General features: G+C 40.7%; 9 protein-coding genes across 15 annotated transcripts; 4 read left to right on the top strand and 5 right to left on the bottom strand.

The window, feature by feature from the left end:
• The first annotated feature begins 23,855 nt into the window (after nt 1-23,855).
• Nucleotides 23,856-190,404, top strand: brsk2a (BR serine/threonine kinase 2a). 3 transcript variants are annotated; one of them, XM_088297802.1, is made up of 20 exons: nt 23,856-24,247; nt 117,669-117,763; nt 137,341-137,426; nt 140,468-140,608; nt 150,602-150,718; nt 156,346-156,379; nt 157,374-157,442; nt 159,110-159,256; nt 165,800-165,831; nt 166,811-166,975; nt 169,257-169,354; nt 170,561-170,711; nt 172,235-172,300; nt 177,196-177,256; nt 178,888-179,641; nt 179,718-179,766; nt 180,876-180,999; nt 182,731-182,911; nt 185,064-185,153; nt 188,398-190,404. In XM_088297802.1, the coding sequence occupies exons 1-20, from the start codon at nt 24,154-24,156 to the stop codon at nt 188,532-188,534; spliced, it is 2,691 nt and encodes an 896-aa protein (XP_088153928.1). In that variant the 5' UTR covers nt 23,856-24,153; the 3' UTR covers nt 188,535-190,404. The 3 variants fall into 3 exon arrangements, with proteins under 3 accessions (XP_088153928.1, XP_088153930.1, XP_088153929.1); XM_088297804.1 differs by having other exon boundaries at nt 23,857-24,247; nt 188,638-190,404; XM_088297803.1 differs by lacking the exon at nt 172,235-172,300 and having other exon boundaries at nt 23,857-24,247.
• A 455-nt stretch (nt 190,405-190,859) lies between these two features.
• On the bottom strand, nt 190,860-228,347 carry LOC148335397 (ankyrin repeat and BTB/POZ domain-containing protein 2-like). Its single transcript, XM_088297800.1, has 17 exons — nt 226,979-228,347; nt 204,575-204,724; nt 201,327-201,537; nt 197,308-197,460; nt 196,845-197,010; nt 196,623-196,712; nt 196,022-196,123; nt 195,689-195,785; nt 194,773-194,908; nt 193,579-193,856; nt 193,068-193,246; nt 192,864-192,969; nt 192,422-192,524; nt 192,245-192,332; nt 192,079-192,147; nt 191,821-191,934; nt 190,860-191,707 (listed from the first exon to the last, which is right to left on the bottom strand). The coding sequence occupies exons 1-17, from the start codon at nt 227,868-227,870 to the stop codon at nt 191,483-191,485; spliced, it is 3,159 nt and encodes a 1,052-aa protein (XP_088153926.1). The 5' UTR covers nt 227,871-228,347; the 3' UTR covers nt 190,860-191,482.
• Nucleotides 228,348-231,869: 3,522 nt separating this feature from the next.
• Nucleotides 231,870-365,461, bottom strand: LOC148335396 (N-acetyl-beta-glucosaminyl-glycoprotein 4-beta-N-acetylgalactosaminyltransferase 1-like). Its single transcript, XM_088299159.1, has 20 exons — nt 364,234-365,461; nt 310,963-311,075; nt 281,609-281,707; nt 273,253-273,348; nt 272,243-272,333; nt 271,253-271,353; nt 261,833-261,900; nt 250,412-250,490; nt 242,716-242,782; nt 239,900-240,064; nt 239,298-239,407; nt 238,851-238,951; nt 238,285-238,358; nt 236,766-238,209; nt 234,479-234,858; nt 234,160-234,313; nt 233,983-234,055; nt 232,880-233,033; nt 232,604-232,730; nt 231,870-232,302 (listed from the first exon to the last, which is right to left on the bottom strand). Exons 1-20 carry the CDS (start codon nt 364,373-364,375, stop codon nt 232,188-232,190), a joined length of 3,753 nt encoding a protein of 1,250 aa, XP_088155285.1. The 5' UTR covers nt 364,376-365,461; the 3' UTR covers nt 231,870-232,187.
• Nucleotides 365,462-377,391: 11,930 nt separating this feature from the next.
• On the bottom strand, nt 377,392-400,041 carry tmem86a (transmembrane protein 86A). The gene is made up of 4 exons (XM_088297593.1): nt 400,010-400,041; nt 392,664-392,802; nt 386,576-386,840; nt 377,392-383,837 (listed from the first exon to the last, which is right to left on the bottom strand). The coding sequence occupies exons 2-4, from the start codon at nt 392,799-392,801 to the stop codon at nt 383,410-383,412; spliced, it is 831 nt and encodes a 276-aa protein (XP_088153719.1). The 5' UTR covers nt 392,802; nt 400,010-400,041; the 3' UTR covers nt 377,392-383,409.
• On the top strand, nt 394,060-399,822 carry spty2d1 (SPT2 chromatin protein domain containing 1). The gene is made up of 6 exons (XM_088297590.1): nt 394,060-394,564; nt 395,783-395,897; nt 395,964-397,424; nt 398,788-398,944; nt 399,037-399,114; nt 399,213-399,822. Exons 1-6 carry the CDS (start codon nt 394,502-394,504, stop codon nt 399,304-399,306), a joined length of 1,968 nt encoding a protein of 655 aa, XP_088153716.1. The 5' UTR covers nt 394,060-394,501; the 3' UTR covers nt 399,307-399,822.
• A 9-nt stretch (nt 400,042-400,050) lies between the features above and the next one.
• uevld (UEV and lactate/malate dehyrogenase domains) lies at nt 400,051-405,181 on the top strand. The gene is made up of 12 exons (XM_088297592.1): nt 400,051-400,261; nt 401,035-401,119; nt 401,200-401,265; nt 401,339-401,502; nt 401,571-401,709; nt 401,778-401,872; nt 402,492-402,597; nt 402,967-403,137; nt 403,560-403,724; nt 403,870-403,954; nt 404,041-404,164; nt 404,483-405,181. Exons 1-12 carry the CDS (start codon nt 400,220-400,222, stop codon nt 404,645-404,647), a joined length of 1,407 nt encoding a protein of 468 aa, XP_088153718.1. The 5' UTR covers nt 400,051-400,219; the 3' UTR covers nt 404,648-405,181.
• A 1,030-nt stretch (nt 405,182-406,211) lies between these two features.
• Nucleotides 406,212-427,173, bottom strand: LOC148335392 (uncharacterized). The gene is made up of 14 exons (XM_088297589.1): nt 426,848-427,173; nt 415,328-415,395; nt 415,068-415,153; nt 414,899-414,938; nt 414,701-414,781; nt 414,394-414,501; nt 414,196-414,305; nt 412,582-412,630; nt 411,041-411,161; nt 410,700-410,794; nt 410,469-410,534; nt 409,623-409,722; nt 408,503-408,655; nt 406,212-408,193 (listed from the first exon to the last, which is right to left on the bottom strand). The coding sequence occupies exons 2-14, from the start codon at nt 415,391-415,393 to the stop codon at nt 406,980-406,982; spliced, it is 2,289 nt and encodes a 762-aa protein (XP_088153715.1). The 5' UTR covers nt 415,394-415,395; nt 426,848-427,173; the 3' UTR covers nt 406,212-406,979.
• A 2,057-nt stretch (nt 427,174-429,230) lies between these two features.
• cpt1ab (carnitine palmitoyltransferase 1Ab (liver)) lies at nt 429,231-447,861 on the top strand. 3 transcript variants are annotated; one of them, XM_088299651.1, is made up of 20 exons: nt 432,622-432,679; nt 432,825-432,862; nt 434,233-434,397; nt 434,754-434,896; nt 435,669-435,840; nt 436,135-436,236; nt 436,464-436,601; nt 436,708-436,785; nt 437,074-437,181; nt 437,808-437,895; nt 441,854-442,049; nt 443,360-443,548; nt 443,638-443,743; nt 443,830-443,946; nt 444,117-444,281; nt 445,020-445,151; nt 445,244-445,396; nt 446,101-446,214; nt 446,330-446,422; nt 446,509-447,861. In XM_088299651.1, exons 3-20 carry the CDS (start codon nt 434,257-434,259, stop codon nt 446,593-446,595), a joined length of 2,322 nt encoding a protein of 773 aa, XP_088155777.1. In that variant the 5' UTR covers nt 432,622-432,679; nt 432,825-432,862; nt 434,233-434,256; the 3' UTR covers nt 446,596-447,861. The 3 variants fall into 3 exon arrangements, with proteins under 3 accessions (XP_088155778.1, XP_088155776.1, XP_088155777.1); XM_088299652.1 differs by lacking the exons at nt 432,622-432,679; nt 432,825-432,862; nt 437,808-437,895 and adding exons at nt 429,231-429,391; nt 438,361-438,445; XM_088299650.1 differs by lacking the exons at nt 432,622-432,679; nt 432,825-432,862 and adding an exon at nt 429,231-429,391.
• A 2,709-nt stretch (nt 447,862-450,570) lies between these two features.
• Nucleotides 450,571-478,256, bottom strand: LOC148335390 (SITS-binding protein). Of its 3 annotated transcripts, XM_088299656.1 has the most exons (12): nt 477,977-477,996; nt 477,262-477,712; nt 474,825-474,996; nt 464,564-464,771; nt 463,093-463,243; nt 459,674-459,871; nt 459,301-459,569; nt 459,090-459,226; nt 458,207-458,328; nt 455,239-455,418; nt 454,758-455,170; nt 450,571-454,709 (listed from the first exon to the last, which is right to left on the bottom strand). In XM_088299656.1, the coding sequence occupies exons 1-11, from the start codon at nt 477,979-477,981 to the stop codon at nt 454,997-454,999; spliced, it is 2,067 nt and encodes a 688-aa protein (XP_088155782.1). In that variant the 5' UTR covers nt 477,982-477,996; the 3' UTR covers nt 450,571-454,709; nt 454,758-454,996. The 3 variants fall into 3 exon arrangements, with proteins under 3 accessions (XP_088155782.1, XP_088155779.1, XP_088155781.1); XM_088299653.1 differs by having other exon boundaries at nt 477,262-478,256; XM_088299655.1 differs by having other exon boundaries at nt 450,571-455,170; nt 477,262-478,256.
• Between the last annotated feature and the right edge of the window lie 5,301 nt (nt 478,257-483,557).

Here is a 483,557-nt window from a genome sequence, read left to right as displayed (position 1 = left end):
TTTCATCACTTTTGCACGTTTCTTTATCCAACAAGCGAATGTCTGTCAATGAATGAATGTCGCCATTCATTCTTTTAATTTATTTGTTTTCTATGACGTGACCGAGTTGAGTAATGACTCAATAAAAAATATAACTGCTCTGGCTAATTCCAAAACATCTCACTTCATCATTGCTGTCAATTCTGGATCGCCACCTTTCATAAATATGTGAACCAGAATTAGAACAATGACGTCAGATTTGTATAATTATGGGACACATGTGAACATCTGTTTGATTTCCTTTACATCCATTTCAGGATAGAAACTTATATCCATCTCAAAGCCTATCATCCATGATGTATAAATATTGCCGGGATTCATTAATAAGATGGTTCAGCACACTAGTGGAACGATCTGTCTTACTAGTCATGTTTTTAAAAAAAAATCTTGGTTTACAATTATGTACTACCATACTGTAAGTCTGTCAAAAATTATGGAATCACCAGTTTGAGGATTATTATTCAGTTGTTTAATTTTGTAGAGAAAAAAAATCAGAACAGACATCACACATAACGTCATTTCAAAGTGCAACTTTCTGGCTTAAAGGAATCAAGAAAAAAAGTGGCTTGTAACAGTTACATTTTAAGACCAAGCAGAGGGAACAAAATATGGAATCGGTAAAAAAAAACTAAACCTGTAAAAGTGAAGTCAACCGAAATAAAGATGATTATCAAACTTCTTAAATCATGTAAATCATCACACAACATGCAAAATACGTTGGTTGGTTGTTTACAGTCAACTTTGTATAAAATCTGAACCAAGTACAAACCAGTATGATCATCGTTCGCGGTTAACCGCTTCCCGATTGCTTGGGGCAAGTGAAATTTGGCCACGGGCAAGGTAAAATTATGGGCAACTTACCCGACCGGGCAAGCATTTTTTTAAAGCAGCCAAATATCTTTAATTTCGACGAAAACTTACAATATTTCGGCCGAAAATTGACAGCCGGAAGTTTTCTTACCTTCTGCGCATCTTTCTGCGCATGTTTACAAGTGGCGACGAGTTCGTTCAAATCCGAACATTTTGGATTCCTCTGACATGACTAAAATAGGCCGAATATTTTTAAGTAAACAATTCAGTTGTGAGTAAGGAATAAAAAATTAATAATATTGCATCTGGACATTCTGCAAATTGCATTTAAGCAGACAAAATACAACTACCTATTTCCGATTTTTTACGACTATTTACCGAATACGTTGGAAGTGCGCATGTTTGGAATTGTTATTTCCGTTTCCGTTTATTACCGAACATGGAGAAACGTGTTTTTTTTTCGAGAATTCCAAGGCCAAGCACTCCAAAACAAACGGATAAAGAGCCTCAGCCATCAACATTGGGAGTTAAACGAAGGACGAAGGGAAAATCCAAAATCCCAGCACTATTTAAGCAACGTTGTGACGCTACTAGTACAGTTACGAGTACATCTTCCGGTGACGATACAGAGGCCACCTCAACGTCTTCCAAACTCAACAGTGCTGCATCTTCTGTCATTCGACTGGATGCTGCAGTAATCTCCAGTGATTCCGATAGGCCTACATCTCCCAAGAAAAAGCAGCATGTGGACTCTCCAGTATGAAAAAAGAGCATATTAGGACTAGTAAAAACTACTCAAAAAAGCAAAGGAATTGTCCGAACAAAAAATTCATGCAATTTGTAATTAGACACTTTGTCATACAAAAAGTCACTTAGAGCAAGGTAATTTAATCTTCGGGCAAGAGAAAAAAAATTGTCACTTGCCCAAGTTGGGCAAGTAATTTGGCCACTCGGGCAAGGCAAATTTTAGTGGCACTTGCCCTATGGGCAAGCAGTTTTTAAAGTTAACTTCGAACCCTGGTATGAGGAGGTTGTTAAAGACAAGAAATACTTTTGGACCACGTGATGTCAATGCTGACACAGAGTGACGTGCGTGTATAATAGCCCGTTGACGTGCGTGTATAATAGCCCGTGGCAACCATAAGACAGTCCGTCAGAATCTTGTCATGCGAAGACGAGGATTCCGGGTGACCGGACAGGTCACTCGAGAACCATAGTTACATACGTAGCCGTCGTTCTATCACGTCCTTCCAGTTCACGAGGGGGCAGAAAAGCTCGAAATACGAGCAAAGTCTGAGGAATCTCCAACAAAAGTAAATGTGAAGTATCCCAGGAACCACAGAGACAAATCGGAGTTGACTGCCCCAACCAACCCTGGTGCTGGGCCTGAACCAGAAAAGACAATCCATGCCCGTGTTCCCTAGACAAGAAGGCAAACGCTTCCATAGCTGAATCTTGGAAGAACACAGCAGTCTCCATCGGCAAGGACTTGCCCATACAACGAGCACGCACACCTGCGTTATAGCACCGTCAAAGAAAATCGATTACGGACACAATAAGTTCAACGTCAGACCATATGTTGTGAGCCAGAAGAAACTCCCGGTTTCGCCCCAGCAGGAATGGACCACTGTCAAATCCCCCTTCGACCCTGGGCCAGAAAAGGCAGAAGAGGGACGTCTACGCCTGAAGAAAGCACTTTCAGGAGACGACTCGGACAGCTGAGACACATCCAACATCAAGTGCTGCAAGGCATGTTGCAAACCAGCCCACATCGAGCCATAACATGACAAGTTCCTCGTATTAAAGCAATATGTCTTGAACACAGAAAATGCACGGCAAGAGAAACGGTCTGTGACCGAACCGTAAGAAACTGCCTCAAGGAAATGAGATCTGGAAAAGCTAAGCAAAAGCCATCATTTAGACCCAAACAGAGAAAAAAAAACAAGATTATAATGGGCTAAGGAAAAGCAATCGTGGACTGTGGATGACTGGATAAAAGTCATATTCAGTGATGAATGACAAATCTGCATTGGGCAAGGTGATGATGCTGTAATTTTTTTTTTGTACCGCTCCAATGAGATTTATGAGGACGACTGCCTGAAGAAAATATGCAAATTTTCACAGGCATCAACGATATGGGGTTGAACGTCAGGCCAAGGCAATGGGGAGATGAGAAATGACATCCACCACACAAGTCGGCGGAGCAACGAATCTGTCTATACCTGCGTGTAGAATAGACCTCTTTTTAGCAAGTGTAAAATTTTGTCTACTATTTGTCACCAAATTGCGAGATTCAGCAGCTGTGCCATCCGGAACGCCCAGCAAATACTAGCATGTGTATCAAATTCACAAACATGCTAAACTCGACCTTCGTAAGGGGAAGCGGTTCAGATAATGGATGGATGGAAGCTATAAAAGCCAGAGGTGAAGCAACAAAGTAGTTGTGGTGTGTTGAAGTGTTCTTCTGTTGTTTTCATGATTCCATATTTTCCCTCATAAATTAGATGATTCCATGTTTTATTCCTTCTGCTTGAGCTAAACAATTAACTGTTGCTGATGACCATTCTTTTCTTGATTTCTTGTTGTGTTTCTTGAAGCTAGAAGGTTGCAATTTCACTTAAGTTCTGCTATGTACTTTGGTTCCTACAAAATAAAACAGCTGAATTAAAATCCTCAGAGACTGGTGATTCCATACTTTTTTTTGTAGTTTTTTTATTTTAATTTTGGGCCCAGATGTGTTTTTCATTTACATGCATCCCACAAAAACAGATCCTCAATTCCACTCCTCCATTCAAAGTTTAACAAAGGCCAGATTGTTGATTTCATTTTTTTTCTTACCAAATCTGCTCAAAAAGTGTTCAGAAACCTAAACCCTTTTAAATTTTTTATGACTGCAAATTTGGGTTGGGTCGAGATTTAGTGACTCGCCAGAATTTGTCACCCATGACGTTCGCTTGTGGTCAACATTTATGATAGGAAAACTATAGTTTACACTCTTCTCTGTTGAACTCTCACTCAACACATGCCATAAGCAACATCTCAAATGTGTCCATACACCGCACACATAAGGCGTTTTCTGAGCATATTGGGAGGGGTTGGAGGTCAGTGTATTGAGGACTCCAGTCTTTAAGTATGTATGGTAATGGAAATGGTTGTTTGTCTACATGAGACATTCAAATGGCTGTCGATCAAACCGGGGTGTACTAGCCCCCTTCAACCCAAAGACCGCAACAGAGAATGTACTACATGAAGCGTTATAATTAGATAGTGAGTCCATCAACCTATGGATCAGTACAAGCAGTTCGCCAGCAGGTGGTGCTATCATAAAGCCTACAGAGAATAAGGCGCTTCAGACTCAGTATCAGAATGCCCTTTACTTTCGTTCTACTTAGACTACAAGGAAATTGGAGAGCGCCCCTCTCCAGTGCAAATATAATCAACGATTTAAATAAATATATAGATTAAATTTATTATAAATTAAATAATAAATATGAAAAAAAACCTCATTATGTTGCAGTTCTACGAGGCAAAGGTAATTGTGTACGAGAGTTCAGCAAGGAGATGGCTGTCGGGAAAAAAGTGTTTTCCAGTCTGTTAGTATTTGTTTTGATGCACCTGTAGCGCCTGCCAGAGGGCAACAGGTCGAAGAGGTGTGAGCTCGGGGGAGTAATGTCCTTAATGTTCTTCTGAGCTCTGCTGAGGTACCAGGTGGTGTAGATGTCCGACAGGGAGGGGAGAGGGCAGCCAATAATCATCTGCGCTGTTTTGACTGTCCTCTTCAAATTTTACAATATGATGAACAATATTATTTTTTGGAGAGAGTGAAATAACTACAGTAGAAAGAAGACTCTCTGTCTAACCCATTTATCAAAGTTATGATTATTAATTTATTACAAGTTATCATTATTCATTTCTTTTCCAAGTTCTCAATAATATCCAGATTCGGCAGTAATATGGCTCTAAATTTGTCTTTTCCATTTTGTCCATTTGTCTTTTCCATTCAAACTGGAACTGACATCATCATTTGAGACTCATCAAAGACTTCAACTCTTTTTCACGCTCATCTGAATGAAGATATACACATACTTTGTTAGATTATTTTGCATAATATTTCATTATTCAATTTTTGTGCATCTCAAGGTGAAAAATCTGTGCGGGAAGGTGACGCCCTAGTGCTGTCTCTTGATGAGCCGCCACTACCTCTTTGCTTTGTTAAAAATTACTTGGACTCTCTCCCAGCTACCTGTCTTAATTTTCATCCGGCTCCTTTGGGAATGTAGGACAATTCTATCCCTACTAGCCTTGCGGGACAACAAACGCTAGCATGTCATGTTCGCTCCTCCATTCACTCCACAGGGTCAACACTTTGCTATTGCACAGCGCATTGGGACCACAGTGTGTCTGCTTGGGAGTGATAGCATACACCCCTCGCAGTTCGCTACATACCGCACAGCAATCTAATCACCTCCACACACCTGCCTCCTCTGTTTAGAAATGGGGGCAATGAACACAGAGCCATCAATCATGTGACGCCCAACTCACGATGCATACTGTTTGCGGTTTCTTGATTAATTTGTCTCACTCCTCTTCTAGTCCTCCTTATCTCACCTTCTTTCCCCATCTCCTCCACCTTCCTGACTCCCTCTGACTACTTTTCTGGGCCCTAACACTCTGCTTGCAATTGATAACATCCCCGCTGGAGCTCCTTTTATTAGCCACCCACAGCCAGATTAAGCGGGGTAATAATATAGCAATCAACAGCAATTACACACTGAGAAGCCCAGGGAGAGCTCTGCTGTGTACAGCAACAAAAGTGACACTTATGCACAAATTGGATGAGTTTTAATGTAGGAAGAAAAGGTGTGTGACTACGCATATATTTGCGTGTGTTAGGCAAGTAGGGCAAATTCATTGTACCTTGTTTTGCCTGCAGTCCCAATCCCTTCCTTATTATCACCACAAAGATAAAGCCCAAGTTCCCTGCAGGTCATAATTAGGTGCTAATTAAAGCTCCGATTGGACAGATTGTATCCACATCTGTGAAGTTATTATTGAAAAATATGAGCAGCAGTGAAGTTGAGAAGAGCGACGGAATGATGAAACATATCCAGTCCTGTAATCTTATCACTTTCGCACTTTTCTGTCTGTGTCTTTCTATCTATCTATCCATCTGTTCAGGTCCTTGGAATTGACTAGAAAAATTTTTTCGCTATGGCCTTTGTTAAAAAAGCTAGTCGGGTCAAGGCAAGAGGAAAAGTCATCCACACAATACAATACAACTTTATTTATATAGCGCATTTCACAACAGCTGGAGCTGGAGCTGTAACAAAGTGCTTTCCATATGCTGCCATATAAATTAGCGGGTAATTAGAACACAAAGTAAAATACATAAACCCACATACAATAGATAGCAGAAGAACAGCAGAACAGCGACAGTCTCATGTTGAGTTGAAAAAAGATAATTGCATTCATCCTCTGTCTTTTCTGTAGAATTGTAATACTTTAAAATGAACTAAAATTGATTTTACTAGGATAATAAACATTTATAATGATGACACAAACACGCATTCTGGGGCATATTCTCCCTTATGCTTAAGAAAGTTGTGCTGCTGTGCACTAGCAACGCCTAAACAATGGCTTGCTCTCTTTTCAACAAATGGAACAGCTTCAACTATTCATTCAGTCATGAGCACAGTCCTCTCCTCTGATTAAATGACTTTTATTCTGTGTATTGAATACAGAATGGAAACACACATGTTCTTTCAAAGTAGCCAGTTGGATGAGCCGTGCACGTCACTGCTTATAATCAGTATATAACTTCCTGATCCATTCGCAAGTCAGTCTCCTATTTAAAGTGTGAAAGGTGGAATTCACATGCCTCAGGAAAACTGAACTTATGGGTCACACCTCTTCGGCGGCTGCACGAGTTGCAGGTTTCGCAGGTGGTTGTGTCAGAAGCATAGAGAGGAAATTGCTGCACTTGAAAGTGTGCAAGAAAAGCCCATAAGGAATTGACTTCAGCGCAGACAGGAGAATATGTGTGACAGTTAAACAAATTCAAAGTTACAATGCACTTTATAGGCTGCAATTATTTTGCTGCAATTCTCATCTTGGTTACCATTATCGTATTAAAATTGTTAGATATTGGTTTCAACGGAAATGTATTCATTCATTTCAAATGGGTGCCAAATAGTAGTGCGCTCACTGTTCTATTTCATACAGTAACTTGTTGCAGTTCTTTATAGTGTTCACAAATTGTTAATAATAAACAAATCTTTAACTTATAATAAAAAGGTGCCTTTATTGGAAGGAATAAATGATCCTTTGCCTCACAGTTTGTTGATATCTGATGTTCAAAACTGGGCTCAGACCTTCCTGCATGACTGAGTGGGTTTTCTGTGGGTACTCAGACTTCCTTCCACATTCCAAAAACATCCATGTTAGGCTAATAAACGGTTGTTTGTCTCTCCATGTGCAATGTGATTGACTGACGAATAGTGCAGGGTGTCCACCCGCTCTTGCTCCATCTCAGCTGAGACGTAAAGTCCTGGTCAACTAATGTTGTGACCCTAATGAAGACACGCGTTACAGAAAAGGGACAAGTCCAAAAACAATTTAGATCCGTTTCAACTGTTTTTAGTGCATTACTTTACTATGAAATGCTGACTTTCTCTCATGTTTCCATGTTGTCAAAACACTTCAGTGACCATGTTGGCACTTGTTAGTGTCAGATTTAACAGCTGCCTGGCATTGTTACAAAGCAGCTACAGTACATGATGGTGAAAACGAGTGGAAGCATTGATATGAGCTTCCAGCCTGCAGGCATTCACGCTCAACAGCCAAGTCGGATTTCAAGAACATCTGTGTGGTTTTGCTCTCCAACAAGCTCCACATCCGACACCACACAGCCTCCACCCCCATCCTGTTTTTGGCCACACATATGAACGCTAATAACTGTACACACTAGCCTGTGTACATGTGCTCACACAAGCAGAAAACACACATTGGATTAGATACCTTGGAGTATAATGTCATTGGGCCACTGGGTTCGCCAAGCTCCTATATGAGGATATAACAAAAAAACTGTGATATTAATCAGCCTTTCTTTCGGTTGGCATTCGCCATAGTAAATTATACATTTTAGTTATTTATCATGGATAGATACAGTATACCTGTGTTATGATAATATGTAACACAGGCTGGCAATATCACATTCATTATCTCATTGGAGAAAGATCTTCCTGATCACCGTGGAGGTGCTCTTAATGTCCCATCTCTTATAGACAATTACATAATGTTTTCAAAGGTGTCAAGTTTTGTTTTTAAATAATTATTACTACAATGATTATCAGTGATTGTCAACGCTTGAGATGAAACAATGACAAAAACATGTCATGCCAAGGAGTATTATCCTCGAAAAACAAAACAAAATAAACTGATGAAGGTGAGGACGATAAACTGCGTGTCATAAATAGTCGTACAGAGAAGATTGATGGCCTCAATATTGCAGCAATTTTGCAGGAGAAACTCATCAACAATCAATTCAATTGAAACAATTTTAAAAAATCTGATTACGGGATAACTTCTATGGAACATACGAAATACAAAATCATAAATAATTGGAGAATGCCTCGGGGTATCCAATATTTTATCTACAAATCATGTATTTTGGAAATTATTGCCTCCAAAAAATGTCCAGTGTCCAGTGCATAGAAGGTGGCGGGTGGTCTTACTTTACTTTATGTATTACACAAGAACGTGCATCCAGGGACCTTAACACCTGTGATTGATTTGGAAGGTGAGTGTTATAACCATTTTTGTGTGTGCACGTAAATGCGTGTGTGTGCGTGTGCGTGTGCGTGTGTGCGGTGTGCGTGAAGGGGTAAGGTTAATTGAAGTTGTTAGAGTGAAAATGATTCCCTCTGGGAGGATGGCAGGCAGAGGCGGTGGTTGGGTTCAGCTGTGGGTGACCACAAGAGAAGGGATAAGGTAGTGTGGAAAACTGAAAATGTTCGGAGGAGGGGGTAAAGGAATTGCCCCTTTCCCCCTATTGCTTCGAGGCAGTGACACATGAGGCTGGAGAAGCGAATGATTCATCGAAAGGTCAGGCGTGTCCAACCCTTCATCCATCAGCATTGTTTCTTTACTTGTTTTTCTTCTTCTGAATGTGATTATTTTCTGATTCCATTCGAGGGGTTCCTCTCATCCTCCTCACGCTGCCCCTCACGACATCTGTCCAGCTTTTGGCTGTTCGCCCCCCACATGCGGCCTTTCCCCTCTTCTCCCATTCTCACTTTCATTCTCACAGATGACAGGTTGGCTCACTGTTTAGTACAACAGATGCCGAGGCGGGCAGGCCTGACCAACTGTTTTAACTCCAATCAGCTTTTATTGCTCTCCTGAGGAACACACACAACCCTTTGCCAGCCTGACATTTTCAGAGCAGGAGAGGAAAACAGAGGGAAGGAGAGACCAACATGATTGCAAATTTCCTCAAGTAGAAATACAGATACTTGTGTGAGATATACACTGTAAGTTTAAGTTCTGAATTAACTGCTGTACTTAAGTCAAAGTACAAAAGTAACAATTCAATTGTATTTTAGGTTATATGCGATACAGTCATCATTTAATGCATCAAACTGTTTATTTTTTTTACTGCACTTATATCGGGATTTTGTGGTGATGATTTTTTTTCCCCGAACAGACTGTTACTGGAGATTACTGTATTCCTTGAAAGGAATTTGTACAACAACATATTTTTACTGGGATTTTTTTCCTTGCACTAAATATTTGAGTTTATTTTGAGTTCATATTATTCTGTGTTTGATACAAAATGTGTATTTTTTGGAAACATTTCAAATATATTTAACTTTTATAGATTTATTTTCTTTATTTATTACAATATATTTACAGTTGACCTCTGTTATTCACAGAGCAAAATGCAAAAAGTGCTAATCTGCATAATATTGACGGCGATTGCTTTTCGTTATAGGTCATATCTGAATTGTTCTTGCCCCCTTGGGAAAAGATTTTCTTCCATGTGGCCCCTGAGCTGAAATAACTTTGACACCCCCGTAAAGATGGTGACCTCAAGTGGACAAAAAAGTACCTGCACATGACATATGTATGTTGGCATTTATGTGCATGAAGCTTAAAATAATTTAGAATTAATATATAAAATATTTGGTCGCGACTTAGTAGATTTTGTCTATTGCATAACAAATGTGATTGATGCCTGTTTGGATTAAAAGAAAAATACCCTGCTTTGCATTCAAAATTGTTTAATTCTTTTATCACCTGACATTGTACGTTGTCAAAATCACTGTATCATTTTTTTTTACAACAGGAGATAGAGCGCTTGACTTTTTGACTATGAAACCATGTGTCCGTAGCTTCTCTAACATTGTGAATGATGTTACAAAAAAAATGCAAAATTAGCAAATAAAAAAAACTAAAAAATACAACAGACCTGCATGTGTTTTTCTGACAGAATTTTTGAATACAAGAAACCAAGTTTTTAAGCTGGCACAAGACAAAAAGCATTTCCCATGTCATTCTTGGATCCAGCACCACTTCAAACAATTCTTTTAAATAAGGCCATGGATGGGGATGATCTTTCGGCTTTGAATATTTTGCGCTGCACATGCGTTCTGGTTCACTATCCTCCATATTGCTGCAATCCCCATTTTTCATTCTCATAAATCCCCAAGATCTTGATTAATCAAAATCTCAACCACGGTTGACTTCACGTCTCTCAATCTGTCTTTTTTTTTTTTACTGGGAGTTGTCATCCGCTGAAGTTGAAAAAAGTAATGAGCCTGTTTTGACAAAGAATAAAAGTACAGATAGTTTTGAGATATAGGGAGTAAAGGTCATTAAGTAAAGTACAGATTCCTGAAAAATCGACTCAAGGATGGTACTGTCATGCAATATTTGTACTCAGCTACTTTCCACCAGCGGTTGTGTTTCAGTGTGTATATGTGTGCGTTGATTAAGGGGGCTGATGGTGGACAGTCATTATGACCCGTGCCTGGTGACGGCCCTGCTGGCTTCAATCAAGTGAGGTGGCGTGAGTGTGTGAATGTGTGCGCGACAGCGATTGAGAGAGAGCGGGGTCCCAGCGGGGGGATGGAGACGTAATGTTAAGGCCGGTAGGTGATGCATCTGCCGCTGTCACTTGCTGTCGACAGCCTGAGCTGCCCCCGCTTGGCCCACGTCTGTCGCCTCCTTCCCATTCTCCATCCATCTCTGCTTTGGCACCTCACCTCCCGGCTCCTCCTCCACCTCCATCCATCCACCCCCTCTGAGACAATGACAAAAGCATTGCTGAAAATGATCTCTGTATTATCCCCTCACAGTAATTTGGGGTATAAGGTTATAATGTAGGGCGGCATGGTGGACGACTGGTGAGCACGATGGCTTCACAGTGCAGAGGTCGTGGGTTCGATTCCGGCTCCGGCCTTCCTGTGTGGAGTTTGCATGTTCTCCCCGTGCCTGCGGGGGTTTCCTCCGGGTACTCCGGTTTCCTCCCACATTCCAAAAACATGCATGTCAGGTTGATTGGAGACTCTAAATTGCCGCTAGGCATGAGTGAGAGCGCGGATGGTTGTTCGTCTATGTGTGCCTTGCGATTGGCTGGCAACCAGTCCAGGGTGTCCTCCGCCTACTGCCTGAAGATAGCTGGGATAGGCTCCAGTAACCCCCGCGACCCTTGTGAGGAGAAGCGGTACAAATAATGGATGGATGTCTATCGGTGTGAATGGTTGATTGTGTTTATCTACTCTTGTGATTGGCTCATGACCAGTCACGGGAGTACCCAATACTTTGTAGACTTTGTAAATACTTGACAATGAATATGTTACTCATCGCTAAATGAACTGGCAGCCTTTATCATGAAAACTCATCAAATCGATGTCACATCTACGTTTTCTTTTGTGTAATAATCAAAACAAAATCATAAAATATGAATCAAGTACTTTGATATCATCAAAAAAAAAACATGCACCATAAAAATCACCTTTTGACTGTACTAAATACCATGCAAATAATACAAATTTGTGAAATAAAACTGTGATTACATAACCTAATCAAATTGTATTGCTCATATTGTCCTGAAACACTTTCATATGTATGTTGCAGTAAATTACATTTCCGGTTCTGTCTTTATCATCACACGTTTACTATCACTGGCTCCTTCGGTGGTGCATGGCATCACAGAACCATCTGCAGAGTCAAAGGAAATTAAACTGTAGTTTTTGCGGGTATCAGATGCTCCTTCAACTGAAGTCTCATAAGATGGAGCAACATCACACATGACTTCTCACGAGGATGGTACTCCAAATTAATCCGTCCATTTATTTGCTACAGCACATTGTCCTCATTAAAGGGACAGGGGCCATCTCAATGTTCTCTCTTCTCACATGTCGGCCTCGCAGAGCTGATGAGACCTAAGACCATGACAAGGCAATCATTAGGCATTGATTGCATTAACCTTTCCACAGTGAATAGCAGTGGCGTGCCGTCAGGGCTTCGAAGCCTTCTCTGCTGGCCAACTCCTCATCAAATGCAATGACATGCATTTAAAATGTTTACATTTGTAAAATATTGTATACATTTATTTTTGCCACTTTCACACTGGTGAAAACAACACCGCTAACAGCAGAGGATGGTGTTTGCCTTTAAATAATTAGCATCTCTGGTGAGTATGATGCATTTTATACAGTATTACTCTTATGACATGTTATTAGATACTTTTGAATAATTGTGATTTGTTCTACTGTAACAAAGAGATTTGGAGTTGAACGTTCTAATGGGATCACGATAGTGGTATATTCGCCTGACTTCAGTTTATGTAGTCTGGGTTCACTTCTCACGGAGTGAAGTGTGAGCTCAGAGTGTCGTCAGCCTTTCGCCCAAGTCAGCTGGGAGACCCTGAACAGGAGAAGGGTGGATAGTTGTCATGGAAGATAAATAGTTCAACTGTTTTCGTCACCAGGCACAGTGGTGACTGGTTTCACAGAGTTTATTATCTCAACTGATGGTAAAAAAAAACCAAGCATACTGTACCGTGCAAAGGTCATGTAAGACAGCACAATTTATCACATTCCTGAAATTGTCTGTAACTGATACGATATGTTGGGTTTTATGGTATGCACTCATTGGACACAAATCTCATGAAATCCAACAGTGTATCTTGAAGTCTGCCTTTTAAAAATAGCAAGGCCTTGTTGATTATTGTGGTTGTATTTTTTAACTTTTCTTTGAGCTCTCATTATATAGCAGTGTATGTCGACTAGAGTGCAAGCCATCCATCCACTTTTTACTGTATAGCTTATCCTCTTTGGGGCTGCAGGGAGCTGGAGAATGTCTGAGATGTCTGGAACTGACTATTCCCTGGATTGTCGGTCAATTTTGGCACATAGAGAAATGCATAAACAACCACCCGTACTCATATTCACCGCATCACAGAGTGGGAACTGCACACACGTACCCTGCACTGAAGTCAAGCCGGTCCAGGGCATAATTGAACTAAGCACCTGTTTAGGGGCGTAACCAATAAGGGGGACTTTAAGTGCAATTATCAGTCAATGGAGTTAGGAGAATTATTTTGGTTACACTTCATAGTCTGGTGAAGTCACTGGTTCACATGTTTGATGCAGTTATTGCAAGTAAGGGTTATCTGAAACTTAAATTTCTTCAGTATACAAACCCCTCCCCCCCCAAAGAAAACTAAAACACTAAGGGATTGAATTTGTCGTTCCAATACTTTTGGAGGAGGCTACATCCAGAAAGATTACCGGCAGCATTTTTTTCCCACTGTCTCGAGAGGAAGGCATGCATTCGAATCGGTGTGAGTCACATTCAAAAGTGGCCTGCCGGTGTGTGACCAAGTCAGAGTTAAAGGTCGTCCCTGTTGCCAGTCGCACCTGCACACAAACCGTCGTGGTAAAACACCGTTTGTCAGTAATTTACATATTCTTCATACTGTATACAGTAATTCGCAGATATCATATGCATGTTGTAACAATATGGTCAGAAGAATGGGTGATTCTTCTTCTTCTGAGTTACTGTAGTGTTGCTTTACTTGCCTATCCTTCCTTGCAGGCACAAAAGATTTGCATCCCATTCAGTCATATCTTGAATGTGAACATCTGTCTCTATTTCGGGCCTGTCGTTGACTGGTGACCAGTCCACAGTTTGTGGTGTCGTTCACCTTTTGGCCAAAGTCAGGTGGGAAAGATTTCAATTCCTCCCAAACTTCACGGCTGTAAAATAAAGAAAATGGATGGATGGATGTTTCTCTTCAGAGACGTCAGAGAACTGATCATCGCACGAGAGAGAAAGCAAGGGTTACGCGCGCATAATTAGTGACCAGCAACATTAATCACAGCTTCTGTAAATGTTGTCTTGATAGAATGTACCACACAAGTGTTTTATCTTTCAGTGATTAGTGAGGCGTGCAATTAGCCTCGCCATCCTAATTGCCCAACGACATCATCAGTACACCCCCATCATGATTACCAACTCTGCGTTGTTTAACGTTATATTTACGTAAGCTATTACACAAATGATCTTCTACATCTGGCAGAATCAAATGTGGTTGCTAGCTGCATTATACAGAACCTTTTTACAATTTACTTAAATTAAAAAAGGATATTTTACTGGGGCTGTTGAAGCAAAGCTTTGCTCTGCGGCAAATGGAACCAATTTTTCTGTCTTATGACTCACAAGAGGATAGAGATGTCTATTTTACATATTTGCCTGTGAAGCGGCAGTATGGGTGCGCAACTTGAGGGCTGTGTAAAACAGATGCAAAGTGGGTCAGATGAGAGCACGAAAAGATTTCATCATACCAGTGGCGGTGCAAGAACCAGCGTTAGTCGACCGACAGAATGCTTGCTGCGCAACAATTGGGTAAAATCATGAAATGAGCATGTCTCCAGATTTTATGATCAAAAACTTATCATGTAATGGGTGTGTGTGTGTGTGTGGAGGAACGAAGCGGACCAGCAGGCGGCAGTGTTGTACTAAAGTGGCTTTGCTTGTTATTTGTGAGCGTTTGTCTTGATAATATCCTACAGTACATTTCCATATTGGAGAGGCTTGTCACTGATGAGGGAGTCACACTCATTTACAGGCAGATGCCGGCGGATCAAATGTACTGCAGTCTACTGTACTTCAAAGGCTTCTTCCATCTCAGACAGTCAGGCAGAAGTGTCCTCAAGTGCGGGGATAATAATGAAGCGTCATGCCTGTGTGCAGTGACCTCTTTTGCGTTTGGCAGCGAGCTTAGAAACAACTGGACTGATCAATGTGTAGCGTGAACTACTTGTACATGTGCACAAAAAAAAAAAAGATGGACGTGAGATCCTCTGCAGAGCAGTCTAGACTGACTTCGATGGGACTCTTGAAAAGATGAAGAGGAGCGCGAGAGTATCACGTCATGTACTGTTCCCTAGAGTGTGCCCCTCTTACCCCTTGGAAGGACACACAACCATTTTGTGTCTGCTGTAGGCTACAATGGATGTCTTGAGAAATCGTGTCACCTGAAATCAAATCAAAAGAGGATTTTTCCTCTCATCCATTTTTACCACCCTTCTCCATTCCTTTTCTGCTGTGAAAGCTGTGTGACCTTAGAATTTTAGACACAGAGGTCAAACTGCACTTGGATCCATTTTTCATTCAGCCCTCTCCCCTCCAGTTTTGTAAATGTTTGCAGGTGAACACTGATAGCCTCCTCTGTATGTGGATGACACGCAAATTAATCAAGCACACCATGCTGGCCAAACCACTAACCGCCGACAGCTTGCAGCTTTTAGCTAACTGTTCCATTTTGTTCAACCCTGAAGGGCTGAGAGTTCATCTGCATCTGTTCTTCCTGGATAGACTCACAGTATTGAAATACAGGACTTTTGAGTGTGTGTAGGTGTGTGTGGGCGTGTGTGTGTATATCATTGTGAGGGTGCATTGCGTTAAGTATAAGGTGACTTGGATTTTACCTGGTCAGGTGTTGAGTTTATCCCAAACATAGGAACACAGTGCACGGTGTAATGTAACATTTATTTTTCCATTTCCAACCAAGTGATGTAAAATATTAATTAAATTTATATTTTTTAAATGCATATTAAACACAATTATCTGCTTTTAACCCATCACAGTAGTGAACACTGAGCCTCTTTATATGTACAGTATTCATTAATTTTTCACTACAAATGATAAATCAGAGGATAATTATTTCTGTTAATTTACAATGCGGTTGCACTTGCAGACCGGATATGTTTCCACATATTTTTCAAACTTACAATGCCACGACACATATCCTAACTGGGTCACACGAGAGAGACAAAAAGCCTCTATCATGGAGTGTAAATCGAGCCTAAATCAGCATACGCAGTGTGCTTGTCCATGCCTTACAACCATTGCAGATTGGGTAGATCAACAATAAGGTTGTGTGAGCAGTGGGTGATACAATATCTTAACCAATAAGTACAGCTGAGATAATGATTGAGATGTAGTGGGCCCATGATTGCAGCGACTGAAAATCAGACAGTCAGATCGCCAAACGTCTGAATTATACAATCTGACAGAGGAAATCCCAGATTATTTTAAAATCCCAACTGGGTGATTTTTATTTCGGGGCAATGGTGTCAGGTTTAGTATGATCCTGACATCCTAACAAAAAATAAAGTGATAGATATACAGTAAATGTCCGTGTTTTTGTGTTTTTGTTTCATGTTGTCGCGTTTTCCTGTTTTGTCGTTAGGTTTCCATTTCCACCTTTTTGATAAGCCTACTACGATGCATTTGAGCCCTCTACCTTTTGCCGCAACACCACTCAAACTGCTTTTGTGACAAAAGGAAAAGACAAAGTGAATGAGATAATGCATTCGTGGGGTGCGGTGGGGGTTCTTAATCTGAAATCTTTATGAAGTCTGCCATCTAATAAAAGAATAAACGGGAATTAATATGTACTGTAAAAACAGACCATGAATTAATGGAAGGGCTCGTTATAGCTCTGTTTGGTTTTTGAGAATACCATTAGCATTAGAGCCTGACCTGCAATTATGGACAATTGTTGTTAGACTGCCGTTAAATAGGTCTCATCTGAGAGTATTCTCTCAGACATCCAGAAGGAATTATAAATTGTTTGACCTGCTTATTGAATCGGCTTGAAAATATAAATAATACATCTTAAACATACTCCCGTTGAACTCCCAACTCATACAAGCAGTGCTTTTCATTGATTTCTTTACAGAGGGAGGGATAGCGCTGCGTCTGTGGGGAGGCGGGGAGGTACAGACGAGGTGATTAAAAACTCAGGCTACAGATGTTCTTGGAGCACTTCAAAGTCGTACTCCTGCCAGCACCATTGCCAGCCGTGATGCATTATTGAAAAGGTGCCCACCTGCCTGCACCTGGCACTGAAAGCACATGCCTGGTCCACCTGGTATCAAGCAGTCACCTGTATGGTACTTTGGGTCACACCTCCCCAAACAGACAGGCTCATGGCGTGATGAAGGACAGCCGGGGAAACGATACACGCTCACATCACTCAGCTCAAAGGCGCTCAACTCGGGTATGTACTTGTGAACTTTATTAATGAAAGAAGGAAATATATATAGGACATATAGGACATATATATATGTGCACATGGAAATATTTTGCCTCAATTTAACAGACAACAAAGCTGAGTCTTAACGAAGGATTTCTGAAATTGAGAATACTCAAGTGGATCACCATCCACTTGTAACACACGGTTTATGTCTCGTGCAAACGAGCCCCTGCTCACCTGCCTTCTGTTCAACAAGGCCAATGGGCTTTTGTTGCCATGACAACCGGGGGCGTAGAGAGGGCATTTCAACTAAATGAGCAACTACATGTATGTACTTGTTCTCAAATGGCAGAGAACCTGAAGAGAAAATCGAGCAGAATAACAGTAGCGGAAGTGTGGTAAAACAGATGTTTTCACTCGTGGAGGCAGCATTTTATCAACAAGGTTCCAAATTACTTTTCAATTCATGAGGCATGTGGCACATGCTCTGGACACATTGCGAACAGAAACACCTCAGCAGCTTCATTTTCCTTTTGGCTTTACATGATATTGCTTCCGTCTAGTCGAGTTGAAAATTATAGCTCTTCGCTCAGCCTAGCTGCTGGCACATGGGTGGAGAAACGTGGTGTGTGGGCGGTTATTATGTAAATTAGCTGCAACCTCACATCAATGTTTTTAAAAAAAGTTCTGTTTACTGATGAAACAACTTTATACTGCTCTGATGAAAACCTTGAGCGGCTTCTGAATACTGTGGAAAAAGAGTTAAATATATTAAAAACCTGGTTTGACATGAACAAATTATTTTTGAATTTTAACAGAACAAAGTATGTGGTGTAATACTTAGAAAACAAACCTTCAGTGTATTTATAAGCCACAAAAAAGAGCTGTACAAATTATTTACCGTTCAACTGATGGTGTGGACTAATCAGAAATCAGAAATAAGAAATCAGCAATCCCTTTATTGTCATTGTACTCAAGTGTGCAACGAGATTAGAGAGCTCCCCTCTCCAGTGCAATACAACAATAATTCAGATGCAATCATATAGCAGCAGGGTGTTTGGGACGCGGTGTGAGGCTGTGACGAAAACTTTTCTCGGTTGACAATCGTCTTTATTCAAAATCGTGTTATTTAAGATGCCCTTTAATCGCATATTCACATTGCAAAAACAACAGCAATCACTCAATGCTATGGTGCCATCTGTGTCAACAATCAAGATAATAGGCCACAGCTGGTCAAAATGAGGCGCATGCTGGTGATGACATTTTCATGACGGGAAGTTTGGGAGGCGTTACAGATTGCACTGAATGTCCCGCCTTTCCTGAGCAGATCACATTGGAGCAGGCCCAGGTTGATCCTGTAGAGAACTCCTCTCGAGTGAGTGACGTATCAATTAGGTTCTTGCCAGGTTACACTGGAGTGACTCTGCACCTGTTTCCCATCTTCATCAAATGCCATACTTAAGCCCGCCTCAGACTTTTGTGATGGCCAGAGGAAGCCTTCTGAACCCTCGACGCTTTCTATTCCACTGGTTCTCTCTATTCCACTTGATGCTTCATGTGCACACAAACCCACCTGGTGGCCAAATCCTTGATTGTCATTTGAACGATGTGATGGCTTTTTTTCAGAGTCGCATGAAATTGGAATCAAAACTCCAAATTAGATCTTCTGGACTGGGGTTGATTTACGTCATCTGTTTGTGATTAATTTGTTCTTAATGGTATTGTGCGGCGTGACAAATGACATAATATGTTGAAATTGGTGTTTTAACATACAATTATGACATTGATTGGGTGTAATTGAATTATTTTCTTGATAAAAAAAATATTCTTCCTGTATTGGCTTGGATTCTCTGAGGCGTTGCTGCACTTTTTAATCAAACCTGTTTGTCCCCTGAGAAGAAAAAAAACAACACTTTAAAAAATGAGGTCAGACCTCCAAAAACGATTGGAGAATAACAAAAAACAGATTTTACTTGTCTGTTCATCAACAATGTTGTGATTTGGGCAGTATGTCAGTCTATCTGACTGAATTTAACACACACGGTGCACAATTACTACTCACTGACGTGCGCACGCGCATGCACGCAAAGATTTGCAGATAGCTTTACAGGCACAATTTACAAACAGGGTAATTAGCGGCAAGTATTAGCTATTGCCGGCCCTTCTTAGCTATTTGTAGATACAGTCGCTTACCGCTGCACTTGCTAACAAACGAAGGAGCAAATTCTCGTCTGTTTTGCGTGTTCACAACAAAGAAATAATTTGTATTAAGTAGCAACATTCTACATGAAAAGAAAATAGCTTGGTGCCTGGATTAATGGCATCACAAGCTAATGAAACTGTAGTGTATTTTCAAATAGCTTCAAGGACGAAATACGTTACAAAACTTATCTCACTGACCACTTGAGACTGCTTCCCGTACCTGTAACTGTTTGATCTCATTCGTATGTCATTTAAAATGTGTAGAAACTCTAACTCTTTGCCATCTCATCCACAATGCGACATTCATGAATACAGAAAGAAATGAAAGAAATCAATATAAAACATTTCAATCAACTTATTAAAGGGTCCCCCAAATGACTGATCTATTATAGAGAAATCTATTTTTTTTAGTATAAAGTTAGAACTCCCACTATTGTGCCCATTACCAACGACGTTTGTGAAATGCCATGAGTTATATTTCTGGAACGATGACGGTTGTTTATTCTCTTCGGAATGTCCTTAGTTTTGAGGGATACGACTGATTGTTAATGATGCAATTCTTCCTACTTGCTATTTCAGACACTCTTAACTTTGTCCTTTGTTTAAGCAGACATGGAGGTCACTCCACATAGCACATTTGTGTATGAAAGAACGAGCATGCGCGCGCGCGTGTGTGTGTCTCTTGCGTACGTTCCCCGACATCTGTGCCCTCTCAGGGTGCGAGGAACAGACAGAGGCCAGAGCCGTAGTCACAAGTCTCAGACCAGTGGGGTGTGAAATGAATTGGAAGTCCAACACACGCTCGCCCCTGCTGCACTCTCACAATCACTTGAGAGTTTGTGTTGCAGGGGCGTGTGTGTATGTGTGTTTGCAGAGGTGATCTAAAAAGCAGAGCACACGGAACGGACAATGACAGAGACAAGAAACTCTTTACAGACAGTATAAATATTTATAAATACTTTTGACAGATGCACTGTTCAATAGTTGGGTCACTATTTTTTTTTTCTCCAAGGCTGGATTATCAAGCACAAACCAGACTCAAAGGCCCAAATACTTTCAAATCTCTCAAAGAATGTTCCACATGATGTGTTTTGTGCAACTAGGATTTTTTTTTCAACATAACTGAAAACGATCATTTTGTGAAAGTGAAGTACAGAACATTCCTGCATGTTTAGCAGGAAGGGAATTGAGATGCATGCGCAGTGCACCCACTAGGGTTGAATTTGGCGCTGTTGTTATCCAGCGTTTGACACCCCCTCACCCTTAAAAAAGACTAATCACTGAGCAAAATTAAATGTTATATACAAAGGTGTTTGACCACGTCAATAGCTACTGTCTTGTTACCGCATTGCAGTAGCTCTTTAAAAAAAACACAACTTTTATGCAAATTGGCTGTGGAATTTTGCTTAAAATAAAGAACTTTGTTGACCAGATTGTTCGTCATTTACCAGTCAATATAGTGTAAAAAGAAAAAAAAGTGCTGCTGCAACCAAGAAAAAAAGTTGGCCCAAGCCGTAAAACCAGTGCAAAAAGTTAGTGCAGAGCAGGGGTGGGCAAACTTTTGGGCTCGGGGCCACATTGACTTTTACAGGCCGGGTCAGCACAAGGTATGATAAAAAAAATGTAAAATGTTTTTTTTTAACAATATATATCAAACATAAACAGAAAAAAATAATTATCACATTGGAGATCAATCAGTTCCAACATCAACTGCGGTGTCACTCTTTTGGGCTCTTGTAAGAAGTGACGTGACACAAGCTGAAGCACCCTGTCAGTTTTTCCAAAATCACAAAAGCGACAGCAGAATTCTGCATGCGGTTCATGTCGTGATTTCCTGTATTTTTTCCCCATTTTTCGGGGTCTCTTTTAACGGAGCTAGAGTGTGGGGAAATGAGTAAATGACTTGTCTGAAATTTGCTTTGAAAATAAAACTAGCGTGGTTTTAATGGTGCTGATAATGTTTGCTTGCATTTCACGCACAAACTGTTTTTTTTTCCACATGTAGCTTCAGATTCCGCTTGTTCATGTGTGTCAATATGTCCACAGCAAAACCTTAGATCACAAAGACAAGGCGTGTCATTCTCCTTGGGAAAATCATCAGTGTTCACAAGTTACTGTAATCAGCGTCAGATTCATCAAGAAAATAAATAAACTGACGACGATGAACTCCCCTCGCTCGAACGAAGTTAACGAGTGGAATTTCAGAGTCTCTCATGTTCTTTTTTTCTTGAGGAGTACAGGAGAGGCAAGACTGCCGATGCAACATAATTGCAAATTGAAAGTGCATGTCATGTGGGTGGCAGTAACTCATCTGTCACGGTTTGTAACCAGGGTTCGAGAACCTAAATAAGAATGGTCATAAAATGTTGTCTTCGGTTATACGTTCAACCCCGTTTTGTCTCTGTGCAATTCCTTCATTTTGTTGCGTCTTTGTTCTTCTTCCTGTTTGCTAGTCAAACTCAGTTTCTGAGAGATGTGATTTATTTCATTTTCCAGAAGTGGGAAACGTTTCAGCAAAGCTCCTGAATTCCGAGGTAGTGGTCAAATGAAAGATGCTGGGAACCGGGGTGTGTCCGCTTACACAACAAATAATTGACAACTTGTCATTGGCACCTTCTGACTGTGATTGGTTGTTTTTCCTGCGACCACCCCTGACCCCCCTTTTTTCTTTTTAATCAAACCAGTGATACAAGATGGGGCCAGCTGGGGCTGATTTTTTTTTCTTTCCACAAATCATTTTCTTCATATTGCTGGTGTCTGGTGGAATACTTGTACTACCTCCTAAATCATCGCTTTTCAGGAGGCCTCTAAACCACCGCATTTGTTCAACCATTAAAATTCATCCTCCAAAAGGTCAGACATTTTTAGCACTTTAAATTGATCAATAATTTGTTAAAATAACACGCACACATGTGGACTGACTGATAGCAGAGATTTGTGAAAAAATATAAAATTTAGCAAAGTGACATAGGAGGTTCCAGCCCGACGCCAATAAAATATTGTATGGTGATGCTGCTAGTTTTGAAAAATATGACAAAACGTGATTTTTCTGGATGGAGAAATTACAAATTACCCCCTTGACTGACAACTCTAAATTGTCTTATGGGCAAAGGTGAGTGAGAATGCTTTCCCAAAGTATGCTTGGATAGGGTCCAGGTCAGCTTCGCAGCCCTCATACACGATAGCAACCAGATGGATGGATGGAAAATTTGCAATTTTCAGGTCCATGTGTTAAAATTGCTTTCCAGGGCCGGATCTTGGCATGGGCAAGAGGGGGCCTGGCCCCCTCAAATAAATGTTGTGCCTCCCCTAAACCCTCCAAAATCTATTATATTTCACATATTTTAATTATCTCATGTCTCTCTCCTCCACTCCACTTCTTACTGTCGTAATGTCTTGTTTGCCCCCTCAAATATAAAATATATCAACTAGTTTCATATGTCATATTTCTTGACCAGCTGTCTGCAGCGAGTGGAGACATAACTTCCAGTCACCCTTAAGTGTGCCAAGTATTTGAGATCATAGTGCTTTATAAGACACTTGTTTAGTATACATGTAGTAAGTGAGTGAAATTGTGGCTGCTCCCTCATCCATGCTTGTCTCGAACTGGTGTATGTACTAGATGTGATCGGGTTGCTAGATGTGTTCGGGGTCCCGCCTGCTGATGACGTCACAGGTTTTAATATATTTTTGTAATATCTTTGACTCCATGTTTGTCACCCCTGTTTGTTGTGTTTGTATGTTCTGAGTTACTAAATAATAATAATAATAATAATAATAATAAATAAAGTGCATTTACTGCTACTTTTATGAGGATCAACCTTTTTTTTTTTTTTACATTCCACCACTGCTGCAGCAGCGGCTTATTGGGGACCAAGCAGGAGTGACCTAGGAGCTGCCGCGCCTATGTGACAGTAATGCAGTTTTTTGATTAAAATTTTTTTATTGCAAAATATGGAAATAGATCAGCCGGGGTAAAAAAAAAACACACACACATAGGCAAAAAATATATATTTGAGAAATACGTGATTAAAGCGTGACATTATCAGCAGGCACACAGCTACTGAAGGACCCTGAACACATCAGGAATCTGATTAAATGTTTTAAAGCCCCATAAGATTTTGACAAGCCTTGGTTTAAAGCTGGTGCAGCGGCACGAAATTGTAGCGGCTAAAATACACATCTGCTCTGTGATTGGCTAAGACCACCGCCAATCATCTCTCACGCCTCCGCAGCACCGCCCACAGTCGCTCGCTCGGAGGCAGCGCAGCTTGCTCTGACAATGCTTTGAAGGCATTTGGCGCTCGTCTTCGGTGATTGGAGAGCTGAGGAGAGAGAAAGGGACAACCTCGCCTCCTCAAATACCGAGCGAGGTTGTGGGCAAAGGAGGCAGAAAGCAGCAGAAGAAGGGCAGCCGCAAGAAGAGGAGGTGAAGTTGGTGGAGTTTTAAAAGCAAAACCTCAAAGCGGCTCGGACCTCCGAGGAGGGGGAGTGCTTTTCATCGCCTGCTCTTCGTTCTAGAAAGTAACTGATCTCCAGCCGCATTCGTCATGTCATCGTCCGGTAAAGACAACAGCGGAACCCCGCATGCCAATTACGTGGGACCCTACCGTTTGGAGAAGACGCTGGGCAAAGGACAGACAGGTTAGTGGGCAGGTTAGCGGCTTGCTGCGTGCACCCGGTTTTAATTGCGCCAGTAATTTGATGAGAGCTCGCGCAGCGCATGTGCAAGTCATTTAAGTGTTTAGTTCGCACCACGTCCCGCGGGTCCTTGTGTTCTGCTGTTTCCCACTGATTCGCTGACAGTCATTGTTCACGCAGTGGGACAGGGGGGTACATGGGGAGGGCTGTTGTGGATTGAGGTGATGCTGTTTTACATTGGTTTGCACTGCAAGTTTGTGCACGCGTGTGCGCGTGGATCGTAGGCGAACTGCTAGAATAAACTTTTGGTGTTCTTATTCCCGTGAGTGTGCGTGTGCACGCGCCCATGCGCGTGTATATATATATGTGTGTGTGTGCGCGCGCGCGTGTTCAGGTTGGAGCACAGCACCGTTAATCCCTATTTGCCCAATGCATTGATCTATTCTTAGTCCCTAGGCAGGCAAGGCAAGTAAAGCAGTCAGTCAGGCGGTTCTCCTCTAGGCTGTGACTGCATGACGTGAGTTTCCTCCAACATGGTGCCGTGGGTACCACCCTGACAGGTGCTGGGAAATAAGAGCTACATGAATCTGTCTTCATATCACCGTGGGCATGTTAGTGGTCTCCAAGAAAAAACGGCCCATATCTCACTATTGACTCCAATGACACTGCAGTTTGTTGTTGCTCAAGGTAATTCGTGATAGAAACAGGAGTTCACTCCATCATATTTGATTTGAGGGGATGTTTGGTCGTGTGTTGTGAGTGGTTCTTGTGAGGTGAGGTATGTGCTGCCAGCGGAGCCATGCATGAAACAGAAGAGGCAAGCTCCGATGCAGCGCTTGTGACCCTCTACAAAGCTCATGTTTCTGCTGTGAGATTTCCCTCCCATCTGTTGTCTAAAGCACAGCAAATAGGCGTTACTTGTGCTACCTGGCCCAGCTGGTCGTGCCGAGCGGCCGTGAATGCGTGTAAATTGCATTTTCTCTGCCAGTGTTTTTTTCAAATATGCCCCTGGTCTGCTCATTTCCCGAATGCTTGTGTAACCCCTCAGGATTTCCTCTCAACCCTGGATATGTGCCATTTTACACCTTTCCCCAAACTTGCCGATTTGTAATACATCATAAAATTTCCATGGCAAACTCCTCCACAAATTTAACATTTACAAGCCCCAACAGCATCAGCATGTTCAATTGTACTGTATCAAAAAGTCCAATGGACGATAATAACCGTGCTTTCTTTTTCAATAAACATATCAATATGCTGATTTTTGTCCTTTTCTGTTTCAGTGCCATTTACTTGCACTGCATCATAAAGAGATGTTTTAAAAAATTACCTAGCCAATTGTTAAATTAATACCTCCAATTCAAAGCTTGAGAATTTTAATCCCATCAATGGCAGACTGTTTGACAATTCAGTTTAGTTAGCCAGAATAATATATAATAATATTTCTATTAAAGAAGAGTCTTAAACCCACAACAGTGAAAGGCTAGCTGTACTCTCCGCAAGTGTACTGAAGCATACAGCCATGAATGTGACGTAAGGCCGTTCTGGTCAATTTTGCAAATGAAAATCACGTCGCATGAACTGAACAGAACTATAGTGCTGTATAGAACCAACGCTCAAGTGTTGCACACGTGTACCATATGTTTTATGATCTTGTGGATAAACAAACTCATTATATGATAGCTGCTCCATCGGCACAATCCTACAATAGACATAAATGTTGCATGGTGTTTTCCACCAAAGATGCATTCTGAATTTCTCACCACAAGTAGCTGTGATGTCGCTCCTCTCTGGTGCTGCTCCTGAATAATCGTCACTCGCAGAGAGACCCAGTTCAGTTTGCGCTCCCGAGAGGCTTTGCTGGTGGTATGCTGCTGGCGCAATGGTCTGCTGGGTACAGATTGGTAATGATATGGTGCTGCCCGGATCATCCATGCCTCATGATGTATTTATGAGCGGATTTTGTCCCAATTTCTGGCAAGGCTTGTTTGTCAGACTCATGTAAGAATAGATAAGCTCAAGTGTCAGATTTACATCCTTAGCTGTCTGTGTTGACATTTTAATGGTAAGATTCTGAGTTTTGCTGAGACAATCATTGAATAATTAATTTGAATGTGCCCAAGATTATCCTGCAACGAATGACATTTACTTCTGCTGAAGTAAAAGGCTCACACATGGTTTGTGTATGCTGTTAGAAAAACAATTACATAACCAGTGTCCATGCAGCTAATCCACGCTAGACCTATTTAGATTAATGACATGCATAATATCCCATTTGACTGTTGATGAAATATGTCAGATCTCTCAGGCAGGTCTTTGGGAAAGGGTCAGCCTGCAAATGTGCATGCCTCACGCACCAGGCCCAATCATGAGTGACAGTAGGCACCTTCCAGTAGGCTAAAGCTGTGGTGCTTGGGCCGTATTATTAGCGGGGAGGAGTAGGTGCTCTGGTTCAGCTGAGCAGTGGTGCTCTTCCCTGTTCATTAAGTGATTAGTTCTGACACAAACACACACGCACAACCACCAAAGTGGTTCTGGTTTGGCTTCCTGATTTAATCCCCTATGCAGCCAAAGTCCCCGGTCGCTCACACAATCACGTGGCCCAATGGGAAGCCCCGCCTCTAGCTTAGCCACGTAGCCCTTGCACGTTGGCAAATGCAGACTCGTTGCGCAGACTGCATTTTCTGTTCTGTAGCCTGATCATGTTTTTATGGACTAGTAACAACAGATGGAGATGACATTTGTGTGGTGTGGACAAGCAGTTTTGGTCCATCTTTGCTGTCATTTTCTCAATATTTCCTTGAGTTGTATTGCTTTCTGTCCAGTTTGTGCACCTGTCCAGGCCTGAACCGGGTCCTCTAATAGGTTGTGTCCACATTGGCGGCTGCTCATTAAGGCTGGAGCCACAGAGGCATGGAAGACAATCTTAAACCAGTGACATTTATTGTGCTTGAGTGTTGGGACCTAGTGAGACCTGCATGTCTGCTCGGTGATCATTGCGGTCCTGCCTCATGTGACAATATGTCCAAAACATGCATGGATTTTCTAATGTGATATTGTCGTTCCCATTTCTAAACAGAGTGAGCAGTTTTTGCTTTTTTGTGCACATGTGATGGTATGGTAACTTAAAAACATTTGTACATTTGCAGAACGTACAGGTTGCAAGTTAAATAGCATATTTCTTGCATTTTCTGAAACTTTAAGAAAGCCAACAATTCCTTTGTTTTGTGCTCAGAATAGCTGAATCATTGCTTTGTTTGTTCGTACATCAGAAAACAAAATCCAAACGTCTCTCCTTTTTTCTTTCTTTCTTTTTTCCTTTTTTCTGTGTTCCTGTATTTCTCTCTCTTTATCGTGTCGCTGCTTGATTAGTGGAATAAATGCCTCCTATTGTTTGGCTAAAACGGCCTCTTAATCCAGTGTAAATCCTTGTTCTTGCAAGATTTAGGTATTGACAAGCTGTGAGCTAGGGGTTGTGTAGGCTCCTTGATTCTTCGACGGACATCTAGAGAGTGAAATCATCAGCTTTTAAGGGCCTTTATATTGACATGCTCCCAACAAAATGCTCCCTATTGATGCGTGTTTGTTTTGTATCTTAGTTTGTATTATCCGCTAAAGTGTTGCTGCATTTATTCCGGAATCTGACGGTTGCATTTATCTTTGCGTCAGCACTGCTCTCATTGTAGTTCATACAAGGACTTTACAGCGCATGACTATGCAAGAACAAGCAACATGTTTTATCTACCCTTGTACACACACAGACACATGGGCTAGGCTGGTACGGGATTGTGGTACATTCCATGATAATGAAAAACCGTTAATTTGGTTTTGATTGATTGCTGGAGAGTCGGGGTGGTTCATTGAGATCAATTTCAAAGATTTCCTGTCGGGTGAACGCAATCCATTGTGTTTCACACTACATGATTTTCCTCACGGATGATGACAAGTGGGGAGGGAATGGTCACACGATGCTGTCAATGAAAAGCCTTTGACCAAAGCACGAAAATGCCTCTGTCACCTGTTGCCGTTAGAATTCACTTGATTAAAGCCGTGCTGGGCTTGAACAGGAGTGGTGACCTCCACCCCAAGTGTTGACAAAATGACTCAGAATTTGTTGTGAGAATTTACTTTAGACTGTTGAATGAGGAAATGAATGGTAAATTTGAGTTTTTTTGTGGGTTTGTCCTTGCTAGACGCCGACGTATGTTAGTGTTCTGGAACCCAGCAGCACCATGGGAAGCCAAGCCTTTCTGGGCCCAGCTGTTTGATTCTCAGGCCAAAGGCAAAGCCCTGAAATGGAGCCTAAATGTTGGCATGCTAAGCGCCTGTATGTGTGCTTCATCTGATCTGTATGTCCCGACTTTGACTTGGATTACTTTATGATGACAATTTCCATCATAGGGCACCTCTCCACTCCCATTCCTCATTGGCTTTCCCCCCGGCCAGTCAAGATTCATACAGGGATTCAACCATGTGGTAAATCAGACAAGACCTTAGTAGAATTGCATCGATTGGGAAGAATGTATGTAGCCAACGATTTTCAGAGATTAATGATGAGGAAAGAAGCATTGGGGCGTATAGTGAAGGATGAAGGTGAAGAGGATTGGTTGTAGAAGAAAATAAGGGACCTTGACTAGAAACACATAAAGAGGTCTTGATAGTTGTGAGTGCACTGAAATTATTAAGTAAATCAACGAATTGATCATTCTTTTCATTATGGCCTATCATCTTGTTTTTTTTTTCATTTCTCTATTGCTGACCTCCGGAGGCGGAACGGGCTTGATCTTTTGATGGGAGGTCAGTGAATTAGTGAAGCATTGCTGGAAGTCCATGCGCTATTACATTCTCGTATTGTACAATTAGGATGAAATTCCTGAGATTAAAAAAAAAAAAGGCTAGATACATGAGCACTAACTTGCACATCAAATGCAGTCTTTCCTCCTTTTCTACCACGTGGTCCGATTTCATCCAGCTCTGTGGTCATATCGCTTGTCAAGCGTGTGACATCATACCCTACTGGGACATTCAACTAAGAAGAGGAATGTAATTGTATGTAAATATCTGCCAAAAATGTTTTGTTGAAAGTAACACGCTGCTAACAAGGTGAGAAAGCCATCTTCAAAATCGACCTTACCTTTCCGAATAACCTATGGACATCCCTTAAAATGCTTTTATTTTGAACCTGGTCCTTGTGTGTGTTTCCTAAATGGTTGCCACTGACGTCAACAACACAATGTCATCCTATAATCAAGTTCAAACGCAAATTAAGGATGCTTAAAAAAATATATTTAATTATGCTGATATTGTGTTATACAGCGCCTGTTGCCAGCGTTTAATGGCTAGCCGCTAATCGAATGCCCCATTAAGGATGGTTACAACTTTTGAATTGCTGGACACTTTAATGCTGACAGCCTGACACATTTGCCGTTCCTAATGATCACGCTTTAACAGACCGGACTTTCTCAAATGTGTTGTTTAAGCCGGCAAAATTTCTACTGTGGTTCTCGCTTCGTCTCATAGACCACAATCGATGTGGAGAGATGTGGCTAAAATATCACCATCTTTTTAGAGAGGGACACAGTGTGCTACTAAACACAGTTTAAATTTAATTATAATAAAAAAAAGTTGATTATTAAAAATGAAAACCAGTTGGTTGTTCTTTAATAATTGGATTGCTGTTTATGTCTTCTCTAATTGTTCTTTCGCAAAGCAATAAATATATATTTTTTTATCTCAATACTTGATGTAATTTTCAGTAGGATATCCGAAAATCTAAATATTAAGTAACTGTAGCCCGACTTCCGATCTGTAAATCTTGATTCGTTGTGTGTTTCCATCACAGGCTCTGGATGTAACAGTTACAGGCTGCACATTATGTTACATCATAGTTGCGAGGCAACCTGCCAATAAATTAAATCGAGGCATCGCATCTCCAGACGTAATTTGTAAGCAAGCAACAACATTTGTGTGAATTCCTCGGCATCATTATCCACAGTTTTTGAATGCCGCTTCTGTTTTCTTTTGATCTTACTTTTGAATTCCACTGTAACGGAGGCCTACCTCTTCTTTGTGAGAAAATCAATGACATCAGTTTGTTTAGCTTCACCTTACAGTAACTACTACCAGGGGCAATTTGGGATCAGAGGTTTTGAGGTGATGATCTCACAGTCAGGCGAGATCAATTTCCCCTGTATTGTGTATTTCAATTTCAAGTTTACCCATCCCTCGCTCTGTGTTCTAAAAGGAATTATAATGTCTAACTCGTCAGTGGTATTCATCCGTGACTTTTAAATAAACACAAGCACATGACGCAGCCAACTTGTCTCATTCCAATTTAAAAGCGGCCAGCTGCACTGTCTCTGACCACCTGAAACATTCCCCTCGAGAAAAAAAACGTCAGTTAACTCAGTGCTTTAAGCGGGAAAAAATAAGTGCAAGTACTCCCCTTATTCGACTGTTGCTAGGTACTGCAAATTAGTCGGTGGGTAAAAGCAGACCATCAAGTTAATGATCGATAAATACATAAAAAGTCCCGGTAAGGCCAAAATCGAATGGCGCTGAAAATCTGTAGTGGTGCGTACCAGCTCACTTAAAGCAATGAGCTAAATCCTATCTAAAAGCAATTAAATGAAACAAAGATGAGGAATTTAAATGATAAAAGTGTTGCTGTGGAGTTGCATTACCACATCTCCGGGTTTAAACAATACACCGTGACTGCCTATCACAGGCAAGCGGTTCATTGCTCTGCCGGTGAGTGGTGGTAGCAAGTTGGGAAGCGAGTGATCGGGTGCGACAAGCCTTTTTTGATGCAAGGTTTGTGCTCTATTGTTGTTATTAAAATAAAACATTTCAGCTAAGTATTGGAGGATTATACACTTTTCTAACTTTTTTTTTTAAGGACACAGTGAAAAAGTAAAATAAACATTTTACGGGTGCTGGAATGAAATTTAGTGGCGCTTGAGCACCCCGAAAATGAGCTAGAAATGCCCACGGCAAGAAATTAAAGCTCCAAAATATATATATATTTTTCTTCCGATCACTGTCCTCTGCTTCCCATTTTTTTGTTGTGTCATGCTCTCATGCCGTTTAGAATTTCATGGTTGTTCAGTGTAGTGTACTTCCCCCCCCTGCTGCTCCGAATTGTTACAAAAATCTATCCATTTTCATGTTCTAGCGACGGTATAAAAGGTCTTCGTCACTTGCTGTGTTTTGCCTTGTTTGGACAGTCATTATAAGTCCGCTAGTATGTCTTTTGTGTCAGTTGAAATTAACCCTTGCTTAGCTGCCTGTCTGACTAAACCTGCGTGAACGCTGAGTCGGCTGCCAACGACGGTTGTCTGGTTGTCATGGTTTCTCTGCTTCTTGCTGGTTCTCAGTCTGCCTCCATGAAGAACGGAAGGGATTGCTCTCTCTTCTTCCACCTACTCACTCTTCATTTTCTTCTGCCTCGCTCACTCTCAAACTCTGCAAGCGCTTGCAATCTGAAATCAGCATCATATTATCTGAAGATTGCCTGCGAAATATGCGGCCTTTTCCCTTGTGTGTTAGTTTAACTTATTCATACTGAGTGTTCCCCCCCAATTTGTTCAGCTTTGTTGCAGCGGTATGTGATGTATGGTTCACATATGCTCGTGCAGGCTGCGTGCTTTTGCGTGTGCTCAGACATACGGCCATGGATCAGACAGGCTTGTCCTGCTCTTTGCTCTGCGCGCTGTTCTGTGTTCCCATTTTAAATCTGTGAGATTAGCACATGTGGGGAGCCTCGGCTTTAGTAGCTGTCGGCTCAGCTTGCCTTGGCAGGATGTCCTGTGATTGGGGGGAGCTCCGTCCTCATCCCCACAGCGCTGGCTGTCCTGCTCTACTTCATCCATTAATAAATATATAGGTAGGCCATTGACCTTGACTTTGGTACAATTTTCTCACTGCACCACCCTTACACATCCCACACTAGTGCTCCTGAATCCATCATAGGCCCCTATATAGGCCATGCATCAAAGCAATATGGTAATTGGAAGATTATTCTTATTTTGATCGATACTCATTGCATTACTATTATGCATAACTCAGAAAGATCAGTATGATCTTCTTACGGTGAGTTCATTTGCTGCATGAGCTCAGAGAATATGGATTTTTGTACTCGTATAGTTTATTTTTATTTTATTGCATTCTATACTTATAAGAGATGGTTATATGACTTACATTCTTTACATGACTTGGCAGAAAATTTACGACATCTTCTGTTAATTGTCCAGCCATCCGTTTTATTTCCGATCCTGCTTAACCTCATGTAGGTTCACAGGTGGATTAGCGACAATAGTCTTGCTGACCGTGTCGTCACACATCTCAAAATGCACTGTGCAAATGTTAATGATAACTGTTGAAAACGAATGCTGAATGAGAATGTTCCTATTTGTGACATTCTCCAGGCACGACAAATGGATTTGCACTTATTTCAACAGTTAAGAGAATGTAACAGTTGAATTAAGCGTGAGTTGATTGGTCATGCCTGGCGAATGCCGCAACCTGGAGAATGCCGCGACTGTTATATTACACTTGTCATTTGTGAGCTTTGTTTGGAAAAGAGTCTGTACCATGTATATCCTCTACTGGAGAGTATGAGGTTGAGAGGCTAGCAGATAGCATATGGTGATGATGATGATATGATAATAAAAATAACTTCATATGTATAATGAACTGACCCCGCTGTAATAAGCTTTTACATTTAGGTGCACTATCATGCATCACTTTACTCTCAATCTTATCAATATTCCTTGCATTCTTTATATGGTTTAAATTCACTGTTCCCAATTGAACTGATTGAGTGGCAAAGCAACGACGTAATATCATGCAAAAAAAGAAGCAGCATTGCTGCATCCTCATTCCAGATGGTTGTTTTTTTTTTTTCTAGGCATAAAGCTGCTTATTCATGACGATGTTGGATGTTAGTGATGTGTTTGTGTCTGTGCACTGCATCCTCCTCCTTCACATCAGTCTGATGATCCATAACAGTGCCAGAAAGGCATAAATCACAGGAGTTTTAGCACATGAGATAGTCCGAGTGGACTCAAAGAAGCCTCAAAAGAGGAGGAGGTTTCTGAGTGTGACAGAAAAACTCAGCACACTAAAGCACCTCTCAGGGTCAGCGCCTCTATTATCATTCAAATCCAGGACACAGCATGGGTGTCTCTCTCTCTTTTTCTCTCTCGCTCACTGTTTCTCTTTCTCTCTCTCTCTCATTGTCTTTCTCTCACTCTGCCTTTCTCCCTCTCTCTCTCTCTCTCTCTCTCTCCCTCTATCTCTGTTTCTATTTCTCTCAAACACACACACACACACGCCTACTACACGTTGTACAATGAACATTCACAGAAACCGAAATGCAGTGTGCAATTGTCTTGTGGGCGAGAGGAATCCCATCTAGCCATTTGACTTGAGCGGGGATGTGACGTCATAATGGAGAAAATGCAGCCACAGCAGGAAGGGCTGGACAAATGTGGGGGTTGATGGCTAAGGACACTCACCTCTTTTTATTTTTTTAATTAATCAACTAGTGGTAGGCCACATAGTTCAGCCTTGTTCTCAGTTATTTATTGCAGACAATTTCATGCGTTTGACTTTGTGGGGACAGTTTAGGGAAGGCCTTTTTTATATTCTAGCATGCCCCAGTACGCAGGGCACGGTGCATAAAAGCACAGCAAGATACGTTTGGTGTGGAAAAATGTGCAAAAATCCCAGATCGTCTCAAAAACCTTTTGAATGTTCTTCTGGATAAACTAACAAAAGATTTCACAGAGACACTCCAAGAACATGTAAAAAGCCCTCCCACAAGAGTGGAAGCTCTACATGTTGTTCATTTTGTGCTTTTTAATTTTGTTTTTCAAGTGTAAATGACATTTCTGGATGTTGTCCCTTAGTTCATTCAACCTTGTCCTCAATTTCACCTTAAACACATTTACCTGACATCGTAAGCAAGTATATATTGACTCTGTTGATAAAGTAGATAGGGACTAGAACGTGTGTGCATATTTGGCTTTTTTAGTGGCAGAGTCCATTTGGACGTGAAGAATCTGTTGCCATAGCAACATTGTTAGACGTGAATGTGGCCGTCCTTGAGCAAGTCATTTTTTGTTGGCCTACTTTGTTGCCCTCCTAAGTGAGACTTTATTGTATTACAGTTTCCATGATTGGAGCATTGCTAGTAAGTGTAAGCTTGGCCATTGGTTGGTCGAAAAGGGAAGTCCACACATTTTTAGCTACCGCAGAGGGGGGCCATTTAGTCAATTTCTATCGCCTGAAAATGACTTCACAGTTGCTCAGAGCTCAGGTAATGACCAATCACGGCTCACATGTTTTCTGAAGCTGAGAGGTGATTGGTTGTTAGCAGAGCTCTGAGCAACTGTGATGTCATTTTCGGTAATCAGCAAGTGGCAAAATTGAGATGGACAAAAAATGGGTGGGTTTTACGATTTAACTCATATTCCACAAACGTAGTAATAATCAGAATGCCAAGTTTCAACTAGTGGAGCTGCCTAGAACATATTCTTGGAAAGACATTTCTTTTAGCTACCCTTCCCCTTTTAACAAAACTGAAAACATGCTAGTCAACACATGTGAGTGCCTTATATTTGGAATGACCATTTTTATTTTGAGTTTGTATATTTGATCCCGTCATTTGTTTTAGTTCTAAGATGTTCTTTTTTTTCCATATTTGTCAGGTTCTGATTTTTAATAATAATAATGTACACAATTTACCAAATTGAATAACATTGAATCGGATTAGATTATAGATTTAGGAGTGTCCATCCATTCTCTGTTCAGCTTATCTTTAGCCTCAACCTATCCTCGTTGACCTTGCCAACCAATCGCAGGGCGCAAATAGTAAACGAACCATCCACACTCACATTTACACCAAAGTACGATTTTGAGGTTTCAATTAATTACGTAGAATATAGAAGGAAAACTGCGTACCCGACGAAAATCCACACAGGCATGGGGAGAACATGCAAAGACCTTTCACACAGGAAGGCTGGAGGAATTTGAACGTTTTCTGCACTGTGAGGCCAATGTGCTAACCAGTCTGATTTAAAAAAAAAAAAAATAAAATAAAAAATAAATAAATAAATTGTTGATGTTGTTGATTCACTCAGTAAATATACGGTTAATTTAGTGAGTATGAAGTAACATGATGCTTTGTCAACTTCCCTTGCAAGTTAATGTGATGCAGCAATCTCAGCTACAGTGCGGTAGCTTTACTTCATAACCAGCTCTCTCCTTATTTTCTGTATTCATTACTCTCCTTTTTCTTCCTTTATGTCTTACCACCCCCTTTCTTCTTGACCTTTGCTCCTTCTGCTCTGTCATTTCCTCGCTTCATGCCTAATGGATATTTCCCTGCAGCCTCCAGACCTTACATTACCGTTCTGCTCAGGTAGGTCTCATTTCATGCGGAGGTGATTATATCTCACCGGAAGCAATTCTGGTCTGATAACCGCAGTTTTGTTGATTCATACATTGGTAGGAAGAATTAAATTCATCCATTCCTTATGCGCCCTTGCAGTATACACCTGCCAATCATAAGACTGGTAACTTATACTCATGTCCACACATTAAGTGAACTTGAATATAAAAGGTCTAGTCTACACACAGTATAAATCTAAGCTTGATCAGGGGCACATTGGAATTTTCATGTTGTTCACCCGCTTATTACACTGTTCCATCTTTCCCGCTGCGGCAAAGAGGAGAAAACAAAACGGTTATTCGAATAAATATAACAAATCTCACACATAACCATGTGCAAGCATGCGTATAAATGGGTTAATTTGATTCGACTGCAGACTAATGGAAGAGGAACATACTGTGTTGTCTTTTAATGGCCCTGTGTTTTGAATGCTGGATTGAATCGAATGTATCATCATACTTCATGTTACAAGCAGCAGGGGAAAAAAATAACAAGTAGGTGGTCTTATACAAAATACTTCCATGTGCTCCTACTGTGCATTTTTGGGTTATTTTACAATGTGAGCTGTATTATAATTCAAAATAGAATTACGTTTGTCTTGGGAAACTTCTATTGAGTCAACCAGAAATGCACTCGGACCTGTTATGCAGTAAAGCCTTATTTGGGAGCTACCCAAGAGTTTAAATGAGTATTTAGTGAGGGTGTGCATCTCTGCAATAAAAGATGATTCGATATGTATCTCGATACATGGGGTCAGCGACGTCAAACCCATTTATACCTGGTGTGCATCGCTCATGAAAGAAAATCTTCAGTAATTCATTTCCTGATACTTGAGGGTGTGACGCCATTCAAGGATGGTGCAGTTTAAAAATGTAAAGATTTGATTAAGTTTGGTTAAATCAAACCCAATTTCCCAATTCAATGCGGTTTTCATTACACCCCTAGTTTTTAGTTACCACCTTTTGTTACCATTAATGTGCGGTACTAATACACTGAAGCCAGTGGGTGTGCCTAATACCTGGCCTGGTAAGGCTGACAATAACCTGAATTTATAACTCTGTCTTCCCCAGTGTCGCTACACTGCAACTTATTACATTGTGTCCCTATTGAGACTCCATTAAGTAATTCAGACCTGGAGGAGCGGTGCGTTTATGTGTATAGTATATAGCATTTTCATAGTGACAGCTCAAGACGCACAGAAAAATAAACACATGACAGGAACTGGCGAGATTCCACTCAGCATAAAAACACTTTTCCCAAATTTGCCAAACTCTTGGGGACTCATTAATCTCCAGAAAGACATGCTTGTATATTAGCCCAGCTCACGGCCGCCTGTGTATCTCGCTCTAAAAACGAGCTGACTTACCCATGAAAAGACATGTTTTATTTGCTCTTAAGACACTATAAAGTGGGCATTGATGCAAACACAATATACACACACGAGACACAGCAACCCTCCTCCTTTTCCATTGCATTTCATTTATATTATCATGCATCAAATCCCAGCACTGAAAGAGAGACTCAAGAACACAACATAATTTCTGATGCGCTTAACGCTCCCATTTGTCCAAGAGTGGTGGTTAATGTCCCTCTCATTTTGTTTGGCTTTCAGAAAAGATCCTCGCCTCATGCGCCTGTACCCTTTCAAGCTCTCGTTACTGAAGTGCTCTTTATTGACAATTATACTCGTGTATCTGTGTCACGTAGAAGTCACCTAAGTCATGGATGAAAGCAAGAAGAAAGATGAGCTCACAGTAGCTTCCTCCTGGGGTCCGAGCGATGTGTCCATCCTTGGAAGTGATTCATTAGGCAGCCCCCAGGATGTGCGCCAGGCCTCTTGTGGTCCAGACAGACTCCGTGCTTTACACATTCCTCTTTTTGGTTTTCTTTAGTGTCATCTCTCACGCGGAGGGTGAAGATGATGGAGTGGCCGCGTTGCACAACCTCGGCCTGGATATAAATATAGGCGGTTTTGCATCAAGTGATTTTACTGCACTGCCTTTGGGCGCTTTGCCAGTAAAATAACACAAATGGTGTTCATTATAGAATCGCTTGTAGATAGGTTGTTTTTAGTGGCACTTTTTTTTTTGTATTAGAATGTAGTGTAAGGTGCCGTGAGGCAGGGATGGTTATTTGTTCGAACACAAATATTCTGTCGACAGTCATTGCTTTTAATCTCAGACTGAGATGGAATTACATAGTCAGCCTCATAAATGTTGCGACATAGACACAATTCTCATCTTTTCAGCCCTAAACACCACCACAATGGATTGGAAATTTTAAACGAAAAAGATAAGCTTTCAGAGCAGACGTTGAGCTTTAATTTGATTTACACCCAGATCAGGTGTAGAAATTATGTGCGTGCCTCCTAGTTTTGAAGGCAGCAAAAGTAATGGACCAGTTGGGCATGTATGGCTGCCAATGGAGCTCCTTCTCTTGTTTTTATTGTTGATTTGACCGCTGACAGAAGCAGCAGGATGCATTCTGGGCAATGTGATTTGCTCATATGCAGAGTTCGTTGTACGGAACTTCCACACAGTGCAGTGCAGAGGGAATCCTCAACATCAGAAGCTGTTGCCCTGGTCTTTTCTCGGGTGGTCTCCGGGCCCCATCTTGGCAGGCTTTTGCTGTGTTGCCGCGTTGTGCGCGTTCCATGCTAGTGGCCTGTTGCCGCGACTTGCAAGCTTGTCCTAGGACAAATGGCTCCTTGAAATGCAGTTGCCCACCTGGATGTTCTGTGCCATTAAGGTCTTTTTTTTTTTTTTTTTTTTTTTTTTTTATAACCAAGTGTGTGAGTGAATGTCTTAGGTTGTTACTGGAGCATTTCTAACCTGAATGTGTGTGTTCTTGTTGACAAGTGGTTTGACGGTTGATTTTCATTCATACATTTTATGTATGAAAAGAGTACAAAAAGTTTGACTAATTGATTTGTTTTACATCTCATCCTGTAAAGGCTTCAGTGATTGTAAGAAATGCTAGCATATGTCCATAGCAGCTTTTTTTTTCTCTTTCCTCTCTTCTTCTTTGTACATGTGCATGTAAGTATACCACTGTTCACTTTTATGTGATTAATGTCCATGTATAAGAGGTGATAGGGTCAGTGTGGAGGTGCCTGTTGAACAAATGACAGTGATTAAGATAGGAGTTGGTGGGCTCTGACCTTCATCGGGGTTCTTCCTTAAAACACTACCCTCCCAACCCCCCACCCACCCCTCAACACATGCGTAACCTTATCACTGATGAGATGAGTGGAGTGCTGGGAGGAAAAGCTAGCCAAGTCATTCCACCTGGATTTATTCGGCAGCTAGAGCAAGGAGGAGCCAATGTTTGCAAATCATTTGATGGGAATTATCATTGTCGGGATTTGTGATTGGCTTGATGTGGAACATCCTAAATCCAATATCCCTGAAGTTGTAAAATTTTATATTACAACAACATATGCAGCAAAATTATTTGACTCTTCTTGCACAGAATGAGACCAGTGTGTGTTTTGCTTTTTCTTTGGCCTTTATCGCTTGAAAAATATGGACCACCGTCATGCTTGATGCCACGCTGTGAGACCTCTGCTCAGTGACCATCAAAGCTCTTGGAATGAGTTTTGTCTTTGGCTTTTTTTATTTTATTTTGCAGCAGCTATTCCAAAGATGGACTAACCTCAATGAGCAATATTATTAACCTACAGTCCACCGTTTCATGAACTTAGCCATAAGCATCCATGCTTGATTGTTTTGAAAGTTGTTAATGCCGTGTGGTTTTTATTTGTACGTGTGAAATTTTCAGCATTTTGGCAATATCAAATCAAATAGTCTGAAAACCAAATTTTCTTGTGTTTCTCTTTATATGTGAAGCTTGAAATAGACATGAGTCAAATAAATAGTCGACAGAGCGATCCCTGAGAGAAGTGCGGAGCAAAATAATGGAAAGAGTTTTATGCGGACAGAGATCGGCGGCGCCTGTAAACAGGAACAGAACAATATAAAAAAAAAAAAAAAAGAACAATTTCTATGTTGAGAAGACTTATCAGTCAGCGTCGTCTCGTCGTAGCTTCAATGACGATCCTAAGGTACAAGAAGTGAAAGACTCTTTTATTAAAAGCAGCTATCCAATAAACACTAAAAATGCTATGCTGATGCTTGGTAAATAATTACTTTCCAAAACATACACTTCAGTGGTTCACGTTTTCTTTTTTTTTTTTTTTTTAATACAAAGTGTAGTACGTCCTTGGCATTTACAATTCAACTCAAAAGTAAATGTGATATTATTGTTTTGCCATTTTTGCCTTTGTATGGCAATCAAGGTGTCGCTGAAACATTTCCTGTAAAGTGAAAGGTTTTATTTTGTGTGTGTTTGCTGGAAGAGGTTTGATGATGTAGACCTGTTTTAAGAAATTCAGCCATGAGCCACTCATGCTATGTGATTTGCCCCCCCGCCCTCATTTAAAAAAAACACACGTGTGCACATGCACCATTTTGCAATGACTATTATATGTGACCCCACGCGCGCAAAAAAAGAAAAAAAATTGCAGATATTGATAATGTTTAAATAAAGATTTGGTTGATTTGTGACTGGAATTTTACTTGCAGGTCTTGCTCTTAAAACTCTATATTGTTATCAGCAGTTGGGATGATTTTGATAGCTGATCTGGATCATTTTACTTGAACCTTAAGTCCTTATAATAAGATGACCCTAAACTCTATCAGCCTCAAGTGCCACATAACCTTTTTGCTAAGTATTTTATGGGACATGAAGTCCACGATCACGACCAACATTCATCAATTGGATGAACAAATCTTATTCTCATTATACAAATAATGGTGGCCACTAAATTCATCCACTGTGGTATTCAAATGAGGTTAATTAAAAGCCAAGCAACTTAAGCCCTTGCAGTATTAACAGATTCAAATAGCTTTTAAATTGCCTCAATGCTTACATAGCCCATATGCAAAATGGCAAATTATTCGTATCAACAATAAATCACCCGACTCGCTGCTTTTAAGGGGCTTCCTCATATTTCCCTATCCTACCTTGGTTTGAGCGGAATCTATATCTAAGATCCCGTGCTGAGGTGTGTCTTCTTTAAGGGCAGGTTTCCTTTGAATGAATTTTTATTCAAGTCATTTGTTATCAAAGGTATTTAATTTTTGCTGAAATCCCCCCCCCCTTTCTACCAGTTTCCCCCTCTTTTCCCCTGCCACGCCTTTCCCCGCCACTCCTCTTCATATAGCTTCCAGTGTCACCCTTCTAATTGTCTCATCTTCTGAGTCTGTATTCCTGCTGTCTGTCTAATAAGATCACCACTGAGCATGCCTCCCTCTCCGACTTAGCTCTTCAATATATTCTCTCGCTCTTATTGCTTCAAGTTCATGAAATGGAGTACCCTTTCTTCCCTTCCCCCTCATTCTTACCAAGTTTCTTCATCCCAAAATGATTTTTGCAACTCGTTCAATCATTATTGCATGAGGTACCCGAAAAGACGGTTTCCCCCCCCCCCCTTTGACGGTTGACTTCTTTCTCCCATACGGTAATTATTATTATTAAAATGGCGTTAAAGGTCTTACCTTGTTTCTTATCAAAATTGTTAAATCCTTTTGAAATGGTTATCGTGCCGAATACAGTATCACATTATACAATAAGTATAAATTTACACTAGCTAGCTCGTGAATGCAATATAGTACTGTAACCTACACAATAAAAAATATATAGGTGGAGGAATCAACCATTAATACTCCTTTAATCATACAATAACAGAATATACAAGGTGTCAGAAAATTTGCAGGACTAGCACAAAAGCTGTAAAGTGGCACAGTTATGAGTTTAACTCAAATTGCTCATATCTCAAAGTTTAATTTTAATGATACTACTACACTCAACGATACAGATCATCCCTCCTGTTATCGGTACTTTTTTGCTTTGGAATACACCAAAACAAAATTGGAAGTAACTTTGCTTTATTATTTGTTTTATTGATATAAATTAACCTGTCTTGCAACTATAGCAACCTTATTGCAAAATAAATAAAAACTGCAGAAAAAGAAATATTTTGAAATCAGTCAAATCTCTATTCTAACGTTAAACATTATACAATTACTCTAGTGTTAAAAAAAAAAGCGGTGTAGAGCAACTAGGCTCTTGTTCTCCTTGCACTACTGAGATGCACATTTTCTTTCTCTGCTTAAATTGCAAGCACTCAGTTAAGTTACGAGCGCACATCAGTCCATGCAGTACTTTGGTGAAGTGCAAACAAATTGGAGCAATTAAAATGGAACACCATGGTGGAAGTTCAGTTCATGAAAAATCTCTTTCGGAACAAAATTGCACAATCTCTTTGTATACATAGTTGATCGCCTGGCTGTGTGGCATGAACTTGTCGTGGGCGATGGCCTTCACACTGAAGAATGCGATCAATATAACTGAATTTGGATTGCGACTGTACTGCATTCTTTGGCCTTTGGCGTTGTCAGACTTGTCATACTTGAAAATCCATGACTCATCACCAATGATGAATCTCCGTAGCAAGTTTGGTGTCACTGGTGTCATCATCACTCACTCTGCTCATCGCTTGATGACCCGACACAAAATTTCCCACGGAAATTGTCCCGTCATGATCGGTGGCCCAACGATCGGAAAAACCACACCACAGTGGGGAAGTTTGCATCTTTTCACCAGTGGTCAAAGAAAATACTACAATAGAATGCGAGGATGACGTCAGGATATGCAACAATTGCTTCTATTCTCAACGCATGAAAACAATATACATTTGAATTTTCTGTACACACACACACACGCACACGCACACGCCCACAGCTCATATCCCATAAATATTGGAGTTGAATTTTCATCCGAGGCCTTCGTACAAGCAACATAAACTCAGCTGAACTCATTTGCATTCATATCGTGAACGAATATTGTTATATTGTCTCTGGCTAAACTGTCCAAGAACAACACTTTAAATTCACGCTTACATGCTAAAATTGTCATGAAGATTAGATTTTTTTTTTTTTTTTTTAATTACCGCGAGTACCTGCACAAACTTCTTCTCCTGGTCACATCAAGTATGAAATATTTTTCTAAAGGAGTAAAAGTGCTCAAAAGGGTAAATGTGCATGTCATTATCTTGCGTGACAAATTTGTCTGTACTTGGAACAACCACCCGAAAAAACAAGAACAAGGAAAGTGTGAATATGGATGAAAAGAGTGAGAGGTAAGCGTCATAGAAAAAGATTTAGGCTATCTGATGGGATTTAATCTCTCTCTGGCTCGGACCAGAGAGATTACCAATTTGCAGAAAAATGCTAGAAGATTAGGAATACACACACGTGATTGCATGCACGCGGTGCTCTTCCACACACACACACACAAACACACCCCCGCGCACACACACGCAAACAATGTGGCGTATTAGGCCTCACGACTGACCCCAGGCCCAGGGTGAAGCAGATGGCTTGCTCTTTGGGTTGTTATGTAAGCTAAATGACTAAGCGTGGTTTCTTGCCACATGTGCAAACTGTTGTTAGGCCCATTCCATGTTGTCTTTACATCACATAGATGTCGATTATTCGCAATGCAATAGAATTGACAGAATGGGGGTGGTGTCCAATATTTATCAACCACCTGGATTTTAGAAATGGAATATGTGGTTGACCCGTTAAAAGTAGAAGTGTAGGAAGCAGACAGACGGATCGTCAGAAAGTGGGATGGCAGTGGTATGGTGCCAGGGAGGACTAATGACTTCCCAGATAAGCATCCACGCTCACAGGCTCACACACCAGTGATATCAGTTAGTCCTGTTGGCATGGCGACCCTCCCATCTTGTGCGGTCACCTTGTCTGTCCCTGTACGTTATACTGGAAGTGTGTGTTTGTATGCCTGTAGTGTGTGTGTGATGGAGTAACTGTTTACAAGCTGACAACCTGAAATTAAGAATGTTTTTACTGTACGGGCTGTTGCAGGTCTAAAAATCGATACTGTGCTGTCCTATTGTAATTCTTCTCTGTGATATCTATGCTTAAAGTCACTGTCACGTTGAGGTAGAGAGGATGACGTCACCAGCAAAAGTTATGGCAAATTCAAGTCTGAGATGATGTGTTGCCTCCATGAGTGAAAATATAATCAACGCTTTTACTGTCTATTGTGATTTGAGTTACTTGTCTTCAAAAGTACCGGTATAATTCAGATTCGGGGCTCAAAAAAGATCCGCCGCAAAATGCCCCCCCTCCGCCCCCCCCCCAAAAAAAGAAAAAATAAATAAATAAATTAGAACAAATTGTCTGCTCTCAAGAGTGCTGTAAATCGAAAATCTATATCTAAATGTATCTCGAACTGTGGGACAGAAATGTGGATATGAACCAAATCTCAACTCTGATGTATCGTTACAATCTCGATAGTTTTTCAAGTTTTCCATCAACACAGCTGTGTCATCAGTGTCTGATTTCCATTGGGCTTTCCTTTTCCATTTTATGAAAGCATCCGCCATCACCAATCTGTGAATGACTGAACGAGGCAAGGTCTTAAAAGCACTTTGCATAATTTGAAGGTAGCAAGGCACCATAGTCCAGTGTATGATTTGATATCTAATCCGTACCACCAACTAGTGTCTTGTTGTTGTATTACATCAGTGCATAGGGCACCTGTAGACTAATTACACGGCTAAGATTTTCTTTTTTCATGAGAAACAATGGGTTTGTTTATATCAGGATCCTGTTGATGTTGAATGTTTTTCTTTTTGTGGTGCTGGAATATGAACTAATCCTGAATGCAAATTAACCTAATCCATTGTGCAATCCATTGTGCGTGATGAAGTGTTAAGACTAGTCCTATCAAGTATGTTGTAGAACAAAGGGCTGAGCAGCAGGAAACCTGCACAGACATTGTTGCAGCAAAGGTTACACGAAGGTTAGCTCATACTACAGCTTGTCTCTGCGAGTTCTCCTGGGAAACAAGCATTCGGCAGCTTCCCCCCCTCACTCGCACTGTACACCCGGGCTGACTCTTGAGTACCGTGGGTGTCTGTTTTGAGTTAATTTCTTATTTATGTATACATAATGTGCATACTTATGATGTAGCACCACCAGTGTGGGGGGTGTCTGGGGCTCACATGACTTGACAAGGAACCCAAGGCAGTCGAGCAACAGAGGCACGTTTGAAACGGTGGTGACATGCTCAAAAAAGAAATGCACTCCGATCTATACACTCGGCCCATAATATTGTCGCCTGCATTTGTTTTTGTTGATCATTATTGTCAATAGTGCAATCTAATCTTTCCTTCTTTATTAAAATTTTTATTGCACTTCCCGGGTGATTGGCGACCCCCTGACATGATAAGAGGGCCCCAATAGTTGGCCTGCCCCCCGATGGCTGCCTGTCAACCAGAAGACTGTCGGGACCTTGGCATAATTTGCCTTTCTAAACAGGCAGCGCTGCTTCCATCATTGTCTCTCTCATTCTCTCGCAGTTGTAGAATTTGCTTGTGGATCTTCTCATTCATCCAAGTCATTTCATTTTCACTGAATCGACTAGAACCGGATTGCTCTGTTTCTTATATGACATTTTGCTTCTCATGAGGCTTCATCGGTTCATGCAAGAGAGCTTCAACGACTTGTTGACAGGCTGAGGCCTCTCTGCAAGTTATCTTACAACTGTGATTTTGTGTTCCAAAAGAATGATACCCTACAAGGTTGAGGCGTGTCTCCAATTTGTCGCATAGATAGTTGGGTTTGCCACACCTAGCCTTTCTGGATGAATTGATGAACCCTACTCAGATGAGAGCCGTCCGGTTGCAATCAATTCAATCCCCTGAGACAGCTACATCATTAAGTTATACCCAAAGACTTTTGTCAGGCAACTCTTTCTGATAATTGTTTTAGAAATTACGAATAACAAGCAGGGATGGGCACTTTATCTTAGTTTGCTGGTCTGTCCTACGTCCGCGACCTGGGCAAGCTTCTATCATCGTCCCTCCGTTCTGATTCTTAAAATAACCGTCCTGCATTTCTGCCCGTCATCGTCCTTTTAAATCGCTTTCTTCCTTGCATTTCACCAGTCCGTCCTCGCCACCCCCCCAAAAAAAACCAACACACTAATAGCAGAGGTTTCAAAATTGACTACATTTCGATTCACATCCACTTACCGTAATTTCCGGATGAATTTCAGACTCTTGTCGCACAAGATAAATTCACAGATGACCTCGTACTGGGGTCACACTGTAGAAATGGCTGCGTTCATTGCATTTCATCGTTTTCTTCGAAAACGCAACTTAAGATGCTTATTTTGGCTCTCAATTGCTTCTTTACTCAGACGTCTGTGTGTGCGCGTGGGCGGGGGTGCGCGTGTGTGTGTGTGTGTGTGTGTGTGTGCCTACAAATGCACTACCCTGGGCTTTTTAAGGCTGAACGCTGCTCTGCATCAGGACTGAGGACTGCTTTAGGCTGAATCTTGAGTGTTCGCCCCAGGCTCGTCTTCCTGAGTGGTCCCCGCGTGCTCCTCAAACTGACACCACTCATGCACGCTCACGTTCAAGCACTTGTGCGAGCACACCTGGGGATTGACATGTCTGTGTAAATGCGCATGCAGTGTGTACCCTATGCCAATACGCAGTATGAAATGAATGGAGAGTACTTGTCATGTTGCATGTAGTCATACTCTATTGAGGTGGAAACAACGCACACAGGCAAGTGTGCATAGTGTTGACCCAGACATTAAAGATCAGGTTATTGCTTAGGATAGCTCATCGCTTTCAATAATGCAGCCACTGCAAACATATCCGTTACGTAATATTGCCAATGAGCAACCGACATGAAAAACGGTGAGCGGTGGCCTTGTGTTCTTCTACGTATCGCTGATTCATGTTCGTTGACCGATGCATCCTTTGCGTGAATCCTTTGCTGCTTTTTTTGTGTACATCTGACTGGGGTGGGAGGTGCCAGATATGCATCCAGTGTATGTTTGCTTGCGCGACTGTGCATGTGCTGAACAACTGCAGCTCCTCGTAGTGAGTTTATTCCTGTCAAACTTCACGAAGAAAGACTCGTCCAGAGGATTTATAGACTACTATATTTTCTACTAGCACTGGCTAAGCGAAGTGTCTGTCCATCAGTGAAACAATAGAACTTAGCATTTGATTGAAATGTTGAGGTTTATTGCAGCAGAATTGAGAAAGAAAGAGCGACATTGGAGGAGTCTGGAATGGATCCCTGGAGAGCAGCAAACTTTGGAAAGAGTAAAATACGGAAATTTTGCTTGTTTCGATGCAAAAGACACGATTTGGTATGGCACAAAAATTATTTTTGACCTGTCCTGGGAAAAAGCAAAAGATTTATTTCAAAGTCTTCCTTTTCAATTTTGGCAATACACGGGCAGGTTTGCAGTAGCATTTTAATAACCTTAACTGCATCTCATTCATGTGGGATCTTGTTAACCTTTTCAGGGAGAACGTGTATTTATTTATGTATATTTTTTATTCTCAAAGAACCTTTTATTTGTGTTGTGTTCAGTTGTTACCTATTCACTCCAAATGGAATAATTTCAATTTATTGATGTTAAATTGTTGCATTTAAAATGTTTCATCAAAGTGTATTGAGGATTGCGTTCAAATTGCCATTTTTTTCCCCCAGGAAGAAGGCAGGCCCTTTTCCCTCACATTGACTGTTAATAAAAACTAATTAAATACAGTATTTATTTTCTACCATATCTGCAGAAGTTGATACATTGCCTCTAGTTTGTATTGTTTCATGATAGTTTAAACGCCCATGTTTGGTTTCAGGATAAAGTGGATCTCAGAAGAAGGAAAAATCCAAAAGCAAAAGTTGTTTTGATTGTCATTATTAACGTAACGTATTATCAAGGCAAAAAGTTTTGGAACAACTTCGTCCCTTGCATTAAATTCCACTTTCTCATCAACTGCAACATTAATTTCCTCATCTCTTTCGGGCAGATGGCAAACTTAGTGTGTGTGTGCGTGGGGGTGTGTGCGTGTGTGTGTGTCTTCATGCACGCACATGTGCCACTGGACCTCATGATTGCATTAGAGATGAGATATGATGTCTGTAGAAGCAAATCTGATGGGTGAGACAGAGCCGTCAAAGTATAAAAGAGAGTCACAAAAGTAGATTGGATGGCGAGGGTGTGGCGTTGCTATGGGTGATTGGCAGGGCAGATGCTTTGTGACTAGCGCCGCTCATGTGATGACGGCAGAGGTGTGTGTGTGCGTGTGCAGGCGAGGGAGACGAGCGGGAGCAGGATAGACAGGAGGTCAGTTTGATCTCATCGGCCTCTGCTGATTGAAGCTTTGAGATTTGAAAGAAAAGTGTGTGTGTGTGTGTGTGTCTTGTTTGATTGTGTACTTGAGGTCCCATTAAAGCAAGAGCTGGTGGGGGAATGGTGCACTTGTCACTTAAGAGGTCCGTATGTGATGTCAGTGATGGAGAACGCACGTTTGGGAGACGGCCTTCACATGGCAGAACATCACTCGTCCACTTTGACAAAGGCTTCCTTTTGTTAGTGTGAAAGTGTGTGGGTGTGTGTCTGTGTGTGTGAGAGAGAGACAGTTTTGAGTCCACCATGCATACATGTTTCACAAGTGTGTGTATTAATGTGACATTTTACATTCGGCTGCCACAGCAAGATTTAAATGAGAATGCCTCCATTGACCCTGAAAAATGCTGCAATAGTGGCAGTTCTATGCATGCTTTTCACGTGTGCGTGTGTGTGTGCATGTGTGTGTGGTTGCTGTGTGCTTAGTCCTTTTTCCACATTAAAATTGTTTTTGACTGTGAAAGTGATGTGAACACTCCTGCTTTGCTTTTTTGGGGGGGATAGAAAACATGTTTCTGATTTTCTCTGTGAACACTTTGTACACCCACACACACACGCCAGCATGCACACACACACACCCCCACACACGCACAACTTTTTATTGGAGCAAAACACCCTGGAGGACAGCCACCAACATAAATGAAACACTTATCTCCAAATATATTTGCCCCACCCCTCGCACCCGTGTTTTTGTGTTCCAAGGTCACTGTGTTTTCTTTCCCCCCACTTCCCACTGCCCCCCCCCACTTCCTCACTTCCTCCAGTTTCTGTTGATCGACTAATTTGTATCTACGACGTGCTTTTTTTTTTCCACTTCATTTCCCGCTTTTTGGGTCTGCGTGACACAATTTGTTTAAACAATATTTCACTTTCCCCCGCACTCTTCCCCCCCTTTTTCCTGAATGGGTTGATCCGGCCACCTTCCCAACTGTGCCCTCCTGTCCAAATGATGCATTAACCCAGGTTACTCCAGCCTGTTGTTTATGCCACACAATGGCCTCGTACGCGCACGCATATTTGCTCACAAAGGCTCCCCCTGTTTTAGCCGTCACAGCAGGCTTGACACGTTGCAGGCAAAGAACAAAAAGTCCATTGGGGCGCTCTGTGTTGATGTACATAATCCCAAATCTTGAGGGACAGGCGTCACTTACAATACATGGAGTCATCGTTTGTAGTCATAGTCAATAAGAATGTCTTTAATGAATTTGTTGCATATTTTTGTGATGTATTACTGTTGCCGTGTTTTGGTGACCTCGCTGCTGCTCAGTCCATCGATCTTGCTGTTCTCATCCTTAAATAGTCATTCTCTCGAAGATGCCTTGCTGCTGCTCATTTTACATCCTGTGATCAGATGACATCTAGTCCATGTCATTTTGTATTTTTCCACAGTCCTGACAGGGATTATACATGTCTGTTGTGATTCAGCGTGATAAAGGTCATATGGATAAGAGACTGTTTGCTGTTTGATCAGGTGTTAAATTATCCTTATGTAATATTCACAAATATACTCCAGGGTATTTAGAAATCCGGTTGAAGTTGTATTGGGTTTGAGTTGTGATTAATTTCCTTTGGTTGGAGGTTTGGAATTGAGTGGTTGCCTTTGTGCGTTTCTTTTGTTGTTGAATGGCATGATTGCTGAACCTTCAACATCATTCGTCCGCCACTGAGATGCATCGCTGCAGTATTCGTGAATCGGAACGGGGACGCGGATGAAATTGTGCCCTCTTAATACAATTGCCTTGGGAATTTTACACCACTGTAATGCTCTGCAGTTTTGCGGTGAGTTAGGAAGGAGAAGACTGAATGTTACAGTGATAAGGTGACTATGAAGTTAGTAGCCGCGTTATCGCTGTGCAAAGATAGTGGAGTAGCCCCTAAAATATATAGGCACTCTTGTCAGACTATCTAAAATCACACGCTGAATTGGGACACATTACACATGTCATGAATCACGTCAAAATGTTTTCATACATTCCAACTCAATAAATCCACCCAGCCATCCATCACTGCATTTAAGGCAATGCATTTGAATGTCAATAAAAACCACAGGAATGTGCATGCACTTGCTATACAGAAGGTACAGCTGCTCAGTTTAATGTGGTTCAAGGTGTGAAATTCTGCCTCAAAAATAATGCTCCAATTTACACAACGCTGTCATAGATTGATTACAAGCTGCATTTATTGTTCTGGCATGTCTGCATCGTAGTCAAGGATTCACAGTTTGAATCTTGGCTCTGAGTGTGATAAGCAGTTGAAATTGAATGGATAAAAAGTGTGTATTGAGTTTGTATCTTTGCAGAGGTTGTTGATATTTTTCGTGTGAATTGTGATTTTCACCTGGGTTGCTGTTTTGTCACTCCTCTGCTTTTCTATGCCTGCGGGAAAGGTGACAATGAAGTCAGAGACCGGAAGGACACCATTTCTGTTCAAGCATTCGCTCACATTCACGCCCACACCCTTGCAGACGCGTGAACAAGGACATACGTTTCCTTGGGGCCCCATTGCACTTTTAGCCGCAAGTCAAACCTTACGAAACACTCTGAAATTATTTCTTCACTTCATCCTCTTTTAAAATCAGTGCCCACATTTTAAATGAAGTGCGATCTGACCTGACCAATTAAAGTAATTTGAGCAACTTTCTTTCTGTAGTCAGTGGAATATCAATATGAAAGTTGCGAGGGCAAAAGTTGGGCTCCAGCTGCCGCAGATAAGTGTAGCCGAGGCAGCTCTCAAACATGTTTGTCTAACGTTACGATGATTTCGCGGTGTCTCTGAGCGAAATTTCCATTGCTTCCCTCAAGCGTGGGATGCTCCCATTATTCTGTTTTGCAAGCTCATCATTTCAGCGGCGCCATAGCCATGTTTTCTGCTCCAGCTGATATTAGAGATTCCACTACATCCATTTATGCTTCATTGTCCAATATAGTGCACGTCACTCCCCATCACTGCTCCTTCGGAGCGCATCTTACAATTGTGTCGCTCAACTCGACAACGCACCCTCAACACGTTTGCGATTATTTTTCCCAGGCTTGGTGCATACCTTAACAACTCCCTCGCTTAATTAGCTCTTCACATTCAGGCGAGCGTCCCGATGTGGTCATGCCTCAATGGAGGGATAAACAAAGTGATAAGAGGGAATGAAAAGGACTCTCAACCTGTGCATCATCCACTAAAGGAAATTGAAGGCTTATAATGACTGCACGTCTGTTGCCCCTGTCTCTCAGGGGGCGCAGTTCTTGGTGAGCACTGGAAAAGCAAAGTCAGGCGGGCGGCAGAAAGGATCAGTCCCTTTTAGTGCTACACTTGACCCCCTGTAAGAAAATACAAGTCTCTTAACTTAATGGACCCTACTGCCTCTCTTTTCATTGCGCCACTCACTCATTCTTTGCGAGCGCTGTTGTAGGGAGGCAAGCGGCATTTTCTTAAAGGCAATAATAACACACCTGAAACGGGCTGTGCTGTGTGTGTCCCTCGGTAGCTCCCTAACCTGGCATGCCCCGAACCAGTTTTATCACCGCCTCCCAGCTCGACTGTGAGGCAAAAGTGCGGAGCATCCTAAAGTTTGCATTTAACAAACAAAGATTTTTTTTTTTGATTTGTTCAGACAATGGAGGTTCTTTTTTTTTAATTTATTCAAATTATATACCCCAATTGATTTTTTTTTTTTTACTATACTCCCGGAATTGATGCCACCTGAAAGTGATTGCATGATCGAAAGGACTATTTTAAAGCTCCCAAGGAAGACGGCAGTTGCACATCAAAACTAGCAGAGGTAAAAAAAGAGAACCACCATTGCCTGAACAAATACAAAAAAAATCAACTATTTAACCATAAAGAGGAATGCATTTAAGTTTCTATTAGCCCACTTTATCTAAAAGTGTGTATTAAAAAAATATTTCAATTTTTTTGTAATCTTCAGGGTTTACTTCATAAATACATAGGTGGTATTAGTACAAACCGGAGAAAAGGAGACATTTTCCGAAAAGTTGGAGCGTAAGGCACAACACATTGAGCAATTAGACAAATGCTCAGGATGGCCGAGTGGTCTAAGGCGCCGCGTTCCGGACCCAGTCTCCCCAGGAGGCCTGGGTTCGAATCTCGTGGCTGCCAGGATGGCCGAGTGGTCTAAGGCGCCACGTTCAGGACCCAGTCTCCCCAGGAGGCCTGGGTTCGAATCTCGAATTTCCCCATTGTGGGACTAATAAAGGCATTAAATGTGTTGTCGCCTTTAATTCAGCCCAGGAAGAAAAGCAACTCGCTGATTAAACAGCATACCGTTAAATTGTTTGTGTTTCTTGTCGAAGCCGCTCAGGAGACAAATGGGAGAAAGCTTTTCATGAAAAAAGGATAACTCTTCTAAACTTTTAATAACAGCTTTTAATGAAGAAATGTCATCACGGTTTTCAAAAACGGATCCAATGACACTCTCATCTTGCTTTGAATTGTTATACTTTACACGCATCCAAAGCACACGTAGCACACGCACACACCACCTCTTCTATTGCCTCAGAAGATAAAACACTAATTGATAATGACATCTGATCAAATGTCATGCGTTTGAAGCTTGGGGAGATGACTTTGCCGTATTTTGTAATCTTACACCTTCTTACATTGAAAATATACTAGATATTCAGTCCTCCGAAGGCAGTCTTTTGTTGTACTGTCATCTGTAAAATGGATTTTGAAAGGCTTTTACAGAGAATTGGCAAAAATTGAAGACCTTATATTCCTGGGAGTATACGTACATTACTGGCAGTGTTCTGCCCGGTGTTGCACAAAATAGGCCTTCGAGAGGGAAATGAATGGTTTCAGCAGGAGATCCAGAAACAGCTCAGCAGGTCCCTTTAGAAGGATGAGCTTGTCTTTGATCATTACAAAAGTCCTTCTCTCTGTTCTAATTTGTACCCATCTCACCTGCAACCAGAGGCTCGAGCACACTCGGGGTGGCAGTGTAAGAAAACGTAGGACCTTTTGAACATATTGAAATGAGGGGAGGAACATGCGTGAAATGCCAGAACGCGATGGCTACTCATCACCCACCGTTCGTCTCGCTAAATTCCGCACACAATAATAATAACAACGTGCTTCACGCGTTTGCTCAGGCGAAAACAGCCACTTTGGTGTAAAAGCAAGCTATCCTTGTTAATGAGACGTCTGTTTGCATTAAATTGCTTGCGAATGTGATATCGTATGGTTTATTCAACAGCCCTTTTTATTCAGCTGTCAGAAAGCCATTGATTGCCACATTCCACTCATCATCCTGCTTGATGTGCTGCACTGCACTTGACCAATCAGAAATGTTTGTTCCTGACAGGGTCGGACTGATGTCACGTGTGAGCTCAGAGGAACTGCTTTTCAGAATGACCAAATTCTTTTTGTATGGCATATCACATGCGTAGGCGGGTATACAATGGAATCAATGAAGCTCAAGCACAGACGTGAGTGCTGTGAATAAACGTGAGAATTTAATAATGCATTATGAATTCAAATCGGACTCTTTTTCCGTGATCACTGTGCCGATGCCAGCTCTGTACAAATTCCTGCAGCGACTCACTACAAAACAAAGGTGATTCCTGCGATGCCACACTTCAGCGATGCTCTTACCTTTTGCTTTATTTAAATGCTATCTTTTTACTCACTGGCTTTTCAGCAGAGGTTATAATGGCCAATTCTGATTTAGTGCCTGTAGCTGTATTTCTAAACCGTCCAAAATATTCTAGTAAAGATGATCACATATTTCGGGGTTTATATAGTCTCGACAAAACACCTGAAACAATCTGCATGCACGCACCCACATTAGGCATGTTAAAATATACAAGAGAAATAACGTTTGAGTTGTGACTGATAATGGTCGGGGTATATTATTTTCCTTTTTAAATAACCTTTCAGTTTTATTTCACTAATTAAATATAACTAATTTACAGTGAGAACAGTCTGTGTTAAGATGATGGCAGGAAGAGAAGGAATAGGAACCAAGTTTCAAATTTTAGTTAGTTTTCAAGAATTTCTTTTCCTGAGGGACTATGTGAGAAAGAAGAAAGGAAAGACAAGACTGTTTGTCACACACTGGGGGAAATATAAATTTTTTAAAGATAATAAATACGGCAACACAATATTATTGCGATATTTAACATGTACCTAACAATTTTATCATCTAACAAAAAAATTTGTTTTTTTTTAACGTAAAAAAAAAAAAGCAAGTCCAATGTATTATTGATAATGTTAAACTATTGGATGGCATTGCACATTTACGTTTGCTTCTGACTGATGAAATTCCGATAAAAGCCTACAATTCCATCAGAAACGAATTGCATGTCCAAGCAATATGCATATTGCATGACCCAATATCGAACTAGTGATATTTTTTTTCAATATTTTTTTTAAATTTTGTAGCCTTAATAAGCCCTATTTTTTTTTTGTTTTTTTACAAGACCGAATTATGTCTGCATCACTGGATTCAGCCGGGTCTTCAACTTGAAAGAAATGTAAACCAATTAAGTGTCTTGTATGATACTCCGTCATGTTGCTTGGAAATGCTTTGCGTGTGATGACGTGCGCGTGAGAAGGTCGCCAGGGTCACTGTGAGTCAGCGCCAACAAATGTCTGACAACTTGCCAGGAACATGAAAAGAGGACAAGATCGCCACTGACCTGCAGAGACGAATATTCAAAATAACATGAGTGACATATTTGTTCAGTCCTTCTCATTTCCTTTGGCATTTCCCTTGTGAATATAGATTGAATTTACTGAGGGAGGCAGCGTTGGGGTTACAGTGTACAGGTGGTTGAGAGAAAGGTGCTTTACTCTTAGATGGACCTCATAGAATTTTGAGCAGGCCCCATTGATGATACAATAATAAAAAAGCGCTAGGTGGAGGCCAAAACCTATTTGCACTTTAATACAGGAAGTGGCTTATCATTCCAAAAGGCCTCCTTTTATTTCTTTCGTTATTTTTGCCACAGTAGTGTACTTCCACTTCCTCACTCTTCCCTTCAAAGCAAGAACTCATGTCAAGCATGAGTTTAACATTTCCTTTGTCAGATGTCTTCCGAATTGCAAATTTCCCAAGAGGAAATAACATGAAGTGAAATCAAAGTATTTATTCTCGACTCTAACTATCAGACTCTCAAAAGCTTTATTTACGGTTAAGTGAATCTTTTTAACCCACAATGGGATTTTACTGTCTTTGGTGGTACACGATAAAGACTGAACTAAAGTTTTTTTTAAGCAGATTTTATTGGTTGAAGGACTTTTGGGGTGTTCGATTTTGGCGGGGCCACTGTAATTGATGACATTTCGGATTTGTATTGAGCATGTGTTGGGAGATGAGAGCCTGACTTTGGAACTGCTCGGTAAAGTCGTGTGTGGATACGGCAGCAGGAGCTCGCCGTATGCTTTCTCCCTTCAAATCTTTATTCTGCAGAATAGTTGCCTTGAAGCAAATATTTGTTTTTACCTGTCTGATGTAATGTTGACATATATTCCAACGCCGTTGCTGTTTGATTCTGAGCTGTGCTGACAAATTCTCATCCCTCAGCTTTAATATAGGCAGCATCAGCGGAATATTCCAGACTAGACCTTCTGGACCTATGGGTGCAGCACAGACTTGATGTGCAATTTACATGTTAATATGCCGGTGAAGGCTGCACTGGGGCTTTTATGACCGTGTGTATTCGTGACCACGTGCGAAAGCGAAACCTTAATTAGTTGTGGAGCTAAACAAAAATCTCCAAGGTTTGTTCTTTCCTGTTTATCCTTCCTGGCTGGCTTGGTTCTGCTTTGCCGGCCTTGCAGATGTTTCAGCCATCACTCTACTTAAATTTAGACTGCTGAGGAGAAAGTAGTCGGGATTTGACCTGCTATAACTTGATACCTCAGCATAAGATGTAAAACCTGCAGCTCGGTGAGTATTGAAAAGCAATCACTACACAAGTGTTTTGTTTTGTTTTGTTTTTTTGGGCGTCAACTGAAACGAATACCAGTGACAGCAAAGATTGATCACGAAAACCTCATTACAAAAACGCTAAGTGGTCAAATGTGACAATTCTGACATAAAATATTGCCTGTGCTTCTAATAAGTGAGCAGTTTATAACTGATTACCTTGACTTTCACGATTTTTTTTCTCCTAAATTTAAAAAAAATCTTTTGCTGTAGACCATCAACCTGAACGAACGGATTGTAACTCTATGAAAGTAGGCCATTGTCATCCAACAGCGGTAATTGTCACACACGTACGCACACGCAAGCACACACATGCGCGTGCACCCCCGCACACCCTCAAGGTCACAGTCCGCGCCTTCTCCCCTTGGCTTGTCCCCATTTATCCAGTATATAATGGGAAGTGCTGACTGGTTTAGGACATGCTTAACAGCCCCGTCACATCTGTGAGTAGAAAATGTAACCTTGTCCATTGAAAGGTTTGCATCTCGTGTTGACAGACTACAAAGAGAATGAGATTAAAACCTTCAGCATCTGATACAATGGTGTCGTTGTAATTATCCCACTGTGAGGTTTTCATCATCTCTCAACTAAAATGTCTGCTTTTGTATGAACTAATGTCATTTGATGAAAACACACTCAGGTATTGTGATCAAGGTCTGAGCTCCAACATGGAGGTCAATAGTAGCGGTGGATGCACTTCAATTGGTTTGTCTCCTCCTTGCTCCTTTCTTTATTAGCTGTGTGCAGCAGCATTAGGATTTCCCCGCGGGAGGAGGGAAAGAAATTAAAAATGGGTAGAGTCAGTGGACCTGACCGACATTCATATTTATTGTGCCTTCCTGGACTCAAGCTGCATTGCCGTGTGTGTGCATGTGCATGTGTGTGTACGTATGTGCCGTGCAAATACAAGGTAACAACTCTGAAGCCCCTGGGTCTATAGCTGCTGTAACCCTGACAGTTAGTGAGGCCAGGTAATTACCTTAGAATGACAGGTCTGCAGGGCATTGTGTTTGTGTTGGTGTGGGGGTGTGTGTGTGTGTGTTGTGTGTGTGCATATATATATATATATATATATATATATATATATATATATATGTGTATATGTGTATATATATATGTGTATATGTGTATATATATGTGTATATGTGTATATATATGTGTATATGTGTATATATATGTGTATATGTGTATATATATGTATATGTATATGTATATATATGTATATGTATATATATGTATATGTATATATATGTATATGTATATATATATATATGTTTGTATATATATTTGTATGTTTGTATGTTTGAGTCTGCTTCCTATCTTTATATATGCAGGATAGGCACAAGTGTGCGTATTTTTTGGGGGGGAGGTTGTGCAGCTTTTCCTATTCAATTCAATTAGACAGGATAAATTGACGTGTGCAGAAGACCACCTGCTTGCGTATGCAAAGCGCACAGCGTGGGGCTCGGCGTGACATCCCCAGACCAAATGCAACCGGGTAAGATCAGTACATATACTTTAGTGTGCGGGAAGGTAATAATTGCCTCCAAACTATCCTTGTTCTATTTTTAGTGTCTTCACTCAAACTACTTACGTGAGTGCACTGGAACCTGTGCACGGTGTCTAATGATGTACATTTGTTCCTACATGAGAAACTGTATGTTAATTAAAACCGTTTCTGTTTTTACATAAACATTTTTTCTGTTGTTTCCTTTGATGTGCATAATTAAACTGAAGAAGACCGTGTGACTGACGTGCCTATATTAATGATCAGGGGCATTTCATGAACAACCTCTATACGTAGGCCATTTCTTTTTTCCTTCAATGCTGGATGCTCAACTCATTCATCCCCTATTTTTTTTTTACATTGTTTTCTCCTTTTGTGGCTTGTTTCTAAATGTGTGTGTAGGGGTGTGTTTGTGTGTGTGTGAAGACTCAAAGCAGAGGATTTAAGCTTCTCAGCCCTCGTCATTGGTTCCAGTGAGGTGGGATTTGTCCAAGTGTGTGTTCAAAATGACGCCTCCAGCACCGCACATTACAACACCTTAATCTATAGTGGTTTATACAGAGGAGGAATAGAAGTGGAGAGGACAGAGCGGGCAAGGATAAAAGGCACAGCAGAAAAAGACGAGGAGCGGGATTTGGTGTCTTATGGGAAGGAATTTTCAAGGTCATACTGAATCAGAAAGAAGGAATTTTAGGAGTTGGTTCGTTTTATATTCACTGTAGAGGTGCGGAAATTAATCAACTGATACTCATTAATCCAATTCATCGAAAATTAGTTTGATAACACTGGTCAACGCATTTTTACATTTTGTTTTTCATCGGAGTGGCAAATAAACGTTTCTAGATTTCTTTTTGTGCTGCATTCCAATATGCTGTGTTTTCATAATGATAATAACAATCTAATAATTATTATTGTACTATGTAATAATAATATAAATATTTAGTAGTATTAAGGAATTAAAGGTTGGTAGGCTTAGCAACAGGAGAAACGTTTTTCTGAAACGTCATAGCAGTAAATTGTAACATTTGTATTGTCCAAGCTTTTATAGGAAAATGAAAATATCTCAAAAAACTCATATGCAAGGAATATTTTCGAAATCCATGTCAAAAATACTTTTTCGGACACAAATAGCCTTCTCTGATTCAAAATTTGCTGTTGATCAATGTAATCACGAAATCATTTAGCGACCACGTTTAATTGAAAATTGTATAAATCCTCAGAATTTCAGCCTCAACAGTAATTATTCTCTCATTTCTGTTGTCCTCCATGAAAACAGACCGATTATCTTTTTTTTGCTTTAAAATAAGACATTTGCAAATACCCGCTTTTATTTAAGAAAACAGTGATCAACATATTTGCCAACCCATAACAGATTCAAAATTAATTTACGTTTGTGATTTTTCTGCTCTCTCAATTGGAATTATTGTCCTGATTTTAATAAATTTTAAAATGACCTGTCAAATTCACTGGATGCAACTGACAGAATAGTAATGTGCAGTTTACCACTATCAATCACGACGACCACAAACAGAATGTTCTATGATACATCTCATGCATCGGAAGGGTTGGCCCCAATGTTGTGGTTAGATGTAGATAAAATTCTTTATTTTCACCAGCATATCAACATTAATGGCTTTTATATGCTGGCTTGCTTTGTACATTCAGGCATTCTGATTTAGGCCAGACCTAGTACTTCTTGTTGACTCTTTGCTTATTGCCAAGGTAACAAGTCAATGGCAGTTGTCTCTGCGGCTGACTTAACTGAGTTTGTGTGTGTGTGTGTTCTCGCAGCTGTAATGTTTAAGTGTGCGTGGATGCCACTGGCAGAAACAGAGCAATGAACGGGTGGGAAACTAGCTCATCCTGAAAGCCTTTTTTTTTTTATAGGAATGCATCAGGCAATTCTCTCTCTCATAAAACACACAGTGATGTATACATTTTATAGAGGATTTAAAGAGATGGAGATTCAATAGCATTTATGGAGATTTTTTTTGTCAAAACATGATCCTTCCCAACTACAATGATTTTCAATGGAGAGTTTATAAGCGGTCCCTTTCTTGACTCTCGCAGGACATAGAAAGAGGGGGGGGGGGGGGGGGGGCGTGGCCATATTTCAAGTCATCACTGATTTCCCAAATTCTCTAAAGTGAATATATAAATATTAAATATATCAACTCTGCTTGTTAGTGAAAAATGGGCCATCTTGGCTCTCTACCTACTACACACCAATCCGACATCGGCTGTCACTGGGAATCCACTTCTTTGTCAAGATGCTATAAAGTATTTCCACTAAAAAAAAACATGTCCCAATAACTAACTTGTAAATGGTAAGCCTTGAATGACACATCATAAAATTTTGGGGAATAAAAAAAAAACTTATCGTAAATCCTCAGTTGGATGCAACTGTATTTTAAGCTCTGAACTACATGCAAATTTTCCCAGAAAATTGATGTTCCTTGTGGACAGAATGTTTTTATTTTCCTCCTTCCTTCCTGTGCCTTCTCCTGCTACTTACTGTATCCCCCAATCCGTCATCCACAGGATTCCCTCTTCACCTCTTATCCTCTTTATTGCCTGTTGAATTCTTAAAAGAATTATCGCTTCTGGCCACACCATCATGGCGCACTTTTCAGGCAGCTTCTCACTTCTTTGGAATATGTGCAGAAATTCCCTCTGGGTGTGAACATTTTTTTGTGCTTTCTGACTGTTTGTGTTCCACTCTTTTGTCCTACACTCACTATAAAGAAAACTCATTTCAAGGGCTTTTTATATGTAATCTTTTAAGCTACACCTCTACTCCATATTACCTCTCCTGTGGTTGCCTGTGTGGGGCTACTTAAGATTTTTTTTTTCCGACTTAAATATTTCATAATCGCTATGATCTTGTTTCATGGGCTTAGAATTCTTTCATTCATCTGGGCCTCAGCTGGATGAAACTGTAAGCTTTTGTTCTGAGGTTTAAAAATGTGGTCTCATTGGTGGAAAGGATCTAAATATTAGCGAAGGTGGCAGTCGGCAGCATAACAGCACCAACAGTTCACATTTCCACCGTGTTTGCGAGGTGTTACTAATACGGACGGAGCTTCTTGTGTATAATAGTAATAATAATAATATTCCCTTTATTAGTCCCACAATGGGGAAATTCGAGATTCGAACCCAGGCCTCCTGGGGAGACTGGGTCCTGAACGCGGCGCCTTAGACCACTCGGCCATCCTGGCAGCCACGATGACGCTATGTGGTTGATATTATTCTTGGGAATTCTAGCCACCTCATTATTCAAATCTATTGATTTACGATTTAAAGGGCTACAATTTGATTTGATTTCTGAACACAAATTGAAGACTATTGTTTCTTTGAGGTTTTTGTTTCTGATTTAATGCCTGCTGACTGTGTGACTTATTAAATGTTTACATTTTTTTCAATGTCTTTCATTATGTTGCTTTTTAAATGTTGTTTGGTGACAATGCGAAGCACATTGACTTACCTTAAGTTTGAAAAGCACCATGTGAATAAAACTGCCATGCCGAGGGAAGGCATGACGTCCGCGATAGGAGGTTGCGCTACATCCACGCACATCTCGGCTCGAGCAACTCCCCCTCAGCATTGTTCTGCTTCGTGCTGCACTGGCATTAAAACACATACAGGGAGAATGCTTCCATCGTTGCTGTAAAATGGGGGCATTTGGATCATTCTCATCCTCTATTACCTGTGACAAAAAATGCAAATAATGATAACAATATTGTAGGTGGCATTACAAATGCCCCCCTCTACTGCAGAATGACTCAGCCCTCATCCCTCCAGCAAGAAGATATGGGCGCTGAGCTCAAAAGAAAGAGTGAACAGCTTTTATGTTTATTTTGACAGAAAGGGGGCTCTAATTCAGACTGAGCATCGCCCCCTCCCCCTCCTCGCCCAATGCTGTTTCCCCTGAAAGATTACTGAGCTTTGAAGGCACCCGACTTTCAAAATGGGGGCTGCTGGATTGGATTGAGGGGAAATTCTGTGAGGGAGATGAGAATTGTTGCTGCAGTGTGTTGGGGGCTGAGAGTGGGGTGTCACACAGGCACTACCACAACGAATAGTCTTTATGTGGCGGAAACACGTGTGGGGGTGTCTTTTCAAAATCGTGAAATATTTGTTGGTACCATCACACTCATCCATCGCTCTCTGCCTCCTGCTCCTCAGTATCATAATCACTCAGACATATTTTCAATTTTTTTCTTTCTATTTTTGTGCCGGCACCCTCCCACACACTTCCATGAAATCACTCCCGCATGCTGTCTATATTTTTCTTTTCCCCCTCGAGAGCACCGCTTTCTCTTTATAAACTGCTGTATTTAAGGCAGCCATAATGAGAATTTTGATGATGCTTATGTGTGTTTTCCCTCGTATGCATATGCTTCTAATTGTGTGTTGAGTAGGGCTGAACGATTTCAGTAAAATATTGAATTGAGATTTTTCTGATGGAAATTGCGTTTTTGATCCCCAAAATTAATAAAAAATTTTAAATCAAGCTTCGCCGCAACGTTCTCTATCTATCCAAAGCACTTTTTCAGGTGCTTGGTGACACAATGTTAGCTTAGCAATTAGCATTGGTGTTGCTACTCGTCACCCACTTTTCGTAATAATGATATCTATTAGAAGTGTATCTTACTTGCTGCATGAGATACAAGAATTAGGAGAGGACCTGCATGCGGGAAAATCATATTTAGTCTTAGCAAGCACAACTTGCAGTTTATGCCTCAGTGCAGGATTAGTGTTAGAAGAAGATATGTTGTCGCGAGAAAGCAATTTACGCAATATTCCATTTTTGTTGTTTTCTGTGTAATAGGCGAAGGTGTGTTTCACCTTTGTAGTGGCAATTATGACCCAGTAAAATCAACATGCATTTCCTTTCCCTTTTTGATGAGTTTGCCTTGAGAACACACTTGTATGAGGTGATCTCCACAATGTTTTTATTGGGCCACTCGCTGACAATGTTATCACATTCTGGTCACATTGTCAATTCTAGTTACTTTTCCTCTTCATTTCTCCATTACCCATCCATTAACGCTGAATAAAAACTAAATACCGGAGTGAACTGTACCTCCCAGGCGTGAGAATACCCACAATGCAACACATTGTTAATCCTATTGGCTGCTGACGAATCATTACCATTCTGCAGTATGCGTCACTGCTGAGAAGAGAGCTCGAACCAGACGAGGCTAAATGCTGAACTGCTGCTTAAGCTTGTCACATATGAATGAGCGGGAGAGGCAAGTTGGGTTTAGTTTACTGACATTTTGTTTGTGTGCACAAATTAAATGTGCGTGGTTCTCTTGCTTGTGTGGATGTGTCTGTGTGCCTATAATATTTTCACCATGTTTTGGGGAACAACCGCTCCGCCAGTGAAGTTAAATTAGTAGATCTTATGGAATAATTTGCAGTTAATACTTGCAAATGCAGTTCCTTAATCTGCCATGATTCCCTGTGCAGCATGGATTTACTCGCTTAAGAATAGCCTGATTACTCTTCTATCGCATACATTAACTTTTGCTCCCCTCTTGAGTTAAAAGCGGGGCACTAATTTATTTCCACTCGTACGGTAACGTGGGTGCTGCGGGGCAATGCTCGGGTTGAAGCACAAGAAATGGGGGTAGAGGGGAAGGAGGAACATTCAGGTCGCAGAATTTAATTTCCGCTTTGCACCATGAGATAAGTCAAGTTTAATGAGCTGACAGTGAGATGGGCGAGGCAGGCGGGCAACAAGAGCGCCGGGGCACACAGAACAGGGCAAGGGAGAGGAAGAATGTTGAAAGGGAGAGTGGAAGGCGCCGTGAAGAAGGGATATCCTTTAGATATCTCTGGTACAAGGGTGAGGTGTTCGCAGTCATGTAAATTTGAGTGGTTTAACATTGTCATTTTTACACGGACACAGTTCGCATGCGTATGTATATAAAGTGTCAGGGGTGTGCGGTCAAGCCTTCAAGGCTTTCTCTGCTGGCCTAAACACTATCAGAAGCACTGACCTCCGTTTACAACTTAATGTACATGGATTTATTTCAAACAGTATACGATCTTCATTTTATAGCGTGTCATGGCTGCACAGCCTCCAGTAGTGTTAGATTTATTCTGCTCGATAAGATTTTGGCTTCTATGTGATGTAGCATCGATGGAATCTACCCAGGCCCTTTAATCCCTTGAATTCTGGAAAATGACACATAAAAAAAAATAAATAAATAAAAACAGACATTGTTATTACTTTGTAATTCAGCCAGTCAGATTTTAGATTCAGCAAACAGGGCTTAGAGTGACGTCGGCATTGTCTCCAGAGTGGTTGAGCTAAATGGCCTCACTCTACTGTTGGTGCATCAATGTTTGACACGACAGTTGGCCGCCACTCGGTCATGAAAGGTGTTTTCACGCTTTTATGGGGGAGGGCGAATGTCAGACATGGTTAAAAATTTCTTTTCAAATGGACTTTTCAAGAAAACTGTTGCTGGCTGGAGGATTTTTTACCACACTTTTCCGGGCCCAATTTTTGTCCAGCTCAATGCGTAGCCTAACTGAGCACATGGGTGGAATTTTCTTTCTTTTGCTATTTTGCCAGAATTTGCGTGGTGCATTTGTGTGCCATTGTGGGATAGAATGTAGTCTTTTCCTGGCCAATCCTCGTGGCATCACTCATCGAAATCAGGGTGCTACAGAGCGCACGCCCGAGTACAACGTACTTGAACATTTGGGCAACATAAATTAGACTTGCTGGAGTTTTTGCATGACATTGGCACGTAAACTGCAATATCGTCCCTGTCGGATGATGTGTGTATGATGTGCAATTGCAGACCGCCTTGCACCTCCTGATCGTGCATCCATGTCAAGAAGAAGATGAGGCCATTTAAGGTCCCGGTCTGAAATGCACCACCACCCACGACTGGTGTTTCCCCTAACGCTAGCAAGTTTCTGGTTTGCAATATTAACGAATGACAAGTAAGCGTACTCATTGTGCAAAGCGTACAAATGAAATGGCAGAGCTTTTTCCGGGTCTTTTGAAACAATTTGTAGCACAAGCCTACTTCCCTAGGTTTCTTTGCTCTAAATACTCCCGAGATGTCTAACTACACACATCCATGCACACACTACTCTGCTGTCCACCATTGTTGTTTCCGTTTCACTGCACCACCATTGTCGGCGGATGGCAACGGTCCGTGTTTCTGTGTGTTATAACCCCGACGTTCTCATTCGAGTTCACCGCTTGTATTTTTTGCACACACATGCTAAAGTATATGAACGATCTCTCTCTCCCTTGACGGACCTTTAACAATTTTCAGCTAACCAAGTTTCCCTTTTAACTTGACTGCCTGTCCTTTGTAGGCTTAAGGAGCTGTACTTGTCAGAAATCACACGTAATCGCTCTGTTTTCATATGGCATCCTCACAAACGCAGTAAGAAAGAAATAATCTTTACTCTTTGAAATTCACCCATCCATCCATGTCTTCGTGCAGTAGTCGGGGTACATCCTCGACTGGTCGCCTGCCAATCGCAGGGCACATTGAATGGACACAATTATTGATCATAAATATAAATCAGTCAAATGAAAAGCAGTAAGTTGGGTAGTAACTGAGCATGCCTCGTGTTCCATGATAACACATTCTGAGGCGGCTGAACAAACTAGTTCATAGTGCCTTGATTGTATCCCCAAAATGTCATCATGTCGGCCAGTGTGGTATGACAGTCGCTCAGAATAAAATTTGAAGAATCTTATTTTCATCTGCATCATATCAATGCGGCTTTTTATACCTTCCATTCCAATTGATAGTCCCCTCTGTCGGGAATGCTGTGAGCTTGACCCTTGCAATGGTTATATTCTGTCTGAAAGAGGGTGAAAGGTCACCCGGGGAGATTAAGGAGCTGTCCTGCAGTGATTTCATAAACGGCCAAGGGAGCTCTCCATGGTGCTGAAAGTAACATGGCTGCCTCCGTTCACTGTTGCTTTCCCTCTTAAAGACAGTTTGGAGTCGTATTGACAACGCTTCACATTATGGCAAGGTGCCAGTAAATCCTCCGTTTATTAGACCCTGCGTATTGATCCTTTTTCTCTCCCTTCAGACCTCTAATTCTATCTGTCCATCTCTGATTAATCCCTGTTTTTCCCCTTTCTGCTGCCTCTTGCTTTTTCATTCAGCACAAAATGTCAGGCTCTATCTCTGTCTCTTTGCTGACTGCTCTATGGAGGAGGGGGTTGGTGGAGGTTTGTTTTATGAACCCATTTTGGTCGTTTCACATCAGTTGTTGGACTAAATACCAGCAAGTCAGTGTTGGTGGCATCAATACCACTGAGGCAAAGGTAATAATATTGGCTTTTTGTCACTCTCGTCTTATCATGCAAAAAAACCCCACCAAATCATGCAAGCCCGCAACATAGTTTGTGTTTTCTATCGCTTCAAACACATTCGTCAGAATGAATTATTTCCTTTGTCTCACTTGATACTGATACAATGTTACATTTACACAATATCAGGAAATGCTTAACAGGTGGAAGGTAAGCTTGAGTGATTTCCCACACGACTTTATGTTTGTGTACTGTGCGCACACCTGCGATAAAGTTCCCTAGAGATGTGACTTCTGATGTGTGATGACACGTCTAGGGGTGTGTGTGTGTGTGGGTGTGTGTGTGTGTATGTGTTTATGGAGGTGTGGCTGTGATGGTAATCTGGCTGTCACGCAAAGAATGAGTCCTGCAGGGAAATGCTTATGTCTTGTCTGGAGTTCTCCATTGGCCTATGCAGTAAATGAAAAGAAGACAAAGAGACAAATGAATAAGATACAGGAAACATTTCCTTTTTTACATTTAAATAACCCCCTCACAAATGCTCTCATTATGATTTTTACACTCATCATTACTGTTAAGACCAAAAGATTCAATTAATACCATGATATAAATTTCAGGCCAAATTGCTAAGCCCTCAGTCTCAGTTTGAAGCTGTTAAGTCTCAAACAAATATATGGTAAAAATATTGACAAATAATCTTATGCACAAAGAACATGTACAATTAGTAATAAATTTGTTAAAAATATATTTTTATATACACTATTACATGTAATTTGATATTTATCCATGGCGGTGGATATGATAGGTTTAGCCCTCCTTCGCAAAACCTCTTTAGTGTCCTTGCATTACTAGCGTATTAACTTTGTTTATGGTATGTCCGTTTTATATACTGCACATTGAGAATAGTGCACTCAAGCTTTCAGAAAACATTTTTGAAAAAAATGTCAAGAAAGTCGCAAATTGAATCTAAAATGCTATATCTATCAGAAAAATCGCAATACAATTTCCCAGCCTCCCTAAAATAACCAGGCCCAAAGCCCATCACAACAAGCTACAAAGATGTACTCTTCTGTTTTTGATCGGCTACAGGCACGTAAAAATAAACAATGCTAAGGTTTGTTGTTTGGTGGTGTGAAACAGCACACGCAATAACAGATGGGGCAAAAATAGGCTTTTCTGGTAGTTTTCAGCAACTTGTCAACGGCTCACCAAAGGGATGAGCAAATTACTCTACTTACTTTTAGAACATGCACCAAATTTGATAACATCGATCGAACATCATTCATGCTAAACAGACGACATCAACCATGACATCTGTTTATTACCTGTAATTACATCACCATCAAAACATGTGAGGCCAAACCTGATTCATTTGCCTGTTGTTTCATCAAGGTCGGGATGAGCTGATTTTGTTTGGTCCGTACCTGACTTCAATTATTTGTTCACAATTGACTAAACAAACCAAGATAATGATTTAGAACATAACAGCAATTCATTCACCTAATTTAATTAAAACGCTCTTTGCCAAATGGATATCTGCTTGAAAGTCAATTATCGCATTTTACTCCACGCATGGCCCAATCCCAGACCTTATGCATTGGTGCCTTGAGATATGAGTGACTTGGGCTCTGAATTTTTCAAGATGCAAACTTGTAGTTTCTTTTACTTTTTTGCTTGCACTGATTTTTGGTAAGCAAAACACACAACATGCAACACCACACACACACTAAAGTAACTCTCATAAACTTCCTGACTAATTGTTTTTAGCGTGTTTAATGAAGTCAGACAACGCTAAAGTGGACCTCTTGCATTATGGTATGTTCATTTTAATGCCATATACTTCATTCAGGTTGTCCATGCAGCCAAGTATTGGAAAAATGATCGTCTTTGTTGTCATTGCATACATTGTAAGGCAATGATGGGTCATACATACTGGTATTCTAACAATTGGAAGTCGTCACTATCAACATTTAACTGGATGAATGCCACAGGCCAACAAAGATCTATGTTGTGAAGTGAATACTAAGAAAGTAGAGAGAACAAACCATTGTGAACATCGGTACCCTCTTTCACCCAAATCGCTGTTCACACTGCGCACATCTGTACACACAACCGCAGAGCCCAGAGGGGTGCTTGTCAATCGGAGAACCTTGGCTTCACCGGCTGCTCAAACCAGAACTCGCACACACGTGAAAACACCCCTGCTCAGTATCTTCTGTAAACACACACACACACACACACACACACACATACAGGCCTGAGGGCCGTCATTTGTCTTCTGTTATCCATTAGTGTAGATGGACGGCGCAACTGAGAGAAACCGGAAGCCACAAATGAGAGGAAGTCATACAGAAATATAGTTTGTGGGTTGCTGCAGGTTAAAAAAAGAAACTACGTGAGACAGAGGAGAGATGTCTTCAGGAGTTTGTGTGCAGCACAGTCTCCCTTGTGCTTCTCTCCTGTGTTGAAGTGAGTTGTAACAGACAGCAAGACCCAATGTTGCAAAGGCCAGCAAGCTCTCGGCATTTGCATTATCAGTTGTCCACTTGTATCTTCTTCACAGCTGTCAGAGTTTCGCTCTACAGGGCAGACCCTGGCATTTATGGCTGTCCAGTAAGCCCTGAACACGCACACATGCACACACTTTATTGCAAGCTCATACAAATGATCTCCTTTTTTTGGTCTAGATGATGTCAACCCCAAATAATTCTTGAGAATATATTCTATGCAGGGCGGCACGGTGGGCGACTGGTTAGCATGATAGGCTCACAATGCTGAGGTCGTGTTCGATTCCGGCTCCGGCCTTCCTCTGTGGAGTTTGTATGTTTTCCTCGTCCCTGCGTAGGTTTTCACCAGGTATTCCAGTTTCCTCCCACATTCCAAAAACAAGCATGGCAGGTTGATTGGACTCTCTAAATTGCCCTTAGGTATGAGTGTGAGCGTGGATGGTTGTTCATCTATGTGTGCCCTGCGATTGGCTGGCAACCATCTTAGGGTGTACACAGCCTACTCCCCCGAAGACAGCTGGGAGAGGTACCAGCACCCCCGCGACCCTGGTGAGGAGAAGCGGTACAGAAAATGGATGGATGGATGTTCTATGCAGTCCCACTAGTCAAAACATGGCATTTTGATTAATATTGCGTTTCTGGAATATGAGTTAATCCAGCTGTTTTTGGAAGTCTCAGGGGGCGGCCATTTTGTCACGTTCTGTCGACTGAAAATGACATCACAGTTTCTCAGGGCTCAGGTAACAATCAATCATGGATCACATGTTTTCTGAAGCTGAGCCATGATTGGTCGTTACCAGAGATCATTTTCAGTTGACATAAAGTGACAAAATGGCCTTAGGTAATGACAAATCGGGGCTAAGCTTCAGAAAACCACTGAGCTGTTTGGTCATTACCTGAGCCCTGAGCAACTGTGATGTCATTTTCACTCGACAGAAAGTTACAAAATGGCCGCCCCATGAAATGGCTATAAAAGATTTGCTGCTTAATTCACACAATATTTCGAACACAATATTTGTCAGAGTACCATGTTTCGACTAGTTAAGGCACATAGAACATATTGTTGCAGGAATGTGAGAAGAGGAATACAAAAATCACAATGAAGTTTTTATAGCAAGTATGAGCCAATCAGATAAAGCTGCAGCGGACCGGGACATTTTGACTAATAAGGATCCAGTGTCGCCTTGGAAAAGCAGAGCGAAAGAACTCCTTATTTCCCGGATGTTTCCTCATCAATGATCTGTTGACCATCCGTTTGTTTCCATCCGTTACTTATTGTCATTAGGGTCGTGGGTAAGCTGGAGCCAATCTCAGTTGGTGTTGGGAAAGAGGTTGGTTGCGTACACCTTGGCCTGGTCGCTAGTCAATCGTAGCACATTGACGGCGATATTTGATCAGATTGTTGTCTCCTTGTTTTCCATGGAAAAACAACAATTTCTCAGACCAAAAGCCCCTTAATTCGGAAGATGGAAGATAAGGACAACTGGTGGGAAATACCAAGACCATGCTTATCAAACTATAAGCTGTTTCATTCCCTACAGTGTTTTCTCTTTCTGTGCGTGAGTGACTATGAGGGAGTGAGTGATGAGACAAGCGGCTTTCAGTTGATGTTTAATCACACTCCATCTTTGACAGAAGCACTATGGTGCGGCCACCGCTGAGCTCTCCACCTCACTGCTCCCTACTTGAGGCAGCTCTTCTTCCCATCTCCTCCTTCATCTGGTCTTCTTGAGACCAACAATCACATCAACTCTGATAATGAATGAATTCCTCTTAAATCTGTCTTTGATCATTCTTCTTGCTCTCTTCGTGCACCTGCTCACATTAAAGATTTCAGATGTGAATCATCCCCTGTGGAGTCCAAAGATGAATGGTTCATTTGGCATGTTCCTGTTGCGAAACTTAATCACCATGATTACGGTCATATCATCGCCGCAACTAATCAAAGTTGGCTGTCCTTTATAGTTATAATTCTGTCAGTGAAACTTGCATAGTATTACATGCAGTAGGGTAAAAAAACTTGACTCGGATTAGGGCGTTTTTTTTTTGTTTTTTTTTAACATGCCTCAAGCGCATATGACAATATAGAATCTGAAAATAAATACATTTTAGACCAGCTGAAAGCAGGTCTGTGGTTTGTCACATGATCGGGAGTGGATGGTTGTCTCATGTAGATGGTGCTCTCTTCCACAAGTGGAGTTCTCCTTGGAGTTATAGACGTTCTTTGCATGCATGTGTGCATTTATCTCCTGTATGGACTGCAGAGAGTCATTTTACAATGTCAACCATACCCCTCCACCGTGCTTTTAAATTTAAAGGGAATGAGAAGAGCCGCCTCCATTGGAGAAGCAAGTTGTCCATGTTCACTCCCACAATGGCGCAAACGCCCATTTCTAACTGCGTTCGTCTATGGAAATATCATAAAAGCAAAGTCCACCCATGCACACAGTTAGACTGCACTAGACATGCACTGGGCATAAAAATAGGGCCCGCAATTTCTGTCGTTCATCGTAAAGGTTTTTGATGGGCATTCAGTTTTTTCTACACCCATATCATCCATGCATGCTTCTACGGAGCTTGCGTTGTGTCTTGGGGCAGTCAATACTTGAAGAGAAAAGCACTTTCCCAAACTGTTCCCACTGAATTTGAACACAGACAATTACCCATCTCATCACCAAAATCGTGTTAACTGTTTTTAGGGTGTGTGACGCGTGATGACGTACGCCTCCGTGTTAATTAGCTCATTCCTAACCGTTAGTAACCTTAAAACATCCTTTGTGGTTGATACTATCCGTATATCAGTGTCTGACCCCCTAAACAGTCTTGACGTGAAACCAAGCACATCTTCACTGACCCGAGGTCCTTCACCGCTCTTCCTTGGGGACTACAAGGTGTGAACGTGACATCTGCCCGGGCTCCATATGGTGCTGGAACACAGATGAACTGCGACACAGAGGGAGGGACGCCGATATCGATGGAGAGGGAACACACAGGACTGTGGTTGTAGCACACAGCGTTGCTCGCAGCGATAGGTGGGAGTACATGTTAAGCTGATCAAACCTGATGGCTGACCTTCTTACCAAATAGCTACATGCCTGAAATATTTTTCCTCATGGGCTCATTTGTAAAAAAGGAAACTCAACATTCTCCGATATCACGAAAAGGTCATGGTGACATATTTTCTCTAAATAGTTCTTCATTTGAAAATAGAATGTTTAGTGTTGTAGTTTAGTGGTCGACTCTAACTTTCAGTGAACTCTAGTATCTTTCTCCTCCTCCACCCTTTTAGCCGCCGGCTTCTTTTCCGTACCAGATGGTGCAGCCCATCCCTTTTATCAGGCAGAGGCTGTGGAAAGAAGTGAGAGTGAGGTAGGAATTTCCAGGGAAGGGAGTCAATGTATTATTAATTGTGATTAATATGGTCATTGTATGGCTGTATACATTATTTAGGGCACGTTCTTCTGAGGGCATTAAACTGAAGTGGCGCTTGACTTAATAGATGGGGACATAGTCACATTTACCAATTGACAATTTAAAGTTTACGCGTCTTTATAGCATGCCGCAATCAGACAGCACATAGTACAACGATTTAATCGGAGTTGTCATTCCACTGCATGCAATTAAATGACTGCAGGTTTACGTTTTTGTATTTTTAACTTCATAATGCGCCGCACATTTTCAATGGGAGACAGAACTCTTTTTACTAAGATGCCCCACGGTTGAACCACGTGCAGAATGTGGTTTGACTTTGTCTTGCTGAAATCAGAAGGCGCGTCCATGAAAAAGTTGTGCTTCAATGGCAGCATATCGTCGCTGTCATATGTCCAATTTTTTAAAATATTTTTTTGATTTTCACATTAATGGGATGTCTGTAACGCAGGAATAAAAAAATCTGGAAAAAATGGACATAAGTATTTTTCACAGGACAGTGACAATATGTTGCTTCAAAACCTGCATGCACCGTCAAGCATTAATGGTGCCTTCATACACACCCCCATAGCATCACAGCTGCAGAATTTTGAAATTTGCGCTGATAACAATCCGGATGGTCCTTTTCCTCTTTGGCCAGGAGCAAACAACACCCATCAGTTCCAAAACCAATTTTCAATGTGGACTCACCAGACAACAGCACACCTTTCCACATCGGCCCGTTTCAGATGAGCTCAGGCCCAGATTCGCCGGCAGCGTTTCTGGGTGCTGTTGATAAATGGCTTTGGTTTTGCATTCTAGTGTTTTAACTTGCCTTTCACGACGTAGCGACAAACAGAATTAATTGATAGAGGCTTTTTTAAAGTTTTTTTTTGCTGTGTTTTTTTTGTGATGGTCCACTTACAAGACCAGCACAAAAACACAGCAAAAATATTTTGTTGTCGTTTCATTCAACCCAAATTCATTTAAATGGTCCTATGTTTCTTGAAATTATTATGCTCTGCATTTTTTCCCTCGCATTTTGGGAGTGTGCTTAGGCAACACCTCGCAAGGTTTTTTTTTCTCTCCATGTTATTTGTATCAAAGTGCATGTGCATTACATGCATGTACCGGGTACCTCAATTGCCCTTCCATCGCTGCATTGGAACGAGCCCTTTCTCACACGCTCATACATGGAAGTGCTGACGTGGCAGCCGGCCAGAAAGTAACGTTTAGACGAAGTTTTTTATTGTTACTAATGAAAGCCCAGTCTTTGCACCTTTAAAGAAGAGAAAGAGGAGACAAGATGTATCTTGAGTTGTTAATTCACTAAATGCACTGTATTTATCAAGGCTGAGGCTTCCTCCATTAGTCCGCCAAAATAGCAATAAATCACTCTCCAGCTCCTTTCTATTGGAAACGCTTTCTGACGTCACAACATCTGCGCTGTAAAATAGAATGTCTTAATTCCAGGTGACTTGCTGTCACAGCTGATGTCTGAAGCACCATTCCGTGGTTACCACCCCTCAGCACACAATGAATGGGGTTGACAATGGCGCACCGCAACGTTTCAGAGTGAAAAAGGCTTTAAGAGCTGCGTGAAACCAGGCAAGGAGCCACATGCGGCTCACAAGCCGCTGTTTGGTCAGGTCTGGTCTAGGACATAGTCTTCCTTTTGGCTTTGATCAAGCAGAGTAGGTTCCGGCTTCCCCTGAGGCCCTCAATCAGGGTAAGTGATTGAAAATAAAATTAACATGTCAAATTTGCATCTCAATTAAAGTTAATCCAATTCCTCAAATTAACCTTCACTAACAAATGTGAAGGTTGCCAGTCATCAAGGTCAGGGTATATATAGTGTTGAATTGGGAAAAAAAACAATTAACCTTAGCCTAAATGTTGAGGCATGTTAGTCATTTGTCAACACTTAAATTAATGACTACACTTGAATGAAATAGGCTTTCTCACTCCTTACTCACTGAGGTTTCTGGGATTTAAATTTCCATTTCTGTCACCGTGGCAAGAAGTTTTTCCAAATGGTGTTGCTGCTACTTTAGGTGCAGATTTAGCTGCCTATGAACTTTTGGGAACTACAGTGCACACCGTTTTATTAGTAGAAGCCCATTTGACGAGAGGTGGAACTAATTTCAATTTCAATTCTTAAAAGTGTTTGTCTAACACAGACTTCCAGTGTATATAAATGGACGAGCAATACCTATTTGTGGGTAGGAGAAGTGAAGCCACCAGCGGCCATGTTGCCCCTCGCTAAACCCACCTACCTTGAATACGTTAATACCATTGCGTATGGCATATGGTTGCAACAATGTCTGAGAGAAGCGCCACATTCACATTTTCTAGGTAAGAATGGGATTTCAAATGTTATTTTATAAGGTACTAGTAAATGTCTGAGTGCTACTAAAAACATTCGCGTGCGTCATGTTGTCCAACTCAGTCGGGACAATACTCGATGTGAAATGTACACCTATCCTCTGTCAGTCACAATTCACGATCCTTTGAGAGGTTCTCTCTCCACTCCATACATTGTAAAACACGCACTTATAAGTGTTTTCGGCATATAAATAACAGAAGTTGTCAGTGATAGTTGCGACGTAAGATGGCTTTTGGCTTCATCCGCAAAGGGCCTATTAATAGTCCTTTCATATATTAGTGCGTGGTTGCATTGGGTGGAAATTGGTTAGTAATGGCCAAAGAGTGACACTATACGGTCACCGTAATGGAGCTAACCCCCAGTAAATGTGTACGTTATTGAAACCTCACTCCTTGGAGCCTTAAGACTGCTGACTGCCGACTCCCAAGCCGATGATGCGGTGGACGCGTGGCTTCAAAGCCCGAGTAAGTGGGACTGAGTTGGTGGAGTCACCACCACCTTTGCACAAATACTGATTCCACTCATCAAAATAACAGAGTGCTTCTCAATTAGTTTCTGTTACACCCCCTCTAACTAGAAATAATAGCAATTTCATAGCAAAACAAACTTACACCGTAAAGTTAATACTCGCTGCGCACAGTGGGCCATGAGAGCGCCACTGCCAACGACTGGAGTGGATGTGCAATTACACTTATAATAGCGTTATATGATGGACGTTTTTAGATATTACCTCAAATCATGCCATAATATGATCACACAGCACTAGATTGGCAAAGGAAAGAGTCACAGGTGCTTCTCGTGCATGGTCAAGCTGTGGGGAGAGAGAGAGAGCCTCCATTGTTAACATGTATCTTGGAAAAACATCTCAATCTTATTGGTGGACATTTGAGAATCAGAATGCACAAAATAACGTTCAAATAGCCTAAATCAATTCAGAATTAATTTGAGTAATTTTTTCAAGACAATTAACAGAATTGTTATAAGTGGATCTGATCAATACTGCAATTTTTCAATATTCGGCCCTGCGGCCAGTTTCGGACCAGGGATTGGTACCATCCCAAATCGTATCTATGCTGTGCCCTCATACCACAGTTCGCATGAAACCTTGAAATCCTTGGGTGTCTGTTGACTCTTATTATTCGTATTTCTCTGCTTGAATGGACAGTGAATCCTACAAAAAATGTGGTATTGTGTGCTCACTGCAAAAGAAAATCACTTTCAATGCTGTGCCTTTCATCTGGAGGAAAGGAAATCTTTATGTGTGACTCAGCAACCTGTTGAACGGTCACAATAATCTGTCATATTTACCTTTTGATAAAATCTGTTTGCCGTTCATGTTTTGTCCTTTTAATACCTTTCACTACACTGATCAAATCTGATCTGATTCGTGTTGTTTTCCAGGCCCATTTGGCATGCAGTACCAATTTTCTTCCCGTTTCTGATGAACCCATTCGAAAGCACCCTGTTGTAGAGAATCTGATAGTGAGTTTGTGGAAGGTGTTTGCTGTTGCCTGTGTAATCTAGTATTAGCAGACTAAACTGTGTGAAGCCACGATGAGTGTGAATGTTGCTTTGGCTGGGTGGTGTGTGCCGAGGATCCTCTCAGCTTGCTGGCAGGTGCTGTTATTGGAAAGAACTGTATCACTATGCATTTACATTGATCCTTATTAGACCTACTAGAGATTAAACTCTCGGCAAGTGCATACGTGACTGCTTGGATTTTCACCGTAGACCCCACATTTAGACACACGCGCACACACGCACACACATACACTGCTAACATACTCCAGCGTTAATCTAGGACACAGTCACCAGGAGACATTTCTCTGTCTGGACCAATTTTCTAATTTAGTTTCACAGCAAGTCAATGGTGTTTTTTAAATTTAGTTTGCCGCCATCCAAATTTAGCAAATTAATGATTATTTTTCTTTTTTGTCGTAATTAGTTTTTAATGAACCCAATTTGCCCTGGGACTGTTTTTAAATGCTAACTTCAACAAGAACCAGCATTCATTTGTCATTTTTTCCCAGAATGTTTTTTCTTTTAACTTAAAGCAGAATCATGTGGCGCACAAATGAGTTTTCTTGTGTAGCATTATGGCACGTGTGGAGGGCGTCTCTTACAGTTTTAAGACGATGCACAGTTACTTGTCATAAAGTATTGTGGGCTCCAGGCAGTCCATGACATTCACATTGGACACTCACTAGCCTTCAAATGATGTCTTGTGTATTGATTCTACAGTGTTTGAATGTCTGTGGTTTTAGTTGTGCACATCAGCATAACTAGATTGTGCCTAATGTCCCTAATGAATTGGATGGTGCATATATGTTGACGTTGCTGTCACGCCATGTTTGAAGTAGGATGTCGTGCAACACTTTTTTTTAAATCTCTGCAAATGTGTATATTTGCACAAGATTTCCTCTACAACAAGGTTCCATCATTGGTGAGCTAGTTTTAGAACAGGGGCACCATGTTGGTGCCCCTTGATATACTCTAGGGAATCTGGCATGCGCAGTGTTGTCGAGTGACTTAATAAATTCAGAGGAACATGGAGCGCCTGAGCAAAAGACTAAAAAAGTCATCTCAGCACTGGCTTTCTTGAATGTGCCTCTGGGAGCTGAGAGTCAGAGTGATAGCAATCAGCGAGGGTTCTTGTGCTTTCATGGATGAGGAACTACAAGAAAACCAGATCAGCACGAGGATACTCCAAGGAAGGGATAGAGGGTAGCGATAGGGCGATCCATATCAGGATCTGAAACGTGCTCAACCGTGTCGCGTCATAGATGTACGACGAGATGAAACTGAGAAAGCGGCAAGCACACAGGTCGCGGAGCATGAGCATGGAGAGGTGAAGAAAGGGCAGCAGAAGACATTTTAGTGCTTACGCTCAGTAGGAGCATTGGGTGCAGGGATCAGCGCTCGACATAAATGTCAAGGACTCAGCATGTTATACGGCTCGATGGAGAACAAAGCAGTTGGTCTCAGGCACATTTATCTAATCTGCATTCTGCAACTTCCTCACCATGTTTCTGAATCATTTAAGATATTCAAAGCAATGTAAAGGGAAATGAAGCGCAATAACACAGACGTTTAAATGCAAGGCCCCAAGAATGTGCCGTAAGCATGCAGTCTAAAAAAGAGGCCAAGATTGTATTGCTATCTTCAAAACGTCCAAACGGAATTGTCGGAAAAGGCACAAATTGCAAAAATGTTATGTTACACATTATTGTTTAAGTAAGTGTCTGTGAAATCTAGCAAGCAGTTGCCCGGCAACATTTGATTGCTGTTTTCAGTTGTTGTGCTGTTGTTGAGATGCTTTGACAGTCCGGTGGCATCCATTCATCTATCCATCCACGCCTCCTTCCAGCCATCCATCCGCTCCTCTGAGCTTTTAAAAGGTTAAGAGGGACTTTTCTTCCCGGTTACTTCTTGCTTACCGATAAACTGGTCCGTATAAACATTTAGATCATTTAGATCAGATGCCCATGCAGTCATCTTTTAGATCCTGCAAAAGTAACAATTGAAGCTTTAGATCAAAGCTAGTTTGACTTTCAATGGTAAGATACCTTCGTCAATAATCCGTGCATTATTTATTGAGCAGAAACCTCTAGTAGATGTCGTACAAACCGATCAGGGCAAAAATGAGAGATAATGCTCAGTTTTTATTACCACTGCATGTGATGTATTTAACATTTACTTTTGTCATTTGCAATGACATGCATTCGAACTATGCGTCATTGTCCTGAAATGCTTACGGTAGCTTTCCCTCCCTTTATTAGTGCTTGAATATGATAACAATATTTTTTTAACGCGGGGCAAGATTTGAATACAGGCATTCACAGCCGAAGTGCTGTACCAAAACCTTTTATTTTCACTCCAACCCAGTGGGAGACATTGCTGGGTATCTCCCTGACACTCCATCACTGTTATTCCCAGTCTGTTGCCCCTGGAGACCAGTGGCATGTCGCTGCAGGTGGGTGTTGATGACGTGAAAGAACAAGGTCTGAAGATCACATGCTGATGTCTACCTTGTTTGACAACCGCAGCCACAGTCCCTGAAATATTGGAGATTATCGCTGAAATATGATCTCAATATAACCACTGATGTCATGTTTTTTTTTTCTTTTTTCTCCCCTCTTTCCCACCTGTTAACGTTCCCCGTTGTCTCACTTACTCGTGAGATCGTGTGTGTGTGTGCCCGTGTGTGCGCGTGTGTGTGCGTGCGTGTGCGTGGGTGTGGGTGTGGGTGTGTGTGTGTGTGTGATGATGTTACTAAGCAGAAGTCTCTCCTCAGACTCTTCATTGGTGGAGCTCCTCTTTGGTGGTGTTACGTAACTGCTCTCTTCTTATCTGATCTCGATAAGTGGGAGCACAACTTTGCAGAGAAATCGGCAGTCGACATTTCAAGTGAGGCCAATGATTAGTTCTGATCCAATGTGCAGCATTTTGGTGCACGTTTTTGAGGAAAGCAGTGAGTTAAGGGATGACGGACTTATCTTATACAGAATGGCATTTGTATATATATAATATATATATATATATATATATATATATATATATATATATATATATATATATATATAATTTTATTATTATTATTATTTTTTTTTTGCATAGACCAAGCTCCCATGAGTTTGGTTTGCTAATTAGCTCTTGAGGTTGTGATCCGACTTTGATGCCGCTCGGACCAGAGGACCATTTGGAAGGAAAAGAAAGCAACAAACACGCAAAGCTTTTAGTGCTGCTTTACCTACATCACTAGCCCGCCTCTTTCTGTGCTTCGGTGTGTGGCTGTCAAGTGTGGGCATCAGCCTTAAAAGCACAGAAGCCTAAAGGCGGGTGGTGCAAGTCACTTCAGGCAGACAGCTCCTTCAAAGCACTTCATAGTGGAGGAAAGCCCGCGCTAAATACTGGTTGACAAATCCATCAATACAAGCATGTGCTGTAAAGACTTTGTGACGCGCCCAACCTGATGCACATTACCTTAAAACATTAACTAGAGTTCTGATGTAATCCTGGCTGTGCCCCAAGATCCCGGTTTCTCAGGTTGTTTCAATCCAGTTTTTGTCTCAATTAGAGCCCTGTCTAACCCGTACGTCTTCCTCTGGGCTTCAGACAACATTCTCCTCGTCCCCTCCCTCTTCTTTTCCTTGTCGAAGCCTTTGAAGAATAATAGGTGTGCACTGGGAGAGCTATTGATTTGGTCTTGTTGTGTTCAGAAGGGGAAAAAAGGGAGCTTTATTTTCTGCAGCACACTGAGCCAAAAGCCCCCCAAAAATGTTTTAGAAGCACTTTCAAATCCAATTTCTGTCTGCTTTTCTTACATTTTCAACTGTTTTGCTTGTTTGCCCACTTTGTCTTCCACTGTTTTTCCTCCAATTTGCTTTGTCTTTTCACCTCGCCTCTCTATCTTATAATCTAGTTACGTTCATCGCTTGTTAGCTATTCAGTGTTCATTGAGTAGGCCAAGTGTGTCATTACAATGGTATTCGTGTGTAAAGAATGTCAAATATATTGACTGTATTCTATATTCACATCTGTCACCAGTCATAGGGGGCACATTTGGACTAATCGTTTATCTAATCATCTCCTCTTACGACTTTCGATGAAAAAAAAAAAAAACTAACAAAATTTACAGAATAATTTCAACTGTGTGTGAGGATAAGTGGCTCAGATAATGAATGGATGCAATTTTATTCATCAGTTGTTCAATAACAAGGTTATGTTTACTTGCCCGTTACTCCTTTAAATGATCAGAGAATCATTTGTACTTGCAGAATGTGCTATCGCAATTAGGTTGCGTGTAAAAGAAGAAGAGACCCCAAGTATACATGAAGCAAGCAAGGCCAAGTCTGGTGTTACTCCATTTCAAGTTGAAAAGAAGTTCACTTTGGATATTTTATATTTTGATTATTTTTTATTAAAATCGTTCACCAGTACATGCTACTCAAATAAATCTAATAGTTCAGCCCTATTTGCATGTGTTTTGTAAAGAGGTTGACTTTATGGGTTTTTCTACCTTTTTCCCCCCAACTTTTTAGTTGCTTTTGTGTTTAAACAAGGCACCAACAGTGAATGTTATCTGTGCAGAAAAACCCACACTCTATTATCCATCCATCCATTTTCTGAAATGCTTGTCCTCATTAGGCATGTGGGTGACAGGAGAGGTTCACCTTGGACTGGTTGCCATGCCAGCCAATCACAGGGCAACATGCTTTTTGTATTCTATTGCATTGAAGCTGACTAACATAATTATAAAAATGCCTTTTTTGACGGGCGACAAGTCCAGGGTTTAGTGGGCTTGAAGTGACTTGAATTGAGTTTGCTTGAGTCACTTCAGGCCAGCTGGTAATGACTTCAGCTCCTGGTGACTAAACAGCATGAGCGATAATGGATAGTAATGAGCATTTTAAAAACTATTAAATGGATTGAAACGTTAGTGATCAGGTCCCATTATTATAGGAATTACACCAGTAGTTGGGCTCTAGCAGTGCATTGTGTTTACATGTACATTTTTGGGATAAACTTAAATAACATGACCCTAGATATATACAGGCACAAACACACATGCGATGCCTTTATAAGTAAACCCGTGTCCTTACTGATGCCGCCTTTAGGTGTTCCAAAATAATTTTGTTCAGTTTTTCAGCTTGGTTATGTGCTTCAGGCAGGATAACAGGCCATTAATACCAACTCACGGAATGCCTACAGTGCCACCCAAATGCAAAATAGCAGTGTGTTGTCCACCTCAGGCTCTCCTTTAAACTACTGATTAAGCTTTGAGCCAAGTCTTACCCATTGGGGCAGAATGCGGCCAACTGTGCTAAATGAAATGTTTTTAGATGGAGGATTTAAAAAAAAATGTTAAGATGAACAAGCTTGAAGAACACTGAGGTTGCAGGTTAAGTAAAATGCTTTCAGCGAGCATCTTATAAGGTATAAGTATTGGAGTCTTTGGCCATGTATGATTTATCAATATGTATTGATACATACATAAAACTCCAAATGTAGTAGGCACTCCTACATCAAAAAATGTTCATTTTTAACCACCGATACACTGCAGAGACTGTTGGTGTGTTTATAGTTGTATTGCTACTATACTACTTTGCTTACTGTTCAGATTCACTTCTCTATTTTTTTCATGTTTGCCATTCATATCTGTATGTATCAAATTTATTGCTCATGAAGAGTTGTCACATTCATTGTCATCTCATGACCTGAAAAAGAATTTTTTTTTTTGATAGTCTTGTTCATATGTGTTGTTACTGTTCACTTGGCTGCTGTAAAAACTGGCATTTCCCCATGACAAAAGTAATAGGGTTATTAAATTGGATTTTATTATACGTAGTCGCTGTTCTTCCTCTGTTGCCTCTGAAGATGAAAACTTGCCAGGTTGACATTGACCCCTCCCAAAACGCACGTCTGTGGCATTTACAGAACAGCAACGCGGAATTTGTTTTTTTTGCACGCAGTGCAAAAGTAGCAAGTAGTTACAGTGCAAAAGTCAGTGAAAATTGAAAAGTATATAACAGCCGATGTTGTGGTCAGTGCATTTTGACTCGCAAAAGAAGTTGCAACCTCACCTGTTGTCTGCGTCAATTTGATGCCCCCATCATCAAAGTGCGCTTTGATTACTCCTCATCATTGTGTTTATTCTATGTATCAGCAACTACCGTATTTTTCCGGTCATAAGACGCGCTGCATCAACGGGCGCAACACCAGTTGAGGGTGCTATTTCCTATTTAATGCATATACTAGGCGCGCTGCACTACAAGGCGCTAGCTCTGCCCGCACTAGTTCAAGCGAGGCATGCTCGCGCAACTGCCGAGCTAGCGCTGGCTCAGCCGCGAGCGCGAGCTCGGCCGCTTGGCTGTTCGCATTAGCTCGGCTGCTTGGGCTAGCTGGTGCCAGCTCACCAGGACTCAATCCCATAAGAGATCGTTGCCAGAGGTATCACCCCATTTCAATGACAAATGTCCTGAAACTATTAGGAACCATTGCTAATAACAATGACTCTAACCAATACAAGGTGTCTTGGCAATAGTCTACTAGACAACGTCAGGGGAGGGACTTTACTGGTCACCACACTCCTTAGAGTCACGGTTTAAAATCAAAACCAAAAAAAAAACTCAGCATACAAGCAAACAATGAAACAAAGAAATAAGATTAACACAAAACATGTATCTCTCATGCCATCTATATACCCAAAAGAAATAAAACTAACACAAAAAGATTATAGCAATGGCTTCTTGGGTGCCACTCAGCCTTAGCCAATTACAGCAATGGCTTCTTGGGAGCCACGCAGCCTCAGCCAATCACATGGCTGTTTAGAGAGATGTGCGTGGTGTGCTTTGGGCTTTTATATTTTTTGCAGTCTGTTGTCTAAACCTGGGACGTTTCTTGCTTGCAATAACATAAATGATAAGACAGACTTCAACATTGTGGACAGCTGCCCTTTTGTCCAGCTTTCTCCTACACCATCACCCAAACACCATAGTCACATAATGTATAAGTCACGGTCAATTAGAAGCATAGATGACTCAGACTTTGACCAGCAGGGTGTGCTAACATGCACTCCGAACAGCCCAATGAGTGAAAGGGTTGATGGTCGCGAGTGATGCTTAGTCCATATAATGGGCGCACCGCTTTACAAGGCGCTTTGATTGTTTTGGGGAAGATTAGGGACTTTAAAGAGCGCCCTATGACCCGGAAAATACGGTACATTTATTTTCCACACCCTTCTCATTCCATTTTCCACACCCTTCTCATTCGTTGTCTTTGCAAATAACAGGCAGATGTGTACTTGTGAAATCTGTTGTTGTGATCGAAGATGTGCGACCACAATACAGTGTGAGCGTGCCAGACAGTCAATACTGCGTGGATATGTGCACTGCTTGTAGATTTAACCTCATTCTCCAGTCCCATTTGTATGCACTTCCTGACTCAGCCTGACACAACGGTACCAAAAATACTGCGAGTCAGAATGAATAGCAAAGTGGAGGCGGATTCAGTCATGAAGAGGGTGTTTTATTTAGTTATTTATTTTCAGTTTTTTTTTTTTTTTTGGTGAGAACTTCCCCCCGTTTTATAAGCAGCTACTTTCATCATTGCTCTGATTAAGTTGCATAAGCGAATTCAAGCATGGCCTCATTTTGTTCCCCCGAGACAGGCAACGTGCGGTAGAGGTTCTGCATAGAGAACAAGATGGCGAAACAGAAAACAAGGTGTTCGTGTGATCACATTGTACTACTTGGGGAAACTTTCATCATTCCTTTGGTCAGCAGTTGAAAGGCTTTCAGACAGACAGTTCTATAAATGGAGCATGTGTTGAGTGTGCCAACTTTGAGTTTGCCCCTTTCCTGGAAGCAACCAACCTGTCCCCCTTTTTTGTCTGAATTTGCACCTTGATCAAAACAGAGCCCTCTTGGCTGAGGTTGCCTCTGGAGGTGACTCGGGCAATGAAACGCTTGGGACTAAACAAAGCGCATTGATCATAAAAGTGTCTGATAATAATACAGTGTTATAAACCTTAACCTCCATAATAACATTTTTATTGGCACTTGTGTCGTGAAGAGCGGCATTTGATATAGTTTACAGTGCAGCTCAGCTTGCAAATTGATACTTTCCCATTTACACCTACCCCAGTTTAAGAGCAACGCTATCAATGTGCCTGTGTGATCAGAAAGTTGTGTGCAATTAAGTTTTAAACCTTCTTTTAGTGTTATTGGATATATGATTTGCATTTTACTTTTGCCCGGCACCATAGAATCTGAACGCTCTTTTGACGGTAAACTCTCCCTGTAGTCAAGTCTGTTGTAAACATCAATGCTCAGTCTCACAAGCCTGTTCTTCACACAGCTTGTTGTTATTGCTCAGGAGTATATAATTCAACCGAAGGTCATTTCACATCAAGGGAGCCGCAGCCACAGATGAATTATGGTTCAGTATATATTGGCTAGTCTGCATCTGACTAAGAAATATATCTAATATTGCAATTTAACAACTGGGTGGGGTGGGCGGTATTAAATTCGAGAAAGCATTCTCAGCATAATACAATGCAATTCAACACCCCTGCAAACTAAGACCACACTTAAAATTGGTGGGTGTAATTTCCAATAAGTAATACAAAAGCATGGTGGCCCAAAATTGTATATTTCCAGGAAAAATACGTCTCAAAATTGCTTAGAATTCAAACTATTATCCGGGTGAAATTGTATCACATAAAAGAATCTCTTGAGACTTGAGCCACTGAGCATTTAAAAGATGAGATTTTCTTCTTTGTAATGCCTCTCAAAACAAAAAATGATGTGTTTGCTTTTATGTAGTTTTGTTATAAAGTGTTGAATTTCTTTTTATACTTACATGGCAGTTTGGGACGTTCCAATCGGTCAAATATTGCCCATTGAGTGAATAAGGACTTTGTGATGGTGACGGTGATGAATGAATTGATTTGCTCTGAGCGTCATAGAATTCAAGTAGCGTCGTGTCTTCGAGTCGCTTTTTGGTTTCCAGAGAGCCGTGGTTTGTCCGTTCCGTTCACTCAATTGAATTAACACGCGCCTTTGAATGGCACATTAGCAGATGATCTCTGCAGTCCCTCTGCTGCGATTTCCCTTTCAGATAATTCTAAACGGACAGCCGAAAGAGGCTGCATCTGGTGACCCTTTGACGAGATATTGCACTGCAGTGCAGTCACGCTTTGCATTAAGACCCTTGGCTGAAGGCCAGGCCGCCTTGAATCTTTCACATTAAAGTTCTATTTACGCACATAACACAGGCAAGTAGCACCACTTGGGAACTCTATATTCAGGCAGACATGCAGTGAATGAGAAAGCAGTTTCCACTTTGAAAATTCTGACGTGCATGGGCATCCATCCCCAGAAGACCTGGCTCATCTGCAGCCTGGATAGCACCACACGCAGCAAAGAGTCAGCTTGCTGTCTAATGGTGATGGAAGCAACTTGATGCGATACAGCGGCATTTCCAAGCGGCAGTAAATGAGGACACAAGTGTGTTGGCATTTGCTGTATTCTCATGCAGCAACAGACGTCCGTGGTTCTACTTTGATTAAGAATGGATGAATAGGAGTTGCTGGTCTATGCCTCGGTCTTTCTTTCATGCTTTCTGCAGAATTCTGACGCAGAGATGTCAGAAAGGGAAACATGGAGCGGGTGACAAGAAACGATGACGCATGAAAGCTGCTGAGCCTAAAGGGGAGGATAGATTGATGTTTTAAAAAAAAAAAAAAAAACGAAAAGAAAAGCAACTGCTCTAATTTTTCCATGTGTTAATGTTGGATTTCTAAGCCTTCTGCTGATGACATGAAACTATGGATGTGCCCGCCCCCCGCCTGCAAACCTCCATCTTATTATTCTTCTCTTAGCCAATCATCACACCACACTGCTGTATTTGGGTCACTGCAACATGTTGCTGCTGTCTCCACTGGCAGATTCATTGTACTGTAATCTCCCAAAAAACAGAGTGGGAGAAAGTGAGGAAAGGATAGTGACAGAAAAGGAAGGTTTTTCCTTTCAAAAACTAACCTCAGTGTTTTGAATGAAAAAAAAAGCCTCACATTTGGGACAGAATATTTCACTGCACCATCAATCCATCGCTTCTTTATCTGGTACTAGTACTCATTAGGGCTGTGGGGGAGTTGGAGCCTATTTCTCCACAGACTTTGTGCAAGAGATGTGTTGCCATGGACAGGTGGCCAGTCCAGTTTACATCTATAGACAGTTCTCAATTAGCCTAACATATGCTTTTTGCATTGTAGTATACCGCAAGGCGCGATCATTTTTTCTTTGCGGAGTACTTTTGCCTATCAATGATTTATTTTGAGGATCAACTTTCTAATTATGTGGAGCACGTGCCGGTGATCACACTCTCCGGAACTCCCTCGTTGTGACGCCGTCCATGCATCCGTAGCAGTGCTTATCTTTTAATTCTGTCCATTTACACTCCAGCTGAGATGTCATTAAACATTTCACATGGAAAGCGCTTTACCACAGCGCCATCTGTTTTGAAATGGATATATAAATAAAGTTGTATTGTATTGCATTTTAAAAAACGCTCAAGGAGGGCGGAATAACATGCATGTCACGCGCTCGCTGCTCAAGTAAAATGGTGCATTCATGGCACATACAGCACCATTTGGCACATTAATAATTTTTCCATACATTTGGATTACTGATTACTTTAAATATGTTGTACTATATTCATATTCTCAAGTTTATATGCTACTCCTTCTGCCTGACTTATACCATAACGTAATTAATTTGCCGTTTCCAGTTTTGGTTGTGTTTAGTTTTATTGTGTGAATAAGACTGCTGTTATGTATTTTTACTCATACTATCCATCCATCCATTATCTGATCCACTTGTCCTCTCAAGCCCATAACACCTAACTTAGGGGGGTAGGCAGTACACCCTGAAGTGGTTGCCAGCCAATCGCAGGTTACTCATACTATTATAACTTAGAACTTAAAAACTGTATCATTGGTCCAAACCTGTGATTCTCAGTTTTGCTATTGAATCTGTTTTCATGAGGGCGAAAAATGCCAACTGCACTGTCACTTTTTAATTTCAGAGCTCATTTACTTGTATCTCACATTTCCTGCACTTGAGTAGGTCTTAAAATTAGTTATTTAAATAATTAAATGTGTCTGTAAAGTAATTGCGCTCGAAAAGTGCACCAGCAGCGGACGTTGAACTCAAAGGCACATAGATGTAATCTGCTCTGAACGTACTAGTTGAGGGGAAACCTTATTTGCTTCTCACAATGAAACCTTCAACACGAGATGACTAAATCAATGGATGATGATTGTGAAGTGCCTCAGTCAATAGGCGCTATTTAAATGCATGCTGACCATAGCTAACACCAGGCCAGGTGGTAGTCCGTGGCAGGAAACCAAAAGACAAATCATTCACACTTTTTGGGAATCTAGTGTGCAATTACCTAAAAGTGTATTGTTTTGGAGAAAGCCCGCTCAAGCAAACATGGGGAGAATATGCAAACTCCCCACAGCAAACTCGGATCGTTTTGACTGTGACGCAGACGCACTCAGCAAACGTTCCACTGTGCCACACATTGTCAAATACTAAAAATATTATCAAAGAGAGTTAGATTCTTGAGGCTTCCCCTCAACCAGCCTTCCCATAATGCATTGCTCCTTTTAACCTCCCCGTGCACTGTCAGCTACACAGACGTCATCACATAACTCCAGCGACGCGATATAAGACTTTGTCAAACTTAACTTTGTCGAAGCTGTTTCTTCTAATAGGGTCATGAGTCACAAAGCGTTCAGAGTGAGGTTTGTGTGTCTCGTCTCATGTGAGGTTTGCGTGTGTTCGTTGGGAAGAGACGAGTGTTTGCCTGAAGGCTCCTTCTCGCAGGTTTTACACGTCAGTCCCATAGTGACTGATGACTCCTATCCCCCCCACCTTTTCTCACCTCCCCCCCTTCTCCGCCTATTCATGCTTGCCCCCTCAATCCCTCCGTTCCTCATCCTCCCTCCCAGCAGCAGCAATAACAGCCGGGCGCTCTCTGCCCTGTATGATAATTTCCTCTCTTCAACATCCTCCCCTGCTGTATGTCTCACTCTGCTTGCTAGTGGGGTGTGGGAGGTGGGGGACCGCCTCACTGCTTTTCCTGCATCATTGCTATCTGGTGGCCACGATAATGACAACAGAAGAGCAGAGCAGAGGAACGGAGGGGTGGGAGAGAGAGAAGCGCAGTGCCTTCCACAGTGCTCGCCAATGACTGCATTAAGTAACCCTCAAATGCTGCAAAGTGTCTGATGGGCGACCTTTTTGTTTTCTTAACCTTACTGTCAACCGCCACACATACAAATGCAGACTTGTCAAAAGTACTCAGACACTCGTACAGATACTTGTTTAGAAAAGGACTGGTTACTATAAAAGTACTGATTTAACTCCTTTATTGCGAAAGTAAACTGGAAGAAAGTACTCTGAAATGTACTCAAGTCAGTCCTCACTCACTTTCACGTCATCATCCGCGGAGGTATAAAAAGTAAAAGTCACAAATTTTGTTCAGGTAAGGTGTTCAAAATACTATTGCGTGTTTTCAAATTTGGGGTGTAAAAGTAAAAATTGGTCAAAAAAAAATAAATACTCAAGTAGAGTACAGATAGCGGAAAATTGTACTTCCATTCCGTCGTACTGCTGCACACAAGAAGATAAATAGCTTTGGAAATCCTATTTGTGCAGTGACGTGGCGCACTACTACTTGTTGGCTACTTGTAACATCAGCGACTTACACTTGTGTGTGTGCACGTGTAGGCGTATTCAAATCCACATTGTGAGGCACCACAACATGGGAGAAGTTTTCACCCAGACGCTGATGCTCACGGAGCCCCGAGCGCCCACGCAGAATTCTTCCAATACTGCTGAACCTCTAATGACCCTGAGGTGACTCCGCCCCCTCGGATCATCCATCGCAGTTTGCGCAATCTGCCGTGTCCTCATTGGCACTCATTGGGACCGATTGTCTCGGCTTCTGTGCTCGCTTCCGTGCCAATCCAAAATGTTACAGAGGTAGCGCGCAAGAAGGTGCTTGACCCCTCTTCCCCATTTGACGGGCAAATGCTGCTCGCCTTGGCAATGGCGAAGTGGTCTGATTTGTTGCAATCATTGCTTACAAGCTCTGCCATCCAGCATCCTTCCTCTCTCTCCTTTTCCTATCTGTTAGTTTTGGAGTAGTTGCAGCAGTTTGGGGAATGTTAACACAAGCGCAGGATCAAATTATTCATTTCACTGCTCTGTTTGAATATCATGGCATGTCTGTCTCATTTTCATTTTGCATTTTGAAATGGGAGAGCAGGAGAAGGAACAAGGAGAAAACGTGACAAGTAGTTGCGGCGTTGTATTCGTGTCAGAGCGGATATTCTTGAATTGGTGGGCATTATGTTTTTGTCTTCTGTTGCTATTTGTTTTTCTCCTCGGGCAGCTGTTGTATAATTTTATTGAAGCAACATTAGACAGCTAAAGAACAGGAAAAACAAGATGAGATTAATTAAGTCCACGGTGGTTGCACTCCTTATTGTTTCAGTCCCCCCCCCCCCCCCCACACACACACATAATTTATTAATTGATGGAAAGCTACCGTATCGCCACCATCCTGTTTTCTCTTCTCTTCTGTCTCTGTGTCTCCCAGCACTCCTTTAATGCAGTCGCTTCATTCCTCGTATCCCTCTTGTTAGGTTGAATATGCACACGGTAGCCTCAACATTCACCTTTTTTCACAACTGGATTGTTTATTAATTTTGGATTTGCAAAGGCCCCAACATACTATTTCTCTTGATGACGTTGTTACGTTGACATTGTAAGATTGTTTTGAGTTGTACGTGGTGGTGATGTAACCATAATGTGAGATTAGGAGCAACATTGTCAGTCATTTGTGTATGCTAAAGAGGTGGACGGCATGCAGGAAAAAAAAAAATCAATCAAATCAGTGTGAACGCTTGCATGTCGTATTATTTTATGAATGTTTATGGTATTATGCAGCATCATAAAGAAAATCAGTGGGTACTTTGGGATAGATTATGTTTGTCTGCAATCGCCACCTTTCAAAAGTGGTCCTTTTCATCCTCCGTCTTCACTTCATGCCTAGATAAAGGCGCCGTACAATTCTTCTGTCTCTCTGTGTGTTCTTCTGACTTCACCTTCGCTTGTACTCTGCATCCCCTCGGCCCGTTCATTGGCCGACCTGGCTTTTGCTCAAACAGCGCGGATGCGTTTACAAAGCTGCAAGTTCGAACTACATGATCCGGCTTTGGTTAACACAGTACAGATTTTGATTTTGACAGTGTAAGGCTCTAAAAGTGTGACCATTCCATCCACAATCCCAACCTCAAGGAATCTGCGCATGCCGAGGAAAATGCATCCGTTTTAATGCAACCCGAAATAAAAAGAATGAAAGAAAATAATGTGCAATTTGTTTCCAGAGTGTCAGTCTTGTAGCATATGACTGCACAGGGAATAATGAGGTGGATGGATGAGCTGTTTGCTAAACATCAGGTGGGACCACTTGGATCACATCTGCTATGGAGCAATTTTAAGCACATCAACAACTGCACTCTGTTAGCAATTGATTTTTATCTTCTGTGCTGTTTTTCTCTTGGGGCCGACCCCTGTTTTCTTTATGTTCACATCAAAGCCCTTCCTTACATCAGGTAGGAAATGTAATGTTAAAGAACTGCATAGAGACTGCTTCATTTGGTCTCCACCAGAGTTTATGTTTACACTTGTCCAGCATCACTCACTTGCCCACGTCCTCATTTTGAAATCACAAATTTCTGATCTTTAACTGAGTTTGTGTTCACGGCTGTGTGAGACAGGCCCACAGGTGGTGTTCTCTAATTAATTCCGAGGGGTCATGAACAAAGTTGAGGGGTTTTGGACCACGTCCATGTGATTTTGATGTACGACACTCATTCTGTGTCCTGGGAAGCCGCCAAAACGTGACTACAAGCCCATCAGATGGGATCTGCTCGGTGCCAAATAGACACTTACTTTCACCACATCCTCAATGCTATGGTAGAGCTCAATTTAGCTTATGCCGTTTGGTTTATGTTGGGAAGCAGTCCTTTTCATCATTTTGACAAATTTATCAATGAAAAACTGTTTTGAGATAAATACAATTAATTTACAGTAATATAATGTGAAGAGAAATAAAGTTAAGTGGAGAGTTGAGTTGAGGCATCATATTTCTTTGTGACTTTTAAAAGAGTTTCAAGGGACCCCTTTAATCAGTATTTACTGTATTTTTCCCCGTTGTATTTTCTCCTTCAAATGGAAGCAAGGCTTGAAGACTGGACTGGAGATTTATTCGCAATGCTTAATTGTACCCTATAAAACAATTACAAGGAAATGAAAAGCACACCATGACAAAATTTTAGTATGATAATTTGTTGAAACACCTGTGACAAACTTCTCATCTGTAGTGGCCACATCATGCGTATAGTGGAGAATGAATAGTAAATTGCTTTTTTAAAGTACCTTTCTCCTTTTAAGCTACTCGCCGCATTTCTCATTCACATTTATACTGGCCCTGAATTACAGTGATGGTGGTGAGGATTGAAAGATGTCAAAAAAAAAAACAAGCATCTTTATACACTGTTCTTACATTTATCGTTAATTGCCATACATGTTTTTGACGGAATCAATGCTGTCACTTATTTGCATACTAGCAGGATTGATTTTTGATGGACAAGTAGACAGGCAGAAAATAAATACTGAAAATATTAGGAAAAAATCAAGGGACTATTTGAATTGCTAGCGTGATGGCTTAGCCTTGTGTATTCTTTCATGCATTGTCTGTGCGTGTGGACTCATTTGCATTGGGCTACCCCGTCAAGCACCCTCTGGATGTACATAATTTCATTCATTCAGTGAAATTATTGACTTCTGACTGGACTGTTTGTCACTCAACTCACTCACTCAAGTCAAATTAGAAAGCACTCTTTGTAGGATCCACAATTCAATTGATTTGAATAGCAAAACCACTCCCAAATCAACACAATGAATAGAATCTTACTGGGAAGGAAAGCCTTCATGGATTGTGTGTATTTGTCTGGAGTTAATGGGAAATTTCCAGCTTGGCAAAGCACGAGTTATCTAGCATGTGAGGGGATAGAAGGGAGAAGATGCACAAGACTGGTTGGTGTGTTTTATATTAGTTCCAGTCACTTATTCTGAAGACACTGCAGACGTACCGCATTGATGGCAAACATTGGTACAGAAACAACAGTTAAAGGGAGTGTATTCTGGACTTTGCTCCCTCAAGTTATCAAACCTATTTAGAATTTATGATTTTTTTATAACTTTTGATATATCATCCCCAAACCATTTTCTCAGAAAAGCGGACCAGTTAATTGCTTTGGTCGATTACAGGGATTACCTTGGAGTTGGTGTGTGTTTTGGCTGAGTGATTGGATGGATTTTCTGAGATATATGTAATTTTATGTTGCTTATTTTTATGATTTGTTGTGGGGCTAGGCGATATGGCTGAAAAGGATATTACAATATAGTATTTAGTATTGATCGATATTGATGAATATATCGAATTATTGTTGTTTTTTTTTTACTATTGAATCCAGGGAAAAAAGGGTTGAATTTAGGTCATTTTATTTTAACATCTCATTGCTGTCTTGAGAAAAACACTTATGTGCATTTTCTTTTAATTTTTGTATTTTTATATTAATGGAGTTAAATACATTCCATTAATGTGAACATATAAAAAAGACAACATTTGACAAACATGTTTTTCCCAAGACAGTGACAATATACTTAATATTAATATTTAAAGAAGTCAACAGGACAATAAACAAACTGGTCAATATAGTTAACATACATATTGACTATAATTCTGATAGGCCCTTGACTTCCATGGGCTCCAGCCCAGCTAAACATGTTGGTAAAGGCGGCACTCACTCACTTGTTTGAACTTTTATCACTGTCACTCTAATATTATTAGTAACTTTATTCCAAGCAAACTTCTGCCTGGAGCTATTCGGTTAACGTAGCAAATGAGTTCTGCCATGACATTGGGGAGTGGTTAGCTTTAGCCTCAAGGCACAGAAGCTTACTGTCTGTGTTGAGCAGAACTGCTCCTTGTGTTTATATGTAGTAGTTGTGCTCACAGAGTGAGATTTATTAAAATTTCGGTCAAATTTGTAGCTTTAATTTCGTCTGCCCACTGTACCTCTCCCGTTTGTGACTCTTGAGAAGGCAAAGCAAATATGCAGCTTTCAGTGCTGATTGGCTGTTACCTACTGCTCGAGGAACCAATTAGATGGTGCTCGGGACGGGCCAATCTGCCCTCCATAGCCGGGGCTACTCCTACAGCAGACAGAGAGAAGCACGCTGCAGTCAGACAAAAATAACCAAATGTCGAAAAAAAAAAATAGCCAAAATCTCAAATATTGGCCACGATTATCGGCTGATAATTTTTCTATCACCAGTGAAAAGTACTGTTGAGGAACAAGGTACCAAATAGAGGCCCCATCTCCCACAAATGCCTTCACCCCATCACAGGATCCCATTACTGCCAATTAGCTCAGCTCTCATAGTCCTAATGGACCCAGTCAAACACACACACACGCACGCCCACACACACCCCCACACACACGCACCCCCACCCCCTCACACACACGCACACGCACAAACACGTACACGCAAACATGTACACGCAAACATGCACACACCGCTACTGGACAATTTGGGAGCTAAATTTAGCCCGGGAGCTATAAGACTGGGACCAAAACTGTAGCATCATAATACGAATCTAAATTATATTAGAGACCTGAGTGATAGAAAAATAGCTTAATGCTCAATGCACCTACAGATTGCATCACAAATATAATAAAAGAAGTTCCAAAATATTCCTTTCAAGCACAGCTTCAAGCTCTTTTGCTGGCTCATTTATTTTGCTCATCTCATCAGCCACCTTTATTTTTATTTTTTTACAGAAGTGTGTCACTGCGAGGTTACCCAGATGTCAGTTTCTCTAATTAAGAAAAAGTCCCCCCCCCAACAGAAAACATGACATCATTATTCATAAGGGAATAAAACAGGAGTGAGAGTCGAGTCACACTTGCAAATTTAAGGCCATGAAGCAGCGTTTTTAGCCAATCATGTAGCAAGACTGACTGAAAGACTGAGAGGCCAGGGAGAATGCATAACAAGTTTTGAGAGGAGCAGATGAGCTGGACAAGGTCAGTACGACAGTTAAACATTGGAAAACTATAACGGTAGTAAAACTGTGATGGAAGTGGCTCATCAACAGTTTTTACGATGTCTGTTTGTGTGCAAAGCTGTGCACATGACCTTCACTCTTTGGTATGTAACTATCACTTGATAACTGCACATTTAAATTGACATGTTCTGATACAAATGTACAATTCACTGGGTGTTGCCCTGTATTAAAATTAGAATGCATTCAGTTAATTATAGTCAAACACAAGATTGTAATAGTAGTTGAGTTACAATTTGCACACTTTTTCCAACAATTATTATATAAGGTCAAAGCAAGTTGTAATGCTATTCAGCCTGAGGTGTTTAGGATTGCTGGATCAATACATTTGAGCTTCACCGTTGACTTCTGTTTATCACAGGGGATACTTTCCAGAAACACCCCGCAATAGATGAACATCTGCGATATAGAAAATCTGATTTAAAACAAGGTTTTTCCTCCTTTCTGGATGTGTTGAACAAATTTCAATTTATTTAGCACACAGGTGCCATTTCTTAAATCCTGTTCTCAGTCTCTCCCTCTGAAGAAATTGGTGAGTGTTGTCTAACATCACTCTGACTAAACAAAACGAAAGAGCGTCTCTTTGGCAAAGGACAAAGCAGCTTTGCTTAAAGCTGTTTATTTGCTACTCCCAGTTGAAGTTTCTCATAAACCTGACACATAGAGGATCGAATGTGGTATATTTGAGTGCCAAAATATCCAATCATGCCATGTCATATCCTGTCATGAAGGTCTGCTAGCTCAATGCTAACATATAGCATGAAACACTTTAGATGGGCTAACGTAAATTAGCTTGAATGTTATGGCAATTGCTACTTAAACATATATGGTGCGTCAACACATTCAAACAGAGCATACAACAATACTCTAAGCTTTTTGTTCTCTCTGCTCTGAGCGTATAACAAATATTACCGTTGCTTTGTATGAGACCTTCTCTGCCTCTTTTTCCAGCTCTTAATTTCATATTGCATTGACAACCAGTACAGCCCAATGTAGTACTGCACTGAAGAAATACAACTTTCTTTTGGACCAAGTACTGTGTACTCAAGCAATTAACCACAATTAAGCAGTGACTCACATTTCTGGTTTTATCAATAACTTTGTTATCCTCACTGATAATCAGAGGTACACAGAAACTACACACTGTCAAGTTTACACCATTGACTTTTCATAGTTGTCATTCCCACGACTGTTCGGAACACTTGCGGTGTTCTTCACACTTTACAAGGATGCACCTGAGTCAACGCGCAACCAGTCCGATTTTTTGTTATTCTGATTGATCAGCCCCCACGATAATGTGTAATGGACGAGTTGGGTTAGCGTGGAGAGCGTGTCTGATTGTATGCAGTAGACAAGTGACAGCCGCTGACCTCTCTTCATGACAAGCAAGGAAAGCACGCAACAGGCTTGAGGCAGGGGGGATAATCAGATGTTCTGAGAAATTCACAATGAACCCGGAAGTGGACAAAAAGCTTGAAAGAGGAGGGTAACTAATCTTACCCAATCAGAAATGGGGGGTACAAAGTAAATTTTAGCTCGGAATTTTACTTCCACTGAGCTGTATTGAGCGCAACATGTTGTTGGTAGCGTTACAGAACTTCTACATTCTGTCGCCGTTTGTTCTCCAGTCTATTTGGGGAGCAATTTAGTGAGCCTCTCCTGACAGGATTATGCTTTTGATGCAAATGAAATGACACATGATCAGCAGCATTCAAGTCATTGATTTATCGTGCCCAACCGGTTGTTTAAACCATATCGGCAGATCCTCGCCGAGTGGTTGTGGTCAGACATTTCACCGCGCTGCTTGTTTCCCCTATTTTGGATTAGAGTGTGACGTCCGAGGCTAGGGTTGGATTAATCTCTAGAGATACAAGACTCATTTGGATTATGCGCCAGCACGAACACATAACCATCAAAGCCTGCCTGTGTACACATTTCTTGTTCGAAACTCAAATATGCAAACTTATACAGGGCACGGTCCACAGTCTTCTGTGTTTTCACACTGTTATTTCCACTCCTTCTCGCTTGAATCCTTTTTGTGGGCTGCTTTAGTCTGATAGCATCTCTTTAGAAGTTTAATGAAAGTTTGGTGCAAAAACCTATAATACTGCAATTAGCTCCTGAAGGAAGCTTTCCGCCAAAACCTTTGTTCTTCTTGCTTCGGTACACCAGCCCACATTCTGGCAATGTTTTTCTAAATATTCACTGGCTGAAGCAAAACTCATTTTTAGGGCAAGCATAATCAAAGCTGGCCTCATTTCATTCTGAAGGAATCCGAACATTCACCAGCAGTCTTATTTTATCCACTTGAAGTTGTTACACTGTATATTTCTTTATTGTTATTATTAATTTTTTTTTCTACAGACTCTGTAAATTAGCGTGTAGCTTTTTGTTTGTGCTGTTGCCTTGAAACCATTATCAGAATGACAAATACTATAAAACATTGCTGGACACAATACAACTTTAAGCACTAAAACAAGGTCAATGACTCAAATGAACACTTATGGGCAATTAGGCATATGTCATTCTTTTAACATATGGCACTGTACATGCTTTTGTACTGCAGAAGGAACTGGGCAGACTGAACAGAAACACGTGAACATGCAGTGCACACAGAAAGGCCCGCCGTGGTGACATCTGATTTCGCAACGGCCTCTGTTACTCTTATCAAGCACTTTATCAATCTGGAATAATCTTACACACCATGACAGATACAAATGAGATCATGAATAACCAGTAGAATATTTTTTCAGATCTATAAGTGGGACCACTTAAGTTATCATTAAAAAAAAAAAACATTATTAACCCTGTTGATTTTCATGTGCGACAGTGTCTGTGACAGGACAGTTGAAATTGTCTTTCTTGACAGCTCTTTTCTTGTTCCAATCAATTATCTGTCTGTTTTATTATTCACCGTGATTGATTGTAACATGTAGAGCGATGTCAAACCTCTGTTACAACCAATAACTGTGAAGCGTTCTGTGACTCGCGATATTGAATGTGCGACAGAGAAATTACGTGACACAAGATGTTTCGCTCGCGTCAAAAGGAAATATCAGTTCAAATCTGCTTTCTGTACATTCTGCTGTCCCGTCTTTCTTTGCATACTTAGAGATATCACCATGCTGATTCTACATAGGTGCATTTTCTGATTCCCCTTTTTTCTTGAGAGAAACTGAAGCACAAAGTTTTCAGAAGGCAGCAGATATAACTTTTCCTCGTGATCATGGTGACGAGAGAGAGAGGGAGGTAGAGATAGGTGGGGGGTATCAGGTTTCAGGGGAAGGTGCTACATCGTGCTGTGCAATGTGGAAAGCAAGACGAAGATCTCTCACATCAGGATTCTTTAAAAAAAAAAAAAAGAAGACAGCAACATCTGTGCCGGAACATCAAACAGCCTTTTGAAAGGCAAAATGTGATTCCATTAGGGATTCTTCGGCTTGGTAAACAGCCGGGTTTTGTTTTGTAGAGCTTGTAGGTAAGAGTTGTCCAGTTTTACAGGTGTGTGTTTAGTGGGGTGTAATGTAGGCTAGGATAATACAGACCTTGTTTTGATGACAGGAAACACTAAGGGTTTCATTTACTCAAATTACCACTAGGGGGCGCTAAACTGTATGTTTGTTTGTATGTTCTTATACCTAGTGAGTCCTAGTACCACCATAATGAACAACAAGAAAATACAGTAGCGTAGTCCAGTGTTCACCAAAGACAAAGAAGAGGGTTTATAAAGATATTCTTGCATGTATTATTTTAATTCGCTGTAACGTTATGTGCAACTATATACATGGACACTTTGGACATCAACACTGCACTTATTGAACAGAAGAGTAAAATAAAAATTCTACGAGAATAAAACACTGATTACAACAAACAGGTCATAAAGAGTCATTACAAATGTGTTGTACTGTACTTAAATGTTAAAACACAACTGCAGTCAAAAACTTAGGAAAAGTTAAAAAAATACATAATTTTTAAAAATTAAAAACAACAAACACTCTCTCTCTCTCTCTCTCTCTCTCTCTGATATGCACATGTATGTATAGTATTTTTAAGATTAACACAGTAAAAGAGAAAGAAATAAAAGCCAAAGTGAGTCTGAGCTTCTGCAACAGGTTGCTGCTGACTTTCTGCGCTTGGAAATGACTCAAGTATCGAATAATTTTATTCAACTTCGGGAAGCTTTCGCTAAATTGTTTTTTTTCTCACCACTTTTTCTCTCATTTACAATGTTAGAAAAAAAATTACAACTGGGACGTCAACGGGTCAATAACTGCTGGTAATTCCACATACCTTTCTTGGCTGGCTCATGAATAATCTGGGGCTCTTATTTAAGAAAAACATATTAAAGTATTCTAAAAAAAAAAAAATTCGGCTAATTTGAATCAATGCCATAGAGGATGTTAACCACATTGATCTTATACAGGAAAATATTGCAAGCTCCTTTCTGTCATTATGTCATAATCTATTACAGCATGCAGCACAACTGAGCAGAACCATTGGTCGATGTGAAGGAACGTGACATTGGAACCCCCCCATCGTTAATAAGCATCAGCATCTTATAAAATATGCATGTTCCTTCTCTTCACTCCCATTTTACTATTTCCATCCTGTCATCAATTGTTCTTATATGATTATGACTGTCTATGTGTGTGGCATATGCGTGTGTGTACGTTTGTGTATGGAGTCCGTTTCTGTCGTGTGGCGTTGCATGTGAAATCACAGACATTACTAGCGGGTGGTTGGTAGGGCAGGTTGATCGCTGCTTTTCCCACAATGCCGTCCTCCTCTAATCGACAAGAGCAGCCTCTCGGTAGCTGGTTCCCCCCTCACCTCCATCTTCCCTCTGTGCGAATGTCTTTGTCCATCAATCGTCATGCCTCTCCACTTCAACCTCCCCCGTATCACCTCTTTCCTCTCGTAGCAACAAAAGTTAACCATCATGAGTGTCGGGAACAGAGTCAGATGTACCTTGTGTGCATATTTGTTTGTGTAATCGGTGGATTGTTAATATTTCATACTCGGAAAATACCATTGAAGTCGTTTTGGATCAAACCCTGTTTCTGTGTCTGTTCTTTTTGGCTGTCAAGCTCTGTTGGTCAGTGCTCTTTTCCTCTGTCTCAGCAGTAAACTAACAATCTGAGCAGTATTGTAGCGCTTGCAAAAAGAGCAAACATTAAGAAAAAATGACAGAATGGGGCTAAGATTGAACACAAAAGGAAAAGGGATGGGGAGGCAAAAAAGGCAAAAGATCTTGAAGCATCAAACTCACTGTTCCAAAGCAAATTCAGAGGTCCCCTCAGACAGATTTCTCAATAAATTATTATGCTATAAATGAAAGTATAATGACAGGCAAAGTTAAAATAAAAGCCAGGTACTCCTGTCTTTGCCCAATTCCCCCCCCCCTCAGCTCTCTTACACTTTAAAGTATGCCTATTCAATTAGCGACCCACAGCCACTTGCCGCCCAGAGCGAAGCCCCAAGTGGCCCAGCCCACCTGAATTAATTGCATTCAACAGATGCAAAGGGGATCTTGGTTCACAAGAGATCATAATTTCCTGCAGTGTTTGACCCCATAAACGCAACACTCCCTGAAGCCTGGCAACTGTCTACCCACATTGCAGGGTGTGATTTTGAAGCGTAGCTAGCGGTGTTAACATGACCAGTGCACAGATACTGAGAAAAAACATGTCTGTTTCAACTTTAAAATAAAAAAAAATACTTACAACTATACACACAACTGGCGAGGTGATCTTTGAGAAGATTGAAACATTCCTCAAAGAAAATGCTCTGATGATGGCGCATGTGTGCATGCTGGTGACAGATGGGGCTCCATCCATGGCAGCTAAAGTAAGTGGATTTTAGCAGTACGCTGGTCCGCTGTTGCCCCGCAGATGACATCCTGACACTGCGTCGTTCATCAGACGGTGTATTTTCTGTGAGATTTATTTACAGATTTGGAGTTCATTTTTTTTTTATTGAATTGATTTAATTTTTATCTAAGTGAAAAAAAGATTATTTCCTCCGGTTCTGTTCAGTATGCATTTTTTTGATGTGCCTTTGCCATGTTTCCAAATTTAAAAGGGAGATGAATAAAAAGTGCATTTTTCATCTGTGTTAGTATGAAATTTGTCATGATAAGCTGTTTACTGGACGCCTGAAGTGTCTGGCCTGGCTACAATTCTTGATTTGAAAATTTGGCCCAACTGAGTTTGTAATTGAATAGCCGTGCATTAAAGGGTTATAGATGATGCTCATGCAGATTAGTGGTAATCTCCCTTCCGCCTCATGGCCTTTACTGCTGTGTGTTTATGTAGTGTTAGCCAGGCTGTATGCATTAAAGAAGTTGCAACTCCTCAGACATCTACGGCCTTTCTGTCTTTTCGTACTCTCGTTCCCTTTTTTACTTCCTCATTAGCTGCACTTAATCGCCGCACCGGGCCTGAGTTATAAGGCTATTTGCGTCATCACCTCGCGGCTGAGTGTGCTTGTGTGTATTTGGGTCTTTGGCTGTGAGCATTTGACCCGACTTTTCTACACACAAGGTTTCAGTGTTAAACTCTGCAATGAACGTTTTATATTTTCGAGGACAGCATCATAAATATGTACGCGCTCACACACACTTACGTTGCAAGCATCACTTCAAGAGTGATTACAATGACCTATCATTTTATAGAGTTAAGTGGAACTTAAGAGCATCTGCAACCCCTACTTGCCCAACTTTAACCTGTAATTTACAATTCAACGATTTACCTAATCGAGCACTTTCCAAATTGATGACCAGCTAAAAATGTAACCTTGGAAATTGGGACCACACCGTTTTCATCACTCCAGCCTTTCATCACATAACCTCAAGTGGAAACTATACTCTCTAGATTGTGTATCACATTTTGGAATGGACTTTCCCGTAGGTGGAACGTTGGTTACATGTCTGCCTCGCAGTCAAAGGTGTTTGAATCGTTAACTATTGATGTCAATGTGAATGATTGATCATGATTGACTGGTGAACAGGTGTCTTTTGCAAAGTCACAGTCATCTTGACTCATATTACCCAGGGCCGAAGGGCATGCTGAACGACCAAAGTCTGAAAAAGACACATGTAAAAGTTCACTGTAAGCTTGTCTCCAACAGTAGTTGTCCTTGGCTTCTTTTAAGGTTAAGCTTCTATGTACATTAGGTAATTTGGTGTGTTGATCAGGTTTGCTAACAATGGTTCTGAAAGCGAGCTACAGAAAAGCTGCAATTTGCCACAATAAACCATTCTCCCTGCACCTTGTTAACATAGCAGTGCTATAGCAACCCGTTGTTGACCCATCCAGCTACGAGCTGTGCCCTTGACATGAACTCGCTTTCCCCTCACAACAAGCCTCTTCATTTATCATCAGGGACTGAGAAGGCTGTCAACCCTCTACGCTGCAATGTGGATTGCCCAAACATGCATGCAGGTTGATCTCTATTCCTGGACAAGCATTGAGGAAATACTATAGATGATTTTCCTGAAGCTTATTTCTGGTTCCGTTTCCAAAGATGTTGAAAATATGGCTCTTGCCATGACCCAACAAATTAATCAGCGGTCGGAGTGTTTCTTTGGTGCCGTAAGCACCAAATGGCCTTACGGACATCCATCATTGAAACGCATCCTAGATCATGGCATTGTGTCAGTCTCATTTATAGCACTTAACCAGGACGCATCCCGGTCTGGTGATGTATAGAATGTGATAAGCATGTCTGTGAGATCTACTTCATCTGAAGGCTACAGTTACAGATTCATGTGCATTACTGAGATATATAAAAACTATCATTATATCTTTGCTAACAATGTTACCCTACTGTGGTCGAATCACAACATAGAAAACCAAATACATTTGAGTTAATTCTCAAGATGCAGACCTAGCCAAAGTACGCCCCGTGGTTCACATCTGGCCAGCCTACCGCAAACTCCAAACTGGAAGGCCAGAGCCCGTTCTCGAATGCAGCACCTTTGCACTGTGAGGAGGACATGCTAACACCTATCCGCCTGACCACTTATAATTTTGTTTAAAATTTATATTTCATTTTTAGAACAATGCATACCATAATCTATGCACAAAGAAATTTGTCGAGATAAGACAATATGCTTTTTCTAAATACATAAAAAATAATGTAGACAAAGTTGAGATTAGCAACATGTTAGCTTGGCGCTCGACCGGCATTCCAGGTTTTTTATGATGCACCCTTGCAAAATTATCCACCCTGCTTTTAAATGCTCACAAAGTTCGATTTAGAAGTGATTTTTTTTTCCAACATAATTTAAAGCTAATTCCCTGGAATAAAAGGTAAAAGCTAATGCGTAGCACTTACTCTCGCTACAACACGACTGAGTGCCTTGACTTTATCGCTCATAGTACACATATGAGTCTTTGCTGGTCCTCTATTTGTTTGTAGCGTGCTTTTCAGCAGTCACCGACTACTAGAAGAAATTGTATGCCAGCATCTGTGCCCATAATATAAACGATATAAGATTTTAGTCAGCTGTTCTCCTACTGCATGGGCAATGTTGGGCATATGAAAAACAAGTCGCTACTATATTTCAACTCTACAAAATCACTATCGGATAGACCTTTTTTCTAACTTGCTGGAAATTCATCCGATGGTCAGACGGAAGCTGGCAATCAATCATACGCAGGATGGTGGTTTTCTATTCTGGCGACTATGCATATTCCATGTTACTTTGCGAAGAAGGTGAGATCCAGTTCTCGCATAATTGATGAATTCATAATCCGTTTTCACCCCATTTTATAATCAGGTGAATTCTCTATTTTCTTTGGGACGGGCGTGCGATATCAGGAAACGGCACAAGCACAATTTCTCCAGTGTCTGTTCATGTGTTTGTGTGTGTTTATTTGTGCATGTGTACACTATATTTTCAGTTCTCTGTGTGTGCCCTCTCGAGGAGTCTTATATGAGGTGACAGGGAGACATCATAGTAAAAGCCCCTAGAAGTCATGTTGAGAAGATGTCCCTGCACTCTCTCAGTTATCCCAGTGGTACAATACTTGGACACTACGCCGTTATCTCTTTTCTGACTTTCCACTCTCTCGCTCTCTCTTCTTTCTCTTTTTTATCGTCTTGTGTTGAGTAACCTCTCCACATCCATTTTATTCACGGTATCTATTTTTTTTGTTTTTCCCATTCAGCCAGTGTCTTGCTTTCACTCATACATCAAACTCTGCTCAGTTAAAAGGCCAGTTGAAATTGACTACTGGTGAAGTGCCCATGTACCTGTGTTTTCACACTTAGGGTTTTTTTTTTGGGTCAAGTTTTTTTTTTTTTCTCTTTGTGATGTGTATTTTTATCGTTGATGGTTACGTGAGCCCAAAAGCACTCGGTCTTAAGTCTTGAATTTCCTTGAGAATTACTTCATTTCCATTTAGCGGTGTGGTGTTGCTCCTTGAAATATATGCGTTTGTGACAGGGACATATACACGCACGCTCACGTATAAACTTATGTCCTGTCAACTTAGCAACTAGCAACAAGTGGGCACTAAATTGTGTGCTCATGATAACAGATTGTATGTGCTGTTTGTTGGTGGGCGCTTTTGCACATGATCTATTAAAATTCCCGTAGCGGGCACTAAATTGCGTGCTAATTCACTCCAGCAGTTGGCTCACGATGCTGGCAACAGGTGGAAGTGGAGGAGGCCAGCTGAACTTAACACAGGTTACAGCAGATGCAAACTGAAGTCTAAACGATGGAATGGGAAGTGTTATTGGCTGACAAAAAACAGTAAAAGAAAAGCAATCTATTGCTCTGATAATGTTTGGCAAGGCAGTAACAGCATAAAAGCCTTGACTTAATTGATTTAAATCACATTGAGTGTGTGTAATTGATTATAAATGTCCATCTTGTATATCACTGCATTTAAAACTTGGAACATCACGCTTGAAAAGCTGCTGTGGGAGAAGCCAGAACCATTTGTTGTAGTGCGCTGAAATGATCTAGATGCAAGGAAATGAAGAATTTAAATGAGTTGAATGAGTCACAAGTGGCATGGCATGACTCCTTTTTGTGACTGGCTTTAAGTTAACCCTCGGATAATTCAGAACTTCCAAAATGTCATTGCTCAATCGCTCTGGCATTTCGTACATTGTTTCAAGAGCGTACAAAATCAGCCGTTATAATTCATCTGAGGTATGATAAATCGCATTATGCATGTGCATAAATTCATCTATTTGCAAATAGTCCTCCCAGAATGCGTAAAATGAATATTGCCTGTTTCACAGACATAATCCTGGGTGCACCAATTGGTAGATCAGCATCCACATGTGCTTGAGCAATCATCTGTGTGCAAGTTTTTGCATTGTAAACCAGTCGTAAATCAGGCCTTTCCAAAAGAGTCTTTTTATACTGAAGCCATTGAGGTTGTCGTAATATTGCATGATGCAACCGCAGAGCCATCTCGCTCGATGTCCCATGGTAAGTAATGTGCTTGAAGGAAGCGATGTCCAGACATAGAGCGAGAGAGGCGAGTGGGGGTGAAATGCAAACGATTGAATGCAAGTGAAGTGACAATAATAATGAAGTGAATGAATCTGAGGTCCCTCCAAAAAGGGACAGAAGTGTAAAGAAACAGAGATATAGCTTCAAGTGGCAAATTCTCTTGTCGCATTGAGATGCGGTGGTGGCTTGCCTATTGAGGCAGCAGACGCTGATGCATTGATGTAACAGGAAGACTCGCTCAAATTAACCCACTCTTTGAGAGAGATGTCTACAACCCCACCAATGGCTGCTGCGATGATTACCAACACATCCTCCCTTCCTAAATACCTCCAAATGCACTCATCATTTTCTTATCTTCTCTTGGCTTTATTACTTTCTCCCAATGGATGCCCAACAACTCAATAGGCTCTTACGAGCAATCGAATAACAATTTAGAGCAAAGGATTGACAGTGAAGTATACAAAAAAAAGTTTTTTTCCCTTCAGGTATAATACTGGACGAGCAGATTCTGCAGTGAGAGAAAATCCCATAATTGTCACCCTTTCTGTGAAAATAATCTCAAAACGTTGCGTGAAAACCTATCCAGTTAAGGATACCATCAATGGTGTCTCGCTCAGTGATTTTATTAATTTGTAAAAATAAGTCTGTTGAGCCACAATTCAATGATATGCCAATCAAACAGCACACGTGAAGCATTCACTCGCAAATTCACACCAATTGACGTTTCAGATTATTTTGCCTGTCGGCACGCTTTTGAAATGTGGGAGGATAGCATTTTTGCACAAAGAAATGTCCGGAGCCAAGGTCTGATCCCAGATTGTGGTTGCCGCAGATGCGCTAACCAACCACAAGTCCTACTCCGTGGTGGCCCAACGTAATTCCATTCATGAATAATAAATGTCATCCTGTCATTTCACAAATATTTTAACATGATAAATATTGGCTCCAAATATAATTACGCTCATGCATCTGCAAGTCAGCGTGCTTCCTTACTGTTAAGTCTTCGGAGAACAACACATTTTAGTTTCACGGATCAATTAATTTTAATGTGAAACACCTGCTCATTATAATTTAATGAGGTCTTGCAGAGGAGGTGTATTATAATTTAATATAGATAATAATGTAAAGTTTTTATTGAGGGGATTGAGAGACATTTATTTAACAATGTGTTCTGTTTTCATTTTTTCAAGACTAATGTGATGAAATATATCTAAATGTTGACTAGTCGCTTGTGGTGCATATATTTGCAGGACAATTTAAAGGAAAAAAAAATTACAGGAGGAGGGAATTTTGCAATAATCTCTATTACCAATCGGCCACAGGTTGCTCACACTGAATTGTGGCAGGACTATATTTCCAGCCAGAAAAAAAAAATATTTTCCCTCAGTGCACATGCTGGGACAGCAAAAGGCTCTCCTTTGTCTGGTCCCACCACAGCAATGGGTTCTGCTTGATGGGAATTTTCTATGTTTGCAAATATTTAGCCTAATAGCATCATTCAGTCGTCATTTTGAAATTACTGTATCAGTATCTAATTATACACAAATACATTTCAATAATCACCAATTCAAAGACTGTTCTAATCGTTTTCTTTGATTCTTGAATAGGATCTAAATGGAGACATCTTTACAGGCATTTTTCTTCAAAGCATTTCTCAAAACTGGCCACAAGTGCCACACTCCAGCAGTGTTGGTGGTAACTTGAGCAGGGTGTTTTATTCTGAGATGATGTACTAAAGATGTGCAACTAATATGGTGCAATATTTGCAAAGTGTATATATAGTTTATCTTCTGATCAATTTACTTGTGGCAGAGGATCACAAGGTCTAAAAATAGGCCACTGCATCCATGCGTAAACGGCTGAAAATGCCGACTCAATGCTGTGGCAGCAATTAAGGATGGTCATAGTCTCATCAAACATTTCTGAGGTGGTGCAAATCTGAGAAAACAGACATTGAAGTGGACCAATCAGCTAATGTTCGACATGTTGTCGTGAAAAAAAAAAAAAACAACAACAAAAAAAACTGTTTTCTTTTTCGATAAATGCTTCCAGTGCCATCAGCTGCTGGGGTTTTAATGATGCGGACTTTCCAGACCCACTTTCTTTCGAAAGAAAGTCTGTTGGTTTTGCCAGGTTAGTGGCCAGGGGGCTGACCACAGAGTGAGAAGGCCTTGGCTACCGTTGGCCACCCTGTAGCTCCGCCCCTGCAAAAATATATACATACTTATTTTATATGTAAATTATTTCTCTACATCACTATTGAATGTCACATGACAAAATACAGAATTGGATCTGATCAAACGAGATACATTGTGGTTATTTCTTTCACGTTTTTTTTAATGGAAAAGAGTCATTACAGTTTCCTTTTTTAATTCCTTGATGAAGTGGTTAGCACCCTCATTATCAAGGAGAAGTTAATCAACAAACGGAGATGGAGTGAGACATTGGAAAACATCCAATATCCTCTCCCATCCTCAAACTTGTGTTCGCGAGCCACAAATTAGCTTACAAATGAAGTCTGTGAACGTGAGGAGGCGAGCTGCCAGATAACAACGGAAAAACACCCTGTCTGCGTCTTTCTTGTCGTGTCATTCCAACTTTGATCAAGCTTCCCGCTTGCTCTTGATGTGGAGCGCGTCCGATTTTGTGGTCATTGCCAATACTAATCGGAAGTTGTTTCATTGGACTTTCCTGATAGAGCCGTGCTTGGTAATGAATGTGTATCAACTCCCCACAAACACTTTTAATTAAAGAAGAAACCTGGGGTGAATTTTTAGCTCACGTAATTAGTAATCTCACCTCTCTTTTCCGATGCGTACAATAGACCTTGTGATGTTTTTTTTTTTACTTTTCAAGTGGAAATTGTCGCCACGTAGTACACAGTATTAACAACATGCGAAAGGGAGACATCCTTTGTTTCGAGATGTTACTCTCACTTATTCTGGCAGATAGTCATCGCCGAGGCACCAACCCTTAGTTATCATTTGACTCCTTCCTCCCTGGAGGAGCTTTCACATATGAGTACACGTCACCCACTCGGAGCCTCGTATCTATGGCTGTCCTTCCTTTTTCTGCGTATGCTGTAAAGGAATGTGTACGTCCACGTGCCAATGCATGTGTTTGTCCCATCAGCTGCGGTCTCTGCAGTGTGCCTGGTGTGGCTAATTAAAAGATGCCGCCTTGTATTATTCATGAGGCTGTAATTATACATTCCTTTTGCTGATCCCCAGTCAGTGGCATTAAAAATAGATCTGAGTGCCTCGTCCTCCTCTGCCTGGCTTTCTTTCTGTGTTTTGACTCCGTCTCCCCTGTATCGTTGTTTATCTACAGTTACCAGTGCGTCTCCCTCTCCTTGCACCGGCCACATGGTCATGCAATACCTCTCTGCCCTCTCATCGCTCCATTATCTGCCGTCCTGTTTGCTCTGATTTTCCCGTTTTGGGATTTTCACAGTACATCCCTCTGACAGTGTCACTGACGCTCGACTCTGGTCTGAGCCTCCTATCACTTCAGGCCAGAATTTAGAGAGGAATATTTTGAATTTGCTACGACATCTAGGCAGTGAGATTTCAAAGAGAAGTGATATCGCTGACTGTGATCAAGTTAATGGGTGAGATTGCATCCTCAAAAGAGACAGGCAGTATTTCTAAACACTTGACCTCAAATTTGGAGATGAACTTACATATTCATATTGAGTCGAAAGCTAACGAATAAAAATACGTTTTCAAATGAGTTTTAAAAGTGGACAGAGAGGGGGATTGTCGAACATTTAATGGGAGCTCATTCCATATGGAAGGACCAGCAACAGAAAAAGCATCGGGCCACCCCTGAGGCTTGCATAGTCTACGGCACCTTCAAGTATCTACTGTAAATGTGTTCTAATTTCCTGCTAATTTTGGACTCCGCCCAGTGCATAAGTGGTAGACAGCTGTTGGCTTTTGTGGCTGTGCATATTCTCCGCCAGGTACGCACTCTGGCTGGAACAACACTAAATGTAGCAGTTCCCTGTCAAATCTGGCCCCGCGTGCATGCTGCACGCATTCTGCTGTGGTTTGAACAATTCTGCTCCTCCGCACACCAGAGGCAGTAGTAAGTCCAGCGCCCCGTGAAGGTGAAACATCATATTACAAATTTTGATCCAGTTAACTGCCTGGTGACGACCGACTGGTGCTGACGGTGCGGTACATAACAGGCCCATCGCGCTCATGATGCTCACCATGTGCTCGACGGCCGTAATGTGTCCCTCGCGCATTATGCCGATGGCCGAACGTCAACATATATATATATATATATATATATATATATATACATATATATATACATATATATATACCGTATTTTCCGGGCCATAGGGCGCTCTTTAAAGTCCCTAATCTTCCCCAAAACAAACAAAGCGCCTTGTAAAGCGACGCGCCCATTATATGGACTAAGCATCACTCGCGACCATCAACCCTTTTACTCATTGGGCTGTTCGGAGTCTGAGTCTATGCTTCTAATTGACCGTGACTTATACATTATGTGACTATGGTGTTTGGGTGATGGTGTAGGAGAAAGCTGGACAAAAGGGCAGCTGTCCACAATGTTGTAGTCTGTCTTATCATTTATGTTATTGCAAGCAAGAAACATCCCAGGTTTAGAAAACAGACTGCAAAAACCCCAAAGCACAACAGCACATCTCTCTAAACAGCCATGCACATCTCTCTAAACAGCCATGTGATTGGCTGAGTCTGAGTAGCTCCCAAGAAGCCATTGCTATAATCTTTTTGTGTTATTTTTATTTATTTTGGGTATATAGATGGCATGAGAGATACATGTTTTGTGTTAATCTTATTTCTTTGTTTCATTGTTTGCTTGTATGCTGAGTTTTTTTTTGGTTTTGTTTTGAAACCGTGACTCTAAGGAGTGTGGTGACCAGTGAAGTCCCTCCCCTGACCTTGTCTAGTAGACTATTGCCAAGACACCTTTTATTGGTTAGAGTCATTGTTATTGGCAGTGATTCCTAATAGTTTCATGACATCTGTCAACGATCAGCTAGCGCGAGCAGCTGAGCTAGCGCGAGCGCGCAGCCTTGTAGTGCGGCGCGCCTAGTATATGCATTAAATACGGAAATAGCACCCTCAACTGGTGTTGCGCCCTTTGATGCAGCGCGTCTTATGGCTGTAAAAATACGGTATTTTTTTTATTTTTTTTTTTTTCCCCAAACATGCTACTTGGAGACTTTTTGCAAGTGCAGGGCTCGTTTTTCAACTACAATCATCATAATGATGCAATGTTGAGTCAGATATGAAATCTTTTGATTAGTATTTTTTTTTCTTTGATATTGTTCGTCAAATTTGTGAAAGTGACTCACCGAGTCTATGCACCAAGGTTGCAGGGCACTGCTGACCAATTGAACAGCAAGCACACATCCTTTTTTTTAATTTATTTATTTTTTATTGCTAGATGTCCAAAATAAGTATTCAGGCATGAATACAGTATTCTGAGTCATTTATTTTTTTTTTTTTCATACGCAATAAAAAAACTCATGCTCACCTTCCAAGTGTGTTTGACGAAGCAGTGTACATGGTTCAATGGGGGCAACACATCAGTGACGGAAGGCATTTTCATATTTGAACTGTGCTTTATTTTCTATAACATTCACAAGTCTAAGTAAAACTCCATGCACCATGGTTTATAGGTGAGTTTGACGTCTGGAAGGAAGAATGCTCGTAGATCAAAGATGTGCTAACCAGCCGCACACACAAAAAATAGATTTGCACACAAATGTGATATTATGGCCCTTTATGATTCTTCTTTGACATTTAGTGGCATTACACCGCTATTTTCCTATTCAAAGGTTTTCCAAAATGAAGCATTAGCAACCATTCAAAATGGCCAAAGTTAGAGTGCCTTTCTTTTTCTCCGCAGAATTATTTGGATTATTGACTAGTTGTCTTAGAAAAAGGTGAAATTATGTTTAATGTGCTGTTTGATGACATAGGACAGACCTGGTTAGTTGGTTGTTTACTAGTGTACATTTTCTCTTTCCTTGTGGAATATGAGACATAAAAGCAATATTTATCCAGCAGAAAATGCATTCAGAACTTTTTGCCCTTGCAAACGAATGCCTTTTAGTGCCGTGCAGGCATGCATTCCCTTACTAGTTTACCCCCGGCAATATTTTCTTTACTCCAAGAGACTTCTATGCACATAGTAAGCTTTTACGCCCATGTATTTGCATGCTGGTGAGATGAATGTAGATGCATTATTCTTTCACAGTCCCTTGGCAATACAGTTCATCATTTTCTGTCTTGTTTTGGAATTTCAAAACGAGTGGCTTCTGAGCTTTTACCACATTTTCTCGTGTTTGTTTCACTTATGTTTTGTAAATGGAATTGGCATTCCTATGTTCGTACTCTTCTCAGTGTTGAGTTCAAGAATTCAATCTGTAGGTGTAGTTTAATTGCCATGAAAAATGGCAGAAAAAACATTTATTTCCAAAGTATTTGTCAGGAGTCTCTCATTATGTGCAGAAAGTTAATTATAAAGACAGTCTTTTACAAATGTTTTATTTTAAACAGGCCAAGTAAACAGTTTCTGTATGCGTGCGTCAGTGCCTCCAGCACTCCAGGGCCAAGTTGCTCTTCCTGCGTTTGAAGCTTTTTTGTTGGTCTGCGCTGCAGTTGCTCCTGATGTTTTTGCTTCGCCTGGTAGGCTTCAGAGGTTTACAAGGAGTGAACGGGGCAGGCTATCATCATGCATGACTGCACATAGGAAAGGGGAGAACGTTAAATGGATCCTCTGGCGCTTTTTAGAAATATTGCTGGAAATTTTCGGAGTGTACTGGATAGCTGATCCCCTTTTGCCTGGAAACTTTTTTTTTAGCTGTTGTCTCTTGCCATTTTATCAAATCTAATATCGAATAGTAGAAGAGTGTACTGATTGAGATAAGTGATAATAGTAAACCAGTGAACAAGCCATAGGACAGAATCAAGACGGGAAAAAAACATCTGCCACAATATACATGGAAAAATGAAGCAGTAAGCTAATCAAACAAAAGATGCACCACATCAGTCCCAAACAAAAGATTCATAGCTACAGCATCCTACTTAAGCTTTTGCTTGTAAGGGTACAATCCCAGTCACTCAGGTTGTCTTTATCTTACGTTTTTAAAGCATTCAACCGAGATGGGAAAATTCTTTTAACAAATTTTACTCGAACAAGGCAGAATTTATGATCATCAGCAACTGCCAAACAAACTTGTAGTTCAGTGAACTGGCGCCGACTAATCCTCTTTTCATACATTAGTGCCTACGCCAGTACTACTGTTACCTGAACTACAAGTTATGATCTCTATGTAGTACAGGTCCATCGGATATGAGGCAATCAAACCTCTCATCATTAGATTAATTGCATCTTTACTCTAGGGACTGGATTTGACAATTAGCATTAGCTCCATGTGCATAACATCAACTGCAAGCTTGTATCTATGTTTGACTGCATTCTCACGGTCAAATAAAGATGAATAATAAGAATAAGAATAATAATAACAATAATAATAATAATAATGATATTAAGTATCACATATCCGAATTTATTATTATTATTATTATTATTATTATTATTATTATTATTGGTATTGTTATTATTGGTATTGTTATTATTATTATTATTATTATTATTATTATTATTATTATTATTATTATTTACACACATACAGTACTTGGTTACATCACTGATGCAAATGGAATGGACTGATAGAAATGTCCGTGCTTTTCTTGTGCAATTACTGAATGCCGTCCAAAACATTGTCCAAATACTTTGCAGACGGGTAGTAACATACTGTGAGACTAGTAATTGTTGTCATGTACAATGTGTACAGTTGAGCTGACAGCCACACGGGAGGTTGTGGTTAATGATTGGTCTTAACTCCTGTCCTTTCCCCTGAAGCCTGGGATTCCCACGCCCTACTCTGAGGGCTTTCCATCCGGTCAGAAAAAGCTGAAGTAATAAGCCCAGTTTGCACAATTTGTTTCCTTTCAAACTCTGATCCCAGGGCAGAGCTGTAGACCTCACGTCAAGTATTCAGGGTTAGAGCGCAGCAGTAAAAAGCAGCTCACAGATCTGTGTCTAAGGGCATTGAGCGTCTCTGAGCCAGCGCCTCTTGGGGAGAGAAAGCTAAGCCAGCATAAGCTACTACCATCTGCCAGCATTGGCTTATGGCTTCTCAAAGATCGGGATTCAAAGCATTTGAGGTGCCCAAGTGGTGCTTTTTCATTTGTTGAAGTTACTTTCCGATGAAAATTAAGCGGTCCAATAATGATCCTAAAAAGCACATAAATCATTTTGTGGTGATTGACTATATAAACACACGCACACACAATTTTTGTATCAATTCACAAATATGTAATTAGAATGTAATAAGCTTTAAGAAGCATTTTTATGCGAAAACTCCAGCGGTGCAATGATTGAATGAGGCTCAGCAGCATCTTCCTTAGCCGTAAAGTTTTATGTTGCACAGTTGTGTTGCTCAGTGAGCTGTGGAAACAAGTGCTCCTACTCCGTGAATCCAATGCCCCACGCCTACACACACACACGCACACCCACGCACACCCACGCACGCACGCACTCGCACACACCATTCATCATAGAGGCACACGGTAAGGAAGGAGTGCAGTGCTGGGATGAAGATAGGGGTCAGTCGATGGTGGCCTCTCCAGCCCACAAGTCCCCGGCTGGTGCCATTATTCTGACTTTGTGCATGAAGCCAAGGGCTTTTGATTCTATTGATTTGGGTGGAGGTTGGAGGAGAGGGGAGATTGATGCACTTGCTGATTCAGTGGAGTTGCAAACCCAGGTCAGCCTGGTGTATTGTTCCTATGGTTGTAAATAAAGCTATGGAAGCATAGTGCGTGACAGTGCCTGTCTGTGTGCATGTTGGCCCCCGGCTGTGTTTATACCAAACTGAGACGTTCAAGTGCAACATGAATAAGTGTTTTTTTCCTCCCCAGAGAGAATTCAGGCACCACTATGCCGACACTTTAACAATACAAAGAAACCACTTAAACAACAGGGTGCCCTCATATTCTTGTGCAAATATGCAAGTTTGATTTATGCATTTCTCAACGAATAACAAAAAAAAAGACAACAACAAAAAGACCAAATTAAAGTGAAAATAACTACATATTCTCTGACATAAAGGTGCCAGTGACATGAGCGGTTGACAACAAACACAAGTTTCACTGTACATAAAAGTAGAATTCATATTTTTAATATTGTCTTAAATATTAAATGGCCTTTTCAAACAACTTAAAGATGATGGTTCACTTAGCATTCATCTGCTGTCTTAAACCATTGGTAAATTTGTGTTTCAGAAAATATAGAGCTTTCCCTTTCAGGTCAGCTTCTTCTTCAGCATGACAGACAAATGCAGAATCCTCATCACTACTCATGCCACTGCCATACTCGTTACGATTCTTCACTCCATTCCATCACTGTTCTCCCGACCAAGGCACCAAATCAGTCTCACCTGATGGATGCAGTCATTGTTTGAGCACCCATCACGCTGACATTTCTCCTTGCATGCCTGCATGTGTGTGATCTTCCTTTTCAGTTAACAGTGCACCTAATATAGGTCTTTACCCATAAAATTCCCACTTGAAATGAGTGATGAATAAATTGAGTCACATTTTCAAAAATATCTAGCTTGAACTCCCTTTACCCTGCACACCAGCACATATGCCTCTTGCCCCAGTGTTTGCAGTTAAGTTCCAGACCGGCAAGGTCACCGCTTTTGCCCACCACTCGGCTCACACTGCCACTCCCAAAGGCAGTGAGCCCACTGGAAGAGGTGACCCAAGTCACCTTTTAATGAATGATAGCTGAATCCCTTGACGTTAGTTTGATTAATCAAATAATTACTACTACATTATAACCGTGTCGTATGTCATGGTTGACACTGTCAAAGAGTTATTTTACAACATGGATGCCCGGTGAGATGAATTTGTCATGTCCTAGAAAATAATTTCAAATTTTAACATTAAAATGTTACGACTTGACCACCACCTAATTTTTCAATGGAGTTTATTTGAATATACAAACAAGATGGTTTTGAAATCCTTATGTATTTTCTGTGCAGACAAAGCAAAATGTAGATTTCAGAAGAAAATTGATAGTGAGGCTATAATGCTGTTTACTCCATGTGTTTTCAGGAAGATATGTTGTCTTTAATGCGTTTATCGTGACTCATGCGCTTCTTTGGCATCCATTAGCAAATGATAATCATCACAGGGCTAATGGTTTTGACTGCTGTTCCACATCTTGAACAAATGCCTTATGCTCTCACCCGAATCTTCAACTTCCAAGATCCTCATCCTCTTCTCTCTATTTCTACTCTCCATGAAGCTTCATCTGCACCCAAGTGAACTTTTGACAAAGACAGGGCCTCACTACTAGACAATGTGTGAATGCGCTTTCTCAAACAATCGATATCTTCAAGGATTTCACCTTCATCTAGCAGACAATCTTTTGGATATACTTAATATTTTTCCTCTCTCACACTTTTCCCTTCTTCATCATGTTCAAGCATCAGTGAATTCAACTAACGGTCTCTGGCTATCCGGTTCTCCAGCTTTGAAAATGGCTGAAGTCACCTGTAAGGGTGATGGCAAGATTGAGCCACAAGAAACAGCAGTGACAGGAAATCAAAACCCTGCGATTGGCTGTTGACCAAAACAGAGTGCAAGCCTGCCTTGCACTCAAATTCAGTTAGGGTGACTCAGGCTCACCTGCAACCTGAAAGAGGACATGCGCAATAGGAAATGTGTGGATTGAGTAAACAATTACTTACAATCATGTTCTGCTGTGTCCAAATCCCCAAATCCAGAAACCTTTCAAATATACTACCACTGCCATTTTCAGGAAAAACACACCTCATAAGTCCCACATTACTTACCATGCATGACCTTATAGCCTAATTTATTTAAGTGAGTTTAAGAGAATTGCTTCTGTATGTGCGCTGTACTCCATTGACATTTTGGTGCAATTTTGCAACGTTTACTACAAACATGAGGAGAGGGAATACATACAAATGAGGGAAGCAGATTGACTTTCAAAGCAGTCCAACTCCAGCACCACCATACGCGTCATCCTGCATTACCAAAGTTAAGGGAATGTTTCTACATTTAACTTTGAACATTAACGTTTTACGCTGGTGTAACAATTGTACGGTGCTTATGAAAAAAAGAACTTCAAAAACAATTGAGATCCACACATCTGTGTCGCAATTGCCTTTGCTTAATGCTTTGATATTGTCATCAGTTGAGAGTGAGTTTTCGTTTCCATTTAATGGTGATTTACTCAAAAGTTACTAATGTTGGAGTGGATCATTTGCCTTTGTTCTGTGCCGTTACACTCAGTGACATTATCGTAAATATGCATGTGTTTTTGTTTTTTTTATTTGTCTTTATGTGTGCCCTGTGATTAACAGGCCACCAGTCTCGGGTGTAGTCTTCCCCTGAATGGTTGATGCGTAACTTACTCATTGTTACACTTGAATTACTGTTAAGAATTCTGTATTTGACTGTAAAGGTTGCCTGTAAAGTTGGTTCCCGACAGAAAAATGGATGGATTGATAAGGCTGTTCATGGTTTCTTGTGTCCGACAAATGCGCACAAATAATATGGCTCCAATGCAAGTGTACACTCATTTACTTATCCTTCCTTGTCTGTGACTGATGGTGTAGCTTAGAATATCAGGCAACATTTATTTTCAGTGTGCAATGAATCACAGGATTTAGTTTACGGTAGTTTGCAATGCAATGCCAATAGTGGTGCAAGTGTGGAATTGCTTTGGAACACCTGCTGAGAAGAAGTCACGTCTTTTCAAGTGCAGCCTTTTTCTCAGTTGCGTGATGTCGTAAGTGTTTTCATCACTTATTCTTCAGTTTTTATCATTTTTTTCATACATGGATATATGCCAGTTCTGTGTGTATCCGTTGACTCTACAGTTACTTGTGTTCTGGCTAACACAGCACAACTGCATCGCAGCTATTTAGCACATTGTAGGAATCAATCACACAAATGGCCCGCTCTCTTACTGTTTTTATGATTCAAATAAACTCCAGAGAGCAATTCAAGGAGGTGTCACGACACTTATACAGTCAATAATAGCATTATGGACTTTATGTCACATGCCATTTTACTTCGGTGTGGTCAGTAAACAATGTCTTCACAGTTCACACATCATGATACATCACATTCAATTTAACACACACGGGCCGGCCCATTAAAATCTCAGCAGAAAAACTATCGTACAGGTACTTTATTTTTATTGCCTAGACACCAACATTCATGTCCAGTGTCCTTTCATTTGGTACCAGGGCCTTCAGATGGGGTTTATCTGACTTAATCCACGTTGCAAATATAGACATCATCAATACTGTAAAAACATGCAGTATAAAAGCATGTAACTGTGCCACATCCAACATTTGGATGGATTAAGAATCTATCTACTTTCTAATAACACAAAATCATCCATCTATCCATTATCGGATCTGCCTTTCCTCACGAGGGTCACAGGCATGTTGGAGCCAATCCCGGTTGTCTTCAGGCAGGGTACACCCTGGACTGGTTGCCAGCCCATTGCAGGGGCACAAAGAACAAACAATTTGCACTCACAATTACACGTAGTGACAATTGTTGTGTGTTCAATTACCTACCATGCATGTCTTTGGAATGTGGGAGGGAACCGGAGTACCCGGAGAAAACCCACCCAGGCACGGGGAGAACATGCAAAGTCCACATTGGTAGGCCGGGGCCGGATTGGAGTCCACGACCACTGCGCTGACGTGCTGGCCTCTCTTTTGCTATGCTGCCCATGACAAAAACATAAAAAATGCATTTTAGTCACAACAGGTGCTGATTTCTAAAAGCATCTATATGTGCAGATTACTACGGACTAGTCAAAGTTGTTTTTCTCTGACAAATCAATTAGAAGATGAAAAAAATGCAAATGTCACTGAGGGTCATCTTGGAGGCCTTGTAAGGAGAAACTTCCTATTTGCTAATCAAGTTTATACTGCATCAGCCTGCACTATTGCTAGACATACTCGGTTGTCACAACAGCACGTACTGTTGAGAAACACATACTGAGGCTGAAATAAGACATGCTTGTACACATGCTGGTAGCAGTGCACCCACGAGAAATGCCATGACATGAGAAAAATAGACTTTTGGCAACAAATTAATACAATTTCACGAAGGGGGAAAATCTATAATTGAGGTTGTATGTAGGTCATTGCTTCTGGCCAGCAGAGTAAGTCTTGTCAGAGATCAAACTGTTTCAGTCACTGAGGTGTTTTGTTTGTTTTGTAGGGTTGGTCAAGCTTGGGGTGCACTGTGTAACGTGCCAGAAAGTCGCCATAAAGATCGTCAATCGTGAGAAACTCAGCGAGTCGGTACTAATGAAGGTAAGTTACGCACGTTCTTTATGAATGTTCAGTTTGCCGTGTTCGACTCCATGGATGTCAACATGTTTGGTGTGTGTGGCTGTAGAAACATTGTGATGCAATATTGAAGCGAAGGGAGACAGGATCTCTATTCTCAAGTGATGCATAAAAAAAAATAGTTTACTTGTTTTCCAAAAATGAAGCTCTATCATATCCTATCCTGTTTGCTATCTTAACCTTTGAGAGTGGATTTTATTTGACTGAGTTTTCTTGTTAGTTTGCACATCCTGGGAAACTTGTCATTGCTTGAAGCACATCGTTATGGCGCCTAGTTGCTTCTATATATATTTGTCAACTGCAAGAGTGCGGAGATGATGTGGAGATCAGAAGGCAATGTCCTCTCTTGCAGGACGCCTTGTTCTTCTCGTCTTTTGAGGATAGTTCTTTATGACTGGCTGCGTGTCGCTTGTCACTCTGCAGAATAAATTTGGGATGATCAGACGCCTCGGTCATGCCTCCCCGAATAGTTATGCAATCATGCCCTTCTCAATACTGAGACGATGTGCAAACCTGCTGCTTGTGAGCAGGCACGACAGACAAGTCCTTGGAGCTCTGGGCTAAAATAATGCGTGAAAGTGTGGCAAAAACACTCTCCCCAGACAACCAATGCTTCTGTTTCAACAACTCAGGCTGAACCTCCCAAAAAGACCTAATGTCATTTTTTTTTTGGAACCGCATGATTTGATCAAGTTTCAGAAAGAAAGAATTGAATGGAATGTCTGCCAAACAGACTGCGAGGTAATTTAAATATGACATAGCGGGGTTGTATTTTTCAATTTTGTGTTTACTGTGATCTCATCACACTTGATAGTCATGATGATGGTCCTATAAGAACTTTAGGGTTTGTTTATAGAAGTCATTAGTGAGTTTATTGGGCTTTGCGGAGAATAATGTGATGATGTGCATTGTTTTTAAAATTTTACTGTAGAGTCGAAGTGTGTAAAGAGCTTTGTGGTCCCACTCATAAGAAACATTTGTTTTGTAGAGTATCTTGGGTTTTGATGGGGAAACAAAAGTTGATGTTGTTTATTTGTCATTAGGCAGATGGTAATATAATGGTAATGAACGCTGGTTGATGGGCCACCCTTGGGAAACATTGCCGAGGACTTCCCAAAACACAGTAATGTACATTAATATTTCTCTAGCTCAACTTTGGACATTAAACTGCTTAAATGACTAATCATATTAAAACACTACGTATACAAAGCTGTTATAGCATAGTAACATCTTGAAACTGTGATTTTTTTGTTCTCAGTGATTTTATTCTGGATCTACATTGATGGCTATGTTCAGCACTTTTACATATGCAGTATTAGAGGTTTTACCTACAAACCCTTTATTCCTGTCTGGTTTAATGTTAAACAGACCATTTCACTTACCTTTTAAAATTGTTCGGTTGCAAAATTGGCCCTTGTTTTGATGGACTACTTGGGGATGGAGGACGTCAAGACTGCCGCAAGAAAATTGCCTTAACAGGACACTCGCTGAGGCCACACTGTAATTGTTTGCTTAAGACATTGAAAGCAGGGTGCAAAGTTGCTTACACTACAAATTCTGTAAATGGAAAATAAATTCCTTCATTTGCATCTCGTGAATCCTTCACTCTCTTGATGGAATGCCATTGCTGCTCTGATCGTGATGTTTGATAAGAAGTCAGTATTTATAATCCCTTCATTTTGACAATGTCTTCCTAGTCAACTCACTTCGCTTACGCTGAATGCATCGTCTATTATATGTTGTTATTCTTGGTTTATGAAGATCTCGACATGCAACATTTCCATACGATGCACCGTAATACATTTTGTCATCCGGCACTAGAAGGGATGTTCAAGTACCGCCTTACTTACACATTTTCATTAAATTGTTTTATATCCATGATTTAGAAATGTTTTTGAATACTATTCTTTTTTTTATCTTGACTTTACTCCTGCATTAGCATAGGCTAGTGAAATCGTACAGCAGGTTTTGACTTGTGTGCAAATTTCGTCTACAACACTGCTGTAGAAACAAAGTCCCTACGTTTGAAACTATTTTTCATCAATATTTTCAGTGGGGAAAAAAATTATAACATGTCCATGGAACAGTTTTAGGTTGGGGAAAGTTATTTTGTGTTCCAACATGTCTTGAGTCTAAGGCCCAATCCCAATAGCACCCCTTATCTCTCCATGCTAGAATCCAGGTAGTCCTGTTGCTTCTGTATGACAAATTGATTATCATATTAATAAAACTCGAGATTTCAGTAGAGATTTGTCGATTATTGCAATTACCTGTGTTTTAAAAGTTGTTGCTTAACGCTTGCTGACACGCGGTCAGGGCTAATTGCATCAAGGCTAGGCTGCTTCTGAATTGTTTGGCATCTGTTTTTGCTGTTTCATTGTGTCATCAATGTAATGTAGTTATTGTTAGGAAGTAATGTCACGTCTGCATACGGCTCAACGCGACTCAAAGTGAGGATGTAGAGGATCTAGTACGTTCCTGTGTTTCCACCTTTTGTCTTCCCTCTCCCCAAACAAGGAAAAGCGGGAGGGGGGAGGGAAAAATAAAGGCTGAAGGTGAAGTAATGGGATTTTGGCAAAAAGTGCAGAAAAAAAGTGCTTTGACTGGTTTGATGTGGAAGAACTCAACACAGCACCGTGACCTCAAACCCTTCAAGCACCATTGTTGTAAACCAATACAAACTGTAAATGTCAGAGTATCTTACAGTATCTGTATTTTATAAAAAATGTAAAATACTGTAGAATATTCCTCTCCACGTGTACTGCATTCCTATCGCCACCGCTTGACACAATATACATTCAGTTTGTTTATTAATTGCCTTGGATTCAAATCAACCACTGGAATTACGGGCACGATGTTTTGGTGAATACAAGAATAGACACAAAGATGTCACATTGATGCTCGTTTCCCCCATCAATATCTTGAAATGGGCCGTTGGAGATAGACTATGAGGTATGGATGGACATGGGTCCAGATTGACTTGCTGTTCACTCCAGAATTTCAAATACAGTAGTATACTGTTAAAATAAATAAAAGTAGGTAAAATAAGACATCCCTTTGCTGTGTGTGCGCGTGTGTGTGTGAGTACTGTACTCACACTGAACATTATTATTATTATTTTTTTTAAGTCCTGACCAGTTTATATGTGTGTATTTGTGTGTGTGTGGCAGCCTGGCAGGTGAGAAAAATGGTAACACATGGCAAATACAGTGACAGGCTTCCGACAAGACCAAGGCTTTTGCTGAAGCTGCACTTTGGAGGCAATTACTGAACTCAGCCATTGTCACTCTCCTCGCCACTTCTGGCCGCCACATGACATGAATCTTTGCACACAACCTAAAAGAGGGAGCTCTGCTATCTGCTGGGATGCAGCTCCACATAGTTTGCAAAGTCTGAAGTGGAAACTTTCATTGACGTGTGAAGGTTTTCGACTATAAAGTGTGTTGATGGGTATTGCGTGCTATTGTGAATTCATGTTCCATTTAAATCAACTTGAATACAGAAACAAACTTTTTTTCATGTTCTCCACTGCTGCACATGTGCGTTTATGTGTCGTTTACTGCCGACCAGCATGTGAGTGCCATCAGGTCATATTTTCAGAACACTTTTTTTTAGTATGCTAATACTTTCGGTCCCTATGGTGCTATTAGAGGAGAGAATCACTCCTCATTGGTGTGTGTGTGTGTAATGCCAATAAAATTACACACATATTCACGGCACATATACACGTATTTTCTATTTTTCCCCTGCCCCCATGCCTTTCGCCTGACTGGCCTTGGGATTTGGAAGTTTGTGCACAGGACTAGAGAGGTTGAATTAATTGTCTCGGTTTTTGCACGCGAGAGTTGGCCGCACACAATTTATTAACTAATATTGAACCGTGTCACTGATAGTAATGTGTTGCATTCACCTGATTTGGGTTCACTCAGTGACGATGTAAATGGTTTTTCGTGCCCTGCGACTGACTGGCCACCAGTCCATGGTGTCGTCCGCCTTTCGTTCCAAGTCAGCTGAGATCGACTGCACCTCCCTTTGACCCTTACCAGGATAAGCAACATAGAAAATGGGCCGATGGATGGATGTTGTTGGACTCTTGAGTTCACAGCCCCACAGGTTGTAAAAACAAGGCGGATTGTATTATTGTATGGTCGTTTTCTACAGAAATTGAGCATTGACTTCAAAGATTGAGCACCAGTACAGATTAGATGAATCTTCGTTTTTCCTTCGAGAACAAACCATTTGACTTTTTTGATACTGATGAGGAAATGGTCAAAGACATACACTTGTGATTATGAGCTCTGAAAGTGGGCTGTAGCGAATGACCAAGAAAGGAATAAAAATGTATCCGGGACGAAATTGACATCAGATAATGTATTCCTACTCACCGCATTCTTGAATTTATTTATTTTTGTCTCTCTTGTTGCGTTCATGTTGTTTAGTTGAGTGCATGCTAAAGAATCATGGTATGATCACACAAATGTTATCAATTTCCATACAGAGTAAGCTACAAAATACTTGCATTGAGCAGTGATTTACAATTCAGAACTATCAGCTAAAAACGTTTCTATTGTTCATAGATTTGATCGTTTATATTTATAGTCACTGTGTCGCTGTCATTTGTATGTGTGAAAACATCTGATAAGATTCTATTAGCTGCTTGAATGTCAAGAAAATCTGTACTACATGAACCCTTTACTTCTTGTCTGACCTGCAGATGGAACCTAAATCTAATGACATATTTTACCTTATAACTGATAAATCTCAATACCCATTCATCAACAGAAGCCACTATTTAAAAAAACAAAAATGTTTCTTGCAAATCTGCTGACAATGATGACTTTGAAAAGATGGATTTCCTTTTCTCTTGTTCTAAGTTCCAGTTCTTGTAAGCTCTTATAAGTAGTTCCCTAAAAATTTACACGTTTTATTCTTGCCCCGTTGAGAATATTTTTACAAATTTGTTTTAAACTTGTTTTTTCTCCTTTATAATTTATCTTCGGTTTTTAACATTCTCCATGTTTTTGTTCCCACCTTTTGCAAATGTTTACATCATCTTGTACTGTATATTCATTCCTATGCAATAGGGGGGCATCAAACCTCCACATCATCATTTATAATGACAATGATTAATAATCACAACAACAAAAAAAATAACTCTGCAGCGTTTTTTTCTCATGATGGTTACCCGCTCTTCCTATTCTGTTCCCACAATCAACAGAATTGAAGTACTGATTCCATATCGACCTAACACCAGCCTCCCGGAACTTTACGAATGTAATGGGTACCTCAATTAAGGGTGTCAAAACGCTGTACAGTACAGATCAGTGGCAATAGCGCCATATCAACTATTGAAAAAGAAAACACAATACACCATACTGAACTGAATTGAATTTAGTGACCTGGGCTAAACATCTTATCGTTCACCCATATTAATATTATAATAGGAGTGCTTCGTGGACTCAACAAGGACCAGCTGTCACAATCTTGCAGCTTAGAATTGAAGAACCTCCAGTAATGCTAATTGTTAAACTGATTGTGATTGTGTGTAGAAAATAGAGAATAGAATCCCTTCTCTGTTAACTACACTCTGACAAGCCTTACCATTGAGATCAGAGGCTTCTCATCATTACAAGGAATAGGTCTGCAACTTTAATCCGCCCTTTAGTTTCAGGGCAGGTTAAATTGTAGCAAGCCGCAAGCTCTACCATCTTGCTGGGAGACCAGAGTATCTTTAGAGTGCAGCAGTGTGTGTTTGCTGTTGATATTTTCCTCCTATCTCCCTCTGAGGTAGCAAGCTGGTAGCGACTGATGCTGCCGCTGCTGTTGGGATAGGAACAACTAATTAGCCCAAGTGTGACTCGCACTGCTCCTCAAGCAGTGCAACTTCAAAGTCCCTCAGCGGTACCTGAATCAGGATAGCAAAAGGAGGAGAGGAATCGAGTGAAGGCTGGATAGACAGACTCAGGAGAAGTTTGATAGGGTTGTCTGAAGCTGATGGTTACGCTTGCCGGGCACTTTAGCAAAGTCATGGTCATCGATTGCGGACTCCTGTCTGGCATGTACCATGGTTTTAAAAATGAAGCGCATACTAAACAAAGAAGAATTCCCGCCTGTTGACTCGTACATAAGAGCTGAAGGAAAGCTTGCCGCTATACCTGTAGCCTGACCCTGAAATACTAATGAATGGATCAATAGTCTTTTTCATGTGAAGTGTTAATTAACACAATCGATAGTGCTTTTAAGTCCACGCCGTACACTTTTCCACGAGAAAGAGTATTCTATTTCTCTTGTTTTATGGGACCACATGTTAATTTAGCGCTGTTTATACATCTGTATCACAGCGTTTTGTTACAGATGATAGTTGGATCAATGGCTGTGCTTGAATACACCTCATCGAAAGTAACTAATGGACTAAAGATGCAGAGCAATGCAAGTGATGAAGTAGCGGCAGATATTGCAGTGGGCGGCCAAGGCACAAAATGTCTGAGGCGAAGATGAATCACACTTGCTTTAATCTTGTTATCCCGACATTTCTGTGACACCGCTGTAGCTTTCTTTTTTTCTCCCATCTCTACCTGCCCTCCTAACGATTACAGATTGACCATTCCCTCCCATCTTTGTTGTGCCGCAGGTGGAGTGGATATAGAAATTCTTCCGACACACACATTTAGTCTCACACTTTCTCTCACTGTATATCGTTGGGGTGTGCGTGTGTGTGTGTGTGTGTGCATATCCTGCTGCAGATTTAATGCAGACGCGCAGTAAAATAAATGGCTTTCATATGTTGCAGCCTTTCACATCGATCCATCAGTTTGGGTCACTGCAAAGCCAGAAGCCAGAGTTTTGCACACCATTTATACCTAACAGGATGGAAGCACAGAAGGATTTTTTTGGAATCATGCTCGTTGTTTACCCATTGCAGTAAGAGCTTCACGTCATGCAATAAGACGTATTGGAGTTCGTTTGGTGCAAAATTACATGCTTTGCCTCTCCCCAAAAAAATCGAATGTCCTGAAAAAAGTGGCGTACTTACTTTGGTGGTAGGCGCCAGGATGGCCGAGTGGTCTAAGGCGCCGCGTTCCGGACCCAGTCTCCCCAGGAGGCCTGGGTTCGAATCTCGAATTTCCCCATTGTGGGACTAATAAAGGGAATATTATTATTATTATTATTATTATTAGTCAACCAATAACTCCAAACTCTGTTGATCTTCATCACATGTACCATTTGGTGTGGTTCCAGGTAGCAGATGCAGGAATTTGCAGTTACTGTTTTTCAATACGAAAACTGATCCACTGATGATGGTGGGCATTACATTATATGACATTGCATTGTATTGTTTTGCATTGCTGTGTCCACTGTAAACACCTAAATATATGAGTGTTTCCTTCCTGGTGTAAGATTTCAAGCCCAATTTAAAGATAAAAGGGCAATGACTAGGACATAGGCCACAACTTTCCTTATCGGCCTTTAAATTCACTCGCTACATCTTCTTCAGTGTCCTCTATGGCGACTATTGCAGAAGCTTCCTTTAATATAACTTAAGCTTGCAGGATAGCATAATGATAAATGTATAATTCGAATATACTGAAACCATATACTTCATAAAGTCGTATACCAGAAGCTGTGAAGTAAAATAGATAAACACTTTGTTTTGTTTCATGTGCATGCTCATTGGTGAATGGCACCATTTTTGTGGAAATTGCTGTTGAATGCATATCAATAATTCAAAATGATAAATTATTCATTATATTACAAATATCTAAAATGGAGAAAATCATGAAAATGTTTATTGCTCTTCAACGTGTACATTAGGGATGTAACGATATGTAAATGTCACAATTCTGTTTTATCACGGTATTGAACTCATGGTACGATAATTACTGCGTTATTGGAGGAAAGATCACAGTACTCACTCAGTACTTTCATACCCACAGTACTGTAGGACAGTTAGTGGTACAGGTGGGGCGGAGAGACGTGTAGGAGACGTGGAAGAGAGAACAACCTCTCTTTCATAATGGCTGAGTCTTTCTTGAGAGGCTTTTGTCGTTTCTGCGCATTTTCCCTCAGCTTTTTGTAAGGACGACATCTTCAAATCATTCATTACAAGAAGGCTTCATTAACTTAATATGTGTGTTTTGACTAGTAGTAATTAATTAGTTTTGCTTGGAAAACCACAAGAGCTCAAATATACACCTCAATATTTGTGTATTTCACTTTTATGGCAATATTTATAACACGCAGGTAGGTCCATATCGAGCCCAACGAAACATAATGTGTGTATTTTACTGCTGGACAGTAGACACACATTGGACAATGTGGACGACACAAAGAAAAAAACAATGCCATAATGCCTCGCAAAAATTTGCAAGTTGCAGTGAAGAGTCATTTTTAACGAGAAAGAGACGGACGGGCTGGGCTGCGCGAGGATTGGATCCGTGCTTCCTGCGATTCCCAACCCTTTCACGACAGCTTGTGAGTCGTTATGCCCCTAATGCGAGCGGAGCCGTGCTCGTAAATTAAGCCGCTGAGACACCACACCAGAGCAACACTCCCCGTTCGTCATAAAGTAGGAGGACGTAGTGGATTCATTCCAGCATTGTCCATGCATATGTTGCTGGCAAATGAGCACCATGCTTGCTCCACTTCCTGGTCCCATTTGTTCGCCAGTGTATTTTGTCCCATCAAGACCATCAAGCTCTGCATCTTGCACATTAAAAATGGAATCTCACTCATTAGACCTATTTCTGAGTATTGCAACACCCAACCAATGCCTTTGTTGAATCAAGAAATCACTTAAATAGAATCTGTTAGATACAGTGTAGTAGGCTGCAAAATCTCAACAACAAAGGACAACTTGCTGTGGTTGTCGGAAAAATGTATTCCACTGTTTAGCAGAAGATCCTGAAGGAGAACGCCCGGCCATCCGTTTGTGCCCTCAAATTTAAGCGCTCTTGGATCATGCAGCAAGACAACGATCCAAAACAGCCAACAATTCCAACCCAGAAGGGCTCAAAGAGAACAAAATTAACGTTTTAATGTTCAGATTGAAATCCAATTGAAATGCTGTGATGTGATAGTCAACAGGCGGTGCATGCTAGAAAACCCTCCAATATGGGAGTGTTGAAACTATTCTGCAAAGAAGAGTCTTCCAAAATCCCTCCACAGCAGCGCGAAAGACTCATTACCAATTATTGCAAACTTGTGATTTCAGTTATTGCTGCCAAAGGTGGCAAAACTCACTATTATGTTGAGGGGGCAATTACTTTTTCATATAAGTCCAGATAGGTTTGTTTTGTTATCCCGACTTGGCAAATAAAATCATCATTTATAAAGTGCCTTTTATATATCCCTGGGTTGTCTCAGTGTGATATTAAAATTAGTTTGATGAAATGAAACCATTGTAAGTGATGGATAGGCCAAAAACTCATAAATCAACAAGGGGGCAAATACTTTTTTACAGCACTGTATATTTAAAATCATTTTTAAAGTTATTAAAATAATCTATATGAAATCCAATGCAGTTATCAAATTAATTAAAGTCAATAAACTTCACTGCTTCAAGTGGCATAAATAAGTGAAGTATCCCTTTAACGTGCATCTGCACCCGTTCATCCATCCATCCATTATCTGAATCGCTTCTCCGCAGTAGGGTCGCGGGGGGGTGCTGGAGCCTATCCCAGCTATCTTTGGGCAGTAGGCAGGGGGCACCCTGAACTGGTTGTCAGCCAATTGCAGGGCACGCAGAGAAGAACAACATACCTAGGGGCAATTTAGAGTGTCCAATCAACTAGCCATGCATGTTTTTGGAATGTGGGAGGAAAAAGGAGTACCCGCAGGAAACCCACACAAGCACGGGGACAACATGCAAACTCCACACAGGAAGGCCCGAGCCTGAATCGAACCTCAACCTCCGTATTGTGAGGCCATCGTACTAACCAGTCGGGCACCGTGCCGCCCCTGCCCCTCTTCAATGCAATCAAATTATTGATGCAGTACTCATCCTGGTATACCCACAATAACAATAACACAATGTCCATTGAGAAATTATCTGCTTACTAATTTGAGAATTTATTGTCATATTTTTTAATTCAAAACATTACAAATCCGTGCTTCCTGATAACTCATTCCTTTGCCCAATTCAAAAAATTCAAGTCAAGTCAGTCACGTGTGTGTGTACGTGTGCTGGGGTGTGCGTGTTGGGGTGTGTGTGGGTGTGTGTGTATGTGTAAATTAATAACACTTTTTTTTTTCATAACTTGTTGGGGAATGCGGCCCATTGTTCTTGAATCAATATCCACTTCTCTCGCTGTATTTTGATGCTGCTCTGTGAAAAGGGGGGGAATAGATTTTACCCGCAGGACACAAGCTGTGTGAAATGAAAACCCCCGTGACCTATATACCATTTGGTTTCATGCGAAATAAAGTTGACTGAGGTTGAAAATGTGGTTGTTTTTATGCTTTTGGTGACACATCTCATCAATGAAGTGTTGTTTGGCTGAATCTGAAAATAAAGCAGAAATGGCGTGAAGGCATACGAATGAAATGGAACAAGACAAGTCAAGATGTAAAGGGATTCCCCATTGAGCTCAACAGGAGACCTCCAGACGTCTGAATTGATTGCATGGGCTTCTCGTCGTAAAACGCAACCATTGCTGTGTTGTCACAGAGATGAGATAGTCTTCACATCTGTATCTGTTGTTTGTGATTTTCTTTTAAGAGGATGTGACACCTTTCATCCAGTCGCTCTGCCCTCAAGTGGCTTGAAGTTTTCAAGTTTGCCCCTCATTTTCCTTTTCGTGTTGCTATTCTTTAATTTTTCCTTGGACGTGTTGACCCACTTAAGTCTTTTGTTCCCCCTGTTCACCACTTACCGTTGAATGTTTGTTATGCATTCTCTTTTATGGAAGTGGAGTAATTTCACATGCCGTTATTGTATGGAGATCATTTCTAGGTTTTCAGCAATTGTTGCATTGTGGTGTTACATTATCATTCAAGGGGCAGTCAAAAAAGTAATGAACCCAATTTAATCAAAATTACTAAGGACTCAATTCAAAAAGAAATTTCCTCTTCCTGTCAGACATTTTGGACGCGTCATTGTTGGATACCCATCAGAAGCCGAGAACTGCGACTGAATTTCTTTGTTCATAGGGGGTAGGTAGGGTGACCCCATTCAAAGAATATATATATTTTTTTTAGACTCAAGCTCAAAGTCAACCATGTCTCATTAATAGTCACAATACTCTTGAGAAAAGACTAATTCAGCACCATTGTGACTCTCAAGAAAATTTAAACAAGCTTCTAAACGGGTCTCCTTGTGCGCATCTGTGAGTTGAACCCACTTGCAACAAACATTTGCGAAGATTAGCTCTTTTACCACTTTTGCAACACTTCCAGAAATTCAGTCATGTCATCAATGGATACTCTCAACCAGGATTAACTGCTGCAGATGTTCTGCCGCTTGTCACAGAGGTTTGCTGTTGATCCTGGCCACCCAATTATTGACTGTGTCATAGCCTATTGCAGCTTCTCCATCCACATTTTGAGAATTTTGAGTGGCAGTTCCCCTTCCAAAGGTAGGGATTCAATCACAGCTCTCTTCCTCTGGCAGCACCCAGCAATGTTACTTCCAAAATGGCTGACAGAAAAAGGAAAGGAAAAAATACATTTATGGGTGAAATTAAATTGGACTGGTTCCTTTTGGTCTGCCCCTTTGAATAATAATGTAATGTTGAGATTTCAGTGGATTGTGCGGAATTATTGAGGATAGTTGATTATTTATTATCTTGAAACAGTTGAGGTAAAATTGGGTGCACTAGTTGTCTGAAAGGATTCAAGGATTAAAAGAAATGTTGAGTGCTGTGTATATCAACGACATGGAGGACAATCAACATGCTGTTTTTATTTAGTATAAAAATACACTATGAAAAATCTCAAATGTGAATATTTATGTCAGGATATACAAAATTGCATGGAAACAAATATAAAAAATATATAAATAAACTGGTTATGTACACAGTGCAATAGTTCCATATTTTATCGCTTTATTTAGATGACTTCCAAGTTTTGTTGAAATAGTGAGTAGCATGGAGCACAGCTTCAGTTTGGACTAGTTTCTGATGTTTCAGATTTTCCGGGAATGGAGGGGCATCTTCTCTTCTAGGATGAGGTTTGGTTAAATGCATGCGCGTGCGTGAACGAGAGGCACCTTAGAGCAGTGATTCTCAACTTGTGTGCCGTGAGAGATCATCTGGTGTGACGCGGAAAACAAATATTTTGACAAAAAATGCATTTTCTATTAAAAGCTGTTTTTGTTCATTTACCTATGCCAACCACAAATAGAATAACCAAATTGTCTTCCGCTCGAATCTATTGCAGATCACGGAAGGTACATAAAATACATTAAAATATCCACTTTTTGTGAGTTGATTTGCTAGGCGGTAGGCTATGACATTTTTCCAATGTGAAATTTGTGCCTTGGCTCAATAAAGTTTGGGAAACACTGCCTTTGAGAATTCCCATACAATAACTGATGACATGAAGTGATAATTGTCATTTTGCTGGGAACAGCAATGTAATATACAGGACCTTGCCATCATTGTTACTGGCAAATATGCCAAATTTGAGAGCTTCTGGATCAGTATCTGCATTTACTGTATTCATGACTCAACACGCACATGCACAAACATACACACTCAAGTCTCCCTTAAATGCTCAGTTGTACAGTCAGTGACCATCGCAGGTCACATCAGACAGTCAGGGCTGTGGGCTGAATAATAACTTGTGGGCAAGAAAGCCTTCGGGGGAACTTAATAAGGCATGACCCAAACAATAAATGAATAATATCAAACTGTAGCTGTGAGCAGATACCTGTTATGAAAAGCAATGCACACAACAGTATATAGTACACTGAGTATTGCGTAATATCATATATGTGATATAAATGTAATTATATTTTGTGTGAAAGTGGTGACTACTGTTGTATAGATACAGATTCAAGACAAGGATTCACTTTTGAATGCAGTTTACTCCGTTTGCTAATGTGACTGTAAATATCGGGTGTGATTGTTTGTGTGCTCAAGCTGAATTATTTCCCCAATGACTTTTCGCTTTGTTAGTTTCTGAGTAATCGGGTCATCTCAACTGACCAGTCTTACGCTGCTTAGGTGCCGTTATTGAGTTCAGTGCATAACCACTATTGAGCAGACTCTGGTGTCAGTCACCAGGCTCTGTATTCTTGTCCAGAGATAATTAGTGAGGTGAGTGAGCCACTGTCAGGTCGACACTCCTGTCTGCTTGACTTCCAAAACCAAATAGAATTGCCTCCTTTGTTTGGGTTGTTTTTTCCCTGTTTTAGGAGTGAGCGCCGTGACATGCATCCACGCAAGTTTTCGATGGTGTCCTACCATAATTAACTCGCCCCTTATCATTAGAACATGTCCCTGTTAAAAAATGATAGTGTGAAATCCCTCAATTTTTTTCAACAACAAAAAAAACGTTGTTTTTTTACTATTTTGTTTGTTGGTTGTTTTTCTATACCAGTGGTACCCAAGTCTATTCCTCGAGAACACCTATCCAGCTTGTTTACGATGTCTCCCGCCTCCAACACATCTGATTCGAATGATCAGGATCGTTATCAGGCTTCTGCAAAGCTTGCTGATGAGATAATCATTTAAATCAGGTGTGGTGGAGTAGGGCGACATCTAAATTTTAGTGCTGATTTCATTTTTACATACAAACCTATTAAAAAGTGCTAATGTAAAGCTCCCTTCAATCACACTGAAGGCCAAAATGTGTCGTTTTTGTGACTGTGTTTCACTGAAGTCATTGAGGTTTTGCAAGTAGAATCACATTCAAATTCCTGGATAATGCTCTAGTTCAATTTAAATTTTGTGATTACTTTTTCAAATAATAATTCTCCATCAGAAAGGCTTATTTAACAAAGTTTCTTCATTATTATTAGTGACGTTTTTTGGTGAAATGTGAGAGTATGTAAATAGTTTGTGTATTTTTAATCATGTTTTTTATACACTATTTGTATCAATGATAATTACACACACACTCACAGACACGCACATCATTGCTTCAGCACACATGCGCACACCCACACGCTTGTTTTAAGTTTCACTTTCCATAGGTTTCGTTTTTCTTTGAATAAAGTCCAGAGGGATGGGCGAAGGAGCCAGTGAGAGTGCGGGAGAGTGAACTGGCAAGACGTCTACTTCACTTCCTGGCTTCTCCTCCCATCGCGATGGAGAAAAGACAAAACCTTCCCTGGTTATTCCTCTGGTTCTCTGCATTTAATTCAGTCTAATGAAGGCGTCAGGACCTTTTAAACCTGACAGAATGCAAACCGTTGTCATGTATTTTCAGACATTATTACATTGTATAATACAACAGCACTAGAACATTCATATATTGTGACTTAAATAAGTAGTATATTTTCCACCAGTTTGGTTGATATCATTTTTATTTCTGTTTATTTTTTCCATCTCTATCAATTCAAGGTCACCTTACCAGTCCTATTGAGTAAATTATCTCTGCAAAAGGAGGGAGGGACTGGAAACATGACAAAAAGGACATTTCAAATGATTGACAAACCAACCTTACAAAGCCTTATTTTACGCAGCCCGCCTGTCAATGATAAATCACTCCTGTGGGTGGCTTGTGCACATGCTCATTGAATGGCCGTTCACACAAACCTTGGCCTGTTTCACGCCATCCTAAGAAACTGTATTGGAGTTCCAAAAGATTCATGATCGCAACCTTTGACTTCGGGATCTGACAGGCCTCTCCCATTAGACTCTATTATGACCAAGGTTGTCCATGGACACGTCTGTTAGTGTGAAATAATGTAGCCTGCCTGTGACGTAAGTAGCAGCCCTATTCATCTATCAACATCCCAGACCTGCGTAGAAACAAAGAATGAAGGTTTGACAGAAAAAAAGGCTATTGAAGGAGTTCAGTAAAGAATGGAGAGGGATAATCAGCAAGATTTGAACAAGTGTTAAACGGATGAAGGATAAAGACTAGCAGAGACACTGTCAATATTGATTGACATGTCTCTGGCATTGATCAAACCACCCCGTGTGAGGAATTTACCTCCTTGTCACAAAAGAATACCGATACAATCATTGTCAGAAATGTCTCTTTGCCAACGATGCAGTAGTGATAAATAGTCAAGATTAAATGTTAATTTAGTGGCTTATTTGGAACGCGAGCTGAAGCATTGTGTGGTTCTCCAAGCTCAGTAGGGCTTGACCAAAAACATCGGAACGCACCTCGATATCATGTAGACACACCACATGGTTTACTTGCAGCAGAGTGTGAAAGAGGACGCAATAGGTTCATTTGCCCTTGAACTGATGTTAGCCATGGCTTACACTTTAACATTGCAGTGCAACACATTTACATGTACATAATCAAATACTCTACACACGCACACACGTCAGTACACACCAGCTTGCCGTAGCACCGTGATTTTGCCCCACTGCTTCACTGAGTGACACACAGTACGCATTGGATCAGTGGAAGTATGAACGGATGGATGGAGGTGACTCATAACTGGCTGGCGGTGATGAGTAGCGTATGCATAAATGTGTGTACACTATGTGCAAACGTGTGCACATGCCAAATGCGTGGATGGATGACGAGCTGACTGGTTTTGTCAAGGAGACCAAGCTTTACCGTTGCCCCCCATTATACTTACTGATAGTTACCTGTCATAACTCTTCTTCTCCATCATGCCTATGTAGTCTACCGTTTAGTGGCCAATGCTCAATATTTCCATTGTTGTGTATGTTACGTAGTTTCTCATGTTATATAAATGTGCATGTAAATGAATTCCACTCTTACTTAATAGTGCACCTAGCCCGCTGAATGGCACATTTTCTGTCGAAGAAAATGCAGGTAATTACTAGTTTAATTTCACACCTGATGAGGGTCCAGGCAGTCCTATGACCCACCTAATAGTATACAAACAAATAAAAATTACATTTTTCATTACATGTATATATAATTTCAACACAGCGGTGGAATGTTTTTTCATAATATGAGTTTTCCCGAGATGCCTTGTGGAATTTGCATATGCTAATGTTTTAATCGGGCAAATTGATACATGGCACGGCTAACAGGCTGAGGCTTAATATCTCGTTAATTAGCTCTAAATAGAAGCAAGACAAAGACCCGTGTGGGTGTGAGGAGGTCGTGGTATGGCTTTCGAGCTGGCACCGCCGCCGTGCTTTGTGTCTTTCTTTCACTTTGGCATTTCCCGTGCCACTGCATATGCTTCGGGCCTCTCACATTCCATCTTTTGTTTTTTAGCGCTGGGACTCCCGTGCAAGCGTATCTATCTACCCAAGTGTTTTTAATATCTGACACACATGACTGCCTGGTTGACTTTGATCCCCAGATTTTAGCATCAAGGGACCTTTCACTTGTCGACCTGGCGGGGTGGGAATGACAGCAATGTCTGTGTTTTCCCTCTCGGTGCACAAGAGAGACTAGTGGACCAAAGGGGACACGATGCAATAAGCGGAGAGTTTGACATGACAGAACTTATGATCCAGTATTTTCCCTTCTGAAGTTTTGGTTCAGCCCCTGGATGTCTGTGACAACACACATATCTAATGTCTTTGCATCTTTGTTGCCATCTGCCTGCCTGTGATCCTCTCTTCTCATTGAACCCTGGATGTCATAATTTTGATGTTTATTTGATCATCCATTCGGCCCATGATTTTAAGAATCAATAACGGAGTGACGGCGCAATGTGAAGCAGGCTTTCATCTTTTTCGAAATGAGTGACATTTATGACCATCAGTGCATGCAGCATCTATATTTGTCCCATTTGTCCAGGAGCCTCCTGGTCTTCCTCTCTCACCAGAGCTGTAATCTTTCACTTGAATGAATCACATCGATTATGATGTTGACTGACAAATGCCTGCATGAAGATTGAGAGAGAAACAACTCATCTGAAGTTGTGTCCGTTTGTCATACATGTGAATAATACTTTCCAACTGCCACCTCATTCAGTAAAATATTTTGCTGAAGACACTTACCAAAGCCTACGGGATCTGCGCTGCACATCAACACACAGACTAGCCAATGACTGTTTAAACAGTGATTGAGATGTCTGCCAGTAATGGCCGAGGCGCCTGTACAAGACGGCAGGACTCAAAGACAAATACAAGTCAGCACAGTGGAAGAATATGTGCTGACTTGGGTAATATAACCCAGATTTGAAAAGCCTATCAGGCAACTTTTTAGGTTACAAAAAGTGGACATGTGCAGGAAAATGGTGTGTGGTGTGCCTTATTTAAACATCAATTGCACAGGATGTTTTTTCCCCCTTTATTCAGAAGTTCTGTGATTGCTTTCCTGCTCACAACAACCGCGTCCATCGCCCTGATTGTAGTTAACGCAGCCATCCTCATCTGTGCTGGAGCTTATTGATCCTTTTAATGTGGCAGGATATGAAGCTGATGCATTCCCCGTGAATCGAAGTGTTGCCAATCATCCCATCCTGAAGGGCTCCTTTTCTGACATGTTCATCTAATGATGCCCAGCCAAGAACAATAACCACACTCTTAACAAGACAAATGATCTTGCTGTCAAATAAGCACTTTGGCTTATTCATTCATGTGATCCGACCTCAGTGTATGGATGTGCTACCTCTTCTTCCTCTTGAGAAGCGGCTTAGTTCTTAGTTAACAGAATCAATGAGTTGGTGCAAGTGAAGGATACGATTAAGAATGTAAGCATGTATCCGACTACCTAAATGGACAAAATGTTTTGTGTGCCGCACGTCTTTGCACTGACAGAACCCTTAACTCGATTTGCAGGTGCACCTGAGGGTGTTTAGCAGATCATTTCTCCCATAAGCTAGAAAGCGCTTGTGGTGCCTCAAACAACTACGTTCATGACTTAATAATGAATAGCTTAATCTTGCAATAATCATGCGCTTTTACAGTTAAGTCCCCACATTAACTTAAGCCTCGTTCTTTGTATATCAATTAATGAAGAGTGGGTGGCTCGAGGTAGCTTAACAAGCCCGCTACAGGCTTTGGGGCATTTCGACAGCTCATCTCGCCTTGAATCCCGTGTAGCATTAGTCTCTCTGCGGGGATCCCGACTGCCAGCGAGAGAGGTGCTGTCAGCCCGTTCTTATCCGCACCGCACAGTGCCAGGTGAAAGTGTCATGATGCGATGCTGCTCATAATGCTCATTAGTCGAGATTAGCCCTGATTAACCAAGTAGTTTCTCCCACTGTAGCCCGGCTCACAGCTGTATGACGATCTTGAAGATGAAAGGTGAAAGGTGCTCTCTGTTCAACAAGTCGGCATATGTAATCAGGACAAACTCAGCGGGTGCGCTCTTAAAAACAACTCTCGTTACATGACACTAAGGGAAAGCGACATTGACAGTGAGGCGATCGAGACACGCGAGGGGAGTCTTCCTCTCGCCTTCATTTGTCAAATGCACATAAAAGTGATGGAAGAAGGAACAGAGAAGAAGAGAGAGCACATGGCTGTAAATCCGGCGCGGCGGCGCAGGGGATTTAGATCAAATTTGACCAAGTAGGCTCCACGCTGACATTCAGTGGAAGATGTTCGTGCTGACTGCAGCAAATCATCTTCTTGATTTTAGTGAAAACCAGTGCGAACTGGTCTCCATGTAGAAGACTCTCAGCGAAAAAAAAATACTTTGAAACCTGTGTGGATTTAGCTGTTAGCTCATGGTGGACGTGGTGCGGTTTTTGTCCAGTTACTTTCATCACAAAGAGTGACCACCCAAATAAATATTTTATCTCCACCACAAGAATGGAAATAAGATGTAAATGCTGTACTGTGTTTGACTGTGGGTGGATCAAATGGGACTGTTTTTCTCTCCTTTCCAACATCTCTGGAAAGAAGGCTTGCTTTTGAAGCCATTAAAAACTACACTTTTTCCCCCCATGCATATGACTGACATCATTTAAAGCTTTTTTAAAATAGTTGTCTTGCACTGTTTGTCCCTATAGTAAATTTAGTAAGCTATCCTTTATTTATAAGTACTCAATTTTAAGTCATTAATTAATTAAAATTAATTTACATTTTTAAAAACAAAAATAGATGTTGTTGTATGAAATAATGAGAAGAAATAAAGCTGCCTTGCCTTGCCTCTGTGAAGCAGAATTACCCTCAAATTTTCAACTCAAGATACAAATTAGAAATGAGACATAACATCATACTTCTCTCATGAATGCAACATGCACAAATTCATTAATATTCTCCTTCAGCACTAAGTTTATCACGTCGCAGCCTCGTGGACTTGATTGCCAATTCTTTCATTGGCTATGAAGTGTGAAGGATTTTCCTCCATTAATTCTGCTTAGCAACGTGTGGCTGTGCAAATGTGATGAGATCAACATTATCCAAGCTATTCTGTGCGAGTGATGCTATTATATTTAATGCAATATATTGAAATACCACTAATCAAATTCCTTTTCTCCCCATCCCTTTCCCTTACCTGCCCCTTTACTCCTATTTCCATTTTCTTTCATCTAGGTGGAGCGAGAAATAGCCATTCTGAAGCTCATAGAACACCCGCATGTGTTAAAGCTACATGATGTCTATGAAAATAAAAAATACTTGTAAGTATCAACTTTGGATTTCTTACAAATGTACCAGATAAAAATTACACTCCACCAAGCAAATTTTTAAAATGTTGTCTGTAAAGGTTTGTTTGCTGATTATTGACGGGTGTTTTCCTCCACAAATCTCAAATGATTTCTTTTAGGCCCAAAGGAATAGTTTTAATTGGCTTGGTATGATTTGAGGACAACAATGTCAGTCTTGGAGGGGCCAACACGCCATTAGTGTTGGCATGAGGCATTTAATTTAGTTGCTCATGCTTGGGGAATGCTAATAGGGAGAGAAAGTATCTCTAATGTAAACAACATGACACCCTCATCAGCCGCCGAACCATTTGCAGTCGGCTACATTACCCATGGAGAGTGGCAGCTGTATTACACACTGACACGCATGCACACGCATTCATAAAGCTATTTACTAACTTTGCCTGTGGTGAGTGACATGCCCATCGGTCATTTGCAGCAGCCTCTTCATCCACGGAGGACAATTTGTCAACTAAATTCAATTAGCTCTCATCTCGAGTTTTACAGCTCAAATGGGATAAGGCACACTGCACTACATGCTTTAAGATTTTAAAAGGAACCGAATATTTAGATTCGCAATGTAAGTGGATTATCCGAATCACATTTCGAACCATTCATTGTTGACAGTTGATCACAAAAGTAGCATGGTCGAGAGGCTAAAGTGCTCATACTATCACTGTCAGTTTGCACTTAAGGTGTCTTTAGTGAAAGCTATCAAGTGAAAGATAAACAGTGCAACGGTACCAGCTGTCCAACAGCGAAAGATTTATGAGGCTGTTGGCATAAATCCACAGAAAGTGGTTTCCTGTGTGTTGATAGGTGAGAAGCAAATGGAAGTTGAGTTGATACGTTGTCGCATCAATATTCTATTAAAGAATGCTTCATTGCCACAAGTGAATGATCGTATCATGATGTTGATATACATGATACCTCGAAAATGAATGCTGGCCTTAACTGTGCTCAGCCAAAGACAACATTATGCAGACGTGTAAATGTGATTTAGAATGCACTGGCTTAAAAATATTCATTTTAATCTCGGCAGTCAGTGGTGAAAATACATAGCTGTATGATTTCACACTTACGATGATTTTACATTTACAAAGGTTCCTGCTCTACACATTTTCTTTCTTTCTCACATTGTCAATTTTCAAATGCTCTGAAAGTTGTGCCTCATAATATTTACAAAATATAATTTATATGACCATTTCTACATAGTTGTATCGTACAAATGCCCAAAAATAACACTTTTGAGCAATTGTGCCAATTTAAATAAAATGTGTAATATCGAATATGATACTTGACACTATGGGCCCTATTTTGGTTGACTGGAATAAAAATGGGCATAACTTAATTTTTGTGCCAGCGAAGGTCTAGTCCAGCATGTTTGGGGCCATGTAGCGCCGATCTGGGCGTGCTGGCAGACGAAGCAGCCTCGCTGATGAGCGCCTGATAAGTTCAGTTGTTTGTGATTTTGGAAGATGCACTACGCCTCACTGAGTGTTACTTCTGTGGCCCCCAGTGCATCTGATATACATTGATGACACAAAGTCGACTAAAATGTCGACTATTTTTCAGCACAGGTAAGTCAAAGCCAATTTTGGTAAACCTGCCAATGTCATGCACAAACTCCTGCGAGTCTTATCGCTCTTTCTGTATGTCAAGGACGGGCGTGGGTTACGTGCCGCACTGATTCTGATGCAAATTCGGGATGCTCTGAGGATTGGTCGGGAAAACACTACATCCAATCCCAGAGTGGCACACCAAGGCGCAAAAGCCCCGTTACACTGAATTCTACAGGCGCAAATTCCAGCAAAACACCAAAAGAAAGAAAACACCACCAATGCATTCAGATAAAATGTGCTTCTCTGAACTTTATTAATGGTACGGTTCTACTTTTTCCATCAGTTGAAGTAAAGCACTGCACTCAAGAACTGTTGGAGTCTTACTGCATTGACCCGTCTCCCTTTCATATCATAACTCTGGGTGTGCATTCATTCCTTTCTTGCGTTCTGCTCCTTAGTTTGAAATATTTAATTCAACATCACAAACCTTCTTCTGGATTAATGGACGATTCCCAGAGACACACGCCGACATCTTGTACAGTCTTCCCCAGAAGAGCGGAAGCTTTTGTAGCTGGAGGGGAGATCAACTCCATATTTTCTGTTACACTACATGTTTTTTTCCTCCTGTAGGTGTCCCATTGCTTTTTCCATAGAGTTTATGGGGAGTTAGCAGAAGGTGCGTATTTCACCTGCTGTCTGACATTCCGTTTGTGCTGTAGTGAAGATAAAGGGAGGTTGAGCACACAATAAATGAGGGGAGGCCAGATGAGAGTAGGACAGGGCACCAATGGCTATCGGCCCATGGCCTGTTTCACGCGGGCCACAGCAGAGATTCATCTCCTTGTGTCCCCTTGGAGCACGGGAGCATGGCCGTGCAGTCATGATGACAGACTACCACCAACTTCACGTGCTCCACCTGAGTAGTGGCTAAACAAATATGATCGGAGGAAATATTCTGTGCGTGCTTCTCAAAATAATTCATATTCCGCAAAGCTCCCCAGTCAACAATAACCACACAAAGGATTTCCCTTAAGTCTCTTTCTCGTGATTAACGGAACCAGACTGTCATAGTATAAGCTCCTTGACGTCTAACTGTAATGCTACTGTGTCATTCTTTTGATGCCTCCCACAGGAAATCAGTTTGTCTGAACCCTTCACATTTAAGTGCAAGGGGGATAGTTTGAAGATGAAAAAAATTCAACAGAAAAACAAACCGTGAAAGTGACCTTTGGGATGGAGCGTTATTGATTTTGGCCATTTACCTTTAATGTCACTCGCTCACCCATGACTTCATTTCATAAAAGTTTCTAGGGTGATGAGCTCTTTACTTTCTTTCTAGGGTTGTCTCTTGGTGTCTTTCATAAATAAATAAGAATACTGTATGTCTTTGCGATCATCTTTTATTTATTTATTTTGGCACTTTGCGTGATTCACACTGCTTGTCCTTCTTTTCAGGTACCTTGTACTAGAACATGTGTCCGGTGGGGAGCTCTTTGACTATTTGGTGAAGAAAGGCAGATTAACGCCTAAAGAGGCCCGGAAATTCTTCAGGCAGATCATGTCCGCGCTGGATTTTTGTCACAGTCATTCCATATGGTAAGTGTCTGCTGATGAATATGTGTGAGTAATTTGTGTTTGTTTTGGCCCAGGAGCAAATGAGTTGAACTTGTTTGTTACACTTGCATGGTAGATTTTGGACATTTGTTTGCTGAAAGTAATCAGAGTTGCAAGATGCCCCATTGACTACAGCCGGTGTTGAGAGATTTTAGTGTCCATCTGCTGTTTGTCCGTTGTTCTGATACTACAGAATTTAGCTCGAATAATCATGAGAAAATTAAATGGGTAGCAGCGAATTGCAGGAACAGCTAGATGCAAATCTGACAACTCAATTGTGATGCTACTTGGCAATGGGGTACAACTGCAACAACAATGTATTTTACAATGCATTGTACTGACAAATGTGTAAAATTGAAATTAAAATCAAAATGACATTTCTGAATTATGTTTTCATTTATGAAAGTGGAGAAAAAATAATTCTGCCACTATCTGGGAAAAGTACTTATAAATGAAAGTGTAAACAATTTCTTAATTCAAATATTTAACCACCACATTTGATGTGGATGGGTTATTTTGGCAAAGATGAAGTGATCACGAACACAGGTTTATTGTAAAAACACTTGTTTTATTTGCGCTTCAAATCAGCCTGATTGAACAGGGTCCACTATTTCTCATACAAAATCCAAAGTTTCGCCAACTGTCACGTGCATACCAACTGGCCCGATACACAAGGGGAAAAAAAATGACTTTCCCATCCTTTGTTAAAGCACACTCAGCTCTCGCTTCCGCGGCTGACATTTAGGGCAAGCTGGAAATATGCTACAAGCTAAAAGTCTGTGAAGCCGCACAGTCAACACAAGGGAAGAGTTTGGCAGAACTTGTGCAAGAGTTAAAAGAGCACAAGTTAGCAATGTGGCACATTTACCTTCAAAGTGAAGAGTAAACACTTGTTAAGCATATTTTGCCGATGATGTCAGTATCCAAAACCTTAAATCCAAACCTTTTCATACTGTTGACGTAGCCCCTGTCTTTTGAACGATCTAATTCTGCAGTGTGATCGCCGCCCTCACTGCTACCCGCCATTTTCTCGACAAATATGTATTTTGATCATGTCATAACATTTTGCGATGGGCCAATAAAATTCAAATATTTACTTTTTGGGCAAATTCATATTATATTTACCATCATTCTGATTATATTGTCCATACCGACCACCCATATGTGAAATTATCTAATGTATGCACGCCTAAGCATGCATGCAGGTATGTCGATATGTCATGCATGTACTGTAAGCCTGGCACAATAATTAACATATTGACCTATTGTTCAGTGAATAAATCTTTTTTCTGACTCAATAAATTGTCATTTACATACAGTACGCGTTTATTTACATATGCCATCAACCTGCTGCTTCCTTCCTTCTCCTGTCAGTCACCTTTCTTGACACTGTGGGAGTATAAATACTGAAATAATCACCGTGTCTGAATTTAGTCCCAAATGTTCTTTCTCAGTGTGAAATCTGGCCTTGTTTATTTGAAGACAGATGAAGTATTTGCAGGCAGTCATGACTTATTCCGTTGGATGAGTGATCAGAGGTTATTTGTACTGTTTGCCATTAAATGGAAGAGCATTTAACTTTTCTGCCGGTCACTATATACCGCTGGCAAAAATAGAAAAATACATACTTTTGATGGGAAAATTTTTTTTTAAAAATATATAAAAGCATCAACAGCAATAGTACTACTACTACTACCTATACTACTAATAGTAGTACTGCTACTAATACTCAAACTTATAATAATATCAATAATCAATGATAGACCGATTATCAGCCCGGATTAGTGGGAACTCCCTGCACTTTTTGTTATCATTTTGAAACAAGACAAATAAATAAAAAAAAACTGCTGTTTTAAAAACATGTGATGAAGAGAATTTCAACAAAGCCAAGTGCTGCAGATGTTATTGTTCAAAATTTTGACAGCAATTATTTTTCTCTTCAAATCTCAGTTATTGCTCTCCTTGACTTCTACCGCCCTGAAAAAAGCATATTGGTCCATCACTAATAATATGTGAACATGCTTCTTGTGATAATTGCTTGACTTCTAAACTAAAATTTGCAGACTTTTTTAGGCAGTACAAATTGCCCAAGAAAATAAAACCCTTTGGATTTCCCAAACGGCCATTCCAGGTTTATACAACCAAGTGAAAGACAATTCTGAACGAGATAAGACATTTCATTTTACACTGCCACTAAAGAGGTTGTATGTTTGTTAATATTTGTTAAAGTGCATTTAATGTAAGACAGTTATTGCGCTACATTTCAATGCAAATGTTCCATATTTTGAAAATCGAATGATCATTGCTCTTAAAAAGCATGCATTTTAATTATTTTCATTCTATTATCATATCAGCGCCAGAAACAAATAAAACGACACCAAAATAATATTGTTCATAGTGATGTGTCACAAAAAAATGTGTTATCGTGCCAGACCTACTTGCATGTACTGTATGTATGGCTCATGCCAAAACGAGCATCATAATGTGCTGTGTCATGCACTTCCTTTCATCGGCGTGCCTCCCCCTGAGAGAGGAAGCGTCACACCGGCTGGGGAAGCCGATACTGCGTACTAAACGACAAAGAGATAGATTTGCATTTTTTGGATTTGTCACTGGGGTAGTTAAAAGGAAAGACTGTCATTGTATTGTTTTTCGAGTGAGTATCGAGAGTTGAATTTAGATTTGAATATGTGCAGGTGACTTGTTTGATATGCTTTGCACACTTCATTTATTGTGAAAGCAATTATGTTCTGGCTGCTGCGATTTAATAATTTAAGCGATGCGGGAGCTGGTCTATGCGGCAAAAGCCCCTGAAAAAGGATTTACCTTACATGCAACATGTTACTTGTGTTATTGTGTAGGTAGGGTAGATATATTCTAACATAATAAACAATTAAGAGTTGAATTAAGATTTAAGGCTTTTGTACTACTGATCTGTGTTGCCGTAGGCAAAGAAAGTCCAAGGTGACTAATTAGTGGGGGTAGCACGGATTAATCCAATTAGGGTAAAGCACCTGACATCGAGTGCATGCACACATGCAGATTATCACGGAGCTTTTGTGGGAAGATTCACCGGCAGATTTATTTGCCATGGTCTTTTTTTTTTCACTGGCTCCTCAAATCCGCCTGCTAACAGGATGTCTTGTAAGTCATCATGAGGCAGATTCTCCCTCATTCTCCTTCCATCCTCAATTAGAAGCAAACACACAGGAGTCCTCCTCACCTCACTCACCATTCCAGCTAATGAGATCCCAGCAACCCCTCAATAAAAAAGGCATTTCCGCAATCATTTCTTCCATTTCTTCTTCCGTACGCAGGACTATTAGAACTGCTGCCGTTTCTGTGTGACTCACCATGCGAAGGGTGGGGGGTAGTGAGGACAAACACATGCTGCCGAGCCTGCATCTGCACACCTGCCTTGGCCTCGTGCTTCTGTTTGCCACCCACGTCATATTTCCAAAGATCTATTGCCACAGATGGATCTACGGCAGAATTTGCATAAAAGTAAATTGATTGAATTGAAGTTTATTTGTAAGGAAGCTTGCACCAATGTTTGCTTCATTAAGAGATACTAAATGGCAGTTCACATCTGAGATTGATAATTATTTATTTTTAGGAATATTTTTGTGAATTAGGCCCCCGTCTTTCTTTGATTGATTTACAAAGTAAAAGAGACCTTAGGAATTGTTTTGTCAGAGCCACGTATCAAATACAAAGACTGAGGCAGAGAGAACATGAATTGTTTATATCGAGCTAGTGTTCAATTTCAGTATTTTCCCCTCTTGATTTCTAAACAATCTGTGACTCTGTAGTTCAGTTGCACAACATCCGACTGAAAAACATGTCAAAGTGGAGATCAGCAACCGTGCGTAGACTCCACACAAACGGAATATTCCCCTTAGCAAGTGATTATGGATGGGGAGTCCAAAGTTAAGGTCAGCTACGGGTGGGCAAACTTGGTGACTTGCGGGCCACGTTGGAATGTAGAATTTGACAGGAACATTGTTTGAGACAGATATACTAAAAAATTATTAAGGCAATTGCCCACATATGTTAAGCACGAAAGTCATACACAAGCGTCATCCATCATCCTGTATGTGTCTCCTGCAGAGCTCCTCTTAGTCGTACTTTTCCACCCTTATAAGAATCCTGTCTGGACATTCCTTCACGTTTAATTTTGTATGTTCTGTGCTGAAATACATCCTGCTTTAAAGTCTTGCCAGTTACACAGGTTGAAATACAGATAAAGATAAGATCAGGTTGAAACATTGTGTGACATTATTCCATCCATCTTCTGTACCGCTTCTCCTCACTAGGGTTGCGGGGGCTGCTGGAGCCTATCCCAGCTATCTTCGGGCAGTAGGCGGGGGACACCCTGAACTGGTTGCCAGCCAATTGCAGGGCACACAGAGACGAACAACCATCCGCGCTCACACTCATACCTCGGGGCAATTTTAGAGTGTCCAATCGGCCTGCCATGCATGTTTTTGGAATGTGGGAGGGAACCCACGCAGGCACGGGGAGAACATGCAAACTCCACACAGGATGGCCGGAGCCGGGATTGAACCCACGCCCGATGCTGTCTCTCACTGTGAGGCCATCGTGCTAACCAGTCGTCCACCGTGCCGCCTTGTGTGACATTACTAGATATATAATACATTTAAATCAAATCGAATAAGAAACGTTTCTTTTCTATTTTTTCATCTGTCTGCGACTTGACACCACAAAGTGATGAAAAACCCGTGTGGAATACACGTGGTGAAAATTTCAGTTTACTGAAACGTAATATAATGTAAGACTCAAACAAGTCTGCCACAAACGATTATTTTAGTAGCCGACTAATCACCGACCATAGTCACGATTAGTCAACTAATCGGATCATATGTAAATTGTGTCATGTCGCACCTGCAAGCAGGTGCTCTGCTTTACATAGCCGCAATTAGTTTACAGCTTGAATTCTTTAAAGTACGCACAAATTAATAAGTTGATACAACTTTCAACTTGATTAAACTTTGCAGCTTCTACCAGCATTTCTGAGCATTTCTATAAACGATGGTGCAGTTTAAACGGAAGGCAATACTGTGGCCTTAACATTGTTCGTAATTGTAATTGTTTAGTGCATTTTAAAAAGTAACCCAAACTATACACAGTGCAGAGTTGCACTAATACTACAAAGCTATCTATGAATCCAAAAAGAAATACTTGAAAACAAATGTCAACACATTCGGAAAATGCACTGTGCAAAAGAAAACTAAAATGAACAATTGGTCTATTGGTTTTTAATTTAGTTTTTATTTAACAATTATCCAAAACGTTTTGCTTCTCTTCACTATTATGCATAATTTAATGGTCGTAATTTTATTTGCAAAACCAATGCACGGGGTACAAACAAAAAAAATAATATTAGGAACGCGCTTTTTTTGCAGCATACTATATAATATATTGCAACAAACTTAATGAGGCGTTTTATTTTTATATGACGCCAATGAGGGCTTGTGGCAAATGTATTCTGTTACTTTGGCACAACGTGCTTCCTTTCTTGATTATTGAGAATCCCCGTTGTGCTGCCGTGAAAGGGAGGTTATGTATTTTCAGTATTTGTGGTTGAAATGTGCTGTAACTTTAGGACTCTGTTGCTAACACCAGGTAGCTATGACACTCCTTACCCACAATGCTTTTGTTGACCTGCTGGCCCTAGACAGGCATACCGCTAACGTGGAAAAGCGCGAGATGAGGCTGATGAGGCTGTTTCAAGAGAAAAGCAATGCACCAAATAAATAATTATATAAATAAAAAACTAATCGACGACTTAATTAATTGTCGACGGTGTGGATCGTCAACATTGTTGTTATTAGTCGACTAATCTTGGCAGCCCGAACTCAAACCCATTCCCCTCTTGTCTCCCTCTTAAACCTTTATTTGGCACATGTATTAGTAAAATTACCTTAAAGTACAGCAACATTGGGCTCTTGAATAGTTAGTCTATTCCAACATCAGGGATTGTTAGATACCATATATTTTTTGTTATCATCTTGTTTCTCTGATGTATTTTCAAACCTTGTCCTTGTCTTTTGCAACTTTATTCACATTTGCGTGTGCATTAATTTTTCAATCCATTTCAGACTGTATTCAAAAATGCTGATATTTCGTATGTATGGCACAACAAATATTTCTGCTTCCCTGCACTACTGCTTTGAATTAAATTCCAGGCTGGTATTCAGCATCTGATTGAAAATGAGCTCAGAGCCTTTTTGGAGAGCACATATCTAATTGGGTCACAAGAAACCTAAACTCTTTGAGAGGAAGATTAAAGATGGATTCCGGAGGATGACAGAAAGGTGTGCTGTTGGCTAGATGGGTGCATTTCAAGTCGCAATGATAGTAACAGTTCCTCTTGAGTATAATAATGTTACCAGCATAGTTTCAACTTTTAGTGTTCGCTTCAAGTGTTCTTGTATTACTGATTATGCATGCAGCTCAGAATACAACTACGTTATTTGAGAAAAAATATATATATATATTTGTAGAATTTGTCAACGACACCAATGACGTCCGTTTGGAGGAGAAGCAAACGTTTTTGAAAACTGTGATATAATCATAAGTATGGCTGAAATGGTTAGTGAATGAGCTCCTTGAAGACGGTATATTATTTTTCTTAAACAGTCAGTCGAGCTAAAACAGCATATTTGTGCAAGGCCTGCTGTGTAGGTGAGATTACAGGACAAAAGTGCGGTTGTGACATTTTAATGTCCCATTATGGAGACACTTAATCACATTATTGCATTAAAGAGACCCGCCAACTAGTAATTCCACATCCCTTGTGATGTGAATTTTCCTCTGCAACTGTCAGTAAAATGATTTCATTTGTGCCTCTTTGCTTGTTTGGATTCACCTCCTGAGGTTACTTTGTTTTGCATATGTTGGCGCCGTGATCGCACGCTGAATGAAGCAATGTTTACCAGTATTCTAGATAATAATTTAGTGTGCTTATTTGTGTCGTGAACTGATGGTCAGAGAGTGCTTAGAAATTCATGAGCAATTTGAGGTGTTTAAACACCGAGGAACTTTGGCCACCTTGGGCAATAAAACTATCAACGCTATTATAAACTAAAAGCGTGAAACATGGATGCTTTATGTTAAATACTTTACACCATAGGTCACAGATCATCAGCAAGCTCTGAAGCAGCCTGATAACGATCCTGGCTATTTGAATCAGGTGTGTTGCAGCTGGGAGAGATGGAAAGCATGCAAGATAGCGTCCCTCCAAGAACAGAGTTTGACACCAATGTTTTAAAAGAAAACCAACAAACAAACCAAAATCAATTCGCCAAAATCCAAATCGGCGAATCAACTGAAAATGAATGCTTAATTAAGGGCTTAGATGATGACCAATTATGAGTCACTTTTTTTCTGGGTTTGGTCATGTGACATTCACAAGATGAATTTTAGGCACTGTGTCCAATGTCTATCCCCACCTGAGATGGGTGAAAACGGGTGGATTTTACTGCTTAATTAATATTCGTAAAGTGCAATATTAATCAGAATGCTGCGTTTAGACTAGTGGGGCTATTGTATAGATTTGTTTTTATTACTTGACTTCCCCTTTATCATGTCTGAAATGGACAAGCAACGAAACTGTGTCATGAGATAATTTATACAGAATGCGCATTTAGAGTCCCAGTGTGATGCTAACCCACCTGACAGCTAATCCCTCAGGATAGGAAACAAACTGTACAGCAGCTGATGCCATATTAGGTTAAAAGTCTATTGTGATGTTACAATGTCCAAAGGCAAACTTGTACAGATGTTCTCCCTCCTATATGATTAGTTTAAAGTGGTGAAAGTCGACTTTGTGACAATGTCATAAATTTCTGTAAATTTCCACCTGATTGCACAGAGTATAAAGGTTGGTTGGTGACATTGGGGGATGTGCGAGGAGCTTTTTTGGCGCAGGGCGGGCCTGCTCTCAGCACCTTATAGAGGTCTGGATTGGTTCGCTGTGTTGGGGGTCGCACATTATAAAAGTTACACGTTAGAGTAATATACTACATTGAGGCGGTAACCAAGCAATATGACCGGTCAGTCATTTTTTGGGGGGGGCGGGGTGCGGATTATCAAAGTTACTGAGCTCAGTAAAATGTTACAATGTTGGACAAAATTCGGTGCAATAAAAGGCATGAAGAGACCAAGCCATTAAGCGATTTACAATGTAGATGATAATTCGCTGTACCAATGATCCCAGGCAGAAGTTCTAACTTGTCAGTGGTCATCCAGCATCATAGGTGAAGGTTTATTCTAAAGCATCTCACTTTAGAACACATTTATTGCTTTTCATACCAAAGTAGGTACATAACATGGCTGAGAAGTCATTGTTGGTCAGACCATCTGCTGTCATGGGTGAATGAAATGAAATGCAAAACACATTCAAAGTCCAAACAGGACTAAGTCTAAGTAAGTGGGAAGAATTAAGAGTCACTGTTCCTTTTAAATATGGTTTGAATGAATGTGCCATCAATCGCAGTGTGCAAAATGTGGATCAATCTGATTGGTTGTTAATCTAATCAATTGGAAGGCCTATCTCTCTCTTGTTAGACCAATTATCAACTATATGTGTTTGTATATTTATATGTCAGTTCCAATATTTATATTTAAAAAATACATCTTGTTATTGCTACAACTATTAATCGAAGGCCATCATGTCCCACCATAGACTAGAAACATTTCACATTATAATGCACAATATATAGTAAAACATCCTCATGACAAGTTAACTTTTGCAGCTATGGTTACAATTTTAACAACAAATAACACTGGTGAAGAAATGGTCAGGGACAAGGAAATAATTAAAATGTTGATGCTGATCCAGCATTTGTTCTCATTAAAGCCAACATCTCACTGGCGGCGAAGTTTTGAGAGTGTTAGCAAACAATGAAATGTTGGAATTTCGTCAGGGTTCATTGAAGGTTGCAAAGATGTTCACAAACAGTTTTAATGGTCACCATCTAATTTTTAATGTTTACAATTTCTTTGCAAGAAGAATGTCTGGTGAACATCTTTGCAACATTTAGCATCCTCGAACCAAACCTGATGAAAAAACAACAGTCGCGCTGTGCACAATCATTCACAAAGCTTCACCGCTGGCTGACATATGGAAGAAATTTCAGTGAAAAAGCTGTACGATACAACATAAGGTCGAACATCTGAACGCACTTGCTTTTAAATCAATTATCCTTTGTCATCGTCACAGTCACTACAACTTACTGGTGATTAAAACCTCTTTGTATCAACAAGAGGATGACAACTTGGCTATTCAGAGGTTCTCTCAATTCTCAACATTTTTTCTTTAGATCGAAGACCTTCATTTGTAACAGTATTTAAAAGTCGGTTTCCGACTGCCTATAAGGCCGGGTTAGTGGGCCCTTTCCAATGTACATTAAGTCCTATAATAACGTTACTCTTTAAACAGCTGTCCATGGAATACTCAAGCAGCACAATCCGTTTTTTTCTTCTGGTGGTCTCTTCAAAATGAGGTAATATTTTCCCCCCATGCTGTGTTTAGTGATAATGAATGGCAGCTAATGAACTCCACCTCTGTGGCCAGCTCCCCTCGGTGTGCTTTACTCAGCCAGTTTGCTGGTGGCTGTCTGCGAGATGAGAGGAATGGGATTAGTGGAGGAGTGGGAAGGGAAATGGAAGAAAAAAAGGGCACAGCAGGGGGCTGTCACACTGAGGAGCATTTCAGCGTTGAGGTGGGAGCCTCTGGTTTCTGCTTGAGTTAGATGAAAGGGGGAGGTGATGCAGCAAGCAGGGGTCCATGCGCTAAAGGGTGAAGGTGCTGAGTTGCTCGAATGGACGTGACCCTCAGGTGTTTGATCAACGAAATTTGTCCCTTCACCTTCACTTACTTTGTAGAACACGTGTGAATTGTGTTCTTGTCTCATTCGCTTCTACATGCTTCTTTGTGTCTTGTTTCAGCCACAGAGATCTGAAGCCAGAGAACCTGTTGCTTGATGAAAAGAATAACATCAGAATAGCAGATTTCGGCATGGCCTCTCTTCAGGTTGGGGACAGTCTTTTGGAAACCAGCTGCGGGTGAGTACTTTGCAAAATATTCTCAGGCATGCTTCCGAATGAACATAAAGGGGTTGCAAAGGCACAAAGTAATCAAGGATGTGTGGAGGTGGCCGTATATTGTGCCTTCTGTCTGGTGCTGTGTGCTCAAAGCCTCTGTTGTGGCTGGTTGAGCTCTTGAGGATGGACAGACGGTCTGTCTCACAGCGTGTGCCATGGCTGCGGGCAGGGCCAGGGCCAAACGTTACTGTCTCCTCACATCAGTTGCGGGTTTTATGATGCGCTAGTCACGACTATGCTGGGCCCATCAATCCCACAATGACTGCAATGAAGTGGAAAAGTCACTTTCAAAGTGGGAGGACTACACACAAGTTTTATTGAACCCCAATGTGTTGTGACGAGTGTGCGGCCTCAGTGCTCCAGAAATAAAACTGTAGCACTGGTTTACTTGCACATGATTGGTACATAAAGGAGCTGCATTGGCGTTTCAATAACACAAATAGACTGGATGTAGTATTTTGTTGTTGCACATTTACCGTATATGTTCTATCTGCTGCAGCTGGAGCAAAATATAGTGATATACAGTACAGGTGCATGAAGACTGGTCACTCGCTGCTTCAAAACAATCAGTTGCAGCGTGCTAATCAAACAGTTGAGTCGTAAATGTTGTAGTATGAGGTAATACTTCAATTGGATAAGTCGGATTTTTACATTCACTAGCGTTGCTGCTGTGTTCTGCTTTACATATGCACAGAGTGGATATAAAAAGTCTACACACCCCATTTTCAAAAAACAGATTTTCTGTAGAAATAAACAAAAACCAAGATAAATCCTTTCTAAACGTTTTCTTCCATTAAGAAAAAATATTCCCAGAACCTGTCCAATTCAATTAAAAAACGAATAGTACTCTATTTTCAAGAGTGGAAACAAAATTATAGTCTCACAACTGTGCACAGCCAATTGTACATTTGAAACTCATCTTAAATGGGAGTCAGCACACACTTGCCACCAATTAAAAGTTCCTCCCATTAGTTCTTGTAGTTTTTTTCACTTTGTAATCCATCCCAGCTAGATTTCACAATAACGCGCATGAAATCCCTCACGTGTGTGGGAGGATATTGTGGTCCGATGAAACCAAAGTTGGACTTTTTGGCCATAATTTGAAAGAGTAACGCAACATTGGTAAACGCCAAAAAAACACAATGGCTTCAGTGACGCACGTAGCATGGTGGTGGCAGCATTATGCTTTGGGGCTGTTTTTCTTCAGATGGATTTAGGGCCTTAGTCAGAGCAGAGGGCATTTTGAACAGTTCCAAAAACAGTCAGTGACAGTACAAACAGTCAGGCTTCTGTCAAAAAAAGGAAGGAAATCCCTACAAGAGCATTGGAACTTCATTTTTAAATAGTGGCCAGTGTGCGCTGACTCCCGGAAAACACGGATTTTTACGTGCTTGGTTAATTCTGAACACAGCCACATTACTCCATTTAAGAGGACTTGCACACGTTTTTACAATCTAAAATAATTAGTTTTTTCACTTCAGAAGCACAGATCATAGGTCACATTAATGCTGGAAAAAGTTTTGAAATTATTTATCTTGGTCTCTTGTTTTATATGACAAAAACCTGAAAAAAAACACAAAAACACTTAAACAGGGGTGTGTAGACTTTTTTTTAAATGCACGTGCTATGTTCTATTGTATGTACTTCTATCATCGTCTATTGTTCCTCTTCTTTTATGTTCTTCTTTGAATGACTCTTGCGGATGCTGGTCATTTTGTTTGAATATAATGTTGCAAGATAGTCACAAAAAGCTGAAGAAAAAAAACTCCAAATATGTAAATATGTACAGTAGAGATGACAGACATTTGACATAAAAGTAGGGACATTTTTGTCTCAAAACTTTGATAAAATTCCAAATTGAATGTCCTCAGGTTACGGTGTACTCTGACTATTATTGTTGCAGTACTTGTACACCACAATTTGATGATGAGGAAGAACATTCCCTCAGTGGTTACACCACGTGACACCAAGCATGCAAGCCCTGTGGCATCTGTCCCAAACGCAGCCCTAATTCCGCTGAGATTATACCGCCAACTGAAACTAGTCACTCTCAAACACACGCAACATGAAAACATGCGCGGGGTACAAACAGGTTTTGTTTGTTTATCCCTGACCAATGCTGAAATATGTCTAAACTAGGACCATCTGTCCTTACAGAGCACATATACAGAATACAATGCTGTGAAATTCTTATTGAAAAAAAAAGTCTGACCCTATGAGCAAATGTCATTTGCCCCTCACGGTTAACTACCAAACAAAAATAAGAATCAAAGTATGACTACGAAAATATTGCTCTTGTCTCAATTTAGGCACATATTCTTATTCTTACTCTGTATGAAATCTGGCCTTATTTAATTTGACACAAATCTGGTATATTTGCAGGGAGAGATGGCTTATTCTGTTGGATGATTGGCAATGGTTGGATACATATCTAGAACGATCTATTTCTGATTAATAAAAATTATTTAAAAATTAATGCAACAATATTAGTGATCATAATAATGCTGTGAACATTTAACTGCAGACGTTTGATGGGCTGCGCACGACTTGCCGAAAAAAAAAAAAGGTCAATTTCCCAAACAGCCATTCTTGCCTTGTACAACCAAGTGAAAGAGGACATTCTGAAGGCGAAAGAAAAGTCTCATTTTACTTTATTTTTGCAGAACCTGAGTCATCTTTATTTATTTTTTAATGCAAATGTTCATGAGAATTGAAAGATAATTGTTCTTAAAAGGCTGTAGGGACTTACATTGTTTTTGCTCTAATATAACACTACATCAGTGTCATAAAAAAATTATACTATTGTTTCTGGAAAAATAGATTGTCCTGAAAATCGTGTCATTTTGACAGGCCGATATGCGCACACAGGCATTAAGACTGCATATTCCTTGTTGACTTGATGTCTTATGACTCATACTTTAGATTGTGCAAACACGGAGATCATCCCAAAGCATTTTCCTAGAAAGGTGACGGCTGTAAGTCACATGAAGACAACCAAATTCCCCACAAAATAGCATCTGCTTTTCACAGTCACTTGTAGTGAGAATGCAGACATGCCATGTCGTTCAGCACCATCAGTCCATCCACGGACGGTCCTTGCACTTTTTATTGATTGCCCGTGCTTCCCTGGGCCGTCTCATCTCTAAGTGCAGACATGACGTGTTTTAATTAAACACATTTATCTGGCCTCCATGCGGCAGCTAGGCTCAAATGTATTCCATTTATCGCTGGTAATGGAGATGACTGTCGATGATACTGGCCCCATGTAGATTCGGGGGACATACATTGATACACACAGATGCTAGAAGAGGAGAAGCATTGACGGGAGCATCCGTATAATATTTGCATGCATTGGTCTGTCTGCGTCGGCCCACATGAGCGAGTTCATCAGTTTGTTTGGTTGCAATAAATGATGGATGGGAATTGAGATTTAGGCATCAAGAAGCTGCACACATTTTGATAGAAAATAAACTTGTGCAAATGTTCGTCAGCGACTGACTGTTAATATTGTTTTTTGTTTTTTTTTCTACAAATTACATGCTCGGTTAAACTCAAACTGCAAACCCTTAACTGCAATGAAAGCAGATTAGCATTACAAAATCTTGGATTTTCTGTCATTCTTAAACTAACATGAGGATTGCACTTTTTTCCCAATTATGATCATCATCTGTATCCATGTGTGAAAAATTGATACTAAAATAGAAATAATTACTGATTGGACTGAACAATTCTGTCAGTAATCTTTGGTCGATACACTCACTAGACCAGGTTTCTCAAACTCCGGCCGCTTTTCTGCATGTTTAGATGTTTCCCTCCTCCAAACACACCTGATAGAAATGATAACCAACTCATCATTTGAATCAAGTGTGTTGGAGGAGGGAAACATACAATTTTCCATTTTGAAGTTATTGGTATACATTTTGAAAAGGGTTAGAAACGCTTCCAATTAGCATAATTTTATGTTTTATGTTTTTTTTTCCACACACTATAACTTTTCTCTCACTGCCACATTCGATAGAATAGTTTACCTATTTTGTCTTTCCAAAGATGAACTTTTCTAATGTTGGCACTATTAGACTCGTGTAGAGTAAATGTAATTTATTTTAAATTATCAAGGATTTTTCTTTGTAATGTACAGAACAGCACAGTGTAATACACTAAATTTTGTTTTCACATATTAATGAAGCAAAAGTAAACGTAAAACAAGAAAATATATAATGCATACTGCTTAATTATTTTAAAAGACAAACGTTGTCTTTTTTGAAGTGAGACACAATTGGTTGCATCCGCTTAAGTGACCAGTGCAGGAGTCTCAAACTCTAGTCCTCGAGCTCATTTTCGCCCCCAACTAGCCTGATTAAAATGATCAGCTGTTGATCATGTGAATCAGGTGATCAGATGATGATCACATATTGCATGTATGACAACACACTAAACTCAATCAAAAACTATATCTAATTGGAGTTTTTATTCATGCCATTTCTGTGGCAAAGTCCTTGAATAGCTAAAGCAGAACTCAGTCTTGTTTTATTTGCACTCATCTGCATAATGCACTGAGACGCTTGTAATCAGGAAGGCTGAATTTGTATGGGCTCACGTGTAAACCTTCCCATTGACATGATGATGTTGCTGTTATAATGGGCTGATATTTTGACAGCAAGAGGGAGCCGAGACATCAGGCCTGCTATACATGAGTAAACACACAAACAGGCCAGCTAATGGGAGCCATGTTTATACACACTCCTCTCATTATTGCCATTAAATGAGACTGGAGGAAGTGAAAGCTGAGGAAGACTTTGCTTTCTTTGTTTGTTTGTGAGATGTCTACTAAAAATAAGAAAGGTGGACGCTAGGTGCACCTGTACAATCTAGTGATATCTAGTAATAAACTGTTGCCTTTACAAACAGAAATGATTGCACCGTTTGGATAAACATTGTCACCTTTAACTATATGAGAGTTAAAACAGATTAACTTCTATCAGTATGACACAATTTACGGGACAAAGTATGATTTGCAAAACATCTCTTGTATTTACATTGGGTTCATACATACAGGACATAAAGGTGTCTGGTGAGTGCCCTCTACATAATGTGATGATGTGCTCCATCAAATTTTAACATTGCAAGTGACTCGGCAGCCTCTTCACTCACCCATGGAGCAATGCTGCAAGGTAGCTCTACAAATCTACACATAATATTGATGTGTCAATCTCACATTTGGCTTTACTGTCAGCATGCCGTCCAGCAACTGCAAAGATTAGTGGCTCTGCTTTCTGTGCGCTCCAAGACGATGCCCTTGCTGGAAAAAAAGGGAATAGGACAAGTCAGGATGGTCCAAACTTCCTGACGCACATCTTGATATGTGTTCACTGAAGACATTTATTGCCTGTACAAATTGTTCTTCCCCCAGTTTTATGCGTAGGCCGTTTTAATGTGTCATGACTCCATAAAGCCAAGTCACGACACTGTACGGCTGCGGAGGTTCGGGTGTCAGAAAAAAGAATGACATGTCAAAAGTTTTTCTTTTTTTCCCTCTGTTTTTCAGTGAGCTTGCTCATTCATTCTTTGTCTTTCTGTTATCCCAACAGCTCTCCACACTACGCATGTCCAGAGGTCATAAGGGTGAGTCAACAAGCTCCTCCTTGGGGAGCTATTACCCATTTTCTGCTTGTTACTAAATGGACTTACAGTGCTTATAACACATCCACACACCATCATTTTTAAATGTGATGGAAAATAAAAAAATACATGAAAATGATCAGTTATCAGTTCAATAAACAGTTTTCCTCTATTAATGTGGCCTATAACTTGTAAAACCTTTTTTTTTGCCTTCAAGAGGGGGAGTAAACATGCGTTTAGTGTGCACACTTTATAACTTGGATGAGGGTATTCAATATCATTTTGGGAACACTAATCACATTCAAACATCTGCAACTATTTAAAGTGAATCCGATTAACCAGCAATAACTTCAGAAGTTGTAGTAGGATTTTCCTGGCACTTTTTTCCCTTTCCAAGCGAATGCTCTAATGTTTAATGCTATCACTGAATGTAATTTTGGACTTTAAAAAATAAAATAAAAAATACAACTTTTTTTCAGTGGAGTTGTACAGGTTCTGGGTTACATTAAGGTTAGAAAAAAACAGATTTTTCTTGGTCAGGCTTTTTTATATCACACAAACCTGCTATATAAGCAGGGGTGTGTAGATTTGACTTGTTTTGGTACATGTTCAGTGCGTCCTTCATTTGTAGCAGTTGTGGCTTTTGTAGATAACGTGGAATTCACTTTATTTCATTTGATCTAATCATACTGAATGTAGGAAAATATTCATCGGCACTTATGTAATGTAACAAACTGATGCCACTGACATGCTTTCGGCTGTACATACTCAGAAACCTTGGGCATTCGAAATAAAGAAAACTTTTGGTTGTGGATCATGCAGAGCTATTGCAACGGATTGCCAGAGTGAAAACACAGAGCTATAAATGTGAATAATTTCTCCCCTTTGATATTGTTTTTGCTTCTCTTTGCTGTGCATGATATGCTCTTTTACAAGGCTTCCACTCCAAACCTCTGTCTTGTTTTACTAATGCTAACATTAATACTCTCGTCCTTAGGGGGAGAAGTATGATGGGAGGAAAGCGGACGTTTGGAGCTGTGGCGTCATTCTTTTTGCCCTATTGGTGGTGAGTGTGTCAACTTGTTCTTTATTTGAGGTTGGTTTAAGTTGGACAAGAAGTTGTGCCTTAAATGCAGTGGCGAGCCGTGCATTTCACACCAAGATCTTCAGTGTAAGTCTTACTTAGGCTGACTTGAATACACCTTATAATATGATCATTTATGATACCATGGCTGATGCACTACTGGGTGCTGGATGACTTTTGGCTCATGAGAACTAGCTTCTCTTGAAAGGTTCGTCTTGAAAATGGCCTTGCAAGTGTATTTGCAATCAAACACACACTTTTCCCTCCTTCAGCCATTGTGGGTTAAAAAAGCAAGAATATAATTTAGATTTTCGTACGGTCGCCTGGTGTGGATTTGTCGATTCCTCATAGCGCTGCCCTCTCACAAGTGATTATTGCATCACTGGATCTTTTGTCACCATCAACGTAAGGCCTGCAAGAAGGCCTTACTGTCACTAACTTGTGATCTGATTGGCTACCGCGACTGTCTATCAACTCTAAGAGCCTGTTCACTCAGACGACTAGTACCTGCCACTCGTACTACGCAAAATCTGCCTGGCAAACACGAGCTAGCTGAATTCTGATTGGATATAAACTCTCAACTAAAAGTACAAGCACACCCTTATTGTGTTAGTCCGCCTCTCCACATAGCGCCATGTCTCACATGGGTCAGAGAGTACATATCCCATTCCTGAGACACCCACAAGCTAATTTTGCCTTCAAAGATACATTGCAGGATCCGTAATGGTGCCTTTTTGTTCAGCTTCATTTTGTATGTGCTTTCCCGGACATTCTGCCCCACAGATTTGTTTCATCAACAGCTGGGCTAGTTCTTGCACACTCCTGCATGAATAATTAATACCGTCAAACTGCAAGAGGACAGCTCAAAAGGAATGCTATTGCCGAGTAACTTTGGCCAAAGGCGGTCTTTGTTTTTTGGCTTTCTTCTCCGCTTCCTTGGTTGCATGTGTGCGCACATATATCGCACCTCTGCATTGGATTCAGCTTGAAGAATCAAACATTGTCTTCAAGTCTTTGCCCATCACTTCCTGTTTTCCTTTTATCCATTATGGGCACACATTGCCAGGTCTGAGTGTAGGTAGCGTATGTGGCACTCTCTAGACGTGCGACGCAGCTCAGATCATTGCTTACACAAGCACGCCCTTATTGTGTTATTCCGTCTCTCCACATATCGCCGTGTCTTTTAATTTTCCTCACTTTTTTTTCACCCCCATATTGTCACCCTGCGGAGGTTGCCATTCATCACGCAGCCACATCTGTGAGATGTCAACTTGCGCTGATAAATGACTCTGATAATGCTAAATTAACAAGGTAAATGCCAAAGTGGGGTAATAATTAGAAATGCCCTTGTTTTTATGTTGCTGCTGCTGATTATTTATTTTTGGATCGTTGCTGAGGGCATATTGCTCCCATTAGAGAACGTAGAAGTAGAAGTAGAGAGAGAGGGAGAAATGTGTAAAATTGCTTGAGATTAAAGTGGAATTATGTTTTTATTTCTCAGAGCCAACCTTTTAGTTGTTCATGTTTTTTTCTGACGACCTCCACACACACACAAAAACACGCACACGCACATTAAATCATGTTCTGCATTATTCATTTGCGCCATCCACACATACAATTTCATTTTCATACTCCCTTTTTATTTGCAGGGAGCGCTGCCATTCGATGACGACAACCTGAGGAATCTGCTGGAGAAAGTGAAGTTAGGAGTGTTTCACATGCCCCACTTCATCCCTCCAGACTGTCAGAACCTCCTGCGGGGCATGATTGAAGTGGATGCCTCCAAAAGACTAACGGTCAGTGAAGTGAAGAGGCTATGCTGCTTGAGCACCTTTGCCTTGGGCTGCTGTTTATCTGTCAACCAATGACATGTTTCTATACGAAACAAAATGGTGGAGCTCATAACAGGAAAACTTCAGGACTTTCTCGCACAATTTGATGTCTAGCGCCTCTCTAGCTTGCGTGACGACAACAAACAACTTATTAGAAATGTAATAACTTCATTTGATATTCAGCCTTCCCATATTGAGAAACCTCATTGCCTTGTTGCTTGTAAATGTAGTAATACTTTAAACAAAATTTCTTTTACTTAGACTATATGAACTTATGTGCCCTGCGATTGGCTGGCAACAAGTTCAGGGTGTATGCCGCCTACTGCCCGAAGAGAGCTGGGATGGGCTCCAGCGCCCCTCGCGACCCTAGTGAGGAGAAGCGGTACAGAAAATGGATGGATGCATGGATATGTACTTATTAAACCACATGCAGTAGAAAATATTTTCGGTATTTTTAACTGGTTTACAGATGCGCTTCTTGAATTCCTTTATTTTTCCTCAAAGCAATGTTATGTAAGAAAACACAAACAATATTTTTTGTTTGTTTGTTTATTCTTTTGTTTTTCAACTAAATATAGCAGCTCCAATAATGTGGCTCGTCGGCAGACAGAGTTCACTGGGCTCACTCACAACTGCATAATATTATTGGTCAATTTTGAAAGTGAGCCTATTCCTGCTAAAACATCCTTAAAATGTGTGAGACAATTTATTGAGGTAATTAATTTTGCACCCGAGTCCCTGCTCTATACGCGCAATAAAATGTTCAGAGGGCAAATTTTGTCAACGGCGTGGCGCTGCTCACCTATTGCAGCATGATTATTATCATTTCCCACATCGGCGCTTTGAATGACAGCCGTATTTACTGCGGATGAGTATAATTTGTCAAAGTTGAGATCTAAAAAAGAAAACAGTCTAAGCACTTTGACCATGCGAACCTCATAGTGGCACTTGCACAATTTAACTTCTCCATCAAATATCGAGACATACTTTTGTTTTGTTTAAAATTTGCATCACTGATTTTCAATAACAATGTGTGTTTCGCTAATGCTCTCTTTCACATGAAGAACCTCACGAATCTTGGCATTCTTATTTTAGAATCTGCCTCTTCCGTTAGGAAAGAAAAAGAATAACTGATGGGGAGACAATGTTCATTCATTATGTATAGGCAGCTCATGTTTAATGACCTTAAATTTCTTTGCTTTGCACAATTGCTGCATACGTCCTTTGACTGGAAATAAAATGTGTTGTTTCCGTCCATCCGTTTTCCACAATGCTTGTCCTAATTAGGGTTACGATTGAGCTGGAGCCAATCCTAGCTGGCACTGGGCGTGAGGCAGGGTGCACCCTGGACTGTCTGCCTATCGAAGGGCACAGATACAGTACTAACACATCCATCAACACTCATGTTGACCCTTATATATTACTGTATTTTCCGGACTGCAAGTCGAGACAGAGTTTAAGTCGAAGCAACCCCAAAATGCATCATGAGGTCGAAAAAAACAACATAAGTTACACTGGAGTATAAGTCACATTTTTTGCGGGTAATTTATTACAAATACATAAATTACAAATAAAAATACAAAATGCAAGATCAAAGCTGGCCGTGTTCTGATGCAGTTGTGCTGCATGAAGCAGAAGCACCTAAAAGGTCCTCCTGCAAAGTCCTTTAAATTCATCGCCTTGGCAATGACCTGAACGTGGAAGTCGTACCAGAACTGCACTGGTGAATACTGCAGCAAACAAACGTGCTGCTCTATGGCTGTAACTATCTAGCTTAGAGGGGGGTTTTTTGTCTTGTTTTTCGCAGGAAGAGATGCCGCTGCTTTTTGCCATCTGCCTTTCAGATTTCGGCAACTCTGTCCTTGTATATTTTGCTGACTGGAAATGTATTAATTAACGGTACAATTTCTGCCCCGTTGTTTATGTTTGTGCTCCTGGCCTTCAGTAATTTAGATATTTTGATGCTTCATCTTTTTGCATAAGCAATCCCAACTTCATCAGTCTGTCTGTGACCATGCATCTGGTGCATCTCGGCAACGGGAAAACGCCATCATTTGGCATCCTTGTTCCCATGACCAGAACTGCTCTTTTTCAGGAGTGCCACAAATCTCATCATCAACATGAAAGCTCCACTTCTTTTGTAGGCATGAACACTTGAAGGTTTTTTTTTGCCTGTGCAAGACAAGGACAGGTCACCTTGAGGACCTTTTAGTTATGTCAGCCAGTTCACTGCAGAGTGCGGCACACAAACTGAGCCACTGGGAGAGAATATGCTACCTGTCCCCCCCCCCCCACCCCCACCTCTTCTCTCTCGTGCAGGAGAGGTCTAAACAGCTTCGGGGGTGTGTTGTGACCTCGCGGAAAGTCAAATAGCCCCACTCGATGAAGCGTTCTTGCTGTTCTGTTCTTAGTGCACAGTCCGCAAGGGGAAGCGGTCTGAATGACAAGCCAAAATATGATGTTGACGTTTATCGTAGAATCAAAGTGACAGGGCGTTGAGAGCCAAACCACTGCTGTGTTCCATGCTCAGCTCACAGCACTCTAATGCCTAAACAGCATTTTAATTAAAGAATCAATCAGCGGTTGGCCTGGATCCCCTTGCACCTAGACGCGCACACACACAAACACACAGCAATTATAATGGTTTTGCATTAAAATACATTTTTGTATTATGCTGTATAATGGTACGCTTTCAACGCGGGACAGTTTGTGGAACACTTTATTCTGGAAGCACACTTAAACACATTAAAACACACTTTTTGCATGCCTTAGTGCCTTTTTTTTTCACTCCCACTTATACATACAAGAAGCAAAGCATCTTTGCGTTAAGATGTTATGTCACTTGCTGTGGAAATTTATTGTAAAACTGAAGAATGAAACATTGTATATTTAAATACTTTTTAAGGAGAAAACGTTAGCCCTTTAGGCGACAAAAACGCGGACAAGAGCCGATACAATTTAGTAAGAACTTACATGCACGGTGACGGCTCAAATACAACCTTAAGTGTCTGTGTATTTCTTTTTCGGCAAGGTCACACGCATGAGCAAGCAGATGATCTGCCTCATGCAACTGGCCTTCTACATACCTCCCGTCCCAACCGCAGATATCTTGCTTTGTCTCGCAGCAAAATGATGACAGAGAGAAAGAGACACAAGGCCTACGTACTTTTCCTCCACACTAAAATGAAAGCTTATATGAGGCTATGATTAGACATTTTCGGAGTACAAAGAAATATATTTTATGTTCAAACAAACCCCCATAATTTCTTCTAACAAATTGAGGATAAGCGGTTCAAACGAATGAATGAATAAAAAAATCTGACGCACTCAACGCACTACATTCACTCACTTGGAGCGGTTGGCATGGCTCAAAGATACAGTGGTTGTCTCCCAATCCAGAGGTTGGTCGGACGTTCCATTGCTACACCCACGTTGTGTAAATTGGCTAAAAAGTCCAAGCTAAGCAAATCCTTCCATGACTGAAAGAGGTGGCGCCATTCTCATCTTCACTTGTCACACACAGACATCAGGCAATCCCTCGCTAATCAATAAGCTAGGCGAGTTCATTATATCAAAGAGCATATTATCATGGCCGCACACACATCAGATCCTCACGGGGCCAAGCAGCTCAGTGGTTAGAATAGAAATACTGAATAGAATTATATAGCCACACGCTCCTCAGTGGGCTTTCCTTTTCCTTTTTTTAATGTGATCAGTGCCCTCAAACCACTTATTATATTGTTGCCCTTTATGTCCTTTTAAAGACTCATTAACTACCCTTTGCCTTTCTGTCAAAGACAAAGATAAAGATCGGCCCCACACACATATGTGGATATGTTTTTTTATTCATTACTGTTTAATTAAATATAGGAAAAACATCCTTAGGCGGCACAGTGGCCGACTGGTTAGCACGATGGCCTCACAGTGAGAGACAGCATCGGGTGTGGGTTCGATCCCGGCTCCGGCCATCCTGCGTGGAGTTTGCATGTTCTCCCCGTGCTTGCGTGGGTTTCCTCCGGGTACTTCGGTTTCCTCCCATATTCCAAAAAACATGCATGGCAGGCCGATTGAACACTCTAAATTGCCCCTAGGTATGAGTGTGAGTGCGGATGGTTGTTCGTCTTTGTGTGCCCTGCAATTGGCTGGCAACCAGTTCAGGGTGTACCCCGCCTACTGCCCGAAGATAGCTGGGATAGGCTCCAGCACCCCCCGCGACCCTAGTGAGGAGAAGCGGTACAGATGATGGATGGAAAAACATCCTTAACTCCATCAGGTCTTGACTTGCAATAAAGAGGTTTTGGCAGGCATATGGACATTGTTACTGGTTGGCAAGTTTACCTCCAAAGTCCTGCGTTGTCGTACATCTTTTCATATTCTGCATGCCTGCATTATTTGAATTTAATACTTTTATAGGGTGCGATACATGCAACAGAATAATATACAATAGTTTTAACACATAATTTATCATATGAAGCCAAACAGAGCAAAGCTATTCCAAACATTAGATTCACAAATTGCTCAAAAATGACCCAACGAGGTTATTTTCTCACAATATCATTCAGATAATTAAAGTATTTTTTGGAATCATAACTTAAGATTACACGTATTGGAAAAAAAATTGACATCCTGCTGTTTGGAATTTTTTTTTTACTTGCAACACAGTGCTTATTGTGAAACACGCTTCTTGTCTCATAAGTAGATATTTTTCTTTCGTCACATAGTGGTTCACGTAGCTGCCTTTCAGATAGCTTGCAAGGTTAAGTTCTTAACTGTGATTGGTTGGTGATCAGTGCAGCGTTACCGCTCACCCTACGTCATCAACGTGCACTCACACTGCTTTGTTATCTCCTCTGTCAGTCAGCATACTCGCCGCTGTGTGCATTTATTACTCTCTCATGCACACACACACACGCGCACACACACGAACACCTATTTTTCAATAAACATTGGGTCACCAGTAAACAAAACTATTTAAAAACAAAGTATGAATATTGTACTGAAATATTGATCTTGCTTACTCTCATTTTAATCACAAATGTACTTAAATGCATTTCTTAATAAGATGTAATTCAATTTCTTACATCATCACTCTATTAGTGGCACAACAAAAACACCCCCGCAAAACAAACACAAAAAAAAAAGACAATACTATTGTTTACTGCAATAGTTCCAAGGCAAATTTATGGTCTCGAAATTTTAACGTGACAGGCCTAGAAGTGGAATAGAAAATGGAGAGATGTTTTCTTTGCTGGGAATAACAGATTCACATTGCTTGTGTTCACAGTGTGAAATTGTTTTCTTTGAATGGATAATTTGTTGACTTTGAAAATATAATGATTGAATAGTGGTTTGGGTAATAGCAGTCCTGCACATACTTTGAACAAAAGCTTACAACACACCGCGCCAAATACAACACACAAGAAATGCACACTTTGCAGGGCCAGTCGTAGCACGGTAACATTCTTCTATTAAACGTGTCTGAAATTGGCACTGTCACATCCACTGACTGAAGGATGAGATATTGCACTCGAAATCACGTCTCTTTCAGCCCGAGTGTGATATTGCTTCTTAGCCTCAAAGCCCTTCTATAAAAGTGGGAGAGAGTAGGTCATATTCTTGCTTGTATCCGACTGCCACGGTGTCTGTCATTAGGTTGACCAATGTGGTGACCTCTGTTGAAGCAAACTTGAGCTACCTACCTCTCAGCTCCACCGACGGAGGAGAGGTTGCACCTCTGGGGTAGCGAAATCATCACAACACCGATGGAGGCGCACAGCCGAGAGAATGTCTGTGAATGAGTGGCAATAATTAGAGCGGCAACGTGTGGCTCCCGTGGTTCCCCCTGAGCAGAAGCAGCGGCAACGAATGGAAGTCCCCGCAGATACATTGATCCTGCACAGCACAGTCATTTAGGCAGACATCTGCTTTTGTCGTCCTTTAACTGGCACTTTCTCTCTGAGTCTGGACGTTGGCCTGAATAAAAGAGCCTGTTGATAGCGTTGGCGTGCAAGCACATTAAAATTGTGATGTGAAAGAATGTGTGTGTGTGTGTGTGTAAGCTGCAAAGACAATGAGAATTGGAGATTCCCTTTAGAGCTGCAGGGCTTGTCCAGGTCAGCAGTGTGTATGAAGAAGATAATATTCTGTTTATAGCTCAGAGTTATCATCTCTCGCTCTCTCTTCAACATGCCAATGCGTCCTCCCCCTCGTTCCCGTTTTATTTTTCATTCTTCCGTTGGCACTATTAATATTTGAGGGCCTCATTTTATCCTTGCGCATTTCAATCGCCCTTTATGTGGCTCAGTCACATTTCTATTAGTACACTGAGCTCACGAAGGCCATACGTCATTCACCTCAATTCCATTTGCTTTCATTCTTTACCCAGTAGTCACCCACTTGATTTTGTTTGGACGTCAAGAAAACAAATGCCATTGAAAGGTTACTTTAAAAGGAAGCCGTCGCACGTTGTGTTCTCACCCGCTGTCTGTCTTCTTTTCTGTTTTACAGCTAGAACAGATCCAGAAGCACACATGGTACATGTAAGTATGACCTCATGTTTACTTGCTCCTTCTCTACTGCTGAAGTTGTTGCCCTTTGAGTGGCCATTATGTGATAAATGAGACATAAGGCATGTGCCGCAGACTACATTGGAACAGGCCATGACTCCCCTCTTGGGGCTCGGGGGGTAAATTGGTGCTGCTTGAAAAAGGATACAGAGCAAATGCAGGCGCCGGGGAGAAGAAGCAGCTGGTTGGGGGGGGGGACAGGTGTTCACTCACTTTAAGTTTTACAACACCTGGTTTGGCTTTTTTGAAACAGATTTGCTGTGCTTGTAGTAGAGGAAGCGACCATCTTTTGTATTCTGTTTGATAAAAGGAATACTGCCAGAGTGTTTAATCAAATTGCCTCGCTGTTGTTGGGCAAGCAAAGATGAGTTATAGTCGTCGGGATGAGCGGTACAGAAGACCGGATGGATAGAAAGCTTGTGAGTTATTGTCCCTGTCAGAAAAAAAGTTCATGCAATTCTCCAGTGACTCTTAAGTGAAACAACAGAAGAAGATGAAGATAAGTAAATCAGCTGCAGTGAGCACATTCTTCTTTGCACAACTTAGGAGAAGGAACCGAATGTTTGGGTGGCATCATTGGATGCGCCAGAAAGTCGGGATTTGAATGATGATTCGCGAATCGGTGGCGTATAAATTGATGGTAGTGAACCCTGAATTGCCAACAGCTCGGCATTGTAAATGAGAAACTGTTCTCAATTGCCTTAAGGAAATTATTTATTACACTATATCCATTTTCATTATTACAAGAGGAGAACAAAATCCTAACATATGTGTGGTTGACGAGAATTCCAAAAATGAGGTTGCACGATGTTTGGTTTTCTGAAAATACACAAAGAAGCAATTAGCTGAGTTGATTGTGCACAAAATCAACATATGAGACAAACAAAGAGGTATGTACAATATTTGAACAAGCTGAAGAGATGCTCCAACTCATCTCATTGTGCCTTCTCAGAGGGGGCAAGAACGAGCCCGAGCCTGAGCAACCTGCCCCGCGGAAGGTGACCATACGCAGCCTCCCGTCTGCAGAGGACATCGACCCCGACGTCCTGGACAGCATGCACTCTCTGGGCTGCTTCAGGGACAAGAACAAACTGCTGAAAGACCTCCTCTCGGATGAGTGAGTGAACTTTCAAACCTTAAAAAAACAGAGTTGACAATAGCCACATCCCAATGACTTGTTGCTCTAAATAAAATTGTCTATATTCAAAGATTAGTAGGACTTTTTTTTAATGTAATCACTTTATCCAGAGCAAATGTTGCCGTTGCAATAGAGGCCTCAAGAGTGCACATTTGCATTGCTCGTAATACAACATGCATTGTTGTCGCACACTGTCATGCCGTTATCTATCACATCACTAGCATATGAGGTACACTTCCCTCACTTTCTGTCGCTTTACAAACGTACACCACGCAACTGGGCACTGAAAACTTTAGTGTCATTTAGAGTGCATTCATATAAACTGCGATTTCATCCATGATTCATCGAAAGTATTGCATTAAAAGTCCAGACTCTTGAAAAATTACAAGCCAAGGACACAATTAACACGGAAGGAGCATTACTATCAACCCATTTCCTCGTGCCTCCATCCACTCTCCTGGGCAAACGCAGTAATAATGCAGGACAGGGGGAAAATGTGCTGTCTGCATTCCTTGCCACTGCTTCATTTGAGCTGAAACTGCAGGTCCTCTTCTCTTTGCCTCCTGCTGCTTTGCAGTCTGCTTATATTACAGAAGGCAGACAGAAGCAACTCTCGCTGCTCTACATTGCAAATAAAAATGGCCCAGAGGCAAAAAAAAATAAAAAATCGAATGTTGCGATTCACTGAAAAATACACTTTTACACCTGCCTGCCAACTTTGTCCTATTTGTGTACATCACATGATGAGTTTAATTTAACAACTATCCCTCTCTCTCTCTCTCTCTCTCTCCCTTTCTCTCTCTCTTTCTCTCTCTCGCTCTCTTTGTAATTGGAAAGGAAAAACAATATTTGTAAAATACATTCTGATTTTTTATTGATATTGCAGCACCAGATGAAAAGAACATTAATTGCTTAAACAAATAAGTGTCTTAAGTGTTTTCTCTTGTATATAAATGCAAACATAACCTAACCAAAGTTGTTTCACTCTCGTAAATCTAACCAAGATGTCAACATTAAACACGTTGTTTATTTATGCTTAACCTTAACCACTTTTCACCCCCCCCTTACAAAAGGTCACTTGATTGCGTTGAATATTGGCACTTATATAATAGGTCTCTGTAATAATTGTCAGCACTAAAATTCACCTCCCTCCGTGGTAAATTTGCAATTTTTATAATTACAATGGAGGTCACTGATGGTGTAGTGGTACGCTCGCCTGCATTGTGTGGTAGCATGCATGCGTGGGATCAAATCCCACTCAGTGACGGCGTCTGTGTGTGCCCTGTGACTGGCTGGCGACCAGTTCAGGGTGTCGTCCGCCTTTCGCACAAAGTCAGCTTGGGTAGGCTCCAACACCCTCCCACCGACCTCTACAAGATTGTGTTAACGATGACATATCTTAATGATGATGCCCACTTTTTATGGCCGTGGCCTATTTTAAAAGCACGCCTGTGCTCACGCACACTCACAAAACACCCGCACACGATAAACTGTGTTCAAAAAGACATGGTAAGGCACAGAAAATCCATATGAGGAAAGTGTAGCCAAAGGGAGCTCATCCACGCTGAGAGGAATGACAACCTACGATCACAGGGAGCGCCAGCATTATCCAGATTGTAGCTGCGGTGGGCTAATTGCTGCCTGCCTACGGAGTCTAAAAACACTTTAGTGTCGCGAAATGTCGGAAAACTCTGACCAATAAAAGCTGCTGTAACTTGACTGAGATGATCCTATCTTATCAAAATTGTACACGTTTGATAATGGCCCAGGCCTGAAGGCATTATTTATGCATTTATTTATTTTATCCTAGTGAGTTAACCATCCCTACCGCATATTTGCTTGAGTGTTTAAGCCTTCGTGATGTTGGAACACAAAGTTGAGTTCTCCTCAAGAAAACCAAGCTAATTTTGAGGGTCTTAATATACACAAAAACTCCTGACAAAGGTTTGCAAACATGACAAGCCTGACAAAATCATCAATTTATTATTATTTTTTTATTAAATGGCTCATTTGCGCCCCCAACGATTTAAAAAAAAAAAAAAAAAAAAAAAAAAAAAAAAAGTTTAAATTAGTTTGCAAACGCGTCTAAATGTGTACTTACTCTAACCTAGCTCGCGAGTATGCTGCCATGACAAAAATGTGTGCAGCTTGAGAACAAGCAATTGGAATTGTGTCACTTGAAGCATGCACTGTCAATGCAGTGGAAATCCAGCCCAAGAGTATTTCTACAGCACTCCTTTTTTATGTCCCCTTTCTGCAGTGACAACCAAGAAAAGATGATCTACTTCCTGTTATTGGACCGTAAAGAGAGGTACCCGAGCCAAGAGGACCAGAACCTTCCCCCTCGCAATGAGATTGGTGAGATTTGAACACAAAAGACAAAAAGTACTGATAAATAATGCAACTCGGCAGTCTATAAATAATATCACAGCCAGAGAAATGTCACTAAATTGGAATTTGTTTCCACAATTCCACTCCATGACAATGACTGTTGGTTACTTTCCACCTTGTCATTAGCAAATCATTTCTTCGGCTCTAACTTTTGAATTCTCCTGGTGTAAAATCTGACACACTTGTCATCCTCCCCTCTGAAGAATTTGGATCGGCTTCCCACAGTGGTGGATTGGCTCAACTGTAGATATTGTTTTGTTTGTTTATTTATTTATTACCTACAGACACACACTCTGGATACATATTGTTGTGGGAGAAAAACTTGTAAATAGGGCAAGGTTTTTTTTTGTTTTTTTTCCTTTGGAAAACTTATTGGTGTCGATCTCATCTTGAAAAAGAAACCAATACACCTCACGTTTCCTGCCTCGATACATGACAGTTATCTTTGGGGGCCGTACTCAAGTTTAGCTGACAATTTAAAAATCTTTTTGTTTTATAATGTAACTGTAGCTTCACTTCCATATGCATATAATGAAAACCGCTGTCCACTTATATACTGTGCGTGAGGTACAAGAATGTGTTCATTTGCTTAGACATAATTTGATCATCTGTATATTGCACACGCAACATGCTCTCTCAGAAGTTGCACCAGCAGGTTTAGACACACCTGTCTGACCATTCACATGCAATACCCTCAAGATAAGCATGTTTGTCCACATATGTACTGATTAAATGCCCGTCACAGATTACATACACGTGATATAAATGTGAGTCCACTTTAGGTGTCAACAACGAATTAATTATCAAATAAAACATCGATTTCAATAATTGCGTAATCATTTTCTAATTCTAAAACATTTGCAAACATCTGATTTTACTTTGGAAAACAATATTTGAACCTGTAACTAAATCAGCTAACCAACAATCAAACAAACAAAAACAACTGCAAGAAAAAATGGTTAATAAATGGTAATCTGGTATTAACACAGCCCCCCTCTTTATTGAATGTGATACAACCAATAGTGTGGTCATTCGTTTTGAGGTCTGAGAGGAAAGCAATACTTATCACCATTAGTGAGAGTTAATGTACAACATTCAGAAATGGGGTCCAACCCGCATGTTGTTACTTGACGGATGATCCTGACGACAAGGGCTCTGCTTTTCATCACGCAGATCCTCCAAAGAAACGGGTCGACTCCCCCATGTTGAACCGACACGGCAAACGAAGACCAGAGAGGAAGTCGATGGAGATCCTCAGTGTCACAGACGGAGGTTCACCGGTGCCGGCCAGGAGGGCCATCGACATGACCCAGCATGGCCAACGGTATGTGTTACATATTTGCGCTTTCTGTTAAGTGACACCATGTCATATTATTTGCGCTGACACATGATGGATGGACTGGATTTACCCTGCAGATCCAAGTGCCCAATTTCGATATAACCCCTCTTTGGGAAATTGAATGTCTAGCTAAATGTAAGTTTCAAGTGATACATGGAGTATACAATATGGTTATGTGGAAACACTCAGTGGTGTCAACACTGAAGGCCAAGTAACGAATATTCACATTGTGCCCCTGTTAATTTCAGAGACCAATTGCTACACCGCGCACAAAATTAAATCCGTGCCTATTAATCAGTTATTAATCAAGGATAAAACAAAATTCAGAGTCCTCAACGTTGAACGAAGGTTTGCAGGAAAATCAGAAAGCATAGCCAGTCTAGACGGAGACTCACAAGGACCTCGTGCTCTCACAAATTTCTGGCATGCACCCTATCAAGTGGGTGATCAAGACTCACCCCTCTATTGGAGGTTTAGAGGTACTCCAAGTGAAACTCAAATTTGAAGTAGAAAAAAATGGGTCGCTCTAAACAAAGCAAAAACACAGGGTAGGAAAACTAAGGAAAATCTTCTCCAGTCCCTGATTGTCTTGAAAGACAAACAATGAACCACATCCTTTGAGAATAGCAACTGGGTCTTCAATGCTCTGTTCAAGAACTTTAGGGAACAAACAATATTGCCATGAAAAGGCTGAAGATATGATCATGACTTTTGGGCCTGGTTGACAGCCAATCACAGGGCACATACAGACAAATAATCATTCATACTCACATTCACGCTATTGAAAATGTAGCCACTTCATTTTAACCTGACATGCATGTATTTGGAACTTGAAATAATGCCTCGCCACATTAATAGAACAAATGTTAAAAGTTTCCTGGACTGGCTTGGTTTAACTTCCTGCATTGGTTTAAAGGTAACAAGTTAACCGAAAGTTAACCACCACAATTATTCTTCAGATTTAAAATTCGCCACACCACTATTATACACTATTTCGAGCAGAATGAATTGTCCTAGCTTTCACTGTAGTGAAGACCCGGTATATCCCATCAATGCCTCCATGCTGTAGTCACACTGGCAGAGATCAGATACATATCGGATTTGTATCCAGAGGACTGATTTTGACGTGAAGATCTCCGATTTCATGCGTTTCTTTCCACTCGTATCCGAATTGTGCCACTTGAGAGCAAAAACTAGAATTTGTATCACTTGAACCGTGCCGTGCGAATCGAGCTGTAAGGCTTTTTTTTTTTTTCGTAAATGATATTTGGACATGTTTCTTGTCAGCACTCTGGCGCATGCAACTGCCAAATGATGTGCTCGCTGTGACCACATCACAGGGAGGCTCCACACTTTTTGTGTTGTTTGTGACACAAATCTGAGGTGGAAGCGTCTTGATGTCTGTTTGTGTTAGGCGAGAGGTCTCTGGGCAGGTGTGAGAGCAGGTTTGGCAAACACCTGACCATTAGTGTGACCGTCTGCTCGCTCTGTCTCCTGTCTCACCGTAGTAAGTCAGTATACAGTAAAAGCTTGGATATTCCAGACGCCAGGAGAAAATCCAGCAAAGAAGAAAGGTATTCACTTCTCACTGTTACCCTTTTTTTTTTCTTTTTTTTTTTTGCTCCTAGACCCAAGGAGATGCAGAAAGATGCAGAAGTGTGTGCTTTAAAGATTTTTTTTTCTTTTTGTTGTAATTATAAGAATCTAAATTAAAACAATACAGTAAGAGTTAACCTATTGTGCCCAAAACCTTGTGAATATAAGCGTTAAAGTTAATTTCTGAAGATGTGCAATGCAGACCTTAAATATCCAAGCCCCCCTTTTTCGGTATGACTTTAATTATCCTCTCTTGAATGCATTGATAATCACTTCCTCTCGTGCTGTGCCCCACTTTCTCTTGAGATGCAGAGGGCTCCTTCGACTTTGGGAAAGTGGAGCCTGAGCCATAACCCCACGAGGCATAGGCGGCTGATTTCAAATCTATTTGCGCATTTTATGTCAGCCAGCAATGCAGTATATCATCTCTGCACACATTTGTGCTCGGTGCCAGTGACGTTTGTGACAGCGGGGAAGATCCACTGTGAGTTAGCGTGATCAGCCTAATGACAGAGTGCTGCTTTGCCGGGGAACGGACATGAATGCAGAGCCAACGAGTCATATAATTTAGCCTCACTATAGAGATTTGTGAACTCATTCCAATGTCAGATATATTAATAACTCCTCACTGCAGCAGTTTGGCAACAAGTGAACATCAAGAATTCATCTCATGCCGCTTTAAACTTCCATCCGCAAGACACTTTGGGAGGATTAGAGCCATTTCCGGAGCTCCCGCCTTTTAAGATGTCCATCTTTGAATTTTATGTTAAGATTCATCCGCTCGTCTCATACCCTCTGCTTCACTCCGTCATCCCTTCAGGCCATCCCAACTTTTATTTAAAGCTTTTACTCGTTGTGGCACTGCCTACCTCCGCCATTTTATTTTGTTACATCAGATGCATAAAGAAAAAAAAATACCCTTGTCTTGATAATGCATAACATTGTATATCATGTGAAATTAAAAATTGGTCATGTCGCATACGGTACGAATTATTGGCAAGAGGATTGCAATCCAAGGCCACCGCAGGAAGGCAAACGAAAAGCTTCCACTGTTCCGGGAAGACTTTTGAACAGATTTTTAAAGTGTATCTGTGTTCTCCCACACAAATACATTCAAGCAACAAAAGGAAAAAATATTTTCCAATCTATTCCCAAAAAGCTGAAATTGTGCAATTGACAGCATGCGTTGGTAAAATGAAGAATTAAGATTTGGGTTGAGCTAAGAGGTTCAGTCCAACCCCAGTTGTTTAGGGGTTAATACGAGACTTGTCCTTAGCGTTGATATTAGCGATATAGTGTTCATCAAAAGAAGCTCTGCTGCATCTTCCCTCCATCTGCTTTAAATTTTATTTATTTTCTTTGTGTTTTGCTCCATATATGCATGCTTTTTTTGATATATATATTCTCTGTCTGTCTTACTCAGTCACTTTGTTTCCCTTGTGTGTCGCTCATCCTCAGTCCCAGTTTGCTCCCCTCTGTTAGTGTGGCATCGCTTCACTAATGTACAAATGCAGCCAGATTGTCTCTGCCTACGGTGCTGATTTGGTTGCCGGTTTCATACACTGCGGCTTCACTGCCTCCAAATCACGTTTCTCTGTATATTTCTCTCCCTCCAGTCTCTTGTTTTATGCTTCTCTGGCAGATAGTAGTTGCAAAAATGTGTTGTTCACCTGAGATCTGTGAAGCAAAATTTTTCACTTTCACAACCTTCTTGCACTCAGCCTCCTTTGACCCTAAAGACAGTACAGCCGATTGATGAAGCATTAAGGCAGCATTTGAGGTGTACGGATTTTGGTGTGCTTTGACAGGATGAATTCTTATCAGTGTGAATCATAGGAGACATGACATGACATTTCATTATTAATATTGTCCTATATATCAATGCTCCTTAGTCATAATTTCCATGTTAACAGTTACAGTCCGCCAAGGTCACATTTTCTGACTCATAAATCATTGCTGGATGCACAATAATCAAATCCTGTTGATAAATACAATGACAAGCATGTCGCAAGCAAGCAAGAAAGAAACCCCTTGCTTTCATTTCAAATCCTAACAGTGTGCAAGGAGTAATGACGGCAGCTTAATGACATGGAAATAAAACATGAAAGCGTGCGACTGTGTGAGTCATAACTGATTAAATTATTTTCATTTTCTTTTTTTCCGCTTTTCATTTCACTGACCCGCTCCCCTCGCTTGATGCCGTTTAAATGAGTTAGGTTAGTGGAGCAATTTTACCAACTCCTAAGGTTGATGCTAATTATCGACTCAAAGTGTTTTAAGATACTCAAAGAAAGTATGTTTACTACAGATCTCTTCAGAAGAAGCTGCAGGGGTCTTATTGCATCTTCAAACTTGAGGAGCTGAGCTGTGGATATTAATTTAGTCGATCTTCGGGGAGTTTCTCCAGCCTCGGGAAAGGAAATGACTTTAAATAGTGTGCTGATTGATATGACTGTCTACTTCACAGAGAGGAGACACTTCTGAAATAGAATCAAAGGAAGAGGAACGGGCAGTCTGATTGTGTTTGGGCTTTGCCGTGGTTACTCCTGGCACCACCCACTATATTTTGTATCAGTTTTGTTTTATTTCAGGCCATTCCCTTCTCTCAAATCTGTCTGTATTATTGCCATCCCACACAATCTCTCATCAGAACCCCCCCCCCCCCGGGTGCTTTGGATGAATCTCTGTCAAAGCCTTTGGTCACACACACAACAGGACATTGCACTTTGTAGCAAACTGTTAGTCAGAAATAGAAAGAGCAGTTCAATGGTGCATTTGATTAAAGGATGAAGTTCCTTAAATCAGCAAGCGCTCTCTGGATAGAGTCTTCCTCCAGTCCCGACAAAAAAGTGCAACAAAGCCATTCAGCAGTACATGACTGAATTGTGGACACTGTGTTGTCCCACAGCTATACAGTATTGTGTTTGTAAAGATTGAGGCAAACATTCTGCCGTCACTATCAGCACATTTGCTACTTATTTTCTGTAGTGCTTTACATCAAAATGTTGCAAAATGGGGCGGCACGGTGGACGACTGGTTTGCATGATGACCTCACAGTGCAGAGGTTCTGGGTTCGATTCCAGCTCTGGCCTTCCTGTGTGGGGATTGCATGTTCTCCCCGTGCCTGCGTGGGTTTCCTCCGGGTACTCCGGATTCCTCCCACATTCCAAAAACATGGATGGCAGGTTGATGGAACACTGGTTGTTCGTCTCTGTGTGCCCTGCAATTGGCTGGCAACCAGTTTAGGGTGTACCCCGCCTACTGCCCGATGTCAGCTGTGATAGGCTCCAGCACCCCCCGCGACCATTGTGAGGACAACAGGAACAGATAATGGATGCATGGATGTCGCAATATGTATGATAATATAAATTTGAACTATGATTTTTAAAAGTATGTTTTTCAGAACATTTCTTAGAAAATTCAAAAATCAGCCTCGCACTAATGTATGATTACAGGATCATTTTGTTTTGTGCGCCGATGTTTACACTAAAGAGCCAACAGCAGTTATTCATTGTCATCTTGCTGCAAGGGGGCCTCTTTGATGGCGCATTACTGTGCAGCATTGCCATCTGTATTATTAGCTCTATAGACCTGCTGGTCCAACACTAACAGATGCAGCGTGTGTCCGACAATATGTTCATAATGGGCCGAGGAGGCCGGGTGTGTCTGTGTTGTCAGGAGGTGCAACCAGCGATGTGGGCATGTCTCCGTGAACTGCGAGCCTTCAATTGAACTGTCTGGTCATCTGCTCCCTCAAACAAGCCTGAGCCCATTTGTTCTCAGCCTCGCCCACTCATGTGTGCGCATTACAGTGTGCAATCACCACGGAGATATTTATAAAAATAACTTGTGAGTGGGAGTGCTATCTTTTCACTGTTGCAGTTACTCTTTTTTTTTTTTTTTATGTCTCAGGAGAAAGCCATTTCTTCACACAGTTATGAATTAAAAGTGTCTCAGGTTGACATAAACCCTAACTCACCCTTTTTTATGGCCGTGTCCACCTATTGCGCTTTTTTTCTTTTCATGCCTTAGCATGATTAGTCAGCAGTTTTGTTTCCATTTCTCAAACCAACACCGGGGATCAGCATCATTCACAAACACTACAACCAGTGTGCTTGGATCTCAAGGGAAAACTCCCATTGTTTCCTTTTGATTTTGCGAGGCACCCAAAGATGTGTAGGCCTGGCCAGCATGTTTGCAAATTCATTTGTGCTTGAGTGGAAAAGAAGGAGAGTGCGGTTGTAAAATGAATGACAAAAACAAGCAGCGTTGTGACAGTAAGCAGCTGGCGTTGACAGGCATTTTGTGTACGTGTTGATCGTGTGTGTGTGTGTGTGTGCGTGATGGAGACAGATTGTCCCGTGATTGTTCAATTTGGGGCTCGCCTCGCCTCACAATGGTACTGACGGCATCTGCATGGAAATGTAAAATGAATGGCATGCCAGCAAATGCCCCACTTCATTTCCCCCCTCAAGATATCTGCTACCGACAATCTAAAAAGTCATAATGTTTTATTTATTAGCAAAGTGTCGACTGAGCAACAACGGCAGCCAAAAAAGCTCATTTGAATGCTAATGTTTAGAAAAGTGCTGAGAGATCTCCAGGTGAGTCTGCAGTCAAGTCAAGGCAATTGACATTTCCGTGAGTCACTGCTAAATAATGTCTGCTGACAAATGAGGGCTTGCACCGTGTGCTGTCGCCTATCCGCTCCCTCTCGTAGCCGCTCGCTGTGCGCTTGGCGTGATGGCGCCATATGCTCTAGTGCTACCCGGCGCAACATTTGACCTCCAAGCCTGCGACCCTTTCCTTTGTGTAACAGCTTTGCATGTTCGGCCCACAATTGACAATCTTCTCTTGTGTGTTTGGTCCGCAGGTCGCGATCTATTAGCGGAGCCTCCTCAGGCCTCACCACCAGCCCGCTCAGCAGCCCACGGGTAAGTCAAGACCTTCTAACCTCATAAATACACACACACGTACGTGACATTAGACCTCTTGAACCCAGTTCTCCGGTTTCCGTGTAGTTGCTTCCCCTGTGGGATGACCATCTTAACTACTGCTGATGTCTTCTTGTCGTTGTCGATGTCAATGTTTTCCAGCCAGGGTATGCGTATCCCTCGGGGTACGTGAGCACATTGCAGGGGCGATGTGGAAACATGTAATAATATATTTCCCAGATCAATAACCTCACCTGTGGCACAGCTGCCAGCCAGAATCACAAAAAGCACGTGTCAGGTCAAGTGTCTCATGAAAGCTGAGATGACTGATGAGAAGAAATTAAAACTGCCAGAGTGGGTTTGAATATGATTCGTCATCGGTGTTTTATTCTTGATTTTTTTTTTAAGTTTAGATGACCTAGGGGGCCTTATTCAAATGAGCAACTTTTTTTGTGTGGTAAATGTTATGCGTTATATATAACAAAGGCAGGTTTAGTATTTATTAGCGGCTGGACTTGTACCTCAAATCCCTGATCGCTGTTCATTAACCATTTACCACGGAAACCCGAATCCATTGAAATAAATTCATTGACTGGTTAACAGAATTTAATGTTCGATAGCAGGCTAAATAATCTCATCCACATGCAAATACTTTGGTGTCCTGCTTTCAAATGTAGCAGGCTGCCACACGGCACATGCACATGTGAGATGTGTGTGTATGTGTGATGCAAGAGAAAATAATTTGTGGTCATTAGGGCTCCATTGCAGCACCTCCTGACATTTAACAAACAATTTAAGCAATATCACTGATATTACTGCAAATGTCACATCGTCCTCCTGCTCGTTGAATTTGTCGTGATGTGCTGTATTATTTTCTCAAACAATTGTTTTCACAAAGTGACTCTCTGCTCAGTTTTGTATCATTTATTGAGTGCGAGTGAGAACACACAAGGAGAAAGGTTGAGCAAGGTTTTCTCTCAAAGACGAAAGCAACTCCTCGCCCCATCCTCTCAGCTTATAATAGCTTACTCTGTTTTCGGCAGCCTTAGCACGTTGAAATCCAGCTCAAGGAATTATTTACAAAATCCTACTTTTCAAGCTTGGATCGGATAGGCTAGGAGCGAATGTATCCAGCTGACTAACCTTGAGAAGACTCAGGGTTATCCAGGATTCGAAAACAAGCTGCTCATGCCACATCTCATCTGAAAGGGAAATTGATTTCAAAGGCCAGATATATCGCAACTATTCTGGCCATTATAATTCCTTATTTTTTCCCAATGTGGCTGCAGTTTCAAGGTTAAAAATCAATAATAGATCAAGTGTAGTGGTGGTCCTTCTTCCTCGTTTGCTCATTTTTTCCATTTGTGTATGAGTCTACTGTTTGGTATGTTTTTATCGTTTAATTGTCTTTCAATGGATCTTTGGCGTGTCTTTGCTTGCTCATTTTATTCTCTTATTCCCGTATCACATCACTTTGTTTCCTAACTGCATGGTCTTTTCTCTTTTTTTTTTTCTTTCCAATCTTGTGCATGAACTTTGGGCTTACGTCCTCGCCATCTGGCTGTTTGGTGGTTGTATTTATTTTATTCCGCCATTTGTATTCCTTCACCTGTGTGTTTTGAATCACAAAGCCTGTTAGAAAATTTCAAAAACCTCAATCCCCTGACTTACCACAGTCCCCAAACACCAGCCCCAGTCCGTCCCCTGAGCCTCTGGCTAATCGTGCAGGTCCTCGTATGTCTACACCTAACTCGCTGGCCCCGAGCACTGAGGCCTTGCCGACGACCCTTAACAAGACTCAGACGCTCCCGACCAAGCCCAAACTTGCTCCGAAGCCTCTTCACGCGACACGATCCAACCCGCTCCCCGAAGCTTCATTAGATGCGGCATCCTTGTCCGAGTCCTCGGCTTCGTGCCATATCCCACCACACCCTCCATCCGTCTCCATGCCCCCCACACCAACCTCCCCACTTTCACCAACCTCCCCAGGCCCAGTTGCTTCAGTCCTAAACAGCCCGCAAGTCCGTCGCTCCAATTTCGCTGCCAACCCCCAGTTGTCTGTGCCCTTCAACCCGGTGGTGCCTCCCTCCCCCATCCGGTTACACCACTTTCATCCCGTAACACCCATGCCTTCTTCATACACTGACCACCGACCTAAATCTATCCCCCTCATACAGGTTACCCCCCACCCTTCCCCCCGAGGCAGTCCCCTCCCCACCCCAAAGGGCACGCCGGTGCACACGCCCAAGGACAGCCCGGCCGGGACTCCCACCCCGACCCCACCTCCAAGCCCCTCCATTGGCGGTTTGCCATGGAGGACGCGCCTCAATTCCATCAAGAACAGTTTCCTGGGCTCACCGCGCTTCCACCGCAGGAAACTCCAAGGTCTGTATGCTTGTATATGACCAATTTTTTGATTCATCTTTTCATTCCACTCTAAAAAAGTCTAATGTGTCCACAGTTCCTACACAAGAAGAGATGTCCAGCCTCACTCCAGAGTCTTCCCCAGAGTAAGAAAATGTTACACTTTTACAATCATAATGATGTACAAGCAGCCATTCCTCAAAGCCATATTCCTGCACATGGCAATTTAAAATGATGATTAATATTTTTTTTTCCTGCTGAGCTTCTAGCTCTGACCTTGTCTTTTGCACGAGGTGGCTGGTTATGAGGAATGGCAGACTGCCTATGTGATGCTACTCAGATTGAAGGGTGATTACTTAAGTTTTGGCTGACGTGTGTGTGTCTGTTTGGTTGGCTGGCTGAACATTTCCAACTGGCAGGGAAACATCAGGGGTAATTGGAGAGCCTCCTGCTGAAGAGCTTCTCCTTAGTAGATTGCAGTCAAACACCAGCCGCATACTGTATGCTTTCTCAGTGACTGGGATGAATAGTGACATTTCTTTTAGCGGTAGAGAAAATACCTTTACTGCAATTTATCATCTCATTATCTCTTGTATTGCTATAAAAGAGTCAGTAATTTATGTGATCACTTAACATTTTGGTTTATTTGTGGATAATTCTTTTTGGTCCCCTTGCAGTGAAACTCCCTAAATTATCGCAGGCCTAAGCACCTTTTACGGTGGCCATCTTGGCTGACTTTTTTACAGCTTTTCCCCAGCCTGCTTGTTAGAGGCCATGGCCGGAGGTTGCTCATGAGACTGCTCACAATTGTTTTTCTTAAAAGCAATTGTGTGTGCCAAACGCTGGTGCATCAAATGATTTGAACGTGCAAAGCCGGCTCTATGAAGGTCCTGCTTAGCTGAGATCACTTTAAAAAGGCTCAGCAAAATGAATGTCAACTCTATCGTTGATGTAGCAACTTGAGGAGCTGTGTGAACGGGCGCTTCACTCAAAACTGAGGAAATCACAAAGCAAACTAAACATATTCAGTCAACTTTAAACGTACACGCCCCCTTTCCATTTTCTATCAGTAATGGCATAAGAGTCGTTGACTTGTCTCAAAATTGAATTATATATATGCAACTGTCACTCACAGAAAAGACAATACTGTACTTATTCAAAGGTAGTCACACAGGTGGCATAATCCGAGCTAATTGTTCTCTGAACATATTCGCTTTACATGCATTTAATACTTTCTTGTGTTGTCTCCCCACAGACTTGCCAAAAAATCCTGGTTTGGTAACTTCATCAACCTGGAAAAAGAGGAGCAGATCTTCATTGTCATCAGGGACAAGCCTCTCAGCTCCATCAAGGCCGACATCGTTCAAGCATTTCTCTCGGTAACGTCAATCACATTTATTATTTATCTGCCTTGTCCACGCAGGTGTGAATCTCGGCCACAGCGCAGCTTTACAGTGCATGAGACTTTTCCATTGTTTATCTTTGGTTCAGAGGACGCTGACCCAATACTATTTGGGTCACTGGGGGGCTAAGGCGTGGGACATTATGTATGGACAAAACAACCACTTAAATTCACACCTGGGGAAAAGGTTGACTCTTCAGTGGACCTAAGAAACATGTTTATGGAATGTGAGAGAACCTATAACTCTCAGGCCGGATTTGAACCACCAACCTCAGCACTGTGAGCCAAATGTGCTGACCACTTTTCACTGTGCCGCTCCCTTGAAATTGTATATCCTATTTTCATGAAATATGCTTCCGTTTTCAAAGAGGATTGTAGAGCATCTTCTTAAGAAACTAATGATGAAGATGATAACGAGAAGAAAATTTAAATATTAATGGTTGTTGCTATGGTTCATATGAAGAGCCGAAACACAAATCGTGTACCGTGTTGCTGTGCCTTTGTTTTGTACACTGCAGTGTGACACTCTTTGGCCTTACTGCAGTGGTCCTTTGTCTTCTTTTTGATCAAATCGTGTCTGCATACCAATGCCAACAGCCACTTGTCTATAAGTAAATACAGCGGGTATTCGTTCTTCAACATTGTTTTTTTTTTTCTCTCGTTACGACTGGTGCGTTCAATACATAGTGGCCCAGCAGAGTGAGTACTGTGCAAAAAAAAAAAAAAGTGCTTTCGTTCTCTTCTTTATGTCCCTCCTCCCAAACTCTTCTCACATCACCCTCCTGTGCCCTACTGAGTGTAGCAGTGGTAACTCTATTTCCTGGCTTTCTAATAGCAGGCTGGATATGCGTCTCATGAGTATGTGGCAGGCGCAAGGTGTGCTAACATGTTTCAGATTTATGCAGCAATTCAGCCAACTGCTTTTGTTCATCGTTTCTATTTTCCCCCTGACTGCAGACTCAATGGAGGTCAATACAAAAACGACAGAAGGCAATCGTGAGCCGCCTCTCCAGTAGTTTTATATATTGAACTTGTATTTGTGTCGCTCTGGTGCGTGTAAATAGAATAAATACTCAAGACATTATATTGTCGAAATGCAGCAAGCATTAGCATCTCATGTGTAATCACCGCAAAATCGAGTAGAACATTCAGCGTGTGTGATTGAACGGAAGCCATGCTCACCCCAGTTAGATTTTAGCAAAGTTGGCGAGTAAATGCAAGCAAGTTGGGCCTTTCTTCTGAGGTCAATGTCAAATATGTTCCCCCATCCCTAGAGGTAGCTATTATCCCCCCCGGGCTGTGCTGGCTGGTATTCCCGACAGGAGATTGGCACCTGAATCAGTGGAATTATGCCTTGGAGCACACTCACGTTAATGGAATGTCAACACATCCGCAGCACTATGACGGAACGTGACAATTTTACAACTCACCTGTTCATTGGGCATATAAATTCATTTTAGGTGGGAGAGTACAATGTTGTTGGATGACTGAAGACTACATTAGGTTAAGTCCCTCGCATGCATGACTACTCCCCAAGGTATTCATTTCCTTCAAATTTGGCTCTGGCTCACATTTTATGGCCAGCCTTTCATTGTGGGTTGTCTTTTTTAGCACATGGGTGAAAAATGAAACTTTGGTCACTCGTTATGTTTAATTCCATCACTCATCTTTTTTTTTTTAATTCTTTTTTTTAAATCTTTGCTTCCAGATCCCAAGCCTGAGCCACAGCGTCATTTCACAGACTAGTTTCCGCGCAGAATATAAATCCACGGCCGGCCCGACTGTCTTCCAGAAGCCGGTCAAATTCCAGGTGGACATCACCTACACGGAGAGCACAGCTGCCACCAAGGAGAACGGCATCTACTCCGTCACCTTCACCCTGCTCTCAGGTAAGGATGCGCCTGCGTGGTCAACCATCCAATCAGTCTCTGGAAATATCATTCTATCACAGGGCAATATAAACATCAACATACAAACCTCTACCTGCATTATTTATGTATTGAATCCTGACACGTAAATAGCATACAGTATTGAAATAAAATGTATAATCCTGATACTATTTACAGTTTGGGCGGTATGCACATATAAATAATTATGTATAGCACAAACAACCACCATGTGACATCTCCTAGCATGTCAATGAAGAAAAATACCAATAATAATGTTTATATGATTATATCACATTTATTCACCTTACAATGGAACTCGATAGATTTACATACATGATGATGATGATGATGATACAAAGTGCATCTCTACTCTGGGCTTCCTGGCTTTGTGGCGGTTGCACGATCTCCAGATAGTTTTGTGGGTTTTCTCTCGAAGCTACGTTGCTAAATAGGCAAGAAGAGACCCTTTCGAGAAAGCGGTCACGATTACGATAACTTGCCTCACGCATTAAAGTAGCTTGACAAAATTCCAGAATTCCTGGCACGAGGCAACGACTTTCTAACAATGATACGTCAATCAGTGTGCCAAATGCATTAATCTAACGTTCAGAAATACAAAACAAACTTTTCTTGAAATTGGCATAGGTTTCACCGAAATATAACAATTGAGTGCAAGGTCATGGTATTACTGAACATCCAACTAAATATTTTTGCAACAGTCGTGCCACAAATGTCACTAAAATGCAGCGTGTAAAACAAAACCTATTAGTTCTAAAGCTCTCAGCAGGAGAACTGAAGTGATACTATATCGCACATTGCGCAAGGCACCCCATGAGGCACTGATTCTGTAATGAAATAATGCATATTGCTAGTAGTCATGAATTCAAACTTTCAGTTCTATTCTACTCCAGTCCTAAAGATGCTAATAATATAAATGGCAAACAAAGGAAAAGGAGTTTCATCTAAATTTAAAGTGTTGATTAATCCTGCAAACAGAGTAACCCAACCTCCTTGGTAGAGTTAAAAACTCATCCCTTTTTGGCATTGTCAAAATTGAGCGGTATTATCTTTGTAAAGGTCACATTGATGCATATTTTTTTCTAATCTCATTGTGCAGTTTGAACTAATGTTGTGGCCAGTGATTGTATCTCGCAAATTTCGGTTATCAGATGTGCTGCCATAAAAGATTTTCCTGTAGCAGACAAACGTAGTTGCAGGTACTGTTTAGGGTGAAATGGTTGTAATTCAAGAAATAATATTTTGCAAGCAGAGATATTTCTTGACCACCCCTGAAGGTCGCATGCCAGATTGACCATGCAAACATATCTTGTATTCATTAATTAACATGTAAAATTACTGAATAATTTGATGTTAATATCCATTATTTCACAACAGTGTGTTATTCTGCTAGCAGGAGCAATTAACATGGAACCTGCTCAGTGTGCTCACTCAAACAAATTCTGTATATATTCTTACATCCAAACAATTTGATCATTTAATCTGCTATTTAATAGTTAGTAAATAATGTGGAGTAAACTTTCTGATGCTTAGTGAGATTGAGATAAATTGGTATTGCTATACTTTTAAAAGATACAGATTCCCACTTATCACTATCACATTTTTTCTATTTGCTTTCGCTGAGTGAAAGGTTGCCTTCATTTGGTTGTCGTAGTGTTTGAAAACCAGGCTACTAGTAAGTGGCTCCATTTTGGAGATTTCCAAACCCTGGCCTGTCATTGATGTGTTGATGGGGGTTCCAGTTGTGTCGCTGATATGGACCAAACCCCAGCTGTCTGTCAGGGCCCCCCTGCTAGACGCCACTCAGCAACAGCTAGGAAGCGGCAATGGATTGCGAAGGATTGCTGACATGTTGCGTCTAAACCAGTGCCAATGTTTTGTGGTAGATGTGGGCAAATGTCAGTCGTCTCTTTGGGCCCCCTTGAGCTTGGTACCCTCAACTATTCCCAAGGTGGTGCCGTTTCTGCCCCACAATAACATTCTGCTCACACTACTTGGTCGGACCCTCTGTGCAGTGGCCCTGCAATTGGCTGGGGACCAGTATGTTACCCAACGTCAGCCGAGATCCGCTCACGAGTGTTTTCCCTAAAGCCAACTGTCTTTTCTTCCTCTGGTTTGTGTGTCGGTGTTACAGGACCCAGTCGCCGCTTCAAGCGGGTAGTGGAGACCATTCAGAGCCAGTTGTTAAGCACACATGACCAGCCTGGAGTCCAGCAGCTATCTGGTGAGTAGGATCCCCTTTTTGCACCCCTTCATCTTACCCCACCTCAGCATTACTCTCACTCTCTGCCTCTCCAAGTGCCACGCTCTGCTTTGCACGCTTGCCCTCACGGCATTCTCCGGGGGTCAAAATGTTGTCTGGTTGTGAAAATTACAGGGAAGGTATGGAACGCCAGTTTGCATTCTTATGGAGGCTTTGTCACCATGGCAACACCACAGCGACTCGGACTCCGGCAGACGTACTGTGCGTTTGACTCCCAAGTAGATGGTTGGAGTGTGTGTTCTGCTCCACATGGGATTTGTTGTCGTTTGTCTAATTAGTGAAGTGTTTTATTCCGAGTAGCTGAATATTATTTGTCATGTTCTCTCAAGACAGAAAGAATCTTCTACTCTAAGCTTTTCTCTTGAAGTGTTTGGTTCGTCTCACTGGACATTTTTGTGGCAATGGCTCTCCCTGCTGGTGAGATTGGGAAACACACTCGCACCAATATCTGTTTTCTACCAGAGTTTCCTAACCTTGCAAGGCACATCAGAAAATTGCTGTGGAACTTCCGTAATGCAGAAATAATGTATTCAACTAGGTAATTGTTGTCTTTATTCAAAGGGCAAAGCGCAGCACCGTCACCGATATGTGCTGTCTAATCATCAACGTTAACCCCATTAATGGCGAGTATTTTTTTTCGTATATCCGATACGTCCTGCAATCTACAAGCGTACGGCCGCAGTAAAGCATGTAATTGGTTCACCAGTCGTGAGCAGCTGTAACAATTTGCTGTGATATTTGAAAATGTGTAGCTAATTAATAGACTACGGCCTTGGTACAAATGAGAGTCGCCTTCATAAGATCATGTTCAGCAATTAGTAGCAGTGGAAACACGTTCCAAACATGATGGGAGGCTATTGCAAAAAAAAAAAAAAAGGGCATCACTGCCCCTTTGACATGTTAGTCTAAGATTTATCGAAATGACTTAATGAGGTCAATATGCACAGAGCAATAATTCAGGCTCACATTAAACTCATCCCGTTGGGCTCCTAACACACCTTTCGTGTTTCCCCGCCGCGGGGCCTTTAAAATAAGACAACAGCTGTTAATAGGAGGAACACAAAGTGCTTTTCTGCATCATCTTTTCACACAAAGGCCTCGCCAGTCGTCATCAGTATGTTCTTTAAGGGATACTTCACTTTTCATGAAGTATTTGAAGCAGGAAAAAGTTCAGATTTAGTATCTAATTATTTACTTTATTATTGTTCATATATTTAATCGCTTTAAAAATGATTTTTAAAATAATTTTGCTGGCCGCCATGACTGCGTTAATCCTAAAAGAATGTAGCCATATAGTTTCCAGCCAACACTGTGAAATAAGTCGTGAGATTCCACTTTTGATGTGAAAGTTGCAGTGCCTGATGGTCTTTTGATGGCACAAAACACTTTAGAGAACGAGTAGACCAGAAGTGTGGAAGACAGCACCACGTCTGCCATGTGGTTCGCTTACTCCGCATGGCCAACACTGTAATTAATGTCCTCCTATACCCACACAATGGTCGTGAGAGTGCTGCTTTGGTCCGGTGTGTTGGCGGCTTAATTGGTGAGCAACGACTCCACTCGCATCATGGACATAAGGTCCACAAATTTTGGTGAACCTTATTGGCTGTTTCTGGTCAACCACCTGCACATTTTTGCTGTGCTCCATGCATTCTTTTTCTTTCTGTCCTCGTTGTACAATGTTCGTTTATTGTCCAGCATTAAATTAGACACATACAATGTTGAAAATGGTGCCAAATAAGTGAAATATATCAATATAGAGAGGTGTGTTATTAATCTCTTAGGTGTTTTTTTCCATTGATTAATTAATTTACCACCAAGCAAGCCACACATGTAAAATTTAAGAAAGCTTCTTTTAATCTCCAGAGATTTCCTGGAGTGGACGAGGACAAAGGCTCAGTGGTGCAACATCTGAAATGGTGTGATAATCAAAGTAAAAACTCACAGAGGCGATACAAGTAACTTTGTTACGCAAGTATGCCCTTAACTGCTGTTGATAATAAGCAGAGGTTCAGGTGGCATACAGAAGGGGAATTTTCCACAGACTGTTCCATTTACTACATACAGAGTGAAATACTTTAATTTTTATTTTATTTATTTTTTATTAACTCTGCTCTATGCTGGGAACAAATCAGCACTCTGTCTAACTAACTCTTATTCCAATATCTCTTTTAGTGGCAACCTTACAAACAGAAAACATATCAGTAGTATGTGCTTCTAAAATGTTCACGGCTCAAATCCCATTTTAACAGCCATTGACAGCAACTCTGGTAAAGCACACAATCACTCTGATTGATTTCATTGTGATGTCTTACACCTTTACTAGAAACCTTGTTGCTAGGCAGAAATGATGGCACACAATCAGTATGAAAAGTCAGCAGCTAAAAAAAGGTTTTCACTGCAGTGTTGCTGCAGCCAATTGCTTAGCTCAATCTCGCTTCTTTAGCCAGCACACTACTTGGGACTCTGCAGCTGTTTCGGTTGAGCAGTGCGAGATATTTTGACTCACTTTCTTCATGTTGTGACGAACCAAATCATCCATCTATGTATGTTGTATAGCGCTTGTCCTCATCCGGGTTGCCAGTGAGCTCAAGCCAGGGTCGCCGCCAGAAAGTTTTCAGCGGGGTGACCAGGGCGACGTAATACCACATTAGTTGGGTTTCCAGAGAGTTGCTCATAATAAAAATGATATTTCTTCAAATTTCAAACAATTGATACTTTTAGATTTTTGTGTTGAAAAGTGTTTGGCTTCTGCTGTGTAATTCTTATCTATTTCATACCAGAAGGACCAAGTGTAACTAAAAGCAAAGTTTTGCTCAGCTTAATTTACTAAATAACGCCATTGTATTTGTATTTTGCTTTGCATGGTAGTCGACTTCTATCTCATGCAGTTAACAGCCAATCATTTTTCACCTACAGCCGAAAGTTCTGATTTTGCTTGACATTGACTCAGATGTTCTTGACGAAGACAGATACTTTTAGACCCTGTACAGCAGACCAATAAAGGCAGAAATTGTAACGATGACTCCACCATCTTTATTCACATCAATAAGTGCACTTAAACTTAGTGAACTGCGCAGCATTTGTGGCCCACTCTTCTTCGTCTCCTCCCCCTGCTCCCTTTACTTCCCTGGCACGCTCGCCCCCGTGTGCCTCGTCGGCACCTTGAGTAACGTGTCTGCCGTAATTCGACACCTCTTTTCAGACGAGAAGAACGGCCAGGTGCCATCCAAGCGCTGCCCCTCGCCCGCGCACGCCCGCAGGCACGAGCAGGAAAACAATGCCGCCAAATGTCCGCTTGTCAAGTTGACGCTACAAGAGGAGTCGCTAGAACCGAACTAGATAGGGATCACCATCTTTTCCTCATCCCTCCTTTGCACCATCTCACGTCCTTTTTTCGTGCTGCTAAAGTGTGTGTGCTAACCTCACTTGTCTTCCATCCCAGGACTTATCCAGAAAACCTATTAAGTCCCATCCCCGTCCCTCCCTCCTGACCCCCGCCCCCGCACCGCCCCACCCCAGAGACGTGCGCATGGAGGACTACTTTCGAGAGGTTTGGGTTACCATGGAAACACATGCTTCATCCCTCCCAACCCGCTGTGCCCTGACAGTAGAAGTAGAAGACATTTCCTTTGGTGTTCCCGATTGCCCCGCCCCCTCCATACACACTGAGCACGCTTGCCTCAGAAAACAAGCATTTTGCTAAGAGACTCAACATGCATACCAGCACATTTCCAGTATGCACACTAAACTCTGGGATGTATTACCAAGAAAAAGAAGAGACAAGCAAGAGGCGGAGGAGAGCAGACATGGACGCTCGCTGGATTGTATTTTTTAGTTTTTTTTTTCCTTTAACGTGCTTTCTTTGAGATGAACTCCATGTCAAATTCTGACTTTACCCGAACTACCCACTACTGCTGCAAATGAACTGGAACTGTGATTTCAGAGAGAAGTTGAGGGGTCCTAACAATGTGGACGGGTGGGTGGTTATCTGAAAATGAATGATTTATTCTGTTGTACAGACTGCTGTCATTTCTGATGTACAAAGTCAAAGAGTTGTCTCGTTGTGACACAATGTTTTGGTAGCCAATAGGAGAAATCATCAGTGTATTTTTGGTCACATGATCATTTTTGTCTTTCATGTTCTCTGCAGCACTTTGTCTTCAGTTCTCCATCAGACCTCTCGCTCACGTACTTACCAGCAGTAGAAAGAGAAGAACAAACAAACATTATGTGATACATGTGCTTATTTTTGTATTTTTGGCCCTTATTTATTCATGTCATGGTGTCATTTCCTAATTTATTATAACTTGACTATTTATATGAACAAAGCTGTTAGGTCAGTTGAATGTTATTTATTATTACCCTCTTGTGTGTTTGTAAATGGGTCACCATTTGAAGAAAAACAAGATCTAATTTTAGCTGAATGATGAAGCTTTTCCTCAGCAATGAGTGAAAAGAGAACTTGTGAAAAAAAAACAACAACAACAACAAAAAAATGATTTAAGAATGTAGACTTAGCCTCTTTTTGGAGAGAGGGAATGCTCTTTTATTGATATTTGTCAGTTTCTATATTATTGTTTGCATAGGCTGGGCCTGAGAAGGACAACGTTGATCTACAGATCTTCTCTTTGTAAATAGACGGTTCAAAAATGGGGCTGATTGTCTTCTTTACCATGCTGGGGATTCCTGCTCTATACGTTTAGCTTGTATTGCTGTGTGCATGTCAAACATGAGCTTTTCTTTGCATGGCTTTTGGTGTACATGTTCCACGCTGATCAGTGGCCATAAAGGTACCTTTTATGTTGGCCGACCCACCCCCTCCTTTTTTTACCTCGGCTTAAACTTGTCCCTTTTTTTTTTTTTTTTTTTTTTTTTTTAATCCCCTCCCACTTGCCAATCTTTCCCCCTTCTCTTTATCTTGCGCACAACGTTTTTGAGCAATGCCTCTCACTCTGTGCCACTCTACGGAGGTCTCGGACGCCTGAGCTGTCTTATGTGGGTGTACAGAAGGCACAGGGAGAGTATATGAATACTTACCAATACAAAGCAATACCCTCATGTCAACTCTCCTTTGTTTTCTACAAATGGAAAGCAAGCATCTCAGAGGACAGCAAGTGAGAGCCAGAGCAGGAACTAAAGAGACTGATGTAATCCCCATATAACATAACTGTGAGCATCATCATGCTGAGAAAATAAAATCATTCCGTTATGGTGTGTATCTTTTTCTTTCGTAGGCGAGTCCCCTGCATGCGTTGTTGCTTTAGATTTTGTCAGGGGTCCCCAACATTTTTGAAATGGAAAAAAATATTTATTGGCTACTGATTTATGTGAAAGGCTACGGGTTTGATACACACTTAAGAAATTACATCCAACTTAGCTTTAATTCCCTGTTAATGGCATTCATTCATGTGAAGACATTTCTTACATTATCAACTATTATTTAACCTGATAAGAAATATCAATAATATAATAATTTCTTCAACATTCCTCGGAAATCACAATGCCTAGTGACAGGTGAGCTTTTATCAGAACAGTGTGTCGTTGACCTCTGATCCAGTATACGGTATATTTAAGTGTGTCCCACTTTCCCGAGTCACCTGCCATGGCAACATTTAAATTAAGCATTTACAATTATGTATTGCTGAATTCCAAAAAGACAATTAGTGAATACCAAGTGTATATTTATTATAAAATATTCAAGACAACTTTTCATGAATCCCACATTTTGTTCCTGTTGCTACAAAGAATTCAGCCTCAGCATAGCTAAGCTTAAGTGACTTTAGAGTGTACCTCGAACAGTGAAAACAACGTAAAAACAATTTTGGATTGGAAAAAAAAAAGAACAAAAGATAAGAAGATCCTGTTAAATACTCTAAAATATTTTTTCTCATTAAATAAAAACTCAGAAAGAATGGATTATGTGGTCATTTTGGAGGGCAAAATGAAAAGAAACGTGCATGTCACTGACCTCGCATTTTACATTTTTAGTTAGTTCTGATGGAACAAGCCCACAAGTCCAGCATGGCTCGTGTGCTTCAGTCTGGAGAGCCACTTGCTCCAAGGCGGTTAGTTACTATTTTGCCCACTAGAGGGTAGCAGTGGCTTACAGTTCTCATTCCCCCCTCCCACAAGAAGCTTCCTGAGCCCTTTCCAAACATTCTGTACACCACAAATAAGTCCAAGTCGGGTGCTCAACAAACTACATCAGTCACTGTGGATATTCTACATCACACGTGTATTGCCATAGGGAAAAAATGTCTGCTTTTTTGCATGTTGTCCTGGTGTCCTCACACTCTTGATGTGACGTAGAGCGAGCGTAGCCGACGGGCCAGAGCGACCTCGAGCTCATCCAGGGGTGATTCGCCTTGGTTGAGGGCCAGTGTAGAGGTGGAGCTGCTGCCTTGTCGGCATCCAAGGAGCAGATACCTGAAGGTCTCCCGCTCCATTAGTGCCGGCATTTGCTGCAGGAAGTAACCTTCACAGAACGAGCTCAGCTCCACTGACCCGTGAGCCTGAGACAAAACACAATCGCATGATCTTATTTCTTTTTGCTTTACAAAATGCATGTCATACACCAAGAAGCTGTCTGTAAGTGAGAGGGTGTATTGTTTGTGTATTGTGTTACCTTGGCAGTCTTGTAAATGCTAACTGCATTATCCAGGTTGATGTGCTGAGAGCAGATGAGCTCACAATGCCTTTGCAGAGCCCCCAGCTGGAACACACACGCGGCTGACAATAGCTGAAAGAAAAAAAGAAAGTGCATTTAAAAAGACCTTTTCAATCAAGCTGAACCAAAGGTCAACAATTAAAATCTTAAAAGGACATGTAGGTATGTCAAGGCCTGACGGATGTGATCGTTTTATGATGATAAAATAGTTCTCACCTCCAACAAATCAGGCACTCTGGTTTTAAGTGACTCCGTTCCTCCACAGTACAGGTATGACATCATCATCTGTATGGATGTCAAAGCCACTCATTATGTCAGGTTTGTTGTGCTGCTTTAAAATGATAGACAATATTCATTTGTGTAATCTTAGAATTGGACGTACCTGGAAAACATTGTATTTGACGTCACTGATCTCAATCTTCCTGTTGGCAGTTGTATCAGAGCCAAAGGACGCCAGCAGAGATTTGAATCTGGGAGAGAGAGAGGAAAATCGTCTTATTAAAACATTTGAAGACAAACATGTTGATTAAGGGGTGTGAGTAGACACAACGGCACTGACTTGTCAGAAGCTGTGATGAGCAGGACTCTGTGGGCATAGAAGGGTTTGCCTTCCACCAAGAAAGTTACATCTGACATCTCCTGGTTATTCAGGAAGTGAGGATCTGCAGGGAAACGTTAGGGAAACAAGTGACAACGTATATAACAAAGATTTCAAATAGAAACAGAATGACATCATGACCTTTAATTAGTTTGCATTACCAAATTTTGAAACACGGAAACAGTAATGTTTCATGCGTATTTTATATCCATCAATCCTATCCTAAATTCTGCAGTAAAGTGGACTATCACAATAACCATAATAATAAACTCATTCCTCTTTTGACAGCTTCATCTATATTTGCAAAGAGTTCTTGTATTGGCTATAATTTGACAGGACAGGTCGAACTAAATTTGTGTCCAATCAGTGTCTTAAAAAAAAATAAATAGAGTAGCGCTCATACCCAATTGTGCTGAGAGAGTTGCCTTCATTTCGGGGACAGCAGGAAGAGGAGCTGGGCCAAAACAGTGGCTAAAAATGTGTGACAACTGTTGGATGATGGCATCACTCTGCGAAGAAACATGAACAAACAGATGATGGTGATGGTGTGTTTTGAAGGCATGTGTGTGTGGGTGGGGGAGGGAGGAGTAAAAGGTTAGGGGCCTACCTTGGTGGTTCGCAGGATGCTGAACATGAGCGGCAGGCCCACGGTGAGCAGCTCCTCACAGTAATCTTCCTCTCTGATGGAGGTAAACTCCCTGAGGAGGGACAACGTGACGCCCACTCTGGACTGCTGCTCGGCGCACCGCAGGGACTCGAGCCACACGTGAAGCTTCCACTGAACGCCTAGCGACACACAAGTGGGGGTGACATTAGGCGTGCAAAATTCAGATTTCTACAAGTTGCATACTTTCGATGGACATTTATGGAACTTGATATGAATAAAGCAGGTATTTACTAAACTGAAGGTTGGCTCTTAATCAGCGTTTGGACTAGTTTTGGTTAACTAAATGCACTGAGCTTTTTGTTGATGAAAACTCTTGTAGCTTTAGTGGTGCTCTGAATAGGGAACTTGAACATAGTTGGGGAAATTTTCGTCCGTTTCATTTAAAAAAAACAAAAAAAAACGGAAAAGAAAATCTAAATCAGTGGCGGTTCAGTGGCCATGTTTTAGCTACCCAGCGCTCGCAGCTCCATAGTAACGTCCAGGTATCCATGTTCGGCGCTGTAGTAGCTGGCCTCCTGCAATGCCTTCATCCTGGCCTTGCACAGTCTGGCTAAGCCTCCCTCCGTTACAGCCCCCGGGCCAGCGGAAGGGTTGGGCAGCGTGGAAAGTGGGAGGAAAGGGCAGATCATCTCCTCCTCCCCTTCCACCCCCTCAGCCAGTATCTCCTCCAGAGACAGGACATCCTCTTGAACCTTCTGAGGCTGAGTCAGGAGCTTTCTCAGCACGTTCCTGACAAGATAAAGAAAAGGAAGTTGGTGTGCGCGACCAGGACGCGGAGGAGAGAGGCGAAAACGAGCAGGGGAAGGCGCGGACAGATTTATAGGCACTCGTGTCGCAGCGCATCCATCCGCGTCTGTGACCCTGCGGCCTCCCGCTTGTCCCGCTCTTTGTGGAATGTGACGTGTTGAGTCTATATTGTGTTCACACTCAGCCTGAGAGAGCAGGTGCAGAGATTTATGCTACCATCTGGTGCTTGCAGACAAATGGATAGTAAAAGCAAAAGGTTGCTGCAAACCAAAAGTGGCCATGAAACAAGTTAAACACAGGTGATATTGCTCTTATGGCCAGCATTTGAATGTGTTAATTCCAACTAGTCGTTACCATACAAATACAAACAAACAGGTGTTTTTTCAATCACATTTAAAAATGTGTTGCGGTGGGCACAACCAAGGTAATGCTAGTCCGACTAACTGAAAGTGGAGGAGTAACATGACTTGCCACGCCAATTGGGTTTGGATCGTAAAAAGACACATCATCACATCACATCACATCACATCATGGCTTATACAGTGACTTGAAAGTTTCTAAAATGTATTTAAAAGCTTGACGATAGAGCCTTATGAAGACAGCTTGTGTCGCAGCCTTATGGAAAATAGACAAAAAATATTGATCATTGTTTTCCAATCTAAAAGTAAATGTCATTACAAAGAATCCAATTCACTCATTTTGTTTGAAATCAAGCCCCACCACTACAATTTGCACTGAAGTTAAAAAAGACAAAAAAACAACCCTTGCACTCAATTGATGACACAGTGTGCTAATTAGATGTTCACAAGTGTGCAATAACGGATTTAAAAATAAAGCAATTCACATCCCATGTTTGTGCAGTATATTCATGTTCTTTTGAAAGAGGGAGGGCAAGTACCTGTGGCCATGTGCCGCAGCGTGACTGAAGCAGTTCATGTCTTCGTAGAGAGATGACGTCAGGGCGTTTCCGTCACGGGCCTTTGATAATGGGTCAGCACCTCTTGCCAGCAGCAACGTCACCATCTCATAGTTGCCTGGACACAATGTAGTTGAAATCAGTTACATCCAGACATGGCTATGAGCAGTAAATAAAATGCAGAATTGGGAAACAGATTCATTTTTTTTTTTTTAACTAAAACGAAATATTCTAACTATGTACTAGATATAGCACAGGATACTTAATCTAAATAGATTAAATCTAAATAGAAAGAATCTTAATAGATTGCATTGTGATATTTATTAAATTATATTAGACAGGAAGAATAGTGGAGAGTATAATGCATCGTCTCATGAACACACAGCTTTTTTTTTATTAAGGCTAACCTTTCACTCAGGTAGCTACAATTTAAAAACAAATGTCAAGGCAAGCTGACCACTTGACGCAAAGCCGAACATTATTTGTAAACTCAAAATTTTGCAAGGCTTGTATTCAATGTCATTATGGTCATAGTAGTCATCGTGTCGTGGTTTGAAAGCAGCAAATACAGTCATATTGGACTCTTCACACGCTGTCAGTGTGGTTATGCAGAGCATGCCTGTCCTCCCCTGCAGCACTTGTGCCTCTCAAATGATCCCACAAAGGAATGTTGCCCCAAGCTTGCAAACTGCCGGAGGCAGCGCTCCTCTTCCTCGCTAAGCCTCCATTTAGCCTTTGATTTTCTCTGTCCAGTTTTACATTCACAACTCGCCCTCTGTGATGGCACATGACCACATGCGTGATTGATGATGATAACACGCTCAGTTGTTTGAGTCTAATGATAGTTTTGGCTTATGTAGTGTTATTTATGTGCGTGTGTGTGCGTTTGTGTAGCAACCTGCTGCCGAAGCCAGCTGCAGCGGTGTGTCTGCCGTGTTCTCCTGTCCATTACGGACTGCCGCTCCCTCCACACTGGCCCCAGCATCCAACAGTAGCTGCAGAGACACAGCACATCCAGTGTTCCATTCAACAATGTCTGACATCCACGGAACTCACATTTGTCAGTGCGCTTTTGAAAGGCCATCGTGTGTCACGTTCACTATGGACTTTGTAGCACGAGACGCTGTCATTGTGAAAGTACTTTCTACTTCTTAATGTGAGGTCGTGTGGCTCAAACCGAAGACGACCACACTACCACCCAACGCATGAGAATGTGTATTTTGTTGCCCACCTGCACCACTGAGATGTGCCCGTGCAGCACGGCGAAGGTGAGTGCCGCCCAATGACGGCTGTCAGGATGCACAGACGGATGTTTCGGGGAGCACGGCGGAACCTGTCAAATCGGAGTTACACATCAAGATCAGACTCAGAAAAAAAAAACATATCATGAAAATCGAAGAAGAGCCTCATAATCAGCACCACAAACAATAAACATATTCACGCTGTCTATGCCAAGTCATTAAAAATAAAGTGCTGTGTTTAGTGTTGCTGCTGCTGTTATTTTACAGCTATGTGATTTGTTTTCTATGGCATGGTGGAGCATGTGGTTAGCGCGTCTGCCTCACAATAAATCTTGACGGGGGCCTGTCTGTGTACATTTTGTCTGTCTTTTCCAGTTTACTCACACAAGTCAAAAACATTCACAGTAGGTTCGCGAGAGACTCCAAATAGTGATTGGTGTTAATTTGAGTGTGAATGGAGTCTGCAATTAACTACCGACCAGTGCAAGGGGGCACCTCACCTCTTGCGCCGAGTCAGAAGGGCCCCCTCTTTTACATATAAAGACTAGATGAGGTTCAAGAATGAAGCCGGAATTGCTCAAGAACATTTACCGCCACATCAAGGTTGGCACCAGCATCAATCAGCATCTGAACGAGTGCCTCATCTCCAGCGGCACAGGCGTACATTAGAGGGGTCATCCCCTGAGAGATGGCAAGAGAGGACAAGAAAAGAACCAAATAGTTGATCTTTAAGCGTGTTCTCTCTGTGTGTTGCTGTCCTCGCAACACATATGAAGTGTCTTAAAACAGCAACAAAATGAGGCTGGTCAGCACCTGGTCATCCATGCTGTTGACGCCATCGGGTCCCAGCAGGTCGATGGCTTGGCCGATGAGATCTGTACGGCCACAGTTGAGCATCCGGAAGCCCAAGTCGAGGTGGAACTTGTCTGTGGCTGCCTTGGAGTCCAAACGCTTGAAGGAGCTGAAGCAGCACTCAGGCCTGACGAGGAGACAGACAAATTGTCAGCTGAGTAGGCAAGCTGGAATGCACCATGTAGTCTAGTTAGTGCCAAAAAATGTACTGCTCCCAATTCAGACAGAGACTTTTTTGTTTGTCTTGAGACATTCTCATAGAAAATCTTAAGAGACAAGCTCATCACAAATACACTGTTTTGGATGTATTTGTTTCGATGTTAAGAAGTAGCACATTGGTAGTAAGTGTAAGTACAACACCGGTCATGTGACCAGGTGCAGAGTTGACATTCCACACAGTGGGTATACGTGTGTTGACACGTACTTAAGCTGTCTGGGCTCACAGTCCAGTCCAGGAAGGAGCAGCCTGGCAGTCTGTCTGACATCATCAGTGTCCACCAGCAGACTCTTCCGATGTTCAGCATGAACTACGGCCACTCTGATCCACTCCATCAGAGGCGGCAGCAAGAGGAAGGGCCTGTGAAGCAAATGACACGATTTTAATACTGACATCTGGACTCGCAACCTGGGTTTAACCCTTGATTTGTTTCTGTATCAGACAGTGCTGAAGGAGGATTTGCTCACTTCTCATGATTCACACACATTAAGAAGAAACTCATAAACCATCTTCAACCGTGACGTATGTGTCTGGCAGCTCTTTCCCTGAACCCTGACTCGCCTTTTACAGCTTCTGTTTCCTCCCATACAGACACTCATAGTCACACATTTACCACGCACTTTTTAAGTAACCATAGATTCAAACACATGACTGTACCAGACGCCACTGATAAAGAAAACAGAATCAACGGCAACTAAAAAAGAACTGCAAGCCTACAAATAGATCTGAGAGACAAAAACGATCCAGTGCTGACAGCAGTTGAAGAAAGTTGCTTTGATCACAGAAAAGTATCAAAATAAACACCAGTCGAGAAGTGTAGCATGAAATGTGCCCATTCAGACTGCTTGATTGACTAATCACCTTTGCCTTTTGTTTCTCTCCCCACTGTCATCTCACACTTCTTCTAATAGCTTGAGAAATTGACCACATCTTGTCTTGTTATCTTCTTTCAGTCTCTTCTGTATTCCTTCCATCCCCCATGCAGTGTTTGAACAATGACCAACACTGCGAGAGGCATTCTTGTTTGCGTTTGATCAGGCTAAGCAATCAGACAGAATGATAATCAATGTTTGAACAGTGTTATCATGACTCACTAAAACGCATTACGCATTGCTGGGATGATATTATTTTGGGGAGATGATAAGAACCCCAATGCATACAATGAATACAGGTGGAGATAAAAGCATGAGACTGTCGTGCAGATGCAGCAGCAAACACCATTACAATTCATATGTAATGGTGATGTACTGTCATTTGATCATCTCAGTTTTTTTTTTGCTTATTCATATTGTCCCTTAATATAATGTGGTTTTACCCCAAACCCAAATTTTCAATACATTGAAAGTATGTGGTATGAAATTCCACCTGAAAGCCATTTGTCCATATAAGGGGGAGAATAATACAGCTTCCCAACACGGTGCATTTAAGGGCGTAAGTATCTTTCATTTAGCTATTTAAAGCTCTTCCAGGCTGCAATGTTAACGACCAGGCAAGTGACACAAATGGGATAAGTTAGAGATGGATGGTCCAAGAGAGTGTTACGTTGGGAGCCGGCAGGGATTGCCTGAGTGCTGGGGAAATGGCTTGCAGGCAGGTGTGGTATGTCTATTTTAAGAAATGGGGGTGGGTGGTCATTTCATTCGCTTATAACAACATTGGTGTGGAGTGAGAAGAAAATCCTGTTTCCAGTTCAAGAGATGCAGTGCAGAACACCTCAGAATCAATGACAACCTTCATAGGATCCTCTCAAGACTTGCCACACAATTGTCTGTCCTCCTCATGGCTCCTCCCTTCTTTTTTAAATACATAAATACACTCTGATAGGACTGATGCAAAGCCAATGCTTGACAATCTGAATACGACTTAATATCCGTTGAACAATCCGATTCATTTAGTCAATTGATACTTTATAGCGTGTGTGTGCGAGTATGTGTGTATTGAGTGCTTAAAAGTAACAAATTCCATCAGTCGGAACAGAGAATGTAGAGGTGTTAATGTACATCTTTCACCTTTGAAACACCATCACAGATTGAAGAAGCCTATGAAATAACTCCTTGATGCTCTCATGCACAAAAAAACATGTAAACTTCTCCCTCTGGCTACATTCATTAGTATTAGGACAATCCAAATCTGACTTGAGGTCTGGGTTATGCCCTACAGCCTGAAACACAAACCCAGCTTTGTCAAAGGTCAACGCAACATTAAAGTGTGGATGCCTGTTAGCAATGAAACCGGATAGCCCTGATGGCTAGCTGACTGACCCAATGTGCTTGGGCTCCATACTGAGAACAGCATGATAGACTAACTTTCACCCACTTTGTTTACACAGAAATATTAGCTCCGAGTCATGGCGCCTTCTTCACTACAACCTAGCTGGCTACAAATTGACAGGCTACTAATTTCTTCAGCTATGTTGGAAATGTTACGATATTTTACTCATCAGGAGGTACTGTCAAACACTTCACTGACCTAAATGGCTTGAGTGCGCTCAAGTCTACGTTTCAACCAATTTACAATGAGTTCCACTGGCATGGCCCATCGTGGGCTTGGGCTGGAAATGGTCAAGTTTACCCACCGATGTGGAATATGATTACTCTTGTAAGGAAACCATAAAAGGAGTGCAACCGTATCTGATATTAACATCTTATCGCTGCACTACATCTATCCTTTGGCTCCTCTGAATCCACTGCATTTAAAGGGTGGAGGAGTGTGTATTATGTACAAGAGAGAGCTTTTTGATTACGATTTAAGTTACTCTACAACAAAACGAGTTAAATGACAATACCATACAATACACACAATAATAATAGACTACAAGCACAATATAGTACAATACTAACAGTAATAAAAACAAAACAGATTTATCCACCCCCCCACCCAAAAAAAATAAGACTAACACAAAATATGATGTGTAAACTGGCTATAATTCTAGTTTTTAAAAAAGTATCTCCCGTTTCGAGAAATGATTCTGCAATTACAACGCTCACCACATAATAGTTGATGATGTGGCCCACACAGATTTGGTGGTTTGGGGGTTTCCAGCAAAGATTCCATAACGGCAGCCACCGAAGTTGAACACGGCAATCGACTGTATCGTTATCATCTGCCAGGATTGTAATCACAACCAACCCTTCCCTGTCGCAACGCCTCACCTGGGCCGTACTGCTCCATATGCAACATCACAAGCGGCAAGTGAATGCAGCAAATGTACAATCACGTCATCCTGCACATTCAAACTAAGCTGAAATACGCCTAACAATAACAATTCCTCAACACTTCTTAGCACATCCCAGGAGAGGTCAAAGTAAAGTGACAGTGTCCACCTTTGCTCACTTGCATTTGGTCATCATAACTTGCACTTCTGGGAGCCAGCTTGCTCTTTGGACAGATTCATATGTGGCAGCCGATGAAATCACAAAAACCTAACATGGATGATGCCATACATGCCTACCTTCATCAAAATCCATCTGCTCCTCATTTAAATGTCTAGTTAGGACTCGGTTTGGCAGCCTTTGTACATAAGCGATGGTTTTAGTTACTTTGGAAGTGTATCGCACAGCTGCACTGGATGCCTAACTGTGTGTTTCATTTCAGAACCCACACTCAATTATAAGTAGTATGGTCATTTTAACTGACAGCACACAAAGTAAGTCATTATAGCCACGTTTTTTTTTTTATTTGAGTTATGAAACAATCGTAAGAAAAAATTCTCTCTGAGCACTGTAAGAACACTAAATTACCATAACAGCAAACAAATGATCTCGGGCATACCTAACAGAACTAGGTGAGCTATCAGCACCTCCAAAAATCTTTCAAACCAGCTGCTTTTGCCTAATTTGACCTCTAAATTGCAGTTTGCCCAGCTATAACATCAACATTAACACCTGGATGTTCATGCTGACCTCTAATTTACCCTCAGAAGACTTTTTGAAGTGGAAATTTCACACAAGGGATGAAGAGTAGTCTGCAGATAAACGACACTTTGAGTGATTAATTACCTTTTTGGGCAGTGTTAAGTTGAGTTTTAAATTATTTATGTAGTGAGACAAGACAAATGGACAAATTTATTTCATAGTTAAGATATTACATGGTGCCTTAATAAATGAAAATGATCAAAATGGCAAAATAGTTTCCTAATGTTGTATTTTGGGCAAAGGTTAAACTTGATAAAAGAAATCTGAATTTCACTGTATCGGTGATGTTTGTCAAGAAACTAAAGCACTCACCTCTCTTTGCTTAGTGCCATACGCGGGGGATCTAAATTGGGGTTCTCCATGGACTCCATTTGCGGGCAGCGCAGGAAGTAGTAGAGGGTGTGGAGGGCGTCAGGCGACCAGGACACAGACTGCTGCGGGCGCGAATGGCGTGCTGGACTGAGCCCCGGACGCACGGAGCTCAAGCGTTGCATGTGGTGCATCGCACGAGACACCAGGTCACCTGGTAAACAGAAATTGGACATGTTGACGTTACATGATCTACGTATATTGTCTTAAGCAGAATAAAGTTTATTTATTCAGATCAGCATCAGCATCTATCCTGGGCCAGTCTTGTTCAGGCCCTTCATAGATGGCAAGAACGGATACTTGATATCAGCGTAAACCTTGCGGGTTTCTAAATGAACCGGAATTCCCCTTTTTTCCGTAACCACTTAGATTTAACACTCCTGCCCTTATTACTCTCCCACCATGCCTTGCCTTCAGCGGTGTCTGTCCTTAGCGGCGTCATTAGCGGTAAGCACAGCCAAGCACCAAGGATAAATTGTCATTTATCTTTAATCACTGAAGGAGTTCATATAGTACTGTGACAGATAAGTAGATTAGTGGCCCCAACAAAGAGTTTATCGACTTCAACATGATGGTATGTAATCACTGCATTCCCCTTATACTATCGGTGTGTTAGTAAAATGACTTTGGGATCGCAGACAAAAATTAATACCAGTGGAATATTTTGTGAAACATTAGTACCACTCAAATCTTGAGCACTTGAAATGGTAAAAACGGTGTTTTAATGAGCTCATACTAGGAGCGTGCATAGAGTTGTCAATCTCTGCAATAAAAAGCAAGTTATTTTCTCTAGTGTAACTTTACATGAGCAAGCGGCACTACATAAATCTTAATTCAGAAGGAAGCCCTCGAGATGCTGTGATCCTAGCGAGCTTTTGACTGAGTATCGGATGAAAAGAGCATTGGCTAGACTAGCAACCATCAAAGGAAGGAGATGAGGAGGGAGTGGGTGCTTGGGGGGGAAGAAAGAACAAGGGTGAATATGAACATGGTATATTATAGCGCTCATTTAGTATAATTGCCGCCGGGCTAATTTCTAACCGGATTAGCATGAGTGGTGGTGCACAGGGGTTGGGGCTTTGAGGGTTGTCCAGTGTGTATGGGCACATTAAAGGGTTTGGAGTAGATACGGTTAGCCCGCCTTAAACAGCCCACACTTCAAACTCACAAAAGGACCCCCTTTGTGTTAACCACTAACAGCATTTGACCCAGGAGGTCTCCTCAGAATTCTTAGCAAAGATGGAGAGCCTTTCTCTGGCTTTACAGCTCACATTGTGCCCAGGGGCCTAAACTAGCTGTCAGGGGTCACAGATGCATATAAAACGATGTGTTTCATTCTTAAAATTATTCATTATATTATTTCTTAACCTCTATGAGCTTACTGGGGGACAAAATACAAAGTCTTTGACGATAGATTAATAAAAAAAAAGCTAGAAAGCCACTTTTCAGCCCCCCTCAACATAATTACAAAAAGTGCACTCTGTACTTGGTCTGATAAGTTGATGTTATTTACTTTAAAGAACCTGTAAAGGGAATTCTGTGATTTGTTTTCAAAATACATTCTACATGTTTTGAACATAATTGCTGAAAATGTCCGAAGACTGAGACCTGACCTCAATTGTGGATTTACAGTACTCTTTTTTCAACGTTTTTCGGGACATGACTAAAACAAGTCAGAGTGACACACTCGGACTGCTAGCAGGAATCAGCGCCAACACAAACACACACACGCACACACACGCACACGCACACGCACACTCACACAAATTCACATAGTGGGTGGAGTACCACTGCTGAACAGCAGTTAAAAACATTGAAGCATGTTTAAATGTACTGTTCACAGCCAGTCTAATCCAATATTTCCACCCATTTTGCAAAATTTGCTGAAATCCAGTATCCTGCCATTCAGATTCCATCGTGTTAAAGTATGCTAAATAAATGGCCAGCCAAACCCACTGTAAAGACTGAACAGGACTGAACAGTCCAGGATATAAACACCTGTGTCTGTATGGTCTCCCTGGCCTCAGATATCAGTGCCAAGACCCCTGTATTTTGTTTACATGTACGGCTATCAGTGAACACGTTGCCTGTGTGTCTGTTTGTCTTTGTAGGCACGAAAGGGTGCGAAGCATGCCAGCCCTGCCCAGAACAGCTCAGATTCATAGCACTCGAGTGGCGTGGCACAAAGAGTCCACTGAGCAAGTGGGAGAAAGACTGTGTGTGTTACAGAGCGAGCGTTGACTTTCTTAATGTCCAGCTAACGACAGCCGTGTATGAAGGTGGCCTTGTGCTTGAGGAACAAATGGCAAAGTGTTACCTCGTTTAGGTGGGGAAACCTGACCTGCACTTGCACCGCACTGATCTCTACGGCCCGATTGCTCGCTCCCTTTAACAACAACTTTTCCATCAGATACCCAGATCAAAACATTTGTTTATTCAGTTTGCACGCAATCCTCCGTTAACTTTTATTAACCCTGTTTATACTTGCAGTTGGATGACCCTTCGAATAGAGCTTTGAAATACTTCGGGTCCACCTTCATTCACTGTCATGTAGCATCCGTTTTACAAGGCCACATGTAAAAATCAAGTCAATTTAAAACATGTTATGATTTAATGTGTACCTACTTCCGGCACGATACATCGCACAAAGCAAAGACTGGAGTGAGACCTTGAAGAGGATCAGCATAGTGACTGACATCAACAACAGGTCGATAAGGTGATGCTTTTTCGAACAACGTACCAGGGGATATATTTCAGGCCCACCCGCAATAAGTGAAAAGCCACAATAAAGATACAGTTTGTGTTGGACTGTTCGCCCGGCATTCAATAAACTGGATTGGCAACTGTGGCTCCTCTTTCCCACATGTGAGAGCAACGCGGTAAGTATACTGTAAAAACCCAGGAAGAATTATCACAACAAACCACATATGTATGTAATATAACAGCAATATCCACGATAGACAAGTTGATGCATGGCCGTGGTAATTAAATTGCAATGTAGCCGAGTACACATCAATAGAAAAAGTTGAATGTGATAGTCCCATCTTTCAGATCAAAGACTTCATTTCTTTCCTGAGTTCAGCCCTTTAGAATTTTCAGTATTTAAGACTCATGATATAGCTAGTCACATTTTGCAACAGGTCTATGTTCCACTTGAGAGAGGATCAGCATGCTAAGTAGACGAGACTTACTGAGTTCAGAGATGCTGCCCACACAGGTAGCGAGCAGTGACTGCTCCAGTGTCCTGAGCTCCAGTTGGGCATAGGCATCCTCCCTGCAGTCGACAGACGTCTGATGATTCTCTGTGTAAGGACTGAAATGGGCCGGCAATGACAAAACACCTATGGCAGGTAAAAAGGAGAGAAAAGGAAGTCATGAGAGGTGCAGAATTTTAAGAAAACCAAACAAATATCAGTATCATCCCTCAAAGAACAATTGTTATTGGTATTTACACAGTGGATGTGTACGCTTGGTATGCATAACCACTCCTCTATGAGTGACTATGACTTGCAGAAACGGCAATTTTCACACCTAATATGATTGCAGGAGATGGGGACAATAAAAGGTGTGCTTGGTATCATTTATTCAAGTGTAAAGGCACTAAATGAGTCAAACCAGCATCTTAGCACACTCCTTCAAACCTGTTTTTCAACACAAAGATCCACACAAAGCAATTAAACTACTAATATGATGGATTTGCAATTTATTTTTGCAAGACAATATATTTTACAAACATGTTATTCATTTTAACAATGAACTTTAGACAGAGATCAAATCGTAATACTTCCTAATCCTTAAACATTTAATACTGCATGTGAGCCAGTGGTGGGAAAGGACTGGTTCTCAAGAGTTTCTACGAAGCATTCATGGCAGTGGAACGAGACAAAATAATTCATTATAATACTATGCTACGTGGATATGCACAAATAAGGGACAGGTTTATAAGGGATTAACTTCTCATATGAAATGCTTTCGATGTTGTTATCCTCTCCCCAACAAAGAGAGTATATGTAATCTTAGAAAGTACATATTTAAAAATGAAGTAGAGTTTGGATTACCTACCTAAAAAGTCACTATATTAGATTATACTAATGCACCCCATGTGGCCGATTTCCATCTGAAGTGAATTCAAATAGTACGAACATTGTTTAATCGGTTTTAGCTATTCCAGAACTGTGGCAGCTGCGGCCCTCCTCCCCAATTCAGATTGATTAACATTTTTAAAGTATCGGGTCAACTTTCTGAAATATAGGTTAGCAAAGCTGATACACTTCAAGGCAATCAAGTCCTGTGACATTTGCAACAGTACTCAGACATTTCATATAATGAGGCTTCGTAATATACTGATGTCAGAGTGAGCAACAACTTTTGAGTCAGAGGTCATGAGTAGGAGCAAGTGAGTCCATTTTAAGGAACTCTGAGATCTGCAGCATTTGTTAACAGGCAGTCGTATTAAACAAGACGTTCTTGTCGGGAAATGTGTTGAATTGTGAGTTGTTTGTCTCTTGATTTGAATTCACTCATGGTCTTGATTTCATGGTTCGCTTGGTTTTATGACCTAATACAAACACACCCTGCAAACGCACACATATTACTCATCAACAACCATGACAGCCTTAAACAGCAACATGGTGTCAACTGTAGACCGCCACGATTAGCACATCTTTTTATTTCTCCATTAAAGGAGGGTCAACTGTGAGATAAAGCAAAGTATACCCTGGATGTATTTCTTCAGTACACGGTACAGTTAAAGTAAGATGCAGCGCTGAACTCTTTGACAAAATGCATGAACAGCCATTTTGGTGCGATTACATCGACATTAACCATGTGTTGCTTAATTAAAGAGATGCTAAAATTCAATTAATAACATATGTAGTGTGAATAGTATAATTTCTGACAAAAATAAAAGGATTTTTGGACTTCTGTCAGGCTACCTCATGTATTAGTTGTGATTGAATGATTGAGGATGCTGAGGCAAAACTTTAAATATGTGTCAAAAATATGTATCGGGTCTCCTAAAGCAATCTCAAGTGTAATTTGTAAAATACATTGACACAACTTAATAACTGTATAATTGTGTACAATTGAGTTGCGCTCTCAAAAATATGCATGGGGGGATCACTTGCCGTACATGTGGTCACTTATAGTATAGAGGTCTGTAATAGTCTTTTTGTATCGGAATCCAAAGCTCCAAAGAACCTCACGACTTTACTTGAGCTTTGCTCAATGTGGAATGGTGTTTTCAATCCAAAATACACACAAAGACCACAAAAGTGAAAAAAGTGTGCTGTGAAACGAAGGCCATTACCCCTGCTCAAGTGGCGTGGGGATCAATACCGTTTGAGCTGTCGATGCCTCTGATACCACAACTTCTCAATTTATATGATGATACTTTTGAGACTTCAGTCATTGAAGTGTTTGCAGCATTATACCAGAAAGGCGAGTCTTGGTATTGACTGGCAGTCGCACACAAGTATCACATAAAGAGCTGTGAGGCATCTCCCCGAAGCAGAAGAAAGTTCACATAACTTTTACATATTGACAGTCCAAATCATTTGTGACGGCCGACCGTTGGGGAAACACTGCGGCTGTAACAACTCATTTCGCAGAGCCGATCGATTAAATGGATTGCAAATGAAGACACTACAGCAGATCACAAAAGGTGCATGAAATGCAAAGTGTTGGCTAATCCGATACGGCCGATCAGATCGACGTAAAATCTGCCAGAGTAACACTGGCTAATGGTATGAGGTCTCGTACAGAAGTGTTACTTCAGCTGTCTGTGTGTGTCTCTTTCTCGCATTTTCTATGCATAATCCAACGTGTATACAGTATGTGCTGACTCCCCATTTCAAAACAAAAGAAAAGGCTGTCTCTTGCAGAGCGCTACCACCACAAAGAACATTTCAGTCAGACAAAAAAAAAAACACTACCTTGTGCACAAAACAATTACAAATACTGAGAATGGTTGTATTTCAACTACACCGCTGAAATGCTTCTTGTGCTTCAGTAATAGACTGATTCGATTATATAATACAATCCATCTTTATTTATATAGCACATTTCATAACAGCTGGAGCTGTAACAAAGCACTACCCATATGGTGTAATATAAGATTAATGCTCATGCACGGGGCACTCTCCTGAACTGCCAATTTGATAAGTACATCACATAAAAAATATATTATTGAATTGAAAGAGATAACTTAGCATTGACGATTAATGGAGACTGTCTTCCATTTGCATGGGTAAAAGTGTGTGCAAATTTAAAATGTGATACCGGATGTGTGCATGAATATGCATTGATGGGACTGAGACAAAGAAAGCTACATTAATTCACTGGTCTTCCAAATGCAAGGAGTATTCAAGGAAATCAAATTATTTCATTGAGATGATACTATGTTATACTGTATTGTGATAGGATTGGAGACTAATGATGATCCTGATTACTAAAATAAAGTACTAGCATGTACCGTCCATCACATTCTCCAAAGTTCCCACAGTCCCACCCTTGTTTTACCACCAAAGCAGAGCGTGCGTCATCGGGACCTGACCTGAGGTTTACAATTCAAGCAGAGCCTCTCGCCACTTCCACCACTATTAGAGGAGCATCAACAAACGTAAGACTGTAATACACAAGACAGTGAACCTTCTGTGGCTGCTATGGTTTAATTATTGAGGTTGGCCCTCAAAATGCCATGTGGGAATCATGGCTACAAAGCATAGCTCAAACATACCGCAAACTCATGAGCGCCCATCCATCAAAGTATCTCTGAAAAACAAGCAGGACATTTCAGCCAAGCTTTCATTCAGAGGACTGTCTAGCATACTGCACAAAACGCAATATATTTTGATTTGGGTCAATGTTTTTGCCAAGCCACACTTTGACTTCAAATGGTGTAAAGCAGCACAAATAAGGTGCCTTGATTAGTTCTGTCAAATTGATGGCTCAAGATTCACCAGGGATTAATTTTCCTTCGTTCTGACCTTGAATCTTTGATTGCACATATGTTCAGCTCAGTTCTGAAAAAAGCACCGCACATCCTTGGACCAACTGGCGTGTGCCAATTTGTTTTGTCTACTACAAAGAATGTGTGAATAAATAAAGGACATATTATCCTTGCTCAAAGAATGTATGTGTGCATGTTTACTCGCCTGCTTGCGTGTGTGTGTGTGTGTGGGGGGGGGGATGTGTGGGTGGGGGTGTGAGCGTGTGTTTGTCTACAAACACACAACTGTCTGATTTGCAACCTGAACAGCCTCTTCATTTAGTGCAGGGTGGATCAGAGAGCCAGGAAAAGGAGGCTTCAAAGTCACTTCCCCTAGTGCGAATGGGGCAGTTATTTAGGACAAGGAGGCTTTAAGCGCCCTCCTGTGTGGAAGGTGGACGGAAAATGAAAAATCCCTCAATGGTACAATGTTTAACTGGGGCTGTTATCTGATGTGACATCCTTGGTGTTTTCACAAGAGAAAATAATATAAACACACATACACTTCACTTTTCCCACCCAAAAGGACTGTGTTATCAGTGCTTTATTGGAGGCACATTTAAGAGTGTAAACAAATGGAGTGTGAAAAGAGGGTATGTTCAATATGTGGTTACATACGGGCTCGATGAAGTAGCACTATTCGTTTGGCTGTAACGACACAGTTGTAAATAGAAGGATTCACCATGTAGGGTAAAAAAAAATGGTGTTTGCTTGGGCTGGTGGGTCCTCCTTATGATCCTTATCTAAACAGACTTCAAATGGGACAGAGGGGCATTTAGAAAGCCTACGTGGGCTATTAGTGTTTGGGCTAAATATAATCATCCGTTTGAAAAGTAAGCATGTCTACAAACTAAACTTTCTGGATACAGAGTAGCATTCATGGATTGAATAACCTTACATTTACAGTTTGGGTTGAAATGGTAGGCGCCTTCACGCCCCTTCTTGTCATGTACAAGCACACACAGTTATGCCTTTGAGATGAGGATGATAGAAGGTCTTCACAATGTCCTGAGACACCTCTAGTGACAGGGGTCATGGGTCGGAGACGATGTGCAGCTGAAGCTAAAAACACAAGTAACCTTATCAGATGAGAAGAAGGGGGTTACCCCAAGTCACTAAGTAACGACATCCACTCACATTGCTGATCACCGAATAATCTCAACTAACGGGAATCTGAAAAATAAGTGGTTGCTGAATATGGTCATTGAGATAAAAACGGATTCACTGATTGAAAAGTGTCGCTCATAAATTGGGAACCCTAAGCAGACATGTCTACATAAGAGATCGAGTTATGTTGTGTCATCCGTAAAAAGCAGTATGTGTGCAAAGGAAAAAATCTGATCATTAAACTAAATGAACTCTTGATGAATGAAATCATAAACTGATTATGAGGGAGGGAATTAATTTCTTGAAGGTTGCATGTGAGACCTTAAACAGGTGGATTTCATTTCTTTTTTTTTAAGTGGTAAATTGTATTGCTGTAATAATAATAATAATAATAATAATAATAATCCCTTTATTAGTCCCACAATGGGGAAATTCGTGATTCGAACCCAGGCCTCCTGGGGAGACTGGGTCCTGAACGCGGCGCCTTAGACCACTCGGCCATCCTGGCAGCCATAAGATTTAGTTCCCATACCGGGAGTTGAACCCGGGCCGCCTGGGTGAAAACCAGGAATCCTCACCGCTATGTTAATTATCGTGGTATCGCAATGAAAAATAAATATATATTTTTTAAATTCTGAATCAATCACATTAAAATGACACAGTACAAATATTAACAATAAATTAAATTTCAACATTTTTTATATGTTTCTGAAGTGTGCAGTCATTATAAGCACAAACCATTATTAGCCATTATTAGGATTTCCATATCATTAGCCGCGCAAATTGCCCTCTACCGTCCACTGTGTAGAAAAGAGGAAGGTTGCTAAACAAGAGGCCTACAGCTGAGCATGGCCCAATATTTTTTTAAACAAATTTATTACTAAAATGCTCAGATAAGTCAAATACATTGACAACGTATCCCTAAGTTGGCAACTGAAGACAGGTCCTTCTTGTTCGCTTGCACTGCAGACACGCGTGCACATCAAAATAAAACCAGCAGACACTTATCGTTTTATTTTGACATTGCAAAGGCTGCAGGGGCTGTTCATGGACACCGTTAGAAAAAATGAAACAACTGCAAAAACACGCTCCCACGCACACATGTGCGCATGCAGGATGAGATTGGATTTGCCATGCCTGGCTTTGGTTTCCCACAGTCCTGAAAAATATCATATAAGCTCCTCAGCGCAACTAACCCTAATCCTAAACATGACTTCAAAATCCCTTCTTCAAGCTCCTACCTTCTCCTTCTCGCAGACTTCTGTGTCCCCCTCTTTTTCTCTCTAATCACGTTTTATACAGTTTACATTCCAGGGCAACTTGTGGTGCCTGTGGCTATCTGGTCTCGTTCAACAGTCCCTGGTTCCATGTGTGACTTTACGTTGCATGCATCAAAGGGACAGCATAGCACTATTAAATGGGGGTAAAAATACACATCAATATAAATACTGGTTTTGTTTCTTCATGATGTTTGATGACTATTACAACCACCCAGCGGTCGCAGTATTCAATAATCCATGTTTAATGGTGAGATGATGTCATCATCCAAAACGCTGGCAGAAAATACAATTGAAATAGAAGAAAATAACTGACAAGAAAATTCAATCATGAAAATTTGCATTTTTTTTTAAGTTTAGTTAGAGCGAAATCTACTGGCCACAAGAGCCAGTTTGTTTGTGTGGCCTTTCATGAACAAGCAAAGATCTATTCATCTCTTGACGAACTGTGGAGTAGGCACAAAGAGCATCATTTGTTCGTGAATAAATTGTTCCCATTCTGTCAGTGATCTATTCCTTCTCAGCTTCATCATCAACAGATCAACAGATAAAAACTGCACCCTCATTGCATCATATTCTATTTGCATCCATTTATTGCTCTCGCTTCCTTGAAATTCAGCATTGGCATGGCACGGCAGGTGACTTAGCACGTGCTGTTTATTTCCGTACTCGGGCAAATAAGTTTACAAAGACCAACTCAAATCCTTTCCAACTCTCACATCCGGCTATAAACTCAGTTGTTCTGCTTTAGTTCCCATAAACCAGGGAGTGGTTTTGATGCAGTCTTAGAATTCGATGTTTCAAAGAACTGAGATCCAACATCGCTGTTGCAAATCTAAAGCAGCTTTCTGCTGATTAACATTCCAACGTTGGGCACTGTAGAGAGCAAAATCATGTCGCAGAACACACAAATGAGGAAAAGAAACTACAGCTACTGGGTCTGGTGGAGGGTCTCGTGTAAAGATTATGATATTTTTTAAATCCCCTTTCTCTTTTTTCCTGTAATGCTCTCTCAAAATAAGATTTAAAATCATTTTCACTCCAGAGTGGAAAATAACCTCAGGAAAAAAGGGTCGACCATAGGGGTGTCCATCAGCACTACAGTGCATTAAAAAAAAGAAGATTGGGTGGTCTTTGTAATTTATAAAAAGATCACAGGTCATCGAACGGGGTAAGTGTGCAATATTTCACAGAAGCACACAGTGAATGGGCAAAGCATTGCTTAAATTTTTTTATTGTCTGTTCTAACAAATGGGGCGAGTCCGTAATAACGTCGCACCTACCATCCGAATGTCATTGTTGAGAAAAACAGTGTGCACTGTGAAATAAAGAAAGCACACAATACAAGGGGATGCACATATGTCCTAACATTGGTTGGGTGACTGCGTACCTCAGGCAATTAATCTTGAAATCAATGCCACTGATGAAACGTCAAAGAAAACACAAAAGTGGTTATAAATAAATGGACCACCCAACCTCCGACGTAAAAATGTACGGCACTTATGTACTGGTCACCAAAGTGTCATCCAATGCACAAATCATGTGAATGTGTCTTTGTTGCTGAATGACAGCAATGTACAACTCTCAACAGTGTGTGTGTGTGTGAGTGTTTTTGTCTGGGAGACAGTGAGTGACCTGCTTGTGTATAGGAGGTGTAGTATGTAGCAGGTATAGTCCCCCTCATTCAACAGCCTGCAACACCCATTTGACACCCAGGGGGGTTAGGAGCTCACCCCTTGACCCTCTCACACACTCTATGCATAGCACAAGCACACACAACCAGAAAGGGGGTGTTTCCACACACCAAAAGGAGCCTGCTAAAAAGGACTGTTCTCTAAGCAGAGTTGTCCCATGCTGCCATTAAAACCGTCACACAGCAAAACACATTTATTGGAGCCTATTCTGACACGCTATAATGTTAACAAAGCCCGATTGTCTCACAGAGCACCCATACTAAAAGAGTACACCAAAAGTTGCAGTGATGGTGGGAAGTGTGTTATTGACACTGAAAAATATAAAGGAATAAACAAACTGGATGGAGGGAAAGATGACCTTTAATACAGTCGTTACCGGACTGCGGGCCACTTATTATTTGAGGCTAAAAAATATATTATTTTCAAAAAGTACCGCCTTCTCTTCATTAAATCGGAGTCATGACTCATGCCAAGACGCTAATTGTCTTGCTCACTTTAAGCTAATATTAAATCCACAGGCTAGAGTAAACAAAACAGAATACGTATGAAGCACCTAACCCCAAACGACACCCCGTCACCAGTCCGCAAAAGATAAGGAGCTGTATGAACCAGTTGGTAGTGGAAAAAAGTTGGAGAACACTGCTTTAATTGATTCCTTACTCAACATATAAAAGGGAAAAAAAACTATTGTTTTTTTGTTTTATCATTTTTTATGAATACCATATATACACCAAGCTCTCAGTGGCTGCAAAAACATTTACGTCTTCATCTGGAACAAGACCAGTAAAATTATCACTTTCCTTCCAATGAGCTTCCTGCGGAAATGTGAAGCTCTAGACTTGATTGTGAAGGACAATGAAAGCGAAGGAAGACTTAACACTGAAACAACAAAGGCACAAAGGAGAGAAGTGCCCACTAGTGAAAATGTATCATGAGGATTTTAAAGGCCTTCCGTGCTGACTTGGCATGTCGGACATGAGTCTCAATAATATACTGTCTGATGGACTCTGCTTGCTGAGTCAATCGACTCCCTAAATAAATGTGATCCATGAGTTAATTATGGCAAATAGTAATCGATAGTTAGTCAAACGTTTCAGTGGAAGGAAAGCACCTCGCTCTTTCTCGTATCTTGTCGTCTTGGCTCATACTTACTACAATCCTGTCCTGAACACAAACACAACTGTGCTGTGACTGTAATTCACTGTGTAAATAAACAAGTCATGTACAGAGTGTGAGGTAGGAGTATGTGGTTCCTCATGTCTGCAGGGGACACCTGACTACACATTCCACAGCCCAACCTTGGAAGCGGCACAAGCACAACTGAGAGAGGGACGAGTATGTGTGTACATGCTGTATGTACAAAGGCTGTGTTTGTTGTGTGTGTTCCCAGCTGTTGTCCTTCCAAGTGCTAAAGGCAGGTTTGTCATTCAAATGCTTTATAAGGTCATCACAAAAATTTGAAGAAGGGTTTCTCCTCGCAGTTCGATTTTTTTTTTATAAACCTGCTTGTGTCGCTATGATTGATCACTAGTGAACCATGTGACCGCTTTCCTCAGGTATTTACAGACCACCCACTTAATACTCCATCAGCAGATGGAAAAAAAGTCAAGGCGGACATATGACACAAGATATCATCTCCATTACTACCTTTCTCCATCTGTGCTTCTCTCTTTTCATGCTTAACTATGAGGCCAGAATTGTTTAGCTCTTCCAGAATTGTATGGGATGTCAAACTATTTGCCCTTCAGAAGACGAGAACTCTGTGTATTTTTTTGTTAATACATTTCTTCCGGAATATGGGAAAAGACCAAGTCAATTGACGTGAATCGGTATTCCCCACAATGCTCGCCAAAGCCACAGTGGTTAAATAATTGCCGAGAGTAAAGCGCTTGCAAAAACAAAGAAACGCATGCCCTGGCACATTGTATATTGTCAAGCCCACCCTGTACCGAAAAGAGGGGAGTGCTGATCGATCATGGCCACACACCACTTAAGCGTGCCTGTGTTCCAATTGAACTCAGACGGCGAGAACACAGAAAAGTTGACATATTTTTGAGCAGTACAGTAAACCAACTCTTGACTAATACATGCTGAGTCTCTGCCCTAACCACCATAAGCATCGTTAGTAAATCAAGGCTAGTGTGAGAGGTGCTAACCGCATTCTGACTCCGCACACACTTGAACACACAAACCTTTATCCTACCCAGAGGAACAAGGCAGATACCCTTTAAGGAGTGGTGCATTTTTTAAATGTGTGCATGTACAACAGATTGGGGAGAGGTCTATTCTAGCACACGGTCACATGGCTCCTGTACAAACAGCACATTGAGTGACAAGTGTGTTTTCATTCTTCTTCTCCCACTGTTGGCTCTGTCTGGGCGTGGTGATGGTTGAGCATGTGTTGCAGTCATCACTCACTTCATTTGGGCGCACTTCTGGAGCCATAGTGGCCTCCACAGTTGGGCATAAATTGTTTATTTATTTCTCATGTATTGATATTCATTCTGGTTCTTCTAACTTTTTAAGATGGAACAATGGAACTCATTTTATTGCTGAGGAAACCATGTGACCCGGAAGGGTTACGCAAATCGGAAAGGCTCATTGTTATCAGATTTTGCATAGTTTCCCTACCCCTGGTAACATTTTTCCCTTTAGCCTGTAAAGTCGATGGTGTTTCCAGAAAAAGCAAATGGTGATAATTAAAAGTCTTACCTGTTACGATTCTCCACCCTCATATCAATAGTCCTTGCAGCTGTCTTCGCAACAAGTACCTTGAGATTACAGTGTACTGTATATCTAAAATCGGGCTGTGTTTATGTGTGTATAATGATGCCTTCCCCAGCTGTGGAAGATCCTTCCAGGCAGCAGCAGCCTTGTGCCGGAAGTCTATGGCTGAACCTTGGCCACCGGAGGCCTGGCAGAGTGCAGCAAGATGAGTGCCGAGTTCAACTCAAGAGAGAAGACGGACAGGAGATGGGGAACAACAGCTAGTAAAAAGGCAGTCCTCCTGCAATTGCATTTGAGGACTGAAATGGCAATTTCATAAACAAACTACAAGGAAAAAAGATGGTGGAAATGCACATGCCTCGGGACAAATAGTCATGACCTCGTTGCACGAGCCAGCAAACCGCTGACCTCACTTTGTAGCTCCCATCGCCAGTTGGTGTAATTATAGGCTTCAAAAGCAGAAATCTACTAGAGCCAAGAACCACAGGGCAGGTTCAAAACTTTGCTCTGTGCCTATTTGGAATTCTTCGCTGCTTGTTCGTTACTTCAAATGATAAATACTTATAGGTAATAATTAGGTATTTGACTATCTGCTTCGAAAAGGACAAACAATGGTATGGCTTTTGGGAACGGAAAATGGATGATTTGCGATACAGGGGGAATAAAAGTGTGTATTCTGGATTCACCAATTGATAATGAAAACGTTTGTGCATTGTGGAGAAAATCCACCAGGTTAAACTAACATTGCCCTAGTGTTCCCTCAGTGGGAAATGATGACATTTCAAGACGAATGATCTAAACTGAGACGACAACAGCACATGGTGGAAGGAAATACTAACAGGAGGAGGGTGGACAGTGAGCGAGTTTCACAAGGTCAAGACAAGAGAAACGGTCTCTATTAAATAGTTCTTCTCGGCATGGGGGTGGAGATGAGAACCATCAATCCAGGCATTGTGATTATCAGGAATGGTTGTTTCCCCATTTCGCTTAGTCACAAACAACAGACACCATATTGAGGTGGAGAAACAGCTTGTCCACCTACATCCTGGAAAAAGGCCTGTTAAAATGCTGATAGTATATAGATGGTGTAAATTCCTTTCCATCTTTGTCTGTTACTTATCAACCTGTGTCCCTATCTGGTTTTAGTGTTTGTGGATATCCACAGTGCTATCTAAGTCTATTCAGGACAGCTTCAATCACAACTGTATAGAGATATATGAAGATACCCGCTGACGTTATTGAACGTTTTTGGCCCCACACATCAGTACATGCTGTGGACTACAGTATCAAAGCTCAGATTTTACTTGAAAAGCATAACAAACTAATAAGCTTACATGTTTATTTGAAAACGGCGGATACTGTACATGCTAGACACATTTCCAGTTTATCCGGGGCCTCCGTTAACCAGTTGGGTGGGTGTTATAGTATTTATGGCCTCCATAGCGACCTCTCACCTCCCCTTTGACCACCAAACACTCCTGACACATCTGCCCCCTTTACCCCTCTAACACATACACACACTAACTTAGCTGTGTAGCATGTCTGAAAGCTCCATCTGTGATGGAATCATTTGGGAAGTTCCCAAAAGCTAACTACGAATGGTGAACAAAGCATGGAATTGTTGTTAGGTTTGCGTAATAGCAGGAATTTGTAAAGCTTATACGTTCTTCTCACCTTCTCAATGAGTCAATGCAAAGCTAGTCCTAATACAACACCTTATTAACAGCACATAAGGCCCTTACATTTACAGCGCATATGTGACTTTGTGTAATGTACACATCACCTCTGTGTTAAAACACCTAGACTATAATGAGCATGCATGTTCAATAAAATAAGTCACACGCATCAAGAGGCAACATGGGTGGAAATGAGAAAATGATAGACACCACTGCGTAAACTATCAGTCTCATAAAATATGACTTGGGCCCTCTTAAGAAAGTTACATTTACTAAACATTATGCTATTTTTCCTAAGCATTTATTTGATTACGTGATTGGGCCATGAAGCGATGAAAAGGTGCTTCCTTTCGTACATCGGAAAGGACAAAACTTTTTAAAACAATTTGATTCCACTTTGCCAAACTGTTCAGTATTTAAAAAAAAATATATATTATTACTTTTTTATTTTTTTTTTAAATCGAGTCAAAAGGCACGGTGTACGACGGTCGACTGATGATCTCACAGTGCAGAGGTGCGGGGTACGATCCCGGCTCAGGCCTTCCTGTGTGGCTTTTGCATGTTCTACCCGTGCTTACATGGGTTTTCTCTGGGCGCTCCGGTTTCTACCATATTCCAAAAACATGCATAGTCAGTTGATTGAACACTCCAAATTGTCCCTAGATGTGAGTGTGAGTGCGGATGGTTGTTTGTCTTTGTGTGCCCTGTGATTGGCTGTCAACCAGTTCAGGGTGTACCCCGCCTACTGCACGAAGACAGTTGGGATAGAATCCAGCAGAAAAGCTAAGGAAAGTTTTAAGCTTAAAAAAAAAAAAAAAAAGAATCCGAGGGCCATGGTGTCCTAGAGAAAAAAAAAGGTCCATCTTCAAAATGATTTCTCTGTCTGACAAGAAACTCAACAAGTGAAATGACGGTTTCTCTGGCCACCCACAAACAAGGCATCCTTTCAACTGTGTGAAATTCCAACACATACTGAATCGCCAATACAGTACTTTTTCAAGCTTCTCCCTCCACCCATCTACATTACAACTCAATGGGGAGATTATGTCAATGCTAGACCGTAAATGTGGCCGCCCATATCTAAAAATAATAGCGATAGCGCAAACGACTGTGGGGGCAAAGCATACAATTTCAAACGGGTGGTCACACATAAGCATTGACACAGAAGAAGAAAAAAAGTTTGTAACCTTGACATGCCTTATATGAAATCTATTTGAAAAAATATATAAAAAAATAATTTAAAATGAATTTTAAAAGTAATGTACACCTCAAGTCAACAAACAAATCAGCCTATACAGTATGTCTGTAATTTTTTTTCTGGTCCCGCCTCCCTTCTCAACATATCTGATATTTCTAACGTACCCGAAAACATCATCATCACTCAGTAACCAATGGGTTACGTGTTTATAAATGTTTATTTTGGTTTCAGCAAGGTGACCGCATGAGGCGGATGTCCAGAGCACAGCACATCAGCAAAGAGACGCAGGGCTTTGGCTGAAGCTGTCACGTCTGTTTTCCTGCGGCCACATATGCTCTCCATATGCAGGTGCTCTAAATGTGATCCTTCCCTCCACTAACCACAATGGAATTCATGGAAGTTCCACTGTGCCGTACATGGTTTTGGTCTAATTGTGCTGCGTGCGATGCTGTGGCTCTTTTAATTCATATGTGCTTATCTGGGTGACGTTGACTTCACAGGTGACGCTTCCGAGAGGACTTTTTGCGCTGCAGTGAAGTGCATGAACACAATTATGGGGAAGGTCTGGTGGGATTTGGGAAGTTGGGAATGCCCCCAATGTGATTTGGCTACACAGTCGATTTTAGAACTCATGTCATGAACTTAATTTAAACACACCGCTTAGCCATGCTGTCACATACTCGCCTGCTTAAAAAACAAAAACAAAAACAAAAATGTGTGTTTAATGCAGATAGCAATTGCTGTGCAGAAAGACACAACAGATAAGGACGAAAAGGTTATAGTGGCCCAGATAGCTCCTTAAGTGACATTGCATCTGTTGATCCACAAGGTTGCATTTCAAGTTTGGAATGCTGTAGGGAAAAAAACATTTAGAGAAAAGAGAGCTGCAATGTCCTCATATGTCCCCTTGAGCAATATCTGGCATCAGAAATTGTACAGGGTGATCCAGCACTAAGTCCTTGAGCTGTGGTCAAAATATGTCTACAGTTTAAAACTGGATCTGTGCATTGGGACACGTGGCACTAATAATTCTGTACTACCGAGATGAATGCTTCTGCTGGACTAAAATGTATGCTACTGGACAGACACATTTTTTAATGATGATACTATATATGTACTGTTCTGTGAGCAAAACAAAAGCTATTCCCAAAAACACTCAGATTTCACGCCCTCCCCAAAAAATTAATTAAAAAAAAAAAAGATTAAATGCGGCAATATTTCACATAATTAAGTGCTACTACTAAAATATGAAATAGCATTGAGTTCTAAAAAAATGTGGCTGCTGTTCTGTGCACACAAAACAATTCACACTCAACACAGTTTATGCGACTGTAAGCACAACATAATATGTTTCACTGTGCTCCCAACATTGGAGGCACTTATTTGGAAACAAGAATGACCAATATGGCCCAGCATACCAGCTTTTAAAAGATGGACTGCATACTTGTTGTCATTAGTGCTGGGCCATATGGTTCAAAATAAATCAAATCAAAAGTGAACTGATTTCACAGTGTCAGTACAGCATCCAAGTAAAAGCACACACCGGAAATGTCAAGGCAGTGATGACTGAAACATACCCATGCGCATACAACCGCACTCATATTGTACAAAGGTACCTTAGCTTCCGTGTAATATAAATTTACACTTGGCGGATTGCCATATTTAACAACAAGTAAACAATTAACAATGTGACTCATCTGCCTGCTTGTTTGTGTTTTCAAACACGGCATCTCATTCCCAAATCTTCTTGCGGAAAATCAATTTGCAAGCATTTTCAGATGCTGAGGAAATGGCCTTTAATCTTCATGTAAACAAGCTATTACTAAAACTTGTCATTATTCCACAAAGTACTCAGCAGGTATAATAAATGGGCCATCTCTAGCCATCTCGACTTCCCGAGATAAAAATAATATTCTTTTCCCTTTTCATCAATGTCATTTTCACTTTGCCTTGCACAGAACAGAGAATAAAGTTTGTTTACTTGACTGGTGGGGAGAAAGGAAAACTGTTTTACAATGTCTCATTGTCATACCACTACCATGAATGTCACTATTTGAACATTTTCACCGTTCATTTATATGTGCCTTGTCGAATAACATAAAATAAGAGATTTTTTAATATTTGGAATCCAGTAAAATCTCATGAATATAAAAATACTCAATCTTTTTGCAAATAAAAAAAGATTCAAAATGTACGTGGGCTATTAGACAAGGGGTTTAAAAAAATAAAATTGTTGACCGGGGTTGTAAAAAAAAGAAAAACAAAAGATAAAATTTAATTTAATTTCATTTTGGATAGTCATCAAAACTCTGTATGCTTAGAATTAGAAGTTCATTTAAAAGCAGATACAAAGAGTTCAATACATTTAAAAGCAATAAAAATAGCTTTTGTAAAATTACTAAAAGAGCATTTAGTGTAAGAAGATTTTCAAAACCATGATTTTAAAAGTACTATTGGATTATTCACACTAAGAATAGAGGATATCGGCAAATCGTGTGACAGTATTTTGCACAAATACAGCTGAAAAAATGATTTTGACGTTTGGTTAGGGGAGTTGTGTTATACAGGGATGGATGTTATTCGCAGGATTTTAGGAAAATGCATTTGAATGTGATCGTTGTCAGCATATACCTTGCCCGAGTGTACATCAGCATAGACTAAAATTGCATGTAATGGGATCAGAAAAGAAGTGGGCCATGTGGTGAACAGTGTTTCTACAGAGGAGTGTGTTTACTTTAGCAGTGCAACAAATCTGAGTTGTTCTGCCTTTGCACACTGCCTCTCTGATTCCACTGAACAAAGAAGTCTCTGACTGACAGCATCACAAAAACTCTCTTTTTACAAAAATCTTTCAAAAAACAAACAAAAAGGTAATTGGCAAAGAAATCACTCCTCGCACATGTTTATGAATCTCCAGGAGTGTGTGCTCTTAATAAAGCGAAGAGTGACCACAGCACACACACAAAGAGGAACACAGCTCCATAAACCCAACCTGGAGAGAATAATATGGAGTCGCTGTAGCCTCTCGCCCTCAAATGCATCCTGTCGCCGCAGCTTCTTATAGCAGAGTCAGTATGACTCCAACGGATTTCACCAGAGAGCGCAGCGAGGGGTTATTACATCCAGTTCTCGGTCAGAAAAATGTGTTTCCACTTAAACTATAAACTCTGTGCCACCCCCCACCCAACCCCTTCACTTCCCTTTCGTCTGATCAAACAATCTGTTTCTATAGTTAACGGGTTCTGCAGCGACTACAATTGACTTCACATTTGCAGATGCACACATGCAGACAAGTTTGCAAGCTAAGGCCAATAAAAGTATGATAACCGACGTTGGCTTTTGTTTTATGGTGGTATAAAACAATACCGCAATGCCAGTTATTAAATTCTGTATAGATGTTGAAAACGGTGCATCTGAATATAGTGGCCACATGAAAATCATGCAAATGAAAATCCAAGCATGCAAATGATCCATCCATCCATTTTCCAAACCGCTCAATCCTGATGAGGGTCACAGGCGTGCTGCAGCCTATCCCAGCTGTCTCCGGGCGGGAGGCGTAGTAAACCCTGAGCTGGTCGCCAGCCCATCGCAAGCTACAGATGATCATCATGCAAACCACACTCTTCAATGCAAATGAAGCTATCTCTGAGGAAAATGACTGGGTGTAACTGTCACTTAAACGCAATACGTTTTTACGCTAACAGAGTGTATTTAGTTTATGACTGTGTGGCAGGTGAAAGGTTCTTCCTGTTTATTTATGTAACTGGATTGGTGCCTTATTCATTGCGCGTTGAGTTTTAAGTTAATAGACAGATTACAGATTTAACATTTTTTACATCAACAATGTTGTCTTACAAATATTGATGAATGCAAAAAAAAATATGACAACCAGTGCCAACTAAGGTTATTGTGAGGCAAACAAGTACTCATTGGACAGTTTTTGTGTTTATCATTCGGCCGCGTAGAGATACATGTTTTTACACTACAAATATGGCGATACTGTGAATGTCAGAACAAATTCCATGTGCAAAATGGAATGTTGTACATTTGACATGCTGCAGCTGCTCTACCCAGCATTGTAAAATATTTTGCACAAGAATATGAGACACTGTATGGTTAGCACAGTCTATATGCGTAAAATCATAGAAAGGATGCAGCACTTTCTCACAAGCACTGCAACCCTTTTGCTCACTGTGAAAGCCACGTCTCCTAACCTCTGACACTTAATGGTTTCCTGTGAACGACTCGAGTTTGCAGAGTTATTATGGCCAATCCAGATGACAACGCAGGTGCATGAAGCATTGCAGTTTCCGGGTCACCCTCCAACCGTCTGGTGCTAACCCTTGTTTTCCTATTCGCTACCCAGGCTGAAAATGTATTCCACACGACTGGACAGAGTGCTTTAAGAGCCATAGCCAGGATGCTGTGGTAATGCGCACTAGCTGCACAGTTTCCAATTCAAACAAGAAAAGGAAGCCCAAAACCAATGTGGGCTACACAGAATAAAACTCAGTTCACTGTCATCCAAGAATTTGTCATGAAGGGCTTAATCAAGATGTATATCTAAGGACGCTTTTGAGACTGCTGCCCCTATTTCAGTTCCTCTATTTGTGGCCATTGCCTTTCTGTATTGTCAGCTTTATTCTTCCGCCCTCGTAGTGATTTACTGTAAACTATGTTGCGAATCATGACTCATTTAGCCGAAATGCGTTGCAAGGAGCGTAACGTCATCAAAACGAAGACTGACATTTCCGAGAGACTCATGGAACAAATCACGTTAGGATGAGCGTTGAGGAAGATATACAGTTACTTCACAAGTTAAAAAAAAAAAAACACAGCTCATGATAAATTAAGGGGACTTTCCTGAATCCATGTCATTGTCGTTGGTTCTGTCAAAGCTCAACAAATCATGAATGTTCTTATAGCCACAAACATCTCTCGACCTTCCAAAAATAGTTTGAAGTCAGACAAATACCGACATATGACACAGAAAAGCACAAGTGCAAGACAGCAATCCAGCGAGTCTGTGTTGTTACAGCTGGGCCCCGACAAGAAGCCACGGCTAACAATGACATGCACCATCAGTGTGCTGGTGGCTACGTGACGTCAGATAGAAACATAACCAACACAGAGCCTGTGCATAAATAGACAAATATACTGAAGTATCTTAGGAGGATTAGCCTCATATTACTCACTAAAGCTTTAGAACTTGTAACCTCGGTTTAGTTATTCTAGCAAAAAACCCGATTGTTGACATGTCAAATTTGAAGTGTGTTGGACACGCATTCATCATACAACGGCTATGTCACCATCATATGAAAGCCATGATGTTTTCCAAAAGTGCATCTGATCCTGATTCCAGATGTGCAGAGTAGGGCAATGTATTTTCAGAGTGCTGGTTTCCCCATCTGTGTGACCACAGTGCTGGGATGTTCTCCTTGCCTCTTTCTCCACACTGTTCCCACGCCGCCTTCTGGGCTAAATACATACTTTGGAAAAGATTGAGCAGCACAATATACACAAAGCTATCCTGCGCCCCAAAATCCATAACTTTTTACTACCTTTAAACATCTGGAGGAGAAACAATTTTTGTGAGTACCGAACCAAACCAAAGCTTATTTATCCTGGTCAATGTTGCATGCTATGAATACAGTACTCCCTTTCAGTGAGGTCCTGCCTCATGTACAGCAACACACACATATCCGAGCCTCCCACAGGTGGAGAATTGGCTCATGGCGCAGGGCAGTGCAGCATGTGACACTGTGCTGCAGTTGCCAGTTGACATCACCTTTCAAATGCAATTTGATATACGACTAGTCTGTTGGGTCTACAATAACTGACTGAAAAAAAAAAAAGAAAAAGGCATGCGTAGCGGCATAAAATTGCAAAAACTATTTCAGGTGTGTTTCCTGACTGCCTTTGGAAGAACAACTAGAAGTAAAACTCAATGACGTAACAAAACATACTACTTAATTAGATTTCAAATGCAAACACGTACACAGTAATGCTTGCCTTTAACTGAGTGAGGTGACGCTGCAAAGACAATTGCATTGCTGCTTTCAAGTACATGCTGATACAATCAACTGTAGGCTACAGTACAAAATCCGCAAACAGAAGACTGTTTAAATGCAACAGCCAATAAGGACTTCACTAGATGTTTGTCTGATCACAAAGATCAATGCTTCCCTTTCCACTGTCCATTAGTGAAGCTATTTCCATTGCAAAATGCCCCATAGTGCTGTCAGGACAAACTATAACAGAAAGAGCTTGTTTATGCTTGTGGGGAGACGTGAATGCCAAATGGATTCTTTACTACAATGGTGCTGCACAATGAGTTCAAAATGTGCTGTGGAGCTATTTGAACGCAGATAAAAGGCAGACTAAACAAGTTCAGGGTCAACATGTGTACAACAAGCGCATGCATGAGTAATGAAAATGATCATGGCACATCCCAAACAAGTTTCTCTTATGCACTCCCTTTAGACGAGAAGAAATAAACAGTTACAGATGAAATGGATGTGGATGTGAATGCACGGGCAAAGGATATGAAAAAAAGGAAGATAGAACCAAGCACAAGAGAGGCAAGAGGGGAGTTTTCAGAATTGTTATTGGAGCCCTGCAAGTCATTGCTTTCTTAAGGACTTCCAGATGTGCGCTTGTGCCTGAGAAAGAATTGGCGAAATGAAGAGAAATCAAGAACAAGGGAGGAGTGTTTTTCTGAATGTGGCCTTCCGAGTGATCAGCAGCCTATCCACCCATTCATGAATTATCATGTTGAAGGCCAAAAAGTAGATATTTGCTTTTCTAAATAGTGACTGTTGTGGGAACATCGGCAAAAGCAGAAGAGGAAGGAGGGTGGCTGAGGTCTGACTGCTCGGGTGTGGAGTGTCAGGTGGTAAGGTGGTAGAAGGGCATGTGGCTAGAAGAACCCAGTCAGGGACCTATAAAAAGCTGGGGTGGTCAGAATAATGGTCTGTTGTTATAACATATGTGGACACAGACACACATGCGCGCGCACACATGACTGAAGCAACCAAAATAGGCCAATCCAAAGTAACCCAACCAAAAGACATCTGCCTAAATGCTGAACACAGAGGCTGCTTTAACTTATACTGTGATTAAATAATAATTACTTACAGTCGGAAGTACTGATGAAACAAATATGCATGCGTAAGAAGTTTGCGGTGCATGGCTAAGTAACGGCAAAACATTGTTTATTGCCAATCGATTGAGCAATTAAGCTCCTTCCTACTCTCATCGTGCATGAATGGCATGAATACTTGCACTGAGAGATGCTCTCGGCTGATAGCATCTTCTAATTGCAGCCCTACGGTAACAGCTTGGTCAAGTAAATGCCCCTCCCCCTCTTTGTGCTGAATGCGAGTGTACTAAGCCCATGTGCCCAGCTTCCCCAGCATTTGTTTTACTCCCACTTGGCTAAAAGCCGGACTATCACACAACAAAAGGCCATTGTATTGCAATAGAAAACGATTTGCCCCACTGAGCTTGTCGTAGGCCACAAAGGAAGGCTATAAATTGACTCAGCACTTGTTAGCCAAAACACCCAGAATAGAGAAATAAGTACAATAGTGGCAGAGAGGAACTCGGTCGGGGTTGAGGGAGGGAAGACAATTAATAGTGCAGTGATTCCTTTATGGAAAAAAAAAAAAAAAGAGAGAAAGTTGCACAGGAACCCTTGTCAAGAGACACTATGTAACATAACGTTGTGTGCTCATAGATTGGACAAGATTTCAAACAATGTTCGGATATGAGCATCTGTCTGGCTGCTTTGAGGAATTTGTCATTGGATACAATCTATGTCAATGTTATACAATGTACAGCAATAATAAGAGAACATTTAACTGTGCATTGAATCATCAACTATTTTGCCGAATTCCCAAAAGACCCGTTTCAAGGTAATCACTGTGAATGTTAATGGTGGGTAAAACATGCCTAGTTTTAGAAATTGTACTGTACAACGGCTAACTTTATTTCACACTTAGAAAACACTATATAAGTTGACTCCATTTACCATTTGAATGACACTTAAGAAAGTTGAAACATCAACTTTTCCTTTGCAATCCTGTCTCAATCTCCCTAAAAGGTTGTGGGTGTCCTACTAAGTAGTGCCTTCATCATAAAAGGATTAACTTTTTTTTTACACATTTAAGATAATCAGAATATTATTTAAAAACATTACCTGTATAGTTAATAAAAGGTTATATAAAAACAACAGTTTGACTTAGAAACAGATTATTTCAATGAAGGGAGAATTTCACTGGGGGAGTACATTTATCATTCCCCGACCAAAAAATAAATCAATAAAAAAGAAATCTGTGTTAACAGTGCCTTGGTTATTGCCAAAGAATAAAGTGGCAATTTCCCCATTTGTGTCCAGCCCAACCATTTAGCGAATATGAAACAGAGCTGATGAAACACTAGCACAGCATGAGGATGAGAGGGAGTGTGAACAGAGAAAACTCCTGTCTGCACTCCCATACCACAACATGATTATCCGCACAGCATGGCGGTGTGACATGAGAACTCAGTGTGGGAGAAGAGAGAAATCACTACAATACAATCAAATTGAGCTATCAGGCACAAAGACGTGCCATTTCTTCTCACAGGGCATTCTATGAAAGAAAAATACGTTCTTTGTTCTAGCATATAGCTCAGCACTGTTATTTTCCTATTCAGTCAGGTCATATTAGAAACAATCCATCAAATGTCTGCACAAAGGGCTGCTATTGTATCCAGCCAGGACCTAATTTAAGTGTTTCCACACGCATTGGAAGGTAAATGAGTGGAAAGTGGTGAGCACAACTCTGAAGGGAGACCCTGTGAGAGGAAAAGGTTAGGTGTATGTTGGATGTCATCACATAGCAACACAAGCTGAAGGCGCCCATTCATTCACCCGAACGAACTTACCGCTTGCATTTTTCCCACAGATCAGGTGCTCGTAGTGCTGCAGGACTCCCCACAACTCCGCTTCGTTGTTCACCACCCCTTCCAAGGCCTCGGCACTCACAGGGCCACACGATGACCCCGAATCTGGCCCCGGGTGACCCCGTTCGGACATCAGCACCCGGGCAGTGATCTCTTCCACCAGAGCTTCCATGCAGGCGGTCAGGCATATTGCGGCATACTCGTGGATACGCACAGATATGCGAGTGTCCACCATCCAGCGAAAGAAACGTCCCACGGAGAAGGTCAGGCCGCAGCGGGCCGACTTTCCCTTCCTCAGCATCTCTCCGGCGCTCATGCTGTACATGGAAATGGCTTTGACCGTTGCCGAGATGCAGTAATCGGCCAGGGCCCAACTGAGCACCAGCCTCATGGCACTCTGCACCTCAAAACGTGTGCAGCGGCAATGCATGACGCTCAGCCTCTGAGCCTCCCTTGAGATGCGGATGAGAGCCTTTCGGAGAAGGGCGGACAACCGTCGCGCGGCCTCCGAGCTGAACACAGGTGTGTGGCCGCCCTTTGCGGTGCCACTCTCGGCTACTTTACGCAGAATCCGAGCCACTTCATCCTCGGTCCAGGGGAACTCTTCCAGTTCAGGCAAGCGAGGACATTTGGAGAAAATGTCCTCTGGATCCTCGGGGAGGACCGTGTTGACTGTGTCCCAGCTGTTGTTCCTACTGTTCATGGAGCCCGAGTAGTACCACCAGTTGCCCCGGTGAGGGGTCGTAATGAAGGCCTGGGAGTTGGATTTGGAGGAGGACAGGCTGAGGGATTTGCACGAGTCTCCCGCTCCATAGCCCGAGTCCAAAGTCAGGTCCTCCAGGGTTTTCATGTGGGCATTACTCACTCCAGCCATGGTGGTTAACTGTCTCCGCTTATCTTCTTTGGGAGAACTGCACTCGTCCGCGACGCTTCACCTGGAAGTCAAACTACCTCGAAACTCCCAGCCGAGCAGGATAAACTGGTTACACCATTTGTCAGAGAAGCCACTTGATAAAAGTTCAGAGTTACACACGAGGGTGTATGCGGACAAATTATGATGAAATGTGACGTGTGTTGTCCATTTCTAACTCGGAAGTCGGGGAGATGTAAGTCCCGACTCACCTTTCTCCCAGGCAGTGCAGATTTCAACTTTCCTAAGAGCGTATCCACTTCGTAGTGCTTCCCGCTTTTTCAACTGTCGCTCTCTCTCCCTCAAAAAAAATCCCTCGACAACTCTCCAAAAACACGTCTTCTTTTAAGAACTGAGGGGGTAAAATCCCGCTAGCTCATCTCGCTTGTCTTCAGGGTGATGAAATGTGCGAGTCGAGAGAGACTCCACAACTGCTCGTGAGTTCGCGAAGGAGGGGCTACAGGAGATTGACAACACGGAAGTAACTAACGGGCCAATCAGGAGACGACGAAATGAGGGACCCAATCAAATCACATTATCGTTGTCCCAAACATTGCCACTCATTATGTGCATATCTGTGCAGGACCATCATGTGTCTCTCCTATCAGTCACCACAAATTGCTAAAAAGACCAACTGCTGTTATAAATCTTCTATTTGACATAGTCCAGTTAGGGGAATTTCTGTAGATTATTTTACAATTAAATGAACTGCTTGTGTTTATTTTCTCATGATGACTAAGGCCTTCACTTAAACTCCTCTGTCACCAGTGGCGGTTCTAGGAATTTTTACGGGGGTCGCAGGAGATTCAGTTGGGAGTGGGGGGAGTGTAGCCGCGTTCATCCCCTCACTCACTCACTCACTCACTCACTCACTCACTCATGCATTCCCTGTGCTGGCAAGTCACATGTCACATGGTAAGGATGCAATCCTTATCGAGAAGAAAGACAAGCTTGCAAAAGCAAAACTGTGCTCTTTTCATGCCGCAATCGTTCTTCCGTCAGCTTTCTGCCGATACAATAGCTGTATTTTGTTGTAAATTAGGGTATTCAATCCTGTTCCTTGAGGGCTGGTTTTCTGGGTGTTTTCCATCATTCTCTGCTGCTACACACCCGATTCAAATAATCAGGATCGTTATCCAGCTTCTGCAGACCTTGCAGATTTTTTTTTCTAATTTGAATCAGGTGTGTTTCATTAGTCGTGTTAGAGCGTATCTAGAAGTTGCTGGTTGTGTCACAATACCGCAAAGACTGAAAGACTTACAACTACATCAAACATGTTTGATATTGGAAAGGAAAAGACTGATCTAAAATGTCAGCGATTACCACCTCACACAAAACGATGAAGATGATGAGAGCGCGAAGAGATTCCCGTAAAACTCAAACATCCTTAAGACTGTAAATATGGTTAGGTGTAAAGCCCATCATTAGACAATAGCAGTGATGTTTTTGGCGTGTCACCCTGTGGTAGGATTGAACCATTTTCTTCTTGAAAGGAGGTGGGTCGGAATGTATGAGTAAATTCTGAACTGGTTATTAAAACATTTCTACACACTATGGAGACGATATAAGAAAAATGTATGAATAAATAATTATATTATTTAATTTAGCACTGGTAGATTAATTGGAGTGCCAAAACTTTAGTTGGACGTGGCAGCTTGCCACCATCTAAAACAGCCTAGACAGCATGTTGCTGAAATCATCTTAAAACTTGACATGAGGATTGCATGTAACTGTGGTGAGCACATCACTTGCATGATGTCATGCATTTTATAGACTCGGCTGAAAACATCCAAATATCACCCGGAGCAATGTTGACATGGTGGTCCAACAATTTCATAGTGTGAAAATGATTACATTTTAGGTAACAAATTACACTATTTCCTCTGTAAATTATACTGTCATCCTGTTTTCTATACTAATGCTTAAAAACAATGTTAAATTAAATTAATGTAAATCAAAATGAGAACAGAGTCCAACTTTGCTAGTTAAAGTTCTGTTAAAACCTCAGGTCAACATGCTTTTACAGTCCAACCATAATATATTTATTTAGAAACACCCCCTAAAATAGATTCTAATGCAAACTTATGCATGCACTTTTTAAAAGTCTTAAAGCACTTAACATTGCGCCACTAGATGATTTCATCTGTTTGTATGCATGTGGTTGCCATAGAGACTCATTGAGCGAGGACTCGTGTTCATGACAGCAACGTAAACAGGTGACGTCTTCAGAATTTTCCTCGGTTGCCCAATTCTTAAACATGAGGAAATGGTAACACGACTTGCGTGTGTGAATGGAACGCCCCCATGTGGTGAGGCGTGGGATACGTCACACGTCCTTCCTTGTTGGTGACGTTTGACCGTGTAAATTAAATAAAAGCACACACCAAAACCAGTTATAATATAACAGAATACACACAAAAAAAATGAGGGCGTAAGCATACAATTTTATATCCAAAACCAAACAAATAAAAGTACAATACATTCTTAAAACCTTTTCTATGCAAAACAATTTCACAGAAATTACCTTAGAATGTATATACCTATTTTCCATTATTCTCCTTCTTAAATATATAAATATGAAGTTAATTATTATCATGTTTCTTCTGATTTTTAAATTGCCCCTTGTGAATGTTAAACGGCCTTATGTCATTTAGACCTTTTCCAGTAGAGGCAAAGAGCGGGAGTGCATTTAACAATTATACAGTCAATAACGGATCATAAACTCTTACTCATATGAGTCCAGCTTGGAGCCCACCAGCCACTCCTCATCATAAGTACCATGCTGTAGAAAGAGGCATTTGGAACCCGCCCTGCAGGCAAGCTAATAATGGAAGCCGGTGGTGCCCTGCTGAACTGCAGCTGCCAGTGAGGCTACTACACCGTCTGGTCTTGGTCAGTAGTCCCTTAGTCTGCAACAACAAGCTCAATGCACTACTACAAAAAACACACACTGATGTCTGTAATCCATTGTGAAGGATCGTCACTCCCTCAGTGATAGGTTAACTTAAATTATAGTGACAACCCGTCTGTAAATCATTTTTGACGGTCCTATTCCTCTTGTGTCAGTAATATATGACCGTATAAAAACTGCCTGTAGCCCAACTCAGATGAAGGCACACATTTGAGAGAAAATAAATGTTCTCGCTTCTGTTGAGTTTCAGATAAGCGTCATCTACAGATAAACATTTTGAAACCTTTAAATCCCAAATTTTCAACACAAAACGCTCCAAGCAACAACAATGTATCTATCAGCCCTCTTCTTCCCACCTCAGAGTTTTATGTTCCGTTTGAGGTTAGAGATCTCTGGAGGGAATGGAGGCTAGAAATATTGAAAGGTGTAAACTGTTCACAAACCAGTGTTTTAGAAATAAAAACACTACTGTTAGCGTGTCCATAGTCAGTCACCATAAACCAAAACGCTACTGAAGGCCTCTAAAAGCAGAACAAATGCAGTTCATGAGACATGTCATAAATGGCAAAGAGCAATTTGATGGTAAAACACCCGTTACAGTGTACAAAACAGCAGATTTATAGAAGGTTTCAACTGCACAAAACAATATGACACTGAAAGAAGAAGCTAGTGGGAGAAGCACATTAGAAATAAAAAAAACAAAAGAAAACATGAAAAGCACAAAGGTGACAGGGCATGTAAAGATGTTGCATATCTATGTAGGGTTCATAATATTAGGTATCAGGTGAACGTCAGTACCCCTGCCCAACTGATGCTTTATTTTGCAATATCCCGATGATGGACTCTACTGAGGAATGATGACGCACATTCACGTTAGACTGTCATGTGCGCACATCCTACAAAAAAACATCTTAGGTTAGCGACACCTTATGGGGAAAAAAGGTGCTTGCTTAATTGTCACACACACACACACACATACATATCTATAGCTATAATCAATGGATCTATATATATATATATATATATATATATATATATATATATATGTGTGTGTGTGCGGGTGAGTGTGCACATTCATACATACAGAAAAACAGCTGCTTTCCAGTTCTTCTCAAAACATTGCGCTTGTATTGGGAAATGAGAAGGAGAGACAAAAAATTCTCTTCCCTCACGTACTCCAGTTGTTGATTCAAAGGTACTCAAGATTGTCTGTGTAAACAGCCCACTTTCAAAGTTCACATTTGGACTTTGTTCCCTCGAACAGTCAAGCCTACAAAGGAGACTGAAACATTGCCCATCGGTGAGCAAGCTCTCACAGCTCCCGCTCTCACACAGTGGAGCTGCAGGTAGATTTGTATTCAGGTGTGGCATTATCCCTTTGTAGTTTTCTTGTTTTGGGCATTCCACATTCCACGTTTGGTGTGGAAGTAGTGAAAGAAGTTTCTTAAACGCAGCCTTTCTACTTCCAAACCATTCTGCAATACCCTGTAGACATTGGGAAAGAGAAACAAAAGGCCTTATCGAATGCATTCTGACAGTTAGCCATTTAAAAATGAGATTGTAAATGTGTATTTTCATGATACGTGGAGGCTTTCATCAAACATTGCCACTTACACATACGGTTGAACTCAACTTCTTAAAAATAGATACCTTAAACTGAACATGGTTGGTATTTATTTATTTTTTTGGTAATATAGTTTGCCTTACTTTCTATAAGGAGAAAAAGATGAAAAAGGGAAACAAAATCAAATCTTCTGAAATATGTCTTGGCTTTTAGCCGAGTTACCTGTCTAGCAGCTCCCAGTCTTCTCCACCCCAGCGGTCTTTGAATTCCTCTGTGTTCATCCCACCAATTTTATCAAAATCAGACTTGTAGATCCCGAAGAGACCAAAGCCATTTATCTCCCAATAACCTGAGAAAATGTAAACACTCATGTCAAACATTAGGAACATAAGCAGCAAACACTCACAGGAAAATGAGCTTGCGTCAAAAGTCAAGGTGAATCCGATTTGCATTCCAATCTGATATTTGAAAAAGTTTGTGGCGATTTGTGCGCGTTACCGTTTGGCTCCTGTGGAGAACTCCCGCAGCCAAGTCTCATAACAATGGGGGCGAATGCAAGGCGTCCTTCAACACAATGCTTCCTGATACTCTCCAAGATGTTTAGAGGGAAATGAATGTGAAGGTCACATAGGAACACAATGCTGTGGCTATCCTGCCGGAACGAAAACAAACAGTAATTTTAACTGCAGTATTGTGTAGGGAGAATGAATTAGCGCAGTTTTGGGTGTTAATTTGTTAATAAGCAAGTGCACTGTGATCCGGGTGTACAGGAGAGATTTGAATCTAAGTTCATGTCAACAAATCCAACACCCTGGTCTTTGATATTATTTGCCACTCATGTGGCAATGCTTTTAGTAAGATTTTGGTCTGTGGGAATTTTGGTCCGTCCATCCAGAAGCATATTGGTGAGGCTTGAGGTCACAGATGTTGGATTAGAGTGCCTGGTTTACAAGAGGTCAATACTGTTAAGTTGCTCAACACCAAACTCAACCTATCCACTTCTTCCTTTGTGCACAGTCATCCTCAATGATTTCATGACTTCTTTTTGTTCGTTAAGTTATATATTTATAGGAGCACAACAATGGTAATACTACTACTACTATTACTCATATCATAATAATAATAATATTGATAATGGTAACTAACAGCAACAATTCCTCGCATCCGCTCTCAGCATCTGTGACCTGTCAGTATTGTAAGGCAGGCCTGTCATTGCACTATGACAGCACTGACACTCAACTGACAGATCAACGTCTATCTAGAAATGGGCAAGCTCTAATCATCATGCGTGAGTGTGTGTGTGTGTGTGGGTGTGAGATGAAAGCCATTCAGGGAGCCACATAATGGACAGGCATGGCATACATATGACAGAATAGCAGCTAACTGTTGGAGCAATTTTCTGTCATATACTACTGGGGTCAGTCGAAAGGGATGAAAGCAAGAAGAGGGCTAAACAACCAAAGACATTAATTATGGACGAGGGTCTTTTTTCCCCTCCTGTGCCAATCAGCCAACAAAGGCCATATAGTCAGTGTCAGATTGAGTGCATTTTTCCTGTCAACGCCCACATACTGCTATCCCTTTGTGTTTGTCTTTCTCACCTCAATGATATCCACTCCAATCTGCAGTCCTGCTGAGCGCTCAAAGTTCCCTTCTCTCCTTATATACTCATATCTAAACCAAGCAAAGCAAACAATTGCGACGTCAACTATTAAACTGCACAGCAAATTTTTACTGCATGAGCAATCCATGTCGGGTGCATGAGATTCACGACGCACCTTGGAACAGTGCTGTCTCGAAGCGCCTGCTCCACATCCATGTCTTCACTCTCAAAGTCAACAATGATGATGCTGAAGTTGTCATCATTGGTTTGATGATGAAGATTTTCCATGTCAGAAATAAACTGTTGGACCCAGCGAGCTTGGTTCTTCACTGAAAAACAGGAACAAGAGAGCTAGGATTAACAGCAAGTCTGTCTGAACTGTTGTTTGTGACTCAATATTGCTATATCTCTGAGATCTCTGTATCTCTGGATGGGAGAAGGTACTTCCAGTTGATTCCTATCAGATTATTCCAACAGCATCTTTTCTGACTGACCTGGTACTACAAAGTGCACCATCACATCTTTCCTCCACTGCAGCATGACTGGCTGGCAGAGCAGAGGTTTGGCAAAGGCTGTGTTCCAGGCTGTGGCTCCAGGCCGTGAGGGAGATTTGGTGGGGGGCAGATGTGAAGCGTTGCTGAGGTTGGACGTGGCAGCAGAGGGGCCCGAGGCCGGCGCTGAGGACGGAGCGCTCTCTGTGTTCTCAAGGCTTTCGTCGACTTGCCTGCCCGGGTGGAGCAGCAGGTAGATGTATTCGGAAAGTCGCACCACATTGCGGCCTCTCTCCATCAGCTCCAGTTCCACCAGGTAGCGATTCCCTCGGGCAGAGTCTCGCCGCTTCTCGACATTGATGATCCGCAGCAGGGTATAAATCCTGGGTTCCGGATACAGACAATCGATGAAGCACAGATAAATGCACTGGACTTTCAATACAGATGAATGTTTAACTGTGCAGACCACTAATTATCAGACACTCTAGAGGAAGATGATTTATTAAGTACAGTAAATCTTCACACTATAATTAGAAATAAAACAAAGGTTAAATAAAACTTAGCTCAGACTATAATAGAGAGGGGAGGGGGGAGTTGCTTACAGTGGTGTTTATAATATTTTGTTCTCTCTCGTGCAGCTACTGCATATAGATTAGGTGGTTATGTTATTTTTTTGCTCAATATGAAACATCTCTCAGAATGAATCAAAATTGAACAGCATTGCATTCTACAGAGGGAAAAACTATAGGATGCATTGTAGTTGTCTGTCCCTTTTTGTGACGTTATAAGCCAAGATGGACCAAACAAGGCATTTCTGTTCAATATTGATGAAGTTACAATCTACATATTAAAAAAAAACTCTAAATTCAATGTCAAAACACAGTTGTTTCATATGAGCTGTCCATAGTCCTGTAACTTTAATTATTTAATTATTTATTATTTTGTTGTACAACTTTAATTGTTCATATACGTGTGCCGTACTTATTGTGGCCGACGAGGTGTTTGACATGCTTTTTGATTAATCTCTACAATAAAATGTACTTACGGTATATTTTGTGGTGGCATACAAGTACAATGCATCACACTGAAAGGCAATTTCTAATATTTATTCAGCCACATGGATTAGGAACAAAATATGAATACGCCCGACATCACATCACCATTATATGCAACTTATGATAATAGTGTGCTTTCTCATCTTATCTTATTGGAAATGCCTCTCATTATAATGCATTAAAATGTCAACACTACTATCAACTACAAGCAAATTAATATATTTGCCTCGACAGTAGAGGTTCAAACGATAATCATTTTTTCGATGCATCGTTCGTTGCATGATAATATTCAGCATGGATTCAGAAGTATTAATAATCTTCATTTAAAGTTTAAATAAAAACGAATGGCAACTGTTGTCCGCCCACATAAATAGCACTTATATGTGTTTGTACGTCAGCCGTCTGTGCTGAGGTTGGGCTAATACTTGACAAGATGGCTGAGAAAGCAAACATGCAGCAACATATTCATTAAAACACACAGCTAAATAAAAACAGTATTTATTAAGTTACACAGTAATGTCAATCAGTTGCTGAATAATGCACTTTCAAGTATTAAAATACAGGTAACGCTAAATTAGTTTACCCTGAGTTTAAATATGTTTTTGTAAATGCCTTGTTATAGGAGAAGTTACAGACATTTGTTACAGCAAATGATGCCGATGGCACTTTATGAAAATTGTGTGGACACTATTGTAAAAAAGGTTGCCTTGTCACTTTAATAAAAGTCGAACTGTGAAATATAAATCATTGCTTTTCCTTGAGTACTGCAATTGTTTAAAAAAAGGTACCGGTGTTTTACATGGCCTATAAAATGTAAGGCATCGCAATCGAATCGAATGCTTCTGAACAGAAATTTAATTCAATCGGAATGTAATTGAATCTTGAGGTACCCCATCGATCCCCACCCCGACTTGAAAGTATTTATAAAAACAAAGCATTGTAATCTTTACAAAGACTATGTTTAAAACATCTCAAATGCATTTATATTAGACTGCAGGTGAACCCACGTCCGGGCCTGTGTGCTCACTAAAGACGGGGAAAATGAATATTCGTAAGTGGTAATGAACAGTCATGGGACTCCTAACATGAACTTTAAGCACCAGACTCATTTGTTCTCGCAATTGCATTGCATACTGTGCCAGTTAAATGAAACAACACATTTAAGCAAGTTACCAATAAGAAGTACTCCACACTTAGTTGGCCATTGCTCCCAAGAATTCAAGTGTTGTTCTTACCCGCCGTTACGTTCATTGAGCTTCTCCATGTACTGAGCCAGCACATCCACCACCTCGCTCTCTGCCAGCTGCAGGTTACCAGACACATTGCAGCGGAGGTCATTCCAGTCAGAGCGCAGAAGTTCAAAGTCCATGGGGTTCACCGAGAAGGTCCTCTTCCAGTTGATGCTCTCGTCTGCCCAACCTGGCCGCGCCTCCACCTCCTCGTAACTGGAGTCCGACATCTCGCCCTCCTCAAGTTCTGGTTCCGGGTCAGGATTAGAGCGGTTTGTGTCCTGCTCCAGCTCTGCCAGGTTGGGGTCCGGTTGTGACTCTGTGATCTCGGTGGTCCTGAGGTAAGAGGTGACTCGCAATTGACCTTGAAGGTTTTCAGTGGAGTTCAGCCATTGAGGTGAATGCTGGGTGGTGTTCTGCTGATGAGACTGTGGGCTGAGTGGGTGTGATTTGCTGGGGGGACCAATAGTGGCGAGGGTGACCCCTTTGCTCTCAGGCTGTGCTAGACCTCCAGCCTTGCTGACAGACGTTTGAACACTTTCATTTGGAATGTTGATGCTTTGATTGTGAAGAGATGCCTGAGTCCCTTTTGTGGGTGGATTGGGCCACAGCTGAGGAGAGCTAACAGGACTCCTTCCTCCACTTTTAATCCCTCCAACATGCCCTTTGTCCCTAACTTTGACCAGTCTTGAGGTCTTCCTATTTTGGTACAGAAAGACCCCAGGGAAAACCTCTCGTGGGTGGCGGGATGCTCTCCCCTCCCTCCTCTCCCGACGACGTTCCCTCTCCATCTCTCGCTCCCTGTTGGGCCGAGGCCTGGTGATGTAGATCTTATTCTCATCCATCTTTTCTTTCTTGCTTCCAGCAATCTTACTGTTATTGTCATGGACACTGTTAGTGTGGGCCGAGTTGGTCAGGATCTGTTTAACCCGATTGGAAAGACCAAGGATGGGAAAAAGGAGCGATCTAGCCAATTTAGATGGGGCTTCAACCTCCTTCTCGCCTCCTCCTCTACTGGCTGGGCTGAGCCTTGCAGCACTGTTACGGTTCCACGACAGAAAGCGGCCAGTGATCACGCTATCTTTGTCAGAGTGATGCTTCCTGGACTGGAGTTCTGACAGCCCCTCTCTGGTTTCACGACTCCGGTTAGCCCTCGATTGAGCTCCTCCCCAGTTTCTGTCCCTTTCCATTTCCTCATCTCTCTTGGCTACATCCCTCCTTTCTTTGTGGTTTAAAATACTATTGATTGCACCGTCTCCCTTCTCATCTGGATCCTCCTTTTCATCCTCCACTTCTTTACTTGCAAATGTAGGTCTAGGTTGCCAGTGCTGATGGGAGCGCTTGGAGGCATGGCTTTTCCTTCTGAGGTGAAGATTCTTCTTGGGTGACTGTGTGCCAACAATCTCTGCCTCGTCTTCCACATCCACCACTTCGTCTTCCTCTAGGAAATCTAGAAACAAATAAAGGTGGGATAGAGTCAGAAACAGTGATGTTGCTCTTACAGCAAGAGTTAGCAGTAAGTTACCATCCGGGTTAGGGAAGAAGAATGGCCTGTCGTCTTCATCCTCATCCATCTTCATGTACTTGTAGAAGCCGAACCTTGAAGACAGAAGCAATAACTTTCTTTATAACATGCCCTCAACAGTGTCTTTTAAATCTTCGGTTTTAAAAAGTGGGTGGCTATGTGATTAAATGGAGAGATGTATGTTTGGAGTGCCCAACTAACTGCAAGCACACATAGTCGCAAAGAGCTATGGAAAAATATAATTCATGCTTTTGCAGGTGTGTTGGTATCATTGCCATTATTACTAATATGGCCCTAGACAAAATACGACCTGGGGGCCAGATCCGGCCCACTCTTAGTCTATGAAAGGCCCTCACAGTTACCATAAAGTTTTATTTTTAAGGCCTGTTTCAACAATGCCGAATATTTGGTAAAGATCATAAACGTTCAAAAATGTGTAAAGTGGAAAAACTCTTTGTTGAACTGATTCACAGGTTACATTGAGTCATAGTGGTGTAATCACTTTTATGTTTTACAATTCCGGATGTGTCAAGCTAAACAGAAGATTCCCTTTTTGATCAACATACTTCTCCAAGTAGATGGGGGACTCTCTGTAGAAACACTTGTTATCTCGTTCCATGTGCGTGAGACGGGTGAAATCATTTGGGTAAACAAATGACAGATAAACCTGTAAAACAGTACAGTGTCAGATATAAATGGCATCAAATCTAACTATTAGGATATTCAAATGAATTACAACTTTTCTGTAATATTGATGTATTAAGTTACATTTTATGACAGGGGGCAGCAGTGCTCCACATTGGCTGCAACTTACTGAATTGGAGAAACTCTCCCCCAGTGGCTACTTTTTTAGCAGGCTAAAAGTCATCCACATAAGGCTGCTAAAATTGCATGCACTTCTGATGACCCACAAAGATGATTTTAGCAACCGTTTCAGCCAATTAAAATAACATTACACATGGTGAGTAGCAAGCATAGTGGTCCAGAGGGGAGACGATTGAGAGGTCACTTACAAACTGCAGGCCCTGATATCTGGCAATGGGGAAATCTTTGACCACATAGGTGGGAGAGTAAAGACAAGCCGGGAGAACATTTTCCAGACGCGAGGGGTCAATCAAGGGAGCTGAAAAAGGAAATAACATAATAGATAATGTTATCTATTCAGAAAGATACTTTTAAAAATGGAAAATACTGTCAAAATAAGAAATAAGACCTATGGTTCATGTCACAGCTGCCCAACCATGTGTTTCTGCAATATACTCATGTATGTTGACGCTCCTTATTTCATTTTTTAGTTATCATTAATTTAAAAAAGTAATGTTTTGCAAAAAAGTCATAAAAAACTGCACTTTGTTAGTCTTTTCAGACGATGTATAAGCATAATTATGGTTCAATGTTATTCTGAATTAAAATGTTGAAATAATGAAAGCTTGCTAAAATCCAAAGAATCTGCATTAAAACCCTGCATGGATGGTCTTTGAGAACATTTGACTAAACGGTCTAAATGCTCCAGGAATTTGCTTAGCACCGTACATAAATGAAACAGAGATTAAACTATGTGAACTAAATATGGCAACAAAAAATCCAGACATTTGGAAATGATGGACACATTTACTGTTATAGAAGGTGTCCCTGGGGTCTGGCTTCAGCATATCCGCTCCGTGTTGCAGGGTGCCACCTTCTTCCACATGTTGGGGGAGAGAGTCCTCCGGGAGGCGAGCATGACTGGCCAAGGTCTGAGGGATGTGGTCTATGCTGTTCATCTTGAGGTTGGACTCGTCTGAAAGTTTCAGAGAGCAACAACATGGCTTAGAAGAGATGGAGATACATTATTTCAAAGATCTTTGAAGGACAAACAAATACAAATTGTTTATCCCGTGACATCATCAGGAAGCATTAAAATGTGCAGCTGGAAAGAGAGAGAGAGACACAATCACTTCAAAGGAACACCTGCACAATCTCACAAAATAGCAGCAGCTGGATCAAAAATCCAGACAATCTATTGCAAAGATAATAATGTTCACTTCTGATTGACAAGATCATAAAAGTTCATCCATCCATCAATTTTCTGTTCCCGTTCATGGACGGACGGTGCGTGCTGGAGCCTTCCTAGCTGACTTTAGGCGAACGGTTATCTTATCCGAGTGGCCACTAACAGCTAGTAAACTCCTTTGCACTCCAACTTGGAGATAACAAAACCATAGCTAGCCACTGCAACTGACTGACATTAGCAAGTATCCACTCAATAGTACTTTTTCTCCTTTCACAAATCATGCAGGTGTGCAAAATGTTGTGGATCGAGTGTAAAAGCTGTAACAGAAGGAAAAGAAAGACGAGAAGTGAGAAACAAAGTAGAAGAACGCAAAAGTTGGAAGAAAAACAATATAGCGCAGAGGAGAATCATAATTACACCAATCAATAGGGTAGAGGGAGGAGGAGGCATGTGTGATTAATGGCACGTCAGGTGCAAGGCCTGATGGGAGGAATGCCACGTAATTAACAGGGTGGTCAGCAACATTTTTATCCTTTAGGACTTGAGATGGGTGGTGCAAAGTCACCGTGTGCACACACACTAAACAAAGGGTACCCATTATAAAGGTTTTTCTCAAGACATCTGTTGTTCACAACACCTGCTCGAACCAATTTCAATCGGCTGATGCTGATTTTTGTAGAATTCAAGGAATGGCCTTGGTTTGCTCCATCCCCATCTGTAGTGGGTCCATCTCATCAATATTTCACAGATCATTGCCCCAAGGAGGTCAAGAACTACCGGTATATCTAAAACAAGATGTTAAAGGTCAAATCATGAGTAATTTATAGTCAGGGACATTGAAAATCAACGACCAAAGTGAAGGCGCAGATTACGCCGCCAGTTGTGTCTACAATGAACATGACCCCAATTGTACCTAAACGGGCATTTTAGCATCCGGTATGTGTGTGACGAGGTGTTAGTCTCGATATGGGGCTACAATGTACTCACAAATGTTATATTGCAGCCATGTGCTTCTATCGCAGAGCAAATCAGCATCCTTGGGGGTACCGCGTTACAAAAGTATTGCTCTACATTTCGGCAGTACATTCACAGTAATATATTGAGTTACACTTAATTATTTTTTTGGTAATATTATTAGAGTTACTGACACTCATAACGTGTTACATATTTGGGACCGCAACACACATTTTATCACGTAACAGAAGAGCAGTTTTTAATCTCACTTCTAAGGTAAGATATGTACTAGTCCAATTACCACAATCAGAATTTATAGACCCTTTGGAAACATACATAGCAAAGCTCGATTGACTTCCAGAAGCTAATGACGTCATGCTATGGCATCTTTAACCGGACAAACTAAAATACCATTAAATTAGTCACAAGAAACAAACAAAATAAAAAACACAGATTTTTTTTTTTTGTATGTTCAATTCACCCCAAATGTTTTTCTCCACGTAGTAAGGAGAATTACAACTTACTAAACTTTGAAGTATATCTCTGGAGAAATACTCGTCCGAGGCCTTCAGAATCAACAGTGTTGGCGTGTGTGCTTTGTGAGTGAACGGACTCGAGTTGATTTCCAATCAGATCACGAGTTGTTGACATTAAGGCCTTCAAGCAGGCCTCACGTTGAAGGTGAGAAATGCCTCTGTGATTAATTACTCACTTCACTTGTGAGAGGGCAGCATCATCATCATCAAATCCACACCCAGAGAGTCTCACCCAACGACCGAAATCTAAAATATCCATCCATCCATTATCTGTAACTCTTGTCCTCACAAGGGTCGCGGGGGATGCTGTAGCCTATCCCAGCTATCTTCGGACAGTAGGCGGGGACACCCGTGAACTGGTTGCCAGGCAATCGCAGGGCACCCAAAGACGAACAACCATCCGCGCTCACACTCATACCTAGGGGCAATTTTAGAGTGTTCAATCGACCTACCATGCATGTTTTTGGAATGTGGGAGGAAACTGGAGTACCCGGAAGAAACCCACGCAGGCACGGGGAGGACATGCAAACTCCACACAGGAAGGCCAGAGTCGGAATCGAACCCACAACCTCTGAGCTGTGAGGCCATCGTGCTAAACAGTCATCCATCGTGCCACCCCAAAACTAATTATTCAATGTTAATTGAAACCTTCACTCTCCCCCTGCCACGACCTGCGCATTTGGAGGCCATCGTGCTAAGCAGTCGGGCCACCGTGCAATGGTTTCAATAATAACACTGTTGCCTAACACAAGACGATCATGGGTTCAAATCTGTCAATTTTTTGTGTTCTAATCATGCATGCATGTTTGTATTTCTGTACAGTAGACTCAAGTTAATAATGGGCTCCCTTAAGGGCCCTGCGGCAATAAATAACATTTTCTGAATCTGAAAAAGCAATCAAAGAAAAGCTCACATTTAAAATTCAACCAAACAAATTCAAACTTTTACCTGCATACAGTGAGATGAAGGGCGTGTCTATCACTTCGTACTTCAGACCAGGGAGGGATGGACGCCACTGTGTGAGTGAAAAAAAAGAGGAGGAGGAAAAGAAAGGACGGCATGAGAAGAGCAAACACGTGCAAGCAAGTCGAGACACATCAATCTTATATCACAGTTTATATTCCACACTGAGAGCCAGTGTTATTGATTTGAGCAACTTCATGAGATCGATGAGCTGCTGGGGTTTTGTACCGACACATTAGGCGGAGGGAGGAAAGAAAGCAGAAACTCAATGACTTAGGGCATTAGGAAAGTGAAAAATGGCATGAAATATATGGACTAGATATGAAAATTGGCAATAAACGTTGGCAATCAGTGATGTAAATCAACCCAATGATGTGACAACAGAGAAACGCAGAGAGGAGTGAAGCGAGCACAATAAAGGCAACGACAAGCTACAATTCTTTTAAATGGATTTAACAATTAACACGTCACTTCTCGTTAGCTTGGCTGTAATTACAGAAGACAGGCCATTTTTGCAGTGCCTTCTTGAGGACACAAATAGAAGCACCCTCCTTCAAATCATGCAAATCAAATGCCTACACGCGCACATCTGCACACGCACGCATTCAAATGAATAAAACAGTGGCTGTTATGTGATTGTGTTTGTTTGCCGCTTCCATTTCAAAGGCATGCTAAGGTGCTAACGATAACGATGCAAAAGACAAGCAAACAATATTAGACTGATAAAAGAGGTTAGTGCAAAAACGACAAGGTTCATAATTCCACTCTTTTACAAGACTGACCGCAAGGTCAGGTAGGACAGGTGGCACACGTGATATGCAGAATGAAAAAAAACATTGGAAAAAAAGGACTCAAAGTACAAGAGCTTAATCACAGAGAAATAAAACAATCCAAATTACCGATTGGAAAATGCATGCATGGACTAGGAAAATGCTCGGATGACATGCTGGACATGTGCTTATCTTTCTTTTTGTAATTACAATGTGTGTGAATACTTAAGAGTCCAGATAAAATGCAGGGAGAACATTGACTGTGTCTTAAGTTATGTAACTTGGTAGGAAAATTAAATGTATTAAAAAAAAAAAACAATACACACCAAATTTGAGAAGCAATTAATATCACATTCTAACCATAGTGAGAATTATAAAAGTCATAATAGGCTCATCTCAAGTTTGGCCACAAATCAGTTCTGCTCAGATTTGTTTGGAGGAATTTATAGTCATGAAGGGATATTTGATTTTTTTCGTTTTTTGTTTGTTTGAATTCATGCCTCCAGACTATTCATTAGAGCATTCTCTATACCGATTCCGGGTCACAGGATGCTGCAGTGTATCCCAACTGACTGTGAGCAAAAGGCTGACATCACCCTGAAATGGTTGCTAGCTAGTCATGGAGAACCCTTCAGACTGACATTCATACACGTTCACTCAGCGGGACCTGAGCCCACACTGCCTGCCACTTCACCATTAGCGAGTGCTTCCGGACTGATTTGAAATTAAATTTATACATAAACAAAAACTGTACCTCATGAAGATAGAGGAGTTCTAACAGATACGAAGTAACCGATTGATGAGAAAGCAATCAAGAGTCAAAATTTAGTAATTAGGGCTGGGCGATAATTCAATATTCTTATATATCATTTGCGATAGTCACATATGTATAGTATAGCTCTGGGATGTTCACGCAGCTTCCTTTTCGTGCAATTCTTTCTGCCCTGTCAATGTGAAAGAAGCTCCTGCTTTTTTAAACAAAGGGACATTTATTTTTTTAATCTATGTTTTTAATCCGATTAATCACTGAACCAAATTAATATTCTACAGATTCATCCTTTATCGATATAATCGTTAGTTGCAGCCCTAACAGAGACTTTGGCTCTATTTCAGCGACCAGAGCAAATCGAGCCTCACAGATGCTTTTTATTATATCGATTGTCCTCCAACTATTTTTCTTTATTGATTAGAGACACTTTCATATTCTGTGCATTTTTCTTTTTTATTGGCTCATTGCAACCTTTTCTTGTAAATTTGCTTGCTCCCCTTTAATTGTTGAGCATAAAGCAGATTCATCAAACTGAGGGAAAGACGTGTGAGAATGACAACTGCATGTATTTGACAGCTGCAGAACTTGAGTTGAACCTTAACTGAATTATAGAGATTAAAAAGCGAGAAAGATCTAATTTACTTTTACAGTGAAAAGACACACTATATACTTCAATGGCTGCCTCCAGGTGGCACAGACCACTTACTGATGTATGGTGAAGCGGAAATATGTGAGGCAGATGTTTAGTGGACTCTCCGTGTATGTTCGTGCGTGTGTCAGAGTACATCTTTCCTTGTGTGCGCGTTTCCAAGGAGTAGGTGAGTGTGTGTACAGAATGGAACGTGTATCAACTGGTAGACGGTCACAGACTTGTCCTGGCAGGAGCAATAAAAGAGGAACATTAAAGGCCTGAATTTAAATCCTACACCTTTGCTGCCCCCACTAATTAAGTCATGACTTTCTTCTTTTCCTTGTCTTTCTCTCAGTGGCACCATTTAATGACCATTGCTTTGCTTTATGCTGATGACAACCGACACTTTCTATTAGGTCAGCGTGTTTCTCAGACAACAAGAAAGTAATTTAACAAATTTAAGACCCATCTGCACCAACAAAACAAATAACTTCATCTGGAGTGTGAACACAATAAATGCTTATATAGATGCCTTACATCCCATTAGGTAACATGGCCTTTCATGCAGGTGCCCTGCCACATCAGACATTATTTATCCTTCTATGCCAGCGTTGAGCAATTCAATTTCCAAAGAGGCCATATGAGAAACCCGAATGGTTGTCAAGGGCCATGCCAACCTGCTAACCACAATGATGTCCCCTTTTAGTTTAACGTATTTACATAAAGCATTCAATTGTATTTTTTTCCACTATGTTTCGTGGAGAATGTTGTTCAAACTAGGAAATAAAAATGTGAAATTAAGTCATAAGCAGTCATTACAGGGGGAGTTGTATTTACAAGAAAAAAAAAAAACCTGTTTTTGACATGCATATTTAAACAGTGTTGATGACCTGACAGAGGAATATTATCAAAATTATCTTTGGAAAAAGCATCCCTCTTGTACTTCTCATTTCAGTTTAACTAATTATTTTTAAATTTGTCATGCTGTGATAAGAGCAGCTTATCAGAGACGGTAGAAACAGGAGACGTGACGGAGGGGTGCTTTCCATGCACACTCAGGGACTCAGCCTCGCTGTGTTGTCAGGGATACCCAGCAGCCTTGGTTTCCTTGACTGAATTGTTTACTGGCCGTTAGCCACAAAAACTTAAGCATAAGAATAAGCAACTTGGGGTATGCATCTATTCGATAAAAGATGAGCTAGTATCACGATACGATGGGTGCGATATACACACACACACACACACACATATATATATATATATATATATATATATCTAGCTGCAAATTAGTCGACTAGTTATGAGGACATCAACGATCAAAATCATCAATAATTACTCGAAGAGTCATTTATTTACATGTGTGTGACCAATATGATGCACAGTGCTAGTAATACTACTGATTAATCAAAAAAATCCATGATTAATTGTGATTAATCACATTTTTCAACTACTATTTTTTGCGAAGCTCGCAACAAATATTTACTTGAATAATATCTTGGAATTGATGCAAAATCATCCAATATGAAGTATATTTAATTCAAAGACTGTTCTAATAGCTTTCTTTTATGCTTGAATACGATCTAAATGGAGACATCTTTACAGGCATTTTTTTCTTTAAAAAAATTCTCAAAACTGCCCACAAGTGCCACACTCCAGCAGTGTTGGTTTGCAAGGCCCAGTGGTAACTTGAACGCGGTGTTTTGTTCTGAGACGTGCTAAAGAAGCACAGCTAATATGGCCCAATCTTTGCAAAGTATGCAAATTATTTTGGAAGTAAATCAAACTGAGTTAACATAGTTAACTGAGTTAAAATATTTTGGATTACTCACTTGAGTTAACACTTTAATTTTGACATATATATATAGCCCCATTCGATGTTGTTTGCCTCTCTGCCCCTCTCTAATGCAGTCTCTCTAATGCAAAGTAGGGACTGCTTCATGGCACTTAATAAAAGATGAAAAGAGAACTGTTTCATTCCCACACAAGTGCTGCTGGGATATGACGTGACATTTCCAGTCCAGGCCCGGCGTAATAGAGCGGGTGTGTCACTGTGCAACCCTACAAACTTGCTTACTCAAGCTAAAAAAAAAACCCAACAAGCTCCTCATTCATGGGTCTGGTACTCCCTACAACTTGTACTTTCCATTCCTTTTGGGATGCAGTATATTCATTACCTGCTTCCTCCTGTGCTCTCCTTCATACAATAGAAAAGAAATGGGTCAGTCATGATAGAGCAAGGTTTGATTTCTTTCTCAAAGAGAAGACTGCACCTTTGTATTCTTTATAATAAGTGTTGCAAAACAAATGCATTCCCACAGGAACAGTTCACCTTTGACCACACAACCATAGCCTGGCATACAACACAGAGGGAAAAAGCAGCCAATGCACGCGATGCTAGACAACAAATGAGTGTTTGCTTTTATGTGGATTTATGTGAGCTCTGTGCTTCTCTTGTCGTGAACCACTTGCAATAAATTTGCTATTTTTGTAGAGGTGTGAAATATATTTCCTGTTACATCTCAAAAGGGTCCATCATAACAGAGCGCAATGTACATCGAGGGCACACACAATTGTGATTTGCTATGAAGTCATGACCTTCATAACGTTCATTAAACTCTTTCTACGGGTATAAAGCACTTTGATGGCCTCAGGGATGGATATTAGTAGGCTATTTACTCCAATGAAGAAATTATGTGACTGAGACAAAACTTAGGTACTTGAAAAGAGGTTGTCGTAAAACTGAAAAATGCAATTTATAATATTCATTTTAGGTACTTTTTATGCATGGACACAAAAATATACTCATATGCGAGGGAAGTGTTGAATAAAGATTTTTTTTGGAGGTCAGGATCCACTTTTGACCAAAGATTCATAGACTGCCTACATCCATTTTCAAGACAGTTGCTATATACGAAATGAATGTAATATATCATTACTCATTACCAGTGAGACTGACATTGCATTGAATTTTAACACGCTTTTTCTATTTTGTATGAAATATAAAACTACTTTTATTCAAAGGTATATTTATATTGACCAATGTCGTATTTTTCTGTCATTGCAGTATTTTTATCATTGCTGTATTTTTTTTTATCATTACAGCCTTTTTTAAATCATTGCAGCATTTTTATTTATTTCCCCTCAGTACTATGGACAGACCATAGGTGTGTTTCCTTACACTTGTCTATGTTGAGGGATGTAAGTGTGCGTATATAAATAGGGGTTTTGTGTGTATATTTGCATAGGTTTGCTTTTCCGAATGTTTGCTGCTAATGTTATACATTAACGGCTACATTATGCCGTCGTCTCTGTGTGACCTATATCTTTGCTGCTACAACACTGCAAATTTCCCCTTTGTGGGACTAATAAAGGCCACCTTTATCTTTATCTTTAAGGAGATCTGTTTCAAACTTTGCTCAATATGAACACAGTTGAACACAAGAAAGCCTCACATTTATTTTCTCAAGTCTCTCTAATGACAACACACCCGGCCTGGCACAGCTCTACTCGCTACAAACACTTTTTCTTTGGCAAAAACTATTAAAGTACTTTTCTACTTCTATTTCTTTAACTGGTCAACCAGGTAACCGTATAGGTACCGTAAATATACCACTGCTGGTTGCTCCCTGGTTAAGCAAATTTGCGTCAACAGTGCTGCAGTTTTCTTGACGCTCAGGTCACACTCATCCGACCTATACATTATCAAAAGCCAAATAATATGAGTGCATGGGGACAGTTTGGGATCAACTACTCACGATCGTCTTTGACTCTGCAAAGTTGTGAAAATTAATGTGTTCATTTTAAATGTGACTTTAATGTCATGTATAACATGCCACTTGAAACAAATCATAAAGTGGATGGCTATTTGGGCGGAGATGGTTAATTTGTGATGTGAGTCAATGACGTGATTAGACGAGTAGACGTCTCGAAAAAAAAAAAAATTATGTCATCGTGAAACAAAGGTCCCATGGGCCATATTTACTTACTCTATTTTATGATTTACATATTCTATTTAAACGCTGCGCCACGTGATGTGTGTCGCGCACGTGTGTTCTCATTAGAAGTTGCATTTGTTTTTTTTAATGCCAATGACTTGCTAAAAAATCCAAATTGGGCATCATATCAAGTATAAACGTAGCCTAAAAGTACATTGCGAGAAATTGTGGAGATACCGCCGCTCTAAGTTCTCCTCGCCCACACACAGTCATCATCTTGCAGACTATGTGTTTATATGGCATCCTCCAGGCACGCTACAGCATCTCGTCAACACCTCGCAAAAAAAACATGCCATGCACAAGCATAATGTTCTGGTGTCTCAACATCAATCAATAAATTGAAATGACAGAATATGCAGACAGGAGCAGTAAAGTTAAAGGGGGTCGGAGTTTCAATTACTTGCAGTACAACAAGCATGGAAAGACAGTTAAGAACATTAGGATGCAGGGAAATCTAAGAAAGTGTAACCAAAGGGCCAAAATATAGAAAAACGTAGAAGGAGGGAGCTGGTGAAGATTGGAGACAAAGTGACAAAGGAAGGGAGTGTAAAATTGGCAGTGCAAAAGGAAGAAGCAGATCCAGTAATATCGGTCACCATGACGACGATAACTTGAGGCTTGTCAAAAAAAATAAATAATAATCCATATACACACAGCGGTGATCTCTTTTCATCATCATCGTCATCATGTGCCCTCCCACTACAAGTCGGAGCACACTGGAGGTATTTGAAACTTCAACTTGAAACAAAGTGCCACTCATGTCTAAGCTTTGCCTCCGGTGCTGAACATCACTACGGTGAGAGAAATGATCCAAAGGTGAGTCCGAGAAAATGGAAAAATTAAAATCAGAGCTGGACAAAGACACCAACCGCAAACTGTCTTGACTTTTTCAGTTAATGTAAATAAAATAATTTTCTGACTTTTTATCAGTCCTGGGAAAAAAAAAAATACACAAAATTATTTTGGGATTGGATAGTCAAGGACGCGTAGACACAAAAAAAAAGACAAGACAAGTGACAAGCAATTACCAATGAGTTTTCGGTCTTACACATACAAAACGGCAACACATTACAAACCCCAGAGTGAACGAGGTTAGGTGTCTGTAATATTTTATTTTGCGGATTTGTTCAATGACGAATTTGATAGATCGGGCAAATTATGATAATACAGTCGCTCAGCAATTATGCATAAAATGCAAAATATCGACCCATTTCGATCCACTCGAAAAAGAAAGACTAATTTTAGTCAAGGGTAATCTTTATCACACTCTGGAAAAACATAGATTCATTCCAAAAGGATTCAAAAGGGAGCCAAATGAGGATTGAGAGATGGGTGGGGTTTTTTTTATACGCCAAACACGTCATTCCAAACGCTTTTCACTGCAAAGTGTCACTGAGAGCAAAATGCACATTTTCAAAGCAAACGCAAAACAAGGCAATTCTCATATGCAGAGGTGAAGAAAAGCCGTCCGATGCCAAAAGGAGATAAATTAATGTGTCTTCTCATTTGCACTCACCCCAACCTCCACGTGATCCGAGCCCTTGTCATCCTGCTTGTGCAGAATCTCAAAGTAGTAGCGTCTAGATGACATCAGGCTGAGGGGAGAGAGACAGTGTTTCTTACTTACTTGACACAGAAAATGAAATGTCAAACGCTCCCCCAAACACACGTGTATGCACACATGTACCTGCGCGTAGTGGATCAAAGTCAATCTCAAATCAATGAAATTTCAATAAAACAATAATCAATAAACATTTGGTAAAAAAAAAAAATCCCAAAATAAAACGCTTCCTGTGTCCCCTTAAAATAAAACCTGCCTAATGCTGATTTCTACTTGAAAAATACAAAATTATGTGCAAGGATCTTAGTTACATTGTTTGCTTCAGGCTTTGCTTTTTTTTTTGTTCAGAGATAAAAATGATAAAACTCAACAATGAAGTGCATCACGGCGTTCCTTTCACATCTATTTGTATCAGCTCTTAAAATCTTTGTAGCAGTAAGCAGTGTCTCATTTCTAAAGGCTAGTTTATAAGCATGTGGTCATTGGCTGGTGTTTTAGACATAAATTGATCAAAGATCCTCTAATATTTATAATATAAATTGATAATCTGTGTCTTGAAGCAATAAGAAGGCATAATGGATTTCAAAATGCACCGGCAGTTTCTTGTCCGAACTCAAAAGAAGAACTAAAACGAAAAAAAAAAAGAAAAACTTTTCAGTGGGGACCATTTTAAAATGAAAAAAAAGAAAAGAAAAACAGCTCTTCCAATGTCAAAGTGCTCCTGAAAGTGAAAAATAAACTTGCCGTTGCACTATTTATCTAATTTATATATTTATCTGAATTATTGTTGTATTGCACTGGAGAGGGGAGCTCTCTAATCTCGTTGCACACTTGAGCACAATGACAATAAAGGGATTTCTGATTTTCTGATTTTCTGATTTCTGACATTTTCATGATGGGGTGAAATTAAGTATTGACACAATATAACGGCACTCAGATTGTACAATTTGTAATTCATTTTCATGAAAAGCATACCACATCTTCAATGATGCGGAATGTGAAATATTAACATAACACGTAAAACCTCAACAGACCTTGAGACCTCCATTCGGTGCATTCAGTGAGCATCAAAGGAGTCACATTCACATTTCAAAAATTACATCCATCTCGTTTCTGTCGTGCTTGTCCCATCAGGCGCCTCTCTTAGCAACAGAAACAGATTGTTTGCAATGTTACAGGTTCCACTGTAGCAAATTGAGTAACAAATGCAATACGCAAAACACAGCCTGTTATCTTCAATTGAGACAACACCAATTCATATTTGTGACCGAACACACGGGTGCAAGTTTCCTGTCCCGGTTCTTCACTTGTTCACAAATAGTTTTGCCACAGTTGCCTTGAAAAAGTTACTTAGTTGCTTGAATGATTACTTTACTTTATAAGTAACTTTGTTACTTTAGGTTTTTTTCAAAGCTAGATAGGACTTTGTCAACAAATATTTGATGAGAAGCATCCTCCTCGTTTGAATGGCAAAAACATTGTTTTCTTGGTATGCTTCATTTTTCATCTGTAAATAGCTGAGGTGACTTTCCCAAAAGTTCCAGTTGTGTCTCATCTGTAAAAAGGACTCTCGCAGAAGTTTTGGTGATTGTCAGTATGCCTTCTGACAAATTCAGTCTGCCATGTGTCCATCTACTGCATGGAGGAGGAAGCTTGGTTATGTTGTGGAACTTCTTTGCGACATTTGGCAGAGTGATGTCTGTCTGAATCTTAAGGCACTCTGAGTTGAAATATGTCATGTGTCATGTCAGAGAGTTTTGTCTCAACAACAAGTCATGGATCACCCAACAGGAAAATGCATGAAACACAAACCAAGGGTGGCTGAGAACAAAGCAGACTATTCCCCGCGTGGCCTTCTATGAGCCTTATTCCAAATCATATTGAAGACCCTTTAAAAATGAAACAGCTGGAGCAGTTTGCACATGATGAGTGTGTTGTTTATAAGGTAGCTGGTTGGTGAGAAGCTAGGTACGAGGTGTGTTTAGAAAAGTTATTTTTGTCATAAAAGATCTATTTCAAACGCATACTATAAGTTTTCCCCTTCAATGTGGAAGCAAGAGGCTGGTAAATGCGTTCGATTCCAGGGGGATTACTTCCAATTTATAGTTGGGAGTTGAAAAATACCTTTCGAGACACCGGTCCTGGAACTTTTGCACACCTCACACCTGGATTCCCAATAATCTAGCTGCCTTATAAATCATGAAAAAATGTAACATTTTGGCATTCTGGTTTTATTGTTTAATGAATGACAGGGCCAAGTATCAATGTGTGCATTGTGGGAAAAAGTCTCGGAAGAACCTTTATTACAAATGATTTTCACATACAGGTCAGGAGGATAAATAGAAATAAATACAGCAGGATTACGCAGAAAAAATATACCAAACCAATCTTCACAAAACCTTGTAGAGGGGTGCCGCATGGGCCAAGGATATATAATGTCTTTTTTCCCCGGTGAAGGAGACAGAGTTAAATGAGAAGGGCAAAGGCTGCAGGAGGAGGGTCACGTTATGCCATGTGCACACGCTGTCATCGTTGTGTGTGTGTGGGATAAATCACAGAAGGCGCAAAAGAGGTTAAGCCTCTCATGACTACTGCACATCCCCCCCACAGTGATTGCTGAGATGCCAGCACAGATACCATTTTCAGCACTCCCCGCCCTGTCTGACCTTTTCCAAATGATGCCACCTTAACACCATTCAAGCTCATACTGTGACAAAAACAAATTAAAAATGGTCAGACAGCAAAACATGAATATAGATGTATATTCAAAGTTGAATTGATACAACTGAGTAATTATGATCCCAATGCAGTAATGCGTGGTCGGGTGGGAACTGAATTGAATTGAGGCGTGTATGGGTGGTAGTGACGGCAGAAGCAGTGAAGCATGACAACAGCTCGGCGCACTGGACCTTCAAGGCGGCTCACTGGGCCTTCTGTTATTCATTACACGGAACAAAGGCAGCGTGGGTAAATGACAAACACCTGACACACATGCATAGATGAAGGTGGACTGAAATTAGTGTAAAACTTTGGTAATATTGGGATAAACTTGTATTCCAAGTCTCAACTTGTAAAAATCTTTTTTGTTTGTAATCTATAAAATATGACATGTATCTCTTATTCTTATTCTTATTATGACCATTAGTAGTGTACTTATACAGAGCACTGTAAGTTTATGAATATTGTAATTTTATCTTCATAAATGGACTACAGAGTGTGCTGAGGAATATATAATAAAAAATGCAAAGTGGTAACTGGGCCAAACATTACAGAAAGGGATTTTCTTTTTTTTTTTTTTTTATCATTTTTGGGTACATTTTAAAAATATTATCATGCAGAAATATAATGATCCACGGTTGTGCGTAAGTGTGTGTTACAATAGTGTGTGTGCATGTGTGCGTGAGAAAAACGGCTTCACCAGTCCTCCAATGACGGATAATGCAGAGAGCTAGGGTTGAATATAATGAAGACACACAAACGACTGGCAAGAAAGATGAAGGGGCAGCGGTGAAGATGAATGGCAGAAACAAAGAAAGAACTTAAAATGAATAAATCTCTCACTGAGACATGATTTGATTCACAGCTCTGTGCCAGAGAAGGAAGAAAGAAAAGAACAAGTGAAGGGCAAGTGAAAGATGAGAGTGGAAAAGAATAGCTATTCACATGTGACCATACATCAGAGGACACAGAACAAAAGTCTAATTTCCTGAGCAATTTGCTTAATTTGGTAAGTTTCTTCATTCACCCATGCTCTATTCCAGAAAAGTAGGAAATGGGAATTCCTGAATTGAGTTGACTAAGTGTCACGATGTGCAAAAGTGCAATGAACTATCCCACTTGGACTCGGTGTTCTCACTCACAGTGTTAGATCATATCTACAGTTTTGCGCAGAATAAAAGCAAGGTTTGAATTAAAAATACAAAAAAACTAAATCAGTATCATAGCTTTTGTTCCCATTTGTGTTGCATGGGTATCAATTTTTGGCATCTGTTAAATGGGATTCCACCCCAGCACGAGTGGACTCAATTCTACAATCCGTTCGGGTTCCCTCAAAATGGCAATGTGAAGTCGAGCTATTGGCCATAGAAGACTTGCAGAGTCCCACAGTTGAAATAAATAAACAAATGTGCCGAGAGTCGTCCCACTTGTTTTCTGGCTTATTTTGAACTGAAATGTATTGAGGTTGGATCTTGTAAGCTTACCTTTTTCACCTCAGGTCTCAAATGGAGTATTAAATGGAGGATACAAATATGGACAAAGAGCTGACACACGAGAGAAGTCGAAGGTATTTTCCCAAAAAAGTGCGGAGGTGAGAAAAATGTTAAAGACATCTGCTACTACTAAAAATACAAAACCCAGAGCACAGGTCATGAGGACACTTTGATCCACAGTGACAAACACACCCCCCCACACACACACCCACAAACACACTATGTGTCACCAAACCAGAGCAGTAGAGAAGACAGCCCAACAGAGTGCTGGGTGAGACAAGATACTTTCTGCCCTTGCAGCATTAAAAAAATAAATAAATAAATAAACACCAGCTGTCTGTTCGTTGCTCTCCATGTCACCACGCATTTCCAATGTGTCCTCCGGCCTCAGCAATTTCCTCATTTTCTAATTAATGCTATCTGACTTGCCACCCTAGCCCTTGATTTTGCCTCCTCCTCCTCCTCCTCCTTACGACAGTAATGATTGCAGTGTTGTAGCTGCCTCAAGGAGATGCACAAACTTCACTTTTCTTCTCCGAGTGCTCTCACTGTCTTCAATCCATTTCTCATGCATTGCTTTAATCCAGAGTCCCGCTCATGCTGCTCTCCCCTGCAGCCTCCATATATCTTTGCTGCTGCATCCCCTCCCTTCACTTCATCCTCACCCGTATCGTGTCTGCGCCTTCTCTCAATGCGGCTCTTGTACATTCCCGTCTGCCGGTATCCGCTACTATGGATCCAATTTGCCACAACATTATCATCCAAATAGAACATTACAAAAACGTGATTCAACACACTTCTGATTCAGCTTTTCTCACTTTGGTTTTGGATAGCTGGCCAAAATGAGTACCGGTATGACTGCCTATATCACCAGGGGGTCTTGCGTATGTGAGAAGAAATATTATCAAGTGCTACTACAAGCAATGTCATGTATCAAGGTCATTGGAAAGAAGACGATGTTGGTAATATAACTCTGATGGCATTTCATGAAAATCTGAATGACATGAACGATAGCATTAGAGCAGAGCTCCTGTTCTCCTTGAAACAAATGAACCAGTCCTACAATTGTTCAATGCAGGTGTGTGTTTAGCCCTTTCTTTAGCTTTTGGCTTTTGGAGTACTTTTTGACAGAGCAATTTTCCTTAGATGACAACGCACAACAACTCAGCGCACCCACTTTGCTATACAAAAGAAAAAAAAAAATTAACACTCAGTGCGTTTTATATATACCACATACAGATATAGGAAAATACAAAATATGAGTTTCATACACCTGCTTTAAATGCAAAAACTATTGATAAATTTGTAGGTGTTGTTATTGATGTTGAGCATCATAAAGTTTATTTATATGGATATACTCATCACGCTTTTTTTGGCTCCTGAATCCGACACTTTGGTTTTACATCTGTGATTTCTCTCACAAACGACACCATTGATTTATGACTTCATTAAATGCAACCAGTGGGGAACAAGCTTGTTCGTCACTAAATAATGTACACTCGTTAAAACTTCTTTTGGAAGTGATGTTGTTTGGACATGTCACAATTGCTAACCTGTCCGTCGCTCGCGCAACTCTTATGTCATCCAGTGAGGCGGCTTAACATCAGACAAGGGGGACTCTTGCTATTTTAGAAGTATCTGTAAGGTGGCAAGGCATTATTGTCTTTCCATAATTGCTTACACTGCCACATGCAATTTGCTTTAAGAAAACGTGACTTGCCGCCATCCTTACTGTCTCTGATCACATGTAGTCAGAAAAACACGCATTAATGTGGCGATGCTCATGCCAACCGGACGTCATGCAGTCTTTCACAGCTAAAAAGACGCACATCAACAGCCGCGAGACATTCTGATCGCGCACATGCAACTGTGCATATCGACAAAATGTCACACACAGTGATACGTGTCATCAGACTCCCATCATGTGCTATAGAATGAATGGAATGAATTAAGGCCAAAGACAAGAGAACAGAACATAAAGAAAGCAATCCCAAAAACACATTTTAACAAAATAAATGTATACATATAACACAGTGATGACTAGTGAACATATATATTATAACTGGCGTTTGTGTCGTGCTTATAAAATAATAGCTGAATTTTTTCAACAATTTTTCTTGCTCAAAATAAATCTGATGAAGTGGAAACAGTTTCAATATACTATATAATTTGGAATAATAAAATTATTGAGAGAAAGGGTATGTATTAGTACAGCAATTAATTTATCTACAATATCAATGATCAAGGTGTTTCTGCAGACTGCAGCAGTATTCCTATGCTAGCCCATAAATGTATTAAACTGTCTTCTCTCCTCGCTCGATTCTTCACACCAGCGAGTGTCCAGCAGTGCTTCAAGGATTCCATTATAGATAGTAAGATCTCACAGTGAGGGATCCTTCTTTAAGTTTCACTCACTGGGCTAAAAGCTCTTCATCCAACTATCACCAGGAGATTTTCTAACACATGATCCCAAGTTTGCAAGAAGCAAAATGTCTGTGTAAGTAAACCATAAAAGACACGTAAGATATAAGAGAAGAAAGCAAGGCAGAGGGGTGTCGAGAGTGCACGTGCACGCACGCACACACACACAGACGCACGCACACACTGCCGGAAGGGAGGAAGTCACATCATCGCCCACATTTCTGAAGAGGGTCGGGCATAAATGCCATTTTTCCACGTTATTGGACTCCGCCAAAATGCCAGCTGCAGCATCACAGATAACCTTGAAATGTTCTTCGGCTGTTCCACCTCAGCACGCCACAGTCAAAGGTCAGCTCCCGCTCTTCAGTTTCACTCCTTGAACACGAACATGTACAGACATCATTTCCCCCTCTTAAATGTGGCTCAGAATTCAATGAGTGCTAATTGCGTTGCAGATTGTTTTACAAAATATTCCCTCTGATCTTCAGCAAACTGTCAAGCCATCCCACCGTGTTTCATAAATGAAGAAGCAGATGCAAAGTTAGTATTCAACACACCATATTCACATATAGAATTTTCAGCTAACAGTCAATCCTGTCGACGTAGCCCCAGGCTCCAACTGCTGTGTCATGGAACAGAGATTGCGTTGTCTGACTTATCTGGGTTCCTCATCTGACTGCTAAAGTGTCACCTGTGACCCCAAGCAGACACTTGCCTATCCATTACTTCACACTTCACTCACTCTGAATCACGAAAAAAACAAAGGAATCGTTTTCAGATTAAACATCGTGCTTCACTTCTCAATTCATTGGAGGAAACATGTCAAACTGTTTTTAAGACGATAAACATCCTGTCCTCCATTAATTTCACAGTTTCACTGATTCCGTTTAAGGAGAGGACATGCAAAAACAGACTTCATGTGCAGACATGGATACTAATGTGTGAGTGTGTGCACGCGCATACACACGCACACCCTCAGTATTCTTGCCAATAAAGCAGCCAGGTAACCTTAGCAAAACTTAGCCAAGCGGAGAAACCAACGCAGCAGCGGTTCTACATGCTATAAACTTGTGGAGTTTTCAATGACCTCTTTGAGTGATGGAAAAATTCCCCCCCCCCTCGTTCCACTTTTATAGTGAAATAAATAAAGACACCGGTTGAAGATGATCCAACCTTTATATAAATGAGTGTAAAATGATGAATCTTCTACACCTAAGTAATTCCTCTGGAGGTTCAATCCAGGTGGCGTGCATGACCACATCTACCTAATTGACTGCACTTCTGCATCGGCACCACATTGGACTTGTAAAGCGTACCCGAAGGTGAAAAAAAGGTCACAGTTCATCAGAAATAGCAAACTTAATTCAAATTCACTTTTCAAACATGGAATTGTCATTATTCTCAATCTGTAATCTACGGATAGAAAAGTCAAATTAATAAATGATAATGGAACACTATATGGAGAGTAGCGCCAGTCTATGTGCATTATGTAAAAATACTGTTGATCAGGAGTGCCAATTAAGAAAGTAGACCATGAGCTACCAGTAGCTCGCGAAGGGAGTGTAGGTCGCTCTCGTGGCATTAACTTCACTTCTGCTCGCTCTCCCAGTTGTTTGCTATTTATTAGCTGCCTTTCAATGGCAGTGAATGAGTTTAACAAAAAAAATAGTAGACTCCCATCTATCATCCTTTGTGAAACTCGTTACTTGACTAACATACAGGGCAGCCAGTCACACGCTTGTTGCATGACTCACGCATGCACATATAGGTTTGTCGTGCGCAACAGAAAAGGGGCTTCTCTGAACTATTGCCACAAAGATGAAAAGAAACACGATTGTCAAAGGTGTCTTGTACAAAAAAAATAATTTGTAACTGGGCATAAGAAAGGGTAAAAACACAATAACTGATTCATTGATGAATTGACTCAAAATCACATCTCTATATCGAATGCAGTAAAGAGGCCAGGTGCTCAACACAGCGTAACCCGTGTGTGTGTGTGCGTGTGCGTGGGTGGGGGTGTGTGTGTGCGTTGTTGCGGGGCGCAGTGGGTGGCAATGGGCTTTCCCACCTCTAGACTGCATCTATGAGCCTTCTGACAGACGAGTGAATTGTTTCTAGTGAAGCCCTCAACCGTACTGTGCAATGCTTCATTCCCTGACAATATGATTCAGGTCTACAGAAGCCATTCGTCAATGTTCGCTTTACCGCAGCTGCTGTGCAGCTCCAATGATCTGTGACATAAATAACCATGCTGGAAAGCATGAGAAAAGAAACAGAAAACAGATAAGTGGTGTTTTTTTTTTCTTAACTTGATTAATAAATGCAGATCAACGCTCACCTGTGCTCTTTTTTTTTTTTAGGCTAATTCAGTCTTCCAATAAAATCTGATCTTGGGCTACTGAGAGGCTTGGTAAAGACTGTGTTGAATGGAGAGCGTACACAGCCTCTAATGGCCTTGAACCTACAATACTGTATGTAGGTCTGACATCACTGTGATTGCTTTGACAACATACTGGACATCTACAACGCCAGAACTCAGTGACGAGCAAACTTCCACCAAAGCTGAACTCACGAACAAATGAAAACAAAAATGTGGCACGACATTTCTTATGATTGACAATCTGCTTAACGGTGAGATGGCTACTTTCTAGATGATGTAGAATGGCTAAAATATCTTGGAAGTTGGACTGTTGCATTCACGTTGGCTGTATATAATTATATGATTCAGATCCTCACCAAAAATGAAGAATGCAAACGTAGCACTAACTATAAAGGAGTCCATACCAAAAGTGTTTTATTTTCCTTTCCGATTAACTATATCCTTCAAAATACTCCCACAAATGTAGGCCATTGATTTCAAAAGAGATTTATGTGCACACAGGAATTCAGCTAATTAATTTAATGTAATATTGCAATGTTTCAAAAATGAGCACAAGACAGTCAATTCCGAATTCAAGATCATAAAACCACGGGTGAGTTTAAAAAGGCACTTGTCTACTTTTCAACGGGGGTGTACTCATTTATGTTCAACACAGCAGAATGGTTTCTCAATGGCTCCCAATTGTCTAATAATAAAATCAAATATTGCAATAAGGCAATGACGCAACTGTGAGGAAGCGCATGTGATTGTGAAAGTGTATTATTTGATCAAAAGAATTGGCATTTTGCACTGGTGACCAATTGTTATCATCAAAGTCGTGGGATGTTGAACACATTTTGTGAAATGGGGAAACAGATGCAAATGAATACATGCACATAACACAATGAGCATGGCAGATGCTGGCATGGTCATTGCCCTTTGTGTCACGGAGACACAAAATCTTTCATGACCTAATCAAATACAGTTGTTGACCTTTCTCCTCTTCATTTTGAATATGAACAGTGGCAGCTGGGAAGGGGGCAGCAATCTCAAAACGTAGGCAAATCTATTACCAACACTGCTGCTTTTGTGGTATAATGACCTCAAAAGAATGTATGTTAACAAGCACACATTTGCTTGTGTGGGAAAACATGAATATATTCTCTGCGACGTTCGCCCAACATCAAACAAAATGTTGCCTAATTATGCTGTGATCGACTTTCATGGTATCTTTGAAGGCGTTTCCCCTCGAGCATGTGAGCATTCACACGGAAACAAATTCAACTTAAGTCACCTTCCACCTCGACCCGCAACCCTAAAAGTGATTTCTCCCAGCCGTTTCAGGCTGTGCCACATGATATCGGTGACGTGACAGTTGAATGATGTTGTACTTGGTGATATCAAAGGACCGGGGCAATTCGAACTCCTAGCAATCAGTCAGATGGTTCTGCTGCATTTAGTGAGTGTGTTACATTTTAAGGAACTGTGCACACACACTATGGGAGAAAAGACGGATTTTTTGCTTTTGTTTGAATGTTAAAGCACCCATGTGCATATGCTCAAATGATAAGTCAACCATTCCTCTTACATGTGTGCGCAAAATGGCCGGTTGACGCAATTATATTAGCAACATGCATTCATGTTGCACACTCCTTGTAACATAAAACCAGTAAATTTAAACAACAGTTTTGAACTTTATAAAATATGCACATTATTTAACATTACAATTATTGACTATCGCAGTGGTGTACTATCACAGTGCATCATCTGCTCCCAATATTTACTTACTTAATATAGCTCCAGTTTGTGGGACTAGAACAGGTTATTTTATTTTCTCTCACAAAGGTTTTACTAGAGGAATGATAAACCTCTCGATTGGAGCTCATGAAATTGAGCAGCAAATATATTGGGGGGTCAGCGTACGTGACCGCCTCAACAGTTTTTAATCAAAGGTAGACATCCGATATAATTTCGGACAACCAACTAAATTGACTACATATTTATCTATTAAGCGTAGTTCAGTTTATAGTGTTCCACCCAACACCACTTAATAATTCATTAAAACAAAGCAGACTTCAGTCAGAACAGTATTGCTGTAAACAAGAAAAAGCCTAATATTTGAATAGTGCAACATGAAATTAAAAGGTAAACTTTGACGGTAACATCACAGTGAGTAATCCTCAAAAGAATAAAAGAAAAGTAAAATCTACCCAGGCATGTCAATTTACATTTAGACATTTGTGCCATTTATGTACTTTTTCTAACAACGGAGGCCGCTGTTAATACTAAGCAAAAGTGAAAAAAATTGTAGCTTTAAAGTGAGAGAGAGTAAATGTGTGTAAATGCTTCGGAAAAAAGTGAGCATGTCACAGGTCGACTACTTACTGCACAGACTTTGAGGACTGGGACCTGAACTTGTTGAACTCGCCTGGAGCCGTCCACTCGGTACCCGACTGCAAGAGACAAGCCAAGACATAAGAATCTAGGCGGTAGTCGATAACAAAGGAAGGGGGACATGACAAATATGGAGGGGCAGATCCCAACCCAGTGGATACCATACCAGAGAACACAGTAACACTGTGCTAACCATCAATAATACAGCATCAGTCAACACGGTGCTCTTTCTTTATCTGTCAGTATTGAAGGAATAAGCTTTAGCTGATGGATAGAAAATGTTGCCAAGATTCTTCTACGGCTACCAACTTGTATATGCAAACAAAAACACATGGAACTGGTTATATGTGACGAGAAATCGCACAGGATCTGCCATAACAACGGTCAGTGAATGTGGAAGCTCCATAAATTGTTAAGTGCCAAAAATCTGAACTCTACAATGGAGCAAGAATAATTGAATGGGGTTGCTGGAGACGAGTCATTATGAGTCCTGGACTCCAATAACAAACGTAGTTTATTTCCGCCTGATGCATGTTTTTTGCAAACACGTTCATTCCGGCGCATGGCAGCGGCTTTTGAGCAACAGTTCATTTTTCTCTCGAGTGCCTGGTTTCGTTAGTCATCCACGAGAAAACTCGGCAAAACACAAGGTAAACAGGTGTTCATATGTAGGGGGACAAACATTTTATTTGGCAACCCAAGCCACAGAGACTCGCTCAGCCATATGCGTCGACAAAATGTAAATGAATGAAATGAGCCTGCGGCGACTACTTCATATGGGAAATCTGAATGTGTTGGTGACAAACAAGGTAAGTTACTGTTTATTAGTCCCTGGGAGACACATTTCGGGGTCACAGGAAGTTGCATGTGTGTGTGTGTGTGCGCTTGCTCATTAAAGGGGAAGTCAACCACTAAAAAATATTTGCAATAATATGTTTTATGTTCCTTCACTCGTCTAAACATAGCATTCTGATTAATATTGTGTTTGGGAATATGATTCAAGCAGTAAAATCCACCAATTTTTAGCTATCTCAGGGTGTGGCCATTTTGTCACTTGCTGTCAATTGAAAATGACATCACAGTTGCAAAATGACCGCCCACTGAGATGGACAAAAACTGGTGGGTTGAGCAAACGCAATCTTAATCAGAATGCCATTTCACCATCTCAAATTTCCCCATTGTGGGACTAATAAAGGACATCTTTATCTTTACGACTGCGGGCCTGCATAGAACATATTCTTGTAAAGAAAATGTGGGGGTTGAATTCCCCTTTAAAGACTACAGTCCTAAACACCTCATTTCACAAAATATTTTCCTCATGAGACTGTAGGGTGAAAATGGCAGCCGCCTAATAGTATGGACGGAATGGGTGACAGAAATGGGAAAATGGAAGTATTTTCAGAGTAACGTATTGTATGAAAAAAAAAGAAAATGCATTTTTCCAACACTGAGGTCTGATCTAAAAACCACATAAAAATCTCACGAATAAGATTTCATCTGCTTGGTAAATGTTGTGCTCCGTTGGCACATATTATTTTCATTCTAATAAAAACTGAAACTTTTTCTGGGAAATTGACTTTTCTAAGATCTGAAGCCACTTTCGAAAAATGGTCCAAGACCTGCCGCTGCTCAACCCATAAATGCTATTCTGTCAAAACAAAAACATAAACAGAGCTGTATTTGAGGTATTTTTCTTTTTTACCCAGAGCTGGGGGTGGTGTATTTATGTTTGTATTTGTGTGTTCATGCGCTACATGCACACAGGTGATGTATAAAGTGCTGCTTTCATGAGTTAAAAAAAAAAAAAAAAAAAAACGTCTTTGTGGCAACCCCCCCGCACACACACATTCTAGCCTCTGTTTCCACAAGTAAAAGTGGCATTTGTCGCAATGCCAGCGCACGTGCCTCAATTGTCATTGGAACGAAAGCCAACTCGCCATTGGCCAACAGTATGCCGGGCCTTTAAAACAGGACAATTTCCGCATGAGAAGTGTGTTAAGTATAATTTCATTATTAATCCGAGTGGTATATTAAAGAAAGCATGTCCTTTACATATTTATCTAAATTCCTACAACCTTAGGCCTTTCCTCCGCCCTCCCAACTGCACCTCCTACCACCCCCTCGCAACCCCAGGTCTAGAACTGCCATTGCCTATAACTAAAGCTGACATGAGTCTGCACTGTAAAATTCCAACCTTCTAAGGGTACTTTTAAGTTTTCATGCAGTTTTGATCAACTCACTAGTGGCAGCGACAACCGCGCAAAGTACAGCATCAGAATTTCTACTCAGTTTTTGGCTTCAGAGGGATAATACTTAAAAAGAGAACAACTTGCTGATGGTTTTAGAAGAGAAACCCGGCACACCTTAAGTGTACGTTGAATAACAGATCAAAACCGAAGAACACCAGAGCCTCAGCTGAAGTTGGTAGGAGAAAATAACTTTTCAATCATTAAACAGTCCATGGGAATAAAAAAATCAGCACAGTATATTATTTCTGCCTGTACAACAATGGCGGGAGGGAGCAGCTGAATGGGATTCAATTATATTAGTGTGGAGACAAAAACTATGATTGCATTTCTGATTACTATTTACAGTATGTGATAACTGCAATGCTACCCAATAATAATCATTTTATAAGTTTAAGCATGAAAATTGAAATCAAGCTCGTACCAAAGTAGAGGAACAACAACTTTAATTAGAGGTACCACACAAAAGTAGCTTTTTTTATGACAATTTTGGTCTCTTTTATCTGATTCTTATGCGGTTGATATAATGTGCTATGCATTTTATCTCCCTTGGCTGAAGGTTAATAGGCTGGAAGTGATCAAGGTGGCACTCAAAAACACACACACACATCATTACTTGGGTGTACGATTAAATATTGGTGCACCTGCAATATTTACATGCAAGCACGCATGATATTTCCCTCGGTATAATGAGTCACTACTTACTCAGAGCAGCATCCTTACACTCGAGTAGGCAGGAGGTAAATTAAAAGACAAGCAGCCAGGAATCGTAAGGGCAGTACAAAGATGAACATCCACACGGGTATTTATTTTTTTATTTGGATCCGATATTTTCATGCTAATTATGCGTCTAAATTAACACAAGCAATAATCGTTGCGTTGCATGATTTGCATAAAGGCGAGTGTTTGCCTTTTGAATATTAACAGTAATTACATTAACATTTCATAGCCGGGAATGCTTAACAAGCACGTGGCATGAGTCTCTCAATGCAAGGTGATATGAGTTTTATGGTACAGCAATTAACACATGTATGACAGCTAAGGATACAGTATTATTTATCGCTTTCGCTACACTAACAAAGTCTTCACGATATGGAGCTGCCTTATGTATGTATGTTAGAAGACATTTCCTTGTTTAAGGTGTACCACACGGAGGCGATGTCAATTCTGGAGTAAACGTCAGCAATTTTAATAAAGTCTATCCCCATATAGTTTTTGGACAATTTGTACACTGTATTGTTGCGCTTAGCAGAGGCTAATTGAGTTCTCTGCAATGGGCAATGTGATTAACAGTAAATAACACATTTGATCAACAAGAATTATTTTAGATTCTCTTTTATAATGGGGCGGCAAGGTGGACGACTGTTGAGCATGATGGTCTCGCAATGCAGAGGTCGTGGGATCGATTCCGGCTCCGCCTTCCTGTGTGGAGTTTGCATGTTCTCCCCGTGTCTGCGTGGGTTTCCTCTCACATTCCAAAAACATGCATGGCAGATTGATTGGACACTTTAAATTGTCCCCGTTTGTATGAGCGTGAGCTCGGATGGTTGTTTGTCTACGTGTGCCCTGCGATTGGCTGGCAACCTGTACAGGGTGTACCCCGAAGACCGCTGGAATGGGCTCCAGCACACCCCGCGACCCTCGTGAGTAGAAGCGGTTCAGATAATGGATGGATAATATAATGGGAATTTTATTGAACAACCCCACCAACATGACAACCACAACGTCTTACTTAAAATTCAGACAATCATCAAAATTTCATCCCACAGAACGTCCTTTAAGGATGCTCCGAAGACACTCAATAGGGTTGAGGTCAGGGAGATGACGGTGGGAACACTGAGCTTTTTAGCAGCTGATGATTCAATGCTGTACTACGAAAGGTTCTTTTATTATACAATGACAGGAAATTATCAGTTAGGAACATCACATTTTTGTAGAGATCATTTTGACACCGTCAGTCGCCGTGCCATCTCACTCCCCATTATTCCAGTACAAAACATCTGTCCAACACCTCCATGTCGACATAGCGGCCTTGTTGTGACAAGGTGGAAAGTGCACCAGCGAACCACAACGCCATCCATTTAAATCATTCAAAGTAGCTTAGCATTCATTGGTGAATAAAACTGTGAAAATGTGTCTTGCTTATTCTGTTTTTTTCCTCTGGAAACGGTGGACAAATAAATAAATGATGCTTTGGTCATGATTACAAGCCTTTGGAGGAGCCTGCATCGAGGATTACTCGGGACTCCAGGGCACCAGCACCAAAGTTGTCATATATTATATCAGTAATCTAAATACAGAAATAATGTTTTTTTTTATTTTTTACTTGAATCTCATCTGCATAATAATTCAGAACAGTGTATCTGGGAGATTATGGCATATATATTTTTTTTAAATCCAGCTCCAGCAATGTTAATTATCAGCACTCGGCACAAATAAACAGACTAATAAAACGTATGTTGTAAAACAGTTGTGTCAACTTCTGTGACGTAATGACAAATAAACCACACTTTTGTGGTTTTGTATGATTCCTATGAGGCCCATATTCATCTGCACTTCTAGATTCAGAATGAGACTACATACTACATTATGATCCATGAAAATTGAATCACGCGTAAAATATTTCAGTGTCTCGTGTTTAACAGTAGCTGTTCCTGCAATTGAGGCTGATTTAACACAAAAATGAACTACATTTCAAAGATCCCATGCCACCAAAATCCATTTTCCCCACTGTTATGAAAAAAAAATAATCTGTGACAAGGTTTTAGTTTGACTTCTATGTGGTTTGTTGATCGTCTGCCATTGCCCATAAAAGGCGAAAGGCGTGCGAAACGAGCAGATCAAGTCACAACAAATTCATTCATACAGCCCTTAATCACAAAAAAGTCTCAAAAGGCTTCACATGCCCACACTTGACAAATATTAACAAACATCCCCCGATTGTAACTCCCAGGAAAAAAGGGAAAGCATCGGGGGGGGGATGAGAAACCTGCAGAAGACGAGGGAATCCCTCTTCCATGATGACCAGGCTGTAACGAGATCAGATCCTATATCTGCCCACTTTCTCAAAGTTATATTTGACTCAGATCTAATCTTTGACAGTCACATTAAGGCCATAACTAAATCAACTTTCTTCCATCTTAAATTAAATGGCAACATTCAGAGATCTTCATGTCTTTAAAAAGACTCTGAAGCCCGTATCTCACGCAGCAGCGAGGCCGGCCGATTGTTTGCGCACCTCCCAATTGTTGATTTTTCATCAGGGTTCGCTCAAGGTCGCGAAGATGTTCGCCAACAGGTTTAAACGTTTTCAACTGAATGAAGCCTGACGTAAAAAAAAAAAAAAATTGCTGTGTCTGCGCTTGTTAGTATCATAGCCAACAGCGCAAGAAGTTGCCAAGACGTTGCAAGATATTTTTCAATGCAAAGGGGGCGTATGATAGCTTAGAAAAGGGGGCCAATTTTTTTTCCAAGAAATCCGTGCACTGTAACTAATAGCGACTACTGATAAGAGAGTTTCTGTAAAAATTTGCTAACGTAATTGTTTCCCCAAGAGAGCCTTCAGGAATACGGTGGAGAGTATACAGAAGATGCCAGGCATTTTTGACTGGTTAGAATAGATTGAAAAAGCTCACCCTGGGCATTTCCGACCCCAATTGCTAACTCAATAAAATGACATCAGCAATTTTACAAATGTGTCATGGGCCCCAAGAAACGCAAATTAGCTCTAGGCTTTTGAGCACGAACATTGTAAAATATTGATAAAGTGGTGACCTGAGATGGAGAAGTCACCATTGCTGTCAATTTTGATTTCAAAGCTCTTTCACCTCATGTCCACTGGACCATGCATGCTCACACATTGCACAAAATTATTTCTTTGCAATTCATATTAGATAACCTTGTTTTTGTCATTTAACATTAAAAAAACAATTGTATGGAACCCGTTGATGAGAACATTTTAATTAAAGCAGTCATTTTTGGGAGAGTGTAGGAACAAAAGACACAATGGGTGTTGAAAGTCTCAAGACTTCTCTCTACTGCCCTCAAAAATGCAATTACGCTTTAATCTGGACAAAGAAACTAATCTGCAGAAGGACAAACTCGACTCTACTGTCTGGCACAATTTTACCACATGCTGAGACTGACTGGCCTCGGTGAGAAGATAGCTGCATGGACATTCTGAGTGTGTGAACAAAAAAAAAAGATAAAATCATTGTTGGACAATGAATATTGTTCCATTAAATAATAATAAGTAAAAATGATAACTGGAACAAATGTATCGTTTGAAGTGTGAATTTGTGTTGCCTAATTTTCCAGTCACAGTATTAGGTAAACCTCTATTTAATTAGAAACAATACTGAATGTAACATGCATACTGTGAATATGTTTATATAATTCATGAGCGAGACATCCATCCACCTTCTATACTCTAAATCTTCACGAGGGTCGCGGGTGCGTTGGAGCCAATCCCAGCTACTGTTGGGCAGTCGGCGGGTGTACGCTCTGAACTGGTTGTCAGCCAATCGCATGGGCACACATAGACAAACAACCATTCAAACTCACAATCACACCCAGGGACGTGGTAAGAACATGCAACAGGAAAGCCAGAGCCAACATTTGAACACACAACCTCTGCAGTGCGAAGCAAATGTGCTAACCAGTCCATCACCATGCTGCCCAGCGGGAGATTATTTTCGCAATACATTTGTTATTTTGCGTGTTTTATACAAAATACATTATTTTCTCTGTAAAGGCAATAAGTTCCTGAATTTGAAGCGTACAAATTGTACAGGCATACGCATCGTTGCGGTAGGACATGATAACAACACAGTGAATTATATTTAGTATACAGGTGGAAGCTGCCGCATTTAGCTTTACAGTATCTACTTTGTTCAATACAAATGGACCATTTGTTTATTTATCTACTTTTATTTATCAGCAGCCATTCAAATTCAAGGCTGTAACATATTTACATAGCATACAAGATCCAGCAAAGGGGATAAACTTTATTCTGAATAGATGAAAGAATACAATTCAAGATTCCAAAAAAATGTCTCAATAACAACGTTTAAAGAAAAACTTCGTGCAAGACCTATATTGTCTCATTCTATACTCAAAAGCAGATGGGTGAAAAAATGAGGACAGGAGTAGGGATTAAGATTGTTACCTGGAAGGTGACGTTTTAGAAGACACAATAAGAAGGGTGTGACAGCCGCTGGCAACATGAATGATCCCTGGCCACAGCTTCCTCAACATTACCTCCGCCATCTTTCGCCACTCTTAAATGTCACATCAATATTCACTTCTGGCTAATTAACCTCAGCTCCCAAGGAACCTGGTGACATGTCACATCTTGTTGGAATGCAGATTATTCCATGATCGGACCTTTGTGCTCTCGCTCATCACTCCCATTGTAACTGAATTTACACCGTTTGATGAAAAGATTGCATTGGTGAAGGTCGGCAAGCGCTACGAGGTTACTGGATGCAAAATAGGGGCCGAGAAAACGATTCTTCACGAGGAAATTTGTGTTGGAGGGTAGTCATTTGACGTGAGGTGAGTATTAGATTAGTTAGGACGAACAAGGTTAAGATGCCCTGTTTCCTCCCCGTTTATTGTGTATGCCTGAGCACTGACAAAAGAACAGATGATATTCCATATGCATGGCCATGTTCAGTCAAACTGCAGCTGCTGGAGCGCCATAAAGTCACTAAAAATGTCTCCAAGTGCTCTCTTTTGCCGACGATCAAATCCATAGATGCCATTCAGAGCCATGTGTCACATTTGTCAGAATTATGTTAAAAGGAACCATCAAGTCTCAGCTTTTCGGAAAAGTACAAAGTAAGTGTCTTGGGAGTTTGAAGTCATGACATTCAAGAGTTTGTTTCAGTTCTTGCGGTCGAAAAACAACACTTATGCCGTACCCCCTCTTGAAGACTTGCACACTTCAAAAACCACGACAAGGGCACAGAAACTTCTCCTGGAGCCCCGACACCCTGGCCACCTTCTCTTCCACCACAAACAGCTTCTTCCCTCTCGCCATTTAACGCCCTAAATCAGTTAATTCAAACTCTATAGTGGGGCTATGCAAATGTTTGGCAACTTTGGCCACGCAGCTTTAGGTGTGTACATACTTGAACAATTGTCGATCATATTCCACAGCACAAGAGACTTCAAAGCACTCAAGGACTTTCTGCATGATAGCGCACCGAAAGTTGCATTACATGTCCTGTTTCTGGTTACTTAAAAAAGTGGTGCAACGATTAAATTATACAATACCTGCAAAACCGTCATAGGATTGTAAGCATCGCACAACTAATCACTTTATCTCTGCTCTTATGACTCTCCTATAATTTCATAATTTTAAAAAATCTTGCGGAACCCGCAACCAATGCTTAGCCATTTTCGTTTTTCCGCATGGGCATTGCCTACAGTTTGTGGTTGCTTTAGACTGAGAAAAGAGAAAAATATGGGTTTAAGTAATACTGCAATTGGCTGGCAACCAGTTTAGGGTGTCCCCCGCCTACTGCCGGATGACGGCTGGGATAGGTTTCAGCACCCCTCGCTACCCTTGTGAGGAGAAGCAGTTAAGATAATGGATGGATGGAAGTAATACTGCTAAGCGGAGACATGAGCACATTCATGTGACCAGCAAGATGACGAACCTGCGGTTGCTTTTGTAGCAACACTAATAAAACACGCTAAGGATTATTATGAACCTTATAAACATGCTTACATAAATTGCATCGTAATTGACATTTGAGAGGACTGACATGGGTGCAGTTCACTTAGAAAAATGTTCAGTCAGCCATTCAAGCCATTTACTTCCTGATAATACAATGGTCACAAGAGTGCATCAACAACTGGCATCTGCAGCCTTTGCCAGTACTCCCTAACAATACCGATACCTGGTATTGGTAATCGCCCAACCCTACGTAAGAGAGAATAACGGATGCAAATGGTAAATGGGCGCTTCAACACAGTCACCGTATTCCCCTTCTAATGACATCAGGAAAAAGTGAAGTCAAGTCCTGACATTGTCGCAGGGCGTATGGGGTTCAAATATGCAGACAACTACTCTAAACCAGGTGGGCCTTAAACAACTCAATGCATTTGTAACTGTGATTGAGATGTTGATATGAAGGTGTGTCACTTAATTGCTTACCTGTCCTACATAGACCAGCAGCCTGGAGTTCAGAGGACTTTCATCAGGACTTAGCCAGAACTCTGAATTATCATCTGATGAGATTGAAAACTGGAAATCTCCTGGAAAAAAAAAGAAAAAAAAGTCAAACACACATATACATATTGTGTTTATGTATGGTGGGGGAACCATTATGTTGTAGGACACTCATGCCTCTTCACCTAGAGGAGGCTTTTGATTTATCGGAGCAATTGTGATGTGTAAGGATTACCAAGGGACTGTGGGTGTGAAAATGAGCTCCCCACTGTAAAACAGATAAATTTGGATGGAATATCACTTCCTGGTCACTCAGTTGGCTTATTTTGCTGCATGAAAAAAAATCACTTCTTTAATTAGCTAATAAAAACATAATTTTCTTAGGTACATGTTAAATATCGCAATAATATCGATATCGTTATAGTCAGCATCCATATCATACGTGTTCCTAATATTGTGGAGCCCTAGTACAGAGCCTATAAACCCAATTTTTAACACCTGGGTTTTTGTTTGTATTGAATATAATATATTGTACATACCATACTGAGAGACTTTAAGGGATCATTCTTTTATCTCCAAAAAGGATAATGCATTTTAATGCAAATATACTTGTATTCACCATTATCCACTTTATGTCTCACTCAGGCACTTATTCTTGACTCCTCAGGCGGAGAACTTCGATCATCCAAGACCAAAAAGGATATAACAAATAGCATAATATTCAGCAATTCATCGACTAGGATTTTGAGTTGTCTCTGTTGCCATAGTAACAGTTTTAGTGCAGGTCTATTCGGGTACTGCAGAGTGATTACGTTCAGAGGGCTCTACAAGTGTGAGGATTGACTATCCAGTAGCAGTTTTCCCGAATCACATGATCATATTTTTGGACAGTGGGATGGTCTACACACTGTATTACTTTGAAGGACACTTTCTCAAAGACCAATGAGGGACTTGCTAATAAGACAAGTTGTTTACCATCGCGATAAGGGTGAAGAAATCCAAAGATTCTCAGGCCGTAATTTTTCCACTTCGGAGCCACGGCCAGCTTCTTCAAAGTCGTTCTTGTCTGCGGCAGAAAGCAGAAATTGAAGCTAAAGCATCAACAGTCTTGTGTATGAACCCAAGGTGACTGCATGCTAAACTCCTCCCATCAGAAGGGAGTGTTCAATCAGAGCATAGAAACCGTTAACGCGTGATGGAGTTCAACATAAGTTGAAGTGGAGCTCTCAGGACCCGAGTTCGACCGAATTCTCTGTCTAATGTAATATGTTCAAAGACTGCCTTTACTCGAGGCTCCCGCATGGTTTGATAGGTAAGTGGAGGGAGCGGGTATTTTCACAGAACTTTCTTTTTCTTTTTTTGTAATGTAGGCATCCATCAAAATGCACTAAAATCATCAACACCATCTCAAAATAATGTTTACATTTGATGTAAATATCAGCTCATATGAAAGGTGGATAACTGGAAAAATGTTTTATTGCATATTTACTGGGATAGAGTAGTAGCAGTGATGATCATGACATGCTTTGGATATGCTGCACATCTTACAGTGATGACTGATGGAATCTGCTGCTGGCAGCCTGCAGCAGATGTCGTGAGTTTTAATCTTCTCATATGGGAATCCCAAGGCCATAAAATAAAATCCCATCATCCACAGCTTGAAGTATTTTAAGCAAAAACAGCAAACAGCCTAAAATTACCCGACAACTTACTTGGACCAAGTTGTCCCTTAGGGTTAACAAGTGACACTCGCAAATCCAAAGACAAATGTTAACTTGGTAATTCGGAAAGGGGTTTACAAGATACATGCTTTCTTTCCTGAAACTGTAAAGAATATAAAAATGTCTCTTGAGTTTGAATAAATGTTAATATTAAGGCTATGTAAGGTTTCACTGTATTAATCCTTAAAAGATGCGCCACCACGTCACACACACAAAAACATGGTATTATTACAAGAGGGATTACGTATGCTTCTTTCTACTTACATGAGGGTAAAGCGGGAAGTGGAGGTTCTTTCTGAGTTGGGCCACAGAGGAGCCACACCAGTCCTCAAACACGTGGAGGTTAGCTTGGCCCTTATACTGCAAAAAAAAAATAAAATACATGCGGAAAGAACTGTTATGTAGACAACAAAAGCATCAGGCAAGTTCAATAAGTAGGTACAATTAATGGTCCATTGGAGAAAGCCTCATTGACTCTAACTGAAAAAAAATTATGAGTAAGAATGCACACTGTTATTCCACCGCCAGTTTGCATCCGCAGTAGACAATTAGCAAGATTTTAGCTTGGCTCACAATAGCATGTTATTATCCATCCAAAAAGGATGCGACGGTGCCGCGGTCTTTGGACACCAAACTCATCCAAGTATGCCTCGATGGGCCTTCCTCAAACTATTCTCATGAATTCCTCGGAATATGTGGAAAAGTAAAAGATAAGATAAGATAAGATAAGATTCCCTTTATTAGTCCCACAATGGGGAAATTCGAGATTCGAACCCAGGCCTCCTGGGGAGACTGGGACCGAAACGCGGCGCCTTAGACCACTCGGCCATCCTGGCAAAAAATTAAGAGACAGGTGTCTTGTTCAAGTACAGACTGATCATCATATTAAGGTATGTCCCAATATTTTGGTTTATATTCGGCCTACTGCCCGAAGATAGCTGGGATAGGCTCCAGCACCCCCCGCGACCCTAGTGAGGAGAAGCGGTACAGAAAATGGATGGATGGATGGACCAAATGGGGAAACTTTTCTCTGTATTGGGCCCATCACAGCTGTGGGTTCAGCATGTAAGAAATGTGTCACGTTTGCAAGGAACATGGAGTTTTTTTTTGCTCTGAATCTGACAGTCTGACACCCATCCATTTTCTGCACTGAACATCCTCAGTAGGTGTGCTAGCCTCCCTGTTGTAAACAGCGGAGACGGAAATAATAAGCCAAGCTCAAAAAGGGGCATGCCAATTCATTTAGTACTGATGAAACATTTACAATATTTACATGCATACCAATTCCAAGCGTCAATGCTAAGCTCAATCAAGTGTCACTTTATAAACATAACCCAAAGATCCTCTTTAAAGATAACTTTACTAGCCATGTGATCAACATTGTAAATGGAAAATGTGAAAATAATACAAATATATGGTAATATTGTCAAGAAACTTATTTTGTTCAAATGTAAGTAACTAGTAATATGAAATAGTACAAAGTGCTTTATAAAACATGAAATACAGAACATTTCTGGAAGTAATTTTCCCCAACACCATTAGCGACAAGTCGACGTAACACTTTAAACATCATTGTGGGAGTAAAGTCAACAACTTGACTCACCTTACTAAAATTACGGTAGCCACTTAAAAAAAAAAAAACAAGCTCAACAGCTTTCACTGTTTTGGGGCCTTGGCAGAGGTCTGCACTTTACTAAGTGCTATGTTGCCACTTAATCTCTTTGGATTTTAGCTGCCAACAGCGATGCATCCATCCATGAGGTCAAAGTGACCCTAATGACAAGGGCCAAAAAATTAAAAATGCATGTGCCACCACCACCCTGACAGGTGAGCTCACTGAGACTTTTGATCAGGTCAGATAAACGCCTTTCAATTTTGGACTCAGATACCCTTTCTCAATTTAACGCAGAAACAGGTTGATGGGAGGTGTCACACTCCTACACGGGCATTTCAACAGATGAAAGGGAGCCTCGTATTTTTTCACCTCTTCAGTACGGTCAATGAGGATCTGAGCATACCCACAGCAGCACAGCAATTATGGCTCATGTATTCACCAAGAAATATATTTTTTAAACAACTATATCAGTTCAGTCCAGCCACAAATGTTGTCCATCTAAAATGGTAAAATTAGGAGACCATGAGGGCTGAAAGATTCCAATCATCCGCGAGTGAGGTGTCAGAAAGCTGGATGCCTGATGTTTAAAAGGGAGTCCGTGGCAGCAAGGAGAAGTCAGATAGAGGTTAGCGAGATTTAGCAGATGGAACGAGGCCCTGTGTAAATGAGCCTTATTAACAGAGTTCTACAGGCTTTCGAGGCTTAGCCTGCTGCTAACAGCTCTTCTTGTTCAAGAAGCACCATTAAAAGTAAACGATTACATGCTCAGTGTGGAGAGGCCATGGGTTGTAAACTTTCTTGGGAGGGGGTAAAGGCTAATTGGGAACATGTGGAATTGCTGACAAGTTGAGAACTCTCTCCTAGTTATTAGAAAAATAATAATAAGAAAACCATTTCAACTGGATACTCCGTTTTTGATTTGCAAACTATTCCTCTTTAAAATTTAGCGAGATATCAAAGCATCTTTTAATGGAGAGAAATATATGCGAAGGAAATGCTACATTCACAGAAACCTACTGGCCTGTGAAGGTCACATGACCAAACCCAGCAAACAGGTGCGCCACGATTCGTCGCTACTTGAACTCTGAGGCACTGGGATGTCATTTTATTTTGAAGCTAAGTGGTAAAATATCCACTTTCAGAGATGGATAAAAGCGGGTGGATCTTGCTGCTAAAATTCATATTCCACAAATATAATAATATATATATAATATTCCGCAATATTAATCAGGATACCGCATTTAGACTAACAGGGGCGCATAGAACATATTATAGAAAAGAAAATGTTTGACTTGACTTTACTAAATGTAAATTGCAAGTACAGGGGCATTGCAAGATATGAGAAAAAGTATGGCCATGTAGCATGTTAGTTTCCTTACAAATAGTACTTACAGGAGAGTCATTTTTTTTAAAAGGCACTGAAACTAAAATGTCAAATCGCAATATTTCGTATCAGTGGTTTTCTTATATAACAACACATATAGTAGTTCTGACATTAACTGAGGTAGGAAAAGAAGATGGCAGTTAATTCCATCTGGTGAATAAATGGCATGAAGCCACAAAGAAGCAAACAGGAAAGATTGCCTGATGGAGGTGTTAGATATAAAATACGACTAAATATAAGATGAAATTTCAACAGTTTCCTCTTTCATTTGTCTTGACATATCTCCCTGTGAGCTGCTGCCCAAAATCTCTCTCCCACCCATCTGGATGCAATATCAAGAGAAGCACAAATCAGACATTTGCTCTCCTCCGAGCTTGGTGCAGCTTGCTGGATTCATGCTGGCTGCAAACACTGACAAATGGCCGCTCAGCGCACCCAGTGACGAGGAATCGCACCAGCTGACACTCTGAATCCCATTTGGATAAGGAACGTGAGACATGATGTTCCTGGCAAAAGGTACACCGGGATAAAAAGAATAGCACTCAGCACAAAGCCCACAGGACGATAAAGTGCACTACATCATGTGCTGCAACTTTCCGGAGAAATTTGATGGGGTGATGATCAAAAAGTGTAAATGTGATTCCCTCTGTGACCGTACTGGGGTTGTTTTGTCAACTCTTAGCTTCTATCCTTATCACTGACACCTGTCATTCTTTTGCATTGAGAAATATATGAAGACAGTGACAGGCAGGTCGGAAGGGAGGAGTTGTCTAAGGTGTGCTTTGAAAGAAGCACAAACTAACGTATTTTCCGGACTATAAGCCGCTACTTTTTTCCTCGATTTTGAACCATGCGGCGAATACAATGGTGCGGCTTTTCGGTGGATTTTTCTTTCACCAGTAGGGGCTCTCTATAGTTCAGAATATGCGCTAAATAAATCGCAATTATTTTCTCTTGGGTCTGTTCTGTTTTAATTAGCAAAGTCTTTGATGTGTTAAAAGGCACTGTTTTATGTACCGTTATGCACATTCACAGTGCAAAATCGTTCTGTACATGCAGTAAATAAAAAAGATTTTTCAACAAAAAAAAATGTGGCCTATACCCTGGTGAGGCTGGTATGTATTTTTGTGTGGTTTTTTTTCCCCAAAAAGAGTTGCTGCGTCTTATATACAAGTGCGTTTTATAGTCCGGAAAATATGTTATGTAGTCTAAGGAGAATGAGGCGTCGTCTATAAGAAAGAGAAGCGAATAAGAAAGAGAAAACAACATTCCTATGATTTACATCACAGCCTCATCAACTTCTGTAATGGGGGGTTGGATAAGCTGCCATCTGCTCAGTGATTACATCTCTTTTGACATGGAGAGCATATCACATGAAGAAGATGAAGATGACTTCGCTTTGTCCATCAGTGGACCTATTGCAATAAGATGCTTTTGACAAAATAAGACTCCTGTAATCTGCTTTTTTTTCTTCCAGTATTTGGGTAGACAGATGGAAGACAGACAAGCAAAAGAATAAAAAAAATATTGCCATCACAGCCTCTTGTTCTCTGCTTTAGTCACACTTGCATGTTGAGTAGGGCGTCATGCTTTGCAGCTTTATGCAGTGTTATTACATCCATAAAAACATGAGTGTGCTTGTCAAACAGCAGCATGGCTTCTTCCACCCAAACTTGCATATGCCTAACGAGACTGCATTGGGATCAAGCGGCAATACGTGTGTGGCATTATTTGAATAGTTTTTCAGCATTTACCCTGATTTTTTGATTATTCTTGACTCGTTAAAAAATAGCAGACGATTTTTTTGGGTTGTTTTTTTTTTGTAATTGTCAATGTAGAATTTCATAAACCATTGTGGTTGTATTGTTAATTGAATGAGTTGGTCCAAAGTTTGTATAACTCTTCATTTTAACTGACTGGCTGAAGTTTTCTTCTCTTTACGTAGGTGCAGGCCAAATTCAGCCCACTTCCTATGTTGGGAGTCCTTGGCATGCCTGTGGCTTTGTGAGTTGACCGCTTGGAGACATTAATTAAGGCTCACACCATAGTTCATCAATATGTTTTCTTAAACGAAATACACACACGCATGCACGGATGTGAGTTGATGCCATCGTCAGTGTGTAAAGTCCTTATTTGGTAATAATTGTGTGCATGTGGCTTTTACGAATGTCTCTGCATGCCTGTGTGACCTCTGTCAAGCTGTGACAGCTGCCATATGGCCCCACTATACCTCCACCAGCCACAGAGTACACCTCTGACAGCGGCAGCTTGGTGGCCCCTCGGACCTCTGCCATTTTGGCTGTGCACCGGGAAAACAAGTTAGTCTCCATAATGAGGACAGATAGCGAGCAGAGAGCGCAGAGAAAGATGTGCTGTGCCGTGCTTCATAATGTTTGACACAGCAAACACGAGAAAGAAAGGGAGATTTAAAGTGATTCATATTTCTTTCCAAAGTCCTCAGAGTGAATGCTGAGGAATGCTGTCACTAAGCTCCAGTGGCAATTAACTACCATAAAATGTGTTCTGTTGATCCAAGTGGTAAACATTATTAGCCACACCCACAAATGTCAACCCCCCCCCCTCCCACATAAGGTTTATAAACTGCAGTATTAATCATGGTGTGCCATCAACTCTGGTGTGCACTCCTTAGCCTGATGATGGTAGTGGTGCAAGAAAGGTAGAGGCGATTCATGATTTTAAGAAGTAGTAGACATTCAGCAAACTAGACTGAAGCTTTTGTTTTTTTTCAGAATATTTTAGAATACCGTATATACCTGTGCGTACTGTTGGATGATCTATTTCAATGTTACTGCCAAGTACATAAAAGGTTATCATAAAGGCAATGCTAATTTACCATTGTACCGTATCTTAGCATGTAGCTACAAGGCTAATAATGGCAGTAATGCTGTATTGAAAGTACTTTGAGTGAACATTTATGACTAATAAACAGTTTGAACCCTTTGGTGACTTGTTTACCTTATTCCAAACTAAAAGCTGCAATGTTTAGGAATGGCACTATGAAGAGAAAACACAAACTGACAACCATAGGGAATAAACAAGGGCGAACAGCAAAAACAAAAACAGAAGCAAAAATCCTGCTAGAGCTGCAGAACAAAAAAAAAAAAAAAACATGCACAGGCAATATAAGGTCTCTTTTGAGTTAGCGGCTTGATTGTGTGTTTCCATGGCCAGGTGGATTGCTTTCAAACTGAAGGCTGCACCGTCATTGTTATGTCCAACTTTAGGCATGATTAAGCTGTGCGCTTGAGGAGAAGCTAAGAATGGACAAGGGCGTGATGGTCCTGATAGAGAAAATACAAATAAAAGCAGCTGTAGAAGTTGCGCCTTTACAGCATGAGTCAAAGTATACTATAAATATACACTCGCCTGCCACAACATGATGTCACTTTCACAGGCTAATGACACAGGAAGCAAAAACTAAATGAAAGGTGATGTCTTTAAAGCGAAAGCTACAGTGAGATGCACAAAATGTACAGCTCTCAGTAAGCGTGTTATTTGATTTCTGCCTCAAAGTCAGCATTTTGAAAGGTAGAATATTTTGTACAGCTCTTTCATTGCAGTGAATAGATTGTACATGTGGTCAAAATGTTGTGGACAGTTTGAGATATGAGACAAACCACAGATCCCATGCAAAGATTTGAGAGCAGCACAGCAATGACACTAAAGGCTTCATCGACTAAGAGCCCAAATCACAGTCAATTTAAATTGCAAGTGTTGAATGGGATCTCAAGCAGCGAGTTCAGTCATTCAAAGATCGCATGCACAGTCGGCAACACGTATAAAAGTGATGGACAGCATTGGATTTCAAAGAGGGTTTCGTGCTTGAACTAAATAGGATGCATTTCACAATGGAAAATTCGGGAGTGCACCAAGAACGCAAAATGAATTTTGAAGTGAAGGAATTGAAAGTGAGGAAGAGCCAAACAAACATGTTACCAAGTTTCAATACGTAAATCGGTCACTTAAAATTATGTGTGTGTGGGTGTGCGTGTGTATGTGTGTTTTGGGTGCTGTTTTATTTATTTATTTATTTATTTATTTATTTATTTAACTTGGCCCAAGGGCATGGGAATTGGATGCATGTACCTATCCTATTAAACACTGCATTTAAAATACTACAAATTTTATTGATATCTATTTTTTATGCGTTAGTCATAAAAAAATAGTGCCACGATCCAACATAATTAGTAGTCAGAGAACTGTACTGAATCCACTCTGAATTTGCGTTATTTGGCAAAGTGTTTGAGCCTGGCACAAAAACAATGTGCTTGCTGCCCGAACTGCTTCCAGTTACATTGTCTGTTCACAAACAAAGCAAATATTTGTTTATCATGCGTCTCATAATTACGTTTCGTTGATATTTTATTTCCCTCAACGAGGACATTTTGAGCTAGGAATTATAATGATTAGTTTTTGCACTGAAAAAAAAAATATTAGCTCTCAGGACACTTCATGCAATCATGTGCCATTAAAACATCTTACATTTAACATTTGTGCAATTCCGTGCTTGACTGTCAGACGTAATAATTACATTTAAATATGTATTTGGAGAGCATTTGTGAAAACAGAAGATTACAGGAGCTGTGACATTACTGCAGCTGAATTTGTTCATTTATAATGCAAATTAAACGCATAACTGAAGTTCTTATGTTGGGTTTGGGAAAAGCAAACATCCTTCCATATGAATATACATTTCTACACTGCTTATCCGCACAAAAGATTCCTCAAAATAATGTTCACAAATATGTTAATTAAACATGACACAAAGAAAACTAGATCAAGTTAATACATTTTTGCAATTAGTCAGCACATGAAGGACTATGATTTGCTCCCCATTTTAGGATGTGCCATATGTGAATGTGATTGGATATAGCTGTACGACAGTCAAAACTGGGAATTGTGAGAATTTTATGGCATCAGATTACAGACGACAATAATACTGCTGCCAAGTGCATTGTTTACAAGAAAGCTGTAAATATAAATATTGCCTTTAGACGCACTTACAGACCATGTATTTACTTGTGCATTTTTTTTTATTTATTTATTGCACCCGGCCAAAAAAAAAAAAAAAATTCTCTAAAAATATGGGAGTGATTCAGAGGGGAGAGTGCAGAGGAAGGTTAACGCGGCACACAAAGACATACCAGTACTTGATTAAAGCAGGCTGAATAGGTTACACATTCTCCCTCATTTACAGCAAAAGCTGCAGCTCAGTAGCCCTATCTCACATACTTTAATGGGTTTCAGTGAAATATGATTCCAATGCAATTGGAAATTTAACAAGCTTGTATATATTTCCTATAAAAAGTAATCTGATGAATGAATGATTACCTGTCTTTGTAACATGAAGGAAACAAAAGTAGCACATTCTCAGTTGAATAATATTTCACAAAAGGAAAAGGTGTCCTGGAATGCTAATCACATGTTTTCAGAGTTGGTTCCTAAAATTTTAATGCGTGCCCAGTATGAGTCACCGAGCTTCGGTGATGAGTCATGTAAAATAGAGAAAGTAACAGGACCTGTGTCTTAAAGATAGCAGAACTTCACAACAAGCACTCAGGGCTAATTGAGGATACAGAAAAAAGGAGGAAAGTAATTACCTCTGGTTTCCATGGCAATTTCTTGTGGTGCTCAGTAAGAAACTTGCGGATGTGGGAGTGGCTTCTGCTGTTGGAAACTCCAGTAATCGGCTCGTCATCCTTGAAGAGAAGGAAATTCAACACACTTATTCCCCTCAAATTACAAGATTAGTCACCCTAAAGAGACACTTATGCAAGGAAAACTTGATTCTAAATCAGCGGTTTAATCCTGCCATCGACTCACACATCCATCTATGCACAGAGGCACAAAATCTATCCATCATCATGAATACTCTCAATAACAGAGATGAAGTACCATCATTAGCTCAAACCGCAGGCCTGTCTCATTGATGGGAGTGCTAGAAGCTTAAACTGTCCATTATGCTCAGATGGAGACAGCACACACACTCATGCTGAGGGTTATTCCCCTTGTTAAAACCTCTGTGGAACTCTCTTTAATGCTCATTCTCACTCCAGCCTTGAGGTTTTTTTTTTTTACATTGCACCATTTTAACTGAAAAGGGAGCAAAAAAAACAAAACAAAACTGAAGTAGTCGGACTTCATCTCAAATCCGCTAAATTTGGGTGGTCTGGTGTCAAAATGGGACCTACGGGATTTGGGATTTACTCTCAAGGCCCATCAACATCAAAACCACGGAGACATCAGTGCCTCATACCTGATAGGAGTGACTTGAAGTAATTGAATCCACTTTATTCTATTTAGATATCTACATTACTACCATCAGTTGCAATTCAAGACAATGTTTCTGAAAATCTTACTTAATTTGGTTCTAGCAGAGCTGAGTTTGAGGTATTTCGTTTTTTGAAGGCATCCTACAGAAATTCCAAGCAGCATCTTCCAACAAACCTGATAACACATAATGATTTGATTCCACGTGTCTCTGCGCATCCTCTTGGTTGCTGTGCTCAATGCCAATTACAAAAATCACAAGCAGAGCAAAATGCACTTCTTTTGGCGATTTGGCGTTTCTGCTAATTTCACAGCGGCTAGTGTAATTTTACCCACAGTTTGTTGGTCTTTTTCTTACATCTTATGTACACCATCAACTTCATGGCTTTTTTTCAGAGCGAGTGCCAAAACCATGTTTCTTCAAACACTTCATATGTATTGTATGCCCAAATGTAAGCAAACACACAAAATGTGTGAGGTATGTTGTCGACACGTTTCGCAAATTTTGTCTGAAAGAAATAAAGATGAATGCGAACAAGAAAGGATCAATGTGAATTTGTGAGGACCTATTAACCGCCCGTAATGTCAGAGGTTGTACTCATTCTTAAGGCGACTTCTGGTGAAACAGGCAGGGTTGGCATCTTTACCATGCATGTCTTAAAACTGACACTTTTCTTCAAGGCTATAAACATGACAGATTCCCACATTGCTACAATTTGACACTAAAGCGGTTGCAGTCTCTCCCTCAGCAGCACTGCAGAGGCTTTTCAGCGGCGGGAGCATCATAATGAGACCTTGTCTCGCACACTTATCACTCACAGAATGCACAGTGTTTCATATTTCTAAAGTTCAGCCAAACACTACTTGATTTCCCGTTGATGCTGCCTTTTGATGGCAACTAGCAATTGGCATTTCTTATGTAGAGTATGCAAGCATACCTCGATGAGGTATGTTATGATGTTTAAAAGTACGGTAGCTATAAATGTAACCGTACCAGCCTTCACTTGGTCTTGGTCAAGAGTTGCTCTGGCTAGCGTTGGTATCTTTTTTAACATTTATTGTAACTTCCAGGCATTAGAGTAACCGGGTGTAAGGGTGACACAGGTATCAAATTTTGTGTAGATTTAGGTAGACACAACCACTTCATAAATTAAAACAATGATGGACCACGGTGTCCTTATAAGACTTCTCCAGTTTGTCAAAGTCGAGTCTTACAGAGACGATGATGATTTGATTTCAACAACATATTTCGTATAATACAAGCAGCTTGTATAGATGTGCACAGCGTTTTGTTTTGATAACAACACTAATTACTTCAGTCTTAACATTTCTGAGAATGAAAGAAAGAAAACATTCTGGTGTATCCATCCATCCATTTTCTATACCGCTTCTCCTCACAAGGGTCGCGAGGGGTGCTGGAGCCTATCCCAGCTGTCATCGGGCAGTAGGCGGGGGACACTCTGAACTGGTTGCCAGCCAATCACAGACATTATACTTAATCTATTCAATTGCCAGTGTTGGAAATAGTTCATGTCTTACACAAACTCTTTCAAAGTTCAGCTAAAAAATTTGAAAATGAACTAGTTCCGTTCATAGTTCGTAATTGATTAATGTACTTATTTATTTGAATAAATTAGCCGTTCAAAAACTAGTTCTTGCTCTTTTTTTTCCAATGTGTTTCTGTAAACTGATACACTCCGGCACACTGGAATTTGCTCATTGTTTTCACCAATTTCATTCGGATTAGTAACCAAGTAGCTCTCTCAGGAACAAGAGGAAAAACATTACTTAAATTGCTTTTTTTTTTTTCAATGAATTGCAAGAAAAACAGCACCAACACAAACATAATCTACTAGATGGACCAGGTTGAGGTAGGAAGGTGCAAATGTACTTCAAGGTGCACTATTCAACACGCAAAACATTTATAGGAACATTACATTTTCTTGAAGTCACTTTTCATCTTAACTTTTTTGCACAAAGAACCGGGCTGTAAGCCCTTAATTCATTTTATGAATGCCCTGGACAATCTCCCCTGCCACATTACTCAAAGGCTGCAGGTCTCCGACAGTAAATAAAGTAAGCGAGGTCTTCCAGCTGCGCCCGGGAGATGACAACAAAGCCTCCACTGTACTGTTAATCTTTTTTGGGTAGGAAATAATCTGCTTCGACTCACTGATGTCATTTCTTGAGATTTTTTATTTTTTATTTCGCCAACTGGACGTGCTTTGAAGGCTAAGGGTGTTTTAAATGAATGTGTCATTTCAAATATGCTGTTGATGTGATTTTTCAAATTGGTCGTGCAAAGCTTACACGAAAATCATTGTTGATGGTTCTGACAACATGATGCAGAGGCTTTGCGAATAGCAAAAGTAAGAAGGCCGCCGGTGGCTTCATTTCTCCTGACGGTGAGTATGCAGCAATGTTAGACCACACATATATAGGTCCGTGCCACAAACACGCATCGCATTTTGATGACGCATGCGTGGTGCGACTCTTGGTTGCCAAATAATGACTCTTTCCGCCTGATTAAGGTTTTTCTGTAGGGAAAACCTGGCACTCATGAACAAAAATGAACTGCCTTTCGAAAAACGTTCACTGGCCTCAGAATGAGCTGAAACATTCACAAAGCAAAACTACACGGCGATTACTTCACTTGGCCCAAAATATGTACGAGTTGATGACTCGTTCAGGTACAAAACTGACAATTACGATCGTCCACCTTGCTGACAAGGACCGCCTCTCTAAAAACCGCATCGTGTCCGCAATTGTGCTGTGCCACGAGAGCACTGAAAGTTTAATTTTACGCTATGAGGCGTATTAAAGTTAACGCGGTCATGTGAAGGGCAGGACGGACGTGCGGGGAGAAAAAAGTTCTCCGCAATGAGGAGATAAAAGTCTGCTGGTCCAAAAGTCGGACCATGGGAGCAACACTCTTAAATAAATGGTGAAGCATCTTCCGTTTAGCAGAGATTTTCCAAATGCGTACTTCCCCTGTGACAAGTTTGAGGGGTTTTCAGCACCATGCAAATGAGGGTATTTGTAGAGAAGGTGCCAGTTTTTGCAAAATATTTTTGGGAGCAGAAGAGGTGATTTGACAGCTGTCAGATGCGGAGTCTTTGATTACTTTTTTAACTTCCAAGGGAGCTCGATGAAGGAGGGCAGAGAAGGTAACGATGAATAAGTGTGACAACAGGCTTCCCTCCTGTCAGCTCCCGACGTAACTAAAAGAGCAGAATGTGTGCCGTTGGAATTCACATTCTGACCTTTATCACCAAATCACATGAAGAAATCCAAATGATAATGATGACAACAATATTATAAAGCTTTCGAATCATGTCATAGTCATCCTCAATCAGACGGTATCTGAATTTAATGATAAAAAAAAATGACATTTTGTATGTGTATTATTTTTGCTTTTCAGTGGAGGACAGTGTGTGGCCAATGTAATACTCCAACCAGTAAAGTGCGGATAAGAGATAAGTGTAATAATCAAATGTGGATTAGAATTTTTTTTTTTGACATTATCTGGAAGCAACTGCGGCAAAAAACACCTACGGACAGTTTCAACAGAAGAACAACGTGACATTCGCTGAAGCTTACATTCCCATTCAAACCATGACAAGGCCCTTCCAAGACAGTTTAATTCTACTTAGTGCAACACGGGCATGGAAACAGAAGTTCTAAACATTAAAAGAAACAATGTCCCATACTTTGATTCTAACCCTAAATCAAGGTGAACAGAGTAAATTTAACTTGGCTAGTGAAATCATTTATTTGAATATTTCAGTCATTATGAGAAAAAATGGCAGTCAACTCTTTATATGTTCAATAAAAACAAATAAATAAATAAATCATCATCATCATCTGTCCGTCATCCGCTATAAACCATGACGTAAGAAAACTGATAAAAGGGCGAACCAACTTTCTAATGCTGTTCAATTGTTTTTTCTGTGTTTGTTTTCACTTCTGTTAACAGTTCAGCCTTGGCAAAGATTTGATTGTATAGTGTATGGTCATGATAGAACTGTCAAAACAGTAAATCTAATAGTGTCTCCAGGCTTACTAAGCCAGCACCCATTTAAGAATGATTATTAAAAAAAACAAAAAAAAAAAAAAACAACTAGATCTGATGACTTCCCGGAAAGGTTGCTATGACATTGGTAAACCAAGATGGGTGTGAGAAGACAATTGAGCTGACAGCTAATCAGCTTTCATTATCAGGCCTATCAGACTCCAATGGGCTGCATAGCAGATAATATATGTTTATCGTGGAAAAGCAATGATCTTGTCCGTTCATTTTACAAAACTGCTTGCTCAGCTCAATCGACCCGAAGTCGTCTTATCGATGCAACTACAAAGCCTCAGTTTAAGTTGTTGACCTAAGGTTGCACCACATTCTTGCCTCTATAACCGATTATCGACTCAATGATGTCAAGTTCTTGTCATCACTTATCGCAAAGTACAAGCCCCGAAGATTCTTTCAGTGTCTAAATTAGAAGAACACTTTTTTTTCCCCTCATTTTTTTCCAGGCACCGAGCCCAATAACTATATCATCATTCCTGTGGTAATTAAAACTGATGATGTTAAGGAGCATGTTAAACTGTCTCATGGATTAAAAATTGCATAACAGCAAAACAGGGGAACACAAATCACGCTAGTGAAAGCAACTGTTTATCAAATCTTTATAATGCTGTCAACCAAATGACTCTCACTTAGAGCAATACATGATTTAAAACAAAGTGAATTAGGAACATTTAAGCCCACGAGCCTTAATGACACCAGTAGATGAACTAGGATGTTGCATGCATTGTCATGCATGCGTCGAAATGTGTGCATGATTGATATGCAGGCTGACTCTGAAATCCATCACACCACTGCAGTGGGAGTTAGCTTTTCACTTCTTGCATGTTCACACAATACAGACAGTGCTGATCGGAGCAAAAAAAAAAAGAAAGGGCCAGTGTGTCCCAGAATATCAACGAGTCTAATGAATCTCCCTTATTAAACACGAACAAACACAGGTCTGCAGGGAGGGGGCGGGGGTTGGGGGTTGTCCAAGTGCTAGACAGAGGAAAGGGATGAAGTAGAGCACAAATGTGGGGCGCCTCACATAAATGAATTCATCACCCTCCCACCAGGATCACCCATGCACATTAGTTCAATGTTTTTTAAGTATCCGCACACTTTGAGCAAAAACAAGCAAAAAAGAAACACCGAAAAGGAATGGCATCACTAAGGTCGAACAGCATCCAATTTAGAAATTGCATTCCAGGGTCGTACTGGCACCATCCTTAACCCAGTATTAATATTTTATAGGCAAGTCTTTAGTATCATTTTAACATTTATAGGCATTAGACAAGTGCAAACATCAACCATGTAATATAAAAATAAAATTACACAACTTTGAAGATGAGTGTAATGCTAATGCCTGTCTAATACGCCAAGTCACCTAATAACATTTTAAATATCACAAAAATGTCAAGTTAACCAGTAATTACATAACAACAATTCCTGTAATAAATCTGTTTGCAACAGCTGGAGTCATACTGCTTTGTGAAGTGCCTTTACATTATTACATAAGTGGTGTTTATTCTCTATCTCCTCTCTAAACTTGTTTAGCGAGCTGCATTCTTCTTTAGGAATAAATGCACGCAAATTTAAATCGGGCGGGAGTGAAGTGTGCGGTCTTGTGTGGCGTCATGAACAAAACTGGTTCAACAGAAGCATGTATCAAGGTGGAATTCACAGTGATACGACCTCAGAGGTGTTCAACGTCAGAGGTTCCACTGCAAAAAAATGGGCTGTCTCTCTGCTTTAAAATTTGATTGGCACATTATTGGACATGTCACTGGAATATCACTGTTGAAATGGGGCATCAACGTCATGAAAAGAGTCATAGCAACTGACAGCAGAAAATGAAGCAATTGACTGTGGTAGACAAGAAAGAAAGAAAGAGCAAAATGAGAGTTGGCAAGAAGGAGAGCAACTTGGACATACAGCGCTCAGAACTGAAAATTACTTACATTTTCTGGGGCAAAGGGCTGCTTTTGCTTGAATACTGCAGCTAAACAGAGAACACAGCAAAAGTGATGCTCATGTTCAACAAACACTGATTTACACTCAACACAACCCTTGACTATTGACACAAACTAATTGGAATGTTTCCAACCTCAGCTTCTCCATTCAAGTGCACTCATATTTTGCACACAATTAGGCTGCCTCGCTAATGAAGTAGAAAGTAGCACATCAAAAAAAAAATGACTTAAAAAAAAAAATAAAGGAAATTCAATACCAGATGTGAATTCCAATTTCTCACCCACATGTTGCCAGGCAGATTTCATAGGACGCAAACATCACAGTTGTTGTCATGTGCCAGTCATGAGCAATTGGCTTGTATGAATGATTGGAAAAAGTGTCGTATAGACTACAGGCTTGCATACAGTCTCATTCACCCAGATCATTTCTTTCTGGTGTGGCAAACGCAACTACTTATGCTCCCTGTTGGTTGTTGAGCCAAATAGAAGAAAAAACATTTTATATTTTGTAATGAACAAATGATAGCTCTATATTAATGACAACAAAAACACTGGGTGAATTATTTCATTTTGTAGTAATCCACTCGCTTTGCATCTGTGTGAGTGACAGTGTGAATGCCTGTCTGTCTCTATGATTGACTGACAAACAGTCCAGGATGTATGATCTGCATTTTGCGCCAAATTTGCTGGAATAGTGTCGAGCTTTGTGAATCCCTGAAGTATTTCATAGTAGGGCTCTGCCCCACTGCAAAGTTACTATGGTTACACATACTGTATAACAACTAAGACGGCGAGACAATGATCTTAATCACTTGGCTTCCTACCCAACCAAGCCACTGTAGTCACAGCTGCATAAACAAGTAGAATGTGACTGAATTAGGATGCTTCCTTAGACACTCTAAGTGGAAAAACAACACTGCTCATGGAAGAGAAAAACTGAGATTTAACAGAGTGAGTGCCAAAATGACCCCAGGGACATCAGATAGCCATTAAGATCTAGCGGAGATTGTCCAGGCAAACCTGGCTCAACACTACAAATTACTCAGAGGTGAAAATAAGAGCATCAGAGCCAAGATCGTGCAATCAGCCATTTTAGTCTACTAAGTATTGATGCTGCTTTGGGAGCCACAATACCTTCATATCTGTCAAAAAAAAAACAAAAAACACAATATTAAGTTACAGCTATTCAGTTAAGCACTTGCAAAATTCCGAGCCATGAGAAAATCAGAGCTTCTATTTTTGTTTGCTGCCTGCATTATTCATACAAGACATTACATGGTGGTCACTGAGACAACAGCGGAGTGGCTGTGTGAGGAAGAGCGGTAAATGAAAAATGGAACATAAATAAGAGAAGACTGCAGCAGTCGATAATGGGAGTGATAGAGTCTGTGGCTTCAATTCATTGTTTGGAAGATTAATGGGCATTGCCAAGACGAGAGGAGGAGGAGGGAGGAGAATAAGAAGAACAAGATTTTTTATTTTATTTATTTATTTATTTTTGGAAACACTATTTATGAGGGAAAAGAAGGGGGGCAACATTACTAAAACAACCAAACCCCTCTAAGAATTGCATTGAACTTTTTTTTTATTGGATATACTGCATAAAATCCCCTTGTAACCAAAAAAGAAAAAAAAAAAACAGCCTGGTAGAAGCAATAGGCCAGTATCAACCTCACTGCCGCTTCACACTTCGAGAAGACCACAACTTTCAAGTTTGGGCCTGAGCGCAGTCGCTTTGACTGGTATAAATAGCAAACGTGGCTTCTCTAATAAACAGAACTTGACGAAGTGTTGGAGGGGGGGGGGGCGTGTCTTCTCAGTCTCTCTGTCTGTCCACACAATCTTTTCACTTGCAAAGGTGACCGCTATTCAATGTTTTTCACAGAGTGAATAGGGTTCAAGGAAGTAAAGGAACTCTTCAATTTTACATGAGAGCGGAGATACCAGACCAAACAGCACTTTGCTCATCGTAAGGCAAGGCGAACATATTTTTTTAATTGCAGCATCATCCACGCATGTGTAGCTGGCAAATGAGCACCAGGTCTTCTATACTTCCCGGTCTACACTGCATCTTTCACATCAAAAGTGCAAGCTCACATTTCATAGTATTGGCCGGAAACGATATGGCTTCATACTTTCAGGATTAATGCTCTCGATCCATTCCATTCAGCAAAGCTGTGTGTGTAACATTGTACAATCTAGTCCAACGTTTACACATGTGACAGTTATCTAGTTATGTGTTTCATGAACGTGGTGACCAGCTATACTGTATTTCAAATTATTTTTAAAGTTATTAAATGTGCAAATGTGCAAATTAATTTAAGACACAATATCCCTTTTCTGCTGCAAATGGTGTACGTATGGGAAGTATCCCTATAACATCGTAGAGTGTAAAGAATTTAAAGAACTGATTATGTTGTTTATGCATGATGACAAACAAGCTTTACACGTCAACAGGGTGGGAGTTGTTGATTTATACCAGTGAGATATAGGATCACATCAGGCTCAATAGAGCCAGAATTAATTTTTTTGTTGTATACACTAAATATGTATACACTTCAAAGACACTATACAAATGCAGTCATTTCCTTGAGCTTTTCATTAAGCGGTGTTGTGACAAACCTTCGCTCTGACTGCAAAGTAGCTCTTAAATCCAATGTGAAAAAAAAAAAACATTCTCTGCAGGTAAATAAAACCAAACGGATATTTAAGAGGATGTTGTTTCAGTGCTGCAAGCAAAACGCGTTACCTTCATACGAACACTCTCGTTTTGAGCTCAACTATTAGAGAGAGCTTCATACAAGATGGTAATCTTTTGACAAAGTAATTACATTTATCAAGGATGGATATCGGTACAGCCTCACAAACGCACTCGAAGAGAGATAGGCTGAAGCTGCCTTTAATGATTACGTAAGTAGAGTTTACACGTTGGATTAGTAGGAGAGGAGACATAGTTGAAAGGGATACAGGAGTAGAACAGAAGAGTCGGGATAAATATGCGCATGACTCAGTTTGCTGGACAAGTGGTTTTGAAACAAAGCGGAATAACCAGCAGCCGCTTGCCATCTGTGTGAGGCTTATGCTTTCAATCCAGGATGATTACTTGTGATGGGATGTGACAGAGGGCAGCAAGCAAACAACAACTGCCACTCATCTTGGACCTGCTTGGTTTATAGTGTCATCTTATCGTCACTCAGTCCGCTGCAAGTAACAAGAGGCACCTCGAGAAAAACTAAGCACGTACTCAAGAAAAATGCACATCCCTTGGAAGGATGTGTTGACCTTTATGGAGTAGTACTTCTTCAACTTAGAATAGTCTTACAAACCACACTGAGATTACACTACTTTCTGACTACGTTAGTTTGTTTGCGCATGAGCGGTGGTTGGGGCTTGGTGATTTCCACAAAATGAAAGGCTGTGAGAAAGAGCCAAGGACACGTATTAAACAAATCAATACGGGGATAAAGGTATTGGGCCACCCACACGTTACACCAACAGGAGCTTTTATGGCATCACTTTCTAAATCCATAGGCACAGTCGTGCAGCGTGGGTTGTCAAGCGCGTGGGTCCAGCCAAGTACTTGCATCCCTTAAAACCATGGCTATGGGTCTCCTCCACCAGGCAAGTATTAAGCTGATTTTAGCCAAATACTCTATGTTTTTGAGATTGGAGGGTGAGAGCCCCACCTAGATACCGGTGTAGATGGAATGGATAGAAACAATCTGGAAATGCCAGCATGCCAGAGAGTAACAGGTCACAGAAACACATTGGATATATATATATATATATATATATATATACATGATACATGTGCGTGCCTGATTATATGAATCTATTAAAACGAGCAGTGACCGGGATGAGACGCAAGTCATTAGCTTTCAGCTACCTTTGGATTTGTCATTACGCATTTTTATGTTTTTAATACGGAGGAACACCACATGTCCTGGCTGAAATTATGACGCCCCAATTGTCATGCTAAGGGTGAATTTTTGGTTTATAAACTTGAAGCCTGTTTTGTTGGATTCCTTGACCCTAAAATGTACAGTATACTTTGACAGCAAATGTATTATGATAGCGATAATAGAAGCTAAAACTTGGGTTTGAGTGCATTTTTGAATTTTTGTAAAGAAAAGAAAAAAAATTACTAATACTAGTGCGATCTCGCTTCTGTATTAGGATACATCTTATGTATATGGCGCTAAGGTACTCCCATTCCAAGGCGCTAAGGTACTCCCATTCCAAAGGGGGCCGTTACATCATGACTTGAAGTCAAAGGCTTTATTCGTATTTTCGGGGCTTAGGCTCTGTACTATGTAGGAGAATTGTCAATTTTTTCTTCACTAAGTATTTTAACCTTACATTATCAACATATCAACATTCTTCATGTTGAGCTTTATCCAACATATTAATAAGATTTCACAATAATCTTGCCCATTATCTTCTTGGTCATTGGCATAAAAATATGGTTTTGTGTTTTATCAGTTGTGGACTGGATGATTTGATTGCTAATGTTCATACATCCATGTCTCCAGGACCAAATGAAAAACTTCCCCATACCGATCAAAAGATGTGTACCAATATTTTCGTCCACACGCTCATGTTTCCTGCAGTCATTACTACAAGTGTTGCAACACTATGATTAAGATCAGATCATCCACATTTTGGGCACACTGGGTAATGGAGCATGACATTACAAGATTAAACGGGAAGGATTTGCAGCCTGCTAAAATTAAATGGCCGACTTTATGAGTGTTTAAGTGACATGTCAGTCTCACACATAAAATATAAAATATTAAACTTCTCCATCTCACATTTTACACCTCACTGCTTCACTCATCTAAAAGTAGTCTTTCACACGCATGCACTTCCATATACTGTACATAGTATAGCAACAGTATACCGTGTTGTTTATTCAAATTAGACAAATTGAAATTTTAAAGGGCGAGTAAAAGCATGAAAGGATCTCTGTTTTTAGGAGACACAGGGCATTTGATGCAGTGTGTCGAAACTCAATAAAAATATTCAGAATTGAATTTTCCGTATTGCTATGAATGTTAGATTCCATCCTACAAAATTCAGGGAAGCTTAAATCAATGTTGCTGAATTTATCACAGTTCTGAAAAATTCACCATCCAAGATATGATGTATTTAAAGATGGAAAACATCAAAGATGTGGCTTGGGAGGAAATTAGATGTGCTGCATCATAATTATCTGACCTTTTTTTTGCTGTTCGTGAATCAATTACGGTCTGATTCTAAATGTTATCGCATTAAAGAAATTATTCAACCTAGATGGCCCATTTTACACTAACAAGATTCCATATTTTTTTTGATCAGGAAACTGAAATTAGGTATGTCTTTTTTTTTTATCCATTCATTTTGGAGAAATTAGGAAAATCAGTGCCGGCTTGAAAAACGCCTACTTTTAATGAGAAATATGGCCACGCCCCCTCCACTTTCTACATGTCTCGTGGGAGTCCGCATAGCTAAATGTCCAAAATATAATCAGTCGTGGTTTATGTGTGCATTCTTGCTCTTGTCCGCTTCAGCTTGTGTAAGTGGAGAAGAGATCAGCACGGTAATTTTGATTTTGTGGAAGTGATCACATGAGCTCACGTTTGATGTCAATAAATCCAAACTATGCAGAGCACTTTTATACTTTCGCAGGTTGAAGTAGACAAGAGTCGTAATGTGCATTTTGGCGACAATCGGTCGCCGTTTTAGGCAACAGAAACTGACAAAGCGAGCAATATTACCACGCTTGCCTCCCTGCTGTGACGTAGACACTGAGAACGAAAAAAAAAATAACAAGCCGAGCTCCAAAAGGGGACGTGCCAATTTGTCGGAAATCGAATCAGGTTTTTTTTTGTTTGTTTTTTTTTTCTACTGATGTCATTTTTACAAAAATATGCTGCAGCAAGATAGTCATATGGATCATTTGTTACAACAGTACAAAAGGCAAATTTCAAGAAAGTGTGTGTCCTTCTGATAACATGAAAATATCTTAGAACCTTTGATGCTGACAATCTAACCAACCCTGCAGACATTTTCTGGCCAAAGATTTGAGAGTTGGAGGTTATTGTGCATCTTGGCATGAAGGCCAGGATTACACTGCATGGCCATGAGACTAAAACACATTTCATCGAACCAGTTGCTATTGTTCTCTGTTAAGTATGTTTAAAAAACAAAAATGTAATCATTTAGCAATGACAGAGTCAATCATTTATCCATCCAGTGCCCCGGAGGAATAAATAGTTTTTAGAATCTGAATGCAGTCATTTGTGGATTCATGCAATCTCTGCACTGTTGGAAGTCCTCAGAAAAACGTCATTCATAGCGCTGAAGCTTTATACCTGTGCGCCCATATTATTATGTAGTCTCCGTCAATATTAACGAGTAGGCGGGTCGTAATTTCAACCACCTGCAAGCCTCCTGCCGTATCATAGATGACATGTTATGAAACACAACTCAAGGGTTCTGTTGAAGAAAAAGTACAATTTACTGCCCACATAAAGAAATTGACTGACATTTTACAATCACTCTTACAAACAAATGCCTTGTTTTAAGTGTTATGTAAATAATGCGACATTTGATACACCAGATGCTTCTCAGTATTATATTTCCAAAGAAACATCATGTAATTCATGTTGCTCTTGGTCGCTACTACAATGAATTCTTTGTATTGCTCCTCTGGGCCAAATTTCAAAAACACCATTCTCCTTTTGTTAGTGTCTACGCTGCTTCCAATCCATTCTCACACTGATTTTCTCTTTGCTGCCTCTCAGCTGACAACATTAGAACATCTAACACCAATTTGATAAAATAATTATCCATTCTAATCTGGAAAAAGTAAATAGTAATTATGTAAATTACAAGAACCACATTTGTTAACGAAGACCGTTAAAACATACAGTACACAAATATAGTGAGCTGCCATAAAGGTATGATTGCATTTATTTTTGGAGGCAGTAGCCGCTGAATTATATTTGGCAATTAGTGTAGCTGAGCGGCACATGACACTGCCAAACACAAATGTGGTTGAATTGACAAGTTGACTAGTCCATTTGTCGAATTCACTCCCTCACAAATCTTGTTTAGAGTTCGATGTCAACTAGTGGCTAACCAAATGTTTTGGACTTGAGGAGGCAGAGCCACTGCTAGCAATAGATGAGTGCAATGACTGCAAGAGCCCATCATCACCTTAATTGATTTAAATGGTCTTCTATTTCTGAACATTTAGCTTTCTTATGTAGAGAACAATGAGAAAAAGGGAAAAAAGACACGCTCGACGAGGATTTTGAAAAGTCTTTCAGACCTTACTGTCAAAGTGTAATGTTTGTGATTATGTGCAAACACTGCAAAGGCCCACCAAGCAAAACCCTCTGCTGTGGTGGCCCACAACAAGGACATTTTTACCCATTTGGCCAAGTTCTCCAAATGCCGCAAGAGGATTATTACTTTCCTCTAGTTGGAAAGACCATCACGCATCACCAAAGCCACATCCATGTCCTACCGTGCACGTCCTGCCTAAATTTTGTGTATGCTGTACACTGTCAGTGAATATATATTATCGCAAGTACAGTACTGAAGAATATCAACCAAGTCATCAGCAACAAATTGATTGCTCATCTTTCAAAGTGTCAACTTAGCTGAATATTTGGGGCTGTGCTTATTTATGTCAGAAACAAACGCTGAAGAGCACTGTTAAATGAGGCTAATCTAAAACAACACTGCAGCCCTGCTTACCTTGTGGCTCAGACATGATAGTCTATTTTGAAAGTGACTTTGAATCCATTATTTCCAATGAAATATGTTATGTGGGGCAGAAGTGCTGACATAAAACTAAAGATTAACTTTTTATTTCTATTTTCACACAGAAAAACAGTTATTTGTATACAGTACCAACAATTAAAAGTCTTTTTTTTTTCATGTTCCCTTAAGCCGTGACCACAACCTCCACTGTGGAACTAGGAAAAAAAAAAACATCATATTATTGTGCAACATTAATAATATTTGAAAAGTCCAGTAGAAACTCAAGGGAAAATCAGACTTAGCAAGTTTAAGGATGTAAGTGATTACATTTAGGGATATGCCCATCAAGTTTATTTGGCACGAAAACAATTTGATACTGAATACTGCAAAGCTTTTATTTCCTACCCACTAGAAAATACAAGCCTTTAACACAGCAAAGATAAAGACACCCCCACAAAGACTGCACCATTGATTCCTTCTTTCAATTAACATACAGTTGTTCCTGTCTGCTCAGCCCCAAATTGAAAACGCCAATAGAAATTGTTTTTTCCGAGCCAGTTGGCATCTCACAAGAGCCTAGAGCAGCCTCTCTGGATCCAACCATGCCTCCCAGACATTAACCTCCGCCGGTATGTCGATACATCCGCAAACTTTTACTGGCTTTAGTGAGAAAAAAAATCAAGGCGCTAGGGTGTTTAATGACAGAATAAATCTACTGAGACACTTATAGGAATTGATATTCTGACAAACACAACAGAGGCAACCAGAGGGCTTCAGCACTTGTGGACAAGCAAGACTCGGTCAGCTTGTTTAGGCTCTTCAAACAGTCTGAGGTAAAGGCTTAAATTAAATCTTGCACATTAACAACAACTGTGTACTTTGTTGCAACACACCTCGGATTTGTCATTGGTCATATGGTTTGACCCCTCCTAAGTGACTGTCTCCAATCAGCCCTAACGTCATTCGGAAGCTGATAATGTTATGTCGCAATAATTTTCATTTTACATGCCTGTAAAAAAAAAAAACTTCTCCTTGTTGCCTCTCATTTTGCCAGAGTATTGCAGTAATTGGTATGCACATCTTTGCCAGTTTCAGACGTGGCATTCTAAGATGCAAAATCAGCCAACACATTCCATCTAAGGATAAATGATTACACTCTGTGTCTTCGGATAATATGCATATATTACTGTCAGAATGCGCAAAATAAACTGTGCAGCAATTTTGCCTTTTTCAGAGTCTTGGGTGCACCTGGATAGTAGATCAACTTCCTCATTAGTTTGAGTGAAAAATCAAGTCTGCGTCCACTTATGCACAGGCAAACCTTTAGCAAACTAGGTCCTATATGTTAATGTCATGTCTTACGAAAAGGAAAATGTCTCTTTTTATTAGACTTTAAATTGATCTGATCGAGTAGAAGTTGGTCCAAAAACTAATCTGGTCTTGTCATGTGTCGTGAAGGCTTTGTGTCTGTCAAATCAAAGAGTAATAGCGTTGGTATATTTTTATTTATTTTTGACAGGTATTAAGTCTAAAAAACATTTTAATTCAAAATAGCTTTCATCACTCAATGTAAGTTACATAAACTTCTGGACACGCACATTCCGCCAATCACAGATGCAACTAGCAGGCAGGCATGTTGTCTGAACAAACACGGAAATAGCTCCATTGTTGACATGACGCACTAAACATTGGCTAAGCGAGGATACGAGATATACTGCGCTCATACCGAACGGGAGTTGAGCTATTCTGGCCACGCAATTACATATAAAGTCAATAAACTTGGGGTAGAAAGGAGCGAATCTGTATAGCTGCACTGGAGCCAAACGGCTTCAAGGGTGCTAACAAAATAATCATTGCTGTCTGTGGGCATCGGGACTTGTACAACACAGCCAGCTTCCAATTTGAGCAGACGTAGGCTACTTGGCGTAGCTGTTAAGTTCAGTGTATTGACTTGTTTACGGCTGCTGAACCAAGATAGCAAAAGACCCATGAATGACGGGTGATGTTCATGCATTTGTTTCGTTGATGTCAGAGAAGGAGATGTTGTACACATGGAAACATTACATGTTAATATTTCTCAGTAATTAAAAAAAGTGGGGTTTAAATGATTCCTTTTTCCAATGCATGTTTCGAAGGCAAAGGTTGAATGTTGAGCAAATGTACAAGTTGTTTAAATAGATATATTGCTCCAACTTCTGATCGAATCAGTGATCAATGTCAGTGTCAACTTTCCGATCGCTGAGAGAACCCGAAAACAGTCATAGCATAAAGCTCATGTTTTATACCTTACTTTTTCCGCTATAGCCACATGAGTGTGATTTGTAGCTGTCATCATCATAATCACACCATTAGGCTATTATGACACAGACATGCAAAGGACTTCTTCACAATGACAGGTTGTTAGCATGAGAAAAAAGGTGAACACAATTTATATCCACGTGTTAGTTAAAGTAATGTATGTCATTAAAAAGAAAAATTACCAAAGTCCTAGAATGCTCAATTAAATAGATGTATTATCTGCATTAATAAATGTATTATTACTATATCTGTAATCGCCATTTTTTTCTACTGGTGTGTCAGCTTCTCTATATAGTAGTTACGGGATTCTCAAAGTGAGGCACTGGTACCACTAGTGATACTTGGGCTCACTCTTATGATACTTGAAATAATCACCGCTTAAGTAGAGTTCAGTTGTATTCAAATTTGTAGTGCATCTTTCCTATATTTAGGAAGTGTTAATGTTCAAAATGTGCATAATGTTACAGTGACTTACGATTGAATTATTTTCATGAGTACTACTAGGCTACCATATTTTAATGTTGAACATTCGGGTGGTACTTCGAGCACTGATTTTTTTTTTAAATGGTACTCGGTGCGTGTCAAAGTTTTAAGGACAAATGTTATAGCTAACATCTGTGGTTTGCAAATACTTTAGCAAGTACCAATTCCAAAAACTACTCACCTAGTATACCTATAATGGCTGGATGCATCAGTATTATTTCTTGACCATGTAATTTGTGTCACATACTGATAATTAAATCGTAACTAACCAATTACAATATTTCCTGAAATAAAAGTAGTTTGGATCAATTATTCGCAACAGATCAATGATCTTAAACAAATTTACATGAGATTTAGAAGGTAAAATACTGTTTTTCTGCATGTCACCTTCAAATAAATGTATTTGAAGGAACGTCATTATGATCAAGAAGGAAAGCTCCAAAAATGAGCACTGCTAACCTATTCAAGTCACACGGTCGCTGAAGACGAGTGGACAAGATTCATCAACGGTGCGCAGCGAAACAGTCGATAGATCATGAAGAGATCAATCAACAGGCTCCCAGTGACCGGCCTCTGTCCGGACAGCGTGGGGACAGAAATCAATGACGAGTATGAGTCACGGGCAAGCTCAGCGCAGGCGCCGATACATCATTGAGAGAGATGGACAGACAAGGACAACAGATGAGGTCAACTGAGAAAACTGAAGACACAAAATGACACACAGAGAATGAAGAACGTGTGCTAGAAAACAGAATGGCGGTGATGAAAGGAAAATGACACTTGAAAGCAAGTGTTTTGAAATAATGAAAAAAAATATATCAAAACAACAGAAGATCTGGGTTTTCCGTCACCCAAACAACGATTGCTGATTCTGTGTCTCGGTTTTGTACGAATCCATAAATTCATTCCATGCTTCCACAGTCTAATGATGCTTTTAGACCCTCGCTCCTCATCTGTCTGGGGGAAAAAAATCCAGTCTTAAATTTGGCAGAAGATGCTTTTCTTTTCCGGTTCCAAATTTATACGTGGGTCTTATTCTTCCTTGCTTCTATTGTCAACTTCTTTGTGCGGAAAAAGAACAATGGAGGTGTGAACAGTCTTTGTTTTCCTGTATCAAGCGGCAACAGGAGCAGGATCTCCCTAATCTGGCAGTGGCGCTTAGAAGTTTACATGAGCGCACACCACATACAAAATTGTAAAGAACTAGAAATATTTTTGGGAGTTCAATGAGTCAAATGAGACAATTTATTGAGGTCAGCCAGGCCAAGTGTAATAATGCTGTTATATCCAAAGCAAAAAAAAAAATCTGTTTTGTCTAGATTACATTTAGTTTTGTTTCTTATTAAATTAATTGATTGTAACAAGTGTTTAGAAGCATAGAAACTTTGTGGGAGCTTAGCTTAGTAGACACATAACCCCCCCCCAAGAAAAAAAAAAGTTGACCTCTACTTGTAAATTCACCTATTGTGGGGGGCTTGGAATGTATCGACCGTGAAAAGTGAGGGATTTTTGGTTGAGGATATCTTGCACTCCTAACCTTGCTTTTCCTGAACGTGGGTCCTAACTCCTCCACACAAATACATATCATGACATGATCCTTTCAGCAAAACCCAAAATTACAAAGTAAATTACACTGTCATCTACATTTTGGCATAAATAGATTAAATAAAAAAATATGAGAATCAAGTTTTTATATTTATGCAGCACTGGCGACGGAATATTCCCAACCCATTCCAATTGTTGCTGCGTTAGTGGTTGCTTTACGGGGCTTCCCCATACAAAGGAATCGCAGCAAACAACATGATGGAATGATTTTAAAAGTACCCAATGAAAAAGCATGGTTTTGTTCAAAATGTGACAAAGACTTCAAGCCTACGCGGTAATCTTAATGCAAAACTTACGGCCCATATTGCAACTGCGACTTTTTTGTGCTTGAGTTTACAAAAGTCCATTAAAAAGCTTGACTGACATTAGAACAAGGATATTGTTGACACTACCGTAATCTGTTTGCAAAAAACAAGATATTTTATTGATTTTTTTGGGGGGCGTTTTTTTTTTTTTAAATTCCCGTGTCTATTCTTCCACTAAAATGTACCTGAACTGAATTGGCAAATATTTGTAATTTGGATTAATACCAAAAATTATAATTTAATCTGTATTTTTAATCCAGTCCCACCACTGCATTTCATATTCTCACTTATTAAACGATTCAGAATAAACTAAATTCCCTAGTATAAGATGATTTACTGTATCAATAATGGGCATGCAGCTCGTGTGATTAATTAGACAGCAGTTAATTATTCTTTGTATATTATTCCTTTAAAGGTGATAATTCTTGATCACATTAATTTCAAGAAGTTGCCAAGCCCTAACGTACCATACCCACATCTGCCCTCACATTTTGACACAAGAATCTATCATATCAGTGTAATAAACCAGATGGGTGGATCTGAGAAAGACAAACAGAGATAGAGTGTCGTGTTTTGAAACTGTGAAATAAACTCAACAAAGCACAACATGAGACTGACTCGAAGAAAAGGAAATCGACCAGTAGGTTTAAGGCGTTTGCTACAAAATAGCTTGGATACGGTACATTCTGGATTTAGGTTTGCAACTAAAAAAAGAATACTATACAGCCCTGAATATCAAGTACACAAATCCACGTGTATAGTGCATTGTTTTGTTTTTTTTGTAGCGCCAAATGCTCTCAGTGCTTCTGATGCTCTCAGTACCAAGTCAAAGGTCACTGGGTCTTTCAACTGTACAAATAAATAATGCACATGGGACTGCCATATTAATCCCTTCCAACATTTTATGTGCTCACACAATATTGAAAGTAATGCTAGCAACATTACAAATTTATACACCAGTATAACATGGAACTCTGCCCAACGTTGACCTGCAGCTATGCTTGTTATATACAATATGTATAACGACCTTAAACTTTGTACTTGAGAAATTGTACGAAAGCATTCAACACATCACTACTGGAGCATTTCCTGGCCTGCAACTTGAACCTCTGGCCTTTATGAACCCAAAGCAAGCTTGGAAAATGCCTGAGAGGTGATTGAGTGACTAAAAGTAAATAAATACCCAGAGGAAAACCAATTCTAGCATGAACCCTTCAACAACCTTGTATAACAGAGCTGTAAACACACAATGATAAGGAAGCGCTCACCGTTTGATGGTTACATCCACTAACGGCCAAGCTCGTTGCTTAACCAAGCTCTTTGAAGTTTCATTATACACACTAAGAGAAATACATTAATTACCATTGGCATATGCCTTTCGATTAAATTGTAAACAAAAGATTAATGCTGAAGGCAGCTGTTTTCATACTGTGTGTCTGAGCTTAATCCATAGGCTACAACTCCCTACTTGCATCATGGGTACAAAATAATTCAAACAAGGTGTAGAATGAGATCACACACTAATGCCATATGTTTAATATTTTCCCCATTCAGTGCAATTCATGACTATAAACAGCTCATTAACCTCGGCCAAGAAGTTAAGATAACTATCCATCCAAATTTACTCATCCAGGGGAATTCTTAGAACAACAATCTGGTGCTGTGATCTTTCAGATTTTTTGTCCGGCTATGCGCAAACTCTGTCCCTTTACACTTGAATACTGCATATGCACATTCAATAATGATTAAACAACCTCAATGTCACTGGTTAGTAAAAGGGGGATAAAAACAACCATAGATTCTAAGGACCTATTCGAGAAAGGTGGGAAGATGTTTTAATTTTGCAAGTGATGTTTTTCACAAAGGGGGTCTTGGAGTGATATGTTGGACCAGTGTACGTACTTCAAAGTCAAAAATGTTTTTCTGCAATGCAAAATGCAGGTTGGCACTTTTGTTAATATTGTTAAATGCCATACTGTCAAAAGTATTTATTCACAGTTGTATATCTTGTGGCTGTTTTTCCTTTGAGCCCAGCATGGGCTTTTTTACTCTCAGCTAATGTGTCTGAAAGCTTTGACAGACGTTCAAGGAAAGAAAAGAATTGCGTGACATAATGAGACAAGTGTTGTTTGTTGGTTGGCTATTGAGCAGAATGGCACTATAGCTCATCATTGAAGTCAAAAAGCATTCCTGTTCCTTTGGTAAAAGAGGAGTGATACTGCAAACGAGGGGAAATTGGCAGGCAAACCGTGTGCAAGATGCAGACATCCACAGGAGGGGCTGTTGCGCTGACGGACGAAACGCCTCATGGGACATCCATTTCCACTTGGCTGGCTACAGATCCAATCATCAACCAACCAGCAGGGGAGAGTGAGCTCTGCCGCCAAACTGATTTTTCAGAGCATGACAATATTTAAAATGCAAAATGGACGTGGTACCTGCAGAAATGAGTCCTGTTGCTCATCCCTAAGGTCATTTGGAAGCCAAGCAATTACATCTTATGCCAATTCTGTGTAACCTAGCAGTGTATCGAGGGGACATTGCGTGTTTATTTACTAATCAGTTCAGGCTGGCTGCCCCTCGTCAGGCTCAGGGTCTCTCACAGCCCACTGCTACCTCCCATCTCCCATAAACTATCAACAAGGCCAGGGAGATATGTTGTGGTCATATTTACAGCCCTGAAAGCAACTGGAGGTTAACAAAGTGGCACAGCTTCGGCAGTTTATTTCCCGCTGTAAAATTGCCAAAATGGTTAAAATATCTGCCTGTTGAGAGACAATAGTCTAAGAACTTTCTTTTACTAGTGTTTAGAAAAATCTGCTATCGTTCTCTGCTCTCTCAACTACCATCTTATGGAGACCTTGGTTGCAGACCTGCGTGTTGTAAATGTGGAAGAAGGATGCTGGCCTGCAACTTTGTATGCAACACGGTACTTTACATAATGTGTGGCACATGATTTATCAACTTGAAAAATAGAAGCATTTATCTTCAGTGATTAAGTGCATGAAATATTTATAATGTAAAACAGGGGATGGGTGTGTTTGTAGTTGAAATGTTGAAGACAAGATGCATTTTCTATTAAAACATGAACTGTACATATAGAGTTGAATTCACAAAGAATGAATTCATTTGCACTTCATTTGCACCAACAGTGTGCGTAATCTCAACGTCCTATTCACAAAGTATATATCGCTAATGAAATTCCAGAGCAAACACGCTCACAATGTTTGTGAGCATTTAAAGATTTGAAGACAGAAGTATCTTAAAATTAACTCTAATATGGGGGAGTCACTGAAGAGAGGCCAGATTTGGGGTTATGTGCTCTCTCATCCAAGCACCGGTTAGAAGGCGAGCAGCAGCATTTTGGACCAACTGGAGATGCTTGAAGGAGGATTGGCTGACTCCAAAATGAAGTGCAATACAATAATCTAGCCAAGGTGTAAATGCTGTTGAGAAAGGAAGGGCTTCACCGTAGCCAACAGCCAAAAATGAAAGAAGCAGGAACTAACAACGGTGTCCAATTTAAAACCCAACTTCGGAACATCAGAGCGGCCAGGTCAACAGGGTGGAATGTAGAATGGCCACGGGGACCCAACACCATAACTTCATTGTGGCTCTTCCGTTAGGGAAGTGCCCTCAAAAGCTGGAAATTCACCCCTCGTCGACAAAGGTCGGAGAATATTCTAAGGGTGTGCTCTATGAAGAATTAACTAATACCTAATGGTGAAATCTTAAGATTCTTAAGATTACAATCATTTCGTTCGTTCTTTTGGAATCTTTATATTGTTGAATTTTTTTCTGTTTTGTGTGTGTGTTTTTTTACTGCATGTTCGAAATAAAAATTCTAATAAAAAAAATGTTTGATCAAAATCAAGAGGTAACAACAGAATAAAAATTAAAAATTACTTGACAATAGAGAATGTGCAATCGTTTGGCTAGTCACTTTGCTATTGCACCATTGATTTTCACAGCTTGTGTCCATACCAGTAGCTATTCCTTAAAAGGCATAAGGAAATAGATCCCAATAATTATTCATTTTCACTACATCAGTGTGCATTGTAACCTGTGGGACATAATTGGACTCCCACTGTTAACCAAGATAAAGCTCAATATGCATTACTAATAGACCGTTGTGCAGGGGAGGGAGCCTCAGGCTAAGGGTCGCAACATCCAATTTCCGACATTAACACCTGGCTCCCTCTCTGCTTCTTATTTCAGCATTGAGGTGTCATCCAATGTGCACATGGCCAAGTGAATTGCATTTCTCGCATTCATTTTGTGGGCGAAAAAGAACATGGTGACATTTATGGTGAAGGTATATAAGAATTTACGTGACAAATTGCCATCTATCAGATACTGAACATGTTTTAAGATGACCAGTGACAATTGGATGTGCAATTTCTTCAAACTCATTCGAATGATGATGCACACCGGTCAAAATCGAGTGAGTGAAATGGGCAGTAAACTATGACTCAAACTCAGTTTAATGCAGACTAGAAGTAGGGCTTTGACTGATTGCATTGGTACTCCTTAGTCAAAGCAGGCCCTGGTCACAATTATAATGAAAATGAATTATAATTGTTTTGGATGGAAAACACATACAAATCTAGCAAAAGTAAGAAAGACGTATTAAAGATGATATTTGTATCGTTGTTGACTTTTGGAAAATGATTCAAATCTCTGACACTTTTGAGGAAAAAAAAATTGTAGCATGCATTAGGATCCTGGGAACTTAATCAGATATCACCAACCTTTTTGAAACGCAGAGCTATTTTGGAGTATTATAATGCCAAGGGCTACCAGATTCATACACACTTGTAAAATTACTAATTTTCTCGAATGACTTACTATGAATGATTAACGATATTCATCTCTGTGGAGACACAGATCGTATTAATGATTTCTCACACTGATGCCACAGGGTAGGGAACATAGCAATGTAACACCATTTCATAAAAAAATAAAAAATAAATAATCTCCAACTGTTCTTCTACAACATTCCTAGGAAATTATACAATGTACCAGTAAGTTATTAAGAACTGACCGGCAGGTTACTCATGCAGTCCCTGGGGGCTACCTGGTTACAAAAAGCACCACTAATCAAAATAAAACAAATAATTGCACTAAAAATAGCTGCAATTGACGTCAATCACCATGCACATATCCATTCACACCTACACGAGATGCAGCCATTGTTTTAAGTGTGGAAGGAAGAAAAATGAAATAATACAAAAATATAATATTACCTTTTAATACTTTAATGGTCAATTTCCAGCTAAAAGACACCCATCAACACCACTTGCGCATCACCAAATGAAAATTCACTTTAAGTCAAAACGTGGCTAGGCCATGTTCAATATCGACCTTAGCTGTACATAAAACAGTGTTGATGTCTTGAATAAATCGATAGCCATCATTTGGAGTGACTTTATATGGGTAAATGGTAAACGGGCTGTCTCTTGAATAGCGCTTTTCTACCTACGGTACTGAATGAAATGCTTTACTGTAGATTGAAATGCTTTTGTCTTGCCCTTAAAAAATGTGACAAGTATGTGCGAGTGTGTCCTTGGAATTTCTTAGTTTCAAAGCACAAAAGCTCAGTCATGAAGGCAAATCCTTATAGTGCTACTGAACTTCTTGAGATATGTGAAGGGGGGAAAAGAAGTTTGAGTAACACTTGCACCAAGGGATTTTTTTTAATAGTATCATGATATAGCCAAATAATTTCAAAGGAATCATCTAAACACAAACGTGGTCTATTTGGGGAGTCACTAACAGAACTTTGGCTATGAAAACATGGCTGACTAAAGCCAGCACGGACCTCGTTCAGGATAAAATGAAGGTCTTTTTGGGGACACTAAAATTAGCATCATTCAAATGAGCATTAAGCCATGCTCACAGAGTTGCTGTTGCTATTCACACTCTTCAAAAACTCTTCAAGAAACAAGTTGATGTCATTTTTCAATCAAACCATATACTTTGAGGTATGTATGTATTCATCCCAATGGTACAAAAAGAAAACTTGGGCATTTTATTGTCGTCTTCCATGCTAATGAGATTTCATTGTGTGTAATGTCGAACATGAGCTATTAGTGTAGCACACTAAAGAAAATAAACAGAGCAGGCAAATAAGGAAGAGGGGGTTCTGTCCTGCTGACCCATATAACAGTACATTAAACACATTGAATAATTCCCAGCCTTGCGCCTCTCGCTCCCTAAGAGACAAACACACGCACACAGACACGCACACACCCATGCACACACACACACATACGCGCACAATTGGTGTCTGACATTCAGGCCACAGAATGTGAACAGCTTTGACCTTTGGCAGTGACATTTTGAAGAGAAAAAAAAAAAAAACTACCACTCTCAGAGGAAGACTCTAATTGTTAGATTCATCCACTGGACGATGTTGCTGTGTGAGCCGCCAACCAGAGAGAACTGTAAAACATGCCAACATAGGTCACGTGCAAAAGCAAGCGCATAAAGAGTCGAAACGCATGTGGTGAATGAGTATCAAGAATGTTGTGGTTATTGAAGTGAATATGTGTTTTAGGCTCAACAAACGCTGGCACATATTGTTGCTTTTACACTGGGAGGACAGAATGCAATTAATAAACTCGATTCTATTGACATTTTCTTATGTTAAATAATGTAAAGTCAAATCATCACTTTCAAAGTCGATGTGTTGCCATCAAAAAGAAAATTCTAGATGCGTTACCTTGTATGCAGAGACTGCGGGAAAAATATTGCAGCAAAGGGTTCACCACTTCGAATCTTTAGTCATCTCTGAGCCAATCGCTGTTATTTTAGTCATTTCAACTGACAATATATCATTCGTCAAAATCTGCAGAGAATTCATATGGTACAATTTGCACACCCTATTTTTTTGTCTGGCTGTAAGAGAGCCATCTCAGCCCTACGGCTGGGGGAATGGCAAGCAACCATGGCAATGACAGAAGGGGTTTTACTGCGAATAATGACTGATAAGAAAAATATAAACATTGTCAACAAACCAGCTAACCGAGCACGACGCAACTCTGAGTGGTTCTTCTTAGTTAAATTGCGTTGTGTATGCAAATATGTGCTCACATCCATGTCAACATGTCATCAGGTGATCATGGAGCAGACCAAACATTGCAGAGATGTAAACAGTCCCTCAGCTATACAATAATAGGCTCGCCTCGACACAGTCATGGTTTGAGTGAAAAAAAGTTCAAATATAGATTGTGTTCACTCCCCTTCACGCTCAGTTGACTTTCCAATGGCCTCCGCCACCTCCATCGGGTCAACAAAGATCCCCGGCATCCCAACATCTCGGGCATAAAACTAGAGTGTGTTTTGTTTCTCTGTTGCATAAAAGCTTGTTACACCTCTTTGAATGGGAGCGCCGTTGAGCCATCACCTTGCTGGTATAATACGGGAAGATGAGCACCTTGCTTCCTTTATATTCCAATGTCTCGTCTTCTGATGCGAAGAATTAGCTCCTTCTCCTGAAAGTGCCAAAATGGTGCGGATCTTGGCGAGGGCGGTCGGTTTAGGTTGAAGAGAACGATGTGCCTCATAGACTTTAATTGGATGTGCAAAATCTTCCTCATTCAACAGTTTCGGGATCAGCTTGGATACGAATTCGGTGGGTCGAGCTTCTTCTTCCCCCTCTCGTATCACCACGATCCGAACTTTATATTATGCCTCCCGGAACGAGATTCCAGGTCGAACACCTCGCCGCGTATTACTTCCCTCGAGCTTGTGCATTTAGCCTCGATCGCCACAATACGCACCTCGAGTTCATCAAATGCTACCTCCTCATAAGCCACTTGGGCTTGAAGTTTGACCTACAAAGCTGCAAGTGTTTGAAACTTGGCCTCAAAGGTATCAAAGTATTCATTAATGCAGCGCAGGACTGAGTTGGACATCACTTTGCCCAGAGGCTTGCACATCTCAAAACTCTTGCCGGATGCACAACAGGTGTAGCTGAGGAGTAAGCGACAGCAGGGTCGCGGACATCAATAGTGCTAGCCTTAGCACCGGTTGCTTGGCTATCGGCGGATTTGGCCTTATTTGATGCGCGAGACCTCGCACTAACTAAACATCAGTCTTATGCGCAACCCCTACCAAATTACTAAAAACTTGTCAATTAGTTTGTGAATCATTTTATGTGGCACAGGCAGTGGACACACACACACACACAAAAATACACACAACCTCAGCCATCACTGCTTTGACAACTCCAACAACTCAACTTTACTTAAAAAGCCCTTTAAAAATAACCACCACTGCATACAAAATGCTCTAAATGGAGTAAAAAACTAAAACAGTTAAAAACAATAAATTAATAACATAAAAACAGTAAAAAACACAAAACACGAAAACAAAAACACGTCTTATGCTGGGTCAAATGCCATAGAATAAATTTACAGAGAGGGGGGCCTGCCTAAAGCCTGGTTCCGATGGCAAGATTTTAAAATTGTCGGCAGTCTTCCAAAAGCTGAGAAATCATGGCTCTTAGAGTTTTGAACAAACACGTACAACATACGTGGAGTCACACCGACAAAATGAACGTGTCACACCAGGGGCATGGTGACCATCGGGAATTTGGGGAAAATGTCTTAATTTTCCCGAACGGCCGGTAAATATAATATGAAATTAATATATATATATATATATATATATATAATTTGAAGCGCACAAGTTGACAAGTAGCGACAGGTGACACTCAGAAAAGTGAGGAAGGTAATTCTCTTGATATTCAATAAACTGAGCTTATCATAAACCATTCCTTCAGCTGGCTAAGATGTGGTGTGGTTGTGCATTGTGTACAACCGAAGAAGAATAAGCCCTCCAGTAATCATTATCTGAGGCAGCTATTCAGGGAACAAGTGACAAAGTGACACATTTCAAATCATTAAATAGCACTATGCGATAGCTTTCTGGCACATTTTAGTGACTTCAGCACAATTCTTACAGGATAGAGGAATTTCTCAGCTCGGTCGCATTAGACTGACTCATCTTGAACACCAGTATCCATTTGGCAGTCACTGAGGCAAAACCGGAGCGCTATCAGACGGATTTAACGCTGCGCTCCCAAGTATCCCTTTTTCCCTTCTGACTCTTATCTCTTCAACACGTTTCTTCAAGTGTTCTTTCAAATTGATTTTCAAGACTGATTCATTTCACCAAAGGAAATACAATACCGTATATGGCATCCTCAGCATTTGGCATTCATCTTAAACGGTGTCATGCTATTGTTTGTGTGAGTCCAAAAATATATTGTTGCGAATGCGTTTGGTGAATTGGAAGGATGATACAATATAACACATTGTAAGATGCAGGGCATCCGTCAGCAGCTGACTTTTAAAGCAGACCCCCCTTTGGACTCATTAGCACAGACTAGGTTGACAAAAGGAAAGCCTTCTAATCCATCGTCTCCTACCCGGCCTCGCAATTTGATTTTAAGTGTGTACTTGCAACTGCCGTACCCCACTTCTTGCCCCAAGTCAGCAGGGAAAGACTCCGGCTCACCCGCTACAATAATGAGGACAAACGCGATTGCAAATGGAGGGATGGATTAATGGTGCTGTACTTCTAACTTTAAAGTGTAAGAAGAGTGAAGCAGAAGGTAAATAGTCGTGATGCCTAAAACATCAAGAGAAGGAATACATTTGCTTGATTACACGTTTTTTTACAGTGAATTCCATTTAAAAATATGACACTTGAATGTGTGAATATGACAAGTGAAGCTTAAAGATGGGTAACAGGATTCTCCATCAGTCCTGATTTTTAAAGACACTTTTGTGTGATTGAAGGTTTATGGTTAGCATGTCTGCTTCACACTCTTTAGGTTTGGCATTTGAATCTCTGTACCAGGCTTCATGTCTGGAGTTCACATGTTACGCCTACGCACATCTAGATTCATTGAAAGCTCTAATATTTAGGGTTCCATAATGTATTACTAGTGACCTGTCCAGAGTCGAACCTTCCTCTTGCCGAAGGTCAGCTGGGATGGGCTCCAGCTTCCCAATTACTCTGAACTCGATGGATGAATGGATAAAGACTGTACAACATACTGAAACTTAACTTCAATCTGTCGAATAAGATGCTTTCTGTACTGTTTGTTCTAATTTAGGTTGCAGGTGAGCTGGGATCTATCCCAGCAGAGAGTGAAAAAAAGGACCACAAGTAAATGCACACAAGAGACTCACCGCCGCTTCATCCTCCCTACTATCGCTCATGTCCTCACTCTTGTGGTGGCTAGTTGAGGAGCGAGTATCCTTCTTGCGGCTGGTGTCCGAGCCTTCCGTCTGTCTCTCTCCATCTAGAGGAAAAATATGGACACTGTTCAAAAAGCTGGCAAGCATGGCTGCCATCATTGTCAGCTCCATTTTAATCATCTTAACATAATGATGATGGTAATAAAGATAAAGTGCAATCCTTATTCTAATGTTCATTATCATCATTTTTATGGTCAATAATACATTTAAGCAGTTACTTTTTTTTTTACTTGGAGCCTTTGCACCATAATCAAAGCAATATAAATTCAAGGAGTAAACATGATGGCTAGGGGGCCAGTAGAGTAGAATTACCTCACCTACAATTGGAAACATTTTAGCATAGCAGTGGGTCATGATATCCACATTGCTGTGGATGATAAAATCAAAGCAAAAGTGAAAACAGCACAGTGACACAATGGTCAACACTAGTGCATCTGCTTATTTGAAGAAGAAAAAAAGTGGGTACACATAAGGGTTCGTGTCAGGTGATATGGTAAAGAAATTCATACCCTAGGCTCTCTAATCTTTTGTATTTGGATTGCTCTCTATTTGATCACATTCGGTTGACAGTGCAGTTGGTGTCTCGATGGGATGCAATATAATGTGGTGCCTTCAAAGCAAGCATGGCTGTGGGTGTGGGTGTGGGGGGGGGGGGGTCTCTGGCATTGGGCATGCATTACACAGAGAGTGGTTCATTGCCCGCTGGAGCAGGGGAGGGTCCATATAGCTAGACACAATTGAATAGACACATACATGCTTGCATGTGTACACACACACGCACACGCACGCGCACACGCACGCGCGCACACACGCACACACCAGGGGACATATTGTGATTAAAAGACAAGGTGGGGAGAACGGGTAGTTATAAAGCATAATGAGAGCTAAAGGTTTTCCAATATGTTCCCTTAAGAGTTTGAATAGACTGAATTGGAGGGAGGAAGTAGCGTGTAAATGTGCGTCAAACATTGAAAATAGAACTGCAATTGCACTTGATAGAGCACAGACCTCCAACGAGGCGGCATAAGTTTGCATCAGCATCAAATGCACTGCATACAATGAAAACGGTTTACAATAGATTTTACTGTTGTATCATCATGATTAGCAAGAAAACATGACACAAACAAGTATTTCATAGGTATAACGGGAAAAGTTGTATACTGGGAAGAGTTTAATTGCATTACATTATTTCTCACTTTGACTGTGTGAATGTGAGTGAAATTTTCTCTCTCCGTATGTGCCCAGTAGAGATATAAGTGAGTGGAGACAAGTCGAGGGTGTAGTGCCTCTTCCGCCCAGTCAGCGGTAAATGGCATAAAATGGCATTAAAATCTGATTAAATTAATTTATTAATTAATAAAGCATCCTGGAATGGATAGTGTTGTCTTCCGAAGGAATGTTTTTCTCTTTTTTTTCTCTCTTTTTTTGTGAGCTTGCTAACAAACACCATTTTGATTAAAAAACATGACCTCCTCTCATCATACATCACAGGGACAGAATTAAACTTTCTGCAAGCAAAGTGAACATCCTTGGAAAAGCTCCGGCATGCATAACTTGATCATTTGTTTTCCTCCAACAATGAACACTGTCATGCCCATCTAGCGCTCTTTGCAATTTCACTGATTCAAGGAAACAATGATAAAAACTGCGATTTGATCTGAAACATTCGACTAACTTCCTAAATAAATGGAATGGCAGAGGAAATTGCCATGCTCAGATTGCATTCTCTTTCAAACTGCAAGACCATCATTCTCTCCGATTGTGTGAGGATATATTGTGTTCCGACTCTCATCCACCCTCGAAAAAGAAAGCCTAAGCTTTCAGAAAAAAGTAATACCAGGAAATGAAAGTCATGTCAGCTTTCTGTGACAGCAACTTTCAAGAGGGCTCGAGCCACATGAGCTATGCTGTTTAAGCTGCAAGTCTGTAGGCCAACTGGTCACGGTTTGTGGAAGTGTAGCCTCCAGGCACCTTCAAAGCTCAACCAGATCAAAGGAAAGCTCGATCCAACTATGGCTGATACCTGGTCCCATTCGCCAGCTATTGTTGAGCAAAATTCTAAAAGCAGCAGGACACTTCCACTTCTAAGCTTGCACTCCCATCACAACCTTTTAAATTAAAAAAAAAACTGCAAAAAACAAATCAGTTGACAAGGGGATCAGAAAGAGGGGGGAAAAAATCTATCGACAGGAACTACACTTGAGTTAACAGTCAATTTGGCCAGTATTGCTACGAGCCGATGTCCTGGACAGGTTTTAGATGCGATGTTTTCGGATCCCAACCGGAGTTTTGATAACATAAGGCGATGCAAATGACATTTGGTAGTTTTCTCATTTTAATCGAGTGTAATGGTAGCACATTATACTAGAGGTTAGCCTGCATGACTCGCCATCGAGAATTTATGAGTTCAAATCTCAGTGTGGCCTTCGCATGTTCATTGGATTTTCTCCGCTTATTCCAGATTCCTCTCACATCCCATGAACAAATCGAAATTGCCCATACATACAAATGGTTTACAATGTTTACATACAAATTTCCGGTTTCTAAAACATTCGAAATAACTCGTTTAAATGCGTGAGCAGACAGAGTTCTAGACGCATTTGAATAACCCGATTTAAACGGCGACACATGGACGTCGTGATGCAGATAGACGTAATTTCTGCTTGTTACTTTCGACAATTAATAAAAAACATTATATTCATGTCGTGTTCATATAAAGGGTCAAAACTTGTATTTTAAATGTTGTTTTAAAACTAATTAATTGAAACACACGTTTTCAATTCATTTTCATAATTATTCCACAAATGTACACTTTTGTCACAGAAATATTTTTGCTTTATGTTGGTCCTGTTCTTGGGCTTTTTGAGGACACCATTTTGCTTGAAGGCATAACAAGTATCTAACGGTATCAAACAGCCTCTGGGTACTGTGACACAGTAAATTATTATGTAATTTGCACATTATTTATACATTATTATTAAAGGGTTTGACTAAATAATGACATTTCAACGTATTTAAATTAATAAATAATTGCTTTGTTGTTTGTATGCATTTAGCACAAATAATAATTCTTATTGCTCTTTTCTGAAGCTAGAACAAGTATTTGTACTTCCTTCACGACAAAGACCAAGATTCCTTTGCTTATCGAGCAAGTACATGTGCAAAACACAAATCAATGCCCCATTAGAAGGTATCCCGGACGTGTTTACATGATTCAATATTCGGGTTTGAAAAGGGGGTACTCAATGGTCGGTCTTGAGTTTTGAAAAACCGAAAAAGAGCATATTCATGTTTTTGTGCATGTTTAAATGGCCATTAAAAATCTAAATGCTGCCAACATTCAGGTTTTGAAAGGAATGCTTGTAAACATAGTCACTGTCTATATTTGCTCTTTGCAACAGACTAGTGCAGTCTGTACCCTGCCTCTCACCAAAACATCAGCTGGAATAGGCTGCAGAGGTCGAGTGGCTCCTTAGCCAATGCAGTAAATTCCTTGGATGGATCCGGAACTATTCATAATATAGTCCACCTGGGGCACGGGAACTGCGATGAACAGGGACCATATTGGTTGTAGACTAAGTTCTTGCAAGGGACCGAGTCACCAGCGGTATATCTGGTTGACGCAACATCCAGACTCCAAGCAAGCAAGCAAGCAAGAAGTGAGGCATGCAGTATAAAGTAAATGGAAAGTTGTAGCTAAAGTGCTATTATAATAATACAAAATCTGTCTGTGTTTGTACAAGTGTAATATCATCCGGCATTGAAACAGCTGTGCCCTGCAACGCTATTGTATCACCAATTTTTTCTCAATTTTAGGGTGTGATTGATCTGGCTGTGCGATTAAACAAGACATCACATCTCAATTGAATACAAGAGTATTAAGGGCAACACATGCAGAATGCAGAAAAATAATCCTCTTTTTTCTTGCCACCCACTGAAGTTCATGCATCTGGAAAGTGCTGAGTTCTCCACCAGACGTTCCATTCGTAGGCCATTCTCAAGAAGCAATGTGCAGTTGGGCGCGAGAGGTGGTGAACTTCAGCGAGTGCAGAGGAGTCCGGACCAACTGCTGGACTGTGACGGGACTTCCTCAAGCCTCCATGCTGCCTCTAATGAAGTAATGAATTGCTGACTGGCAGGTTAATGGAAGCCAATCGACTACGAGTTGTGCCAGCAGCAGGAAGCCATGTGGAATACTGATCATTTAGCAGCTTCCTCTCTATTGTTCTGCCTAATCTGTTCATGTCCCAACAGCCCAAAAGCTGCAGCAGCAGCATCAGTGATGTGGCCTGCAGCTAGAGGGCAGACAGAGATGTTTCTTTTTACATGTGGAACAATCATGAACATTTTGCCTCTGTTTTCATCAAGTTATAAAAATATAAATTTAGCCGTGTAAATGTAAAGTTAATACTTTTAGTTCATGCATTGCCGAAGAACAAACATGGACAGGCCGTTTGTTTATCAAAATTTACAAAACCGTTTACGGTTTCAATTGTTAGGCTGTTTGCTAAGGTCATCACATTCTTATGAGCGTTAAAGCATAATGGGAATTTTACACACTGCCACATGGTGATGTGTAGTGAGCACAGGTAACAAGGTCCACACATAAGGGTTCATTCAAGGTTGCAAGCATTCACCAACAGTTTTAATGGTCATAAATAGTTTTCCTTGTCGCAAGGAAGTTTTAAACATGGTCAAAATCGCTGCAGTTCCTGTTAAGACCATAACTTTTGTTTTTTATTTAATTGGCGTCTGCCTTGGCTATTTATTTAAGTCCACTTTAGTTCAAACAATGACGGATGGTGCTATCTGACACTAATTTACCTTGGAGTCCACCTTTACGGTAATTTCTTTGGCGATTGTTCTGGACTCTTTTGTTACAATTCATATTATCCATCGCTGCAATTTGTCATCAACATTTCTCCTGTGCTGATGACCAGGGAAGTTGGCTACAGTCCTGTGGATGGTAAAGTTTCAAGCCGTTACCATTAACAGCAACCAGCGTTAGGAAAACGTCATGAAAGGGGTGCAGCAGCTATATGAGGAGAGACAGTGTTTTAGTGAACCCGGCGTCTTACTTACTGGTTAGAAAAATAGCCACCAAAATAACTCATATTTCACAAGAAACTACATCGCAACTGTGCCAATGATAATATTTCATCACATATGCCTCTAATTAACTGTGAAAAGTTTAAATTAGTATGATATGGCCCATCTAAATTAGCGGACTGAATCAATTAGTATGATATAATTAGCCAGGGCTATTCACTTCTTCCTTGACAATTGCGCAATGTTCTTTGTGGTTATATAAAAAAAAAACAATACAATGCAACACTATTATGTAGCACCTCAAAACATTGTTTCCTGATAAGAACAGATTTTCCAGTGCGGGTTTGCTTGATGTGTAAGGGTCAATTGCCTGGCATGCTGGTGTGGGTCGCCAACTTAGTTTTTATTTTTTTGCTGTTTTGTTTCTTGCTGTTGTGTAGTTCAGTCCCATTGGACCACGTTGCTCAGGGGGCAACAGGCCAATGGAGAACACTAAGCCAACACAAAAGGAGTCCGCCAAGTAGTGATGCATCTGAAATTACTTAAATATCACATAGTTTGAAAGTCCTCCAAAATATGATCTTGTTAATAGTAGCTCTGGTAAACAAGAGGAAATAACATTCAATGGCATGATCAGAAACTGCAAGTGCAAGTGTTATCAAGAGAATGCTACTGGGTCTCATTAATATACACACTTGCACTCAGTGTAAAAAAAATGCTATTGAAATAGAACACAAGAGGGAAAACATGAATACAATGATTTATAAACACTCATTACTTAAAGAGGAAATTCATTAACAGCCTAAAGTGTGATGCAGTGTAGTTTTACAAAACTACAAAATATAACAAATACAACCAAATAACTTGCATGATGCAGCCTCTTTCACAATCTAGAAATCCAACCACCCCCACACCCACGACCCTGTTCGAGATAAGCGGTGAGGATGATGACATTACTGGCTGCATTGTTGAGTACCTTTTACAAAATACAATTTTCAGTAAAATTACATTTTAAATCCATGAAATGGGTAGAAGTTTGACCATCTGAACCATTACTGTACTTGTCAGAATTTACTGCAGGGAGTTTGGACTAATTTTGCAAGGGTGAATAACAAATGGGCAGAAAATAAATCGAAACACCGGAAATGACCTACACTGTGAACACGGCCAATTTGTCTTGTTAACATGTGTTCCCCTTCAAAAAACTTGAGACCTTAAAATTAATCTTGTTTTATCCAAATGGCAGAACCCTCTCACTAAACAGATAAACGTCTGAGCGATTGTAGAACCTTCACAATGTCGTCCTCTCCTCTACCTAACTGACCTTTCTCACTGTCAAAGTGCTTTGATGGCTTCAATGTGATTTTCTGAATCAGACCTCACAGGAGGATTGTTTCAGAAATGCTGCTGTAACCACTGGCAGGACTAAAAGAATTACACCTCACTTAAGATGTCATTAAAAGCTTCTTATTAGTCATGCTGTTTAATGTCTTCAGCAGCAAATTAACCTCTTGGGAAGTTCCTGATGGCAACATGTTATAATTTGCCTTGTGTGAGAGCACGCAGGCCAATCTTCTATGTGACTATAATGTACTATCGGGGAAAGGGGAAAAATATATTACAGAGAGAAAAAGGGTAAAACAAATATAGACTTTATAAAAATATTAATTCTTGACAAGGCCGATCTCCTCTTACCCTCAACTAGAACACACTGTGACTGAAGATCACTGGCGTGGGCAATGCTCCTGCTCAATACTGAGCGTGGTATAATACAATACAACTTTAAGGGTGAGAACTTCTGTGAAGGGGTAATGGAAGAACCCTGAGTTTAAAGACGAATGGAAAAAAATCCAATAGTTTTTCAGTGGGATGGCCAACACCTCATTAAAGAGTAACCAAGCATGTGTGCGTGTGTCATCCTTTATCGTGCTATTCACAGGGGTTCGTGAAATAAAATTAACACCTAGCCATAAAAATGTCAATCACACTCCTAATGAAGCAGGAACAAGTCTAAGTAAAAAGAAATATTAGATTGGTATGTGTGCATTTTATTTCATGAATTTTCTGCCTGTGGATGGTATCATAATGACGTCTCAGCGTCAATTGCATGCTTCCAATGTTGTGCAAATAATGATTTTTGACTGATATTGACTGGAAGAATTGTATGTTCTTTACTTTACATATTCAGTTCTAAAGAATACTGCAAATGCTCTAAGAATACTGCATCCATGTGAAATGGCAGCAAAATCACAGGCAGCAAATTTACCGCTAGTTGTTCGCCACAGAGGGACAACATATAGTCACCCCTGGCCACCATGTAAATCCGCCTCTGTTAACCCATAAGAACCCACGGTGACACCAGTGTAACAAACACTTTGAACTCCCCTGTTTCTTTGTTTTAAAACTTTTTGCCTGACTTTAACCCTTCAAAACCCTACGCGGCATATATGCAACATCCTGGAATAAAGACCATGTGATAGTCATGTGACTCTGACAGGAAGTGACCTCTCCAATTTGCTGGAACTGCTGATGTGTTAATTTCAAAGAACCAGCCAACTTCAAAGAACTGTTATGTGATACTACAGGTAATGTCAAACTCATTTGACAGTTCCAATACTTTGATAACATGTCCTATAGTGCTGATAACATGGTCTCACCATAGTGTTTGAAGAAACTAATATCAAACCAGGGATCGAAATATTGCTGTGACATATATGTCACATCGGGCTTTCAGCCTTAAAATACGATTGAAAAGCTCGACGTGACATATATGTCACAATAACAAAAATTGTCATAATCCACCCAATTTATTCAGCGGTATCTGCGATATTCAGCTGAAGTATGTTCTGCTTGTGAATTAAAAGTATACTGAACAATTAGAAACACAAAATAATGCGAAAGAAAAACACTTTTTGGAACTTCAACGTAATGCTAACAAAGTTTTACTATCCTATGATTATCTCATAAAAAGAAATATCTCATTATTGTGTATTCTGTACTTTCTTATTTTTAATACATTTTTAGAATGCAAAAGAACAAGAAATACTCTCTTCAAAATGCATTCCAGATCATCCTGGGAGATGACAGTGACTTTGTCACGTAATCGTTTTCTAAACCTACGGTCAAATCCACATTTCACTGACAACACCAATTCATCAAACAGAAGAGCAGAAGATAAGTGTTGGAAGATTCGGCCATGGTTGGATATGTTTCGCAAACAATGTCTGGATATCACCCCGGAAGAGCACAAGTCTATTGATGAGCAAATGGGGTCCTTCAGAGGGACACAGTCCCACAAGACAGTATGTAAAGGGTAAAGGGTAAGCCCCACCCTTGGGGACTGAAAATTTGGAGTCGCTGTTGTTCTTCAGGAATCCTCTGTGATTTTGTCGTGTACGAAGGTGGCACTGGGAAAAAATCTTTACTTGGCATGGGAGGTGATGTTGTGGTCAAGCTTTGTGAAACTCTCCCATCAGACCACAACTACAAAGTCTTTGCCGACAATCTTTTTTCTTCAGTCCCACTGGTACTCAACCTTCTTCAACGAAATATATACTTTGTGGGAACTCTGCGTGCCAATCGCTTAGCTGGGTGTCAGCTTGAAGATGAGAAAAGTCTTGCCAAGAGAGGCAGAGGGTCTGACGCCAGGGTGGAAAAAAACGAAAAGTTGGTCATTGTGAAGTGGTATGACAACAAATCAGTAACCCTAATTTCATCCTATTGTGCAGTTGAGCCTCAAGATAATGCTCGACGCTGGAGCAAAGCAGACAAGACATTTTTGGAGGTCAGGAGGCCTCACATTGTGAAGGAATATAATACATTCATGGGAGGAGTGGATCTTCTTGATGCATGCATTGCAAGGTGCAAGTATCACATGAGGTCACGGAGGTGGTACCTCTACTTGTTCTGGCACACCATTATGTTAGGTCTGGTTAATGCTTGGTTGATCTACCACGGTGACTGTAAACTACTTGGTGTCAAAAATGTACTGGGCCAAAAGAGCTTCCAGGCAGAGGTTGCCACTAGCGTCATTCTTCTGCATATACAAAGAGGCCGACCATCACTCAATCCCACATCTTCACAGCCACCACCACCATCCAAAATGGTTCGTCTTGGAGTTCCAGATGATGTTCGCTCTGACCAAGTTGCACATATTGGCCTGTGAAATGTGACAAACGCGGCCGCTGCAAACACTGCAAAGTCAACACAACTACCACTCTCTGTGAGAAATGTGATGTGCGTCTTTGCTTCACTGAGGAACGAAACTGTTTCAAGTCTTACCATCTAGTGTAGGCTAAAAACCTTTTTTTTTTTTTTTTGCACAACTTTTTTGGGGAGTTTGTTGTTCAGTTCTCTGTACCCATGGTGGCTTGTTACAAATGCAACCAAATATGCAGCATTATTTATTTATGATACAGTTGGCAATTTTGTGACACAAAATGTGTAAACTGAAGAATTTTATTTTAAACCTTATCGTTAAAGTCACAGCCACAATTTGTGTTGTTGAAATGCAAATAATTGGCACATTTCATGTTACTAAGCACTAAAAACTGTCATGTTTACTCATTGCCAAATAGAGAATTTTTTTTACCACTAACGCCCAATGTTAAATATATGTAACAATACAGATCTTTGGTATGAAAAAGTATTATTCTGAAAAAAACATCAGAAATGTGTTTAATGTGATCCACTTGGCCCGTGGTATATCCCACATAATTTTCCTTTATGGAAAAATGGGTCTGGGTTCTTATGGGTTAAACAAGACGTTCCCCCCCCCCCCAATAATTCCAAAACTAATTATCTCTCCATTATCTTTACCGTTTCTCATCACAAGGTTCGCGTTGGGTGCTGGAGCCCATCCCAGCTATCTTTGGGCAAAAGGCGGGCTACACCCTGAACAAGTTGCCAGCCAATCGCAGGGCACACAAAGACGATCAACCATCCGCGCTCACACTCATACCTAGGGGCAATTTAGAGTGTTCTATCAAACTACCATGCATGTTTTTGGAATGTAGGAGGAAACCAGGGTACCCGGAATCCCACGGCGGCATGGGGAGAACATGCAAACTCCACACAGGATGGCTGGAGCTGGAATCAAACCCACAACCTCTGCACTGTGAGGCCATCGTGCTCAGCAGTCGTCCATCGCGCCACCCCAAAACTAATTATTCAACGTTAATTGAAACCTTCACTCTCCCCCTCCCGCCTTTTACGGTACATTGCTTTTAACAGACTAAGAGCTCTTAAACTTTTCCAAGGCTAATAGCTTACTTCATATCAATCAGGCAGGACACAAAGTGAGATGTCAAATTGAAATCCAGTGTGGATGCTATCATGGCTCTTGTAGGGCCTACAGTCATGGGTTCATGAGCATAGACCGTGTGGCGGTGGCAGGGGGCAGCATAAGGGAGTGCTGGCCAAACAGGAATAGCTAATTATAGCAAATAAACTGCACTGATGTGTGCCATTAACCAGGCAGTCATGAAGCCAAGTGGAGGGCTGCTGTGACACAGTGATGAATGGGCGAGGCTCTCTCTGGCCATACAGTTCACACAACCTCTTGAGGAAAGTGAGAACACTTGGAAGGTAAGTGACAGCAAGCTGTGGAAGTTGGATGAAAACAAAGAATAAGCGTCATTCAATGTGGAGTGGCGCAATAGAAGGTGTTTGTTGACTAAGGATGTGCAGGGCAGGAAAAGAGATGCCTAATGTGCTGTAATATAGGTCATGGCCAATGAGGTCCCACCCTCCCTCCTTAAACCTTTGCAATGTTATACATTGCACTAATACCTCACTAAGGCTGCCACTTAGGGAGCATTCAAATATCAAAAAGGGGAAAAAATGCTCCGGGTGAAGACAAATATACGATCAAAGCCCGAAGGATTAATAGACAGCCAGAGACAAAGTGGAATGACCTGATTGCATTGATGGAGCACAACCACAATCACGCACATACAAACTGGTAGACAGAAAGAGAATTGTTTTAGAGCTCATCTAATAAATACAATCAATAACGTTTGCATTAGAGAGTTAACAAACATTTGGGTGCTACTTTCAGACTAAAAGCCAGTGAGTAAAAAGCCCTTCATGATATATTTACAAGAATGCAGTTCAATAGTTAGGTTTCTGTCAATACATCTTTACTACTACCGCAATTGTGAAGAGAGACGTTCAGCAATAAAATGCAAAAAATAAATAAATAAGTAAATTAGAAGAACCAGCATTTCTTGGCTACTGAGGGACTGGGTGCATTTTATAATTCATGGCAACACAAAGACAACTGTGTGCATTGCATGTGGCCGTTAACAAAACGACCGATTAGCAACGAGGGAATCAGTTAAAATGCAAATATGATGTTCAAGCCCAGCGCGCCTCAGACCAAATATTGTTAGAAAAAAGAAACCAAATAATCTTGAAGCATTCACACACACACGAAACAGAATGAAGCATATTTACAGTCATGGCTAACAGCGCCAGAACAGTTTAATGAAAATGTCGCCTAATAAAGGTTATCTAATCTAAACTAGAAAAAGTGCAGTTCCCATTCTACTTCGCTTTACTCGTTTAACGTGAATTCTTGACATGTAGACAACAACGTCATGCTATATAGTGAGCTTACCATTTTTGTTTAACTGTTTTACAAATTTAAGAAGTACATGGTAATGACAACAATAAAAAGGATTGCGAAAAGCACAAAAAGGATGGTATGGATCGCTTACTTCTGTTTTGCATTTTAACCATTTGAATTAACTATTAAAAAATTACTTGCAATAACTTCTTTTTTCCCTTGCATGACTTGTCAAAATGGTCCCAAAACATTTGAGGGATGTTCAACGTTTGGCTGAATTGATCATAGAGGAAGAGAGATAAAAGTCATTTTAAAAACTTGACATTTTAAAAGTCTGAAACAATCAAGCATCACACACCCTTCTCCTTTGGATCTAATTCATAAATCGAAAACATGTTTTTCACACACCACAAGATCTCTTTGGGATTAAAAGTACCTTTTCATTGCAACACTCAGTTGCCGTAGAGACAAGACAGGAAAAACAAAACATACCCCATGAGTGCCACAATATCTAAAACAAGGCAGTTAGAGAAAGAATGTAGGTAAGGGGCAAATATGACTCTGAGGTATTCATTGTGAATTCACACCCAAGTGCATGGACACTGTGTGAACACAGAGCACAAAGCAATCCTAGTGACACCCAGAGGAGGCTGCTCCAATCCCAGCTGCTGAGATAAGGAGCCCACAACCACCATCACAGCTCATGTGTCACCAGGGAAGCATTAAGAGAGAGCACAAAGAGGCTACACGCTTCCCGAGCCCCCCTCGCCCATTTGCATGGATTTGTAAACACTGAAACAAAGCCAACATGGGCCATCTCGCCAGACTAATGCGCCGGCACACCGTTAGCTCAATCTGGAGCACAACCGAGCATCCGAATGAGGCGAGGGCGCGAGCCGTAACCTTTTCTCTGATAATTCATCCATCACGTGGACTACTCACATCCGAGACACAGCACGACACACAATAAGCAGGCATAAAAAGCATCCTTTCAGGCAACATACAACGGTTAAACTTGCATGCAACGCCGCATATTTAGGTCTCCTGGCACTAAGGCATGTGGCAAGAAAATGGAGGGAAAAAATGACATTGTTCTTGAGAGAGCAGTGAGAAAGAAGAAAGAGGTGTAGGACTATGGAAGGAAAACGGGAGACATTAAATATGCCTGACTTGAAGACAGACAAATATCAGTGAAGCCTCAAAATACTTAAGACTGAACGCCAAATAACCTCACTCTGTTTATATATCGCTCTCCCTTTTCTGTCTCGTTGTGTGGTTGCACTGTTGCTAGTGCAGTTCTCAGCTTCTTTGTTTTATTCGTACTTTCCAAATCGCCCGCCTTCTAAGACCAACTCATTTGTTCTCCCCTTTTTTTGCAATCATATCGCTGCAGCTCATTAATATTGCAGTATTGTTCCCTTGCAAGGCCACAGAGGGGTCATTGGCTGATCATCATTCCTGAGAGTCATTACACTTTAGATCATATTGTCTGTGCGCAGAGAGGGAGAGATGGATGAAAAAAAGAGGTGAGGGTGGGAGAAGGAATAGAAAAAAAAAGTAAGAGCAAAAAAAAAAAAAAAAAGCAGAAAGCCCAGGACAGCAATGGTAAGGCTTTACAGCATGAAAACAACAGATAAGAGGACAGGGGGAGTGGAAAGGAGGACAAGAAAAAGATGAGAGGGGAGAAAAGAAAAAGCTGATGGGCTGCATACAAAGAGAAAGAGGGCGGAAGAGGACAGAAACAATAATAGCCTTGTCTTATCACTGCACAGTGATGAATTCCCTTCTCACAGGAGTCTCCCGGCCAGGAGCGTGCCTGATGACAAACCTCCTCCATCCCTCACTGCACCCATCGCTATTTATGACTGCCACTCTTCCACTAGCAGCCATGAAGGAACCAGCTGGGCTTCATTTCATCTCAGGTCAGTGTCATCACTCCTGGGACCTGATGACAGCGTCAAACGGGGCCTCGCTGGTCACGTCCCGACTGTGAGCCCGCCCGTCCGTCTTCACATGTTGCAGGTCTTTTAGCACATCAACTCCTGATTACCAGGGATCGGTGACTTCATTGTTACCTGATACTTATGACAGCAACCATGGAGGTATATAATACAATGAATACAATTACAAGTTGAACAATGGCTGTTCAACCAGAGATCGCTTCTCAAGGCACAGAAATGACAGCTTCATTACACAATAGCAGTGGCAGGCCGTGCATTTCACACGTAGGCCTTCAGTGAAGTCCTACTTAGTCCGACTTGACTAAATCTCCCACATGACACCATCATTTATGGTTGGAGAAATAATATATAGAAACTCACTTGCACACTACCAAGTGAGTGTTGGATGACCCAGCTTCTCTTGAAAGGTCTGTCTTGGAGAAAAAAAAAACTTGCAAGTGTACCAGCAATTATATCCACACTTTTCCCCCCATCGGCCATTGTGGTTTAAAAAAAAAAAAGAAAGAATATATTTTAGGTTTTCAAATGGTCGCCAGTTACAACTTTCGGGTGTGTTGATTCCCCATAGTGCTGCCCCCTCATGGGTGAGTATCCAATAACAAGATGCAATCATCACCTTCAACGTAAGGCATGCGAGAAGGCCTTACTGTCATCAACTCGTGATCGTATTGGCTATCGCAACTGTCTATCCAATCTGAAATCTCATTGACTTTGACAGGAGATGCCCGCACAATTGTATCTGAAGGCCTCTGACGAATAGTGCGTGCTACTGGTATCATGAAATTCGCCTGGCAACACGAGCAAGCTTAATTCTGATTGGATAAAAATGCTAATCTAAAGATATAATATGACATCAATGTTAGGACACCACCTTGAAGGCCTTGACCGCCCACGATTGCACCATAGCCTAGTTATTACTAAATTAAGCAGGAACTGCCGGCTCAGCATGCATCGAAAGAGAAGTCCAGCAAGTGGGATGATGTCCAACCAAATCCAACAGATGGGGAAGGATCGTGAGTGCTTTTGTTTGTCCCAATTCATATTTTATATCATGTAATGTCATGGCGCTGTTTCAGTTTCTTTAAGTTAATTTGTATGTTAAAAGGAATTTAATAAGAGTGTAACTTTTTTAGACTATTCCTGGTAAATCTTCCTTTAGCCTTTACGCACGGCGGGCGACTGGTTAGCACAATGGCCTCACAGTGCGAGAGGTCGTGGGTTCAATTCCAGCTTCGGAATTCCTGTGTGGAGTTTACATGTTCTCCCCATGCCTCCCCACATTCCAAAAACATGAATGGCAGGTTGATTGGACACTCTAAATTGCCCCTAGGTATGAGTGTGAGCATGGATGGTTGTTTGTCTATGTGGCAACCAGTTCAGGGTGGCCCCCGCCTACTGCCCGAAGATGGCTGGGACAGGCTCCAGCACCGCCTACGACACTTGTGAGGATGAGCAGTACAGATAATGGATGGATGGATGGAGTTTGGTGCCCGAGTGAAACTTGTGCCATTTTCTCCCAGCTCGCTATAATTCTGTAATAACCTTGGCCTGACTCAGCACCACTAAGTACTTTATGAACTTGGCCAGACAATTAATCCATGCAATCTGCTGCAATTGTTTGCATTTTGTATGTAGTGTCTGTTTACCCGTTCAAATATTCCTGCCTGGAATCAATTATTCATGGTTGTTACTTTTTGTACCCTCCAGCGACAGCACAGGCTGGTCACAAACGAGAAGCCGAGCCATTGATCGACACCTCTAACGACACTTTGGAAATGAAAAAGAGATGTGAAGCAGCAGGTTCACTACTAGGACAAATTTGCCACACGCAAGCAGGAGGCAGAAAGAAATGATGGAGGCAAATGTACAAAGTCAGTTTACGATGGCAGGAAAGAATTTGAGCATAAAAGGCCCCGTATAAAAAACATGCTCACTTGCAGATACGATGGGAATAATAAAAACCGTTAGCATGTTATCTTTTGAAATAGTTTTGGAATTTACGGTGCTGCAGCTCACCCTCAGCAAAAGATAGGCTTTATTTATAATAGATAGGTCACATTGTGCAGCAACTTCCTATGATGAAGCATTCAAAGACTACTCTTGTAAGCACACACATACACACATGCAAAAAGCTCTCACATTTTTAGCCAGCTCAACTCATTAGGAAACTGTTTCCTGCACTTAGACAAACCGCAACAAATGACTGACCTAACCGATGGGAAAAGGATGAGACTGTCAAGTTAAAAGGGAGTAATTGGCAAAGCATTCTGAAAGCTCCACTTTGATTGTGAAAGGATTGTCAGGGGAAGAAGGCACAAGCGGGCCGAGCAAAAAAAGGGGCGAAACAACATGTTTTTAATCTTCTTAATGGAACAGATGCCTTAGTCTTTAAGAGGCCGCAGTCCAACACGGGTGTGGAAATAAGTGTGCGTTGGATGTGTGGCTGCTTGGCAATCTCCTTAACAGTATTGAACACATCCTATGCTGCGACAGGTGCACTGTTTGCTCAAACTTCTTCCCAATCCATCTTATGTGAAGCTGTAGTGTGTATAAAAAGTTTACACACCCCTGTTCAAATGCCACAGTTTTGTAAAATGAACAAATGAGACCAAAAGAAATGATTAAAAGGAGAATCTAGAAATGTACAGCAAGACTGAAGAAAATTAATTAAAAAACATTTCATAGATGGGATGTATTGTACTTTTCAGACAAAAAGTCGCTCTGGAGTTAAGCATTTTTTGTAAAAAGTTCGACCAAGAACAGAAGAGCTTGGACTAACACCCAAAATTTGTTTTCCCTAATCAAGGGTGCATTTGGAAAGACGCATCGAACAAACACTGCTTGACTCCAACCATTGTATATATATGAAAACACACACACACATTACACACACATACAATACACATTAGAAAAGCATTAATCAAAAAGAAATGCACCTTATTTGTTGGGATTATATGTATTTTTGGGTTACCTAAAAAAAAAGAGGAGAATACTAGTTTGCGAGTTTATTTAGAATAGTCGAGAGGAAAGGCAATAAAGAGTACAACAAGAATGTTATTTACACTTTGTGTTGATTTTTTTCCCCATGCAGCTTTCTTTCTCGCCTATTGTCTAATGGTTTTTCTAGCATCTACTGTAATTCCTGACGCTGATCTCCTCTAATCACCCAATTAGTTTCCCCCATGCTCTTTTTTAGTTTTCCATTTCAAGTGTTAATTGCTTGGTGAAATTAAATGGATGTTTCAGATTAAATAATAATGTGTAGTCTTTTTAGTGAAAAAGATCACAAGTTGTCTGAATAAAAGCTCTGAAAGGAATAATTAACCTTGAGGATTTGTTTTCAATCCATTTATTGTCATTATTTCAGAGAAGAAGAAAGAGGGAAGAAAAAGAAGAAACAGTAAAACCTTTTATACCACAGAATATGTAAACAAAGAGTAATTTTCTCATTCAGTGTAACGCAAAGCCATAGAAGACGAGAGCTGCTGACAACAATAAGATTATCCCGCCGCTCTCTTTTGTGGTACACCAGAGGCCTGCATGCGTTTCCCTGGGCAACCAATCATTCTCCCAGTAAAATGACTCATGTTCAAAGTTAAACCTATCATCGAGGGCAGCCAGGATGCCCGGAGTTGAGAGGAAACAGATCAAGTCAGTCGGGTCATTCACATGTGTGGAACTGTCACGTGTGTCTCTGCATCAAGCTACATGCACGCCGCATGTCAGAGACGGCCATTGCAAATTCCAGGGACGGATCAGTTCGTCCGTCCAGGACCATTTTGGGGATGGAGGCCAGAGTACCATAAGGTTTTTAAAAAGGCCGGCCGGAGCGGGATTTGATCTGTCCCTTTAATTGCACCCCAATCAGTCCAATACTTTCAGAAGTTGGTGTGAGCATAACTAGAGATGTCAACATACGTTTTGGTGACTATTGGTGGCAGTTTTTGCATATTGGGCGACATTTTGTTTCTTACCTTTCGCTTCCGTTTAGCCCTGCATGTAGCTGTTGTTGGAAGAACATATTTTATCAGAATCAGAATGCCCTTTATTGTCATTGTACTCAGTGTGCAACGTGAGCTCCCCGCTCCAGTAGAATACAACAATAATTAAATTATATATATATATATATATATATATATATATATATATATATATAATAGATTCATTAAAGATGAAATAATTAAATTGGATAGATAAAAACACATTATGTCGCTGTTCTGCAAGGCAAGGGTAGTTGTATGTGAGAGTTCAGAATGGAGATGGCTCTCAGTAAGAAAGTCTCAGTCTGTTAGTCTTTGTTTTGATGCACCTGTCGCGTCTGCCAGAGGGCAACAGGTCGAACAGGTTTGAGCTCGGGTGAGTATTGTCTTTGACGATATTGAGGGCCAAGAGCAAGCCAGGCATTTGTTAGCAAGATAAATAACGGGCTGGATCTCGCTTGGTGAGTGTGTGCATTCTGGAGAGCATTTGGACGGCAGTCTTGCCTTCTGCATCGCTCAGCACAGAGTGTGCGCAGCAACTGGCTACTTAATTCTACTTGTGGAAGGAGAGCCTAAAGTGATGGAAATTAAGCATTTGAGCAGGTGGATGGGCTGCCACCACATCGGCAACTTCACAGGGCAATCAAGTTAGTGATGCTTCTGAGAAGCTAATGCGTTCAGCTAATATTAATATGCGTGTTCAGCAAAATATTGTTGCTCTGATAATCTTGCATGAAGCCAACACTGGCAAACAGGCAAGGTCTGATTAAAATTCTTCTCACAGTTTGACATAAAATGTTAATGTGGGACATTTTAATGAACCAGCCTACTTCTGGCTTCCCCAAAATCAGTAAGGTGGACGAATATGGATTTTAAAAACATTTTTCACATTGAACTTGCAACTTTGGCTGATTAGTGACAAGTAGTCAAAGGGAAACTTCAAAAACAAGAGCAATGATTCTGTTAGATAGTATTATTATAAACAGTCTCATAGGCTCACTGCAACCCAGTCATGCATCCATCCTCACATAGGGGACAATTTTATTTCTAAATAACAATGTCCAAGGAACAACAAATATTGGTGCAGTTGAAGAATAATTGGATGTTAAAAAACATCCAATGACAAAAGCTGATTCTAATGTGAAGCTTGAGGGTATAGTCGCACTACCACCGATAGCCAATGACAGGTTATCGTCTATTGTGTTTCCAAGAGATATAACAGGTGAAGTCGGGTTTCAGAGTAATGAGATCTATTCTGGAAAAATGTTGAAAAACTAGTTTAAAATATGTATGATTTGTGTTGCGCAGCAGGATAAACCTGTCCAAAATGAGCTTAAAGCTGCCATTGCATCCGTGACCACAATAAGCTCTATTCATGTTTTATGACAGGCTGCGTTCGAGCAGAATTGTAAACAACAAGATGGTGTCCAAAGTCACAGCACCATGTTTCATTTCCCTTTTTAAAGCCAATATTTTCCCATGATGGATCCTTTCCAAATTTCTGAGGCGCTATCAATATTTTCAACAGGCGGTACATGACATGACCTGAATAAATAAAAAGAACCATGAATATTTTGTAGTCAGGTGGCATCAATGGGGTAGGTCTTCAGTTCTAAGTTTGCGGAAGCAGTAAAAGTGCATACGCGACAGTGTTTTTGTTGCCTTGCTGACCAGTACACTGCTTGATCTTATGCAGTTGTGTTCTATTCCAAAATGTGTGAAGAATGCACTTTTAGACCTGCTTCAATATGTTAAGTGCCTTGAAATAACTTTTCTTGTCCGATATAAAAACATTTTGGCCGAGTACGTTTTCCTCTCGTTGTTTGCGATCAAATACAGGATGAAGTTAATTTTCACAAAATTTGCAGGTGTAATTGTCTCAGAAGAAACTATGTATGGCATTCTGGAAAAGATCTCTTCAAGTGTTGCAAATGAGTCCAAGCAAAATCAAAATGTATCTTTTATTATTCGTTTACATACAAATTACTGACTAAAATAATTATTAATGAAAAAATGTAGTGATGTAAATCTACTATATTTGCTTGGTAAGTGATCAAGGTTTCCAACTAAGCCTCAAAATATTGAAGCAAGTCTGACTTATTATATGGGTCCAAAACAAACCATAATTAGGGTCTGTTGTTGACACAAAATTTATGTCGAACAAAAAATGAGCAGAGAGAGGTTGAGAATGAGAGACAAAAAACAATGAAGAACCAGACAGCAAGAGCAACGAGTAGAGATGAATGGTAGGTGACAGAAAAAGGCGCATGTGAGGAAGCCAGACAGGATGAGAGAAGTGCTGCAAAAGTAATGAGACGAGAAAGAGGATGACCTTAATCAGTCACTCTCAAGCATGTGCATGCACACGGACACACACAAACACTTACAAACCTGCCCCGCGTGCGCGTTTGCACAGTGATGCTCTCGGTTTCATTACGGGCCCATTTCCTCGGCCTAATACCCCCAGAGGAGCCGGTGATAAGGAATGTGCACACTCTCCTCTGTGCACAACATCTCATTTGAGCAGAGGAAATTGGAAAGAAAAGGAGAAGCGAGTGCAGAGGTGAGAAGGACAGCCGATGACGACTGAAAGGAGTGGACGAAGCAGACGAGAATGGTGGCATGGAATGGATGTTTGGTAGCAGAGCCCAGATAAACTGCGTCCACCACTCAAAGGTAAAAGGTGTGCTTCTCCGATTAAGGAAGGAAAGAGTAGTGATTGGGAATTAGCCAGTTGTAATGCAAAATGTTAACACATTTAAAAAAATAAGGAGCAAAAATAAGCAGCAAAGAGTTATTCTTTTAAAAAAAAAAAAAAAAAAAAAAAAAAGCAAGCAGCAGGACAACAAATGTGGGAATGAATACAGCAGGAGGGACCTACATTCACAACTCGGCAGAGCTCAGACCTCCACAAGTGTAAAATTCACCAAAGCACCAAATTGCACACTTACTCCTCCACATGCCTGCCTTTTGTTACAAAGACTCATGCATTATTCAGTAAAAGAATTCGGGAAAATGCTCACAAAATATCATACATCTCGTCTTCAGGTTGTCGCTTCTAGACTCAATTGTAATGCAGCGTGTGTGTGCGTGTGTGTGCGTGTGAGTTGCCAGCATATCCCATTGCCCTCTTCCATTGCAAGGGTTAAGGCGGAAAGAAAGTGGCATACCATATATGAGTTTGTCAGTCCATATGTTAGCATTTACTTCCTTGTTCACAGAGGATTTTGCAGACATGAGGACCATAACATTTTTGTTTTATTGACGTTGAGGGGGATGGTCCCATTTGGTTTAAACATAAAAAATGACAATCTCTCCAAAAATTAAAATAAAAAAATTCAAACTGTACAGAGGAAAAACTATGTTTGATCCGCATTTCTCCAGATCTGTACGTGAAAATAATAAGACCATAAAGTTTCATGCTAAGTAGCAAAAAAAAAAAACAGAGAGTAATTTAAACAACCATGATTCAAAGGTAAAAAAAATATATAAACATTACTTGAGAAAAAATACAAGCTTATCAACAACTCGATGTCCATTTTTTTAAGTGGACATTAATAATGTGGTATGGACAGAGGTCATACGTCAATGTCAGAGTATGGCGAGTTGACCTCTCCATCAATGCAAACAAAAAGAAGTTACAACACATAAATGACGCTCATAGCACTGGTCAAAAAGCCATGAGCACTCACCCTGAACTGGCGTTTCAAGGACAACACTGGTGTGGGGGCTGGCAATATGAATCATTAGAAATATCATATGGAGCAATACTGGGGTGTGTCAGAGGCAGAAGTGACTCATACCCAGCACCACCCTCCCAAAAAAAGAAAAAAAACAACAGCAGCAAGACCATACCAATATGAAAACACATCCCAGTCATTTGAAGGGAGGCGCAGCACGTTAAGGGTTATTAGACAAGGTAAACAGTAAACCGATATTCGATTGCCTGTGACGAAAGCAGCTTCTGTACGCCCACGTTGCCGCAACAATGGTGACAAACAGGACAAATGTGCGTGACGAAAATCCAACAGAATATAACTCCATAAAGACTGAGATTTGCCTGTCATGTCAGAGATGCATTAAGTTTTCTTTGTTGGTCAGCAAACAGTATTAGGTTCCCATAAGCGACGAACAGGCCTACTTGATAGCCGGGTGATGTTGTGTTGGTGTTTGGCGTGTCCATGCATCACAAACACGCCGTGTGAAAGATTGCCTCCACCAGTTTCCTCCCTTTCCTCCTCCCCCCATGCTTTGACCTCTGCTAGAGAAGTCAGTCACCGATATTAAAACTGACTCATTTAGGCGAGACTAGAAATAGGGTGTGTAACGTATGCTATTTTTGATTTTTACGGCATTTTGACAAAAGCATGGAAATAAAGAGTCACCACCACAGAGAAAAACATTGTTTGTGAAGAGAAATTATGCTGACTTAGACTGTATGCCCACAAACAAACCCAATCCAGAGCAGCCTTCACCCATCTGCTCCGCAAGCAATGAATCCAAAACACGGCCTGATGATGGTCTGGTGCTGTCAAACACTAACGGCTCATGAATGCGGCGTACATTCACTGCCCCAGACCAGAGTGGCGCCTGGCACCAGAAAAGAGGTCAAATGGACAAAGCGTGGACAGAGCCACAAAGCAGACACATCGAGGATATGAAGTCGACTTGCAGGTTAGCGTGAGCACACACATACATGAAAAATCCACCAATGTCACTTAGAACGCACAGCAAAGCGAGGACACACACGTAAATGGTGACTTGTTGTAGAGGAAGCGATTCCTCTTTGTGATTTACTATTGATGCCCGATTGTGCTGTGAGTCGCAGCCCTCCAGCATCTCCGTCATTGAACCGATAACATCTTTCTAAGATGTCTTTAGAAAATCTGGAAGTGGCGAGGCACTGTTATTATCAGACCTCCTAGGCATGATTACTGACTGACAAGGCCAATTACACTGAAGCCAAGATTGGCACTATTCAGTAAACTAAGATGAACAATTGTCCGACTGCTGTCAGAAAACTTAAATGGTTATTTTGAGAAAAGTAAAATGCGAATGCGAGGAAATGATTCAGCATGTCATCTATGAATTATACATTAAAATTCATGTCTTGTGCTCTTGCAAATATAAAACAAGAAGAAAGAATAGAAACAAGCACTATTTTTAGTCCTGCTGCAATATGCAGACTTGAAAGTATTCACAAATAGAGAGAATGAAAAAACCAAACATACAATAAGCAGAGAGTACCAGTGAGAATTTTCACCCTGTGCTATACCGCTTGATTCTTCAGATTTAAAGATACAATGGAATGTTCAAGACAAAGATAATCCAGTCCATGATGCTCGTTGATTAAATTGAATTTCCAAGCGAATGCACATCTGCCTCATGATGGAGAGAATTTGGGTTCAGAACTGGGCTCAGGCCTTCCTGTCTTTACTTTGCATGCCCTCCCTGCACTTGAGTGAATTTTCTGAGGCTACTCTGGCTTGAGTCCACGTTCGTTAGTTGAAGACACTAGTCTAAAATGTCCACTGAGAATGTGAGAGTGAAGTTGTTTGCATGTGCCCTGCGATTGTCAGGTGACCAGCCCTAGGGGTCCACCTCCCCTGAGACGGCTCCAGCTACCCTGAAATGCTAATGTCAACGTGCATGAAATTGATGGAAGGACACATACTAGATGAACAAAATAAATAATTAATTTCCAGAGCTGGGCAGTCAATCCTGGAGGCGGAACGGTCCGGCCCCCCTTTTAAAAAAAAAATGGTACAATTAACAAAGGCTGCAGGCGGATTTTAGTGCGGCCCACAAATCGGCCCTCGTGCGTGTGATGAACCTACTTGCGAAATGGGCAAACGACAAAGATTTCCTCAGAACACGTCAAAAGCGCCACTACCAACTGTTGGTGTATGAAGAGACGTGAGACAACCGCATGCGTTCAAGCATGCCTGTATTTCCTAATTCTGCCATCACGTAACCCACGCCTCCCATCTCCTTCTGGGGTCAGGGGCCGACATTTTTTATGAATAATGCCGGAAGGTCGAGGCCAGAGGGTGGGGGACTGACCGGCAAAAATGGGTTAAGTGCCCGGCTCTGTTCATTTCAGATTCAAAGTACCATACCATACAGTATCTGGAGGTTAGTTTTGATTCTGCAAAATTGCACTCCAGATATCCACACACATTTCCACAAGATATTTTGAGTGACTATTGGAACTACTGAAATGTAATCACGACTAGGCAAAAAGAGATTGATATCCACAATGTCAATTGCATTTTACATGCCAAATCAGGGTACCTTTACATGGTATAAAAAAAAACATCCAAAAAAGAAATAGGACAAAGAAGTTGTCCTCAGGAAGGAGATGACAAGACAAGGTGTATCTGACCACTTCTATCTGCGATGTCTGTCATTTCTAGTCAAGATAGAGTTAAACTGTTTGGGCTACTTGCTAATACAATAATTCTCCATAATTTATGCGTATAATTATAGACTAATGGGCCATTGCAGCGAGAGCGCAATAACTCATGCACGGGCACGCGCACACACATTTCAAAAGATGTAAAGACGTGGACTTCATGTAGGTCTGGCCAGGAGCCAGAACGAAGCTCTCAGGGCACCATGTTTCTTTTCACAAACATACACAAAAGGCGACTTTGCAGGGAGCCCTCCGAGGTTCTGTCTAATCCCGCTCACACTCTCCCGATGCCACTCAAAGCTATTGTTCAATCATGAAAAGCACCACCACAGTCTCCACAAACCCGAGTGTACGTGTTAGAGGGGTCAGCGGCGTGTGCTCGTTTCCGTGAAGAATGAAACTACAGCTGGGTCTTGCACATGTCTTGCTACATTATCTTGACATATTGGTATGGACATTTTTACAGTATAATCTCATTATAGGAAATATTTTCACATTTCGCCAGCCCACTTCAGTGCACGCATGTACACTTACAAGGCTTGTGATGCAAACAATAAATCAATATCAATATCATCCTTCGTTGATCATAAATTATAATACGCAATATTGAATGAGGGAAGGTCTCTTAATGTGTAAATTAAAAATTTATTCTTTATTAAGTACCAAAGTCCTTGGTTTACAAAATAGATTTGTGTTTCAAAAAAGCAAAACATCAATCATAAAACAACTTTGTGGTTACCACACCTGCTTTTCAGTCAAACGGTTCTGGGTTTGAATGATGTATCTACAAATAATATTACGTCCACCTCTTTTTACTACGTGTCAGTCGACCACAATAATACACACATTGTTGAAACCAATACCTCTTTGCATGTGTCAATCACAAGTTGCTGTAATGCATCTCACTAGATGAATCCAGTCCTTCTCAAATCGTGGGGCAGGATGTCAGTGTGGGAGATATGGGATTGTCTGACCTGGGAAAAAATATTTTGGGGTGCAGTGCAAAAATAAAGTGTAACTGCACATCCACTAAAGTAGGTGGCACTGGCGTTCTTCTATATTGTTTTTTTTTATCATTATTATTTTTATTATTATTATTATTATTATTATTATTATTATTAATAATATTAATATTATTATTATTATTATTACTTCAGGCAAATTGATGCACTTCAAATCTTTTCTGACGTACTAAAAACATGTTAATCTCTGTTATAAATTGATATTTATGTCTTTTTTGTTTTCTTTAGTGTTATTAACAATACAATGTTATGCAGCGGTACATATAATCTTATAGACAAACAATATTACTTCAATACTATTTATAGTCGAGACAATTGGGGGTGAGGGCAGGGCGAAATATATTTTTCTTCCTGGGGATACGTAACAAAAAATAATTGAGAAGCACTGGATAAGAAAGTGGTAATAATGAGAAAAGCAACCGATTAAGGTCATTATGTGCATTATTTTTCCTCATTAACACTCTTAACACATTTCCGCCTAAACTCAGTTTCTGTAAATCGACACAAACTTTTATTTTTTAAGAATAGACAAAAATGTGTCGCAGGTTACTTGCAATAAACACATCAAAGTGGACATGCTGTGCTCAAAGAGAGGAAGAGGAGATTTGCTGCCTTTTACTATTAGCCCTCAGGAAATAAGGCTGTGAAGCAGTGTGTGTGACAAAAGTTGAAAGAGAGGACACAAAACAAAAGTCCTGCAGCACCGAGGGACGAGACATCAAACTCTGCAAAGCGGGATCACTTTGGCATGCAATATTTGAACTGTGTCTTCCACAGTCCACTGCTTCATTGCCTCATATTTTCAGATGACCAACAACCACTAAGACTTCTCTGAAGTAATTGGCTTGGCACGATATATTCAGCCACACCAAGCTGGAGAGGGGATCAATAAAATGTGAAACATACCGCAGCATATTTAAAGTTAATACTCTCTTGGGGAAAATAGTGGCTATCTATTAAATATCATAGATCTTATTAGAGAAATTTGCAGTGTGAAGTGAAGCAGCTGCGTATTTCTCTGATGGGCAGTATTTCATTAAACGCCTTGCAGCCATCAAGGCTTTTGTTAAATGCCATCGATTGGACACACCAACTCCTCCGCAGAAATCGGGGGGAAAAGTGCCAGAACACAAAGACGAGTTCATTCTATCGATTCCCAGTTGGCATGAAAGAAATCTTGGCACATTTACAGGGGCTATAAAGTCATCCATCTATACAACCTTTGAACCTTTGAGAATATGCATAATGTGTTACATTCCACATGCTCAATAATCGTCGGTATACACCTGCCAACGATTAAAGTGACCGTGATTAATCCAAAATGAAGTTCTGCTTATTGAGTATGATTTCCGGACATTTACTTTGCTGCCTAGTCCATCTCTCCGGAATCCATAACAGGATTAGCTAAAGTACGAGAGTAATAAAAAGATGTTTTGATGAAGGCATGATATCATATATTAGCACAGTTCAGAGACCGGAGTGTTGTCAGCTCAAAAGTAAGTACTGTGACCTCATAAAAATAGAAAAGTGCATAATTGACACACAAAAAAACAAAGCCGAACCATACAATGCTTGTGAATGATATTGAAAAGTGGGACACACTGGCCAGACACTTTGCGACCTTTGGCAACAATAATGCCAAAAATTGCAAACCCTACTGCTTAGTCTTCTGTCCCTAAGTTTGTTTTCTGACAAAAACACGTTGATAATTCCAGAAGCTGAATATTAAGTGAACAGTGAACTCTAAAAAAAATTATTAAAAAAAAAAATCCAAAATCAGTCATGGAAGCAACTGAGACGCTTTCACCAACATTAAAAGCCTGTGGAGTTTCTGGCAAGTACTGGTTGTGTACTACATTGACAACAATCTGTCATGTTCTTCCATAAAACAAGCTACGTTGCAAGACTCAAGGAAGCCTTTCATTTAAAAATCAGGCGAGCTAAATGTTTCAACAAAAAGCATCTGATGATCCCTGGCACAGGAGATGCCCTGACAATCTGGCAGCTTTAGAAAGCTTTTCCAGAGAGAAGTGCGGACGTGTTGCAAATTTGCAATACTGATTAAAAAAAAAACTGTGGTCAATAAAGTATTACAGAGTGAACACAATTATACTGTATTGTTAAATTGTCGGTTGTGTCATGATAAGTGTGAAGGAAACTATTGCGTGTGTCTTTAACATGTTATCAATGGCCTGTTGAGATTTCAGAATACCCACCCTTGTGAGACATAAAGGTAGTCGATCCTTCCCCTCATCATGTGGAGTAACCAATTGAACTGACAAGCTTAGCGAGTGCCAGCAGAATCACACCATACTTCTCTCATCTTGGCTGAGACCAACACAAACATTTTAAAGACTATCTAATCGTGTAGCCGCCCTCCACAGGGTGATTTCATTCTTGAAAGACGACCAACAGTGCAACGGCAAGGGAGTGAATGAATCAACATGCTGGTCTACATCTAAATACATCTAAGGTGATTAAAATCGAGCGCACACACACACAAGTCTGGCATGCAGAAGAGACTAATGATTTCCAATCCGCTGTTCAAATACGATGAACTGAGATCCAGACTTCCCATTTATTTCCATTAAGCAGATAAGAATGTGTTATCCCAGCAAAGTCAGGTGAAGAAGTGAAGCATTGACAAATGTGGCTGTTTGACATTTGGCCCTTGCAAACAAATGACGAACAAAAGTGAGTCCGCAACCAAGGGAAAATGTCCAAATTGAGAGATCCTTTATTTTGATCATATACGATCGTACTGGTGGAAGATCAGCTGAAAGCTGTACTAGCAGACAGCATTTATTTTTAAATAGTATAACTTTTTATGTAATCCAATCATCCATCTATTTTCTGAATAGCTTTATCTTATTAGGGTGAGCTGGAGCCGATCCCAGTGGTCTTCGGGCAGTAGGCAGCCTCCACCCTGAACTGGTTTCCAGCCAATCGCAGGGCACACAAAGACAAACAACCACCCGCGCTCACATTCACATCTAGGGGCAATTCAGAGGGTCCAATCAACCTACCATGCATGTTTACTGGAAAGTGTGAGGAAACCAGAGTACCCGGAGAAAACCCACGCAGTCACGATGAGAACATGCAAACTCCACACAGGAAGGCCGGAGCAGGAATCGAACCCTGCACCTCTGAACTGCGAGACCATCGTGTTAACCAGTCACCCACCGTGCCGTCACAATGGACACACTGTACATATATTTGCCCTACAGTCGCATGACCTACATCTGTCAAACGATTAACCCGCAAAGAGTTTTCAGAAAATACGTTTCAGCTAAGACGTGGGAGGACTAAAAGTTGTTACACGTCCAACAAGTTATATTGCCACTTAGTGGACTGACATGACTATGAGAGCACTTTCAGTTTTCTGTCAGCTTCCTGAATTGTTGATGAGGACACAAAATAATCATGGTTTGGAATTCAAAAGGATATCATTTGGAATATAACGCGAACCAAGAAAGCAATGACATCACTGTCATTGTCTCATTGTGCTACCCATCAGCCCGCAGTTACATCATCAGAGTTTCCTTCCTCTGGCCTTGCAGCGTCTGCGTACCACTCAAAGTGCGTGTGGGGGTGGTGACGGCAAAGAGCCACAGAGGGCACACCCGGCGGGAGAACTCAGAGCTCTCTCTGTGCGAGTCAATGTCACGCTTGTGCACTCATGAACGGATGCCAGGACGTCGGAGTTCCGAGCCAAGGAATCGAGTCAGAGCCACTGAGTGTTTTCTGGAGGAGCAGTCCAACTTGGGAGAGCCATGGAACATAGCGACTCACTGAATGTGTTAAAAATATGCCGCATTAAGGATTAGCTGGAATTGCTTTGCTGCAGACATTTTATGTAGAAAAAAAAAGCGCCTGAAATACAAATAGTTCAAGACTTTGAACCAGTCACTCCTGCTAAAGCCAAATAATTCTGTCAAAAAATAAAGTTGTTTTTTTTGGAACCAACAGCTCATTTGACATTCAGAGGAGCGGCCAAGTCTGCAAAAGATCTCACCCCTTAGCTCGCACTCACTGATGGTTCATACATCAGAGCACATTACCCCGGATGCTCTGCTGCGCCCAACTTCTCAGCCACATAGAGAAGGGAAACTACAAATTTGGAGGTTAAGTTTAGCTCCAGATAACACTAGAGAGGAATCATGGATTAATGTGGATGGGGGAAAAGGAGCTTAATGCCCAACATGAATAAAAAATGTGGATCTGGATGATAATAAGACTCTCTTCCATTCCTTTTCAGTTATAGAAGATAAATGTGGCAATCGGACTGACCCTTCCGGACATCACAGCGCTATATCCCACGCACAGTTATACGGTACATGATGATGACGCCACACAAGAGGACAAACTCTTCATCAGACATCCACCCCGCCCATTTATGTCTGGTGGTGCTATTGCTCCAGGAGTCGTTAACTACCGTTTTCCGTGGTCGTTTGTGTCAATAGAACTCAGGCGGGCTTGCTTTCTTTGTGCGCAGTTGACATAAGTAGAGATGTTTGCTTGATCGCAGTATTGTGACATAGATGTGATTAATCGTCCCGGTTATGTGGTTACCATACAGTCGGACTTTGTGGATTTGGATGGCTCCTACTTCTGCTTTGAATTAAATAACCTACCTCTTTTAACAAAACATGACTAACTTTCTTACTGTATAGGTACCGATACGCCTCGGAGCTTGTGAGATTGCTCATTGCCTCACGTCAGAAGCGTCAAGAGTTACTATACAGAGGTGGCCTTTTTATTATGTCATCCTCCTACGCTGCTACATTAACAAGCAACGGGATTGAAATATTCGGTGATATTTTCACATTGTTGAAGTTTGTAACTGTGATGGAATGTGGACTTGCACTGTCACCATGTAAACAAAATACTGGTTTCAGTTCATATCTGCACACAAAATTCACACTCAGGCTCGTGGGACGTGGGAATAAGGTGGATAAGAATCTGGCTTCCGTATAGCTAAATGCATTATTTCTACACAACAGCACACAAACAACATAGCTGAGAGGAATTATTTATCACGCTTTCCACAGTCATGGTAGCAAATGGATGAGATAAAAGTACACTAGAAGCAAAGCTATGGCAAATAAAATGGCATGCTCTAGTAAATTTAGCACAGCAAAACTTTGCATTTTAATTAGACTTGATCCTGACTGTATGATGGGTGTGTTGCACAAGGTTGTGGATATGGTGTGCATTTTGGTTAATAAAAATCCTGACTGGGGATGGTATGACAAACAATGAGTTCTCAGTTACAGAAGGGGGTTGCGAGAATGTGCGGGTGCCTCGGCCGAGTTTTCAAAATGCAAGGGCTGTTTTTTTTCTTTCAATATTCAGTCTTTCAACTGTCACAATGTAACAGTGGGGGGATTACATAATAGTGCCCTCACACAGAGTTACTCAGCCCATTAATTGGCAGCTGTGCTGGGCAAAAATCTGTCATTTCCAAGTGATTGTTGGACTACACCAAAACGCCATGTCAAACATGTCAAGGACAAATGTTTAGCAGTGCCACAGAAATGAGCAATTTCTAACAGTGACCTTTTGATACGCGTCACCTACTCGAATGTTTAGCGTGAGCATGGGGTTATTTGCAATGGACAATGTATCTGCTGCATGTGCCACATGCACATATTTGCTACTCTAATTAACAAGTGTAATTAGTAATTTAATGTAAGTGTGATGAAATTCTCCTTGGCAGAATGAGACAAAAGCATGTCACATCCCATTATTATGACACTGGGAGACTTGTTTTAAATTGTGAAGGGTTATGCTCATCAACGTGTGGGAGGAAACAGCAGCAAGGCACACTGACAATTTGAGCTTCCATTGTTGATTTGAATTTTATCAGCACGTTTAATCATGCTGAGCACTTTGAAAAATGACTATGGTGGTACATTGGTGTGAAATGTCAGTATGAATGGTTGGTTGTCTCATATGTGCTCCATAATTGACTGTCAGCCATGCCTTAGTGATCCAGCACACCTGTAACCCTGAAAATTATGCAAGAGATTTTACTGCACATTGTCTGGGATATATTTTCTATCACATATTAAAAAAGTGCCCAGACTATGACTACTTTAGTCAGATTGTTGTTTTTGAATCATCACCACCATATATATTACGAAAGGCCCGAAGGAAATAATCCCGGACAAGTCATCATTATTAAGATCCAAAAGAAATGTAGATATAGGACTGCAGCACTTGCACATTTCCAAACAGCTATTCTTCATCTTTGTGCACATCTTTAACAATTATTTTAAAACTGTATATTTATGTTCCGAGCCTTGTTTAATCCAAGCCAATGCCTTTTGTCCATAATTTCTGAATTACCGAGCTAATGACCGTCACTATTTCGATAAGATCACAATTATGGTAATCAAGTGCATTTAGAGAATACTGTTTGAACTCTCTGCTAGAACCCCTGCTGTGTTGGGTGCCGTCTGTCTGCAAGGGGCGTTTCTGCTAATACTGGTTGAGGGCATGTGTAGCATTCTTGATCTTGAAAATCACACGTCACATATGGACACTGTGAAGCTGAGACACAAAGCTGGTTGTCATGAGACATGTTGCGCCCAAAATACTATTGAAATAGAATAAATTGGGTACATCGTAAGGTACTTTGTAGTAAAGGCTGGTACGAGTGAGTCATTGTAGTAGTGCTAGAAGGTATAATTAAACAAATGACATAGTTATTTTTTCACAATGATGATAAGATCCATGGTGAGTTGCAGAATTTCTAGAAATAGTGTTACAAAATCTACTACACTGCATTAAATAAATTACTGTGCGAAATGTTGGAGCGGCATTTTTGCTTGGTGAGAAACATTAGAATAGTGTATCGTGAAAAAATTACTGTAGCTTTCATTTTTTAGGAGTATTTTTTTTTTCCGGTAAAAGCACATTCATTGGATAGCAGCATTGTGTTTCATGTGAATACTGGCGCAAGGACACTTGTTCAAGTTTAGTGGAACTTGAACATGTGGAACCACACTAATGTTAAACAGTCAGACACATGGCAATGCTCGATCTTGATTCCTACAAGTCAGGTTGACGAGACAAATGCGCAGATGTGGTCTGCAGGGCAGAGTGTTTGTTTTCTTTCACGATGATTCACAGGCAAATCCATTTCAACCTTTTCGCAGAGACTTATCTGGACAAGCTTGGTTTGTTGTTCGTATAAATATTCGAGATGGACAAAATCTTGAGGCACACCTATTTTAATACTACAGTAATCATCTTGGGGGTTTGATTGCAATTCCTCTTAATCCTAATCCTTCATTTTCTTCACACATTTTGGGAAATGTGATGCTTCCAACATTGTATGAACAGTTCAGGAATGGCTGCAGTACATAATGAAAAGCTCGTAAAAGGTAAACTTGGATAAGTTTGTTAGAGAAGAACTTGCGAGCCCTGACCGAAACCCCATCAACAATTCTCCTGCAACATCAGTGAACTCATTTCACAAATTGTCTTTCAGATAGACAGAGGAATTCACAAACTCCCAAATTTTACAGAAAGACCAAAGTCAAAACCACAAAATCCATGACAAAGCTTCGGATATGATCAGTCCACAACTTCAATGTACTTTATCTTTTCACATTTTTACATATCGCTGGCATCGGGCTATTTTGGAGCTTGTACCTCCAAAATAGTCATTTTCAGAGAGAGAGACCCCCAAAATAACAACCATTGATATTGCATCGTGAAAGAGAGCAAGCCATTTTCAAAATTTGAGATTGGTCAATAATGTGTAGAAATAAATCTCATGCACGTGAGCTGATTTTTTTTAACGTGAAATTCACCAAAATGAGACTTCTAAAGTTTTGGCTTGGCGGCAAAAATATGTGGATTCAAATTGACACATTTCGAAGCAGATTGCTTTTTGCCAGGATTACAGACTAATATACATGGGCCTCCGTTTTTGGTGAAGGTCGCTGGTTTATCTCTGGTTTATTTATGTACATTTACCTGATAATGCCTTTTAATCGTAACGTAAGTTTGTGGAAAGGCTTGAAAAGTAACAGTAATGACACTAATTAAAGAAAAAGTGTTCACCCCCTGGGAACATCACCAAATATAGCTACCGGCACACACTCACACAGTCTAATTACATTCCAGCTGCAAATACAACTTGGCGTTTTAACTCCCGGAAGGCCCGAAGAGTTAACACATAGTTGCGTGATGGCGTGCAGCAACGACATGGCCCCACGGCCCCGAAGGCCTCCTGACACCCCAATCTCCCAATCAGTGATTCACAGCTATTATAAAAAAGACATTCCCCAAGGTATGCTGAGAAAGACCGAGAGAGGAGAAGAGGAAATATATTTATATCAGAAAACACTGGAGGGCACAACGGTGTGGATCTACCCACTGGCCAATTTTGTGTATTATCACGTTGTCACAATTCCAAATAATGTATTTTAGTGTTGCTCTAATATTTATCATGTATTATAACGTATTTCATTATTTATTTATTTATTTTTACCATTTTGACAACCATGTTTGGCAGTCACCTTCGAGTTTGCTGTTGTTTTCTTTGCCTTTGTTAATTGATGACGAAATTTGAATCAGCAATGTCTTAATGTAGAGTGGTGGGCAGTTGTCTGGTAGCTCGGGTGGTCTATTTGAGAATTGCTAGCTCACATTCTCACGACGAGACATTATAGCTGAGGTCCATTGTCAATACAAGGCTTTATTGGCTAGAAACAGATATAACTACTTTATCTTGCCAAAAATATTGAAGGAGGAGGAAATGACAGATTAAATATAAACAATGGTAGATAGATGGTGGTAACCACTTGACTATAAATGAACACTGGCCGAAGAGGTATGTCAGAATGATTGCAAGACTAGTGTCATTAAGTGTAAAAAAAAAAACTAATTTCAAACCCAAACTACAGCTTTCAAGTTTTCCCCATCAATGCGAGTCAGATGATCACCATGACAAAGCACTTGCTCACAATGCCATAGATTACAGAAGGATGTCTTTGAATGGAAAAAATGCGTAGTTTGGATTTTAAATGTCTTCTGTGACAGCAGACTTGGAACTTTGATGACATCAGTCTCCCGAGTTCCTGTCTTAATTTCTAATTGTAACTGCACATCTTTCCTACACGTCAAAAAGTGGTGCATTAATCACCTTCTTTTATACTGTTTTTCTTATTGTCAGTATAAGTTTGCCAGGGTTAAACTACATACCTACCACAACATTAACCAAATGCACAATATAATGAGATCCAATAGAAGATGTCTAGGAAAATATGCAGTAATAAATGATCAGTTTTGTTGAATTATGCAACCAAAATATTACAAACATTTATCTGGGTGATACAGATCAGTTCGACACCACCGTAAACTACGCTCACAATAATAAACTACTGCAATAATGTTGAATTAAGATCATTCTGACACGGTCAAAATTGAGCTTTATTCACTAGCTTTTTAAAGGCTGAATTTTTCATACAGCTCTTGCATTACACCTCATTAGGTTGTGCAGGTGGTGATATTGTTGGGACTGATACACAGATAATTTTTCAATTTCTGCAAAGAGTATGGCCTCATTCATGGGCAGAATAAAACATGTTTTAACAATACACAGAACATTTTCCACTCCAGGGAGATACGCTTGGTTTATTTTTAGAGCTGAAAGAGCTGTTGTTTAACATTGTGGACATTCAAATCTCAGTGGAAGAGAGCGTCTTCTTGATATGAAGGACGTGCTGATGTTGCTGAGGGCAGCAGAGAGTTGTCATGAGCCCGCAAAACCAGATTGTCAGAGATTCTCTGTCAAGTGCAATTTGGGGTATGCACGGGCGTGTGCGCATGTGCGTGCAAGTGTGATTTGCTGACTCACACGCAGCTGCGAGTCAAGCTGCTGACAGGTGAATGGCACGGTGGAGCACTGACTTCAGGTGGTTTCACTGTCATGTATGACGGCTTCAGTGCAAAGAATCACAGACACACACACGCACACACACGCACACCCACGCACACGCAAATGCACTTGCCCTGACTTCATTTGTAGAAAACTTTAGTGACGTTCTGCACATCGATACTCAATTTCTACACCGGTAGCTGACATCATTAACAGGGATATAAAAAGACCGCCCTTGTGGTAGAAGACAAAACGTTGTGGTTGAAAAGCAATGGACTCCTTTGTGCAATGTCATATTGTATATGATATTACAAATAAAGCCTCTTTTTAAAAAAAAATGATTGACAACTAAAGCCTGATAATGAGCCGTTTCTTTTTTTTATCTTCACTCTCCCAAATGCAATCCGGGGGGCACATTTAAGCGGTTCAAAGCTCTAAAAATGCAGAAATAGATATCCACACGAGAAACTTTGTGTGTGCGTGCGTGCGTGTGTGTGCGTGTGGGGGTGTGTGTGTGTGTGTGTGTGTGTGTGTGTGTGGTCGTCACAGGTGCAGATTGACACTACCCCGGAAGGAAAAGAATGAAGGCAGCAAATAAGGATTCCCTTGTAGCATATGAATGAGCAGAAAGAGCTTGAATGAGAGGGATGTGCCAGCATGTGCGTGCGTGAGTTACCAGTGGGGTACAACCCAGGGGGGAGTGTGGCACAAGTGCTACATTCTACATGCACATAACAAGCAGAGGAAGAATTACAGCATGTAAGTCTGGAGTCGTAACCTTCTAGTCTCAAGCAAGTCCTAAGTCACCGTGGGAAAAAAAGCAAGCAAGTCAAGTCGACACCAAATTTCAGGCAAATCAATTCAAGTCATTACTTGGTTCAAGCAAGTCGGAAGTCAAGTCATAAAATCTTGCTCAGTAAAACATGTTGGAGTTGGAGTGAAAGAATATTTTTTTTCACTGATCTAGTAATCAACATTTGTATCCCTAAAAAAATAAAAGAAAAGGAATAAAATTAACATCTACATTTATAAGAATGCATGTTATTTTTCACAATAATGAGTGGCACACTGTTAATGAGGTGATAAATACTGAAATATCCTGAATGAGGGATGTAAAAACATAATAATCATCAGATTTAAAAACAACATCCTTTGTTTCAGGTGTTGTTACTGAAATCTAATTAGCTTGTATGTCAAATGGGTTGAAAGACAGGCCTCGACTGTATACTTTGTTGATTGTTACTTTTTGAAGTTGAGTGAAGTTGACGTGCATTACTTTATGAAGGCAACCACATCAAATGTGGCGGATCCGCTAACAATCAGAAAAGTACTCTGCATGGACTTAAAATATTAATTAAAAATATAGTCTTCCATGTTAAGACTGTATGTATTGATGTCTACGCTTGAATATTGACCGATGTTTTAAATGGTATAGTTTCAAGATTGCAGTGTCCATGGTGTCTAATCGATTGTTTTATTGGCTTATCAATGAAATGCAGAACCGACATGAAATATATGACCGGTGATTGGTGAGCTAAACTGTCGCGCTAACCTAATTAGCTTAGGTTCACAGAGCTATCTTGCATGCGTTAGACAGATGGAACGAAACATATAGATGTTGTCTCATCTTCAAGTTTCAAACCTTTCATGTTGCTTATTCTCTTTTTCCCAGTTTAATCAAAACAATCATCCTTGAATCCAACGATCGCTAGCTAAACCATGACATTAGCTGACCTGTCTCTGGGATATGTAATGACGAATGAAGTTAGACAATGTCATTGTTGTGTCTTCATTCCGTGAGGTAGAAACCATGCGTTTTGCCATCCTATTTTTGTCAACGTCGTGGATAAAATAATCCCTTAATTCAAATGAATCCTCTTGGGTTGCTCTGACAATGTTGGTGTTTACGTCGCCATACTGGCGTGAATGAACAAAAACACCTTTTTTTTTTTTTCATTTCTTGCGTTTCTTCCGAAAAGTCAAACAGATTTAAAACTATTAACAAGATGACTTTTGAAATCTGAATTGAGTCGAGTCACTTCAGGCTTTTGTATACACGCGGAGGCATTGACCGCACGGATGTCACTGCAGCGATGTCGTACGTATGGCTTTTAGATTTATGCCACAATTATGTAAGCGTAATGACAAATACCACGTACGAATAGATGTTTTGTGCATACAAAATTGTGTTTCGCGTGTACAAGCCCTCCACACTCCGCACAAAATAAGTTTTACGCTTACAGCTTCTCTCCTCCTTAAGTAATTGTGGCACGAATCTAATGCCATAAGCACGCAGTTTTCCTGTATACTCTTGTCCAACCCACACACGCTGTTTTGAAAATATGTTGGATTTTCACTCCGAGTCAGGGGAATGTCGCCAAGGCTAATATTGCCCACGACACTGCGGCATTTTCTCGCCACTCCAGTCGCCGTTTGTACTTTGTCGAACAATGAACAAAGTGACAGAGAAAATGCGACAATCAAATCACCTTGATGAATATATTACGCATTTAATTGCATTGCAATATCAATCATGAAGGCGGCGGTGGCGTACATGGCATGTGTGTGTGAAGGCTTCTCCACAAACTGAAATATAACACCCTTGCCGCCACCAAGCGAGCTTGCTTGCCAGCAGCAGCAAGGTGCAGCAAGGTGGAGCAAGTTGCCACAAGGTGCCGCAAGGTGCAACCAAAAACCAGTATCTGATTATATCGGTCGCCATCCAAAATGCAGCCTATTACGGACTTTGTTCCCAAAATATACTGAATGTAACAACAACTGAGAGTCTTCACTGAATATAAAAGTGCATGTTTTTGGAAGGTCGGAGGACATCGGAGTACCGGAAAAAGGCGGACACAACCCGATGTTCAGAAATGTGAACGTACATTTTTGTTATATTATACACAATACTGAGGCTCGCTTCCTCCACGGCAAGCTTCAGCTTTTACAGGCCACGCTAAGCAACACTTGACAAACGTTTTTCCTGTTTTCAATCAACCCCACGACACTCCCAAAGTTACTTCCTAAAGATTCACGATATAGTGTAAGTGCAAAGTAATGGGACCCACACTGGGCGTGGAAATCACAATTTAAATAGCTGCTTTCATTTCCTCCATTTTCAGCAGTGGTATTGATTGTCGGAAAGGAAAGAGTCAGTATTACAGCTTTTAGGACCGGGCGCTGATTAGGGAGAAAAAAATGTGGCAGCCAGTTAAACAAAAAAATTACCTTGGCAGACAGAATCCGCAGTTGTATTGCTAATTGTTCTGGCACTTGAATGGGAGAAAATATTTTTTTAAATTAGTCATGCGGGCACACTGAGTGGCCCGGGAGATTGCATTTGATTTGACATGAAAACAACAGAGCGCTTTTGAGATAGCAACAGTAGAAACTGATTATCACAACCGTGTTGTAGAGTGGGTTTTTTCACAGGAGGCAGGGCTGATAATGTGGTGGTGCAGCAGTTGGCAATGTGCTTTGAGACAAAGGACAGCACTAGCGCCGAATTACTGCAAAGATAAATGAAAAAGTGAAAAACAACCAAATTGTGAAGAAACTGACAAAGATACATTTCTGTGGTACATCTTTTCATTTTGCGACAATACAAAGTCTGCAATTGGCTTGGATGGTAGTGAAGTTGTTGGACAATGTTGGGTTCATAAGTTAATGTATGGATTATTTATTTATTTTATTCCAATCATTTTGAACATGTTGATGCGCAAAGACTACATGAATTAAGTAGTGGCTAATTATAGAAGTGTTGAAGTTCATTGAGACACTTGAGACAGCTTGGGCGTGCTCTGAACCCAGAAGACCTTCAGTAGACAACGTGCAGCTCTTTGCGTCATATGTGGCGAGAACTCTCGCTGATGTGCTTTGTGTGTGCAGGTGAGTAAAAATGCCAACGTTCGTGAGAATTTGCAAAAACTATTGGTTGATGATTGGTTGGCTGGATTGTGTAACAATTATAAAGGTAAATACATTTTCATTTTAAATCCATCTGTGTGGCCTGTTTCTTTGCAAATATCCTGTTATAACGTGGAGCAAATTGGCTAAAGTACAAATTTGTTTTTATGGCTAAATTGAGTAGTTGCAGCTTTTAAGCGTTTTGTAGTCCTGAAAATAGGGACGGTAGTAGACAATGTGCAGCTCTTGGTGCCATACGTGGCCGTAATTGCCACTGTGTGTTGCAGTGCTTGAAAGTAAAAGAGATCCATCCATGATCTGAGCTGCTTTATCCTCACGAGGGTCGCGGACGTGCTGAAGCCTATCCCACTCGTCTTTTCAAAATTCCCCCACGCCTGGATTTATGTGAGTCCATGTGTGCGACAATTGTAACCAGCCCCTTGCGCAATGAACTTGGTATAGGCACCATGGCCCTAGTGAGATGATGCGCTTGAGAAAATGGATGGAGTTGGACGGATGCACAGCTGTCGTCCTACTCAATGACAAATGGATGACAAAAGATTTGGGCTGTTGGAAAGACATACTACGGAGCTCATGATTTTGATAATATACAGTGGACAATGTAGCGTCTATCATTTCCACGGAGACACGTTAAGTTTAAGTATAGGCATTTCACTTGTGTCTGCATTTATCTTCAAGAAACGCCCGTGTGCAGTCCCATTAATGAGATCACTGAGTGGCAATGATGCAAAGATGTTCCCCAGCGATTCATAAAACGTTTTAACGGTCACAGTTTTTCTTGTTGCCATCGTACTTTGAACATTTGCGACCGTTAAAACTCTTTGCGAATGTCTGGGGAAGGTCTATGCAAATTTTTTGCAACTGAAGAAAAAAACGACATTCGGGCCTTGCACAAACTTTCGCTGCTCAGTTAAGCAGTCACTGCAAATAGATGAACAAAGGATTAGCTCGCTGATGATATTTGATCAAATATTCTTCATGACTGCCTTTTCTCACAGAATCCCAGAGAACAGTTGTACATCATGGCTGATAGGGAGCTGCTACAAATACCTTTTGTCTACAATTACAGGATCATCAGCATACAGTACATTGTGTACCATACTTCTCCATAGAATACAACTGATGATATAAACCGCCTGCATCCTTGCAATGCACTTCAGGGGTTTGTCACACGGCAGAACACACCAAAGTGACGTAAAAGAACTCGCAGCCAGCGAGGCCAACTATGGTGTGACATTATGTCTCCTGTGCCTCAGCCAAAATAATGCACTTGAACACACTACAGCAGATGGTTGGCTCCCATGTCCAGTACATCCTATGCTCACCAGAGGAAATAAATCTAGGCCAGCGTGTTGTCTACAATTTGTACATCAAAAAACACTAACGATTTTTAAGACAATCATGCTTAGTCTTATGGAATCTCAATCTCTTGCTCGTATAAATAAATAAAGTTGTATTGTATATTGTATTGTTTCTCATCAACGAACCCTGTTTATCAAAGTTGTTTCTTTGAAAGTGTACGACAAGTTAACCATAAATAAATGTCAAATCTGTCCGAATGTGATGATATGATCTGCCTTCACAGTTTTTTTTTTGTGGGTGTGAGTGTTGTTTTTAGTTTTTGTGTGTACATGTTATACTGCTTAACAGCAGACAGAATAGAGATCACCTTATGATAATGTAGGCAAAATATCAACTTGGTATTGGGATGAATCCTATAATTACAGCGGTTAAATATAAATCAGAAAATGATTATCGATATAGTCGCACTGAAAATATTCGAAGGAGAACCTTAAAAATGAAATTAAAAGATTGAAATCTCCAGTTTATGTTATTCCCAAATTTCTTAACTATGTTTGCTTCATGACGCTCCCGTTTTCTGTTGTCTCCTCAGGGCATTGTGAGTAGACAAATGCACTAAGCTCTCCAAATATTTGTGTTTGGGTAGCTGCAAGAACTATTAAATATCTGAGTGTGTTTGTGTGCTAGGAAACCTAAAGGAAGCCTGTGCTGTTTATGCTGTGGATTTTGAATTTCTAATCTACGTTATTGAATCTGATCTTGATGTTCAATGCGTAGTTGTACACACACACACACACAGACCACACACATTCAGCTTGTCTATCTTATTTGAATCTTATTTGATTTTGTCAATAGAGAAATACTGTAACGTAGCAGATTAACAGAGAAAATTCAACAGAAGAATAAGCATGATTCATATTTGGGGAGTGTCCAAAAGGAGGAGTCGTGTGAGAAGTGACAATCCTTCCTATTAGCATTGTAGTCATCAAACAATAGCGATGACAGATAAACATTAAATAGTTTTGATCCAAATTTCAAATACAGCAGGGTTTGGCTTTGACAAATAAGAAGAAAAAGTTAAGCGAGCATTTGAAATGAGGTGATCATTTAAAAATGTGAACACTATCTTAAAATATGAATTGATCCACATATCTGGGTCCACAATAAGCTTGTTTTTATTCAAGTAGGATATCAGAACCAATGAAAGCAAATATAAATTGCAAAGGAAAATATGTTTTATTTTTGTTTTATTTTATTTTATTGTGAGAACAACAGCATATTTGGAATACCAGGACAGGCATGTTATGGTCCATGGAATTCCTCACATCAGTGTCGACTTTACTCAGTAGAGTACTGGTAATAGAAAACTCTGCAAAGCTGATTTCAACTTAACTGATCTCATCTACGTCAAGTGAGTGTGTGAGTGTATATATTTTGTGTGTGTGTGCGTGTGTGCGTGTGTGTGTGAAGCCAGCATTGCCTCAAACAGACACGACCGTTTTCTATTAACTACTAGCCAAGAAAGGTCATTGAGAGCAACAGGAAGCACATAGACTTACACTTTTTGGATGATTGATTGAAATCCGCCAAGCTGTGAATCGCTTACAGAAAAGCAACACCAGAGCTGATAACCGCCCAGCACTGCACACAGACCCCATGAAAGAAAATCCCCCTGTAGAGGTGAGGAGTAAAGAGCACGGGCGAGCGAAAGCACGGGGAAGCTGACAAATCCCATCACGACCAGGATCATGCCCGTCTGCAGTCAATACTCTTACCGCAATTCTGCCACTCTGACACTTCTTATTGCCGCTCTCACTCTGACGTTAGTCCTCAGCTCCTACACTTTCTGCTTAGTAATTAACACCCAACTCCTCTTGATCCATCATCAGGCTCAGTCTAAATTGTGCAGGTTTTATAAATTTCTTCTAAATGGTCTTACAGTAGGTTTTTTTTATTGATTATATTGTTCCACATGATGGTGTCCATTTCATATATTATGTAAAAATATGCAATGCGCTTAGTCTGGTCTGACATTTTTGTGAACTAGCCTATTGCATTCTGCTGGAAGAGCTGATTGTATACAACTGGATTCATGCCACTACACACTTAAATTTGCAAACAAAACAGGCTCATGTTTTATTTATCAATGTCAAAATCTGTTATCATGGTGCATTAGCCCTTGACATAATGCAACATCTTTGTACAATTTTAATGACGTTATGACATTTACTGTCATTAAGCATCGTGGTTTTGATAAACAACTGTTGTACACACACAGTATTATGAATTGGATGCCTAATGATATTTGTTTCAAGAGCAAAGTATCACAGAAATTGCGCAACTATATAATTACTAATTACTGGTATTTATTTATGCAAACTGCCATAGGTAACTGTAGATTTTTTTTTTAATTATTATTTTGATGTTTCATTTATGTATGTTAATTGCACAATGACCTTGCCTTGTTTTTGGGCCGGTACACCAGACCCTGTTAACAAGACCCAATTCTACGGCGATAAAACTTAATAATGTTCAAGGCTAATCAACTAGCTTTTTTATAATAAGGAATTGATCCCAAGAGTACTTTTGAAAGTTGGTGTACTCAACTATGCTATCATATATATGTTATTGTTAGCTGCTTGAGCTTACACAACCTTAGCCAGTGATTACATCTGCTAATATAAATTGATTATTAAGCAGTATGTGAACTAAGTCAGGAATTACAGTAGTCCCTCTTGCCATTTTAATAAAGCAGCCATTTAAAAAAAAATACAAATCTATCCTAAACCACACTACATCACAGTCTGGTAGGTGAACCCAGAAAAAGTCCAAAGGAAATGATTTTTCCATGACAGACCTCTTGAGGGCATTGCCCATATCAGATCACTATCAGAATACAGGTCGACATCTATGCATAGTCCTCAACAGCACAAGCCCTTCCAAGAGTGAATTACGTACAAGCCACAGCTATATCCTCTCCAGATGCACCATGCTCAGTTCTGAGGGATGGGCATCCAATGTTCAGTTGTGCTCCCGGGTGCAGGGCAGATGCCCGCAGGGACACAGTGCCAACATTCAGCTGCTTCCTCTGCTGCTCGCCCAAACACTGAGGTCTAAGTGCAGGAGGGCAGAGAAGCACACAAAATAAAAAAGAAAATGATTTCACTCCCAAAATGTAGAGTTGATATCTTGTCGGTGGCTTAATAGCCAGGCTGAGGCAAAATTTATTAACACTAAGTATAACACGTGTTGTACGAGTTCACGCGCCGTCAGTAGTAAGTGTTGGAAGCACAATAATTTGTAAAATGTCTCAGTATGCCAACACATTAAAGGTTAAGGAAGAACTACATAATGTTATGAAATAATATACATTTATATACAGGAAACAATTCCTCTTAATCCCTGGGTTGTCTTCACTTGGGCCTAGCAGCTCAGCCACCCAAGCGCATAAGGCTGCAGCGTCAGTTGGGAAATGAGATTCCTTCATCCTCACGTTGGAATCATCCACAGAGAGATTTACTGCGTGGGTCAGATGAGTCGTAGTGTAGATACATTGTTGAGTCAATGACAGGCCTCACCATCACAACCACGAGAACGGCACTTCAATCCAATCAAACATTGGACAGACTTCCCTCATGGTGACTCTTATGACACTGACCTTTTAACCAAATGAGGCCTACATGATTTAGCTGCTTCTGATTGAATTGACGCTTCCACATATATTGCATTTTCTATGATTAGGTCAAAATAGCGTAGTCCCCACAATCTGACTAGAAAGGATTTGGCAGAGGTTCGCTCGGCCCACATTTGTCATCTTTCGATTTGATGCAACTATGTTGTTTCCTGAACGTACAGTGAAGTAAACTAAGCTCTCAGTGGAGTGGTCGCGTGGTTGCTTCCTGTGTAGATCGCTCCTTTAATGTAAATTTAGTTGTAGGTCACACGGGAGGGGGGTGGAATTACAATTTTATCATTTGAACCATGTAGACTAAGAATTTCAAACCCGTCAGTAGCCCACCTAAAATATAAAACATGACTTCCCAGGAAATTGCTTTTCACTGAACACTTGGGTTGTTTTGCTCTGTTTTCCTCTTTCCAATTTACCGCTGTTCTTTTTCATCCCATGGAAACGAGGTTCCCTCTCTTTTAAGTGAGTCACTTTCTTGGAACAAATAGAGGGCTTCCAGTGGTTCTTAACACGACCAGACAACTTTTCCACAAAAGCAGCTTTTTATTTGACCAAGTTCTTCCTTTCCTAATAACGAACATGTCTCACATTTACTTTGGCCAAAGCAAAGGCCAAATTCCACAAGTTTGACTGTGACTAAAACTCACTCTGCTAAAAAAAAAAAAAAAAAGCTCACTTTGAACTAAATGTAAATCTAGGACATTTGTATCTGAGTCTATCAAAATGTGCAATCTAGATAAGGCTTTCGAAAGGAAACCGATTGGTTTTCAATTATCACTCTCATGTAGGGCACTGCTGGGAATCAGTCACAGAGTTTACGTAAACCTCGCAGCTAACTATTTACTGTAAATAAATCAGGTCACGTGTAACACCAAAAGGAAAATGTGTGAATAATTTCCATTACTGAGCATGTGACATATCCACCAACCCTAACAACAAATACGTGCTTGTGGCTTAAGAGAAGAGATTTGTTCTGCTTGCCTCTAGTGTTACAGCAGCCTAATTAACTGTCATGAGGGTGAACTGTAATTTAGATTGCACAGCAACAGGCAGAAAAATGCATCATCATGTTTGACCTCGAGACTCCCAAAAAAAGTTACAACTTAACCAACATGAATGATGAGGTGCTGTGAAAGTGTTAAAGACTAAATTTAGCAATTTACAAATTCAAAGCATTAGGTAGAGGTACGGCTGACCAATCGTGAGACACACAAGAGCTAAAATTAGGGAAGGTGACATCAGAGGGCATGGTTGCCATGACAGCAAGGCAGTCAGCGAGCATTGCTGCTGCGATGAAACAACTTAAATTATAACAATATTAAATGTGTGTATGTGTGTGTTTGTGTCAGGGGGAAGTTTGTAAATCAGTTTTATACTGATATGCCAAATACATCTGAATTTTATATCGTTATATTTCATGATATTCAATAAAACCTGTAAATGATTCAGATGTGGTAAGAGAAAAAAAATATTTCGTTTATCTTTGCACAACCAAGACGACTCCTTCATTTGCATTGAAGGAGTCACGTTTTACGATATTGCACAATATAGATAAGCAGTTTAGTCGCCATGCTTGTTAACTTCTACACGTGATAGTTAATCAATGGAAGCCTGTATGAGGCATTCACAACCATCCGCCTCCTCCACTGCCTCCTCCTCCTCAGAGGACCTGTTGATGCTGGGAGACAGGGGGGCTGTTGTGCAGCTGGGTGGTCACATAAATGTGCCACTCATCTAATATGCACTGCTGTGCTGCCTGCCAACACATTCCTCATTTAAATTCAGATTAAATAAAAGGACAGTGGAGCCAGCGCACATTCAGAAAACTATGTTGATATACTTAAAAGGCTTGTCCAATCCAAATAGATTGGAGTGTTTTATGAAAATATATGATAATGTGCACAAAGGCCTTTTTTGAAATTGCTCGGTATTCTTAAAATTTTACAAAATGGTGTGCTCTCAAAAATCCAGGATTGGAGTTTCACAGAAAAGAGTGGCTAATCATTATTTTATAGATTATCCTACCATGCAGCACCATCCGCTATTGGCCAATACGTACAACATATTTGACTCAATGTCGCCTCATGACTTCTCGATCATCTGACCATAAATGACCACGGCCTTATACTCATGTAGATCATGATCTTAAGCTTTGGTCAACGCTTAGCTGTGCTTAACATGACTTCTGAATTTTCATCACTATAATTTCACACAAAATATCCCAAGTCTTCTGTCTGAAGGCAAAATTTGCGTGTGTCCATTTCCTAGTGCTTGTCCTCAGTGGGGTCACTGTTGAGCTGGAGTCTGATCAAACTGAGCTTGGCCGAAAGGCAGGGTGGTGGTCAGCCAGTTGCGGGGCGCATATTGACAAACAACATTCACATGAACAATTTTTAGTCTTCAATTACCCTAACGTGCATGTTTTGGGGTGTGGGAGGGGGGCCAAAACCTACACAAACACAGCGAGAACATGCAAACCAAACAGCAGGGCCAAAGCAGAGACAGAAACCCGTGACCTTGTGACTGAACAGCAGGCGTGCAAATCACTATCTCACGGGGGGGCATTATTGAATTCTTCCATCCATGCATTTTTCGATCCGCTTCTCCTCACGAGGGTCGTAGGCCTATCTCAGCCGTATATGGGCAGGAGGCAGGATACACCCTGAACTGGGTGCCAGCCAATCGCAGGGAGAAAACCCAGGCAGGCACATGGAGAACATGCAAATTCCACACAGAAAGGCTGGATCCCGGGATCGAACCATGCACCTCGGAACCGTGAGGCAGACGTGCTAACCAGTTGGTCGCTATTGAATACTTTAAAAAAAAATAAATAAAATTTTGTGTTCAAACCTTGCTTGAAGACAAGAAGGCTAATTACTATAATGTATTTTGATTACCCTGAAACACAACTCAGTAATCTTATTCTGTAAAGTCAACAATTTCGATTGATCAATAAAAATGTCTCTGTATATATTCTATGTTTGAAAACTTGCTTGGAAAAAAAAGAGCACACCCCAAAAAAATTATGCGGATGCAAATATGTTGCCATTTTAGTAATAAACACGCAGTTTGTTTTGAGTGAAAAGGTTTGCCATGAAAACTGAATCAGCACAGAGCAAGAAGGCCTCCTCCTCTCAAAGTTTGTGCCCTCTCCAACATGTTGACTAAGCTTACACACAAATCTGCACACAGGTGAAATGTGAATCACTCCAGACTGTGGACGAAAACAACTTCCTCAGACATGTTTTTGCCTCCAATTTAGACAAATTTAAATGCATATGAATTCTGTATCATTACATTTCTGGGATCAGTATAATTTCCCTAAAAGTAACTGCAAACGCATATTTATAGACAACCACAAATCATTCCACCAAAGTCAGTAAATGGTATTTGATTTACGGCTCTGACTATATACACACACACACACACACACACGTATACATGTGTTTAATTGCACAGGCCCAGATTTCATACTGAATATGTCAAGTTATAAGTAAAGTGAGACAAGGGCATCATTATTTCAGGATTCATACTTGACCGGTAAATTTCGCTTTTTTTAAATTAGAAGTTTTGGCTGAATAAAGGTTGGGAAAGGCCAAGCTAGAAAGTCCAGTGACTCCTTAACCACTAACGGCAAAAAAAAAAAAAAAAAAACACTGACATGCAGATGTGTGCGGGAGTGGGAGCAGTGGAATCTTGACTAACGTCGTACATAATGCTGTCACCTCTACGTTCAAATAAGAGAAAGGCAGTTCATTATTTCCCCTCGCCAAATCATGCACCAATGAATGCGCATGTGGAGAGACAGCCTGATATGAATATTTACAAGCTTCTTATAGCCCTATTTTCTGTAATGGCTACATCTCACTTAGAAACCCCTCGGTGCAAGAGGGGACATGTTATTCGTAAGAGGTTAAGTGAGGTGACCTGCTCAGGTGCCGGCTTAATGGAAGACGGTAAATTAGACACATACAGACAGACCTGCAGTGGACAGAAAAGCTCCTCCATTGAAAGATGCTTCCACCGAATGTTTCAGAAGGACGTGGTGTCTTTTCGCTCACAATAAGGAGATAATGTGTATGATTTATGTCGTACTTTTAAATGTAGAACTCTTTCCATTGATAAGTTTATTTTTGCAATACAAATTGCCATCATTTTGCATTCCTAGCCAACTACAAAGCAACAGGCTACCTGACACGCCTCGTTTCTTGAACAATTTTAACTTTAATTTTAACTAGGTTGTTTATCACTTCATCAAAAGTTTAAGCCCAGAGGCTATAAAAGCCAAAATCTGCCAAAATGCTAATTTCTTTCACATTGTCTTGCCTTCCTGATGGGTAAAGCTAAGAAGCGTTCTCGTTTTTAATGTGGTCAGCTTGTCGAGCTACAAGCAAGGCCTCTCGCAGAGTGTCATTGGTTCTGAGGTTGGACGCAGGAAGACAGTCATTCAAAATTTTGGGAAAGATTCTGAGTATTATGGAACAAAAGAGTCGAAAAATTACACATGCACTAAGCCGGAGGATCCGATTGGCTGTCCGTCAGGACACGGGGCACTCTTCGACCCAAATTATGGCCCTTACTGGTGCCAACTGCAGCACAATAACCATCAGACGTAATTTGCGGGAAAAGGGTTTGAAAAACAAGAAACAAATTCAAAGACCTCGTCTCCTTCAATACCACAAAACTGCCCGTTTAGACTTTGCCAAGGAACATCAAACATGGAGCATTGAAAGGCGGGAAAAGTTGTCTTCTCTGATGAGGAAAAAAAATGTCAAATGGAACCAGATGGCTTCCAACGTTACTGGCATGACAATTAGATCCCACCTGATAAGTTTTCTACCCGGCACAGTGGAGGGGGGCTTTTTCACTCGGTGCAACACTGAAGCTTCAGGTGGTGCAGGGTCATCAAACGGTGGAGGCTTATGTGCAGATGTTGCAGTCGGCATCCCTCATGACTGAGGGCCCTCTTTTGGACCAAGGATCTTCTCCTGATTCAAATCCCCAAGAGAACATTTGGGGATGGATGGCAAGGGAAGTTTATAAAAACGGCCATCGGTTCCAGACAGTTGATGCCTTTCGTGAAGCCATCTTCACCACTTGGGGAAATGTTCCCGTTGGCTTCCTCACATCAAGTATGCCCAAATGATTTTTTTGAAGTGATTCACAAAAAAGGAGCTCATTACGGAGTCCTACTGAGAAGATGTTTTGTGCTGGTTTGGAGAGTTTTTGGTTATTTTTTTGAGCGATGGTCTCAAACTTTTGATCACCTGATTAACAGCCCATTTCAGTTTGATTGTTGTTTTTGATAAATTACATTTGAATACAAGTGCTTTTTGTCCCACTCCCTTTTCTTACTTGCATTTTGTAGCGCTACTTAAAACCTCATTAAGATCCAAATGTGCAAAAGGTAAATTCTGGCTATTTTTCAACTGGTCTTAAGATTTTGATCGGTGTTATATTTAAATACTACAATTTTGAAACGCAACAATGTAGCCAGACGTTGGGGAAATCGTGTGGCCGAGATCACAAGTAACACAAGGAAATAATCGTGCGTGTGTGTGTGTGCGTGTATGAGTGTGTACTCAGGGACATCTTAATCATTGTGTATCACATTACACCAACAGCTGCTCCATGCTAAATGTGTAATAGGAGTGGGTACATTATATATTTATCATTAACTACCGTCAGCGGCAGCCACTATTCCACAATGAATGACATCAATCAAGCCTTAGTCATAAGAACTTGCAGGTTCAAGATAAATTCTTCAGACTCGCATGGTCTCCCACATAGGAATGGCATGCTTGCTGCACTGACCACATCATAGAAACTCAGATTAATCTGTTTGAAGTCACTCTCACTGTGGTTGGTAAATGAGAAAGATATAGAGCAGTGGGAAAGGCCCCACAGACACATAACACCGACAACTGACCTTTGACCCCCGCCGGACCACCGCGAACCCCCACTACGGCTCCGGTGGCGGGGATTGGGCTGTGCACACTCACACACACGCACATTCTTCCGCACAGCAAATTCTACATCAAAATGAAGCCTGGAGAACCAGAGTTATACTCCCATTCCCACTTGATTTTTTTCAGTGGCACTTTTTCTTAGCGAGAGTAATTAGAGTAAAGCATGAGAGCCGTAGATCAGACAGAAATGCAGACTCACGTTCAGTGTGTGAGTGTTGACTACTCCGTGTTGATTAAAAATTCTGAATTTTGGTCAAGGGCCACTCGAGTTTATGGTTTCCTCTCGAGGTCTGTTGTGTCTGCCTAAATTATATTAATCACCTTATCATATTATTGCATATATGCAGTTGCCCTTATGTTTCTTTTGTGTTTTTCGTAGATCCACCTACTCAGTTACTACATCTTCAGTCAGGGCTTATTGAATGTAACACAAAGCATGAACCAGACAAAATATGAGTTTTCTCACTGTTCATCAGAGGATTTCTACCACACACGCACACACTTCACCAGATATAGAGCACATCTGTGTTAAATCACGGCTAGTCTAATTGCCCAGAGAGCAGCTGTGCTAACCACCGCTGTTTACATACCACCCGATGCCAATACTAACGTCATACCGTCCGATGCTAATACTACCTCTGAGCAGAACCTTCACCACAAGGCCCAAAAAACTCTATTTCAAGTACAGGGCTGCTTCTCACTGGCTGAGTGGCATCCGTTTGAACACCAAATCACTGTCCTAGCCTACATGTAGTTCTGCAGTGGGATTGTAACCTACACAACCAACCTCAAATTGTACAAGTGCAGGAGGTGAAAGACTCTGTAGGGTCAATGCCAGGAAAGCACCCGTGCCAGACAGGGTTCCTGGGAGGCTGCTAAAGGCTTGCACCGAGAAGTTTGCGCGGGTCTTCACCACTATCTTAAACCTGTCCCTGTCAAAAGCCAAAATCCCAGCCTGCCCGAAGTCTGCCACCATTATCTTGTCTCCATACAAAAGAAAACCACCACTGCCAGCCTCATGGACTACCACCCATGTTCACTAACCCCAATCATTACCAAGTCTCTTGAGCGACTGTTCCACCTCCATCCTTCAACTGCCATCAGTTTGTGTGCAGAGCAAATAGAACGACAGAGAATGCAATAGCCATTACACACCACACTGAGCCATCTTGAACACTGGGACAGCTACATTCTTTCCAATCAACCTCAGTCAAACTGGTTCCCCACCGCTCATTTTCTCATGAAATTAATACTGGCTTAGTGCGAGGCACTGTGCTGAGCCCATTGCATGAAGCTGTGTAAGTGACACACCTAAGTCATATGGACAATCTGCGCAGCAATGCGCCTTTTCTGACTTAAGCACACGCGCATAATATGCCCCTAAATATTGAATCAAAGATGACAAAATGGCTCAATATTGAAAAAGATTGTTACACAATTTGCCAAGCAGCATGGAAATAGAAGAATCATGTTAAAAATGTAAATCATACTAATTGTAACGCAATAAACTCTACACTAATTGCAATTTTTTTGAAGGTCCTTTTTTTCTATTTTTCAACAAATAATTCTGTAATGGATAATAGCAGAGGTGCCCAACCACCGGGCCGAAGAAATGAAAGAAAAAAAAATAGCAGTAATATTGGATGATTTATTAGCTGAGGCTAAAAAATATTGTTTTGAAAATTAACACCATCTCCGTTATATCCATCTAAGATGGACATGTGCCTAATGGTGTAATGGATCATCTTTGACCCATGATCTGTACTGATCAAGCACCACGGTTTGGGCCGGGCACGAGCTGCGGAATGGCAGGTGAAAATAAAACTGTGCGCAACGGCGTAACGGCTACCTTGACTTCGGTCTTTGACCTTTCGGGTTGCTTCATTACAATTTTAATTGACATTACATAGTTACCACCAACATCACCACAACGCCATCCTGAAATCATATTCAGTCGCGAACAAACCCCTAGTTAGTTACGCCGTCATTATATGACATGACACAAGTCTCCGGCGTTAATGGGTACTACGGACTAGCAGTTAGCTGTTAGCATTAGCAACAAGTGCCAGCTACTCCCGCCCCCCCGACACCAGCTGTTGGTCCACAAAAGTTATGGACTTGGATGAACTGGTCTGCGGCGGCAAAAAGTTTGGGAATTATAGTATACTGGACATGATGTCACATGAAATTAAAACCCAATTCCTATCTGAAAATAATTTTGCTGAGGCCTTCAAGAATGCCCATTGTGAATAATGTATAATGTGTGAGCCGTAAATGATTAAATGAAATATAGTTAGTAGCATAAAAATTTGGCTTCACTTTTATTATTGTATCTACAAAAAAATATGTTGCTCCTATCATTCATGCACTTTATATTTGTTTTGTTACATGTTAACGCGTTACTCATAGTGACTGTATTTAAGCGTTGTTAGCTTTGTTAAGGTGTTAGTGCTGCTAGTAAGAAGGTACATAAAAATACACGATAGATTTGCGTTTGTTGTTGTAGCATTATATTGGACTTGAGTTTGACACACATGCACCAAATACTCCATAGGTGTGAATGCGAGTGAGCGTGGCAGTTTGTCTATATGACCTGTGATTCTTTGGCAACCAGTCTAAAGTAAAGTCAGCTGGGATATACTCCAGCTCACACGCACCCCAAATATGGACAGGTATAGATAATGGATGGATAGACAATTTCTGCAGCAGACCGTCATGTAAAACTGTGGTGGATTACATTGGTGTATTTTGTCTACATTAAAAACCACTGTGAACTACACCCAACCAACATGGGTGAATGTTTAAGATCATTCACGGGTTATTCTGCCCCAGGAAAAAAAAAATGCAGCAATATTGCTATTCGACTGCATCCACATTTCTCCACTATTTCACGTCTTTTCAACTTCAACATATTGACCTCATTCAGGACATCCGGGAAACAATTTTCCACATGCCCCAAATCCCCATTTTCTCCACATTCCTAAATTACCCCACACAATGGAAAACATTCAGGTGAATGAGACATTTAAAAAAATAAAGTAAATAAACCCCTTCTTTCCCATTCCAGCATCAAATTGTCCCTATTGGGACGTATTTTCCAACTTAGAGCGATTTACGCAATCCTGAAATATTTTTTTCTAAATTAGAATGGATAAATGGAAATGACTTACCCTTTTCCACCTTCTACCTTATTTCCTGACCAATTCAAACCAGTTCAACTTCAAAATAGTCAGCTCATTTAACACATTGCATATGAATTATGTATGAGATTTGTTAAATTGTCCCATTGCATTCTTTAGTTAAATCAATTCCGTGCTGTCTGTTTCAAAACAATTGAGCATGAACTCGTGCCCTCAAAAAGGCGGACTTGTTGAAACCGCCCTAGCGTTCAATCTCATAAAATTGTGCAAGTAGCACTTATCCTACCTTTTCCGTAGTTAAAGTGGAGTTTGATGGTCTTGCCCTGGTGTATGTGCAGGTATGTGAACCACACAGCGGAGGTGAGCAGGACCAGTAGCAGCAGGAGCTTAAACTGCTTCCGGATCTTCTTCACGGGGATGCGCAGCATCCTGACTCCAACATCATACGGGTAGCGGCCTGCGAGAGAGTCACAACTGAATCGGAGGAGAGTCTAGATGAGCTCGGGCGCGATGACCAAGGTGGCTTTACACTCGGCGAGTCATTATTGCCTTCATCGTGGGAACAATAGCGTGGAGCGGTGGTTTCATTCCACCCCCCAGCGGCGACAGCGCTATTCAAAGCCCCACGACCTTGCGTGGGCCAGCGGGGAAAAGGCAGCTGGTTAAAAGCCGCTAAATTCGCTTAGGAGTGTGACCCTGGGAACAAAATAGCAGTCTGGCGATAATCTACACAAATCCCCCCGGTGGCTTCAAGCCTTCACTGATTATTGCAGGCTCATCTGTGTGGAAATGTCACGGAGCGGAGGACAGTTTGGTGCCATACACTTGCAGAGCAGATGTCCCACGTTGGAGTAAGAGGAGAAGATAACCAGATGAGGAAAGGTGTCAACATGTCACAGCTCCATTTTGAGTGTGGGAAAGCTTGTGAAAGTCCGGAGCACGGGAGCGCCTTTTTATTCAAGTCCCGTGAGAGGAGGGGCACTCAGCTGTCACCGTGCCCGGCTCCGAGCTCAACACTTCACGCATGCACCACAACAACTGAGCATGTGCCATCGCGTATCAAGCAAAACATTCAGTTCGGATTGTCCAATTTAAAATCCACGGTGAAGATTGCATTGTGCTCCAACGAGTCCGGTTTGCGGCAGGTGCGTTTCACCCATGACTGTAAAGGCAACCGAGTTGTCCCCCGAGATCACAATAAAGGAAGCACATCAGTGCTGAAGTGAGGGGAAAAAGGATTTAGAGCTACCGTAGACAGGCAGCGTCTTTCTTGGTAAAAAAAAAAAAAGAATGTCATGAAGCGGATAGCGTCGTCCAAATCCGCTGGCCACGGCGTGTCGCGAAGAAAAAAAAATGACGAGCTTCGTGGGTAGGTGGAACTGCAGCAAATAAGCTCCACAAACTAGACACGGTGTGCTTTTGTTTGGTTTTAATAAAACACGTAAATGTAGCCGCTCTAACCTCGGGACGCCCATCAATTGAGCATCTGAAAGGTGCAGAGCAACCTACCCTGGGAAGATGAAAAGTGACACGTCCAACAGCCAATTAAAACGCGGGAAATTGATCAAAGGGGAGGAGCAACAAAGTCAGTGATACCGTTGTTGTTTTTGTCTGTCTTCTTACTTGTGCGGTTCATTATCCAATAGCTGAGCAAACTGAATGAAAACCATGCTCTGACACCAATGTGTGGATGTTTAATTCAATAAAATGCACGTGTGCGTTTTATGAGTGTTGTATATTTTATGAAATGGAAAACAACGCTACCTATTTAAAACTATAACGTGTACAGTATATCACCCCTTAATTTCACCTTATAATATTTGACACAAATCTTGGCCACTTTAGTACGCTTTAGCAATTCAAGCAAAGGCTAAAATTATTGCTTCACTTTGCAACCCATTAAGCCGCTCGTTAAAGGTAATTACATATGAGGTAGTGAGTGAGGGTGTGAGTGGGAGGCAAAACTCAAGCGGATGCTCCCAGGTTTTGTGCGCACTGCTGCCTCCCTCTGGCCAAACTGTAGTAAACAAATAAGTAGACGGAATCTGTAAACGTTTGGCTCCAGAAAAATAATTTATGTGACTGGTCAGGTCGTAAGAGTGACATTCAGTTTGAGTGAAGATCACTTCTAACTAACCATATTCATATTTTTGGAACAGCAGCTGTGATTTTTATTTATTATTTTTCATTTTCATTTGAAATTTGCACTGATAAGTGCTACTTCTGGTTTAAGTTATATGTTTTTACTTTGAATGCAAACTTCTAGTTTAGTACAGTTCATACGTAAGGTAACTTAACGAAGATTACGGCCAAGTGTTGCATATTGATCCTCAGATAAACGGACATTTCTCCGACTAGCACCCCCCTCCGAAGAGGCAAAGGATGTGTAAATCATTTTTCTACGTATTTTGTGTTTGTAAATATTGACTTTTGAATGTGAAATATGTTAGATAATTGTTTTCGTGTGTTTTGAATTGTGTTTCAGCTCTTACGGTGATGTTCGAAGGTTACACTGTTATGGATAAATGTTGCTAAAAAGAAATGAACCACAAAATCATCAGTAAAGTCTCATCCTTGTTCGGAGGGCATGCTACATCACTTGTTAGTACTGGTTTTCATTGTTTTTCCTGGTGCATAAACTTCTCACAAAACGTGAGGGGTATTTAACTGTCTCTGTTGAGTTTTATGCTCTCATTCTGTTCTTTATTTTGGGGAGTGATATGTTGAATAATATGCCAAGGTGTCAATATGTCTTTGTGTGTATTTTGTTGAATGTCATGTCATGTTTATTGCAATGTTGGTTGTATTTTGTAGCTGTCGTGAATCTCTTGTGTTTTACGTGCGGACACTTTACGTTAGGTGTAATGCCCTTTTATGGAAGTTGCCTGTGAGAAGGTTGTTGTGTCGTGTGCCAAAAAATAAAAACGTTGAGATGAAAACATCCTGAAACTATTGAAGTGTTATGTCGGTGCGGTGAGCAAAGAAAGAAATATGGATTATGACGCTGCCAACGCAAGAGGATAAAAGGACACAAATTGACTTTGAAGAATATGACCTCAATTTGTCCTAGATATGCCTTCCCTATCAAACCATAATCCTCGGCCGGTGTGGATTAATATTGTAATCTTTGGTGCAAACACTGCACAGATGAAAAGCGGTGCAATTCATCTGGATTGTATTAAAAATAATAATAATAATAATACATATTGCGTGACTTCAATGGGACATTGATTATGCCAAAGTTTAAGGTATCTGTCAAGAGAAGATGGCCCATTTTTCACTAACAAGCACAGGTAATATATTTTTTTTTTATCAGGAAACTGAAATTAGTTATACTTTTCTTTTTTTATTCATTAATTTTGGAGAAATTAAATCAGTGACAACTTGAAAAACACCTACTTTTAATGAGGAATATGGCCAGCGAAAGGTCTCTCAAGGCTTGACTATAGGACTGTTAGAAAGGTTCCGAAGTTGAGTGTCGTCATTGTTCGTGTGCTTGTTGAATGACTGTCGCGTCGGTGCGGAGCTCTCGCGAGAAGCGCCCGCATACGGGTTACTGGCAAATGCCTGTTGCGCTGCAGTTTTTAGCCGACCACCACTAGCATGTGACGTGTTCGATGCCTCAGTGTCCGTGTGCGTTCCTGACCTCAAGTAAGCACACTAGTGTATTTATTTGTTTACATCGTTTATTCATCGCGCCGCTGTGCATCGTCATGTCTACTCCTGTCCAGTCTGTTTGTCGTCGTGCGTCCCCGCCATGTTTCTTGCCGTGCTCCGTCGCCGAGCTCCCTTTGAAGTTCACCGCGTCACTGAATGTGTGCCTTTAGCTCGATGTGTGAATGCCTAAATGTTCCCCGCGGTGTGCTAAAGCGCGCTCCTTTATATAGTTTATACACCTAGGTGCGTCAGGTCTGTCGTAACCTAGGTAGTACGTCTGCTGTAACGTAGGTAGTACGCAATCCCTATTGCCGCCGCCATTGTGCGCCGTCCCCGGCTGTAGTTGGCAACTGTTTGATGCAGTCGATGTGTCTCATTTGCATTTATGTAATTTGCGCATACAGGTGCATTTTACAACTTATGTTTGTTGAGTTGAGCTTTAGACTTATGTGCTGTTTCTTTCTGTTGCAGTACCACACGCGCTCACTGCTTCCCACCGGCTCATTGCTTCACGAGCTCACACACACACAAACGCTCACTGCTTCCCACTCTCCCTCACACTCTCGCTAGCTCACATGCATTCCTGCATGCATGAGTCCATCACCACCTCATTTTCATCTGTGCCCATGTTTGTCCGCCTGTTGCTTGTCCTGTTACATTAAAACTGCCAACCCACATCTTGGACTCGCCCTTGTGTTCTGACCGACACCCAGGGGTGAAAAGAGCATACCCCCTTTGAACCAAATCACCTATACAGTCCACCCCCTAGGGCCTAGGCTCTCCAACAAGGACCTTTGATGGTAAGAATATTGAGAATTAAAATTTCCCGCAACTCTTTCCACCAAATTAAATAAAACTACTGGCAGAATTAAACCTTTTGAATATTAGTTATTTATTGATGTCCGTCTCTTTCGCGATTGTCCCGGATTTTGAGAAAAAAAACAATATACCACATTACTGTCCAAGAGGGTGAGGTGCTCCATTCATCATCATCACATCTCATTTGTTCTTTTGTACACTTGTGTAGCGTTCACTTCGTTTAGCGCAACAGGGATATGCTTTATGTAATAGTAGAAAACCCAACTCAAGAGAATGAATTTTCTCTGGATGGAAGTGTTTCAAATCCACCCTTCCAATATCCTCTTTCAACACAAACAATCTGTGAGCATAGCTGATGTCTTTTTCATCGGAATAATAAACTTTTCTGTTTAAATTATTGGTCTCTCTCTACTCAATAGGGCTTGAAATATGAATTTTAGATCAAGACACTTGAATCAGTCGCAGTATCTGGAATACTGCAGAAACTGCCATATGGATTAACAAAAAGGAACATTCCTGTCAATCTTCTAATTTGTCTAGTCTGTCATTGGAAAGGGTGATAGTCCAGCATTCAAGGCCCAAATGTCAGTGAGGCGCAAAGCCACTGTCAGATGAGACAAGCCAGTGGTAGTTCACTGTCAGATGCCACAAAATTGACATTGACATGATGACATTGACAATCAGTAGTTTCTCAAGGTCTTACTCCCACACATCTTACACCATACTTACATTTTCTGATAATAATTACTAGACAGTTTCAGGTTCTTTTTCAGTGAGCTTCAGAAAAACAACATGGTGATTTTGCTCATTGAACCAGGAAGTGCTCTGTTAGCTGAAAAAAGAATGGAAATGTTTTCATGTTACGCCAAGATTTAACTGGTTGTTTGCAGACCTGATATACGTGCCTTGCACAGTCATTTCCTGTGACTTTTCATAAAAACACACCATCAGCTGCTTCGTTCTTGTCAGGCTGAACACAGAAACTGCAGCGTACCGCAATGTGGTTAGAACCCCACACAATCTGTTCTCCTCTTTGTCAACAGTTCTTGAAGACATCTAATTTGTATTGTTTTCCCATGAAATGTTGACAACACTTGCTGTGGATGTTTGACTTATAAATCGTCTTAAATCATCTATGTTTTGCAAATCATGTCAAATAAGGCTGCCTGTTAGACTATTTTTTTCTATTATTTTTTTATTGTCAGGAGAATATCAATATAACTTTGAATTAACATGCATTTGATATCACTGTTCACTCATACCTTTGCCCTCAAGGTGACGGACGGGTGAGCTGGAGCCTATTCCAACTCATGATGAGGATCTGCATCATGACTGTTTATGAACCAATCACAGGCCACATATCGAGCACTCTCTTTCATAATTACGGAACATTTGGAGTCTTCACTCAACCTGGCATGCATGTTTTGGGAATGTGGAACAAAGCCGTGCCACATAAGCGCGGGTTAACAAGCAAAACACAGAAAGTCCAAGATTCAAACCCCAACCCTCAAAACTGAGACAGTGAGGCTGTCAAATGACAGCAAACAATGCATCAGGATGAGAAGTAGGTAGAAAGCAATAACTGATTCCTTTATCGCTAACCTCTCCAGCGTTTATTTAGCCTTCTCTCTATCTCAGCCGGAGATCTTAAGTGAAGCTTAAATAACCACTGTAAAGCAATTAACTTGAGGTGGCTGACATATACATCTCCCTTTGCCATCTGGCCCTTCGTGGAGAAAGATGGCTGCATGTACAAAGTTGGAGCGCTTAAAAGTCACCAGTACATTACGGCACTGCACTGCCATCTGCAGATAGAAATATGCTGCAATGTACAGCTTTAGACATGACAGTGTGTAATGTGTGGGCATATAGCAATTGTAAGTTTTTTTTTTTTTTTTTTTAATAGTACACAGTGTGAATCTAAATTCAGGAGATTATCTTTTAATGTTTATTCTCAGATCCAGCAGTGGACTGGAAAAGCTGCTAAAGAAACGAGGTTGTTTTTTTTTTTCCCCAGTCTTGACACTCCCAGAATCTGTCAACATTCAATGCTCTTTTATCCTCCTCCACGTAATTTTGTACATATCCATAAATAGCCACAGAATGAGATATAAAGACTTTAATGTGCAATAGTGCTGTGACAGCAGCAGGGAGGCCTCTGACTGAGCTGTCATCTCACACGTGTGGTGTGCGAATTTATACACGAAGCAGAAACCAGTGCATGTTGATGCTTGGATCTTTCATTTCCGTTCCAGGGTGCTGACTCTCTCGCCCCATTTGACGTACGTGACCCAAACAGGAAGTAAATACTCACAAAATCTTCTAAAAAAATTGACCAAGTGTTAGCAGAAAATCATAGACTTGATTGAGTATGTAACACGTTAGTTTTGTGTCCAAATTCTTTCTTGAAGGTGTCCCAAAGATTCTGCAAGACCACCCAACATCTGAACAGCCATTTGGCTGGGAAAGGTCTACTTCCAGTCAACAACACCAACGACCCGTTATGCTCAATTCTACCAGCGCAAAGTCTGGCAAAATACCAAGAGAAAGAAAATTCCACCTATGCGTACAGTTAGACTGCCCATTGCGCCCGGCATGAAAATAGGGCCGATGTCTGACTTTTTCGGTATGGTGATTTATAGGCTTAATTGCAAAGACAGAATATTTTTGGGTGATTTCCCTGGGTATGTATCTTCATGTATCAAAGAACAGAACAACAGCTTTCATTTGAAAGAATATGCTGCACCACCACATTAGGTGAAGCCTTCCTTCCTTCTTCCCCCGAAGGACCATGCTTGTCATGATCCGTCTGTTTCTCTGTCCAGCAGTGGGCGTTCCCTCCGCGCGCTCCCCGTCGCACGTCACCGGGCAGACGCGCCCAGCCGCGCAGCTGACGCTCATCACCTGCTGATTACCGTGACTACATAAGCCGTCGCCGAGGATCGCTCGGCGTCGGATAATTATCCCGCAATGCTCACGCTCATAGTTTATGCTCACGTTTGCTCCATGTTGTTCCGTGTCTTGATTTTCTCGTTCATAGTGTTTCTTGTAGTGATGGGTAGATGAGGCATCCTGTCTCGTTTTGACACAGTGACACAATGTATTGACACTGTGTTGACACTGTGTTGCTGAATACTGACACCTGGTGGACTTGCAGGAAACATTTGAGAGGGTCATCTGACACTGATCTGTCAAACTAATTTTATCCAATTCCATTGATTAGCGACGTGATGTGTTTTTATATATCCTATTTCGTATTACTTTCCATCGCAATAATTATTCTCTTATTCATCTAATTTATATATTTAACTGAATTATTGTTGTATTGCACTGGAGAGGGGAGCTCTCTAATCTCGTTGCACACTTGAGTACAATGACAATAAAGGGATTTCTGATTCTGATTAGGCATTTGCTTTCACATTATTTTTACATACACGCAATTTCATAAAAAAAATCTTTGATATTCGAGACGCAGTTGATAAATTAAGAGAACATCTGTCTGAATGCCCAAGTAAAAGTGTTGTGAATGACAATGGACTCATTGTAATTAAAGATTTTTATTCAAAAAAATTAGTTTCTCCAGCGTTTTGTTATTCAGTCTATTTCTTTTTTTTTTTTAGGCAATTTCCACCGCCTTTGAGAAGATCCTCTCACAAGGCACTGAAGAGGCCGGTGTGCACAACGCCTGTGTGGCTAATATAAATCGGTGAGGGAACGTTGCCTCCATGGACTTCCAGTATAAGAGCGGGTCTTCCGTACGTGCAAGGTGTCCTGCTGACATATAGCGCTGCACCTCTGAGTGCGCATCAACAGTGACGTCTTCCATCTTGCGGATATTTAGTGCAAAGTAACGCGCCAATAACTCGATGCTTGTTTTGAGCGTCCATCCTGTTGACAGATGCGCTTCCTTATGAACACAGTTTGGCGCGCGACCGCTGTGTCGACACGATTCTGGTAGTGGTCACGTGACTTTCTCAAAGCAGTACGCGCACCGACACGGGGTTTGCCCTGGAAGCTCGGCGCGCGCATCGACGCCTCAGTGTCGCTGGACCCATCACTACTAAATATTTAGCAATGTTCCCATTAAACACCTTTGCCAGTCAAACAAATATAAGGCGTTTATTTCACATTCAAGAAAATGTGGCTCCAGGAACTTAAGTTTGCCACTTCCAGAAAAAAACAGTAAAATATCTCCTGCAGAAATATATCAAGTGCTAAGCATTGAGTGAACATCTTTTACCTCTTTTTTCTTAAATCAAAGAGTTATCAGCCTAAAAAAAACGGAAAGCCTAATTATCCAAGTAAAACAGGTCAACATGTTCAGTACACAATCAATAAAAATGGCTGTCCTAATGAAAAACTAATTCAAAATGAGCTTTGACACCACTTTTTCTTTTGAATATTTTTTTTAACTTCTCTTAAAGAGAAAAATGAGTTTGTGACTGCCCTGCCAGTGACTGAAATCTGGGTTGGAACGGAGTCAGGGCCATTGGGATTTGGTAGATTATTTCACACATCTGGGCTTTGTGTTTTCCTTTAAATAATGTTTGTGCAACCGCATTTAAGCACTCCTTCACAACTTCCCCATCACTTGAACATTTTTTTATGTTTCCCCAAAATCCATGATACTTTTACAGAATATGCGTTTGCATGCCGCTGGGATGTAAATGTAAAAATCTGTTGTACTGCACTCGAAGTTCGATGTTTTTGCCTGCGCTCACCTCAAACGTGAGCGGATAACTCTGCACAAAAGGGCGGTGCTTTGCACAAGTGCTGTCCACATCGCTTCACTTAAACACGTGCATCTGCTCGTTTGATTTCTGTCAATTTTTGCAGGGCGATAGGTTGACGCTGGTAATACAATAAATGGACACTAGAGGTCAGTCACTTCTTCTTTTTTTAATTTATTTATTTATTTATTTTTTAAACTTTCCAGTCCAACAACCTGTCCAGCACAGTTAAATGTAGGGATATGGAGATGAATAATAATATAGCCAAAGAAAAAAAAACAACTAAATACTGTCATAACGATTTTGCATTTTAAGAGCAATAATCTAGAACTCAGGGGGCAAGGCACGGTGAGAGGCTTGTGGCATACTAGATGTAGTTTAACCACCCAGAGAGTGGAAATAAGTCTGAAATTGAGCATTTCTACAGAAGTAGTTGCGCTAATTCCCACAGGTAGAACATTCTGGAGTACTGCAGCCCAAATAGTGAATGCTGTTGAGCTTGCTGATTTCCTTTTAGTTCTCTGAGTCATCCAAAGACCAACATGTTGTGGGCGATAGTGTAAGGCTTCCTGATGCAGCATAGTGTACCACCAAGGTAGTAGGCCATAAAATATTTTAAGTACCAAAATTATATTTCAAGTGGACTGTGAGTGAGTGCAAGTTGGTCAGTACAGGGGTGTAATGATCAAATGTTCCAGTCCCAGTCAAATGTGTTGCTGCAGAATGTTGTAGTAGGCTTTTAATACTAAGACGTGGGAAGTAGGCGGCACGGTGACCGACTGTTTAGCACGATGGCCTCACAGTGAGAAACAGCATCGGGCGTGGGTTCGATCCCAGCTCCGGCCATCCTGTGTGGAGTTTGCATGTTCTCCCCGTGCTTGCGTGGGTTTCCTCCGGGTACTCCGGCTTCCTCCCACATTCCAAAAACATGCATGGCAGGCCGATTGAACACTCTAAATTGTCCCTAGGTATGAGTGTGAGTGCGGATGGTTGTTTGTCTCTGTGTGCCCTGCAATTGGCTGGCAACCAGTCCAGGGTGTCCCCCGCCTACTGCCCGAAGATAGCTGGGATAGGCTCCAGCACCCCCTACGACCCTAGTGAGGAGAAGCGGTACAGACGCTGGATGGATGGATGGATGGACATGGGAAGTAGTTTTATGGGCCGTATCCTAGCAAATAACAAGAAAGTTCAATGTTTTAAGAATATTTTCCACAACATTCTTTCTAATAAGAAACTGAAAAGCAAAAAAACTAATTTTTGATCCATTTGCATGGTTGTCCACTTCCAGCTTTCTGTAACTCTTCCAGTGTATCTGTATCTCCGTTGCAATTGTGCCAGAAAGCTGTCACCTTTTGTGAGTAGTGTACTCCAGTCCTTTTATGAATTAAAAGACGGGGAGGGTCACGTAAGTAATGGAAACTGCAAAATGTGTCCTGGCACTGACAGCAGTGTGTGACAGCTTATGTTAGGTCACAGAGACCTGACAGCCGAGGTGCGTGACATTGTGCGTGTGAGTGGTGCTCGAGTGTGTTCCGGTTGCCAGCTTCCATTGAGTCCGAGGGGAGCTGAAACTGATCTCCAGACGTCATCATGCTGGCTTGCACAAACGCAGTGTCAATAGATGCAAGTGTCAGGTTGCCAAGTTTCAATCAATTAAGCACTGACGGGCTGCAAAGTGATGCCATTGCTTTCTTTACTGCTCACTTAAGGCACAATGAAGTGGAAGTGGGGTGCGAGGCTGAGCAGACAATCTCATAACATGTAATTGAAAATGAAGGCCTCTGCTAAAATGGGAACAAACTGGTCTAACATTTCTGATTAGTTTGTGTTGTTTGAGTGCCCTGCGTTCAAGTGACTGAATTGCACTTCATTTATTTCCATTTGTTTCAACACAGAAAAGCTCAAGAAAATCTAAAAGACCCATGTTGCATTAAGTGCGACCTTGTCTTATGCATTGTAATACAAATTTTTCATATACCTGCAGTACTATATGCATTACTTGTGAGTGTATCATGCAGTTAAGTCAACCTCAGAAACCATCTTAACCCAGTGCTTCTCAATGATTTTCTGTTACGCCCACCCTAGCAAGAAGAAAACAATTCCCACCCCACCACCCACTCTCCCCTGCAATTATAACAAAACAAACCTACACCATATAGTTAATACTCGCTGCGCTCAAAGGGCAATGAGAGCGTCACTGTCAACTACTGGAGTGGATGTGCGATTACACTTAATTGTAGTACGGTGGGGAAAAAAAGCATGTTCCCCAGGGTCACACGCGCCCCCCTCAGCAACCCCCAGAGGGGCCCGCCCCACTACTTGAGAAGCCCTGTCTTAACCCAATGACAAAGTTAACTATTGTCGAAAGTAGGGGTCACCAATGTGGTGCCCAAAGGCACCAGGTATCCCCCAAGGACCATATAAGCAGCCCGTGGGCAAGTTAACCAGTGGTGAGACGGTGTCAATTTCCAGGAACACTGTAGAAGAGATCATTTGTAAAGGTAAGCACTGACAGATTTATGTTTCCTAATTCTTTTGAGAAATCATTTACATGATCATTTTTTCTTATAAATACAATTACCGTATTTTCACGGCCATACAAAGGGCGCAACACCAGTTGAGGGTGCTATTTCCGTCTTTAATGCATATACTAGGCGCGCCGCTTTACAAGGCGCTAGCTAGCTCCTCGAGCACGTTCCGCGCTAGCTCGGCTGCTCGCGCTATCTCGGCTGATGCCGGTTCACCAGGAATCAATCCCATAAAGAATCGCAGCCAGAGGTACCACCCCATTTCATCGACAGATGTCATGAAACGATTAGGAATCACTGTCAATAGCAATGACTCTAACCTATAAAGGCTGTCTTGGCAATAGCCTACTAGACAAGGTCAGGGGAGGGACTTCACTGGTCACCACACTCCTTAGAGTCACGGTTTCAAATCAAAACCAAAAAAAAAACTCAGCATACAAGCAAACAATGAAACAAAGAAATACGATTAACACAAAACATGCATCTCTCATGCCATCTATATACCCAAGAGTAATAAAAATAACACAAAAAGATTATAGCAATGGCTTCTTGGGAGCCACTCAGCCTTAGCCAATTACAGAAATGGCTTCTTGGGAGCCACTCAGCCTCAGCCAATCATATGGCTGTTTAGAGAGATGTGCATGGCTGTTTAGAGAGATGTGCTGTTGTGCTTTGGGCTTTTTGTCTGTTGTCTAAACCTGGGACGTTTCTTGCTTGCAATAACATAAATGATAAGACAGACTACAACATTGTGGACAGCTGCCCTTTTGTCCAGCTTTCTCCTACACCATCACCCAAACACCATAGTCACATAATGTATAAGTCACGGTCAATTAGAAGCATAGATGACTCAGACTTTGACCAGCAGGGTGTGCTAACATGCACTCCGAACAGCCCAATGCGTAAAAGGGTTGATGGTCACGAGTGATGCTTAGTCCATATAATGGGCGCCGCCGCGTTATAAGGCGCTTTGTTTGTTTTGGGCAAGATTAGGGACTTTAAAGAGGGCCCTATGGCCCGGAAAATACGGTAATTATATATGACAAAAATATTATTAAAGGCAATTTACTCAAGTATTCTATATGAGAATTCAGTATAATAAGCTGGTAGCCTTTTGCATTAATCAGTACGCAGTAAGAAACACTGGTCGGTCTAAAGATTCGCATAACTAGGAAAAGAATAAACCAATTGAACAATGAAACATACTCTACCTGAGTCACTGTTAAGTGTAGTGGTACGCTTGCCAGAATTATGTGTAAGCAGTGTTTGTTCAGTTCTTATTCAGTGAAGCTATGTACTGTGTGCAAGAGTGAATGGTTGTCCATCAGTGCCTTGTATTTGACTGGCGACCATGCCCTTGTGTATGACACCTTTTGCCCAAAGTCAGCTGGGATGGGCTAGCAGCATGGCAACCTGAACGGGATAAGTGATAAAGAAAATGGATGGCTGGATGGAAAGTTTCTGGAATCTGACTCTAAAACTTAATGAACCCTGTTCATGCTGCCGTCGGAATGTAATGCGGGCCCTGTTCTATCAAAATGAGTGTTGCGAAAAAGTGATTTAAGAAACAAAACTTATGGTGGCCCAAGATTTTTTTTCACATTCATGTATTGTCTCAGTGTGTCAAAGTGTGGGGATATCTCTGAGTCTTTCAACTTTTAATACAGTTTGTTTATTAAATTAATGAGCTGTAGCAGTATTCTAAATCTAACGAAGTCAGTGTTGGTGACTTCCCTTCATGGATTTGAGGTTTTCTGCTGACATTTTTTTTTTTTAAGGCTTAGTACACAGACCTCTCATTTTAGCAGAAGAATGGGGTTCTTTGATGGTACGAGCTTGGCAGTAAATGAATGGCTCACATTTGCAGAAAAAAGGCCAGTTTGTGTATTGAAAAAGGGAGGGCAAAACAGGGGAATGAAAGTGGTAAGAGCAAGCTTCATCGCAGTCTGGGTGGTCTTCCGCAGGGTTTCCCACCTCAGCCAGACAACGAAATGTAGCCATTACCAAATGTGTGCAGTTCCTTGCACCATAACCACACTAAAAGCTGCTGAGGGCCTGTTGACATTCTAAACCGTTATAAATGTTAGATGACATTTGGATTGTGGCACTTGCCGACGGAAACACTACCAGACACCTTGTGTGTGTGTTTTTTTTAAGTTGCATTGCAATTGCATTTATTTCCCCAATATATTCACATTCATAGCAGTTTCACTACAGCAAATGAACTATTTTGCCTATACAGTCTTGAAAGAAATAATAAATCACAAGTGATAACCAAGGACATTGAGGGAAAATATACAGTATCATAGCATAGAAATACAGGGACACAGTTTTTCCATTAAATAAAATTAAATTATATATATATATATTAAGTGGGGACAAAGCATGCTTTTTTTATGTACTATGATATCAGAAGGAAACAGATGGGATTGAGAAACACTTTTTAAACAATACATGTCTCGAACTCAAAATCCTCACTTACACATTGCTTTATTGTGCTTCAACAATCATCAGTAAAACATTCTTTTTCTTTTCATCTCGTTGTGATGAGGTTACATCATAATAGCAGCACATACCGTAGATTCGGTTTAACATTTGGATGAGATTGATTGCATTGTTTTTACATCAAGAATTTATATCTTCCGGATGAAAATGACACAAGAAAGTAGAGTACGTTAAAAACATTTGCCCACTCTTAGAGAAAATACACTTTCGATTTCTCTGTCAAATTAGAAAAAATTCTAGCTGCCTCTTGCATGGCTATTTAAATATCGTATATTCATTAATTGTATTAGGTCATTTTATTAATTTGTCAAACATAAACAAAATAAAATATTTGAAAACCGGACCTTTCTTCTTTTATCTCCAGCTAAAAGTATTCAACAAACACATTTGCTCAGGTTCATTTTTGTTTTAACCTAACCGTACGTTTTACCTTCATAGGGATGTTGGAAGTCTGTCAGTCTTATAATGAAAAATCAAAAACAATACACGACAAAAAAAAAACAAAAAAACACAAACACAAGGTCTGCTCTTCATCGTTTGAGAAGAGTGCTGAGATTGATGATTAAATTCAGTCATGCACTTGTGAAAGAAACAGATTTCTGTTCAGAAGGTCAGTGTGACACAAGATGCAAGGGTTCGAAAATGAAGAACTCAGGAAAGAAACAGCAAAGTGCAAGTGAAAACCTGGACCTTCATACTACCCTGCCAAGTGGTTCTGCATCATTACAATTATGGATCGAAAAAAGGCCTCCTACAGCTGTCACGGGTTCTTTATGTCTGCTTGCACAAAACTCGGAACAATCGGGCTATTGACAGGCTGAGGTAAAGTGGCCTTCCTGTCTCTCCGACAGGCTGATCGACTCCGTATTTCACCTTATTTAATTCCAGCAACGTGATGATCAGTCAACACCAACTTCCTTCCCAGTTGGAAAGGAAATAGAACACTAGCAGCACAGTCACATTTCGCAGTCTGAATAGAATTGGAGCGTTTCGCTCGGGTTAATTGTGTGGGAGTCTAATACAAACAGCAGTTTGATAGGAATGATAACTTGCAGCTTTATGATTCAATCCACAGAATAGCAACAACACTTTCTAGAGCACATGTGTCAAACTCAAGGCCCGGGGGCCAGATGTGGCCCGCGACCTCATTTTATGTGGCCCGCGAAGGGAAAATCATGTGCTTCAACTTGCTGCTTCTAGCACATTTTCTTCACTTTTAACAACATTGAAATATGAGATAATGCCATTTATTACTGGCTTCTGATTTCAAAACTAGCTTTGTATCAATGTGTTGTGTGTAAGTGATAACGTAAGGTGATTTATATGAGATCGCAGTCATAACGGCCCTCTGAGGGAAACCAGAACCACAACCACGATGTGGCCCGTTCACAAAAATGACTTTGACACCTCTGTTCGAGAGTGTGGGTTGCCCAACAAAAATAACAAGCAACTGTTCATCTTGTCTTGCGCATTGAAGCCAAGAGGACAAAAGAAAAAAAAATCCTCATGCCTTTTTTTTGGGAAAGGGCAAAAAAGGGCTGCTTACATAAATTTCCCACAGATGAGTAAAACCACTTGACTCAATCTTATTCCCGACATAGTTCGACCTGAAGCTCAAAACAAAACAAGGAGACAAATGCAAAGATGAGGAACAATTCCGCCACAATGCTGGGTGGACACATTAAGCAGACATGGTCATGCTGATGGAACTGACAAAGCGATTACGGACAACCATGCTGACAGGCCAAAAGCAGATTGAGGAAGTCTCTAGCAAAACAACAGCCTCAAATATAGTCTTGACTTCATTCCACTCCTGTTGATGTCAGTAAATTGAAAAAAGATAAGTCATCACTATGCTCTGCCTGCAAATTCATGATGGTGGAATGGAAACAACAACAGTGGGTGCAAAGAGTTCTTGCCCATGTTCGGGTGAATTAAGTCCACGTGTCATTGACCAAGCAGAAACCCCAAATCCAGGTCAGATTCTTTCCTAGTCCAGTTTTTTTTTTTGTATGCTACAGTACATATCAATTGTCAATAATATCGACTAAACACAACCTTTCACTACGACTTGCAGAAAACGGAAGGTTTAAATTTGCATGGACAGTGATTCTTTGTTTTAATAAACATTGCACAGTTAGTGGTATTAATAATTTTTGTTTGTTAGTTTTTTTTCTTCAAGATGGCCAGTTTCAAAGAGATGTGTTAAGAGAAATAGATACACGCCTGTGTTTAAATGCCCATTTTTGTGATAGAAAAAAAAGTCCCAAGATATGAAAACTGTATTCACCATTAATATAACCTACAACCTGTACAATCCAATTGGAAAAAAAAACAAATTCTTTCGAGAGGGGAAGAAAAATAAACAGCAATCAGGTGGTTGCATAAGTGTGCACACCCTTTTATAACTAGGGATGTGGGTATGTTCAGAATTAACCAGTAACATTCAACAAACCATCAAAGCACACATCCAAATCAACAAAAATAATGGCGTGACCAAAAGAAGATTATGGTTTTGGAATTGGCTAGCTAGAGTCCAGACCTGAATCTGATCAAACAGCTGTGGAGGGTTTTGAAGAGGGGTGCAAAAGATGCCCTCGCAAACTCAGATTTGGCGTGCTTTTGCAAAGAAGAGATGACAAATATTGTCACATCAAGATATGCCACATTGATTGAGTCCTACCCAAAAAAAATGAGTAATACAAGTCACCGAAGCTAGACCGAATTTATATGTTTGAGGGGGTGCACATTTATGCAACTTTTTGCTAGTTAAATTTCAGTTTTCCATTTTTCAATTGAGTTGTACAGGTTTTAGGTCACATTAAAAAACAAAAAATGTTTTTAAATGATTTACATCACAACATTAAATTTGAAAAGCGGAGTAGAGTATATATACTTTTGATATCCACAGTACATGAGAGGTTAAAGCCTCCACACACCAATCCGCCGTCGGCCATCATGGCCAACTTTGGCATCGGCCTTGAAGTTGGCACGTCTGACCGGAAAATGACCAAAGAACACACCACAAAGCCGCCGGAGATGGCAACTATTCCGGAACTTCTGCCCATGCATGAGAAGTAGAACCGCTCCATGCCATCGGCAGCAATAGTCAATGTGTAGACTTTGACGGTGATGTTGAATAATGGCGGTCTTCTTCTTTGCACTCTTCTATCGAGCCATCCATTATGAGCATATAGGAGATGTGAAAATGAGCAAAGTTCATTTAGTTAGAACCCCAAATGTCTTCTGCATACAACAGAAACAAAGGAATTGACATTGACGTTTCAATACTTTTGGAGGGGGCTGTAAGATTTTGAGGGACGATGACTAAACCTTTCTGTATACGCACCTTGATCAGGATTTCGAAAGAATATTTAATCTACATTGGCTTTAGTTTTGTGGAAATAGGTTGTTTGTAGCGCCGCAGGATCAAAGGGGAAAACTTCTTCCTGGCATGATGGGACAGGTGCCTTTTTGGTTTAAGAAAAGACCTCTTAAGAGCCCAGATAAGAGTATGAACACACGTATTTCATAAAAACAAAAAAAAAACAAAAAAAACAACAATTTCATTTCAGTCAGTGTGACACAATTGCAGGTCACTTAAAATAACATTTCTCACGTAGTGCACAACGCCAACATTGCAGCTCAATATTGCCGATAACAAACCGGCCTAGGAGAGCTGGAGTGAATCTCAGATCAAATTGGCGTAAAATAGAGTAGACCCTACACAAGTCATCCATGACACTGAATGATAACGACCATTTACAAATGAATGACCAATGACCTTTACCTGCCCAACAGACCAACGTCACACAATCGGATTGAGTTCAGATTCAGAATCCTAATACAGTAAGACTGGGTGTGTTGCTGAGGTTGTTAAATAGGAGACCAGACAAAAACATCATGGTTAGTTGTGACTGGCATGAAGGGGATTGCAGCTAATACAATGACTCAACTTTTAAAGGAGCACAACATGCAAAAATGTTCTTAGCAAGAATATGTTGTATGTGTCCCAACTAGGTTAAACACGATATTCTGGTTAATATTACATTCATTTGTGAAGGTCAAGGCTCATCTGTTTTCTGGGTTTGGTTATGTGACGTTCACAATGCAAGCCAGAGGGCAGTTGTGACGTAAATTTCAGTCAACAGCAAAGTGTGGTATAATGTTAAAATGGCGGCCCCACGGATGGATTCCTCTGCTTAATTTTTAATCCCAAACCGCGATATGAATCAAGTTGATTCTTGCAAAGAACATGTTTGTACTTACTTCCCTTTAAAAACAAATAGCACCCTCAATACAGGGGAAGACAGAATCAGATAAAGCAGGGGTCCTCAATCCTGTTCCACGAAGATGTACTGCCTGCTTTCCATCTTTCCCTGCTGCGACGCAGCTGATTCAAATGATCAGGATAATCATCAAGATCTGTACAAGCTAGATAACGATCCTGATCATTTGAATCAGGTGTGTTCCATCAGGGAGGGATGGGAAACTGACAGGAACCGGTTCTCGAGGAACAGGACTGAAGACCTCTGAGATAAAGTGTAAAGTCCAATATGGGCAAACCGGTAAGAACTCGCTTTTTGTAGACTGGTAAAGCTACATCGCCAAAGTTAAATGAAAGGCAAATGCACCTCTTAGTTTTCAGCTAATGCATCCAGTTGCCTTTTATCCAACATGAGAATCTACACAGACGTGACAAACTTGCACATAAACCTCGTGAACAATTATAAAATGTCATAAATATTGAATTGCATTGCTGGACCAAGTTAAGTTGATTTTTAAGTGTCTTGAGTCTGAACATGATGTATTGCTAAAGTATAGCTGAGGTATTGGACCTGAATAAAATTAATTCAGACCAACCCCCCCAACACATTCGTTAAAGTCCCCAATGGCATGCTCCCCTGAAACTAAAAAAAATAGAACTAATACATTATCAGGTAGGTCAGGAATACCGTGCACATAAGCACGATCATCAGGAAGCAGGAGGCATTCCATTCAGGGATCAGAAGAGGCAGGGCGGACTGCGGTTGGGAGAGGCTGAAAATACTACCACAGCTTCATAGTATGGAAGTGGTGTGAGGTTATTATACGAGACCGTGGTGGTCCAGTTGCCATGGCAACAATGGAGATGAGGACTGAGGCTCGGTGATGTGGTAGTGAAATGTGTCCGTGATCACTCGGGGAGCAGTTACCACCTTGTCACAGCGACAGAGTGGCCCCTCATATTCTCTTCCGCGCAACCTCGACATCCTGGCATTCCACGGCTGACAGAGCAATCAGCATCTGAGCAGCGTAGTAGGTTGCCATGATGATAGCACGCGAGTGAGGCACAGGGAAACAGAACTTGTTGACGGCTATAGTGAGGTCGGATACCATGAACAGCACAGCGCCCAGGCAGGCTGACAGCTTGGTCCAGGTCCACAGGTCATTGGCTAACTGCAGGCCCGCAATGGCCCTCCAGCCCATGAAGCCGATCAGAGCGATGTAGACAGCCACCAGATAGGTAAACGGGCCTGACAGGTAAGGGTAAAGAAGCATGTAGCTCACACTGGACACAGCGGTGATCACCAGGCCTGCGCGCACATTGATGGGCTTCATTCCAAAGGCAGATGAGTAGAGGATGTGAGTGATGGCAAACATAAGAAGACCTGTGAAATAATTAAGAAAGCAGTTGAAATGTAAGCCACAAAACCATCCGTCAGCGTATGAGTGACTCGCTGGGGTACATATATACAATACATAGACGAAATCAAATTTGTCCATACTGCATAACATTGCGTACAACACACTCCAAAAAACTGTTCTTAGAGAAGCTCACACAAATTACTGCACTGTGCTGAAAGGCCGAGAAATTCAAATGAGTTTTTTTCATGGGTAATATCACATGACTCCTTCTTGTGACTGGCTCCATGTCAACTCTTAAAACCTTCAGAATTGCCTAAATTGCATTGTTGAAATGATGATATGAGGCGATAATTGTTTCTGGCATTTAAAAAAAAAAAAGATTACAAGATTACATGAGGGGAAAAGGTCAGTTTTCCTGATCGTCTCAAATTTTGCAAGTGTCTCCTGATTGCCAAAGCAACCACAGTCACCAGCATGCACAACATTGTCAAATTGTACGTGTGGTTTCCCCGCCCTCAGCCAAAAAAAACCCCAGTATCGGATTTTATCGGACTAGATTCAAAATCTCAGATATTACTACTTATAGACAAGCAGTCCTTTCGAGAATCCACTCTTGTTCTCGAGCTAGAGAAGACGGTCTGAGATTCGCCATATTTATTAAAAAATATTGACGTTTGTGGTAAAAAAAATAAAAAATAATAATAAAAACTAAAAAATAACGCCCACACGCACTGCTGTCATTCACTTGAATGAGATTCATAGCGCAGACTCGGCTTGGTGGTCAGCCAGCAAGACAATCGTGGGCCGGTTGAAGGCTTCAGGCGGCTGATTGCCCGAAAGGTCAGATGAAGAAGCATGAGGCCTTTTCCTTTTTAATTGTATTTAAACCTTCACTGCTGGATGTTAAAATAGTGTGTATTTAACATTGGATTACACTACAGGCACCATCGTCCGTGGGGCGCGCCATATCGTCCGTGGGGACACTTTGTGACATCATCGAGTGCGCACATTTGCACAAGCTCGGGGGGTAAGGAAAGACATGTACCTGTGTCATGCATTCAGATCATAAGGGGAAATTGTTGTATCGGGACATCCCTATGAATTCATCTATTTGCATTTACGCCTCCCAAAATTGGTAGTTCAACTTTGCACTAATTTTGCCCAACATTGCACTCAGTTCGTAGATCAGCTTCCACACCTGTTTACATAAGCAACTAAGTGCAAGCCATTTTTGTGTAAAGTAACCTCTACTGAATGAGGCCCTTAGTGTTCTCACAATAGATCCATATGGGCGCAGCAGACAGAGTCAAAATGCTACACAAAGGCAACAGACAAAAAACAAAACAAAAACAAGACTGCACATTACATGAGGCCTATAAATTATACAGGCCGAATGTCAGGTCTTATCCTCTTTCAACTTGCAGCCAGGAACAATGAGTTGGCTTCCAGTAACTATTTGTTTCCTTATATTGCTAATGTCCATTGAGCCAGGGTATAAAACTATAATTAAACTACAAAGACATGCACTAACCTCCATCATTCAAGTTGTATGAGTTCCATTTTAGGAATGGCTTAGGGAAATGGAGGTAATCACATCATCTACATTGGGTAAATAGCAAGTGAAATACCATGATGGCAGGAGTTGGAAATGGATTTAAGAACACTCAGATTTGTGCCCTTATGTCTACAAATAAAATCCAGTTTTTATATATCGATTTCATCCTCCATTTTCTGTTCAAAGGCATTTAGTTTTCTTCAATGTCCAGTCCTGTTATCAAACAGAAGTGACAATTCTCTGTTGACCGGTCAACAGTACTGTATTGTTTTGGTACAATACCGATGAAAGGGTGCCAAAGGACACGGGTCTGTTTGCTTTCACAACAATGAAAATGGAAAACTCAAACAAGGTGAAATACCTCCTGGGACAAAAAAAACTGTACAGGTATAGTATGTTCCCAACCTGTCAAAATAACTTTTATAGCTCTATTATCTTAGACAGCGCATGTGCGCTAGGCGTAAAAACTAGTGAATCTTGATTTTTGGGATGGACAATATACTTTAACATGATGGGTAATTTGGCAGACCACGATGCGCCACGGTCGGCGTTCTGGAAGACATTTTCTTCTACATGAACCCGGCACACGACTATTTGGTGACAGACAGTAGCATAGACTTGAGACTAGTTCAGGGAAGGTCTCAGGTTTGGTCTACAGGACATGAACAATCAGGGTGGAAGGTGTTCTCCAAGTGACAATTTCACAGCAGCAGTGAGCTGTGATCGCCCTGGCTAATCATCCACCCATGGATGTCCGCTTTCAATTCCTTATGAACTTTCTTTGCACGCTTGGATCTTCTGCATGAAGTCCAGCGAGCCTATTTCTGCTTCCCCAATGTCAAAAACTGTGTGCCCCTCTCCTGAACTGAATTTAAAGCAAATGATGGAGGTGTTTTATAGGCTGGGGAAACAAGTCAGCTGTGTTCACACCCACCACGGTGAAAACACCTCTTTCTACCTCTGCCTGGCTACAAAAAAACCAAAAGAGATAAGATTATACTGACGAGCGGTTTGACTGCGTTTTGCCATAGACTTACGCTGGGCACGAAAACAGGACAATTAGAGTACAAGCCAATTTTAGGTGTCATCTTCATTCGGATTTTTCTATTTACCAAGACAGAATTGAAGTAATACTTTAAGAACAGTATTGTCCTTTAAGGAGTCAACCACCCACTGTGCAACTCAGCAAGGAACATTTCTTCTCACCGTGGACGAAGTAGCCTTGCTCCTGCCAGATGAGAAACGCGTCACCCAGAGCAGAGAAGATGAGGCCGGCAAGGATCTTGCGAGCACTGGAGTGAGCCCCCAAGAAGCTGAAGCCATGTGCCAGCAGAAACACCCAAAGGCAGAAGATGGGCAGACATTTGATAAGTGCGCTAAACCAGGATGGACTTGAAGTTGGGAGCCAGAGGACGAAGTAAACACAGGTTGACTTGAAGAATGGCACCAGCTTGGGGCCTTCACTCTTTACCTGAAAGCAGATTAAAATATGTAGATCGTCATTAGAGTCTTAATGTGATGCTCTTGAGTCTCGGATTTTTATGATGCTCTTTGCCTTTTATTATTTATTAATGCTCATAAAAATAATACAGGAAACGTCTAGACAAACAATTGTTCAAAGTAGAGTACTTCTCATTATGTGCAAGAGTGGTTTGTGTTCGGACAGGAAAAGCCTGTCCTCTTTGTGGTCTCCAGGCAGCTATGCACATGATTTTGGACTAAAATGAAAAAAGAAACACACCGCATATATGAACATCTATGTCTGTGGAATTATATGACTCCCTGTGACCTTTTATTCTTCCTCTTTTTTGACAAACCAGACATCTTGTTTTTCTTTCTTTTCTTCTTCCCAGTACTTCTACACTTGAGGCTTGTGCCCTTGGATACTCCTGACTATGTAAACAGTATTGTTTGTTTTCTGTTAAAATGCATGAGGCCCAAGTACATTCATTGTGTTACGCGCCAAAAAAAATACAAATAAAAACACCCCGAAAACCGACATGAGACTCGAACATCCAAACGCAGAAAGCGATGGGTGGTCCGTGCCGATGAACGGTGTTGATTTCAGTGTGAAAGTTGGGAAAGATGAGATGAGTGGGAGGAAGAGAGGAAAAGGGGGTCATAGAGCAGGAGGAAACCCTGATATAAGACCAGCAACTTGAAGTCGCTCTCCAAAACCATGCAGAGGGAGCATTGTGTGAAAAAGCAACAGCGACACTTTGACTGCACCGTTCACAAAAGAATAAGTGGGGCAGAAGAGAGGAAGCAGGAGTATGCATGAGGAAGGGATACTATGAAGAAGGAGCAACGGGATTTAGCAACGGTCAAGTGATGTGGAGGAGAGTTGAGGAACAATAGCTCTTTTCACAGGGCCCCTTTTAATCGGCTTTTTCAAGACTTTTTTCCAGACTGCTTGTCCTGAATGTAAGGTACTAATGCGACAATGGGGGTTTAAAGACTTCTGACACAGAACCAGAGGCAAAATACCAACACCCATGAATCATAATTTTGAATACAGTGATATTGTGACTTACGAGTGCCCCAATTTCGGGGTCACAAATTTCACTGATGCTATTCTGGTGACAGTTAAACACATAAACAAAAAAATGATGCTCACACTGAACAAACCGTGTGGTAAATGGCCAACCGCCCCCCTCAATGAACAAATCACCGGAATATTACCGGTTGTTTGTGACTTTTGGGCTAATTGTCATTATTATAAAGTATAAATCAGTTTATTTTGGTACATGTGGTTGTGCAAAACACTTGGGCATGGTTTTATGTTTCATCCTGTTTTTATACTTAAGAATTTATAGAACAGTGTTATTTATTATTTTTTTTAATGGAGGGGGGCAGAATGGATTAATGCCCTTTCAATCAGTTTCAAAGAGAATTTATTTTTAAAGATACACATGAGCAATGCCCTACCTTCAGAGTATTCTACTCAAATTAGTCATGTAATCTCAAGCCAATAGATTTTACTTTCAAAGGAATCATGGAGGCATGCTTCATGAATTTTTCATGGAAAAATGTTTCATGAGTACAAAATAAATCTATCATGAAGGGGTTAGGAACATTTTTCTTTTAGAATATTAACATAAAGAAGGAAATACAACAAGTATTGGAGCTTCAAACTTGCACTGAGTAGGTTTGCGCGAACGTGTATATGTGTGTGTGCGAGCGTGTGTGTATGTGGACACTCTTAATAATGCATTCTGGGTCAAAAAGTAATGGCTAATGCTAACAAGGCACTTTAAGAGGCACACGTGTGTTGCTACTCCCTCCACAGACGGATAAAACTTCAAATCCTTTACAGTCTACCGAATGATTCGCCCTCCTCTCAAAAGTTATAAACGCTTAAACCACCTACAATAGAGAGATGAACACATTTTCACCAACAATGGATAACTTTTGGGCCATTTCTACAGGTTGTCTATTTATTGTTGGCATGGAAACAAGTACCTGTTTACAGGGGCTGCCGCAGCCAAAACACTGCGTAGGAAAAGATTCTTCAATTTGGGAGTGAAGTGACCTGTGGCAGGCAGCGCAGTCGTGCAGAGCCAACCTCACACACACAATATATGGCTTGGTTGACTTGCTGCGCAAAGAAACGGGTTGCTTACGGCCCTGCAAGTACCCGGAGAAGGCTCCATGTCTGATCTTGGAAATGGCTGTAACAGTTCAAGAGCCACAAATAGGTGCCCGGTGGGCCGATGCGGCCTGGGAGTTACCTGTTGAGTTCCCTTGTTCGAGCCTTACAGGTACCTTCATGTAATGTAAACACATGGTCACATGAACAATTAATAGTACACAGTAGTAATGGTTATCTTCTCAGAGATAACTGTAAAAATGCACATCAAGAGGTATTTTTGTCCTGGAGCTAGTGACTGACCCTGTTGTCCTTTGCGCTTGTCTGCTATTGTTTATCCTCATCAGCAGTTCTTTCCACCTTCCTCTGCCAGTCAGATCAGTTTCTCCCTGTCCCCCCTCTACAGCTCCATTACCTTATTCCATCCAGAGCACACTTCCCTTACATCTGCGTCTACATTTTAGCAGTTGAAGATGTTACAAACTGCGTCGTTTAAAGCCGTCTAAAAATTACTGATTTGTACATGTGAAAATTTTTCAAAATATACAGATAAGAATCAAATTACGGCGGTACACTGCTTACACTTGCCTCCCGATAGCATTTATTCCAAAATAGAATTAAGCATGGCTGAGAGATTTCTTTCTAGGGAGGATACTGTGCACCTCAAGTATGTGGACTCATGCAGTCCTTTCTCTGCCTTTAAGATGTAATTCAACTTGCAAATTAGACTGTATTTCTTATTAACTACATACATCTCTGAGTCACAGTATGAGGGCAGCTTCTCTGACCTTCAAGAGGTGGGAAATGGATAGCAAGTTGATCAGACCACAACTGACCACAAAAGTATCTTATATGGGGAGTATAAAACTTGATATTCGAGACGTTTGGTAAAATGTTAAATACTGCAATATCTACCCCAACGATATAGACAAGGAAGCAAGTAACTTTAATGTGTTATTTATGCTTTGTACAGAAGTTATTTCTTCCTGTCTGTTGTTAATGTCCCGTAAACCTACAAAATCTACGTATTTGAGGCAGTGCTGCATCAAGAACAAAAAGGTTCACGCCTTGTAATAGGAACATGGAGAAGACCAACTGTAGTTCACAAAATAGAAAAAACCCTTCAAACCAAATCATTACTGTGTCATTAATTGAATAAATGGGTCAAGTGCCTTGAGTCTTTTTTTTTTTTTTGCTAGAGTATATTATTGCCCATTGCGCCACTCCGCAGTCAGTTAAGTTAGCGCTGACAGCATCAAATTCAAATGTCGTTTAAAAATGTAGCTGACTCCACTCAGTCTGAGTGAAGCTTCAACTACGTCCCCAGGAGTAGTCGGAAAGAATTCAGTAAAAAGAGCACAAAATCACTATTTTGGAGGGGAAAAGAATGTCCTAACTGCTGCTGCCATTTCCTTCCCTAGCAAATTGTTGTATATTTAGTCACTATTTTCCTCTTTACATAACAAAAACCGTCATTGGATGAATAATTAACCATAAGAAAAAAAAATACGGCAAACCCCTTAGCTAAATAAATGAGAACACCAATGAGCCACAAAGACGGGTTCTAAATAAATAATTTAAAATAATTCTGTGAATCCCAGAAGAACATAGCAAGACAAAACTTGGTACAGTAGACACAATGCATAAATACATTGTCCTGAAATTTGTCACACTTCATACGATTAAACATAAGGAGCAGTTCAGGGCTGCTCTTAACCATAAAACCCAGGTAAAGCACTGAATGTCATCCCATAAGTAAGACATCCATTATTCAGTCTGACTCATGATGCTCAAGCGTCAGAAATGTGATACAGAGAAACATAAACCTCCTGAAAATGCCTTTATAAATAGCGATGTGTAACGTAGGGATGTCCTTGGCGGACAGGTGGCACATGAGTCATATAAAATCATTCCCACAACATCGCTTCCTGACAAAATGGTGACTTTTTCTTCGTACCGGGCGCACGTTTTCTTTCTTTTGGTATTTTGCTGGACTTTGCGGCGGTAAAATTAGGTGCGAATGGGTGATTGGGCCTTTGTGGGCTGTCGTGAACTAGAAGTTGACTTTTCCCAGGCAATCCGCGCAGTGTCCTTCATCCTTCATTTGCATCAAAATTAGGCTGATCAAAGCGCAAACCAGAGTACACCATGCCTGACATTGCAAAGAAAAAAAAAAACAACTCGGAGATCCAATGACCTGCATGAAAATGACAATGCGCCCACTTTTACAGCAAGCTCAGGCTACCTTCTTTCACCAAATTATCAGGTGCGTCTGGGAGTGACTGCTTCTTCATGCCCAGATGAGCGCAACACGGCCCCAAACATGCTCGACTAGACTTGGGCTGGCACGAAAATTAAATAAGTCCCGTTTTTATGCCGGGCACCAGTCTACAAAAACAGGGCACAATATGTTAATTAAATGATAACAACAAGTATTTTCAGGGAGTATAATGTAGTTCAGTTCATTTAAATATTGTATGCTTCTGTCCGGTCGGACAAATATTGATTCTAAACTGCTCTGAGCCTGTGTATTACTTTATACTTTGTATAGTATTGATAGGTTCCATAATTGCAACCCAATACTGGGGGTATTAAGAGGTGGATTAAGTTGGATAAGTCTCCATTGAAGGCCAAGATACAGAATACATGGCCGACAAATGCTTTATATCCTAGTTTACATTTGTGAATACAGAACATAGTGGAAACTGATTGCCAGTACGTTTATGCTGTCTTGACATGAAGCTTTGTCCTTAAGTGAACTTCAGATGCCACCTCTATTTCAGACAACGCATGCCTCTATTTTCCATCTCATTGAAATCCAGGGGCTAAATTAATTTAACAAATTCACACTGCTTAGGAAGCATCACCGTCACTATGGAAACAAGTCTGCCTGGCATGCATTCTTTCACACAGGCTGCCTCACAGTAATCACAGGCTTTACATGAGGGTTTACTTGCAAGGGGCCAAGTTTCAGCGCATCACCCATCATTCACTGCCACTGCATAGAAACGAACCTTTCATCTAGCTGCTCAATTGACGATGTTAGAGGAAATTGCTTCAAATGACCACATTCCCTCGCTGACACTTGGAGCAATATGTGATGCCATTAGTAGGCTACACAATAGAAAACAATACTAAGTACGGCTGCTGCATTATTAGACACGAAAGCCGAGTCACGTATGGCGCATGCGTCACTAGTGGCACAAGAAAGAAAACACACATACATTTACGCACACTAAAAAAAGGTCATCACGTGACTTTTCCCCTTTAGTTTAGGAATTTGGTAGACATGTCCAGATTGTACACTTTCTGTTGGAACTTGCCAAATAGCGTTGACGCAAATAGCGTTTAAAACACCACCAATGTTTGTCGTCGTATATAATTAGGAAAGGACGAGACCGACAACAGAGCAGATGCTCTGCAAGAACTATATAGTATACTGTAACGACAAACGGCATCATAGCTGTGATTTATGTTGTGCTCGAAAGAGATTACGTTTTTGCCTCCGTAGTATCCATGTGTGACATGGCATGCCGAGTAACGAAAAAATACCTCTATTTTCCTGGTGACTCGACAATGACAACACAATGATCCAAGCGTTAATAAGCATTCTGCGATTTGTTACGGGACGACTGTGCTAATCAACCTAGCAATCACTATCAGCGCTAGTCGTTGTGTCAACGCTAGTTTAAACGTGATACTCACCACAGTGACTGGGGAAACCATGTCGAGGACGTTAGTAAAGACGTTGGTTCGGTAGATTTGGGTTATGTCCTCTTGTTTATGTTCTCCAGCGAGAGATGCCGATTGTTTTTGTCCTCTCTCCGGTGGGCGGGCAGACATCCTGTAGGAGGTGAGCGGCTTGACTCAGTTGACCAATAAGAAAGGACATTGGACCCGTGGTAGGCGGGACAAATGTGAGTGACGCCCAAATAGGAAGGGCCAGTCTCATGTTTACATGTGGGAGCAGATGGCCTTTTATTTACATTTGACGGGGAACTTCACCTTGTTGGCCGCATTCGTCGGTACTATTTATTGATTTCGTCATTATTTCCCCGCAAACGCTGCTTTGAGATCAAGGCGCTACTCTATTGTATTTGTGTCAGTAAAAATTAAACGAATAGCAAATTTCATTTTCTTATCGATAAAATATGACCCGTCGAGGTTCTTATAACACACATTCAGTCTTAAACACAGCATGTTTTTCCTTAATCTGCCGACAAATATTTACAAAAAAAGATTGTTAAAATGAAACGTGAATGTCACATTTAGCAGTATTTGTTGCATTGCTACTTATGTTTTATTCGAGTCTAATGTTTTGAGATACAATACAGTTCAGAAATATAAAGCTCGTCATGTTTTACACGTAGATTATAATCAAGTAAATACACTTAGCAACTTAAATGGGACAGTATAAATAAAGATTTATTGTATTTTATTGTACAGTAATTTTTAATGCGAATAACATAATAGTCCCTCTAGGGGGAGACCTCGTCACTGATCTAGCAACTATTCGCCCATTAATTATGTATACAACACTAAAATAGCACTCTTTTCAGCTCAACTCACATCAACTTTGTTCCGAAAGAACTTTAAAAACAGTATGTCGTTAAATAATTAACGCGTTTCAAGAGAACTGTAAGAATTGCAATTAAAATAAATTATAGGAAAATATTGTTTTTTATAAATCCATTTGTTTTTTTCTGGGGTACACTTATGGTCGGTTGTCAAATAATAAATCTACCCGTTATCTGAACCGTGTATGCTCACGAATGAATGAATGAATGCATGAGTAAATAAATAAATAAATGAGAACCCGTTCTGGAGAATTCCAAGCACCGCATATGACGTGTGCATAATGGTAGCGCCCTCACGTGGTGGAGCCATGTCGGGGCAGTTGGCGGAAGTCCTTTTTTTTTTTAAAAAAACAAGCTGAACAATTAAACTATTCATCCTAAAATTTATGTGGTTGATTGACACTAGTTGGTCGTATAGGGTGGGGAAAATAACAATTTGATGTAACTCAAATTGCATCCCACTTTTTTCTAGAATTAATGTAAGAATGGTGCTTTCAAACACGGAAGTACGTAGCATTGAACTACCTCATTTCCGCAGAACAGCCTCCGAGTCTTTTGACATTTCGGTGTTTCCTGTCGCTGTCGTCGTCCAAACACCAGTCGCCCATTGTGTTTTTTGACTTATTTATGTTTCAATTCAGAATGACTGAAGTGCTCGTAGTCGACTAACACATTGGCGACTTTACATCCAAGGCTTCGTGGTTACCCCCGACGTAGTGTTAGCTAACTTTGCTACTCAGTGCTAACCTAGGCTAAGAACGCAAAGTAGTTTTGCACCTCACTGTTTGCCACTCAATTGACTCATTTTGCTAATAAGTTCCTAATCAGACATACGTGGCGTTTACGCGTACCACGCCAAATCAAGTGTTTACAGCTGCGTGGGCTATTGGCAGAACGCTAAAATAGTCTTCCCACTGCTGGAGCTTTGCTCCTTAAAAAAGACAGCTGGCACTATAAGCTGCTAAAATGATGGACTTTGACAACGTGCTGTCAATCGCCACACAAAACCAGGACGGCGGCATTATACAGGTAAGTGAAATGAGCAAACATCTTGTCTTGAAATTCGAGAAAAAATGGGTTCGTGTCCGATCGAGTGGGCAAAAGAATGCCAACTCATCTTTGCTGTCAGCGAGTCTCCGAAACGTTCCATTAGCAAACTTGCTGCTAACTTCCACCTCGCCTAGCAAATGTATGGTTGCTCTGAGTCCATTGATTGAAACGTATTAGACAACATGTCATACGTAATCTACGTAAATCTCAATAAAGAACTAGATTAACTGCGTTAAGTACCGATGTACGAAGTACATCGATGATGTTGAAACAAAAAAAAAACAGAACTGACTCGACAAAGTGAACTTGACGCAATTATTCATTGCCATACAAGCATAAGCATACAGGGGTTGGCGATTTTTCCCTGCTCCAACACACCTGATTCACATGATCAGCTCATCGAAAGCTCTGCCGACGCTGGATAACGATCGTGATCATTTGAAGCAGGTTTGTTGGAGCAAAAAGACATATAAAACCACCTCTGCACGATACATTTCTCTGCTAAAGACAATAAAAAACCCTTAAAACAAAAATAAACATAGTATCACTAACGTGCCTTGCACATGTTATTTTTAGATATTACCTGTCTTGCAAAAGCTTGAGGGCATATTTTCCATCCCAATTTTGGCAGTGTACCAAATTGTACACCATGTGGAGTATTTGCATTGTAAAGTCACGCTGTACTTGAATATGTGCTTGTCACTATTCACCCCTCTGATGTCAGACATCACTTTGTTGGTAAATGTTCAACTTGATAAGAACTGAATGCAGGGGCCATCATGGAATTACATTTTTCGGATTTTATATTTAATGGGACCTTTGAGGGCAACCGTAACTGGTACCTGCATTTGAAAAGACGTTGACACCCCTTTAGGCATAATGCCAGCACGATTATCTGTCGCCATTGTTATTGGGATAATAAAAAGTTACAGTTAATATTATTATACGTAAGTCTATGCAAGATATTGTGGGGGATTACTAGTCTTATATATTAAAAAAACGCAACAATAGGTTTGGACTGAATTTTATAGGATAAGAATAAAATGTAATTACGTCATAGTCATGTAGTAGTTCACATTGCTGACTTATCGGCCATATTGACAATTAAAGCCTACTTTGTCTTTTTTTTTGTGTCAAATGTTGATTTGAGAAGATTATCTTTGACATATTTTTTGCTTTCCTTTTTTTTCCCATCAGAAACGATATAGTTTACAAGCGGGCCCCCCTAAAAGGGACCCAAAGTCAAAAGGGGTCAATCCTGCTGCAGTGCAGGCACTCCTGAAGAAGCGACAAAATGAGGCCAAAATCAAAGGTAAGAAAGGCAAATTGTTTTGCATACATTGTGAATTGTTTAAACAATGACACTTATTTTTTTCAGAAAATGAATTGAAGAAACAGAAGGATGATCTTCTGGCAAAAAGGGTTGAGCTGAAGTCTGATCGTAAAGCGAGAGCCATGGCCTCGAGAACAAAAGACAATTTCAGAGGTTACAACGGCATCCCAGTGGTGGATGTTCCAAAGAAGAGGAGGTCCAAGCAGGAAATTGACAGGGAAAAAACGGAGAGTGAAGAAAAATTTAGAAATTACACAGTTGACCCAGAGGATGATGAAGACAATTATGAGTATGAACAGACAGATTCCGAGCCCGATCAAGGTCCAGAACCTCTAAGACCTGCCAAAGGCTCCGGTTTTGGTGGAAGTAGTAGTGGCTCCCGAGCTTCCGCTAAGAAACTGAGCAGTGCTCCCAAGTCTGCTCCATCCCACATGAACTTTGCAGACTTGCTCAAATTGGCTGAGAAGAAGCAGTACGAGCCGGTGGAGCTAAAAGCAAAGGTTGTGAAGGAAGATAGGCTTCGCACTGGTGACGAGTTAAAGGAGCTCGAAATGGAACGCAGAGCGAGGTGCCGCAACAAAGACGTGAAGACAGAGAGAGAACACAAACCTCAGTCTAGTTCTAATACAGTCAGGAAAAACATGTCTGAAAAAGATGTGAAGAATTGTAAAGCACAGCAGAGTTCATCAGAAAGGCCAAATCAGTCCAACGGGACGGTGAAAAAGTCCATAGCGACACCTTTGAGGGTCACCAGTGGTGACAAAGAAAGAGACAGACCCAAGATCCCAATTGCTTCAAAAGCCACTTCTCAGGTTTCAGCCAGACAGGCGGTTCCCAAGCCTTCGTCTAGTCATGCATCAAGAATTTCAAGTGACCTTCGAATAAAAAAAGAAAGCACCTTATCAGTTCAAGGAAGACCTTCAGGCACGCCTCAGTCCAAGCCTCATGGCACGTCTGTCAGAGAACTCAAGTCTTCAAATAACAACCCACAAAAAAACAGACAGACGCAGGGTAGCTCCGCAAAGCAGGAACGCCCAGTTTCAGGAAAGGGAGAACCACCGAGGTTTGCAAGCAACCCTGCAGTAAAATCAAGTGGTCATTCTATGGCCAGACCTTCATTAAGTGGCCGCCCTAAAGAAGGCAACCAACCTCAGGCAAGGCCAGGGGGAACACCGCAGCCAAAGGCTAGTGGTCATGGCTTACAGGCTCACCCTGCCGGCAGAGGGTGCAGGCCACCGGGTTTTGGACAGGGTCGAACTTCTAGCGGCGGGCCAGCAAACGGACCAGGTCGAGCTCCTGGCGGAGGACCGTCACCCAACAGGCAACCCTCAGGCAGCTTTGGATCAGGACCAGGGAGACCCAAGTGCACTGTGGTGTCTGAGACCATCTCATCCAAAAATGTTAGCGGAGCCCGACCTGGTGTTCCCCCTCGGCCAGGCATACCACAAAGACCTGGCATGGTCCCCAGGCCAGGAGGCCCAATCAGACCTCTGAACAGACCACCTGGTAAAATACAATACAATATAAGACATATTTACATATATTTTATAGCAAATGATAAGTCATGTTAATTGATAACAGCTTGAAGATGGGCATTTTTCACGTATGCAAGGGAGGTTTATGTTGGGTCTGTCCAGTAATTAACTTTTTTTTTTCCTTAATTGTATCCACTTGAAAGTCGTTCATTTTTCAGTTTTTGTTTTGAGGTAGTTTGAAATAAACTCAGAATAATTGTCAATTTGCACTCAGCTAGGCAGTATATACAAGGGCCTGTCAAAAACAAAACAATGTGCCCGATTTATTTTTTTTCCCCCTCTTTGCTCATAGAAAAAGTAAGAATGTGATGTGCTTTCTTCCTCCTGATGACAAACCTCGTCGAAAGTGGTTTGTTTTTATAATAATTTTACTATTGAATACTACTGTAGTAACCATGGTTTATGACTGTGGACAGTGTTTTTTTCTTCTCAATGAATGGTTTCCCCTTGGGGGAAAAAAAACAAAGTGAGGCGTCAAGTTGTGTATCTCAGTTGGTGAAAGCGTCGGTAACACAAACCCCGTGCCCACCCCCGCGTTAATTTCACTTGGCCTTTTTTTATGTAGAGTTATATACCGGTGAGGCAAGGCGACATTGTCAAAATATCTGTGGCTAGAAAGCACATACCTCGGGTCAAAAGTTTACAGTGTTTCGATAAATCACTGCTTTTGCTACGTGTAAATAGGCATCGTGTCTTTGGCACTGTTAGGTGTGACTGACTCTGTGATTGTATGGAAAACTATGCGAAAATTATTCAGCTCATTTTCTTAATGGGAATTAAAGTCGCTTGTCACCACTGTTTTTTTTAATTAATGTTAGAGGGGTCAGAAAAGTTGCTAACTTGGCAACACTGACTTAGGTTGGGTAAACTAGATGTTTGTTTGAAGCTGTGTTGTTAAAGCAGACATTGCTTGTAACTAGGGCGGCAAGTAAATGTTTAAATAATTGAATCTGTCAATTTATTTTTTTCCTTGATTGATAAATCGGGTAAAAAAAAATTTCATCACTGTGTCAAAAAACAGGGAATTATGTCACATTGACAGTGCAGAAAATGCACAAATATAAATTATAATTTAGTGAAATGGTTTGGTCTGTAACATAAATTAGGCAAAATGTTCGGGTATCAAAACTATTATAGATTAATTTGATAATCGATTAGTTGTGGATGTAAGCGAGGGATGGCCGTTTTACAGATATGTAGTCTGTGTATAACAGTTTGATGGACGGCAAGGTCCATGTAGTCTTTTGTTGTCTATGAGTATGCGTTTCTAGTCAGGTCAGTAAATACCGCTTTGTTGTTCTAACATGTTTCATTTTTCTTAACCTATCGTCTAGGTACGACACTACCACCCATCACTATAGCATACAAGAGAAAATATGAGGAGGAAGACGATTATGATTCCGAAATGGATGACTTTATTGATGACGGAGATGATGAGCAGGCGGAGGTTTCCAAACACATTAAGGAAATCTTTGGCTATGACCGAAACAGGTAAGGGTTGCTAATATACTTTCGTCTTTTACCATCAAGTCAATTATCGTATGATTTATTTACAAATGTATATTTTTGACAATCCCACGCAGATACAAAGATGAAAGTGATTATGCTCTCAAATTCATGGAGAGCAGTTGGCGAGATATGCAGAAAGAAGAAGCAAGGAGGTAACTAAATGGATTGCCTTGATTTTGCAGTTCAAGGTATTTTGCGTCCTTTGAGCTGCCTTGACTTACTGTTGTTTTTTTCCCCTTGCCTGTCTTAGTCTAAAATTGGCTGTGCAAGAAGATTTGGAGGAGGAGCAAAAAGAGCAAGAGGAGATGAAAAGGATGAATGTCAAGAGGAAAAAAATGAACTGAATCCCTTGAAATTGTTCTCATGGACAAGAAAGACCCCGATCAACTGGCCAGCAATGGAACGTGTTTGACATTACTTCATGTAAAGCACAGTGACACACAATGTTATTTTCACTTTCTCCTCTTGTTTTCACAAATACGAAAGAAGTGATACATGACATTGAAACAGAAGGACCTTGGAGGATACAAGATTTTGGGTTGGGTTGATCAAGACTTAACCTTTAAAAGCAAAATATGCACAAATGTTTCTGGCGTTACATGCAAGTGACATTTTTCCCCTACTTTCTCCCCATTATTTATTTCCTTCCATCAAAAGCAGAGTCTCATTTCCCCCAAAAAAGTATGTTTAACAAGTAACATTTGGCTGCGGAAGAGTTTTTGTTGAAAGCTGGCATCCAATTCCAGTGATATCTATTTTTGAACAGACGGTGTACCATATTTCACATGATGTTGAATTTGTAAATACACAAAACGTGTAACACGGTTTCTTAGTAAAAGAAGGGTTGTCTCTTCTCACAATTTCTTGTGTAATGACCTATTGGACGTCCTTACTGTCAACTAAGTTTCAGGGTTTTAAATATCTTACTTTGCGTGTTTTCTTGCTTATTCCAACTATTTGGACACATTATTGAACGAAATTTATGCTAAATACTTTTTAATTTGACCTACCACAAAAAATATGTTAGTTTGAAGATTACTAATTTACCGTGTACTTGAATTTCGGAGTCCTCCTTTACTGCAGCTGTCAAGAGGCATTGTCATCTCTGTTCTTTTCGAGCCACCGTCCTTGATTTAGAAAGAGGAGGGGCTTGTTATTAGCGTAGCTACTCGAGAAAGTTTGCGGAAGTTAGTGAAGTCTGTCAGGTTCAGGCCGCAAGAACCCGGAGTGACCGCCGTCAACTAAAGCATTCTGTAGATGGACCTCCGTTCGGAGAAAATACAGCGGGTCATATCCAAGGTGAGTTAAATACGCACACCAACTTTGGGATTTTGATAGTATAACGACGAGTAAGGATGTAAATTGCCGGCTGGCTAGCAAAGCACGCTAACAAAGTTTGTCGCTCTCAGCTGTCAACAACTGGCTCGACCCGTTCCATGACTCAGCCTTTCTTAATTTTCCACGGAAGCGTTGAATCATTTTGAAAACGTAATGTATATATTGTGTAATGCGTTAGATCCGCAAGTGAAATAGACACTCCATGATCAGTCTGATATTCACTTTAATACTGATGTACTTGGTAAATGGCATCTAGTAGTTAGGTCATATTGATAGGTATGTAGGTAGATAGATGGAAATCAAATGGTCCAACAGCCGTCCGTGGAGTACGCCTTACATCTTACTTCAGTTGAAAGGCAGGTACACCCCAAATAACCATTCACCCTCAAATGTACCCTGTGGGGACAATTTTGAGTTTTTAACTAAGACAGCACGCATGTGTTTAGACTGTAAATGAGCAGTGGTTTATAAATTGCTTGTCCACCCACTTCTTATTAATCTTACTGATGATGCAGCATCATGAGCAGCTTGGGGTCAGGATCTGTCTTAAGGTCTGCTGAGCCATGTTGAAGGAATCCCTCACAATCACCAGAATAACCAAGATGTAATCTAATTACAGACTATAGGAATAAGAAATAATTTAAACAAAACACGAATAATAGACTGAACCTGTATCCAATATCTTATTTGAATGGATGAGCTCTCTGTCTATGTGTACGTCTGTCTAATTTCAGTACAAGTTCCACGATGTTGCTCTTGAAGAGTTGGACAGAATTGAGAATGCCTTCCCTGGCATGATCCCTTCTGTAGGCAGATATAGTGAGTTTGTGCATGTCTACTATTCTTTCACACACACACACCGACCAAAATGTCTCACTAACCTCTTGTGCAAATTGTAGCATTCAACGATGGCTCCCAGAAAGAGCTCCTGAAATTGAATGGCAATCTTCCAGTCAAGTATGAAGGTGAGATTTGTATTTGGTAGCATCTACTTGAGTGTTGTGTGATTAAGCACACCAATGTCTTTTCCTCTCAAAGGACGCTCCTACAACTTTCCCATCCAGCTGTGGCTGATGGACTCCTTCCCAGTTACGCCTCCCATTTGCCTCCTCAGGCCCACATCAGACATGATAATAAGGGTGGGCAAACACGTGGACGCCCGAGGACGCATCTACCTACCTGTGTTGCATAACTGGGATCACGTATGTTGTACTCCTTGTCTGTTACTGTTTAGTGTCAATTGCGCTCATGAGTTGTCCCCCTGATGCAGCCCAAGTCATCAGTAGTGTATCTTCTGGAGGAAATGATTTCCAAGTTTCAAGAGGATCCCCCCCTGTCCTCTTCCACCGCAGAGCAGAAAGATCCACAGGAGCTCCTGGCTTTTGTCAATAATCTCCAGATCCAAGATAGTACGTCACTTAAAACTGCTTGTGCTAACCCCTTGCCATTTCACAGCCATTACTTCTTTAAATTTCAGGTGCCGTCAGACACCACGATCACCCGCTCCACAAAGTCTCTGTTATCGGAGGAGGGGATTTAGGAATGGCCGCCGTGATGAGCATTTTGGCAAAGGTTTTCACCTCTTAATAAAGTACTGTGCAAATGTGTTGGAACAAACCATGAGGAGTGCTTAAAATAGAATTTTGCCAAAACTGCATAAACTAAATGCATACTGTTACATTTAGGTGAGGGTCAGGATCAAGGCTATAGATATATTTAGCCATTTAAGTCACTACGGCAGGATGCCTGGTCGTGACAGATTAAGGATTCTCTGCTTGATTCTCGCCTCTGGCTTTCCAGTATTTTCTGTTCCTGGTTGCAACGTATTATCAGAGGTCACTGTCACTGCTCAGAAGTCACAACCTTTTTTATGTGTTGAAATTAATTGCCACTGTTTGACTTGTCGATTAGAAGGAATATCATATATCACACTAAATCATCATCAGCTCAAAGGAAACGATGTCCATGGGGCTTAATGTCACATCTCCCATGACCATGGAAGTCATCTACAAAAAACTCTGGACTTTTGTAAACAGTCCAGAAGTTTGCATGAGCCCAATGAATTGTGGCTCTCTGTGGTCAATATAGCAAACTGATGTCGACGATTTTTGAACAGTCACAATCTGTCTGTCATTTGAACAAATTCTAAGCCTTGTATAGAGCGTTAATGCCTTCTTCTGTTCTGCCACAGTGTAAAGTAGACAAGCTGGTCTTCATTGATGTTGCCGAGAGTTCCACTAAGGGGGGCAGCACAGATCTGGACATATTCAGGCTGCCAAAAGTGGAGGTTTCCAAAGGTATGTAGTTCACGCAGTCACACAAAATGTGCGCACTAAACGTCGGGTGGGCAAATTATGGACACATTGTTCTTTCATTCAGCTCACCGAGCATATGTTATCAAGAGCCCTATAATTTATTCATTAAAATAACTAACTTCCGACCATTTTACTTTTTACCTTAATTAAAAATGACCTGACCCATCTGTTTGTTTTATAACTCGATTTGGTCCATGAGCACAAAACACCCGGCCACTAAACAATTTGATTTAATTCTTTTTGCATAGAGCAATTCTGTTGGCAAGGAATATCCCACATTCTTTATCTGCTCGGTGCTTTCCATCTATGACTCAGATGCCATTTTTGACATTTTGACTCCGCTCTTGTCAGATTTGTCTGCCTCCAAAGGCTCCAAGGTTATCGTGGTGACCGCCAACGCGTGGAGCGGCGAGCAGTCGTACGTAAGCGTGGTCCAGACCAACGTGGACTTGTTCAGAGGGATCATTCCAAAGTTGGCGCATCTCAACCCCAGCGCCGTCATGATCATCGCTTCTCAGCCGGGTAAGTGGATCATCCGCTGTATTGAAACAAAGCCAGTGTGGACAAAAACTTTGGGACATTTGTAAATTATTAGTCCTACTGCTGCGCAAATAGGTTTGTTGGATGTGAAGGCTTGTTCTAGTTTATCTCAAAGGTGCTCAATGGGGTTGAGCTCAGAGAGCTGTGCAAGAAATTTCACAGAATATGCAGCCAAAGCATATCCTTTTCCAGATCTCGCTTTGTGCACTGGGGCACAGCCATGCTTGAACTGTTCTCATACTGGTTTTAGAACTAGAATATTGGCATTGCTCTGTTCTACAGCACTGCAAACAACCATAAAAATAAACATGCTATTATATGTAGGGTGAACTAAGGGCCTAATTAATTTAATAACTTAAGAGCCGTCCAGGAAAGTACAAATTGTCTTTCCGCCTTCTCTCCAGTGGACGTGATGACACATGTTGCATGGAGACAGAGTGGCCTGCCACCAACACAAGTTATCGGGGCGGGCTGTAATTTGGACTCTGAGCGCCTCGGCCATATTCTGGATATTTCCTTAAACACTCACAAACAGGCCTGGGTTATTGGAGAGCATTCGGACAACAAAGGTGAGTGTGAAACACTTTGAGCCGTTGCTATGCTTTTCAATTTTGGCGCGAGCTCACTTGTATTGACTTAACAACTATGCTGCTCTACCTGCTAGTTTTGTGTTGCTTCCCATTGACACTAACTTGTCGGCACTTTGGCACACAGTCCCTGTGATGAGTAACAATGAGCCGGGCTCAGAAAAGCCGCTGGAAATCCCAGGATCAGGCTCCACCAAACCACTGCTTAGCAGGTAAGGTCCTCAGTTATTAATTTAATTCCAGCACGGGATTTAGAAAATATAAGATACATTTACATGCGTGTGATGTGTCCCTCCAGGGCCTTTGATATCATGAAGAATCAAGGTCAGCGTTCATGGTCTGTTGGTTTATCTATTGCTGATATCACAAACAGCATCCTGACCGATAGGAAGAAAGTCCACTCCATCACCACTCTTGCCCAGGTGACGTCATTATAAAAACAAATTTTCACCACGAGTGGGACCACTATTTGTTTTATAACAACATCTCTGGACCCTTTAATGACCTTTTGAGTAAAAGAGCACACACGTTAACCTTGGCATCCATTACCTAGAGCAGGGGTGTCCTTGCTGTCCTGGATGCCTTTTGCAACCTGCTTTGCGTTTGTTTTTTTGTTTTGTTTTTTTTAATTGGCCTGCTATATATTCCATACTTAGCCCCACAATCTCAAGTTCTTTTCAGAAGTCGTGTTCAAATGAATGTTGATTATTTAATGGGTGGTTCGGTGGTGGTTTGTCCAGGGCTGGAGCGGCATAGGAGCAGAGGTGTTCTTCAGCTTGCCGTGCCTCCTGGGATCCAGCGGGTCCATGCGCCTGGCTGGTGTGTCACTGGGGAAGGAGGAAGACTCCAAGCTGAAGGAGAGCATCGACTCGCTCACTAAACTCATGAGTGATTTGAGGATATGAATGATAGTGTTTGTAGTAATTCCCGTGAGAGTGTCTGCATTGAGCGGTCAGGGAGTGGCTTGTTACATTACTTGGCGGCTTTCCTCCACAGATGGACTGACACCATGTTGCTGGTACCCCCAACTTATAATGCAAGCTCGAATGTATGGACAGCCTGTCTTTAACCGTCCTGTGTCTTTTGGTCTTGTATATTGACTTTGAGTGGGAAAGAAATCACAAATTTGTACAAATTCTATATTTATACTAAACACGTGGAGATATTTTGTCACTGAAATTGTAATTTGTTACATTTTACATTGAGCTATGCATATTTATATTGAGTGAAAAAATATTTAAGGTTGTTTGAAGGGTTTTGATGTGATTTTTTTCTCCCAACCACACAAACTTTAATGCTCTGGGAAAGAAGTCATTGGGTACGATCAGGGTTTTTTTTTTTTTTTTTAATTGAACAAAATGTGATCTTTGCACAGCTGTAACATTAGGACATTAACATTTTCATGTTTATGGGAGTGCAATAAACCAAAAACGTCCGCATTTTCTGTCTTTATAAAACTGTCCACCAAAAATCATATTCCCCATCCCCAATTTCACACTGAGTGACTGCGCATGTTAGTGGTTGTCTTCGTGTTTGATTGGTGACCCCCAGTTCTTGGGGTTATCTGCCCTTCACCAGATGTCAGCTGGGAAACAGACCCTAGCTCCTCGCAACCCTCAACAAGATGAGCCATAAAAAAAATTGTGAATTAAAACTAATTTTCACTTGTCAAGAAATGAAAATAAACTAAAATAAATCCCTATTAAAAATCTTCAAGAACCAGTTTAGCACCACCAGGGACGTTTTAACTGTTTGTGGGTCATAAAAGATAAATTGGTTGCTTAAAAAGATGGCGCTCACTTTTTATATCTTTTTGATATGTCTATTAAGTGAACAGGCAATACAACATTCACGGCAAAAAATGTACAATATATATTTTGTGGGATGTCGCATCACTCCTGATAAATAGTGGGCTCGGCTTCAATCTCTTGAGTGCCTTTCAATTTTGAAATTCCATTAGAACATTTACACTGAGCCATTACAACAAAAAGGGACCTAACCTCAGATATACAAAAAGATATAAAATATCTGCATATTCTCACACTGGTCTTTGAAATGCCTTCATATAGAAAATTAACTATACCCATACGGCATGTCATCTTGTCTAAAGCATCTTCCTTTGATACGATACAGGATGTGACCGAGATGGAGGTGCTCTTCATAAGTGATCATTTTCTACTTCTCAAATACATGTCAGTGTTTTCATCATCTTACACAATGTGGGATTACTAAAGACACTTAACACTGGAACCAATACGACGACAACAAATGGTAAAAGCAGAGTGATCAATTCTGCCTTAGAAATGAATTAACTTATTGCACCACAACCTCCCTTTTCTTAAATGACACTCAGAACTACTGTTGTAGCTCTTTGACCTAAATATTCTCAATACATTTTGGCATGAAGCAGAAAAATTGTGAGCCAGCTCACTTTTCAGCGAAGCTTCAAGGGAAACAAAGGACCAAACGGGAGCTTTGAGTCCATCCTTGGACTCCATTTAAGACACTTTGTCAGAAAAGATTCAACATAACTGTACATGAAGCAATGGTGGCTTCATTTGTGCCTGTTGATATGGATGGCAAGACATGACAATAAAAAAGCAGGAATGTCAACGCACGGCAAGGCAAACAGCAGGTTTTAAGTACAAAATGACAATTATAAAATACCTTATAAAAAAGGTTCTGTTGTAGAAATGTGGGCATATTAATAAAATTTAAAAAAAGAACACAAAAACACCCTTGCGGCCACTGTGGCAAGCTGTTTGAGCATTTATTAAATATCCCACTAGAGTGCTCAATTGTCCATACGAGTATGCTGTGTTACATATTTTCCCACTACTGTATATTACTGCACACTTGTAGAATTAATCTACTAGTGTGCAGTAATGTCACAGAATAACATTTTTTTCCAATTAAGACAGTCATTCTACTAGTGCATCCTATTCTTTCTTCAAGAGCACAGATATGTCATATGGTAGGAGGAATAAACGGTTCTACTAGTGCACAGAGATGTTTTTTAGTGGTGGGAAAAAAAGCATCACTAGTAAGACATTCAACTATTGTGTGGTGAATTGTCTTACTAGTGAGGACAAGTTGTGGTAGTACATGAAAACCTCAGGGCACAAGTACAATATGTAATAAATGCTCACGGCTTGCCATGGAGGCACACTGAATAGCTACTGGCCTTTTAACTCAAATGCTTTATATTGGTATGATTGTCAATCTGTGAATGCCACTTCAAAAGGTGACCGACTTTGGAAGCTGCTGTCCAGCAGGAGGCATCCTGCAAAAGTCTGGGCTGGACCGAACCTCCGGCACCCTCAACGTAGACTGCCCCGAGAACCTGGGGTGGCCCAGGGGAGACCTGGTGTACAAGAGAGGTGCCGGGAAGGCAGATCGGTCCCTCGGGCCACGGGAGAATGATTTGGAGTAAGCGGTGGGTGAGGTGGCTCTGTGACAGCGCTGGGGAGAGAGTTTGTCAGCAAAACTGGGCGGAGGAGGGGGGATGATGATGGAGTCCTCCACCCAGCGGTCCTCGCCTTCATATTCTGGCTCCTGAGGCAAGCTGGGAAGAGCGCAGCGCAAGGGCAGCAGAGGAGACGGTGACGGGGGGATGAAGATGGGAGGCGGAGGCAGTGGATAGTGAGCGGGGTCATAGTCTCTGTTCAAAGGAACCTCCTCGGGGGTGGAGCCCAGCAACCTTTCCGGGCAGCGATCGTCATCATCCGCTTCGGACAGGTTGTCATATTGGGAGGTATTGGAAGGTCGCCTGTCGCCTGAAGATGCCGGAACATAGAGGGACACAGGGAATTTGGTGGGCTTGGGGAGAGGGAGCTTGGGAGGGTAAGATGTTGTGAAGCCGCGGGGTGGGGATACCAGCGACTTGGGCGGCGCCTCTGGAGATGGCTTTAATGTTGCCACCGATGGGGCAGGGAAATGGTCTTTTTGCTCCTCTTCTGTTGTGTAAAATAATGGTGGAGGTGGCAGATCTGGCAGGTCCAACATCTCTGTATGCACACTAAGATCATCCATTGGAGGGGCTTCATAAGGCGGGGGCCAATCCATAAATTCCTCCTGGGAATTTGGGGCTGCACAAAGTTTCTTTCCTTGTGCATTTCCGGGGACATTTTCTTTCACATCTCTGGCGTAATTTACCTCGGCACAGGGTTTTGCTGGTTTGGGAGGTAAAGGAGGTGCTTTACAAGGCAAGCTGGACAAGGTAGATGATGTCGATTTTATAAGCAGTACAGCTGGGGCAGGTAATCGCAACGAGGGGTTGCTCGACCTGCTGGGGCTTTTTGAGTCCTGGGGCTTGTTGTGCTGTGGGGTGCTGTTTTCCTTATTACACTGCATATCACTTTTGACCTCGAGAGTAGAGCCAGGCTGCAGAGGGAGTAGGAGAATCGGCCTCTCTTGACCAAGGGGCTTCTTTGGGAGCTCCTCTGACTTGGCTTAAAAAAAGAAAGAGATAAATAAAACGGTGTCAGCAAGGGCAACAAAAAATATGCATACAGGAGGCCCTCGTTTTTCTAACCTCAATTTAATGTAAAGCGAGGGACATTCAATTTGATAATCGGGCCAAATTTGGGCATTTTCCCTCTCATGCGATCTAAGTTAACAAATTCCTGATTTTCAGATAGCTCCAAAAATGAATCCTAAACCTTTATCCTGTTGTATAGGGTGTGTTTAAAGTGAGTTCTCCTCACCAGTCTGCACTGAAAAGTATGATGTTAATATGTTAATATGGGGTAACAATGTACCGGGAGGAGGTTGGTCCAACTTTTTACTACGTAGCTCAGACATGGCAGCCTGTAGTTGCTCCACCACTACATCGTCTGGAAGTAGGAACGAAGCAGCCAGTTGTTCCTGAAGAAACTCCCTTAGGTCCTCCAACTGAAACTTCAGCAAACGCTCTGAGTGGACACAAAGAAAAGGGACACATGGCATTAAAGTGACTATAACAAATACAATATAGAGCAGCAGGGATGGGCAACTGGCGAGTGGCTCCTTGGCGGGTAAATAACTTTTTTAACATTGTATCTTTATTTTTTTTTTAATCAAACACCCCCCCAAAAATATTTTAAAAATGTTAATGAACATTCAATGTAAGTTTTCCACGAACATGAGGAGAAATGGAGGGAAAAAACAATCACAGAAAAAAGAGAAACCTCAAAATTTTGAAAAAATATTGAAGAAATATAAACAATAAATAAAAAGAGGCAAATATGCAAATCCAAAGGTGCTGAATTGCGAATATGAAGGGAAATAATGTATTTTTAAGTTGTAATATCACCAATCAACACTAGATGGCAGACATGACTTAGTTATACTTACGCTGGGTCTTACATGTCCTATACTAAAACATGAATAGGTCTAATATTTTTGTGAATTTGGAATGATAGGCAGGCCAAACATTCTACCTCAATAATATAAATAACAGTTTTTTGTCATACATCTAGTTAGGAAGTGTGTGGTCCAATGTGGTCCGCCAGTAGCACCGATGATAAATTGTAATCCCCTCCAACATTTAAATTGCCCATCAACATGAGACTGTCCTATGTGTTTATGTGTTTTAGTTTGTGTTCTAAATTCCTTCATCATGTTAAAGGTGGTACTTTCACAACAAGCTTGTTTAAATAGCCACTGTGTCAAAGTGATGCTCAAACTGGAGAGGCACCCAATGAAAAGTCAGCCTTCCATTCTTCTCCACAGCAACGGAACCACTTGCATTATGTAAGCCATCCGGTGAAGAGGCAGCCAACCAGAAGGCTGCGCACGGCGGTATAGCAACAGCAGCCATGTTGTGTTTAAAAAGCTGTCCGGTGTCCAACACGTACGGAGACTAAGCATGGAACACCACCCAATGGGTCTCATACTCACTCTTGTGTAACTTGAGGGTTGTGTAAGCCATGGCAGTTAGCGTCTTCTCCCCCTCCAGAATATAGATGTCCCATAAGCGCAGGGTGAGGGTGAACGGGCTCTGTTATGTAAGACAGCACAGAGACCATCTGATTAAAAAGGACAATTTCTTATGCTGTGATAAGAGATGTCCATGACTTACATATATCTAATTAATTAATCAATAAAAATGGTTGACAAAAATGTGCAATTTTTCAAAATGTTTTAAATATTAATTTCGGCCAATTAGTAGAGTCAAGGTCCATATAGCCATCGTGCGAGCAGGGACGTGCCATAGCAATGGTTCTCAACTGGTGGGTCGGGTTCCAGAACTTAGGTGCCATTGTGAGTGGGTTGCAGACAGACAGTAGAAAAGTTGCACGTATTCGTATTCAGATTTCTTTTTTTAAATACGATACAGAGGCGGAGGAAACCAAGTTCCCATACGGAATATATATAAGGGACAAGAAATGTTACTTCTTTGTACTCTAGTGCCTAGTATAACACTAACCCTCTATCAAAATAAATAAATAAAAATAAAATAGAATTAAAAAAAATGCAACACTGCCTCTGGCTTAAGGACGCAATACACTTTTGGCGGTACATCAGACTTATTTTAAATGTCGTTTGAAAAATAGGAAATGTATTTTTTAAACGTCCCAAAAAATATAGTTCTTAACTACTAATAAAGGGGATCGCAATGAAGGGAAAAATAGGAAGCTGTGGTCCCCGAGGAGACATCAGTTGAGAACCACTGTCCTACAGAACTCTGCACAGGACAAGCCGAATAGGAAAATGAACGGAATGGGAATAAAAGCAAACACTCACTCTGTCAATAAAGCACTGGAGAAACCACTTGGTGGTGTAAACCCCGCATGACATCTGCTCCTTGTCCTGTGAAACAGCAGTTCATGAGGAAGAGGTTGGTCAAGATTTTCATACAAAAATGAATCAATAGTAATCTTAAAAAAAATGAAAGCACTGGTGCCAATCTTTGTAAGCTATCCAACATTGAGAGAAAGAGCAAAATCTGAATGATCTGAATGTACCGTCACTCACCAGGTGCTTCCTCAGTTTAGGCAGCATTTTGGAGAGTATCCGCTCATGGTGGGCCTGGAAACGCTGCAGTTTGGGAAATCCCGGGATGAAGAAACCTACCTCAGTGGAAAAACACACAACAGCAGACCATAGATGATGGGTGGGAGAGACATAATATTTAAAATCAAACAATCTTAGACCAACTGCACTGAGGGGTAGGATTATATTCTTAGCGAATGTGTTTTTACAGGTTTAAAACCCAAGGTTATTGTATCCCCCAGCATAAACTATTGGACAAGTTGACTCAAGTGTTACTCGACTGCAGCTGATGTAGATTTGACGTTTATTTTGTGTTGGCTCACCATGCATGGCATGTTTGGTGTTGGTGAGGAGCTGGGACAGAGCCCAGAAGGCGTCCTCTTCATTCAGGTACATGAGCAGGATAGCAGCGATCTGACTCATCCCCTGACAGTAGCTCACCTCCTGGGAACAGGGCAAAGGAGACAGTTCCACTGGTAAGTAGAAGGAACAATTCATAATTTATCAGAGCACGCACGCACAGGGTTAGAGACGAAGGTTTAAGAGTGTACTGAATGTCTGATGTGGACTTGAGGAGGTTTTTTTTTTTTTTCAGTTTTTTTGCACTTAGACCACACAGACCTCCGGTAAGTGCGGCGACAATATTGTAAACATTTACACCAAGGTTGTTCAAATATTTACTGAAGACAAATGTACACTTTCAGAATTAGCATGTCTTCATCTTGAATTTCTACCACCTCGAACCCACAGTGAGTGACATGAACAAACTACCCTTATCCATATTTGGGCCTAAGAATTGCCCATTCACAGTACCCTTAAAAGGATGAAAGTAAATGTGATTAGACTGAGGTTATACAAGATTCTTCACATTCTTCTCTGCTGTCACATAGGCGAAAGGACAAACCCCCTTTGCCCCACCACCAACAACAACAGTACCCTTCCTCCCATTTTCGCTCTTGTGCTCTCCCACTGACCCACTTTCTAGTGAGCAGTTTGTGAGTGGAGGGAAATGGGGGGGGGAAAGGGAATTAGCACATGCCCATTTCCTATGGCTCAAACACCTCTTCCACACAGGAACTGCCAACACAACCTTAGCAGAAAAAAACAGAATTGGATGGTGAGTTGTGAGAACTGACATGTTCCTGTGTATTTCCAAAGGAAAAATATGGCAATACGTCAACCCCAACTAAAAATGACAGCAATCTGTGTGCGACACAAAATATACACTGTATTCTGATAACTAATTCATTCCGTTGTCTCGTGTTCACATTATTGTACTAAAGTTGAATCAATACGGTGAAAGTCCTATGATAATAGCAATATAGCGTTCACATATAGAGTGACACTTAAATGGCCTTTTCAAATGCAGTACACGTATTTATGATTTTAATTACAATGTTGCCCCTGAGCACTGATATATCGGTTTCTAAGATTTATAAAACACATATTCACCTTGATACAGCAGATGTGTCAATGTGTATAATCTACCAAGAGCAAATTGGATAACTGTTGCGCTAATCGTTTCATTTGCATTGACATGTCACATGATGCGCATGAAGCCGAAGAGCGGTGACGTGCAAATGAGTAATTCTAAGCATGAATATTCAATTGATTGCTTCATTCTGTCAAACCCAAACGTAACATATTGCACCAATTGATCACCAACATGACAAAAATAAAACTTTGCTATGACAGTTCTCTCTTTTTTTTTTTTGCAATACTTATTTGCAATAAAAGTTCTTGCATTTATTTGACTAGCACTACTCGGGTCCTTTTTTTTTCTCTTGGCTCTGTAGCAATGCACGAGACGACATGATGTTATGTCATATACTTGTGACTGCGTAGGCTAACCCACATATCTTACCGTGTTGTAGACAGAGTAAGCTGCCAGTACATGAAAGAGTGCCTGCTGCCTGAAAAGGGAACATAGAAGCCAACAGTTACGATGAAAATATGACTGGTTTACAATTAGAGAAGCTAAACCGCCACCCCTGGTTTCTTGGAGTCTAGTAAATCAAGATTAAACGACCATATCCCCAAATGAATGCCACCACCCAGCACATGCACACATTAAAGTAGCTGGAAGTATCATTTTAGGGAGGCTGACAATACTTGGCTGAAGTATAGCGTTAACAGAGGTATTAGATTAAATTAAATGTAATTTCATGAAAACGAGACAAAAAAAAAAGCAGCATCATGAAAAGCTCTTCAGAATGCTCAACATTTTATGATTCAGGAGAGGTTTCTAATTGAATTCATAATGACCTTGTTAAAAATAAATCGACTTACTTTTTTTTATTCTTTTCTTGTAAAACAGTATTTTGTCTTCAAAATAAAATGCACTAAAAATAAATGAAAATAATTATATTTCTTCATCAAAAATATAATTTTGGTTAAAGAACTTCTAGATATTGGCCAATTAACATTAAGAAAAACATGTAAAAAAATAGGTTGGTAACGATAGAATTAGGGACTATACAGTAAATACAGTTAGTTATAGCGTGTAAGCTACTATCAGAAGGAAGAAGCACCTCTCCTAGTTTGCTTCTTCACTTCCCCATTCAGATAAAAAGGCCCAAAAAGGGATGTAATACATTGATCAGTCAATTTAATCTCTTTCTCTTATCAATGCATTTCGTTGAGTGTTCTGTACAGGTTAAGATACATAAAGCCTGTCATTAAAGTGTGTGTGCGCATACAGGCGCACGTGCAGTAAATAAATTTAATGCAAACAATAGAGGATGTCTACCTTCCAGGCCCCCACAGAATATAGTTACAGACTGACTGAGACAGGAAAGGAGCTTTAAATAGTGGCCGGTGTTGACGCGCACAAGCGTGTAGGTGTGTATTTGTGTGTTGGTGCGTGGGTGTGTGTACGTGTGCGCATGGAGGCAAGTGCTTGTCCGTCGGGTGTGTGTTGTGGGGGATAGATGACTTATAGGGAAAGAGTGGGCAGCAAAGCAGGATGGAGCTGCGTTTTGGTCTCAATTGTGGGGGAGAACACGGTTTGCTCCAAAAATCAAGTGTAAAAGTCGGACTTGAAATCTCAAGTGTATGTTTTCCTCCATACCCAAATCTATGTGATGTCGAATTAATAGGTCATTGTACATGTGATTGTTCTGAATGAGCACGTAATGTCAATGCACTTTTTTTTTTTTTTTTTTTTTTTTTTAATAAATGCCATTTCCTGTGTGGGTGCGTGCACTGACAGGAAGGCTAATAAAATAGAGAGGAAGAAACTAGTCTGTGTGCCCGTGTATGTATGCGTGCGTGTGTGTGTGTGGTTGTGTGTTTGTGTTAGGGACCTCCCTACACACGCAAGCCAAAGGTCTCGCCCAACCGGACACCAGCATGCACAAACCTGAACTTGTTAAACAAAAACAAGAACTCTGCATGGTCCCATACATATCCAAAGACAAGAACAGAAAACAGTTCAAACACAAGATGTTCCTCAGAACCTTGTTAAAGACGGACTCACTTGACTCCAAAGCGGTCCATGAACATGATGTGGTTCCGGAAGGTCCGGTTGACATCCAAGTCAATCTGTTTGATCTCTGTGGAGAAGTTGCGAGCCTGCAGCTTCATTTTCTGAAATAAAAGAAGAAAAGAACAAAACAAATGTTACGGGACAGGCTGGTTGGAGATGATGAATGGCAGATATTACTATGATTCATACCTCATATTTTCCCTCATTGTCCTTTTTAACCTTCTCTATGTCCAAAAGTAAAGCCCAGGCTTGGCCTCTTAGCTGCAGGGGGATTCCTTTATAAACACGCTTCACCAACTGAAACAATATAAACAATGACATTTTAATGAGTAAGAGGGAAATGTGGCTTGAATGGACAGTCCGAGACAATGAAATGGAAAATCAGACCAATACGATTACACGTGCAGTATTAAAATTGTGTTCGAGTAGTAGTGGAAGATAGCTGAACAACCAAATAATACATAAGGCACGTCTAAAGCAGAAGAAAAAAATGCACCTTGTCACTGTTCTTATACTTGCTCCAGTTCTTCACCATCTTTAGCCACTTCTCCACACGCTCAATCTCCAGCTGCTTTTGCTGGAGAAGGAAAATATGGACATTGCGTAAATGCAAGGACATATGGACAGTGGTATGCGGAGGGGAAAAATGCAATCATAATAGTTGAGATTAGCTCGGCTCCGTTTAAATAAATACCTTTTCTTCAAGCACACTGGGTGTCGGTAACTCTTTCTCACTAAACAAAAATCAAGACATACAGAAGGTTACAAAATAAACCATACGTGGCATGAATTAATAAAAGAATGCCAGTAGACAACCTTGCATATGTGAAAAAAAGGTCAGCCCTTTCAGCTGGTTAACTTACTGCAGGAAGCCAAAGCGATCCGTCACCTTATAGATGCTGTAATCAGCATCCTCCCAAGGGTCAATACTGACACCTTCTTGCCTGCCCTGAAACAGAAAGATGCCAAAAACATGAAGAAATAATGAGTTGGGGTGAATTCTTTTTTCAAATTCATTCAACCCTTTACTTTGGCTTCATCTTCACTAAAAGTTAACATTGTCGGCAAAAAGTGCCAACATACTGTAATTAGGCGCAGCAGTTTATGCGTTTGTTTCGCTCACCTTGTCATATTTGGAAATGATGTCAGCACGTTCCTCTGCTATCAGCGTGTCTATGTCCTTCTTCATGGCTGAAACAAAAGAAAACTTCATATTAGAGGTTCCTATTGTATCACAAGAGAAATACTCCATCCATCTTCTGTACCGCTTCTCCTCACAAGGGTCGCGGGGGGTGCTGGAGCCTATCCCAGCTATCTTCGGACAGTAGGCGGGGGACACCCTGAACTGGTTGCCAGCCAATCGCAGGCACACATCGACAAGCAACCATCCGTGCTCACACTCATACCTAGGGGCAATTTAGAGTGTCCAATCAACCTGCCATGCATGTTTTTGGAATGTGGGAGGAAACCTGAGTACCCGGAGGAAACCCATGCAAAATCCACAGAGGAAGGCCAGAGCCGGAATTGAACCCACGACCTCTGCACTGTGAGGCCATCGTGCTTACCAGTTGTCCACCACGCCGCCCTAAGAGAATTAAGTCACCCTTAAATTATGTCATGTTATGTCATTATCCACACCGCTTATCCTGTACAGGGTCGCGGTAGGGTGCTCAAGCCTATCCCAGCTGACTACGGGCGGAAGGCACACCACACCCTGAACTGGTCGCCAGCCTGTCACAGGGCAGACCTAGACATAGTCACTGAATGGGAACCGAACCCACGCTGCCCGCACACAAGTCAGGCGAATGTACCACGACACTGTCAGTACCAACTTCGTTTAAATTATGACATTCTTAAAAACACAAATGTTTTGGAGAATGGAAGAAGCCTGACTGGCCAAGTCAATTTTTATTTGATTTATTTATTTTTTTAAACTCTTGATCCATTAAGGTTGTTTATCTACTAAAGGAACAAGAGGCATTTGGATACCAAAGAATGCCAACTACCTTCTTCCTCATCAAATGGAGAGAGAAATAATTACATGTCAACAAAAAGAAGTGGCTTAACCCTCAGCTATGCTCGGACGCCTTCGAGATCAATGAAACCATCTACACAATATCAAAAAACAGTGCCATAAGAGTATAAGAATAAACACCATATACACTTGAGTTGAGAAACTTTAAGTGACACTGTGAATACAACTCTTCCTCATAAAAAGTAGGAATATGAGAAAGACTTTCACTGGTGTTTCCCAGCATGTTACCAGCTATGTGTGGCATGTGGTTTAGGAACAGGTGTCAACGCACCTGTCAAACACACAAAGTCCTTTTTACATGCGTCTATGAACCACAGTAGACAACAGAATGAAGGAAAATTAAAAAGGTGGCGCGTTATAGTAGAAAAAAGAAAGGGTTCAGCCATAGAATAAACTGTTGTACACAACAGCTGACCCTCTTGTCCAACAAGTGGACAGTTTAACAAGGCCAGTCGACAAATGTATTTTGCTGTTCTATGCTTTACGTCCAACAAGTCTCCCTTTCTTGCCAGCTGGTGACAAGGCTATTTTTTCATTCTTTCAACTTGTTGCTGTGTAGAGCTGAGTAAGCTCTTCACATTGTGCTACCATTAAGCATTTGTTGAAGGACTAACAGGCAAACTAGAGCAGGCCTGGGAAAAGAACGGCCGAGGGGGATCTTGTGTTCTCTAATCCATTCCAATATCAAGAGTATTGCAATACATTTGTTTCATTCATTCAGTCATTTCCCCCCTAAATTGCTTGTTTCAAATATATTAATTTATTTTTTTGATGAATATTTCATTTAAATTTGGATTATTTTCTACATGTTTAAGTATTGTAAACAAAGTAAAATAGAAACAATTATATTATTATTCAACTTTTTTTAATCAAGTAATTGGTTAATTATTCATGACTCGAGCAATTGTAAACAAAAAGTAATTAATTGTTATTAATTAATAATAAATTAATGTAGTATAATATTAATATATAATATATATATTGATATACAATTAATAAATTAGTTATTAATTGTATACACAAAATTAAACGTCATCAGCAGCACGGTTGTTGTGCGCATAATTCTGAGGTATGGGGTTCAAAAAAATTATTTTAACTTCCTTCTGCATAGAGGTTGCATGTTCTCCCTTTGCTTGCGCTGCATCCTCTCACACTCCAAAAACATGCGTGCTGTAAGGTCTTTTGTAATTGTCCAGAAGTGTGAATGGTTTGCCTGCTTGACTGCTGACAAATTTGAAGTGTATGACCCTGATGAGAACAAGCAGCATGTTAACTCATTCGCTGCCATTGACGGATTTAGACGTCAAAAATTCTGTTCATTTTACGTGGGCTGGCAGTGAATGAAAAAAAAGTTAATTACTATTTCATTGTGAAAAATAAACATATTTTTCATGGACATTTTACAATTTACCTCCTCAATGAATATGATGGCCGACGTTTAAAAAAAATAAAATAAAATTTAAAAAAATGAGTGACCATGGAGCCAAGTTTTACATTCGCATAAGGTGAATTTTGCAGGTTCCTGCATGTGCTTTCACTCTTCATGAAGACTTACTTTAAACACAGTATCTAACTCCTAGAGAGCATGATTTCAATGTTGTCTTCCCCCAACACACTTGATTTAAATGATCACCTCATCAGTAAGCTCTACAGGAGCCAGGATAACTATCCTGACTACGTGAAGCAGGTGTGTCACTCAAACGCTACAAAGGAAAGCTGAAAGTTCACAACTAGGATTCGGACCCCAAGCCACAGAGACGCTAGCCATTTGTTCATATTGCTGCCGAAGCTGAGACAGTGAAGGTGTCAGACAGTAAAGTGAAGTAATTTCAGATGCCAGCTATTTGACAGTTGCTGCGAAAGGAAAATTGTCTAAACTGTTTTAACATGTTCTCATTATAAGTGGTAAACTTGTTTTTCTACTTGATATTTGTCATTCAAAACATTGCCTGTACAATTAAGAAACATTCTATGATGGCAAAATATGACTTTTCCCCAATTTCCATGATTTCCTATGAGGGAAATAACTGACTAAATCATTATTAATTATGTTTTAAGGTGGACATTGCAATATATTTATTTTACCTTAGATGATCGATTAGGACAGATTAAGCTGTCAAACATATGCCATAAGGTGTATAAGTTTTTTAGTCAAGGCATTTTTTTAATTCTACAAATGACTTACACATAGCAGTAACATTTATGAAAAAAAACAGACATCAGAGGCTGTTTTCATCCAATTCTAAACAAAAAGATTTGAAACCATGATCCACGGTATGTAATTGTGGCCTTGGGCTGTTTTGCTTCATCATATAGGTTCAAGCTGTTTACTTCCTGTGTTGAGTCTTCTGACTACAGATAGGATTGTGTAGAGGTCAGGAAGAAAAGGAAACCAGTGACTGCCACTCCTTCAACAACAGGTTGAACAAGAACCGTGCAGTGTGGAACAGAACCTTTATCTTAATAAAGTTTCAAGTTATCACTTTATGGTTACTGTATGTACAACTGGGACACACTTCAAACTGCATGTCCTTCCAAATGTTGAAATGACAACGTAGGTTAAGAAAGACTTAGGACGAACTCTTGCTTTAAGTACATTGTGTCACACCGGAGGAAGCTATAGAAAACAGAGAATAAGCACACCACAAGGTCACTGAATGGAAGATTAAGTATCACACCTGGAGTTGTATTGTGCCTACTACAGTTATTGCCAATGCACTGCAAACAAAATTCATTTTAATTAGCACATGAATACAAAACAAAATCGGTAAATTATACAAAAAGTAAAATAATTACAAGAGCTGCAAGCAGCTATAAAGGGCCCTCGCAACCCTCGGCATGTTTGTACTTGCACATTGGGGCACTGGCACAGAAGACAATAACCTTCAAAAATATTGATATTTATGCCTAGCCTAATGTATCTGCAAAATTTCATGAGATTTCGCCACGATTTAAACCCACAAAAACAGCATCATTTTTCTTTTCAAATGACACATCGCAACGACAACTGCATGCAATGAAATGAAAAGCTTTCAATAACTTTTTACCTTAAACATCTTTCGATTAAACAACCAATGTTTGAGGGTGATTGGATACATTTTCTAGGTGTTTGCTAAACTATCTGCAAAGGCCCAAAATGGTCCCAAATTCCAAAGTCAAATAAAAAATGGCGCACTTCCTGTTAAGTTAAGGGCCTGACTCAGACATTTTTGTAGGACTAGCTCTTAATTTTAGCCTAGGATTAGAACCTCAAAAACAGCACAATTTTCCTTTGCACCATTTTTTAAAAACCAAAAGTAAAGTACCTTGAATATCCAAGCAACAACTGCTCTGTTGGTTAAGTAGTAATAACCTTGTTACTTAAAGGATATAAGACTTTGAAACAGAAGCCTGAGTGACATCATGTCCTGTTATGACAAAAGGCTCCAAATCTAACTTGCTCTCAGCGCTTATGTGTAACCTCAAACAGTTTGCAAAGAATTCTGTATTCAGGCTTACTCGGTATGTGGTTTAAAGATTTGGTCAGATGTCTGTAATAAAAAAAATAAATAAAATAAAATAAAATAAAATACAATTGTGGAACTCACAGTATTTACACAAAATTTCTTTTTTAATTGAGAGGAAATAATGATGGATTATATGCTTAAGTGTTGTTGGTGGAAGAGGTGTGAGAGTATCTTGATGGATCTCAACTTCCCATAGATGACGCCATTTGTTGTACTTGTTTTAGTGCAAAGCATTTTACATCAGACTCAGTTAATCAGCATCAGTCGATTAAACTATTTTGGCCCAGCAACAGGGCTATTCATGCATGGCATCTCAAACATGCCATTTAAAGAAAAAGGATAATGGTCTTTGAAAAAGAAAGACACTCTAATCTGTATACTGACCAATGTGCACCATGTAAGTTTGTAAACACCAAAATGTTTATTGACTAATCCAAAATGTAAGCAATCATCGCAGCTCTCTCCATGTCCTTCATCCCCTGATCATCTATTTTTGTGGCTATAATCAAACTTGATCTGATTCAGGATTTACAACCGAGGATTACATTAGAGAAAATGAAAATCTCAGATTAAAAGTCTGGCATTCGTAAAGTAACTGGAAGACCCGAGAAGACCTTTTTGCCACGGGATGATTCGTCAATCCTCAGCGGTCATCTAAACACTAGTAAGCCATTAACCACACATGTGCTGTCTTGCCTTGATTTGAGCGTGTTAGCTCCAGCACAGAAAGGATTTGTTTTCTCCATTATTTTAACGAGGCAACCCATTGAAGGTTGGGTTTAAGGGTATTTCCAGAATTACACCCTATTTTTCTCAACTAAAGCTCTCAGTTAGTCACAAAAAGCAACAATTGCTTTGTAGGACAGACGGAGAATGATCACCATCTGGTCTAATCAGCCCAAAGGCTTTTTATCTTGTCGGTGTTGTTCACTCTGCTATACACCAAAAATAAAACGGGACCAGTTCTTACATTCACAGTTTTGCAGTGTTGACAGAGAATGTGGACATTCAATCTATCCGTTAAAAAAAGTTATTTACAAGTTTGTCGCTGAGGGGATGCGTCTAAAATAGGTCGGATAGGTGATTTCGAGGACCTGACTTGGGCACGCCTGGTGTAGGGTGTCCATCTCTTGGACTGGTCACAAGTACTGTATATCATGTCAAGATTAATGACATGGGTGGGCATTGTCGTATTTATCCCAGGGTCATATATAAACGACCCTCACTTGTAACTTTATATTATCAATGCCCGCAAAGCACATAACCCACAAAAAGAGGCAATAAAATCTTGTTCATCTATACACAGTGCTGTGAAAAAGTATTTGCCCTCCTTCCTGATTTCTGTGTTTTTTTTTACATATTGATCACTCACAAAGGTTTCATTTCATCAAACTGATTTTAATATCAAACTGAAACAACACAGGGATATATAAAATGCAGTTTCCAAATTATTTTATATACCAAGGGGGAAAACAACACAAACCTATCTGTCTCTATGTGAAAAAGTAATTGCCTCCACTCCTTTGATAAATCAGCAAGCAACTGTGACTTGCCACAGTTTTGGGAAAGCTGAGTTCAAATTCACAAGCAACACCCAACCGTGACCTTTGTTGAATCAAAAATAAAATCACTTGAGTACAATCAATTAGATGGGCGATGAAATCTCAACAACAAATGCAGCATACCACAATCCCCAAAAATCCCAGAAAAAAGTGATTGAAATCAATCAGTCTGGAAAAGGTTACAAAGCCATTTCCACGGCTGTGGAGCTCCAGCGAACCACTGTCAGAGCCATTTGTCACAAATGGAGAAAACCTTCCCAGGAGTGGTTGACCAACGGAGATATTACTTCAAGAGTGGGATGACGACTCATCCAGGAAGTCACAAAAAAAAACTAGAAAACCATCCAAAGAACTGTAGGCCTCGCTGGCCTCAGTTAAGGTCAGTGTTCACAACTCCACTACAAGTTAGACACTAGTCAAAAAATGGCATCCATTGGAGGGTTTCAAGGCAAAAAATACTGCTGTCACCAAAGGACACAAAGCTTTGTGAAAAAGCATCCTGATGGTCCTCAAGACATTTGGAGAAATATTCTGTGGACTGTTGAGTCAAACATTTAACTTTGTGGAGGGTGTTCAGTCTGTTACAGCTGGTGTAAATATGACACAATCTGATGAATGAAAAAATGATGCCCCCCAGTGAACCATGGTGGTGGCAGTGCGATGGTCTGGGGCTGCTTTGCTTCCTCAGGACCAGGACAACTTGCTGTGGTTGTGGGAAAAATTAATTCTGCTGTTTACCAGAATTTCCTGAAGGAGAACGTCCGGCCATCCGTTTGTGTCCTCAAACATAAGCGCTCTTGGATCATGCAGCAAGACAACGATCCAAAACAGCCAACAAGTCCAGGGGCTCAAAAAGAACAAGATTAACGTTTTAAAGTCCAGATTTAAATCCAATTGAGATGCTGTGGTTAGATATTCAAAGGGCGGCTCATGCTAGTAAACCCTCCGACATGGCAGTGTTGAAACTATTCTGCAAAGAAGAGTGCCAAAGTGGTGTGAAAGACTCATTACCAATTATTGCAAACTTGTGATTTCAGTTATTGCTGCCAAAGGTGGCAAAACTCGCTATTATGTTGAGAGGGCAATTACTTTTTCATAAAAATCCAGATAGGTTTGTTTTGTTATCCCCACTTGGTAAATAAAATAATCATTTATAAAGTGCATTTTATATATTGGTTTGGTGAAATGAAACCATTGTAAGTGATAAAAGTGCAAAAATCTAAGAAATCAGCAAGAGGCAAATACTTTTTTACAGCACTGTATATCCACAATGTACCATCACCGGATGTATTGTCCCAATTTATTTGTGTTTGGGAAACTTAATTGCTATTTGTCCAGCAATTTTTATATTAATATCATTCCTTTGATCAGGCCAATTACCAACATGAGTAATTGAGAGTAAAAATAACAGAAATAACCAAATGTTTTGTCACTTTAAATGAAGGGATGGAAACTATAAGGTGTCCTCTTCAAGGCTTTAAAACATCTTTTCCATTCAAAGCATCTTTTAAAAGGCTTAAATTGGGTCATCTTTGCTATCATTTAAGACATGAATCACAAAAACACACGTTGGCAAAAAAGACCACATGGGTGTAACTTACAAATGATCAGAGCCGAGGACCCACATAGTTACAGCTGATTTTAATCAATATCAGAGACAAAGTGAGCGCACATGTCTCAAGGAAGTAAAAAAAATGAAGAAAGACGATGGTTTAAATACAAGTAATGGGGGCGGATGGACGGCCCATTTCAGCAAGGGATATAACAAAGATTTAGATGATTAGTTGGCTTTGTGGCGCTCCACCGTATAGATGATGGACAGGAAGCTGGTTGCGAGGTCTTAAATACAATACGTCCTGTGCATGTTGTTCATGTGAGCAAACTGTATTTCCGGCATGACAAGCAGCCGGTGTTTAGTCATAGTTTTTAGTGATGTTTTATTTTTGGCACAACACTAAGTAGGTAGATTAAAAAATCACATTTAATGGAAAGTTTAAAAATGGATATCCAAACCAGAGCGTACACGATCTATTAACAAAGTAAGTTTAGGGTCCAGGTAGACGCGCAAGAAAATCAAGCAGAGCTTGACATTCTTGCTGCTTTTTCTCTGATAACTGGAAGGCTTTCTTTCTTGACTCAGAGAAAAGCAGGACATACCTAACAATAGTTATATAGCAGATCTGCCCCATTTTTCTGAGGTTCGGAGTTGTAATTATGACGACCGATTACAATGCTTTATGATTATATCTGCGAGGAATCGCGCTTTAGAAGCAAAAGTTTGAGTCCCGCTGCGGACACGAAGAAAGAAAATGACATTAGTTGTTGCGGAGATGCTGGTTTGCTTCCTGACTATTTCTGAGGTGCCCTTAAGCAAGACACTGACCTCCACTCCCTCAAGTTTTTGAGATGCAGAGCAGTACTTGCTTTTTTTCTCCCATATCTCTTTTTATGGTAAAAGTGTTTCTGTTTTCGTCTTGAAAATAGTAGCTACACGGGCATTGTGTGACCCATGAGTGAACCATCCAGAGGGTGTCAGTGGAAAAAGAAAAAGGCTCAGAATAGCTTGTGGTCCCTAAAGGAGTAAGAGCCACCACCGTGGCAGAGGCCTTATCATTCTCCCCAAGCTGATAACACGGCAAGCACAGACTCACCAACACCACCCAAAGCCTACCTAACAATTTCCACATATTAAGGTTGAAATGGTGAGACTCAGGGTGGGCTCTTTCACTTCACTTTGCATATGTTAGGCCAGAACACCCGTGGCCCTCTCCTTGATTCCCTATCATTACCTTGGGGAGGGGGTGGGCTGCCTAAATATAACAATGACCACTAAGTTATAGATACTGGAAAGGCTGGCCAGCCAGTTGTTTCCCAGACTGGGAGAATATTTTAGTGCGGTGGTATGAGAGGGGCAGGGATGTCAAGTGAACATTATTCTTAAAAAATAAAACCGCAAGATCATACTTAAGAAGTCAGAGTCTCATAAATGAAGCATCTTACTGGCAATGATGCAGTCATGATTAAAAAAAAAAGGAAGCAGTGAAGTGAAAAAAAAGCTATCATCTACAATTTTAATGACTGGTGTACTGACAGTATAGACTATTTTAAAACTATCCTTGTAAACTGGCCAATCTTTCTTAAGCAATCCTGGGCCATAGACAAGCACAAAAAATGAGAAATTGTACACTGTTGGAATATCACTACAACCGTGCAACTGTAGAACATGCTGGATTGTCTTGCAATGCCAAACAGACTAAATAATTCACATAGCTAGGGAACCATAGTCAGACAATGTTACTTAGTTAAAATGGACTCAACCACTTCCACAATCAGCTGGTTTAAAATCAAAAGCTTTTGTCGCACTTTTGAAGACATAAATTGGAGTTTTATTGTTCAGTGATGTTTGCAAGCACAGAAAGAGGATTATGGTTCAGGGACAGTCCTACACCGAAGAGTAACGCATGATCCTTCTCAACATGAAGTATTCCCGAGCAGAAACAAATAAAAGAGTGGAAACAATCACAGAGGGAATTTCCCAAATAGCCTAATATATCATTTATACAAACAAAAACAGCTATTTTGGATATCAAGGGTCTTCCCACTGGAGAAAGGTTGATTTACAAATCTTTTTGACTCATTTAAAGTTGTATCATGCAATACTGTGCTGTTTTGTTGCTGAGGAAAATTGGTTCCAATTAAAGTGGCAGCATGCCTACAGCACAGCTTGTTCTTCACAAGTAGCGCTAAAAATAGGCCTATTGTTGTTAATTCAATTCAGTTTTTACAAGAGCTGTGATCCCATTGTTCGAATGATTGAGTGGGAATAAATAAAAATAAAAATAAATCACATAATCAAATTAGCCATTTGTGTTTTACCCAGCGGACTAATATGAAATAATGTGAGGATTAAGTTTTTTTTCTTCTTTTATTTTTTTTTATTACTGATGCCATATAATTGTAACATGTAGTCTTTATGATGTGGCTTATATTCAAGTGATAATTTTATCATTTCAGATCAATAATCTGTGTCTGTTCACTCACCATTATAATTAATTAGTATTAAATGAAAACACTTATTGATCCAGGACCAAAATGTGCTGATTATCACCATTCTTAAGCGATGAGGATTTATGGGGAAGCTTTCTGTGCGGAGTAGGAATAATTTACAGGATTCGTAGGTGATCAGTGATCTCCAAATAGCACCAACTATAGGTGTTAATGAGACGATCCGATGACATGTAATGTGAACCTGTGATTAGGTTGTCATTCTAAGAAACTTCATTCGGTCAAACATTGATTAGCGTTACTCTTTGAACACAAGCTGATTATGGACAATGACTGAACTTTTTCCTTCACCTTGATTAAAATGGAGCCTCCTCCACAAACTAAGCAAAGATCACACAGCACATCTGTGTGAGCAGGACAATGGAACGTGACAAATCAAACACCCTCCAGGTCATATGGTTGGAAAGTAACCAAAACTCAGTGGTGCAACTGCCATCATGCAAGACTCCAGCATATAAAGTGGAAAATTCAGATCAAGGAATAATTTAACAAACAGTACACCGGATGAATTTCATCAAATTGTGAGTATCTTTATTTTAGTTGAGCTTTCAGGAGATTAATTTTAACTTATGTGACAATTAAACTGGGAATGTTAAAATGTCCTTTTTGCCTTAAAGATTATGATGGCAAAAAAATTAAATAAAACTGATTTACAGAACAAGCCAGCCTTCTGTCACTCATAGCATCTCCTTGTAATTTTATAAAACATGGTATACCCACAACATGCACATCTGCTACATCACACTATAGACTAAAACACACAAAATAAACAATGACATCTGGCATGGGATGGAGGATGAGCGCTGTCCTGCAGAAAATTTCCCATTGAAAAGGTCTGTGGCCTCCCCTCCCCCTCCCCCGACATGAACCCGTTAAGACGCCCAGTGAACGTCCTAAAGAGGTCTGGGCATGGATGACATAGGACAGCAAACCAGCCACTGGCCTACTTCTCATGCTGAAGCATTGGTGCTCAGTACTGTATTGGGAAAAGGTCCTCATTAAGCACGTAAATGACGCCCAAGATTGATGCTGTCTTACTTCCTCGCTGTAAACAGATACTGTGGTTTGCAGTCACAATGACGTTAGCGTGCAATTCAACCCCTGGGAACATCTGACTTGACAGCGCCTCAAACTACACAGGGAGAAATGAATGAACCTGTAACCTTAGCGTTTAATTGTGTGTTTTTCATTTTTTAAAAGGGGTGGTGAACTTACAGTATTGTGCATGCCAACGGGAGTGTTTCGTCGGAGCGTTAACAACTGACAAGCGTTGGGAACTCAAACTCCTTTGGTTCGGTTTATTTACGAGTTGTAAAACAAGAAGGAATATGAAGTGCTAACTGATCGGTGGCATTAACTACATACAGTAAGTGGGCAGCCAAACATTATCTTTAGCAGTCCTGCGATCGGATATGTATCAAACGAAGTGATTCACGTTCACAGTTCGAAAGCCTCCTTCCGGCGCTTCTGCTTACCTTTGGTGTGACTTCTCTTCTACGCTGAAGCAACGAGTGGAAACTAAATCCACTGTATTCTCATTCTCCCCTTCGTCGTTCAATGGAGCAGCTCATGTCACTGTTAGTATGCTTAGTTTTGCTTACCAAAAAAAACAAATAAAAAGCCTGTTTGCTACAGTCCCCAAATCGAAGCTGTGGTCGGACCGAATTCCTCTACCCTGCTCAAGTCAAGTAAGTCATCTGCACATGCAACGAGCTGGCAGGCGGCAGCTGTTAGACACGCGGCGGCTCTTTGGTGACAGTTAGAACGCAAGCGCGCGCACGTGCCTGCGCGGGAGCGCGCTCGTCTCAATCGCACAGCGGTTTGGTACATGTTTGATGATGTCAGTTCACTTCCGTCTCAACAAAGCGCTTCTTCTCCACTCTAATTTACAACGCCATCCTATATTTACAGTAGTTATTCTGATCTGGGCCAAACGGATACCGAATTTATTTGTTTGTGTTTTTATTCATCGTGTGTTTTTATGAATTACATATTAATGTTGTTTTGTGCTGTTCAAATTCATTTTCCCCAATGAAGTGAATTGGAATGTCATTTATTCGTTACAGCCCCTCAAAACGTAATTTTTTTTGTCATATGTTTGTAATAGACAAACAGCGTATCGCAAAATGCAAATAGAAAAACGATCAAAGTGTAAACGATCATTTTAAGAAAATGTACTGGTTGATAAAGTGTAATTAAGCAGAAAGTCACATACCTTTAATGTAATGTGGCTCAACTCAGCTTTAAAGAACAATTTAACAACAACCGCAGTTATACCAAAGTGCTGTACATGAGATCGAAGGTAAACCCCAAAAAACGAATAATAATGATAATAATAATAATAATATTAATAATAATATTAATAATAATCATAATATAACCAAATACATTTTAAATTAAAATATTAAAGATCCCCCTCTGCATAAAAGTGGTCCAGAGTTTTATCCCGCTTATTGTACAGTTTGCATTCTGTGTAAGGGGAAAAAACTAGAACGTCGAAAACGTCTGAAATTGTTTTGGGGTTAACCAGGGGCACTATGAATAAATGATTATTTACATTTAACATTAGTTTCAACGTGATTACATAATTCATGACACATGTCACATCCCTATTATTAATAGGGTGTTTGCACTTATGCAACTGCAAAGACCTTCCTGACACAAATAAATAAACTGTAAATCACATGTAATAGTCTCTCGTCTTGAACGTGTTGCTTTATTAGCACGAACCTATGGCGCCCTCTAGCGATGATTTGTTGAACGTGTACATACAAAAGAAAGTTGAATGTTTGGATTACCAGTTTCTTTTTATTTATTTATTTTACTCAAGATTTTCCACTTTTTATATACCGTTTTAAGGGCATAATTTTTCAACTTCATTTTCTGAGCTGCCTTTTTTTTTGGGGGGGGGTTAACCTTTTTTGTCCACTTCTGTTCAGTTAAATGCTGATTCAAGTATTTGCTTGATATTTAAAAAAATATTTCAATTCTCTGTATTGTACATTTAGGTTTTTTATTTTTACAGTATATCGAAGTGATTTTATGTGCAGTTAATTGTTGTTTCTTCTGTTGTAGTCTGTTTGTCTAAACCAAGATGATATTCAGTTTCCCACTCAGTCCATTAAGATTTGGAAACGTAATCCAAGCCCACAGTTGCAGTGTACTTGATTAGTTTTTAAAGGTGAAGTCAACCTATAAATTTTCTTTACAAGAAAAAGTTTTATGCACATTAACTAGTCTAAATACAGCATTCTGATATTTTTTGTGTTTTTGTAACATAAATTAAGCAACACAATTCACCCGGTTTCAGTCATGTCATAGGGTGGCCATTTTGAAGCTTTCTTTCAACTAAAAATAACATCACAGTTGCTCAGGGCTCAGGTAACGACCAATCAGGCTATTCTATTTTATTTTAAAATTTCATTTCTTTTTTTTTTGTGGCACAAATCACTAGTCTAAGTAACCATATTCATTATTCTCTTCATTTTCCCCTTTCTTCCTCTTTGCTTCCCTGAAGTTTTTAGGAACAAAACAGCTACCCTCTCCAATTCAAAGTTGAAAGCTATAAGATTTGATTTGATTAAGTGCATTTTTTCAAACAACCTCAAGACATGAGGTGCCTCGATGAGTATGATCAAGATACGAGGGCATCTAAGCATTTTGTGGGGCCTGAGTGATCCATGGCACGCAGGGTGGAAATTGTGAGATAGTGTTTGATTGACAAGAAAGTGGAAGAGAGCCGAGTGCACAGAAAAGGCTTACTACGATCAAGCCAAAAGCCTGACGTCACCTTTTGGGGTCCTCACTTACCTCTCACAATACCGGGACGGTCCTCCACGTGGCGCTGTCCCACTCGGAACGAACGTGACGTAGTAAAAGAAGCAGGCGGCGTACACAAGCTCTCATTCACGTAGCTTGTGGGAACGTTGGCGGTCCACGCTCTCAGCAGCCGAACGGTGTCACATTGTGCCCGGACACTAAAACCTTCCACACACGTCTCGGTTTCATAGGCAGGCTCGGTGAGTAAAAGCTCTTCGTATAAACGTGTCTTTCCGTGGTCTTATTTATCAGGTTGCAGTTAAGGGGATAGCTCACTAAACATGGCTGCGACGGATTTGACAACACAAACGCTTTCAAATAAATGCAGCGGGATATAGTCCAAATGGTATACGGTGCAGTCCATTCAAATATATGAGTTAAGTTTTCCGTCCAGTGAGCGACTCGTCTGGCCCTTTCAATGCGTATGGGAAAGACTCCAACTTTTGTGTGATAAAAAAAAACATTCAAGCTGTTTGAGTAGGACATGTTTGACTGAATTTAGCACCCACTCGTCATTCTACCACAGCTTGTTGAATTAATTCGTCAGGCCTTTTGTTGTTCGTTTCAAAACACTCATCGGTCATTGATTAAAACCATGCGTTGCATTGTCCAGGTACGATGTCCGCCCAACACTTATGAAGGCAATGGTGCAAATAGAGGTCATTCATTGTCATGGGGACACACAGGGCAGTCTATCGTTAGCTAATAACGGATTACATTAGGTCTATGCACCACGGTTGTCTGTGATGCAAACAAACGATTCATAAACTAAGAATGAATTCTATTATGGTTTCACCTGCACGGTGGCGTTGTAGTTCGGTATTGTGTAGCAACGCGTAAGAAACACGATGCACCTGAAAGCTTTATATGTTCGAGAAGGTCGCGGTGCATTATTGCATGGAAAACACAGAATATGGTTTATTTACACTGGGGTGCAAGCTAGTGACCCAGTTTTTGACGGACCACGTGCTCCAGTTGCTCCTCCCATATCGTTCCATTAATGGCAGACATTATATGTTGTGTGTCTTTGCTTATAGAATAGCGTGTTTCTGCAGGAGTTTGTTTGTGACGGCATTTTTTTAATTGTGGGAAGTTGATGACGGGAGGATAACATCTGTAATGCACATGAACGACGTTACGCACGATGATCGTCGGGGTTGCTGCCACGATTTATTACCATCGGCGGATGTTTTTTTTTAATTTATTTCGAAATATAGCCAATTTAGCAACAATTATGGAGTTATAAAATGTAAGCACCGCAGTATCCACGCTTGTATGTATACGTGGGAGGGTTTGTCAATGCTGTTTTCAGTTTTTCCTCTATCCAAGTGAGTGGCACTGCTCAGCGACCTTTCCCCCAGTTTCCGCAGTGGCGGCTGGATCATGTGATCTGGCTGGCGAGGGGGAAGGGGCGGTCTGCGGAGACGCTGCTTTCCGAGCGGATTGAAAATGCCCAAGCGACCTGTCCTTCAGCCTGGACTTTCTCCTTGTCGGGGTCGGCGTGAGCTTTCCACGACAGAGGACTGAAAGTGCCAAATTAAATAAATAAAGAAATACACCATGAAATGTTTAATTAACATAGTCATTAATGAATTGTTTCAATCATTCATTAAATATGGAATTAAATACATCAATGTTTCATAACTAATTAAATTACCAATAATTATTTATAAAATAGCTGTAATTATTTCTGTGTTTAATTAATTATTTTTATATTTATTTATTTCATGGTCACAGTTGCAGTCTTTCATGAATTAATTTTATCTGTCAAACTCAGGCATCAAGATTAGGATTAATTTTTTTGATGGTAAATACAACATTTTCTACCTAGCTGGCAAAGTTAACTCATAATGAAGCTATTTAAGTATATAGTGTAGTCTACAATATTAAATGTTTCGAGTCTATAGTGGAAGATCACTACCTTTAATCAATAATTATATCAATAAGATTTATTTATTTATAACTATTGGAACTGATATTTTGTCCAGTCAATCAATCATCCTAGACTGCAAACCACAAATGAAAATATCAATAAACTCTAATTTACACAAATAAAAATGATGGATGATGTATAATTGATCATTCTAACAAAACAGATCCAAAGGGCGTGTGTAATAACAACAAAAATACTGTCTGTATTCATAAAGTCAAAATTGACCTGTCTACAGTATATTGTAATTCAAAGTTCACTTAGCTGTAAACCTCTTTACTACATGGAGACAAAGGTTCGAGGTGAATTAACAAAAATATGGAAGTAGTAAACAAGCGTATAAGACTCTAATTTAATGGCGTATTGTGTTTGTCGTGATTGGAGGTGTCTTAGCATGGCCACATTGGCCACTGCACGTGTTCGGCTTCGATGTAGACGATTTAGATTTAGATTGCAAACTAACTATTACAATGACCACTGTTTTACATCATGAAATTGATGGCCTAAAATTCATTAAAATCACATCTAAAAAGCATTATGACTTAATTCATTGCTTTCCTTTTTACTTAGGTTTAGTTCTGCTTGTCTTTTGATTATTTGTTCTGCATTTTATTTTACGAAACCGTGAGTGTGATGGGTGTCACAATTTCACAAACAATAGGCTCTCAGCCAAAAGGAGGCAAATCATTGTGTAAATACAAACAAACTGCTCCAAACAGAGTTGAGTTGGACAAACCGCTTAACTTAATTGCGTTATGTGCGCAAGCACTAGAGGAACTCTGATTGTGACGACAGCTTCACTTAGTAGTTTACTCAGTAAGCGAGGATGTAAATTGCATTTCCTTTCCAATTATGTGGTTAAATTCCTGTTAACCTCCCGAAATGTGTGACACATTACCCCACTCAGTAATTGTAATAATATTATAAGAAGATTGGCAGTAATTTGTTACATTACTTGGTTGCATCCATCCATCCATCTGAGCCGCTTCTCTGAAGAGGGTTGCGGGCGTGCTGGGGCCTATCGCAGCTCACCCTGGAGTGATTGCCGGCCACACTGCATGGCATGTATTCCCCACCTACATATTTGCACTTGTAGGTTCCATTTTTCATGTATATGGTTTACAAATTTTGTGGTTTCTGGGCGGGTGGACAAGAAGGTACAAGAGAGAGGGCAGGGTTTTAGCGTTCATCTTGTCTTCTTTAACGAAAAGGCCTCTAAATACCAATCCACGGTGGGAAAGTCGGCATACGCTGTCTGTCTGGTGCAGGTCGCAAGGTCGGAGCCGTTGTTCGGGCATCTTGGGGTCATGTGTGGCAGATTCAACATGTGCAATTGGGTCGGGCTGTCGGGTTAAAAGTGCACTGTGATTGGCTCTTTAGCTAGCAAATCAGTACACTGGACAAGAACCGGAAGTGACGAAACTGGAAAAACTGAGGTTATTTTGCAAGAACTAAATTATCTTTGCTCATTTTCAGATCTCCTTTATGGTTAGAGTGGCTGGCTAGGCAGAAGCGCACCAAAACAAATTAATCTTGGTCATGTGGCTTACGGTTGTTTGTGAGTTACGTTTTTTTTTGTCCAATCAGATTTCAGTTTCGATGTGTTGCCATGCACATATTTTTCAAAACTCCATCATGATCTCCAGTGCTGGCCTTGACCACTCTCACACACCGTTGAAATCGCAGTTTTTTTTTTCTTTTAGATTCATCAATGAGTGCTTCTTATGAGCCCCAGTGACAAGTGAGTTTTTTCTCCGTTCTCTGTTTGGTTCAGCTACATTTAGGGTCATTCTGGCTGAAGCAACGAAAAGAATAAAAAATAACCGGGCCATTTCTGAATTGGACAAAACCCGGTTTATTTGTTTACGATTCTGCCAAATGTTTCAGATTTTGGCAAAAACATGTGTCTAAGCCAACCTTTACTCACTTGGCAACCTTTCAAAAGAAAGTTATTGTCATAAAGGGAACGCAACAGGAATTCTAAATACACCATTTGTTTTAGGGTGGAATTCTGTTAAGATCATTTCACCTTTTGACCTTTACTGTGATCTTGAATTTCACCTTTTGGACCACACATCCTTATGATTAACTTTTCTGAAATTCATTCCCCAGCATGTTAGCTAAATCATACAAGTTTTCCAGGGATAATATCTGTTGTTTTCCAGCAAATTGGTGTCAAAGAGGAATACCCTGGTCATTCTTGGTGTAGTGCATTTCCGTGTACATTTTCTAATGAAGTCCCCAGTCGCTGAAGTTGACGTCACTGTGCACCTAATAATCTGAATGTACTAAACTTTGATGTCAAGTAGGGCGCCGTAAAATATCTTTTAGTGGGCCGAAAATGGCCCTTGTCTAGATTCTGACACTGGTGGTGCTTGTCCTGATCCATCGGTTTCCATAGTTGTTGTGTCCTTCTCAATAATAATAATAACAATGCATTAGATTTATATGGCGCTTTTCTGGACTAGACCAGGTTGATTTTTTTTCAATGCTGCTCTCGCTGTTGTTTGCAACCAGTAACAATGAGACATTCAGCCAATCTTGTTTTCATGAGCCTAAAAGATAATTATCTTTGCTCCTTTAGTCTCATCCACATGTTCACAATAAATTGCAGTTCAATTATAACAAAAGTGGATAAGAGAAAAGAAATAACTTGTGGTTACAATCTAAATTTAGCAATAGTGGTATTCGCTGACAGCAATTCGTGCTGCTAAAGTATTTGTAGTTTCCTTGCAAGTAATGCCAAATGTAATCAAACGTCGCGCGTTCATCACTTTAACAGACAACGTACTCAGTCAGTCATTGCATTCTGAAGAGCGCACGTGAGCCAGTCAAGACATAAGCACTTAGCAAATCACTTTCTAAGAGGCAATGACCATATAATCCCACCAATAACTAACAACAACACATGCCACATTAATCACTTGAAAGGTGCAGAAACAGTTATGAGCATCATGCAACATCTTTTTTTATCTTACTTTAATGCCGTCCACTTCAGTAATTATCTTTTAAAAGGTGAAAATAAAATTTGCAAGGTATGCACCTGTATCTCGGTGTTTTCGTCATGCTGATGCATAATGATGGCATTCCATCTCTCTGTGCTTCCTTCAGTAACTTTGCACAGAAGCAGCCGCCATGGCAGAAGCTCACCAGGCAGTGGCCTTTCAGTTCACTGTCACCCCAGATGGCATCGACTTGCAGCTGTGCCATGAGGCTCTGCGCCAAATCTACCTCTCTGGTCTTCACTCGTGGAAGAAAAGATTCATTCGCTTCAAGGTGAGAGGCACTCTGAATCTATTGGGTCCATCTCAAATGCACTTATTGAACTCCTGTAACCTATTACTAACTTACTTTTCCGTGAAAGCTCTGTTTAAGCAATTTTTGACAACATTGTTCTTTACAAATGTGTGAATTGGTGCATATTAATGTGCTTCCATTAGATCAGGCCCTCACACATACCGTGCCGGTCATTTCTTTCTCTTACACCTTTGGCCACTTGGTTCTTGAAACACCGCTCTCCTAAATCACACAACCAATAAACTGATAGCATTGTCTTAATAATCAGTTTTGACCATAAATCTGTGTCAATATTTGTTTCCATGACCTTGTTTGTCCCATCTAACCTTCCACAGAATGGCGTTATGACTGGTGTGTACCCAGGCAGCCCTGCTGGCTTCATGGTTGTGGTCGTGTCTTATATGTCGTACAATAAATACAAACAGCTGGATCCGTCTCTTGGCTTGATTGCCAAACTGGGACAACACATGCCTATTAGGTAAGCCCTTTAATGACTGCATTCATAATCAACAACAGGACACCAAGGGTTACACTTTAACAGGTCCACTGTGTGACTCTGTTGGGCCACTTGAATGGGCCAGTATAAATTTCACAAGTACCATAATTATTGGACTATAAATCACACTTTTGTTCTCAGTTTGCCTGTTCCAGTGACTCGCGTCAAAAATCCGGTTCCTTAATCGTGCTGATGGCAGCCAACGAGTTTTGGTTGGATTCGAACTTCCGCTTCTAACTATCAAAATGTTTTTCTTTTTAGTTTAAAAGGGATCACCTTAACAAAAATCCTGCATCACATTTTGGCCAAGAGTAGATTTCTGGTCGGTTATTGCGCCTTAATTAGTTTCTAATAAGAGATGTCCTTTATTAGTCCCACAATGGGGAAATTTGAGTAAATCCGCCTTGAGGCAGATGCCGCATGCCAAGCTAGTTAGCTGGGGAAAGTCTTAAATTCTTCATTTAAGAGCATGTGAAAATATATACAATAAATATGGTGGTGACTCAAATTGTATTTACCGTATTTGGAAAGATATGTTACAAGATGCTAAAAATAATCAACGTCAAAGATGACTTAATTTGTTAATGGTCTATAAATTGATGCTCTACCAACATTTTTTCAGTCCTTCAGGAATTATTGTTGTGTAAAAAGAATATAATGCAGGATGTCATGTACCTGATCCAAGGTGCAGGTAGCCAAATTCTTATATGGTCTTTCTGTTGCTTCTTTTTGTCTTCCTTCCCCCCGTGTGCAGTAAATATATGTCTACAGACAGTCAGAAGATTGTTGGTGGGGTATTAGTGGGCACAGGTCTATGGGTGACCATAATCATGATCATGAGGAATGTCCTCAAGTGCCTGTTGTCGTGGCACGGCTGGATGTATGCACGCCACGGCTCCGTTTCTTGGTCGACTCGATTGTGGATGGTGAGTCACAAACACCTTGGAATAGTCTCGTCTGAGCTGTCGCCATATAACTCACAATCTTGACATTTTGGAAGTTGCCATTGTTTAACATTGTTTTTACTTCTCATTAATGGCCACAACTTTAACCCAATTTGCCCCTTTCCCCCATGATTATTTATTTAGTGTTTATTATTTTCTGTTTATTATACTTTAATGATTCATTGGCAGTGTCAGTTGAACCTGATTTGTAAGCAGTCTATGCAGTGTTTTAACAAGATTGCATTTTTTTTGTCTATTCTCTCTTTTCTTTTGCAGTTGTTAGTTAAGGTGTTCTCTGGAAGGAAACCAATGCTCTATAGTTTCCAGAGCTCCTTGCCACGGCTGCCGGTTCCACCTATTAAGGATACCTGCAGAAGGGTATGTTTACTTCACTTTTCAGGAGAGCAAAGTATATTCCGTCTGTTTTAGCTACGGTAGCTGTAGCTCAACAATGAATGTAATATATATGCTAATGCATAAGATATGTCATTATCAGGCTTTTTTGTACCTTAGCAACAATTAACATTGCCACTCTACTTCTTTTCCTCACTTTCTTGTTTACGCTTAACCGTTACCTTTTCCTTACCTGTTGTTTTAATGCTTAGTACCTAGAGTCTGTCCGCCCACTAATGGATGATGAACAGTTTAAACGGATGAAAGGACTTGCTAAGGACTTTGAGATGAGTCTGGGTCCAAGACTGCAGTGGTACCTAAAACTGAAGTCATGGTGGGCTTCCAATTATGTGAGTCAAAGAATTATTTTTCCCCTTCAAATTGTTATTAGTGGAATGTTATCTCGTAATATGACCTTATGTTCGTCTCAGCCATTCTTCTAATCCATCGTCACAGGTCAGTGACTGGTGGGAAGAGTATATTTACCTTAGAGGTCGAGGGCCCATCATGGTGAACAGCAACTACTATGCCATGGTAGGAAATGTCACACAGTTATTTGTACATTAATTGAGGATTTAATTTAGCTGGTTTTGGTCATAATTCGTACCATATTCGCTTTGTGTATTCTTAATATTTTGTGTCAGCAATGTGAATTTAGCTATACAAATGAGTTGACCACAGAGTGCAGCCCTTAAACCATTGTTAATTTGGGGAATTGGCACAACAGTCCAACTCTCCCATCGTTTATACAAGGCGTCAACAGTAATATGATTTGATTCCCTCTCTTTTTGTAATTACATTGCCACATCTTTCTGTCCCCAGGACTTCCTGTATGTCTTCCCCACTTCAATTCAGGCAGCCAGAGCAGGTAATGCCATTCATGCCCTTATGCTGTACAGGAGGAAGCTCGACCGTGCCCAGATCAAGCCCGTGAGTATGGAGCAACGTTCTCGCATTCCTAGCCCATTACTTGTCAGTGTAGTGCAAATGCTTGACTAGCTAAATGATTTATTCCTCAAATCAATTCTGCGGCAAACTTTGTTTTCATGTTCACAATGCTCACTGTAAATTTCCAACTCACTGATTGTGGAGCGTGTTACTGGCTCACAGTTTTTGCTATTTTCAATTGAGATTCTGTCCTGATTGCTAGCAAAGTGAGATTCTACATGTATTTTAACTTGCCCTTCTGTTTCTTCAGAGTGCAGTTGAATGAGTGCATTATAATGAATTTCCTGATGGCCGGATATATTTCCAGCTTTACCTTTACTCCCTCCTTTCCTTCCCTCCCACCCAACCTGCATGATGCCTACATGCAAATTTCTTGTATCCTAATGAAAACTTGGCACATTTTCTGCCGTAACCGTATATTGCGTCAGCTCAAACTGGCCTCAGCTGCAAAGACTCACTGTATGAATCTGTACAAATCCCACAATGACAATAAAGGGATTTCTATTTCTATTTCTATTTCTATGCATGGGCGTGTAATGTTAAACACTCACATTCAGTTGTCTCTGTTTTACTGTCTTGTCCTTTCGCTGTGTCGGATGCTGCGTTAGATATACTTGCTGGCAAACAAGGTTCCTCTGTGTTCGGCTCAGTGGGAGCGGATGTTTAACACTACCCGCCTCCCTGGTTTGGAGACAGGTAAGATGAGAGGGACCTGGGCGGTACCCTCTGAACCATACCCTTCCCCGCGACCCAAGCCATCACAATGGCATCAAGCCATTGGAAACCGCTGCCTCCTTGATTCTTTCTCGACAGCAAAGCCTTGAAACAATCCAATCTCTGATTGGCTGTCATAGATGGTACTTCTGAAATGAATGCAAGTCAAAAGTGATGTATTTCTCAAAAGTAGTCTCATTGGCGATATCAGGGCTTTGCTGTTGGCATTGAAAGGGTTGGTCACTGGTTTCTGGTCCCTGTTTAAATCCTCTCCCCTGGCAGCCTTCTGAGGTTCCTCCGGCTGCCTATTAAACCAATCCTCATCATTTCCTCTCCACCTCATCCATGCTTCTGTCCTTGTAGGTGTGTGTGTCTGCTGCTCTATCTGGATTATGGCGATTTAGAATGTCATCTCGATTTGTTTGACTCTCCCCTCTTGCTTTTCAGCTCATGCTCCTAAACACTATTCCCATGTGTTCCGCCCAATACGAGCGTATGTTCAACACCAGTCGTGTCCCAGGTGTAGACACAGGTAGAGTCTGCAGTGTTGCCTCCTCCACGCTACTCTGACTTTTATTCTCCTTGGGAAATTTTGTCTGTCTGTGGAAAAATTCTGACCCAGTAGAATTTGTAACACTCATGTGTTCTGCTCTTTGCACACATGGTGAATAATTTGCATGTGGCTGCAGTCCAGGTTCATTGTGTGAAATGGTGGGTGAGACACGCAAAACCAACTATCCTGGCCTGGCATGAGATCTGTGAGGAATGATAATTGCTGTATTTAAATACTAATTGCAAAATTGGAAATTTACAGCCAATATAAGACATTTTTAATTGCATAAACCTACTTGGACTTTGTTGAGCATTTGGAAGCCGTTTAATTTTTCACGTTATGAAATCCGTGGTGTATTTCGGTTCATATTGAATGGCATGCCACAGTTGTTGCCAATTAGTTGACTGAGCCGCGATAGCCTCATCCTAAAGGATCTCTGCTGTATTGGATTGCGATATGTATTAAAGGTGGAGGCTATATTAGTCCAGTTTTGTTTCATCGCGTGTTATCAAGGAAGGCTGTGGCCTTGAAACAATGCTCGCTTAGAACGATAAAGCCCAAACTGAGGCGACAGAATGACTCACATCACCACCATGAGACAAAACTCTTTATGTGATGCAGCACTGAGCCGCTTTATACTTCAACCTCAGTTTCCTGTTCTTCTCTGGTTGATTCTTCTTCCGGTGTTGCTTATCTTCTTCAGGTATTAATGCATTGTGTGTTAAGAGATGCGCTTTTATATATCTGTCTTTTTGTCACCTTTAACCAGTCTTACCAGACTCTTATGTGCATGTTCCCCCCCCCCTGATTTTCTCAGAATTATAGAGAAAGATAAGTATTGCCCTTTTCCCACCTACTCTGCTCGATATGGTTCTGCGTAAGCCGCCCAATGACAAATTTGTACTGCGAGCTTTGAGGTACCTTTTTTAATTGGTGGGCATAAATCTTTGCTGGTTGCTCATCGTCTATTTTTTGTCATCTTCATTGTCATTGTAACGGTTGAGGATGGGCAGTTAGGAGTAACAAAAAACACTACCAATAGTGACCCCGTTTTTGCTGTTGGCTTTGAAGAATACAGTTTTATATTCGCCACAGCCTCTCTGTCTTGCTGCACTCACTTTCCTCTTGAATAAAATTAGTCTGTGGCTTCCATGGCCCAAAAATCAGAGATCTCGTTGTACGCATGGAAAAATAGATGTCCCATCTCATTGATGTGTTCAGTGGGGTGTTGTTTTGCAGATCCTGTTCAACCTATATTCAATTGAATACACTACAAAGAAAAAAATGTTAAATGCTCAAACTGATGAATGTCATTTTTTTAACTCGGATTTTGAACTTGATGCGCGTAACAGTGAGTGTCATGATTGGGTATAAAAGAGGCATTCCTGAAAGGCTCAGTTGTTCACAAACAAAGATTGGCTGAGCTTCACCACTTTACAAAGATTGGCTGAGCTTCACCACTTTATAAACAATTGCATGAGCAAATAGTCCAACCCTTTAAATACATTTCTCAACCTACAGTTGCAAAGAATTAAGGGATTTTCATCATCTATGGTCCATAACGGCATCAAAAGATTCTGGAGAAAATCTCTGTGCAGCCGCAAAGCAAAACTAAAAAACCGTATATTTTTTACTGGCATGATTGTGCAACGTATGAAGGATATTGACATGTGGGCTCAGCAACACTTCAGAAAACCACAGTCACCTAACAGTGTTAGTCGTTACATCTAAAATGCAAAACATTAGCATCCATAGTGCAAACCATATATCAACAATTTGTCTCTCTTAGGCATGTTCCTACTTATCTCAGCAAGACAATACCAAGCCATGTTCTGCATGTGTTAAACAATGTGGCTTCATAGTACAAGCGAAGGAGTACTATGTATGCCTGCCAACAGTCCAGACTTAACACAGTGGTAAAGACGCCCAGCATTTTTTTTTTTTGTGATCTGTGTTGCAGGAATTATATTAAAATAAATAAATAAAATCAGTTTGAACATCGAAAATCTTGCCTTTGTAGTGTACTTAGTTGAAAAGGATTTGCAAATATTTGTTTTCTGTTTTGATGCACATTTTAAACAATGTCCACATTTCATTAGGCATTTGGGTTTTTAATATGTACCTCTAATGCATGCATCAACCTGAAATTGCCTGGCTGTATGTTTGGCTATCTGATGTGCTGATCTTGTCGAATCCAAAATATGTCTAAATAAACTGAATTCCACAGTGAACTGTTTTTAAATGGTCGACTCACAATAAATGTGAGGATTTAATCAACAAACGATCTTTTGGTTACATTTTAGGAAAGAAGAGAGGAGTTGAATTGTGGGATGCATTTATTGTACAAATAAATATGACTTCAAGTTGACACAATAAGCATTTTTATTGATGGAGGTGAGAAAGCAGAGCAGACGAACTATAACGTGCTTGTGTGTTACTTGGTGTTTCGGGGTCTATTCTTAGTATATCCTCTCTCTTATGTTTCCCGTAACAAGGTTAGTGACTCTTTGAACACTACGAGCATCACCAAGACAATATGATCGTTTAGTTTGCTCTGACCCTCCCAAAACTGGTTTGTCTTGATGCTGCACGATACTGTTCAAACAAGCTTTGCATCAAACTCTTCCACGTTACATGCCCCTTCCTTGCACATCCCCCATTTCAAACCCACTTTCTCACTCAGATGCTCCCTTCCATTTCCCATTAGATGATCTCAGTGACTTTGTTGTACATCGTTGTTTCCCAAGAGCATATTTTAAATTATCGCAGAAATGTTGCATCCCACCATGATTAGCTGTTTTTTTTACTGTTAAAAGCATTCAGAATGTATTCTGACCCACTTTAATTTTTTCATGTTTACGTTGCAGATAAAATTGGTGCCCAGAGTATCCCTGAAAAGATTTACTTTTTTAGACGTTAAAAACAACTTCAATTTAATGCGAGTTAAATTAACTTTACCTGTTTGATGCCGAAGGACCCTAACCCTGAAATAGCAATTAAGACAAGTCAAATGTTCTGAGCTTTCTTTCTTTTAAGAATTGTGGAGCAGAAGTACAGCAGATCATTTTTAGCCATGCCCAGATATGTGACTTGCTTACAATCCCAATTTCTTAAAACTGGGATTTATTTGCTTTCAAAATTCGTACTCAGCTGCTTAAATAGACCATTACGCGCCTTTCTGAATCTACAAATTAACATAATCCAGGAGGCCTCTAATCCCATCGAACAAACATCAGATATGATAAAGATGGTCTGAATACTCTCTGAATGCACCGCACCTGTAATTAGTTTGAATGAGGCTGCATCGCTTACACAGCAAACAGCCCAAAAACACTGCTGTTCCTTTCCCACTGTTTGACCTTCTGCAATTTGGTGCTTCTCCTCTAGATATCCTGCAGCACACAAATGAGACCAAACACATAGCCGTGTACCACAAAGGGCGCTTCTTCAAGGTGTGGATGTTTTATGATGGACGACTTCTGCTGCCACGAGAAATCGAGCAGCAGATGGAGAGGATCCTGGCTGACCAGTCTGAGCCTGCGCCAGGAGAGGAGAGGCTTGCTGCACTTACTGCAGGGGACAGGTGTGTGCATGATAGAATGAGCACAAATGACAGTCTGAGTTGCAGAGAAAAGTGCACGTGTGTCAATAATATGTTATTATATATAATATGACACACCACATGATTACAGTAAACTCAGCTGTGTCCAAAATAATAGCTGTATTTACAAGGGAAATGGAATCAAGCCCCCCCCCCAAAAAATTATTTAACTCTAATAGCTTTTGTTTCAATGCATGCAAATGGGTTGGAAACATGCACTTTGTATTCCAAATCAAAATAATGAAGATAAATGCATCAGATGTGTTATTCGTGTACTTAAAGTTTAAGGCAAAATATGTTTCCCCCCCTACACTTTACTGGCTTGACTCGTCTTCTTGCCTTGCCTTTATCCCAGTTTTTACTACCATCACATCACATATCTACAACCAACATCAACACTATCCTATCCTGAAATTATATTCAATCTAATTAAGGATGCCAAGAGTTAATTACATTGTCATTGTATAAGGTATGATTATGGCACAAATAGCCGCTAACGGGAGTAAACACTGTCATATCTTGCAATGTTTTTTGTTGTGGGACTCTGCCGTGCAGGTCATTTCCCCCCAGTCTGTTTCTTATAGTGGAGTCATGAACAATGACCTTTAACTGACGCAAGAGAGGCCTACAGTAGTTTGGATGCTGCTGTTTGGTGTTTTGTGAATGTCTTGGTTGAGTCATCAATGCACTATTGGGCAAATTTGTTAATAATGGCTCTCACTGTGGTTCACTGGAGGCCCAAAACTTTAAAAATAGGCTTTATAACATTTTACACACTGAAAGAGCCCAATTACGTTCTCTCTCATTTGTTTGTAAATATCTTCAGATCTCCGCTTGATGTCTAACTTTTTAGGTCTATTTGACTTTGTCAGGCAGGTCCCATTCAAGTTATTTCTTGATTGAGAACAGGTGTGGCAGCATCAGGCTTGGGTATGGCTAGAGAAATTTAATTCAGCTGTTATAAACCATAGTTAAGTTAAATTTATTGGGGGAAAAGGGGTGCATAAACACCTTTTCAAACAGGGTCATGTAGGTTTGGATTAATTATTTACCTGTGTTTTCTTGGATTTATATTGACATTTTTTGATGATCTGAAACACCTAAGAGTGACTAACATTCACCTCTGTGGCCCAAAAAAAAAAACAAATCAAGAAGGGTTGAAACACTTCATACCACTGTATTTTTGAAAGTCCAAATAAAGGATTATTTTTTTCTTAGGTTTTTGCAAAGAAATACAAAATTGAATACATTTTGACTTCAGGGTTTGCTTCACACCAATTATCTCTGTGCAGGACGCCTTGGGCAAAGGGCCGCGACACCTACTTCAGCCGTGGCAAGAACAAGCAGTCTCTGGATGCCATTGAAAAGGCTGCCTTTTTCGTGACGCTGGACGAAACAGAGCAGCGGTTTGACGAAAGCTGCCCAGTCAAGTCTCTGGATAGTTATGCAAAGTCCCTGCTCCACGGAAAGTGCTACGACAGGTTGGGTAGATGCACACAGACACACAAAACAAATGGATGCAGCACAAACCTATTGAATACACTGATGGTGTTTCCCTTTTTTTAATTAGGTGGTTTGATAAATCCTTTAACCTGATAGTTTTTAAGAATGGCACCATGGGTCTAAATGCTGAGCACTCCTGGGCTGATGCTCCAATTATTGGCCATCTGTGGGAGGTGTGTTATTGTCCTTTTCGTTTTAAAACAGCGATTCATATTGACTAAATAGTCATGCATCACCTTAAATCGCACTTGTTTTGCAGCACGTGCTTTCCATGGACCCGTTTAAGCTTGGATATACTGAAGACGGGCACTGCTGTGGGGAACCTCATCCCAACCTGCCTGCCCCCCAGAGACTGCAGTGGGACATCACTGATGAGGTAAAATAAGCTAGACGTAGTTTAGATGTGCATTCCACAGGACTTGGCTTCCCCCTGCTGGTTGCACCGACTACTTGCACTTCTCTTGGCTGTGTGCACAGAGCTAATTGAAGAGCGTACTAAATAACGGTGTACATATTTTAAGCATGTCACCTTTGCATTTCTTTTAGTGCCAAGGGATCATCGACTACTCTCTGACAGTTGCCAGGACTCTGGCTGATGATGTGGACAGCCACATTTTCCCCTTCAATGATTTTGGCAAAGGTCTCATCAAGAAGTGCCGCACCAGTCCTGATGCCTTTATCCAGATTGCCCTGCAGTTGGCTCATTACAGGGTTTGTTCTTTCAGCTCGCTGGACAACCACTAAAATAGTATGGTACAAGAATAGAACATCTCCAATTAATGACCTTTGCAGAAAGTTTTATACTTTGCTGCTGTATTTCAGATTTGATGTGTGTTTTTTTATTTTGGGAGGGGGGGGGTCTTTCCCCCCAAAATATAAACATACAGCCAAATCTTCTACGGTAATCAATCAAACTTTTGGGTATTTTGAAATGTAAATGAGGTTGCAGAGCGGATTAACAAAATAATCATGAGAAAATAAAAAGTTCTGACTGTCAAAATTTTAGAATATTATACAAATGAATTTACAAGTTTAATTGATGAATCTCAAAATTCCCACACAATCATTTTTGGCAGCTCAAGTGATACCAAAAGCATCATCTGCTCGTCTCTTGTACTTCAGCATATTCAACAACAAAAATACTTTCTCACAATTCTGACTTTATTTAAAATTGTTTTTCTGTGAGACTGATGCATTGTGATTTTCATACTTTTTTTATACCTACAGTAAGAGGTTCACTGAAAGCCTCTAAAGATGCAGCATGTTCTTTCACTGTCACAGTTCCTTAGAATTTCAGCTGTGGTCAGTCAACTTCAAACCACAATAGGTTGCATTAAATAGTCAGTGAAAGAGGTTTTGTTAACTGTGTTCATGGAGGCTATTTGTTTTTTAAATATATTTTTTCGACTAAAAAATGGATAACAGCCTAATTTTTCTATCACCAAACAGGACAAGGGCAAGTTCTGCCTGACCTATGAAGCCTCAATGACCCGTCTGTTCCGAGAGGGTCGAACCGAAACGGTCCGCTCCTGCACCACAGAAACGTGCAATTTCGTCCATTCCATGATCAGAGACGATACTGTAAGAAACACCTTTCTTTGTAGTTCTGCTCTTATTACATCTTGCAATATGCTTATGTGGACCAACACTCTCTTCCTTCCCTTCCCTCTCAGAGAGATCAATGTCTGAAGTTACTCAAACTTGCAGCAGAGAAGCACCAAAGCATGTACCGCCTGGCTATGACGGGCATGGGCATTGATCGCCACCTCTTCTGTCTTTATGTGGTTTCCAAGTACCTGGGGGAAGACTCGCCCTTCCTCAAGGAGGTATGAGTCCTTTGCAGTAGTGTAAACAACTTTTTTTCTCAAACTAACAAACTGAACTTATCTCAAAAAATACATAAAAAATCATGTAAATTACAAAATGAACCGACTGCTATTGCTTTAAGTGGCGTTGTTAATCCATGCAAATGAATTCCATCTTATATTTCTTCATTAATGTTTGAAATTTACTATACATCTCAGAATAAGTTGTATGCCACCATCTAGTGGTGAAGAATAGAATTACACACAAGAGATGAGATTTAGGACGACGTACGAAATAACAGGATATTTAACCCAGAACCTGCAATGGTGGAGGACTGTTAGCTCATTATGGCACTTTTAACAAAATGTTTATTTTTTTAAATTCCAACTTTGACTTTAATTATATCGAGTAGTGACATTAGTACAAAAAATAAGTTAAGTGGTGTAGAACCTCTAAAGAGCTCTTCACACCAATCGATCGGTGTGAAGAGGCCTTGACATCCAGTTTGAAGATACTGGTTAAACTCAAATCAAAAATTAAATGCCCGAATCAAACTGTTTGCATTATAAACTCCTTTTGGCATTAAAACTGATGTTTTAAGTCAAAAATAGATGTTTATATTTTTTTTCTCTGTTAACAAGTAGCCTCATAAATGTGATTATGTTCCCTTACAGTTTTTTTCCCCCCAGAGCTGTATGATCATTTTCAGGTCTTGTAATTTTAGGTGCTGTCTGAGCCATGGAGGCTGTCCACCAGCCAGACGCCGCTGCAGCAGGTGGAGCTGTTTGACCTCGTCAGACACCCTGAATATGTGTCGTCTGGAGGTGGCTTTGGACCGGTAGCTTCCCACACGGCTCGACAGAATCTATGAAACACCGATTGTTGTAGAGTATGGCTGTATGGTCCGCAGATTGGGATAAACCTGACTTTTGTCTATTTCTTCCCTCGTCTAGGTGGCTGATGACGGTTATGGTGTGTCTTACATTATTGTTGGAGAAAACTTGATCAACTTCCACATCTCCAGCAAACACTCCAGCCCAGAAACTGTACGCTCTCCCGCATTTAGCTACGGTGACTCTTATAAACGTAATTTTTATTTGTTTAAATGTTCCTGTTTGTTTCTTCCCGACAGGACTCTCACCGGTTTGGTGGCAACATCAGACAGGCCATGTTGGACATACTTGACCTCTTCCAACTTGGGGACAAAGATTTCAAGTGAAGGCTTTCTCTGGTCGATCTCACGACGTGTATTCTTCCTGAAGTTGTACAGAATCAAATATAGGGTTGGGTTATTTTTAGGTGATGTTACAGTAACAAAGTGGTTGATTGGGATGCATTTACACACCCTTGCTTTCATTTTATTTGGGAAATTAGGGATGCTCGTGGCGTTTGCTAAAGGTAGTGCGCAGATCAACATTTTTATTTGCAGGACTGTATGCACCAGTGCCTTAGCGATGAACGGCTTGTGTAAAAACGTTAGAAAGGGAGAGGAGATCAGATCTGACGTCACTTTTATCTCCCGTCATCTGAGCGCTGAGCAAAATCCAAAATTTTAATTTTTAATTTGCATTGTGGTATGAGAGCTTTTGCTGCTTTGTCTCATCGTTTGACTTCATTTAGGTCTTTCATTTCATTGGGTGCAAGTTGCGTAGTTGCACACGACTTGTCAAACTTCAGTTAATAATATCGTGCTGATTTTCAAGCATTTCAAAACGCATGATCAATTTTGGGCGTGAGCTTGATTGTAGGAGACGTCGAGCTGGTACCCGCAATGCCTTTCTGAATCATGTCCATCCTATTAACTTGTTGCATGTATGATGTAGCGACAAAGGTTTGTCTTGTTTTCATCCTCAGGGTTTGCTAACTTGGCTTAGTAAGCGCTTTTATTTGCAGCGGTAGTTGAGATGCAGTACGATGCGGCCGTTGTGAGCCGTATCTGGGATGACGGTCCCTCGCGCATTCACAGTGTATGGCCACAAGTGATCATTAACGAGTGAGTTGTTGTACACTCCAAAAATGATGTCGTTTTGTTTCATCACATTGATTTCAATGTTTTATTTGTCCATTTTGAAGTTGTGTGTTGTTGCAAGTCTTTATCACCCACGCAACACAAAATGAACATCTCTCCAGTCCATCATGAAACACACCTATACGGAGCGGTTGTCTTGCATAGAGTGTATTTCTATTGTGTATATTTCGTCAGTACATTTTATTTTATTTATTTTTACCAAGTTTTAGCAACGCATAATGAACAGATATAGATTTGCCATTTTCTTTTTTCTGGTTTAAGTACACATTTGACGGTCGCTGCGAGTATGTAATTGTATGATTTCTTGGTAAACCTTCATGTTTACACTGCTGTGTGGTTTTTGATGATGATGCTGTATATGTTTGCTTCTAATTTAAGGTGAAATATAATAAGCAGCTGGTGCATACCAAACGTTTTAACAATAAAGTGAATGTCAGAGAGCTGTATGAAAACTGAGTATGATAGTCTCTTGTTGTGCATTTGGGTCAAATGAAACACGCTGCCCCTTCTGTTTTATCATCATCATGCGTTATTTGCTAATGCTTTCAAATGTACTGAGCATTACCTGTAAAATTTGCAAGCTTCTAAAGTGAAGATGAACTCCGGTGGGGTTTTAAGCCTACGTCAGACTCTGATGTTTCTTTTTTTTAAGTTATATAAAAGTAAACTTTTTTTTTTTCCAACAAGCAGTTCCTCTGCACTGAGTTTTTCAGTTTTCATAATTGGATTATTTATCAGTGTATCCACATTTATCAGTAATCATGACAACCTTCCAGGTATTTATTTTTGCAGATAGTGAAACTTTGTTTTGTCGTTGGCTTTTAATTTGAGTTTTTTTTCTCCCTCTGTCACGTTAACCTGACACCTCGCCACATGGTCGCGCTTCACAGTCAGATGCTCATTTCTGTTTTGGAGAGTACTGTTTGTAGAAATTTTCTCAGGGAGGCTTCAGCCAGTCACTGACATCGAAGGAAGATGTTTAAAGGCGTTGCAAGGTGACGCATGTCCAAGAAGGGCACGGGCAGGAAGCGATTACATGTGACAGTTGTCTCTGGTGGACAGGAGCCTTTTCACTCACACACACACTCGCCCTGATGTCACCCTGGCCTAGGCTTCCGATAGCAGGCTAACATTTCAAGACTGCATTCCTGAGGTCCGCTTACTCTTCTCTAACTCTGGGAACCTTTCGTTTGGCTGATTAAGAAAGTACAAGAAGGCCTCATTTTCATTGCCGAATTCATACCTTTATAGTTACGTTTACATCAAGCAGTGTTTATGCTGACCCTCAATGACTTCATTTGGTTATTGCACTTGAAGAGAACATCATTGTCATTACAATCCAAACGCCACAAAGAAGTTAGACAAATGTTTGCCAACCCAATAACTTCTATAAGAGCAAGTATTCCAATTGTATACTTAATTGGCAAGATGGAAAAGTCATTCACTCAAGAGCAGACACTGAAACTTAAAGCCTTGACTTGCACTTTCTAAAAGTAGACTTTGAGAGAGATCTCCAACCTGCACTTGCACCGGCTTAATTCATGTACTGCTTTTACTCCCTCAAAAGAAAAATGGTGCTGTGACCTTACCTGCCCCTATGTTTTTTTTCTTTGCGTGTAGAAGTGTTCAATCACAATTGTCAACCTTCATTTTTTGGTTATGCTAGACAATTTACTTTCCAGCGCGGTGGGGATATGGAACTTGAAAAAAATGGTGTGGATATGTCACTTGTAAAGAAAGATAATTTAAATGCAAGTTTATGATTGTTGTCAAGAAAAAAAACTATGCATGTGTTGTCTTCAAATTTGAAAGTTTTGGGATTGTACGCAACAATCTGATTTATTGTAAAGTATATACAGTGAGGTTGAACCCATCAGAAACCTGCAAAGGTATTGAGGCAATTGCAAAAAGGAAACTCCATTTGTTCTATCTTCATCATCTGACATAGCATGGAGCTGCTTTCCCACATCTTATCTCGATTTAAAAAAAAAAAAAAAAAAAGCCTTCTGAATGTGCGCGATTAAAGCCGGAGTGTAAATGGAGAGTGTGAGCTTGTTTGTTGGCACTGAGGGACCACGCATGACTCCGGCCAGCTGCACCTGTCTTAAAGTGGGAGAGGAGCGAGGCCCACATGGCCCCAAGGGGGACAGGAGCCAAGACCGGAGGGTAAGGACGAGGGGCTTAAGGGAGATTGGGCTGAATGTGACTACCATAAGCAAATCCTTCCCACTTAAAGCTCCCTTAACTATAAATAACCTTTATTTGGATTACAAGGAATTTGTGAAGACGTAATAAGTCTTCAGCAATCTCTCATATGTGATGTGGATGACGAGGAGAGAAAAAAAAAAGTATTCCTAATATTTAAAAACAGATCAAGCAAGCGATAGACCTGTTATATGCGCAGAAACTTTATTAGGTACACCTTTGCAATGAACAACTGTAATAACACAGTAGTGTAGAAGTGCACTGCAAAAATAGAAAAAGAATAGAAACAGCTACGATGAAGTTCTTCTTGCAATGCCAACTGTAACCAAGTAAACATATTGTACGTAAACTAATGTAACAAAAATGAAGCATAGATTTGAATTTCAATTAACTGCTGGCATATATCCCCCCTTTAGTCACCAGTAAAATGGAATTTAAATCACAATAAATGTAATTAAAAGGTACACTTTTATCTTACGTTAATCAAAAACATTCCATTTTGTAATTTTGGGATTACAGCCATGTTGCACACTTTGATTGACTCAAAAATATTTTGACTTTTGACTTAATTTTAAGAAAAAAATATTTTAAAATTCAAGAACCCAATTAATAGTCAATGATTAGAGCGCATGGGTTTAATTTGAAAAGCATGCTCCATTAGGTTGGGATCAGTTCACTGACTGCCAATAAAAGACATTCCATCACTTTTGTATGCAATACCTGAGACAATTTTGGGAGAAGACAAAGTGTATATTTTTGAACACCAGAAAATTAAGGTACCCTGTATGAAATGGCAGTAGTTCTTAAAGTGCTTCAAGTACAGTTGATATTCATCACTTTAAATACATACGTGTATCTATTTTTTTCATTTCAACTCCGTAATAGAGGCGCATTAACCCCAAATCATAAGACATCCATCATACATAACTGTTGCATAATTGTCAACTGTCAGACTCGAGGTAGTAAGAAAATGTAAACTTTATTTGCAAATTAGTCATTCTAGATTCTCTGATTTACAGAAGAGAAAAAAAAACATATAATGGCACAGTCATCGTAATATGTACATTGCTGATACTGCAATAATCCAGACACTCGTGTTGTCCAGATTAAATTAAGGCACAGTCTACTCAGTCTGGAGAGCGAATAACAAATCATTTCCTGCAGTTTCTACTTCAACATACCACAGCATTTCTGCAACGCATTGCGAGTGGGAACTTTACAGCTCCTCAGCTGAATGGCTCGGGTGGGAAAATCACAGTTTGTCCATTGTACATTCATTTTTAGGTTAGATTAAGACATCCATGTGTTGCACTAAGACATTTGGTGATTGGATAAACTTCAGTAGACCTGAGTGTTGATACAGTAAACGGGTAAGTTTCAGAAAATGTATTGCTAAAGCATTCAGTCCGTCTGTATCTCCACATCACTTAAATAAAAGCCAAAAGAATACTGTTGAATAAAAGAAGTGTACGGCTTTTTCTCATTGTACAAGATGATTACTTTTGTAAATTTAAGTATGATTACAAATGTACAAGAATATCAAAATGACTCAATAACATATATACGGAGCCAGAGTATTTCGTCCAGGCCACAAACAAAAATGAAACCGTTTGCAGCACTGAAGAAATGGATGTGACATACAGTGCGGTAAATTACATGGAAATGCAATTAGCAATAAAGCCTGATATTGTTGTAGTTGTTTCAGTTGCAATGGATAACAGACAAATCAATGCGGATGCTACTTGATTACATTGAGTACAAGAATGTACACACAGCCTTACTAATACTTTGCCGAGTCCATATACATCCAGAGGAAGGCAGTATATAAATACAGCGCTCTACAATAGAACAGTAAAGACTATGGCCATGATAAAAAAAAATATATATATGAAAACGGCAGAAGACAATTACTAACACACTGACTGGAAGCAAGAAAAGCTCAGTGCTTCTGGATGAAACATTTTGCCATACAAACATTTCTTTTTTTCTTTAAATTCCCCAACTGTACAATTCCCATGACACACCTGCACATTATAGAGATACATGGTCTTACAATGATGAAAAAATTCTCACTTTTGATACTGACGCTGGAACAGAGTTAATACAGTGGATATACAATATTATAAATAGTCTGCACACCCCTGTTCAAGCGCTATTTTTATGTAATAGTAATAAAAAAGAGAGCCCAGGATAAATCATTTTCCATTTTTCCACCATTAATGTGCCTACAACCTGTACAACTCAATTAAAAAAAATAAATAAAAGAAATATATTATTGGTTGCAAAAGTGTGCACACCCTCTAATTGGATGTGACCGTGTTCAGAATCAAGCAATCACGTTCAAATTCATGCTAAATGGGAGTCAGCACACGACTGCACACCATTTCAAGTGCCTCTGATTAACTCCAAATTAATTATATTGTTGACTTTTCCTGACAAATACGTAGTATGGGCTGATGAAACTGAGTCTGAACTTTTTGTCCATAATTCCTGAAAGTACAAGGTATGTTTGGTGCAAGCAAAACGTTGTTTCACCTACAGTGAAGCATTTTGGTTGCACCATCATGAACTGGAGTAGGAAACTTAGAAAAGATAGCAAAAATGATGAGCAGTTCAAAATAGCCGTCAGTGTTAGCACAAAACCTTCAGACATCTGCTTCAAAGCAAAACATATGAATGTCAGGAAAAGCCTACTAGAACAGCAGACATCCATAGTAGTGGCGGGTGTGTGTTGCTCCCATTCAACAATAGTTTGACTGTGTTTGGTAAATTCTATACATTGCAATGTTCCATTTTCAGTGTGTACGTGTTTGCAAGCACATTATCAAGCACGGGTGTGTATCTTCACTTCCAGCGTATTCTTAAAATATTTCAGTTGAACGTCGTGGTGATAGGTGACAATCCTGGTGGAAAAAGTTTTGAAATGATTTATCTGCTCCTTTTTTTAATCATAAGACAGAAACTAGCATTGGAGCAGGGGTGTGTAGACTTTACATATCCACCATCAACAATACATTTACCGCAATATTGTTGTTGTACTTTGCTCTGTACTGTATCATACAAGGCCCTCTATATTGCCATTTCGTCTGTTATAGACAGCAGAATGAAATTTGTGTGCAGCTGGCTCTGTCCCGAAACAGAATGTACGATACTTGTTTTGAAAGTATTGGATTTTGAGGTTAAAAAAAATCATCCATTATAAAGAATCTACCGAAAGGTTAAACTCTACAGTAAAACCAAATAGAAGCGATCTGCTGTAGTCAGTATTATTTCAGAGCTAACTGAGAAAGATTTAGCTGATTGAAGTAGAATAGTGTAATTACCAATAAAAAATATCGCTCCTTAAATGGAAATTGAAAGCTGTCTCCGTCTTACTCTATACAGGTGCATCTCAAGACAGAATATCCTATTTACCATATTCATGTTTACATATAGAAACATACATTCATTAAACTCACAGAAAAATAACCTGTGTAGTAAATCCATATACAGTATGAATTTCACTTTATAGGTTGACCTAGAAAAATGAATTCTGTTTTCCACAATAATGTCATTCATTGAGATGCACCTGTATAAAGTCACCAAAGTAGTGTCTCTCAGTATGATTCAGCTCTGTTCTACACCACCTCAAACCACAACCACAATAATGTGAGCATTATTTTCTTTTTCATGGCAGACCTTTTGCTAAAGATAATTCGATTGTGGACAAGTACAGCAGCGGTTGCTTGTTTAATGCATTTCTATATGATTGATTTTGTTGAGGGCAACTTTGGACAAAATGGACAACTTATAAAATTTGAAAGATGGCTATCAAAAGCCCTCACTGCAGCAGCTTAGTAAGAGATTCAAATGAAGCGGAGATCTTTCAAAATCAGTGGCTTGGCCTCAGGTTCATGCGGCCTACAGTACTTATGGGACATTCACATGTCAACAGAGTTGTACACTGATACAGTATACACATATGCATATATATTAGGGGTGTAACGATACATTTATATCAATGCATTGATGTGTCTGCCCTGCCATCCGGCTACACGGATCAGCACTGGACTGTGAAGCTTACATTGCTGCTGGCCACACATCATCACATCATTTTTACAAGTTTTTAATTGTTTTAATCGATATGATTAACGAAATAATTTGAAACTCGCCTTCAAGGTCTTCTTTGCTGGCCTAACATAATCAAGAAATAATGATCATATTCTTCACATTGATGTCATATTATATCCTAGTGTTGAATTTTTGGTTCGAGTTTTTATCCATTCAGAATTCAGCTAGCTTGTGTTACCAGGCAGATTTCATAGCTCACGCGCACCATTCGTCCGAGGCCTTCAGATACTGTTGTGCGGGCTTCTGTTCTGAGCAAGGGGGCTTTTACAGTTGATGCAGTTGCGATAGCCAATGAGATCATGAATTGATGACAGTTGGTGATGGAAGGCGATGAAAGCGTCTTGTGATTGGATACTCACTTGTGAGTGGGGCAGCGCTATGCGGAATCAACACACCCGTAAATTGTAAGTAGCGACCGTTAGAATAATTGCAGATACACTTGCGAGGCCATTTCAAGATGTTTTTTCATGAAAAGACGGGTCGTTCAACACTCACTCAGTAGTGCACAAGTGTCTTTCTGTATATTATTTCTCCAGCCGTGTTGTCATAAATGATGGCTTATTTATTCAAGTCGGACTAAGTAGGATTTCACTGAAGGCCTACGAGTGAAATGCACGGCCCACAATAGTATTGTTAAAAATTAAGCGTTAAATGGGTCTGTCGATTCTGAATAACAGTGAAATTTTGTGGCTGAGATACATTCATTCAAACATCAGCCCTGTGGCCAAAGAAGTTCAAGTAAAAGCCTTCTTTCAAAATGTGTAAGCAAAAATTGTGTCCGTGCAGTTTCTGTGAGCTAAAGTTCCCTCAATAAAGCCCATTCCAACATTCATTTCACTTCATTTGGTCTTCTTGAGAGATTCTGATTCATTTTAAGCTACAAGGGGCTTATTTGCTCCTCCTTATCATGAGGGACAGTAGCAGCTAATAACTTTATAGACTGTAGAAAGGAAACAAAAAAAAATGTAAATGCACAGATTTCTCCAAAACTTTCATACAAAGAGGCAGAACAAAAATAAAATAAAATCAAAATCAGCCAAGAGGTAAAACTGATTAACATTCTTTTAAAAAAAGGAAGAAAATTACACCCAAAGGAAAACGACATTAGAAATCATGTAGAACTGTAAAGTGCAAGTAGAAAGATGTATTTTGACAAGATGTCTCAATTCATGGCATTGAGGCAGGGTCAATGGTCTCTTGTGGAAAAAGTGCAAGTTTAAAACAGCGCGAGTGTCAAAAATGATCGGAGACAGTAACAGGATAAGTCACGTGTCACTCATCTTCGCCGTAAGAAAACACCCACCGCCTCCAGGGGCACAGGATAGTCCTGTAGGAACGTCCCTCCATCGAACACCTGAGCGTTCTGGCTGTCCTGCCACTGGAAGCCACCGTCAGGTAAGTAAATGTCCCGCCTCACTGCCCCCATCTCCACCACCGGTGCCACCAGAACCTGCAATGAGCACAAAAAGCTCAGATGTCTGGACAAACACCCTGGACGAGATTGCGATGGGAGTTTACCTCGTCTCCAATGAGGAACTGGTCGTCAATGGTGAAGGTCACGGGATCCTCTGGACTGAGCCACCACATGGGCCGATAGATGGGGCTTCCCGTCTCTTGCCACTCCTCGGCGTACTTCTCTATGAGTGGTACCACGTCCCTCTGGTGCTTTGTTATGTATATTCGAGTTAAGTTTAGTACCTGGGATACAATATTTAGATGGAAGTATGAACATACAGCGCATCAAAAACGCACAACTCAAAAACAGTATGCTTTATAAAATGGTGAAGGTACATTTTTTTTTCTTTGGATGCCATTCTAGGATATGAGCATGCTCATATATTTCAATTCCAACTTGTCTGCAGACAACAATTTATATATCCCCACCTCACAAAAGTGAGTCGAACTCTCACATTCCTGTGCAGGTCTTCATAGGACAGTACCGAAGAAATGACACTTGACTACAATGTAGTAAGTTTACATCTTGGATAACAGTGTGCAATTCCAGACCCCTCAGAATAACCTTTAGCCTCTTTAGCAAGGCAGTGGTAATCTTGAAGGTGTGTTTGGGGATCTGCCATGCAGCCAATTTTTGGAAGGGAAGGGTTCTGCTTCAGCATGTCAAAGTGCATTTAGGAATTTATGGTTCTCTCAACATCAGGCCACGAAACTCCGACCACCATGCTTGACTGTCGGCGCTAGACTGCTCACCTGGTGGCCATCACACATTCTTGACTCTGTCTGTATCAAATCAGTATATCTTGGTCTGGTCTCATCAGACCACAGTACATGGTTCCAGCAACCCATGTCCTAATTCTGCTTCACTTCAGGAAACTGCTTGCAAACTTTCTTTTGTATCATCTTTAGAAGAGGCGTCCTTCGACAACCATGCACTTATGCGGCCATCTGTCCATCCATCCATATTCAGACTCTAGCGTGTCACGGAGAGCTGGAGCGAGCTTATCCCGGTTAAACAACTGCATTATTTTATTTCATATAATTCTATTGGACCACAAACTCATAGACAGTAATTGTATTTATTTTAACTTTTGTCCTTTTTCGGTTATTTCAGTGACCATTGTGGATTTTTCTTTCTTAAACAAAAGGAAAAAAAATGTCCATGTGTGCTTGTGTCACTTCGAGTTGTAAAAGTTCACACAGGACAGTGTTGGCTTTGCGGTTTTGACAAGGTTCAAGTTGTTCTTCTCTCTCCATCTGGGTAATTGACTTGCGCATTCCAGTAAGGGTCACATCGTCTACAGTATTCCATGACAAAAGCAATAGCTGATGCGCCTTTAAAACACAAAAATGTGGAGAACATTTGTAGGAATGCGCTGGGTGTGATTAGGGCTTTTAAATTAGAAGCCAAGTGGTTTGTGTTGATCCGATCTTTTAGCACGCTTCCATTGTGACACTGTAAATCGAGCATGATGTGGTCGACTTAAATTACTGTGGAATGTCCACTAAAGCGTATGGTGGTCTGTTCTCCTGGACGATATCTCCTCTGTCTCACCTCATCTAAACTTTATGAATTGAGAGCCTTGGAGAAGCCAAAATGGAAAACACTGACTCGCTTCCCAAAAGGTCTATTTTTATCTTTGCCATTGCAACACAAGTCACAACCAATATAATTTGCTGTCTCGGAGAGGAAAATAAATAAGTTGATTGTCACACTTGTCAAATGTTCATGGAACGTTTAACTAGCACAATAAAGCCATGGACTTTTCCGAGTGCTGTCCTTAAATTCATTATCATTCCTGCTCCGATGCGTCTCTAGAGTCTAAGAGCGTTATAAATCCAAAGCAGGCATTATAATTCAGAGCAGATGTCCCCCAAAACCACAGGTAATGTTGGGAGGTGGCTAGTCGATCACTCCTATTGCGAGCATGCGCCAGGAGGACGACGTGGTGCGGTGTGGCGTGGCTTCTCTCTCTTGACTAACATTGAATGTTGTCTGTTCAGGACACTTGAACCCTGGTCTGCATTGTGAGAAGTCACTGGATTCTCTGACACTGTCGGACATGTTTTGATGCCATGCAACGGACAGCAGGAGGGATCAAGTAGATAAGTCAACCTCCTGCAGGGGGCAAAGCCTTTGCTTGCACACAGCATTTTTTTGTGGGAACCAATCTGCACAGCAATGAAGAGGCCATTGGATCTCTTAACATCCTAAAAATTACTCTCTTTTATTACGACCTGCAATCTGCCTTTGTGTGAAATGAGCCAAGGAAGTAAAAGTGTGGATGAATAATACCATTTTCACATTTTTGTTTGCTGTCTGCCACAGAATTAAAATTGTCCTAAAGTGGAAGATATGTCAAGGAAGAATCCATGATATTTGAATGATGATAAGGATAAAATAATGGATGCTGGAATAATTTCAGACATTTGCATCCTGATGTAGAGGTTTGAATATATTTCACCCTTGATCCTCAAATTTGTAATTATTTTTGTCATTGGGAATCACTATCTGAATGTTTCTCACTCCTATTTTAATGTCAGTTTTTCTTTTGAGCAGAATATTGCTGCCTACCAGAGTTGTACCATTGCAGGAGTCTTTGTGAATGTTGCTCTCCTTCCCGGGTTGAACATCTTGTTTTTCTTATTTATACCGCATACTAACTGAGAAAGATTGAATCAATGGCGCCTCTGCTCATTGATGCCAATTCCTGTAGTGCATTCTATTGTGCATTTATTGCTTCATGAAGCAATTAATCAATAAATAATTCCTCAAAATCAATTTTTGATGGTTATTTCTATCGCAGCTAAAAGGGTGAATCAAAGATTCGAACTTAAATCGTCATCAGATCACCATTTGAATAATAACCACCTTGTGGAAAAATGTATTCTATACCGGTGGTGGATACCTACAAAGTACAAAGGTGCTGTCCACCTAAGGAATTTTTGGTCTTGGCAGAGGACTGCCAATGTAATGTATTAAAAGTTAGTGTATGGTTAATATAAGTGGGTGAAAAAAAAATGCCATTACCCGGTCCTCTCCGCAGACCCATGGAGGTGTATGGAAGCTGATTACAGGGAGGAAGGAAACAATCTCCAACCAACGGATGTACAACTCCTCATCTGTGACCATCTCTCCAGTTAGAGATCCACCTGTACGGATCAAAGAGATGCAGCAGATTTGATCATGAACAGTATATGCTTTGCTTTTAAATTTCTTGTCTGTTTGTAACTGCTTTTGAATGTCATTTTAATCACAATATGTAAAGTATATTGAGCTGTTGTGCTTGAAATGCGCTGTAAATTCATTCCGTCATTCTCTCTCTCTATATATTTTTTAATTATTATTACGTTCTTACAACCCTGAGATCCTTTTTTTTTTTTTTTTTCAAATGATGGTTATTGACTGGATTTTACAGTAAGTGCACTCCATATACCAAATCAAATGAGATTTTTTATTTGTTGGCCTATGACCTGTTTTTTCAGCCAAAATACCTTGAGTAACCCATTTATTTTCATTCAGTGGCTAGTGCAAATACGAATAGTGAGCACAGAATTTTGGCGTGGTTAGCACGCCTGTCTCACAGTTCCGAGCTCAAGGCTTAAATCTCGGCTCTGCCTTCCTGTGTGAAATTTGAAATAATTTATTTTTTGGCTTTTCTTGAGTGTTTTCTCACATGCATTTTAAGTAAACTGAAGACTAAAAAAGTGTCTACAGTAAATGGTTGCTTTTCTATATGTTCCCTGTGATTCATTGGAATAAGGACAATGTTCATGCCACCAGAAGTTAGCTGAGTTAGTCGAAAGGATTGATGGCGAGATGACTGGAGTTCCTTTAGTTGAACATTCCCATTGGGAATTATGGCAATTTTTAAAACAAAACCAAACAAGTGACCTATAAGATGCTGTATTACCTACTGCATCTGGAATGAGGAAGTTGTATCCCAGCACAGTGTGATGTAGCAGAGAGGGAATGATGCCCTTCAGGCCCATTGGGCTCCAGTCAGACAGCAGAGGGGTCATCCTGAGAAACACGGGTTTGTGGCTAGACCTGGGCAACAAACAGGAATCTAATAAGCAAAATGCTTATTTAGAAATACATCTGAAACAAATCAGACAGTGCACCTTGTCCCCGCTGACATAATAGTGGAGTCTCCGATTCTGGCGGCCACGTCGGCCAGCAGGCTGATGTATGTGTCCCCGCCAAGAGCCTCAGGTGGTCGCAGGGCCTGTTCCTCAAAGAGGTTCCTTTCACCTCCCTCCAGCAGGATGTACTCCATTCCCAAATTGGCTTGTATGGATCCCACTCTGTCCAGGAACCAGCTCACCGCGCCTGGGTTGGTGACATTTAGCTTTACGCAGAATTTCCCTCGCCACTGAGTCATCAGGGGGACCTTTTGAATGGAAACACATACACGGTATTATCGTTAAGAAGATGAGAATAGCTGAGCATAAACAGAGATCACAGTCAACCTTTTACACAAAGGTTCCCTCTCACCAGATATCCATGAGGCGCAGAGGGGAGACTAAGCCAGAAGGCCTCAGTGCCGTCCAGGAGAGACGTATGGAACTGCGTGGTGTCCACGCTCAGGAAAGGGGACAGTGTGACGGAAATGTTCAGAAGCTTCACAAGTGGGAGGTCCCTGCTGAGTCTCTTAGATGCCCCCCTCTTCCTGCTGTTGAGGTAGTCATGGTCCTGTGGACAAATAAGCACTCTTAGGAGACACACGTACATTTTATGGACAAAAACATGCCAATTGTTGGACAATGTTATGCTTTCAACAGAAAATTTAATGTGGGGCGCTTTTGTTTTTCCAGCATGATTTCCATAGAGGAATGTTTTGGTTGAGTTTGGTGTGGAAGAACTTCAACCCCATCCAGAGATCCAGACCCAATGTCAGACAGAACTCTCTACTGGATGAAGCTTATGGCATTGACCAACCGGGCAGGGACCTGCTCCATCGAAGTCGTCTTCCTGCAGCGCTTCATCTGATTGACTTATTTACATACTCCAGCATTTAGTTGAATTACTTATTGTTACTTATTTCTGCCCCCCATTTCCCCGGCTTGGAAATTAGGTCATAGTGACCCATTTGAAAGTAGTTGTTTCGATTCTACAGCAACTGACCGGTACAAGATTGAAGGCTGACCATATATCTGAGGCTTTAGAAACTTTCTGTGATTAAGGTGCTATACAAATAAATTTGACTTGACTTCAAGCCACACACACTTGGGAGCTGAGAACTAAGTCTTTCCGGAAGTGACCAAGCTTTTGCAACTACAATTTATTTTTCATTTTCAAATAAAGGTGAGGTGTCCCAATATTTTTGTACGGAAGACTCAGTCCAACTTGAATTTATAAAATTTGAATATTAATTTCACAAACACATTGTCAACACAATCAGATGTCCACAAGCTGATGTTTGGGTCTCTATCTAATGTCTTTCAGTTCGTATTGCAAGACTGCAGCTGTGTCAAATAACCTCAGCCAGAACCTTTTAACACCTAAATTAATCCTTTGGAATGTTCATGTAATGTAAGGCACTAATTCTCGATTACCTAATGGTGTGATTTCAGAACATAGAAGGTTGCGAAACAGCAATGCGAAGAATAGGGATGTTCGAACATCCAGTATTATGCAATCAGTTTTTTTCTGGCAAACTTTTGTGTCAGAACTTGGACGTACAAATTAAATTCTTTGCAACTACTAACCCAATTGCTTTATGGAACAAAACTATGCACACTTCAGTCATTAAATTTAGAAATGACGCAAAATGATCACATGACCCACATTTTCTCATGCCAAGAGTAATATAAAGTGGGTTTTTTTCTCCATAAAACTGCTCGGGAAACGAACTGACCTGTGATTGATAATTTCAGAATACTAATAAAACTGGAAGAAAATAAATTGCCTGTCTCATTACTGTAGAATTATTTCCATCATCAACACTGCATGCTCGGCTCAGACTTAATGATAGGAACATAACCGGTGTTTTATATCTTCAATGCACCTGAAAATCATTTTCTTGTGGGAATAGCAAATTCTTCTCACCAAGCAAATGGATTATTCTACTTCTATATTTGCATCCTTTCACTCCTCCTGAACTGGTTATGGATGGTGAGAGGGAGGGCTGCCCCGTTGTGGGAGAGGTCACAGCCAATTTTCATTTTAGCGATGTGGGCACTTGGAGGCCGCTCCCCACTCCTGATTGTTACGTGTGTATTCCTCAACAACAGTGCTACCCAGTGGGATGAGTTAGACATTAAATGTTTCAAAGGTTTTCATGTTTGCTATTCGTATTTTTGAATAAAATCAGTCGCGTAAGACCAGCTGTCTACCCTGTACCAGTGTTAGATGTGGTCTAACCAAATTGTCACTCTGCCAGGCACATCTCCAAGTCACTTCTTCCGCTGTGCTGGGCCACCCAGCTTGGCGGAGACCACTCTGCCAAAACGGCAACTGTGCAAAGATCCTAGCGCCAATCCGAAAATCGGGATCCGCCAGTATTTGCACCAAGGAGCAGATGCCCTGTTTTTGAAAATAGAGCCCATTATTTGAAAGGCTTGTTTTTCCTTGTATGAGATCCCTGCACAGCACGGAGCCGTGGTGTCAAGATTTCACCATTACATAAACTTCTTTTCCATCCAGTGTTCCTGTTACATTCCCAGTGAGCAGTCTTTTCTGATTTTATTTTTTATCTGGTATTGATTTTGATACACTTGAGAGAGATCCTGCTGATCTTGTTTTTTGGGAATGTCAAAAAACATTCGGAGAAAGAACACAATATTCTCTGCCTGCTAAGTGTGAATCCAACATGAATATAATATTGTGGTTGTTGTTAGCATCAGTGGAGTGTCACTACATTGTAATGAGAGGTATTAGTGTATTTATAGGCACTCTGGAAACATCAAAAGTACATTAGTGCAGTAGGACATCCACAAACAACACCCTCAATCATAAATTTACTGTATTGGTAAACACCATTCGAAAATTGACATTTTTATCGTTGGGAAGGCCATGTATTATATTGCCGTTGTTGTTGTTTATGAATGCCATAAAACATGAAATCATACAGAGTCGAATTTTTCATTTGACGCCACACGCAATTCTCTTTTTTTCCTCTCATGATGTCTCTTTGGTTAGCCAGATTTCCCTTATCCTTGCTTCTTAGCAGTCTTCATTTCCCTGAAAATCTGCTTCATGTAAAATCTTTCATCTCTGCCCGCTGTCCACATTTAAGCCTTTGACCACTGAACCCTTGTCAGCTTCCCAGTGGAAAATAGAGAATTTGAAGGCGCTTCTTTCCGTGAATAGTGGGTGGCCCTGTAATTAAGCTCCTTACACTTAAACTAGACAGTTATTTTAAATCAAATCAGTGCTGTTGTTTGATCCGGGTTCTTTCATCTCAGGCAGATGGCTAAAATAAAGCCCTTTCTTTCTCAGCAGCACTAAGAAACACTAATCCATGCCTTCGTTACGTCTCGGCAAGATTACTGTAATGCACTTCATTTTGGAGTCAGCCAGTCCTCCCTCAAGCGCCTCCAACTAGTCCAAAATGCTGTTGCTCGCCTTTTAAATGGAGCAGCACACAACCCCAATCTTGGCTTCTCTTCACTGGTTCCTAGTGCACTTTAGAGTTAATTTTCGGATACTTCCGTTTGTCTTCAAATCTTTAGCATGGCAAATGTTGACCTCCCAAAGGCAAAACCAGACATGTCTAAAAAGACAAGTGTTTTATTGTCTAAAGTTACCATAATTGCTGAATAGAAAGCGTAGTTTACTTTGGTTTTAAAATAATAATAATATTTTTGAATAATATTTATTTAGGGTTGCTACAAAAAAAAGATGTTTTCCGCTTTCTGGCTAAGAATAAGTTCAGCGTGATACTGTATACAAGTAGATTGAAGAGCATGTACCATTTCAGAGAGGAGGTTGGTGGAATGTTCATTAAGGCTGATGATTCCATCACCAAGCTGGTGTCTTCTAAGACGATTAGAAAAGGTCCTTAGCTCCCTCTCCACCTTCAGTCCTGAATCCACATTGCTGAGGAGCTTCCAAGATGGTAGCCTGTGAAATACACAAAGGAATTGTACACACAAGTTAATCTGAACAACTTGTACAGTGCAAATTTTTGATGATGATAGACTAAAAAAGGAATGTGGTCCGCAAAAACAAATCAGGTTTGTCAACTTCTTGCGAAAATGTATTACAAAATTTCAAAATGTCAAATGTAATAAATAATAACTCTGAGATATTGCAAGCATTTTATGTTACCATAACCTGCTTGATCGTAATTTGTACAATAGTGAAACTATTATGCTGAATGAAGAAAATTATTTATCCATCAATTTGTTCTGTAATGTAGATTGTTAGTGTCATCCTCGTACCTCCAATATCATTTCTTTTCGGGAGGCACCAGAAACGTCATATTTGTTCAACCATTAATATTGCATCGTCAAAGAGAACAAGCTGTTTTCAACACTTGACATCAACGGTCAATAATTTGTAACAATAACACCTCATTGTTTCGACGGACCAATATTTGTGAAAAAAATCCTTGCAATTAAAATGAATAAATAGTGATATAGAAGGTTTCGGCCTGAAGGCAGCAATATTGACAATAAAGACTACACCGGTTTGTGTCTTAAAGTATGGCAATTTTTGTTTTCAGTATTGTTCTAGCCAAACTCTGAAGGCAACTTTAATGTTAATATTGGCTGCCCGGGCATATTCTATACCAGGTGTGGGCAATTCACTTTGCAAAGGGGCCACATGAGAAACTTGCTAAGGGCCAAGCCAACGTGCTAACCTCAATTTTGTCAACATTGTATTTAATAAATGTGGAAAATGCATGTGGTTTAATAAATTGCTGTGTTGAGATAGTGTGTAGTTATAATTAAAAAAATATTCATTTTAAACTAAATTACTAGTGGTCATTAAAATGTCATCTTTACACTACAAAACTATTACAATTTTGAGTACCATGCATTGCCCAGATCTGTACTATGCAGTCACTATACATTATACAGTCAAATGTATTTGATCACCACCCATTGAAAGCTCTATAATGGAAATGTTGTTCTAGTGCTGAGCTACAAAGAAAGGTGTCCAGAGGAATACTTCATATAGACTGCCAATTGAAAGCTTTTCATTCAATTTCTAGAAATGTAACGGAAATTTCCCATCGCTTTGCATTTCTGGTATTGACAACGTGTTGATCATTTATTTTTTATTTTTATGGAAGAATTATATTTCATCCAACTAAATCAAAGATGGATCTGCCTCACGAAATGGATTGCGTTCAAGTTCCTGTGGTCCACTCTATCAACCCATTCTATGACCGTTGCTCTTTGCAAAGGCCTCCTCCTCCTCCTCCAAAGCACTTACCACAGTGCCTTCATGTCGGGTATCTCCCGAGTGAGCTGGGAGAGCTGCTGCATTGCCTCTTGGTGGACAGCCTTCACATTGTTGCTTACACAAACGGTGTACTGCAGGGGTAGAAGCGCCATACTGGGCAGTGATTGCAAGCAGAACTGTTGTCTGCTGTCCAGCCCCAGCTGCAGAGGGTGGTCAGGCGACACCAGCACTGCAACACCTGCATGGCAGAAAACAGGAGAGATCTTAGTTTATTGACTCATACTCTCATATATTTCATCAAGATAATGAGTATGAAAACAATTTTAAGAAACCCAATTAAAAATATTAACTTGATTTGAACATTGACGAAATGATGTAACTACGCAATTAGGATGAGTGAAACAACTAGCTTGTGGAATGTTTAAGTTGATCTTGTTTCACTTTGGTGTGAGGAAACACACTAACTGGTATTTAACAATATGTGGTAAGATGACCTGAGCAAAAAATTTGGACACCTTCTGGGGAACTGTAAAACAGACATTCTCAGCTGTTGGTTCAAAAGACGTCTTCTGGGTGGTATATTTTCACATCCATTTTCTATAGCGACTGGTGTTATTAGGGTCACAGGCGAACAGGAGCACATCACAACTGACTTTGGGTGAGGGGCGAGGTCACACCTATGGGCAGTTTTGAACCACACTGGAAGGCCTGAGCTGAGATTCAAACCCAGGACCTCCAGATTGTTTCTGAATATCTAAATTGAAAAAATATTTATTGAATATTCCATGTTTTTCATTTTGGGTACTACAGTACTGTGTACATGGTACAAAGCAAAGCATAAATATGACCGTGGGTACAGACGCAATTCCTCACAACTTAAAACGACTCCAAGGTGTCTAAGGTATATTACTGCACAATGATTTCCACATTCCGAGAGTCCAGAGTGTGGACACTAATAGGACATATTCTACAGTGTATTTATGTCAGAAAATGCAAGCTTTTGGGCTTCTGCCATCGACTTAAATGTGTCACTTATGCACCATCATCAAATGTATGCACTGTGGTTGGGGTGACCTTGAAATGAGGGCATTCCCTGACAAATCTGGCAGTGCGCTCGTGCTCCCAGTGATTTAAGTCTTGAATCACTTCACAGCCGCTGATGGTGGCCGATTGCTATGGCTGATTCGTGCCGCCATACGGACGGGGCATATGTGTCCCTACTAGGTTAGGACGATGGCTGAACGTCAACATTATAATATTGTGGGACATGACACCTCTGTATTCAAATACCCCTCATACATGTCAACAACAGTATGAGATCACCTTTTTTTTTTTTTTTTTTAAATCTAGTTCTTTCGCTGTGGAATTTTGTGCAGCCTAGCTGATATTGTCATTATTGGAGAAACTCTGTGTGAGGTATTATGTGATTCCACCGCGCCGGATCATCACGTTGTCGTCGTGCGGTGGCAGAGTACCCATACGGGGAAACCAAGAATGATCCAAAACCCGGCGTCCGAACCAAAACTTTGTTTCGCTCCCGGACCCACACCTCTATGAAATGGCTCAAAATATAGTTACAAGGAATGGATTGAGAAGCTACAAATAGAGGTGTAGCCATACGAAACTACTATTATGTGATTCAGCCCCACTGTTTCATAACAGTAAATCTGTGGGTGGGGGGTATAGTATGGCATATGAGAGCATATGCTGACATATAGTGTTGGAAGTATGTCAGCTGTTCCTGGAAGATAAATACAATGCTGCTTTTGACTGAGCAAGCCCCAAAATTCAAACACACACAAGACATGTCATCCAGTCAGAACATTGTGTCCGACCATAAACTGTCCAGGTGCAGAATGATAACTGGATCCAGGTTTGGGAGGAAATCTCCTATCCCTTGGGTCATCCAAAAATGCCTATATGCATGCCATACACAATATTGAGCCTTAAGAGTTCCTTGAAACCGGTACTCTTGAGGTTAATGAGATGGCTTTCCATTGGTTGTTCTTTTTACACAATACAATAAACTGACATATTTCATCCATGGAGGTCTGGGATGTACAACACTAATATTTACTTTAACGTTCTTAAAAGTGTACAAAAGTCTTCAAAAGCGGAAAAGCTTCTGAATGAGCATAACCAGGAATAAGACAATGTCAATCTGTAAATTCCAGCATGTGTTCTATCAATTTGGACACTTAGTGCAGCTTTCTAGGGAGTGAGTCAAATAAAAATGAAAGAAGATAAGGAAGAATTGTGTGTGCAGATGTACGTGAACTGCAACGTTCAATGACTTGCAGTTTTTAATCACCACTAGTCTCCATTTTCTTGCCGTTCCTGCCATGTTCTCTGGTTGTTTCTGTTCCCAGACAGTATCAAACAGATACCTAATCTGCGATTTCCATAATCTTGCCACAAGTAGCCAAAGAGGGATTTAGAGTTTAGTTGTTAAACAGATTAAGATGTAAGAGTGTTTTCTGGTGCCGGAAGACCGCCTGAGAACTCAGGCCGGGAGCTTGGCTCACTTCTGCTGCCCTCCCTCGTTTCAATAGGTACACTGTTCTCGGGCAGGCAGGAACCAGGAGTGCGCAGCACACAGTTTATAATCCGATTCATAGTTTCATAGATCACAAGGCGTGCCAAAAGGCAAGTGAGGAGCTTCGACCTCAGTTGGGCACCTCTCATATGTTTGCAACGGATAATGTCAAAGAGATACTTGTATCACGGAAGCTTCCTTCCCTTCCCACACAGGGTATCGGGTCACCGTCTAACTCCTTGTCACATCGACCTTAATGCAGATTGCTATAGAGAAAAACAAAACATGCAAGACATGAACGCAAAAGGTTTTATGAGGAAAAGACGGAAATGTAGGACAAAGTTATAGCTGAGTGAAAAATGGGCCAGTGGAGAAAATGTAACAGCTTTATGGAAGGATGGAGGTGGAATGCAGGCAGTGGAAAAAGAGGCGACCGGCATACACCAGACACCCAGTAGCCTTGTGCAATGATGTGCAGCTACAGCACGCTGCGCCAGTGTGTTTTACCCAAGTGCACGCGAGGTGGAAAGTGTTTGCAAGCGCGGCTTCTTGAGTCATATTTAATTTTAATGGGAAATGACATTGTGGTGCCTCACGGAAACCGGACAAGCTAATCAATAGAGGCTGGATATTTATTCCTTTTTTGACCACAAGAGTCCAATACAATGTTAATACCTCAAGGAATGGTATGGTGCGCACCCTTCAAGCTGTCAATCAAAAGGAGCTGCAACCGCTGATTTATATAAGTGCAGTCGTGTAGAACGCAAACACACAACTCTGAGTGAACAGTATCCCTCGATCACAGATGAGTGGGACTCTGTTGGTTATTTAAAGAAAGGGAAACAGGTTCGGAGCCTTGGGTTACAGCCAAGGTGGTGTGCCCCAAGAGTTAGAGGGGAAGCAAATGGGGCGGTGGGCTATTTTTAGAACAATTCCTTAAACACTCCAAGCTTCCCCTGAATATTTTCCACCATCCTTCAGAAGAAAATCTGACGCCTGACTGAATATGAGCGTGCCTTCAAATCTGCAGATAATGATGGCCAATCCCTCAAGTCTGGTGAACAACCAAATCAACTTTTCACACGCAATTAAGTGAATACCAGCAGAGTTTTTGGTCTCTAAAAAGAGTCTGTTCTTCATCTGTTTGGGAGCCGGATGCTCGCTGGACCACATGCAGCTTTTGAGGGGTCGACATGATTTTTACTGTGGCGTGGCATTGCCGTCTGACGCCCTGCTGCTTTGGAGCACATGGCCCACGCTGCTTAACCTTGCGACAGTTCAATGCATTTTGTGTAATGCACAACACCTGTGCCTGCTAACTAACTGGACTGGGATTATAAAATGCACGTTGAAATATGGAAGCACATGTGTGTGCTCAGCATGAATTCCCTTACAATGGAAACTTCATATCCATGCCCAACCTCAACAAATTGATGGCCACATAACTTGGATAATGCTCCAAGTTTTTCCAAAGCAACTTATGGAGGAAATAGTGACACATTTAATAATATTATACTCGGCTCTGTTTTGTTTTAATGCTCAAAGCGCAAGCGCATTTGTTTTCCTAAAGTGTGATTGCACAAATTGCATAACGTAAATGCCCTATCATCATATTTCCTTGAGTTTGATGATTCATCATGAAGTTAATAGAATAGAATAGAATAGAAATCCCTTTATTGTCATTGTACTCAAGTGTGCAACAAGATTAGATATATATATATATATATAGCTTCTGCCAAAATCAATGTACTGCCTGGATTTTGATATCGATTCCAGGTATGTTTTTCGAAAAGTCCATCACAGAAAACACGTTCCTATATAAAGCAAAGTTTATTTATTCAATCTTTTTGCTTCTTTTTCAGGATGGAAACATTTCAATGGGCTTGTGGAAAATGTTCTTACAGTAGCCCTCGCATGCAGGAGATGACAGCTTGCGATGAACAAAAGCACTGGCTGGCTAAATTAGTCATTCTTAAAGTGTTTCGCATCTCTTCAGTGGGCAGCTGCTCAGTGACCTTGTGACTGACACGCAACATTTGCTTTGTCAGTCAGTCTTCTTGTTGTACTGCATTATATTCAGGGGGTGCACATTTTGGTGTGAGCAAATGAGCACCAGAGATTGTTGATTGGTGCTCATTTTTTTTTATCAGACCCAATGGCCTCATGGATGAATGTAAAAATTTACAAAGTAGGGCTACAACTGGCCGGTCCACCTTTTTAGGAAAGTCCCACTTAAATATATTGTCGCTGAAATCACAGACTTCTCTGACCATTCTAGAAACAATTTTTCAAAAAGTATGACCAACACCGCAGGCAAACCTCCTCACGTCTATTTCTCTCTTGTGCTTTGTGATACACACCTGTCAGGCACGCAGACTCGCAAGTCCGGCGTGTGGAAGAAAAAGGACATGAAGAAGCATGAAGAATGTAAACATATGACATCGAGTAGAGACTTTGAAAGTTATTTTTACAACCATTGGTTGAAAACAGTTGAACTCATAAATGTTGCAGTTGCTCTTAAAAGGGACAAAAGCGAGCGTGGACTGGGGATGACGGAGGTGATAAACACAGGATAACTTTTTCAAGCAACGAGCAACTTCTGATTCACTTGTTGTTAACGACGAGTATGATCATATTCATTTTTGTTGTCCAGAAAAAAACATTGGCATATGACATTTTAAGCATTATTGATTTGCAACATAACAACCCACATCTTTTCGTCTGTACTTAAACCCCCTCAGCCGATTTTCTCAGACTCTTCCCCTGAAATAGATTCCTGCCATTTTTCAATGGTAATGGGTCTACAAGTGAAACTTTTGATTCAAACACCACAGTTGATCTCTCTCCATGTCCCGTATTCAGCAGTATAACATTCTTTTGAAACTGTTCCCTTGACATTTTTAGAGGATGTGGTTTGCCAGATTAAGCCATCCGGCTCCCGTTTTGACTCTGTTCCTCCACATTTCTTTAAAGGAACGCTTCATTGACGTTAACATTGGCACTTATGTAATAGGTTTGGATATAAAAATGACATCAGTACTAAAATGCTCCCCCCTAAAAGACTCTGTAGCGATTTGAGTTTTTTTATTTAAGTTTCTCTCACGCACGTTCATTCATGAAGCTGTCAATGTTGCGGTGTGAGTCGTCATCGATTTTGGATTAACTCCTCATCGATGAACCCAGGATGTGGTCTTGAATGGTGCGCATAGTGGAATGTTATGTGCTTTTAGTCGGGGCCACTTCAGGAGCGTCAATGTTCAGCGAACCAAAAGTTCCAGCGAGGAGGCCGACTCCACAGCCGAGTGTGGCCGCATTGCAATCCTACAGTGATTGGTGTACGCGTAGCCCGGAGCTGTTACGTTCCAAAGACTAAAACGGCGTTTTGTAGTCGAAAAACTGAAGCCAATCTTCATCAAAATAAATGTACGTGTCTACTCATTCCCACGTCAGTCTCTGTAAATGTCCCGACTGGTGCTTTTATGCCGTGCATCCTCACCGTGATCAGCAAAGAAGCAGTATGCCATGTCCTAACAGCATAATCTATGTACCTCTGCTCACTTCCACAGTTCCTCATTACATAAATCAGCCACGGAGAGGTTAATCCTTTTGTTATGTTGAGGCTTTTTCGGGGTAGAACCAGTACAATGGGAAAGGAGGTTGAGTTTCACAACTGTTGATGGCCTCAGGTAGCAATACTCCAATCAATTCGAAGTCCCCTATGAGGACCACCTTTAGTAAAATATTAGCTCAATCCTGTAGATTTTTGGCACATTTCTGCATCCTATGTCGTCAGCTTGTGTTTTGTATGGATAAAGACAGGTGGATCTTTAAGTTCATACAGTTGGCAACATGATCAAATTTCACATTCATACTCTACTGCATTGTATCTCTCTTGTGTCTCTGCTTCACTAGTCCACTTGGTTTTCACTTTACAGTTTTCTGCCATCTTCATTAGGTTTTCTGCCTTAATTTTAGTCTGACGATCACTCTACTTAGTCTGCCATGCTATCTTTAGCTGATCCACCGGTCACTTTTAGGTTGTCAAGCACACTTTCCTCTATATCGTTACACTTTCTATATCTCTATAAATATCTTTCACTCTGACGGTCGTGCCAGAGGAGACAAGCCTCGCAGCAACACAACGTCTCACATGTTCAACCAATGATACCAAACACATAACTAACTTTTTCCTCAATTAACAGTATTTTAGCTTTACATTTGCGCCGGCATGTCATCAAACACTTTTCCAGTTAAATGATCAATACTGTATGTGAGGGATTTTTTTAACAGTGCATTGCACTTTGTGACATTTAAATCAATATTTATGAAAAGATTAAGTAAAATATTAAAAATCCATTTGTTTTTTTTCTTTGTATTATTCTATTATCAAAACATGAAGGAGAAGAATTACAATTCTCTTCTGTAAATCAAGAGCAGTACTGAGCATAAGTGGTAGGAAATGAATAGATGTTCAATGAGTGGGGTTTTAACCTGCAGGAAATGAGGCAAAAGGCCAGAGGATGTAATATATGTGGTAGATTGGCTGTTATGAATGTTCAATCCATCCAATTTCTACAATTTAGCTTGTTCAGTATCATGGCAGAGGTGGCGCCTAACCCAGGTGACATTTAGTGGAGCCCTGTGTTCAAAGCAAGCATGGTGAAGTAGTATTTAGCCGTTATGCTGCCCACAATGGAATAAGCTGCCAACAGAAGTAATGTCCGTCCCAAGTGTGAATGATTTTAAATTCAGGTTACATACTTTTCTTCCATACCTACGATTGAGTTTTTTTTAAAGTATTTTTAAAATCACTTTACCAAAATATTTTTCTTGCACTGTAATTTTAATAAGCCATTGTTTATTTCTGTAGTTGTTTCTAGTTCTTTTGTTTGTAAATGCTTTTACATGTTGTACTTTTAATTATGTAAATTATATTGAGTGAGCTTGTATACGACTTGTATATTGTGCACGTGCACGTACAGTACTGTGATGTGTGGTGTAGATCATGAATAGTCAGGTACTGACATTAAAGTCTGACTTATAAATTTGTGAGCCAAACAGAGTGGTATATTTGCCATCAAATTACCTGACTGGCATTAGAAACTGTTAAAAAAAAATAGTCACGACAACATGAATTCCTTGTTGGGTAGACGCACAGCCAGTCCTTGAAAAAGACACCTCTGAAGTTGCTCTCTGGACATTGAACTATGCATTATGTCTCGCCAGCCTCAAAGGATTAACTGTGTGTGTGTGTGTGTGTGTGTGCGTGTGAGTGAGTTTGAGTGAATGCGTGAGTCTGTGGACTTTTTGCAACACTTATTCAACCTGTTTGAAAAACAAGAATGAAAAATGTTATGAATGAATATTATTCACGAATTTATTTTAATATATGTGTTAAACTTGCAAATCTGCAAAGCCAGTTGTCCAAACATCATATATTTGTCATTCGAATTAAGAATGACAGTTTTAATGTTTTATACTAAGTGTTATTAAAATTTAACATTGATTAACTGACATTTTACACTCACCATGTTATTTTGCACTTTGATCATGAAATATTGTTGATATAACAAGAAGAATTCAAAGAATTCAGAGGTTGATTCAGCAAACATGCCACAGAATACTCACACTTGTAAATGAGTCATGATTGAACACAATTATTGCTTATTGCATTTGTGTGATTCTACACTTGGAGCATTTCAAATATGTTATATTACAATAATATTCAACCCTTTTCTAAAGAGTGTTTCTAAAAACAATTAATTTCTTATGAACATATTGGTCCCACTGTTTTCCCATAACTGGAGCTAGCCATTTTATGTGTCTGGGAGTGGTTACTTGGTGACATTCAAACAACTGTGAATGGGATGTTGTCTGGTGTTTTTATTCTCTCTCTGCAAAGCTAAACTAAGAAAAAAGGCTTATGGGGTTGCCCTCTTTAAAGCTGGAGAGGGGAGTTAAGGCATGTGACCCCTTGTTCCGTCTGCCACTGTATTACATAACACACCCGATGTGTACATGTGTGCTTTCATGTATGCTTTGTCTTCAGTCGAGTGCGCATATGTGAAGGCAGAAAAGTTAGCTTCATGGTATACTTGTTGAATTAATTATTTGACTAGTTTTCTTTACTACTGTGCATCGATTAATTTACGCATATGGACGCACGATCGGGGGTCTCCATTCGCCTATGTTCCATTTTCTGCCGACAATATCATCTGCAAGGGGAAATCTTGGCAGTTTACCTGTGCAAATGCACCTTACAAATGCCAATTTCATGCACTAAACCAAGCAAGTCAATTTCTGCTCCATAATGTCAACGACGTGCTTCGACCACCCAAATAATTAAAGGGAATGAGGGGAGTTGCTTCAATTGGCCGGGAGCTAGCTGTGTTCCATCACACTATGGCCACAAATGCCCTATTCCACGAGTGCGTGTCTTGGAAAATACCAAAAGAGATAAAACACATCCACACATGTGCACAGTTAAAATGCACTCTGAATAGCGTTGGGCACACAAATAGGGCCCTTCATACGTCGCCTGCAAAATGTCCAATGAGATGTTATAACACACACCAACCAATAACTTAACTCTTCCTTTGTAACAATTGTTGCAGTACAGCATATGGAAATGCGATGCTACAAATGTGTGGAAATAGTTTCCCAAATAGGAGACCAGTAGCACAATCCAAGTCCATTATTAATTTCAATTAAAGCGCAACTGAAATATAAACTGCAAAGTAACGAACATATTTCAACTTGGCTACAATGTCCAATTGTTGAACACATTACGCTGTGCATCAAAATAAAAGATCCGCATGCTGAAACAAAAATTGTACAGGGCTCCCATTAATTATAAATACATTCAGCATAATAGGTAATGGTCAGTTGCACATTTAGTCTTTTGCTTTTATTTGTTTCTACGCCCATTTGTTGCAATGTGTCCTGACACGCAATCTGAAAAGTTTGGGGGCTGCTATACTTGGCTGGAAATATATCAATGACGTCATCAAGCAATCAACTTCGACTCGCCTTTTGTCACATTATAGTTGACAACAAAAATGCTTTCGTCGTTATCCTCAAATTCTCGCCCATGTAAATTGCATTTCTTCCAATACTGCTGATGGACAGACCTGCACCCAGTACTGATGGACAACAATGAGCAGCAGAGAAAGTGTGAAAATTACAGTACATTAGTTTTAAACCACAATTACAATTCTCACATGCGTCACGCCTTCCTCATCAGTCGCATTAATAAACCATTCATGTCCAGCAGTGACCCACATTACTCGCTTTCTACCTCCAGGATAACATTTAACACCTCAAAAATAAAGGGACCCCTAAACAACCTATTCTTCTAGCCACAATAAAAGGCAATTACCCACCCAAGTCTGTAAAAGTTTATTCAAGAACTCTAAATTAATAAACAAATAATATTGGTTTTCAGTCTATATGTGGGCCACTTCCCCATCAAGTGGGATAAATTGTGTGCGTGCTTTTTCCAGTAGCCACTCACATTTTTTTCTACACTTGCGCACACACAAACAAATTATAAGGAAGGGTGGAGGTGGAGGAGTAAACGTAAAACCCTCAGAGGGGATTCTCTCACACCCGGGAATTCACACCACACTTTGTATAGTCCCTAAGGTGGGGTCACATTTCTTGGCCCACAAAACGCTGTCACTGTCAAGGTTTGAATCCAACTGCTCATAAACGTAACATTGAGTGACTGAAACGACTTAAAGTATGAGCTCTTACCTGACGAGCCAAGGAAGTATCGCTCCAGAGCTGAGCCGAAACCTGAGGGATTCTCTTTGAGATCGCTGACGACGAAGGGCTGCATGGTGGCGTTCTGATCATTTATAGGCCACGTCTGACCGTTGACACTGGCGCCGCCATACCAGGATACGTTCGTCATGGAGAAACAGTCCTGAGAGGCCCAAAAGGTTGTCATGTATAAAAACACAACGACAAACTTTGCTGCTCGAGGAACTTGTGTGTTGAAGACACAAACAAACGTTTTTCTGATTAAGTTGAGAGTCAAAAGAGACACATGCAGTAAATATCTGCTTGCGCTTTCTGGGTTCAGTTATGTGATGGAAGGAATGCAGACATCTTATGTCACAAAAATGCATGTCTTATTAGAACAGTTTTCTGTTCTTAAAACCACAGGTGGGCATTCGTCAGTGCTTTTGTACGTCTGTGAGCTCTCGTCATTATTTCAGGGCTGCCCGAGTCAGCCAAACGGCGTCGAGAATGGACTTAACCGTACCGCGTCACACGCAGGTGCCGCACACCTGACACCGAGCCAAGTGAATAAAAAATTCAATTAAAATAAAACAGTGTTGTATACCTTAAAGTCTCACAGACCTGTGTGTGTCTGTTTATATATGTATATACATTTTTTCATTATTATTATTATTTTTTTTCTTTATTTTGCTGCATGTCTGCTTGTGCGTCACCTGAATGTGATGTGGAAATTATGTTCTGACTCCGAATGGCTGTCGCCTATGAATGCACGTGGGTTGGCCTGAAATATTGACGGGAACTTATCGTGACGGACTAGCAATGCCCACCTCTGCTTAAAACAAACAAAGGTCGGTTTACGAATGAGCGTGAATGCCTACCTATAAATTGGTATGCCACTAAATATATATTCCTAAGCACATGAAGCTGAATGAAATATGTTATTATAATATAGAAGGGGTGTCCAAACTTGGTTCTCAAAGATCGCTGTCCGGCATGTTTTAGCTGTCTCCCTTCACATTATTTTCAGGCTTCTTCACAGCTTGCCGCTAATCATTTGAATCAGGTGTGTTGCAAGAGGGCACAATTTAAAATTTTGGTTGTACTGCATCATTCAACCAAAAGAGTTTATTCTAAACTGAATACTTCATTTAAAATTAATTCTTCTCATAGTTGCCATTTTTTGTTGTTGTTGTTTCCCCCTCTTTCCCCCTGACAAACACAATACATCTCCGTTATGTTCAAGTCTGAGCCCTGTTCAAGAGTTTTAGGAGGGCCGCCAAGTGGTCAGCTGAATGCCAGCAGGATTTTGTAAATTGTGTGTTTGGAAAGATTTTCTGAGCTCATGCAATCACGCCACATGACAGAGAGTTATGGTGGGGACAGATTAACCTCGTCAAGCATCCCAATAGTGAAATGTGTTTCAGAATTAAGCTGAGGGAAAGTACAATACGTGCCAGCCGTGTCAAACACACAAGTGCTTTGATATGGCATGTTTGAAGTGTCTGTAACTCCGTATTTCGAAGACTTAATGGATTGTGGCTGACAAGACATCATGCCATACAATAATGCTAATGTATGCTTTAAGTGAATATAAATTTCTGATTATACATATATATATATACATACATATATATATATATATAGATATATATATATATATATAGTGGTATTATTCAAACTCAGTCAGTAGGCGTCAATCGCGGCACAACGATAAGTAGGCCTATACATCACAAGTTGAATAAAAATAATAAAATCTGTTCATACAAAGATAATGATACTCAAGTCTGATTTGCTTTGCCACAATACAGTATTGTAAAAAAACATTATTACAGGAGTAACCGTTTGCATTGATGTGACTGCAATACATCAGACCAAAGAAGCGTTTCTAATAGTTTGCTTACCTTCATTTTGGCTCAGCGTGAGAGTAAAAATATTACTCACTGACTGCTGTTATTAGGATGCTGTTCAATGCACAAACGCGAACAACTCCCACAATAATTCTCGTTTATTCTTATCAATTTAATACAACTGTCACAAGCAGGCTTTATTATATTTTATAGGCATATTTATTGATTGGTTGGCTGTTATTAAATCAGCGTTTCCCAAAACGTTTTCCATCGTAAAAGCCAAACGAGTAAATTGTTTTTCCTGGGCATCATGCAACAACAATCATGAATCAAAACGTCTGATGCGTTTGCTTTGCAGCGGAGGCTTGATCTTGAGGTACTCTGCATTTCCCACCGCTGGCATCTTAGATTGTGCAGGTGTACGTCAGCGGATTTATTTTTGCATTATGTTGAAAATTTACTGATTCAATAACTATCAATAATTTGTATCAACAACTACAAAAGAAATTGTTCTTTGCCTGCATGCGTGCACGTTTAATGAGATGCGTAAAATCCATCTCATTCTAACTGAACACAAAAGAGAGTGAGAGGAAGCCTACCTTAAGCTGCACATGACACTGCACCGGCGTCCAGGTCATACTGTAGCACTCGGTCTCCGTGTCCTCATTCACAGCCAGCGAGATTTTGATCTCGGCCACCGTGTCCCACGTGTAGCAGAACTCGGTCTTGTTGAGCCAGCACAGGTTCCTCACGAAAGGGACCTCCAGGTCAGGGTTCCCCACGTTTCCGACGTCTATCTCCACGTAGGTCTTGTCCTCCGTCAGAGTCTGGATGACCAGCGAGTGGGTTCTTCTCTCCCAGATCAGTCCGCTCAAAGTCCCCTTAAGGATCCAGTTCTTGTTGGGCTGGTCCACCACTTGCCAGTATATGATCCCAATGGTCATTACAAAGAAGACTGCCACCCCGAGACACGCTATCGCTCCTTTCCACGTCTCGTTCATCTCCTTCAAGCCCGTGTCCCATGTTACCTCTGGAATGGGGCTAGGGTTCCTATTTCGAGCGTGAGGCATGTTGTTTTTGAGATCAGCAATGAACCAAACACCAAGAAATACTGCAGAAAGCTCTGTGCGCCAAACCACTCTGTTGCTGCTTCATCATGCCATCACGGTGTAAGTGTATAATTTGTCTTTGCTTGTCTTATCTGCACACGCCCTACACCGTGTGGCACGTTGTCAGTTGTACCAGTAATAGAGACATGCCATGTGAAGAAATCGATGTGGATTGCAAAACAGCAGGAATGGATAGGTGACTTACCACATAGCGCCGCTGTTTTAAAAAGCTTGACTTTTCGATGAGCATTGGCCGCAGTCAAGTGGCGAGCTGCCCCAAGCGGAGTTTGGCAGCAGTACCCACGAATAGCCCCAAAGACGCGCTCTGGCTTGCCCCGCACTGTCTGACGTAACGCCGCGCTCTTTCTTCGCATGAAAGGTGGAGAGAGGGAAATGAGGGGGATCGGGAGGGTTTGCCAGAGTAGTAGAGCTTCCAGTGTGGGCGAAGCGGCCAAGGTCGACTCGGAAAGGGAGAGACCCCCATGCGTGGCCGCGCACGATCCGTGCGCTCTGCGTGCGTAAAGGGTGTGCAGTCCAAGCACTGGAGATAGGGGTGCGTGGTCTCAGGCGTCATGAGGAAATTGACACGTGTGGACATTTTCCATAACTTAGCCACAGTTGATCTTGTGGCATTCCACATGTACTTGGAAAGCAGAGAAGGATGTCAGCCTGACAAAAATATGTCAGCGCTGAAATTCAGACTAGTGGCGCAGTCAACTAATTAGTACGGATATATTGTGTCATGTGGTACAACAAATAACACGCACAAAGGATGACGATTGAAGGTCTTGATTGATTAACAATAATTAGTATGCCTTAGTTTTAGACAATGGGATTTTATGCACAAGACTATCTTTCTAACTATTTATCGTTCTATGTATCAAGTTTTCGTTTGTGGAGGATGCGCACGCAATACATAAATAAAACAGACATTTGTCCAGTCAGTCAAATTATAACAGCAAATATGCACCTATAATGAGGTGAACTAACATTAAAATTGCACGTTCAAATTAAATGTCTGGATGTAACGTAGCAACAAACACAATGAAAGGGAGCAAATATTTTTTTATAGGCAGCATGCTGTTTAGACTACACACACTGTAATATTAACAATGGAGCTGAAATAACTTTGCGTTCACGATCAAACAATGTTTGACAAGAGAGTTGTTGTGTGGGTCTGGTTTTGTATTTGTAAGACACTTGAGGGCAACAATGTTGTTTATGTGTGCCTCAAAGCGGGCAGTGGAAATGTGGTTGGTCCAAGGTGCCAATCGTTAGCAATCAGACTGTCACTGTCCATTGTGTCTGGAATCCTAGCGTCAACATGGTGCCACTGAACCACACTTTGACACATGCTGCTCGACAATGTATGGGTCCCTTAAATCAGTGCACATGTAGTCGCTGTGCAGTGCACAAGCTTACACATCTTAAGTGCTTTTTGCGCATTCCACAAACACAATGACGTAACTCAGACTCACTTTGACTTCTCTTTTTATTATCATAATGTCAAGGATAATAATATGAATACTACTTGTAAAAAGAACACTGGGGCTTTAGCAATGTTGTTATGTTTGTAGGTTAAGGTCTTCCACGGTGCCACACACCAGATGTCCGAAGAGGTGCTGGCTGACATACCCTGAAGATCAAATGCTCTTGTCCCTGTTTATGTATGTCAGACCCCCCCTCAGCTCCTAATCCATCACATAACTCTGTCAGGGCCATGAGACAGGATAATGCATTCAAGTATGTTTGCCTGCTCAAGTTCAACATGGGTAGTGCAGCGGTCAGGCTCCTGGGTTAGAGGTCAGGCTTATGACTTCAACGGAACATCCGGGGAGGGGGAGGGGGCGGTTAGGGGGTGGAGGTGATGTCTGAATTTACACCCCATCCAGCACCCCCCTCCCCCACCCATTTCCATCCCTTGTAGCTATAAATACGCAGAGGACTGTTGAGTGGCATGCATCCACTCCCTTAGAGTGTGAACACGGTGCATGAAAAAAAGAGGAATCGCTCCTGAACTGGCTATATCTCCTACCACTTAACTAGTGATGATAGCAGAGGAGCAAGGGCTAAATGATAGTGTGTGAAAGAGTTTCACTTACTGTGTGTGACGATGTTTGTACAAATCTTAGCTGTGCCGAAAACATTCTAACCTCACAATACTGGCATTTAACATATTCAGTTTGCAAGATTCTTTAAGATGCTGTAATTTGGTAGCATGTATATATTAAACAATGACATTACATTACCCTAATAAACATTTTTTTTATCCAAAATGGGCCTTTTTAAAGGACCCGTGCCATCTAAATCATTTTTTGCACCTAATAATCTGAATTGATATACAAAACACAATTGAGTGGCCAACACTCAGCTTTTTCTGCCCATGAAGGCACACTTGTGTTGCTAAAACTGAATGGAGATCAACTGACTTGTTCACTGATTTCAGATTGGAAACTAGCCTCAGTCATTGCCCCAAGAAACATACACAGGAGCTTTTCAACAGAGGATAAGAAACCAATTTCTGTCCCAAAAATGATCACGAGCTCCCTTAGCACAGTTGTGCTGTCCATGGGCCAAATAACATATTGAAGTAAGAGACTTATGACTGGGACGCAGACTGGTAGTGGCTCGTTGCTGCAAGAGGGTAAAAGTGATGGCAAGTGTCTTCCACAGTTATTCAGGGCATTAATCAAGTCATTTGCAAATTCTCAATTTAAGTTATTACTGTTAAAACTGTTATTAGTGTTAAAGGACTTTAGCTTCAATATGTTGTGCATATTGTCTAAATATTTTTTTCAGAGCCTGATCCTTCATTATTCATGCATACACATGGTCTGATGATCCAAATTCGTTCGCAGAATATGTACAAAATAAGGTACAAAGATATTGATGAATCATCATACATGAGTACAGAGCAGCTATCTGCAACTGAATCAGAGAAACCCTGATGTATGAATGAATATTAAAAAAAAAAAAAAAGGCATGTGATTTGTCCTAGGCAAATTGAAGTTGCCAAAATCTGTTCTTGAGACTTGAAGGGGCTTCAGGGGAATCACTCAAACAGGAGGGCTCACTATTCACTGCAACCTTTCCATCTACATGTCTGGATCTTTAATTTACAACTTCCCTTTATTTTCTCTACAGGATATTCAATACCAACAATTTGTCCCAGGCTGCCTTTAAGATGGGAAGTTTCCAAGCGCCCACTCTCGACGGAGCTGTGGACCGGACTGTTTCCGTTTATCCACTTCTCTCACTTTCTCCCTCTTTGTCCAGTCTTAAAAACAGCCGCTTTCCAATGCCCCAGACCTGAACCGGTGCTCTGTCACACACACACACAGATTAGAGGTGTAAGTAAAGTTTTCATTTTTCCACTTCCTTGCTGAACACTGCAGTGCTTAACTATTTAATTGGAACGAGCACAAGCCGAATGATCGTCACTCTCTCACTTACCATACAGTACGTGTTTGCAGTGCGAGAGACCGTACGTGCATGTGTTTTAAGGCGTCACATACTCTGCCCTTTATCAGGCCGTTAAACAAATTATGACACCTGCAATACTGACCCCTCAGCAAAAACATTTAAAATGGAAGCAAATTCCAAAGTAACGAGAGCGGTACTCCTGTTTCAGGACTTAAAAAAAAACAACAAAAAAAACGGTCATTTAGAACACATTATGTAGCTTTGTGGTTCGCTCAGCAAAAATGAAGCTTTAATTATTTAGGCTCTGTTATACTTTACATTATTAACTCAATGCCATCTAGTTGTTTTATTTCAACAGTATATTATTAGGCATTGCTCCACGTCCAGCACTTTGTATACAGCGATGGTTGTTTCAAAGTGCTCTATAAATAAAGTTGAGTTGAGTGGTGAGGCCATTATGAAACAGGTGAAGGAGACCTTTGCTGAAATGCAGGTGGAAGATCAAAATGAAATGTCCGCTATGTTGATGATACCACAATGAATGCATGATCAAAAGTAGAAACAAACAGAAGCTCTGGAGCGATATAGTACAGGCAGATTTTTTTCAACACATAAAATCCGCTAAACTTGCAAAATGATGCATCCAAGCAAAGTCTTCCTTGTCACAAATGGAACCAACCAAGAAGACAACGTCAAAAAACCTACATGGCCAAAAACGGATGCAGACAGTAAAAAACCTCAGATTCATGCTGGATAAGCATTTGCACGTGATGCCACCAGGCAGCGTATTGACGTGTGGAAGGCAGGAGAGATTTGCCTGGTGGAAATCTATGAAGAGCATTGCCTTGTACGGTGGGGAAAGACTGACAAAGAAACAAAATGACAAGAGGAAGATGAAGACCTTTGAGATGTGCGTATGGGGCAGAATGCTGCAGGTGATTTGGAAGAACAATAAAACCAATGTTTGGGTATGCCGAAGAGTAGAAGTAACCAAGAGCACACAGTTCTTACAGGACAATGGCAAAACCGGAGCAGAAGCAGCATGACCAATGAAAACCTTTCCTGGTGGAGGTAAATAAACCTGCTGACAACATGCAGTATTTTTTTTTTTTTAAAACAAGTTATGCAGTTCATCTGGATTGAATTTGTCCAAAAAATCAATGTTAAGATGGCCTTTGCCTCTCCTAATAAATCTAAATAATGAAGCTTCATACACATGTACACATGTATCCTCAAGGTATTGGGGATATTCCAAATATCAGCTCATGTCCCAAGAGAGCAGAGAATTTGTCTGAAAATTTTGCTGCTTGCTGGAGACCAGTCCTGGTTGTTCCGCTTGCTTCTTGCTCAGCATCAGTCAGAATAGTCTCCAACTCACAATGTCACAAAAAAACAAGGATGGATGTTACTGTATATATTGAACAGGTGAGGACAGAAACGCAAACTATCACATACAAAACCTGATGATTTCCTCTTTGTCCATCCGATTTTTGTCCAACGTTTTTCCCAGTCACTTTTGTATCAGCTACTGACACGTAGCATAACTGCCTTGAGAAAGTTTGCAACAAACAAACAATAGTCTGTCATCCCAGATAGCAGCGTGTGGTTTATTTTAAGGGTCCATTCCATATGCCAACCACCTTCTGTGAGACAAGTGGGACACAGTCTCCCTCTGCTGCTCCTTTAGGGCTGCACGTACTGAGTGATGAAGAGCATGTGCCAGCGTTAAATTGTTAGCTATTCTTAAAATACATGACCTCTGATGTTCACCATTCAGGGCATCATATTAGCAAGTCCAAATGTATTATCCAAAAATACATGGTGTTGTATGATATGGTAATGTGAATAGCAAATAATTGAAAAAATTGTACAAAAAATGTCTCTGAGGGGAAAAAGAGAACAAAATAAGATCTCAAACACTAACGTGAATTTCAAGAGCTGTTCTGGAATTAGAGGAGATTAATTAATTATCACAATCAATTATTACAAATTAAATATGTTTTAAGTTATTCTAAATGTGTAAGTGTCTTTTACTCCTTTTGTTATTATTAATTTTGTAATTATAATTGTCAGATTTTCACTTTATGTACAGGACTTTGTATGCGGCTATGGTTGTTTTTAAAGTGTTCTACAAATAAAGTTGAGTTGAGTTAAATAGTAATATTATACTCAAAATAATGTCTCCCAACTTGCAATGCTATGTACCGTACTAAATTATTTTTCCATGACATCATCAAGCCAATTGCACTGATCAACAGAACACCCAAGTCTAACAACTCACTATATTTATTTTTTTCGTTAATTTATTTATTCTGTTGGCCGTTATGGAGTGTGTCACCCAAACCAAGAGAACCCATAAAAGA

The sequence above is a fragment of the Idiotropiscis lumnitzeri genome, chromosome 6 (genome assembly GCF_059441095.1).
Source record: "Idiotropiscis lumnitzeri isolate Australia: NSW breed Sydney's pygmy pipehorse chromosome 6, RoL_Ilum_1.0, whole genome shotgun sequence".
NCBI lineage: Eukaryota > Metazoa > Chordata > Actinopteri > Syngnathiformes > Syngnathidae > Idiotropiscis > Idiotropiscis lumnitzeri.
Note: the sequence above shows the minus strand (reverse complement) of the source record. Positions and strands in the feature narration are given on the sequence as shown.

Coding starts and splice junctions, on each gene's coding strand:
- cpt1ab (XM_088299650.1), top strand. CDS start 434,257: ATGGCAGAAGCTCACCAGGCAGTGGCCTTTCAGTTCACTGTCACCCCA. Junction 434,398..434,753: donor AAAGATTCATTCGCTTCAAG/GTGAGAGGCACT, acceptor AACCTTCCACAG/AATGGCGTTATGACTGGTGT. Junction 434,897..435,668: donor GGACAACACATGCCTATTAG/GTAAGCCCTTTA, acceptor CCCCGTGTGCAG/TAAATATATGTCTACAGACA.
- LOC148335397 (XM_088297800.1), bottom strand. CDS start 227,870: ATGGCTGGAGTGAGTAATGCCCACATGAAAACCCTGGAGGACCTGACT. Junction 204,725..226,978: donor CTGTGGGAAAAATGCAAGCG/GTAAGTTCGTTC, acceptor TACCTGCCATAG/GTGTTTTGTCATTGCCGGCC. Junction 192,148..192,244: donor TCAAATACAATGTTTTCCAG/GTACGTCCAATT, acceptor ACATCCATACAG/ATGATGATGTCATACCTGTA.
- uevld (XM_088297592.1), top strand. CDS start 400,220: ATGGACCTCCGTTCGGAGAAAATACAGCGGGTCATATCCAAG. Junction 401,120..401,199: donor CCCTTCTGTAGGCAGATATA/GTGAGTTTGTGC, acceptor TGCAAATTGTAG/CATTCAACGATGGCTCCCAG. Junction 403,955..404,040: donor ACCAAACCACTGCTTAGCAG/GTAAGGTCCTCA, acceptor GTGTCCCTCCAG/GGCCTTTGATATCATGAAGA.
- spty2d1 (XM_088297590.1), top strand. CDS start 394,502: ATGATGGACTTTGACAACGTGCTGTCAATCGCCACACAAAACCAGGAC. Junction 397,425..398,787: donor ACCTCTGAACAGACCACCTG/GTAAAATACAAT, acceptor CCTATCGTCTAG/GTACGACACTACCACCCATC. Junction 399,115..399,212: donor CAGAAAGAAGAAGCAAGGAG/GTAACTAAATGG, acceptor TGCCTGTCTTAG/TCTAAAATTGGCTGTGCAAG.
- tmem86a (XM_088297593.1), bottom strand. CDS start 392,801: ATGTCTGCCCGCCCACCGGAGAGAGGACAAAAACAATCGGCATCTCTC. Junction 386,841..392,663: donor TGGTTTCCCCAGTCACTGTG/GTGAGTATCACG, acceptor ATCTGCTTTCAG/GTAAAGAGTGAAGGCCCCAA. Junction 383,838..386,575: donor GCAAGGCTACTTCGTCCACG/GTGAGAAGAAAT, acceptor ATTATTTCACAG/GTCTTCTTATGTTTGCCATC.
- LOC148335396 (XM_088299159.1), bottom strand. CDS start 364,375: ATGCTGCGCATCCCCGTGAAGAAGATCCGGAAGCAGTTTAAGCTCCTG. Junction 250,491..261,832: donor CAGTCCTCAAAGTCTGTGCA/GTAAGTAGTCGA, acceptor CTCTCCCCTCAG/CCTGATGTCATCTAGACGCT. Junction 238,359..238,850: donor TCCCCCATCTACTTGGAGAA/GTATGTTGATCA, acceptor TCTGTCTTCAAG/GTTCGGCTTCTACAAGTACA.
- LOC148335390 (XM_088299655.1), bottom strand. CDS start 477,732: ATGCCTCACGCTCGAAATAGGAACCCTAGCCCCATTCCAGAGGTAACA. Junction 458,329..459,089: donor CCTCATTCCAGATGCAGTAG/GTAATACAGCAT, acceptor TGATCCGTACAG/GTGGATCTCTAACTGGAGAG. Junction 455,171..455,238: donor AGTTCCTCATTGGAGACGAG/GTAAACTCCCAT, acceptor TGCTCATTGCAG/GTTCTGGTGGCACCGGTGGT.
- brsk2a (XM_088297802.1), top strand. CDS start 24,154: ATGTCATCGTCCGGTAAAGACAACAGCGGAACCCCGCATGCCAATTAC. Junction 166,976..169,256: donor AAAGACCTCCTCTCGGATGA/GTGAGTGAACTT, acceptor CCCTTTCTGCAG/TGACAACCAAGAAAAGATGA. Junction 181,000..182,730: donor TCGTTCAAGCATTTCTCTCG/GTAACGTCAATC, acceptor CTTTGCTTCCAG/ATCCCAAGCCTGAGCCACAG.
- LOC148335392 (XM_088297589.1), bottom strand. CDS start 415,393: ATGAAGAAGGACATAGACACGCTGATAGCAGAGGAACGTGCTGACATC. Junction 414,782..414,898: donor CCAGTGTGCTTGAAGAAAAG/GTATTTATTTAA, acceptor TTCCTTCTCCAG/CAAAAGCAGCTGGAGATTGA. Junction 409,723..410,468: donor TCCAGTGCTTTATTGACAGA/GTGAGTGTTTGC, acceptor CTTACATAACAG/AGCCCGTTCACCCTCACCCT.